Here is a 488,106-nt window from a genome sequence, read left to right on the forward strand (position 1 = left end):
GGGGGTCCTGGTCCTTTGTCTAGCGAACGTTAACTGGCTAGACCAGGTAGCTGCTTTGCAGATATCTACTAGAGAGGCCCCACGTTTTTTCAGCCCATGAGGCTGCCACCCACCGGTTGAGTAGGCCCTCACAGTCCCTGGAATGTCCATATTTTCGGCATCATATGCCTCTTTAATGGTAGTTTGGATCCAACGGGCAATAGAGGCCTTGGAAGATCTTTTCCCCTTGTTCTTCCCCGTGTACTGCAGGAGGATGTTGTCATCCTTTCTCCAAGGTTTAGAGATGTCCAGGTAATGGAGAAGACATCTCCTCACATCCAGAGTATGCCATGCTGACTCCTTACTGTTCTTTGAGTTCTGGCAAAAGGAAGGTAACACAATTTCTTGATTACGATGAAAACTGGAAGACACCTTGGGTTTGAAGGTCTTATCTAGAGTTAGAATTACTCTGTCTTCCAGAATTCTAAGATAGGGCTCTCTGAGGGAGAGTGCCTGAATCTCCCCTAGCCGTCTAGCTGAGGTTATGGCTATAAGGAAGGTCAGTTTAAGGGTTAGGTCCCCAAGATTAGTACTCTCTAAGGGCTCAAATGGAGGCCCCATCAGATGATTCAACACCAGAGACAGGTCCCAGTTTGGCACGTTTTGTCTCATACAAGGTCTTAGCCTGGAGGTAGCTTTAACGAACCTCTGGATACACTTGTGCTCAGCCAGAGAGGTATCAAAGAAAGCACTATGGGCAGACACCTGGACCTTGAGCGAACTTGTCTTCAGTCCTTTATCCTGCTTGCAGGAAGTCCAGTATCTGCGAGATATTAGGGGACAACTGATTAGGAGGAACCGAGCCACAAAAAAATACGAATTTCATCCATATTCTGGAGTAAATTCTGTGGGTGACCACCTTACGATTGGCTTTCATCGTAGAGATTACCTTGTCTGATAGTCCCTGGGCTATTAGTATCTTCCTTTCAGGATCCATGCAGAGAGCTGGAGGGCCTGCGGATTGGGATGAAGTACTGGACCCTGGAACAGGAGATCAGGACGAGGCGGTAGCAGGAATGGATCTGCCAGTGCCATCTTCTTTAGCCAAGGAAACCAGTTCCTCTTTGGCCACCAAGGAACAACGAGGATAACTGACTGTAGCTCCTTCAGAATCCGAAGCGGGGGTTGAAGACGAGTCTATTATCCTCTGTCGTTTTTGAGGTGGCTCCTGGGGAGTAAAGGCAGCCAAGGATGATTAAACGGATGATCGGACTTCCTCCTGGATAAGACTATGCATCTCATCCATGAATGAGTCCCTCTCCTCACAAAGTAAATTATTCAGGCATTTCTTGCACACAGGCTTCCTATAAGCACTAGGCAGTTTTTCAAAAAACATATTGCATTTTTTGTGAGCCGTTTTCTTTCTCTCTGAGGAGGATTGTTCCTTAGAACGGCCTTTTTCCTTCTCCTTGGGATCCTATCAAGGAGAGGAGAGCCCAATTAAGGAAGTGCTATAAACGGGACATGTGGGTGACCCACCACCCTATCCCTTTAACCCCTACTCACAGGAGGTGGGGATATGAGGTCCAAACCTGAGGCCTCCAAATTGCAGGGTTCCATGTTCCCAGAGGGACTACAGTAACCAGCCATCCTAGAATGTAACAATAACAACTGAAGGCCTGGAGTTCAGTGCTGCAATGGTTAAAAGGACAGGATTTTACCTGGTACGGTTAAGCCAGGAGAGATCCACCAGGGTCTATAATGTAAATGAGGCCAGTGTCAGAATACACAAATTACAGGTGTGTATAGCGACCTGAATAATCACCAGAAAACCTTGATCTCGGAAGCAGGCAGGTTAGGTGTATGCTCCGGTGTGAAGATTAGGCCTCAGATCAACGCGATTACCATGCTAGAGCCATTTAAACTTACCGCCCCGCGATCCTGCTTCCGGCTTGCACAGCTTTGACGGCACATCTGGTTTCGCTTCACTTCATTGGAAGTGGACAACGGGGCCGGACGGAAGTCTGATACGTGCGCACAGGCGCGAAGACCACGCGCTCCGGGTGTCCTAGGCTCCAGGAGCTACGGGCAGAGCCGGAAACAGGCACAGTTCTGGAGGGCAGATCGAGGCCCTGAACTGAGTAGGGCAAGAGACAAGTCCCGCGCCTTGGTGCTCCCCCCTCACTGTCCCAACTAACGGGAAGCGAGGAGAGAATTTTTTCTCTCTACTCCCTGCCCTGTGTAGGGACAGGAAGCCACTGGAGTGTGGATGCGGGGGAGGGGCATTTAACCTCTCTGCTTCCTGTCCCTATAGAGGTCAAGGGTCATCATCCAGTTGGGCCGTCATGGGGGATGCCATAGAAACTAGCAGTATCGGGTACAGTATGTCTCTCCCTTATCTCGTTAAAGCTGAATAATTAGGCATCCGGGGAAATTAGCTGACCGACAAATTTCACCCCAGCTGCCACCCCACATTGTCCAACCTGGAAAGGAAGTGAGAGAGACCGGAATTGAGCCACAATGGAGTCCTAGGCGAGAGAGGGGGAGAGCTGCTCACTCCTACTAGGGTTTGCGTCCAACACCAGCACACCGCAACGGTACGTAGGGGAAGTGGGGTATCAGATGGGGACTTGTATCTGTACAGCAGATTTGTAAGGGCTTCATAGGAACCTGCCAGGGCCCCAGCCAGCGCAGTAGCTGCATTACCCCTGTCTATGTCTATCCACCATTGGACATATACTAGCTGGGAAGCCAGCTAGTAAAAATACAGATCAGGGGCCGCCAGCCTTGGGAGCCTGAAGCAGCTCTAGACTAAAGCGTGGAGCGCCACCCTGCCAGTAGACCTGAGAATGCCGTCTACGTGTTTAAACAAGCTCTTGGGAAGTAATATAGGACAAGGGGAGAGTGGACCAGGCTTTTAAGCGAGACTCAGTTGCAGTTATCAGGGGAGTGATATTTAATTCCGTATATATGCCTGCATCTTGCGCGATTCCTGGACTCCTAAATATTTAAAAGTGGACACCCACCTCAACAGGAAGGAGGAGGGTGTTCCTCTTCCTCCGAGAGGGGAAAAAGGGCCGATTTGTCCCAATTAACTCACTCGGAGACCCGAAAACCCCTCATAACATTCTATCAGGGATAAAATGGTCATAGAGGCATCCTGTATCGGCATCCTGTAGTAAGTATAGCAGCTCCATCCACAAGCGACCTAACAGTAAGTTTTATCTAACCTACCACCTTTTTACATAGGCACTTTCCTCCTCCTCCGGGCCAACTTCCAACTAACCTTGGCCGCGCTATCCTTAACCCCTTCATTCCCAGGGTAGGTCCATACTTCCTCATTACCATAAGACCACATGCCTGTTACAACAAATAGGCTAAACTATCACTTTCTGCTATACCTAGATAACAGTATCATCTTATAAAGTGGATCAAATACCCCCAATATCCACACAGGAAAGCATAGGATCACTCTCGGGTCAGTGCCATTTGCTTATTAAACCCTTCTCCTATCACAATCTTTTCTTATGCTTTTATATTTATATTCATTTGTACGCATGTATCTTTATATGTCTTTTTTTATATGTCTTATACACTTTTGCACTGTCCTTTTACCTTTGACTATACTAACTAACGTCTTAGCATATCCCATAGTGCATGAAAGGATAAAAACTGTTTCCTTTAAAAACTTATTTCTATAGAAATAAGTTTTTAAAGGAAACAGTTTTTATCCTTTCATGCACTATGGGATATGCTAAATATATGTAGACCGTCCCACTATGGATTTGTTGTGTCTCAAAATTTTATAATTATGTATTTTTAACCAGAACCCTGTACATTTGTATGGACCTGAAGAAGGGAGCGTTACACCCCCCCCCGAAACGCGTAGTTTGATTTCGAAATAAAGCATCTTTTTCTGAGAAGCGCGGTTTCACGTCCTGTTTTCTACCTCTATGACCATTGGCTACTATCCCAGCTCAAGCTTTGCCGGGATACTGGACGACGCAGCTTAATCTCAGCACCATCCACCACTTGGAACCCCTGGACATAGAACAGCGTATTATTTCACCCTACTATTGATGCGTTGTGTATTTTTGTATCTACTCTCATGTGATCAGGGATAAAAGGGATACCAGAGAGGGGCCCCCATCCTTTTTCGATAATCGTACCTCTAGTAATGCATTTAATGCCATCATAGTGACGGATCGCCACAGCAAGGAGTTCGATGGTCCAGGTGAACCAAGGATAGTATTACTTTATTGAGCCTTGTTGCCAGAATTTTTGCTAGTATTTTAACCGGTTAAGGACCGGGCCCTTTCCTGTTTTTTCATTTCCATTTTTCACTCCCCACCTTCAAAAATCTATAACTTTTTTATTTTTACACGTAAAGAGCTGTGTGATGGCTTGTTTACTCCGTAACAAATTGCACTTCATAATAGGTGGTATTGAATATTCCATGTCATGTACTGCAAAGCGGGAAAAACAATTCCAAATGCAGTGAAAATGGTGAAAAAAACGCATTGGCGCCATTTTCTTGTGGGCTTTTATATTACGGCTTTCACTGAGCGCCCCAAATGACATGTACTTTATTCTTTGGGTTGGTACGATTACGGGGATACCAAATTTGTATAGGTTTTATAATGTTTCCATACATTTACAAAAATTAAAACCTCCTGTACAATTTTTTTTTTAAATTTTGCCATCTTCTGGCGCTAATAACGTTTTTATACTTTGTTGTACGGAGCTGTGGGTGGTGTCATTTTTGCGACCTTTGATAGTATTTTCAATTATATAATTTTTAAGACTGTACGACCTTTTGATCACTTTTTATAGATTTTTTTTAATATTTTTCAAAATGGCAAAAAAGTGCCATTTTCGACTTTGGGCGCTATTTTCTGTTACGGGGCTAAACGCATTGAAAAACCGTTAAAATATTTTGATAGATCGGGCATTTTTGGACGTGTCAATACCTAATGCGTTTATGATTTTTACTGTTTATTTATATTTATGTCAGTTCTAGGGAAAGGGGGGGTGATTTGAATTTTTAGGTTTTTTTATTATAATTTTTTTTTTAAACTTTTTTTTATTTTTATTATTTTTCAGACTCCCTAGGGTTCTTTAACCCTAGGTTGTCTGATCGATCCTATCATACTGCCATACTACAGTATGGCAGTATATGGGGATTTTCCTCCTCATTCATTACAATGTGCTGAAGGGGTTAAAACGAAATAGCCTCGGGTCTTCGGAAGACCCGATGCTAGCATGAAGATAGATCGCCGTTCCCCTATGACGTCACGGGGAGCAACGATCCTAGGCAAGATGGTGGCGCCCATGCGCTGCCATCTTTTTGAGGCTGTCGGCAGCTTTGCAGGCAGGAATCGCTGTGATAACACCTGCGATCGGTGGTAGAACCGATAGCGGGTGTTACCGGTAAGTCTTTGCTGCAATATGCAGCAAAGATTTAACGGCTATGGAGAGGGTTCAGCCTGTGAGCCCTCTCCATGCAGCGGGACCCGACCGCTGCCGTGAATAAGCGGCACGCAGTCGTGAACCAGTTAACACCTGAATTTAGGAGGGAAATTGGGCGGTATGAGTCGGGAAGCAGAGGGTCTTTACCAGGCTTGGGAAGAACTACAATAAGAGACTCTCCAATGGAATCAGGGAGAGAGAGACACTTTTCCAGGACAGCGGAATACAGGCTAAGGGACCAGGCTCTCACAGGTGTCTTACCAGGGACGAAACAATTGGATGGCCAGTTCCACCTTCTCTGCCGAGATCGGGGCATCAAACTCCGATGACTGCGCCAGTGTGAGCCTCCATAGTGGAAAACTATCTAGGAATCGAGATATCTCAACAGAAGAGGCGGACAGTCTGGAGCTGTAATGAGAAGAGTAGAATTCGTGAAATACCACGTTTCTGTGATCAAGGTTCCATTACCTTCACGGATAGAAGGAACGGAAGCGCAAGGGCGTTCAGCCTGCAAGCAGTTTCCCATTTTTAGCTCCAAATTCGAAGATGGACGCTTCCCTGGTTAGTAAGCGCTCGCTGGTGCGCTCTTTCACTACAGCTAGATTCCTCTGCACCCAAGTACTTTTTCTCCCCAAAGTAGGCTGCTCGAGGTATTCCATTTCTACAGCAACTAGCTCAGCAGACAGCCTTTCCTCTTGCGCATTTAATGACTTTCTATGTCCTGCTACACCCGAAATAAATGCACCCCGCACCGAAGATTTGTACGAGTCCCAGACTAGGAGAGGATGTGTTGATTGTGTGTCCCGGAACTCACTATGCGCTGCCTTAACAGTACTCTGAACACCTGGGGATACAAGCCAGGCTGGGTGTAGACAGATTAGCATAGCAGAGTGATCTGATGCGCTGCGTGTGCAATGAGATACTTGACCAACGTGCGGCAACATATCTGGGAAGGCAAAATCAGTTCTTGTGCACCGAGGAATAAGGAGGAGTATTCTCTCTCCTGAAGATGCTTACTATACCAAGCGTCGGCGAGGTCTAGAGAAAGAAGCCACTCATTCAGACTGACTGAGCCCGTATCTAGGCCGCTTATGAGATCCATGGATGAGTTAGGGACTGCATTGAAATGTCTGATGCAGAGTACCAGACTGGGAGGCATAGCTGCCAGCTTTGTGGATATTAGGTGCAGCCAGGGGCTTCGCTAGGTCAAAAGATCCGGGGCCCGTGCCCCAGATCTTTTGACCTGTGCCCCGAATGTCCGGGGAAATTTCCCTACTCATCGCTATCTACGTCCTCAGGACATAGATAGCGATGAGCACTGTAGTGGTGAAGCCAGCACCGTCCCCCACTACAGGGAGCAGGAGACGCGATCACACAGCGTCTCCTGCTTCAAGCAGCTCACTGCAGCTGCCGAGAGCAGGAGGCGCCTGGTGATGACGTCACCACACCTCAGTGCTGGAGTGAACGGAGAGAAGCCGGGGGAGACACAGTGGTAAGTATCAGTGTTTTTTTAATTCGTTATGCAAGGGGGAGGGGGCACATTGGGGACTTAATGGTGTCTATAGGGAACATTACATTACAGGGGATTTGGGGACAGTAAAGCAACTGTCAAGACATTGCGGATTGGTGCTGTGGAGGACATTACAGCGGGTTTTGGAGATATTACTATGGTCTGTGAAGACTTTGGGGTGGGGGTGGGGGCGGCTGTTAGGGACATTACTGGGGGCTTTGGAGACAATGGGAGGGCTGTGGGTAACATTACAGAGGGCTTTGGGAGCATTATTGGGGGGATGTGAAGACATAGGGGGGTATTGGAGAGATTACTGGGGGCTCTGGGGAGCTTCTTAGTGGGGCTGTGGGGGACATTGCAGGCTTTGGGAGCATTATTGGGGGGGATGTGAAGACATAGGGGGGTATTGGAGAGATTACTGGGGGCTCTGGGGAGCTTCTTAGTGGGGCTGTGGGGGACATTGCAGGGGGCTGATTGGACATTAGGGGGCTGTGTTGAGAACATTACAGAGGACTTTGGGAACTTTACGGGGGGCTGTGAAGACATGGGGGGGTGTTGGAGACATTACTGGGTGCTGTGGGAGACTTCTCAGTTGAGCTGTGGGGAACATTACTAGGGGGCTGTGCAGACATTACTTAGTGTAGGTATTAGGTGAGGGGATTCTTTGTGTGGGCATGATTAGACAGGGAATCATTTAGTTTAGGGTCACATTGAGAGCCAATTAGTGGGGGCCACAGTTATTAATTGTAAATTGCATTCTTACTTGTTAGTTCAAGACTAGAGAACATTATTAGGTGGGTGGCACACTGAGGGGGTGTAATGTAAATTATGGGGCTTATACCGTGGTGGGGCAGTAATTGTCAGCTTCATTGTGTGTAAACCAGAATGTATGTATATATACAGGGTGACGTACAGGATAGGTTCTGTAGGATTGTTCTTAAGTTGAATTTGTATGCAAGTCGGAACTGTACATTTTATAATTGTAACCCCAGACAGAATTTTTTCGGTCTCTGTGACAATTGGATTTTTAAAAATGTTGGGTTGTCATAAGAACCAGGATTAACAATAAAGCTTCATTACAGACACCTGTGAGAACTGTTACAGCTGATCATTGTAGCCCAATGATAAAGTACAGTAAATTACCAACATCCAGGTCTTTTTGTAACTAGGGGTCGTCTAAGTCTGTTGTTCTTAAGTAGGGGACCGCCTGTATGTAGGTTTTATGGCTTTATATCATGTTATATTAGGAAGCACCTCCAGGCACTGGATGTAACAGGTAGGTATTTCTCCTGTGTTTTATGTAGCTGTATGTGTTGTGTACAGGGGTGGGCATTACTGAAAGTTATGTATATGCGTTGGGGCCCGTGCCCCAGATGTTTTACCACCATAGCAACGCCCCTGGGTGCAGAACAGATGGATCAAGGGGGGGGGACAAATGGATGCCATTGTGAAAGTAAAGTCCCACAGGGCATAATGCAGGAACACATACTGGCCGAAATGGTCTGCTACTTGTATAACTTCTATTGGAAGAGCTTTGGATTTGAGTATAGATACTCCCCTGGCATATACAGAATAAGAGGAATGATATCCTCTAGCTACCCATGCCCGCTTCAGAGACAGGATTTTCTGACCCGTCAGCCGAGTTTCTTTGATGCATACAATGTGGGGGGCTTGACGTTTGATAACATCTAAGATCAGGGCCCTCTTGAATTTGGGGTTGAGTCCCCTAACATTCCAACTCATAACTTTGAGAGAAGTCATATTAGCGGAAGGAAAATGGATGTGGGCAAGGAGACGTGAGCAACCAAATATTCATCCTTTCATAACGCAGAAAGCAAAACACAGACAGCAAAAAACATGGTCAAGTAACCAATCCCAAAGAAAAAGGTTTTTGAACCCCCCCGTCTAACACCCTAACAGCAGTAGTGTAGACCTATACCCATTAACAGTCAAATAGTAGAAAAGTGGTCCCCAACTCAAGACAAACCTACAACATGTGTCCTGGGACCCCAACCCTCAATGTGTATATAAAACAGGAAATTGTTAGGCAGCCATATTTAGAGAGCAAAAAGAGGAGAGGGGGGGGGGTGAAGAACAGTTACTGTGTAAACAAAAGAAAAATATAAAAACACCAGGACCAAAAGTTTTATATTAATATTTTTATTAATAAAATTGTGTTCCAGTTTACATAGGCCCAATCCATCTAATCAGGGTGAAAAAGGGGTTAGCTCATTCTAGCAAACACATCTGGTGCCATGGTATTACTATTTTAAAATTGGTTTAACACCAGGTTTTTGGGTGGAAAGACCAGCCAAGCAATTTAAATGCAGAGCAAATAGTAGTGCCAAAGAGACCGATTAGAGCAAAAGAACCAATGGCTCCTCTGGTGCGTTTCTTTGGATCTAAACAGAGAAAAGAAACACACAATACCAGTCAATAAGATTCAAGTACAACAACAAAAAATACTCACTAAAGTGATGCTTACACAATAGTGTAGATTGTCATTTAAAGCAACTTTCTTGTATATTTAGGTGTCCCATCTTGAGAATATGCCATTAATAGCTGTTAATGTGGTACAACAATGTACTAGATGCATTTACACAAATAATGAAGCTTAAAAACAACAATCCTCTTCACCCTGAACACTGTCAAAAGCCATGTCCAGAAATCAAACTAATATGATACTGTGATTTATCAAAACTGCCGCCGACACGCTAGATATACAAGAGGCTCCTGTAGCAGCTTGAATTCTAGTAAAAGGGGAGAAGGACTCATGGCCAGGAATTGCGGCTCAGTTTTGTATGCCAAATGGCTCACAAGTTTAGGGTGGTGACAATGTTTTAGGAGGGCAAAGAAAAAAAAAAATTAATTGAAATTGTGAAGTGTCTGCGTCTTATAGTCTGAAGTTCAAGAGGATCCAGCACTGCCAGACCCTCCTTATCTCCTAGAGAGAAGAGCCTCCACACTGCTCTCTCCCTGGTATCCCCTCAAGGTTATCACCTCCAGGACCTGTTGTGATGTCAGAAGCATGTGACCGATCACATGCTTTCTACATCACTAAAGGCCCTCATCTTGCTGGGAAGGAGCAGAGAACTGGGACAGTAACAAGAATAGGTGGGGGTGCGTTTCTGTGTATAGCAGTGGCGTGTGTGCGTGCGTAGCAGTGGCCGTGAGTGAATAAACTAATGGAGCAGTACTCACCTCCTGTAGAGTATCCAGAAGCATATAGTTCTTTGCCAACTATCCAGGTTACACCAAGCAAACTAGCAGCACGCTACACAAATAGATGAAAAGAGGGAAAAACGTTAGACTATACTATAAAGATTGGAGCAGATTTATCATTAAGCAGAATCTTATTCCAGTTTTTATTACCGTATCTAAGGAGCTCTTTAGAGGTCTTTTAGACAATTATTTTAGTCGCCTAGACTGATAGAAAAGGTACAAGAGAGGTGCAAGTCGAACAAAAATGACCTATGGCACACGCGGACTGAAGTGGATTTGCATCCAAATTTGTGGCTCAGAAAAAACCCACTTCATAAATCTGTCTAGCACATCTGGATTCACATGGTAAATCTGTAGTAAATTGAAGTGAAAAGTGGAATTGAAATTTACATCCTTTGTTAATTTATGGCAGTCACAACATAGGCCATGATATCCCGAAGAGCATAACCATTCCCCAGATAAATTGCTCCAGCTTTTGAAAGACTAAGAAATATACCCGTTCTAATCTGCACAAAGAAAAAAAAAAAAAAAAACACAACAAAACAATACACACTATTGCTAGGGCCAAGTTCACACCAACGTACAGTAATAACAGACACAAATGGAGCCCAGACAACTAGACAGACTATATTAGGGCCCAGTACACTTCTGCAAAGTCGCACCATTTTACTTTGGCGTCACTGGAGAGAAAAGCATACTCTCCTGCATCTTGTGCATTTCCTGCATGATCACATTGTCAACAGTTACTCATATCTTCGGCCTGTCCCTTCTGAACCCAAAAGCACCTTTCAATGCACTGTGGAGATGAATAGCACTGCATCTCTGTGCAGTGGTATCCCATTTACTAGCCAAGTGCATTTGTAGTGCCCATACCGTATATATTCTTGAGTATAAGCGGACCCGAGTAGATGTTGAGGCCCCTAATTTTACCACAAATAACTGTTAAACTTATTGACTCCAATGCATTTTCTGATCAAAAGGCCTTAAAGCTGTAGCATTGAAAACTTCATCTAAATTCACCCCCACCCTAAAAAAAATAAAAAAAAAAGCCACACACAGCTCTATACATTGAAGTATGAAAAAGCAGTCACTATGAAGTGCAATTTGTTACGCAGATTAGATTTTTGAAGGTTGAGAGAAAAAATGGAAACGCAAAAATGAAAAAAGTGCCTTGGCATTAAGGGGTTAAGCGGCTGTTAAGGTTTCCATTATTTTTGTCTACTTTTTTAATGGAATCTAAGAGGTGTGAACAGAGCCTTCTTGCACAAGTAATCAATGGTAGGCTAAAACACATTGGTTTTACGGTCTGTACTTTGTGTACACATTAGCAAGTGCTTTTTTTTTTTTTTTTTTTTTTTTTAATTATTTACACGCAGATTACTTAGGCCATGCAATATACACCCCAGTAGATGTGTCTTGTTAGAAATGTGACTGCCATGATCGCAATAGTGTAAAAATATGTATAATGTATATATGATGTGTCTGTTCTTATATTCACTTGTCCTGGTTTTAAATGGTTGAAAAAGTGGCTATGTACACTTCTATACCCCACCCTCCCCCATGTATTCACTTACCGGATGTGTAAGTCCTCCAGCAGCAAGGAAAAACAGAAAAGGAGCATATGATTCTAAACTGCAGAACAAGGTAGACAGAAAATTAAATTTATACATAGTTTCAAGAAACCCAAGAGATTTATTGGTATAGCTTGTTAGAAGCACGGAACTATAGTTATGGTTATGTCGTGTTCTGCAAACAGATGCTTGCTTGTTCAAATACAAATGTGAACCAATTCTAAATAATTACACTGTATAAGCAGAGGATATCAACACAATTATGGAGTAAAAGAGTTTTTCAAAAACATTTTTGTGCGAAAAAAAAAAAAAAAGTGTATACACATCAAAAAGTCATGCTTTCTGAAATTGTATCAATGAAAAGAGCAACTGATCTCACAAAAATAAAAATGTAAACCTTATACCCCCAATAAGATGGTGATGCATAAATAAACTAGACTTTCCCAACAGTTTTATTCTGCAAAATACAGTACCGGTGGTTCCCATCAGGGCATTTACATTTATCTTAATTCATTTGCCATATGTAAACATTTCTTCAATTGGATGTTATTAAAAAAAAAAAAAAAAAAAAAAAAAAGAAGATGTTCCTGTGTGAAGATAATTTCATACATTTAGTCATTGTCCTTAGAAACGAAATGGCGATCATTACCACAGGACGGCTGCGGCACCTGCAGTAACTCCCGGACATTTCATATACAAACACCCTTTGTGTCTTTGTGCAATCCCTCCAGCAGAGGTGGCCGTATCTGAGGACACAGTCTCGTTCTAAGGGACCATACGACTACATTTAAGAGAAATATCTTCACAGAGGTAAATTTTTTTTAACAACATCTAATTGAAGAAATGTTTATATATGGAAGATTAATGAAACTGAATGTAAATGCCCTGACGAGAATAACCCTTTACATACAGACAACCCCTAGATGTTGGCAATTTACTGTACGTTAGCCTTGGCTGCATTAAAGAGAGTGGGACATATCAGTCAAAATATTTGACACAGTCTTTAAGCACTTTAGCAACAGATGCTCCAAAAGGGGTGTTCACTCATTAAGGGACTGAAGAGAAGGGTGTGGTCCAAACTGCAACATAAAAATGTGACAAAATGGTCCGACTTCTGGGACAAAGTAGAATGTACAAAAAGTGACTAATAAGTCTTAAAATATGACAGACTCTTGAAACCACAATTCTAGAATTTACAAAGGATATGTAAATAGGATATGGTGTAAGCACATGTGCCCTCTCCTTGTGCTATTCAGCATCGCTGCCCGAATGTATGGTACCTCCTTTCATCTGTGTTGGATAGCACTGAAGAAATTCCTCATCACTGTAGACCAGAATGAATTTTGTGCCTTCCCCCCCCCAGTCAATTATGGCAATCAAATACATGCAATGCAAATGAGTGCATACTTAAGGAACATAGCAGTTATTACTTACGTGTTTTGATGAGCCCGCTGAATGCAGTTGAAGATTTTGCCGGTTTCTGGATCATCACTGTAAAGGTTGGGATACTAAAGACAACAAGTGTAATATTTATAACATGAACAACATTTAAGAACTAGAACTAAACTTTAAAACTTAGGTACTGTAGTTGGCCAAGCAGATATATATTCTTCTGATTTGTTTAATGATAATTCCTTTATTTATATAGCACACACACAGATTACGCAGTGCTGCACAGGGCTTGCCAAATCGGCCCCTGTCCCCAAGGGGTTCACAATCTAATCAACCTACCAGTATGTTTTAGAGCAGGGGTAGGGGACCTATGGCTGGGGAGCCATATGTGGCTCTTTTGATGGTAGCATGTCTCTCAGACAAGTCATTGATTAATAGCGATGGGCAGTGTGTACATCTAAGACACACAGCGATGATGACTGAATGCAGGCAGGGATGTTACCACTTCCTGCGTACTTTGTGTGACCAAGGTGCTATCGCCGCACCATTGCTTAGTTGACAGCTCCTGTGTCAGAGAAGAGCATGGGAGTTCTGAGAAACCGCTAAATAGAGAGCAGATAGGTAGTCACAGCACATGACCCCCCCCCCAGTGGATAGGAGAGTTTCCTCCCCCCCCCTCTGACTACCTATCTACTGGGGGGGGGGGCATGTGCTTTGGCTAGCTGTCTATTTGGGTGCATGTGCTTTGGCTACCTATCTCCTGGGGGCATGTTCTGTGGCTACCTATTTACTGGGGGGCATGTCCTAGGGCCACCTATCTACTGGGGGGGGGGGTGTGCTGTGGCTACATATTTACTGGGACTACCTATCTACTAAAGGGGAATTGCTGTGACTACCGATCTACTGGGGGGGGGGGGGGCATGTGCCGTGGCTACTTATCTAGTGGAAGGCATGTGCATATTGTATGGCTCTCACACAATTACATTTTAAAATATGTGGTGTTCATGGCTCTGATGCAAGGATTCTGATGCAAGTTCCAACCAAATCTACGCCAGCACAATCTCTTAGTAGTTCCAGCCTGTCGTGAGCCAGTGTGGGTACATAATGCACCAGTCTTAATACATCCCCACCATTGAGGTTGTGTTACCCGGTCTTCAGTCCAGGAAAAATGGACTGTTAGAGGTTGTTTGCATGAGCCCATAGGCCATTTACTGCCTAGGAATATTGGTCATATTATGTCGGTTTAGGTCAACTTACTAGAATGTCATCAGGAGATACTGCTTGTGGGTACATTACTATGGATTCAGCCCAGATCCACCCTCCATCTCACAAAAACTTTTACATATGGCTTTGGACTCATTTTAATACACAACATGACCAACCATAAAGAACATTCCATAATGGGAAGGTTGATCCTACCTCCACATTATATTTCTTACGGGCCTTTGAGACATTTATTGCAAGATGAGTCACCATTACAAAACTAGCCGCGCCAGTTAGAAGCACATAGCCATGTTCTTTGGAAAGGACAACCATTTCGAATCTAAAAAAAAAGTGAACATATGTTGATAATATTTCCAGGTATTTCAACAGACATTTGTAGGAAAGACTCAGTTTGACTTTCTGTAGTATATTAATTGCAAAAAAGGCATCATTCCTTAAAGGAAATCTAGAGTACCCAATGGTGGAGGCTAACAACTCACCTCCCCATTGCCAGTAACCTTCATTTTGTATCTTTTAGAAGTGCCGGATTTTGGAGAAATTAAGCTTCTTAGACTATGCAAATAAGCCAGAGGAACTCTACAGAGCGCCTCTTGGCTTCGCTGATAATTTATGCATACCCCTCCGCTGATTTGGCACACCTTACATTGTGTTGAGAACCGGTAACGTCACCGGTGCATGGTCTTAGCATTGCCTCCCCACATTCTGCCATGATCGCACACAGTGACGTCGCCAGTTCTCTTAACACAGTGTAGGCATGCCAAATAGGTAGAGGGGCATGCATAAATTACTTACTGGTGGAGCCTAGAGGTGCTCAGCTCTAGCTTTATTACTATGGGGACAGAACAGCGGGGCGTAAGCATCCATCATCGGATAGATGTCCTTCAAGCTCTTTTTTTCCCCCCTTTTACACCAAAGGTATTTAACATTACAGCCAATAAAAAAAAAAAAAAAATCAAATGTCTTATAACACAGTACTTCTACACTTTTCTCACCATGCTATGTGAACTGCACAGAAGCAGACCTAGTCCATATTTACAAGGTCAACTCCAGGATTCAGTTTTGTTATAACTGAAATTGAAAGTGCAACATTAATAACAACCAATGATATCAACAGACTTCGGCTACATTCACATCACCATTGGGTGACGTATAAACGGCCACTGTATATACGTCCCCCATAGGCCAGCAATGGCCGCACAGAGCAGTCCATTGCCAGGGAAAAGATAGGACATGTCCTTGTATAGTTAAAGAGGACCTGTCACCTATAAAAACTACACTAAAGTAAGCAGCTCCTAGTGCTACAAAGGTGTGGATGATAATGCTGGAGAACATATTGAGAGCTGCTCCTCCGCTGTTCTCACTCCACTCCTGGTTTTCGACATTAAAAACTGCACCTGAAAAGCTGAACGTGTGACCGCACCCTTAAGGTGCGGTCATACAGTGCTTGCTTGGTAGTTATTAAACTATGCATTTTTGCAGGTTTATCATGCTTTTGGTTTCAATCAATTGTTCAACTGTGGAAGTGTAAGCAGCTGTGAAAACGTTTAGCTGCTTACACTTGATATCAACCTTAAGAAAAACAGATTCAAACCAGCCAAACGCAAGTGTTTTCAGCACGTTTAAAAACAAACCAATGCTAAGGGCTGCTTTGTTAAATCTTGACCTTTTACTCTTTTGTTTAATAAATTGGATAATATATGCGTTCATCTTAAGACAACCCCTTTAAAAGTCCAAACCCTTATAAGCAGGGGCATAACTTGAGGGGGTGCAGAGGTTGGGGTCGCACCAGGGCCCTTATGGTGTCGCTTTCACATATGAGAAGACTATTGCTATAAACCATACATTATAGTTGGGGGCCTGGCACAGACTTTGCACTGGGGCCCATCAGCTTCTAGTTACAGCACTACTTATAAGTTGTAATAGACTGCTGCAATCAGTACAGATGAAACTTATAAGCACAAGCCATCACTACAGAGCTAGATTTTCCCTGAAGGACAATAGGATCCAGCGCCCACACATTACATGCACGGTGCCACAGTTACTATAATGCCAGATTGGTCTCATGCTGGGCACCAACCTGCAACTTGTGACTCAACGGCAGTGAGCCCCATAGCGCCGACCTTCCAGCCATTGCCTGCACGAGCAGAGCGGCAGCCGTCCTCCCTGTGCCCACACCTGCAGATATGACTTTCGGGACAACGTCAAGGTTACCGCGAGCAGGAAGCACAAGTGAAAAGCCGGGGCACGGCTGCCTGTCAGCGTGCACAGGGCTTCGCTTACATAAAGCCGCGCACCAAGGTACCATTCACATACCTCTCACTTCACCCTGCGGCTTCCGCACCCTGACCACCAGGCACCCCGCAAAACCTATGGCGTCAGTGACGGCAGAAGGAGGAGCTATATAGTTGGGCGGTGATTAATCCCGCCCGTCCGGCTTTATGTGCCGGGTTCTCAGTGCTGGTTATGGGAGGGTTTTGTGCTTACGTTTGCTTCGGTGCGGGAAACCATTAGACGGGTTGAGGAAAGACTATACTTTATGGAGTTGTCTGGGTTTTTTTTTTTTTTTTTTAAATATGCACTGCCTTTATTACTCCGACATACCTCCCAATCGGACTAGAAAAAGAGGGGAAAAGCCCCTCCTTTTCCCCCAAACCACGCCGATTGTCATTCTCATACTCAAGTATAAGCCGAGGCCCCTAATTATAATGCAAAAAACTGGGAAATGCATGGGTCACAGCCCCCCAGTATATAGCCTGCCAGCCCCCGGAGTATATAGCTAGCCTGTCCCTGTAGTATATAGCCAGCCCATTGTATTATATAGCCAGCTAGCCCCCTGTAGTATATACCCTGCCCTTGTAGTATATAGCCAGCCTCCTCTAGTATATAGCCTGTAGGAAAAAAAAAAGTTTATTCACCTTCCAACGCCCCCCTCCCTTCCCAAGCAGGTCCTCTTCTATCCATCGCAGCTCCGTCATCGGGTTCTTGTCGTAATGTCATCCGCACACTGACATCATAGTGTGTGCATACATTAGAACGTCAACATGCGGCTGACGTCACGATGCCTGCAACAGACTTTGGGGACACGCAGCCGATGCCAGAGCCGCGAGGGATAGAAGAGGACCTGCCGGGGGTGACGGAAGGTTAGTACACATTTTGTTTTTTTCATGACTCGAGTACAAGCCGAGTTAGGGTTTTTCAGCACATTTTTTGTAGTGCAGGGGGCTGGCTGCCTATAGACTACTGGGAGGCGGCTAGCTATATACTAAAGGGGGCTGAAAGGCTGTGACCAATGCATTTTCCACCCTCTCGAGGCAATAGGTTTTCCCAGTTTTTGGTGGTAAAATGTTTTACTACATTATCAAAAATTAAACAAGTGTTTACACAAAAGAAAGATACATTTTCACCATCTTCTGATGCTAATAACTTTTTCATACTTTAGTGTACAAAGCTGTGTGAGGTGCCATTTTTTTGCAAAATGAGCTGACGTTTTCATTACTACCATTTTGAGGACTGTGCGACCTTTTGATCACTTTTTATTACATTTTAATGTAATGTAAATTGGAATAAAAGTAGCATTTCGGGCATTTGGGTGCTATTTTTCATTATGTGGTTCACCGCCGGCAATAACCGTTTTGTATTTTGATAGATAGGGCATTTTGAGATGCAGCGATACCTAACGTGATTTTTACTGTTTATTACGTTCTACTATCAGTTCTATAGAAAGGGGATGATTTGTACTTATTTTTTAAATTTATTATTTTTTTACTATTTTTTTTAGACCCTCTAGGGTACATTAACTTTAGATTGTCTGATCGTTCCTATCATATACTGAAATTCTACTGTATTGCAGTATAGGCAGTCCCCGGGTTAAGTACAAGATAGGGTCCTAGGGTTTGTACTTAAGTTGATTTTGTATGTAAGTCGGAACTGTATATTTTATAATTGGAGCTCCAGACAAAATTTTATTTTTGTCCTAGTGACAATTGTATTTTCAAAATTTTTAGCTGTAATGAGAACAAGGATTATCAATAAAACTTCATTCGAGACATCTTACAACTGATCATTGCAGCCTGGGCCAAAAGGAAATCATCCATAGAGCTTCACCAGAGGTCACAGTGGGCAGGAAGGTCCGTCTGTAACTAGGGGTAGTCTTTAAGTCGGGTGTCCTTAAGTAGGGGACCGCCTGTTTATGGCATTTTTACACAGTACATTGTAACGAATATGCAGAAACCAGACAGCCTTGGGTCTGTTATGGCATCCGATCAGCGCCCTCCCAATGACATCGGCAGGTTAATAGCGGTAAAGCGATAATATGCAGCAAACCCCACCACTGTATGAAGAGGCCTTTTATCTGGGGTTAAAAGTGGAAAACAGCCTTTTTTGTAATTTTTTTGTATATATTTTTTACATTTTCAAATTAACTCTTAATGAACAATTCTCTATTTTGTTTTGGTCATTTTGATTTATAATATGTATAGTCTGGGGCAAACAGTGCGTCTATGGAGATGTTTATTGTAGTGTAGCAGGGGATTTTTTATAGTAGGAAATGTGAATGTATATTTCTGAATATTTATTAATATTTTTTTTGTTTGTTTTTAATGTATATGCCCCCCATGAGGTCAAATTTGTTTTTAAATTTTTACATATTTTTTTTCTTTTACAAGTTTTCCCCTGTAACTGGAGCATCTATAAAAGTCCCAGTTACAGGGGAGAACAAACCCCTGTGATGGCTGATCAGACCCAACAGCTCTTATTAACTTCTTTAGAGACGGCAGTCATGTGACCGCTAAGTCTATAGAGCTGGCTCCTTGCTGCATTGCGCTACTTCAGAGCAATGCTGTGAGGAGTGGAGAAGCAGTAATAAACCACATCTCCCTTCTCCCTAGGGTCTCTCTAGGGTCACCCAGAGACTCGGTCCTGCTCCCGCGACTAGCGCGGGAGCAGGCGTTGCTGCAGACTGCAGACCTTTAGACATCAGCGGGCGAGCAGAGAAGAGTTAATGCTCCCTTGCTGTGGCCAACTCCCCTACGGACCCATATAATACCTCTTTAATTGTATCCTACCTTAACTTTTGTTCCCCCACTTTTATTTATCTCCCCAAACTCCCATAATGCCTGAGCTTTCTGTTCTCCTGACGCCCTCCCCTCTCCCCCTCATATTGTGACCCCCGTCCTCCATCTGTTCTCTATCCCCATCAAATAGTGGTCTCCTGTCCTCTATTCCCCTAATAGTGTGGACACTGCCTTCCATTCCACTCATATTGTGGCCTCTCTCCTCCATTTCCTTCATATTGTTACCTCCTGTCCTCCACCCCCTCATATTGTGGACATTATCCTCCATCTCTTTCATATTGTGGCCTATATTCTCCATCCCCTTCACATTGTGACCTACTGTCCTCCATCTCTGTCATATTGAGGATGCTGTCCTCCATACTACTCAAATTGTGGACCCTGCCCTCCACCCCCTTATATTGGTGCCTCCTTTCCTCCATCACCCTTATATTGTGGTCTCCTGTCCTCTATACTACCCATACTGTGGTCTCCTGTCCTCCATCCACCTCATATTATGGCCCCCTGCCTTCTATCATATTGTGGCCCCCTGTACTCCCTTCATATTGCGGCCCCCTGTCACCCTCTCATATTGTGACCTCTCCCCTCATATTGTGGCCCCCACTCTCCCCTGTTTCTGGGTATTTAAAAAGAAAACAAAAAACTTGATAGTATAATATAGTATAATTCCCCCACGGTCAGACTTGGGTACCTAGGAGCCCACCAGTGAAATAGATTTTTGGTCCTGCCTACGGCTACATAGAAATATTACCTATGTCATGAGAATCCAGAATCAGGGAATTTCTAGGCAGTGCTGAAATAAGAAATACAATACAGACGGTCCCTTACTTAAGAACACCCGTCTTACAGACGACCCCTAGATACAAACGGACATCTGGATGTTGGTAATCTACTCTACTTTAGCCCTAGGCTACAATGATCAGCTTTAAAATTTATCAAAGGTGTCTGCAATTTAAAATACAATTGTCACAAAAAAATGTTTGGGTGGGGTTACAATTATAAAATATACAGTTCTGACCTACATAAAAATTAAACTTAAGAAAAAACCTACAGAACCTATCCTGTACGTAACCCGGGGACTGCCTGTAATCACCTTTTCCTTCCCTTTACGCTAGTGCATGGCTATTGGCTTTTGTACAGGAGTCATGGTATCTCAGGGCATAAATGTTAGGGATGGTATCAGAATTATCCCTGGTTTCCCGGGCTTTCTATGAATATAAGAATACATAAACTGAGAGTTGTCTCACAATAGAAGGTTAATCTGTAAATACCAAGAATAAGAAAAGACAAGAGTTAGGGGCGCGCAATGTGTAGATTATCCCAGGGTGATTAATTTATGCAGCTGTTGTGCAAGTTGTCACTCACCTTCTTGGGTTGTGCAGATGGTGGTAATTGGAACTGTCCGCTGCCGCAGGGAGAACACTGACAAAGCAAAGTAACAGATAATCACTCTAATATGGGCGTCTATTGGATTCTCCCGTTAATCCACATAGGCTCCAGCATGTTTAATTCCAACAATGGTTTATTTAAACATTTTTTATATTTATTTATAATTATAACACGTGCAAAATGTTTAAAAATACAAGAAGTTAGTAAAACGGATTCTTCATCAGTTGCATTACAATACTTCCGTTGCGGACTGTATTTAAAGAGTACATATTCCGGTAGAGGATTACAGAAATACAAATGGATTCCCAAAAAAAAAATAAAAAAATCGATGTATAAAATTATTTCAAAATTTTATAGAATAGTATAAAATTGGATACATTAAAGGTTATAACAATACATAACTAAAACAATCGGGGATATTTATCAGGACCTCTGCACACCGCCAGTGGCGCAGAGGCCCTGAAATAATCGCAAATGCTAGCTTATTGCTAGCTTTTGCGATTATTTTTCACAATCCGCCACCTTCACGCCAGTGGGGCTTGAAGGGGGGGCGCGGCCGGACTGGAGTGGGCCGGCGTGGGGCGTTACTGTCCCCGCGCCTGCGCAGTCGCCGGCAACTTTTCATACGTGAAAAGTCGCCGGTTGCGTTTTTTTCTACGCTGCGCAACTGGCAGCCCTATACATCAAGAGGCAGAAGCCTCTTCATGTATCGGGCTGCGAATTTGCTGCGGCGGGGCTATCATACGCTGGCGCACGACCGCCAGCGTATGATAAATATCCCCCAATGACTTTATATATAATTAATCATTTATCAAGATGAACTTATTTACTATCCACTAAAATGATCGGTATCTAATCTAAAAACTACCAAAATGGCGTCTGTAGAACTACAACTACGGAAGCCTATATGGACCATAATAGTGTGAAGTGAAGCTGGTTCGTTAATCATCTGGCTTGTTTTCTGACATGTGCGTGTTGATCGTAAGTATGTTGAACGAGGTATATTGATATGATTTTTGTAATTACGATCTGGGCACAGCAGAATGTATCGCTGACTGGCCCAATTATCCATTCTCCAAAGAACATATTACACACCTAAAAAAATTTAAAAATTTTCTGGAGAAACTGTTTGTTGTAAAAGATGCGGTAGGGAGAAAGCTGATGATGTGCATATTCTCTGGTTTTGTCCATTTAATGAAAGTTATTGGAAAGAAGTTATCAGGATTATTAAAGGTGTTGTGATATACAAATACCTTTGAACTTTAACCCCTTAAGGACGCAGGGTTTTTTCGCTCATTTCTCGCTCTCCACCTTCAAAAATCCATAACTTTTTCATTATTATGTGTACAGAGCTGTGTGATGACTTATTTTGTGCGTAACAAATTTTACTTTCCCGTAATGTTATGTATTTTAACATGCCGTGTACTGCAAAGCTGAAATAAAAATCCAAATATGGAAAAATTGAAAAAAAAAACGCATGTGCGTTCTTGTGGGCTCAGTTTTTGATTGTGCGCTCCAAATAACACCTCTACTTTATAGGTTTATATAGGTTTTATTGTGTTTTAATACAGTTTCAAAAATAAAACGAATGCGTACAAAAAAGAAAAAAAATTTTTGCCATCTGACACTAATAACTTTTTCATACTTTGGTGCACGGAGCTGTGTAAGGTGTCATTTTTTGTGAAATGAGCCGACGTTTTCATTGCTACCATTTTGAGGTCTGTGCGACATTTTGATTATTTTTTATTCCATTTTTTATGTGATGTAAAAAGGTGTAAAAGTCGCATTACGTACATTTGGGCGCCATTTCCCGTCTCGGAGGTCACCGCCGACCGTAACCGTTTTTATATTTTGATAGATCGGGCATTTTGGGACATGACGATACCTAATGTGTCTGTGATTTTTACTGTTTATTACGTTTTACTATCAGTTCTATAGAAAGGGGATGATTTGTACTTATTTTTTAAATTTATTATTTTTTTACTGTTTTTTAGACCCTCTAGGGTACATTAACTTTAGATTGTCTGATCGTTCCTATCATATACTGAAATTCTACTGTATTGCAGTATATGGCATTTTTGCAGCTCATTCATTACAATGAGCCACTGCCTCATTGTAACGAATCTGCAGAAGCCAGGTAGCCGATTCGAATCATGACGAATCACGTTAAAAACAGGTATTTCCTGGCTGCAGGGAGCCTGTAGGGTGTTGTAGAACGTTGTGCCATGCTTAAATATGCATAAGGAGCGTGGTTTGGTCTTCAAACAATGCTGTGTTTTAGTATGACACACACATGACAGCCACCACTCTTAGAATTGCTTGACTGTTCAATTCCATGAGCACTTGACCAAATAAGTGAAGTGGGAATGCAGCGTGACAAGGTAAGAGTCTGTGCCAGCTTGAAAGGACTGAGCTGAGGGCCAAGATCCCACTATAACTTAAACTCTTTTTATACTATCATAAGATGATTCCATAGATTACAACAGAACCTGTTCTGTTAAAGGCGGTGTGGGGAATTGCTCTGGTAGATGCTTTGTAGCAGTGCAGGAAGAAGAGACAGACGCAGGCCAGCAGAATATCAGGAGGCATTCAGTTACCTTTGCTGTGTAAACACGGTCCAGCCTTCAGCTCTCCAGGTAGTGCCTCACCTACTGCTTCTGGCCTGCAGACTAAATCAGGCTCTAACGAGGCCCGGGAACCACACCTGTGGGTTATACAAAAGCCAAAGACCGAAGCCCGGGTGGAGTAGGAGTCCCACTACTAGCCTACCCCTACTCCATAATAAGCAGGCCCAGTACGGACATTACCAATGTGTCCATGTTAGCTAGGCCAACATGGACCAAACAGACTTTCTGCTTATTATATGTCTGCATTAACCCTTGGGTTACTGCAGACAAATACAGGGCTTTTACCACCTGCATTTTATCTGCCTGTAAGACAGATAGTGGTTTTCCCACACAACACCTCTTACTTTCTCACAGCGGATACATGTAGAAGCACCCCAAAAGAGTGCAGAGGGTGATGGCAGTAATCTTGCAATGACATCACTGATCCTTTTGCCCTTCATTTCATCCATCAGTGTCCGCTCTCAAACGGTCAATAATCCATCATCAGTATTGCTAAAGCCAAAAACAAAAAGGAGTGGATCCAAAACAGAGATGACCAGCAAATGGGATATTTGCATGTCATCTGTGTTCTGTATCCACTCCTGCTTTTGGCTATCAATCCTGAGGCTTTTCATTCCTTCTGACACATGAAATAAAGGGGAAAACCAAACATAGTGGCAATAACATAGAGCGATGGAGGGTGAAAGAAGCATTTTGGAAATCACAGGGTGTTCCAGGGAGACAGCGGTCAGTTGGCAGCAGCATCAGTAGGCCGCAGAGTGGCACAATGACAAATTATGGAGGTGGCGGAAACATAGTAGGCCACAATGACAGAGCGTGGAGGTGGTGGCAGCAGCAGCAGGGGGCTACAGAGTGGCACAATGACAGTGTGGAGGTGGCAGCAACCTGGTAGGCTACAGAGTGGCACAATGACAGTATGGAGGAGGCGGCAACATGGTAGGCTACAGAGTGGCACAATGACAGAGCGTGGAGCAGGGGCCCACAGAGCCCACAGCAGGGGAAGCCACAATATTGCACAATAACGAAGTTTGAAATGAATTTGAAGTTGAAATTTTTCATTTAAATTTTAATTTGAAGATTAGAGACGCCACATGCACCATACATTATAGTTTTCCTGAAAATATCATGTCTTTGCCAAAAAAGAACTGCAAAGGTGGCACCAGCAGCAGCATGAGGTCAGAGAGTGGCATGATTACAAATTCTGGAGCTGGCAACAACAGGGGAGGCCACATCGTGGCACAATGACAAAGTTTGAAATGAATTTGAAGTTGAAATTTTCCATTTAAATTTAACATTTGTTGTAAAATTTTAAATTAAGATTTTTTGTTTTCTATCTGTCTGTCACCTGAGAATTATAAATGATGTTATACATAGCCATTATGACAAGATCTCTTTTCGGTTTGTTCTCTATTACGCCTGTAAGGTAGTGATAATGTCATGGAAGGATCATTCTTATTAATAGTTCTATCCCCCATTATCGTTCATTATATATCAATAGGAAGTGTCCCCAGAAGCTTGACCTCATCTGGTTGAGGTGCTGTGTGATTCCTCACACTGCTGGTGTGACTGCCTTAAAACCTGCTGATCTTCCTCTGTTTGTGAGGGGGTGGGGGAAGGGGTGAGAGTGTTTCTCTTGTGTGTATATCGGTCTGTATGGTTGCTTGTTGTTGTCTGACTATTGTATTATTGTTGAATATGCTCCCAGTTCTGTGACCAATACTGCTGATGTGGGTTTACTTTGCTGTTTGATGCTATGCTTCCATGCATTCCACTGCTATCCGACTGTCACAATGGGGGTCATTTACTAAGGGCCCGATTCGCGTTTTCCGACGTGTTACCCGAATATTTCCGATTTGCGGCGTTTTTCAAGAATTGCCCCGGGATTTTGGCACACGCGATCGGATTATGGCGCATCGGCGCCGGCATGCACGCGACGGAAATCGGGGGGCGTGGCCGAACAAAAACCCGACAGATTCGGAAAAAAACGCCGCATTTAAAAAAAAAATTTGTTGAGAAAATTGCACTTACCTTCACTCAAATCTCCCCAATGACATGGGAAATACATTCCTATCCAAAATGGTGGTGTCCACACACCGCCCTTACCTTTGCCAAATGTCAGGTAAATGGTGAAAGAAAATACACTATCAGAATCAAGCATGTTAAGCCAGGGAACTTTCTCCTAGATCCAGACACCGCGAATGTGGTAAACATCTTATATTTGTTATCCATGGCCTCCTATCTAAAATCAACTTTTAAAATTAAGCTAATGTGCCTGAAGGGCTGTTACATGTCTTACCCAATGCCCTGCTCTCTCCTTCTCTCTGCCTGTGTAATCTACTAGCAGCAGGAAGTGCAGGGGGTGGAGAGACCTGATCACTGTAACAGCCTGTGAAGCAACAGCACTGAGGTGCCCAGGAAACACCTACCAGAGACCCTCAGGCTCATTAGAATAATTGTAAAAGTTTATTTTAGAAGAAAGGAGGCCACGGATAACAAGTATAGAAAGATAACCATAGTCATGTTGCCTGAATCTATGAGTAAGTGTCTCTGATTTATCATGTTTGATTTTGGTGGTAGATGTTCTTTAACAAATGTGTCAAGTTAAATATGCATCACAAACCTTGCTAGCTAATTATTCTTTATTTATAAATATGGATGCATGTTTTATACTTTTATCTGTTATTTTGACATTGTTAGTTTCAGGATAACAGGAGAATGACCACTCCCACCAATTGATGTCCTCCCTTTCTATATTAACTTTTATTCTTTATCAAGTAAAAATATCCAACAATAAATATAAAGTGCATTACCGACTAACCAGTCACCAGAACCGGATAGATAGAAACCACAAATCACTTTGAATCAATAAATGATTTTCACTAGTTCAGGTATATCCCTGAAAAACCATTAGTTACAAAGTTTGGCACTCACAAACTCCAATATTCAAAAATTCATGACTCCAATATCAAATTCATCAATAGGGAACAGCAAGAGAATAGATAGATTGGATCTCACCAGTCTTCTGCGTGATGGTTCTTGATCCACGGGGAGACAATTATTCCCTATAATCAGCTTATTACCTGGTGTCCCAGTTGCTCCTGTCCTGACAAGGACAGTCCCAAAGCTGTCCCTAGCAGCAGCTGTTAATCCCTAATTGCTAAATGTCAAAGACTCCCTACGTGTTTCATGTACCATAAGATGCAATCATCAGGGGAATTACATAACTCATTGATCCCTATCTGCTACTGTAGCTATTGCTGCTACACTTAGCTAGACGGGGATCAGAGAGGGAATATATGGCTCGTGTATATTCCCTCTCTGATAGTGACTGGTTAGGCGGTAATGCACTTTATATTTATTGTTGAAAATTTTTACTTGATAAAGAATAAAAGTTAATTTTTAATGTATACATCCTGCTAACAAACTATTTATATGAATTGTGGATGCATCGATGGTTTGGTGATTGCATTTGACTGGAAAACCCCCAGTGCAGATCTCACCAGTTTTTTCCTCCCATTCTAAAACTACAGTCATGGCCAAAAGTTTTGAGAATGACAGAAATATTATATTTTCACATGATCTGTTGCCCTCTGGTTTTTATGTGTGTTAGTCAGATGTTTTTATCACAGACAGAAATACAAATGCAATCATATTACGAGTAACAAAATATTTTATTGACAGTTAGAATGAGTTAATGCAGCAAGTCAATATTTGCAGTGTTGACCCTTCTTCTTCAGGACCTCTGCAATTCTCCCTGGCATGCTTTCAATCAACTTCTGGACCAAATCCTGACTGATAGCAGTCCATTCTTGCACAATCAACGCTTGCATTTTGTCACAATTTGTTGGTTTTGGTTTGTCCATCCGTCTCTTGATGATTGACCACAAGTTTTCAATGGGATTAAGATCTGGGGAGTTTCCAGGCCACGGACCCAAAATCTCTATGTTTTGTTCCCTGAGCCATTTACTTATCACTAGAGATGAGCGAGCACTAAAATGCTCGGGTGCTCATTATTCAAGACGAACTTTTCCCGATGCTCGAGTGCTCGTCTCGAATAACGAACCCCATTGAAGTAATTGGGAGACTCGAGCATTTTTCAAGGGGACCAAGGGTCTGCACAGGGAAGCTTGGCCAAACACCTTGAAACCTCAGAAAATGATGGAAACACCACGGAAATGGACAGGAAACAGCAGGGGCAGCATGCATGGATGCCTCTGAGGCTGCTTAATCGCATCTAAAACATCAAATAATTGACCCTGACACTATAGAAGACGGCATGCAGAGGCAGGCTAGAGAGTGGCATGGCGACATACCCTAAATGGAATCATGCTTCAAACCAATGGGTGGCAGAGAGGAACCAAAGGCGGTGAGCAAGAAGCGCTGAAATGATTTCCTATGTGAACAAAAGGTTGACGGTATATTTAGTCGATAACACAGCATGGTGGCGACATAGTGACCATAACGTATCTGGTGAAACACCCGAAAAATGAGCCTGACACAACTCGTTTGATAAGGGGACGACATGTGGAGGAAGCCATGGAGACGACTACCATGATTAAGAGTGACAGTATGGGGCATCCATATTGCACTGCTATGATTGAAACTTCAGGTCTCCAGCATGGCGGCAACAGATGCAACGAGTTCCATTATGTATCTGGTGAAACACCTGAAAATTCTGCCTGACACAGCTCGTTTGATAAGGGGATGATGTGCTGTATTTCCTCTCGTGCTCCAGCGTCTGGGATATAGACAGTTGAAAGTTGTGCATGGAGACATTGGTGGACGCTGTGGAAGATCGTGGAGGCGAAATGGACAGGAAACAGCAGGGGCAGTATGCATGGATGCCTCTGAGGCTGCCTAATATTGGGATGGAGCTGGCGGTCCGCTGCCAGGCGAGCTTCCGCCTGTCCAAGCCCCTGTCTCTCGGCTCCTCCCCACCCAAAATGGGCCTGGGGGCCAGAAGCGTTTCCTTTGAAAAAAGTATCATTTTCAAAGCAGGCAGGGGCAACAAACAGCACTTCTAAGAACCTTTTGGATAAGATCAAGTGTAGTACTGTTCTTATAAGTAATTGGCTTGGTTATGGTGGGTGAGGAGAATGAATGCGCAAGAATCGCTGAAATAATATCGGTAAATGATAAAAGTTCGCCAGTATATTTTGTGGATAACACAGCAGGGTGGCGACAAAGTTAACAAGTTTGATGTGGAAGCCATGAAAACAAGCCAAAATTCTGCCTGACACAGCTCGTTTGCTAAGGGGACGATGTATGGAGGCAGCTATATGGACGACTTTGGGAGGCAGCAATGGAGATGATGTGTGGAGGTAGCAAAGGAGACAACGTGTGGAGGCAGCTATAAAGACGATGTGTGGAGGCTGCTATGGAGACAATTAAATTTGGATAGTGCCTGTATGTGGCAGTCCAAAAAAGTTTTCAAACCAGAGGAGCAGGTAGGTGGTCCTCCAGAAAAATTAAATAGATTGAGTGCCTATATGTGGCAGTCCAAAAAAGTTTTCAAACCAGAGGACCGGGTGGGTGGCCCTCCAGAAAAATTAAATACATAGAGTACCTGTATCTGGCACTCCCAAAAATTGTTTAAAACAGAGGACCAGGTAGGTGGCCCTCCAGAAAAATTAAATACATAGAGTACTATACCTAGAGCCAGTTGGCCCTGGCAAAAAATAGCCAGTTTCCTCTGCTTTAGTGTACAAAGAGGAGGAGAAGGAGGAAAATGAGGAGGAGGAGTGCATACATTATTCAGGTTGAGCTTCTTTCACCTGGTGGAGAATGGAAATCCTGAGAAATCCAGGCTTTATTCATCTTGATAAGTGTCAGCCTGTCAGCGCTGTCAGTTGACAGGCGTGTACGCTTATCGGTGATGATGCCACCAGCTTCACTGAAAACCCGCTCAGACAACACGCTAGCGGCAGGGCAGGCAAGAACCTCCAAGGCGTACAGCGCCCGTTCATGCCACATGTCCAGCTTTGAAACCCAGTAGTTGTAGGGAGCTGTGTGATCATTTAGGACGATGGTATGGTCAGCTACGTACTCCCTCACCATCTTTCTGTAAAGATCAGCCCTACTCTGCCGAGACTGGGGACAGGTGACAGTGTCTTGCTGGGGTGACATAAAACCGGCAAAGGCCTTGTAAAGCGTACCCCTGCCAGTGTTGGACAAGCTGCCTGCTCGCCTACTCTCCCTCGCAACTTGTCCCGCAGAAGTACGTTCTCGGCCGCTAGAGCTGTCAGAAGGGAAATACTGTTTCAGCTTGTGCACCAGGGCCTGCTGGTATTCATGCATTCTCACACTCCTTTCCTCTCCAGGGATGAGAGTGGAAAGATTTTGCTTGTGCCGTGGGTCCAGGAGAGTGAATACCCAACTCGCAAGAATTCACTCCCCTCACTGGCCTGACTGTCCATTTTCTCCTCCTCCAACTCCTCTTCTTCTGCCCATACACGCTGAACAGTGAAGGACTGAGCAATGCTCCCCTCTTCTGTCTCGCCAACATTCATAGTATCATAGTATCATAGTATATAAGGCTGGAAGGAGACGCAAGTCCATCAAGTCCAACCTTTAAGAATTAAATAAATGTTTTATCTCCATAATCCGTGATATTTTTTCTCTCCAGAAAGGCATCCAGGCCTCTCTTGAACATGTACATAGAGTCCGCCATAACAACCTCCTGTGGCAGAGAGTTCCACAGTCTCACTGCTCTTACAGTAAAGAACCTTTGTCTATGTTGATGGTAAAATCGCCTCTCCTCTAAGCGTAGAGGATGCCCCCTTGTCCTGGTCACAGGCCGAGGTATAAAAAGATCTTTGGAGAGATCCTTGTACTGTCCGTTCAGGTATTTGTACATTGTAATGAGGTCTCCCCTCAGTCGTCTTTTTTCTCAACTGAATAATCCCAAATTTTTTAATCTGTCAGTGTATTCTAGTTCCCCCATTCCCCTAATAATCCTGGTTGCTCTCCTCTGCACCCGTTCCAGCTCTACTATATCCTTTTTATACACTGGTGCCCAAAACTGTACACAATATTCCATGTGTGGTCTGACCAGGGATTTGTATAAGGGCAAAACTATGTCTTTATCATGAGAATCTATTCCTCTCTTGATACATCCCATTATTGTATTTGCTTTAGCAGCAGCCGCCTGGCTCTGGTCACTAAAATTAAGTTTACCATCCACCAATTCCCCCAAGTCCTTTTCAGCTTCAGTTTTACTAAGTAATTGACCGTTTAGAAAATAATTATACTTTTTGTTTCCATGGCCCAAGTGCATAACTTTACATTTATCTACATTAAACCTCATCAACCATTTCTCTGCCCATCCCTCAAGCTTCCACAAATCCCTCTGTAATGCTAAACTATCGACCTCAGTATTTATTACTTTACACAGCTTAGTATCATCTGCAAATATTGAAACTTGACTGCGTAAACCCACTACAAGGTCATTAATAAAAATATTAAAAAGAAGTGGCCCCAATACTGACCCCTGTGGCACTCCACTGGTAACATCAACCCAATCTGAGAATGTGCCATTAATGACCACCCTCTGTTTTCTATCACTAAGCCAATTACTTACCCAAATACACAGATTTTCTCCTATTCCCAGCAGTCTCATTTTATATACCAACCTTTTATGTGGCACGGTGTCAAATGCCTTTGAAAAGTCCAGATATACAACATCCACAGTGTCCCCCAGATCCAGTCTTGAACTTACCTCCTCGTAGAAACCAATCAGATTAGTCTGACAGGACCGATCTCTCATAAACCCATGCTAACGCTGGGTTATAAGGTTGTGCACAGTGAGATACTCCAGGATAGCATCTCTAATAAACCCCTCAAATATTTTCCCCACCACAGCAGTTAGACTCACGGGTCTGTAGTTTCCAGGATCGCTATTTGATCCTTTTTTGTATATTGGTACCACATTTGCTATGCGCCAGTCCTGTGGAACATAACCAGTCCTCAGTGAATCTTCAAATATTAAAAATAACGGTTTGTCTATCACCGTACATAATTCATGCAGAACCCGGGGGTGTATGCCATCTGGCCCAGGTGATTTATCTATCTTAGTGGTTGCGAGGCGGCGCCGTACCTCTTCCTGGGTTAAACTGTTGACATTATAAAAAGAATTAACATTATTCCTCATTGTGTCTTCCACCAGGGGATTTTCCTGGGTAAAGACAGTTGAGAAGGCGACATTCAGTAGATTGGCCCTTTCCTCATCTCCTTCCACCATGACCCCCATGTTATTTCTAAGGGGACCCACACTCTCTGTTTTTAGTTTCTTATCATTTATATACTTGAAAAATAATTTGGGATTATTTTTGCTCTCCCTGGCAATATTTCTCTCAGTCTCTATTTTTGCGGCCTTTATCTGCTTTTTACAGGATTTATTTTTCTCTCCATAATCCTGTAATGCCTCATCGCTACCTTCACGTTTTAGCACCTTAAACGCTTTATCTTTCTCGCTTATTGCTTTCCTTACAAGACTAGTTAGCCACATAGGCTTTTTCTTGTTCCTTTTATGCTTTTTCCCATAAGGTATGTGTTTCTCACAGGACTTTTTCAGAATATATAAGCAAAAGTCCCATTTTTGGGGTGTACTTTTGTCTTTGAGGACATTATCCCAGTCTATGCCTTTAAGGTCTTCCCTTAGTTGCTGAAAATTTGCCCTCCTGAAGTTTAGAGTGTTGGTTGCCCCTTCACTAACGCTCTTAGTAAAGCATAATACAAAATCAATAATATTATGATCACTATTCCCCAGGTTCCCCCCAACGTGTAGTTTTGATACCCTATCACAGTGGTGGCGAACCTATGGCACGGGTGCCAGAGGTGGCACTCAGAGCCATTTCTGTGGGCACTCGGGCCATCACCCCAGGACAGAATATGGATCAAATCCACCAAATCTTGCAGTCCCAGGCAACTTAAGAAATGCTGCTCTCAGTGCTATTTTACAGCGACACTAGATTGGCTGTGGGAAAACTGAGAACTGTTGAAAGAACTGCAATGTCTTTGGAGGTCATCCTGCTCGACCAATTATTCTTCCTCTACAGAGAGGAAAGGCCAATACAAATGAAAGATGTGGAAGAACAGGTAGCAATAAGTTACTACTTAAAATTCCATGTTGGCACTTCACGGTAAATACGTGGATTTTGGCTGTAGTTTGGGCACTCGGTCTCGAAAAGGTTCGCCATCACTGCCCTATCAGGTCTGTTGGTAAGGATAAGGTCCAGCAGTGCCCCCCCTCTTGTTGGCTCCTGGACTAGTTGCGACAGGTAATTGTCTTTTGTTGTTGACAAGAACCTGCTGCCTTTGAAGGACCTGCAGGTATCTGCCCCCCAGTCAATATCTGGGTAATTGAAGTCCCCCATGATAAGTACTTCACCATGCTTTGAAGCCGCATCCATTTCACTTATCAGCATTTCCTCTGCTGCCTCCATTATATTTGGAGCCTTATAACAAACCCCTAGTAATATTTTATTATTCTTTTTCCCTCCCCTTATCTCCACCCATAGGGACTCCACATTTGCATTTGTGTTACTGATGTCATCTCGCAGGACGGGCTTGAGGCGAAAATTCACATATAAACAAACCCCTCCCCCTTTTTTATTTATACGATCCTTTCTAAAAAGACTATAACCATCTATAGCAACAGCCCAGTCATAGCTACTGTCCAGCCATGTCTCGCTGATACCCACTATATCATATTTCCGCTCCAACATCAAGAGTTCCAGTTCCTCCATTTTGTTTGTGAGGCTTCTGGCATTTGTGTACATACACTTTATATGGTTTTCCCTGTCCGTATTCCTTTTGTCCTTATTCCCCAATCTCATTCCAACCCCCCTTCCTCCCCCATGGACTATGACTCTTCCCAGCTCTCTATGTACACTGTCTATTTGCCCTGCACAAGTGTAGTTGCCCTCCCCCCAGGTCTCTAGTTTAAACACTCCTCCAACCTTCTAGCCATTTTTTCCCCTAAAACAGCGGCCCCCTCCCCATTGAGGTGCAGCCCATCCCTACTGTAGAGCCTGTAGCCGACAGAAAAGTCAGTCCAGTTCTCCATGAACCCAAAACCCTCCTCCAAAACCCTCCTTCCTACACCAACTTTTGAGCCACTTATGTACCTCCTTGATCTCGCGCTGCCTTTCTGGTGTGGCACGTGGTACAGGCAGTATTTCGGAGAAAATTACCTGAGCTTATGGCCTAAATCTCTGAAATCATTTTTAAGGACCTTCCACCTACCTGTTACTTTGTCATTAGTGCCAATGTGGACCATGACCGCTGGTTCCTCACCAGCCCCTCCCAGTAATCCGTCAACCTGATCCGCAACATGCCGAACCCGAGCACCCGGCAAACAACACACTGTTCGGTATGCACGGTCTTTGTGACAGATTGCCCTGTGTGTTCCCCTAATAATCGAATCTCCCACTACCAGCACCTGTCTGACCTTGCCTGTGCTCCCATTACCCTTCTTACCAGAGCAGACATTCCCCTGGTTGCTAGCGACCACGTCTTTCTGCAGCATTGCTACCCCAGAGCTGATATCCCCCTCATCCGCCAGCCTGGCAAACTTATTGGGGTGCACCAGATCAGGACTAGACTCCCTACAACTCTTCCCTCTACCCCGCCTTCTACATGTTACCCAACTAGCTGCCCCCTCACTCTGCACCTCCATACTTCCCTCCCCACACCCATCTTCCCCAGAGAGTTTGTGCTCCAGGAGCAGCAAACTTCGTTCCATATTATCAATTGCCCGCAGCCTTGAAACTTGCTCATTTAGATCCAGAATCTGGGCTTCCAGATAAGCAATTTTCACACACCCCACACAGCAGTATTCCCCCTCAAACGGCTGTTCAAGGAAAGCATACATGGCACAGGATGTACACCGTGTAGCAATGCCACTTATGGAGTCCATTATTCTAATGGGAATTACAATAGAAATATGCACAGAAAGAAGAATCTACAGTCAGAGTAACACAAAACACAGCAGTTACCTGCTAAAGCCCCTCAAACTTAAGTCCCTTAAATGTAAGTCACACTTAAGACACTGCACACACTTCAGATCAATGCACACTCGCCACCAAGCTCCCACACTCGCTTTTCTGATGCTTCTTTTAAAGGTTATCTGCCACAAAAATCTACAGAGCTCACTGCAACAAGATCTGGCTCTCCTCTTCTTCCTCATCATCCTCCTCCACCTCCTCCGATATGCGCTGAGAAACAGACCTGAGGGTGCTTTGGCTATCAACAAGGGAATCTTCTTCCCCCGTCTCTTGTGACGAGCGCAAAGCTTCTGACTTCATGCTGACCAGAGCGTTTTTCAACAGGCCAAGCAGCGGGATGGTGAGGCTGATGATGGCGGCATCACCACTGACCATCTGTGTTGACTCCTCAAAGTTACTCAGCACCTGAAAGATATCAGACATCCACGTCCTCATTGTAGACTTGAGGAAGCTGACTGACCTGACTACCAGTACTGGTGGAAGTTTACATCTGGCAGTCTACAATCGCTCTGCGCTGCTGGTAAACTCTGGAAAACATGGTTAATGTTGAATTCCACCTCAGGCATAGTAGGCCTGAGAGACCTGGACCAAAGTAGGCCCCGCAATCCTCGGCGTCGGCAGTATATGAGCAGCCCCAGGGTCAGACTCGGTCCCAGCCTCCACCAAGTTAACCCAATGTGCCGTCAGCGATATATAGTGGCCCTGCCCAGCAGCACTCGTCCACGTGTCCGTGGTCAGGTGGACCTTGTCAGAAACAGCGTTGGTCAGGGCACGGATGATGTTGTCTGACACGTGCTGGTGCAGGGCTGGGACGGCACATCCGGAAAAGTAGTGGCGGCTGGGGACCAAATACCGAGGGGCGGCCGCCGCCATGAGGTTGGAAAAGGTCTCGGTCTCTACCAGCCTATAGGGCAGCATCTCCAGGCTAAGTAGTTTGGAGATGTGGACGTTGAGGGCTTGGGCGTGTGGGTTGCACTGTACTTCGTAAAAATAAAACAGTCTGACCGGAGCTCCTTGTGTGTCCTTATATATATATCCTTTATATATATCCTTTGATAAATCGATGATTTCACTCCTTTCCCAACTATGTTCCAAATTCTTCAGTACACTTCCACACAAACGGTATTTGGATGGGACGGAAGAAGCCGTGGTAGCGAAACCCTGGGTCGGGCGAACTAGCGAGTCTGGCGTCCACATGGTGGATTTTATATGCGCATGTTTTTATTCTATTTTGTGAGTATGTTTTAATAAAATAAACTCCATATATTTGAACATACTACCCTATCTGCTGCTTAATCTCTCCTATAGTAGCTGTACACTATTTGGCTACAGGATGCAAGAAAACGCAGCTTAAAACTGTCTGAATAGCGATCTATTCCCATCCAAATACCGTTTGTGTGGAAGTGTACTGAAGAATTTGGAACATAGTTGGGAAAGGAGTGAAATCATCGATTTATCAAAGGATATATAAAAGGACACACAAGGAGCTCCGGTCAGACTGTTTTATTTTTACTAATTGCTAGATGTGGGATCCATCTGTGACTGTTTGGCAGCTCCTATAGGGGATAGTGTGCATCACAAAAACACTTTTTCTTTTGCACTGTACTTCCTCTTGCGCTCCAGCGTCTGGGGTATGGAGAGCTGAACGCTGCGCATGGAGACATTGGTGGATGCTGTGGAGGATCGTAGAGGCGAAGGTGTGGTTTTCGCACGGGAGGTGTTTGGGCCGGGGTCCTGGAGAGGGGGCTGACTAGCAGAGGCAGCAAGTGACACAGGGGAAGGAGCAGTGATGTGCCCGGCCGGAGGTGAACGGCCTTGGTTCCATTGAGTGGGGTGTTTAGCATTCATATGCCTGTGCATACTGGTGGTGGTTAAGCTGGTAGTGGTGGAACCTCTGCTGATCCTGGTGTGGCACAGGTTGCACACCACAGTCCGTCGGTCATCTGGTGTTTCTTTAAAGAACCTCCAGACTTCCGAAAATCTAGCCCTCACCACGGGAGCTTCACTACGTGAAACATTTGGCGCTGATGCACCAGCTCTGGCCCTGCCTCTCTGTCTGGCCCCACCACTGCCTCTTCCAACCTGTTCTGCTATAGGACTCGCCTCCGTCTCAGAAGCACTGTGTTCACCCAGCTTGGGTCTGTCACCTCATCGTCCTCCGATCCCTCAGTCTGCTCCCCCCTCGGACTTCCTGCCCTGACAACAACTTCACCACTGTCTGACAACCGTGTCTCCTCATCGTCCGACACCTCTTTACACATTTCTTCCAGTACGTCAACAATGTCATCATCACCCACAGACTGCGACCGGTGGAAAACCTGGGCATCGGAAAAGAGCTCAGCAGCAATCGGACAAGTGGTTGGTGACTCTGGGAAGGGTCCAGAAAACAGTTCCTCAGAGTATGCCGGTTCAAATACCAAATTTTCCTGGGAGGGGGCAGACTGGGGGGAAGGAGGCTGAGGTGGAGGAGCTGGAGGAGTGCTGATTTCGGTGACATGGGTGGACTGCGTGGAAGACTGACTGGTGGACAAATGGCTAGAAGCATTGTCCGCAATCCACAACATCACCTGTTCGCACTGTTCTGGCCTCAACAGTGCTCTACCACGAGTCCCAGTAACTTGAGACATGATGAACCTAGGGAGTGTAGCTCTGCGGCGTCCCATTGCTCCCTCATCAGCAGGTGGTGTCTCACCCCGCCCAGGACCACGGCCTCTGACCCCTGCAGTAGTTGGACGCCCTCGTCCTCTACCCCTAGCCCTCGGGTTCAACAGTTTCAAAATTAAAGTGTAAACTGTAAATTTTCTTTGTGTTCTTTTGGTGTTTTTTTTGTGTTTTTGTTTTTTTAACAAAACGATGCTATCCTATTGTTATGGCTAGTTTCTAGCCTACACTGACAGCACACAACTGGATTTTGTGCTGTGCCTGATGACTTTGAGTTATAAAAAAAAAATAAAAGTAAAAATGAAAAAGCAGACTGTGCCTAATTCAATCAAACCCCTAATATATTGTCCCACTTAGGTGTTTGAGATGGATATGTTTGTAACTAAGAGCTAAATATAACGTTCGCAAGTCTCCCTGCAAATTCGTCACAACATGGTACTAGCTGCATTACCAGTGCCAGCAAGGCCAGCCACAAGCAAAAAAAAAAAAATAAATATAACGCTATTCTAGCCCTTACAAGGGCTGTTGGGTTCTTGTATGCCTACTTTCTAACCTACACTGACAGCACACAACTGGATTTTAAGTCACTTTAAGTTTTGAAAAAAAATAAAAAATCGTCAGACTGTGCCTAATTCAATCAAACCCCTAATAAATTGTCCCACTTAGGTGTATGAGTTGGATTCTTGTATGGCTAGTTTCTAACCTACACTGACAGCACACAACTGGATTTTGTGCTTTGCCTGTGATGACTTTTAGTTTTGAAAAAAAAATTAAAGTAAAAAAAAAAAAAATCGTCAGACTGTGCCTAATTCAATCAAACCCCTAATAAATTGTCCCACTTAGGTGTTTGAGATGGATATGTGTGTCACTAACAGTTCACAAGTCTCCCTGCAAATTCGTTACAATATGGTACTAGCTGCACTACTAGTGCCAGCAAGGCCAGCCACAAGCAAAGAAAAAAAAAATATATATATATATATAACGCTATTGTAGCCCTTAGAAGGCCTGTTGGATTCTTGTATGGCTAGTTTCTAACCTACACTGACAGCACACAACTGGATTTTGTGCTTTGCCTGTGATGACTTTTAGTTCTGAAAAAAAAATTAAAGTAAAAAAAAGATCTGCAGACTGTGCCTAATTCAATGAAACCCCTAATAAATTGTCCCACTTAGTGACACACATATCCATCTCAAACACCTAATTCAATCAAACCCCTAATAAATTGTCCCACTATATTATATTTAGCTCTTAGTGACACACATATCCATCTCAAACACCTTAGTGGGACAATTTATTAGGGGTTTGATTGAATTAGGTGTTTGAGATGGATATGTGTGTCACTAAGAGCTAAATATAACGTTCACAAGTCTCCCTGCAAATTCGTCACAATATGGTACTAGCTGCACTACTAGTGCCAGCAAGCCCAGCCATAAGCAAACAAAAAAAAAATATATATAACGCTATTCTAGCCCTAACAAGGGCTGTTGGGTTCTTGTAGACTCACTCCTGCCTAACAGTAAGCTAATATAACAGCCTAACGCTATCCCTGCAGCAGCAGCAGCTCTCTCCCTAACGGCATCCAGACAGAGAATGATGCGAGCAGCGCGGGCAGGGGCTAGTCTATTCCAGGGTCACCTGATCAGGCCAGCCAACCACTGCTATCGATGTGTAAGGGTACCACGTCATGCTGGGTGGAGTGCAGAGTCTCCTGGCTTGTGAGTGGCTCTGTTTCTGGCCGCCAAAAATCAAAACGGCGGGAGATGCCATTTTCTCGAGCTGGCGAAGTATTCGTCCGAGCAACGAGCAGTTACGAGTACGTTAATGCTCGAATGAGCATCAAGCTCGGACGAGTGTGTTCGCTCATCTCTATTTATCACCTTTGCTTTATGGCAAAGTGCTCCATCATGCTGAAAAAGGCATTGTTGATCACCAAACTTCTCTTGGACAGTTGGGAGAAGTTGCTCTTGGAGGACATTCTGGTCCCATTCTTTATTCATGGATGTGTTTTTAGGCAAGACAGTGAGAGAGCCGATTCCCTTGGCTGAGAAGCAACCCCACGCATGAATGGTTGCATGATGCTTTACAGTTGGCATGAGACAAGACTGGTGGTATCGCTCACCTTGTCTTCTCCAGATGTTCCAAACAATTGGAAAGGGGATTCATCAGAGAAAATGACTTTACCCCAGTTCTCAGCAGTCCACTCCCTGTACCTTTTGCAGAATATCAGTCTGTCTCTGTTGTTTTTTCTGGAGAGAAGTGGCTTCTTTGCTGCCCTCCTTGACACCAGGCCTTGCTCCAAGAGTCTCCACCTCACAGTGCAAGCAGATGCACTCACACCTGCCTGCTGCCATTCCTGAGCAAGCTCTGCACTGCTAGTAGCCTGATCCCAAAGCCGAAACACTTTTAAGAGACGTCCTGGCGCTTGCTGGTCCTTCTTGGGTGCCCTGTAGCCTTTTTGGCAACAATGGAACCTCTCTCCTTAAATTCCTTGATGATGCGATAGAATGTTGACTGAGGTGCAATCTTTCTAGCTGCGATACTCTTCCCTGTTAGGCCAGTTTTGTGCAGTGCAATGATGACTGGACATGTTTCTTTAGAGATAATCATGGTTAACAAAAGAGAAACAATGATGCCAAGCACCAGCCTCCTTTTAAAGTGTCCAGTGTTGTGATTCTTACTTAATCATGACAGATTGATGTCCAGCCCTGTCCTCATCAACCCCTATACCTGTGTTAATGGAACAATCTCTGAAACAATGTTAGCTGCTCCTTTTAAGGCAGGCCTGCAATGAAGTTGAAATGTGTTTTGGGGGAAAAAGTTCATTTTCTAGGCAAATATTGACTTTTCAATTAATTGCTGTTAAGCTGATCCAGCTGTTAAGCTGTTAACCTGATGCAGTAGACTTTGTAAAAATGAATATTTGTTTCATTCTCAAAACTTTTGGCCATGATCTTAGATCATAGTTCACATCTAGTTTGGTTCTTGGTGCTGTATTTCTGTACGAAGCTTGTGCAACATCCCCCACCGGGGCCTAGCCTTTTCTAGTGGGCCTGGAGCTGGGTCGGACCAGGGTACCTAGGGCCCATCAGTGAAATTGATTTTCGGGGCCCACCTACTGGTAAATGGAAATATTCTAGAATCAGGGAATTTCTAGACGCTGGCAGTGAAGCAATGAAATAAAAGATAAGCATATGCCTTTCTCCTACCCCCTCTGCAAGTGCACACCTTTTAGTTTGTTAAATGTCATTTAATGTCAGATCATTAATTTTAAGGATGGTATAAGAATTACCCCTGGATTTCTGCTGGTGGTTGGGCTGTGCTTAGGGATGCAAGTGTTAGTAATCCACACCAAACTACCAATAAGAAAATGATGAAAACCTTTATAAGAACTGATGACAATAACCCCACACCCCATAGACAAGTAACACTTGGCTCACTGACCCTATTGATATGACATTATTATAAGCTGAAAGCTGTCTCACACTAGGAGGTTACTCAGGAATTCAATACTGATCGGACACAGGTGGAAAGTAGGATCTAGTACCTCACAGGTGACATGTCTCCTCCTTCAAATCCAGAATCATTGTAAAATCTGGCTGCAGAATTTCCAGGCAGATGTCTTCAGCTCCCTGCAACACATCCCCAACACTGTCTCCCTAAAAATAATACAGTTACATAACAGAAAAATAATAGTTAATTACAGTAATTGTTACCTGGATAACAGAAATGTCTCCTATTGTACATAGCAAAATTGGTTACACGATACCCTCCCCCTATCACCCACGATACCCCTTAACAAAACCACTCAAAAATTAAATTGTGACCCCTAAATACATTACTGTACTACAGTCCCTTAATAATTAATTCAATACCCCTAAAAAATGTGGTGCCCCATAACTACATAATATATGGGGCCCCCTTCAATTGTTTTATATATGGCCCCCTTTAATAAATTATTGTACCTATTTAATGCCCCTTCTCATTCTTTTTTATACAAAATGTACGTGTAGAGTCATTTTATTCCTGTGTTCTAATTTTTAGTATATGTATAATCCCCTTCAAATTATAAACCTGCATATAACACTCCTATTTATTAAAATAACAAAAAAAGTCCAAAAGATGGTGTGAATACCATCTGAAGAGAACGTCGGCACTACCAGACTCACATGGGAAGTTCACAGACAGCCTTGTAATATCGTGGCGTTCAGGTCGGGTGCACTCTTAATGCACGGGTGGTGCTCAACCAAAGAAGAAGTATTCATATAAGTCAAGAGAGACGAAGAAAAGGCGGCACTCACCCAAATAAGAGAATCTTCTTTTTATTCAAAATGATGCATGGGGCAGGGAGGTGCTACATGCTGTAAATCCGGCAACGGGCCGTTTCGGGCACTCTTGCGCTTCGTCTGGCCGTACGGGAGACGTGGGCGGATGTGGCGTATATACACCCCCCGCTGACGTTGTGAGGGAATAGAATCCATTTTCTATTGTGTTCACATACCACGTGTTTTACTATACTCAAGTATCCCACCATCCCCCCCGCGTACACAGATCATCTTTCAGTTACATCCTGGAAAGGCTATTGGAATGTGGGTATGGTCAGTAGGTTCCTTTGTCTCAAGAACCTATAAAAACTGTCTGCAACCTAAATAAATTGGAATTCTCTCAAACATGTGAAGGTCTGAGTGATTCACCGAGCAGCTCGTACTATACATTAATTGGAAACACATCACATTAAGAGATATGGGGATATTTCCCTAACAAAACATGGCGCTCGAACAGCGACATGGGTTTGCATGACGCCTATCGGACAACTTAGGGATAATCCTTTCAGGACAGACAGACCATGCAGCTGCACAAAAAGGTAAGAAGCTTTTTCTTACAATTTGCTCTGTCTCTCCTCGTTTGGGTCGTTCCACGTCCGGTGAGTTGCATGCCTATATTGCCCAGTCCAAAGAATCTTGTTAGTTTATTTGAAAACTCCATGTGATGTGTGGTAGTGTATATGGGTATTGTGTGAGTTGAACATGTGTGTTTGATAGCGCTATTGTGATACTGTACTGTACTGGTTTTAAGAAAGATTATATCCTGGAATAGCCCCTACCTAAGGAGTCACCTAGAAGAGCAGTTGGTGGATCGTAATTCCCTTGAGACAACGGAGACTGAGTTTGGACAGTCAGACTTTATAAATTTATTTTGTGTGGTAGGATCCAAAGCTGCTTCAAGGAAGGGGACTGCAGTCATTTCTTGATGGGCAAACGGTTTAGGAAAAAAAAATATTAAATTAAGTAAAAGTGGTTAAAACTGCCCTAAGGAAGAGTGACTGCGAGTGTGTGCTGGCACTAGAGATATATAGAAAATTATGGGAAAAATTTGCTAGGTAGGTGAGAGGCAATTCAGAGGGAAACCAGTAGTACAGATCTTGAAAGAGAGAGGGAAAAGAGGCTGTAAAGGATGTCAGAGAATGTTGGAAAAGGACAAGTATATCATTGGTAAATGGAAAGGTTCTTAAAAGAACAAAGGCTGGTTGCATAATAATGATACGATGGAAATTGCAAGTGGATAGAAGAAAGTTACAGAGGAAGTGACCAGAGGAGGTTATAAAGAAACAGCCATAGGAAATTTTGTGTTGTATGAGTGTTATGACGATGACGGACAAAAACGTTGGACAGACAAAAGACAAAGACAACATTCAGGAAAGGTTCTGCCTCCACCCTAAAATGGTGGATGAATTGATGTATGGAAACAAAGAAACAGACTGGCGGGAGACATGTGCATGCAATGTGGGACCTAGACCCAACCCCCACACTGGAATATATCCGGTCAAGACTATGTTTCTCCTGTAGGGGGCATCTCACTTTGATACCAGACCAGTGATATGGAGAATAAATCATTGCCTAAAGATCTTTGGATTTGCACCCACAGTTCGCTCAGCTGTATTTAGCTATATTTGGCTATTGCTGTAACTATAGAGGACAACTAAGATATAGTACCCAGGGAATAAATGTGGGAGCCTGTGCCTGCTTATCTAAGAGTTACGTCTCAGAACTTCAAAGTCCAAAAACCCGGGTAGTAACATATTTGTTACGGATTTTGGTCTTCTGTGTGGAGAGCTCATGGACGGTTGTGCAGTCCCAATTGGGTTCCCTGAGCTGACCCTTGCCAGATACTGTAGATGTTCTATGAGTTTATTACTTTATACAGTCCTGCAGATAATGGCAAATATATAAATATGTGTTTTGTCTATATGATGTGTAGTGCTAATGGTATTTCATCAGAGTTACCAGATGTGAGGAAAGCACAGCACACAATTGTGGAAATTGTTCATTGCAGGCTTGGACCTGAGACACCTTGTGATTTATGTTTAATAAAATCAGAAATGTAGTGTAAAACTTTATAATACACCTAAAGTTTGAAGGGTGTGGTCAAAAGTTTTTGCAATTTGTGTAGGATGATACAGTGAACTTAGATGTTACAATGGTGTGTTAGATTCTTTCTTTGTTATCCTGGTATGCTGGGACACGTAGTACTACAGACACCACAGGGAGAAGGAGGGGGCTGCCTCCCCCCTTGTCTCAGTGAACACAGGAGAGGGGGGGGGGACAAGTGTTGGAATGTTAAGAGAAGAAAGGAACAATGAGAATGTGTGTTCATTACTGAGGACTGATAACCCTCATGGCCCTAAGCAGATTTTGGGTTTGATTCGGTGCAACCTCTGTAATTTTAATGTTTTAACCAGGAGTACAACCTCCCTATGATCCCACACTATTAGTCCTATTCAGCAGCTATGACTGAGATTATTATTAGGAGCTTTTTAGGCAGAAGTTATAACACTCCTAGAAGCCTCCTACGTCATTGACTCTAGTGATGCTTCTGCCCAGTATGTGCCCCCAGGATGACTGTATAGTTTTAAAATAATACAGCATTGATACATCGGCATTGGTCTGAAAACTGTGTTTTTTTCTGGAGTATATTGTTCACTTTCTATTGTTCTCATTTAAGTTTAAGCCAAGCACCTCAGAGGACAGGAAACAGACCGGAAGCTCTGCTGATCGTGTGTAACATGACAACCTGGACCCTTCTTGGTTTTGTATCCTACTGCTGCCTACGTATAAAAAGCTTCTGTAGTAGTTTTGGACTATCCTGTTACTATTTCACCTCTTCATGACTAGAAACCTTGGTTACAATGTGCCCTCTTTATGATGTATTACATTGAATCCAGCTCCACTACTTTTGCTAGATTCAAAGGGGGGAGACATGAGGTAGACGGGTTGTATTTAAAATTTTCTATTAACTTAATGATTAATGAACCAGTTACCTTTTAATATGTCAAAACTGAATATATCATTCATCTGCATTTTAAGTTTTTTGTAGATGGCTTTAGAAACCAGGAATGAGGTTAATTCTACATCAGATGTGCAGTGGTCACACAACATGAGGTAACAAAAGCAGAACCACTCCTAACCTACCTGTCTGAACAGGAGGCGGAGGTGAGGGCACTGATGGAGGGGTGTAAAGTGGCAGAGGGTAAGAATGTGAGTCTTTTGGGATTCCTTATGATTTCTAACCTCATATAGTACGTTTATCAACAACTATGAGACTTTGAAATAGCTGATAGAGGCCTTGGTGTTACAATAAAGGTCCATACTAGAAGGTAAACCTATAAAGTTCTAACACATGAAGTGACCATACTGGTTACTAGAAAGCTTAGGGGAAAGGAGCCTAGATCAGTACAGTCCATGACCCTCGCTGGCCCAGTAGGTTTATCTATACTCCTGTCTATATAGAAACCGGCTTCACAGGTGAGGAAGCAAGACTGGAGTAAAACTGGGACCCAATGGATGGAGGGTGGACTATGACAAAAAGGTGACAAGCAATGTCTGCCAAGGGCCCTTTACCTTATGATGGTTCACTGCACCCACAGGGTGAAACACCAGTCTAAGACTCTATATGCTCCGTGGTGGATAAGTATTGAGTATCACTTAGATTCCCTTTTGCTACTGTCCATTTACACAAGTATGCATATATTTATATGCTTAGTACAATGTAGGGAGAGTAGTGAAAACCCTCATATATACACTCCGAAGCCGCTTTACCCCTTCCAGAGGTTGCAGATTGGCTAAGTACAGCTACCAAAGGTAAATAGCTATGAACATGTGCTTGTGTGTGTGGACCTCTTTTCTGGGTAATCTGAACCCTATCCTGTAACTAAAGCAATTGTAAAGACTACATCCAGGGATCGAGGAATATGTTAGTCCACTTATTCTAGAGACTATAACGAGGAATAAAGTAAAAATCTCTGTTGGGGTAGTAATATAGTTGACGAGAGCTCTAGGGAATAAAAAGGCTTTTCACCTACTGAGGTTGTTTTTAGAATTGCCCCATGGATGAACATATACTTCCCTAAGGTTGTCCAGAGGTGTCATAGAGAATTGGTGGGATGTCCAAAACCTGCAGATACATTTTTTCTTAGGTGCATAACCAAGTATCTGTTTCAGTTCCAGAACCTAAAGTAGCTAAAGCAGAGGACCTGCACCCAGGTGATGAGATGGTCCTGGTGTGACACCTGAGAGTCTTTTGAAGAGTCATCCCAAGTACCTACAACGAGACTGCGACAGCTGAAGAAGGGCGCAGGACCCAGAGACTACAGAACATGAAGCTGTGTATCTTGATGCTTCTATGGACATTGCTACTCTTACCACTTGCAGCATCACTAAGAAAGATTGTGATCATAACATAATGTCTTTCATGGGCTATGCAAAAGAAAGCTGTGACAGTGTGTGCGCTGTACTATGTCTAGTAGTACTCAGGGGTTGGTAGGGTGACATGTATAAGGATATACACCAATAGGATGTAGAGATTCTGCCCTTCACAATGGATTTACATGAATTGTGTTGTGATGTTATGTTCAGGATGCTCAGGAGGGAAGCAGGTGAAGAGGTCAGATAAGTCCTGGATGTGTGATTAGCACATGTCAATGTACCACCTGAGCAGTACCTGAAATTATTCACAAAAGGGAGGAATTGTGAGGGTATAGAATCCATTTTCTATTGTGTTCACATACCACGTGTTTTACTATACTCAAGTATCCCACCATCCCCCCACGTACACAGATCATCTTTCAGTTACATCCTGGAAAGGCTATTGGAATGTGGGTATGGTCAGTAGGTTCCTTTGTCTCAAGAACCTATAAAAACTGTCTGCAACCTAAGTAAATTGGAATTCTCTCAAACATGTGAAGGTCTGAGTGATTCACCGAGCAGCTCGTACTATACATTAATTGGAAACACATCACATCGAGAGATATGGGGATATTTCCCTAACAACGTCACCCGTCATGGAGTGTCATGTGATAAGGGAAAACAAGGGAGTGTGTGTGTTCGTAGTGGGCGTCACGTGATCCGGTCATGTGACCGCAGTCGGATGCGCAGTTGTTCCGGACCCACGTGATCGCCGCAACTACGAAGGTAGAATAACAAATACATTATGACATTACATCACATTGCAAAAACATATTAAAATCATTCTACATGAACGATGTGATACTAAAAAAATTGATGAGTGCTACTATTGCATACTGTTATCAACTCAACCATGAATCAGAAAAATACTGCCATATCGTTCTTATCATTAAGGCCAATTGGGCCTTCTGCTTCTGTCTTTAGAATCCATCTCGCCTCACATCTCAACAGTTCTCTATGTCTGTCTCCCCCATTAGTATTAGTCAAAACCCGTTCGATGACTGCAAAAGAAAGCACATCCGGATTACCTTCATGCGCTGTTCTTATATGTTGTATGAGTCTTGAGGAGCCTTTCCCTGTATGTATAGAACGATGGCGTTCCCTAAATCTAATATAGAGGGATCAAATAGTTTTTCCTATATAGAAACGTTTTCAGGGACAGAAGATAACATAAACTACATAGTCCGTTTTACAACTGATAAATTGTTTCACTGACATTGTGGTGCCCCCAATCTGGAGGGTATTAGTCATAAGGTGGAATTTACAAAAGTTGCAATTATGACATTGAAAATTGCCTTTCGGGGTTTCTCTGTCTAACCATGTAGTCGTGTTTTCTCCAAATCTACTTTTAACCAACAAATTCTTCATAGTTGGATTTTGTCTAAAGGTTACTATAGGTGCATTCCTAGTTACCTTTTCTAAGTCTGGATCTCTCTCTAAAATACTCCAATTTTTCTGTATTACTTTTTTGATGTTTTCCTCATTTGGTCCAAAATCAAAAGTGAATGTGAATCTGTCTTTTTTCATCTCTCCCTTCGTTTTTCGTTCCCCATACAGCAGTTGCCTCCTGTCTAATTGCAGAGCTTTCTCATATGCTGACCCAATAATTTCGTCAGGATACCCTCTAACTCTGAGTCTATCCCTCAATTCAAGTGCTTGTCTCTGAAAGGAGTCATCAGTGTCGTTAATGCGTCTCAATCGGACAAATTGTCCGTATGGTACGGCTTTCTTGACGTGATCTGGATGTGCGCTATCAAAATGCAACAGGGCGTTTGTGGCTGTGGGTTTTCGGTAGCCGCTAACCTGGATATGATCCAAAGAAATGTCCACCTGGATGTCCAAAAATTCAAGGTGTCTATTGCCGAAATTGCTCGTGAATCTCATGTTCATCTTGTTACCCTCATTTAGAAATTTCACAAAGTCATGGAAATCAGACTCAGATCCGGACCAGGCCATGAACACATCGTCGATGTACCTTAAATATGTATGTATATACTTTATATATGGGTTGGTGGTGTTGAGAATAAATCTGCTTTCAAAAACCACCAAAAATATATTTGCAAAGGTACATGCGACCGGTGTGCCCATGGCCGTGCCCGTAATCTGGTTAAATCATTGATTATTGAATAAAAATGAATTATGGGTCAAGATGAACATGAGAACTTCATGAACAAACCCGATAAAGGCCCCGCTTTTGCCTACTTTTTGTAGAACCAGACATATGGCTTCAACTCCCTCCTGATGTGGAATACGCGTGTAAAGACTCTCGACGTCAATAGATGTAAGTTTGAGGTCTTCCCGCCAGGGGATATTCTCTACAGCCCGCAAAAAACAGTCTGTATCCTTCAGATATGAAGGTATGTGTGTAAGGATGGGTCTTAATAGCCAATCTAAATATTGTGAAAGAGACTCGGTCACCGAGCCGATCCCGGCCACTATGGGGCGGCCCGGGGGTCGGCTCGGTGACTTGTGGATCTTGGGGAGAAAATACCATGAGGGTTTTTTTGGAAATTTTGGAAGGAGTTTTTCAGCTGTCTTGGCTGATAATATTTTGTTTTCTACCACCCTTCTCAAGATGGTATGTAATTGTGAGATATATTTTGTTGTAGGATCTCCTTTCAAACGTATATATGTCGTGGTGTCGTTCAATTGTCTCTCAGCCTCTGTTATATAATAATCTCTCTGCATGATCACAATATTACCCCCCTTGTCGGACGGCTTAATTACTATCGATTTCTCCTTTTTGAGTTTTTGTAAGGCTTTCCATTTTTCACTCGTTAAATTAGGATTCCGATTAGGGTAAATCAGAGCCTTAACTTCTCTACAAACTTGTTCATAAAATATATTGATAGATGAGCCGGCCGGCAAGGGGGGACAAAGCGTGGATCGATGAGTTGCAAGTTCTCAGTACTACAGCATTGGAACAGAAAATCTCACAACTAGCCAAAAAAGAGGTACGCCTGTTCTGGACCATTAAATCATTAAAAACATACAGCGAACATGATCGGGCCCCCAGAGGTCTACGCCCGTATTAAGAAGCATCCCAATACCAAGAGGAACCAACTTTTATTGCAAAATGGAATGCCATTCAACTAACCTGCTCACTGGAACTAATGAGATTAGTTTTAAGTAAAAATGAGGAAGAATACGAACATGTCACGTTAGAGTTATGCAGAGCCAAGACAGAGCTGAGAACCCGCCTAACCGATAAACAAAATGAGATGTTTCATAAAAAGTTAGAAAAAAGATTAATCCCCTTACAAGCAGAAATTAAGGAGAAGAAACGTGACACGTTTATGCGAGATAAAAGCGACTTTGAGTCTGGCTGTGTGTTTACCTGGTGATCTAGGAAACCATTAAAACGTAATAAATTTAATAAACGCCGAACAACAGATTTTTTGGACAACAGAGTCTGACTCCAGCAGCTCTGAAGACCGAGGCTCTGCAATAGCTGCCAATAGAGAAGAACCTATTTCCACAGTAACAAATGTCCCTTTATGGGGAACGAATCAAGACGTAGAGTCCGAAGGGGAAGGTGCCGGAAAAGGAAGAGGAAAATGGAGATTGAGCCAGAAAAGAAAGAAAGTTTCCTGGCGATAAACTCAGCGATTCCCTCTCCGCAAGAACCATCAGGATCCAACGTAATCAACTTGTCTCCAGTAACTCTGGACAATGCATGTTTGTCGGCCTTATCAAAAGGCCTTAATTTCAGTTTCCCTAGAGACTTTGATTTTGTGCAGTTCCAAATTGATTTGTATAAATCCATCAGAAATATAGCACTAAGAAAATTGTTTGACAATACTACTGCCTCTAGGGATAATCAAAATGTAAAAAGGTTAGAAGGTGAAACACCATGCATAGGCCCACTGGGTTTTCAAATTGACACCCCTCCTGAGATGATTGACCTTACTTGTTTAGACGTATTAGAACAATTACTGAGGGAGAATGATGGCGTTGAACTAGATGCATCAGCCTCCAAAGACATAATCACGACTGATTTCAGAGGTGGAAATCGATCCACGTTTTGTCCCCCCTTGCCGGCCGGCTCATCTATCGATATATTTTATGAACAAGTTTGTAGAGAAGTTAAGGCTCTGATTTACCCTAATCGGAATCCTAATTTAACCAGTGAAGAATGGAAAGCCTTACAAAAACTCAAAAAGGAGAAATCAATAGTAATTAAGCCGGCCGACAAGGGGGGTAATATTGTGATCATGCAGAGAGATTATTATATAACAGAGGCTGAGAGACAATTGAACGACACCACGACATATATACGTTTGAAAGGAGATCCTACAACAAAATATATTTCACAATTACATACCATCTTGAGAAGGGCGGTAGAAAACAAAATATTATCAGCCAAGACAGCTGAAAAACTCCTTCCAAAATTTCCAAAAAAACCCTCATGGTATTTTCTCCCCAAGATCCACAAGTCACCGAGCCGACCCCCGGGCCGCCCCATAGTGGCCGGGATCGGCTCGGTGACCGAGTCTCTTTCACAATATTTAGATTGGCTATTAAGACCCATCCTTACACACATACCTTCATATCTTAAGGATACAGACTGTTTTTTGCGGGCTGTAGAGAATATCCCCTGGCGGGAAGACCTCAAACTTACATCTATTGACGTCGAGAGTCTTTACACGCGTATTCCACATCAGGAGGGAGTTGAAGCCATATGTCTGGTTCTACAAAAAGTAGGTAAAAGCGGGGCCTTTATCGGGTTTGTTCATGAAGTTCTCATGTTCATCTTGACCCATAATTCATTTTTATTCAATAATCAATGATTTAACCAGATTAAGGGCACGGCCATGGGCACACCGGTCGCATGTACCTTTGCAAATATATTTTTGGTGGTTTTTGAAAGCAGATTAATTCTCAACACCACCAACCCATATATAAAGTATATACATACATATATAAGGTACATCGACGATGTGTTCATGGCCTGGTCCGGATCCGAGTCTGATTTCCATGACTTTGTGAAATTTCTAAATGAGGGTAACAAGATGAACATGAGATTCACGAGCAATTTCGGCACCTTAGACACCTTGAATTTTTGGACATCCAGGTGGACATTTCTTTGGATCATATCCAGGTTAGCGGATACCGAAAACCCACAGCCACAAACGCCCTGTTGCATTTTGATAGCGCACATCCAGATCACGTCAAGAAAGCCATACCATACGGACAATTTTTTTAGAGGGTGATACCGCGCTCCATATATATGGGGCTGTATCTCGGGTGGTGGTAGGGATACAGAGGGTGTGACTGTTGGTGTATGTAGAAAAGATATGTAACAGAACGGGGTGTAATGGAAAAGCTGCTGCGTCCTCTGGTTGTCAGGTGATAGAACCTGATGTACATAGGAGAGTTATTGGATTTTAAAACCAGTACATTGGTCGCGCTGCTCGTCGTGTAGCACTTTAGTGTGGATCTTAGTGGTGCAGATAAATAGCAATTGATCTACAAACAGATGTAAATTTTCAATGAACAACATTTAATACATCATAGATTTTGAGTACAAAGTAACAATAAAAGGCATAAATGGTAAAAATGGTAAAAATGGACAACGCGTTTCGGGGCGGGATTGGCCCCTTCTTCAGGTCCCGATAATTCTGTAACATGTAAAGATGATGAATCATAACTAGAGTCGTTACTGTAATGATGATATTAATACATGTGACTATGTAGGAGTATTGGTAATAAATACTAAAACAAAAGATAAAGTCTAAATCACATCAGTAATAAGTATAGACCAGTAACAGATAGGTGTAGTTAAAACAAAGGAATAAAGAAATAAAGAGATTCATAATTCATACATAGACACTCAAGATTAATCAATCAATACAATTAATACAAGGAGCTTATACCAATTGGTATAAAAGTTTTGAGGAAGAAGTTTTAAAAAATTTTTAAAAATATGTAGACATAGTATAAAATATATATATATACACCAATAAAGTGTATATATAAATAAAGTGTATATATAAATAGAACTGACCTCTCTGTACTCTGAGATTGGGTTGATTGCTGGTAGGGGAAGAGAGGAAGGGTGACATATGTTAAGGGGACGTTATGGAAACAATTAGTGAGGTGAGTAAATTATTATGTTAAATGACTAACCTCTTGTGCTGGAGGGTAGAAAGGAATACTGAGCGTGGGGTGACCAATGTTAAAAGGTACCTGTAAAGCTGAAGGTAATGGATAAATATGCTTAGTGGATAGTATGGAAGAGAGCATAGCGTTGGTAGAGAGCGTGGAGAGCGACTTACTCGGTATCCTGTCTGTCCCGGCTGGCAGCAGCTGAGAGAATGATCGCAGCCGGTGGCGGGCGGAGGTATATATAGTGGTGGGGGAAAGGCGCGCATGCGCATTTCGTGAGAGTCCTCACAGCGGTCTGCGCATGCGTGGATTGCGGAGATTGTTGCTGCTGGGTCAAGATGATGGGAGACTAGGAAGATGTATTGGAGTGTTGGTAATTAAGTCGGCAGGTGGGGAGAGAGAAAAAGGGGAAGGAGAAGGAATGGATTAAATGTAAGTCTTACTAGAACATGTTAAAAATAGTGGGACTATGTAGATAAAGGTAAACTTGGATAGGGAGATGGTGATGTAGAATGGTACTGATATCATTAATAGCGTATGTGTTGGGCACTGGGGAAGGTGGACTTATGGGAATATGTTTATAAGAGTCTAAATAAATATATACACAGGTGGATGGGTGTATAGTGAATAATTTTTGTAATTTATTATATCTTTTCTATTGATTCATTTAGGTCAAATGGGCTCATAGTGTTCAATTTAAATATCCAAAAGTTTTCCCTTTTGATCAGCCTCTCAGATCTATTAGGATGATTTTTCAGAATCTGTTCTATTATGCTGACTCTGGCTAGGGAGAGATCCTTATTATGATGGAACTTAAAGTGCCTGGAAACGCTATGTAGTAAATAGCCTGCTTTAGTCTTGCTGCGGTGTGCATTGATTCTCTCCCTGAAGGGTTGAGTTGTACGACCGACATATTGGAGAGAGCAGGGGCATACTAGTAGGTAAATGACATGGTCTGAGGAACAATTGACAAAGGACTGTATCGGAAAAGTCTCAGAATACGGACAATTTGTCTGATTGAGACGCATTAATGACACTGATGACTCCTTTCAGAGACAAGCACTTGAATTGAGGGATAGACTCAGAGTTAGAGGGTATCCTGACGAAATTATTGGGTCAGCATATGAGAAAGCTCTGCAATTAGATAGGAGGCAACTGCTGTATGGGGAACGAAAAACGAAGGGAGAGATGAAAAAAGACAGATTCACATTCACTTTTGATTTTGGACCAAATGAGGAAAACATCAAAAAAGTAATACGGAAAAATTGGAATATTTTAAAGAGAGAGATCCAGACTTAGAAAAGGTAACTAGGAATGCACCTATAGTAACCTTTAGACGAAATCCAACTATGAAGAATTTGTAGGTTAAAAGTAGAATTGGAGAAAACACGACTACATGGCAGAGAAACCCCGAAAGGCAATTTTCAATGTCATAATTGCAACTTTTGTAAATTCCACCTTATGACTAATACCCTCCAGATTGGGGGTACCACAATGTCAGTGAAACAATTTATCAGTTGTAAAACGGACTATGTAGTTTATGTTATCTTCTGTCCCTGAAAACGTTTCTATATAGGAAAAACTATTTGATCCCTCTATATTAGATTTAGGGAACACCATCGTTCTATAAATACAGGGAAAGGCTCCTCAAGACTCATACAACATATAAGAACAGCGTATGCAGATAATCCGGATGTGCTTTCTTTTGCAGGCATCGAACGGGTTTTGACTAATACTAATGGGGGAGACAGACATAGAGAACTGTTGAGATGTGAGGCGAGATGGATTCTAAAGACAGAAGCAGAAGGCCCAATTGGCCTTAATGATAAGAACAATATGGCAGTATTTTTATGATTCATGGTTGAGTTGATAACAATATGCAATAGTAGCACTCATCAATTTTTTTAGTATCACATCGTTCATGTGGAGTGATTTTAATATGTTTTTGCAATTTAATATGTATTTGTTATTCTACCCGACTGCGGTCACATGACCGGATCACGTGATGCCCACTACGAACACACACACCCCCTTGTTTTCCCTTATCACATGACACTCCATGACGGGTGACGTCAGCGGGGGGTGTATATATACGCCCACATCCGCCCACGTCTCCCGTACGGCCAGACGAAGCGCAAGAGTGCGTGAAACGGCCCGTTGCCGGATTTACAGCACCTCCCTGCCCCATGCATCCTTTTGAATAAAAAGAATATTCTCTTATTTGAGTGCCGCGTTTTCTTCGTCTCTCTTGACTTATACTCCTATTTATTAATTTACACATAGTTTCCTCACATTTTTTGATTCTATCATATAAAGCCCCCCAAATTGTCAGCAAAGACTACCCCAGTAACCTGGAGCATGTAATCAGCTTTCTTTATACAGGCAGTCCCTGGGTTACATACCAGATAGGTTCTGTAGGTTTGTTCTTAAGTTGAATTTGTATGTAAGTCGGAACTGTATATTTTATCATTGTAGCCCTCAGCCAGAACTTTTTTGGTCTCTGTGACAATTGGATTTTAAAAATGTTGGGTTGTCATAAGAATCAATATTAACACTAAATCTTCATTACAGACATCTGTGATAACTGTTATAGCTGTTTATTGTAGCCTAGGACTAAAGGACAATAAATTCCCAATATCCAGAGGTCCGTTTGTAACTAGGGGTTGTATGTAAGTCGAGTGTTCTTAAGTAGGGGACTGCCTGTAACCATTTGCCGAGTGTTGTTCCAACGTGGAAACATTTACTTTTAATCCTCTATTGTCATTGACGTCTCTACCTTCAAACTGCCCTGCATTTTTGTAATGATTAATTCTGTCCGGATATCCTGATGTTTCAGGCATGTGATGTGTGCTGAGTTCCATTGTGTGTCATACATTCTGATTGCAGAGTGTGCACCGTCCATGTGCAGGAATCCAGTGTACACAACCCATGCGCAACACATCAGACAAACTAGGCAGTTTGAAAGTAGAAAAGTCAATTACAATGGATGGTGGTGCTGACCCTGACTTTGATGTTCAGCTCCCACCTTCTTGTGCTCTTTAACACACAGAGTAAAAGTTAGTTTTTTGCAACTGAACTTGGATATGAGGAAAGAGGATAACGTGATGCACAAGTCACTGGTTTACTGGGCATATCCCTGTTGACTGGTTCCCTTTAAATTGATTTATTTCTGTATACTGCCCCCCAAACATTTTATATACTGGGGCACCTTTACTAAGAACAGAGCAGTGTGTACTATGTGCAGTTTGCAGAGAGCACTAGATTCAGGATTTCTGGCACCCATTCTGCATGAATCTGCACCTTTAACATGGGGCGTGCAACATACTTGTCAGACTCTGCATGATAAATGTGGCGCGCTGTCCAACTGTGCACCGGAAACGCCACTCTATGTCCAGAAATTTGTGTCACGTGCAACCATGATACAAATCAGTTGCATGGCACACATATATGGCGCAGGCACTTCTTATATACCTGTGCAAGCAGTTTGCACATAAAAGAATGTGCAAAGTAAGACAGAAAACTGGCACAAGGTCCTTACTAAATGTGGCTCACTATGTTATCCCTTTGCATTTTCCAAACTAGGCCCCCTTGTGAAATATACACACTGAGCCACCCCATGCATTACACACAACGAGAGTGACCCCCTTCATGAAATAAATAGAACATGCCCTCTCAATTGGAATGCATCCCTCATTAAACACAATAGGCCCCCCATACATTTTACACCTTCTGTGGCTTGAAATTTCTTTTTACTGTACTCACCTAAATTTCTATTTGTTCTCCTGCATCCTCTTCTTGCTGCTGCAGTTGGGCCTAAAATGGATGTTGTTATGAGAGTGGTCCGCAGGAATAATGCAGCAGCCTGATAGTAGATTGCACAGGGGTTTTATACTCCCTCGGGTCAGGTGGTAGCACCTCTCCAATCACACTCCTGCTAACAATACAGCCAAATAATTGGATAATTACTTATACCAACTTAACTGTTGCCTTTCCAGGCAGAATCTACAGCTGCAATTACACAATATTCTCCTAGCATTATCTTCTGGGTGAAGATAATGGAACCTGACATGGAGAGGGCACTATTCGCAACTACCACCTTGCCCATACATTGGCAGGGGTGTTGCACTTGGTTCTAGGTGCTTTATTTCAGTATGGAGCTTGGTTCGAGGTGCTGTATTTATGTACGGAGCTTGGATCTTGGGCTGTATTTTTGTAGGGAGCTTGTTTCTGGGGCTGTATCTTTGTACAGAACTACTGCTATCTACTGGATATACTGCTGTATTTTTGAATGGAACCTCGTTTTAGTGCTATATTTCTGTATTGCCATTGGTTGTGGTTCTGTATAGAAATACAGAACTAGGTTCTGTATAGAAATACAGAACAGGGGCGTGGCTTGACTATGGTGCCACGAGGAAGCTCTTTGTTTGAGCTCCAAACTGATACGACCTTACCTCTGGCTCCCTGCTTGTTCCCTCTGTGCCTCCATGCCAACCAGAAAGGGTAGCCAGTCCCAGTAACTCCTCCTGTTCTCTGATCCTGGCTTCCACCTGCTCTGCAGGTATTGGGAGACTCCCCCCTCCACTGGGCTGACAATGGCAGCTTCAGAAAACATGGCACTACAGCGCCCTGCCAAGCGGCAGCAGCAGAAGGTAGCCTGCCTCTCCTCCTCGAGTGTGCTGCAGGCTGACTCTGGCTCTCTGAACTCAGCTCCGGCGCATGGACGATGCACAGAGCTTCCCCGTTCCTTTCTCCACAGGTGACATTGAATACCTCTGGCTCCAGCAGCACCCCTGGAGGGCTAAAGCATGCAGATGAGTGCCTGCCACATGAGAGTACCCCTGATGGCGTCACAACTACCAGTGGCCAGAGCCATGCTGCCCTATCTAGCAGCTCCCCCTACTTCTCAAGTGCCTCCCCACATACTGGGCAAACAATCCTTTCTGATGACTTGCATTTCTTAAAGGGTCTCATCCAGGCCCTTTCTACTAAAGGGGACTCTGTAGTAGCCCATTTGGAGCATTCACATCAAGAGGCCCTTAAAGCATTGAGGCAGGAAGTGGATGTTATCACTAAGTGCTCCGTGTCCACTGAACACACTCTCAACTCACTCAATGATCTGAGTACCCAGCTAACACAATACCGTGATGAACCCAAGTCCTTGCTCTTGGAAAAAGCTGAAAACACACTGTAGAAATGCAGGGGCCTCGCAATAGCCCTGTGGGCTCAGAGATCAGTAACCTATGTCCTCTCAATAATGACCCCTTCCTGAAATTAAATCACCTGAGGATACCACTGTACTCAGTGGACGGCTCTAATTCAGCCCAGGATTATATTTCAAGCTCAGGGCTTCCTTCTCTACCGGAAAATACCTTGTTTCCCTGAAATCCCCATTAACAGCTGAAGACCTAACTGTGAATAAAAACTCCTCGAATGGGAAAGCTCCCAGACCTGATGGGTTTTCCCTAATTTACTACAAATGTCTAAAAGCAGACCTGTCCTCCTACATGCTGACTGCCTTAAACTCACTAAGCTCTGGCTCTCCTCTTCCTGCGGACACTCTTTGAGCCAACATCACAGTGTTGCCAAAACCCATGATTCTTCTCTCTACCCGTCTCATGCCTTTAGTTATTATAATCATCCATCCAACCAAGTGGATTTTATCTATGGCCGCATGGCCAGAGACAACACTATAAGGGCCATCAACCTAATTCACTATACTTGTGTAAATTCCAAAGCTTTAGCATTGTTTTTCACAGATGTTGAAAAGGCATTTGACAGGGTTAACAGGATCATTTAACTGAAACACTGCACGATATAGGCCTGAAGTGCAATATGATGCAGTGGATGCTGTCCGTTTACTACCATGGTACGAGTCAATGGAATCCTCTCTAATGACTTCCTGGCCCGTAACAGCACATGTCAGGGTTGTCCCCTATCACCCCTTATTTTTGTCTACCCTCAAGCAACTCCTATGCCTCATCAGACCGGACCACAATATTTCTGATTTATTTGCGATTTCTAACTTCTCTAAATCTCTAAAACTTTAGCAGTAACATTGTCTCCAGCCGAGAAGGATTGTTTAGCCAGCTCCTTCTCTTTCCTGTGGTCCTCTGAAGCCCTTTCATACCTGGTCACAAACATTTCTACTGATCCTAAAGACTATACTGGCTGAATTTTCCACCTCTCCTCAAGGCAATTAAAACGGACTGTGACTCCTGTGGTAAAGGTGCTTTCACATGACTAGGTCATTGCACAATCTTCAAAATAATTGTCCTTCCACATATACTTTTCAGGCACTACGCATTTCTCTCCCATCAACTTTTTTCCATGTCATACTAGAAGTAAAACACTCGTTCATTTGATAGGTAAACCAGCAAGATTGAAAAAGAAGGTTATATATAGACCCAAAGACAGAGGTAGCCTTGCCCTTCCTGATATCAGATCTTTTTATAAATCAGATCGTCATGTGAGGGTGGTAGAATAGTAAACCCTGGGTGCCCCTCAAACAGCACTTCTCTCACATGCCTCTGCCCCCTTGGCTAAACAAATCCCTTTTGCTAAGACTGTAATCATCTGACCATGTGACCCACCCTGAAGGTCTGTCACTGGGACACTGTGAAAGGTCCTCTCCTTTCCTCTTATTAAGCCATGTCTCTTATCCTGGGATATCCTCACCTTTTGCCCTGCTCACAAGAGCTTACAGTCTATGAGGATGAAGGAATTGACACAAGAGGTAAAAGAGATTGTATAATGGTCCATCCATTCTTTATAAGGGAACAATATAAAATAGTTTAATAAATAATTTAATAAATAAAAATTCTGCTGCTTGAAACAGCCATCAGCTGCCATCTTATTTACAAGGTCCAAGGTGAAAGTGACTGCAGAGAAGCTTGGAAATTGGTATATATTTGGTCTTTGCCTGATAACAGACAGGAGAAAGACATAGGATGGATTAGTAAAGAGAGAGGTAACATTTCATGTAGTTAGCGAGGGTTTGCCTAAAGAGATGGGTTTTAAGAGCATGTTTGAAACTTTGGTGGGTGGGTATTAGTCTGAGAGTCCAGGGAAGGGCATTCCAGAGAATTGGTGCAACTCGGGAGAAGTCCTGGAGACGTGCATGGGAGGTTCAAATTAAAGTAGCGATTAATCTAATATCAATGGCAAATTGAAGAGCATGGGTTGGACAATAGACTGAGATAAGAGAAGACAGATAGGGAGATGCAGCATTATTCAGAGTTTTGTGGTTGAGGGTTATTATTTAAATTCAATACGGAAGGAGACAGGCAGCCAGTGCAGTGATAGGCACAAACTGGATTAGATTGTAGAGGAGAGAGTTTAGTGAATGGAAGACCAATTAATAGGAAGTTACAGTAGTCTAGTTAAGAGTGAATCAGTTCAACCATAAGCATTTTAGAGGTTTCAGTTGTCAGAAATTATCAGATTCTGGAGATGTTCCTGAGATGCATGCGGCAATAGCGAGCAAAAGAGGGAATATATGGTGAAAAGGAGAGGACAGAGTCCAGCAAAACCCCAAGTCAGTGGGCCTGCTGCCTCGGTGCTATAGTGATCCCACAGATCGTGTTGGATACATTATGGTTGGGTTGGTTAGTAGATGGTGAAAAGACAAGAAGTTCAGTCTTAGAAAGATTAAATTTCAAGAAGAGAGAGTACATGATGTTTAAGACAGCTGGGAGACATTCATTAGTGTTCTGGATTAAGGCAGGGGTGATGTTACATGAAGAAGTATATAGCTGGGTATCATCAGCATAGAAATGATATTGGAAACCAAATCTGCTGATGGTCTGAGGACCTAGGACTGAGCCCTGAGGAACCCCGACAGGATAGGAAGAAAACCAAGAGAATGCATTGTCCTTTAGGCCAATGGAGGGAAGCATCCTGAGGAGAAGCTGGTGGTCCACAGTTTCGAACGCTGTCGAACGCTGGGAGTGTTGTGCCTGTTTAGAATGGTTTCTTGCAGGTTTCTTAGGTACTTTCCCTTTAAGACTAGGTACATTTCCTTTAAGACTCAGAATTAGGTGTACACTTAAGTCTGTCTGCAAGTCTATTTGCATGCTTGAGAAAGGGTGAGGACCACTGAAGTTTTTTCCATGTGGCTAGGTCTCTGCTAAATATTTGGAGTGGATTGCTGTACAGTCTAATGGACTTTTGAAGGACTACTAATATTAATATAATATATTTAATAATAACATTTAATAAATACCTAAATAACTAATTGTTATTCTCTGGCTTAAATAGATCATAGGTATAAAATCTGTTTTATGGATTCTGTGGATTTGCTGTTGTGTGTGGAAACAGGACAGAGGTCACACTAAATTGCTTTTAGAAGAAGACCTGAAAGTCAGCTGAGGATCTGCTGTAGAAAAAAGAGGTCAAAGTTTGAGTAATGGCAATGTAAAGCAGACAATAAAAAATATGTGTACAAAGGCAGGCATTATTACTGCATATATTAACTTTACTATCTAGCTAGTTAACTAGGTTTCTACATAAGTAGCATTCCTTAGCATGGATTTAATTACACGCTGCAACTTGATATCTAGCATAAAAAGCTAGGTGAAAATTATGTGAATAATCATTAAAATGGTTGACGGATGTAATTTGTCCCAGAGACATTGTCCCACTTTTACATCTCCCCTCAGCTCCTTACAGGTTGTGTTACGTTAGCAAACCTATGTTCTCTGTTATTCTCCAATAGTTTTCATTCTCTCTTCCCTCTCTCACAGCAATGTTTCCTACACTGAATAATGTAAGGGACGCGAAGGGAAAACCTAATCTAAGGTTAACAAGCTAAGTCAAACCAACAGGGTATGCCAGAGACAAAATCATAGTCAAGTGAATAGTTAGAGTACAGAATCAGGGAGCAAAGGATGGGCAGTAAATGTAGCTATAGCTCAGGCAACAGATGCAGGCAAGGACAGCTTCTTATCTTTGAGAGCTTTGGGCCAGAGTTTTGGGGCAACCTGCGGTAAGGCAGATTGCATCAGTATTTATGTATCTGGGCCATTGTGTAGTAACTTTCATGTTAGTGTCTGAAGAGATCTACAACCACAGCTGGGAATTAAATTGTAGATAGTGTAGAAGTGTTGTGAATGTCACTAGAAAATGTGCTGGAGAGTGACTCTATACAGCCAGCTTCAAGGAAAAGCCAATAAAAGGAACATCATAACCACTCTCCAGGTATCCAGACAGTGTCATACCAAAACATAAAAGGCCTCTCCACCACTATTAGGCAAAAGACAATAGGGCAGATTTACTTACCCGGTCCATTCGCGTTCCAGCGGCGCTTTCTCTGCGGTGGATTCGGGTCTTCTCGCGATTCACTACGGCAGTTCACAATTCGTTGCTGGGTGCAGGTAAGTGCGTATCCAGCGACACTTTTTTTTTTAAATGCGGCGGTTTTTCCGAATCCGTCGGATTTTCGTTCGGCCCCCTGATTTCCGTTGCGTGCATGCCGTCGCCGATCACGTGGGCCAAAAACCCGGGGCAATTCAGGGAAAATCGGTGCAAAATGGAAAAATTCGGGTAACCCACCGTAAAAACGTGATTCGGGCCCTTAGTAAATGCCCCCAATGTATCCGAGTTTTCCATGGGGAACTACCACCACCATCATCTCTCAGGAGTGATAACCCCCTCATCATTGTAACCAACCACCTTGATTTACCTAATTTGGGTTTTAAGGAAGATTCAAGCCATTGGCCTTGTATTCTGTTTTTGCTACTACCATAATCCTCTCCTCTTTTATTCACCCCACAGTATGGACAATGAGGAGAAAGATCACTGGTATCAGAGCTAAAGAAAACTTTGGCAAATTCATAAATAAATGCAGGTAAATCCATGTTCTTAGCTATGGCACCAAGTTGACAGACAGCAACACATTGCTTAAGGCAGTCCTGATATCATTTGTCCATTTCCTCTGGGGTTCAGTCCATCATCGGATTTTGCTGCTCCAACCAAGGTTTCTCTAAACAGTACATGCAGTAAAGAAAAGGAGAATAGGTATAGCTCACCACAGATTATTCTCAAACCACCATGCTCTGGAGTCCGGACTGTGAACTGCTTACAAATACAATTTCTAGAAAAGTTTTCAGGCACTGGTTGGTAAAATATCAATAATAAATCTTTATTTCTTCTTCCATAAATCCATAAAATAATTGCCATCACCATACTGGGCACAATGTAGCATCAGTCAGTGGGGCTTATTTTAAATGCACACTTTTGTCAGACTGTGCACTGTTTTGGGGGCTAAAACAGCTTGCACAGGAATTTTATACAGTAAGTGTCTGTGCTGGGATTGTTAAATACAAAAAAGGTCCGCAAGGACCTCACTAAGACCCATTAGTCTGAAACATAACTTTTATTGGAGATAACTAATAAAAATACTAGTGTATTAGTGCAATATGTACAACACTTGAAAGGTGAACTACAACTAACGTTAAAAATCTACGGAGCTGTGGTGTGGATCTATTTAATATATCCTGTCACCTGTTGAGGACCACTGCAGATCACCTTCATAAGCCACCAGCAGGGGTCACTAAGGTAAGCAACAATCTAGCACTCAATCGAGGATGCACAACAATGTAGCCAAGTGTGTTTATAAATAAACTACACTTGCTTGTAGAGGTTAGGTAGCGAACGACCTGCCTCTACAGTGGTGCCTAGCTATAATATGTAAGCCAGAAGCCCCGAGGAGTGCATGTACTCGGAATGTAGTGTGCGGTTGGTCTAATACCGCACTATTTGTTTCCGAATGGTGGGACCGGCGGTATGTGTCCCTAGTCAAAACTCGTGCTGACTCTTAGTATAATATGAAACTAGGGTCCTAATCCATTAGTATTAGCAAAAGTGACAGGTTATGCCACATCACAGACTCCGCTAAATAAAAGAAACAATTATAGGGGCTATAATTGTTTATTTTAATATATCCTCAGAGCTACGGCCGCGCACCCGTATGCCGCATGCGCAGAACGCCGGGTACTCAGACGAGGGCGCGCAGCTACGAGGAGCTGCCCGCCGAAGATTACATGGTAGGCGGAGGAACAAGGCTACTGGGGCGTGGAGTAGCCGCGACTAGTAGCCTCATGTCCGGCTACTCCACACCCCAGTAGCCGCTTAACAAAATTTGCATATACAAGCAATAAAGTTTACTAAAGCATAGCCGGGACGTGAGGATTAGCCCAAAAAAGGGCTATCCTCACGTCCCATTCATCCACCTACCACCCGATCTACCTTTATAGGTAGAATCGTGGTGGTAGGTGCCCTTTAAAAGGATGTTTCTACTTTTATTCACAGCTATAACTTTGACCTTGTGACCAGTATGGTGATGGCAACTATTTTATGGATTTATGGATGAAGAAATACAGATATACCATTGATTTTTTTTTCCAACCAGTGCCTGAAAACATTTCTTGAAATTGTAAGGTTTCTCTAAAATGACCTCAGATGGAATCATAATGAAGAAGAAACAGTTGTCTCGATACTGATTCCACCCAAAGAGCAAGAGTAAAAGTAGAGTCACAGACAGACCCAATAACTAGAGGTGTTTTGTTGATTTTCTGTAACTCAAGGTGGCTAGGCAAGAACGCCAGAGGCATTATCAATCAGTAACTTGTAGAAATATGTCAGCTGATGGTGAAGTGTATGGAGAAGGCTCATGGACCAGGCCTTCTCCAAACATGGCAGGTGTCATCAGCATTATGAAGCTGTAACAGGTGACTTCTCTATTGATACTTGTTTAAGTGAAATGTGGGCAACCATCATAATTAGGGTAATGGGTGGATTACAATTTAAAGGGGTTCATTAATCTCATTTCTGTTTGTTTTGGCTGGTTTTTGCCTGTCGTCTTTGTTACAAATGTCTCAAAAATGGCACAGAAATGTCTTAAGTCACTTCTTTCCATTTTCTAAGTTTTTTCATAAGTATGGTTTTGTCTGGAGTTTTTTGCGGCATAAAAACGTCGCAAATTTTAGACAATTTGAAATGATAAATGTCATTTGCGACATTTAGGACATCTAGAATAGAAGTTAAATGTGTCTTACTGATGAAAAACAAACGTCTGGTGGACATTTCAAAATGTCCTCAAAAAAGCCCAAAAATTGCAATGCACCAAAAAATGTCTAGAAAAAGATATAGACAATACAGGAAGATAAATGACCCCCAAAGAGAGGTTTGTTTGGTTTGGAAAAAAGACATTTGCAGGGCAATGTACAAATACTTGAGTGGGTAGTACAAAATTTTTTCTAATAATGTTTATGCACATAGTCCTGTGGCCAAGACAAGTGGGTATCTAGCCGTAACGGAAAACAGCCTACCATATTTGGAGTCAGAAGGCATTGTACCCTCAGCAACAATTGTCAGCAACCTTATAAGGTTTTTACCTTCCTCTGGATAACCTTATCCACTTTGATACTGTATTTATATGATAACTAGAGATGAGCGAGCACTAAAATGCTCGGGTGCTCGTTATTCGAGACGAACTTTTCCCGATGCTCGAGTGCTCGTCTCGAATAACGAGCCCCATTGAAGTCAATCGGAGACTCGAGCATTTTTCAAGGGGACCAAGGCTCTGCACAGGGAAGCTTGGCCAAACACCTCAGAAACCTCAGAAAAGGATGGAAACACCACAGAAATGGACAGGAAACAGCAGGGGAAGCATGCATGGATGCCTCTGAGGCTGCTTAATCGTACCATTATGCCAAAATTATGGGCAACAGCATGGCCATGACAGAGTGACCGAATGAGGCTAGATAGCATCTAAAACATGCAATAATTGACCCTGACACTATAGGGGACGGCATGCAGAGGCAGCGGCAGCAGCGGCAGGCTAGAGAGAGTCATAGCGACAGCGACATACCCTAAATGGACTCAGGCTTCAAACCAATGGGTGGCAGAGAGGAACCAAAGGAGGTGAGCAAGAAGCGCTGAAATGATTTCCTATGTGAACAAAAGGTTGACGGTATATTTAGTCGATAACACAGCATGGTGGCGACATATTGACCAAGTTCCATAACGTATCTGGTGAAACACCCGAAAAATGAACCTGACACAGCTCGTTTGATAAGGGGACGACATGTGGAGGCAGCCATGGAGACGACTTCCATGATTAAGAGCGACAGTATGGGGCATCCATATTGCGCTGCTATGATTGCAACTTCAGGTCTCCAGCATGGCGGCGACAGATGGGCCGAGTTCCACTATATATCTGGTGAAACACCTGAAAATTCTGCCTGACACAGCTCGTTTGATAAGGGGACGATGTATGGAGGCAGTGAAGTAGTAGTAGATTAAAGGTGCTGCAGTTAAAACTATGTTAGTTGGATCTTGAGATGGAGCTGGCGCTCCACTGCCAGGCGAGCTTTCGCCTATCCAAGCCCCTGTCTCTCGGCTACTCCCCAAACAGCACTTCTAAGAACCTTTTGTATAAGATCAAGTGTAGTAGTGTTCTTATAAGTTTGGGTTATGGCAGGTGAGGGGAATGTAAACAGATGCGCAAGAAGCGCTGAAATAATATCGGTAAATGATAAAAGTTTGCCAGTATATTTTGTGGATAACACAGCAGGGTGGCGACAAAGTTAACAAGTTTGATGTGGAAGCCATGAAAACAACCCAAAATTCTTCCTGACACAGCTCGTTTGCTAAGGGGACGATGTATGGAGGCAGCTGTATGGACGACTTTTGGAGGCAGCTATGGCGATGACGTGTGGAGGTAGCAATGGAGACAACGTGTGGAGGCAGCTAAAAAGACGACGTGTGGAGGCTGCTATGGAGACAATTTAATTTGGATAGTGCCTGTATGTGGCAGTCCAAAAAAGTTTTCAAACCAGAGGAGCAGGTAGGTGGTCCTCCAGAAAAATTAAATAGATTGAGTGCCTGTATGTGGCACTCCCAAAAATTGTTTAAAACAGAGGACCGGGTAGGTGGCCCTCCAGAAAAATTAAATGAGGTTGAGCTTCTTTCACCTGGTGGAGAATGGAAATCCTGAGAATCTTATACGGAGAACATGGCACACACCAATTCTGAATTTTTCAAATGATTTTTATTTCAGTGATTCTATCACATAGCAAAGCCTTCACCATAGTAAAAAGAATTTTTTAAAGAGTAATTTTTCACAGATCTTTAAATATTTAGTACGACGTTTCGGTCATCACGACCTTTGTCAAGTAGGATCTGACCTAGGGTGGAAAAACATGCAGTAAATACAAGGCTAGAGTATGCTATATAGGGGGGGAGGGGAGAGGGTATAGTGCAAATATATACATATATACAAGACGTCCTTTGTAAGAGACATATAAACATCTTGGTACGTAGGTATTGAGATACATATCAATGGTAACATTGGCAAGACACAAAAACTGAAATGGTGAGAGAGAGAAGTATAGGGTAGCGTTTGTGGAGAGGAATCTAGGTATGCAAGAGCGATATATAGTGGGGTCGATGGGGCAGCGAATCAAGGAGAGAAAGGGCTGAAATACTTACATGAGAAGTCTGTAATAGGGGGTAGTAGTGAGGCCGCCAGTGTGTGTGGCCACGAGGGGTTTAAATAGCATGTGCGCGTCACCGGAAGTGCACTGCGCATGACCGGAAGTGACGTCCGGGACACTGCAGTGCAAAACCGGAAGTGACGTCCGGGTTGCTATAGCAACGGAACGCTGTGTGGGGACAGGAGCGCCGGCACATCGCACACCCTGCAGAAATGTAGGGTGTGATGTGTCGCATCTGGCGGACTTGGGGGGCATATATTGGAAAGGAGGAGTATGTATTGGAAAAGAGGGGAAGAGCTGTAGGGGAACAAAAGATTGAGTACAGAGTAGGTTGTATGAGTAAAGTTTGTTGTATGGATAGTAATAGAGTATCAGCCTAAGATTAGGTCTAATGATTGGGTGTACTATGTGTGGTAATTACCATCCTGGGAGAGACAGAGAAGAGCGATGCAGATTCTATGCTGTTATTTTTTCTGTAAGAGAAGGGAAATAACATAAGTTAAAATAAATCACATCAATGTAGCATAGAAACATATACATATGAAAATACATAAGACATTAGGAAAAGGTTCGGTCATAAGCCCTATTCAGGCCCAATGGTTCGATTGTCTGCAAGGTGTGGATCCAGTAGGATTCACGATTACGCAAGAACGCTATCCTGTTGCCCCCTCTGCGGGGGGTTTCCACCTGTTCAATTATTTGGAAGCGTAATTGAGAGGGGTGGTGGTGGCACTTGACAAAATGCGCTGGAACTGGTAATAGACCGAAACGTCGTACTAAATATTTAAAGATCTGTGAAAAATTACTCTTTAAAAAATTCTTTTTACTATGGTGAAGGCTTTGCTATGTGATAGAATCACTGAAATAAAAATCATTTGAAAAATTCAGAATTGGTGTGTGCCATGTTCTCCGTATAAGATTGAACGTGGATTGAGAATCCTACATTGAGCACCACCCCCCTCAAGTGTTCGGTCACTATTGTTCTACGTCTCAACACTCTCACCTAGGACCAGCACCTAATACGTCCAGATGTCGACTAATACCTTCTCATACAATGAAGAAGAAGCAAACGAGATCATTGAAAAGGTAACACTGACAAGTCAATTCCTACAAACCCCGACCTCAGAAATACGAGCAAGGGACTTTGAAAGGGAATACAGAAAGTTCACAGCTTATAAACTCCATTGTGCAACCTTGACCGAATATTATAAGGTGGAAAGAATCCCCAGAGGGCTCCGCTGCAACTTGTTTCCCACTCTCTTTAAAGACGATACGGAATTTTGCAAAAAATTCGAAAGCATTCTCAACAAATGCTCATTTGACCTGATCCTCCTAACCGTAGAGACCCTTCAAGCAAAGATTACAGAGACCTCCAATCTTCTCAAGTCTATCGAACAACAACTAAGCTCCTCCCTACCTCCAGACGATTGGACAAAACTCAAAGATAAAGTGGATCAAACCATTTCAGAATTCAGAGTTGAAACAGAGAATAAGAAGAGGACCAAATTTCTACGAGACACTGAGGATTACCAACAAAAAAGAGTCTACAAGTGGCAGGATTCAAACTTTCAAGGCTACCGACAAAGACGACGCTCTCAACGCCGATCTTCATCATCAAGTGGCGATAGATCCAACGACTCACGCCAACGCCGTTTTTTAGGCCACGGTCGCCCCACTCCCTCCTACCAACAGCAGGATCCACAAACACAAGACACACACGACCAACGAGACGAGGGCGCAAGAAGAAAACAACCTCCTCCACCCAAAGCTCAGACCCGATCCCAGGTGAGTGTGACCAGGTGGTCAACATCTCTTCCCAAACACTAACCCCTATAGAAATGGCCGTATTGAGCAAAGGTTTAAGTTTCTGTCCCACAACCCCACTTAACACCTTCAACTTAGAAGACGATTTACACCGCTTTTATAGGTCTCTACGTCTCAGAACCCACTTTGCAGAATCCCCATACACCACCACAGACTCGGATAACACCTCCAACATCACTATTAACAAACTAGGGTTACGTAACAAGAGTAAATACAATCCACCCACCCACCATCACCCAGTCGAGACTTACATCTCACTAGTTGAGAGCGACGTCCAGAAGCTCAAAGACAACATAAAGAAAAATAAATACAAATACCATTCCAATCTCAGCCCCCTAGAGAAACAGGCCCTTAAGAATCTACAAGACTCTAAAAACCTGGTCATAAAACCAGCAGATAAGGGGGGTGCCATCGTAGTGATGGACAAAACTGACTACATACAGGAGATTCACTCCCAATTAGGAAATCCCACTACGTACCAAGAACTTCAGAAAGATCCCACACCACAAATCACTCGATCGATCCACAACATCATCACCAAATATCTGACCCTAGGCACCATCGATTCCAAAACCGCACAATTCCTAGTCAACCACCATCCCATAACACCAGTCTTCTATACCCTTCCCAAAATCCATAAAAGACTAGATAAACCTCCGGGCAGACCCATCGTGGCCTCCACTGACTCATTACTAGCACCCCTATCGATTTACCTCGAAAAAATTCTCACCCCTCTGGTCAAACAAACCCCATCCTTCCTACTGGACACCACACAATTCTTGGACTCTATAAAAGCCCTTTCTCCCCTTCCACAACCCTCGATCCTAGTGACTTGGGATGTATGCAGCCTGTACACGTCTATCACCCACGAAAAAGGCATTGATGCGGTTAGCAGACTCCTAGATCAAGACCAGATAGGCGAACACGAAAGAGAATTTATCCTGGAACTCCTACATACCATTCTTTACAACAATTTCTTTCTCTTCGGAGATAAATTCTACCTCCAAACTCAGGGAACTGCTATGGGGTCCAATGTAGCCCCTCCATACGCCAACACATACATGGCCTTCTTCGAAAAGGACCATGTATACAACAACGAGATGTTTCAGCAATCCTCCTTATATTGGCGAAGATATATAGATGATGTGTTCTGCGTATGGAGGGGCTCATTGGACTCCTTACTCACTTTCCACAACTACCTCAATTCTGTCACACCCGAATTGCAGTTCACACTGCATCATGATACCCACCAGATGAACTTTCTAGACACACTTGTGATACAGGATCCCCTAGGAAACATCTCTATAGATCTTTATGTCAAACCGACCGACAGAAACACACTCTTACATTTCCATAGCTCACATCCACCACAGACCAAGAAATCACTTCCAATATCCCAATTCAATCGAGTGAACAGAATAGTCAGTGACCCATTAAAGAAAAAGGAAAGAATGACAGAAATGGCAGCTAAATTTCAGAGGAGAGGTTACCCCACAAACATTCTAACGGAAACAGAGAGGAGACTCACCACACAAACCAACAATAAACCCAAAGAGAAACCCCAAAGAGTAGCATTCATTCACCAATACCATCCCACTTCCCCACTTCTGACTAGAACTATTAAAAAACACTGGCCACTACTCAAACAAGCCTACCCCGACATCCAGGAATTCCAATCTCCCCCCCTCATGTGCTATAAACGCACAAAGAACTTGAGGGATAGGCTAGTACGGGCTGACATAGGAAGCTTTCAAAAAACTAAGCAAATGTTTCTATCTACCCCTAAAAAAGGCACATTCCCCTGCCTTAATTGTAGTCAATGTTCTTCCATCATTCGTGGGGAATCCTTCTGCCATCCCAGGACTGGACAACGGTACCCTATACAAGGATACTTCACCTGCAATTCACGTTTCGTGGTCTACCTTCTCAAATGTCCATGTGGGCTCCTATACGTGGGAGAAACTGTAAATCCCATAAAGGACAGGATTAGTAAGCACAAATCAACGATAAGGACAAATCAAACTTTATTACCAGTTCCAGCGCATTTTGTCAAGTGCCACCACCACCCCTCTCAATTACGCTTCCAAATAATTGAACAGGTGGAAACCCCCCTAAGAGGGGGCAACAGGATAGCGTTCTTGCGTAATCGTGAATCCTACTGGATCCACACCTTGCAGACAATCGAACCATTGGGCCTGAATAGGGCTTATGACCGTACCTTTTCCTAATGTCTTATGTATTTTCATATGTATATGTTTCTATGCTACATTGATGTGATTTACTTTAACTTATGTTATTTCCCTTCTCTTACAGAAAAAATAACAGCATAGAATCTGCATCGCTCTTCTCTGTCTCTCCCAGGATGGTAATTACCGCACATAGTACACCCAATCATTAGACCTAATCTTAGGCTGATACTCTATTACTATCCATACAACAAACTTTACTCATACAACCTACTCTGTACTCAATCTTTTGTTCCCCTACAGCTCTTCCCCTCTTTTCCAATACATACTCCTCCTTTCCAATATATGCCCCCCAAGTCCGCCAGATGCGACACATCACACCCTACATTTCTGCAGGGTGTGCGATGTGCCGGCGCTCCTGTCCCCACACAGCGTTCCGTTGCTATAGCAACCCGGACGTCACTTCCGGTTTTGCACTGCAGTGTCCCGGACGTCACTTCCGGTCATGCGCAGTGCACTTCCGGTGACGCGCACATGCTATTTAAACCCCTCGTGGCCACACACACTGGCGGCCTCACTACTACCCCCTATTACAGACTTCTCATGTAAGTATTTCAGCCCTTTCTCTCCTTGATTCGCTGCCCCATCGACCCCACTATATATCGCTCTTGCATACCTAGATTCCTCTCCACAAACGCTACCCTATACTTCTCTCTCTCACCATTTCAGTTTTTGTGTCTTGCCAATGTTACCATTGATATGTATCTCAATACCTACGTACCAAGATGTTTATATGTCTCTTACAAAGGACGTCTTGTATATATGTATATATTTGCACTATACCCTCTCCCCTCCCCCCCTATATAGCATACTCTAGCCTTGTATTTACTGCATGTTTTTCCACCCTAGGTCAGATCCTACTTGACAAAGGTCGTGATGACCGAAACGTCGTACTAAATATTTAAAGATCTGTGAAAAATTACTCTTTAAAAAATTCTTTTTACTATGGTGAAGGCTTTGCTATGTGATAGAATCACTGAAATAAAAATCATTTGAAAAATTCAGAATTGGTGTGTGCCATGTTCTCCGTATAAGATTGAACGTGGATTGAGAATCCTACATTGAGCACCACCCCCCTGAAGTGTGCGGTCACTATTGTTCTACGTGGAAATCCTGAGAAATCCAGGTTTTATTCATCTTGATAAGTGTCAGCCTGTCAGCGCTGTCAGTCGACAGGCATGTACGCTTATCGGTGATGATGCCACCAGCTGCACTGAATACCCGCTCAGACAACATGCTAGCGGCAGGGCAGGCAAGAACCTCCAAGGCGTACAGCGCCAGTTCATGCCACATGTCCAGCTTTGAAACCCAGTAGTTGTAGGGAGCTGTGTGATCATTTAGGACGATGGTATGGTCAGCTACGTACTCCCTCACCATCTTTCTGTAAAGATCAGCCCTACTCTGCCGAGACTGGGGACAGGTGACGGTGTCTTGCTGGGGTGACATAAAACTGGCAAAGGCCTTGTAAAGCGTACCCCTGCCAGTGTTGGACAAGCTGCCTGCTCGCCTACTCTCCCTCGCTACTTGTCCCGCAGAAGTACGCCCTCTGCCGCTAGCGCTGTCAGAAGGGAAATACTGTTTCAGCTTGTGCACCAGGGCCTGCTGGTATTCATGCATTCTCACACTCCTTTCCTCTCCAGGGATGAGAGTGGAAAGATTTTGCTTGTACAGTGGGTCCAGGAGAGTGAATACCCAGTAATCAGTGCTGGAATAAATTCTTTGAACGCGAGGGTCACGGGATAGGCAGCCTAGCATGAAATCTGCCATATGCGCCAGAGTACCAATGCGCAAGGATTCACTCCCCTCACTGGCCTGACTCTCCATTTCCTCCTCCTCCAACTCCTCTTCTTCTGCCCATACACGCTGAACAGTGAAGGACTGAACAATGCTCCCCGCTTCTGTCTCGCCAACATTCTCCTCCTCTTCCTCCTCATCCTCCTCCAATATGCGCTGAGAAACAGACCTGAGGGTGCTTTGGCTATCAACAAGGGAATCTTCTTCCCCCATCTCTTGTGACAAGCGCAAAGCTTCCGACTTCATGCTGACCAGAGAGTTTTTCAACAGGCAAAGCAGCGGGATGTTGAGGCTGATGATGGCGGCATCGCCACTGACCATCTGTGTTGACTCCTCAAAGTTACTCAGCACCTGACAGATATCAGACATCCACGTCCACTCCTCATTGTAGACTTGAGGAAGCTGACTGACCTGACTACAAGTTCTGGTGGAAGTTGACATCTGGCAGTCTACAATCGCTCTGCGCTGCTGGTAAACTCTGGATAACATGGTTAATGTTGAATTCCACCTCGTGGGCACGTCGCACAACAGTCGGTGAGCGGGCAGTTGGAGGCGGCGCTGCGCTGCCCTGAGAGTGGCAGCATCTGTGCTGGACTTCCTGAAATGCGCACAGATGCGGCGCACCTCGTGAGCAAATCAGACAGATTGGGGTATGTCTTGAGGAACCGCTGAACTATGAGATTTAACACATGGGCCAGGCATGGCACATGTGTCAGTCTGCCGAGTTGCAGAGCCGCCACCAGGTTACGGCCGTTGTCACACACAACTATGCCTGGCTTCAGGTTCAGCGGTGCCAGCCACAGATCAGTCTGCGCCGTGATGCCCTGTAATAGCTCTTGGGCGGTGTGCCTTTTATCGCCTAGGCTCAGCAGTTTGAGCACCGCCTGCTGTCGCTTAGCGATGGCACTGCTGCTGTGCCTAGAGCTACCGACTGATGGCGCGGATGGTAATTCGGAGGAGGAGGTGGAGGAAGGGTGGGAGGAGGAGGAGGCATAGTAGGCCTGAGAGACCTGGACCGAGGTAGGCCCCACAATCCTCGGTGTCGTCAGTATATGACCAGCCCAAGGGTCAGACTCGGTCCCAGCCTAGATCAAGTTAACCCAATGTGCCGTCAGCGATATATAGTGGCCCTGCCCGGCGGCACTCGTCCACGTGTCCGTGGTCAGGTGGACCTTGTCAGAAACGGCGTTGCTCAGGGCACAGATGATGTTGTCTGACACGTGCTTGTGCAGGGCTGGGACGGCACATCGGGAAAAGCAGTGGCAGCTGGGGACCGAATACCGAGGGGCGGCCGCCGCCATGAGGTTTCGAAAGGCCTCGGTCTCTACCAGCCTATAGGGCAGCATCTCCAGGCTAAGCAGTTTGGAGATGTGGACCTTTAGGCTTGGGTGTGTGGGTGGGTTGCACTATACTTCCCTTTGCGCTCCAGCGTCTGGGGTATGGAGAGCTGAACGCTGGTGGATGCTGTGGAGGATCGTGGAGGCGAAGATGGGGTTTTCGCACGGGAGGTGTTTGCGCCGGGGTCCTGGGCAGGGGGCTGACTAGCAGATGACACAGGGGAAGGAGCAGTGGTGTGCCCGGCCGGAGGTGAACGGGCTTGGTGCCATTGAGTGGGGTGTTTAGCATTCATATCCCTGCGCATACTGGTGGTAGTTAAGCTAGTAGTAGTGGAACCCCTGCTGATCCTGGTTTGGCACAGGTTGCACACCACAGTCCGTCGGTCATCTTTAAAGAACCTCCAGACTTCCAAAAATCTAGCACTCGCCACGGGAGCTTGACTACGTGAAACATTTGGCGCTGATGCACCAGCTCTGGCCCTGCCTCTCCGTCTGGCCCCACCACTGCCTCTTCCAACCTGTTGTGGTATAGGACTCGCCTCCGTCTCAGAAGCACTGTGTTCACCCGGCCTCTCAACCCAGCTTGGGTCTGTCACCTCATCATCCTCCGATCCCTCAGTCTGCTCCCCCCTCGGACTTCCTGCCCTGACAATAACTTCACCACGGTCTGACAACCGTGTCTCCTCATAGTCTGACACCTCTTTACACACTTCTTCCACTACGTCAATAATGTCATCATCACCCACAGACTGCGACCGGTGGAAAACCTGGGCATCGGAAAATAGCTCAGCAGCAACCTGACAAGTGGTTTGTGACTCTGGGAAGGGTCCAGAAAACAGTTCCTCAGAGTATGCCGGTTCAAATGCCAAATTTTCCTGGGAGAGAGCAGACTGGGGGGAAGGAGGCTGAGGTGGAGGAGTGCTGATTTCGGTGGCATGGGTGGACTGCGTGGAAGACTGACTGGTGGACAAATGGCTAGAAGCATTGTCCGCAATCCACGACATCACCTCTTCGCACTGTTCTGGCCTAAACAGTACTCTACCACGAGTCCCAGTAACTTGAGACATGATGAACCTAGGGAGTGTAGCTCTGCGGCGTTCCCCTGCTCTCTCATCAGCAGGTGGTGTTTCACCCGCCCGTTTTTTTTTGCGTTTTTTTTGCGTTTTCGGCGCATTTTTCACGCGCGAGTCAATGGGAGAATCGAGCATTTTTCAAAGGGACCATGGATTGGGATTAAAATGGGTTATTTAATTAAAAAATAATGTCTTCTGATAAGTTGCAAACATCTGCGATCTATTCTTCACTGTTCCGCGCGTATATTATCTCCCGACAAGTTAGCAGATTTGAAGAACAGTGAAGAATAGAATAAAACCAGTGAACACAGTGAAAACAGTGACCACAGGATCATTTAAGATAAAAACACAGTGCAGAACACAGTGCAGAATAGATTACAGATGTTCGGCACATCTGCTTACTTGTCGGGAGATACGCGCGGAACGGCGCGAACAAAATAGCATGTGAAGAACAATATATATGTGTGAAGAACACATTGCAGATGTATTTAAACATCTGCAATTTGTTCTTCACACACATATATATTGTGCCGAACATATGTGCCGAACATCTGTAATCTATTCTGCACTGTGTTCTGCACTGTGTTTTTATCTTAAATGATCCTGTGGTCACTGTTTTCACTGTGTTCACTGGTTTTATTCTATTCTTCACTGTTCTTCATTGTGTTTTTTTAATTAAATGATCGTTCGCGAGCAGGGGAAATAATGTTATTCTGGTCACCTAGCAACCCTTACGTACAAAACGCATTGCACTCGCATTGCACTTGCAATGATTGCGAGTGCAATGCGTTCTTGATGCATCTCCATAGACTTGAATGGGGCGTGAAAATTGCGCGTGACTCGCAAAAATAGAGCGTGCTGCGATTTTGACGCGCGTGCAAACGAACGCAAGCACGCGCGTTGAAAACCACGCAAATGGAGAAAGACCCATTGAATACAATGGGACAGAGTGCAATGCGAGTTCTGAGCGTCAAATGCACGCGCAGAACTCGCGCGTGAAAAACGCCAGTGGAGAAGGGGCCTAACGCTATTTTAGCCCTAAGAAGGGCTGCTGGGTTCTTGTAGAATCACTCCTGCCTAACACTATTCTAATAGAACACCCTAACGCTTTCCCTGACCAGCAGCAGCTCTCTCCCTAACGGCATCCAGACAGAGAATGATCCGAGCAGCGCGGGCAGGGGCTAGTCTATTCCAGGGTCACCTGATCAGGCCAGCCAACCACTGCTATCGACGTGTAAGGGTACCACGTCATGCTGGGTGGAGTGCAGAGTCTCCTGGCTTGTGATTGGCTCTGTTTCTAGCCGCCAAAAATCACAACGGCTGGAGATGCCATTCTCTCGAGCTGGTGAAATACTCGTCCGAGCAACGAGCAGTTTCGAGTACGCTAATGCTCGAACGAGCATCAAGCTCGGACGAGTGTGTTCGCTCATCTCTATTGATAACCAATTCACCTATAGTCCTATAGATAATTTAGGACTAGAGATGAGCGAGCACTAAAATGCTCGGGTACTCGTTATTCGAGACGAACTTTTCCTGATGCTCGAGTGCTCGTCTCGAATAACGAGCCCCATTGAAGTCGATGGGAGACTCGAGCATTTTTCAAGGGGACCAAGGCTCTGCACAGGGAAGCTTGGCCAAACACCTGGGAACCTCAGAAAAGGATGGAAACACCACGGAAATGGACAGGAAACAGCAGGGGCAGCATGCATGGATGCCTCTGAGGCTGCTTAAATGCACCATTATGCCAAAATTATGGGCAACAGCATGGCCATGACAGAGTGACAGAATGAAGCTAGATAGCATCTAAAACATCCAATAATTGACCCTGACACTATAGGGGACGGCATGCAGAGGCAGCGGCAGCAGCGGCAGGCTAGAGAGTGGCATGGCGACATACCCTAAATGGACTCAGGCTTCAAACCAATGGGTGGCAGAGAGGAACCAAAGGAGGTGAGCAAGAAGCGCTGAAATAATATTGGTAAATGATAAAAGTTTGCCAGTATATTTTGTGGATTACACAGCAGGGTGGCGACAAAGTTAACAAGTTTGATGTGGAAGCCATGAAAACAACCCAAAATTCTGCCTGACACAGCTCGTTTGATAAGGGGACCATGTATGGGGGCAGTGAACTAGTAGTAGATTAAAGGTGCTGCAGTTAAAACTATGTTAGTTGGATCTTGGCATGGAGCTGGCGCTCCGCTGCCAGGCGAGCTTTCGCCAATCCAAGCCCCTGTCTCTAGGCTACTCCCCAAACAGCACTTCTAAGAACCTTTTGTATAAGATCAAGTGTAGTAGCGTTCTTATAAGTTTAGGATATGGCGGGTGAGGGGAATGCAAACAGATGCGCAAGAAGCGCTGAAATAATATCCGTAAATGGTAAAAGTTTGCCAGTATATTTTGTGGATAACACAGCAGGGTGGCGACAAAGTTAACAACTTTGATGTGGAATCCATGAAAACAACCCAAATTTCTGCCTGACACACCTCGTTTGATAAGGGGACGATGTATGGAGGCAGCTATATGGACGACTTTTGGAGGTAGCAATGGAGACAACGTGTGGAGGCTGCTATGGAGACAATTTAATTTGGATAGTGCCTGTATGTGGCAGTCCAAAAAAGTTTTCAAACCAGAGGAGCAGGTAGGTGGCCCTCCAGAAAAATGGAATAGATTGAGTGCCTGTATGTGGCAGTCCAAAAAAGTTTTCAAACCAGAGGAGCAGGTAGGTGGCCCTCCAGAAAAATGAAATAGATTGAGTGCCTGTATGTGGCAGTCCAAAAAAGTTTTCAAACCAGAGGAGCAGGTAGGTGGCCCTCCAGAAAAATTGAATAGATTGAGTGCCTGTATGTGGCAGTCCAAAAAAGTTTTCAAACCAGAGGAGCAGGTAGGTGGCCCTCCAGAAAAATTGAATAGATTGAGTGCCTGTATGTGGCACTCCCAAAAATTGTTTAAAACAGAGAACCGGGTAGGTGGCCCTCCAGAAAAATTAAATGCATAAAGTACTATAGCTAGAGCCAGTGGGCCCTGTCAAAAAGTAGCCAGTTTCCTCTGCTTTAGTGTACAAAGAGGAGGAGAAGGAGGAAAATGAGGAGGAGGAGGAGTGCATAAATTATTCAGGTTGAGCTTCCTTCACCTGGTGGAGAGTGGAAATTATGAGAAATCCAGGCTTTATTCATCTTAATAAGCGTCAGCCTGTCAGCGCTGTCAGTCGACAGGCGTGTACGCTTATCGGTGATGATGCCACCAGCTGCACTGAAAACCGGACAACACGCTAGCGGCAAGGCAGGCAAGAACCTCCAAGGCGTACAGCGCCAGTTCGTGCCACATGTCCAGCTTTGAAACCCAGTAGTTGTAGGGAGCTGTGTGATCATTTAGGACAATGGTATGGTCAGCTACGTACTCCCTCACCATCTTTCTGTAAAGATCAGCCCTACTCTGCCGAGACTGGGGACAGGTGACAGTGTCTTGCTGGGGTGACATAAAGCTGGCAAAAGCCTTGTACAGCGTACCCTTGCCAGTGCTGGACAAGCTTCCTGCTCGCCTGCTCTCCCTCGCTACTTGTCCCGCAGAACTACGCACTCTGCCGCTAGCGCTGTCAGAAGGGAAATACTGTTTCAGCTTGTGCACCAGGGCCTGCTGGTATTCATGCATTCTCACACTCCTTTCCTCTCCAGGGATGAGAGTGGAAAGATTTTGCTTGTACCGTGGGTCCAGGAGAGTGAATACCCAGTAATCGGTGCTGGAATAAATTCTTTGAACGCGAGGGTCACGGGATAGGCAGCCTAGCATGAAATCTGCCATATGCGCCAGAGTACCAACGCGTAAGAATTCACTCCCCTCATTGGCCTCACTGTCCATTTCCTCCTCCTCCAACTCCTCCAACTCCTCTTCTTCTGCCCATACACGCTGAACAGTGAAGGACTGAACAATGGTCCCCTCTTGTGTCTCGCCAACATTCTCCTCCTCTTCCTCCTCATCCTTCTCCACCTCCTCCGATATGCGCTGAGAAACAGACCTAAGGGTGCTTTGGCTATCAACAAGGGAATCTTCTTCCCCCGTCTCTTGTGACGAGCGCAAAGCTTCCGACTTCATGCTGATCAGAGAGTTTTTCAACAGGCCAAGCAGCGGGATGGTGAGGCTGATGATGGCGGCATCGCCACTGACCATCTGTGTTGACTCCTCAAAGTTACTCAGCACCTGACAGATATCAGACATCCACGTCCACTCCTCATTGTAGACTTGAGGAAGCTGACTGACCTGACTACCAGTTCTGGTGGAAGTTGACATCTGGCAGTCTACAATCGCTCTGCGCTGCTGGTAAACTCTGGATAACATGGTTAATGTTGAATTCCACCTCGTGGGCACGTCGCACAACAGTCGGTGAGCGGGCAGTTGGAGGCGGCGCTGCGCTGCCCTGAGAGTGGCAGCATCTGTGCTGGACTTCCTGAAATGCGCACAGATGCGGCGCACCTTCTTGAGCAAATCAGACAGATTGGGATATGTCTTGAGGAAACGCTGAACTATCAGATTTAACACATGGGCCAGGCATGGCACATGTGTCTGTCTGCCGAGTTGCAGAGCCGCCACCAGGTTACGGCCGTTGTCACACACAACCATGCCTGGCTTCAGGTTCAGCGGTGCCAGCCACAGATCAGTCTGCGCCGTGATGCCCTGTAATAGTTCTTGGGCGGTGTGCCTTTTATCGCCTAGGCTCAGCAGTTTGAGCACCGCCTGCTGTCGCTTAGCGACGGCACTGCTGCTGTGCCTAGAGGTAGCGACTGATGGCGCCATGCCCACGGATGGCAGTTCGGAGGAGGGGGTGGAGGGGGGGTGGGAGGAGGAGGAGGCATAGTAGGCCTGAAAGACCTGGACCGAGGTAGGCCCCGCAATCCTCGGCGTCGGCAGTATATGACCAGCCGCAGGGTCAGACTCGGTCCCAGCCTCCACCAAGTTAACCCAATGTGCCGTCAGCGATATATAGTGGCCCTGCCCGGCAGCACTCGTCCACGTGTCCGTGGTCAGGTGGACCTTGTCAGAAACGGCGTTGGTCAGGGCACGGGTGATGTTGTCTGACACGTGCTGGTGCAGGGCTGGGACAGCACATCGGGAAAAGTAGTGGCGGCTGGGGACCGAATACCGAGGGGCGGCCGCCGCCATGAGGTTGCGAAAGGCCTCGGTCTCTACTAGCCTATAGGGCAGCATCTCCAGGCTAAGCAATCTGGAGATGTGGACATTAAGGGCTTGGGCGTGCGGGTGGGTTGCACTATATTTCCCTTTCCGCTCCAGCGTCTGGGGTATGGAGAGCTGAACGCTGGTGGATGCTGTGGAGGATCGTGGAGGCGACGATGGGGTTTTTGTGCCAGGGTCCTGGGCAGGGGGCTGACTATCAGCTGACACAGGGGAAGGAGCAGTGGTGTGCACGGCCGGAGGTGAACGGGCTTGGTGCCACTGAGTGGGGTGTTTAGCATTCATATGCCTGCGCATACTGGTGGTAGTTAAGCTAGTAGTGGTGGAACCCCTGCTGTTCCTGGTTTGGCAAAGGTTGCACACCACAGTCCGTCGGTCATCCGGTGTTTCCTTAAAGAACCTCAAGACTTCTGAAAATCTAGCCCTCGCCGCGGGAGCCCTCGCCACGGGAGCTTCACTACGTGACACATTTGGCGCTGATGCACCTGCTCTGGCCCTGCCTGTTCCAACCTGTTCTGGTCGAGGACTCTCCTCCGTCTCAGAAGCACTGTGTTCACCTGGCCTCTCAACCCAGCTCGGGTCTGTCACCTCATCATCCTCCGATCCCTCAGTCTGCTCTTCCCTCGGACTTCCTGCCCTAACAACAACTTCACCACTGTCTGACAACCGTGTCTCCTCATCGTCGGACACCTCTTTACACACTTCTTCCACTATGTCAAGAAGGTCATCATCACCCACAGACTGCGACTGGTGGAAAACCTGGGCATCGGAAAATTGCTCAGCAGCAACCGGACAAGTGGTTTGTGACTGTGGGAAGGGTCCAGAAAACAGTTCCTCAGAGTATGCCGGTTCAAATGCCAAATTTTCCTGGGAGGGGGCAGACTGGGGGGGAGGAGGCTGAGGTGCAGGAGCTGGAGGAGTGCCGATTTCGGTGACATGGGTGGACTGCGTGGAAGACTGACTGGTGGACAAATTGCTCGAAGCATTGTCGGCAATCCACGACATCACCTGTTCGCACTGTTCTGGCCTCAACAGTGCTCTACCACGAGTCCCAGTAACTTCAGACATGAACCTAGGGAGTGTAGCTCTGCGGCGTTCCCCTGCTCCCTCATCAGCAGGTGGTGTCTCACCCCGCCCAGGACCACAGCCTCTGACCCCTGCAGTAGTTGGACGCCCACAACCCCGCCCTCGTCCTCTACCCCTAGCCCTCGGCTTAAACATTTTGAAAATGAAAGTTATAACTTTAATTTTTTTTTTACTTTTTTTGTGTTTTTTTGTGGTTTTTTTTTGTGTTTTTTAGTTTTTAAAACCAAACGATGCTATCCTATTGCTATGGCTATTTTCTAGCCAAGTATGAAAGCACACTGCTATGCCAGATGAGATGACGCTGAGTTATGAAAAAATAAACGTAAAATAAAAAGGAAATGGCAGACTGTGCCTAATTGAAATCCAACCCCTAATAAATTTTCCCACTTCGGTCTTTGCGATGGATATGTGCGTCACTAAGCGCTAAACACAACGGTCGCAAGTCTCACTACAAATTCCTCACAATTTGGTAGTAGATGCACTGCAGCAAGGACAGCCACCAGCAGATCAACCAGAAATAAAATATATATAACGCTATTGTAGGCGTAAGTAAGCCGTTTGGATTCTCCTTTGGCTATTTTCTAGCCAAGTATGAAAGCACACTGCTATGCCAGATGAGATGACGCTGAGTTATGAAAAAATAAACGTAAAATAAAAAGGAAATGGCAGACTGTGCCTAATTGAAATCCACCCCCTAATAAATTTTCCCACTTCGGTCTTTGCGATGGATATGTGCGTCACTAAGCGCTAAACACAACGGTCGCAAGTCTCACTACAAATTCCTCACAATTTGGTAGTAGATGCACTGCAGCAAGGACAGCCACCAGCAGATCAACCAGAAATAAAATATATATAACGCTATTGTAGGCGTAAGTAAGCCGTTTGGATTCTCCTATGGCTATTTTCTAGCCAAGTATGAAAGCACACTGCTATGCCAGATGAGATGACGCTGAATTATGAAAAAATAAACGTAAAATAAAAAGTAAATGGCAGACTGTGCTTAATTGAAATCAAACCCCTAATAAATTTTCCCACTTTGGTGTTTGAGGTGGATATGTGTGTCACTAAGAGCTAAACACAACGGTAGCAAGTCCCCCTGCAAATTCCTCACAATATGGTACTAGCGGCAACTAAAAAAAAAAAAAAAGTATAACGTTATTCTAGCCCTAAGAAGGGCTGTTGGGTTCTTGTAGAATGACTCCTGCCTAACACTATTCTAATTGAACAGCCTAACGCTTTCCCTGACCAGCAGCAGCTCTCTCCCTAGCGGCATCCAGACACAGAATGATCCGAGCAGCGCAGGCAGGGGCTAGTCTATTCCAGGGTCACCTGATCTGGCCAGCCAACCACTGCTATCGACGTGTAAGGGTACCACGTCATGCTGGGTGGAGTGCAGAGTCTCCTGGCTTGTGATTGGCTCTGTTTCTGGCCGCCAAAAAGCAAAACGTCGGGAGCTGCCATTTTCTCGAGCGGGCGAAGTATTCGTCCGAGCAACGAGCAGTTTCGAGTACGCTAATGCTCGAACGAGCATCAAGCTCGGACGAGTATGTTCGCTCATCTCTATTTAGGACCTATAAATGAATTTAAATGGCCCCTGTCCAAGCTGTGAATGGGTGAAAACCAGGGTCAGGCAGTTGATTGTCTAGCGTGCCTCATGTCTCGACTGATTTCAGTACTTGTACATTGTTTTTACATATTTTGTGAGTATATGGAATAAAAGATGAAATCATTTTAATACCTATGGTGTCATCTACAGGGTGGGCCATTTATATGCATACACCTAAATAAAATGGGAATGGTTGACGATATCAAATTCCTGTTTGTGGCACATTAGTATGTGGGAGGGGGAAACTTTTCAGAATGGGTGTTAACTATGGTGGCCATTTTTGGATCCAACTTTTTTTTTTCCAATGGGAAGAGGGTCCTGTAACATATTTAAATGATTAAGAATTTCACAAGAAAAACAAAGGTGTGCTTGGTTTTAATGTAACTTTATTCTTTCATGATTTATTTACAAGTTTATGACCATCAAATGTGTTCAAAGTGCTGTCTATTGTGTTGGATTGTCAATGCAACCCTCTTCTCCCACTCGTGACACACTGATAGCAGCACTTCCAAAGAAATACTAGCACAAGCTTCCGGTATCCATTGTTTCAGATGCTGCACATCTTGCATTTTCACAGCATAGACAATTGCCTTCAGATGACCCAAAGGTCAAAGCATTCCTACATGAACAGTTCCCTGGAAAGTGGATTGGTTATCGAGGGCCAGTTAAATGGCCACCATGGTCTCCCGATCAGACCACCCTGTATATCCAATTCTGTTGGAGAATGTAAAATTGCTAGGCAAACCTCTTATTGACATTAATTGGTGAATGTTTGGTCAGTTTTGAATACCGCTTAATTTATGCAGGACAAAAGTCTCATTAGACCAATAGTTGTGGTCCCAAAGATGGTATAGTAAAAACCAAAGATAGAAATAACCTTTTCTGATAGTTTGTCCTTGAGCAAGCATGGTACACAATGATAAAGAGGATTGCTTGGCTGTGGAACCGCAGCTAGAGTCAATTTTTTTTTTGCTTCCTTTAGTTTTTGTATCAGTCTATATGTTATTAATGTTAATGAGGGGAATCAATTTTAGTTTATAAATCCACATATTATCAATGTAAATGCATTTGAGGTTATAGGACATAGTTGTTGACTTATAGTTTTCAAACTTCTGCTCTCCTGTCAGGATAAAGAGGAATGGTAACATGTATATGGCGCATAACAGGTTGGTGATGTTGCAGCAAGAAATGGTCTCTGGCAACCAGGGGACCGACCGTCTGCTCCAGAAAAAAAGGGAAATGGGAGCACAGGAATGTTCAGAGAGATGCTGGTAAAGGGTAATGGGTCATTATAAAGCGAATAGACAGGGAAATATGTCACAAAGTCTGCGCATATTGAACAGTGGTTTTATTTGGTAGGTTGTGGATTGGGTTGACTGATTACTGAGAAGGGCTGGTGAGAATCCAGTGGTCATGGTCCACATGACAAAGTAAAAGGTAAGAGGTAAGAGTGTCATTAACTATCTGGGAAGTTAAGCCAAAAAGTATTTCCTGAGACGTGTTGGCAACTACTGTTACAGAGGTTCCCCTACACATTCAGACAGAAGATCATGCCAGTCCCATTTGCTATTGTGCCATAACTGTTGGTTATGGAGTTATGATTCATCGCAGCCCAAGTCCAGATACATTTTTGGAGTCGGGATAGCCAGGTTATTGCATACCCCTCACTCTCACTAGGCTCTTCCATTCTTGGACACAGAGATATAAATATCTCTGAACGGAAGCATAGTAAATAGGTCATGTCTGGTATCAATGTGATCCAGGGATTCTTCTGGATCCAATGAAACCTGACCATTGACTTCCCATTGAGAAGCTACAACTCCTCCAAGGTTCTGGAGATAATACCAGGTAGGAGGGTTTTCCTCCTATGGGTATGAAGGGGTGTGTCTACACCTAATATAATCAGGGAACCTTTTGTGTTCATTGTGTCTCCCTGGGGGAACTTTAACATCACCAAATGCAGGAAGGATCTTAATGTGTGGACTATCAATCCCGATTAGGCCCAATCTAACAGAATTGCTGATACTTGTAGTCCTACCCTTGTATTTTGTACTGTATACTATTTTTCTAGCGTGCCCTTAAGGCAAATATCAAATTTAATATTGATCCATGAATCCCCAAGGGCGAGTTAAATGCATGCTACCAAGTTGGCTCCTCACCAGATATAATCCCATAATGGACTAGGCTTACATCAAATAAGAGCTGGTGGTGGCATACTGCATAAATAAAAAAGGGGGAGGGGTTTCATTATATTTGAAATCTTGCCCCAAGCCCATCCTGTGAGAGGACAACAGTGATGAAAATGTAGAGTTCCTATGGTTCGAAGATAAGTGGAGTAAAAAAAGAATAATAAAATAATACTGGGGGTTTGTTATCAGGCTCCAAGCATAATGGAGGTTGCAGAGGAGCTGGTAAGAAGAGATGAGCAGATTTGATGTTTAATTTTGGGTTTGGCTACCTGACTGGGACACAGTGCCATATTGGTGCAGCCAATCCAGTCCATTGAATTTTCCTTCTCAGCAGTGGTCCACTGGCCCGGGACAAAATTCCTAATGCCCCCCCCCCCCCCAATTATACCTAAAAAAAACCTCAAAACCCTTTCTGCTAACCGACATAAATACTAAAGTTAAAAAAAAATGAAAAAAAATGAAAAAAAATTACAATAATAAAAAAAATATCTGCTTCTATCTAGTATTTATTTTTTTTTAACACTGAATATTTAAAAAAAAAAAGAAGTTTCAATATTCTAAAACAAAATTTCCCATTAAAGGGATATTCTGTCTGGCCCCTTGTTATCATATGCACCTGTAATTGAAAAGATGGCAATAACAGTATATTAACTTTTAGTCTACTGCACAGTTAGATAGAATGTTTAGATGTAAAGTGTCCATTACTTAACAAAGTTGTCTTTTTAATTAGCAGCAGTCTTTCATCTTAACCATAACGAAAACCGAATCCAACTGAATCTTCAAATAAATTGTTGGCACTGGTCAAGTCCAACAAACATCATGTTTCAATGAACGAAAGGAACGGAAATTTAAACAACAAGGGGTCATCACATCAAACGGAACATCTTGCTCTCACTGTGGAAAGGGTGCATTTAGAGAGGGTACTCTGTATTTTGCATTTTGAAAGACTGCCTTCTTTTTGAGATAAAACTGTGTTATACAGGCAATTTTTTACATTTCAAAATTATAATAGGATGTCATACTATCAACTACCGTAATTATTTTGAAATCATGCTATAGTATATAAAGCAAACACGTTTTAACAAAGAGAAGGCAGTCAAGACTTGTGGAACTGGATTAGTTGGTTAGTAAAACAAATGCCCAATGAACTTTACACTTACGCAAAATACATAGCGGAAGTTGGCTTTAGTATCAGCAAATTTGTCAACAATAGCAGGAATGTTCAGTTTTCTGGCTCTGTCATTTTCAATACTCAGAAGCGCGAGGTCTGAAAGCCTTTGTTGAGACATGCTGTTTCTCAAATAATTTTTAATAAGAGACAATTTAGGAAAGGATCGTTGTGCTGAAGCCACTGTAACTGGTAGTGTGAGGAAAGGTTGTAAGGCAGTATACACATCCGGAAGTGAAGATGACAAAGCAGCATTCTCTACAATAAGTAGGTGAGCCAAATCTTTTATTGTGGGGACTTGGAGATCTCATTTTTAAGTGTGCTACAAAAACTAATAAGCTGCCAGATCGCTGGATATATCATCCTGATAGTGTAGCTGAAATTGCACAGCAGCCGGTAATAGGTCATCATCTGATTCAGTCGTTAGCACATGTGGCTGAATAATTTTAAATCTTTGAACAATGTTCATGTTACTAAATCTTCTTGATAGCTGTGATGTGATGTAAATAGAAGCATTAAATATTGCAGTTCTGAATCTCTGCTCTGGATCCTGCAATCTCTCATCCAAGCACAGCTCGTCACTGCAACACAAACTCAAAGGATTCAATTTTTTTTCCTAAGGGCCCTAGCATCTTCCTTCTCTTTACACTTTGTGGAAGTTAAAATTACCTTTGAGAGTGCCTTAAGCACATCAAAAAACTGAATCGTAGTGCAATTAATGAATCATGACGAGATGTACAAGGTTTTTAAGGAGGTTGTCCGAGAGTTCTGAAAAAAAACTAAAGGTGGCCGGAGGGGGCTGCTTAAAAAAATAAAGATCTACTTACCTTCTGGCGCCCTGAGGTGTCCCGCGCTGCTGTCGCTCCGGTCCCGGCGCCATGTAAACAAACACGGCCGGCAGCTGAGTCCAACACCGCTGGACACCGGAGGGGGCCGGAAGGTAAGTAGCTCTTTATTTTTTTAAGCAGCCCCCTCCTGGCCACCTTTAGTTTTTTTTTCAGAACTCGGACAACCCCTTTATGGTCACAGAGGATTCAGATGTAAATGACTGCAAAAAAACCCCCAAACATATAAACTTTGTATCACATCAAAACATCAGGAAACTTCAGGTATGTGGCCCACAGCATCCTGTGAACATACAAGGCATTTTTTTCTTTTTTTTGAATGCGAGTTTGAACCCCTGTATATATTTTGCTCATTGTAGCAGCACCATCATATCCTTGTCCCCGACATTTTGACAGCTGCAGACCCCTACTCTTCACACAATTTATAATGGCTCGTTCGAGTCCTGCAGCACTAGGATCTTCAACTGAAAAGACTTCTTATATGTTTATTGCAGTGTGCCTCTGGCTTGCATCAGTCTCAGTTAAAATGCCATCTTCAACTTGTTTTGCAAGGATATCTATAATTTCATTTTGTATTTTAGGGCTCAGATGGATCTGTATTTTGGTTGAAAGCCTTTGCCACTTTTGGATGCCCTTAACCCATGCTGGTTCAAAACCCAACTTTTAGCAATCTCCAAATAATCAGCAAAGCTCACAATAAGCTGCATTTAATTTTGGGGAATAGCACAGCCACATGATTGGAATTTTATGCCCTGTTTTTGTAGTCCGTTCATAGTATTTCTTCGAAAAACACCTATGATCTTCATCATCCCTAGGAAATGGCCCTTTAGGTCTGCAGCAAGAATACATTTTTTTACATTGGGGTCTGTGATTGTAATGGGTAAATGTCCCCTATCGGTAACATACCGTTCTCCCATTTCAGAATGCTCTATGCAACCAGTGGCAGAGTCTGTACTTTCTAAAGTTTCATGCTCACACTTGTATTTGGTAGCACTTCTTTAACCGGTTAAGGACCGGGCCCTTTCCTGTTTTTTCATGTCCATTTTTCACTCCCCACCTTCAAAAATCTATAACTTTTTTATTTTTACACGTAAAGAGCTGTGTGATGGCTTGTTTTCTGCATAACAAATTGCACTTCATAGTGATGGTATTAAATATTCCATGCCATGTACTCGGAAGCGGGAAAAAAATTCCAAATGCAGTGAAAGTGGTGAAAAAACCCATTTGCACCATTTTCTTGTGGGCTTGGATATTACGTCTTTCACTGAGCGCCCCAAATGACATGTCTACCTTCTGTACAAAAATAATTTTTTTGATTTTGCCAAATTCTGGCGCTAATAACTTTTTTATACTTTGGTGTACAGAGCTGTGGGTGGTGTAATTTTTTTGCGAAATTTGATAATATTTTCAATTATATCATTTTTAGGACTGTACGACCTTTTGATCACTTTTTATAGATTTTTTTATATTTTTCAAAATGACAAAAAAGTGCCATTTTTGACTTTGGGCGCTATTTTCTGTTACGGGGTTAAACGCATTGAAAAACCGTTATCATATTTTGATAGATCGGGCATTTTCGAACGCGTTGATACCTAATGTGTTTAGGATTTTTACTGTTTATTTATATTTAATGTCAGTTCTAGGGAAAGGGGGGTGATTTGAAATTTTAGGGTTTTTTTATTATACTTTTTTTTTAAACTTTTTTTATTTTTATTTTTATTATTTTTCAGACTCCCTAGGGTACTTTAACACTAGGTTGTCTGATCGATCCTATCATATACTGCCATACTACAGTATGGCAGTATATGGGGATTTTCCTCCTCATTCATTACAATGTGCTATCAGCACATTGTAATGAAGGGGTGAAAACAAAATAGCCTCGGGTCTTCGGAAGACCGAGGCTACTATGGAGATGGATCGCCGCCCCCCGATGACGTCACGTAAGATGGCGGCGCCCATGCGGCGCTATCTTTTTGAGGCTACCGGCAGCTTTGCCGGCAGCCATCGCTGTGAAAACACCCGCGATCAGTGCTAGCACCGATCGCGGGTGTTACCGGTAAGCCTTTGCTGCAGGGTGGTCACGAACCGGTTAAAGCTAGGAATTAATGTAGCTGTTTCACTTTGGGTAATATCTGTCCCTAGCAATGATTGAGAACTCTCAGTAGCAGAAGAGGTAAGTCTCTCACTTGTCTCCTCACATTGATCAGATAGTGTGGCAGATTTACTTACCCGGTCCATTCGCGATCCAGCGGCGCGTTCTCTACAGTGGATTCGGGTCCGGGATTCATTAAGCCAGTTCCTCCGACGTCCACCAGGTGCGCTGCGCTGAAGAGCATGGATATGCACTCAAGTTCACCGGCCTATTCCGAGTGAAAGTAGGTGCAAGCTCCGCGACCCTTTTTTTTTTTTTTTATTTTAATTGCGGCGGTTTTTCCGAATCCGTCGGGTTTTTGTTTGGCCACGGCCCCCGATTTCCGTTGCGTGCATGCCAGCGCCGATGCGCCACAATCCAATCGCGTGCGCCAAAATCCCGGGGAACTCGGCGCAAATCGGAAATATTCGGGTTAACACGTCGGGAAAACGCGAATCGGGCCCTTAGTAAATGACCCCCATTGCCTCTGCAGTTGCAGAAGTAGCCGCACCAGCAACCTGTGAAAAGTAGCTGCTTATTTTTGGGAGTTTCTGAATTTTCTGCTCATCTTCCACTCATGTGTTGGTAAGATGACATTATTGTGGATAAAATAAGAAGCTGTTGCACAAATGTAAATAATCAGCAAATATATAAAAAATAAACCTATGTAGTCAAAGCTCTAAAAAAAATACAGTGGAATATCAAATACATTGATAGTCTATACCAGAACTTTCTAAACTGTGTCAGGCTCAACTGTATTACATAGGCCAGACAGCTAAACAAATTAAATAAAGAACAGCAAACCTAGTCCCTTTTCAATGGTGACTCAAGTGTATGTAAGCAATGGTACCATTGTGTAGTAAAAAATGCAGTGTGTAGATTGAAGTCATAAACATACATAAACCGCTATGATAAGATACACAACTCTGCAGAGTATCAGACATGATAGACCTAAAGGGATCCGCATTTCATTGGCCATTGGTGGCCAAGTTCTCGTCACTGTTATTAACAAAAATACAGCATTTCACACATATACGTCCAACCTGTCTCTATCAGTCCTGGTGTACGCAATTTCAGTTGCCCCTAGGCACGACCCTGTAACTTCTGACTCGGGGAAGCCATATTGGATTTTTGTGTGACCCCATGCTGCTGAGTTTCTCTGCTCCCTGTACTCTGGCCCCGCACCCTGCAGTCCAGGACGGAGTGCACTCACTGATGCAAGGCACTGACTTCCTGCCGGCAGCAGCGTACGGAGGACTATAAGCTGCAGTACAGACAGATATGTTCTTTATCTGGGGAGGCAAAGCAGGAAGGCACAGCAGATCTATGTGTTGTGGAATAGCAGAGATGTAGGAGAGCTGACAGTGTCATTGTGTGCAATTGGCATCTCATGGATCTCATCATCTCTGATCTGTCTCGTCTCATTCTATGTGTCAGATATTAGTACAATTTTCAGAAGATAAATTGTCACGGGTGGTCCCGCGACCCATATCGCAGGTTGTGGGTTCCCCCTTGCCCCCACAGGCACAGCGCCAGTGCCACATACCTGTCCGCGCTCTTGTGTTCCGGCCTCGCTCCGTGCGTCACGTCCCCATGTCCATTGATTGGCACTGGCCATTTCCCATAAGGCTATTTAAACCTGCCTCTCTCATCACGCCCTGCCGGATCTTTGTGCCTCACAGCCTGAGAGAAAGCTCTATTGAGAGTTTCCTGTGTTCCTGTGATTCCTGCTTTCTTTGTGACTCAAAAAAATAAAACAACAAAATATTAAAACTACAGCTACATGAGAAGTACAGGCAGTCCCAGAGTTATATACAGGATAGGTTCTGTAGGTTTGTACTCATGTTGAATTTGTAAGTTAGTCAGTTAGACAGGAATATTTTGTCAGAAACACCAAACAATTTTTTTCCTTATTTGTAAGTTGGGTGTTCTTAAGTAAGGAACTGCCTATAAACGACAGACAACTATAAACGACTATAACAACTCCCAGACAGGACAGTATATATAAACATAAAATAACACTCATGATATTATTCCCCTTTTAATGCAGTGCTAGGGACAGCAGACACACCCTGTTGTGGGTGAAAACAAACGCCACTTCAGTTAGTTTACTCAATGCAGGAATTTACTACTGCTAATATATAAAAAGAAGGATTCTAAGGGTACCACTACGACCCACCATATTCTACGATAATACCGAATACTGTAAACAATTCGAATCCATCAAATGTGCATTTGATCTTATGACACCAACTCTAAACTCAATAAAGAAATAGAAGAACTTAAACTACAAGCAACAACAATTGAACAACAATTATCAGATACACTTGCAGCAGAAGAATTCACGCAACAGAAAGAACAACTCTCAAAACATCTCAGTGACCATCGTAAATTTGTCAAGACCAAATAGCAATGGGACAGGCACTACCAATGTCAATACATGAAGTATGGTCCACGTATCCCAAGTATGAACAATATCGTCAAAACAAGAGGAAAAAGAGAGGATACGTATAGTGGACTGGAATAAATTCACAAATTTTATTAATACATATACATATATAAATCACAACAAGACCACAAATACAAATAAAAACACTAAAACCTGCACCGGTAAAGGTGCACTGAACCTCCCAGGACCAATGTGTCCTGGGCTCCCTGACCCAACTGGCCAATAAGCATTCAATGTAAGGTGGTGGTTGCTAGATAAGACTAGGCAACTAATAGGCTGTAAACAAACATATAGGGTATAAAGTGAAAGGTGCAGCAAAATCGTAAATTTGTCGAGGCAACCAAAAGACAAAAGTTTCTCAGGGATACAGAAGATTACAGACAGAAACGAGTCTACAAATGGCACGACAACTACTCCTCCAGACAAGGATCTCACTACAACAGATCATCATCCAGAGAGTCCTCGTTCTCAGACTCAGGACCAGAGAATTCTACATACCAAAGCCAACAACATTTTTTAGAACAACGGTCGCGACCAAGAGGAAGAAAACGAGGCGGGTTGGCAGGCGAGACATCCAGAGAAGGTCCCACGATGACAACGCGCTCCCAGGTGGACCAGACCTAACCCCCCAATCCCTCACCATCAATATATCCAACCATTCATTGAACCCTGCACAGGTAGAACTACTACAGAAAGGCTTATCTTTTTGCCCTACATATCAATTTGATACATTTTAGTTGGATATGGACCTTCAGAGGTTTTTCCGTACCATCAGGCTCAAAGGTTATTTCCAGGAGTCTCAAACCCCATCAGAACCATTAGTGGGCAATACTAACCAAGTGATAGATATCAAAGAACTTGGTCTAAAGAACAAAAGTACTTTTATGCCACCTAAGTCCATCCCCGCCATCTCCGCCATGCGGAGACCTATATCCGCATGGTCACCAAAGACATTGATCAGTTTTGTCATGACCTTAACCAAGGTTGGTACAAAACTCAAAGTAACATGTCTGGGACTGACAGACAGGCCCTCCGTGCACTACTCCAAAACAAGGAGATTATTATCAAGCCCACCGACAAAGGCGGAGCCTTGGTAATAATGGACAAACATGATTACGTGGAAGAATGCTTACGCCAACTGAATGGTGACCCCCCCGCCCCCCCAATTAGGTCCCAGATTCAAAACAAATTACACATTTACTTAGAAAAAGGCATCATCTCCACATCGACCTCCCAGTTCTTGACTAATCCTCATCCTGTCATACCAGTATTTTAAAGTTTACCTAAGATACATAAACATCTCAATAAACCACCCGGTAGACCCATTGTAGCTTCCACCAATTTCATCTTGTCTCCATTATCAATATTTCTGGAAAAAATTTTCACACCCTTTGTCCGCATGGGACGTGACCAGTCTCTATACATCTATCCAACACACAAAGGGAATTCAGGCAGTGAGAGAAATTCTGACAGAACATTCAGTTGAACCTTCCAAAATTGACTTCTACATCGACTTACTTACCTTGGTTCTGGAGCTAAATTACATCATGTTCCAGGACCAATTTTTTCTTCAACACCAAGGGACGGCCATGGGCTCGAATGTAGCGCCCCCATATGCCTAAGAAAGGTACGTTTCCATGCCTGTCGTGTTCACAGTGTACCAATGTACTCAAAGGTAATATATTCTAACCACCCTCACACTGGACAATCATACCCTATAAGGGGATACTTTACCTGTGACACGAATTTCGTGGTATACCTTATTAAATGTCCATGTGGCCTTATCTATGTGGGGGAGACAACCCAGAGGGTCGGTGACCATATAGGTCAACACAAATCTACCAACAGGACTAATAACTTATTACTACCAGTCCCCGCTCATTTCCACGGCACAACGTGGCACAGCTACGTTTTCAGGTTCTGGAACATGTACCAAGGCCAAGGAGAGGAGGAAATCGAACTCATCTGTTAAAAAAATGTGAATCCTACTGGATTCACACCTTACAGACTCTGGAACCAAGAGGGATGAACCGCGATTATGAAATCTCAAGCTTTATTTGACTGTGCAAGTGTAATTTTTGTTGTATTATTCTAACATATACCTTATTTTCTCTCCCTAGAGACCATAGAAATATCCCATCCATCCGGTGGTAAGATCACCCACACATTACCCATCAACTCCCCCCCCCCCTCCATTTCCCCCTACCTCTTCGTCCTAACCCATACTCTTCCCTTAATCCCACGTACATTCTCTATCCACCTCCTCTCCCACTTAGGGCCACTCCATTGGTCCACTCATCCTACAAATGAGCGTTTGCTCTATCAGCCAGCGATACACAACACCAGTATACATTACAAGCCAGCGCTAGCACGACTAGCCAGCGCTATCTCCATCCACAGCATACACTCATACTCACCTAGATTCCAACCTGATGTTCCGGTCCCACTTCCCTGCCTGTCAGACGCTCGCTGGTCCGCATGGCAACACATCCTCGCGATCTTTCGTCTACACTCGCACATGCGTATATTACCTCTCCTCCGGACAGCAGCGATACACTTCGGCACCGGACCGCCTATAGGCTATAAATCATGCCATATATAAACCAGAGTTCTAGGCACTCTGATCACTGTTGATAGGTAACTTTACTATGGTTTATCTTTACCTGTATACCAATGTTCTATTTTGGTCACTAGCTTGTTTCACCCACATGTTTATATGTAATTTTCATTATGTCTTGTAGTGTTTGACAAAGGCCCGAGGCGAGCCGAAACGTCACAGCCTGATCACTGTAAATAAATAAATATCACTTTTCTGGCATTATACCCAAGGAGTGCTTGGATTCATTTAGACTTGACATATTTGGGGTGGGTACCCTAATCCGTATAAGCACCCACAGTCGATGTGCGACCGCACAAATTAGAAGAATATAAAAAAAGGATTTACTAAGTACTTAAGATTATGACATACAGATGTATCATTACGGTCACTTAATAAATCCACTCACCTACAGTTGATGAATTGATAGTTATTCTTCTTTCCAGTCAGACCTCCCAGACAAATTCAATCTTCTCTCTGTTAAGTGTGCAAAATAGACATAATTACTTTGACATCATCATACTTTAAACATCATCCACCTTTTATAAGCCTACATAAACTCCCAATCCTTCCTACAAAAATGTAGGTCACCTGTGCCTCATTTATTTAGTACCCTTCATAAAGTTTGAGAACACTCAGCCCTTTTGTGACTTTCTTATGACAAAAAAGTGTCATAAATAAACATGCAAGCTCCAAAGAAGTTCTTTTGAAAAGAAAAACTGGAGCAGTGATATATCTGTGCCACTGGGTTTGCTGTATGATGCAGCAAACACCCATTGAAAACGCCAGAGATTAGTGCTCGTGTTATAATTACCTCAGTTACTGTATTATTCCCCCTTGACATTAATTCCCCCATGCCATCCTGCTATATCATGCCCCTTTTTATACTTAAATGAGTATTCCGACGAAGACAAGTTTCTTATATGTACTCATGATAGCAAAATAACACTCTCTAATTCACTTTTATTAACAAACTGCAGCATTTCAAAGATATAAGTCCAACCTGTCTCTATCAGTCCTGGTATACACAATTTCAGTTGCCCCTAGATACAATCTTGTAACATCTGACTGGCTGAGAAGGGTCAAGTGGCCGCCATCTTGGATTGGTATTTGCAGCGTGCAAATTAGATTTCAGTCTCTCTCTCCTGTGTGTCTGTAGTCCCACCCCCTGCACGGAGCTCAGAGACACTCACTGATCCCATCCTGCCAGGAGATCATGAGCAGGGAGAGAGGCTGCAAACTTCAAGCTAAAAGGAGATAAGTGATCCGGGGGAAGTGGGAGGCAGGCACATATCTGTGAGATGTAGCAGGGCTCACAGTGTAACATTGTAAAAGTCTGTCAGACTCTGTGTAATAGAATACATCTTTGAACTGTCTCATCTCTCTTTCTATGTGTCAGTGTGTTAGTACAATGTCAGAAGCCAGATGAAAGTGTATATACACCAGTACCCTGATAATGTAACCACAGTAAAGTGTCTCTTTAGAGAGGCCCCACCAACACCCTGGAATCTTACAATGAGTAGCCTAAAGAGAGATAGGAGCTAAAACAGCAATAACACTAGTAAAATTGTAAAGAGGTTAAAATGATCTTAATTGGGTTAACATCACTAGGGGATTGTGATGTGAGACTTTTCTTTCTTGGGAAAACCCCTTTAATCTTCCCTCCTGCTGCTCATATCATTCCCCCATATGCCCCATGCCCTCTTGGTGACATCCATGCCCCTTTTATATTTAATCTGCCCTTCCCAGTATGCCCCATGCCATCCTGGTGCCATACCATGCCCCTTTTATATTTAATCTGCTTTCCCCCAGGTCCTCCTGGTGCCATACCATGCCCCTTTTATATTTAATCTGCCCTCCCCCATATTCCCTATGCCATCCTGCTGCCATACCATGCCCCTTTTATATTTAATCTGCCCTCCCCCATATGCCCCATGCCATCCTGCTAGTAGGGCAACAGGAGGGCATGGGGCATATGGGGGAATGATTTGAGCTGCAGCAGTGCAGATTAAATATTAAAAGGGCCATGATGCTGTATTTCTGCATAATTTCCCATATTTAACTAGCTGGCTGCCAACCCCTTTTATGTTTTACCAGCCGGCAGCCGGCCTGTGTCTCTACCATCCATGAGGGGAAGTGGTGGACTGCATTAAAAATTAAAAAAAATAAAACTCACCCCAGACTCCGCATTCCTCCTGGCTTCTTCGCTCTTCTGTGCATGGAGTAATGCGCCCAGCACTGGCAGCGTAACTACGTCATTATGCTACCAGCATTGGGACGCTTACCGTCCTGTGCGCTTCTTCAAGCATCAGTGTGACAGAGCAGGAAGTGTCAGCGCGCGTCACTTCCTGCTCTGTAATGGAACTAAGTAGTATCAGAGCTGCGCTCCGATACAGAACGCAGCGGGCGGCAGGCGGCACAAGCCAACCCCGATCGGTGCGGCACTGCTTCTCAGCTGTCTTTACCAAGATAAATCCCATGGTGGACAACATGATGGGGAATGAAGTTAATTCTCTTTTGAATGTCAGCAGTTTAACCTAGGAAGAAACCTCAAAACCACTTAAATCACCAGGTCCAGATGGCATACACCCCCGGGCAGAGGGGCTGGGGGTGTGGTGGCTTTAGGGCCTATGGACTTTTAGGGGGCCCAATAAGAGGCTTCCAGCTCTGTCTGCCACAGCTCAGTGCTATTACTCCTATTCTGTATATATGGGCACAACTCAGTGCTACTAAAGAAAAATCCAAGTTGATGGATATAAATTGAAGATTTTTCTTTCATATCTGTCATCTTGGACAGCTCTGTCACATGAAAGTTTTGGTTTTCACCAAATATATCTTGTTGTAAACTTAAAGGGGTTTCTTAAGACATGTTTATTATATGTACTCAGGATAACAAATTAAAACAAACATTCTCTAATTCACTGTTAATAACAAAAATACAGCATTTCACAGATATAAGTAGAGCCTGTCTCTATCAGTCCTGGTGTACACAATTTCAGTTGCCCTTAGACACAACCCTGTAACTTATGACTTAGGGTCGGGTGGCCACCATTTTGGATTTCTGTGTGACGCCGTGCTGCTGAGATTTCTGTCTGTCTCTGCTCTGAGCCTGTAGCCCCGCCCCCTGCATGGAGCTCAGAGACACTGACATCCTGCCAGGAGATCGTGAGCAGAGAGATGCTGTAAACTACAAACTACAAGCAGATAAGTCACAGATGTAGCAGGCTGACAATGTAAAGTCTGCCTGTCATGCCTCTGTAATAGCATCTCATGCATCTCTCATCTGTCTCATCTCTTTTTTCTATGTGTCAGTGTGTTAGTACAATGTCAGAAGCCAGATGAAAGTCTATATACACCTGTACCATATCTGTACCTTATAATCTAACCACATTGTCGCCCCACAGAACTAGATGGATCATAATGAAGCATATTTACTAAGGATCCGCAGAACGCATTTCTGTGGGAATGTTCATGTTTTCCGGGATGTCCGTCTCTGGGACAGGGATTTAGAAGGGGATTGTGTAGCACGCGATCGGATTTTGGAGTAGCGGCGCTGGCTTTAATGGCTTTTAAAATGGGGGGGGGCGGGGGTCAGACGATCCGACTGATTCGGACTGAGCGCAGGATTTAATATTGTAATTGTGTCGCAACCAATACACCGGGAAGAAGATGGTGAACTCCGGCGGACCTGAGCGGGGAAGCGACGGATGCAGGATATTGGATGCGCATCGGCTGGGTAAGTAAATGTACCCCAATGTGTCTACTTAGAGAGTTCCCACCCACAACCTGGTATTTTGCCCTGACCATCCTAGTGAGTAAAAATTTTAAAGTAAGGGGTTAAAATGATCTTTATTGTGTAAAGATCACTAGGGGATTGAGATCTGAGATTTTTCTTTTGTGGGAAAAGTCCTCTAAATTTGAGATACTACCATCCACAGGTCCTTATGGGCTGGTGGTTTAGCATTCCAAATCGTTGTATATGATTACTGTTCATGACCGCATAAAAACAAAAAGTCAGTACTCAATTTGGTCCAGGGCTCTTGATGCTGCCAGTGAAGTACACTCTGGCTTCATTGAACAAGCGATATACGTACGCAGCATGCACCATGAAGCCAGAGTAGAATCATAGATTCTCATGATAAGCACATAGTTTTGCCCTGGCATCCTCTATTCTTTACTGTCAAAAGACGGTGAAATGAAGACCTTTTTTTTAGTGCAATATTTAACAATGTATTAAAACCCAATAAAACCTGTATAACTTTGGTATCCCCATGATGGTAGCATTTGGAGCACATAATGAAACTCGTAAAAGCACAACTCAGTAGAAAATGGCATTAATGTGTTTTTTCACCAATTTCACTGCATTTAAATTTTTCCCACTTCCCAGTACACGGCATAGATAAGTAATACTGTCACCAATTTGTTACACAGTAATCAAGTCCTGACACAGCTCTGTACACAGGAAAATAAAACAGTTATAGACTTTTGAAGGTGGGGAGTAAAAATGGTAATGGAAAAACAAAAATGGGTCAAGTCATTAAGGGGTTAATTCTTATCAGTTGAGCTTCACGGGCTGCATCTTTTTCCAACCTTATATACTATGATACTATAAATGTACTTGTTACCCAAGTGTGCTGAATGTTTTAATCTTGGCATACTGGAAGGGTGTGGTGAAGCAAAACTACAGCATATCATCAAAACATTGAGTCATGAAATGGTAACACCCTGCTTACCATCATATTGAAGTTTATAATTGCCAAGTTATTCTTCACACTGAAGATGCAAATATACCAGTTTGTTTATAAAGCTAATAAATACATTGATCTTATGGTTAATGTGTTAATGGTTAAAGTGTTTAAGCATTTATATTCAATACGGTTTATTTAGTTGAAAAGTGTCAGCATACATTTCAAGATAAAACTTTGTAAAACATTTTTGGTAGAAATGACAGTATGCATCATAACAGCAATGGGACACGCAGGTCCCAATAATGACAAATGTGGATCGGGAGCCTCCGCACACCGCAAACAGACTGCAGCGGGGTGGTAACACACCGAACCTACACAGATAAAACTGACTCTAGAAACCGGTTATAACAAGTGATGAATAAGAGTAAGAGTGCAACTATAGAGTCAGGTATAATACATAATAATATGTTAATAACACTCAATGAAGGACCAGCTACACAGTCCATATAAAACAGATATTAAAGGAAAGGGAACTAAGGGCAAAGGGAGAGGGATTTAAGTGGGTGGGTGGGGGGAGTAAGGGGAAGAAACAAGGGGGACCAAAAGGGGGGTCAAGAATAGGGAAGACAACATGATGGAATAGGGACACAATACAACTGTCACTCGCCGACGGCTCAGGCGAATAATGCTATATACTCTGGTGTGCCTTTAAACAGGAACCACGGTTGCCAGACTCTAGTGAATTTCTCCATGGTTTGATTTACCTCCGCCGAAAGCTCCTCCATGCGACAAATATTAGAGAACTCGTGAATCCACTCGAGGAAGGGAGGGGGGGGGGAGGATCTCCAGTGACGGGGGATAACCGTTCGAGCAGCTGTGAGGAAAAACCTCAATAGGCCCTTCTTCTGTGACCCTACTGTACCCGGGAGAATGGATAGAAGGCCAATCTGAGCTCGGGCCTCTACTGAGCAGCCCGTGACCTGTTTGTAGGTAGCAAACACTCTGTCCCAGAAAGGTTTGAGAGCGGCACAATCCCACCAAACATGCAACATTGTTCCTCTGGAGTTATGACACCGCCAACATCTGTCAGACACTGTAGGGTAAAATTCTTGTAGGACTGTTGGGACCCGATACCATCTTGCCAAAATTTTGTAATTTTTCTCCTGTGCAGAGCATGCAGAAGATAATTTGTGGGTAAAGATGTATATTTTCTCTTTTTCCCGTGGCCCAAACTCGACACCCAGCTCCTGCTCCCATCTTTCCATAAATGCCGGGTCTCCCGGGTGTAACGGGAGATAGACGCCATATCAAAAACGATTCTCTACCTAGACCTGTGGGGAAACATCGGGTTCTTAAACAACGGAGTTAGGGGCCCTAAAGGGCGGGATAGAAGACCCCGGCGGAGTAACCTTCTCCACAACACTAGTGCAGCCCGAGCGTAAGGTGTGTAGCCCACTAATGATTGTGCCATGTCCCCCTGAATCCAAGGCACAGTTTTCAGAGGTATGGGTGTGATATTCTGTTCCAAGAGTACCCATTGTTTAGAGGTAGAGTTATACGTCCAGTCCACAAAGCGCATTACTACAGTCGCCCAGTGATACACCTGTAGGTCGGGTAATCCTGCCCCCCCGGAGGACTTGGGTCGGGTTAAGATTTTCCATCCCACCCTAGGTCTTGCGGAACCCCACACAAAACGTAACATCGCTGATCTGAGTTTTTTAAAAAAGGGGGGAGGGGGGAGGAGGGGTATTCCCTGAAAAAGATATAAAAATCACGGCAATACGTCCATCTTAAGGACGTTAATGCATCCAAACCAGGAGAGCCTTTTTTTATCATATATGGAGAGGTCTACCAACGTGCGTTCAAGCAATGGGGTATAGTTGAGTGAATACAGTAAGCTCAGATCAGCCGGGATGCGTAGGCCCAGGTATTTAATGGAGTCTGTACGCCACTGAAATGGGAAGTGTGCCATAGTGTGTAAAACCTCTGTCTGAGGTAGGGAAATGTTCAGAGCTTCGGATTTTGTATAATTAATCTTAAAATTACTAATGACACTATACCGCTCAAACTCCTGGAGTAAGGATGGTAGTGTGATCTGAGGCTGAGAAACATACACCAAAAGGTCGTCAGCATACAATGCTATTTTACAATGTACGTCTCCTACTCTCACCCCATGTATATTCGGGTTTTTTCTTATCGCCACAGCCAGGTGTTCCATAACGATGGCGTACAGCAGGGGAGACAGCGGGCAACCCTGCTGCGTCCCATTATGGATATGTAGGGGGGAGGACAGGGCACCATTTATCCTGACCTGCGCCGAAGGTTTCGAATATAGAGCCGCAATCTTATTTACGAACCCCTCACCCATTCCCAGTTGCTTAAGGGCGGCCCGCATGAACCCCCAATGCACCCTATCGAACGCCTTTTCGGCGTCGATAGATAGTAGTGAGAATGGCGTTTTGGAGGCTTTAGCATGGGAAATCAAATGCACTGTTTTATTAAGGTTGTCCCGAGCCTCACGACCGGGAACAAATCCTACCTGGTCACCATGTATCACAGAGGGAAGGAGCGGGCCCAATCTGTTCGCTAAGATCTTCGAGTATAATTTTATGTCTACATTAATTAGCGATATTGGCCTGTAACTTCCCGGCGTCGTAGGATCCTTACCAGGCTTCGGTATGACACTAATTGTGGCCGCTAAGGATTGGGGGGCAAAAGGGACGTCATCGTTGACGGCGTTAAATACTTTTGTGAGAAAGGGAGTCAGTATTTCCCGTGCAAATTTGTAAAAAGCGGGTGTGAACCCATCAGGACCAGGGCTCTTTCCTACTGGGGTCTCTTTAATGGCATGATGTATCTCGCTTTCACTTAAAGGTTGTTCAAGAGATTCAATTGTGTCTCCTGAGAGTGTCGGCAGTGGGGTGCTGCTAATATAAGCATTTATTCTCTCTTTTTGCTGGTGTTCATCCATGTCTGCAAATTGAGTGCGGATGTTATACAAGTCAGCGTAGTATGAACGGAATACATCTAAGATCTCAAGAGGGTTATGGGTCAGGCTCCCCCCCCGTGTTTGAATTTTGGGGATAAAAGTCGCCATACTACGCGGGTGCAGAATTCGAGCCAGGTAGCGGCCGCATTTATCAGCATGGTCATAAAGGTATCTAGAAAACTGTGCCCTGTGCTGTAGGTGTGTCTGGTCAAGTAAGGACCTTAAGCTCTCACGCTTCTCTGTGAGTGTGGCTAGCACTTCGTGATCTAACGTGTCCTTATGTCGCAGTTCCAATTCACTAATGGCATGCAGTAGTACAGTGATTTTAGCCGCCTTCTCCCTTTTCAGCCTGACGCCGTGCCGAATAAAAACTCCTCTGAACTCTCCCTTGAGGGTCTCCCATAGGAGGGGGAGGGTGGTGGTGTCAGCAGAGTGCTCTTTCAAAAAGCGCTCTGCAGAGATCTGCAACTCTGCCGCACATAAGGGATCTTTTAGGAGATTGTCATTAAGCCTCCAAGCCCATTGCCTGTGTAAAGAGTCTGGGGGTGAGAGCGTTATAAAAACCGGGGCATGGTCCGAGAGGACCATATTCCCAATCGTGGCGGTGGGGTGCCATCCCAATAGTTTGTGGCTCACCCAGAAGGCATCTATTCTGCTATAAGTTTGGTGGGCAGGCGAGAAATAGGAGTAATCCCTTCCCGACGGATGGAGAACCCGCCAGATGTCCGCTAAACGCAGGGCATGTAAGTCCCGATGCAGGAGACGCATTAGGCGTGCGGAAGTACCCGAGGTGCTGTCATTCTGAGGATTCATTGTAAAATTGAGATCACCCCCTATGATGAGCATGCCCTCCGCAAACTCCGTCAGAGCTCTCAGAATAGTTCGGCAAGCAGGAACCGGGCGTGAGTTGGGCAGGTACCAGTTAGCAATTGTGTATACAGTGGTATTAATTCTCAATTTAAGGAACAAATATCTCCCCAGGGGATCCAATTTAGTTTCTAGGACAGAGTGTTGCAGTGATCTGTGAATTCCTATGGAAACCCCCTTTGAGCGAGATTCGGGATTAGTGCTGTGGAACCATGTGGCATAGTGGCGGTCCCGTATGAGTGGCACGTGTCCTGTTTTAAAGTGTGTTTCCTGTAGGAGGAGGATTTGCACTTTCTGTTTATGCATCCCATAAGTAATCTGGGATCTTTTTTGCGGAATGTTAAAGCCCCTTACATTAAAGGATCCTAGCTTAAGGGTTGCCATGATACCAGAAGACAGGGTATCCTGAGACAATGGACAGAAACACAGGGGAAATCACAAGGGGAAAGTTAGGCAAGGGATAACTACACAAGGAAAGGGTAGGTGTTAGTGCACTTAAAATAATATAGTAAACAAATCTGAGCCACCGCTCAGAACAGTGGGGTATGTACTTTTAAAGCTGCAAACAGACCAGCTGAGCGCAGCACCCCTGAGGAACGTAGAATTTCCAGGGAAGGTGCCCCCGGGTCGATCTAACCCAGACACACATAGATCTTTAACCTGAAATAAACCTGTTCTAAACCCGAAATCCTATTAATATGGAGAACAATCAAGATATACAATATAACATTGAACTAACTCACAATGTCCAATTCCAGAGGATGACATCTAGTCGACCTGTTTGTAGGGTTAGGAGATGCAGGCCAACGCTCATCCCGGATGCTGCAGATCTGGAGCAATCTGACCCTGGCGTTGATCTGGATCTGCTCGTTGTGGGCGCTCTAGTGCTGCCTGTTCCGGGTGATGATGGTCGAAAGAGCGTCTCCGTTGTCTACGGCGGGGATGCCTTTGGGGTCTCGGAGGTGGTCTTCCAGCAGCTTCCGCCAGGAAAGAAGGCCATTCCGGTAAGGTGACCAGGGGGAGGCCAAGCGATTCCATAAATGCAGGTAGATCATCAGGGTGTCGCAGAATGTGCAACCGGCCATTGTGGCGCACTTGAAGTTTAAATGGGAACCCCCATGAGTACTGGAGGTCTTTTCGCTTGAGAGCTTCTAATAGAGGACGCAATGCTTTGCGTTTCAGCAGGGTCAGTCTGGAAAGATCTGGAAGGAGCTGTACTTGGTAGCCCTTGAATCTGACGTCTCCTATGTTCCTGGCGCTATTCATGATTTCCTCCTTGACCTGGAACCGGTGTACTCTACATATTATGTCCCGTGATCTACTCGGGTCTGGAGGTTTGGGACCCAAGGATCGATGAGCACGGTCCAGTTCCAGAGGGGTATCAGCAGGGACATCCCGTATCATGTTAAAGAGCTCTTGAAGTGTCGAGTGTATGGCAGGAGTTTCTACAGATTCAGGGACACCCCGAACTCTAATGTTGTTCCTCCTACCCCTATTTTCTAAATCATCCAGATGGTCAGATAGGGCTCGTAGCTGAGAGGACTGCGAAGCCAGCTGTGAGGAGTGAGCGGCCAACTGTTCATGAACAGAACGTTGAGAGGTCTCCACTGTGGACACCCTTCCTTCCACTTGATGTACTTCGTCTCTGAGAGCAGACATTTCAGACCGGTAAGATTGTTCCAATCTGGAGATATAGGACTCCATGTCGTCCCTGGTAGGGATGGTGCGTATATGTGCGCGCAATGCTCTTAGGTCAGATAACACTTCGCCATCTAGAGAAGTTTTAGCATAATACATGTGCGCTGATAATGTCTGTTGCGGTATATCCTCACCGAATTCAACCTGACGTTCCAGGATGGGAGTGGGGTGCATCCCCTGTGATGAGGGGCCAGGGCGGCCTAACTGTTGGTGCCCGAGGGCAAGCTGCTGCGTTGTCCACGCAGGTGCATGCGGGTTCAGCCCCTGGGGTGTTGTAAGCCATTGTGCTTGCGAAAGCTCCTCCACAGGGGGTGTTGCAGAACCCAGAGAGGACCCCCAATGTGGTGATGCTGCCAGTGACCTACTGGGTGAGTCCTGGAGTGCTGTTGCCCCTAAGGGGTCTGGGCCTACCATGCCCCATGCTGGCGGTGTGTGGGAGGCAGATGTGGACGGTGGTGATTGCTGCTGTGGGCTATCACCCAGCCCTTCCCGCTGTGTGGGTATGCCTCTGGCCTTACCTTCACTCCGGGCCGCCATCTTAGCCCCCGGAGCATCTGACAGCCGCTCAGGAGCTTGTACCGCGGCAGCGCCTCTGGTATTCCGGCTACACTGGGGATCGTCAGCCTCCATCGCCGCCATCATGGTCCCCGGAGTTCCTGTCGTGTGCATTCGCGCCTTCATCGGGGACTTTGGCGCGCCATTGCCGCACTGCTGTGGATCCCTGCTTCCATCGGGCCTTTCCGCCGCCATTTTGGGTCCCTGGGATAAAGCCGGTGTCATCGGCTGCGGTCCCCGCTCCGCATTCGGGGAGTCCAATATCGCTCCCCCGGTAGGAGCAGCAGAGGGAGCGGGAGACAAGTTCGGCGCAGAGGACCCCGGTGGAGGCTCCAGGTCTATGAGGTCTGCCATGACAGGTGCGTTCGCTCCGGTCTTCCCCGCTGCCCGGCCGGTCATGTAGGAGGCGATGTGCTTCGTCGAGGAGCGGGTGTGAGATGCGGCAGCGGCCCCTGCTCCTCTCCTCTTCTTTGCACCCATGCAGGTGAGGATCTCGGGTTGTTTTGGCTGTTTTCTGGGCTAGTTACCCGGGTCCAGCACGGGAGCTCACAAGGAAAGCAGCCTCACGCTTCCATGGCCAAACCACGCCCCCCGTGGTTAAGCAATTATGTAAAATAAAGCGGCACAGTGAATTTATGAGTAGCACTTCTGCCTTGCAGCGCTGGGGTCCTGGGTCAAATCCCACCCAGGTCAACATCTGCAAAGAGTTTGTATGTTCTCTCTGTGTTTGCGTGGGTTTCCTCCGGGTACTCCGGTTTCCTCCCACACTCCAAAATATACTGTTAGGTAGATTAGATTGTGAGCCCCATGGGGACAGGGACCAATTTGACATGCTTTGTGCAGAGCTGCGGAATCTGTGTGCGCTATATAAAGAATTACCGTATATGCCGGCGTATAAGACGACCCCCAACTTCTGCCCTAAAAATATAGAATTTGGTATATACTCACTGTATAAGACTACCCCTCTCCCAAATGAAAAAAAGTCTGCTTAAAACTTTGCAAAACAAACAAGAGAGCAAGTGCCTGGTGATCATAACTGTAAGCTGCGATATTAATGAAGATCCGACATGCTTCTCTAAGTGCCGCCTGTGACCCCCAGCTCTGTGACGCCGACCGCTGTGACAGGGCGGCTGCATTAGCATACAGCGCGCCGCCCCGTCAGCGCGTACTAAGCCTCTTCTAATGACTGTGAGAGGTGGACTGCCGCGCATGCGCGGCGGTCCCAGGAAGCGGCTCTCTGTGCGCTGACGGGGAAGAAAAACACCTCACACAGTGCGGCCCCCGTATATCCGGCGTATAAGACGACCCCCCACTGTAGCCATTATTTTAAGGGGTTAAAAAGTAGTCTTATACGCCAGTATATACAGTATTATTATTATTAAAACAGAACTAATAATTCCTGTCCTGACCTGACAATCCCACTGTTATGGGAGTCACAAAAATATATACCGTATATACTTGAGTATAAGCCGAGTTTTGTAGCACAACTTTTGTGCTAAAAATTCAACACTCGGCTTATACTCTGGTATACAAAAATAAACTTACTACTCACCATTGAGCCGGCATGAAGACAGAAGAGGCGCAGCCACGGAGCTGCCGCGGACCTGCAGCATGATGATGAAGAGGAGCTGTCTGGGCCGTCGGAATGGTGAGTAGTAAGTTTATTAATTTTTTTACCGGCAACAGGGGGCTGGCAGGCTATATACTGAAGGGGAGACTGGCAGGCTATATACTGAAGGGGAGACTGGCAGGCTATATACTGAAGGGGAGACTGGCAGGCTATATACTGAAGGGGAGACTGGCAGGCTATATACTGAAGGGGAGACTGGCAGGCTATATACTGAAGGGGAGACTGGCAGGCTATAAACTAAAGGGGAGACTGGCAGGCTATAAACTAAAGGGGAGACTGGCAGGCTATAAACTAAAGGGGACTGGCAGGCTATAAACTAAAGGGGACTGGCAGGCTATAAACTGAAGGGGACTGGCAGGCTATAAACTGAAGGGGACTGGCAGGCTATAAACTGAAGGGGACTGGCAGGCTATATACTGAAGGGGACTGGCAGGCTATATACTGAAGGGGACTGGCAGCTATATACTGGGAGGCTGTGACCAATGCATTTCCCACCCTCAGCTTATACTGAAGTCAATAGGTTTTTCCAGTTTTTGGTGGTAAAACTAGGTACCTCGGCTTAAACTCGGGTCAGCTTATACTCAAGTATATACGGTATATTAGGGGAATTTTTATGGCCACAGGGGCTAGACAGCAGAAAAATAAAGACAAAAAGAGATATGCTGATGTTTAAGCATAAAGATACAGTCTAAAGTCTCAAAACTAGCTGCAACACAGGAAGAGCTGGTCAAACTGAGAAGAAATCTGAGAGACTACCTGGATGACAGAGCAGCTAAACGCTTCCTCTACCTAAAACAAATGACTTACGCACATGGCAACAAACGGGGCAGCTTTAAGTCCTCACTCATTAAGAAACACAAAGAGAAAGAGTACGTAGCAACAGTTAAAAGAGACAGAGGCACTCTATACACATACACCTGGGACTGCAGAAGCTTTTCACTCCTTTTTTTGGAAGCTCTGTGCAGCGCTGCATAATCTGTGTGCGCTATATATATAAATAACGGAACTTACAAAGTGAATCAGAGGTCAGAACTACTTCAGTAGAAGCGTCGGAGGAGTTTCTGAATAGACTGCACTGCATAACACAGCAAGAAGCACACTCATTAATGGCTCCTGTTATCACAAATGAACTCAATAGTGCTAAGCTTCTCGCCCAGCAAAAGCCCAGGCCCTGATGGCTTTCCCCAACAGTACTATAAAAATACATGGACATCTTACTCCCCCACCTGAGGGTGATGCCACATGTGGCATTTTTAGACCGTTTGTAAGCATGAGTTTTCAGTCCGATAAAAAACGCATTCGTTTTAAAAAGTCAACTTTAGCAAATCAAACTGTTAAATATCACAGTACCATGGGAACAATTATCCCAGACCACATCAAAAATAGCCTTTTAAAGTACAATCTAGAGCCGTGAAATGCCTGGTGGTTCAGATCCAGGGACTCACGACAGACCATTACAAACTAAACTACTCCCCTCTTTTTGGTGAAATTGAGAAGCTACTCAAGACTTACGATCTCCCACTAACTTCATGCATGGGACGGAATAATCTATTAAAAACCTACATACTGCCAAAAGTACTATATGTCATGCAAATGACAATACTATAGCTTTACCAGCTATCTTCTTTATCAAATTGAAATCCATTTTTTTTTAAATTCCTGTGGAAGCAAAAAAAGGACCAAGATTAGCCCACTCTTTGTTAACTAAGACAGCAACAGATGGAGGCATGGGGCTGCAGATATTTTCGACATATATTTTGCACATATGGAAAGAAAAAGCGGTTGTGTATATAGACAAAAAATCTTTATTGACAAAAAACGGGCACAGATTAAAAGCACTTAAAGGGAACCTGTCACCAGAAGACCCATTTTAGCGCTCCCCCAGTCCCCACAGAGCATAGTACATACACTGCCAAAGTGTTTTTGTATTAAAAATTGTTTTTTGACAAAAAACGGGCACAGATTAAAAGCTCTTAAAGGGAACCTGTCACCAGAAGACCCATTTTAGCGCTCCCCCAGAGCATAGTACATACACTGCCAAAGTGTTTTTGTATTAAAAATTGGTTTTTCAGAAAAAAAGCTATGTTATATTGTACCTTTCATTAGCATCTGCTGTGTGACTAGGCAGTTGCCAATTGGGAGGGGCTGGAAAGGAGCAGTCCCCCCCCACCTTTGGGATTCAGCTTCTCCATGTGACCTTTTCAAATATATGAAAACACCCATCACTGGACTTAGCGACGCCCCCTACTCCTCTACAGCTAATCCCGAGTGTGGGGAGTTATTCATATATTTGAAAAGGTCACATGTTTCCCAAGGGTGGGGGGAACTGCTCCTTTCCAGACCCTCCTATTGGGCAACTGCCTAGTCACACAGCAGATGCTAATGAAAGGTACAATATAACATATCTTTTTTTCTGTAAAACCAATTTTTAATACAAAAACACTTTGGCAGTGTATGACCTATGCTCTGTGGGGACTGGGGGAGCGCTAAAATTGCCTCTCCTGGTGACAGGTTCCCTTTAAAAAACCCAAACCGGGTATACAATCAGAGGATTTTCCACTAATTCGGTGTCTACTTAGTTTCAGATACTCTGACACCTTGGTTCTGGGAGGAGTCCTCGGTTTAATGTTTGGGGATGGATACCTTTGGGCCTCAGGACCTTGGTCCCTTGAGATTTCACCACAACCTGTATCCAGCTTCTGGACGTTGGCTTCCCTGCCATTCGGGAACAATCAACATCTGTGTGCCACCTTTCTCCCCTTATTTTGTCTTATTTTATTTTGCATTTCTACCTAGTTATTATCCCATATCTGCAATCGGCTCGTACTCTTGATCCTGAGTTCTCTCAATGTATATATGTTCTTTGATCTAGGATTATTACACCTTATCATATTCCCATTATGTTTTATCTGTACTTATTATTGGTCGAATTCCCCCCGCTGCTCTGATGTGACACAGTCATGCGCGCCTTCTCTACAGCCTTGTACTATTTTCCCATATAGCTCTTGACATTTCTCTTTGATGATGGATCCTGTAACACTCGACACTTTTATATGCGCCGTTACATGTGTTTCGTCATTCTCACCGTTTTTTATTATCATATATGACACTTTATATGCACCGTCATATTTGAATCGTCATTTTCATTGACATTCCCTATATGTTCATCCTTTTCAGAGCACTTGTCACTTTAGACTCCTTAGAGGCGCCGCTTTATGCGCCGTTATTTGTGCTGCGTGTTTCGTGTCTTTCACTGAGCACTGGACACTTTATTTGCATTATATGTTAATTGTACCATGTTTTTATTCAATATTTATTTTTTATTTTATTATTATTTTTTTCATTATATTTTTTTCTTTGCACTATGGGTGTATATATTTTTTTTACATCCAGTTCTCAATGCTTGGTGTGTCCGTCCCGCATTGAGACTTACTGCACTAAAGTCTAAACAGTGATTGGAACCGGGGTTCAGTATGATTGTCCAGCGAATGATGGCGCAAAGAGGAAAAGAAAGGAAAGGCAGTCCAATATTCCTTGCTAGTAAAGAAAAATCCGTAGGTTTTTCCTCTGCCTCTACATCATTTGGACATATAACTATCTAGGTAAATGTCAAGGTATAGCCAGTGAAAACAGTACCTTTGGTAAGGTGGGAATGAGGTTAATAAAAGCCCTCACGTTCTCAAGCAGATCCTTCCTTGTGATGCGGTTGTTAGTCCGCTCGCGGGACGCAGCGAGCAGCTGTGTTGGTCTCTTTTCCTTCCGGCTCAGAAACCGAGCGACCGCTCTTTTTCGTTCCACCTCGATCCAGAAACGTGTATATAGAACAAAATACAAAGCAATAGTGTAGCACAGCTTTGATTGAAGACAGTAATCTTTAATTTTTATACTCACAATGATAGGAATTAAAAAGGCCTTAAGTAAAAAATCTTTAAATAAAAGAATTCTCATGCACATTCGGCGGTAGTTGCCCGACTCGAGTTTCGCCAATTGCGGCTTCTTCCAGGGATAGCCGCCGTGCATGCATAATGGATTTTTATAGCTTAATGTGCAACATGCTCATTTGTAAAAAGGAAACAGCTGTGTGTCCACAAACGATGTCCAACTGGATACAAAGTAACCCATTAAAGTGTCAGTGCAGAGTGCAATGGCTTATAAAATAAACAATTACAAAATTACAATTATAAAATTACAAAAGTACAAAATTACAAGGAACATCAAGATTAATAAATAGTGAACAATAGGCATATGACATTCTTTGCTCAATATACCTTAAGCCAGTGATTTTCAACCTTTTTTGAGCCGCGGCACACTTTTTATACTTAGAAAATCCTGGGGCACACCACCAACCAAAATAGCACAAAATGACACTAAAACAGTCATAAAAGGCCTCCCTTTACTAATAAAAAGCCCCTAGCTGCCTCCCTTTACTAATAAAAAGCCCCTGGCGGCCTCCCTTTACTAATAAAAAGCCCCTGGCGGCCTCCCTTTACTAATAAAAAGCCCCTGGCGGCCTCCCTTTACTAATAAAAAGCCCCTGGCTGCCTCCCTTTACTAATAAAAAGCCCCTAGCTGCCTCCCTTTACTAATAAAAAGCCCCTAGCTGCCTCCCTTTACTAATAAAAAGCCCCTAGCTGCCTCCCTTTACTAATAAAAAGCCCCTGGCGGCCTCCCTTTACTAATAAAAAGCCCCTGGCGGCCTCCCTTTACTAATAAAAAGCCCCTGGCGGCCTCCCTTTACTAATAAAAAGCCCCTGGCTGCCTCCCTTTACTAATAAAAAGCCCCTAGCTGCCTCCCTTTACTAATAAAAAGCCCCTAGCTGCCTCCCTTTACTAATAAAAAGCCCCTAGCTGCCTCCCTTTACTAATAAAAAGCCCCTGGCGGCCTCCCTTTACTAATAAAAAAGCGCCTGGCGGCCTCCCTTTACTAGTAAAAAGCCCCTGGCTGCCTCCCTTTACTAATAAAAAGCCCCTAGCTGCCTCCCTTTACTAATAAAAAGCCCCTAGCTGCCTCCCTTTACTAATAAAAAGCCCCTAGATGCCTCCCTTTACTAATAAAAAGGCCCTAGCTGCCTCCCTTTACTAATAAAAAGCCCCTAGATGCCTCCCTTTACTAATAAAAAGCCCCTAGCGGCCTCCCTTTACTAATAAAAAGGCCCTAGCTGCCTCCCTTTACTAATAAAAAGCCCGTAGCTGCCTCCCTTTACTAATAAAAAGGCCCTAGCTGCCTCCCTTTACTAATAAAAAGGCCCTAGCTGCCTCCCTTTACTAATAAAAAGGCCCTAGATGCCTCCCTTTACTAATAAAAAGCCCCTGGCGGCCTCCCTTTACTAATAAAAAGCCCCTAGCGGCCTCCCTTTACTAATAAAAAGCCCCTAGCTGCCTCCCTTTACTAATAAAAAGCCCCTAGCGGCCTCTCTTTACTAATAAAAAGGCCCTAGCTGCCTCCCTTTACTAATAAAAAGCCCATAGCTGCCTCCCTTTACTAATAAAAAGCCCCTAGCTGCCTCCCTTTACTAATAAAAAGCCCCTAGAGGCCTCTCTTTACTAATAAAAAGCCCCTAGAGGCCTCCCTTTACTAATAAAAAGGCCCTAGCGGCCTCCCTTTACAAATTAAGAGCCCGTAGCGGCCTCCCTTTACAAATTAAGAGCCCGTAGCGGCCTCTCTTTACTAGTTAAAAGGCCCTAGAGCCCCACCCCTTTACTAATTAAAAGGCCCTAGAGCCCCCCCTTTACTAATTAAAAGGCCCTAGAGGCCCCCCTTTACTAATTAAAAGGCCCTAGAGCCCCCCTTTACTAATTAAAAGGCCCTAGAGGCCCCCCTTTACTAATTAAAAGGCCCTAGAGGCCCCCCTTAACAAATAAAAAGCCCCAGCCTCCCTTTACTAATAAAAAAAAAGACCCTAGCTGCCTTCCCTATACAAATAATAACCCTATATACTTACCCTTGATGTCTTCTTCCGCGTACCTTCACTCCTAATGGCGATCCGCTCACCTTCTGTAGCTCCTGCACCGCGCGCCTCTGGTCACGTGACTTACGCGACCTGACGTCAGGTCGCGTCAGTCACGTGACATGGGCCGCACGGTACAGGAGCTACAGAAGACGGGCGGATCGCCGACGCGGGACTTGGAGGTAAGTATGGGGTAGAAACACGGGGGCGCGGCGGCAGCTCGACACCGGGGCAGCCTAGTTCGGGCAACTTTCCCCCGCGGCACACAGGTTGAAAATCACTGCCTTAAGCAGTAGGAGTTTTATACGACTTATGTGTGAATAGAGTCAAAGAGAAAGTTAGAGAGAACATTTAATTTCGAACTCGGCATTTAAGCCGTAGGGGAGTAGTGTTTTTAACTGAAAAATCCAAAATGATTCTCGTTGATTAATCTTTTTCTCTGTGTCTTCACCTCTCCAATGGGGGGATATGTGTTCTATGGCTAAGAAGGAAATACCTTTAGGATTTTTGTCATGATACTTCAAAAAGTGTGCAGATAGAGAATGGTCAGTTTTACCTTTTTTAATATTTCTAAGGTGCTCCCCTATTCGTGTTTTTAGTTTTCTTACCGTTCTTCCGATATATTTTAAACCGCACGGACAAATAATCATGTAAATGACTCTAGTTGAGTCACAAGTAGTGAATTGTTTTATATCAAATACTTTTCAGTTATCAGAAGATGAAAAGTTATGTGTGCCCCCCGTGTCTATTTTACCTATACTTTTACATGCTTTGCATCTTGAACAGTTATAGAAACCTGTATGCGATTTCTCTAGTAAACGTGAATTTATATTGAGACTACTGTGAACAATGTGATCTCGTAAATTTTGTGATCTACGGTGAATGACTCTTGGTTCATCTAACGTGTCCTATAATCGGATCGTGCTGTAGAATATACCAGTGTTTTTTGATGATACTTCTTATCTTGTGTGAATCCCGTGTATGATTGGTGATGAAGGGAATGGTCTTATCTGATGTCTTCTCTTTTGCTTTACTATAGCTGTTATTCTTTTCCACTTTTGGTAAGGTATCTTCCAATTCTATTTCTTTAAGTACTTTATCTATATCCTCACTACTGTAGTTACGTTCCAAAAATCTATCTCTCAAGAGAGTAGCTTGAGCCTTATAATCTTTTTCTTTAGTGCAGTTCCTTTTAATTCTTTTGAACTGCCCTTTGGGAATGTTTTTTAACCAAGGGGTAAAATGACAACTGTTAAAATCTATGTAGCTATTGCAATCTGTCTCTTTGAAGTGGGTTTTTGTATATATTTTCTATATATTCTAGATCTAAAAAGCAAATATTAGTCAGACTAAAACTATGGGTGAAAGAAAGATTAAAATCATTCGTATTAATGTACAATATAAATTCTTCTAGCGATGCTTGTGTGCCTTGCCATAAAATAACGATATCATCTATATACCTTTTGTACAGTTTAAGGGATTTCTCATAAGGGTTATTATTAAAAATGAATCTGTCCTCCCAGGTGGCCATATATAAGTTAGCATAGCAGGGGGCAAATTTAGCCCCCATTGCCGTTCCTGATGTCTGGAGGAAAAACTTTTCATCAAACCAAAAATAATTTTTGTATAATCCAAATTTCATGAGGTCCATCACAAAGCATTTTTGCTCTTCTGGAACTTTAATGTCTTTGTTCAGAAATTCAGCCGTTGCAGCTATTCCCTGCTGATGTGGTATAGACGTGTAAAGTGAGGAAACGTCACAGGTACATAAAATCGTGTCCTCATCGACTATGATTAGAGATGAGCGAACATACTCGTCCGAGCTTGATGCTCGATCGAGCATTAGTGTACTCGTAACTGCTCGTTGCTCGGACGAGTATTTCGCCCGCTCGAGAAAATGGCAGCTCCCGCCGTTTTGCTTTTTGGCGGCCAGAAACAGAGCCAATCACAAGCCAGGAGACTCTGCACTCCACCCAGCATGACGTGGTACCCTTACACGTAGATAGCAGTGGTTGGCTTGCCAGATCAGGTGACCCTGGGATAGACTAGCCGCTGCCCGCGCTGCTCGGATCATTCTCTGTCTGGATGCCGCTAGGGAGAGAGCTGCTGCTGGTCAGGGAAAGCGTTAGGCTGTTCTATTAGCTTACTGTTAGGCAGGAGTGATTCTCCAACAAGAACCCAACAGCCCTTCTTAGGGCTACAATAACGTTATACATTTTTTTTTTTTTTATTTGCAGCTAGTACCATATTGTGAGGAATTAGCAGGGGGACTTGCTACCGTTGTGTTTAGCTCTTAGTGACACACATATCCACCTCAAACACCAAAGTGGGAAAATTTATTAGGGGTTTGATTTCAATTAGGCACAGTCTGCCAGTTTCTTTTTATTTTAGGTTTATTTTTTTAATAACTCAGTGTCATCTCATCTTGCATAGTAGTGTGCTTTAATACTTGGCTAGAAAATAGCCATAGGAGAATCCAAACGTCTTACTTACGCCTACAGTAGCGTTATATATATTTGATTTCTGGTTGATCTGCTGGTGGCTGTAGTTGCTGCAGTGCATCTACTAGCAAATTATGAGCAATTTGTAGTGAAACTTGCGACCACTGTGTTTTGCGCTTAGTGACGCACATATCCATCGCAAAGACCGAAGTGGGAAAATTTATTAGGGCCCGGGGTTGTATTTCAATTAGGCACAGTCTGCCATTTCCTTTTTTATTTTACCTTTATTTTTTTCATTACTCAGCGTCATCTCATCTGGCATAGTAGTGTGCTTTAATACTTGGCTAGAAAATAGCCATAGGAGAATCCAAACGTCTTACTTACGCCTACAGTAGCGTTATATATATTTGATTTCTGGTTGATCTGCTGGTGGCTGTAGTTGCTGCAGTGCATCTACTAGCAAATTGTGAGCAATTTGTAGTGAGACTTGCGACCACTGTGTTTTGCGCTTAGTGACGCACATATCCATCGCAAAGACCGAAGTGGGAAAATTTATTAGGGCCCGGGGTTGTATTTCAATTAGGCACAGTCTGCCATTTCCTTTTTTATTTTACCTTTATTTTTTTCATTACTCAGCGTCATCTCATCTGGCATAGTAGTGTGCTTTAATACTTGGCTAGAAAATAGCCATAGGAGAATCCAAACGTCTTACTTACGCCTACAGTAGCGTTATATATATTTGATTTCTGGTTGATCTGCTGGTGGCTGTAGTTGCTGCAGTGCATCTACTAGCAAATTGTGAGCAATTTGTAGTGAGACTTGCGACCACTGTGTTTTGCGCTTAGTGACGCACATATCCATCGCAAAGACCGAAGTGGGAAAATTTATTAGGGCCCGGGGTTGTATTTCAATTAGGCACAGTCTGCCATTTCCTTTTTTATTTTACCTTTATTTTTTTCATTACTCAGCGTCATCTCATCTGGCATAGTAGTGTGCTTTAATACTTGGCTAGAAAATAGCCATAGGAGAATCCAAACGTCTTACTTACGCCTACAGTAGCGTTATATATATTTGATTTCTGGTTGATCTGCTGGTGGCTGTAGTTGCTGCAGTGCATCTACTAGCAAATTGTGAGCAATTTGTAGTGAGACTTGCGACCACTGTGTTTTGCGCTTAGTGACGCACATATCCATCGCAAAGACCGAAGTGGGAAAATTTATTAGGGCCCGGGGTTGTATTTCAATTAGGCACAGTCTGCCATTTCCTTTTTTATTTTACCTTTATTTTTTTCATTACTCAGCGTCATCTCATCTGGCATAGTAGTGTGCTTTAATACTTGGCTAGAAAATAGCCATAGGAGAATCCAAACGTCTTACTTACGCCTACAGTAGCGTTATATATATTTGATTTCTGGTTGATCTGCTGGTGGCTGTAGTTGCTGCAGTGCATCTACTAGCAAATTGTGAGCAATTTGTAGTGAGACTTGCGACCACTGTGTTTTGCGCTTAGTGACGCACATATCCATCGCAAAGACCGAAGTGGGAAAATTTATTAGGGCCCGGGGTTGTATTTCAATTAGGCACAGTCTGCCATTTCCTTTTTTATTTTACCTTTATTTTTTTCATTACTCAGCGTCATCTCATCTGGCATAGCAGTGTGCTTTCATACTTGGCTAGAAAATAGCCATAGCAATAGGATAGCATCGTTTGGTTTTAAAAACTAAAAAACACAAAAAAACAAAAAAAAACAAAAAAAAGTTTAAAAAAAAAAAAAAGTTATAACTCTCATTTTCAAAATGTTTAACCCGAGGGCTAGGGGTAGAGGACGAGGGCGGGGACGTGGGCGTCCAACTACTGCAGGGGTCAGAGGCCGTGGTCCTGGGCGGGGTGAGACACCACCTGCTTATGAGGGAGCAGGGGAACGCCGCAGAGCTACACTCCCTAGGTTCATGTCTGAAGTTACTGGGACTCGTGGTAGAGCACTGTTGAGGCCAGAACAGTGCGAACAGGTGATGTCGTGGATTGCCGACAATGCTTCGAGCAATTTGTCCACCAGTCAGTCTTCCACGCAGTCCACCCATGTCACCGAAATCGGCACTCCTCCAGCTCCTGCACCTCAGCCTCCTCCCCCCCAGTCTGCTCCCTCCCAGCAAAATTTGCCATTTGAACCGGCATACTCTGAGGAACTGTTTTCTGGACCCTTCCCACAGTCACAAACCACTTGTCCGGTTGCTGATGAGCAATTTTCCGATGCCCAGGTTTTCCACCAGTCGCAGTCTGTGGGTGATGATGACCTTGTTGACGTACTGGAAGAAGTGTGTAAAGAGGTGTCCGACGATGAGGAGACACGGTTGTCAGACAGTGGGGAAGTTGTTGTCAGGGCAGGAAGTCCGAGGGGGGAGCAGACTGAGGGATCGGAGGATGATGAGGTGACAGACCCAAGCTGGGTTGAGAGGCCGGGTGAACACAGTGCTTCTGAGACGGAGGAGAGTCCTCGACCAGAACAGGTTGGAAGAGGCAGTGGTGGGGCCAGACGGAGAGGCAGGGCCAGAGCTGGTGCATCAGCGCCAAATGTGTCAACTAGTGAAGCTCCCGTGGCGAGGGCTCCTGCGGCGAGGGCTAGATTTTCAGAAGTCTGGAGGTTCTTTAAGGAAACACCGGATGACCGACGGACTGTGGTGTGCCACATTTGCCAAACCAGGATCAGCAGGGGTTCCACCACTAATAGCTTAACTACCACCAGTATGCGCAGGCATATGAATGCTAAACACCCCACTCAGTGGCAACAAGCGCGTTCACCTCCGGCCGTGCACACCACTGCTCCTTCCCCTGTGTCAGCTGATAGTCAGCCCCCTGCCCAGGACCCTGCCACAAAAACCCCATCGTCGCCTCCACGATCCTCCACAGCATCCACCAGCGTTCAGCTCTCCATACCCCAGACGCTGGAGCGGAAACGCAAATATAGTGCAACCCACCCGCACGCCCAAGCCCTTAATGTGCACATCTCCAGATTGCTAAGCCTGGAGATGCTGCCCTATAGGCTAGTAGAGACCGAGGCCTTTCGCAGCCTCATGGCGGCGGCCGCCCCTCGGTATTCGGTCCCCAGCCGCCACTACTTTTCCCGATGTGCCGTCCCAGCCCTGCACCAGCACGTGTCAGACAACATCATCCGTGCACTGACCAACGCCGTTTCTGACAAGGTCCACCTGACCACGGACACGTGGACGAGTGCTGCCGGGCAGGGCCACTATATATCGCTGACGGCACATTGGGTTAACTTGGTGGAGGCTGGGACCGAGTCTGACCCTGCGGCTGGTCATATACTGCCGACGCCGAGGATTGCGGGGCCTACCTCGGTCCAGGTGTTTGAGGCCTACTATGCCTCCTCCTCCTCCCACCCCTCCTCCACCTCCTCCTCCGAACGACCATCCGTGGGCATGGCGCCATCAGTCGGTAGCTCTAGGCACAGCAGCAGTGCCGTCGCTAAGCGACAGCAGGCGGTGCTCAAACTGCTGAGCCTAGGCGATAAAAGGCACACCGCCCAAGAACTATTACAGGGCATCACGGCGCAGACTGATCTGTGGCTGGCACCGCTGAACCTGAAGCCAGGCATGGTTGTGTGTGACAACGGCCGTAACCTGGTGGCGGCTCTGCAACTCGGCAGACTGACACATGTGCCATGCCTGGCCCATGTGTTAAATCTGATAGTTCAGCGTTTCCTCAAGACATACCCCAATCTGTCTGATTTGCTCACGAAGGTGCGCCGCATCTGTGCGCATTTCAGGAAGTCCAGCACAGATGCTGCCACTCTCAGGGCAGCGCAGCGCCGCCTCCAACTGCCCGCTCACCGACTGTTGTGCGACGTGCCCACGAGGTGGAATTCAACACTGACCATGTTATCCAGAGTTTACCAGCAGCGCCGAGCGATTGTAGACTGCCAGATGTCAACTTCCACCAGAACTGGTAGTCATGTCAGTCAGCTTCCTCAAGTCTACAATGAGGAGTGGACGTGGATGTCTGATATCTGTCAGGTGCTGAGTAACTTTGAGGAGTCAACACAGATGGTCAGTGGCGATGCCGCAATCATCAGCCTCACCATCCCGCTGCTTGGCCTGTTGAAAAACTCTCTGGTCAGCATGAAGTCGGAAGCTTTGCGCTCCTCACAAGAGACGGGGGAAGAAGATTCCCTTGTTGATAGCCAAAGCACCCTTAGGTCTGTTTCTCAGCGCATATCGGAGGAGGTGGAGAAGGATGAGGAGGAAGAGGAGGAGAATGTTGGCGAGACACAAGAGGGGACCATTGTTGAGTCCTTCACTGTTGAGCGTGTATGGGCAGAAGAAGAGGAATTGGAGGAGTTGGAGGAGGAGGAAATGGACAGTCAGGCCAGTGAAGGGAGCGAATTCTTAGGCGTTGGTACTCTGGCGCATATGGCAGATTTCATGCTAGGCTGCCTATCCCGTGACCCTCGCGTTCAAAGAATTTATTCCAGCACCGATTACTGGGTGTTCACTCTCCTGGACCCACGGTACAAGCAAAATCTTTCCACTCTCATCCCTGGAGAGGAAAGGAGTGTGAGAATGCATGAATACCAGCAGGCCCTGGTGCACAAGCTGAAACACTATTTCCCTTCTGACAGCGCTAGCGGCAGAGTGCGTAGTTCTGCGGGACAAGTAGCGAGGGAGAGTAGGCGAGCAGGCAGCTTGTCCAGCACTGGCAAGGGTACGCTTTACAAGGCTTTTGCCAGCTTTATGTAACCCCAGCAAGACACTATCACCTGTCCCCAGTCTCGGCAGAGTAGGGCTGATCTTTACAGAAAGATGGTGAGGGAGTACGTAGCTGACCATACCATCGTCCTAAATGATCACACAGCTCCCTACAACTACTGGGTTTCAAAGCTGGACATGTGGCACGAACTGGCGCTGTACGCCTTGGAGGTTCTTGCCTGCCCTGCCGCTAGCGTCTTGTCCGAGCGGGTTTTCAGTGCAGCTGGTGGCATCATCACCGATAAGCGTACACGCCTGTCGACTGACAGCGCTGACAGGCTGACGCTTATCAAGATGAATAACGCATGGATTTCTCCTAATTTCCAATCTCCAGCAGGAGAAGGAAGCTCAACCTGAATAATTTATCCACTCCTCCTCCTCATTTTCCTCCTTCTCCTGCTCTTTGTACAGTAAAGCAGAGAAAAACTGGCTATTTTTTGACAGGGCCCACTGGCTCTAGCTATAGTACTTTATGCATTTAATTTTTCTGGAGGGCCACCGACCCGGTCCTCTGTTTTAAACAATTTTTGGGAGTGCCACATACAGGCACTCAATCTATTCAATTTTTCTGGAGCTCCACCTACCTGCTCCTCTGGTTTGAAAAATTTTTTGGACTGCCACATACAGGCACTCAATCTATTCCATTTTTCTGGAGGGCCACCTACCTGCTCCTCTGGTTTGAAAACTTTTTTGGACTGCCACATACAGGCACTCAATCTATTCAATTTTTCTGGAGGGCCACCTACCTGCTCCTCTGGTTTAAAAACTTTTTTGGACTGCCACATACAGGCACTCAATCTATTCCATTTTTCTGGAGGGCCACCTACCTGCTCCTCTGGTTTAAAAACTTTTTTGGACTGCCACATTCAGGCACTATCCAAATTGAATTGTCTCCATAGCAGCCTCCACACGTTGTCTCCATTGCTACCTCCAAAAGTCGTCCATATAGCTGCCTCCATACATCGTCCCTTTATCAAACGAGGTTTGTCAGGCCGAAATTTGGGTTGTTTTCATGGATTCCACATCAAAGTTGTTAACTTTGTCGCCACCCTGCTGTGTTATCCACAAAATACACTGGCAAACTTTTACCATTTACGGATATTTCAGCGCTTCTTGCGCATCTGTTTACATTCCCCTCACCCGCCATATCCCAAACTTATAAGAACGCTACTACACTTAACTTGGTGCAGGCTGGGACCGAGTCTGACCCTGGGGCTGGTCATATACTGTCGACGCAGAGGATTGCGGGGCCTACCTCGGTCCAGGTCTCAAAGGCCTACTATACCTCCAAATCCTCCCACCCCTCCTCCACCGAATTACCATCCGTGGGCATGGCGCCATCAGTCGGTAGCTCTAGGCACAGCAGCAGTGCCGTCGCTAAGCGACAGCAGGCGGTGCTCAAACTGCTGAGCCTAGGTGATAAAAGGCACACCGCCCAAGAGCTATTGCAGGGCATTCCACATCAAACTTGTTAACTTTGTCGCCACCCTGCTGTGTAAGCCACAAAATATACTGTTAAACTTTTTTCATTTACGGATATTATTTCAGCGCTTCTTGCGCAGATGTTTACATTCCCCTCACCCGCCATATCCTAAACTTATAAGAACGCTACTACACTTGATCTTATACAAAAGGTTCTTAGAAGTGCTGTTTGGGGAGTAGCCTAGAGACAGGGGCTTGGATTGGCGAAAGCTCGCCTGGCAGCGGAGCGCCAGCTCCATGCCAAGAAACAACTAACATAGTTTTAACTGCAGCACCTTTAGTCTACTACTAGTTCACTGCCTCCATACATGGTCCCCTTATCAAACGAGCTGTGTCAGGCAGAATTTTGGATTGTTTTCATGGCTTCCATGTTAACTTTGTCGCCACCCTGCTGTGTAATCCACAAAATATACTGGCAAACTTTTATCATGTACCGATATTATTTGAGCGCTTCTTGCTCACCTCCTTTGGTTCCTCTCTGCTACCCATTGGTTTGAAGCCTGAGTCCATTTAGGGTATGTCGCCATGCCACTCTCTAGCCTTCCGCTGCTGCCGCTGCCTCTGCATGCCATCCCCTATAGTGTCAGGGTCAATTATTGGATGTTTTAGATGCTATCTAGCTTCTTTCTGTCACTCTGTCATGGCCATGCCGTTGCCCATAATTTTGGCATAATGGTGCATTTAAGCAGCCTCAGAGGCATCCATGCATGCTGCCCCTGCTGTTTCCTGTCCATTTCCGTGGTGTTTCCATCCTTTTCTGAGGTTCCCAGGTGTTTGGCCAAGCTTCCCTGTGCAGAGCCTTGGTCCCCTTGAAAAATGCTCGAGTCTCCCATTGACTTCAATGGGGCTCATTACTCGAAACGAGCACTCGAGCATTGGGAAAAGTTCGTCTCGAATAACGAGTACCCGAGCATTTTAGTGCTCGCTCATCTCTAACTATGATGTCATTAATTATTTTTAGGAGAGTCCCTGAATCCTTCAGATATGCCGCAGTGTTGAATACATATGGTTGGAGAAATTTGTCAATATATTCTGATGCTCGGCTTGATATAGAATCAATGCCGGCTACTATGGGCCGTCCCGGTGGGGTCTTCTGGTTTTTATGTAATTTGGGTAAAAAGTAAATGGTAGGGATTTTAGGGAATTTGGGATTTAAGAAATTATATTCTTTATCGTCTATAATTCCATCTTTTTTTGCTTTTTCTAAAATGGCCATTAGTTCTTTTTTGTAAGTCTCTGTAGGGTTATTCTTTAATTTATAGTATGTGGTTGTGTCAGATAAAATTTTTTGCATTTCGTCCATATAGTATTCCATATCCATGATTACTACCCCCCCCCCCTTTGTCAGCTGGTTTTATTACTATTGTTTGGTCCTTCTGAAGGTCCTTTAAGGCCTTCCGTTCCTCATTTGTTAAATTGGGATGAGAGTTCTTATATAGCGGGATCTCTTCTAACTCCTCTGTAACGATTCGTTTAAATGTGTTGATACAGTCGTTATTTGAAAGGTTTGGGATAAATGTAGATTTTTCTTTCAAACCGCTGTGTATATACTTTGTCGTTTTTGTTACAGTCTGATAGGGGTGCATAAGAAAATATTTTTTAAGGTTGATAGACCTTATAAATTTCTGGATATCAATGTATACATCAAATTTATTCATTTTTTTGTCAGGAATATATTTCAAACTTTTTGAAAGGAGACTAATGTGTGCAGTGGACAAGACTTTCTTACTAAGATTGAATATCCCCTTTTCCTTGGGATCTATTTGTCTTTTGGTCTCTTTGGGGCCATAACGTTCACTTCCATTTTTCTTACCTCCTCTTCTAATTTTTCTAATTTTCTTTTTATTGGTGTAGACTTGTTCTCCTGTCTGGACTCCTGTATTTTCACTATTTGACCATTTCCTCTCTGTTGGTGGGGAAAATTTTTTGGTTCATTAGGGGGATTGTGATGCGTGGGGGCTGGTTCCCTATCCTGTTGTAGTGGGGCATATCTATTGGTAGTTGTAATTGGATTGTAACTATAATTATCCTCATGGTATCGTGTGTCATATCTCCTACTGTATAGGGTATTATGCTGTGATTGGTGTTTGTATCCCTCATCATGCCTATAGCCATTTTTCTTTTGTGGATAGTACCGATTATCATATCGGGACATCTGATAATTATGGTTATATCTATTTAATGGTTCCTTTTCCTGGTACTTATTTCTATGGTCGAAACTTCTATATTGATGTCTATGATCATTCCCTTCAAACCTCCTGTGATACATATTCCCATTTGTTCCATGTTGATTTCTCCCTCTGTTATCTTCTTTTCTATGTCCCTGAGTGTTGGTGATATCTTGTGTGGGTGCTATAATAGGGTCCTGCTGCTTTATTAGCTTTTTTTGCCATTTATAAATTGTGTTGTTCTCATAATCCTTTTTAACTTTGAGGTATTTTTGCTGTTTTTTGAAATGGACCTCACTTTCTACTTTTTTTTACAATTTTTTGGCATTGGTTGGACAATTCCACGTAATCATCTAAATTCTTACATGGTTCCAGTCTTAGGCGGAGCTCTTCTATGGAATCATTTAATAGTCTTAGTTTTTTCTTACGAATATCAATTATGAATTCCATTAATTTAAAAGAGCACTGACTAAGTAAATTCTCCCACAACTTCTGATCTTGTGGATTGTTATCTCCATTAAAGGGGAGGTGCAACCTGAGGCCCTCAGGGATCATTTTTTCTGCTATATATTTCTCTAGGGATGCAACGTCCCACATGAGTGTGATTTCCTTCATTAATAATAATTGTAGATGTTTAAAAATTGTTTCTAAATCATCTGTTTGTTGTGTTGCCATAGGGTCATCCAATTTATCCATTTCTTTGATCATTTCTTTTTTTGTATGATCCCTAAATGCGAAAATATCCATTTGATCTCAAATACTTAGTTCACAGAAGGCAGACAGAAAATTTTTCCAAAACAATAAATGAACCAAAATTCCAAAAAACGGACCACCGTAATAGTAATAAAGTCTAAACAGTGATTGGAACTGGGGTTCAGTATGATTGTCCAGCGAATGATGGCGCAAAGAGGAAAAGAAAGGAAAGGCAGTCCAATATTCCTTGCTAGTAAAGAAAAATCCGTAGGTTTTTCCTCTGCCTCTACATCATTTGGACATATAACTATCTAGGTAAATGTCAAGGTATAGCCAGTGAAAACAGTACCTTTGGTAAGGTGGGAATGAGGTTAATAAAAGCCCTCACGTTCTCAAGCAGTGAGGTCCATTTCAAAAAACAGCAAAAATACCTCAAAGTTAAAAAGGATTATGAGAACAACACAATTTATAAATGGCAAAAAAGCTAATAAAGCAGCAGGACCCTATTATAGCACCCACACAAGATATCACCAACACTCAGGAACATAGAAAAGAAGATAACAGAGGGAGAAATCAACATGGAACAAATGGGAATATGTATCACAGGAGGTTTGAAGGGAATGATCATAGACATCAATATAGAAGTTTCGACCATAGAAATAAGTACCAGGAAAAGGAACCATTAAATAGATATAACCATAATTATCAGATGTCCCGATATGATTATCGGTACTATCCACAAAAGAAAAATGGCTATAGGCATGATGAGGGATACAAACACCAATCACAGCATAATACCCTATACAGTAGGAGATATGACACACGATACCATGAGGATAATTATAGTTACAATCCAATTACAACTACCAATAGATATGCCCCACTACAACAGGATAGGGAGCCAGCCCCCACACATCACAATCCCCCTAATGAACCAAAAAATTTTCCCCACCAACAGAGAGGAAATGGTCAAATAGTGAAAATACAGGAGTCCAGACAGGAGAACAAGTCTACACCAATAAAAAGAAAATTAGAAAAATTAGAAGAGGAGGTAAGAAAAATGGAAGTGAACGTTATGGCCCCAAAGAGACCAAAAGACAAATAGATCCCAAGGAAAAGGGGATATTCAATCTTAGTAAGAAAGTCTTGTCCACTGCACACATTAGTCTCCTTTCAAAAAGTTTGAAATATATTCCTGACAAAAAAATGAATAAATTTGATGTATACATTGATATCCAGAAATTTATAAGGTCTATCAACCTTAAAAAATATTTTCTTATGCACCCCTATCAGACTGTAACAAAAACGACAAAGTATATACACAGCGGTTTGAAAGAAAAATCTACATTTATCCCAAACCTTTCAAATAACGACTGTATCAACACATTTAAACGAATCGTTACAGAGGAGTTAGAAGAGATCCCGCTATATAAGAACTCTCATCCCAATTTAACAAATGAGGAACGGAAGGCCTTAAAGGACCTTCAGAAGGACCAAACAATAGTAATAAAACCAGCTGACAAAGGGGGGGGGGGTAGTAATCATGGATATGGAATACTATATGGACGAAATGCAAAAAATTTTATCTGACACAACCACATACTATAAATTAAAGAATAACCCTACAGAGACTTACAAAAAAGAACTAATGGCCATTTTAGAAAAAGCAAAAAAAGATGGAATTATAGACGATAAAGAATATAATTTCTTAAATCCCAAATTCCCTAAAATCCCTACCATTTACATTTTACCCAAATTACATAAAAACCAGAAGACCCCACCGGGACGGCCCATAGTAGCCGGCATTGATTCTATATCAAGCCGAGCATCAGAATATATTGACAAATTTCTCCAACCATATGTATGCAACACTGCGGCATATCTGAAGGATTCAGGGACTCTCCTAAAAATAATTAATGACATCATAGTCGATGAGGACACGATTTTATGTACCTGTGACGTTTCCTCACTTTACATGTCTATACCACATCAGCAGGGAATAGCTGCAACGGCTGAATTTCTGAACAAAGACCCTAAAGTTCCAGAAGAGCAAAAATGCTTTGTGATGGACCTCATGAAATTTGGATTATACAAAAATTATTTTCGGTTTGATGAAAAGTTTTTCCTCCAGACATCAGGAACGGCAATGGGGGCTAAATTTGCCCCCTGCTATGCTAACTTATATATGGCCACCTGGGAGGACAGATTCATTTTTAATATTTTAATTCATTTTAATGAGAAATCCCTTAAACTGTACAAAAGGTATATAGATGATATCGTTATTTTATGGCAAGGCACACAAGCATCGCTAGAAGAATTTATATTGTACATTAATACGAATGATTTTAATCTTTCTTTCACCCATAGTTTTAGTCTGACTAATATTTGCTTTTTAGATCTAGAATATATAGAAAATATATACAAAAACCCACTTCAAAGAGACAGATTGCAATAGCTACATAGATTTTAACAGTTGTCATTTTACCCCTTGGTTAAAAAACATTCCCAAAGGGCAGTTCAAAAGAATTAAAAGGAACTGCACTAAAGAAAAAGATTATAAGGCTCAAGCTACTCTCTTGAGAGATAGATTTTTGGAACGTAACTACAGTAGTGAGGATATAGATAAAGTACTTAAAGAAATAGAATTGGAAGATACCTTACCAAAAGTGGAAAAGAATAACAGCTATAGTAAAGCAAAAGAGAAGACATCAGATAAGACCATTCCCTTCATCACCAATCATACACGGGATTCACACAAGATAAGAAGTATCATCAAAAAACACTGGTATATTCTACAGCACGATCCGATTATAGGACACATGTTAGATGAACCAAGAGTCATTCACCGTAGATCACAAAATTTACGAGATCACATTGTTCACAGTAGTCTCAATATAAATTCACGTTTACTAGAGAAATCGCATACAGGTTTCTATAACTGTTCAAGATGCAAAGCATGTAAAAGTATAGGTAAAATAGACACGGGGGGCACACATAACTTTTCATCTTCTGATAACCGAAAAGTATTTGATATAAAACAATTCACTACTTGTGACTCAACTAGAGTCATTTACATGATTATTTGTCCGTGCGGTTTAAAATATATCGGAAGAACGGTAAGAAAACTAAAAACACGAATAGGGGAGCACCTTAGAAATATTAAAAAAGGTAAAACTGACCATTCTCTATCTGCACACTTTTTGAAGTATCATGACAAAAATCCTAAAGGTATTTCCTTCTTAGCCATAGAACACATATCCCCCCATTGGAGAGGTGAAGACACAGAGAAAAAGATTAATCAACGAGAATCATTTTGGATTTTTCAGTTAAAAACACTACTCCCCTACGGCTTAAATGCCGAGTTCGAAATTAAATGTTCTCTCTAACTTTCTCTTTGACTCTATTCACACACAAGTCGTATAAAACTCCTACTGCTTAAGGTATATTGAGCAAAGAATGTCATATGCCTATTGTTCACTATTTATTAATCTTGATGTTCCTTGTAATTTTGTACTTTTGTAATTTTATAATTGTAATTTTGTAATTGTTTATTTTATAAGCCATTGCACTCTGCACTGACACTTTAATGGGTTACTTTGTATCCAGTTGGACATCGTTTGTGGACACACAGCTGTTTCCTTTTTACAAATGAGCATGTTGCACATTGAGCTATAAAAATCCATTATGCATGCACGGCGGCTAGCCCTGGAAGAAGCCGCAATTGGCGAAACTCGAGTCGGGCAACTACCGCCGAATGTGCATGAGAATTCTTTTATTTAAAGATTTTTTACTTAAGGCCTTTTTAATTCCTATCATTGTGAGTATAAAAATTAAAGATTACTGTCTTCAATCAAAGCTGTGCTACACTATTGCTTTGTATTTTGTTCTATATACACGTTTCTGGATAGAGGTGGAACGAAAAAGAGCGGTCACTCGGTTTCTGAGCCGGAAGGAAAAGAGACCAACACAGCTGCTCGCTGCGTCCCGCGAGCGGACTAACAACCGCATCACAAGGAAGGATCTGCTTGAGAACGTGAGGGCTTTTATTAACCTCATTCCCACCTTACCAAAGGTACTGTTTTCACTGGCTATACCTTGACATTTACCTAGATAGTTATATGTCCAAATGATGTAGAGGCAGAGGAAAAACCTACAGACTTACTGCACTGTCTATTACTCATGCGTTCATATGATTACCTTGTAACAATAATATAATGGCTTGCTTTACTGAGCTGCATGTAACATGTTTGCACCATCATCACTGTATATTGGGATCCCATTCATATACTTCTCTTACCTCTCCGGCTGGTCCTCGGGTGGTGGAGGTGTGTCTTGCTTGGAACGGAAGCTCCTCCTGCCCCCTGGACCGCAAGCATCTTGTTCTGTTGCGGTTGGTACCGGAAGTGACGCACTGGCTTGACGGCGCGCATTTGGTTTGACTGTGTCACATCAGAGCGGCCATAGGGTATTTAAGGGCACATTGTGCAATACATTGGCATCCCCTGATGAAGCCCGCGAGACGGACGATACGCATGGGGCCACCTACTCTCCCCTGGTCCACTATTACGGTAATGTAACTCGTTCTACTGAATTCGTATTTAGCAGGGCGTTGGGCGGCAGTACCATCCATTTGCTCTTTACCCACCATATTGGTTTATGTTTATTGGCATATATACTCGAGTATAAGCCGAGTTTTTCAGCACAAAAAATGTGCTGAAAAACACTAACTCGGCTTATACTCGAGTCTTCCATGCGATCCCTCTGGCTGCGGCACCAGGTCAGTGCAATGTCAGATTCACTGACTTCAGCCGCCGCCGCGATCGACTGTGATGTCAGCGCTGAGGCTGACATCAGAGCTGTGCGCCGCACGGACCTGGTGCCGCAGCCAGAGGGATCGCATAGAAGACTCGCGCGGCCGCCGGAAAGGTGAGTTTAGATTTTTAATTTTTTTAAATTAACTGTTCAGCTCCATAACGGGCCGGGGATCCGGCTCTTTAAGAGGGCACAGGGGCTGGTGGCTAAATACTTGGGGGCAGGGGCTGACAGGCTACATATTGGGGGCAGGGGCTGACAGGCTACATATTGGGGGCAGGGGCTGACAGGCTACATATTGGGGGCAGGGGCTGACAGGCTACATATTGGGGGCAGGGGCTGACAGGCTACATATTGGGGGCAGGGGCTGACAGGCTACATATTGGGGGCAGGGGCTGACAGGCTATGTACTACTGGGGGCTGGCTGGCAGCTATATACTACAGGGGGCTGCTGGCTATATACTACTGGGGGCTTGGTGGCTATATACTGGGGGGGGGCTGTGACCAATGCATTTCCCACCCTCGGCTTATACTCGAGTCAATAGGTTTTCCCAGTATTTTGTGGTAAAATTAGGGGCCTCGGCTTATACTCGGGTCGGCTTATACTCGAGTATATACAGTACTTATTGTTTATGTGTTTGCCTGCCCAACCTGATACATTGCCATCACTTTTAATCAATACAATGTTAGGACTTGGGGAGATCCTCTGATTGTATTCCCGGTTTGGATTTTTTAAGTGCTTTTAATCTGTGCCCGTTTTTTGTCAATAAAGATTTTTTGTCTATATACACATCTGCTTTTTCTTTCCATATGTTGTAGACTTTATTAGATGTGTTGACTATATTTAGTGTGAACACTTCTTACCCCACCTTTTGTTTGCACATATAAACTTTACATCACTGCATAGACAACATTTCCAGTATATTCACTCAGCCTGGCTGAAACTCAGAGCCCCAAGAACACCCACTGATTTAGAAAAAGAACTTGGGCCAACAAGTGAGAGTTCACGGAGAGTGTCCACCATATGCAAAACCTTTATATCCTCCAATCAGGGAGAGACCCCACGTTTTTCTTACCAAAAGAGAACAGGAGTTAAACATATCTCTGTCTGAAGCTGAAAAGAAAAGCATTCTACAGACGTCACATGGGTTCTCTACATGCATCCGAGTACAGGAAAACCACTACAAGCTCCTCACAAGGTGGTACAGAACGCCAGAATTAAAACACTCACATGGGCTCATTGACTTTGACCTGTGCTGGCGATGCCAAACACAAGTAGGTACACATTCACACATTTGGTGGTCATACCCAAATCTAGCCACATATTGGAAGCCAGTGGAGACTACCATTGGGGCTGTAACTGCTAAACCAATACAATTGTCGGCAGATATGGTAATACTTGCAAGTCTCTAGCAAGACAAACCTGACTGGCTGCTGCTAAGTCATTAATTCCACAATTATAGAGATCCCAAGATATCCCCACACACGCTACATGGATCACGAAAGTGAATGAAATCTGCAGTTTGGAGGAACTGCTGAGTAAGATTCGTAGGAAACACTCTTCCTTTTTAAGACTATGTGTCACAGGTGACCCCACGATCCATGTCTCGGATCGCGGGTGCACCCATGCGCTGCCTGACACCAGTCCAGAGTTGTGGTGCTGGTGCCCCCGCGATCCATGTTGCAGATCGCGGGTGCACCCGTGTCTGCTGATGTCCCTCTCCCCCCAGGTCAGTACTTACCTGTCTCGACTCCTAATGGCTCCATCGCGGTCCCATCCATGCCGCAGGTCTGTTACCTGTCTAGGCCACACGCGCCTACTCTCTTAGAATTTAAAGGGCCAGCGTCCTCCCTATTGGTGCTGGCATTCCTGGCTCTGCTATATAGCCTGGCGACTCCCAACAACCCCTGCCGGATCTTCAGGTCATTCTACTGAAGAGAAAGCCTCCCTGAGCGTTTCCAGACGCCTCCATGATTTCTGAGCGTTTCCAGATGCTCCTGTGGTTCTGTGTTCCTGTGGTGTTCCCGTGTTACAATCCTGTGGCGGTCCTGTAATCCTGTGGCCGTCCGGTATCCTAGTTGTCATCCGAGGTCCTGCCTGCCCTGTGGCGCTAAATTGGCTGCCACCGCAGGCCTAGTCGCACCCGTGGAGAGACTCTGGCGAAGACCAGGAGTCCACTTAGACTCCGCTCCCGGGTTGCAAATTATTCCCAAAGACTGTGACAGTAAGATCTGGCCATGGACTCTACCAAGGTCTTGTATCCTACAAAAGCCATCCACAGTCCCAAACATCCGTACCTGCTACTGGGTGACCTCCCTAGCACTATCGCCCAGCAGTCCCGAGAGATTGCTGCCCAAAAGGAACAAACCCGCCGCTCTTCGGATGATTGCCTCCCAGCAGCAGGCTCCCGTGACTCCTCCCGCTTCAGTAACCCCACTATGTTTTCCGGCAGTAGAGACTGGACCCGAAAATGTTTTGCCGGACAAATTTGATGGCGACCCCAAATTGTGCAGGAAATTCATTTCCCAGTGCTCGCAGCACCTTCAAATGTTTTCCTCCCAGTACCCCACTGAACGCTCTAAGGTGGCGTTCATCTACTGTTTGCTCTCTGGAGAGTCCCTTGCCTGGGCTACCCCTCTATGGGAAAGTGGTGACCCGGACATGGTTTCCCATACCAAGTTCCTGGCAAAAATCTGGTCCAGGTTTGAACCACCTCAAGTTTGGCTACCTCGCCTGACCTGCTTGGTCCCGGTGTCCCCAGTGTCTTTGCAGCTTCCCAGAGCTGCTCCAGCAGCGCCTCAGCCTCCACAGCTTCCCAGAGCTGCCCCAGCGACTCCGCAGCTTCCCAGAGCTGCTCCAGTGACTCCGCAGCTTCCCAGAGCTGCTCCAGTGACTCCGCAGCTTCCCAGAGCTGCTCCAGTGACTCCGCAGCTTCCCAGAGCTGCTCCAGTGACTCCGCAGCTTCCCAGAGCTGCTCCAGTGACTCCGCAGCTTCCCAGAGCTGCTCCAGTGACTCCGCAGCTTCCCAGAGCTGCTCCAGTGACTCCGCAGCTTCCCAGAGCTGCTCCAGTGACTCCACAGCTTCCCAGAGCTGCTCCAGTGACTCCACAGCTTCCCAGAGCTGCTCCAGTGACTCCACAGCTTCCCAGAGCTGCTCCAGTGACTCCACAGCTTCCCAGAGCTGCTCCAGTGACTCCACAGCTTCCCAGAGCTGCTCCAGTGACTCCACAGCTTCCCAGAGCTGCTCCAGTGACTCCACAGCTTCCCAGAGCTGCTCCAGTGACTCCACAGCTTCCCAGAGCTGCTCCAGTGACTCCGCAGCTTCCCAGAGCTGCTCCCGTGGCGCCCCAGCCTCCGCAGCTTCCCAGAGCTGCTCCCGTGGCGCCCCAGCCTCCCAGAGCTGCTCCCGTGGCGCCCCAGCCTCCGCAGCTTACCAGAGCTGCTCCCGTGGCGCCCCAGCCTCCGCAGCTTACCAGAGCTGATCCTGTGGCGCCCCAGCCTCCGCAGCTTACCAGAGCTGCTCCCGTGGCGCCCCAGCCTCCGCAGCTTACCAGAGCTGCTCCCGTGACGCCCCAGCATCCGCAGCTTGCCAGTGCTGCTCCCATGATGCCCCAGCCTCCGCAAATTACCAGTGCTTCTCCCGTGGCACCACAGCTTGCCCGTGGTGTTCCCGTGTTCCTTTGGTCTTCCCGTGTTCCAATCTCGTGGCGGTCCTGTAATCCTGTGGCCAGGGCCGGTTCTTTGTCGGGCCAACAAAGTGGGGCCCTGGGCAAAACTAAAAGTGGGGCCCCAAAATAAAACTATTTTATGACCAGTCACAGTCAGTAAGAGGCTCCCTTTAGTATGGTAAAACAATCTGTAATATGGGAGAATTTATCATCTAGGACAGTGATGGTGAACCTTTTAGAGACCGAGTGCCCAAACTACAACAAAGACCCGCTTATTTATCGCAGAGTGCAAACACAGAAATTTAATTCGTGATTTATACTCCTTTCTCTGTCACAGTTTTCATTGATACCAGCACTCTGAGGACACCAATAAAGCAGAAAATAGTCCCAGGTAGCGCTGTCACTTTAAAATAGCTCTGTGCACAGCAAGTCCTGGGCTGTGTGGGACTGCAGGAAGATGCCTGTAGTCATCTCTGGTGATGGCCTGAGTGCCCGCAGAAAGGGCTCTGAGTGCCACCTCTGGCACCAGTGCCATAGGTTAGCCATCACTGATCTAGGAGATAGATGAAAGGGAGATCAATGGACAGAACAGTGGCTCAGTGGTTAGCACTACAGCCTTGCAGCCCTCCCACACTCCAAACCATACTCGTAGTTTGAATACATTGTGTGCCCCATTGGGGAAAGGGACTGATGTGACAAGCTCTGTGCAACGCTGTATGTGCACTAAATAAATAAAGAATTATTAATTATAATAGAAGATAAATATGAAAGATTTTGCAGCAAACGGCAATAAAATGCAAAACCATACTTTCCTAAAACAGCAAGATGTGAGGTTATCATACAGACCCCACATGTGCATTCACCAAAATATCCAGCAAAGGGAACGTTATATCCACAGGGGACACCAAATAATTTTTGTTGCTCTGAGCTTCACACAGATCTATCATTGTATGCTTCACAATAAATAACTATATATACATAAACCAATTAACGACGCAATAACAGAACCCTCTGTGATTCTTAAGAATTTCAGTAAGAACATAACATAAGTGTAAATAGTGGAGGATGGTGTGAAATAAAAACTTGATTCCAGAACATGTATGCGTTTTTGGTATTACATAGAACTTTATGGACACGTTCTGGGTTGCAGTGTTGATATGTAGCGACATTAGGCGAAGGTTCATCGTATTAGTCAATTTCCACAAAAAAAAAATTACCACGAAATAAAAGGTAATAAGAGAGAAAGTGTGTTCTTAGACAGTTCTGCATAGGGGAGGGTTAAAAACATGAATATTAGTTGATATGATTCCTTATCAGAATGTAGTAACATATAAAGTGAATATTTCCATTATCTGTGAGGTGCAGCAGCTCCTGTGTGCAGCAAATTCTCCCTGCAGCCTGATGGCTAAGAATCTGGAGGGGGCTATACTTCAGAGGGCTGTATCTCTGGCTCTGTGACACAGAATCTCACTTCTTTTTTCCTATTAAAGAGGAGAGTCTTTTATATGAATCTAAATGAATGTTTCTAAGTGTCTGGAAAAAAGAGATAGTGGGGCAGATTTATCAAGCTGTCTGAAAGTCAGAATATTTCTAGTTGCCCATGGCAACCAATCACAGCTCAGCTTTCATTTTACCAGTGCTCATGAATATTTTAAAGGGGAGCTGTAATTGGTTGTCATGGGCAACTAGAAATATTCTGACTTTCAGACAGCTTGATAAATCTGCCCCATTAACTGTTACAATGCTGTCGGGAGAGATTTTTATATATAAAAATCGCACCTGATATTCTCACTTTAAACCTGAATATCTCTAGATCCATGGCACCTAGAAACACAAATCTAGATTCATTTGAAAGAAGAGATTCTCCTCTTTTAGTTGGCCTCTGCCTACCCATAGCACCGGCCCTGCCTGTGGCGGTCCTGTATCCTAGTGGTTATCCGAGGACTTGCCTTCCTGCGGTCCTCCCTGCCCTGTGTCCCTACCTTGGCTCCCACCGCGGGCCTAGTCGTACCCGTGGAGCGACCTGGTGGCTCCCCGTCCCAGCAAGACCATCCCGCTTTGCGGCGGGCTCTACCGAAGACCAGGAGTCCACTTAGACTCTGCTTCCGGGTTGCGGCTGCCATCGTTATCTCCTGCGGTGGTCCAGGGAATCCATTGACTTTAGTCCCAAGGGACTATTCCCATTGACTGTGACACTATGGACTCCATGGCTACATCATAAGACCAGATTGGAAGGCTCTGTCACAGAATAGACACATACCTTGCAAGAAACACATATCCCCCCTCTCTTTTCTTTATCACAGGGTAGGTACCCAACCTCCTAAACCAAGCTCAACTCCCTAAGACAGCCTTAACGGATTGCCTGCATCCAATTTACAAGCTTGCTTGGAGTCTTTTTTGTTTGTAATATATATTAGCATATGTGTTATAATGATTTGACAATGTTATTATAACCTGAGTCAATCAGCTTACCTGTAGCGGATGGCAGAGCCGCATGTGGGCATGTCCACCCCACGTGAAGGCACCATACAAAATTTTTTTTTCCCCAGTGACAATTGGAGTTTCAAAATTTTGTGCTGTAATGGGAACAAGGATTATTAATAAAGCTTCAATACAGAGACCTTACAGATGATCATTGCAGTCTGGGACTATAGTAAAGCCTCCAGAGAGCTGCACCAGAGGACACAGTGGGCAGAGGGGTCCGTCTTTAACTAGGGGTCGTCCGTAAGTCAAGTGTCCTTAAGTAGGGTACCGCCTGTATTTGTATGTTTAAATTATGTAAAAATACATTGAAAACTCATTGGGGCAGATTTACTTACCCGGTCCTGTCGCGATCCAGCGGCGCGTTCTCCGTCGAGGATTCGGGTTTTCCGGCGATCCACTAAGGTAGTGTGCCCGATGTCCACCAGGTGTCACTACTGCTCTGAAGTCCGCCGGAGTTCACCTTCCTATCGTGGGTGGAGGTAAGTGCGTGTCAAGCGGCACTTTTTTTTTTTTTTTTTTTAAATACCGTGGTTTTTCTGAATCCGTCGGGTTTTCCAACGGCCATGCCCCCCGATTTCCATTGCATGCATGTTGGCGCCGATGCGCCACAATCCGATCACGTGCGCCAAAAACCCGGGGCATGGTGTATATATAGAATATTAAAAGACCAAAAAGGGATGCATTCTATCGTAATGCATACTGCTGTAAAATATATTTGGGGTCATTTACTAAGGGGCCGAATCGCAATTTTTCGTCAGGTTACCTGAATATTACTGATTTGCACCGTCTTTCCATGAATTGCCCCGGGTGGCGCACGCCATCTGATTGTGGCTCATTGGCATCGGCATGCATGCGACGGGGCGTGGCATGCATACAACATGGGCGTGGCCGTCGGAGAACCCAACAGATTCGGAAAAACGCAGAATTTTTTTAAAAAAGGTGTCGCTTGACACGCGCTTACCTGCACCCAGGATAGGATGGTGAACTGCGGCAAACTCCGGCGGACTTCAGCGCAGCAGCGACACCTGGTGGACATCGGGCACACTACCTTAGTGAATCCTGGCTGGATCGCGACTGGACCGCGTAAGTAAATGTGCCCCATTGTGTTACAGTAGGGTAATCATAGTGGGCTGCAACGCATAAAGCTGGAAACAGCATACATGTGTCGCATCGCCCACCAGACTACTATCCCAATTTTTGACATATCATTAAAGTGAAAAGTACTAAGTGAGGGAAGAGAGTGAAGGTGAGGAAAAAGTGGGGTGAGGGGAGTGAAGTGAGGGAAGTGCAGAAAGGCTCAAATGTATTGGTGCCAGAATACACATCCTAACATATATATGAGCCAGGGGACCAAATTCTTATCAACATTTGACATTAGAGATATGGGGCCCTTTCTCTCTTGAGGCATCTCTATATCCATGCCTTCGGAGCGCCATTTCCAATATCATATGACTATTAGTAATCAATTTATATATATATTATGATGCCTTAAATTGGTTATGAATGTCCTGAACTCTATCTTTGTCCCCAAAGCAGGTAAATAGTTTAAGAGCCAACTGAAGCAAATAATGTAGGTCATAGCATGCTGGGGTAACGTATCAAGAGAGTACCGTATGTCAGTATTTTATTAAACTCCAAGGCATATCGATCCTTATTTGAATGACATAAACATACTCATGATTGTACTTCTGGTAGTCATATCTTTGGCTCCCTACGGTCAGTCATTAATGCGTCTTGCTCCTGACTTCAAGGATTACAGATTTGAGGGTGGAGGATAAGTAGTTGGTTATTATTACTGGAATACTCTCTTATGGCTATCAACGAAAAACGCAAGTTAAAATCAATTAAACACCATACAGTACATATTAAAAAATTATAAACAATGTAAATTAAAAGCCCAACTGTTTGGGTAGGATCAGAGGAAGGGAGCAAAACTTAGAAACTCGTTGAGTCCATGAGGGTTAAGTGTGCCTAGGATCCAGATCCAGATATACATTGGTCTGACCTCCAGGGAACTGAAGGTAAGAATCAGGGAGCATGTAAGAGATGAAACATGACTTCCGTACAGATGGACATTTTAAGGAAGCCCACAACTGTGATTCGAGTCTATTGAGAGTGTGTGGCATTGACCATTTCAAGAACAACATCACAGGTGGTCCTATCTCTCAGAGACTGGCATAATGTGAATCTAAATGGATCTGGACCCTAGGCCCACTTACCCCAGCATGCCATGACCTACATTATTTGCTTCAGTTGGCTCTTGAACTTTTTACCTGCTTTGGGGACAAATATAGAATTTGGGACATTCATAACCAATTTAAGGAGTCATAATATATATTGATTACTAATTGTCATCTGACATTGGAAATGGTGCTCTGAAGGCATGGATATAGAGATGCCTCAAGAGACAAGGGGCCCGACATCTTTAATGTCAAATGTTGATGTGAATTTGGTCCCCAAGCTCATATATATGTTAGGAAGTGTGTTCTGGCACCAACACATTTGAGCACTTCTGCACTTCCCTCAATTCACTCCACTTTTTCCTCACCTTCACTCTCTTCCCTCACTTAGTACTTTTCACTTTAATGATATGTCAAAAATTGGGATAGTAGTCTGGTGGGCGATGCCACACATCTATGCTGTTTCCAGCTTTATGCATTGCAGCCCACTATGATTGCCCTACTGTAACACTATATTTTACAGCAGGATACATTACGATAGAATGCATCCCTTTTTGGTCTTTTAATTTTCTATATATACACCACTACATTGGTTCAATAATCATGGACGCTATTTTAGTCACTACTTATTACACAATGGGGCTCAATTGTGCCAAAAGAACCGTGAGTCTTTACATTTATAGAGGAGATTATGCTCCTCTGTGCCCAATACCACATGTCCTACATCATAACAATATACAATATTGACTGTGGCTGGCAGAAGTGAGTTGTATAAACTTTAAGGCGTACAAACAAATGCTTGCTGCATAGACAAAGGTCACTTTATAACAAAGTCAACCAAAGTTATTCCTTTGCCTCAAAGATATTTTCAACAATTCACCACAAGTGAAGGACATTCATATATCGCTCTCCTATATTCCACACTTTTTATAAAAATACAGAAATAAAGTATTTTTACATTTTTTTCCTGAAAAGGTCGGCACTAGCGCCCTACAATGCCACCTTTCATTATAGCCCAGCCTGTGATCCTATTTACACTGTTCAGGTACATTCATGGATTTATATTGAGACTGTCACGGTTACACCCGCAATCCTCGGTACGGATCGCGGGTGCACCCTTGCCTGCTGCCGCGGTCCCCACTCCCTGAGGTCCATACTCGCCTCACCTGGCTCCGGACTCCACGATGATCCCGTCCGGGTCCCACGGCGGCTTCCTCCGAGGCCGCGCTCCTGCTTCCTGCTGAGGCCGCGCACTCCCGATGCTAGGGCGTGTGCCTGGCTCTTCAGGAATTTAAAGGGCCAGCATCCTCCTTATTGGTGCTGGCATCAAGGCTCTGCCATAAAGCCTGGCGATTCCCAGCATTCCCAGCCGGATCTTCATGTCCTGTTACTGAAGAGAAAGCCCTCTATGTTCCTGAGCGTTTTCAGACGCCTCCGTGTACTCTGTGATTCCCGTGTTCCTGTGGCGGTCTTGTTATCCTGTGGCGGTCCTGGTATCCTGTGGCGGTCCGGTACTCTAGTAGCCATCCGAGGTCCTGCCAGACATCTGAGGTCCCCGTGTCCCTACCTTGGCTGCCGCAGCGGGCCTAGTTGCACCCGTGGAGCGACCTGGTGACTCCCCGCCACAGCAAGATCATCCCACTTTGCGGCGGGCTCTGGCGAAGACCAGGAGTTCACTTAGACTCCGCTCCCGGGTTGCGGCTAAGGTTGTTATCCCTTGTGGTGGTCCAGGGAGTCCACTGACTATTCCCCTGAGATTGTGACAGTAAGATCCGGCCATGGACTCCGCCAAGGTCTGTACCAGCTTCTAGGTGACCTTCCCAGCACTATTGCCCAGCAGTCCCAAGAGATTGCTGCGCAAAAAGAACTCTTGGACAAACTCTCTGCCACCCTGCGGATTATTGCCTCCCAGCAGTAGGCTCCTGCGACTCCTGTTGTTTCTGTCCCCCAGCCAAGTTTTTCGGCAGGAAACTCTGGATCAGATTTTTTGATGCCAAACAAATTTGAAGGCAACCCTATATTGTCCAATGCTCGCTGTACATCAAACTGACATGCTCCCAGTCCACCCCCGAACGCACTAAGTTGGCATGTGTTTTCTCTTTGCTCACTGGAGAGGCACTGGACTGGGCTACTCCTCTATGTGATAGTGGTGACCCTGACATGGTTACCCATACCAAGTTCCTGAGAAAAATCCCGTCCAGGTTTGAACCACCTCAAGTTCGGCTACTTCGCCCCTCCTGCCTGGTCCCAGTGTCCCCAGTGACTGCGCAGCTTCCCAGAGCTGCTCCCAGGACTCCGCAGCTTCCCAGAGCTGCTCCAGCGGCGCCCAAGCCTCCGCAGCTTCCCAGAGCTGCTCCAGCAGCGCCCAAGCCTCCGCAGCTTCCCAGAGCTGCTCCAGCGGCGCCCAAGCCTCCGCAGCTTCCCAGTCCAGTCCAGGTTTGAACCACCTCAAGTTTGGCTACATCGCCCCTCCAGCCTGGTCCCAGTGTCCCCAGTGACTCCGCAGCTTCCCAGAGCGGCACCCAAGCCTCCGCAGCTTCCCAGAGCTGCTCCAGCGGCGCCCAAGCCTCCGCAGCTTCCCAGAGCTGCTCCAGTGGCACCCAAGCCTCCGCAGCATCCCAGAGCTGCTCCGACCTCCCCTGAGGACGCTCCAGAGCCTACACCAGCCTCCCCTGAGGCCGCTCCAGAGCTTACACCGGCCTCCCCTGAGGCCGCTCTGTTGTGCCTAGAGCCGACCCAACCTGCGGCTTCCCAAGTCTTCCCGGTGCCTGCTCTCCTCCTAAGGTGTCTAATCACTAAGAAGAATTGGAGGAGGCGAAGAAAGAAGAACAGCGGGCTGAAGAAGAAGAGAAGAGGTGCCCTAAGGGGGGCCACGCCGGTTTCCTCTGAGGCTGCGCTCCTGCCGACGCCGCACGCTCCTGGCTCTTCAGGAATTTAAAGGGCCAGCGTCCTCCTTATTGGTGCTGTGGCGCTGTTATCCTGTGGCAGTCCTGGTATCCTGTGGTGGTCCTGGTATCCAGTAGCCATCCGAGATCCTGCCTGCCATCCAAGGTCCTGCCTGCCATCCGAGGTCCCTATGGCCCTACCTTGGCTGCTGCGGGCCTAGTTGCACCCGTGGAGCGACCTGGTGACTCCCCGCCACAGCAAGACCATCCCGCTTTGCGGCGGGCTCTGGCGAAGACCAGGAGTTCACTTAGACTCCGCTCCCGGGTTAAGGTTGTTATCCCCTGCGGTGGTCCAGGGAGTCCACTGACTATTCCCCTGAGATTCTGACAGTGACGTCTGTTACCTATCAAATATAGCTTATGTCAGAATCTATAGCCACAAAACTAAATTTAATTATTTTTAAAACAATAAATATCTGTTCCAGATTTGCATCACGTGTCTGGTGTAGTGCTAGTTAGTGCTTGGTATTAATTTTATGTTTGTATATTTGTTTGGTGCAGGTTGGACCCCTGCACATTACCGATAGCACCTCCACTAATACACCATTTGTATACACTGTACTTTTTATATATTTTTGTTAAGTGTATATTGGGAGGTAGGATAGTGCTGAGTACTGATCATTCCAACCACATGCTGCAATACTACATAGTATCCTGCCCCCCACACATTAGGAAAAAAACTTGAGGTAAAGAGGCCAACCCCTTTAACTTCACAACAAGATACATTCTTTACACTTTAATCTTACAGTACTGTCCATGATGACGTATAAGAAAGGAAACTCTTCAATTTGTATCCATCAACCTGGCTTTATCATTACTAGTAGTAGTAATAGTAGTGATCTGTGCTCATATATACAGGATAGGAGTAGCAGTAATCTTTTGTGCCCATATATATGAGTAGTAATACTGTGATGTATCCATATGTACAGGGTAGGAATAGTAGTGCAGTAGTGTGCACAGGAAAAAGACACAAGTCCATCAAGTATTTTTTCTAAATTGAATAATCCTAAATTTATTTGCATTCACACTGTCATTGTATCCTAGTCCCCACCTGATAATATTGGTTGTTCTACTCCGCACTCGTCCCAGTTCTACCATCTCCTTTTTATATACTGGTGCCCAAAACTGTACGCAATATTCCATGTGTGGTCTGACCAGTGATAGCTAGCTTTGTACCCCAATCTTCCTGGCAGTACCTCCTGAGGTACTGCACAACCCGCAAACTGTCTTGATCAGATTTCCCAGCAGTCTCAGGATGACAGGACGGTGTTCCAGACAGTTGTATCCCCAACTTTTTAAAGAACTCACTCCAGAAACTCACAGATTCAAATGGATCCCCCTGATCAAAAATAACAGACTCAGGTACCCCATGCAGTTAAAGAACATTGTCAATGAACAGATTGGCAAATTACTTGGCGTGATGACACATTTTAGATACATGGTCAATAACCACTCAAATTACTGTCATGCCCTGAGAAGGAGGCAAATTTTTGACAAAATTCATAGAAACATGTGTCCATGGTTTAGACTGAACAGATCGATGAGCAGGGGATTCCACTGGGCATTCTCTGGAAACCCTGGCCATAGTAAAATTATTACATGCTGCAACATATTCCTCAACATAATGTGACCATTCAGGCCACCAATAAGATTCAGAAACCATATTTCTAGTAGCAGTGACTCCAGAATGTTCAGCAAATGCAGTACCATGACATTCCTCCATAACCTTGACCCGGTGTTGGGCAGGTACAAATAGCTTATCCGCAGGGGTGTTATCAGGAGCCAGATGTTGATTATCACAGATGACAGTAAATAAATCTGGCTCACTAGCAGACGCGTCAACCTTAAGAGGCAAAACAGACACAGGTTCAGGGTTTTGTATACCACATAACTCAAGGTTAATGGTTAATAGTGCTCAGACCCAGAGTCAACAATGGCCTTGTCAGACATTGGCGACTTCATCTGAAGTTTCTGAAATACCTGGGCACCTAAGTGACCTCCTCGATTATCATTTAGATGCTGATGCTTCTTCACTGGAGGTCTTACAGGACAGGACTCGATGAAATGACCAGAGTTCCCACAGTAGAAGCACAAGACACTCCTCTTACGTAGATCTCTGCATTGCTGAGGTGACAGAACTCCCACTTCAATCTGAGTGGGCTTTTCCACTTTTATTTGCATGGGTTCTACAGTATTTTCTAGGGACTCTTTAGATAGAGCAGGTAAGACAGTGGAAGAAGGTAGAGAAGAAGGATCAGAAAAAACAGACTCACGTTCATGCTTACGCTCTCTATGACGTCTGTCTGCTCTGACCGCTAGTGTCATGGCCTGTTCTAAGGTCTTCAGCTCTGGATGTCCCACTAACAGATTTTTAATAGCATCAGACAGGCCCAATCTAAACTGGTATCTTAAGGCTCTATCATTCCATCCGCTTGGAACAGACCACCTCCTGAACTCAGAGCAATAATCCTCCGCAGCATGTTTACCCTGACGTAAGGCAGTCAACTGAGCCTCAGCAAAACTGGTTTTATCTGGCTCCTCATATAAAGACCCCAAGGCTGAAAAGAAAAGGTCTACTGAGGACACCTCTGGAGCATCAGGGCTAAAGAAAATGCCCATTCCTGAGGGCTACCACACAGAAGTGACATGATGATGCCTACCCTCTGGGCATCATTACCAGAAGACTGGGGCCTAAGGTAGAAATACAGCTTGCAACTCTCCCTGAGTGAAATCAAAATCTTCTGTCTCCAGCTAAGAGATCAGGAAACTTAACCTTAGGCTCATACACAGACTGACCTGAAATCAAAGGGAGGTGCTGTTCCTGCTGCTGCACACATTCAGACAGATTCTGAACCATGTGAGCCAGACTTTGTACCTGACTAACAACAGCTTCCATGGCCTCCATAGTGTTAATAGGGATGGTTATTATGTCAGTACCTGTCCAGCAACCACAACCATGCTTGGCGCTAGCTGTCAGACTAGGCAGGTGGTGGCGAACTCACCCTGCGATGTCCCTGCGGGCTAAGGCCGGCGCCACACGTGGCGCTTTTGTCTGCGCTTGCAAACGCAGACAAAGTCGCGCCCACCGGGGCGGGCCTCGGCCCGATCGCATCGGCGTTTCTATGGAAACGACTGCGATCGGGAACGAGACGCCGGTGTTTCGCGTTAAATTAACACGAAACACCGGCGGCTGGTTCCCAATCGCAGGCGTTTCCATAGAAATGCCGATGCGATCGGGCCGAGGCCCGCCCCGGTGGGCGCGACTTTGTCTGCGTTTGCAAGCGCAGACAAAAGCGCCCTGTGTGGCGCCGGCCTAAGGCCCTGCCTAAAGCAGATAAACTGCCCTGGAAAGGGCAAACCCACTATCAGGAACCTAACTGACGGTCCCTGAGTGACCCTAGAAAGTGACAGGAAAACCTACTTCGTCTGGCAGCTACTGGATGGTGGAGCGGACAGGTAACTGGAATACAGGAATAGACCAGTTTTCACACTGGTAACAGAAACAGACACAAGACAGACAGGAAAGTGTGGTCACACTAGGAGGTAAACGATACTGAGAGGCAAACAACAGATACAGACAGACAAGTGGAGTCAAACAAACCGGGTCAAAACCAAGATGGTGGCAAAGGTACAGATTCGTATAGCAAATAGAATGGTCAGTAGGCAAAGCTGAAGTCAATACACAGAATAGCAAGAATCGTAATGGCAAGAGCACTAGATAGACTGCAATAACCAGCACCAGATGAAGGGGCTGAGCAGAATATAAGGCAGTAATGGACACTACCTCCAGCACTGACTGGCTCAGCCGTGCATCACTCAAACCGCAGCTGCAGGCAAAACGATTACAGAGACACATCCAGCTTTCCCAGGATCAGAAATGGAGCTGTCAATCACAGGCAGCATTGGGTGTGGTTTTCCAGCAAGAAGCCTGAAACCTGATCCCATCAGTACAATTTGTGAGTTCTGACACTTGCTTATTTAGATCCAGAATCTGGGCTTCCAGATGAGCATTTTTCACACATCCCACACAGCAGTATTCCCCCTCAAATGGCTGTTTAAGGAAAGCATACATGGCACAGGATGGACACTGTGTAACATTGCCACTTATGAAGTCCACTGTACTAATGGGGAATACAAGAGAAAATATGCAAGAAAAGAATTGACAGAAAACATGTTCAACAAACAAAAACAACAGTTACCTGCTACAGTCCTTCAAGCTAAAGTCCCTTACTCCTAAGTCCCATTTTGGACAGTGGACACAATTAGGAACAATATACACTCACTTGCAGAATCGCTTTACTGTTTGCTATAGGTTAGATGCCAAAATAAGCCGCAGCGTTCACTGCAACAAGTACTGACTGCAAAAACGGAGTAGGAATAGTAGTCCTACGTGGTGACCATACATCCAGGATGGAAGTAGTAGTACTGTGCTGTGTTCATATATCCAGGACAGGAGTGATAGCGCTATGCAGTTTAGGAGTAGTAGATCTGCACCTTCACAAAAAATACACACACTTCTTATTTTATCCCCTTTCCCTTCTAGACAGTATTAACCTCCATATAGTAAAAGGGATCAGAGCAGTCAAAGGAATGTCCCACAATGTAGCTAGATGTTACAGGGATTCCCTCGCCCTTCCCCAGAGTATCAAAAAGTCCCAGAGATGCCCCACAGAGTACCCAATAGTCACAGAGATACCCCCCAGAGTAGCCAATAGTTACAAAGATGCCCCCCCAGAGTAGTCAGCAGTCACAGACATGCCCCCCAGAGTAACCAGAATTGACAGAGATGGCCCCCAGAATAGCGAGTAGTCACAAAGTTGCCCCGCAGAGTAGCCAGTAGTCTCAGAGATGCCTCCCAGAGTAGCCAGTAGTCAGGGGCATAACTGAGGGAGAGGCTGGGCCCCATAGCAGATTTCTGCATGGGGCCCCCCTTCCCCCCCAAAAAAATATATACATATGTAGGCTGCATTCACATAAACGTGTGCCCGTCCGGCTATAGCCTGGCAGGCACACGTCTGGCGTGCTGGAGAGGAGGAGAAGTGATTGCGTCTCACCCCTCCCCTCTCAATAGAGAATAGAGCAGCATGGCCATTCTTATGGACAAAGATAGAGCACGCTCTAACTCTTTTGCGGCCACGGCTCGAAACAGTGAGTACTTGTTGTGCTCACCGTACCAAGCCCAGGTGCAATAGCACTTCCATGAGCAAATTTGCGGCCAGATATACGTCCCCCCATACGTTCTTGTGAATGTACCCAGACATGTTTCTACAATTTATACACTGATATATACACACCTTTATATACTTATATACACACACATAAAGTTCTACACTCGTATACTCGCACCCATATACATATACGTATATATTTATACACACAGATTTATGAAGTCATGTACATTTATACACTAATACAATGAGTATATACAAATTCATAAAGTATATACACATCACATATACTGAATACACATTGGGGCAGATTTATCAAGCTGTCTGAAAGTCAGAATATTTCTAGTTGGCCATGGCAACCAATCACAGCTCAGCTTTCATTTTACCAGTGCTCATGAATATTTTAAAGGGAAGCTGTGATGGGCAACTAGAAATATTCTGACTTGTGTGTGAGCTGTGGTTGTGATGGGCAACTAGAAATATTCTGACTTTCAGACAGCTTGATAAATCTGCCCCATTATAAACAATATATACACAGTATACACTGACCATATATACACACATGCTGCATATACATACAGAATATACACAGATGCTGCATATACCTACAGAATATACACACATACAGCAAATACACACACATTAAGTGTATATACAGCATGTACACACACATACGGGAAATACACACACATTCAGAATATAGAGCATATACATACATACCATATACACAACATTAATATATATGTACATACACTCACCGGACACTTTATTAGGTACACCTGTCCAACTGCTCATTAACACTTAATTTCTAATCAGCCAATCACATGGTGGCAACTCAGTGCATTTAGGCCTGTAGACATGGTCAAGACAATCTCCTGCAGTTCAAACCGAGCATCAGTTTGGGGAAGAAAGGTGATTTGAGTGCCTTTGAACGTGGCATGGTTATTGGTGCCAGAAGGGCTGGTCTGAGTATTTCAGAAACTGCTGATCTACTGGGATTTTCACGCACAACCATCTGTAGGGTTTACAGAGAATGGTCCGAAAAAAAAAAAAAAACATCCAGTGAACGGCAGTTCTGTGGGCAGAAATGCCTTGTTGATGCCAGAGGTCAGAGGAGAATGGGCAGACTGGTTCTCGATTTCTGCTGCGTCATTCGGATGGTAGGGTCAGAATTTGGCGTCAACAACATGAAAGCATGGATCCATCCTGCCTTGTATCAACGGTTGGTGGTGTCATGGTGTGGGGAATATTTTCTTGGCACTCTTTGGGCCCCTTGGTACCAATTGAGCATCGTTGCAACGCCACAGCCTACCTGAGTATTGTTCTGACCATATCCATCCCTTTATGACCACAATGTACCCAACATTGCTGGCTACTTTCAGCAGGATAATGCGCCATGTCATAAAGCTGGAATCATCTCAGACTGGTTTCTTGAACATGACAATGAGTTCACTGTACTCAAATGGCCTCCACAGTCACCAGATCTCAATCCAATAGAGCATCTTTGGGATGTGGTGGAACGGGAGATTCGCATCATGGATGCCATCATGTCAATATGGACCAAAATCTCTGAGGAATGCTTCCAGCAACTTGTTGAATCTATGCCACGAAGAATTGAGGCAGTTCTGAAGGCAAAAGGGGGTCCAACCCGTTACTAGCATGGTGTACCTAATAAAATGGCCGGTGAGTGTGTGTATATATATATATTTTTTTTTTTTTTTTTTTTTAAGGGACCACATTTTCACCAGGGACTACATTTTCACTAAAGACAGTTTGTAAGTGCCCATGACACTTGCAGTGCAAAAATGCCTTCCTGAGGAAGTCGCATTTTGCGACGGAATGCGTGGGGTATTCCTGCACATTTGTAACCTTATTTTGCCTCGCTAACAACCAGGGAAATACAAAAACTGAACAACCATGTGATATTCCTTGAGGTTGTGCCGTTATTTCCATTGGTGTCATATACCTTTTACCACTTGGATAGGATTAGTACCTTTTAAAGCACCTCTTTGGATATTTGTTTAGATTAATGGGGCATTTGGCAATAAATTTTGCACTTTTTTCTGTTGATGCAATGTGATGTATCGACTTATCAGGGTTTGAGACAGTGGTCTTGGTAACATGTACTTGTGTACTTTTTACATGTGGGGAGCCTTCACCTCATATCCTGCCTCACCTCCACCTGTATGTCAGCCTTGTAGGAGCACTTCTTGCACCTTTACCTCCACGACTCCAGTGAGATTTTGCAGTAACTTTTACTCCTTTCGGTATATGGCCCTATACTAGCACTGCATCACTTTCTTCTTTATATATCCTATTTTGAAGCACTTGCACTTTGTTGTAGTTGGTCATTGAATAGGAGACAGTACCCTGCATTTGGGAATTGATAAAAATTTAGCATTTTTTTGGTTTATGATCCTGCAAGCTGTGCATAGGTTCATGCTATATGTATATGTATTTAACTATAGACCTTTTTGTATGACATACGGAGGGTGGTTTTCAGACACTACATAGTGTCGGGAGAGAGGTGTGATGCGGGTGACCTCCACCTGGGTCTCCGCTCATGTATTTTCTTGTACATTAGTCTTTTAGATGTATTTAGATGTGTGTGGGGTTTGTTTTGTTTGTCCTGGAATTTTAATAAAGTTATTTGTATATATATCTTGATTGACATTACTCTCGGTTTATTGTGCATTGCTTTAGCTCTGTGTGTAAATTAATTTTCTTGCACAAGGCTGGTTATAATTAATTTGGGCTGTGCCAACCAATCTCTTTTTTGGTATTGAGCTGCAATACCAGTAAAAATCAAGGTGAAATATGGTGCTGTTTTTATAAGAAGGAAACCATATTTCTCAACTACCAGGCACCATATATAAATACAGGGTTGTTTATATTCATAAACAAGAACTTGTCCAATATTTACTGTATAGGTTAATATTTCAGATTCCTAAGGGTAATATGAAATATGGTGCTGTTTTTGTAAGAAGGAAGCCATGTTTCTCAACTACCAGGCACCCTATTTAAATACAGGGTTGTTTATATTCATAAACAAGAGCTTGTCCAATATTTACTGTATAGGTTAATATTTCAGATTACTAAGGGTATAAGTAGTTGAACAGAGAGATGGAAGCCTACTGTAAATAAAGCTTTAACATAAATGTGTCAGTGGTGCTGTATTAACTTTTATGCTACTGTAAAAGGAAATCTACCATGAAAACTCATAGACTGTAAGCTCATGTTTCATCCTCTGATCATCATAGACTGTAAGCTCTTGTGTTATCCCCTCATCCTCATAGACTGTAAGCTGTTTTGTCACCCCCTTCATCCACATAAGCTCTTCATCCACATCCACGTAAGCTCTTGTGCCCCCCCCCCTCATCCTCATAGACTGTATGCTCTTGTGTCACCCCTTCAACCTCATAGACTGTAAGCTCTTGTAAACAGGGCCCTCAGTCCTATATGACTGTTTGTAATGTAGTATTTGTATTTGTCGTTTAGGATTTGTAAAAGCTATGAGATTTAATGGCACTATATAAATAAATATTATAAAATCCATCATGATATTCCAGGAATGTTACTCATAGTCAGCACCTGTCCAGCAAACGTGCAACCACAACCAGGCTTGGCGCTAGCTGCCAGACTTGGTAAGTGGTGGCAAACGTCCCTGCGGGCTAAGGCCCTGCCTAAAGCAGACAAACCGTCCTGATAAGGGCAAACCCACTATCAGGAACCTAACTGACGGTCCAGGAGCGACCCTACAACATGACAGGGGAAACCTACTTCGTCTGGGAGCTGCTGGATGGTGGAGCGGACAGGTAACGGAAATACAGGTATAGACCAGTGTTCACACTAGTGCAAAGAATACAAACACAGGACTGAGACAGGGACAAAACAACAGATATAGACAGGTCTTCAGGAAGATAATCACAGGTCAGATCCAGATCAAGCGGGTATATACAGATCAGGTACAGATACCGGCAGACAAACGGAAACAGGTAAAACTGAACTAGAAACACAGGGAAGACAAGGCTCAAAATAACCAGCAAGGTAAGATGGGAATGGGCAGGAATATAAGGCCAATTATGGACACGCCTCCCGCAGCACACTGGGGGAACTGTTCATCAGGCTAGTAACCCTTGCTGGGCAGGACAGAAATGCAAGGAGCAGGATGTGGCTCAGTTACTCCAAACACAAGAATTAAGCCACAGTTCACACAAATAAACGCCATGTATTCCGCCAACTGCGGATAGAACGACGTTCAGGCACGGACGTTACAGCCGTACTGACAGTCTGCCAAGAGTTCTGGGGACAACAGACTAATCTAGACAACATAATTTTTGCCAGAATCTTTCTGTCAACATTCAAAAGGGTGATTGGCCTCCAGTTCTTATCCCCTTAGCGCTCTGCGCTGTAGCTGTACAGCTACGGCGCAGAGACGATCCCGGTTGACATCCCCGGCTAACACCCGCGGTCGGAGTGAGCTCTGATCGCAGGCGTTTAACCCGTTAAATGCCGCGGTCAACGCGACCGCAGCATTTAACATGCCTTCCGGGGGTCTTTACCCCACGATCGCCCCCCCCCCGCGCCGTTTTCGGGGAAGCTGATCGCTGCTATGGCACCTCTGGGGTCCGATCGGGACCCCAGAGAAGCCTGAAGGCAGCGCCTTTAAGATGGCGTCTGTGACTGGCACTGCTAATACCCTGCAATACATCAGTATTGCAGAGTATTATCATGAACAAGCAATCAAATGATTGCTTATTCATATCCCATGGTGGATGAAGTAAAAAATGTAAAAAAAATGTTTTTCAATAAAAAATAACTTTATAAATCACTAAAAATGCCCATAAGCCCCAAAACATATAAAGAGACATATAACGCTCAAAAAAGTCTAAATCATAACACAAACCCCACATATATAGTATCACCGCATCCGTAACAATCCATAGAATAAAACTAAATAACTATTGAAGCCATATGATGAACGCCGTAAAAAAAAAAAACGTTAAAAACCTGCCCAAAATTATGATTTTTACCTATTATATCCCACTAAAAATGCAATAAAAAGTGATCAACAAAACATATGTACTCCAGAATGATACTATTGCAAAAAACAACATGTCCCGTAAAAAACAAGCCATCAACCAGCTCTGTAGCCAAAAACGTAACAATGTTATGCCACTTGGAAGACGGCGATGCAAAAATGATAAGATTTTTCCCCACATTAGGGTTTTATTTGGCAAATTTAGTAAAACATAAGAAAAAATATTCATGTCTGGTATCCCCGTAATCGTATCGACCCATAGAATAAAGATAACAGGATTATTAGGATATACGGTGAACACGAAAAAAAAAAAAGGAAAAAATCCAGTACAGAATTGATGCTTTTCTACTCATGAGCTCAAAAAAAGTTCCTAAATTTTCAACAATAGGTGATACCAACCCCAAAATGGTAACACTGGAAAAAGCATCTCATCGCGCAAAAAAAATGCCGTCACATGACCCAAATAACAGAAAAGCGAAAATTTTATAGCCTTCAAAATCTCGGCAGCTGCAGGGTGCTCCTTCCCTTCTGCGCCCCCATAACACAAGTAATGTCCACATGTGGGGGGTTGCTGCACTCAGGAGAAATTGTAGAACAAATTTTATGGTGGGTTTTCTCTTTTTATCTTTTGGAAATGTGTAAATTTTAGGGCTTAATGACAAAATTTGACCATTCTAAATTTCACCGCCATTTTGATTCAATTACTATGAAGATCTGAAGGGGTTAACAATCTTTGTAAATGCTGTTTCTGATAGTTTGTGGGGTGCAGATTTGAAAATGGGTTGGTTATATAGGGGGTTTTTGATATGTAAAATTTAATTTCAAACAGTATTTATCCCCAAAATAGTCAATTCTGAAAATACGGAAAATCGCTAATCAATTTGTAGGCCGCTTGACATCAAAATAAATTATCCAAACATTTCAAAAATTATGAAAATGTAAAGTAGACAAATGGGAAATGTTATTCGGCAAGTTATTTAGGTGGTAAATCGATCTGCCTGAAAATGCGGTGATTTTGAATTTCGAAATTAGCTAATTTTTCTAAAAATTCATAATTTTTTTCCTTTTTTTGTAAATAAACGCAAAACTTATCAGCCAAAATTTACCACTAAAATGAAGTACAACATGTGGGGAAAAAACAATCTCAGAATCGCTTTGATAAGTAAAAGTGTTCAAAAGTTATAACCATATAAAGAGAAGCAGGTCAGAATCCAAAAAATGGGACTGAGCCTTAAGCTGTAAAATGGCTGCGTCCTTAAGGGGTTAATGTCACTAGGCTCCTTACCTTTGGACAGCAGAATTATGAGATGAGACCCTCATGGATGGAGGTGTCAAGTGATTTTTTTAGGCAATTTCTATACACTTCCACAAGGATTGGAGCCAACAGGACTCTGAACTTCTCCATCTGGACCTGTTGACTTCTTGAGATTTAACCTATCAATGGCCTCTTTTATCTCCTCTACCGTTATTTCTGCTGCTAAAGAAGAAAAGTCCAATTCTCTAGTATTAGGGCCTGGAGTTGCCTCCAAGAATTGGGTCCCTTTTTCCTTATCCAAAGCCTTCTTCGGAAACAAGTCAGTATAGTAAGATCTCACCACTCCCAGGATATCCTCCCGAGATTCTTGTAAAACACCTTGGATTGCAGTGAGACATGCAATCAATTTCTTCTCTACATGTTCCCAGCAATTCTCAAATGGATCAGGAGCCCCCAGGGTTCCATAATCACGTTCATCTACCAGTGAGTTGTACCTACTGTACTGATGCTGTCTTATCTCAGATTTCAGCCGGTCAATCCTTTGTTGGTCATCCCCACCCGCCGAATACAGTGACTCCAATTTTTTACACAGTCTCAGATACTGGCTATACTTACTTCTCCCAGTCTCTGCAAGAGGGGCCGGATCTCCGCCTTGACGTCCTCCCTCCAGTCGGCCAGGTTATCATAAAAATTCACTCTGTCATGTTGATTCTGGTAGAAAGAGTGAATATATTCCTGGACAGAATTATCAGTCTTAGACTTAGACCTTAGACTAGAAATCAGTCTCCATAGCCCTCTACCAGCCTCAGGGTACTTTAGTATCGTTAGTATCGTTAAACTTTAGAGCAGAAGAGGCTTCGGGGCTGCGTGTGCACGATTGTGCGCACACCTACATAGGAAATAGCGGAAATGTTGCGCGCGCACGGTTGCGCGCAGCGCCGAAGCCCCTTCTGCTCTAAAGTTTAAAAAGTGTTAAAACCGCGATACTGCGGTTTATAACACTAACGAAAGTAAGTACCGGCACCAGCTCACCCTGAGCTGGTGCTCGGTACTTACAGCTTACCCCTACCATTCTAAATGGTAGGTTTCCTTTAACATTCATGCCAGCTTCATGACCTCCTACCTCTGACCTGGAGGCCACAAGCAGATAAGAGCCAGGGCTCATGTGTCTCGCCTCATAGGTTTTTAATGTTTTTATTGCCATCCTGTTGTAAATAAGATGTCCCTGTTTTTATCAATCTGTTGTTTTAGAGGGTTTTTTTTTAATATCCTTTGATGATCACTGTTTAGTATGTATAAAATGCTGTGAATTTTCTGTTTCATGCATAACATCATGTCTGACGAAGAGAACTAGTATTCTCGAAAGCTCACCATCAAATATACTCAGTTAGCCTCAAAAAGGTATCGCCTGATTTCTTCACTCTTCTTCTGCTCTCCACGGCTAACACGGTACAAATCTACGCTACTAGCAACTTGGAAGATACCACAATGTACCGCACAAGAATGGAACTGAAAACCCGGCTCAAAAAGTTTGCACAGCTAAACAGCGACATATTTTTCCTAACAAAATGCAAAAAGGAAGGACTCATCCCAAAAGGCTTCACATTATGCAACCCAACCCGGAATACTTACAACAGTCGATTTGCAAAATGACTGTGCATACGGACATCTGAAAAACTGCGCAACAACATGATTAAGATTCTCTATAACAACAAGAGGAAAATACAGGAGGAAATACATGCCCTAAAGACACTCCTGGAACATGATACAGAGGAGATGAAGGACAAACTCCAATTATATTACCATAAACTTCAGGATATGATGATCAACAACAAAAAGAAAAAGCTCCAGAGACTGAGACAAAAAGTCTCCATCACCACAGGCACAAGTGCTCAGCCAGTTCACCAGAGCTGTGTTGTGAACCTTTCCTCCTATGAGCCTGACAAACATGAGATGTCAGTTCTCTCCAAATGTCTGTCATTCTGCCCTGCAAGATCTGTGGACAAAATTAAACTCTGCAATGACATGGAGGAATTCTTCAGAAAAATAAGACTCAGAGAATATTTCCATGACAGAGACTCTCCTCACAGCACAGATTTGGAGACAGGACAGTTCAACAGCAACCCAACAAAAAGATCTACCTGGACCCCCAAATCTGGAACCAACTCAACACTGGATACATACATTGACCACTTCAGAAAAAAAGTGAAAACTGAAATCCTGGGGAAAAGAAAGAAACAAGTAAATAACCTAACCATCCATTATAGTAAACTTGAAAGTGATCCAACAGAGGCCTACAAGAAGCAACTTATTGATATGACCAAGAGGTTTTCAACTGAGATGCAACACAAGGTCCACCTTCTCATCCCAGAGGACCCCAGGCCAGGCTGTTTCTATATGCTCCCCAAGATACACAAAGATGGCAATCCAGGAAGGCCTATTATTTCTGGCATTGGCACCTTGACGGAAAGTATCTCAGGTTGGGTGGAAAATCTCCTTAAACCCCTGGTCAGAAATACTCCTAGCTACATCCGGGACACTACTGACCTTTTAAATAAACTCAAGACTGTAGGCCCACTTCCTGATGGTACAATTCTGGCCACCATGGATGTGGAATCACTATACACTAACATCCCCCATGAAGATGGAATAGCAGTATGCCGGGCACACATGGAGAAACACAACTTACCAACAGAACTGGTCTCAGATCTCATACAATTTGTGCTCAGCCACAACTATTTTTCATTTGGAGAGGATCTGTACCTACAGTGTATGGGAACATCGATGGGTTCAAGGTGTGCACCACAGTATGCCAATCTTTTTATGGCTGAACTGGAAGGTGCTTACTTATCCACATGCACCACAAAACCCATGATCTATCTCCGTTATATTGATGATATTCTGATCATCTGGACTGCAGATGAGGAGGCCCTAATTCAATTCCATGAGGGCTACAACAACTTTCACCCAACCATTAATCTGAAACTAAGCTATTCAGACAAGGAGATATACTTTCTGGATACCACCATACAGATTAAAGACAGCCACTTAACCACAACAATATTCCATAAACCTACAGACAGAACGGCCTACCTGAGAAATAACAGCTTCCACCCCAAACATACCAGACAATCTATCATATATAGCCAGGCCATACGCTACAATCATATATGTTCAGACAAGAAAGATCTGGAAAAACACCTCCTGGAGCTCCGGTCTGAATTTCTCCAGTTGGGCTACAGACCAAAAGTGACTGATAACCAAATAGGTAAAGCAGCAGCCATCAACAGAGATGATTTACTCAAATATAAGGAGACCCAAAAGAAGGCCAGAGTGCCCCTAGTAGTTACTTACAGCCCACAACTGGAGATCCTACATCACATTGCCAAGGAACTCCAACCGATTCTATATGAAGACACAAGATTAAAAGAAATATTCCAGTCCCTCCTCTCCTGTCCTTCCGGCAACCACCAAACCTGAAACAACTGGTTGTCCGGAGTGCCCTGAGACCCCCATCAGAAAATGGTACCTCACCCTGCCTGCAAAGCAGGTGTAAAACATGCCTGCACATTTGCACGGGTGACCAGGTACCTGTACCTCAATCACAGCAGGTACATCAGATCAAGGGAACCTTTTCCTGCAGGTCCTCTAATGTGGTCTACCTTATCATGTGTCAGCAGTGTCCAACCACAGGCCTTTATGTTGGAGAAACAGGTCAGAGACTCCATCAACGTATGAACTCGCACAGAGCTGATATTAAAAATGAAAGGAAAGATCTGCCAGTGGCTGCACATTTCTCCAGAGAGGACCACACTATGGAAGATTTGCAGATTACTGTTTTAATGGGACATTTTAAGACACAGAGGTAAAGGAAAGAATGGGAGTATAAATTAATGAGGAGATTCAACACCTTACAGAGTGGTCTTAACATTCATGCCAGCTTCATGACCTCCTACCTCTGACCTGGAGGCCACAAGCAGATAAGAGCCAGGGCTCATGTGTCTCGCCTCATAGGTTTTTAATGTTTTTATTGCCATCCTGTTGTAAATAAGATGTCCCTTTTTTATCAATCTGTTGTTTTAGAGGTTTTTTTTAATATCCTTTGATGATCACTGTTTAGTGTGTATAAAATGCTGTGAATTTTCTGTTTCATGCATAACATCATGTCTGACGAAGAGAACTAGTATTCTCGAAAGCTCACCATCAAATACACTCAGTTAGCCTCAAAGAGATATCGCCTGATTTCTTCACTCTTCTTTAGTTTGTATGTGCAGTCAATTTGTTTTTGCATATAGTTTGTGTTTCTTTAGCGTCTCCAGTCTCCTCACAAGTGTTGGAATCTGAGCGGCCAGCTGGAGCTCTGTTGATTACTCTGGGGGCTGCAGTTTGCTGCTGGGGACTTTCTCAGGGTTGCTTGCGGTACTCCATCCTCCAGGCGCACTGCCACCGCTTTTCCCTTGCACTGGACTCTGTGTTTTTGGCACAGAGTACTGTGATCCCTGGAATTTTGTGGTCATTGCTGCTGCACTGGCCTCACAATCTCCTAATGGGCGACTGGATCCCGGAAGTCTTACAGATACACTGGTAGCACCTTTTGGTCTTCCCTCTTGGCTGCCTCACGTCTCATTCACAGCCTGCATGCCCCCAGACCTTGTGCGCTCAGAAGGCAACACCACAGGTAACATGCATGTTCTCCTCTCCAGGGATGTCCTCCTCTATCTGCCCGGGGTGGAGGTGTATTGTCCACCTGAGGCCTTGGATGGAGGCTGCTGCTCACTCTGCATGTATCTTTATTTTGATCTTTCCAACATTGTATCTTTACACACAGACACAGATTACTTCAACAGACACTTACTTTTAGCTGTTTCTTGTTCCACATCAAATTTTACCAGGTTTTTTTGACTGCACACATTTGCAGAATATTTGGGATTAAAATCCCTTGCTGAATTTGTCTAGGTATTAGTTACCAGATAAGGCCTTAAAGCCTGGGACTTGCCTGGGGAATCTCCCCGCACTTGGCTGGCTCCAGACAAAGTCTCACAAGCACCACTTGCACACCTCCTCATAGCTTGGAGGCAGTATTATAGTAGTTGTATTCTTGTACATAGGGGACATTAATATAGTAAATATAGTCTTGTTCATAGGGGGCAGTATTATAGTAAAAAAACTTCAAGAATTTGTCCAGCGCAATCCAATGATCACTCGGGATTGGAGATAAAATACTTTCTTCTTTATTAAATCACAAGTTCTCCCAAAAAACAGCAACTATCCACATTCAGTTAGCAGCACAAGTCTGGTGTACGCGTTTTGACGTGATGCGTCTTAATCATAACCTGTTGGTCTGGTGAGTCTCCTCAACATTTAAAAAAAATTGACCACCCTATGTCATGAAAGTGGGCGGGTTCGTTTCTAACCCACGTGATCAAAGTCACATGAGGACTGTTTTGGACAATATTAAGAGTTCCGCTCCACATTCTCTGATAAAGGGAGAGAAAAAGTAAGTAAACATAGTTATACATATACATATAGGAACATAATATGTATACATATGCTTAAGTGATGTTTCCTAGTGCAATGGAAAGTGATATCAATAAGCAAGAGAAAAGAGCAACACAAAATCATATAACATAGCTGATATCCACCGTATTGTACTAGCTTCAAAAAATTATGTATACTGTATAATTGTTTTGAAGCAAGACAAAGGATATATATCGATCACTACACCCCATGCACATAGAAATATCCGATCGAGTAACTGGATCACTCACCAACAGATAATCCTTCTGTTTGCTCGTTAGGATTGCGAGAGAGGAGATATAAAAATCAGGACATAACTAGAGCCGAGAAAAGAATAAATAAAAATCAAGCAGTCCATTTCTTAATGTGGGTACAAGCAAGGTACCGGGCGCAAATAGACAACAAATTGTCTTTTCAACCACATACAAATTGTAGGGATCATTAAAAAATATATCCCCATATTGTTGCAAGATTCCATACTTATCCCAATAATTGCACCAGGTGTTAAATATGCCAAACGTGCCCCCACAATTGGTTCTTTAACCACTTATTTTTCACTCCCACCTACAAAAATCTATATCTTTTTTATTTTTCCATGTAAAGAGCCGTGCATTGGCTTATTTTCTGCATAACAAATTGCACTTCTTAGTGATGGTATTTAATGTTCTATGCCGTATACTGGGAAGTGGGAAAATAAATTCTTAATGCAGTGAAAATGATGAAAAAACACATTTGCGCCATTTCTTGTGGGGTGGGTTTTACGTCTTTCACTGTGTGCCCCAAATGACATGTCTACTTCATTCACTGGGTTAGTACGATCACCGGGATACCAAATTTGTACAGGTTTTATAATGTTTTCATACATTTAAAAAAATTAAAACCTCCTGTACAAAAAAAAAATCTTCATTTTGCCATCTTCTAGTGCGAATAACTTTTGCATACTTTGGTGTACAGAGTTGTGGTTAGGGTAATTTTTTGCGACTTTTGATGACGTTTTTAATGCTTCCATGTTTAAGACTGTACGACCTTTTGATAATTTTTTATATTTTTCAAAATGGCAAAAAAGTGCGCACTACAGTGGCAAACATTGCGCACTATTTTCCGTTACGGGGTTAAACCCTGTAAAAACCGTAATCATATTTTAATAGATCGGGCATTTTTGGACACAGCGATTATCACTGTTTATTTATATATATATGACTTCTAGGGAAAGGGGGGTGCTTTGAATTTTTAGGTTTTTTTAATAGATCACTAAGGGTACTTTAATCCTAGGTTGTCTGATTCATCCTACCGTACACTGTCATACTACAGGATTGTGCACACCATTTATTACAATGTGCAAATCGCACATTGTAATAGATAGCCTAAAACATGATAGCCTCAGATCATTGTGTGACCCGAGGCTGTCATGATAACGGATCACCGCTCCCCGATGAAGTCAAAGGGAGTGACGATCAGAGCCAAGATGGCGGCACCCACACGCAGCCGGCAGCTTTGCGACAGATATCAAAGGGTTAACACCCGCGATTGGTGCTAGCACCGATTGCGGGTGTTAGAGAGGGGTGTTTATTTCATTGTGAAGCAAACACCCAATGAGTATGAAGAGGGCTCAGCCTTTGAGGCCTCTTCATACTCCCCCCTACGCAACAAGACGTACAGGTAGATCTTTTTGCGCTATGGGGTTATTAATATCTCTCAGTTTGTTAGTAGTGCCGCTACACACAGTCAGAATACCACTTGGATGGCACACAATGGTTTCTACAAGTGTTGCCAACGCTATTTTAAGGTTTGTAATTATGCCAAGGTAGGGAATGATTTTTGTTCATTGGCCCCACAAAAAAACTTTTGCAATCAAGTCATATATCAATTGCAATACCAAAAATGCAATATATATAATTTTGTGCCAAATGTGTAGTAAACAATATGTAAGGCATACGGCACGTCCCTTAAAAGTGAGGATAAGAAGACATTTGTCTGATATTACAAACAACTCAGTAAATATTTCGGCTACATCTCGCCACTTCAGAGATGTACATTAAAAGAACTGTACATATTTTGCGTGGAGGGTCATAGAAAAGGTGTTTGGACCCGTGAGAGGGGGCGATATGAAAAGAAAATTGTTTAACAGGGAACATTTAGGATTTTTACTTTGGGGAGTAGAGCTCCGCAAGGTCTTAATAAACGTCTAGATTTGATACTCACCTACTAAAGAATTCCCCGTTTGAATATTTTTGGTACGGATTAAAAGACACCATAGGTATATGTGACATAGAGGGGCACATTTACTTACCCGGTCCTATCACGATCCCCGAGGTGCGTTGTCCGACGAGGATGAAGTCCGGCGCGATTCACTAAGATCGTGCGCCCGATATCATGCATGTGTGGCTTCCCCACTGAGGTCCGCCGGAGTTTACCTTCTTCCCGGTGTATGTGAGTGCATGTCTTGCGACACAATTTGAATTTTAAGTCCAGCACTTAGTCCGAATCAGTCGGGTTGTCCGACTGGCACCAATTTGTGTTGCATGAAAGTCGGCGTGATTGCGACAAAATCTGATTGCGCGCACTAAATACCCCTGTTAAATGTGGCGCAAATTGGAAGTAGTCGGGAAACCTGGCGGAAATGCGGTGTGCGGACCCTTAGTAAATGGGCCCCATACTCTTTGATTTCTACCAATAGTTTTTGATGGAATAGTACCACTAGGACAGTGGTGGCGAACCTATGGCACGGGTGCCAGAGGTGGCACTCAAAGCCATCTCTATGGGCACCCGAGTCATCTCTATGGGCACCCGAGCCATCTCTATGGGCAGTGTTTGTCAGACAGGACTTAAGTCCTCTTGCAGCCCAGGACCCTAGAAGAAAGCTACAATGATAATCCAAACGTCTTCTCCTTCTTTCTACTGTATTGGTGTCCTCAGATGCCTATACAATTCAAACCTGCGAAAGAGCAGGGAGTAATAAGTTCCTGCTTAAATTGTCGCATTGGCAGTTTGTGAAAAATACGTGGTTTTGGTTGTAGTTTGTTGGAAGGAGAAAGCCACAGCACCGAGGAGTAAAGTATGAAGGGGTCTTTATTGGTACATCATCCGGGCATAAAAACGCAACGTTTCGATTCAAATGCAAATCTTTTTCAAGCATTCCATGCAGCACCGAGGAGTAAAGTATGAAGGGGTCTTTATTTTCATTCCATGCTTGAAAAAGATTTGCATTTGAATCGAAACGTTGCGTTTTTATGCCCGGATGACGTACCAATAAAGACCCCTTCATACTTTACTCCTCGGTGCTGTGGCTTTCTCCTTCCAATATGCTACAATTGAAGTTTTGAACGCCTGAACTTCTGGCTGCAAGGACCAACTCCCAAGAGGGATTATTGTGGATTGCTGTCCTTTTTCTCTATTTTTTGGTTGTAGTTTGGGCATTCGGTGCCTAAAAGGTTTGCCATCACTGACCTAGGATGAGACATGTTATTTACAATTTTAATATTTTTTTGTTGTTGGCGTGCTCTGTTCTGTTCCACATATCTTAAGGTGGATAATATTTATCTATTAAAACACAACATTTCGTGGTATGTGCGGAGCAGAATACGCCACTTTACTATTATAACAATGAAACTTTGCAATATCGTCGTGGTGTTACCCATGCAACCTAAGGACATGGGGTGTAGTGATCGATATATCCTTTGTCTTGTTTAAAATCAATTATACAATATACCTAATATTTTGAAGCTACTACGATACGGTGGATATGAGTTATATTATATGATTTTGTGTTGCACTTTTCTCTTGCTTGTTGATATCGCTTTCCCTTGCACTAGGAAACGTCTTTTAAGGTTTTGTACATATATTATGTTCCTGTATGTACAACTAAGTCTTACTTACTTTTTTTCTCCCTTCGTCAGAGAATGTGGAGCAGAACTCTTAATATTGTCTAAAACAGTCCTCATGTGACTTTGATCACGTGGGTTAGAAAAATCCTGCCCACGTTGGGTGGTATATTTTCTTAAACCGACAGGTCATGATTAAGACTAGAGATGAGCGAGCACTAAAATGCTCGGGTACTCGTTATTCGAGACGAACTTTTCCCGATGCTCGAGTGCTCGTCTCGAATAACGAGCCCCATTGAAGTCAATGGGAGACTCGAGCATTTTTCAAGGGGACCAAGGCTCTGCACAGGGAAGCTTGGCCAAACACCTGGGAACCTCAGAAAAGGATGGAAACACCACGGAAATGGACAGGAAACAGCAGGGGCAGCATGCATGGATGCCTCTGAGGCTGCTTAAATGCACCATTATGCCAAAATTATGGGCAACAGCATGGCCATGACAGAGTGACAGAATGAAGCAAGATAGCATCTAAAACATCCAATAATTGACCCTGACACTATAGGGGACGGCATGCAGAGGCAGCGACAGCAGCGGCAGGCTAGAGAGTGGCATGGCGACATACCCTAAATGGACTTCAAACCAATGGGTGGCAGAGAGGAACCAAAGGAGGTGAGCAAGAAGCGCTCAAATAATATCGGTACATGATAAAAGTGTGCCAGTATATTTTGTGGATTACACAGCAGGGTGGCAACAAAGTTAACATGGAAGCCATGAAAACAACCCAAAATTTTGCCTGACACAGCTCGTTTGATAAGGGGACCATGTATGGAGGCAGTGAACTAGTAGTAGATTAAAGGTGCTGCAGTTAAAACTATGTTAGTTGGATCTTGGCATGGAGCTGGCGCTCCGCTGCCAGGCGAGCTTTCGCCAATCCAAGCCCCTGTCTCTAGGCTACTCCCCAAACAGCACTTCTAAGAACCTTTTGTATAAGATCAAGTGTAGTAGCGTTCTTATAAGTTTAGGATATGGCGGGTGAGGGGAATGTAAACAGATGCGCAAGAAGCGCAGAAATAATATTGGTAAATGATAAAAGTTTGCCAGTATATTTTGTGGATTACACAGCAGGGTGGCGACAAAGTTAACAAGTTTGTTGTGGAAGCCATGAAAACAACCCAAAATTCTGCCTGACACAGCTCGTTTGATAAGGGGACCATGTATGCCTACAGTTCATGCCAGTCGCTGCACTGGCTGCCAGTCTCCTTTCGAATACAGTTTAAAATAATAACCCTCATCCTGCACCCCCCTACCTCTCCTCTCATATCTCAGTCTATCGCCCAACCCGTGCTCTTAGATCCGCCAGTGATCTTAGATCAACCTCTACCCTAGTGCGGACCTCCCACTCGCGTCTCCAAGACTTCTCTAGAGCTGCACCAATTCTATGGAATGCTCTGCCCCGGACTATCAGACTAATACCTAACCTCCAAAGTTTCAAACGTGCTCTTAAAACCCATTTCTTTAGGCAAGCCTATAACACTCATTAACTGCATGAAGTTTTAACTCTTCTACTAACCCGTCCTGTGTCGTCCTCCCATCTGTTATCCAGCAACCAACAGGCACCAGACTTCTCTGCAGTCCCATTAACCCTGGACCTGGTGACGGCTGAGTGGTTCAAGCGACAGCAATTCCATTTATTATATTTTGTTCTATTCCCTAAGAAAAATGGCTTGACCATTAAATATTCTTTTACCTCGTGTTACCCCATCATCTTCATAAACTGTAAGCTCTGGCGAGCAGGGACCTCACTCCTGTTGTTCCATACAAATGTTGTGCTCTGTTACATTACATTTGTATTTGTTTCCTATGATTTGTAAAGCGCTACGGAATATGATGGCGCTATATAAATAAAGATTATTATTATTATTATTATGGAGGCAGTGAACTAGTAGTAGATAAAAGGTGCTGCAGTTAAAACTATGTTAGTTGGATCTTGGGATGGAGCTGGCGCTCCGCTTCCAGGCGAGCTTTCGCCAATCCAAGCCCCTGTCTCTAGGCTACTCCCCAAACAGCACTTCTAAGAAACTTTTGTATAAGATCAAGTGTAGTAGCGTTCTTATAAGTTTGGGATATGGCGGGTGAGGGGAATGTAAACAGATGCGCAAGAAGCGCATGATGCGCATGGAGCTGGCGCTCCGCTGCCAGGCGAGCTTTCGCCAATCCAAGCCCCTGTCTCTAGGCTACTCCCCAAACAGCACTTCTAAGAACCTTTTGTATAAGATCAAGTGTAGTAGCGTTCTTATAAGTTTAGGATATGGCGGGTGAGGGGAATGTAAACAGATGCGCAAGAAGCGCTGAAGTAATATTGGTAAATGATAAAAGTTTGCCAGTATATTTTGTGGATAACACAGCAGGGTGGCGACAAAGTTAACAACTTTGATGTGGAATCCATGAAAACAACCCAAATTTCTGCCTGACACACCTCGTTTGATAAGGCAGCTATATGGACGACTTTTGGAGATAGCAATGGAGACAACGTGTGGAGGCTGCTATGGAGACAATTTAATTTGGATAGTGCCTGTATGTGGCAGTCCAAAAAAGTTTTCAAACCAGAGGAGCAGGTAGGTGGCCCTCCAGAAAAATGAAATAGATTGAGTGCCTGTATGTGGCAGTCCAAAAAAGTTTTCAAACCAGAGGAGCAGGTAGGTGGCCCTCCAGAAAAATGAAATAGATTGAGTGCCTGTATGTGGCAGTCCAAAAAATTGTTTAAAACAGAGGACTGGGTAGGTGGCCCTCCAAAAAAATTAAATGCATAAAGTACTATAGCTAGAGCCAGTGGGCCCTGTCAAAAAATAGCCAGTTTCCTCTGCTTTAGTGTACAAAGAGGAGGAGAAGGAGGAAAATGAGGAGGAGGAGGAGTGGATAAATTATTCAGGTTGAGCTTCCTTCACCTGGTGGAGATTGGAAATTATGAGAAATCCAGGCTTTATTCATCTTAATAAGGGTCAGCCTGTCAGCGCTGTCAGTCGACAGGCGTGTACGCTTATCGGTGATGATGCCACCAGCTGCACTGAAAACCCGCTCGGACAAGACGCTAGCAGCAGGGCAGGCAAGAACCTCCAAGGCGTACAGCGCCAGTTCGTGCCACATGTCCAGCTTTGAAACCCAGTAGTTGTAGGGAGCTGTGTGATCATTTAGGACGATGGTATGGTCAGCTACGTACTCCCTCACCATCTTTCTGTAAAGATCAGCCCTACTCTGCTGAGACTGGGGATAGGTGACAGTGTCTTGCTGGGGTGACATAAAGCTGGCAAAAGCCTTGTAAAGCGTACCCTTGCCAGTGCTGGACAAGCTGCCTGCTCGCCTACTCTCCCTCGCCACTTGTCCCGCAGAACTACGCACTCTGCCGCTGTCAGAAGGGAAATAGTGTTTCAGCTTGTGCACCAGGGCCTGCTGGTATTCATGCATTCTCACACTCCTTTCCTCTCCAGGGATGAGAGTGGAAAGATTTTGCTTGTACCGTGGGTCCAGGAGAGTGAATACCCAGTAATCGGTGCTGGAATAAATTCTTTGAACGCGAGAGTCACGGGATAGGCAGCCTAGCATGAAATCTGCCATATGCACCAGAGTACCAACGCGTAAGAATTCACTCCCCTCACTGGCCTGACTGTCCATTTCCTCCTCCTCCAACTCCTCCAACTCCTCTTCTTCTGCCCATACACGCTGAACAGTGAAGGACTCAACAATGGTCCCCTCTTGTGTCTCGCCAACATTCTCCTCCTCTTCCTCCTCATCCTCCTCCGATATGCGCTGAGAAACAGACCTAAGGGTGCTTTGGCTATCAACAAGGGAATGTTCTTCCCCCGTCTCTTGTGACGAGCGCAAAGCTTCCGACTTCATGCTGATCAGAGAGTTTTTCAACAGGCCAAGCAGCGGGATGGTGAGGCTGATGATGGCGGCATCGCCACTGACCATCTGTGTTGACTCCTCGAAGTTACTCAGCACCTGACAGATATCAGACATCCACGTCCACTCCTCATTGTAGACTTGAGGAAGCTGACTGACCTGACTACCAGTTCTGGTGGAAGTTGACATCTGGCAGTCTACAATCGCTCTGCGCTGCTGGTAAACTCTGGATAACATGGTTAATGTTGAATTCCACCTCGTGGGCACGTCGCACAACAGTCGGTGAGCGGGCAGTTGGAGGCGGCGCTACGCTGCCCTGAGAGTGGCAGCATCTGTGCTGGACTTCCTGAAATGCGCACAGATGCGGCGCACCTTCGTGAGCAAATCAGACAGATTGGGGTATGTCTTGAGGAAACGCTGAACTATCAGATTTAACACATGGGCCAGGCATGGCACATGTGTCAGTCTGCCGAGTTGCAGAGCCGCCACCAGGTTACGGCCGTTGTCACACACAACCATGCATGGCTTCAGGTTCAGGGGTGCCAGCCACAGATCAGTCTGCGCCGTGATGCCCTGTAATAGTTCTTGGGCGGTGTGCCTTTTATCGCCTAGGCTCAGCAGTTTGAGCACCGCCTGCTGTCGCTTAGCTTAGCTAGAGCTAGCGACTGATGGCGGCATGCCCACGGATGGTAGTTCGGAGGAGGAGGTGGAGGAGGGGTGGGAGGAGGAGGAGGCATAGTAGGCCTGAAAGACCTGGACCGAGGTAGGCCCCGCAATCCTCGGCGTCGGCAGTATATGACCAGCCGCAGGGTCAGACTCGGTCCCAGCCTCCACCAAGTTAACCCAATGTGCCGTCAGCGATATATAGTGGCCCTGCCCGGCAGCACTCGTCCACGTGTCCGTGGTCAGGTGGACCTTGTCAGAAACGGCGTTGGTCAGGGCACGGATGATGTTGTCTGACACGTGCTGGTGCAGGGCTGGGACGGCACATCGGGAAAAGTAGTGGCGGCTGGGGACCGAATACCGAGGGGCGGCCGCCGCCATGAGGTTGCGAAAGGCCTCGGTCTCTACTAGCCTATAGGGCAGCATCTCCAGGCTAAGCAATCTGGAGATGTGGACATTAAGGGCTTGGGCGTGCGGGTGGGTTGCACTATATTTCCGTTTCCGCTCCAGTCTGCTCCCCCCTCGGACTTCCTGCCCTGACAACAACTTCACCACTGTCTGACAACCGTGTCTCCTCATCGTCGGACACCTCTTTACACACTTCTTCCACTACGTCAAGAAGGTCATTATCACCCACAGACTGCGACTGGTGGAAAATCTGGGCATCGGAAAATTGCTCAGCAGCAACCGGACAAGTGGTTTGTGACTGTGGGAAGGGTCCAGAAAACAGTTCCTCAGAGTATGCCAGTTCAAATGCCAAATTTTCCTGGGAGGGGGCAGACTGGGGGGGAGGAGGCTGAGGTGCAGGAGCTGGAGGAGTGCCGATTTCGGTGACATGGGTGGACTGCGTGGAAGACTGACTGGTGGACAAATTGCTCGAAGCATTGTCGGCAATCCACGACATCACCTGTTCGCACTGTTCTGGCCTCAACAGTGCTCTACCACGAGTCCCAGTAACTTCAGACATGAACCTAGGGAGTGTAGCTCTGCGGCGTTCCCCTGCTCCCTCATCAGCAGGTGGTGTCTCACCCCGCCCAGGACCACGGCCTCTGACCCCTGCAGTAGTTGGACGCCCACGTCCCCGCCCTCGTCCTCTACCCCTAGCCCTCGGGTTAAACATTTTGAAAATGAAAGTTATAACTTTAATTTTTTTTTAACTTTTTTTTGTGTTTTTTTTTTTTTTTTTGCGTTTTTTAGTTTTTAAAACCAAACGATGCTATCCTATTGCTATGGCTATTTTCTAGCCAAGTATGAAAGCACACTGCTATGCCAGGTGAGATGACGCTGAGTTATGAAAAAATAAACGTAAAATAAAAAGTAAATGGCAGACTGTGCCTAATTGAAATCCAACCCCTAATAAATTTTCCCACTTCGGTCTTTGCGATGGATATGTGCGTCACTAAGTGCTAAACACAGCGGTCGCAAGTCTCACTCCAAATTCCTCACAATTGGCTAGTAGATGCACTGCAGCAAGGACAGCCACCAGCAAATCAACCAGAAATAAAATATATATAACGCTATTGTAGGCGTAAGTAAGCCGTTTGGATTCTCCTTTGGCTATTTTCTAGCCAAGTATGAAAGCACACTGATGAGATGACGCTGAGTTATGAAAAAATAAACGTAAAATAAAAATGAACTGCCAGACTGTGCCTAATTGAAATCCAACCCCTAATAAATTTTCCCACTTCGGTCTTTGCGATGGATATGTGCGTCACTAAGCGCTAAACACAGCGGTCGCAAGTCTCACTACAAATTCCTCACAATTGGCTAGTAGATGCACTGCAGCAAGGACAGCCACCAGCAGATCAACCAGAAATAAAATATATATAACGCTATTGTAGGCGTAAGTAAGCCGTTTGGATTCTCCTTTGGCTATTTTCTAGCCAAGTATGAAAGCACACTGATGAGATGACGCTGAGTTATGAAAAAATAAACGTAAAATAAAAAGAAACTGCCAGACTGTGCCTAATTGAAATCCAACCCCTAATAAATTTTCCCACTTCGGTCTTCGCGATGGATATGTGCGTCGCTAAGCGCTAAACACAGCGGTCGCAAGTCTCACTACAAATTCCTCACAATTGGCTAGTAGATGCACTGCAGCAAGGACAGCCACCAGCAGATCAACCAGAAATAAAATATATATAACGCTATTGTAGGCGTAAGTAAGCCGTTTGGATTCTCCTTTGTCTATTTTCTAGCCAAGTATGAAAGCACACTGATGAGATGATGCTGAGTTATGAAAAAATAAACGTAAAATAAAAAGAAACTGCCAGACTGTGCCTAATTGAAATCCAACCCCTAATAAATTTTCCCACTTCGGTCTTTGCGATGGATATGTGCGTCACTAAGCGCTAAACACAGCGGTCACAAGTCTCACTACAAATTCCTCACAATTGGCTAGTAGATGCACTGCAGCAAGGACAGCCACCAGCAGATCAACCAGAAATAAAATATATATAATGCTATTGTAGGCGTAAGTAAGCCGTTTGGATTCTCCTTTGGCTATTTTCTAGCCAAGTATGAAAGCACACTGATGAGATGACGCTGAGTTATGAAAAAATAAACGTAAAATAAAAAGAAACTGCCAGACTGTGCCTAATTGAAATCCAACCCCTAATAAATTTTCCCACTTCGGTCTTTGCGATGGATATGTGCGTCACTAAGCGCTAAACACAGCGGTCGCAAGTCTCACTCCAAATTCCTCACAATTGGCAAGTAGATGCACTGCAGCAAGGACAGCCACCAGCAGATCAACCAGAAATAAAATATATATAACGCTATTGTAGGCGTAAGTAAGCCGTTTGGATTCTCCTTTGGCTATTTTCTAGCCAAGTATGAAAGCACACTGCTATGTCAGATGAGATGACGCTGAGTTATGAAAAAATAAACGTAAAATAAAAAGTAAATGGCAGACTGTGCCTAATTGAAATCAAACCCATAATAAATTTTCCCACTTTGGTGTTTGAGGTGGATATGTGTGTCACTAAGAGCTAAACACAACGGTAGCAAGTCTCCCTGCAAATTACTCACAATATGGTACTAGCTGCACTACTAGTGCCAGCAAGCCCAGCCACAAGCAAACAAAAAAAAAAAAAACTTTTTCACATTTGATAATGTTAATCTGCAGCGTGTTGGTTGCCCTTTGGGGGCGTGTTTTTCTCCCTCACTCGCCAATTTGTATATGGCACTATGGGAGGAATTTTTTTTATTTAATGCATTGAACCCTTTTGCCCTGTACACAATTTATGGTATGGTAGATACATCGACGACAGTCTCCTGGTGTGGTCTGGACACGGGGAGACAGTCGTTGATTTTATCTCCTACATAAATCATAATGATTAAATAGATTTAAAAGAAAACGGGTTGAGCCTTAACGTGCAATTTGGCTGCTGCGTAAGGGGTTAAAGACCTCTTGTCTAAACTTTGTTTAAATTTTTTTTTGCATTATTTCTCTGTTCATTGTGTATAAAATCAGTATATCTTCAGATAGCCTGTTATACCATGCCTGATGAAGGGACCGTAGCTGTCCCGAAAGCTTGCTTGTAACATCTTATATTTCAGTTTCAGCCATTAAAAGGTATCATGATAAAGGTTACTTTATTTGACCTATCAAAAGCAAGGAATTTCTTCAACTGGCAAACACGGTACAAAACTTTTTTTCTTGTGACAGATTATATATGCTAACAGCTGTCACAATCTAGATAGTCAGTGACCCACATTTACTGCTGCTTTGCACGTTTGCACTCCGTTTTCTGGCTGACTTTGCACGTTCTTTTCAGTGCAAATTGCTTGCACGTGTGTATAAAAAGTGTCTGCACGCGGCCAGTTTGTGGCGAGACTGCACTATTCTTCATGCAATTTAAATTTTTGCACTGGAATGGGCGTTCCGTGTCATACCGTGCACCCCATTTAACATGCAAAGTCTGACCGAAGTGTTTTGCAACTCCCATGTTAAAGGTGCACCAAATAAAAGTGCACTCTGTCGGGGCAGTGCAAAGGGCGCCAGATTCATGCAGAACAGGTTCCACAAATCATGAATCTGGTGCTCTTTGCACACTACACAGGCAAACTGCACATAGTGCCAAAGTGGGATGTAGTACCTCACAGGTTGAATGTTTTCTCCTTTGGATTAAGTACTATTTGAGTACTATTTGATGGTGAGCTTTCGAGAATACTAGTTCTCTACGTCAGACATGTTGTTATGCATGAAACAGAAAATTCACAGCACCAGAAAAACCTGGTAAGGGTTTAAAGCGTGTTTTACCAGTATTTTACCCCCTTAACGACCTGGTCCTTTTTAGTTTTTTCACTTCCATTTTTCACTCCCCACCTTAAAAAATCAATAACTTTTTTATTTTTCCACATAAAGAGCTTATTTTTCGCGTAACATTTTTTGTGACTTTTGATGGCGTTTTCATTGCTATAAATTTTAGGATCGTGCAATCTTTTGATCACTTTTTATTGATTTTTTAAATATTTTTCAAATTGGCAAAAAAGTGCCATTTTTGACTTGGGGCGCTATTTTCCGCTACGGGGTAAAAAGCAGTGAAAAACCGTTATTATATTTTGATAGATTGGACATTTTCAGACGCGGCGATACCTAATGTGTTTATGATTTTTACTGTTTATTAATATTTATATCAGTTCTTGGGAAAGGGGGGGTGATTTGAATTTTTAGGTTTTTTATTATAACTTTTTTTTAACTTTTTTTGATTTTTACTTTTACTATTTTTCAGACTCCCTAGGGTACTCTAACCCTAGGTTGTCTGATCGATCCTATCATATACTGCCATACTGTAATATGGCAGTAAATGGGGATTTTCCTCCTCATTTATACAATGCGCTGATAGTATTGTGTAATGAAAGAGTTAAAATGAAGCAGCCTCGGGTCTTCGGAAGACCCGAGGCTATCATAGTGATGGATCGTGGCTCCCCGATGACGTCACGGGGAGCGACGATCTGCGACAAGATGCGCCGCCATATTTTTGAAACAGCTATGAAGCCATTGCCGGCCGCGATCGTTGGGAAAACACCCGCGATCGGTGTTAGCCCGCGAGGCCTCTCCATGCACCGGGATCCGGTTTGGAGAGAGAAGGGGTTAACCATATAGTATAAATAAAAAGCATTCCTGTTTAATCACTTCTTAGGTTTCATGGCACCCAATAAGATACGATCATCATCCTCACAATGCAAATAAACACACTGGGGCTTATTTACTAAGGGTCCGCTGATTGCATTTCCGTCGGACTGTTCATGTTTTTCGGGATTGTGTCGCACACGATTGGATTTCCTGCAACAGAAAGCTGGGGGTGGGCCATCAGACGATCTGACTGATTTGGACTGAGTGCAGGATTTAAGATTAAAATTGTGTCCTAACCAATGCACTTACATACACCGGGAATAAGATGGTGAACTCCGGCGCACCTGAGCGGGGAAGCGACACATGCAGGATATTGGGCGCATGATCTTAGTGAATCGTGGAACACTGCATTGTCGCCGGACAATGCACTTTCGGGAACTCCGAGGGACCTGGTAAGTAAGAATTACATTGTGACCCCCAAATATATTTTACTATGCTATAGCCCCTTAAAGGACACCTGTCATGAGGTCTGTGTCACTAGTCCTGTCACCTCTACCTGTTGGAGCAGCTCACAAGGATCCCATCCCAGCCTTTATCTAGTTATTTCATACATTAATCATTATAAAATCATCTATTCTTTATTATGTAAATGAGGCTGGTCACATGGTCAGAGGCAGTGATGTCACCCCTGTTACCCCTCCCCTCTCCTCCCCCTGCTCATGTCTGTGTGTAATGTATAGTAAAGTATTGCTGGTATCTGTGCTGCATCTGCTGACATGCTGCATCCTCCTAATACACAGAGACACAGACATCAGCTACACATGAATCTGACATGTTCTGCTGTAATATGGCTGCCTGGAGCTGTTGTATCTCTCCTATACACACACATGCACACACAGGCTGCAGGGGGCGTGGCCCCCAGCACCAGGAAGCACATCATTATACAGCCTCACATCATTATACAGGCTGTCAGTCATGCACTGGGGGTGTGGCTGTGCCTCCCACTCATGAATAGAGTGGACAGCTTGAATATGCTAATGCTTCATTGGACATTTCACAGGTCATTTGCATACAGCTTTAGGACCTCATTGCTTAGGTTTACAGACATGTAGAGGGACAATGAAGGGATAGAGGCAATGCTCTCTAATGGCAGTTTATGAAAATATATTTAGTTTAGCGGGGTTATTTTGCATGACGGGTTCTCTTTAATAAATAATACTGTATCCCTAATAAATGAAATTATATGGGGGTGTCGATGTGGAACACATGAATGGAACGCACGCTGGGTGCGACACAATGCGCATGCGCCGGAAAAGACTGGCTTGTGTAACGGATGTCATGGTAACCAGATACCAACGTGTGCGCCGCAATGCGCGTGCGCCAAAAAAGTCAGACGTCACGGCAGCTCAAAGACATTGTCTGCTATGCAGAACATAATACACAGGGTTGTAGTGGGAGGAGATCCAATGGGTGGTATACACCCTGATGAATGTTGTAGGCATTTTTGACACACGCGCATTGCGGCGCACACGTTGGTATCTGGCTACCATGACGTACGTTACACAAGCCGGTCTTTTCCGGTGCATGCGCATTGTGTCGCACCCAGCGTGCGTTCCATTCATGCGTTCCACAGCGACATTAATGTTTTACACACGCTGTATTAGTTTTTGTGACGATCCAGGAAGAAACAGGGAACTTATTCCCTCCGGCACCAGCACCACAGCACTTTATGGATAAAAGGTTAGCTGCTAAGTAGCACTTTGGCACATTATTTTAACTTAACATGTACATCAGTACATAACTCAATATGTTCACATTGACACACTGTTGGTTTCTATGTATTTTTATGCATTTTGTATATATTTCAACACTAATATGTAAATATGGTAGGCGGATCATTGTTAGTCTCATGACCTTGTATGTTTGTGTAAATTTCCGCTGATTGCACTTTGTAAATGGCTTGAAAAAGGCTCTTGAGCTGAAACGTCGCTATTGTTATATGTGATGGAATAAAAGGACTACATTTATTTTTTACCACAAACGGAGTGCTGCACGTTTTCTTCAAACTTCTCTCTCTCTCTATATATATATATTCCTCTCAAAATGATGACGTGCGTATATAATACCCCTTAAATATTTAATTTATAAAATGTGATATTATTTGATTCAATTATTGCATAGTCCTCGAATAACCGCAAATTATTAAAGGTATTTTATTAGCTTGGATTACTCTAGTAAACCAGCACCAGTACCTTTTGCAGAATGTTATCCGCTTTCTTAATATCTACTTGCTTTTGTGCTGTTCAGCACAGAAAAAAATTACTTTTAATCCATGTGGTAAGGAACATGATAAAGTCCGGAGGTGGGAGCTGAACGCCAAAGTCAAACTAAGCTTCATGTGTTGTGTATGTCAAATGCCATTGAGTGTACCTCACATAAACCAGAATCTAGCATACACAACACATGCACAACATTTCAGAGAAGCCGTCAGTTTCAAAGTAGAGGTGTCAACCACAATGGAGGGGATGTGCTAACCTTCACTTTAGCATTCAGATCTCTAGCTTGATCACACTCCTTAACACATGGACATGTTGGAACTATGCAGTGTCGGACTGGGGTGTAGAGGGTCCACCAGAGAAACCAAGTCTATGGGCCCACCTTCTATTTCAACAATCTTGGTTTATTTTTTTCCCCTGACGGCGCGTTCACACGTTCCGCTAGTGTTGCGTTATTAGTGCACAGGGGGCGGGGCTCGGACAATCGCATATTCGGTTAGCGGGAACCGCATGCGATTGATAACTCGATCGCATGCATTTCTCTGGAAACGCATATCCGATCGCCCCCGAACCCCGCCCCTCTCTTCACTAGCGTTGCGTTATGAACACGCCCTCAGGCTCCGATCACACGTTGCTTTTAAACTATGTTTTAGGGTGCGTCCACACGTTCAGTTTTTAAAGCCAAAAGCAGTTGTGGAGCATAACAGGCGAGACAAATAATTTAAAGCTGCTGCTCCTCCTACTTTTACTTTATTCCTGGTATAGGCATCAAAAACTGCATCTGAAAAACGTGGTCACTCCCTTAACCCCTTAAGGACGCAGCCTGTTTGCAGGTTAAGGCTTGCAACTTTTTTTTTGAAATTTGACCTGCGTCTCTTTATATGGTTATAACTTTTGAACACTGTTACTTATCAAAGCGATTCTGATATTGTTTTTTCCCCACATGTTGTACTTCATTTTAGTGGTAAATTTTGGCTGATACGTTTTGCGTTTATTTACAAAAAAAAGAAAAAAATGATGAATTTTTAGAAAAATTTGCCATTTTCGAAATTCAAAACCACCGTGTTTTCAGGCAGATAGATTTAACACCTAAATAACTTGCAGAATAACATTTCCCATTTGTCTACTTTACATTTTCATAATTTTTGAAATGTTTGGATAATTTATTTTGACGTCACGCGGCCTACAAATCGAATAGCGATTTTCCGTATTTTCGGAATTGACTATTTTGGGGATAAATACTGTTTGAAATCAAATTTTACATATTTAGCAACAAAACCGCCTATATAACCAACCCATTTTCAAATCTGCACCCCTCAAACTATCAGAAACAGCATTTACAAAGATTGTTAACCCCTTGAGATCTTCATAGTAATTGAATCAAAATGGCGGTGAAATTTAGAATGGTCAAATTTTGTCGGTTATACGTTCATCTAGCCCTAAAATTTACACATTTCCAAAAGATAAAAAGAGAAAACTCACCATAAAATTTGTTCTACAATTTCTCCTGAGTGCAGCGACCCCCCACATGTGGACATTACTTGTGTTATGGGGGCACAGCAAGGCGGAGAAGGGAAGGAGCACCCTGCAGCTGCCAGGATTTTAGTTTTCTGGTTGCCCCCTTTTGAAGGCTATAACATTTTCGCTTTTCCGTTATTTGGGCCATGTGACAGCATTTTTTTTGCGGGACGAGATGCTTTTTCCAGTGTTACCATTTTGGGGTTGGTATCACCTATTGTTGAAAATTTTGGAACTTTTTTTTTAGGTCATGAGTAGAAAAGCATCAATTCTGTACTGGATTTTTTACTTTTTTTTTTTTTGTGTTCACCGTATAGCCTAATAATCCTGTTATCTTTATTCTATGGGTCGATACGATTACGGGGATACCAGACATGAATATTTTTTCTTATGTTTTACTAAATTTGCCAAATAAAACCCTAATGTGGGGAAAAATCTATCATTTTTGCATCGCCGGCTTCCAAGTGGCATAACATTGTTACGTTTTTGGCTACAGAGCTGGTTGATGGCTTGTTTTTTGCGGGACATGTTGTTCATTGCAACAATATCATTCTGGAGTACATATGTTTTGTTGATCACTTTTTATTGCATTTTTAGTGGGATATAATAGGTAAAAATCATAATTTTTGGCGGGTTTTTAACGTTTTTTTTTTACGGCGTTCATCATATGGGTTCAATAGTTATTTAGTTTTATTCTACGGATTCTTACGGACGCGGTGATACTATATATGTGGGGTTTGTGTTATGATTTAGACTTTTTTGAGTGTTATATGTCTCTTTATATGTTTTGGGGCTTATGGGCATTTTTAGTGATTTCTAAAGTAATTTTTTATTGAAAAACATTTTTTTTTACATTTTTTTACATGATCCACCATGGGATATGAACAAGCAATCATCTGATTGCTTGTTCTTGATAATACTCTGCAATACTAATGTATTGCAGGGTATTATCAGTGCCAGCCTATGCAGATGCATAGGCTGACACTTTGCCTTTAAGATGACGTCACAGACGCCATCTTAAAGGTAAACCCTCCAGGCTTCTCTGGGGTCCCGATCGGACCCCAGAGGTGCCAAAACAGCAATCGCCCCCCCCGAAAACGGTGCGGGGGGCCGATTGTGATGTAAAGACCCCCAGAAGGCATGTTAAATGCCGCGGTCGCGTTGACCGCGGCATTTAACGGGTTAAACACCCGCGATCGGAGCCCACTCCGACCGCGGGTGTTAGCCGGGGATGTCAACGGTAGATTACCGTTGAAATCCCGCGGCTAACGATGCCGGTTCGGCTGCTATACAGCGCTGAACCGGCATCGTCTCTGCGCAGTAGCTGTACTGCGCTGAGCGCTATTCGCGGGACTCAGCGCAGTACAGCTACGGCGCAGAGCGCTAAGGGGTTAATATGCAATACAACAGCTGAGAAGAGGTGATTTGCCTATTTACATTGCTATTAACATGTGTGTTCACAAAACACAATTTTAATGCAATGTTGACACATGCATTAACATAGTGTTAATGTTTCACTTTCATGATTACATGTTAACACATGTGTTAACACCACATTCAATTGTGTTTTTGAAATGCATTACAACAGCTGACGATAGGTCATTTAACATTTAACATTTGCGTTTACAAAATGCAGCGTAAACGCGATGTTAACCCAATGTGTTAACTCATACTGCATTTAGTAAACATAAATGTTAATAGTAATGTAATTAGGCATATCACCTCTCCTCAGCTGCTGTATTGCAGAAAAACGCTTTGAGGGTGCTGTCACACATTGCATTTTGGTTGCGTTTTCACACGCATTACAACAACTGAGGAGTGGTGAGTTGCCCAATTACATTACTGTTAACTTTTTTGTTTACAAATAGCAACATAAACAAGCTGTTAACACTTATGTTACACGTGGTAACAAAACACATATTTTAACACATTGCTAGTATATGCGTTAACATCATGTTTATATTGCCTTTTGTAAACATAAATATTAACAGTAATGTAATTGGGCAAATCACCTCTCCTTAGCTCTTCATTCACACATGGCGTTTTGGATGGGTCAAAAAGCATGTGTCAAACCACATACGTCTTTAAGGGCACGTTCACACGTTCCGCTATCATCGCGTTCATAACGCGACGCTGGCGCACAGTGGGCGGGGCTCGGGCCGATTGCATATGCGTTTCCCAGGAAACGCATGCAATTAATAACCCGATCGCATGCGATCACCCCAAGCTCTGCCCCCTGTGCACTAGCGTTGCGTTAGCGGAACGTGTGAACGCGCCCTAAATGTTATAATGCATTTGGCTACACTGGAAGCGTCTTTTTCATTGTTGGAAGTGTAAGAAGATTAAAAAACGGATTAAAACAAGCTAAATGCATGTTAAACATGCAATCACGCATGCATTTTCAATGTGTTTAAAAACCCACCAAGAACCTCAGAATGTGACCGCAGCCTCATACGTAAGCATTACATTTATATACAACCTTCATTAGCATTTACACTTTCTACACAAATACACATATAAATTGCACTTTTATTCACACTAAATACCACCTGTACATGAACATTGCACATACACACTCATTCTACATGCATACACGTTAGATACAGTATATACAGTACATTCATACTCAAAAGAGTCAATACTTACCTTTCTTACACAATGGATCTTGTAGTTTTGCCTTCACTGTTGGACAGTAGTCACAAGTGTACAGCAGGGGTTAAAACATAGAAGTGGGCAGCTGAGATGGATCACAGGACTGAGCAGGTGGAAGGGAAATATAAGGAATAATTCAGAAAAGCTGAGGTTACAGGTTAGGAGTAAGAGTACAGTAGAGAGGAGGAACCAGCCTGCAGGACACTGCCATAATCTCCCTGTCTTCTGGCTCCGTTCCACTTCCTGTGTAACTCTTTTAGACTCCCCCTCCTGCAAACAGCAGCAGCTCTGCTGAAGCTCCGAGCTGGTGGGCGGGGCTTACTCCTCTGTGTCCTCTCCTGCCTGTAAGTTCAGATAGCAGGGCCCACCAGAGGTTTTTCCGGTGCTCCGCTGGGCCTGTCGGACACTGGAACCAGTGGCGTAACTACAGCCGTAGCAGCCATAGCGGTTGCTATGGGGCCCGTGAGGTTAAGGGGCCCGGGGACGCACGGCCGCTTGTGCCTAACCCGCCTACTCCCTCCCAAAGAGCCTCCCATACGCCGGCCGACAAAGGGGACCCACCACCCACACCATGACTGACCACATTGCCTGCCCCCACCGCGCTTAACTGGCCCCTGGCTCAGCAAACTTTCCAACCGCCTGACTAACCAACCCAGCCACCCACCTACCCAACCACCTACCCACCCACCCAACTTACCGTCCCGCCCGTCCAACCCACCCACCCATCCGACCGACCCATATGCTTATGTATGTGTGTGTGCATATATATATATATATATATATATGCTTATGTGTGTGTGTGTGTGTGTATATATATATATATATTTATGTGTGTGTGTGTGTGTATATATATATATATATGCTTATGTGTGTGTGTGTATATATATATATATGCTTATGTGTGTGTGTGTATATATATATATATATATAATGCTGTATGTGTGTTTTTGTATATGCGTATGTGAATGCATATGGTACTGAATGTATGTGAATGTATGCGTGTGCTGTATGTGTGTGTACATGCTATACGTGTGTGTATGCTATATATACTTAATGTATGTGTGTAAATGCTGTATGTACTATATGTAAACGAAGTATGTATGTATATGGTGAGTTTATACTGTATGTATAAATATACATACTATATGTATATAATGTGTATTTACTATACAGTAAGTGTGCAAATTTGATGTGTATATACTGTATGTGTGTATATACTGTATGAATTTGTATATATGGGTATAAATGTATATATGAGTACATAAATGTATGCATATGAGTGTATACATGTATGTATGTGGATGCGAGTATAGGAAAGTGAATGTATGAGTGTAGAACTTTATAGGTGTGTATATGTCTGTATAAATTTGCATATATCTTTTAAAGGGGAAGGGGGGGCCCATGCAGAAATCTGCTATGGGGCCCAGCCACTCCTAGTTACGCCACTGACTGGAACTATGGAATAAGAAGTAGACATAAGGAGAGTGGATTATATGTTGCACAAAGTAGTGCTGGTTTACTGAGTAACCCTAGATGACAGGTTCCTTGTTATATTAAGTTATAGTGCCCCCCTACATGTTAGGTACACCACCTTACTTATGTGCAATATAATATGCCTCCCATTACATTCAACATAGTGCCCCCCCCCCATTGATTTTAAGTAGTATGTCTGCAACCCTCTTACAATTTATACTGTATACTGTGCCCCCTCCTTCCTTATAATGTAAATTCAGTGCCACCTCCCTTAGAGATGTATATACTATGCCCCTCCATCATTTCATTTTGTATACTCTGCTCCATCCTTTATAAATGAAATAAAACTTTATTGTTCCCTGAACTGTGGCTGTAAAAAAATAATAAAGGTACTTACCTCAGATGGAGTTACTACTTCTTCATCTTCTGGCTGCTGCAGTGAGAATGACTGAAAAGGAATAAAATTGTATTCATCACGTGGCTACGCATGAAATATTGGAGAAGAAAGCGGATGCCCATGAATAAATAAATGTAACAATTTTTATTTTACATAGATACACAAAGAAAGAATATAAAAGCAATTAAAAAGCACTTAAGGTGCTGTACAAAGTACCCTTGTCCCCAGCGCACAGTAGTCTATAATATAAGAGAGAGGAAGGGAAATGAGGGAGGAAGAGAGACGAAAGGTAAAAGATCACCGAGGAGAGAGAGAATAACAGGTACCAGGGGCAGCTGATGAGTAAGGACAACATCGGGTGTTAAAAACAGTCCATATGGGGAATCAATAAATCATTAATGAAGAGGGGCAGAACGTGGTACAACAAAGTCAATGTCCCAGCCAGGAAATGGTAGGTATTTGAGCGATATAAAGGCGCTGGATACTTTAGCCAAAGGTAAACGGCTTTTATTTTATGATAAAATTACATAAATAAATGAATAATAAAAGAATTAGAACAACGCGTTTCGCGCCCGATCCGAGCGCTTCATCTGGTTCATGTCATAGTGAAAAACACCTCAATATTTAAAGGTAAATTTGGGTCACAAGGGGCATGACTGTTTCCGGTCAGCTGGTTTTTTTGACAGGTAAATAGAACAACATGAAATGCATTAGAAATTAAAAACAATGTTAATATATACAGAGAAGTCATATTTATAGATATAAATTTAAAAATAAAGATATACGACAATTAATATTCTTAACTTGAATGAAAGGATGAATGTTGGTGAACAGTTCGGCGCTCCAGATCGATATGTTGAGGAAGATGGCTGAAAGTGCTTGGAAACTACTGTTACGGGAGCTGTAAGGGGTCAGAATAGAACTACTACTACGGAAGCCGGCTCGGGTCAAAAAGGGTACGGATTTTCTGTTGATGTTTAGCTGTCTGGAAGTGTCTGGGCAGAACTGATGTTGCGGATGTTGGAAACTGACATCCCACGATTCAATCTGACGTAGAGGTGGGAAAAAAAGGGGTAAGATTAAAGTAGAGAAGTGGAGCTCTGTTTAGAGGATGGTTTCATTTGCTTCATTTAGCCCTAATGGGGATAATGTATTGAGCTTAAAAATCCAATAGACTTCGCGTCTACAGAGTGTTTGGAAGCGGTTTGCTGTGGTTTCGGGTATATAATCTATTGGCATGATGGAAATTGGAAATGTTGATTTTGGATGTTTTATAGCACAATGTTTGGATAGACCATGGAGTAAAAATTTTTTCTTTATATTTTCCCGATGTTTATTTAAACGGTTACGTAGTGGTTGGACAGTTCTGCCAACGTATTGCAGGTGACAGATGTTGCATTCTATAAGATATATCACATATTTAGTTTGACAGGACATATTGTAATTGATGGTATATGTTTCATTTGTATTATTTGACTTGAAATGGGAGCCTATGTTTATTGACTTGCAGCAGAGGCATCTTTTTCCGCTGCATTTTTTAATGCATCCCTTTTCGTTGTTGATTTTTGTTGTTTTGTGTTGTCTTATAATACTGGGTGCTAGGATGTTTTTGATGCTAGCTGATTTTCTGTTGGTGATTTTTGGCTGTTTTGGTAGGTAGTTTCCTAGATAGATGTCTTTTGTTAAAATGTACCAGTGTTTTTTTAAAACGTTTCTGATTTCTTTATGTTTTGTGTTATATCGGGTGATGAAATTAGTTTCATAAGATATCAGTTTGTTTTCTATTGGTGTGTTCTTTTTTGTGATACAATCCATCTGTTGTAAAGGTCTTGTTTTGTGATAGGCGCGTTTTAGTAGATGTTTCGGGTATCCTTTTTCACTAAAGCGATCTCTTAGTTTTTTTGCTTGTTGATCAAAAGAATCAGTGGTGGTACAGTTTTTTCTAATTCTTTTGTATTGTGAAAACGGAATGTTATTAATCCATTTTTTATAGTGAGAACTTGAGTATTCCAGATAATTATTGGAATCGACTGTTTTGAAGTGGGTTTTGGTTTTAAAAGCGTTCTGTTCATGGTAAATGGTGAGGTCGAGGAAGACAATTTCAGTGGTGTTTTTTTCTACAGTAAATGAGATTCCCCAATCGTTTTCATTGAGGTAATTGTGGAATTTTAAAATTTCATCTTCCGATCCTGTCCATATAAGGAACAGGTCGTCGATGTAACGTCTATATAGTGTAATATTTTGAAAAAAAGGGTTTTTAGGGTTCTGTATGAAAATTTCTTCAAACACTCCCATGAAAAGGTTTGCAAAAGAGGGAGCTACACGGGTCCCCATGGCTGTTCCGAGTTGTTGATGGTATAAATCAGTGTTATAGGTAAAGTAATTGTTTTCCAGTACTATCTTAAGGCATTCGAGGATGAAATGCCTTTTTTCAAAGTGGTGATTGACACATTCAATGCCTTTTTTATGGTCTATATTTGAGTATAATGAGTTGACGTCCAAAGTTACAAACCACGTATCTTCTTTTCGCTCGTGTTCATACAGTTCTTTAATTAGTTGATCAGAATCTTTTAAGTAACTTGGAAGGTTTATGACCAGATTTTGTAGAATAAGGTCCAGGTAGTGTGAGATATTACTTGTTATGGAACCGATCCCAGAGATGATGGGTCTTCCAGGTGGGTTGTTTAGATCTTTATGTTTAGGCTTAATGTCCCAGCCAGGTATCCAGTGTCCACACCACTCGCATGAATCTTGGGGTGGAAGGAAGGACCATCATATCCAGATATATCGAAGAAGAAGTAGTGTGTCGATGAAAATCATAGTCATAGTGGTAGTGAATCTAAAGAAAACAGGAGGGCAGAAAAATATTATTAATAATGATGCAAATTTAACATATAAAATTAATAACGTGTACGGGGAGTGCCAAAGAGCAACGTACAAGGTCACTGGGTTGTGATAAAACGTAAAGTGGGCTAAGAGTCAGTACGGCGGGGTACGCCTCCCTGCGTGTGGACCCTAGGGTTTCACAACGTGTGGACTTGTCTATCTGTCAACTGCATGTAAGAGGTCCAGAATGGAAAAATAAAATAAAATAAGTAGGGGACCAAATAGTGATACAATGAGTGAAGTGGAAAACAAAGGCATAGTGAGTATAGAAGTGACCAATTTAGTCCTTATAAAAACCTGTGTAAAGTAAATCTTCATTGAGGCCCGATGGGGAAAGTGCATCAAGGTGATAGATCCATCTGGATTCAGCTTTAAGGAGTTCCTTCGTGTAGTTTCCTCCCCTGGGGTTCCAGCGGATTTTCTACAAGCCGCATACCAGTAGGCTGTGATTCGAGCCGTGATGTGCCTGCAAAAAATGGGTGGCTACAGTGGACAGCGTCTTGCCCTTAGACAGATCATTCGGCGCCGTTGTAATGGACGAGAGGTGCTGTTGTATGCGTCTTCTTAGTTCCTGCCCCGTCTGTCCCACATATATCATTGGACACGAGCATTGTAAAACATATACCACGTTTTTAGTCTTGCAATTAACATAGTCACGTAGCCTAAATGTGGAATGGTTCTTTGGATGGAGAAAAGTGTCCTTGGAGACCACCATGCGCGGACAGATAGAACAATCCCCGCAGGGGAAGGAGCCTCTTAATTGTAGGCCCGTGCCAATGGGTGTTGTGGGTCTCTGAAAATGGCTGGACGTGATTGCATCCTTTAGATTTTGTGCTCTTCTAGAGATTAATTTTGGTTTCTTAGGGATATGTATATGGCAGTGATGGCAAACCTTTTGGAGACAGAGTGCCCATCCTACAACCAAAATCTACTTTTATGTTGCAAAGTGCCAACATGACAATTTAAGTAGTAACCTATTGATCCCTGCTGTATCGCAAGTTTCAATCGTATTGGCGTCCTGAGGACACCAATACAATAGAAAGAAGATGGAGAAATTTGGAATATAGCTTCCTTCCAGGGTCCCCTGAAGAGGAAGAATCAGGGGCCCCAGAGTAGGAGCTCCAACCATAATCCATCTCTGTCTACACCTTATTGCTTCTCGTGTAGTCCTGGCAGCCAAGGAGGTGTCGCTTAAAAATAGCACTGAGCATAGCATGTCCATGGCTGTCTTTGACCGCAGGAGGAAGCTTTGAGTCAGATCTTTCAAATTCTTTGCTGGGGTGAAGGTCTGGGTGCCCACAGAAAGGGCTCTGAGTGCCACCTCTGGCACCCGTGCCATAGGTTCGCCACCACTGGTATATGGAGTCTACTGTTACTAAGAAGGATGCCCCAGTTGGCCAGACGAGATACTGATTCTAAACCATGCCTTGTTACCACTTATAATAACCAGTGGAGGGATATTTACCAAATCCTGCAGAACAACTGGGGCATCCTTCTTAGTGACAGTAGACTCCATATACATATCCCTAAGAAACTGAAATTAATCTCTAGAAGAGCACAAAATCTAAAGGATGCACTCACGTCCAGCCATTTTCAGAGACCCACAACACCCATTGGCACGGGCCTACGATTAAGAGGCTCCTTCCCCTGCGGGGATTGTTCTATCTGTCCCCGCATGGTGGTCTCCATTTTTTCTTACGTTTTACTAAATTTGCCAAATAAAACCCTAATGTGGGAAAAATCTATCATTTTTGCATTGTCGTCTTCCAAGTGGCATCACATTTTTACTTTTTTGGCTTCGAAGCTGGTTGATGGCTTGTTTTTTTGCGGGAGATGGTGTACTTTGCAACAGTATCATTCTGGCGTATATATGGTTTTTGAACAATTTTATTGCATTTTTTGTGGGATTCAATAGGTAAAAATCATAATTTTTGGTGGGTTTTTAACAGTTTTTTTTTTAACGGCGTTCATCGTGCGGGTTCAATAATTATTTCGTTTTATTCTACGGGTTATTACGGATGCGGTGATACTATATATGTGGGGTTTGTGTTATGATTTTAGCCTTTTTTTAGCGTTATATGTCTCTTTTTATGTTATGAAGCTTACGGGCATTTTTAGTGATTTATTATTATTTTTTTTTTACTTTTTCACTATTTCCACCATGGTACATGAACCAGCAATCATCTGATTGCTTGTTCATGATAATACCCTATAATACTGATGTATTGCAGGGTATTAGCAGTGTCAGCCTATGCACATGCATAGGCTGACACTGTGCCTGAAAGATGATGTCATCTTTCAGGCACTGCCTTCAGGCATCTCTGGGTTCCCGATCCGACCCCAGAGTTGTCATAGCAATGATTAGCGCCCCCCTGAAAACAGTTCGTGGGGGCCAATTGTGGGGGAAAGACCCCCCAGAGGCATGTTAGATACTGCGGTCGCGCTGACTGCGGCATTTAACAAGTTAATCACCCAGGATTAGAGACCACTCTGATCGTGGGTGTTGCACTGGGGTGTCGGCTATTAGTTATAGCCGGCACCCCGTGTTTTCCGATGCAGGTTCGCCTCAGATCTTGAGATGAATCGACATCGATTCAATGTCCGATATATCAGATGCTGAGCGCTAAGTCACCGTGCTCAGCGTCCAATATATCGGACGCTGAGCGTTAACAGGTTAAAGGGGTTTGCCCATGAAAGAAAGATCTCAATTTGAATCCCCTAGTGATGTTTACACAATAAAGATGATTTTAACCCCCATACTTTAGCAATAGTTTTATTGCTATTTTAGCTCCTAAAACACACTCACTGAGATGGTCATTGTAAAATTCTGGAGTGTGACCTGGGACTCGCTAAGCAGGCACTTTATGGTTCCTCTGTGCTATGAGATACTGTGTGCTGACAATGTGCTTAGATTATCAGGGTACCGGGTTTATCTAGACTTTTATTTAGCTTCCGAACATTCTACTATTCTAAATATTATAATCTGTCCTCCTGCTCTATTCCTTTATGGTATGGTATGGTTACCATCAAACCTTGCACCGCAATATACTTCCAGCTACCCCATTCTCTTCCTTTATACTATCCTACTCATATGAAAAGTGTAAAAAAGAGGAGAAGCAGGAGCACACTTCAACACTTGATGCCATGACAGAGGTCCATTCTATACTAGCTGAATGAATGAGATCCTGAAAAATTTCCCATATAATTGTGCAACATCCCCCACCGGACCTAGCCTTTTCTTGGGGCCTGGAGGCAGCCGGGGACCAGAATACCGGAGTGGCTGGCTATTGCGGCATAGGGCATGCTGATGTCATGGTGCTTGGTATGGGGACTGGAGAGCTGTCCTACAACCTGGCAGTTCTCCAGCAGGTGGTGTGTGCAAGAAAAATAGAGTAGAAGTACTTGTTTCTCCCTGGGGCAATCCTTGAGTGTCTGTAACATAATGGATGGGGAAGCCTGTGGTGGTAGACAGCTACATCCAGGGAACTTTGTGCAAATCAAGTCACGGTTTTTTATTGAACAACAGGCAAAGGGCCAAAACGATTAGACAGGAGATGCGGATTCTGGTACTGGAGTGGTTGTGGAAAGGGGTCCGCAGGACAAGGCACCAGTCTGATAGTATATGCAGGTTGGGAGACTTTAGATGGAGCTGTGTGCGAACTGTGGAAGCTGCAGCTCTGGATTAGCGTCTGCTGACTGCAGTCCTAGACTGTCCCAATTCTTAAAAATTGTCCAAAAAACTTACATACAAGCCATGTAAGCATCCTGTGACCAGGAATGTAATTTTTAGCTGGTGACAGGTTTCAATACCCTATGCTAAAAAAAAGTTAGCATTCTGATTAATTTATAAAACTCAGGAGAGGGGGGGGGGTGGAGTGGGCTGCAGCTGCCCATGCGCCAGTGTCTCAGTCTCCTCATGCAATTTTCATCTCCATCACCCCATCCCCCACCCTGTCTGCTCAATGTATATGACAAGAAGTGGGGAGGGGAGAGGAAGCTGGATGAGTGTGGAGGAGAGGTGATTGGGACATTGGCACACGGAGTGCTGCAGCTGTCCCCCCACAGGGACTAAACACACATAATGTGAAATAAAGTTTTATAAAGTACTAAAATTATTCTCAAAGGCATAGCACACATCCTTGGTGACAGATTTGCTTTAAAATGCAAGCCCTACAATCAAATGGTACTGTTTCTACATTCTCTGTGGTATTAACCACTGTTTCACTCCTGCTGTGAATTCTAGTCATTGCAATTATGTTGTGAATGCATTGATACAGATTATTTGTGTGTTAAATTATAAAATCATAACCAATAAGTATTTTATCTACGGTAATTATATAACATGTAATTTTTAAAGAGTATATTTGATTATAACGACCATAATCATACCAACATCCATGAATTCAGTAATAGAAATATATGCTGTTATTATTAGACAACTTTATTATTCTAGATTTTTTACAGAATGCATAACAGTTTAAATTTTTATTTATTGCCAAAATTATAATTTTTGTTATATTTGCTCATACTAGAGCTACAGAGTTTTTACAGATTAAATCTAATTTACATAAAGCGTCGTTAAATTTGTTCAGCAAACTCGGAAGACTTGTGTTATAGACATTAAAGCTTTTCCTGGATGAAGTCAGAATACCAGAGTGCAGCAGCTTTGAGGTACATTCACACAGCAGAATTTAAGTTGATTTTCTGCAGAAAAATCTGCATCAAACTAGGCATGAAGATCCCCAATCTAACCTCCTGACACAGATTTTAAACTGACATTCCCTATATTGGAGAGGGATTCTACGATTCATTTTCCTGGCTAAAAAAATTGACAAGATGTCTTAAAGAAGCCCCTGGCCCCTGCTAGTATTTACTGCATATGGTAAATGGAAGAGGGATTTGGTGTCTTAATGTGCTGAGGGGGCAAACATATTGTGGGGCATTTATCAATATCTTTTTGGTTTGCATCTTTTTCTAATCCCACTCTCAGTCCGAATGAGTCAGAAAGTCCGATAGCACGCCCCCCGATTTGTGTCACATTGAAGCCAGCATAGTTGTGGCACAAAAGGATCGTATGAACCTCAATCCCACCGCAGACACTTCTTAAGTAACTGTGCAAGCCGTGTAAGCACCGAAAAAGGTGAACAGTCCGTCGAAACTGCAGCGCCCGACCATTAGTAAATGAGCCCCATTGTCCCTGATTTGGTTAAATGGCTTTTAAAGCTGAGCATCAAGGATCCATTTCATATCCAATGTAAAAGCATTTATTGAGGTGGGAAAAAAAACATCAAGTGGTACTGTTTTAGCCTAATTTCAGAAAAAACTTGGAATACAAGCATTTTCATTTAATAAATGGAAACGACAAAAATTAAAGCCTTACACACATTCGGGTTTGGTTTACAGTTTGTGAAGTATATTCGGCTATTGTATTCGGACCCAAAGGCCAAAATAAGAATGGGTCAAGATTTGACGGAAGAGTTCAACATCTTAAGAGGGACGAGACAGGGATGCCCAGTCTCTCCGATGTTATTCGTTCTATTCTTGGAACCACCAGCAATAAAGTGCAGGAATGACACAGGCATCCGAGGGTGCAGTTGTAACGGGTCAGAGGACAAAATGTTATTGTATGCAGATGACATACTGTTTACAGTAGAACAAACAGAATAATCTATGCCGATTATTATGGACACTATAGCAGAATTCGGTAAATTCTCTGGGCTAGAAGTTAATTGGAATAAATCCTGCCTGCTTCCGGTAGAGGAATTTTCTATTAAAAATAGGGGGAACTTGACAGTTTTGTCTAAAGGAGATACTATAGAATACCTAGGTAGTAAAGTTTCTGCTAATCCGAAGGAATACATTGGAAATAATTTAATACCACTAATACAAAAGATTTGGAAAAAAATACACATATGGGTTAAACTGCCCCTATCACAGTCAGATAGATTAGCATTGGTTAAAATGATCTTGCTACCCCAGTTGCTACATGTGATCACAGTTACACCCATATGGATTAGCGGTAAACTTTTTAAAATTATTGAGAGACTTTTGAATGAGTTAATTTGGGGAAAGAAGAGGGTTAGAATTAAATTGGAACATCTTTATAAACCCAAAGGAAAGGGAGGCTGGGCATTGCCAAATTTCTTTCTTTACTTTGTGGCTTCTATACTCCAATATATGTTAGGGGGGAAAGATGATAGAACAATCAAAGCTATTGCACAAAGGGTAAACATGGAGTTTAATAACGGGTTTGCTTTTTTGGAATCAGGGGTTTTGAAATTCACGGAGTTAGCACGAATACCAATTTGTAGGTGTTTTAGTAAAGTATGGGATTGGGTTAGGAAGCAATATGAGTTGAACTGTAGTATAACACAGTCCCCATTATGGAATAATTATTACCTAAAAGAGATGCAGCAATTTAAAGGTTGGAGATTTTGGGAAAGTTGGGGTATTGAGCAAATCGCACAAGTTTTTGTTGATGGAAGATTAATGTCATTTAATACGATTAAAGATTTATATAAGAGGAGAAATATTATTTTCAATATATTCAATTATATCACAGAGTTAAAACTGTAAGTAGAAGACATTACTTAAAAGTAGATAGGAGTCACTTGGTGGAATTTCTTGGGAAAATCAAAGGGGGGGGGGGAACAGTATATAATGGGCAAGCATATATCAGAATGCTGGAAATGTGGCAATGTCGGAAGCCGTCAAATTAATGCAGCTCAAAATTGTATACAGGTTATATTACACCCCCCAAAACATCAATAGTAGAGATGAGCGAGTATACATATACGTGTGCACAGCTGCAAAGTGAAGAATAGAATTAAAACATTAAAAACAGTGAATACAGGACCATTTAAGTGCAGAACACATTGAAAGAACACTATTCTTCACATTCCAGATGTTCGTGCACATCTCCTATATAATCAATATGATATTGATCAATTCATCAGTAGAAAGCAGAAAAATGTATAACAAAGTCAACTGGAAGGAATAAGAATGTATATGAGTGTTGTAGATTTATGATAATATATATTACATTGGAATTTAGAATTATGTATGGCATGTTTTTTTAGGTGAAGCTTAAAATATTCCATTATACATTTTTACTTCTGCTTGTACTTCTTGATGTCTCTGTTGAAGTTTGTACTTTTAAAAATGAAAATCTAATAAATAAAGCTTTAAAAAAACAAAAAAAAAAGCCTTACACACATTGCAGTAATTTCATTTGCTTTTTGCATCACTAGACAAAACCAGCAGTGGCTGGTCACTCAGAGCAGCTATAAAAAAAAACTTTAGCATTTTAGAAGCAATATTTTGCGTATCATGTCTTATGAAGTACCTTCTTACTGCTTTCAATTGCAACCTGTGACAGCCTATGCATGTTTTCAGCTTAAATGGACATATAATTTGGATTCTATTTTAAGTGCATGGCCTAGCAGAAACCAAGCCCATGTTCTATTCTTCCTCCACTCCCTTGGAACTGAGCATAAGAGGGAACATGGGCTGTCACCTCTTTTGAGTAATTTGGAAAATACTTGTTTGAGAACAAATAATTAAACTTGAAACAAAGATATAAAACTACCTAAATGGAGGAAATGAAAAAGACACAAAAGCACACAATTCAATTGTAATGCAAAGGAATAACATACTGGTGAAAAAAAACAAATATGGTAGATAAAACCTTCATTTTCCCTATAGTCCGAAATGAACTCCTTGGAGATCTTTAATTGAAGAGCTTCTATGCATATTTACATAGATGCTGGCTTAGGCTTGCCATTATTGTGCCTACTAATCTAGCCTTTCTACAGAATCTACGTTGGAGGCTCACAATGAAGCTTCCAACTCAAATGTAAACCAAGCCTTCAATGGGAACTTTGTTACAATAGTTGTTGCATGAAGATTTTTAAATACATTTCCATCAATGATATGATATGTATTGTGTTTAAGAGAATGGATTTAGTTTACAGTGAAAAGTGACTCATTTGATATTTCTTTTCTTGAATTCAATATCTCACTAGAACTCCTAGAAGGCCAAAGGTGGTGGTTGCATTTACATAGAGCCTTATTTTTAGGCCTCTTCCTCCTTTTTTTTAGGTTTCGCAGGTGGAGGAGGTTCATCATCATCTTCATCTTCATCATCCTCGCTGGAGCCACACAATCGGTCATAGATTACGACACAGACACCAGTTAGCCATGCTACTACTGTACCAGATCCAAAGATGACAAATCCCACCAGCATTAGGAAGAGATAGTCTCTCTCATATAGATTGGTGAAACACATTAGATTGATATGTTTTTCTGTCTCTTTTAGCGGTTCCCCATGAATTTGAAGAGGGGTTGTGCAAGTCATGTTTTCTTCATCTGCAAAATAAAAAAAAGCAGAAATTACATTGTAATGAAGTAGTCATTTTAATTCTGAAGTGCTGAAAGTATTGAATAATTAATAATGGAGCAAACAAATGGAGTAACAATAAATAACAGGAATTTGTACTAAAGCAAACATAGAAAACTACTGTGAGGGAATAATTGTAAGGAAAATCATAGTTCAAGTACTCTGTCTCACTTAAAGGGCATCTGCCACCAGGATGAAGGACTGTATGCAAATGAGTCTAAGGGGCTGCAAGCTCCATAGGCATTAATGGAGCCTAGAGCCCCACAGGCTCATTTGCATATAGTCAGTCTTTCATCTTGGTGGCAGATGTCCTTTAAATCTTAAGTCAATTAGACACTGATGGAACAAGTCACAGACAACTGATGAGCACCTGGTTGGAGCCAAGATGAGCAGCGCTGGTGGAGAGTTAAAGGGCATCTTCCACCAGGATCAAGGATTGTAAACCAAGCACTCTGACATACTGGTGTGTGCACTCTCTGGCAGGATTCATTCTTCTGCATAATTTTCAAAAGTCTTTTTTTGTAAAAACCAGGGATAAGAAACTAAAAGAAGAGCTCATCCTGCCAACAATATTTACAATTTTTGATTCTGTTGGTAGATGTCCTTTAAGATACTGTCAAGTCCACTCTAAAGCAAACTTAAAACTTAAACTTTATGTGCCATATCTATCTATCTAGGACCAATGCTACTGTAAATCCCTGGCACTATATGCTATTCTGTGTTGAGTATTGTATACCATATTTTACAGGGCAGGGAGAAGGTATTTTGGTACCCTAGGCAGAAAAACAAAAATTAGCACCGCTCCCCTCCCCCATTAAAAATCATAAGTATAAAATCTCAGGTGTCAATATGTATGGGATCATCTTCAATAAGGCCTACCAGCAGTAAATGTGGTGCAAAGAGAAAAAATTGTCCCTCCAGTGAAAACACTACCCATATAAATGTATATCTGAAATGCAAAACAAGGAAGCAGCATGCTTGAAAATAGCTGCATTGAGACAGCTGAAACGTTGCATCTGCCCACTGGTGAAATAAAAACACAGTTTTTTTCACAGAGTGCTGCTTCCTTGTTTTGGATTTTTTGCTGTTTATGGGATCTTGAGCCGGACCCCTTGAAGCCTGCACCCACCACGAATTTCAATTTGTCTTTCATTATACTGCTGCTCTGCCTATCTTCTTTGATTGTATACCTGAAATTTATATACCGCAAATATAAATATATACCTGCAATGTATGTAGCAAACACATAAATATATTCAATCAATGAATATACCATAAACAATGAATATGCCGCACATAGAAATATTTACTAGCAATGAATTAACACACACATAAACATATCTGGCACATATAAAAAATATACCAAAAGTGAATATACTGTATGCATAAATATATTTTAGGAGTAAATAAGCACACATAATTATACAGCAGCATTAACGCCTTAAAGTACCACATGTACTAATTCAGCCGATCACTGGAGTTGAACCGGCATTGAGAAACATGGGATGTCCGCTGCAGGGCCGTTTCTAGCATATTTACTGCCTGAGGCGAATATAAAAATACTGCCCCCCCCCCGCTCCCTGTTAAGTAAATGCTGAAAACGTTACTAACAATTAATATCCCCACAGGCAGCTCCCTGACACTGTGTGACTAACTACAGGTTCTAGGAGTCATTAGTGGCATCTAGTACCTTTTAGATGACAATCTCTTCCATCAGGAGGACTTTATTCCGCAGTCTCCAATCCATGAAGTATCAAAGGTGAATTCACGGCCAGATAGCTTCAGCTCCGTGCAGCATCTCCACCCGGGGTCCCTAAAAATACCACAGTCACTTACGGTATAAAGTCTCCTGGATAACAACACTGTGCTCCTAAATAATATATACCCCTCACAACACAACTGACCACACACTCCACACATATAAAACATCCCTTCATTATATATATTTCTACTGGAATTATAGCATGCACAGCACCAATCAATATACAACACCCCTAATTTATTAATACAGACCCCTAACATTTTGTTTAAATGATATAAAGTAATCTATGGTATCCTATAACTAATATATCCCACCCTGTTATTATGTTACATGATTTTACATACAGTGCTACCCTGACCAATGTGAATATATAGCACCCCCTAATATACAGCCCCCCAGCTTAGTAATATACTGTATCCCATATACAGCCCCCCAGATTAGATATATACTGTATCCCATATACAGCCCCTCCCAGCTTAGTAATATACTGTATCCCATATACAGACCCCCCAGTTTAGTAATATAATGTACCCCATATACAGCCCCCCAGCTTAGTAATATACGTATCCCATATACAGCCCCCACAGCTTAGTAATATACTGTACCCCATATACAGCCCCCAGCCTAGTAATATACTGTACCCCATATACAGCCCCCCCAGCTTAGTAATATACTGTTTCCCATATACAGCCTCCAGCTTAGTAATATACTCTATCCCATATACAGCCCCCCAGCTTAGTAATATACTGTACCCCATATACAGCCCCCCAGCCTAGTAATATACTGTACCCCATATACAGCCCTCCAGCTTAGTAATATACTGTTTCCCATATACAGCCTCCAGCTTAGTAATATACTCTATCCCATATACAGCCCCCCAGCTTAGTAATATACTGTACCCCATATACAGCCCCCCAGCCTAGTAATATACTGCACCCCATATACAGCCCTCCAGCTTAGTAATATACTGTTTCCCATATACAGCCTCCAGCCTAGTAATATACTGTATCCCATATACAGCCCCCAGCTTAGTAATATACTGTTTCCCATATACAGCCTCCAGCTTAGTAATATACTGTATCTCATATAAAACAATTATGGCCCCATGTAATATATACACCCCCCACAGCATAAAACAAGTATGGCCACATATAATACATACACCCCCCTCCCCCACAGTATAAAACAATTATGGCCACATATAATATATACACCCCCCACACACACACACACAGTATAAAAAAGTATGGCCCCATATAATATATACACCCCCCCCTCCCACAGTATAGAACAATTATGGCCCCATATAATATATCCCCCCCCCCAACAGTATAAAACAAGTATGGCCCCATATAAAATATACAGTACTTCCCCACTCTCCCTTATTAGCCAAATTAATGAAAGTGCATTAAAAATAATAAAAATCATACTCACCTGCAGGCAGCTGCTCCCTCGGCGCGTGGGTCCCATCTTCACAGCCGCGGCTCCGCTGAGTGACACAGGCGGCGTGACGTCATGACACCTGTGTCATTGATTAGAATGGAGCGACGCAGCAGCCGGAAAGGCGCTGTGTCGCTCCGCATATAAATCGTGCCTGTGTCTTAAAGAGACAGGCGTGATTTATTTAGCTGGTGGGCAATTCGGCCTTTAACGGGCGCCCGAAACGCCCACTTCAGAGTGGCGAATTTCACCGCCCTTTACAGGGATGCGCATTCTGGCGCCTGAGGAGAGATTTTCATCTCGCCTCATGGCAGTTGCGGCCCTGGTCCGGTGTAGCAGTGTTTTCAGGGGCGGCAACTCCATGGTCTGATCTAAGTCCCCAGGGCTGTCCATAGTAGATGCCTGTAAGATCCTGTCACACACAGATTCTTACAAGCACTGTGTTGGCCTATGCCAGTGATGGGCAACCTTTTGAGCTTGGTGTGTCAAAATTCGCCAAAAAACTGAGCATAACTCGGGTGGTGTGTCACCTTGACAAAAAAAACATATTTTTGTGATATTTATAGTTTAAATAACAAATATGTATACTATTTAACTTCTAGGGTACTTTAACCGTGGATTGTCTGATTGATCCTACCATGTACTGCCATACAATCAGACAGGTGTGAAATTGCTTAGTAACCTGCAAACTTTCAGTCATGAAAGTTCACAGGTTATAGCGAGGGCGCAGGCGCCGCTGTCCGCATTTCCTTCATGCCCTCTTGAGAAGGTGTGCGGAGCAAAATAATCGTAATGTCTGGCGATTTGCAAGGCGTTGCGATTATTTCAGGGCTTGTACGTCACAAAACTGACACACAAGCCCTGATGACTGTCCTCTATCATACAGTGCACTGACCTTACTCACTGTATGATGGGAGTGGTTGTCCTCCCTCATCCCTGCTCTGGAGCTGGTCAGTGTAGAGGTGGCAGCTGCTGGGACATCACACAAGGCAGCAGCAATGTGGCCTCTGACTGTGTTGCCATCCTACCCCCACCACAACTATCAGGAACTGCAGAGGAGCCTCCTGGGTGTATGGCCGGGTCACCTCTCCTGCTGTGCCCTGTGCTGATACCTGTGCTGACTGGAGACACTAGGCACAGCTCACACATGGGGAGTGGCCAGCCCGGGGAAGGAGGAGGAGGGGGGAGTGCTGGAAGCTCAGTGCAATCTCTCAGCCTCCCGGCTACTGCACCTGAACATGTAGGATGAAACTTAACTCTCAGGCAGCCGCGTGTCAGTGAAAATGGCTACGTGTGTCATAGGTTAGCCATCACTGGCCTATGCGATTGCATAGGCTGACAGTTCTAATGCCATGCAATGCATCAGTAATACAGGGTATTATAATGAACAAACAAACAGATGATTGCTAGTTCATATACCATAATGAGACAATGAAAAAAGGCAAAAAAATATTTCCTAAATAAGGAACAAAATATTTTTTCTATAAAAATGCCAAGTATCCCACATATATGGAATCACTACATCCGTAATGACCTGTACAATAAAACAAAATCATTGTTGAACCCACACAATGAATGGAATTCTATTTTTTTTACATTACTGGGGGTATTATTGTGGTGCATGCAGACATCACTGTGACTACTGGCTGCTAGGTGCATTATTGTGGCTACTGGGGGCATCACTGTGAATTCTGGCTACTGGAGGTAACACTGACTGCTGAATACTGGGGACATCCCTGTAACTACTGGCTACTAGTCGCATTATTGTGGCTACTGTAGACCAGGGTAAGACAGCTACCACTTGGATTCCGTGGGAAACTTTCCAGGGCTCCTACAGATTTCAGGAACTGTTCTCCCTCTAAACACATGTGTGCTTCCTAAGCCCCCCTTTTTGAGTTTCCTCTTTCTTCAATTTCACCCTGAATGTGTGGTTCTCTCTGCAGTCTCACTATTATGATATTTGTGCTGGACTCCCAATCAACTCTCTTTCAGGTTGTCCTGTACACCTAATTGCGGATCTGAGCAAATGTTATATGATTAGATTACCTAAATGATCTGGAGAGATTTGTTTTGATTCTATCACTATGTATGTTTGTCATGCTATTCTGTCTCTAATGAAGTTCTTGATTAAACCTAAAATAGTGTATTGGCACCTTCTACTTATAAATGAAGACCCTAGAGTTGAAAGATCTTTACACAAGGATAAAGGGTAGTTTCAAGGAGAGGAGGTACACTGGGTAATGTTGTCAACATCATTGTTTATCAATGTTTTTCATGAAAATTGCCAAAACTCACATTTTGAGGGACAACTCAGCTTTCATGTGACTTTGAAAGTCCTAAATAATAGTAAAACCCCATAAATTACCCCACTATAAAAAGTTCACCCCTCAACGTATGTAAAACAACTTCTATTGTGTCTATTAACCCTTTAAGTGTTTCACAAGGGTTAAAACAATATGGACCTGCGATTTAGAAACGTTTGAATTTTTTTGGAAAATACATTAATTGAGGCCAAAACTGACAGTTTCATAATAAATTAAATGATGAAACGCTCTGCAACGTTTGATGCCCAATGTCTCCCGAGTGTATTGATACCCCATATTTAGTGGTAAACTGCTGTAAGGGCGCACAGCCGAGCGTAGGATCAAAGCAGCGCTATTCACAGCAGATTTGTATTGTCACATCGTACAAGCTATAAATTAAAATTTTTTTGGTAATGCGAACATACTGTATGAGGGCTTCTTATGTATGGGATGAGATACAATGTATAGATAATTCATTTTGGGGGGTCTTAAGCTTATTCATGAGATTTTATTAACTATTTCAAGTGGGACACAAACAAAATCATCAATTTTTATTTTGGATTTTTAGCACTTTTTTCCCCCTGCTCAACGTAACGTAAAAATAATCTTTCACTACGATTACGGTGATTTATAGAAGAGGAAACTCCAGCATTCCAAACAGGTAATTAATTAAAAGTCCATTTTTTATTTCAGAAGATTAAAAAAATTCACAGCATAAGTTAAAAAAACTGACGCGTTTTGGACGCTAACCGTCCTTAGTCGTAGCATAAAACATAATGACCAGTGAAGCAAATATATAGGAGGAGAGCAAGTTAACACCAGCACATAACTCCACCTTACTTCCAATTGACAATGTGACAAATGGTAACAGGGAAAAGGGAGACAACATTACCTATATGAATATGTGTCGTTAGATGAAAGAACGAAAGTGTATCAATATAAGTACAACAGGTAACTTTTGTAGTTCAGCCCTGGTGGCGACCGTGTTTGTAATGCCAAAATCCAAAAGGCCTCCCGGGATAAGAGTGTCTTGAAACTTCTACGGGGGCGTGGCACCCTTTCTATGGGGACGATGTGTAGACTCGTCAGGTCTCCTGCGTGTGATGATCTAAAGTGTTTGGACAAACCTGAAATGTTTTTATTTATGGTTAAATCCTGTATTACAAGTGAGTCATTGCAGTGTTTCATAGTTTCATAGTTTATACGGTTGAAAAAAGACACTTGTCCATCAAGCTCAACCAAAGAAGGGAAGGGATTGGAAATGAGTGTTCATAAATCCTTCTTTTTAATTTGCGTGTAGTGCACCTGACATATTGCAGCTCACATGTACTGCAGGTGGCCACATAAATTACATGGTCACTCTCGCAGTTCAAGTGGGTGCTGATGTTATATTTTTTGGAAGTGACGACAGATGTAAAATAAGAAGTTTTGTCTAAATATCGGCAAGAGCTACATCTGGAAAAATCACATTTAGTGCTGCCTTTATGTTTTAGCCAATTATTAGTAGCAGAACTAGAAACAAATAAATTTGGAGATAGTATCTTGGCTAAAGAAGGAGCATTTTTGGAGACGAATCTCACTCCACTTTTCCATATTTCTGCTGAAATGTCATCTTGGAATAAAATCGGGTGGTGACGTCGGACAATGTGAACTATGTCGTATCTGTTGTTATAAGTGGTGCTAAATGTAAGTTTAGGGACACTTATCTTTTGTTTTTTCTTTTGGTTATATAGAAAATTGCTTCTTGGTTCATTTTAATTTGTGAAGAGTGTTGTTTATGTTTCTCCCGGTGTAACCTTGTTTATGGAGTCTTTTGCAGATGTTATTGGATGAAACATTGAAAAGTTCCTCCGAGGAACATATGCGTTTTGCCCTTATTAGTTCACCTTTAGGTAAATTTCTTGTGACATGTGGTGGATGATTACTGGTGGCAAAAAGAAGTGTATTGCCTGATGTGGGCTTGCGAAAAAGATCGGTTTGTACTTGTCCTGTGGATGTTAAAGAGATGTCTAGAAATGGTATGGTGCATTTGGCTGTGGTGTATGTAAAGCTTAGATTATAAATATTGTTATTCAAATAATTTACAAAGTTCACAACATCACTAGAAGGGCCTGTCCAAATCAGCAGGTAGTCATCGATATAACGACCTAGCCAACCGATACATGTGCGGTACATATTGTTATTATTATAAACCATATTTTCTTCAAACCATGACATGTATAGGTTGGCCAGGGTGGGAGAAAATTTAGACCACATGGGGCATCCCTGTTTCTGAAAGAAAAATTTGCAATCAAACATGAAAAAATTAATGGTTAAGAGAAAAAACAAAACATCCAGTATGTAATTAATTGTGGTTTCTGTAAAGGAACTGTGCTTCCATAAGTGGAAACTGATTGACTCGATCGCTAAATGGTGAGGGATGGAAGTATATAGTCCTACTATATATATAAGGTTGTTTTCTGTCCAAGTTACATGTTCCATGGCTTGGAGAACTGAAGTATGGTCTTTAATATACCCCGGAGTGCGCTTAACAAAGGAAATGCGTTTCCTTCAGTTCTACGGAAATAGACACATCGGACGGCAATACTGACATGTCTGACAATGAGACCATTTCCAGTCATACTTCCTCCTCTTCCAATAAAACTTTTTTAGATCAAGACACACAACCAACTATGAAAACAAGACAGAAATCGAACAGAACAAACGAAAAAGGAAACAGAGGGGGTAGGAAACATCGCACAGGACAAAAAAACTAAGACAAAACGCAAGTAGCAACATCATTGGATGAAGAATATAACATTATCAATCAATCTGCATGTATCTTGAATAAACAGCAAATCTGTGTCCTATCCAAGGGATTAAACTTTATACCAAGATATTATATGATGTTATCAAGGATGTCAACAAGTTCATAAGGTCCCTAACACTTAAAAGACATTTTTTCTCCTCTGCATCTATAGACAATTATGTTAACCGCACAGATGATTTGTTAAACAAACGCGGTGAAACTTCTTTCCCCGTCAACAATAGCCGTCTAGGTAATGTCTTTCTATTGGATTTAGTGGATTTACAAGATGCTCATAATGCCAGTACCACATATGTAACGGACCTGTCTGAATATGTGGTTAAAAACAATACGTCTTTTTACCCCATAAACTCAAGAGTGATGAAATTACATATACCTCTGTACCTACAGATCCAACTGCAAGTGTAAAAGGGAAACTGAACAAGATTATACAGGAAGGCATATCCCTAGGTATTTGAGCATTTTAGTGCTCGCTCATCTCTAGTTGCTACCTTAGTGGTATACAGCCTGTAAACAATGGGGTCAATCATTGATATTTATAGAGATGCATCATCACACATATATAATATATATTTAATAGAGAGGGGGACAGTATATATATATAGATTAGAGGGATCTGTAAATATGTAAAATCATTTGAGATACTGTACATATGCATATAGGGACTGGGAATTGGTCCTGGTGCTGTGTTTCTTGTACAAAACTCGGTTCTAATACTGTATTTATGTATTGAACTTTATTCTGGTGTAAATCGCTTTAATAATAATTCATGACAGGCACAATATTATAATTTGAAAAAAACTGTGTATTTTAATAAAAGGGGTAGACACTGTATATGTTACAATTCATTTTGGGAGGGGGCAATGTCTAAGGTTAGTTAGTGCTGCATACACTATGATTGTATGAGCATGGGAGAGTCTACAAATATGTATATTTGAAGGGAAGCGCCATTCAAAAGTCTGCTATGACCAAGTCTCTCCTACAGAGGTCAGCTCAGATGCCATTGACAAGAGAAGAGACTGCCTGAGCCCCAAATTTGGGCAGGAATAGGTCCTGCCCTGAGTTTTTCGTCTCTGATATTCAGATCATACCCAGGGCTGAGAAAATCACAGCTGTTTATGTGGACCTATAAAACAACATGAAAATGTATGCTATCCTCTAAAAGAAAGGCTAGCACACAAAAATATGTGTGCAAGAGGCCTTAATCTGACTAATTCTAATGCCATCAATTATCTATAGGAAGCCCCTTGAGTTACTCAAAATAACAGGGCACTATTCAAAAATGGATGTAAGAAACAATCCCAATAGTCTGTCAATGGTAGTGTAAGACTGGGTTCACGGCACCCGCAAGTTGTTTCTCATTGTTATGTCCTATGATATTAGTTGCTAACTTTGCTTTTTTCAGATTTTACTGAATCCTAAAATTACTTTCTATTGATGCATTTCTATAATAGAACAGAACAACAGGTACTGGTGGTGGGGATGTGAACCCAGCCTCACCAATAGTTTAGTCATGTATCAGCTTCTGCACCCACATACTTTTTTTGTTCTTGTTGGGAAGCACACTCACGTCAATAGTGCAGTCCTGAATTTTCTTCCTTTCAGAATGCCCCAATATATAGCAACGTTTTTTACTCTTCCCAATATCAGATATTTATGTTTGCTTTCAACATGTGAGGAATTTTAAGGCAATACGTTTTGTGGTAAATTTTAACTATGTAAATGGATAAGTGTTAATAAATTAAGGGCACGAGTGCCTATTATCAGTAATCTAATATATAAAGCTGAGTGCATATTTGTGTGTGTATGTATGTCCCCTAAAGGAATCTGTACTGTCGTGTTTACAGTCACCAAATTTTGCACAGCCGCTCTCTGTGACTTAGGGAACGTCATAGAGTAAGTTTTGAGCTGAAATTTTCAGCCCACGCCTTCCAAAGTCCCATTATTACCCACCATATACAGGAGCCATTGTCTGCTGCTGCTGTGGCAGTTGGTAGCTGAGCTGTGATTTGTTGCTGTTCTGCCACAGGCCATTACTATGAGCTCTGAGCTTTGACAGGTTACTATAGGGACTGCAGGGTCTATGGGCACAGCTTAGCTGTGAGGTAAGATGTGAAGTAATATGTGAGGTAATATGATAACCACCATGTATAGGAGCCATCGTCTGCTGTGGCAGTAAGCAACCAATTACAGCTCAGCTTCTATTCTGCCACAGGTCATTGATATGTTAACATATGTTAGCAACATATGTTAACATATGTTAGCAACATATGTTAACATATGTTAGCAAGTGATATTAACACATATGTTAAAGGCGGGGGCGTGGCTTAAGCATGGTGGAGTGAGGACGCTCATTGTTAGAGCTCCGCACTATCACATGAAGCGACACCTCTCCATGACAGCCGGCATGCCCAATAGGAGGGGAAGGAGCGCGGGATGTTCCGTGACCGGAACGAACATTGCGGCGGCCACGGGAGAGAGCCTGGACCCCTTCAGGCACCAACTGCGGGAGACATCAACTGAAGCCAATATGGTGCCCGCACCTGTTGGCAGACATCTCTCCGGCGGGAGTAGCAGGGACCAGCGCGGCAGCACTACTGCCAGCCTGCGAAGCGATCCACAGGCACAGCAGGTATCAGACCCGGATCTCTGCAAGCCCCAGCTGGCCTAGCCCTAATGAAAGCCCCAGGAGCCAACCTTCATCCCCCAACCCTGCCACTGATATCTATGGGGGCACAATTTCTCAGAGAGCTAATCCAAGCCCTCCCCACACGACAGGACCTGGATTCTGTGTTACAGATGGTAGAGGCATCTCACCAGCAGGCACTGGAGGGATTCAGAGAAAATTTGGAGACACTTACTACTAGAACTGTGAACACTGAAAACGTGACTGTCTCTTTAAATGAAAGGGTCTTTGTGTTGGAACGTGAGATTACCAACTCTAGACAACACCTGCAACATTTGCAGGATGACCAGGAAAACAGAGGCAGACGAAATAATGTTCGCATTAAAGGTCTATCTGAAAATCTTCCTAATGACAATCTGTCAGACACCGAGCCCAAGTCCATACTAATTGAGATGTCATGCGCCCTGGAAACAATATTCAGGGTGCGGTCACACGTTGCAGTTGAAACTGCATCGCAATCAGCTTTGTGGGGGTTTTAGCTGCAGTTTTGTCAATTGAACAGGTGAAAGACATTTGTGGAGCAGGTTTCACCTTCAAAATCAAATTCACTCGTTCACTTCATGTCTTTCACCTGTTCAATTGACAAAACTGCACCTAAAACCCCCACAAAGCTGATTGCGATGCAGTTTCCACTGCAACGTGTGACCGCGCCCTCATTGTCGGCAGACCAGGAAATCAAAAACTTTTTGCTTATGTTAAAGGGCTGTTCCAGAGAGGAGATTTGCAGCAGCACCAGGCCTATATCTATAGTCCTGTTAAGGTTCCATCCTTTCTCTCTCCACTTACTTGATCCTCTAATTTCTAGTTACTTTCACTGAAATGTTTGGATAACTACTTATAATGTGTTACATTGTTACTTAGAACTTAACCTATACAGATATTGGGCGGTGATACTTCAGCCTATGAGGCAGTTGCTGAGTACCTGGAGGTTGGTCATCGCTGGAGGGGGCCATGGTAGTTGGAATGTTTTGCAGGATAGACTGACTTGATGCCTATATTTAACGGTTAACCATATCATCTTGTATTGATCCACGATGGGCGTATGCTGATCACTTTGATCATTGTAATTTATAATATACTGTTTAATTGTAGGCATCAACTCATCTTTTCTTTCAATAGAAACGTTTAAGGTTCTGAACCTCCCACTCTGATCTATTGGTGTAGCTTGCATAGGCAACTTCACCTTTGACATGAGGGGGAAGAGGATGCTAGACTGTTTATTATAACTATAATTAATGCCTGTTGGTCAGTATGCTCTGTGCATACTTTTCTACGTTCCCCACACACACCACTTATTGGTGTTCCCTGGTATATTTACCTGGGATTTAGGGGTATTCCCCTTCTCTACATTTTTTTTTCTTTTTTCTTATTTCCCAGTTATTACTCTCACACTCCTTTTCTTCCTCTTTGTCGCCTCCTTCTAACTTTCCCCCTGGTCTCAAACCCACTACATACTCTCCTTACTTCCCCTTAACCCCTAAGTTCCCATCCACCCTCACCCTTTCCCGCTAGTGAACATGTCTCGTCCAGGCAGAGTTTTAGACACCTTTAACGTAGGCTCTCTTAACGTGAAAGGCCTACATAGCCCTGAAAAGCGTTCTATCCTTCTTAAACTACTCAAGCGTAAGCAAATTCAAGTTGCATTTGTGCAAGAAACGCATCTTGCCACAATGAGACCATTTAATCTTAAGAATAGGTGGTTCCCATACTCCTACCACAGTCATACTGACGATCCTAGGTCTAGGGGCACTTCTATACTAATAGCAAACACAATCCCATGGACCTTTGTGGATTCTCGCAGCGAGAGGGCCGTATGATCATGGTAAAGGGTGAGATAGCCAGCAGTCTTTATACCTTTCTTCATTATATCTTCCAAATACAGGACAGGCCTGGGCTTTGAGTAACTTCTTAGATAGATGAATTTGCCGAAGGCATAGTGGTGGTCGATGGAGACTTTAATGTAGCACTGGATCCAGTGATGGACACATCTACAGGAGAGTCAACACTTACGCAAGCAAGCTTACGTAGAATAAGAAGTCTATTGCATGAACACCAACTGGTCGATACCTGGAGGTTAATTCATCCTTCAGATAAAGACTACACATTCTACTCGGCCACCCATGACAATTATTTCAGGATAGACTTCTTATTCTTACATCATAGAGATCTAGGACTGCTCCATAGAGCAACTATAGACAACATCACCTTTTCAGACCATGCCTTAATCTCAATGACCATATCGCTACCAAACCCATCAGCAATCCAGTGGCAGTGGAAGCTTAACGCTTCTCTCCTGGAAGACCCCTTAGTGTTGGAAGACATCAAACAGTCGATCGCAACCCACTTTGAGAGGACTGTAGCAGAGAACATTGACCCTTGCATATCTTGGGAGGGGCACAAATTTAATGTCAGAAGCATCCTCATATCGCATGGCAGTAAAAAGGAGAGAGCTCAAGCTGTCTCCAACCTTTTAGATCGGATCAAAACATTAGAGCTCTCACACAAGAGAACACCTACCTCTGACGCTAGAACTTCCCTAATCTCAGCCAGAGAAGTCTTGCGTACTCTACTGATTGACAAGGCCAAAAGGTACTTTAGCAAAGTGCAAGAGACACTTTTACGAGTATAGTAATAAATGCAGTAGAACTTTAGCTAGAGCACTGCAAGATCAGAGAGCACACACATATATCCCTAAAATCACATCTCCGCAAGGGGACACTTTGCATCTCAATCAAGATATAGCGGCTGCTTTTAGAGACTACTATCAGACTCTTTATAACCTGGAACGACCGACTTCCCCCCCATACTAGGACAGAACGTAGACGCGAGATCCAAGACTATATAGCTGATTCGGGACTACCCACACTGACAGATGAGGAAGCAGAAGCGTTAGAATCCCCTATAACGAGTTTAGAATTTAAAGCTGCATTACAAGCGACACAAAAAGGCAAAGCCCCGGGACCGGACGGCTTTTCTCTGCCCTATTATAAAACATTTGCAAATTTGCTCGAACCTCCTTGGACGAGGGCCTATAATGCCGTGACTGCTGGCTCGCCTCTCCTGCAGGAGGCACTACAAGCCACCATCACAGTTTTAGCTAAACCGGGGAAAGACGCGACTCAGTGCACTTGCTACAGACCAATTTCATTATTGAACCAGGATCTCAAGCTCTTCTTAAAGGTCTTGGCGATGAGATTGGCTCCCTTGCTGAAAGGGTACATTCACCCGGTCCAGGCAGGGTTTATACTAAGGAGGCCAGAGACAATACCACTAAGGCGATTAACTTGATTCACAAAGCGCGAATGGAAAAATTGCCTCTCTACAGATGCTGAGAAGGAATTCGACAGAGTCAGCTGGCCTTCATGTCTGAAACGCTTAGACATTTTGGATTGCGTAACCGCATGTTGTCATGGGTGCCATCTCTGTACTCCTCCCCCTCGGCCTCGGTTCGGGTGAATGGCTTATTGTCAGAAAGTTTCAACATTCGGAACAGGGCTGTCCTTTGTCTCCGTTACTTTTCGTACTTTCCCTGGAACCCTTTCTCCGCAGAGTCTGAGCCAATCAAGATATCTCTGGAATTCCAACTCAAGGCTCCTCCCATAAAATAGGGGCATGTGCAGATGATCTACTCTTCTTTGTAGGCAACCCACAGATCTCAGTACCCAATTTCATGCAGGAATTACGTCTCTTCTCATCACTATCCAATTTCCTGGTTAACTGGTCTATGTCGGAAGCGTTAAACATATCTTTACCTGAACCTCTTAAAGAGATGCTCCAAACATCTTTTTGATTCAAATGGGCGGCAGTTAGTATCAAATACCTTGGAATACACCTCCTGGCGGACTTATCTAAATAATATGCATTGAATTTCCCGTCGGTTCTTCAAAACATTCAGACAGACTGTACTAAATGGTCCAAAGGACTCTTCTCGTGGTTTGGGAAATTCGCCATTTTTAAAATGAACATCCTACCCCGCTTACTATACCTATTCCAAGCAATACCCACTCACATACCTGCAGCCTTTTTCCGCTCATTAAATGCACTACAACATAGCTTTGTATGGGCAGGGAAACCGGCTAGTATTAGTCGAAACACCCTGTTCAGGCCTAAAAGATTGGGAGGGATAGGTCTTCCCGATATCAAGACTAACTATAACGCAAAACACATGGCCAGAGTTCGGGACTGGTGTTGCAACCAGAAGGAGAAACCATGGGTCCACCTCGAGAAATCCTTTACGCAAATACCATTGCAGATCCTGCCTTGGTTGGAACCTTCCAAAATGGCACCCTTAAAGAAACACCCTACGGTAGGCCCCACCTTGACTACATGCCAATCCCAACTTGTTTGAAACAGACTCAGTGGAGGGGAGCAGGTTAGTTTAGGGGGCGGAGCATTTCATCAAAGACTCAAATTGGATGACGGGTCAGGAGCTGTCAGGGATGACAGACCCCTGTCCTCTTGGGGTGTGGAGGGTCGGTCAGCTTTACTTGGCCTCATTGTCCCATTGTCAGCAATTCAATAAAGAGAAAACCACTTTCGAATGCTTATGCGGTAACACAAATGGCTTGCAACATACCTTATCCCTAACATACTCATGTTTATTGTCAATCCCAAATGATCCGGGCCCCATTTACCTCTACCAATGGGAAGAGGACCTAAACATATCTTTGACCCCTGAACAAAAAGAGAATTTTCGAACTTTGCCACAGTGCGACAATCAGTTTGCGCTATCAGAAAGCAAGCTACAAATTGCTAGCAAGAGGGTACAGGCTCCCAACCAGATTTCATGCCATTTTCCCGCAAGTCTCAGACATGTGCTGAAGATGCGGAGAGGCGCAGGGATCCTTTTTACACATCTTCTGGTCCTGCAATGTACTCACGTCATTTTGGCAAGAGCTGGGGAGAGTTATTTCCACATTGTGTGGAGACTCATTTAATCTGGAACCTTCCCTGCTCCTCTTCCATCATTGCGACATGTCCACGCGAGGCTATAAGAGATCTCTGGTGCGTTTCCTTGTTATCAATGCGAGATCCTGCATCCCTCTGCTGTGGAAACAAACTGCCCCGCCGACAATGGCAATGTGCGTCACAAAGGTCAATGACCTGATGCACATGGAGGATCTTACCTCCTCTGTTCATGGAACCCATGAAAAATTCTACAAAACGTGGCGACCCTGGATTCAGTTTAAACAGTCTCCTGAATACAGAAGGCTGCTATAAAACTTTGAGCACAACAATATCTCTCTGTACGAGACCCACGATCAGGATCCCCCTCCTATGTTATCCCACCCCACCTTTCCTTCTTACTTCTCTTTCTCTTCTCTAACAATATTTTCTACACTCTTTCAAACCTAGAGTTCTTTTTTGTTTTGTTTTGGGTTCAGCACGAGTGCCATGGTACTCTATTGAGGTCTATAGACCGGCTGAACGAGTTTTGGTACATATTTAAAACAGACAGACAAGTGAGTCATGCGGGAACGTAGACTTTATTTTTCTTCCATTTAGATTACATGGACATAAAGGACAATGGTTTTTGACAATACTTTATTAGGTTGTAATATTCAAAGAACTTGCCCTTCATTGTATTTAAAGTCACGAAAGATGTTTCGTAATTACTTGCTTTCCTGTACCTTGACCTACTGTTTATCAGTAATAAACAAAATTATATAAAAAAAAAAACACATATGTTACCAATGTTGACAGCAGTGTTATTAGGCAATCCTCCTCTTTTCAACTGTTGTGATGCATTGTTTGCTGTGGCAATAAGCAACCAATCACAGCTCTTCTGCTATTTTCCCACAGGTCATTAGTTTAAGCTCTGAGCTTTGATTTGTTACTACAGCCAATCAGTATAATAAAGCTTATGTGTGAGGTACAGTGAGGGAGTGACAGAGAGACAGGCAGGGAGAGTGAGAGAATGACAAAGAGACAGCCAGTGAGTGTGATCAACAGAGAGACAGCCATTGAGTGTGAGTGAGCGACAGAGAGACAGCCAATGAGTATGAGTGAGAGACAGATGAGGAGAATGAGTGACAGAGACAGACAGGGATAGTTAGTGAGTGACAGAGAGACAGACGGGGAGAGTGAGTGACAAAGAAACAGCCAGTGAGTGTGAGTGAGAGACAGACGGGGAGAGTAACAGACACAGAAAGAGACCGGGAGAGTGCGTGAGTCATGGAGAGACAGCCAGTCAGTGTGAGATAGACGGGGAGAGTGAATGACAGAGAGACAGATGGGGTGAGTGAAGGACAGAGAGACAGGCAGGAGAGTGAATGACTGAGTGAGAGTGAGTGAGTTAGAGACAGGCAGGAAGCATGAGTGAGTGACAGCTAGACAGCCAGTGAGTGCAAGTGAGAGACAGACAGGGAGAGTCACTAGGAGACAGGGAGAGATAGATAAATAGATATATATAATTTTTTTGTTAACCAATTTCTTATAGCTAAGTGTAGTTATTTACTATCCTGGGCAACGCCGGGATCTACAGCTAGTCAATAAAAAAAGTACTAAAATTGTTTTCTTTTGGTTCCTCATTAGAGATGAGCGAACATACTCGTCCGAGCTTGATGCTCGTTCGAGCATTAGGGTACTCGAAACTGCTCGTTGTTCGGGCGAATACTTTGCCCGCTCGAGAAAATGGCATCTCCCGCCGTTGTGATTTTTGGCGGCCAGAAACAGAGCCAATCACAAGCCAGGAGACTCTGCACTCCACCCAGCATGACGTGGTACCCTTACACGTCGATAGCAGTGGTTGGCTGGCCTGATCAGGTGACCCTGGAATAGACTAGCCCCTTCCCGCGCTGCTCGGATCATTCTCTGTCTGGATGCCGCTAGGGAGAGAGCTGCTGCTGGTCAGGGAAAGCGTTAGGGTGTTCTATTAGAATAGTGTTAGGCAGGAGTGATTCTACAAGAACCCAACAGCCCTTCTTAGGCCTACAATAACGTTTTATTTTACTTTTTTTTGGTTTGCCTGTGGCTGGGCTTGCTGCCATTAGTAGTGCAGCTAGTACCATATTGTGAGTAATTTGCAGGGAGACTTGCTACCGTTGTGTTTAGCTCTTAGTGACACACATATCCACCTTAAACACCGAAGTGGGACAATTTATTAGGGGTTTGATTTGAATTAGGCACAGTCTGCTGATTTATTTTTTTTTACGTTTATGTTTTTTTATAACTCAAAGTAATCTGGCAATGCAGTGTGCTTTCAGTGTAGGCTAGAAAATAGCCATAGGAGAACCCCAACGGCTTACTTAGGCCTACAATAGCATTATATTTTACTTTTTTTGGTTTGCTTGTGGCTGGGCTTGCTGGCATTAGTAGTGCAGCTATTACCATATTGTGAGGAATTTGCTGGGAGACTTGCGACCGTTGTGTTTAGCTCTTAGTGACACACATATCCACCTTAAACACCGAAGTGGGAAATTTATTAGGGGTTTCATTTGAATTAGGCACAGTCTTTTGATTTATTTTTTTTTACGTTTATTTCTTTTTATAACTCAAAGTCATCAGGCACAGCACAAAATCCAGTTGCGTGCTGTCAGTGTAGGTTAGAAACTAGCCATAGCAATAGGATAGCATCGTTTTGTTTAATAAAATAAAAATAAACACAAAAAAAAAAAATTTAAAGTTTACACTTTAATTTGGAAAATGTTTAACCTGAGGGCTAGGGGTAGAGGACGAGGGCGTGGGCGTCCAACTACTGCAGGGGTCAGAGGCCGTGGTCCTGGGCGGGGTGAGACACCAACTGCTGATGAGGGAGCAGGGGAACGCCGCAGAGCTACACTCCCTAGGTTCATCATGTCTCAAGTTACTGGGACTCGTGGTAGAGCACTGTTGAGGCCAGAACAGTGCGAAGAGGTGATGTCGTGGATTGCGGACAATGCTTCTAGCCATTTGTCCACCAGTCAGTCTTCCACGCAGTCCACCCATGTCACCGAAATCAGCACTCCTCCAGCTCCTCCACCTCAGCCTCCTTCTCCCCAGTCTGCCCCCTCCCAGCAAAATGTGGCATTTGAACCGGCATACTCTGAGGAACTGTTTTCTGGACCCTTCCCACAGTCACAAACCACTTGTCCGGTTGCTGCTGAGCTATTTTCCGATGCCCAGGTTTTCCACCGGTCGCAGTCTGTGGGTGATGATGACATTATTGACGTAGTGGAAGAAGTGTGTAAAGAGGTGTCGGACGATGAGGAGACACGGTTGTCAGACAGTGGTGAAGTTGTTGTCAGGGCAGGAAGTCCGAGGGGGGAGCAGACTGAGGGATCGGAGGATGATGAGGTAACAGACCCAAGCTGGGTTGATAGGCCGGGTGAACACAGTGCTTCTGAGACGGGGGCGAGTCCTATAGCAGAACAGGTTGGAAGAGGCAGTGGTGGGGCCAGACGGAGTAGCAGGGCCAGAGCTGGTGCATCAGCGCCAAATGTTTCCCGTAGTCAAGCTCCCGTGGCGAGGGCTAGATTTTCAGAAGTCTGGAGGTTCTTTAAAGAAACAACGGATGACCGACGGACTGTGGTGTGCAACCTGTGCCAAACCAGAATCAGCAGGGGTTCCACCACTACTAGCTTAACTACCACTAGTATGCGCAGGCATATGAATGCTAAACACCCCACTCAATGGCACCAAGCCCGTTCACCTCCGGCCGGGCACACCACTGCTCCTTCCCCTGTGTCATCTGCTAATCAGCCCCCTGCCCAGGACCCCGGCCCAAACACCTCCCGGGCGAAAACCCCATCTTCGCCTCCACGATCCTCCACAGCATCCACCAGCGTTCAGCTCTCCATACCCCAGACGTTGGAGCGCAAAAGGAAGTATAGTGCGACCCACACACATGCCCAAGCCCTCAACGTCCACATCTCCAAACTGCTTAGCCTGGAGATGCTGCCCTATAGGCTGTTAGAGAGCCCGAGGCCTTTCGAAACCTCATGGCGGCGGCCGACCCTCGGTATTCGGTCCCCAGCCGCCACTGCTTTTCCTGATGTGCTGTCCCAGCCCTGCACAAGCACGTGTCAGAGAACATCATCCGTGCCCTGACCAACACCGTTTCTGACAAGGTCCACCTGACCACGGACACGTGGACGAGTGCTGCCGGGCAGGGCCACTATATATCGCTGACGGCACATTGGGTTAACTTGGTGGAGGCTGGGACCGAGTCTGACCCTGGGGCTGGTCATATACTGCTGACGCCGAGGATTGCGGGGCCTACCTCGGTCCAGGTCTCAAAGGCCTACTATGCCTCCTCCTCCTCCCACCCCTCCTCCACCTCCTCCTCTGAATTACCATCCGTGGGCATGGCGCCATCAGTCGCTAGCTCTAGGCACAGCAGCAGTGCCAACGCTAAGCGACAGCAGGTGGTGCTCAAACTGCTGAGCCTAGGCGATAAAAGGCACACCGCCCAAGAGCTATTACAGGGCATCACGGTGCAGACTGATCTGTGGCTGGCACCGCTGAACCTGAAGCCAGGCATGGTTGTGTGTGACAATGGCCGTAACCTGGTGGCGGCTCTGCAACTCGGCAGACTGACACATGTGCCATGCCTGGCCCATGTGTTAAATCTCGTAGTTCAGCGTTTCCTCAAGACATACCCCAATCTGTCTGATTTGCTCACGAAGGTGCGCCGCATCTGTGCGCATTTCAGGAAGTCCAGCACAGATGCTGCCACTCTCAGGGCAGCGCAGCGCCGCCTCCAACTGCCCGCTCATCGACTGTTGTGCGACGTGCCCACGAGGTGGAATTCAACATTAACCATGTTATCCAGAGTTTACCTGCAGCGCAGAGCGATTGTAGACTGCCAGATGTCAACTTCCACCAGAACTGGTAGCCAGGTCAGTCAGCTGTCTCAAGTCTACAATGAGGAGTGGACATGGATATCTGATATCTGTCAGGTGCTGAGTAACTTTGAGGAGTCAACACAGATGGTCAGTGGCGATGCCGCCATCATCAGCCTCACCATCCCGCTGCTTGGCTTGTTAAAAAACTCTCTGGTCAGCATGAAGTCGGAAGCTTTGCGCTCGTCACAAGAGACGGGGGAAGAAGATTCCCTTGTTGATAGCCAAAGCACACCCTTCGGTCTGTTTCTCAGCGCATATCGGAGGAGGTGGAGGAGGATGATGAGGAAGAGGAGGAGAATGTTGGCGAGACAGAAGAGGGGACCATTGTTCAGTCCTTTACTGTTCAGCGTGTATGGGCAGAAGAAGAGGAATTGAAGGAGTTGGAGGAGGAGGAAATGGAGAGTCAGGCCAGTGAGGGGAGTGAATTCTTGCGCGTTGGGACTCTGGCGCATATGGCAGATTTCATGCTAGGCTGCCTATCCCGTGACCCTCGCGTTCAAAGAATTTATTCCAGCACCGATTACTGGGTATTCACTCTCCTGGACCCACGGTACAAGCAAAATCTTTCCACTCTCATCCCTGGAGAGGAAAGGAGTGTGAGAATGCATGAATACCAGCAGGCCCTGGTGCACAAGCTGAAACAGTATTTCCCCTTCTGACAGCGCTAGTGGCAGAGGGCGTACTTCTGCCGGACAAGTAGCGAGGGAGAGTAGGCGAGCACTGGCAGGGGTACACTTTACAAGGCCTTTGCCAGTTTTATGTCACCCCAGCAAGACACTGTCACCTGTCCCCAGTCTTGGCAGAGTAGGGCTGATCTTTACAGAAAGATGGTGAGGGAGTACGTAGCTGACCATACCATCGTCCTAAATGATCACACAGCTCTCTACAACTACTGGGTTTCAAAGCTGGACATGTGGCACGAACTGGCGCTGTACGCCTTGGAGGTTCTTGCCTGCCCTGCCGCTAGCGTGTTGTCCGAGCGGGTTTTCAGTGCAGCTGGTGGCATCATTACCGATAAGCGTACATGCCTGTCGACTGACAGCGCTGACAGGCTGGCGCTTATCAAGATGAATAAAGCCTGGTTTTCTCCGGATTTTCATTCTCCACCAGGTGAAAGAAGCTCAACCTGAATAATGTATGCACTCCTTCTCCTCATTGTCCTCCTTCTCCCCCTCTTTGTACACTAAAGCAGAGGAAACTGGCTATTTTTTGCCAGGGCCAACTGGCTCTAGCTATAGTACTCTATGTATTTAATTTTCTGGTGGACCACCTACCTGCTCCTCTGGTTTGAAAACTTTTTTGGACTGCCACATACAGGCACTCAATTTATTTAATTTTTCTGGAGGACCACCTACCTGCTCCTCTGGTTTGAAAACTTTTGTGGACTGACACATACAGGCACTATCCAAATTAAATTGTCTCCATAGCAGCCTCCACACATCGTCTTTTTAGCTGCCTCCACACGTTGTCTCCATTGCTACCTCCACACGTCATCGCCATAGCTGCCTCCAAAAGTCGTCCATACAGCTGCCTCCATAAGTCTCCTTATCAAACGAACTGTGTCAGGCAGAATTTTGGGTTGTTTTCATGGCTTCCACATCAAACTTGTTAACTTTGTCGCCACCCTGCTGTGTAATCCACAAAATATACTGGCAAACTTTTATCATTTACTGATATTATTTCAGCGCTTCTTGCGCATCTGTTTACATTCCCCTCACCCGCCATATCCCAAACTTATAAGAACGCTACTACACTTGATCTTTTACAAAAGGTTCTTAGAAGTGCTATTTGGGGAGTAGCCGAGAGACAGGGGTTTGGATAGGCAAAAGCTCGCCTGGCAGCGGATCCCAAGATCCAACTAACATAGTTTTAACTGCAGCACCTTTAATCTACTACTATTTCACTGCCTCCATACATGGTCCCCTTATCAAACGAGCTGTGTCAGGCAGAATTTTCAGGTGTTTCACCAGATACATAGTGGAACTCGGCCCATCTGTCGCCGCCATGCTGGAGACCTGAAGTTGCAATCATAGCAGCGCAATATGGATGCCCCATACTGTCGCTCTTAATCATGGAACCATTTCCGAAAAAACAATTAAAAATAGAACCACTATGCTATTCCATTATTCAAACGACCCCGCCTGCTTTGAAAATTATAATTTTTTCAAAGTAAACGCTTCTGGCCCCCAGGCCCATTTTGGGTGGGGAGGAGCCGAGAGACAGGGGCTTGGACAGGCGAAAGCTCGCCTGGCAGTGGACCGCCAGCTCCATCCCAAGATTAGGCAGCCTCAGAGGCATCCATGCATGCTGCAACTGCTGTTTCCTGTCCATTTTGCCTCCACGATCATCCACACCGTCCACCAATGTCTCCATGCGCAACTTTCAACTCTCTATACCCCAGACGCTGGAGCATGAGAGGATATGCAGCACATCATCCCCTTATCAAACGAGCTGTGTCAGGCAGAATTTTCAGGTGTTTCACCAGATACATAGTGGAACTCGGCCCATCTGTCGCCGCCATGCTGGAGACCTGAAGTTGCAATCATAGCAGCGCAATATGAATGCCCCATACTGTCGCTCTTAATCATGGAAGTCGTCTCCATGGCTGCCTCCACATGTCGTCCCCTTATCAAAAGAGCTGTGTCAGGCTCATTTTTTGGGTGTTTCACCAAATACGTTATGGAACTTGGTCACTATGTTGCCACCATGCTGTGTTATCGACTAAATATACCGTCAACCTTTTGTTCACATAGGAAATCATTTCAGCGCTTCTTGCTCACCTCCTTTGGTGAAGCAGGAGTCCATTTAGGGTATGTCGCCATGACACTCTCTAGCCTGCCACTGCTGCCGCTGCCTCTGCATGCCGTCCCCTATAGTGTCAGGGTCAATTATTGGATGTTTTAGATGCTATCTAGCCTCATTCGGTCACTCTGTCATGGCCATGCTGTTGCCCATAATTTTGGCATAATGGTACAATTAAGCAGCCTCAGAGGCATCCATGCATGCTGCCCATGCTGTTTCCTGTCCATTTCCGTGGTGTTTCCATCCTTTTCTGAGGTTCCCAGGTGTTTGGCCAAGCTTCCCTGTGCAGAGCCTTGGTCCCCTTGAAAAATGCTCGAGTCTCCCATTGACTTCAATGGGGCTCGTTATTCGAGATGAGCACTCGAGCATCGGGAAAAGTTCGTCTCGAATAACGAGTACCCGAGCATTTTAGTGCTCGCTCATCTCTATTCCTCATAGATCGCCATTCCAATTTAGAAACTGTAAGAAAAATGTTATCTTTCATAGAAAATAGGAGAAGTATTTATTATGCACACTTTCACATGGCAGTGTTTTAGTCAGTATTTTTAGTAATTAATAACAAACCAAAACCAGAAAGACTTTAACACAGAAGTAATACACTGCTGAGTTAAATGACCTAAAATGACCTAAACCAGCTTTGCAATGTTCCTTTTAACTTCAAAACGGACAGTCCTTATCATACATTAATGTATGAATAGCTAGATCAAATGTGTAGGTGCCACAAAGCCTTATGCTTTAACACCACATGATCTGGTTGCATACTTTTCCTGTGTAGTCATGTAATCTAATCCATTTTGAGAGCTCTGTTTACAGTATCTTAAGTATCAGTATATGTAAAAAGGTTTCTCAATTTTAAGTATATAATGAATATAAAAAGAATATAAGCACTTGGGATTCTGTATTCCATAACCAAAAATACAGTCAGTTAAAGAGATAAGGTAAGATTCAGTATGCCTTCTCCACCAGTTCTGTGGTGGAGAACGCATATAAATATTCCCATCACATAGAATTCCTTCAACATAAAAGAAGTGGATAGGTTTTATACCTAACCTGAGAGGGTGTCTCGTTTAATGGAGTAAAAGTTGGTGATAGTGTCCCTTTAAAGAAGGCAACTTCCTATAGATCAATGGCAACTTTCAATTAGCCTTGTAAAATGACTTTGGATAATAGAAAAATCCAGTAAATCTCTATCCCTAGACATAGTGATGATGAGAGCCAGGCTACTGGACTGGAAGTGTAGTATACAGGAGAGTATGTGGTTTTTAGAATATTTTTCTATTCCCTGCCATTGCCAAAATGCAATAAAATGTTTCAAAGTGTCCTATGTACCCCAAAGAACTACAAATAAATGGTAGCTGGCAATGAAGTGAGAGGAATCAATTCAGCTGGCCCACCCACCCCCATATTGGAGTGTGGATGAGAAGAGAACAGCAAAAAAGAAGTCACTATAGGCCCTAGAGGAGGAGAAGGAGGGAAGAAAAGGACACCAATACCAGAAGTAGGAGAGCTGGTGAAACGGACTGGTGAAGTGAAAAGAAACTAAACAGAAGTCAGAGGGTGTGAGCAGAAGTCAGGAAATGTAAGCAGGGTTTGAGTGATGTGAGCAGGGGTCACAATATGTGGAAGACACTGAGCAGATAGAGCGGAAAAGAAGAAACCTATGAGTTGGCAATTAACATGAATTATATCACAAATTCATGGTTGCCGTTGTTTAATGGGTGGGTTTCTTTTCCAAGGACCCATTAAATGTTGAGGGTCACCTGAGTGATAGTGACCACAACATTTTGAAGTATCCTTTACTAAGATAGGACTGAAATGGAATAAACTTGTAAAATATTCTCAAAAAAGCACCCAAAATAAATGGGACATTAACAAAAATATTCTAAAAAGGTCCTGTGAAAAATGCCTACCATGAGTGAAGTATAATAGAAACAAAAAGAAATGGGGGTTATTTATTATACACCAGTGCTTGTACGCCAGCATATGATAATGTTGCAGCCCTTTCTCTGCAGCCCGATACATTAAGAGGTTCTGGCCGGCTGCGCTGTGTAGAAATATTCTGCGGCATAAGAACTTTCGCTATTGGTAGTTTGCACTTTGCGTGCACCACACCGCCTGCCTCTCCTCTCCTCCCCCACCCCAACCCCTTCATACCTCTTTACTACCCCTTAGCGGGGAGCAGGCAGAAAGGGAGAAATAATCACTAGCATTTGCGATTATTTTCAGTTCTTCTACGCCAGTTTTCTGATAAATAACCCCAAATGTGTATATCAAGGTGTAAGGTGAGCAATAAAAAAAGAAAGATAAGGTCTTTAAGCTGCTAAAGCACAAAGTCTGTAAAAAAAATATAGACTGAAAAAAATTTCCTAGGAAAATAAAAATATTCCAAAGAAATGCAAATAAATAAATGGCAAGAAACTAAAAACGGAGAGTGTGGTCCCTGTAAGGAATAACCTCGGTGTTGTGGTGGAGGGAGATGAGGAAAGAGAATCTATTGAATGCTACCTTTTCAACTGTCTTTACCCATGTCACCCATACTGATGACATGATTAGAAAATATGTAGATATTCTATTATAAGTGGACGGTTTAACCCAGAAATGAGAGCAAATAGAAAATGCGGTGCCCATATTGAAAAAAGAGTTTACATTTTTGAGGGGTTTGTTAGAGAAGCTATCCTGGAATATCTCAATGTACGCAATCTTATAACCCAGTATCAGCATGGGTTTCTGAGGGATCGATCCTGTTACACTAACTGATCAGCTCCTAAGAGGAGGTAACTTCTAGACTGGATTGGTATATTGTTACATATAAAAGGTTGGTACATAAAATGAGACTAGAGAAAAATCTGTGTATTTGGGACAGCAACTGGCTTCATGGGGCCCTTCTTTTGAATTTTCTTATTCATTACCTCGAATAGGGTTCCTACAGTCGCGTTTCTATATCAGATGATACTAAGCCCGTTAAAAGTACAGAGGCAGATTAAATATTAAAGAGGGATTTACGACAGTTAGAAGATTGGGCAGAGAAATGGCTAATTAAGTTTAATGCAGCAGAAAAGGGTATTGGAGGATAGTAAATAATTTCATTTTAGTCACCAGAGCCAGGCAGATGCTAAAAAGGCAATTAAAATTATGGGATGTATTATGGGACAAAAGGAATAGACTCTTGTGGATCTGTGTCTTTTTCCAACCTTATCTACTTTGATACTATGATTAAACTGTGTCAACTAGTAATCAGAGTCTATAAAGCTACACTAGACTGACTGGTGGCAATGAATACACTAGCCCGAGAACTGACTGCTGACATTGATTAAACTAGACTGAGGATAGACTAATGGACTGGTGTCAAAGATTATAACAGATTGAGGACTGAATGGTGGATAGTTATAATACTACGTTGAGGACTGTAATTCCTGTGTTACACCACATTGAATGCATCAGACAACACAAGAAAAAAAAATCACATTATAGATGGCATTTACTTGATTTTTTGCCCTGGGCCTCCACCAACCTTAATCCCATCTTGGTATCAAGTAATATTTTTATTCCTTATCCACAGGATAAAAAAAAAGTAGTCAGAGGGGGTCCGACTGTTTGGATCCACTAATTCACACAAACGTGCTCATGGACTGTATGATGGACACATTTCTCACAACGAACACTCCTGGGGTGATGGGAATCCAAGCAGCATAGTTATCCCCTAGGACAGTGATGGCGAACCTTTTAGAGACAGAGTGCCCAAACTACAACCAAAACCCACTTATTTACCGGAAAGTGCCAACATTACAATTTTAAGAAGAAACTTATTGCTCCATGCTCTGTCACAGCTTTCAATCATATCGGCCCCTTGAGGCCACCAATACAGTTGAAAGAAGGAGGGCAAATTCAGAATGTCATTGTAGCTTCTCTCTAGGGTCTCTCTGTACAGGAAGAATGGTGGGTCCAACAGGATGACCTGCATAGATAATGTCCACACCTTCTCACTTTTTCTGCAGTTGAAAATGAAGTGTCGCTTTAAAAAACGCTGAAAGCAGCATCTCTTATGGTACCTTGGACTGCAGGAAGATTTGGTGGATTTGGTCCTGTTTGGTGAACTCTGTCTTGGGGTGATTGTCTGAGTGCCCACAGATAGGGCTCTGAGTGCCACCCCTGGCACCCGTGCCATAGGTTCGCCACCACTGCCCTAGGACCTAGTGGGACATACTCAAAATATAGTATAGTAATGCAGTGGTAATGCTGTAACTACTTGTAGTGGGGCTCCATAGTGGTAGGGCAACAAATTCTTTTAGACCACTTAAATGGTAAAATAAATGGGATGCTTATCAACATTCTACCTAAATCACTCTAAATTGTATGCTACATATTCAAAGTACAGTTTATGTTTAATATGCAGATTTTTTTTCATTTCATACAAGGCCTGTATATTTATTTGTTAGGAAGTATAATAAAATTCACTTAAAATACAGGCGGTCCCCTACTTTAGAACACCTGACTTACATACAACCCCTAGTTACAAACGGACCTCTGGATGTTGATAATTTACTGTATAAACAGCTATAACAGTTATCACTGGTGTCTGTAATGAAGCTTTATTGTTAATCCTGGTTCTAATGACAATCCAACATTTTTAAAATCCAATTGTCACAGAGACCAAAAAAAATATGGCTGGGGGCTACAATGATAAAGTATACAGTTCCGACTTACATACAAATTCAACTCAAGAATAAACCTACAAGACCTATCTTGTATGTAACCCGGGGACTGCATGTATATGGTTCTTTATTGTACTGCAGTGTATGAAAATGTTTCTCTTCTAGCACATCAGTTGGCCTAGTTTTGTGTCCTCTGACTCCTCAAAGGAACTTTCCATAAAGTCTTCCCAGGAGGGAATGCTGTATTGGGTCATCTCTCCAGGAGAAGACATTCTCATAGGACCAGGAAATCAGTGTAATAAAATGGAGTTTGAGAAGCCCTCCTGCCTATCCATCTATCCCTGGAAGAAGCTGTGTAGGCGAAACCCAGGGTCAGGTGGACCTGTGTGACTGGCGTCCTGTTTTTATTTTTACAAATATTTTGTATATTTTTAAATAAAATTTGAAACTATAAAAAATATACTACACTTTCCATACGCGTATTTCTTCTTGTGGAATTGTCTTAAAGAGAGATGGCAATGAAGGAGGATTAGGAAACGTGATGGAGTTGGTCTGAATGGTGACCTATTATTGTCAGAAATCTGTGGAGACGTGCAATACTCATTGAAAAGGATCAATGCGTCAAGCAATATACTGTGTTGGATTCATAAAAAATTTATAAAGGATTGTCACAGCTCCAGTCAGAGCAATTTCTCTCTTTCTTTTATTCTACTTAGGGACTGTAAGGGAAACAATGTTTTCCTCGATTGCAATCCGCTGTTTGGTAGATCTGTCAAAATGCCAATCTGTTGTCAGAGAACAGCTGCAATATGGTACAACTGTGGTTCAGGGAAGTGGGTGACCTAAAATACTTGTATAAAACACACAAAAAAAGTAAAAATAAAAAAATAAACAAACACAATTGTAAACATGTTAGATATTGATACTCAAAAAGGTCATTTATTCCCCAAAATGGAAGCAAAAAAACCCATCAGGTTGTCCCTAAAAAAAAAAAAAAAAAAAATCTTACACCAAAGATTTATTTTTTTATAAACTAATTAGAACATAATAAAAGCTATAGAAATTTGGTATCTCTGTGATGGTACCATATAAAGAGGTCTCATTTGCAGAAAACAATGAAAGTTGTAAATACTAAGCCCTAAGGGAAAAAGTAAAATTGATATATTATATAGAGTCACTAGTGACTCATTTTAAGAAAATTTTCGAAAGCAACCGTTTAAGGGCAATAACTTTTTTTTTTGCATGTTACCTTAAAAATGTTTGTGGTGTTTTTTTCAGGACACAGAGCTAGTTAAAAGTAATAAACGTTTAAGCATTTTTATTTGGGGTTAAAAGTGGGGAAAAAAAAGTTTTTTTGCAATTTTTAATACTTTTTTGTGTCATTTTCAAATGAACATTTTCAAAATGAACATTATTAATGATTTCCCAATTTTATTTTGGACGTTTTGATATATAATATGTATAGTCTCGGGCAAATGGGGCGACTATGGCGATGCTTTTTGTAGTGTAGCTTATATGGGGAAATGTCAATGTATTTTTATGAATATTTATGAATATTTTTTGTGTGTGTTTTTTTTTTTTTTTTTTACTTTATATGTCCCCCAGGAGGTCATAAAAGACCCCTGGGGGTCATTTTTCTTTTTTTTTTTAAATTTCCTTTATTTTTTTCTTTTACAACTTTTCCCCTGTAAATGAGACATCATTTACAGGGGAAATGACCACCTGTGACTGGTGGTGCTGATCAGAGCTGTAATGGGACTAATTGGACCCAGCAGCTCTGTTTAACCCCTTCAGACCCAGCAGTCAAGTGACCGCGAAGTCTATAGAGCTGGCTCTCTCCTCCGTGCATCGCCCTCATTTAGAGCAATGCTGTGAGGAGCGAAGAACGGAACCGCATTTCTGTCTCCCTAGAGTCTCTGGTGTCTGTGACATCCATAGACCTGGTCCTGCTCCCGCAAGAGCGGGCGGTCCCAGGAGAGTTAAAGTTGATTATTATGGAATATATCCAAGGAAATCTCAGAAAATTTGAATAATTAACCCAAAACACCTTCAAAGGCTTCCTAAGTGATTTCAAATTTAGTAGGCTCCACAAGGAGGGTAAGCTATAAATCAGTGATGGCGAACCTTTTGGAGATAAGGTGCCCAAAGTACAACCAAAAGCCACTTATATTTTGCAAAGTGCCAGCATGACAATTTTAGCTGTATCACAGGTTTCAATCAGATTGGTGTCCTGAGTTCACCAATACAATAGAAAGATGGAGAACTTGGATTCAGGGTCCCCTGAAGAGGAACAATCAGGGTTCCCAGAGCAGGCGCTCCAACAATAATGTCTGTCCACCCTTTCTTGTTCCTCCTGTAGCCCTGGCAGCCTAGGATGTTGCTTTAAAATGGCGCTGAGCATAGCACATCCTGGGCTGTATTGGACCGCAGGAGGAAGCCATGAGTCCTGTCTAGCAAACTCTATGTTGGGGTTGAGGCTTGGGTGCCCACAGAAAGGGCTCCGAGTGTCATCTCTGGCACCTGTGCCATAGGTTAGCCACCACTGCCATACATGGTCATTGCTAAAGAAGTTGGCTGTTAACAGAGCCCAGGATCAAAGCATATTAATACAAAGTTGAATAAAAGCACAGGAAAAAAAAGGCCATTCAAAAATTTTGTGGAGATTCACAAGGAGTGAAGCACTGCTGGAGTCAGTGCTTCAGGAACCACCAGACGTATCCAGGACATTTTATACATTTGGTTTTATATACCGTAATATTTAAATTTTCTGAGATAATGGCCCACATTTATTATGCAGTCTGCACCAGAATTCTGGCGTAAACTGCACATAGATACGTGTGCAAACTGGTTACACAAGTATTTATGAACCGTTTCTGTCAGTATTGTGTCATGACTGCACTATGTACACCGCAAAACAAAACAAAATTGTTTTGCATAGGCCACCACATTTATGTTGAAAGTCAGACATAAATCTGTTGCATGCTCCTTAACCCCTTAAGGACCAGGCCCTTTGCGTTTTTATTTTTCACTCCCCACCTTCAAAAATCTATAACTTTTTTATTTTTCCATGTACAGAGCTGTGTGATGGCTTATTTTCTGTGTAACAAATTGCACTTCGTAGTGATGGTATTAAATATTCCATGCCGTGCACTGGGAAGCGGGAAAAAAATTCTAAATGCAGTGAAAATGATGAAAAAACACATTTGCGCCATTTCTTGTGGGCTTGGTTTTTACAGCTTTCACTGTGCACCCCAAATGACATGTTTATTTCATTCATTGGGTCAATACGATCACGGGGATACCAAATTTGTATAGGTTTTATAATGTTTTCATACATTTACAAAAATTAAAACCTCCTGTACAGAAAAAAAATTCTTCATTTTGCCGTGTTCTTGGGCTAATAACTTTTTCATACTTTGGTGTATGGAGCTGTGGGTGGTGTCATTTTTTGCGACTTCTGATGACGTTTTCAATGCTTCTATTTTTAGGACTGTTCGACATTTTGATCACTTTTTATAGAATTTTTTCTATTTTTCAAAATGGCAAAAAAATGCCATTTGCGACTTCGGGCGCTATTTTCCGCTACGGGGTTTAACACAGTGAAGAACGGTTATTATATTTTGATAGATCGGGCATTTTCGGACACGGCGATACCTATTGTGTTTATGATTTTTACTGTTTATTTATATTTATATCAGTTCTAGGGAAAGGGGGGTGATTTGAATTTTTATGTTTTTTTAATATAATTTTTTTTTTTTTACTGTTTTTTATTTATTTTTTTTACTATTTTACAGACTCCCTAGGGTACTTTAACCCTAGGTTGTCTGATTGATCCTACCATATACTGCCATACTACAGTATGGCAGTATATGGGGATTTTGCATACTATCTATTATAATGTGCAGATCGCACATTATAATAGATAGCCTCGATCATGACAGCCTGGGATCTTTGTGTGATCCCAGGCTGTCATGGCAACGGATCGCCGCTCCCCGGTGACGTCACGGGGAGTGACGATCGGAGCCAAGATGGCGGCGCCCACGCGCCGCCGGCTCTTTAATGCCGCCGGCAGCTTTGCCGGCGGCAATCAAAGGGTTAACACCCGCGATCGGTGCAAGCACCGATCGCGGGTGTTAGCGACGGGCGTTTGCTTCATTATGAAGCAAATGCCCGGTGAGTATGAAGAGGGCTCAGCCTGTGAGCCCTCTTCATACTCCCCCATGCGCAGTAAGACGTAAGGGTACGTCTTATTGCGCTATGGGGTTAAATTGAGTGCACCAGAAAAAAACTGGTGCACTCAGGCTAAGTTGTTTGGGCGCCTGCAGGGCGCGCCAGATTAATGAAGATTCACGTGCAGTTTGCCTCACTATTGGTCAATTTGGCCCCAACAATTTGTGCTTTTCTTGGCAGTAAGCCATAACCATCAACATTTACATAAATAAGCACTTAAACAAGTTCACTCTGGCAGCAAACACTGCGTTTTGAACCCTTTTTTGGGCTGTTTTGGGACCGTTTTTAAGCAGGACATAAAAAAACGCATGTTTTACTTAAGGATGCAGGGTTTTTTAGTTTCATTTCTCGCTCTCCATCTTCAAAAATCCATAACTTTTTCATTTTACCGTGTACAGAGCTGTGTGAGGGATTATTTTTTGCGTAACAAATTTTACTTTTCCAAGATGTTATTTATTATTCCATGCCATGTACTGGGAAGCAGGAAAAAAATTCCAAATGTGGTAAAATTGGAAAAACGCATGTGCGTCACGTTCTCTGGGCTCAGTTTTTACAACTTTCACTCTGCGCTCCAAATAACACCTCTACTTTATTCTTTGGTTCGGTATGATCACGGTGATACCAGATACCAGGTTTTATTGCGTTTTAATACATTTTCAAAAATGAAAACAAATGTGTATGAAAAAGAAAAAAAATTGCCATCTTCTGGTGCTAATAACTTTTTCATACTTCAGTGTACAGAGCTTTGTGACGTGTCATTTTTTGCCAAATGAGCCGACATTTACATTGCTTCCATTTTGAGGTCTGTGCGACATTTTGATCACTTATTAAATTTTTTATGTGAAGTAAAATGGTGTTAAAGTCGAGTTTTGGACATTTGGGCGCTATTTTCTGTTATGAAGGTCACCGCCGTTTTTATATTTTGATAGAACGCCATTTTGGGACTTGGCAATACCTAATGTGTTTGTGGTTTTTCAGTTTATTTAGTTTTATATCAGTTTTAAGGAAAGGGGGTGATTTGAATTTTTTATATTTTATTAATGTTTCACATTTTTTAAACTTAAAAAAAAAAAGTATTCACTATTTCTTAGACCCTCTAGGATACTTTAACCCTAGATGGTCTGATCGTTCCTACCATATACTGAAATACTACTGTATTGCAGTATAGGGCGTTTTGCATAGGATTCATTACAATGAGCCACTGGCTCATTCTAACGAATCTTCAAAAACCATTCAGCCTCGGGTCTGACTGAAAATTTTTTTTTTACTTTTTGCTTTTATATGACACCTGCAAGGATGTTTCTATGATAAAAGGTATGATCAAATTTACATAGTTCTTAAAATGTTGCACATCCAGATACCTATATTAAAATCTGAGTAAACAGATACCACTATAAAGAAATGATCATTTGCATAAAAGCTTCACCATAAAATTCAGATGTTACCCATTTGTAGACTGTAAACAACCCCCACTTACAGAGTCGCCTCTATAAAGAAATTACATGGAGTTGTCATGGAATAACCTGGTGATTTTAAAGCTGTTCTTTCTTACAGTCATAGCCTGTATTCTATTATTGTACTAAATTATTGTGTGAAAATACAAGTAAGAGGCAGGGTACAGTACTAAATAAGGTAACACAAAGCATACAAGCGTCACATGACATTATATTGACCCACAAAACTTTCCACACATCCATTTGTCTTGAAAGATTCTGACAGGAGCTAGAATAACTTCTACATAAGTGTTAAGTTGCATCAAATAATATTTAAATATTGATGGCCTTTAGTTTGGTAATATTTAACCTGTATCTGCAGTATGACGAACGCTTGTAGTTGCTATCTGTTACATCAGCATACTACTCTGAGAAAGGCAAAAAGAATTATAACTTTATCAGCTTACCCCATCATCCTGGCAACCATCTCTTCCCAGAACAATATTAAGGGATACAAAAGGCAGGGAACTGCATACATTTAGGAGACGGTTATCCTATATCAGTGTCACCAGTAGCTTGATCAGCTGACTTGATCTCATCATGTAACCCTTTCCTTACCACCATTCACACAACAGTGCCTCAATTGTATCTGTATATAACAATTATTTTTATTACCACTAGAAACCTTCTTAATTGTTTAAATAGAAAAAAAACATTAAGTAGTTATACACATTTATTAATAATCATAACCATAAGCAAATTTTCTGTGGTCAGTGGTCAGGCACTGGTAACCTCTAAAGTAACCTCTAACACACTGGGAGCCCTGTAATGATATAATAATCCTGACGTTTTTTCAGGGCCACTATCCATGGACCTTTCATCAGAGGATACAGTAAAAAATTCTGGGCTTGGTGGCTGCACAGCAAAGGACAGTGGTCCAGACTTCATACACAGTGATGTAGACTGAAGGTTAAGGCACCCCTCGGTATCTGTGGTGATTTATAAATTCGTAGCACACTCTGGGGTCATTTACTAAGGGCCGGATTCATGTTTTCCCGACGTGTTACCCGAATATTTCCGATTTGTGACGATTTTCCCTGTATTGCCCCGGGATTTTGGCGCCCGCGATCGGATTTTGGCGCATCGGCGCCGGAATGCATGCGACGTAAATCGGGGGCGTGGCCGAACAAAAACACGACAGATTCGGAAAAACCGCCGCATTTTTAAAAATAATGTGCCACGAAAATTGCACTTACCTTCACCAGGTATAGGTCGGTGAATTTCAGGGCATTCCAGCGGGCCTCGGCGGACTGCAGCGCAGCAGCGACATCTGGTGGACGGCGGAGGAACTGCCTTAGTGAATCCCGGCCGGACCCCAATCCACCGCAGAGAACGTGCCGCTAGATTGCGAATGGTCCGGGTAAGTAAATCTGCCCCTGTGTGTCTAGAAGGGGAATTCTTGTAAGGGCAGTGTTCTATTATTTTGGGCTTGAGGGAGAGCTTAGACATAGGAACTGATAGGGACAGCGCTGACATCTTTTTCCTGATCAGGTGGATTCCTGATGTTCCTGGCTAAACCCCCACCCTTTGATTGCTTATGAACTCTTGATCCTTGAAGAAGTTTAACGTGTCTCCTGGTATGTTGATTTTTATTTTAAAGTGGTGGCATATTGAGGGTGGGGGTGACATATTTTTGTCCCTTATGTTTTCAGATTTATATACTAATAGTTAAGATTTATTGCAGTTTTTTCACCTCTTTCAGTTTTATGCTATTGGTAGGTTTTAGTGTCATTACCAGTCGACTATCGGTTTTTTGACAGGGAATAGGCAAAAAGTGGCCAAATTTCCACTTTTAATTTTTCACTATTTAAAGAAAATCTACCACCAGGATAAGGGATTAGAAATCATGCACACTGACATATTGGTGGGTTGCCCCGTTTGGCATGATCTGCTCTCCTTTTAGCTTCTTATGCCCTGGTTTTTACAAAAAGAGATTTTTGAAATTTTGCAAATAAGCCTCAGGGGCTTAAGGCTTCATAGGTGTTAATGGAACCTGGACCCCCTCAGGCTCATTTACATAATTGTTAAACTTTTTTTGTATAAACAAGGGCATAGAAAGCTAAATGGAGACCAGATCCTCCCAGAGGGGCACACACCACACACCAGGGGGCACACACCTTTAATATTCCTTGCAAGGTACTGGGAATGTGGAAAAAAGCAAGTGTGCTGAAATTGAAAAAATTGGCACCATATTTTTTGAGGGCTAAGTTTTTACAAGTTTAAAGGAAATCTACCACCAGGATCAAGGATTGTAAACCAAGCACACTTACTAATTGGTATGTGCACCCCCTGGCAGGATTGTCTTCTTTGAGCTTCTTATGCCATTTTTAGTACAAAAAAAGGATTTAAAAATTATGCAAGAGAGTCTGAGGGGCTCCAGACTCAAGATCTGTTAATGGAGCCTGGAGCCCATCAAACTCATTTGCATATTTTGTTGTAAAAACAATGGCATAAAAAGCAAAATGAAGAGCAGGTCCTGAAAGAGGGGGAACACATCAGCATGTAGGTGTGGAAGGTTTACATATTCTTTAATGGTTCAGTCCAAATAACTCATCTGCTTTGGTTATCATTTGGTTCAGTGTAGTCAAGAAGATATAGGTTTTAGTATGTTTTAATACATTTTAAAATTAAATCACTTTATTGCTGTATGATAAGCTAACAATTGCATTAAATGGTAAGACCTTTTTATAGCCCTACTATTTAAATGTTTAAGATTGGCAAAATGGTGAAAAGTGGTGATTTGGAAATGTAATGTAAATTTTTCTTGTTATGTCACATAGAATAATCTAATTTATATGTAGGTAGATTTGGTGTTCTAGGGAAATGAGGAAAGTTAAAATTTTAGGGTTTTTAAAATGTTTTTGTTTTTTTCATTAATACCTGTGATCCCTGTCTGCACTGATGTGCAGGGTTAATACTGAATGGCGTTGCACTTTAATAGAACCATTAACCCTTTCACGACCCGTGATGTAATGGCACGTCACGGGTTGGCCGGGGGTCCATGGAGAGGGCTCACGGGCTAAGCCCTCTCCATAGCCAGTAAGTCTTTGCTGCATATTGCAGCAAAGACACTATGGCTGCTGTGGGGGACCCCTGACTATTGGTTGCTGTAGGAGCATGTACTTGCCATGACAGGTCATGTAACAATATTTTCAGCTTTGTGATTGCCCTCAAATGGCTTATTGTAATGGAAATGCTGTATAAATGCAACTACTAAACAGCTTGAGTAGATCCATATACACAGTAATAATAAAAATACGTTTGGCCCTATTAAGACAACCACAAGGTTGATGGTGCCCCCACGGAAAATTAGTTTCACACCACTGGTCTTGCCTTACTTTTCATTTCTTATTTGATAGCACAGTTTGCAAATGAATAAGTGCCACATCTCTTGCTCAACTTATGTCTTATGTCTCCTTTTCCTCCAAAACTACTATTTTACTATGTTGTAAAAGTGTCTGAAATATGTGGGCTAAGACATTTTATACAGTTTCATAATTCAGTAGTAACATTATTTAGCATATTTGTGACTCACAAAGACAATTGACTTTTTAACAAGCATTTCCATTTTGGAGTTCTTTCAAACAAATAATGTATTGGAAGAGTTGAATGAGGTTGTACTGCACAGAATATTATGAATTTTACAAAAAATTATAAATATGGCGTAGTTTAAAGCGTAATTGTAAAGCTATAGCGATTTTACCAAATTATTATACATGATTCCCCCTTTGAAAACAAACAGAATGAAGCATACTTTTTGCTGCTCGACATTTTCTGTTCTGAAAGTGTTTGACAAAAATCTTTCTCACCAGAGGTGAAGTGGGCGGAGACTAATGTCTATCAGTCTATGCCGTCAGGCTGAGGCTTGTTAGCTTGCCCACAGACACCATGATGCCTTGTGTTCTCCCTCAAAGTAATTTAACATTAAATCCAATTTACACAAGTAAATCCACTGAACATTGCACAGTGCACATATAGGATGCGTATGGTGACCAGTAGAGAAGGGCGGATTTGTTAAAATTCGGTTCGTCATGCTCCTCCGAATTTTTCGAAAAAATGCAATTCGACCCGAATCGAATCATGACGGATCACGTTAAAAAACAGGTATTTCCTGGCTGCAGAGAGCCTGTAGGGTGTTGTAGAACATTGTGCCATGCACAACATGGTGAAGTTGGCCTCTGTAAGTGCACATGGAAGTGAAGAGTGAAGTGATTCTAAGAGCGGCGGCTGTTATGTGCGTGTAATACTAAAACATCGCATTGTTTGAAGACCAAACCACGCTCCCCATGCATATTTATACATGGGGAGCGTGGTTTGGTTTTCAAACAATGCAGTGTTTCAGTATGACACGCACATGACAGCTGCCACTCTTAGAATCACTTCACTTTCATGTGCACTTACAGAGGCCAACTTCACCAAATAAGCAAAGTGGGAACGCAGCCTGACAAGGTAGCGTCTGTGCCAGCTCGAAAGGACCGAGCTGAGATCCCACTATAACATTAAAGAGTGCACTCTTTTTACACTGACATCAGATGATTCCATAGATTATGACAGAACCTGTTTTGTTAAACGCGGATACCTGTAGAAACCCCCCTAAAGAGTGGAGAGGGTGTCAGCAGTAATTTTGCATTGACATCACTGATTGGATTCAAGACGCCACATCCATAATACATTACAGTTTTCCTGAAAATATCAGACCTTTAAATAAAAAAAGAACTGCAAAGGTGGCACCAACAGCAGCAGCAGCTTGAGGTCAGAGGTGTGGAGGCGGCAGCAACATGGTAGGCCACAGAGTGGCACAATGATTTAGTTTGAGGGTGGCATCAGCAGCAGCAACAGGAGGCCACAAAGTGGCACAATGATAAGAATGTGGAGGTGGCGGAAGCAGCAGGAGCCCACAGGTGGCAGCAACATGGAAAGCCACAGAATGGCACAATGATATAGTGTGAAGGTGGTATCAGTATAAGCAGGAGCCCGCAGGGTGGCACAATGATATAGTGTTTAGGTGGCATCAGCAGCAGCAGGAGCCCACAAAACCCACAGCAGAGGAGGCCACATTGTGGCACAATGATGAAGTTTGAATTGAATTTGAATTCAAAATATTCAATGTAAATTTTAATTTGTAGATTTGAGACGGCACATCCATAATACATTACAGATTTCCTGAAAATATCAGGTCTTTGGCAAAAAAGAACTGCAAAGGTGGCACCAGCAGCATGAGGTCAGAGGTGTGGATGGTGGGGGCAAGATGGTAGGCCACAGAGTGGCACAATGATATAGTGTGGAGGTGGCATCAGTAGCAGCAGCAGGAGCCCGCTAAGTGGCACAATAATATAGTGTAAAGATAGCATCATCAGCAGCAGGAGCCCGCAGGGTGGCACAATTATATAGTGTGAAGTTGGCATCAATTGCAGTAGGAGCCCGCAGGGTGGCACAATTATATAGTGGGAAGGTGGCATCAGCAGCACTATATCATTATATAGTGTGGAGGTGGCGTCAGTAGCAGCAGGAGCCTGCAGGGTGGCACAATGATATAGTGTGGAGGTGGCGTCATCAGCAGCAGGATCCCATAGAGTGGCACAAAGATATAGTGTGGAGGGGGCATCAGCAGCAGCAGGAGCCCGCAGGGTGGCATCAGCAGCAGCTTACTGGGTGGCACAATGATTTAGTGTGGAGGTGGCTGACAATTCCAGTCTCTGGTAAAGATGGTAGGAGGCAGATGGAGAAACTGGCAGCAGATGTGTGGCATCAGGCGGGTGGAAGCATCAGAATAGTGGCTGAGGCAGGTAGTTAGAACCCAGACTCATTTCTCAACGTTTGGAGGAGGCGTCATGGCTGATCTAATTTGATGCATTAGGCATTGGTAAATTGAAATCCTGGCTGATCCAAGCCTGATTGATCTTGACAAAGGGCAGTCTCTCCACATTACGAGTGGGCAAGCTGCACTGAACACCCGCTCTGATGCCACACTACTGGCCGGGCAGGACAGCTTCTCTACTGCAAACTCCGCAAATTGCGGCCACGCATCAAGTTTGGCTGCCCAGTAGTCCATGGGATTCTCTACCTGAGGTGGTAAAGTGCTGCCCAAGTAGGCCACCACCTGCTGGTGCAGGGTTTGCTCTATGTCCTACTGCTGCTGCTGGTGGCGGCTACCCTCCTCAATAGGCGGGTGAAGGAAATTGCTCATTAAGTAATCCGGACTTAAGCTGCTGCTGATGGAACTGCTACTGCTCCTACCTCCCCAGCTCCCCACAGCAGCTGTGGCAGTAGTATGTGAGCAATGACTGCCAGGAATCCCCCGGTCAGACCTGACAGAGGATGGACAATGGCACACATAGGCAGCGGCCAACTATGTGCTCAGTATGCCAGTTGTTCCTCCCTCTCAGCAGCAGGAAAAAAGTCGCCCATTTTTGACCGGTAGCGAGGGTCCAAGAGGGTGGAGAGCCAAAAGTCATCTCTATGGCAGATGTTGACTATTCGGCTGTCACTAGTTAGGCAAAGCAGCATGCTGCGGGTCATCTGCGCAAGTGACTGAGGGACTCCCGGCCTCCATCTCCACTGTATACTGCCACAGTGCTTCTGGGTCATCTACCTCCTCCGGATGCTCCTGCTCCTCCTCTCCTGTCACCTGAGTAGAAAAACCACAAATTGCACCAGACTCTGCTTGTGCTCCAATGTCCTCTTCCTCCAGTTCAGCCCCCAACGGACTCATGTGGCCATGAGATGTAGTCTCCACTTCTCCAGTGCCCTGACCAGACAGATTTTGCAGCATGAGTTCCAGGACATGAAGCAGTGGAATGACGTTGGGGACTATGTTGGGGACTATGTTGGGGTAGGCTGTTCTGACGCTGCAACTCGAGGAGGTTGTGCTTTGCTTTGTAAGAATGGCTGAAGTGCGTGCACAGTGTCTTGGCCATTTTTAGAATGTCTTGCAGATGGGTGGAAAGCTTCAGGAACTTGTTGACAACCAGATTGAACACGTGCGCCATGCAGGGTGCATGGACCATCCCTCCTCGGTGCAGCGCGGACACCATGTTCCTCCCATTGTCTGTCACCATGGTTCCAATTTTTAGTTGTTGCAGAGAAAGCCACACATTGATTTCTTGTTGCATGCCGTGGAGCAGTTCCTCCCCTGACTTTGATCGCCCAGGCAAACCAGGTGTAGAACTGCGTGACACCACTGTGGCCTGCACATGTGGTATGATGGAGCAGAACTTGTGGAGGCTGAGGTGGTGGTGGAGAAGGAGGAGGCAGACACTGGCGAAGGAGCAGCAGTTTGACAACGTGGAGGAGAAAGCGCTGCCTCTTGTGGAAGTTGTAGGTGTGGCTGGGCGGGAAGCACATTTGCCCAGTGGGCTGTAAAGGACATGTACTGGCCCTGACCATAATTACAGCTCCACACGTCCGCGCTGCCGTGAACCCTGGAAGAAACTGTTAAGCTCAAGGACTGGCCCACCTTCTGTTGTACATATTGGTACAGCCTTTTTGTAAAAATTGCGGCTTGGAACTCTCCACCTTGGTTCTGCACAAGCCATTAGTTCTCTGAAGGGTGCAGGGTCCACGACTTGAAAAGGGAGAGACTGCAGTACCAACATCTTCGACAAGAGCACAGTCAGCTTCTGCACCTTAGGATGGCATAGAGTTGTCTCTTTGTAATCGACTTGCTCAACGACTGCTGGCACCATGCGTAGCGAGGAGCAGGAGCATCTGGACCGGGAGATGTCGAAGACAAACAGCTCCCTTCAGCAGAGATGCTGGAGCCTTGACTTGCTGAAACTACTAGGTGCTGCTGTTGTTGCTGCGCCTGCAGAATGGACCACATCTGACACCCGTTTCTCCCAGGCCATGATGGTGACGCTGCATGTGTTGGCGCAGGTCCGTGGTGCCAACGTTAGCTCCCTGGCTGCGCTTCACTTTCTGCCCACAGGTACAACATATACCCACGCTCGGCTCCTCCTAATTTTACCGCCAACACTCTGCACTGAGTGACTACTACCACCGCTGCCACTGCTTACTTGGACCTGCGAATTAGGATCTGTACCCTGTGGACATTTGGCTCCCGTCCTCACACTGCTGCCACTCTGCTGACTCACGGCCACAGCAGCGACTTGCTGCCTGCTCCGCTGCCTGACGCGCAAGCTGACACTCTCTTTGTCAATTTGCATTTCCCGGTCACTGCTATTCTCCTCACCGGTGTCATTATGCACAGCCTGCCTACTGCAGGAAGCAGCGGAAGTCTGCCCCACCTCTTCACTGCAAAGCAGCTGCTGACTGTCCTCAAACACTGCGTCCTCGCTGAATAGTGGTGCTGAGCCAGACCACCTAGCAGCTCTCTGGCTGCAGGAAAGGAACAGGACGGAGGCTGGTTGAGGACAGGTGAGGGCCGCTGACCTACTCCTGGGCCATACCAATTGTTGTATCTGAGGGTTGGCTGGGGTTGTCAGATGTTATATTTGAGGAATTGGATGACCTAGTCAACCATTCAACAACCTTTGGGTTGTTGATCGACACACTGCCGCTAGATGACAAAGGCAGTTCTGGCCTCACAGAGTCACCCCTGCTGCGATGTCCCCTTTCTAGCTCCCGGTGCCTAGCTCCTACACTTATACCATACAGGTAATTATGGTTTGATCTACTATACAGCTGCATGGAAGAATGCAAATGGTAATCCAGCAGCCAGGCAGGTATGAAGACAAAACTGTGAATAAAAAAGTTGAAGTTTATTTCATCCTTTAAAAATATTAAAACGGTACCATGGTGAAAAAAACTGACGCGTTTCGAACTAAATATAGTTCTTAATCATAGTCTGACCTTCACCGTGTGAGTCTGGGCTTTATGTGAATACAAGCGGAAGTGGGCGGCAGGAGAGTCCCTAATTACATCACAGATGAGAAATCAAACACAGAAAATTCATTATATAAATCAAAACAGAAAAAGTTAGAAAATAACACACTTAATATATATACATTAGGTCGTATCTTGAATTCAGGCCATGAGGGGCTCTGGTATTCATTGTCATGATCCAGAATGCCTCTCTGTTGCGGAGGGCTTTGACCCAGTCCCCGCCTCTTTTGGGACGTGTGACTTGTTCAATAGGTGTGACTGTAAGTTGCGAAGTTTCTCCCTCATGTGAGTCCCTACAATGTTTAGACACAGAAGATATGTTGCAGGTGTATGTGTGTGTACAGGAGGATTGTGTGCGGGCTCCAGATAAATGTTCTGCAATTCTTTGTTTCAAAGTGCGCTTAGTGCTTCCTATATATTGGACAGAACATGTAGTGCAGGTTACATAAGTAGTGTTGCAGTTTATAAATGAGTCTATTTTATAGTGTTTATTATTGTATATAGAAAAGGCAACTTTTGTCTTCACTATGTATTTACATAAACCGCAACAAGATTGGGTGCACTTGTAGCTACATGCACTCTTTAACCAAGATTGATCATTGTGGATAGATACGTATAAATTTGGGGATAACATATCCCCCAAAGTAGCAGAGTTTCTCGCCGAGAAACGACATCCCGATGCAAGGATCTTGTGTAGAGTAGGATCCTGATACAATATTGGTATATGTTTTTTAATTATCTGGGTAACCTGGTTGTATTGACATGTGTACTCTGTAGAAAAAGTGATAGAATTATTGTTTTTTTTGGTCTTGGTGTGTGGCTGTCGATCCGGATATAACATTTGTGTCCTAGATTTATCTTCTAGACTCTCTCTGGTACGTGTAACATGTGTTTTGTCATAGCCTCTTTCATGCAAACGCTTGGTGATTTCAGTTGCAGTTTGTACATAATGTTCCTCTTGTGTGCATATACGTTTAGCCCTAATGAATTCTCCCTTGGGCAGATTTTTAATTACATGGGGCGGATGACAACTGCTGGCGTGCAAGAGGGTATTGCCTGCAGAGGGTTTACGATATAAGTCACATATGACTTTGTGGTTAGATGGATTTCCTGTTAAACGTAAGTCCAGAAAAGAAATAGAAGTGGGGGAAGAAGAATATGTGAATTGAATATTGTAGTTATTGCTGTTGAGATAAGTAATAAAAGTTTTGATTTGTTCTTCAGCCCCCGTCCAAACCATAAGACAATCATCTATGAAACGACCATAGTGTTTGATGTTACTGAGAAATGGATTGTCTAAAGTAAAAATTAATTCCTCCTCAAACCAAGCCATAAATAAATTGGCTAGTGAAGGTGAGAATCTGGATCCCATTGGGCAACCTTGTTTCTGTAAAAAAAAATCATTATCAAAGGAAAAATAATTGTTGGTTAGTAAGAATAGCAAAACATCGAGAATAAAACATATACATGTATCTGTAAAAGAACTATATTTCTGAAGATGGTACTGTATAGCTTGGATGGCTAGATGATGAGGGATGCAGGTGTATAAAGAAACAACATCACACGTAACCCAAAAAAAATTTGATTTCCATTCAAAAGAATCCATAGTTTTCAAAACCTCAAAAGAATCCTTAATAAAAGCTGGAGTTCTGGTAGTAAAAGGTTGTAGGATGGTATCAAGCCAAGTGGATTCAAGGAGAGACCCAGTGCCAGAAATAATAGGACGCATAGGTGGCGGAAAAATGTCCTTATGGTATTTAGGTAAGGCATAAAATATGGCAATATGGGATATTTTGGAACGAACATATCCTTAACTTTGTTGTTGAAAATACCTAAGGTTATGCCCTCTTGTAGTAAGGCAGAAAGTTTATCTGCAATAGAGGGTGTAGGGTCCGTTTTGAGAGGTAAGTATACTGTATTATCTCTCAACATTTTCCTGCATTCCTGTGCATATAAATCCTTGTCAAGAATAATAATGGAGCCACCTTTATCTGCCTGCCTTATTGTAATATATGGATTATCCTGTAGATCCTTTATGGCTTTGGCTTCTGAGAAGGTGATGTTCTTTTTGGAGATGGAGTTGGTGTCTTTATATAATTCAGACAGATCTTTTTCCACTAACATCTGCATGACCTACACCACACTTGTGGACTTGATATATATTTATTTGACTACATTTTTTCCTTTTGCTGCTGTCATGGTCTTATGAGATGATAGCTATTATTTATTACCGAGTAGGCACGGGGTCTATTGGTTTCAGCACTGTTAGTGCTTTTTAAATTTTTTTTAAATGTATGTTCTTTGATACCTAATCATAATAAAAATCTTTCATGATATATTATGGGCATCCCTACTTCTTTTGTATAGTTTGAATACTTTAATTGGATGCCGACCGGCTACTATTATATTTTTTAGATCCGACTTTCGATATTCAATGTCCCCTTACTGTGCTGTCACCTCTGCCTGCTCCACTAGCCACCTTTCTGTCTGACATAGTGGTTTATAAACTACGTGGATTTGACACGCAAATCTGGCTGTAAACTATAGCCCCAAAAAGGTATGGCAATTTGCGTTATACAGATACCCCACAATTGACACCCAGTGAGAGGTCCACAAATCACTACTCTAGATGCATGAATGTGAAACAGATTTCTTCCTATTCGTTTTTGTTACTAAATAAGGGTATTTGGGGTATATGGATCCCCCTTAAAGAACATCCAGGGATTGCAGCAAGAATCGCTACTGCACAGTACAGTAGCAGCAGCTAGACCTACAGACAGCACATCCAGTGTAAAATGCCGGGATTGCAGATGGCCGACAGTTTTATAGGGCTGTGAGCCTGTGTGACATCACATAAGCCTGCCGGTCGCTGATTGGCTTACAGCTCTGCAGATGTCATCGGGGGTGTTCCTTTCTCCCAGAGTTCTCTGCCCCATGTAACACGTTGTGCTCGCGCCCATTTAGCTGAAAAAAGAGGGGAAAAAAACGTTGTTCCCGCGAATCAGCGTAAACTTCGGCTTCGTGACGAGACAATTTTATTGTGAGATTCGTATCCATTTCCACTTCCTTAGAATCATTTCGCCCATCTCTAGTGACCACACTGGCAGCTTCCATCACATGGAGGAGCACGAAACATGTAATAAGTGGTAGACTGTGGCGTACCGACCGCGGTCGCAGCGGTCGCCATTGAGACCGGGCCCATCGGACGGGGGGGCCCGGGCGACCGTCTCAATGGCGACCGCGGTCGGTACGCCAATGGCAGTCGGGCAGGGGCCTCCATCCGGACAGGAAGCTCCTGCCCGTCACTGAATAGTGCTCCATGTGGTCAGAAGTGGCCGCTCGAGCACTATAACTGGAGCGATGTGGCCGGAAGACAACCCCGGCGCACATCGCTCCACGAACTAGGATGCGCGGCCGCGTGATGACGTCATCACGCGGCCGCGCACCCCTTCCTGTCTGGCCTCGGATGGAAGAAAGAAGACGCGGGACCCACTGCCGGAGGTGAGTACAGGGTTTTTTTAAATCTGAGGTAAAAGGGGCTTATTGTAGAAAATCATTTATTTGATGTGCTAATTCATTGTGGGGGGCAGAATATTTAATAATTCATTGTGGGGGGCAGAATATTTAATAATTCATTGTGGGGGGGGCAGAATATTTAATAATTCAGTGTGGGGGGGGCAGAATATTTAATAATTCATTGTTGGGGGGCAGAATATGTAATAATTCATTGTGGGGGGGGGCAGAATATGTAATAATTAGAGATGAGCGGGCACTAAAATGCTCGGGTACTCGTTATTCGAGACGAACTTTTCCCGATGCTCGAGTGCTCGTCTCGAATAACGAGCCCCATTGAAGTCAATGGGAGACTCGAGCATTTTTCAAGGGGACCAAGGCTCTGCACAGGGAAGCTTGGCCAAACACCTGGGAACCTCAGAAAAGGATGGAAACACCACGGAAATGGACAGGAAACAGCAGGGGCAGCATGCATGGATGCCTCTGAGGCTGCTTAATCGCACCATTATGCCAAAATTATGGGCAACAGCATGGCCATGACAGAGTGACAGAATGAAGCTAGATAGCATCTAAAACATCCAATAATTGACCCTGACACTATAGGGGACTTCATGCAGAGGCAGCGGCAGCAGCGGCAGGCTAGAGAGTGGCATGGCGACATACCCTAAATGGACTCAGGCTTCAAACCAATGGGTGGCAGAGAGGAACCAAAGGAGGTGAGCAAGAAGCGCTCAAATAATATCGGTACATGATAAAAGTTTGCCAGTATATTTTGTGGATTACACAGCAGGGTGGCGACAAAGTTAAAATGGAAGCCATGAAAACAACCCAAAATTCTGCCTGACACAGCTCGTTTGATAAGGGGACCATGTATGGAGGCAGTGAACTAGTAGTAGATTAAAGGTGCTGCAGTTAAAACTATGTTAGTTGGATCTTGGCATGGAGCTGGCGCTCCGCTGCCAGGCGAGCTTTCGCCAATCCAAGCCCCTGTCTCTAGGCTACTCCCCAAACAGCACTTCTAAGAACCTTTTGTATAAGATCAAGTGTAATAGCAATCTTATAAGTTTAGGATATGGCGGGTGAGGGGAATGGAAACAGATGCGCAAGAAGCGCTGAAATAATATTGGTAAGTGATAAAAGTTTGCCAGTATATTTTGTGGATTACACAGCAGGGTGGCGACAAAGTTAACAAGTTTGTTGTGGAAGCCATGAAAACAACCCAAAATTCTGCCTGACACAGCTCGTTTGATAAGGGGACCATGTATGCCTACAGTTCATGCCAGTCGCTGCTCTGGCTCCCAGTCTCCTTTCGAATACAGTTTAAAATAATAACCCTCATCCATAAAGCTCTGTATAATGCTGCACCCCCCTACCTCTCCTCTCTTATCTCAGTCTATCGCCCAACCCGTGCTCTTAGATCCGCCAGTGATCTTAGATCAACCTCTACCCTAGTGCAGACCTCCCACTCGCGTCTCCAAGACTTCTCTAGAGCTGCACCAATTCTATGGAATGCTCTGCCCCGGACTATCAGACTAATACCTAACCTCCAAAGTTTCAAACGTGCTCTTAAAACCCATTTCTTTAGGCAAGCCTATAACACTCATTAACTGCATGAAGTTTTAACTCTTCTACTAACCCGTCCTGTGTCGTCCTCCCATCTGTTATCCAGCAACCAACAGGCACCAGACTTCTATGCAGTCCCATTCACCCTGGACCTCGTGACGGCTGAGTGGTTCAAGCGTCAGCAATTCCATTTATTATATTTTGTTCTATTCCCTAAGAAGAATGGCTTGACCATTAAAAATTCTTTTACCTCGTGTTACCCCATCATCTTCATAAACCGTAAGCTCTGGCGAGCAGGGACCTCACTCCTGTTGTTCCATACAAATGTTGTGCTCTGTTACATTACATTTGTATTTGTTTCCTATGATTTGTAAAGCGCTACGGAATATGATGGCGCTATATAAATAAAGATTATTATTATTATGGAGGCAGTGAACTAGTAGTAGATTAAAGGTGCTGCACTTAAAACTATGTTAGTTGGATCTTGAGATGGAGCTGGCGTTCCGCTGCCATGCGAGCTTTCGCCAATCCAAGCCCCTGTCTCTAGGCTACTCCCCAAACAGCACTTCTAAGAACCTTTTGTATAAGATCAAGTGTAGTAGCGTTCTTATAAGTTTGGGATATGGCGAGAGAGGGGAAAGTAAACAGATGCGCAAGAAGCGCTGAAATAATATTGGTAAATGATAAAAGTTTGCCAGTATATTTTGTGGATAACACAGCTGGGTGGCGACAAAGTTAACAACTTTGATGTGGAATCCATGAAAACAACCCAAATTTCTGCCTGACACACCTCGTTTGATAAAGGGACGATGTATGGAGGCAGCTATATGGACGACTTTTGGAGGTAGCAATGGAGACAACGTGTGGAGGCTGCTATGGAGACAATTTAATTTGGATAGTGCCTGTATGTGGCAGTCCAAAAAAGTTTTCAAACCAGAGGAGCAGGTAGGTGGCCCTCCAGAAAAATGGAATAGATTGAGTGCCTGTATGTGGCAGTCCAAAAAAGTTTTCAAACCAGAGGAGCAGGTAGGTGGCCCTCCAGAAAAATGGAATAGATTGAGTGCCTGTATGTGGCAGTCCAAAAAAGTTTTCAAACAAGAGGAGCAGGTAGGTGGCCCTCCAGAAAAATTGAATAGATTGAGTGCCTGTATGTGGCACTCCCAAAAATTGTTTAAAACAGAGGACCGGGTCGGTGGCCCTCCAGAAAAATTAAATGCATAAAGTACTATAGCTAGAGCCAGTGGGCCCTGTCAAAAAATAGCCAGTTTCCTCTGCTTTACTGTACAAAGAGAAGGAGAAGGAGGAAAATGAGGAGGAGGAGGAGTGGATAAATTATTCAGGTTGAGCTTCCTTCACCTGGTGGAGATTGGAAATTATGAGAAATCCAGGCTTTATTCATCTTGATAAGCGTCAGCCTGTCAGCACTGTCAGTCGACAGGCGTGTACGCTTATCGGTGATGATGCCACCAGCTGCACTGAAAACCCGCTCGGACAAGACGCTAGCGGCAGGGCAGGCAAGAACCTCCAAGGCGTACAGCGCCAGTTCGTGCCACATGTCCAGCTTTGAAACCCAGTAGTTGTAGGGAGCTGTGTGATCATTTAGGACGATGGTATGGTCAGCTACGTACTCCCTCACCATCTTTCTGTAAAGATCAGCCCTACTCTGCCGAGACTGGGGACAGGTGACAGTGTCTTGCTGGGGTGACATAAAGCTGGCAAAAGCCTTGTAAAGCGTACCCTTGCCAGTGCTGGACAAGCTGCCTGCTCGCCTACTCTCCCTCGCTACTTGTCCCGCAGAACTACGCACTCTGCCGCTAGCGCTGTCAGAAGGGAAATACTGTTTCAGCTTGTGCACCAGGGCCTGCTGGTATTCATGCATTCTCACACTCCTTTCCTCTCCAGGGATGAGAGTGGAAAAATTTTGCTTGTACCGTGGGTCCAGGAGAGTGAACACCCAGTAATCGGTGCTGGAATAAATTCTTTGAACGCGAGGGTCACGGGATAGGCAGCCTAGCATGAAATCTGCCATATGCGCCAGAGTACCAACGCGTAAGAATTCACTCCCCTCACTGGCCTGACTGTCCATTTCCTCCAACTCCTCTTCTTCTGCCCATACACGCTGAACAGTGAAGGACTCAACAATGGTCCCCTCTTGTGTCTCGCCAACATTCTCCTCCTCTTCCTCCTCATCCTCCTCCACCTCCACCTCCTCCGATATGCGCTGAGAAACAGACCTAAGGGTGCTTTGGCTATCAACAAGGGAATCTTCTTCCCCCGTCTCTTGTGACGAGCGCAAAGCTTCCGACTTCATGCTGATCAGAGAGTTTTTCAACAGGCCAAGCAGCGGGATGGTGAGGCTGATGATGGCGGCATCGCCACTGACCATCTGTGTTGACTCCTCAAAGTTACTCAGCACCTGACAGATATCAGACATCCACGTCCACTCCTCATTGTAGACTTGAGGAAGCTGACTGACCTGACTACCAGTTCTGGTGGAAGTTGACATCTGGCAGTCTACAATCGCTCGGCGCTGCTGGTAAACTCTGGATAACATGGTCAGTGTTGAATTCCACCTCGTGGGCACGTCGCACAACAGTCGGTGAGCGGGCAGTTGGAGGCGGCGCTGCGCTGCCCTGAGAGTGGCAGCATCTGTGCTGGACTTCCTGAAATGCGCACAGATGCGGCGCACCTTCGTGAGCAAATCAGACAGATTGGGGTATGTCTTGAGGAAACGCTGAACTATCAGATTTAACACATGGGCCAGGCATGGCACATGTGTCAGTCTGCCGAGTTGCAGAGCCGCCACCAGGTTACGGCCGTTGTCACACACAACCATGCCTGGCTTCAGGTTCAGCGGTGCCAGCCACAGATCAGTCTGCGCCGTGATGCCCTGTAATAGTTCTTGGGCGGTGTGCCTTTTATCGCCTAGGCTCAGCAGTTTGAGCACCGCCTGCTGTCGCTTAGCGACGGCACTGCTGCTGTGCCTAGAGCTAGCGACTGATGGCGGCATGCCCACGGATGGTAGTTCGGAGGAGGAGGTGGAGGAGGGGTGGGAGGAGGAGGAGGCATAGTAGGCCTGAAAGACCTGGACCGAGGTAGGCCCCGCAATCCTCGGCGTCGGCAGTATATGACCAGCCGCAGGGTCAGACTCGGTCCCAGCCTCCACCAAGTTAACCCAATGTGCCGTCAGCGATATATAGTGGCCCTGCCCGGCAGCACTCGTCCACGTGTCCGTGGTCAGGTGGACCTTGTCAGAAACGGCGTTGGTCAGGGCACGGATGATGTTGTCTGACACGTGCTGGTGCAGGGCTGGGACGGCACATCGGGAAAAGTAGTGGCGGCTGGGGACCGAATACCGAGGGGCGGCCGCCGCCATGAGGTTGCGAAAGGCCTCGGTCTCTACTAGCCTATAGGGCAGCATCTCCAGGCTAGCAATCTGGAGATGTGGACATTAAGGGCTTGGGCGTGCGGGTGGGTTGCACTATATTTGCGTTTCCGCTCCAGCGTCTGGGGTATGGAGAGCTGAACGCTGGTGGATGCTGTGGAGGATCGTGGAGGCGACGATGGGGTTTTTGTGGCAGGGTCCTGGGCAGGGGGCTGACTATCAGCTGACACAGGGGAAGGAGCAGTGGTGTGCACGGCCGGAGGTGAACGGGCTTGTTGCCACTGAGTGGGGTGTTTAGCATTCATATGCCTGCGCATACTGGTGGTAGTTAAGCTATTAGTGGTGGAACCCCTGCTGATCCTGGTTTGGCAAATGTTGCACACCACAGTCCGTCGGTCATCCGGTGTTTCCTTAAAGAACCTCCAGACTTCTGAAAATCTAGCCCTCGCCGCAGGAGCCCTCGCCACGGGAGCTTCACTAGTTGACACATTTGGCGCTGATGCACCAGGTCTGGCCCTGCCTCTCCGTCTGGCCCCACCACTGCCTCTTCCAACCTGTTCTGGTCGAGGACTCTCCTCCGTCTCAGAAGCATTGTGTTCACCCGGCCTATCAACCCAGCTTGGGTCTGTCACCTCATCATCCTCCGATCCCTCAGTCTGCTCCCCCCTCGGACTTCCTGCCCTGACAACAACTTCCCCACTGTCTGACAACCGTGTCTCCTCATCGTCGGACACCTCTTTACACACTTCTTCCACTACGTCAAGAAGGTCATCATCACCCACAGACTGCGACTGGTGGAAAACCTGGGCATCGGAAAATTGCTCAGCAGCAACCGGACAAGTGGTTTGTGACTGTGGGAAGGGTCCAGAAAACAGTTCCTCAGAGTATGCCAGTTCAAATGCCAAATTTTCCTGGGAGGGGGCAGACTGGGGGGGGAGGAGGCTGAGGTGCAGGAGCTGGAGGAGTGCCGATTTCGGTGACATGGGTGGACTGCGTGGAAGACTGACTGGTGGACAAATTGCTCGAAGCATTGTCGGCAATCCACGACATCACCTGTTCGCACTGTTCTGGCCTCAACAGTGCTCTACCACGAGTCCCAGTAACTTCAGACATGAACCTAGGGAGTGTAGCTCTGCGGCGTTCCCCTGCTCCCTCATCAGCAGGTGGTGTCTCACCCCGCCCAGGACCACGGCCTCTGACCCCTGCAGTAGTTGGACGCCCACGTCCCCGCCCTCGTCCTCTACCCCTAGCCCTCGGGTTAAACATTTTGAAAATGAGAGTTATAACTTTAATTTTTTTTTAACTTTTTTTTGTGTTTTTTGTTTTTTTTTGTGTTTTTTAGTTTTTAAAACCAAACGATGCTATCCTATTGCTATGGCTATTTTCTAGCCAAGTATGAAAGCACACGTAAAATAAAAAAGGAAATGGCAGACTGTGCCTAATTGAAATCCAACCCCTAATAAATTTTCCCACTTCGGTCTTTGCGATGGATATGTGCGTCACTAAGCGCAAAACACAGCGGTCGCAAGTCTCACTACAAATTGCTCACAATTTGCTAGTAGATGCACTGCAGCAAGTACAGCCACCAGCAGATCAACCAAAAGTCAAATATATATAACGCTACTGTAGGTGTAAGTAAGCCGTTTGGATTCTCCTATGGCTATTTTCTAGCCAAGTATGAAAGCACACTGCTATGCCAGATGAGATGACGCTGAATTATTAAAAAAATAAACGTAAAATAAAAAAGGAAATGGCAGACTGTGCCTAATTGAAATCCAACCCCTAATAAATTTTCCCACTTTGGTCTTTGCGATGGATATGTGCGTCACTAAGCGCAAAACACAGCGGTCGCAACTCTCACTACAAATTCCTCACAATTTGCTAGTAGATGCACTGCAGCAAGGACAGCCACCAGCAGATCAACCAGAAATCAAATATATATAACGCTACTGTAGGCGTAAGTAAGCCGTTTGGATTCTCCTATGGCTATTTTCTAGCCAAGTATGAAAGCACACTGATGAGATGATGCTGAGTTATGAAAAAATAAACGTAAAATAAAAAGTAAATGGCAGACTGTGCCTAATTGAAATCAAATCCCTAATAAATTTTCCCACTTTGGTGTTTGAGGTGGATATGTGTGTCACTAAGAGCTAAACACAACGGTAGCAAGTCCCCCTGCAAATTCCTCACAATATGGTACTAGCTGCACTACTAGTGCCAGCAAGCCCAGCCACAAGCAAACAAAAAAAAAAAAGTATAACGTTATTGTAGCCCTAAGAAGGGCTGTTGGGTTCTTGTTGAATCACTCCTGCCTAACACTATTCTAATAGAACACCCTAACGCTTTCCCTGACCAGCAGCAGCTCTCTCCCTAGCGGCATCCAGACACAGAATGATCCGAGCAGCGCGGGCAGCGGCTAGTCTATCCCAGGGTCACCTGATCTGGCCAGCCAACCACTGCTATCGACGTGTAAGGGTACCACGTCATGCTGGGTGGAGTGCAGAGTCTCCTGGCTTGTGATTGGCTCTGTTTCTGGCCGCCAAAAAGCAAAACGGCGGGAGCTGCCATTTTCTCGAGCGGGCGAAGTATTCGTCCGAGCAACGAGCAGTTTCGAGTACGCTAATGCTCGAACGAGCATCAAGCTCGGACGAGTATGTTCGCTCATCTCTAGTAATAATTCATTGTGGGGGGCAGAATATGTAATAATTCATTGTGGGGGCAGAATATTTAATAATTCATTGTGGGGGGGCAGAACATTTAATAATTCATTGTGAGGGGCAGAATATTTAATAATTCATTGTTGGGGGGCAGAATATTTAATAATTCATTGTGAGGGGGGGCAGAACATTTAATAATTCATTGTGAGGGGCAGAACATTTAATAATTCATTGTGAGGGGGGGCAGAATATGTAATAATTCATTGTGGGGGGCAGAATATGTAAAAATTCATTGTGGGGGGCAGAATATGTAAAAATTCATTGTGGGGGGCAGAATATGTAATAATTCATTGTGGGGGGCAGAATATGTAATAATTCATTGTGGGGGGGGGGTAGAATATGTAATAATTCATTGTGGGAGGGGGCAGAATATTTAATAATTCATTGTGAGGGGACAGAATATGTAATAATTAATTGTGGGGGGCAGAATATGTAATAATCACTGAAATGTCGGTTAGCAGAAAGGGTTTTGAGGGGGGTTTTTTTAGGTATAATTGGGGGGGCCCCATTAGGAATTTTGTCCTGGGGCCCAGTGGACTCTAGTTACGCCACTGGTGGTAGAAATATTAAGTACATGAAGTCTATAGCCTGTGCTGTGTGAGCACTAAGGGTTAATAGCTTATCTGCACAGAGCTAATACTGCTGAGGACATGGTGGGGAAGATAGCAGCATAAGGAGAGGAGAGAGACAGACAAAGTTCTGTAGAATCACAGACTGGGATGGAGGGACTGATAGGGAACATGGGAGATCCTGTACCTCACTATTCCATGTAGGATACATCTGTATATAGGTAACAAAGATAACAGGCAAAGTTGTTTTACATCCCAAGAGCTATTGATTTGTGGAAAAAACCTTTACAGTGGCTCTTTAACCCCTTGCCAATGCAGCCCTTATTTCAGGTCCCCTAGGGCAGGGATTGTGAACCTTTTAAAGGATGAGTGTCCAGGATAAAGCCCAAAAAAACACACTTACTTATTGCAAAGTTCTGACAATGCAGTTTAATCAGTAACCATTTGTCTTGAGAACACCAATACCGTTGAAAGAAGGAGGTTAAATTTGGAATATCATGGTAGCTTTCTTCCAGGGTCCCCTTAAACAGAAGATTTGCAGAGGTGTTGCTTTAAAATAGGTCTGAGCGCAGCACATCCTGAGTTACCAAGGACTGTAGGAGGATGCCTTGAGTCACTTAACCAGTCTCAATTAACAGTGTCCAACAATACAGACCATAGACAATTCTTAAAGCAAATGTTTCATTTTACTTCGATATTTGTGAATATACAGTATTCATAAGTATACAACAATCTTCTTATCATAGTTTCATGTATAAACGGTACAGCTTCCGAAACATTGTTTTCATAGTGAGTGCTACTATAAAAGATGCATATTACTCGCACATTCAGTGTAGTGCATGATGATGCAGTGTATTTTTAGACCTCGGGCAGAGACTCACACTCCTCAGACTGCTAAACGAAACGGTGTAAGCAACATGACGTGACGTTTCGGGGGGACACGCCCCCTTCCTCGGACATCCTGAAATGTCACATCATGCTTAACCGTTTCGTTTAGCAGTATGAGGAGTGCAAGTCTCTACCCGAGGTTTAAAAATACTGTGAGGATTTACGCTGCATCATTGTGGACTACCCTGAATGTGCGAGCAATACCGATGTATCTATTATAGTAGCACTCACCATGAAAACAATGTTTGGCAAGCTGCACCATATACACGAAACTATGATAAAAAGATTGTTGTATACTTATGAAAACTGTATATTCACAAATATTGAAGTAAAATGAAACATTTGCTTTAAGAATTTGCTTTTTATGGTCTATATTGTTGGACACTGTTTATTGATGCGTTTTTGTGAGGAAGTGGAGAACCTCTAGTCCTAGACCAATTTCTACTTAATACCTCTACTTACCTTTATCTATTTTTTGTACTGGACTGCATTCACTCAAACTGTCTAGCAAACGCTGCCTGGGTCCCACAGAGATGGCTCTGAGCACCACCTCTGGAACCTGAGCCTTAGGCCCCTTCCACACTAGCGTTGCATTTCACGTCAGGGTGCAATGCGTGAAAAACTGACGTTTTTGGCTGCGTTTTTGTTCCATTTTTCCTTGGAGTCATTAGCGTTTTTGCGTTTTTCACGCACGTGTTGTTCGAGTTTTTTTGCGTTTTCGGTGCGTTTTTCATGCACGTTTTTTAAGTCAATGGGAGACTCGAGCATTTTTCAAAGGGACCATGGTTCGGGAATAAAATGTTTTATTTAATTGAAAAAGAATGTCTTCTGATAAGTTAGCAGATATATGCAAACATCTGCAATCTATTCTTCACTGTTCCGCGCGCACATTATCTCCCGACAAGTTAGCAGATGTAAAGAACAGTGAAGAATAGAATAAAAACAGTGAACACAGTGAACACAGGATCATTTAAGTGAAAAACACAGTGAAGAATAGATTGCAGATGTTCGGCACATCTGCTTACTTGTCGGGAGATACGCGCGGAACGGTGCGAACAAAATAGTATGTGAAGAACAATATATATGTGTGAAGAAGACATTGCAGATGTATGGAAACGTGCGTGAAACGCAAAAGTAGAGCATGCTGCGATTTTGACGCGCGTTAAAACAAACGCAAGCACACGTTTGAAAAACAACGCAAATGAGGAAAGGCCCATTGGAAACAATGGGACAGAGTGCAATGCAAGTTCTGCGCGTCAAAAGCACGCGCAGAACTCGCGCGTGAAAAAAGCTAGTGTGGAAGGGGCCTTAGAATTGCCACTACTGCCCTATGGTGTTTGAATTGTAGGAGGTCTGATTGCTCACACAATATACTGTAATTTAACTTTATTGCCATTTTATCGCCAATATACTGCATCTGAATCAAACTATGCCTCTGGCAGGGTCTAGTCCCGATTTTTGAATGAGAGCCAGAGGAGCCTCAGAGACCAATGGATTGCTACCCACCAGCTTAGTTCGCACCACTTAAACAGTTAAAGGGGTTGGCCACTTTTCAATAAATCTCTTCCATTAGACAGGTCTCTGCATGTATATGTACCTGTGTCTTTGCCTCCTGTGAGAGCTTCAGCCTTTCCGTGTCCTCCCCATGCTGCACTTTGCATCTCTATACAACTTCTTGTTTCTCACTCCTTCAGTCCGTCTTAATGGCAGCCTCCAGTGTGTTTTTTTTTTCTCTCAGTCCATCTCACTGACTTACACAGGGAGAGTGGGGGAGGGTGCAGTTGGATGAGTCATAATCTGCTGCAGGTCCGTCCTATTTAGCAGTGTTCACACATGTAAACAAAGATCCTACAGTGTGCACAGAGAGTCTGCACACAGCACTATAGGCCGAAACCCTTTTTTCGTTTTTGTCATCTTCTGGTGCGAATTGCAACTTTTGATGACATTTTCAATACTACCATCTTTAGCAGTGTACAGCCTTTTGATCACTTTTTAAAGAATTTTTTAATATTTTTTTTTAAAATGGCAAAAAAGTGGTTAGATGTTGGGAATAACCATCATTATAGTTTGATAGATCGTACATTTTCGGATGCGGCGATACATAACATGTTTATGATATTTAGTGTTTATTTATATCTATCTCAGTACTAGGAAAAGGATGGATGAATTGAATTTTAGGTTTTTTTAATATAATTTTTTCTTTTAACTTATTTTATTTTGACTATTTTTCAAACCTCCCCCCTAAGGGTACTTTAACCTTACCATATGGTAGTATGTGGGGATTTTCCTCATCATTCATTACAATGTGCAAATCGCACACTCCCATGTGCCGCCAGGATTTAAATACCTCCATCAGCTTTGCAATGTGCAACAAATGCCCACGTTGTATGGAGATGGCTCAACCTGTGATTCCTCTTTATACACTCGCAGTCGGCATGTGACATAATAGCATGCCACTTGTCACTAAGGAGTTAAGGCAGTAAAGGCATATGGCCAACCCCTTTAAGACCCGCTGCTGTTAGATGTTATTAGCAAGTTAGGCTTATCCAAGTATATCAATTGGTTTTAAGACCAACCTTGCCACACATACCATCATATCTAAAAGGCACAAACAATTTTAAAGAGTAATTAATTAAATGGAGTGGCAAGAGAGATACAAACTAGCCACAATAAACGTGGAAAGTCTCTACCCGAGAATTCCCCAATAGAAGAGCTACAAACAATTCTAAGTAAAGCAAGGAAAGTTGGTAATCTCACTACATTTATCTGAGAAACCATGTAGTTCGTACTGTCAAATAACATGTTCAGGAGGGGGCGTGTCCGGAATCTGATGAGAGCAGTCATGTGAGGGACCCGCTCCGCTCTAGCCAAGCTACATTAGCAAGGAAAAAGCAGAACGGACCAGCAAATCCAGCCACCTACCTCTACCCTGGACCCGGCGGATTTCCCGAGCCTGGGACCGGCCGCACTTAAGGTCCACACTGTGCAGCGTCTTCCCACAGCCTGTCTGCAGACGAAGCCGGCCATGCTCTATTCAGCAGCAGCAGGGGAGAGATAGCAGCCATATCTGGAGGAGGAACAGATACAGACGCCAGATGGGGTAAGCATGGCCCACTGCTCAGGGCATTCTGTGCAAGCTGGCTCCGGAACCTTTCCAACAGTCCTCCAGCCCCCCTCTCTGCCTCAGGGAACAGGATGCATCTGCGCTGGCCCTGCAATATACAGATGTGGGCCCAGGTAGTGAACCTTCATTGCCCCCATCCTCAGTATCACCATTAGGAGGGATGGATGCACCCATGTTGGCGCCTATCACAGAGGCCTTCAATCAACACTTAAACTTAGGCCCCAGTACAGCCACCCTACCAAGCAACCCACCAGAATATGCGTACAGCTCAGATCTTTATCCTCCACAGAGAAACTAGACAAAAGCTCAGATATCACCGCATGATCACTTGTCACCCATTCTGATTTGGACTCATATCCAGCAATTGCCCACAAAGCAAGTCTTCAAGATGCTGATATTGGAGGTTAAAGAGGCTTGTAGGACAGAAATAGCCTTGGTACAGCAAGTCTTACACCAGGTGGCACAACGAGTGGACCAACTGGAGGATGACCACAGTGCAGCTAGATCGGTGGTTGAAACATTGCCAAGGTGCATACACAATCCAGCATCATTAGAGAGCTGCAGCGGCATATCGAAGATCTGGACAGCAGGGGACGGAGGCACAATATCAGGGTGTGGGGTATACCGGAGCAACCAGACCAGGAGGATGTCCACTGATACCTCCAAGGACTCTTTCAGCACATCCTGGAGAGACCTCCAGAAACTCCAGTTTGGCTGGGTAGAGCACATAGGGCATTACAACCAAAACCCATTACTGGAGACCCGAGGGATGTTATTTGCTATGTCACAGACTTTGCTTTCAAAGAAGATATAATGGCTAAGGTGAGATCCACCTCCAAAAACACCACCATTTACCTGGGCTACAAAATCCAGCTTTATCAGGACTTGTCCTGCATAACTTTACAGCAACAACATGCTTTCAGACCCCTGCTGGCTCAATATCAAAGCCTTGGCTGAGCTCTTGGTGGTCTTCTTGTACTTTCCTGCTTGATTTGGAGAAGTTCATGTTGTCACAGTTGGGGGGAAGTTACAGCAAGAAATGTATGCTACGACTCTCGTGTTTACCATACTGATTTTTATATGTAATGTTGTTTTGGTTGAATGTACTGTGTCCTCTTTCCTTCCTCCTTCTCCCCACCTATGAGCCTTTTAAAAGATCCCCAAGACAGATTACAGTGCTGAAGGGACAGAGACATTTATGGGAGGGAAGTGGCTGGACGATCTCGTGGCGGGGTTTCCTCATCACATAACCTATATATCTGACTGTAACCAAACCCTCACTATAGATCAAGGTTAAAATATTATCATTAAATGTGAAGGGCCTAAACACTGATATCAAAAGTCGATAAACGTTGGTGTCCAGTAAAATATATGGCTAATGGCACAACTAAATGAGCATGACTGTAACCAAACCCTCACTATAGATCAAGGTTAAAATATTATCATTAAATGTGAAGGGCCTAAACACTGATATCAAAAGTCGATAAACGTTGGTGTCCAGTAAAATATATGGCTAATGCCACAACTAAATGAGCATGGGTTGCCATACTTGTATCAAGGTCACGTCCATTACAAATTGCGCATACTGAATGTGACCCAGAGGGTCGTCAGGGGCAGTATTTCAGGAACTCCGGTAGTATTATGTTCTATATATGCTCCCAACATAGGGCAACTCTGTTTTATACGTCAAGTCCTAGAGAAATTGAACACAAAGCGATGAGAAATGCTTCTAAATGGGGGGAACACCATACTCTCAGAGAGACAGGACCGTATTTCCCTGTCCTCAACCCTGACTACGTGTAAGGTGACCCAGAATTATCTGCAAACATTCACTGTATGATTTGTGGAGAGTGGATAATCCTATGGCCAGATAATTCACTTTTTTTTTCTTCCCCACATTCCACTCATACCAGGATAGATTATTGCCACTCCATTGGGTGTTTTGGACTGCTGCTCAGACAAGAACGCACCAGTTAGAGTTGCATAACATTAAAATGTATGTGCCAAGGCCCTGCGAGGCCAGTATACAATGAATGTTACTTGGATGTCACTGTGTTATTTGTTAAACTGAAAAAAAACTTGTAGTTTGGAAAAAAAAAGACATAACATGCTCAAGTTTAGGGATAATTGGTATAATCAACTTCATGGAACAGCAATAGGTACACCTGCAGCATGTACAAATGCGTACATATTTCTGGCTTATTATGAAGACAAATACATCTACACATCTGATAATACCTTTTTGAAATATATTAAAGCCTACCACTGTTACATGGATGATTTCTTCATAATATGGTCAGGGTCACAGGAAGAATTTAGCGACTTTATCTTTATCTTGATACAAATATAATGAATAATGTTCTTTACATTTAAAATAGACGAAAAAAAAGATGGAATATCTACACTTTTCTTTTTTTTCTTACATTTCTCAAGCTACCATCCTGAATACATAAAAGGTTTGGCACCTTATGGCCAATATACACACTTAAGGTGCATAAATAACGACCATATGTATCCAGAACAAGCAGAAGAACTTACAGAACGATTGCCTAAGAGAGGTTATCCCCTTGCATTACTTAATAAAGCGAAAGCAAAGGTGCTAGAAAAATCTTCTTACCAATTGCTAGATCAATCCAACAAAAGGAATAGGGAGAGATCCATTTTTTCATTTGAATATAATGCAATGGCCCCCATTATCAAAAAGGCCACATACAGAAATTTGTACATCACTCACGTTTGAAAATGATAGCAGAGAATGGATCCATAGTGACTTTTAGAAGGAGTAAAACAAAAACAGACCACATAATTTGCAGCAGATTGAGAAAAGATATAATTGGTTACAAAATTGTATTCCCAAAGTTAACTTTAAATGCGGAAGCTCGATCATTGTCCATTTATGTATAGACAATTTATAAAATACAAATCTTGCTGCGTTGTGTCTATATCATCCTGTTTCCTTGTGGCCACTTTTATATTGGTAAAATGATTATTCGCTTTCACAATATATACAAAAATTTCATAAGAAATGGTAGTGGTGCATCTTGTTTAATAGAACCCGTACATGCAGCTCACAAAGGGGATCCACACGTACTTACATTTACAGGTCTGGAGAAAATCCCTGTTCCAGTTAACGGGGGATAGGCATAAAAAACGTTTGAGAAGAGAAGCCTTGCGTCTTCCACCACCACTTCCAATTCTCGATGCCGGCGTTGACTGCACCCAATGCGAAAGCGCAGCTTCCTGCAGGTGGTTGCACAATGCGCAGTGACCTTCCTGTACATGCGCACCACCTAATAATGATTCTTAACATACTGTGGTGCGACTACCTCTCGCTGGTGAGGCACCACAACGTGCACTATGCGACTGACTATAGGAAGCTGCACTTGCGCATTGTGATTATCTTCAGCAATGACTTTGGTTGTATACATTTACTCATAGCATTTAGGTGTTTGTTACTTTGGTAAAGTGGGAGATTTCCTTTAAAATCGCAATGCAAATGCATTGTGTTACTTACAGACTGAAGCAGGCGAGTTATGGACAGATTTGTTGGCATAAGCACTGTGCGTGACTAGGGCAGCATAAACACTAAATACAGCCCTGCCTACAGGACCAGGAGTGATCAGCAGTATGTGAATGATCACATGCTTCCTGCATCACTGCAAGGTCCCGTGACCCTTTCATTGCTGTCAATTATAAGTAACGATGGAGCCAGGGGATGGAGCCAGAGCCAAAGTTGCAACTGGGATTGGGTATGAAGAAGGGGTTTGGATGTATGTAGTAATGCCGACTATGTTCATGTGAATGTGTGTAGCATAGCTGGTTGTGTTCATGTGAATGTGAGTAGAAGAGCCGAGAGTGCCTTGGTTGTGTGTGACCAACAGGGGATTTTAAATTGGTGTCAATATATTTTTTCTCGTTTTGGATGACTAAATATGGGGTGCATCTTGAGTCACAAAAATACAGTATTTCTTTTTTAAATTATCCCTATCAATGTTTAACTTGGAGAATTTAATCACAAGGCAAAAGCTATAAAATATGGCAAATATTGGACTCACAAAGAGTCATCTTACAACACTCATTAAAGGAAAACCTTCTTTAGGGGAACCATGGCTGAAGGTTTTCTAAAGTAATCTGGTCTCATAGTGGACTCATACTGATTAACTTTTAGCTAACGTGTTGTACACCTGGAACACTGGTAAACGCCATCAAATTCTGCAGGGCTTTACAAATCTCCCTTTAGCAGAGCTATACATACACAAATGCCAATAAACATGAATAATTTAAAGAGGAGTTGGTCAAAATACCTCTTAAATTATGAAAAACTAATATTGGAGGAAATTAATACACAATGATATGTGTTTGTACAGCTTAATTATGGTGAAGACCAGCATTCTGTGAAATTTGTTAGGAAAATAGTTATTATTGATAACTTTTTTATTGATTAGATTGCTCCTTTGAGGGAATGAATATTGTAATTATTTGTACAGTCCAGACATGATGGATCACGTTTAGTGGTCTGAAAACTTTAGGTGGAAACCAGTTAATTCATTCACCAAAACAAACTATAGGGGTGAAAAGTTTATATTGTTCATGATACAGTGAGATACGATCAACACAAGATGTTATTTCTAGGCTAAGTGCTCTCATGCATGTTACCAAGTAAGCCTGTGAGATAGCTGCTATAACAGTGACCCAGTCACTGGATATACTGTAAGTGTTACAGATGAACCTATTACCCCTGTCACTAAGTGCTAGCATTCAATGTGTACCTAATTCCAAAGCCAGCAGATGCAATTACACACGACTATGAAAGATGAACTGCATCTCAAGAGAAGCCCTTTTACATTGCCTCTAATAACATGGCTATACCCACATCATAAGTAACAAATTACACTGAAGTAAATATGAAAAGAAGTAAAATAAATATAAATTGTAATTTGTGCTCAAAGTTGTTAATTCCGTAATTAGCAATTACATTTTAAACTAATGAATTATTTCCACTTCCAAAATACCCTATTATTAGGGAGTCAATTTCCCCAAGGCAGTAATATCTAAATAAAAGAAGCTATATCTATCTTTAGAACATTGATTTGCTGAATCAATGAAGGCAGTTTCTGCACATTCTTATTCAGGTCTTCTAGAGAGGGGTCATTTTAACCCCTTAACGACTTGGCCTTTTTTAGTTTTTTCACTTCCATTTTTCACTCACCAACTTCAAAAATCTATAACTTTTTTTATTTTTCCACATAAAGAGCTGTGTTATGGCTTATTTTCTGCGTAACAAATTGCACTTCATAGTGACGGTATTTAATATTCCATGGCGTGTACTGGGAAGCGGGAAAAAAATTCCAAATGCAGTGAAAATGGTGAAAAACCACATTTGTGATGTTTTCTTGTGGGCTTGGATTTTACAGCTTTCACTCTGCGCCCCAAATGACATGTCTACTTTATTCTTTTGGTCAGTGCGATCACGTGGATACCAAATTTGTATAGGTTTTATAATGTTTTCATACATTAAAAAATTAAAACCTCCTGTACAAAATATATATTTTTTTTATTTTGCCATCTTCTGGGGCCAATAACTTTTTCATACTTTGGTGTACGGAGCTGTGGATAGTGTCATTTTTTGCAAATTTTGATGGCGTTTTCATTACTATAATTTTTGGGACTGTGCGACCTTTTGATCACTTTTTATTCATTTTTTTTATATTTTTCAAAATGGCAAAAAAATGCCATTTTCGACTTTGGACGCTATTTTCCATTACGGGGTTAAACGTAGTGAAAAAATTGTATTATATTCTGATAGATCAGGCATTTTCGGACGCGGCGATACCTAATGTGTTTATGATTTTTACTGTTTATTTATTTTTATATCAGTTTTAGGGAAAGGGGGGTGATTTGAATTTTTAGGTTTTTTTATTATAATTTTTTTTTTAAACTTTTTTTTATTTTTACTTTTACTATTTTTCAGACTCCCTAGGGTACTCTAACCCTAGGTAGTCTGATCGATCCTATCATATACTGCCATACTACAGTATGGCAGTATATGTGGATTTTACTCCCCATGCATTACAATGTGCAATTAGCACATTGTAATGCATGGGTTAAAAAGAAGTAGCCTCGGGTATTCGGAACACCCGAGGCCACCATGGCGACGGATCGCCGCTCCCCGTGACGTCATCGGGGAGCGGCGATCCACGACAAGATGGCGGCGCCCATGCGGCGCCATCTCTTTGAAGCCGCCGGCAATGCCGATCGCGGGTGTTACCGGTAAGCCTTTGCTGCAATATGCAGCAAAGACTTACCGGCTATGGAGAGGGCTCGGCCCACGAGCCCTCTCCATGCACTAGTACGGCGCGCGTCGGGAAGGGGTTAATTTGTAGAATTACTGTTTTCAGATGATATGTGCATAGCCAAATAGGCAGAAATAACTTAGGCTGTTAGGAAAGGAGGCCGTGTAACATCATTAATGAGCTGGTTAAATTGCTAGTGGGCTGTGGTGAATGATGACTGGCTTGGCTTTTAAGTGACTACTCAATTTCTTGGAATATTAAGTCTCCTTAATTTCTAACTGACCATAACGGATGAAACAAAATTTACATCGATGTCAAAGGGATTATTAACTGATACAGGGGTTTGAAGAGTAGTGTGAACTTAGCTTTACATGTACAAATATGTCACAGATGCACCCGCGATCCTTGTCTCAGATCGAGGGCACACCCGTGTCCCTCTGTGTGCCGCGGTCCCCGCTGCCGCTGTCCCGCTCCCCGGCTTGAACTTACCTCTTCACGCTCCTGGCTGTACTCCTGCTAGGCTGTGCGCTCCCGCTCCTAGGGCAAGCATGCGCCATCTCTCCACCTTATAATCTGAGACCTCCCTTCACTCCCCGCTGGATCTTCAGCATGATTTCCTGCTAAGTGAAAGCCTCCAGCGTTCCCTGTGTTTCCATGTACCTCTGTGTTCCTGCGTTACCAGAGTTCCTCCGTGTTGCTACCATTCCTGTGTCCTGCTGTGCCTTCCAGAGTTCCTGTCCTACTGTGCCTTCCAAGGTTCCTGACCAGCAGAATCTTCAGTCCGTGCCTGCGTTACCAGTGTTCCTCTGTGTGCCAGCGTTACCAGTATTCCTCTGTGTTTCCTCTGTTATCTCAGGTCTGGACAGTTTCCTGCTTTTCCTCCTGTACTACCTTGGCTGCAGCAAGACCATCCCACTTTGCGGCGGGCTCTGGCGAAGACCAGGAGCCACTTAGACTCCGGTCCCGGGTTGCGACTAGCTCCATCACCTCCCGGCGGTGGTCCAGAGGGTCCAAACTCTTCCCAAAGAGACTCTCAGACAGTACATCCCCTCTGAACTGTGACAAAATATATGTGCAGTGAGTACAAAGATCTAGCACACAATTTATTGTATTCGAGGACCGCAAACTGACCGGACTCAACACGTATCACCACTTCACAGTGACTGCCTCAGGGGTAAGTGATTGTAAGGCAGGATGTGCCAGCTATAACTACCTCCTATAATTAGCTAACTTACCCTCCAGCCATACAATGGCTTCTATACAGTGCAACATCCCTCCCTTGTTCCTGATTGACAGGTCTCACTACTCGGACATGCTGCTGTGTGGAACTAGTACTTAGGGACCGTCTGCCAATATTTAACTACAGACGTATACATCTCTATTTACTTAGGGGTAAAAAAAATATGAAATGTTTTATTCAATGCCTTGCTGGAGAGAGAGTTCTGTTATATCATTATGCATGTGAATAGCTAAAACTTGTTCAAAAAAGAAGATTCAATCATATCAATTTCCATATTTTTATTAATTCTGAAAATTAAAAAATGGCAAACAGTAAAAAAACAGTGTCGGGATAAATTTGCAATTGATATTATCTGGTGGGTACAACATCTCATAGGATTTATTGCCCACATATTAACACATGATTATACATGAAAGTACAATGTAAAAGTCTATAGTAGGGCAAAAAGATATCTATACATGAGTGCACCAAAAATACCATACCAACTAATGGACAACATACCGACAGCCTCCAGGGGCTTATATCAATTGATAATATCAATTGTAAATTTATCCTGACACACCTTTTAACACTGTTTTTTTACTGTTTGCCATTTTTCTACTTTCAGAATTAATAAAGATATGGAATTTGATGTATATATCATATGAATTGTCATCTAAGGTTCTATACCCAGTAACATTAACATCTATCTCATGTATGTATCTGATCATACGAAATTACAGAATGCCTCCATTGATTTCTACTCCTCCCCATGCCTCCATTGACGCATGCTGTATTTTAATGTGATCAGAAACATACATGTAGATGTTAAAGGAAGTCTACCACTATAATACACTAAAACTAAGCTAAACATACTCACCCTTTTCATCTTGATAAAAAAATGGTGCAAACTTCCAGAGCAGTCTTCTCCTGCAGTTTGTTCAAAGGTGTGATAGTGACATCTTTGTGGACCAGTAGAAATGTACTCATTGAAACACTAATAATAATGTTTCAAAAATGGAATGTTTTACTGTTCTGGTACTTGGACCTGAAATCTAGCCAAGCATATTCTGCCCTCCAAAAGCCCAATGGGGTTTTTTTTCTCTACAGCCCCCCCCCCCCATGTGAATACAGGTGGACCCCTACTTAAGGACACCAAACTTACAGAAGACCTCTATTTAAATATGGACTCCGTCTCTGAATGCTTTACTATAGTCCCAGACTGCAATGATCAGCTGTAAAGTGTCCATAATGAAGCTTTATTGATAATCCTTGATCCCATTACAGCAAAAAATTTGAAACTCGAACTACAATATACAACTATAAAATATACAGTTTCGACTTGCATACACTTAGGAACAAACCTATGGAACCTATCTTGTACATAACCTGTATTACAGCAGTTTCCATCCACATGTGGGTCATTCCCATATTTAGTAGAAACTGTATAAAAAATATGAATTTTTTCCATTTACAGAATATTGAATTAAAAATTTTTTGGCCAAAGCATCTTTTGCTAAAAGGTAATTTTCCATTTTCAATGGACCATGTTAACAAATTATATCACACATTTGAGGGGTTCGAGAGCTGTTTTTACCCTATCAGATTCTTCAAGGTTTATAGTTTTCAAAATTGGCTAATTTGTTTGTTCTGCTACTTCAGATGCCCTGCAAAGATGTCATGGCACCTATTGCTTTTTTTTGTATAATAGTGTTTTTATTAAAAAAAATTTAACATTACAACATGAAATGTCAGACGGTATTTAGCAAAATGTTTACCTATACAATACCAGGAACATATGAGACTTTCTGAAATAATAGCAAGGGCACACAACAACATCAGTGCAGGGCTAGCGGAAAACGTTGTTAGTCATCCGGGCAGGGACAGGTGATTGCGCACTCCTTTGTGGTCTTGTAACATCGATTATTTTTGCCACTTAAAAGATATGTACTAAAGCACTTTATTACTTGAGATTTCTTTGCTTCCCATGTTGCCTATATAAGTGTTTGTTACTATTTATCAAAAGAAATAATAACATCTACTATTTGCAGTATGGTACACTGGTTGTGATAATACTATGTGATTTACTAGTATGAGACCTTTGGTGATATCGATATATTGTTAAAGAGGTATTACTGACATGATATGAGGCATTAGATTCTGTGACTGTAATTCCCTTTTTCTGCTAGCACTGCCCTGATGTTGTTGTGTGTCCCTCCAGTACAGTGTATTTGTTCACACAATTTTCTGTCTTGTATTTTTTAACATAATACAATTTTTATGCTTTTTGATGACAATAACTGTGGTTGAGGTCTGGCTGTTTTCTGTGTAGGATGTATATTCAAGTGCCAGTTTAGATTAAAGTGATACATTGGAGGAATACCATATGCAATGGCGATAATTGTATGTAGACAGTTAATATTTGTCCATGTTGAGGTTGTTCAAATTGTTTTGACAATTCAAACATTATAAAGATGAGGCAGATGTCCCATAAGGGTGATGTAAGAATAAGTAACAGTGGTTTAAATAGGCTCTCCCTGTAGGAAGGAATTATAGACCTTTTGTCATCTGCAGCAATAACACTGAGGAGATAAGTACAAGCGGTCCCCTACTTAAGAACACCCGACTTACAGACGGGACCTATGGATGATGGTAATTTAAGAAATTTTAGGGCTAAATGAACGTATTCATAGTATAATAGTGTATACGGCTGGAAAAAGACAGGTCCAACCTTTAAGAATTAAATAAATGATTTTTCCTCATAACCTGTGATATTTTTTCTCTCCAGAAAGTCATCCAGGCTTCTCTTGAACATGTGCATAGAGTCCGCTATAACAACCTCCTGCGGCAGAGAGTTCCATAGTCTAACAGCTCTTACAGTAATGAATCCCTGCCTATGGCGATGGTAGAACCGACTCTGCTCACAGGCCTAGGTATTAAAAGATCTATGGAGAGATCCTTGTTCTGTCCGTTCGGGTATTTGTACATTGTAATGAGGTCTCCCCTCAGTTGTGTTTTCCTAAACTGAATAGCCCCAAGTTTAGTAATCTCTTATTGCATTCTTGTCCACCCATTCCCCTAATAATCTTGGGTGCTCTCCTCTGCACCCGTTCCAGTTCTACTATGTCCTTTTTATTCACTGGAGCCCAAAACTGTACCAATATTCCATGTGTGGTCTGACCACGGATTTGTATATGGGCAAAACTATGTCTTTATCATGAGAATCTATTCCTCTCTTGATACATCCCATAAATTTATTTGCTTTAGCAGAAGCTGCCTGGCTCTGGTCAATAAAATTAAGTTTAACCGCTTCCTGACGCGCGCCGTACTAGAACGGCGCGTGCCTGGTCCCGATGCATTGAGAGGGCTCGCGGGCCGAGGCTTACCGGTAACACCCGCAATCGGTGCTAGCTTTGCCAGCGGCTTCAAGAAGATCTTGCCATGGATCATCGCTCCCCGATGACGTCACGGGGTGCGGCGATCCGTTGCCATGACAGTTTCGGATCTCATGAAGGCCCGAAGCTGTCTCGTTTTAACCCATTCATTACAATGTGCTAATTGCATATTGTAATGAAAGAGGAGGAAAATCCCCACATACTGCCATACTGTAGTATGGCAGTATATGATAGGATGGATCAGACAACCTAGGGATAAAGTACCCTAGGGAGTCTGAAAAATAGTAAAAGTAAAAATAAAAAAAAATTATAATAAAAAATCCTAAAAATTTTCATACCAAAGTATGAAAAAGTTATTGGCCCCAGAAGATGACAAAATCCCCCCAAAAAAATTTGTACAGGAGGTTTTAATTTTTGTAAATGTATTATAAAACCTATGTATTATAAAACCTATGTATTATATGTATTATATTATAAAATGTATTATAAAAATGTATTATAAAACCTATACAAATTTGTTATCCCCATAATAGTAACGACCTAGAGAATTTAGTAAACATGTAGACATTTGCGGCGCGCAGTGAAATCTGTAAAATCCAAGCCCACAAGAAAACGTCCCAAATGTGTATTTTCACTGCATTTGGAATTTTTTTCCTGCTTCCCAGTACACGGCAGGGAATATTCAATGCCGTTACTATGAGGTGCAATTTGTTACGCAGAAAATAAGCCGTTACACAGCTCTTTATGTGGAAAAATAAAAACAATATAGATTTTTGAAGGTGGTGAGTGAAAAATGGAAGTGAAAAAACTAAAAAAGGCCAAGTCGTTAAGGGTTAATGACAAAATTAAAAAATAGAGCCTCCGCAGGTTGGACCTTCACCTGATGACAGTCCGCAGTCAAAGGACCTCTGCTAACAGCAACTGAGTACACATACATAGAGTGTAATAATAAGGAATGCAAGAGTTTAAAAACTTTTTTCCCCAAGAATCTGTATTTGTCATGTGTTTTTATGCACATAATACAATTGTTTGCATGTCAATATCATTTTGTATATTTAACTGGATAAAAATAGTTTGCCACTGATTTTCAGCATATTTATAGGGACCTTTCGGTACTTAAATTCTTGCATTGTAACTTCAAGCAGATATTGTAGTATATTGAACATTCTCTTTGGGAATGCTGCCCTCTACTAGGCACTTTACAGGAATAGCACAATGAGTACTCAAATCCAGGAAAGTGTTACCTATCAAACTTTTAGCCCTAAATAATTAAAGGGACATTTTTCCCACCCCACATAACAACCAGTACCCGCACTTACGGTATGAAGTATCCTTTCTAGAGTTTCATCACATATATGAAATCTCACCCATTTACCTATAACAAAATCACCTCTAGTGCATTGTGTAAATGAGTTGAGAAGAGCTGAAAATAAGTCAAGTTGAAAGGCTGCAGGGGTAGTGTAACTTCAGATGGACATATCTTGGGCACTAAAGTAGCTTTGATGCTTTTGGTATCATATTAAAAGATAAGAATCTCAACTTTAAATCACATCAGGCTTGTTGTTCTGTGATCTATAGAACTGAAAATACAGGGAGTTAAAGAGAACCCGTCAGGCAAAATAACCCCCCTAAACTAAATATATTTTCATAAACTGCCATTAGAAAGCATTGCCTCTATCCCTTCATTGTCCCTCTACATGCCTGTACACCTAAGTAATGAGGTCCTAAAGCTGTATGCAAATGACCTGTGAAATGTCTAATGAGTCATTAGCATATTCAAGTTGTCCAGCTTAATCATGAGTGGGAGGCACAGCCACACCCCCAGTGCTTGACTGACAGCCTGTATAATGATGTGAGGCTGTATAATGATGTGCTTCCTGGTGCTGGCGCCTCCTGCAGCCTGTGTGTGTGTATAGGAGAGATACAACAGCTCCAGGCAGCCATGTTATAGCAGAACATGTCAGGTACTTGTGTAGCTGATGTCTGTGTATTAGGAGGATGCAGCATGTCAGCAGATACAGCAAACACTAGCAATGCTTTACTATACATTAAACACAGACATGAACAGGGAGAGGGGAGAGGGGAGAGGGAACAGGTCACTGCCTCTGACCATGTGACCAGCCTCATTTACGTAATAAAGAAAAGATGATTTTACAATGATTAATGTATGAAATTACTAGATAAAGGCTGGGATGGGATCCATGTGAGCTCCTCCTTTAAAGAGGACCTGTCACCTGTAAAAATGGCACTAAGAGCACCTAACTGAAGAGGCTAACTTACTTTAGTAAGCAGCTACTAGTGTTGTTTATACAGGTGACAGGTGATGCGATCTCAAAGAAGACATTGTTACCTTTGTTATGATGCCAAAATTATGGTTTTAAGTAATATAGAAGCTAGGAAAGGGCCATTTGAATTGACACTTCTTCTCCAGTCTCTGAAAGTGATTCTTCACAGGCCAAAAGAGACTCTTCTCTCTCCATTTGCTTAAGACTGTGGAGGTGATTTTTTTTTATGTAAACGGGGAGGATTTAAAATAGAAGAGGGAAATCTAGATAGCATATTTTATATCCTACCAGAGGTTGCTGTTAGTTTAGTGATGTAATAGCGGGTGACAGGTTCCCTGACAGGTTCCCTTTATGGTGGCACTGAAAACTCCTACTTATATAGTAAAAGGTCCTAAAATAAAAGCCAAATCAGTTTATAATTATAGCATAGAAAAAAAAAGAAATTAAACTGTTCATAAGTAGTCATAAGTAGTTGACTGGTTGGAGTCAGACTGATGGTTTCCCATTTGATCAGCCGGCTGCAGCATATGTGTAGAATTGAAACAGTGTTGGACATTTTCTAATAAAGTTGAAGAGTTTTTAATGCTTGCACTTTAGTGCTGTTTTCATTCTACATTTCTCAGATATTTAAAGAGCACCTGTACCCAGATAAGTGACCCATAAATGCCACACTGCTGTCTTTTCATTGTCCAAAGCATGGTAATCTATCCATAACCTAGTTTTTGTGTTTCAGAACTTTTACAACGTTGATACAATGGAAATTGCAATTTACAGGGGCATTAACCCCTTAGTGGTCCGCGCTGTACGGCGCTGTCTCTTGCGATTAGTACTAGTACAATTCCGCCAGTACCTGCCCAATAAGAGGACAGGCGTGAAGATGTATAAGCTGTGCGAAAGTACATCAGGGTATACCTACAAGTTCAGGGTATATGAAAGGAAGGACTCCACTGCCCAAGAACGCCCCCCCTTCCTGGGTGTTACAGGGAAGATAGTGTGGGATTTGGTGCACCCACTGCTGGTTCAGGGCTACCACCTCAATCTGGACAATTTCTACAACAGCACTACCCTGTTCAAGTGCCTCGCTTCCAGAAATACTGCGGCATGCGGCACTGTACGCAGAAATCAGAGAGGTCTCCTTAAGTCGCTGCTTGTGCGAAAACTTGAAGGGCACGATTGCAGGGCACTATGCAGCGACTCTGTATTGTGTGTTAAGTACAAGGTCAAGAGAGGTCCTTGTATTAACCACAATACATGGGCACAACCACCCCTGACCCAGTACGAGGTACGAGTACAGAAACCCCCAAGCTGGACTGTATTTTAGATTATAACAAGTACATGGGAGGGGTGAACTTGTCGGACCAGGTGCTTCAGCCATATAACGCCATGCAGAAGTCGAGGGTGTGGTTCGAGAAGCTGGTCGTGCACATCATGCAGATAGCATTGTATAATGCTTATGTGTTACATCGATATGCCGGGCACAGGGGAACTTTCCTGGAATTTCAAGAGGTGGTTATAAAGTACTTTCTTTTTGGACACCAGGAAGGGGGGAGTGCCAGCACTTCTGGAAGCGAAGTCACATAGCGTATTGTACAGCACTTTCCAGGAGAGGTTCCCCAAACTGCCAAGAAGGGAAGGACGCAGAAGAGGTGCAGGATGTGCTCCAAAAAAGGCATACCCCTAGATTAATACATGGAGGGGTGTAGTTTACAAAATAGGGTCAGTTCTTAGGGGTTTCGACTACAAATGCTTCATGATGCCAAAAAGAAATAAAAGTACAATGCGTGTGATCCAAATGCAAGTTATTCCCTTTTGAGCCCTGCCATGTCTCCACCCTGCAGGGGTATTGCCCTAAATGGGGAAACCCGCAGAATGATTTTTGATGTGTTTTTCCCCAGTGACATAAGTTGGGCAAAATGCTTTTGTCACTACAATGACAGATTTGATAAATTGCAATGCAAATTTTTACTCTGCACGACTCACTTGTATTACATTTGAGGCAGCATTTTAGGGGCCCTTTCCAAAATGGGTTCACTACTTGGGACTTTCTATTGTACTGGTACCTCAGGGATACCCCCCACACCAATCTAGTGAAAACAGCTCCTAAACCTAAACTTTGCTCTTTTCCTCCTGAGCCCTCCTGTGTCTCCATCCTGCAGATTTTTGCCGCCTATGGGGTATTGTCCTAACTGGGGTGACCCAGAGAAGTTGCTACTAAAACTTGAAACCTTCTCAAATCCTTAAAAAAGAAATGAAAATGTAAATGAAATTATGGAAATAAAAAGAAGACCAATGGCAAAAGGTTTGTAAAAAAAAAAAAAAATTGTGGTTTGCCTTTTTGTCCAAAAAGTAGAACATTTGAAACTTTGAAATAGGTCATTTTTTTCACATTTTTCTTAAATTATTTAATTTTTGCCCCCCAAAAAAGAAACTGATCACTGAAATGACACTAACATCATAAACTACAATGTCTCATGAGAAAACAGTATCAACATCACAGGAATTTCTTAAAGCGTTGAAAAGTTATTACCACAGGAAGAAAATCTAAAAAAGGACTGAGCCTTAAATGTACAAAACAGGGGGTAAAGGAAATGTACCATTTGTTTTTATGCATTGTAAAACAAACATACCTTGAGAATGCTGTAGCTATACTGATGCAGAAACATATCTTGTGTAATCCCTGAACTGAGTGGTTTTGCTAAAAAAACAATTATTACATTCAGAAACTTGGGAAAGCTGGGTACATAAACACATAACTTCCACATACACAGGAGTTGCCTGAACTGTCCAGACTGGACTAAATCAACCTGATACACAGCAGCTGGGGGGTGGTGCAGCGATCAATTACTTCTGCCTGTGAGGGACAACACATTGATGATGTATTCGTGGCTTATGCTGGGCAGGACAAGGCTGGAGCAGCGCATAATTAGGATGAGGAGATCACTCTGGCAGCCACACGAACCTCAGCAACAGAGCCTCATTAACATAAATGCATAGTAGGTTTTTTAAGTTCAGAGATTAAACAAGATATGTAGAAAGATAAGAAATGGAATGGCACTCACCGCGTTGTCTCCTTCTAATGCAAATTTATTTGTGCATACTTACAAAAAGACAAGAAGTGTCGTTACAAGTCGAGAGGAGGGGAGGACGCAGGGACTTTTCACGCACTCGGCGCTTCATCTGGCTGGTCTGCTCACACACATGTAAAACAAAGCGGGCATTTAAAGCTGTTAACCACGCCCCCTAAAACAGGAAGTGGATTCTATTGGTTATTCCACGAGTTAGACAACTCCCAGTAAATATAGGAATCAGTGCCTTATGATTTGTTCATTAGATATGTCCCACAAGTCTAATGCACTTACCGGTGGCTAGGATGCGCTGTGGTCCGCTCTCATCCAACTAACATCAATACGGACGGGGCGTGCTGCGCACAGTCGCCCCGCATCTGGCGCCGGCACGGCTGCGCAGCAGCCGCGTCGTCATCGTCACGGGTCAGCTGTCACATGACACGCCCCCCCAGAGACGTCAGCCGGAGAGGCAGGGCCCAGCAGCAGGCAGCGCCGGAATAGGCGCACGACTAAAGGGGTAGGAAGTGTTGCTGTGGTTACAACAACAGTGGAATAAAAGCCATAAGAGACATCCTTACCCAAGCTGACAAGAATGAGGGCTATATGGATTTCATATGTAACGCATTACACTTTGTGTTGACACACAACGCATTTCAACACAACAATACATGGTATGGCCAGAAAGAGGGGACAGCGATGGGGACTCCGGTCTCCTGCACATACAATAACCTCTTTTTGGCCATATTTGAAGATAAATATGTTTTCTCTGAGACTAACCCCTTTTTGAGATATATACAGACATACAAACGCTATGTGGACGATGTCTTTATGGTATGGAGAGGAACAGAGCAGCAGTTTAAAGACATGGTCCAACATCTTAACACGCACAATGCCATGAACATGTTGTTTACATACAATATAGGAGGTACCCGCCTGGAGTTTCTAGATGTCTTAGTGGTAGAAAAGAATCGAAACCTTGAGACAGAAGTGTTCAGAAAAAGTACAGCCAAGAACGCTCTGCTACATTTTCAGAGCTATCATCCTAGATATGTTAAGAGAGCTGTCCCGTACGGCCAGTTTGTATGAGTGTCCCGCATCAAAAGTACAGAGGAGGGTTTTCTGACACAGTCCCAAGAGCTGAAAACCAGGCTCCTAGCAAGGGACTACCCAGAGATAATCATAGAAGAAGCTTTTGAGAGAGCTAAAAAGAATAGGGAAATAATACGAAGTGGCAACAGAGCCCGTAAGAAACAAAGAGGCAAAATAGATAATGAAAGATTTGTTTTTTCCTTTAATTTTATACCCCAGGCCGAACTGGTTAAATCAGTTATCAGGTCTAACTGGCACATAATAGAAGCAGATAGAGAACTTACTGAAGTAGCAGCTGGGGGCCCCCTAATAACATTCCGAAAGGGGAGAACTATTAAGTCGGAATTAGTCAGGAGTGCATTTAATCCCACCACTGATAACTGGCTAGAGACAAGCAGCCCGAAAGGCAACTACCCTTGCGGCAGTTGTAGTTATTGCACACAGTTCATAAAGACTAAAGAGATAAACTGTGGAGGCCAGAAGGTGAAATTAAAATATCTTATAACATGTAAGACTGATTATGTGGTTTATGTGATCTTCTGTGACTGTGGTAAATTTTACGTAGGGAAAACCATTAGAAGTCTAAACAGACTGTTCTATGGACACATCAGGTCCTTGAGGACAGGTTTGGGAGTACCCAGACTAATCGAACATATAAAAATACACCACAACTCTCATCCTAAGACCCTACGATTCACAGGTCTAGAACGAGTACCTGTTTTGAGAGGAGGTGGCGACAGACAGCGCCTCCTATTACAAAAAGAGGGTAAATGGATTCTGCGCACAGGAGCCTTAGGCCCTCTGGGACTCAATGACAAACTAGACATGAGTGTATTTATTTAATATGGTCCAGAATATGTGGTTACATGTCCACCAAAGGTAACAAAATATACTTACCAATAATCCCGATCCCCAACTAAAAAGAAACTAAGTGAAGAAATATCACCAATTGTAATAATATATATCTAACTAATTCCACTGCGTATTTGTATACACAGCTATTTTTGCCCCAACTCGATATATAATCCTAAGGTTCTGGGGCAAAAACTAGCACCTGTTCCCATGTCCATCTAGACATGAGGTACTGATGTTAAACAGTTTTTAAATATAGGACGTTTTTGTCCCGCCACCCACTCAACCCCTTTCCCTATATGTTTCTTGAGCGCATGTCGCTCCATACTCCCATTGTTTACTAGTGCTGTCAGATTGTTTAGCTGTAACCATAGCAACACTTCCTACCCCTTTAGTCGTGCGCCTATTCCGGCGCTGCCTGCTGCTGGGCCCCGCCTCTCCGGCTGACGTCTCTGGGGGGGCGTGTCATGTGACAGCTGACCCGTGACGATGACGACGCGCAGCCGTGCCGGCGCCAGATGCGGGGCGACTGTGCGCAACACGCCCCGTCCGTATTGATGTTAGTTGAATGAGAGCGGACCACAGCGCATCCTAGCCACCGGTAAGTGCATTAGACTTGTGGGGCATATCTAATGAACAAATCCTAAGGCACTGATTCCTATATTTACTGGGAGTTGTCTAACTCGTGGAATAACCAATAGAATCCACTTCCTGTTTTAGGGGGCGTGGTTAACAGGTTTAAATGCCCGCTTTGTTTTACATGTGTGTGAGCAGAGAAGCCAGATGAAGCGCCGAGTGCGCGAAACAACTGTCCTATTTGTCATGTTTTGAGTCCCTGCGTCCTCCCCTCGACTTGTAACGACACTTCTTGTCTTTTTGTGAGTATGCACAAATAAATTTGCATTGGAAGGAGACAACGCGGTGAGTGCCATTCCATTTCTTATCTTTCTACATTTTGATGCCCTCACGCTAGGAATTTAGAGCACCACAGCGCTCCTATCAACATTCCGTATTCCATGACCCACGTGTCTTATACTGGGATCCTCTGACAGAGACCATATTGAAATATATAGACCAGCACTTTAGCAAATCTGACGTACATCCAGTAGTGCCACCCAGGCTTCACGTTCTACATGTACAAGTATATTAAACAAGATATGTTTTACTCGCTGACATCCTACTATGTGCACATCATAGTGCCTGCAACGGACAGCACAGGGACACAAAGCCGATGCCGGAGCTGTGTTGTATGGAAGAGGACCTGCCGGGGCATTGGTAGGCGAGTACACTGTTTTTTTTCTCTAAAGCCATTATATTGGGGGCAGGGGCTGCAGGCTATATATACGGGGGGCAGGGGCTGGCAGGCTATATACTACAGGGAACTGGCAGGCTATATACTTCAGGGGCCTGGCAGGCTATATACTACAGGTGCCGGCAGGCTATACACTACAGGGTGCCGGAAGCCTATGTACTCCAGGGGGCTGGCAGGCTATATACTCCAGGGGTCCAGGGTTTTTTTCCCTAAAGCCATTATATTGGGGGCAGGGGCTGCAGGCTATATATATGGGGGGCAGGGGCTGGCAGGCTATATACTACAGGGAGCTGGCAGGCTATATACTTCAGGGGCCTGGCAGGCTATATACTACAGGTGCCGGCAGGCTATACACTACAGGGTGCCGGAAGCCTATGTACTCCAGGGGGCAGCCAGGCTATACACTACGGGGGCAGCCAGGCTATACACTACAGGGGCTCGCTGGCTATATATTACTGGGGGCTGGCAGGCTATGTACTACAGGGGCAGGCAGGCTATATACTACAGGGGCTGTGAGGCTATATACTACAGGGAGCTGGCAGGCTATATACTTCAGGGGCCTGGCAGGCTATATACTACAGGTGCCGGCAGGCTATACACTACAGAGTGCCGGAAGCCTATGTACTCCAGGGGGTAGCCAGGCTATACACTACAGGGGCTCGCTGGCTATATATTACTGGGGGCTGGCAGGCTATGTACTACAGGGGCAGGCAGGCTATATACTACAGGGGCTGTGAGGCTATATACTACAGGGGCTGTGAGGCTATATACTACAGGGGCTGTGAGGCTATATACTACAGGGGGCTTGCTGGCTATATACTGGGGAGGCTGTGACCAATGCATTTCCCACACTCGGCTTATCTTCGAGTTAATAGGTTTTTCCAGTTTTTTGTGTTAAAATTATGGGTCTCAGCTTTCACTTATGTTAGCTTATACTCAAATATATATGGTACTTAAATAACACATCCTTATATAAATTATGTTGTACTAATTTATATTACCCACTAAACTCGCTCTGCAATATAGTAGTCAATGCTCAGAGCCATCATAGTTGCACCATAGTGCTGCAATTGAGCTTGCACTAGAGTTCTGACGGCACCATTGCTCACATATGCCTTAAGTTATTCCCCCATTACTTAAGAAAATGTCTGCATGATCAAGTCCTCTCCTAAAGAAAACATAGTTACATAGTACAGTTGAAAAAAAAGACATATGTCTATCAAGTTTAATGAAGGAAGGAAAGGGAAGGGATTGAACGAGGAAGGGGTGTAAAGGAATATAATTCTATATTATAACGTAACTGTCAATTTTCATGTAAAATAGCATCTAGACACTTTTTGAAGCTCTCTGCTGTCCCTACTCTAACCTTAGTTTCTCCAGATGATTGACTTAACCCCTTAATGACATTTTGCACCTTCCTGACACTACCCATTTTTTCAAATCTGACTTGTGTCACTATAAGTGATTGCAACTTTGGAATGCTTTAACAGGTCAAGGTGATATTGAGAATTAGAGATGGGCAAATTCGGTTTGACCCGATTCGGCAAATTTTTCGAAAAAATTTGATTCGACCCGAATCAAATCATGCCGAATCATGTTAAAAAAAAGTATTTCCTGGAGAGCCTGTAGGGTGTTGTAGAACGTTGTGCCATGTTTAAATATGCAGCGGGAGCATGGTTTGGTCTTCAAACAATGCTGTGTTTTAGTATGACATGCACATGACAGCGGCCGATCTTAGAATCGCTTCACTCTTCAATTCCATGGGACTTGCAGGGGAAGTTGGAACGCAGCCTGACAAGGTAACGTCTGTGCCAGCTCGAAAGGACGGAGCTGGGGGCCAAGATCCCACTATAACATCAAAGAGTGCACCCGTTTTACACAGTCCTCAGATGATTCCATAGATTACAACAGAACCTGTTCTGTTAAATGAGGATACATGTAGAAACTCCCCAAAAGAGTGCAGAGGGTGTCGGCAGTAATTTTGCATTTACATCACTGATCATATTGCCCTTTATTTCATCCATCAGTGTCTGCTTTCAATTGGTCAATAATCCATCATCAGTACTGCTAAAGCCAAAAACAAACAGGAGTGGATCCAAAACAGAGATGACCAGTAAATGGGATATTTGCATGTCCTCTGTGTTCTGTATCCACTCCTGCTTTTGGTTATCAATCCTGAGGCTTTTCATTCCTTCTGACATGAAGGTGGAAACGAAAGATAGTGGCAACATCATAGAGTGATTAAGGGTGAAAGCAACATTATGGAAATCAGAAGGTGTTCCAGGGAGACAGCGGTCAGATGGCAGAAGTATGAGTAGGCCGCAGAGTTGCTCAATGACAAATTATAAGGGTGGTGGAAACATGGTAGGCCACAAAGTGGCACAATCACAGAGCATGGAGGTGGTGGCGGCAGCAGCAGCAGGAGGCCACAGAGTGGCACAATGACACTGTGGAGGTGGCGCCAACATGGTAGGCCACAGAGTGGCACAAAACAGTGCATGGAGGTGGCGGCGGCAGTAGCAGCAGAGCAGCAGAAGCCTACAGGTGGCAGCAACATGGTGGCAGCAACATGGAAAGCCACAGAGTGGAACAATGATAGAGTGTGGAGGTGGCGGCAGCAGAAGCAAGAGCCCACAGAGCCCACAGCAGGGGAGGTCACATTGTTGCACAATGACGAAGTTTGAAATTTTCCATTTAAATTAGAATTTGAAGATTAGAGACGCTACATGCATCATCAATTACAGTTTTTCTGAAAATATCATGTCTTTGCCAAAAAAGAACTGCATAGGTGGCACCAGCAGCAGCAGCATGAGGTCAGAGGTGTGGAGGTGGCGGCAACATGGTAGGCAACAGAGTGGCACAATGATAGAGTGTGGTGGTGGCGGCAGCAGCAGGAGCCCACAGGAGGCAGCAACATGGAAAGCCACAGAGTGGCACAATGATAGAAAGTGGAGGTTGCAGCAGCAGCAGGAGCCCACAGGTGGCAGCAACATGGTGGCAGCAACATGGAAAGACACAGAGTGGCACAATGATAGAGTGTGGTGGTGTGTGACAATTCCAGTCCCTGGTAAAGACGGTAGGAGGCAGATGGAGCAACTTGCAGCAGAAGTGTGGCATCAGGCGGGTGGCAGCATCAGAATAGTGGTTGAGGCAGGTAGTAATTATCCAGACTCATTTCTCAATATTTGGGGGAGGTGTCATGGCTGATATAATCTGATGAATAAGGCATTGGTGTGTTGCAATCCTGGCCGATCCACGCCTAATTCATCTTGACAAAGGTCAGTCTCTCCACATTACGTGTGGACAAGCGGGTTCAGCCTTGGGGTAACGGTGGAACCTGACGCAGGATAGCTTCTCTACTGCTGGGGTGGTAAAGTGCTGTCCAAGAAGGCCACTACCTGCTAATGCAGGGTCTGCTCAATGTCCTGCTGGTTGCGGCTACCCTCCTCACTAGGTGGGTGAAGGAAGCTGCTCATTAAATACTCCAGAGTTAAGCTGCTGATGGAGCTGCTACTGCTCCTGCACCCCATCTCCCCACAGCAGCCGTGGCAGTTTGTGAGCGATGACTGCCAGGAATCCCTAAGACCTGACAGAGCACGGACAATGGCGCACATTGTCAGCGACCAACTGTCTTTTCAGTATTTCTCTATAGTACGCCAGTTGTTCATCCCTCTCGGCAGCTGGAAATAAGTCACCCATTTTTGACTGGTAGCGAGGGTCCAAGAGAGGGGAGAGCCAAAACTCATCCCTTTGCCAGATGTTGACAATTCGGCTGTCACTAGTTAGGCAAAGCACCATGCTGCGGGCCATCTGTGCAAGTGACACTGAGGGACTCCCGGCCTCCATCTCCACTGTATACTGCCACAGTGCTTCTGGGTCATCTCCCTCATCTTCTACCTCCTCCAGATGCTCCTGCTCCTCCTCTCTTGTCACCTAAGTGGAAAAACCACTGATTTCACCAGACTCTGCTTGTGCTCCAATGTCATCCAGTTCATCCCCCACCGGAATCATGTGGCCATGAGATGTAGTCTCCACTTCTCCAGTGCCATGACCAGACAGATTTTGCAGCATGAGTTCCAGGACATGAAGCAGTGGAATGACGTTATTCATCCCGCAGTCCTGGCGTCTGACAAATAACGTGGCCTCTTCAAAGGGCCTGAGCAAACGGCAGATGAGCTGCCAGTGGCTGACATCAAAGTTACACTGGGGAGTACTCCATTCCACTCGATTCATCAAAAAAATCATTAATTGCTTTTCTCTGTTCATATAGGCGGTCTAACATATGGAGGCTGGAATTCCAACAGGTGGAAACAAGGCATATCAGACTATGTTGGGGTGGGCCGTTCTGATGCTGGAACTCGAGGAGGCTTTGTAAGAATGGCTAAAGTTTCTTGGCCATTTTAGAATGTCTTGCAGATGGGTGGAAGACTTGAGGAATCTGTTGACAACCAGATTGAACATATGCGCCATGCAGGGCGCATGGGCCATCCCTCCTCGGTGCAGCTCGGACACCATGTTCCTCCCATTTTCTGTCACTATGGTTTCGATCTTCAGTTATCGCGGAGAAAGCCACACATTGATTTCTTCTTGCATGACGCGGAGCAGGTCCTTCCCTGTGTGACTTTGTTCGCCCAGGCAAACTAGGTGTAGAACTGCATGACAACACTGTGCCCTGCACATGTGTTATGAAGGAGCCGGACTTAGACTTGTGGAGGTGGAGAAGGAGGAGGAAGACATTGGCGCTGGAGCAGCAGTTTGTTCAAGTTGTTGGTGTGGCTGGGCGGAAAGCACATTCACCCTGTGGGCTGTAAAGGATATGTACTGCCCCTGACCGTAATTACAGCTCCACACATCTGCGCTGCTGTGCACCTTAGAAGAAGCCAATTAGCTCAAGGACTGGTCCACCTTCTGGTCTACATATTTTTAAAGGGCTGGCACTGCCTTTTTGAAAAAAAAAATTGCAGCTTAGAACACTCCACCTAGGTTCGACACATGCCATTAGTTCTCTGAAGGGTTCAGAGTCCACGAAAGGCAGGGACTGCAGTACCAACAACTTGGATAAAAGCATGGTGAGCTTCTGCACCTAAGGAAGGCTGGTCCATACAGTTGTCTCTTTGTAATTGCCTCTTTCAACGACTGCTGGCGCCATGCGTAGCAAGGAGCAGGAACATCTGGACTGGGAGATAATGTCAAAGACAAACAGCTCCCTTCGGCAGAGGTACTGGAGCCTTGACTGGCTGAAATGGAATATGTGCCACTAGGTGCTGCTGTAGCTGCGGCGGCAGGATGACCTCCACATCTGTTCCACGTTTCTCCTAGGCCATTGGATGGTGACGCTGCATGTGTTGACGCAGGGCCGTGGTGCCAACGTTAGCTCCCTGGCCACGCTTCACTTTCGGCCCGCAGATTCTACATATACACACACTCGGATCCTCTGGTATCAACACTCTGCACTGAGTGACTAAAGTCGCTGCCTCGCTGAGCCCCTGTACCACTGCTTACTTGGACCACCAAAGGAGGGTTTGTACCCCGCAACCATTTGGCTCCCGTCCTCACACTGCTGCCACCCTGCTAACTCACTGTAGTGACTAGCTGCCCACTTCTCCTGACGACGATGATGATGAATCCCTGACTTCACCCAGCTCCCAAATGTGATCGGCTACATCATTATCGATTTGTGTTTCCTTGTCACTGCTATCCTCCTCAACGGTCTTCGTATGCACATAACTTCCCGTGCTACTCTCCACATCTCTATTTTCCCGCCTACTGCATAAAGCAGCGGATGTCTGCTCCACCTCTTCACTGCCAAGCAGCTGCTGACTGTCCTCAAATAATTAATCCTCGCTATATAGTGGCGCTGAGCCCAGACCACCTAATAGATCTCTGCCTGAGGGAAAGGAACAGGACATCTGACAAACCCACGTACTCTTGGCTGGGGTTGTCAGATGTCATCTGGGAGGAAGTGGAAGACTTAGTCAACCAATCTACAACCTTCGTGTTGTTTATCAACACACTGCCGCTAGATGAAAACGGCAATTCACAAACCCACCTCTGTCGCGCCCTCCCCTTACTGTGCTGTGCCCTGTGCCTGCTCCACCTGCCACCTCTCTGTCTGACATATTGGTTAATCATCTATATTGATTTGTTTACTTCAGAAACAAAAAGGAACTGCTATTTGGGGTATACAAATTGCCTAAAATGTACACCCTAGGTTTGGAGCAGAAATCACTACAGAAAGTATGTGTATTTTACACGGATTTCTTCCTATTCACTTCAGAAGCAAAGCAGAATGTTATTTGTAGTATACAGAAGCACAAGAACTGACACCCTGGTATTAAAGCAGAAATCACTACAGAAAGTTTGTGGATTTTACACAGATTTTTCCTCCTCACTTCAGAAACAAAACAAAAAAACCCCCAGCTATTTGGGGTATACAGACCCCCCAAAAAGGACCCCTCGGGATTGAAGCAGAAATCACTACAGAAAGTATGTGGATTTTACACTGATTTCTTTCTCTTCACTTCAGAAACAAAAAAAACAGCTATTTGGGGTATACAGATCTTCCAAAATGGACACCCTTGGAGCAAAAATTACTACAGCACAGTACAGCAGAAGCAGCTGGACGCTACAGGCAGTGAAGTGCCAAGATTTGAAAATGGCTTCCTCTTTTTACAGTGTGTGTGACATTACATAAGCATTGTCACTTTTTTAACCCCTTAATGACTATGCCCTTATAGATTTTTAAGGTGGGGAGTAAAAAAAATGGATAACTTTTAACCATATAAAAGAGCTGTTTGTGGGCTTCTTTTCAGCTAATAAATTGCGCTTTGTAGTGATGGTATTTAATATTACATGCCGTGTACTGGAAAGTGGGAAAAAATTCCAAATGCAGTGAAATTGGAAAATAAAATTAATTTACAGCAATCTAATAACTTTTTTATACTTTAGTGTATGGAGCAGGGTAATTTTTTGCAGGATTAGCTGAGATTTTCTTTGTAACCATTTTGGAGGACTGTACAACCTTTTGATTACTTTCTATAAAAAATTTTTATATGTTGCAAAATGGCGAAAAAGTTACATTTTGGACATTTAGGTGCTATTTTCCGTTACAGTGTTCGACACTGGGAATGACTGCTATTATATTTTTATAGAGTGGACATTTTGGGATTCGGGGATACCTTACATGTTCACGATTTTTACTGTTTGTTTATTTTTATATAACTTCCTGGAATAAGGCAGCACGGTGGCTTAGTGGTTAGCACTACAGTCTTGCAGCACTGGGGTCCTGGGTTCAAGTCCCATCCAGGTCAACACAGAGACCTGCTCTAGCCTTATACACACTACCCAAAGCATTTCTGAATATGATCATTTATCATCAGGAGGACACATGATTTATAGACAGTTGGGCTATTTCAATAGCATATATTATATTGCTTCATTTTGTATTAGCACACTAGCCTCCCGCATTGATGAAAGCGGTGAACCCGTGGTGTGGTGAACGCTGATTATATAAAGCCTAAGCCACCTCCTCTATAGCGGGTGTAAAGGATAATTACCAATCCGCCCTTATAGATCGTTAATTATGCCCCAGGTAAGAACACTTAAAATACCATTTATTATTCTTTCCTTAAAACACTTGGAAATAGGGGTATATATTGTTTTATCACAATCCCCCCTCACACTTCTCTTTATTCAATAGTGTTGAGTTCTGAAAAGATATTTTCTGGGGGAACTCCTCGATTTCTACATGTGGGGCCTTTTTCCCAAACAAGGTGCATATACCATATAAAATTGTATGTGCAGAGTATGCTGGGGCGGTACTCGCATTTGCTCTGCACCCTTTAGACGTACATTACACCACTATTCTGGGGCGCCATCCATTCAATAACTCCATATATTCAACATATTACACCACACTGCACATTGGGTGTAGATATTAATGCTTGGTCATACACCCGTCTATCCACTAGGTCCCTGCTTTACATGGTCTACACTGCCTAACATCAAGAATGCGTAATCAGAGGCTAAACAGGGATAGATATTGCAGATGCACCAAACTTGAGTAACATTTCTAAGGTGCATCTGCCGGTGTTATCTGGGACTATTGAGGCGTACCTGCCCTTCGAGGACACTCCCTACTGCGCCCTCGATCCAATCATCAAACTGCTGAGAGTGAAGAACTATACTACGCAGCTCCCTCCCAAAATACACTGCCATTGAAGGAACAAAATTGCGCATGCGCGGGTTTATAAACCCATGCCATGTCTCAAACAGTGAAGCGGAACACTTCATCCACTTAGTGATGTACCAGGGAGTTGATCTCTGTCCCAAGGAGGAAACGCCTATCCTGTGATAGGGATAGAGAGTGAGGTAAGGACCCCACATCCAACAGTCCGGTAGATGTGAACGGGAATCAAGAAATCCACCCCCTTGTCCGTCCAATGTGGAAACAAGACCAGCCATATATCCCTTGGGGGGCACATTAGGTGGGGCACTATAAGAAGGAAGCTACAGAAAGGGGGCATTTCAAGTGGGAGCTAAAGCAAAGAGGAGCATTGGAAGGGGATGCATCATAAGTGGCTGTCCACAATATGGGTCATCACAGTGTGGGGTGGACATAGGAAGGAGGCATTCTATATTATAGGAGCCACAGAAAGGAGGAATTATAGGTTACAGGGTCAATCACGGGTGACATTATGCATATAGCTGATCAATGTTAATTATCCAACAAATCTCTTTGTACATCTTATTCTCTATGCAGTGGGGCCTATTTACACATTTTTAGTCAGGAATAACCTAACTTATTAAAATATTTTCCTTACTGTGTTACCGAGCACTGTATAATGTCCACTTCCTCTGGCCGATTGGGATTGCATAATACCCCTTTTCTGTGGCCCCCACACTGCTTTTATTTGGCCCCAAAAGATGACATTACTTTTATATGATATTAAACAATTGCATAGAATTACATATATATCAATAATCTAGTGTAGGGAACATAATAAATGGAATAGACAAAAATAATGGTTCACAGCTCAGATTTCTTTTCACAACCTCCTGTCACAAAATAGCAAAACTCCCAGTTGCTGATTTCGGAGCCAGCATTACTATCTATTACAGGATGCCATTTTCTTTCAGTCAGTGCCGTCACACACAAGCTTTTGGGAGTTAAGCAGTTTCCATAGTAACACTACATTTGTATTCACATTATGACACAGAATTGGTTGTTATTGTATCCTTAAAATGCACTACACAACAACTAAGAAATGTGAATATACATTAAGTATATAATATATGATGTGAATGTCAAATGGGTCATTGAAAATAACACTTTATGCAATCACATAGTCACATCCGCTCAAAGCGTTTGGAAGGCAACATGAAAAGCAAAGGTTTGCCAAATAAATTCACTGCTTAATGTTGGCAGCCTTATACACGTATTCCCAATACAGACTGCACAAAAAATATCAAGAGTATAGTCAAGGAATTCCTCTGATTTATAATGCCCTTAATACATCATTAAACTAAAGACTGTGGATGGAGCTTGGCCAGTTGGTTGATGTTAACAGGAAAAAAAAAAGAAAAATTAAATTTACTTTGGTCTGTCATAGTAATAAAAATTTAAAAAAAAACATGAGCAGATCAGCACATCTTCTGTGTTCTCTACTTTTCTGATGCGTGGAAGAACATAAAGATAGAGGTGGGTATTTATCAAATGGTGGTCCATTGTGTGCCAGTGCTTTATGATAACTCACGCTTCCCTTGGCATAAAATTGTGCAAAAAACTGCGACCCCTCCTTTCCCATGAGGCGTTGAGGTGGCGTAAGGCTGGAAATAGAATATTTACAATTCGGTTGTTTCATATCATATTTTGTGTAACAGTACAAGCCTGGAGCAGACATTGAACACCGTCAGTCCACACACAGAAACACTTTACCCAGACCACCAGCCTCTTAACTATTAAACTTTTTAGCACCTTAGATTTCTACATTAACATCTTCACTACTTTAAACCTCCAAGGATGTCAGCATTAATTTTGCCCTATGCCGACAACGTTGTTAACATTTTCCCCTTTACTATCCCAGTTCACCACCCATTTACTACTTTACTATCCAAGCTCATCAGAGAATTCACAGTTGGCATGGCTGCCGAAGAACTGAGTATATGGTAAAGTTAGAGGTTTAGGGAGTTAATGAAGTGCACTGTAGATAAATGTAAGGTTATACACTTGGACTGAGGAAGAGTAATGTACAATATGTACTGAATGGTAAAAAACTGGTTAAAACTGTACCAGAAAACCACTTGGGGATATGCCCCATGATAAAGAGATAATTGTGCCCATATACAAATCACTAGTCTTACCAGGAGAAAATTACCATGGTAATTAAAAATATGTGTTTACATACATAGAGCTTTCTAATAATCTTTACATCCTTTTCATTTAGAGGAAAGACAGATTTACCAACGTCATAGACAGCGATTCTTTACTGTAAGAGCAGTAAAAATAAGGAACTCACTGCCATTGATATTGTAGATGTGTAGAATTGTAGTTTGGACATGATGGACCTGGATCACGATACTTTACTACTATGATACTTCCTCTTAGCTCTGATTACATAAGGTACATTTGGGCCCCTTCCACAAGAATATACACGCGCCCGGGCATATAAGCGCTTGCAGGGGAGAGAAGGGGTAGGTGCTCCTCACCCCTCCCCTCTCCATTGACGTGTGGTGAGACAGCGTGTGCTCACCAGACCGTGACCAGGTGCCATAGTTAAATGAAACAATTATTTAAAATGTATAAGCCAGTTATGCTTGCAATACATTCCAGTGGCAATATTGTATGAATACTATATGGTGTTAGTATGCAGGTACTTTACGGTGGCGTTTGGATGAATATATAGATACAGGCTTGAACTGATGAACAGGTGAATACACTGGTGAGCTCCTGTCTTAAGTCAAAGCATGAGCAGGCCTACTGATAAATGACATGTATTTTAGGCTCTCAGAATTTAGAGAGCATATGTTCAAAACAAGAGCCAGTCAGCAGGTTATTGACAGGGTCCAAGGACAATAACAGGTTAGGAAGAAAACTATTTCTGATTTTTAAGAATCTGTGAATGGGTGATAATTGCAATTGTGGGTACCAATAATGGATTTACAGGTGGGCCCTAGGCATCTTAATCGGACACTGTAAAGAGCCATAGATATGTGTGTGTATATATATTTATTATCTACAATGTGTAAAATTACAATAAAAAACTATAAAGTTCTTGATTGATCTACTTAAGGCACAAAGCTGCAGACTATGAATTCATCTGTTTGAAGGGACCATGCAGACTTTGAATGCCTACAATACCATACCTATCTTTAAAAACGCTTGGTATCAAGGAAAGGTCACGTAATTAGCAACCAACTACAATGGCATTTGTTAATTACATAAGGACAACATATAGAGCCTGGAAGATAACAGTATGCCTCACCATGAAACTCAATGATTACATAGTGACTCAAGGACACAGATACAGATTTATTAGAAGGACATCCTCCTCGTATATTACGGAACTTATTGGGGTAGTAAAGTCACTCGGACATCAACAGTGTCCATTTTATCACAAACACGGTGCTTTATTATGCTGAACTGGGAACAGAAGCCATGTTTATAAAAAATACTGAACAACCTTTTAAAAAGGTTTAAAAAATATCTATTAATTTTAGGGGAAACCTTATCAAACAAATTTTGTAATTTCATTATTCTTATGGTAATTATTTATTTTACAGACAGGATAAGTTCTAGCTTTGATTCTGAATTTGATGCTCCTTGACTCATTTTATACAGAGGCGTAACTTAAAAACTCTGGATCTTAATACCCTTAAAATCCACAGTATGTATCATGTATAGTACTGTTCTACTTACATGTGGAAAGGATGCCATAACAGGCCCCTAAACTTGTGGACCATAAGGCATCTGCACCTTTGTACCTCCTTACGTAACACTCCTTATAAAATAGTATATGTTTGGAAATTCGTTATATTGAAATTCTATAAAGTAAAAAAAGTTCAAAGCCAGTTTTGCCCATTTTGGGGTTCTAGGACTGAGACAAGCAGAAGAGCAGGGTGGTGTGTTGACCCTCAACCCAGCAAGCTGATGAATCAAATGGCTCCAGTGTGATTAAGGTAATAACTTTATAGTAAGAAATTGTGGAATCACTTGGAAATGTATTTTTTCCCACTTTTGGGGCTTAATAAAACATAGGAAAACGGACTTACCAAGGCTTTAGTGTAATAACAATAATACATCACATTCAGGTTCAACAATTTCTTGCTCAGTAGAGAAGTTGCACTTTAAAGTTACCTTTCCATATTTGCATGCATATTGTTTTAAAGTAAGAAAAAGCATGCAAAAAATGATATGGTGTATTCCTAAAATATATAACTATGCAGAAGCATAATACAGAAATAGTACAGAAATAGTAACAGTTGTTTGGCACAGTTGGCATTTTACATTACCCGGGCTCACCTGTGAAGTAAATATCACTCTCTGTGACCCACTTAAGGAAGTCTTTCATAGGACAATAGCAGTCCCAGGGGTTGGAGCTGAGGCCTAGTGTACGTAGGCTAGGTAGTTCACTAACTGTAGTGACATCTAAGTAAGTTAGTGCTGTTCGACTTAGATCCAGTTGTCGGAGGCCCGTGTTGTTGGCAAAGGCATCCTTTTCAATCTCCTCCAAGTTGGGGTTGTCTGAAAGCTTTAAGACAACCAGACTTGTCAAAAGATAAAAAGTACCTGTTGTAATCTTCGAAATGTTGTTGTGACTGAGATCTAGATAAACCAATGGCACGGCAATGAAGGTGGCTTCCAAAGAGTCTCCTAAAATATTGTGGCTGCAATCCAGGTACACCAAGTCAATCAGAAGGTTAAGATCCATTGATGGAAGGTAGGTCAGGTTGTTATGAGTAAGGATGAGCTGCCTGGTATCCATTGGTATACCAGTAGGAAATTCTTCTAGTTGTCTATCAGTGCAGTTGACTAAAAGATGTTCACAATTGCATTCCTTTGGACAGCATTGGCAACATTCTAATAAAGCAACCATGGTAATAAAAAAAAGAAACCTCTGACCAGCCCACTGTAATGTCTGAGTGTGAATTCTTTTTTCATCCATGCAAATCATGTGTCCAGCGGATATCTTCCGGCCAGATAAATAGGGGAACAGAATGAAAACTATATGAACAAGGGCCAACCCTGTTAGCAGAGTCCCCTATCACAGAAGTTGATAGTAAAGCTGCAGTCATGTCAAGCAGCATGCACGCCTCCCTTACCATATGTATTGATGTCTATTGTAACTATTCTTTGGTCTCTTATTCAGAGTGTCACGTTGCTCTCATTCTTGAGGTTTCATTGACAGCCTATTTTCACTGTCTAGCTGTGAAAGTGCTGCTGCTACCACAAAGCCTCTTTGAACTTGAAAGTGAAGCGGACGGTTAAATAGCTGGCTCGGACACAGAAGAGGACACATCTCCCACTGTCTCAGTGGTTGCCAGTCGACACCTTTGTGACGTCAGCGGCTGTTCCAAGGCAGCTCTGCTTCTGCTCAAGTAGAACAGTTCAGCCAGTGCAGATTTCTGGAATTCATGTATCGACAAGACAGTGTGCTCACTTACCATTCAAGATCCAAGAAATTACATTGATGCTATTGAAAATCATTATAGTAAAGATGTAGCTGGTTAATAGAGAGCACTGTAATCTCATATGTGAGTACTGTTGTTTTGCATACAGTTTCTTATTTGGAATTCATAGTGTTTTAGTATTTTTGCAATCAGCCATATTTGGATAATCTATGTTATAGATTTATCATTAGCTATAATGTATATAAATCTCATGCAATGGTTAAATAATAGAAATAACAGTAATGTAAAATTTTTTGAAAACATTTTAACTTTGACAGCGAATTGCTTCTACAGTTTAAAGTTTTACTCTGTGTCAGTAACAACTTTTATTATCACTGAATACATTAAGTACAGATATTTCTTGAAAATCTATTATGAACTATTTAATTTTGCATGGTTTTAATCAAACTAACCTTTTATAGGTATTAAACACTTTTACATTGCTACTCTTGTGTGGACTCTAGATTCTTTTTGTAATACAATTCCTCCAGACTTTGAGGAAAGAAGCAGTAAAGCAACACTATAAAAACAAAATGACACTAGAAATTAGACAGACAATGTCACTGACAAACTAACATTGAGTGCTCTTGAAGGTTACAGAGTCAATTGCTATGTCCAAACTTACAGGCTGAGTGTAATATAGCGCATAGGGAGTCCTGAGCTAAAATAGAACAGTAAACCTATTCCTTTCATCACAGTAACATGCATCTAGCATTTCAGCCTTTGATACTTAACCCTTTGTTTCACCCAGTATGCTTTTTTTCTATGAGTGAACTGTATGTGTCTCAGTAAGCTTCAAGTTTCTATTTAATGAATATTCCAAATGTCAAGTATAGGTGAAAAGTTTACAACCTTCCAAATACCTATAATTTCCTCATATTTTCAGAAATAACCTAATAAAGATCCTGCTGTTCTCATAAATGAAAAGTGTTCCATCTGATTCTTATATTTTTCTACATACAATAGCAACTGCAACAACTATATTCACACGAACGTATGGGGGGAGGTATATACGTCCCATATACATCGCAATAGCCTCACAGCGCCGTACGGTTCAGAACGCGTGCAGCATATCGTTCCGTAGCCCGTTGAAAGATAGGCTATGTCCTATCATTCGATGGAATATGGCTCTATGTTAAGCTATGGAGAGGGGCATACTACGGGCATACTACCCGTCATACTACGGTACGGTGGGAAACGGAAGTGTAAGTATAGCCTAACAGTGTCTTGGTAAAGTGCGGTTGTGATATTTAACTAGGTCAGTTATACAACCAGCTGACCTATAATGCCACTATATTCTTATAACAAAAAGGAAACCGCAAAATGTAAATAGTGGTGCAAACTTCCTTAGTGCAGTTTTCACCAGATAATTCAATATTGGCACACGCTCTTAGTAAATCTGGCCTGATTTCAGAATGTGCAAGCAGTTGTACTTTTTTTGGTGCACTTTGCTTCATGTTGCAGAACTAGGTCATTTTTGACCATTGTGTTAATTTTATTATTGCATGCTGAGGGATATCACCATCTTAATTTTTAGTTGTTTTATTTATAGGGTTTTTTTTTTTAGTCAAGTGAAGTTCAATTTCTGTAACATTTTATCTTTATTTAATGCATATAATGTATTTTAGTAGTTTTACTCCTTTTTCACTATGAACTCTTTTAAGAAAGTATGATTTCTTAAGGCTAGAACTAAAAAGCATTCCAGGCAAATAAAAGCTACTAGCCCACATACAATATTGGCATCCACCTAAAATGCAGTGGGGTAGGTAGTAACCTCCTACTCTTGCAAATGAATTTTTGTGTTTATTTATGTATTCAGTCAGATCTGTGTGGAAAAGCAGATACGCATCAGATATCTACATATCTGATGCATAAGTGCATCAGTTATTTTGCCTAGAATTGCTTTGAAATAACTGGTAGCATTTTATAGCATAGAAAATGGCATGCTAATTTTTTGCTTTGTACAGAGGGTTTCGCTTCTCAACAGAAGTGAAATCCTATCCACAGAAGACTATACCTGGGGTTAAAGTGATCTTGGCTAGATGATACATTGGGTATGTATCACAGGTGCTCCTGCTACCCACGTCTCGGGTCGCGGACTCACATGTGATCCTCGGTGTGCCCCAGCACCCCTCCACTCTGTCCTACCTCTCCCCGTTCCTGATTACCACCCGGCGCCCGTGACCGTGTTTGCCTTTCCTAGGGCAAATGTGCACCAGCTTCAGAAGATGTAAAGGGCCAGCACACCGCCAATTGGTGCTGGCCTTTTTCAGGAAATGGATAAAAGCCGGCGTCTCCCAGCATTCCCTGCCGGATCTTCATGCCAAATGCCGTCAAGAAAGCTTTGTCCTGTGCCTAGTGCTTGTGATTGGATTCCCCGTTGTGACCCCGGACCTGTTCCCGTTTAAGCTCCTCCAGTACCTGCCCTGACCTTCTGGACTTTCTATTCTGCCTCCGACTCCGTTACTGCCTGTCTTGACCTCTGCCTGCCCCCGACCACGATCCTGCCTACCGACTCTGTACCTTGCCTTGGCTGCCACCACGGACAAAGTCACACCTTCAGCAAGCCACCACCATGCAGCAAGTCCAACCTGCTTTATGGCGGGCTGTGATGAAAACCGGGTGCCACTTAGATTCCAGTCCCGGGTGTCGCCTTGTGTCATCGTCCGCAGTGGCCCTGGGGGTCCACTACCCCTGAAGCTTGACAGTAGGGTATGCCATCCAATCCATGGAGTCACAGACATTTGCGTGGATGATGTTGATTCTCTGTCGCCATGATATCTGCATCGGTTGCCCACATTCCATCACAAGACATTCTGAAGATTCAGCACACTTGAAGAAGTGATTAGTGACAGCAATTGTATATTTGATGTTTTATCTCTGCCAAAATGGCTACCAGAAATTGAGTTTGTCATGACAGGTCTTCAGGTTACATGGCAGCTGACTTAGTGAGAAACTACTTTTCCCCATTGTAAAGAAACCCTCCATTTGCTCGATATGGCTTAGCGGTTTGTATTAATTGAACATTTGCATTTATCTGGAGATAGAAAGTAGATCCACTGGGGAAAGGGCTGCCATTATGGGGGGAATGGTGGACTCCAGTCAGCAGCTCTGCTAAGAGAGGGGCCAGGTCTCAGGGTCAAGTCCGCCCTCCTGCTGAACAAAGGCAGATTCAGGTGCTGGGAGAGGGAAAAGAACTGTGATCCATCAGCTTTGCACTACAAGTGGAGGGGGAGAAAGCTGCTGATCAACCAGGGAGAGGCCTTGTGCTGCCTCTGTTTCTATGCTATGTTATCTTATCTAAATGTACAGTGTTGGCTACAATGGAACTAGAAGAAATACAATACATTACAATTCAGTCTACAGATTACAAATCAGTCTATGATACAAGAGAGCATGACAATTAGGGATGTTAGAGATGCCCTAAATAAGTAAAAAAGTAATATTGTTTCTGCACATTGACATATATTCAGGGCCACCATTAATTGTCTGAATGGATCAATGGGCCCCTGTATTTTCACAATGGATGAGGAGCCCAAGTGCTGGAGTAAGAGCACTCTCAGCCCCCTCAGCAGATTAATGTTCTGTCCAAAGCTCTCTGTCACTTCTGAGCAGAGGAAAGAACTTCCTCTACTCTGATCGAGTCCACCAGTCCCACACTATATAGCTTCCTCCACTCGCTCTGCTAGCTCCCCTTATATCTACATGACTTGTAGTAAAGGGAGAAGGGAGAGCAAGGTTGGCAGAGACAGCGGATCAGGAAATGCCTGGAGTATCTGGCCGATCCTGCATGTGCTGCCTCTACCCTCTAGCTTCCCTTTATGTTGGTTGTAATGGATATGCTCCACTTTTATCCCTAAATGGGAGATGTGATGTCTCCTACGGTCTGGCTCACTTTGTCCAGCTTATAGGGTGTGTATATATAATTGGAGTCTGTGTGTGTTGTGTTTGTATATACGAATAATAAATGAATATATATATATATATATACATATACATATATATACATATACATATATATACATATACACCGGCCACTTTATTAGGTACACCTGTCCAACTGCACGTTAACACTTAATTTCTAATCAGCCAATCACATGGCGGCAACTCAGTGCATTTAGGCATGTAGACATGGTCAAGACAATCTCCTGCAGTTCAAACCGAGCATCAGTATGGGGAAGAAAGGTGATTTGAGTGCCTTTGAACGTGGCATGGTTGTTGGTGCCAGAAGGGCTGGTCTGAGTATTTCAGAAACTGCTGATCTACTGGGATTTTCACACACAACCATCTCTATGGTTTACAGCGAATGGTCCAAAAAAGAAAAAACATCCAGTGAGCGGCAGTTCTGTGGGCAGAAATGCCTTGTTGATGCCAGAGGTCAGAGGAGAATGGGCAGACTGGTTTGAGCTGATAGAAAGGCAACAGTGACTCAAATCGCCACCCGTTACAACCAAGGTAGGCAGGAGAGCATCTCTGAACGCACAGTACGTCGAACTTTGAGGCAGATTGGCTACAGCAGCAGAAGACCACACCGGGTGCCACTCCTTTCAGCTAAGAACAGGAAACTGAGGCTACAATTTGCACAAGCTCATCGAAATTGGACAGTAGAAGATTGGAAAAACGTTGCCTGGTGTGATGAGTCTCGATTTCTGCTGCGACATTCGGATGGTAGGGTCAGAATTTGGCGTCAACAACATGAAAGCATGGATCCATCTTGCCTTGTGTTCAGGCTGGTGGTGGTGGTGTCATGGTGTGGGGAATATTTTCTTGGCACTCTTTGGGCCCCTTGGTAGCAATTGAGCATCGTTGCAACGCCACAGCCAACCTGAGTATTGTTGCTGACCATGTCCATCCCTTTATGACCACAATGTACCCAACATCTGATGGCTACTTTCAGCAGGATAATGCGCCATGTCATAAAGCTGGAATCATCTCAGACTGGTTTCTTGAACATGACAATGAGTTCACTGTACTCAAATGGCCTCCACAGTCACCAGATCTCAATCCAATAGAGCATCTTTGGGATGTGGTGGAACGGGAGATTCGCATCATGGATGTGCAGCCGACAAATCTGCGGCAACTGTGTGATGCCATCATGTCAATATGGACCAAAATCTCTGAGGAATGCTTCCAGCACCTTGTTAAATCTATGCCACGAAGAATTGAGGCAGTTCTGAAGGCAAAAGGGGGTCCAACCCGTTACTAGCATGGTGACCTAATAAAGTGGCCGGTGAGTGTATATAGAGCCTATGTGGGATAAATATATATATATATATGTATATATATATGGGGGAGATTTATCACAGCTTCTACAACAGTTTTGTGGCATGCATGCAGTGAAAAAAAATCACAAATTCTTGCAATTAAGGTACACGTAGAGGGGCACGGTGGTTGGCTGAGTAGGCGGGCATGGGGCATTTCCACCAAATGCCTGCATAATTATGAAAACTGCAAACATTTGTTATTACACAAAACTATATATTGGATATATTGAGATCCATATCCATTACAACCAACATAAAGGGAAGCTAAAAGGGTAGGGCACCACATGCAGGATCGGCCAGACACTCCAGGCATTTCCTGATCCGCTGTCTCTGGCTCTCAATACGAGAGTATGAGGGGAGATTTATCATGTGCTGGCACTCCTGCGCTAAGTGAGAGTGGTAAGTGTAGTAGATCTGACATGCACTCACTGCACCCAGGTCTACTCTTTTTCCAGCTTTATTAGAAAAAGTTAAAAATGTTAGCATAAGGTCAAGAAACTGACGCGTTTCGGACGTTGACCGTCCTTAGTCGTAGCATAAAACATAATGACCAGTGCAAAAAATATATATAGAGAGAAAGTCAGCACCTTCACATAGCTCCACCCTAGGTGGAGAGGTGGAGACTGGTTCAAGAAACTTTTATCTCGGGAGGCTTTTTGGATTCTAGCATTACAGACACGGTCGCCATTAGGGCTAAATTACAAAAGTGATTTGCTTTACCTGTATTGATGCATTCCTCTTTTCCCATTTTTTCTTTAAGCTATGCTGTTTACCTTTTTTCCTGACACCACCTGTCACATTGTTAATCGGAAGTGGGGTGGAGCTATGTGAAGGTGCTGACTTCCTCTCTCTCTATATATTGTTTACACTGGTCATTATGTTTTATGGTACGACTAAGGACGGTCAACGTCCGAAACGCGTCAGTTTCTTGACCTTATGCTATAACATTTTTAGCTTTTTCTAATAAAACTGGACTTTTAATTCACCTACCATCTGTGATGCTGGAATCATTTAAGTCTTTTGTAGTAGGCATGTAGTAGGCAATGTCAGGCTGCAACTAGCACCTGTGGACTTTTGTCTGGGTCCCTTGACTCAGCATCCCTTTCCCTTAGACATAAACTTTAACTATACACTCTGATCCCTGGGTTGAATCTTTATACATTTTTTTCACTTATTAGTTGATGTGACCATATTGAAAAGAGTCTGAAATGAGTTTAATAATAAAAATATGGATAAACCATGCATCTTACCTCTAGACTTAGGTTTTACTTTACATTGTGAGGATACCTAGGGGCACATTTACTTGGCAACTGCACTTAGAGTGCTATTTCCGTGTATAATGCTGGGTGCGGCGATTAACTAAGAATGTGTGCCAAAAATAATGAATCTGTCGCTTTCCTCCAACAGAGTTCACCATCTTTTTTGTGGTGCACATTTAACCCCTTAAGGACGCAGGATTTTTCGGCTCATTTCTCGCTCTCCAACTTAAAAAATCCATAACTTTTTCATTTTTACGTGTACAGACCTGTGTGAGGGCTTATTTTGTGCATAACAAATTTTACTTTCCCGTGATGTTATTTATTTTAAAATGCCGTGTACTGCGAAGCTGAAAAAAAATTCCAAATGTGGAAAAATTTAAAAAAAAACGCACGTGCATCACGTTCTTGTGGGCTCAGTTTTTACGACTTTCACTCTTCGCTCCAAATAAGATGCCTACTTTATTCTTTGGTTCGGTGCGATCGCGGTGATACCAAATTTATATAGGTTTTATTGTGTTTTAATACATTTTCAAAAATTAAACGAATGTGTACAAAAAAGAAAAAAAATTTTTGCCATCTTCTGACGCTAATAACTTTTTCATACTTTGGCGCACGGAGATGTGTGAGGGGTCATTTTTTGCGAAATGAGGTGACATTTTCATTGCTACCATTTTGAGGTCTGTGCGACATTTTGATAATTTTTTATTTCATTTTTTATGTTATGTAAAAAGGTGTAAAAGTCGCATTTCAGACATTTGGGCGCCATTTCCCGCCTCGGAGGTCACCGCCGCCCGTAACCGTTTTTATATTTTGATAGATCGTGCATTTTGGGACTCGGCAATACCTAATATGTTTGTGATTTTTACTGTTTATTATGTTTTATATCCGTTTTAGGGAAAGGGGGGTGATTTGAACTTTTAATATTTTATTAATTTTTTTTCTTTTTTAAACTTTTTTTCTTTTTTTTTTCACTATTTTTTAGACCATCTAGGGTACATTAACCCTATATGGTCAGCTCGCTCCTACCATATACTGCAATACTACAGTATTGCAATATATGGCATTTTTGCAGGTGATACATTACAATGAGCCACTGGCTCATTGTAACGAACCTGCATAAGCCATGTAGCCTCGTGTCAAAAGAAGACCCGAGGCTACCATGGTAACCGATCGCCGGCCCCCGATGACGTTCGGGGGCGCGGTGATCGGAAAAAAGATGGCGGCGCCCGCGCGCCGTCGTCCTTTGAACGCCGGCGGCGGCGTTGAGAGGGTTAATAGCCGGTTATTAGCGGTGGGGGTTTTGTGCAAAATGCAAAAACCCCCACCTTTGTATGAAGAGGACTCAGCCCGTGAGCCCTCTTCATACATCCCTTATACCTCTGCGCCGTAGAGCTACGGCGCAGAGCGTTAAGGGGTTAACATAGGGTGTGCAACACAAGTTAAACACTGTACAGCGCAATCAGACCAACCGCTGGCACGCACCTTAACTTAATAGCGGCACATACACTTCTTAAATACTTGTGCAAGCCTTTTTAGCCTAGAAGAAAGTGTGCAGTCTGACAAAAGCGTGGCTCAAAGCCCTTAGTAAATGTGCCCCATAGTGAGAGTTTAAACTGCAAGACAAAGTCCCATTAAAACTTGGCCTAATTATGTATTTTACCTCTAGATATATGTCTCGATTTATACCATTTGCTGTTTGTTCTATAATTTACTTAAACCTCATCAAATATGACAAACCAACATTATCTATGTTTTTACAAATGTGATATGCAGTCCAAATAGAACATAACTATGATGCCTTATAATTACTAGACACAAGTGTAAAAATATATTAAATTTTTTGAGATTTTAATATATACTACCCCTGTTTCCCCTAAAATAAGACCTCTCCCGAAAATAAGACCTAGTACAATTTTGTTCAGGCTTAGAAATATAAGGCCTCCCCTGAAAATAAGACCTAGCGGCAGTCATTGCAGCACTTCCCCCCACGCCATACATTAATATAAGTAGATATTTTAGATGCTGCAGAAGGTTGTGACATGGGGAAGAATTCATGGAATTACATCATTGACTGTTGTGCTGTAAATGTGATCCCAGCAGTGACCAGGATAAGAAGGGTCATTTATGGAAAGTGCTATTACTAAACATGAGAGACTGGGGCCAATGATTCTAATAGAAATGTAGTCACAAGAAATACAGCATGAAATTCAGAGTCATAAGGATGTATGAGAAGTTGATTTTTTTGTTCAACGATAAATGTAAATTCTTGTTCATGGAAAAATAAGACATCCCCTTAAAATAAGACCCAGCGCCTCTTTAGGAGCAAAAATTAATATAAGACACTGTCTTATTTTCTGGGAAACAGGGTAGTGCTAAAGTACCATCATTAACATCACTGTTTATGCAAAACAGACATACTGTATATACTCGAGTATAACCCGAGTAACCCAAAAAATGTGCTGAAAAACCTCACCCCGGCTTATACTCAAGTCAAGAAAAAAATTACAGGGATCATGATGTCAGGTCTTGCCGGGGGAGGGGTGGTCGGAAGGTGAGTACACTGATGTTTTTTTTCCTACAGGAATTATATTGGGGGCAGGGGCTGAAGGCTATATATGGGGGGGGGGTCTGCTGGCTATATACTACAGGCTATGTCCTGGGGGAGCTGGCAGGCTTGGTACTACAGGGGGCTGGCAGACTATATACTACAGGGGGCTGGCAGGCTATATACTATAGGGGGCTGGCAGGCAATATACTACAGGGGGCTTGCAGGCTATAAACTACAGGGGGCTGGCAGGCTATAAACTACAGGGGGCTGGCAAGCTATAAACTACAGGGGGCTGGCAGGCTATAAATTACAGGGGGCTAGCAGGCAATAAACTACAGGGGGCTGGCAGGCTATATACTACAGGGGCTGGCAGGCTATATACTACACGGGCTACCAGGCTATACACTACTGGGGGCTGACAGGCTGTATACTACTGGGGACTGGCAGGCTATATACCAATGGGGGCTAACTGTCTATATACTGGGAGGCTGTGACCAGCGCATTTCCCACCATCAACTTATATTCTAGTCAATAGAATTTTCCAGTTTTTTGTGTTAAAATTAGGGGTCTCGGCTTATACAAGGGTCGGCTTATACTCGAGTATAAACGGAATTCTATTTTATTTACGTACAGATGGCAATAATAATGCAGAAAAATCCATGCCACCTTTTATTACATGCACAATCCAGTTCAGGATTTTAAATATTCACATACACTGGAAACACAAACAGTAGCTACTGAGGAACAGGTTTTCAACTTTGAAAACTCTGTAGCTAAAATCATACAGTATGAACTATGCACATTATCAAATACCATTAAATGGGTATTCCCACGAAGACAAAATTCTTAAATATACTCAGGATAACAAAATCACACATTAGCAGAACTGAGAAAGTCATTGCGGCTTATTTACTAAGGGTTGCGAATCACATTTTCGTCAGATTTTCCAATGTTTACGGGATTTGGGCCGCTGTGACAGGTATTTAACTGGGGATTGTATCGCACGCGATCGGATTGTGGCGCAGCTGCGCTGGCTTTCATGCGACAGAAATTAGGGGGCGTGCCATCAGACAATTAGACTGATTCAGACTGAGCGCGGGATTCAACTTTCAAACTTACATACACCAGGAAGAAGATGGTGAACTGGGGTGGACCTGAGTGGGGAAGCGACACATGCAGGATATTGGGTGCAAAATGTTAGTGAATCGCGGCTAAGTGCATTCCGGTTGGACAATGCACTTTCGGGGATCGCGTCAGGACAGGTAAGTTAATGTGGGCCATTGTGTTTTATTTCCATTTTATGGATCTCACTGGAGCACATTTACTAAGGGTACGTGGACCACATTTCCGTCGGGTTTCCCGACTATTTCTGATTTGCGCTGCATTTAACGGGGGTTTTTGGCGCACACGATCGGATTTTGGCGCAATTGCATTGACTTTCATGCAACACAAATCGAGGTCGTTGGACAACCCGACTGACTCGGACTAAGCGCAGGATTTAAAATTCAAATTGTGTCGCAAGATCAGCTCTCACATACACCGGGAAGAAGAAGGTGAACTCCGGCAGACCTCAGCGGGGAAGCGACACATTCAGGATATCAGGCGCAGGATATTGGTGAATCGCGCCAGACTTTATCCTCATTGGGCAGTCCGGATCGGGGATCGCGAGAGGACCAGGTAAGTAAATTTTCCCCAGTATCTCTCATCTCTGATCTGTCTCATCTCTTTTTCTATGCATCAAATACTATCTAAATGTTCAGAAGCTAAATACAAGTGTAGATACACTCTGTATCCTGATGTGAGAGAACAGAATCCATTTTGTTATGTGTTCTCCATCCATATTGGGGCACATTTACTAAGGGTAATAAAAGTAGAACCACTCCTAATCTACCTGTCTGTACAGGAGGCAGAGGTGAAGGCACTGATGGAGATGTGTAAAGTGGCAGAGGGTAAGAAATGTGACTCTTTTGGGATTCCTTATGATTCCTGACCTGATATAGTCCTTAGTGTTACAATAAAGTTCCATACTAGAAGGTAAAACCTTTAATGCTATAAATACATGAAGTGACCATACTGGTTACCAGAAAGCCTCGGGGAAAGGAGCCTGTATCAGTACAGTCCATGACCCTCGCTGTCCTAGTAGGTTTATCTATATTCCTGTCTTTATAGAAACAGACTTCACAGGTGAGGAAGCAAGATTGGAGTAAAACTGGGACCCCATGGATAGAGGATGGACTATGGCAAAAAGGTGACAAGCAATGTCTGCCAAGGGCCTTTTTCCCTATGATGGTTCAATGCAACCACAAGGTGAAGCACCAGTCTAAGACTCTATATGCTCCGTGGTTAATAAGTATTGAGTATCACTTAGATTTACTTTTGCTACTGTCCATTTACACAAATATGTTTATATGTGCTAAGCACAATGTAGGGAGAGTAGTGAAAACCCTCATATATACACTCCGAAGCCGCTTTTGCCCTTCCAGAGGTTGCAGGTTGGCTATGTACAGCTACCAAAGGTAAGTAGCCATGAACATGTGCGTGTGTGCATGTGTTTATGTGTGCGTGTGCGGACCTCTTTTCAGGGTAATTTGAATCCTATCCTGCAACCAAAGCAACTATAAAGGCTACAGCCAGGGATCGATGAATATGTGCGTCCACTTATTCTAGAGACTATAACGATAACTAAATCTCTATTGGGCATGCAAAGAAATGTGGGTCCTACACAGCTATGTATCAACAGTGGGTATATGGACACTAGCCAAACATATTAATTCACAAGAAAAAGATGTGCCATAACAACCCAAAAATAATCAAAAATACTTTATTCATACAAAACAACAAAGACCAGACATGAAATATAAAAACATTTACAAAGTGTAGCAAGCTACACTAGAAACTCGATGTGGTGAATAGGGTAAGTTCACCAACATCTATCCCTGATTGCACCAATCTTGGGGATGTCTGCACACCAGTAAACACAGCATATAAGACAAAGATAAAGTGTCCCTAATCTGCACAGTTCAATACAAAAAGAGAATAAATGATATGGTACTTGAATCAATGCAGTAAGTGCAGATCAGTCCAATATATACTTAACACAGCCAAGACATGGTAACCCCAATATCCATCCTGTATAAGGAACCTAAAGCTGGCATGACCGTGGAAAAGGGAGCAAGGCACCCAGGCAACGTGCGTGTCCACCCCACGCGTTCCGTCACTCACGGTGACTTCATCAGGGGAAGTAAGGACTGGGAGTTTCAGTGGCGTTTTTATGTGCATATGTTGGGGGCATACCGCACCCACCCACGGCACCCATCTCACCTGTGCAGCTGAGAGCGGCGTTCGATCAATTTCTGGTTGTATGCCTCTGGTTGGGCTCGTTTAGAGGACTTACTGCGCAATATTATTGGTTAAGATTACTCTGAGTGCCGGCGATGCAGTTGTAACAGTGTGTCAATTCTCACTCTGCACAATTTGAAAGTTAATGTGCACCTGAAATCCTTCATGTAAATATATAAAAACAAACCAGTAGGAAAATAGTGACATGAATTATAGAGATTATTATAAAGTGCTACATGGAGACTAGTCATTTCTTTGTGAAAGAAAGCGTGCATCAGAAGCGAAGGCAGATGCATAATTACATTCCTCAGTGCAAGATAATAAAAAAAGTAAATAAAAAATGAAAAACAATAACAAAAATAATTAGTGGTGTGAAAAACAAGAAATAAATATTTGATAAATATTTCAGAAAGATATGTATATATTTAAGTCATAGTATTGCTATAGATATAATAGGATTCTATGCAACAAACGGCGACCAATATGACATTATACATCAAGATAACCACCAGGTCGACAATATACCTGGGTATGGGCTACTCCCAGCAAAAGTATACTGGTGGGTGCCCAGAAACACAGAGTAGAAGGCTTTTAAAAAATAGATTGTAGTGAAAGTGTGCACCAAAATAAGAAGGTATACTTCAAATATGGTTATCCCTTAGTTGTGTGACAAATGGAATCAGAACCAATGGCGAGATCTGTATGGTATTTTACACAAACATTGGAATATCCTGTTGGCAGAGCCAAAATTAAAACACTTGGTCACCAACAAACCAAACTTAATAGCAAGGAGGGCACATAATTTGAAGGACAAACTCACACATAGTCACTGCAAACAACCCACTCGACTGGCACTGAAAAGAGACTAAGGGGGTCTTTTCCATGTGGTGAATGTTCCGTTTGTTCCCTCATGCAGGTCTCAATGGACCATTTGACCCTCCCTGGTTTTGAGACAATCCCACTACACCACTATGCCAACTGCAGATCAAAGAATGTGATATACACATTCAGTGTCGGACTGGCCCACCAGAGGACCAGAGAATCCTCTGGTTGGCCCCCCATACCTCCACTACGGCAGGGGCCTCCATCCCCATCTGGGGGCCCTGCCAGCAAGGCTGCACTGGCCCACAGTGGACCCCTGATATCTCCCCTCATTTTGGGATGGAGGCCCCTGCCGGAGAGTGATAGCTCTGGTACTCGATGCGGCCGTACCCGGCCACTCGAGTACCATCTTTGATGTATTAAGCGGCCGTTGCTGTGAATGTGCGACGCGGCCGTTGCTGTGAATGTGCGATGCGGGCATTGCTGTGAATGTGCGACGCGGCCGTTTTTTGTGTCGGCCCGCGTCGCACTGTGACCCCTGATGCGCGGCAGTGTGATGATGCAGTCACGCTGCCGCGCGCCTTGTTCTTCAGAGTTCCTCCGTCACCGGCCGATGCGGAGGATGCGAGAGCGCTGCAACAGGTAAGTGAATTTTATTATTTTTCCTCTTCTAGACTTAATATATCATAGGGGGTCACAGTGGTAAGGGAAAACTTATAATAAGGGACTCCAAGGGGCCACTAGAAGACTATATACAGGGGTAACTAGGGAAAATATACAGTATAGAAAGGGGGCACAATATGTAATAAGGGGGGGGGCAGGATAGGAGTAGCAGTACTATGCTGTGTCCATATATATACAGGATAGGAGTAGTTGTACTGTGCTGTGTCCATATATACAGGATAGGAGTAGAAGTACTGTGCTGTGCCCATATATACAGGGATGGAGTAGTATTACTGTGCTGTGCCCATATATACAGGATAGGAGTAGTAGTACTGTGCTGTGCCCATATATACAGGATAGGAGTAGAAGTACTGTGCTGTGCCCATATATAAAGGATAGGAGTAGAAGTACTGTGCTGTGCCCATATATAAAGGATAGGATTAGTAGTACTGTGCTGTGCCCATATATACAGGAGAGGAGTAGAAGTACTGTGCTGTGCCCATATATAAAGGATAGGAGTAGTAGTACTGTGCTGTGCCCATATATACAGGATAGGAGTAGTAGTACTGTGCTGTTCCCATATATACAGGATAGGAGTAGAAGTACTGTGCTGTGCCCATATATAAAGGATAGGAGTAGAAGTACTGTGCTGTGCCCATATATAAAGGATAGGAGTAGTAGTACTGTGCTGTGCCCATATATACAGGATAGGAGTAGAAGTACTGTGCTGTGCCCATATATACAGGGATGGAGTAGTAGTACTGTGCTGTGCCCATATATACAGGATAGGAGTAGTAGTACTGTGCTGTGCCCATATATACAGGATAGGAGTAGTAGTACTGTGCTGTGCTCATATATACAGGATAGGAGCAGTAATACTGTGATGTGCCCATATATACAGGATAGGAGCAGTAATACTGTGATGTGCCCATATATACAGGATAGGAGTAGTTGTACTGTGCTGTGTCCATATATACAGGATATGAGTATTTATTAGGACTAGAGATGAGCACTAAAATGCTTGGGTACTCGTTATTCGAGACGAACTTTTCCCGATGCTCGAGTGCTCGTCTCGAATAACGAGCCCCATTGAAGTCAATGGGAGACTCGAGCATTTTTCAAGGGGACCAAGGCTCTGCACAGGGAAGCTTGGCCAAACACCTGGGAACCTCAGAAAAGGATGGAAACACCACGGAAATGGACAGGAAACAGCAGGGGCAGCATGCATGGATGCCTCTGAGGCTGCTTAATCGCACCATTATGCAAAAATTATGGGCAACAGCATGACCATGACAGAGTGACCGAATGAGGCTAGATAGCATCTAAAACATGCAATAATTGACCCTGACACTATAGGGAACGGCATGCAGAGGCAGCAGTGGCAGGCTAGAGAGTCTCATGGCGACATACCCTAAATGGACTCAGGTTTCACCAAAGGAGGTGAAATGATTTCCTATGTGAACAAAAGGTTGACGGTATATTTAGTCGATAACACAGCATGGTGGCGACATAGTGACCAAGTTCCATAACGTATCTGGTGAAACACCCGAAAAATGAGCCTGACACAGCTCTTTTGATAAGGGGACGACATGTGGAGGCAGCCATGGAGACGACTTCCATGATTAAGAGCAACAGTATGGGGCATTCATATTGCGCTGCTACGATTTCAACTTCAGGTCTCCAGCATGGTGGCGACAGATGGGCCGAGTTCCACTATGTATCTGGTGAAACACCTGAAAATTCTGCCTGACACAGCTTGTTTGATAAGGGGATGATGTGCTGCATATCCTCTCGTGCTCCAGCGTCTGGGGTATAGAGAGTTGAAATGAGACATTGGTCGACGCTGTGGAGGATCGTGGAGGCAAAATGGACAGGAAACAGCAGGGGCAGCATGCATGGATGCCTCTGAGGCTGCCTAATTTTGGGATGGAGCTGATGGTCTGCTGCCAGGCGAACTTTCACCTGTCCAGGCCCCTGTCTCTCGGCTCCTCCCCACCCAAAATGGGCCTGGGTGCCAGAAGCGTTTACTTTGAAAAAATTATAATTTTCAAAGCAGGCCGGGTCGTTTGAATATTTCACCTAGGAATAATGGAATAGCATAGTGGTTCTATTTTTAATTGTTTTTACGGAAATGGTTCCATGATTAAGAGCGACAGTATGGGGCATCCATATTGCGTTGCTATGATTGCAACTTCAGGTCTCCAGCATGGCGGCGACAGATGGGCCGAGTTCCACTATGTATCTGGTGAAACACCTGAAAATTCTGCCTGACACAGCTCGTTTGATAAGGGTACGATGTATGGAGGCAGTGAACTAGTAGTAGATTAAAGGTGCTGCAGTTAAAACTATGTTAGTTGGATCTTGAGATGGAGCTGGCGCTCCGCTGCCAGGCGAGCTTTCGCCAATCCAAGCCCCTGTCTCTAGGCTACTCCCCAAACAGCACTTCTAAGAACCTTTTGTATAAGATCAAGTGTAGTAGCGTTCTTATAAGTTTAGGATATGGCGGGTGAGGGGAATGTAAACAGATGCGCAAGAAGCGCTGAAATAATATCGGTAAATGATAAAAGTTTGTCGCCACCCTGCTGTGTAATCCACAAAATATACTGGCAAACTTTTATCATTTACCGATATTATTTCAGCGCTTCTTGCGCATCTGTTTACATTCCCCTCACCCGCCATATCCTAAACTTATAAGAACGCTACTACACTTGATCTTATACAAAAGGTTCTTAGAAGTGCTGTTTGGGGAGTAGCCTAGAGACAGGGGCTTGGATTGGCGAAAGCTCGCCTGGCAGCGGAGCGCCAGCTCCATCTCAAGATCCAACTAACATAGTTTTAACTGCAGTACCTTTAATCTACTACTAGTTCACTGCCTCCTTACATGGTCCCCTTATCAAACGAGCTGTGTCAGGCAGAATTTTGGGTTGTTTTCATGGATTCCACATCAAACTTGTTAACTTTGTCGCCACCCTGCTGTGTAATCCACAAAATATACTGGCAAAGTTAACAATTTTGATGTGGAATCCATGAAAACAACCCAAAATTCTGCCTGACACAGCTCGTTTGATAAGGGGACCATGTATGGAGGCAGTGAACTAGTAGTAGATTAAAGGTACTGCAGTTAAAACTATGTTAGTTGGATCTTGAGATGGAGCTGGCGCTCCGCTGCCAGGCGAGCTTTCGCCAATCCAAGCCCCTGTCTCTAGGCTACTCCCCAAACAGCACTTCTAAGAACCTTTTGTATAAGATCAAGTGTAGTAGCGTTCTTATAAGTTTGGGATATGGAGGGTGAGGGGCATGTAAACAGATGCGCAAGAAGCGCTGAAATAATATCAGTAACAGATAAAAGTTTGCCAGTATATTTTGTGGATTACACAGCAGGGTGGCGACAAAGTTAACAAGTTTGATGTGGAATCCATGAAAACAACCCAAAATTCTGCCTGACACAGTTCGTTTGATAAGGAGGCCATGTATGCAGACAGCTATATGGACGACTTTTGGAGGCAGCTATGGCGATGACGTGTGGAAGTAGCAATGGAGACAACGTGTGGAGCCAGCTAAAAAGACGACATGTGGAGGCTGCTGTGGAGACAATTTAATTTGGATAGTGCCTGTATGTGGCAGTCCAAAAAAGTTTTCATACCAGAGGAGCAGGTAGGTGGTCCTCCAGAAAAATTAAATACATAGAGTACTATAGCTAGAGCCAGTTGGCCCTGGCAAAAAATAGCCAGTTTCCTATGCTTTAGTGTACAAAGAGGAGGAGAAGGAGAACAATGAGGAGAAGGAGTGCATACATTATTCAGGTTGAGCTTCTTTCACCTGGTGGAGAATGAAAATCCGGAGAAATCCAGGCTTTATTCATCTTGATAAGCGTCAGCCTGTCAGCGATGTCAGTTGACAGGCGTGTACGCTTATCGGTGATGATGCCACCAGCTGCACTGAAAACCCGCTCGGACAACACGCTAGCGGCAGGGCAGGCAAGAACCTCCAAGGCGTACAGCGCCAGTTCGTGCCACATGTCCAGCTTTGAAACCCAGTAGTTGTAGGGAGCTGTGTGATCATTTAGGACGATGGTATGGTCAGCTACGTACTCCCTCACCATCTTTCTGTAAAGATCAGCCCTACTCTTTCGAGACTGGGGACAGGTGACAGTGTCTTGCTGGGGTGACATAAAACTGGCAAAGGCCTTGTAAAGCGTACCCCTGCCAGTGCTGGAAAAGCTGCCTGCTCGCCTACTCTCCCTTGCTACTTGTCCCGCAGAAGTACGCCCTCTGCCGCTAGCGCTGTCAGAAGGGAAATACTGTTTCAGCTTGTGCACCAGGGCCTGCTGGTATTCATGCATTCTCACACTCCTTTCCTCTCCAGGGATGAGAGTGGAAAGATTTTGCTTGTACCGTGGGTCCAGGAGAGTGAATTCCCAGTAATCGGTGCTGGAATAAATTCTTTGAACGCGAGGGTCACGGGATAGGCAGCCTAGCATGAAATCTGCCATATGCGCCAGAGTCCCAACGCGCAAGAATTCACTCCCCTCACTGGCCCGACTGCCCATTTCCTCCTCCAACTCCTCTTCTTCTGCCCATACACGCTGAACAGTGAAGGACTGAACAATGGTCCCCTCTTCTGTCTCGCCAACATTCTCCTCCTCTTCCTCCTCATCCTCCTCCGATATGCGCTGAGAAACAGACCTAAGGGTGCTTTGGCTATCAACAAGGGAATCTTCTTCCCCCGTCTCTTGCGACGAGCGCAAAGCTTCCGACTTCATGCTGACCAGAGAGTTTTTCAACAGGCCAAGCAGCGGGATGGTGAGGCTGATGATGGCGGCATCGCCACTGACCATCTGTGTTGACTCCTCAAAGTTACTCTGCACCTGACAGATATCAGACATCCACGTCCACTCCTCATTGTAGACTTAAGGAAGCTGACTGACCTGACTACCAGTTCTGGTGGAAGTTGACATCTGGCAGTCTACAATCGCTCTGCGCTGCTGGTAAACTCTGGATAACGTGGTTAACGTTGAATTCCACCTCGTGGGCATGTCGCACAACAGTCGGTGAGCGGGCAGATGGAGGCGGCGCTGCGCTGCCCTGAGAGTGGCAGCATCTGTGCTGGACTTCCTGAAATGCGCACAGATGCAGTGCACCTTCGTGAGCAAATCAGACAGATTGGGGTATGTCTTGAGGAAACGCTGAACTATGAGATTTAACACATGGGCCAGGCATGGCACGTGTCAGTCTGCCGAGTTGCAGAGCCGCCACCAGGTTACGGCCGTTGTCACACACAACCATGCCTGGCTTCAGGTTCAGCGGTGCCAGCCACAGATCAATCTGCGCCGTGATGCCCTGTAATAGCTCTTGGGCGGTGTGCCTTTTATCGCCTAGGCTCAGCAGTTTGATCACCGCCTGCTGTCGCTTAGCGACGGCACTGCTGCTGTGCCTAGAGCTACCGACTGATGGCGCCATGCCCACGGATGGTAATTCGGAGGAGGAGGTGGAGGCATAGTAGGCCTTTGAGACCTGGACCGAGGTAGGCCGCGCAATCCTCGGCGTCGGCAGTATATGAGCAGCCCCAGGGTAAGACTCTGTCCCAGCCTCCACCAAGTTAACCCAATGTGCTGTCAGCGATATATAGTGGCCCTGCCCGGCAGCACTCGTCCACGTGTCCGTGGTCAGGTGGACCTTGTCAGAAACGGCGTTGGTCAGGGCATGGATGATGTTGTCTGACACGTGCTTGTGCAGGGCTGGGACGGCACAGCGGGAAAAGTAGTGGCGGCTGGGGACTGAATACCGAGGGGCGGCCGCCGCCATGAGGTTTCGAAAGGCCTCGGTCTCTACCAGCCTATAGGGCAGCATCTCCAGGCTAAGCAACTTGGAGATGTGGACGTTGAGGGCTTGGGCGTGTGGGTGGGTTGCGCTATACTTCATTTTGCGCTCCAGCGTCTGGGGTATGGAGAGATTATAAAATACAATGCATTAGGACCAATGGGTTTGAATGATAGGAATGATCTGAGCATCTTCCTATAAATTATGTACCTCACTAGTACCATACATACCCATAATGTATCTTTGATGTATTACATCTCTCATATATTCCTGGCTGTGCTCTGTATTTATTGGGCCATTTCCTCCTGTCTTATACTGTGTACCATGCCTTGCTCTCCTCCATCCTACCTCCTCTCCTTATTCATACTCCTCTTCATCTCTTTATGAGTGGATAGCCAATTTTAGTTTACATCTCTGAGCATCTGTTTGGATTAATGTTGTACAACTTAAGTCGCTGCTTGTGCGGCGCTGTTTTTAACTATGTATCATGTTTTGCTATTTTGTATTTTCACGCATTTGTATTGTACCTGTATCTGCACACATGATACTGTGCACTTCCCTGTGTGTGTCTCGTTGCCAGGACTACGCGTGCTCGGGGCGGGTATATTACCTGAGTCCCGAGATCTCGCGATGTCCGAGGCTTGAGAAAGCGCTTCCTAGCGCGAAACGACCCGTCGCCTGCCGTGGCGTGCATCACCCCTGCCCTGATTTCTTCCTGAAATAAAGTTTCCTTTGCTTGAGATCGGTGAGTGCCACTCTTTCTTACCTCCTGTGGATATTGATACTGTGTCTTCTGTGAAGCTTGGATTTGCACCCCGCAGCAGGATTCTCCTTGCCGGTCCCGACGTGTGGCTGTGTCTGACGGACATGGACTGTGATCCCATAACTGTGTCTTAGGTGGTGCCAGTCCTCTTTTCTTCTCTATTGATTACCTTGTCAGAAACGGCGTTGGTCAGGGCACGGATGATGTTGTCTGACACGTGCTTGTGCAGGGCTGGGACGGCACATCGGGAAAAGTAGTGGCGGCTGGGGACCGAATACCGAGGGGCGGCCGCCGCCATGAGGTTTCGAAAGGCCTCGGTCTCTACCAGCCTATAGGGCAGCATCTCCAGGCTAAGCAACTTGGAGATGTGGACGTTGAGGGCTTGGGCGTGTGGGTGGGTTGCGCTATACTTCCTTTTGCGCTCCAGCGTCTGGGGTATGGAGAGCTGAACGCTGGTGGATGCTGTGGAGGATCGTGGAGGCGAAGATGGGGTTTTCGCACGGGAGGTGTTTGGGCCGTGGTCCTGGGAAGGGGGCTGACTAGCAGATGACACAGGGGAAGGAGCAGTGGTGTGCCCGGCCGAAGGTGAACGGGCTTGGTGCCATTGAGTGGGGTGTTTAGCATTCATATGCCTGCGCATACTGGTGGTAGTTAAGCTAGTAGTGGTGGAACCCCTGCTGATCCTGGATTGGCAAAGTTTGCACACCACAGTCCGTCGGTCATCCGGTGTTTCTTTAAAGAACCTCCAGACTTCTGAAAATCTAGCCCTCGCCACGGGAGCTTGACTACGGGCAACATTTGGCGCTGATGCACCAGCTCTGGTCCTGCCTCTCCGTCTGGCCCCACCACTGCCTCTTCCAACCTGTTCTGCTATAAGACTCGCCTCCGTCTAAGAAGCACTGTGTTCACCCGGCCTATCAACCTAGCTGGAGTCTGTCACCTCATCATCCTCCGATCCCTCAGTCTGCTCCCCCCTCAGACTTCCTGCCCTGACAACAACTTCAACACTGTCTGACAACCGTGTCTCCTCATCGTCCGACACCTCTTTACACACTTCTTCCACTACATCAATAATGTCATCATCACCCACAGACTGCGACCGGTGGAAAACCTGGGCATCGGAAAATTGCTCAGCAGCAACCGGACAAGTGGTTTGTGACTATGGGAAGGGTCCAGAAAACAGTTCCTCAGAGTATGCCGGTTCAAATGCCAAATTTTGCTGGGAGGGGGCAGACTGGGGGAAAGGAGGCTGAGATGGAGGAGTGCTGATTTTGGTGACATGGGTGGACTGCGTGGAAGACTGACTGGTGGACAAATGGCTAGAAGCATTGTCCGCAATCCACGGCATCACCTCTTTGCACTGTTCTGGCCTCAACAGTGCTCTACCACAAGTCCCAGTAACTTGCGACATGATGAACCTAGGGAGTGTAGCTCTGCGGCGTTCCCCTGCTCCCTCATCAACAGGTGGTGTCTCAACCCGTCCAGGACCACGGCCTCTGACCCCTGCAGTAGTTGGACGCCCATGTCCACGCCCTCGTCCTCTACCCCTAGCCCTCGGGTTAAACATTTTCAAAATTATAGTGTAAACTTCAAATTTTTTTTTTTTTGCGTTTTTTGTGTTTTTTTTTTAAACAAAACGATGCTATCCTATTGCTATGGCTAGTTTCTAACCTACACTGACAGCACACAACTGGATTTTGTGCTGTGCCAGATGACTTTGAGTTATAAGATAAATAAACATAAAAAATAAATAAATCAGCAGACTGTGCCTAATTCAAATCAAACCCCTAATAAATTGTCCCACTTCGGTGTTTGAGGTGGATATGTGTGTCACTAAGAGCTAAACACAATTGTCGCAAGTCCCCCTGCAAATTCCTCACAATATGGTACTAGCTGCACTACTAATGCCAGCAAGCCCAGCCACAAACAAACCAAAAAAAAAAAAAGGAAAATATAACGCTATTGTAGGCCTAAATAAGCCGTTGGGGTTCTCCTATGGCTATTTTCTAGCCCACACTCAAAGCACACTGCTTTGGCAGATTACTGCGAGTTCTAAAAAGAAAAACGTAAAAAAAAAAAAAAAATCAGCAGACTCTGCCTAATTCAAATCAAACCCCTAATAAATTGTCCCACTTCGGTGTTTGAGGTGGATATGTGTGTCACTAAGAGCTAAACACAAGTCTCCCTGCAAATTACTCACAATATGGTACTAGCTGCACTACTAATAGCAGCAAGCCCAGCCACAAGCAAACCAAAAAAAAAGGAAAACAAAACGTTATTGTAGCCCTAAGAATGACTGTTGTGTTCTTGTAGAATCACTCCTGCCTAACACTATTCTAATAGAACACCCTAACGCTTTCCCTGACCAGCAGCGGCTCTCTCCCTAGCGGCATCCAGACAGAGAATGACGGGAGCAGCGCGGGCAGGGGCTAGTCTATTCCAGGGTCACCTGATCTGGCCAGCCAACCACTGCTATCGACGTGTAAGGGTACCACGTCATGCTGGGTGAAGTGCAGAGTCTCCTGGCTTGTGATTGGCTCTGTTTCTGGCCGCCAAAAAGCAAAACGGCGGGAGATGCCATTTTCTCGAGCTGGCCGAGTGTGTTCGCTCATCTCTAATTAGGACTTTTATTTAAAATATTTGATAAGAGGAGCACTAAACAGAAGAAGAATAACTATGGAGAGCATTATTTAAAACATACTAAGCAGGAGCACCTTAAGACTGTATAGAAGAAATGATTAATTGGAAATGATATATTATGTAATTAAAGGGAATTATGTCCAATTTAATTTATTAGGTGTATCATATTATTTACTCAGGGGTGTGTATTGTAATATACTGAGGAGCGCATTGTAATATTTGATTTATGGAGAGGGGGCAGTATGTTTTTTGTTATGGGGGTATATTTGATATTTTTGGGGAGCACAGTGGGGTCAGTTGTGTTCTGAGTCGTAAATATTATTTAGGAGCACAGAGTAGGACATTGTTGACATTATGCTGTAGTGACGGTGATACTTTTAGTTCCACAGTGTGGAGATGTGCCACACACAGATGAAGGTATCTGGTGGAAAATTCTCTATTGTTAAGAAAAAAAAAGGGAGAAGTCGTCCTGCAGTTCAGTACCCAAAGGAGAAGAATCCCACTTCTGAGTCTGGTAAGTGTAATTGTTAACTATCTAGACTATTTCTATAATGTCAGTACCTAGTTTGTTATTCTTATTGGTAAGGTAGTGCTAAGCACGATGCAGCCGCTGTGAACTCCTGGAATATTTCTAGGCAGCGGTATGGTGGGCCCCCAGAATCAATTCCTCTGGTGGGCCCCAGGCACCCCAGTCCGACCCTGTATGCATTGATTTGTCCCTGCGAGAAAACGACTCAAGAACTAAGGAACTAAGGAAAAGGATACAGCAGCATCTATCTACTATAATCAATGCGGAATCCAGTTACTCTCAGGGGAAAACATTATCTACGGTGGCCATGCATATTCGACTTTTTCATGCAGGTAGGACTTGTGGCCTTAGGGTAATCGCTTTGGACGCAGGGAGGCCAGATGGATCTACAAAATTGGCAGCCTGGCACCTAAAGGCATTAACGAGGACCTTCTATTTACAGGCTTTTATAAGCAGAAATAAGGACCACAACATACTGGTTGATTTGTCATTAAGAGCCTGGTAAATAGGTTGCTGATTATGCATGTCTGGCCTCTATGATGTATTCTACTTATCTTTTACTCACCGTCTCTAAAAAATTGTTTTTCTTGATCTTTCCCCTTCTTCTTCCTTCTTTTGGTGTGTGTACACTTTAATTAGTTGTTTAATCACATATTGGCACACTTTGGGATTACTTTATCCACTTTTAGTCAGGTATTTAGATATACCCTTATATACACTTAGTGTTCTTTTTCTTATTCAGGTATCTAATTACTATTATTTATTCTTTTCAATTTGGGCACTTTCTTTTTCCCTACTTAGAGCCTCTATCACTTTCTAATTTTTATTTTTTCCCTATCAGGTAACATTCTATGTCCCTTTAGGTAATTTTCTCTCCTTATCAAAAGCAAGATGTAAGAATTACTGGCGGTGAATAAGGTACCCACTCCTGTTTCCTCGAAATTCCAGGATCCAAGTGTACCTACTACTTGACGCTCCCACAGCTTCACTTCCTCCCCTCAGGAATCTTTACCTCAAGTTTCAGATAATCTTCTGACATCGTGACCAACCAGAGTGATCTATTGTTATCCATTTTTTGATAATATATATTCAGCACTTGTATTGTTATTACTCAATCTTTGACCTGACTAATTTTTGAAACTATGGACACAAGATTATATCGATTAGTCGACAAAATAGAAATTTGGGCAATATTGTTACAAAATCCTCTTCCCCAAAAAAACTCCCATTTTACACTATTACATTAGTGTCTGTATATTATTCTGTGTATATTTTTGGTGACATTTTTATTTAATATGTCTGTCCAACATGAATATTTACAATTTTAGTCTATGACTTATGGTCTTTTCAATTAATGTATTGAAACAATGCAGCATTATCCGAAAAAGAATTGAAACACATCAAAGTAGATTGATCCAGGTCAGGTCTTTGTAACTTAACCCAATCCGAAAAATCCAAACCGGATAATTCTTGAGCCCGGAAGGGGTATTTAAGGAAGTGTTCTAACATGGAGGTTTTAAATATAGAGCTACTGAGGAAGAAGCATCACGCTTCGAAACGCGTCTAGCTACTGATTTTATGACTCATTTGCAATAACAATATCACCTATAAAAGAAAAGAAAAGACACTCACTTGAGAAAGTTTACAAACTAAAGTGCACCACTTGGAGCCTCAACTTGAAAGACTACATCCATTGACGAGCACGACCGCACCCAGTGAGTAGCACGGCACCATCTGTGACACAGTACAGTCACACTATTTGCGACACAGTTCAGTCGCTCGATCTGGATTAGGAGGAGGAGGATCCATTCAGTCTAGCGGATGCGTGTGGACTAACATCCCGCAACGCCTTGAGATCACGCTTTCAAACGGCGTCCACAGACTCCATTACATGTGGAAGGCCGCTAACCACAATATATGTGGATATCTGGATTGTTTTTTTTTCTCCACCCCGGCACATCGAGAGCAGCAACATAATTTTAAGGACAATCAGAACCATTGTTGCCAACCAACCGTGAGTGTCTATACCTCTATTTTAAATCTCGTAAAAAGGCGAAAATATATATGAGTCTTTACAGGTGTAGGGCCCTGCATCCTGTTTAAATAGCAAAACCTCCTGGATATCAATTTACTATACAAAGCTGAATTTCGCTTTTTGATTTTGGACTTTTACTTTTTACTTTTTATTTTTTATTTTTATTTTTTAGGACTCACAACTTTGGACATTCATTATTGATTATTGTTTTTTGTCTTTTACTTTTTGGACATTTTAATATTTCTTCATATATGCAAGTTCAATTGATTTTTGTGTAACGTTGTTTTATCTGATATCCACAGTAAACATATAAGTTTACAGTAAACACAAAAGTTTACAGTAGACACAAAAGTTTACAGTAAACAAATAAGTTTACAGTGGGCACATAAGTTTGCAGTAAACACATAAGTTTACAGTAGACACATAGGTTTACGGTGGACACACAAGTTTACAGCGAACATATAAGTTTACAGTAAAACACATAAGTTTACAGTGGACACAAAAGTTTACAGCTCACAGTGAACACACCAGTCCACAGTAAACACATAAGTTTACAGTAAACACATAAGTGTATACACACTTCAAATTTGTCAGAGCTATCGAGTAATAATTAAATTCCAGTACATGTAGTAATTCAACCATCTGTTATTATATCAAGACCATTGTGAATGTTTTTATCCATACTTTTTATCTATACTTTGAATGTGGTATTAAATATTGAAATATTGTGATTCACTTCCGAGACCGTTTTTGAGCGTGCCCACATACACAAAAAATCTTTGACCTGACTAATTTTTCTTTACCTTTGGCATTTGTGCATTTGTGTGGGGGCACCCGCAAGCGCTCTCTCACATACCAAAGATCTATTTTTGCAGCACCTTCTGACTCTACCACAGTCAAAGTGTGCCTCATGTTCATGGTTGTGACCACCTTGGTCTACCATGCGTGCGTTATAGTTTTTTGAATTCATTTTGAGAGACGCTTTTATTTATTTGCATAGGGTTTACTTACCTGTTATTTATTGAATATCTTTTTATATAATCAATTATTCTTTATTAATCCTTGTATGCAACTGCGTTCCCTTAAGAATTTACGCTCATGTGACACGCCGGTCACATTTTTCTACTATTTGTCACGCTACTATTCTGATTCCATTTGTCACACAACTAAGGGATAACCATATTTGAAGTATACCTTCTTATTTTGGTGCACACTTTCACTACAATCTATTTTTTATAAGCCTTCTACTCTGTGTTTGTGGGCACCCAACAGTATACTTTTGCTGGGAGTAGCCCATACCCAGGTATATTGTTGACCTGGTGGTTATCTTGATGTATAATGTCATATTGGTCGCCGTTTGTTGCATAGATTCCTATTATATCTATAGCAATACTATGACATATTAAATATATACATATCTTTCTGAAATATTTATCAAATATTTCTTGTTTTTCACACCACTAATTATTTTTGTGCGATCTGCCGTCGCTTCTGATGCACGCTTTCTTTCACAAAGAGACAAGTAGTCTCCATGTAGCACTTTATAATAATTTCTATAATTCATGTCACTATTTTCCTACTGGTTTGTTTTTATATATTTACATGAAGGATTTCAGGTGCACATTAACTTTCAAATTGTGCAGAGTGAGAATTGACACACTGTTACAACTGCATCGCCGGCACTCAGAGTAATCTTAACTAGAGATGAGCGAACATGCTCGTTCGAGCATTAGCGTACTCGAAACTGCTCGTTGCTCGGACGAATACTTCGCCCGCTCGAGAAAATGGCATCTCCCGCCGTTTCGCTTTTTGGCGGCTAGAAACAGAGCCAATCACAAGCCAGGAGACTCTGCACTCCACCCAGCATGACGTGGTACCCTTACACGTCGATAGCAGTGGTTGGCTGGCCAGATCAGGTGACCCTGGAATAGACTAGCCCCTGCCTGCGCTGCTCGGATCATTCTGTGTCTGGATGCCGCTAGGGAGAGAGCTGCTGCTGGTCAGGGAAAGCGTTAGGCTGCTCTATTAGAATAGTGTTAGGCAGGAGTGATTCTACAAGAACCCAACAGCCCTTCTTAGGGCTACAATAAAGTTATACATTTTTTTTTTTTTTATTTGCAGCTAGTACCATATTGTGAGGAATTTGCAGGGGGACTTGCTACCGTTGTGTTTAGCTCTTAGTGACACACATATCCACCTCAAACACCAAAGTGGGACAATTTATTAGGGGTTTGATATCAATTAGGCACAGTCTGCCAGTTTCTTTTTATTTTACGTTTATTTTTTCATAACTCAGCGTCATCTCATCTGGCATAGCAGTGTGCTTTCATACTTGGCTAGAAAATAGCCATAGGAGAATCCAAACGGCTTACTTAGGCCTACAATAGCGTTATATATTTTATTTCTGGTTGATCTGCTGGTGGCTGGCCTTGCTGTAGTGCATCTACTACCATATTGTGAGGAATTTGCAGTGAGACTTGCGACCGTTGTGTTTAGCGCTTAGTGACGCACATATCCATCGCAAAGACCGAAGTGGGACAATTTATTAGGGGTTGGATTTCAATTAGGCACAGTCTGCCAGTTTCTTTTTATTTTACGTTTATTTTTTCATAACTCAGCATCATCTCATCTGGCATAGCAGTGTGCTTTCATACTTGTCTAGAAAATAGCTATAGGAGAATCCAAACGGCTTACTTAGGCCTACAATAGCGTCATATATTTTATTTCTGGTTGATCTGCTGGTGGCTGGCCTTGCTGTAGTGCATCTACTACCATATTGTGAGGAATTTGCAGTGAGACTTGCGACCGTTGTGTTTAGCGCTTAGTGACGCACATATCCATCGCAAAGACCGAAGTGGGACAATTTATTAGGGGTTGGATTGCAATTAGGCACAGTCTGCCAGTTTCTTTTTATTTTACGTTTATTTTTTCATAACTCAGCGTCATCTCATCTGGCATAGCAGTGTGCTTTCATACTTGGCTAGAAAATAGCCATAGCAATAGGATAGCATCGTTTGGTTTTAAAAACTAAAAAACACAAAAAAAAAGTAAAAAAAAATTAAAGTTATAACTTTCATTTTCAAAATGTTTAACCCGAGGGCTAGGGGTAGAGGACGAGGGCGGGGACGTGGGCGTCCAACTACTGCAGGGGTCAGAGGCCGTGGTCCTGGGCGGGGTGAGACACCACCTGCTGATGAGGGAGCAGGGGAAGGCCGCAGAGCTACACTCCCTAGGTTCATGTCTGAAGTTACTGGGACTCGTGGTAGAGCACTGTTGAGGCCAGAACAGTGCGAACAGGTGATGTCGTGGATTGCTGACAATGCTTCGAGCAATTTGTCCACCAGTCAGTCTTCCACGCAGTCCACCCATGTCACCGAAATCGGCACTCCTCCAGCTCCTGCACCTCAGCCTCCTCCCCCCCAGTCTGCCCCCTCCCAGGAAAATTTGGCATTTGAACCGGCATACTCTGAGGAACTGTTTTCTGGACCCTTCCCACAGTCACAAACCACTTGTCCGGTTGCTGCTGAGCAATTTTCCGATGCCCAGGTTTTCCACCAGTCGCAGTCTGTGGGTGATGATGACCTTCTTGACGTAGTGAAAGAAGTGTGTAAAGAGGTGTCCGATGATGAGGAGACACGGTTGTCAGACAGTGGTGAAGTTGTTGTCAGGGCAGGAAGTCCGAGGGGGGAGCAGACTGAGGGAACGGAGGATGATGAGGTGACAGACCCAAGCTGGGTTGAGAGGCCGGGTGAACACAGTGCTTCTGAGACGGAGGAGAGTCCTCGACCAGAACAGGTTGGAAGAGGCAGTGGTGGGGCCAGACGGAGAGGCAGGGCCAGAGCTGGTGCATCAGAGCCAAATGTGTCAACTAGTGAAGCTCCCGTGGCGAGGGCTCCTGCGGCGAGGGCTAGATTTTCAGAAGTCTGGAGGTTCTTTAAGGAAACACCGGATGACCGACGGACTGTGGTGTGCAACCTTTGCCAAACCAGGATCAGCAGGGGTTCCACCACTACTAGCTTAACTACCACCAGTATGCGCAGGCATATGAATGCTAAACACCCCACTCAGTGGCACCAAGCCCGTTCACCTCCGGCCGTGCACACCACTGCTCCTTCCCCTGTGTCAGCTGATAGTCAGCCCCCTGCCCAGGACCCTGGCACAAAAACCCCATCGTCGCCTCCACAGCATCCACCAGCGTTCAGCTCTCCATACCCCAGACGCTGGAGCGGAAAAGGAAATATAGTGCAACCCACCCGCACGCCCAAGCCCTTAATGTCCACATCTCCAGATTGCTTAGCCTGGAGATGCTGCCCTATAGGCTAGTAGAGACCGAGGCCTTTCGCAACCTCATGGCGGCGGCCGCCCCTCGGTATTCGGTCCCCAGCCGCCACTACTTTTCCCGATGTGCCGTCCCAGCCCTGCACCAGCACGTGTCAGACAACATCATCCGTGCCCTGACCAACGCCGTTTCTGACAAGGTCCACCTGACCACGGACACGTGGATGAGTGCTGCCGGGCAGGGCCACTATATATCGCTGACGGCACATTGGGTTAACTTGGTGGAGGCTGGGACCGAGTCTGACCCTGCGGCTGGTCATATACTGCCGACGCCGAGGATTGCGGGGCCTACCTCGGTCCAGGTCTTTCAGGCCTACTATGCCTCCTGCTCCTCCCACCCCTCCTCCACCTCCTCCTCCGAACTACCATCCGTGGGCATGGCGCCATCAGTCGCTAGCTCTAGGCACAGCAGCAGTGCCGTCGCTAAGCGACAGCAGGCGGTGCTGAAACTGCTGAGCCTAGGCGATAAAAGGCACACCGCCCAAGAGCTATTACAGGGCATCACGGCGCAGACTGATCTGTGGCTGGCACCGCTGAACCTGAAGCCAGGCATGGTTGTGTGTGACAACGGCCGTAACCTGGTGGCGGCTCTACAACTCGGCAGACTGACACATGTGCCATGCCTGGCCCATGTGTTAAATCTGATAGTTCAGCGTTTCCTCAAGGCATACCCCAATCTGTCGGATTTGCTCACGAAGGTGCGCCGCATCTGTGCGCATTTCAGGAAGTCCAGCACAGATGCTGCCACTCTCAGGGCAGCGCAGCGCCGCCTCCAACTGCCCGCTCACCGACTGTTGTGCGACGTGCCCACGAGGTGGAATTCAACATTAACCATGTTATCCAGAGTTTACCAGCAGCGCAGAGCGATTGTAGACTGCCAGATGTCAACTTCCACCAGAACTGGTAGTCAGGTCAGTCAGCTTCCTCAAGTCTACAATGAGGAGTGGACGTGGATGTCTGATATCTGTCAGGTGCTGAGTAACTTCGAGGAGTCAACACAGATGGTCAGTGGCGATGCCGCCATCATCAGCCTCACCATCCCGCTGCTTGGCCTGTTGAAAAACTCTCTGGTCAGCATGAAGTCAGAAGCTTTGCGCTCGTCACAAGAGACGGGGGAAGAAGATTCCCTTGTTGATAGCCAAAGCACCCTCAGGTCTGTTTCTCAGCGCATATCGGAGGAGGTTGAGGAGGATGAGGAGGAAGAGGAGGAGAATGTTGGCGAGACACAAGAGGGGACCATTGTTGAGTCCTTCACTGTTCAGCGTGTATGGGCAGAAGAAGAGGAGTTGGAGGAGTTGGAGGAGGAGGAAATGGGCAGTCGGGCCAGTGAGGGGAGTGAATTCTTGCGCGTTGGGACTCTGGCGCATATGGCAGATTTCATGCTAGGCTGCCTATCCCATGACCCTCGCGTTCAAAGAATTTATTCCAGCACCGATTACTGGGTATTCACTCTCCTGGACCCACGGTACAAGCAAAATATTTCCACTCTCATCCCTGGAGAGGAAAGGAGTGTGAGAATGCATGAATACCAGCAGGCCTTGGTGTACAAGCTGAAACAGTATTTCCCTTCTGACAGGGCTAGCGGCAGAGTGCGTAGTTCTGCGGGACAAGTAGCAAGGGAGAGTAGGCGAGCTGGCAGCTTGTCCAGCACTGGCAAGGGTACGCTTTACAAGGCTTTTGCCAGCTTTATGTCACCCCAGCAAGACACTGTCACCTGTCCCCAGTCTCGGCAGAGTAGGGCTGATCTTTACAGAAAGATGGTGAGGGAGTACGTAGCTGACCATACCATCGTCCTAAATGATCACACAGCTCCCTACAACTACTGGGTTTCAAAGCTGGACATGTGGCACGAACTGGCGCTGTACGCCTTGGAGGTTCTTGCCTGCCCTGCCGCTAGCGTGTTGTCCGAGTGGGTTTTCAGTGCAGCTGGTGGCATCATCACCGATAAGCGTACACGCCTGTCGACTGACAGCGCTGACAGGCTGACGCTTATTAAGATGAATAAAGCCTGGATTTCTCATAATTTCCAATCTCCACCAGGTGAAGGAAGCTCAACCTGAATAATTTATGCACTCCTCCTCCTCATTTTCCTCCTTCTCCTCCTCTTTGTACACTAAAGCAGAGGAAACTGGCTATTTTTTGACAGGGCCCACTGGCTCTAGCTATAGTACTTTATGCATTTAATTTTTCTGGAGGGCCGCCTACCTGCTCCTCTGTTTTAAACAATTTATGGGACTGCCACATACAGGCACTCAATCTATTCAATTTTCTGGAGGGCCACCTACCTGCTCCTCTGGTTTGAAAACTTTTTTGGACTGCCACATACAGGCACTCAATCTATTTCATTTTTCTGGAGGGCCACCTAACTGCTCCTCTGGTTTGAAAACTTTTTTGGACTGCCACATACAGGCACTATCCAAATTAAATTGTCTCCATAGCAGCCTCCACACGTTGTCTCCATTGCTACCTCCAAAAGTCGTCCATATAGCTGCCTCCATACATCGTCCCCTTATCAAACGAGGTGTGTCAGGCAGAAAAAAGGAATTAGTCCTTACCGGTAATTCAATTTCCATAAGTCCACCATGACGGCCCCACTGGAGGTTGCTTCCCCTTCCTCTGTAGGGACAGGAAATTGAGAGCATTAAATAGCCCCTCCCTCAACCTCCCACCAGTGTTTATCAAATAACTACACCAGTATAGGTTGCAACATAATTTTATTTAGTATGTTAAATTTCACATACATAGGCAAAGATCCAAAAAGGAAAATACTTTTATATATACATGGGAGGGAAATATCAGGGCCGTCATGGTGGACTTATGGAAATTGAATTACCGGTAAGGACTAATTCCTTTTTTCCATTTCGTCACCATGACGGCCCCACTGGAGACATACCAAATTTATGCCCAGTTTAGGGAGCGAGTACAGCCTGAAGCACTTTTCGGCCAAATGCCAGATCTTTGGCAGCTAAGACATTTAGCCTATAGTGCTTTGCAAATGTGACATTTGTACTCCACGTAGCGGCTTTGCAGATTTCTTCAATGGATGCACCTCCTCTCTCAGCCCAAGATGTAGACATGGCCCTAGTGGAATGGGCTTTGACGGAGAGAGGTAGTGGAACACCTTTGATTTTATAACATTCTTTGATGGTATCTGTAATCCAGCGTCCAATAGTGGCTTTTGAAGCTTTCTTGCCTTTATTTCTTCCTGCAAATTGAACAAATAAATTTAAATCTTTTCTCCAAGGATTGGATGCTTCGAGATATTTAAGAACAGTACGTCTTACATCCAGTAGATGCCATTTCTCTTCCACAGGATTTTTTGGATGATGGCAAAACGTAGGTAAGATTATTTCCTGGTTCCTATGGAAATTTGAGACAATTTTTGGTAAAAAATTTCTGTCAAGTCTGAGCGTGATCCTATCTTCTGACACAGATAAATAGGGTTCACAAATGGACAAGGCCTGTAACTCGCCCAGTCTTCTAGCAGATGTAATGGCGATTAAAAAGGCAGTTTTTTGTGTCAAAAAACGCATATGACTAGGGTCGATCGGCTCGAAGGGCCCCATAGTTAAAGCATCTAGAACTAGAGATAGATCCCACTGAGGGGATGAATCTTTAACAGTAGGACGTAAGCGTGAGCAGGCTTGAAAGAACCTCTTTACCCACCTGTGTTCTGTCAGCGCTGTATCGAAGTAGGCGCTCAAGGCTGAGACCTGGACTCTCAGGGTGCTAGGTCGTAGTCCCTTCTCGAACCCCTCCTGCAGAAAATCAAGAATCTGACAGATATTTGGGGAACCCTGGTTAGGCATATCTTTTGACCAGTAACAAAACTTTTTCCATATTTTTAAGTATATGGCATGGGTTACAGGTTTTCTACTATTCTTTAAGGTTTTTATTACCTTATATGATAAACCTTTTGATCTTAAGAAGGTGCTTTCAGGATCCAGGCTGCTAGGTTTAGGAACCCTGGGTTCTGATGAAGGACTGGTCCCTGATGTAGAAGGTCCGGCCTCCTGGGTAGGATAAACGGAGGATCCATCGCCAACTTTTGTAGACTTGGGAACCAATTTTTCTTTGGCCAAAAGGGTGCTACTAAGATGAGCTTGGTTGGATTGACTAGTAGCTTTTGCAACACCTTGCTTATTAATGGAATCGGAGGGAAAGCATACACTAGGTCCTGGTTCCAGGTCTGTAAAAAAGCGTCTAGTCCCCAGGGGACTTCTTTTGGGTTCAAGGAGAAGAACTTTTTCACTTTGGAATTCTTCCTGGAGGCAAACAAGTCGATGTCCGGCAGTCCCCATCTTAGAACAATCTCTTGGAAGACTTCCTCGTTCAAGCTCCATTCGTGGGGAAGGATTTGGGACCGGCTGAGGTAATCTGCTACTACATTTTCTGAGCCCCTCAGATGGATGGCCGAGATCGACTGGATATTTTCTTCTGCCCAGGAAAATATTTGTGATATTTTCAGTAGCCTTTTTGATCTGGAACCTCCTTGTCTTCATAGATAGTCAACCGTGGTAGTGTTGTCCGACATAATTTTCACATGATGACCCTTCAGCTCGCTGGTACAGGATTTTAGCGTGTTCAGGACCACTTTTAGCTCTCTCTCGTTCGAAGAGGTCTGTGCTGTTTCCTGGGTCCAGCAACCCTGGATATATTTGCCCAGAAGGAGAGCCCCCCATCCGGAGCTGCTGGCGTCTGTTTGGATCTGGGTCAATGGTCATTGGACCCAATTTACGCCTTTCCGTAGATTCCCGGGATTCTTCCACCATCTTAGTGATTCCTTCACTTTTGAGGGGATTATCAATGGTAAATGAAGATGATGATGATTTTTGTCCCATTTCGTAAGAATCCATGACTGTAGTGTTCTTGAGTGATTTTGGCACCAGGCCACACTCTGGATGCATGATGTCATGGTCCCCAGAAGACTCATAGCTGTCCTTACTGAGACAGACTTCCTCTTCTCGAACTTCTTGATTTTCCCAAGAAGATTTTTCCTCTTTTCCTGTGGAAGAAACGAGGTCTGGGTTAGAGAATTTAAAGACACTCCTAAAAAGTCTGATTTGTCTAAATTTATGATCCATCCCAGAGATTGTAAAACTTCTATTGTTGTATCCTTTTGGCTTTCTTAATGACTTACTGAATCTCCTATTATTAGGAAGTCGTCTAAGTATGGAATCACGCTGATTTCTTCCGTTCGGAGATATTTTACTGCTTCTGCCATGACCTTGGTAAAAACCCGGGGGGCTGAGGAGAGACCAAAGGGTAATGCAGTAAATTGAAAATGAAATTCTTCCCCAGAGGGAGATAATACGGCAAATCTTAAGTATTTTTGTGATTTCGTATGGATAGGTACGTGATAATAGGCATCCTTGAGATCCAAGGTACATAAACAAGCTTTGTAAGGTATCAAAGGCGTAGTGGATTTGATTGATTCCATTTTGAATTTGACATAGGTTACCCATTTGTTCAAATATTTCAAGTTTGTAATTAATCTGAAAGTCCCATTTGGTTTTTTTATCAAAAACAAAGGTGAGTAATGACCCGTATCTCTTTCTTCTGGATGGACTGGGCAGATGACATTCAATTTTAGCAGGTCGGAAACTTCCTTCCAAAGGTGACATGTTAGTCTGTTCGATGGTTGCCTGGATAGGATAAACCGGTGAGGAGGAGGTGACACAAAATCTATATAATAGCCATCTTCTATTATAGAGAGTACCCACCTGTTGGATGTTATATTTTTCCAATGGGGGAGAAAATCTTTCAATCTTCCCCCCACTCTGGCGTCATTGTTTCTTCTCTTGTTTACTTGAGGCGCCAAAAAGAAAGGATTTGTTCTTTCCTCCTTTGGCTGTATTCCAGTACCCCTGTTTCCAGGTCTGCTTGCTCCTGAATCTTGGCTGTTCTTTAGTGGGGCGAAAGCTCCGAAAAAATTGCTTCTTGGGTTGTTGTTTGGCCTCTGGAAACCCCTTCTTTTTATCCGCTGCTTTAGCTAGGATTTCATCCAATTCTGGTCCAAATAAAAAATCACCCGAAAAAGGCAGGCTACACAGTTTTGCTTTTGAGCGCACGTCTCCAGACCATTGCCTTAACCAAAGATAATGCAGCTTCTCTTGCTGAAAACCGGATGGTTTCTGCTGAGGCATCTGCCAGAAAAGCTGCTGCTGATCTTAATAACGGAATGGAGTCAAGCATTTCTTCTCTGGACGTGCCTTCTCTAAGATGATCCTCCAACTGTCCTAGCCAAAAAAACAGAGTACGTGATACAGAGGTAGTGGTAATATTTGTTTTTAGGATTGCCATGGAAGCTTCCCAAGCTTTTTTGAGCAAACAATCTGATTTACGGTCCATGGCATCTTTTAGTTGGGTGGAATCTTCAAAGGGTAGATCGGTTTTTTTAACTACTTTAGCTATAGGGATGTCGACTTTAGGAACACTATCCCAGACTTTTGTTTCTTCTGGATCAAATAACTTACGGTTTTTAAATTCCTTAGGCATTGTTATACGCTTCTCTGGTTCTTTCCATTCATCCTGGATAAGATCCTTCAAGTTTTCAATAATGGGAAAGACTCTAGCCTTCTTTCTTCTTAATCCACCAAATAATTCATCTACTACCGACCTTTCTTCTATGGTGTCTTCAATATTTAAGGTATCCCTTAATGCTTTTATTAGCCCATCCAAATCCTCATTAGGAAATAAATATTTGGGGTCATTTGGTATTGATTGATGCGTCACCATATCCTGTTCCTCTATGTCTAGCTCATAAGAACAAGAGGGCTGTTCATCATCTGAATCCAAACATACAGGGTTCTGCCTGACTTTTTTATGTGGTGGGCTCTTTGATGCCCTAATTTCTTCACGCATAACAACACGCAATTCGTCCAAAAATGATGACTTTTTCTCTTTTAACACTTTATCCAAACAATCTTTGCATAAACTTTTCTTATAATTAATATCCAATTTTGTATTACAAATGTGGCAACGTTTGGATGGTGCCTTCTTAGGTTTTTCTTTATCACACATTTTGGTTTTTTCTTTTTCTTTTACAGGGATATCCTTCTCCTGTTGTTTTTAGAAAAAGAAAAAGGAGTATTGCTTATTAGAAGCCGACTCCCCACAGCATATAGTGCCAAAACCTATTGGCGTTCAGCTAATGTCCTACTTACAGAGCCCAGGGTTAAGGAACCGAATTCAGCCTCATCCATGCTGGATATTCGCTGCTCCACATAGACCTCAGCAGACCTGCAGACTTGGTGGAAGCTTCTCCTTGCTTACCTTCCGGCGTCTGACGTCATCTTTAATGGCCTGTCTCCTAGGCCGAGACGCTGAGGTCTCTGACGTCACTTCCGGTTCGCGCTCCGTAACCCGGAAGTGACCATGCGCCAGAACATGCGCTTATGTGCCGGCAGCCGCGGACCCCCGAGAGGGCCGTAAAAAGCTGCCGGTACTGCCCGATGTCTCCTGCACGCCGCAGGAGATCCAATTTTGGCAATCTGGGACCTGGAGACCCCAAGTAGGACTCACGAGGAGGCCGGACGAGGGAAGCCCCGGGGAAACAAGCACCCACGAGAGGTACGAGGTTCTACCCCCCCCCCCCCCCCCCCGAGAGGAGAGAGAGGTTTACTCTCAACCTTTCCCTGTAGGGACAGGAAAAACACTGGTGGGAGGTTGAGGGAGGGGCTATTTAATGCTCTCAATTTCCTGTCCCTACAGAGGAAGGGGAAGCAACCTCCAGTGGGGCCGTCATGGTGACGAAATGGAAATTTGGGTTGTTTTCATGGATTCCACATCAAAGTTGTTAACTTTGTCGCCACCCTGCTGTGTTATCCACAAAATATACTGGCAAACTTTTATGATTAACCGATATTATTTCAGCGCTTCTTGCGCATCTGTTGATTACACTGCTGTGTAATCCACAAAATATACTGCCAAACTTTTACCATTTACGGATATTATTTCAGCGCTTCTTGCGCATCTGTTTACATTCCCCTCACCCGCCATATCCCAAACTTATAAGAACGCTACTACACTTAACTTGGTGGAGGCTGGGACCGAGTCTGACCCTGGGGCTGGTCATATACTGCCGACGCCGAGGATTGCGGGGCCTACCTCGGTCCAGGTCTCAAAGGCCTACTATACCTCTTCCTCCTCCCACCCCTCCTCCACCTCCTCCTCCTCCGAATTACCATCTGTGGGCATGGCGCCATCAGTCGGTAGCTCTAGGCACAGCAGCAGTGCCGTCGCTAAGCAACAGCAGGCGGTGCTCAAACTGCTGAGCCTAGGCGATAAAAGGCACACCGCCCAAGAGCTATTACAGGGCATTCCACATCAAACTTGTTAACTTTGTCGCCACCCTGCTGTGTAATCCACAAAATATACTGCCAAACTTTTACCATTTACCGATATTATTTCAGCGCTTCTTGCGCATCTGTTTACATTCCCCTCACCCGCCATATCCCAAACTTATAAGAACGCTACTACACTTGATCTTATACAAAAGGTTCTTAGAAGTGCTGTTTGGGGAGTAGCCTAGAGACAGGGGCTTGGATTGGTGAAAGCTCGCCTGGCAGCGGAGCGCCAGCTCCATCCCAAGATCCAACTAACATAGTTTTAACTGCAGCACCTTTAATCTACTACTAGTTCACTGCCTCCATACATGGTCCCCTTATCAAACGAGCTGTGTCAGGCAGAATTTTCAGGTGTTTCACCACATACATAGTGGAACTCGGCGCGTCTGTCGCCGCCATGCTGGAGACCTGCAGTTGCAATCATAGAAGCGCAATATGGATGCCCCATACTGTCGCTCTTAATCATGGAAGTCCTCTCCATGGCTGCCTCCAAATGTCGTCCCCTTATCAAACGAGCTGTGTCAGGCTCATTTTTCGGGTGTTTCACCACATACGTTATGGAACTTGGTCACTATGTCGCCACCATGCTGTGTTATCGACTAAATATACCATCAACCTTTTTTTCACAGAGGAAATAATTTCAGCGCTTCTTGCTCACCTCCTTTGGTTCCTCTCTGCCACCCATTGGTTTGAAGCCTGAGTCCATTTAGGGTATGTCGCCATGACACTCTCTAGCCTGCTGCTGCTGCCTCTGCATGCCGTCCCCTATAGTGTCAGGGTCAATTATTGGATGTTTTAGATGCTATCTAGCTTCATTCTGTCACTCTGTCATGGCCATGCTGTTGCCCATAATTTTGGCATAATGGTGCGTTTAAGCAGCCTCAGAGGCATCCATGCATGCTGCCCCTGCTGTTTCCTGTCCATTTCCGTGGTGTTTCCATCCTTTTCTGAGGTTTCCAGTTGTTTGGCCAAGCTTCCCTGTGCAGAGCCTTGGTCCCCTTGAAAAATGCTCGAGTCTCCCATTGACTTCAATGGGGCTCGTTATTCGAGACGAGCACTCGAGCATCGGGAAAAGTTCGTCTTGAATAACGAGTACCCGAGCATTTTAGTGCTCGCTCATCTCTAATCTTAACCAATAATATTGCGCTACGAGCGCATGCGCTTTGATACTTACCCTTTCGGCTGATGAATCTTGACGCATGCGCAGTACACAGTAAGTCCTCTGAACGCGCCCAACCAGAGGCATACAACCAGAAGTTGATCGAATGCCGCTCTCAGCTGCACAGGTGAGATTGGTGCCGCGGGTGGGTGCATTACGTCCCCAACATATGCACATAAAAACGCCACTGAAACTCCCAGTCCTTACTTCCCCTGATGAAGTCACCGTGAGTGACGGAACGCGTGGGGTGGACACGCACGTTGCCTGGGTGCCTTGCTCCCTTTTTCACGGTCATGCCAGCTTTAGGTTCCCTATACAGGATGGATAATGGGGTTACCATGTCTTGGCTGTGTTAAGTATATATTGGACTGATCTGCACTTACTGCATTGATTCAAGTACCATATCATTTATTCTCTTTTTGTATTGAACTGTGCAGATTAGGGACACTTTATCTTTGTCTTATATGCTGTGTTTACTGGTGTGCAGACATTCCCAAGATTGGTGCAATCAGGGATAGATGTTAGTGAACTTACCCTATTCACCACATCGAGTTTCTAGTGTAGAGTTTCTTTTTAAATGTTTTTATATTTCATGTCTGGTCTTTGCTGTTTTGTATGAATAAAGTATTTTTGATAATTTTTTTTGGGTTGTTATGGCACATTTTTTTCTTGTGAATTAATAAATCTCTATTTGGAAAAAATAGTTGTAAAATAGTTGATGAGAGCTCTAGGGATTAAATAGGTTTTTCACCTACTAAGGTTGTTTTTAGAATTGCCCCATGGATGAACATATACTTCCCTAAGGTTTTTCAGAGGTGTCAGAGAATTGGTGGGATGTCCAAAACCTGCAGAAACATTTTTTTCATTAGGTACAGGTATCTGTTTTAGTACCAGAACCTGATAAAGTAGAGCACATGACCTACAACCGTGTGATCTGAAGGTCCTGAATTGACACATCCACGTATAAAAACTACAAAGAGACTGCGACAGTTGTAGAAGAAGAGCGCAGGAGCCAGAGACTGCTGAACATGGACCTGTGTTTCTCGATGCTGCTATGGACATTGTTAAATCTTACCACTTGCAGCATATTGGGGAAAGATTGAGATAATAATGGGGGTCATTTACTAAGGGTCCGATTCGCTCATTTTCGGCGGGTTTCCCGTATTTTTTGATTTGCGTCATTTTTTCCTGAATTGCCCTGGGATTTTGGCGCACGCAATCGGATTGTGGCACATCGGCGCCGGTTTTCACGCGACGAAAATCAGGGGGGGGCGTGGTCGGCGGAAAACCCAACAGACTCGGCAAAACCACAGAATTAAAAAAAAAAAAAAAAGGATCACTTGACACGCGCTTACCTGCACCCAGGATAGGATCGTGAACTCCTGCGAACTCCAGCGGACTTCAGCGCAGCAGAGACACGTGGTGGACATCGGGCGCACTACCTTAGTGAAAAGCCGGAAGACCTGAATCCTCGACAGAGAACGCGTCGCTGGATCGCGACAGGACCAGGTAAGTAAATGTGCCCCAATGTCTTTTATGGGCTATGCAAAAGAAAGCTGTGACAGTGTGTGTGCTGTATACTATTTCTAATAGTACTCAGCGGGTTGGTAGTGTTAAGGGATATAGACCAATAGAATGTAGAGACTATGCCCTTTACAGTGGGTTTACATGGGTTGTGTTGTGATGTGATTAGAGATGAGCGAGCACTAAAATGCTCGGTTGCACGTTATTCAAGACAAACTTTTCCCGATGCTCGAGTGCTCATCTTGAATAACGAGCCCCATTGAAGTCAATGGGAGACTCAAGCATTTTTCAAGGGGACCAAGGGTCTGCACAGGGAAGCTTGGCCAAACCCCTGGAAAACTCAGAAAATGATGGAAACACCACAGAAATGGACAAGAAACAGCAGGGGCAGATTGCATGAATGCCTCTGAGGCTGCTTAATCGCACCATTATGCCAAAATTATGGGCAACAGCATGGCAATGACAGAGTGACCGAATGAGGCTAGATAGCATCTAAAACATCCAATAATTGACCCTGACACTATAGAAGACGGCATGCAGAGGCAGGCTAGAGAGTGGCATGGCGACATACCCCAAATGGACTCAGGCTTCAAACCAATTTAAAAAATTCCTTTTGGCGAGGATAACTTGTAGCACTGTATGTATTTTGCCTGGTTAAGGCGGCAGAGAGGAACCAAAGGAGGTGAGCAAGAAGCGCTGAAATTATTTCCTATGTGAACAAAAGGTTGACGGTATATTTAGTCGATAACACAGCATGGTGGCGACATAGTGACCAAGTTCCATAACGGATCTGGGGAAACACCCGAAAATTGAGCCTGACACAGCTCGTTTGATAAGGGGACGACATGTGGAGGCAGCCATGGAGACGACTTCCATGATTAAGAGTGACAGTATGGGGCATCCATATTGCGCTGCTATGATTGAAACTTCAGGTCTCCAGCATGGCGGCGACAGATGCGGCGAGTTCCATTATGTATCTGGTGAAACACCTGAAAATTCTGCCTGACACAGCTCGTTTGATAAGGGGATGATGTGCTGTATTTCCTCTCGTGCTCCAGCGTCTGGGGTATAGACAGTTGAAAGTTGCGCATGGAGACATTGGTGGACGCTGTGGAGGATCGTGGAGGCGAAATGGACAGGAAACAGCAGGGGCAGCATGCATGGATGCCTCTGAGGCTGCCTAATCTTGGGATGGAGCTGGCGGTCTGCTGCCAGGCGAGCTTTCGCCTGTTCAAGCCCCTGTCTCTCGGCTCCTTCCCACCCAAAATGGGCCCGGGGACCAGAAGCGTTTACTTTGAAAAAATTATCATTTTCAAAGCAGGCGGGGGCTACAAACAGCACTTCTAAGAACCTTTTGTATAAGATCAAGAGTAGTACTGTTCTTATAAGTAATTGGCTTGGTTATGGCGGGTGAGGGGAATGTAAACAGATGCGCAAGTATCGCTGAAATAATATCGGTAAATGATAAAAGTTTGCCAGTATATTTTGTGAATAACACAGCAGGGTGGCGACAAAGTTAACAAGTTTGATGTGGAAGCCATGAAAACAACCCAAAATTCTTCCTGACACCACTTGTTTGCTAAGGGGGACGATGTATGGAGGCAGCTAAATGGACGAATTTTGGAGGCAGCTATGGAGAAGATGTGTGGAGGTAGCAATGGAGACAACATTTGGAGGCAGCTATAAAGACTACGTGTGGAGGCTGCTATGGAGACAATTAAATTTGGATAGTGCCTGTATGTGGCAGTCCAAAAAAGTTTTCAAACCAGAGGACCGGGTAGGTGGCCCTCCAGAAAAATTAAAAACATAAAGTACTATAGCTAGAGCCAGTTGGCCCTGGCAAAAAATAGCCAGTTTCCTCTGCTTTAGTGTACAAAGAGGAGGAGAATGAGGAAAATGAGGAGGAGGAGTGCATTCATTATTCAGGTTGAGCTTCTTTCACCTGGTGGAGAATCGAAATCCTGAGAAATCCAGGCTTTATTCATCTTGATAAGCGTCAGCGCTGTCAGTCAACAGGCGTGTACGCTACTCGGTCATGATGCCACCAGCTGCACTGAAAACCCGCTCAGACAACACGCTAGCGGCAGGGCAGGCAATAACCTCCAAGGCGTACAGCGCCAGTTCGTGCCACATGTCCAGATTTGAAACCCAGTAGTTGTAGGGAGCTGTGTGATCATTTAGGATAATGGTATGGTCAGCTACGTACTCCCTCACCATCTTTCTGTAAAGATCAGCCCTACTCTGCTGAGACTGGGGACAGGTGACAGTGTCTTGCTGGGGTGACATAAAACTGGCAAAGGCCTTGTAAAGCGTACCCCTGCCAGTGCTGGACCAGCTGTCTGCTCACCTACTCTCCCTCGCTACTTGTCCCGCAGAAGTACGCCCTCTGCCGCTAGCGGTGTCAGAAGGGAAATACTGTTTCAGCTTGTGCACCAGGACCTGCTGGTATTCATGCATTCTCACACTCCTTTCCTCTCCAGGGATGAGAGTGTAAAGATTTTGCTTGTATTGTGGGTCCAGGAGAGTGAATATCCAGTAATCGGTGCTGGAATAAATTCTTTGAACGTGAGGGTCACGGGTTGGCAGCCTAGCATGAAATCTGCCATATGCGCCAGAGTCCCAACGCACAAGAAATCAGTCCCCTCACTGGCCTGACTGTCCATTTCCTCCTCCTCCAACTCCTCTTCTTCAGCTCATACACGCTGAACAGTGAAGGACTGAGCAATGCTCCCCTCTTCTGTCTCGCCAACATTCTCCTCCTCTTCCTCTGAGCAAATCAGACAGATTGGTGTATGTCTTGAGGAACTATGAGATTTAACACATGGGCCAGGCATGGCACATTTGTCAGTCTGCCGAGTTGCAGAGCCGCCACCAGGTTACGGCCGTTGTCACACACAACCATGCCTGGCTTCAGGTTCAGCGGTGCAAGCCACAGATAAGTCTGTGCCGTGATGCCCTGTAATAGCTCTCGGGCGGTGTGCCCTTTATCGCCTAGGCTTAGCAGTTTGAGCACCGCCTGCTGTCGCTTAGCGACGGCACTGCTGCCGTGCCTAGAGCTACTGACTGATGGCGCCATGCCCCTGGATGGTAATTCGGAGGAGGAGGTAGAGGAGGGGTGAGAGGAGGAGGAGGCATAGTAGGCCTGAGAGATCTGGACCGAGGTTGGTCCCCGCAATCCTTGGCGTCAGCAGAATATGACCAGCCCCAGGGTCAGACTCGGTCCCAGAATCCACCAAGATAACCTAATGTGCCGTCAGCGATGTATAGTGGCCCTACCCGGCAGCACGCGTCCACGTCCATGTTGTCTGACACGTGCTGGTGCAGGGCTGGGGACCGAATACTGAGGGGCGGCCGCCGCCATGAGGTTGCGAAAGGCCTCGGTCTCTACCAGCCTATAGGGCAGCATCTCCAGGCTGAGTAATTTGGAGATGTGAACGTTGAGGGCTTGGGCGTGTGGGTGGTTTGCACTGTATTTCCTCTTGCGCTCCAGCGTCTGGGGTATAGACAGCTGAACGCTGTGCATGGAGACATTGGTGGATGCTGTGGAGGATCGTGGAGGCGAAGGTGTGGTTTTCGCACGGGAGGTGTTTGGGCCGGGGTCCTGGGCAGGGGGCTGACTAGCAGAGGCAGCAGTTGACACAGTGAAAGGAGCAGTGGTGTGCCCGGCCGGAGGTGAACGGGCTTTGTGCCATTGAGTGGGGTGTTTAGCATTCATATGCCTGCGCATACTGGTGGTGGTTAAGCTGGTAGTAGTGGAACCCCTGCTGATCCTGGTGTGGCACAGGTTGCACACCACAGTCCGTCGGTCATCCGGTGTTTCTTTGAAGAACCTCCAGACTTCTGAAAATCTAGCCCTCGCCACGAAAGCTTCACTACGTGAAACATTTGGCGCTGATGCACCAGCTCTGGCCCTGCCTCTCCGTCTGGCCCCACCACTGCCTCTTCCAACCTGTTCTCATCGAGGACTCGCCTCCGTCTCAGAAGCACTGTGTTTACCCGGCCTATGAACCCAGCTTGGGTCTGTCACCTTATCATCCTCCGATCCCTCAGTCTGCTCCCACCTCGGACTTCCTGCCCTGACAACAACTTCACCACTGTCTGACAACCGTGTCTCCTCATCGTCCGACACCTCTTTACACACTTCTTCCACTACGTCAACAATGTCATCATCACCCACAGACTGCGACCGGTGGAAAACCTGGGCATCGGAAAATTGCTCAGCAGCAACCGGACAAGTGGTTTGTGACTCTGGTAAGGGTCCAGAAAACAGTTCCTCAGAGTATGCCGGTTCAAATGCCAAATTTTCCTGGGAGGGGACAGACTGGGGAAGAAGGCTGAGGTGGACGATCTGGAGGAGTGCTGATTTCGGAAGACTGACTGGTGGACAAATGGCTAGAAGCATTGTCCGCAATCCATGACATCACATGTTCGCACTGTTCTGGCCTCAACAGTGCTCTACCACGAGTCCCAGTAACTTGAGACATGAACCTAGGGAGTGTAGCTCTGCGGCGTTCCCCTGCTCTCTCATCAGCAGGTGGTGTCTCACCCCGCCCAGGACCACGGCCTCTGACCCCTGCAGTAGTTGAACGCCCACGCCCTCATCCACTACCCCTAGCCCTAGGGTTCAACATTTTCACAATTAAAGTGTAAACTGTAAAGTTTTATTGTGTTTTTTTTTTTTTTTAACAAAACTATCACACAGCAACCACAGAAGATGATGATGATTGTTATGGCTAGTTTCTAACCTACACTGACAGCACACAACAGGATTTTGCGCTGTGTCTGTGATGACTTTCAGTTTTGAAGAGAAAAAAAAAAAAATGAAAAAAAAAAAAAAAAAATTCAATCAAACCCCTAATAAATTGTCCCACTTAGGTGTTTCAGATGGATATGTGTGTCAATAAGAGCTAAATAGAATGTTTGCAAGTCTCCCTGCAAATTCATCACAATATGGTACTTGCTGCACTACTAGTGCCAGCAAGTCCAGCCACAAGCAAAGAAAAAAAAATATTCTAGCCCTAACAAGGGCTGTTGGGTTCTTGTAGACTCACTCCTGCCTAACAGTAAGCTAATATAACACCCTAACGTTATCCCTGCAGCAGCAGCAGCTCTCTCCCTAACGGCATCCCGACAGAGAATGATGCGAGCAGCACGGGCAGAGGCTAGTCTATTCTGGGATCACCTGATCAGGCCAGCCAACCACTGCTATCGACGTGTAAGTGTACCACGTGATGCTGGGTGGAGTGCAGAGTCTCCTGGCTTGTGATTGGCTCTGTTTCTGGCCGCCAAAAATCTAAACGGCGGGAGATGCCAATATGCCAATATTCGTCCAAGCAATGAGCAGTTTCGAGTACGCTAATGCTCGAACGAGCATCAAGCTCAGACGAGTATGTTCGCTCATCTCTAGTTGTGATGTAATGTTCAGGATGCTTAGGAGGGATTCAGGTGAAGTGGTTACATAATGTCAATGTACCACCTGAGCAGTACCTGAAATTACTCACAAAAGAGGGAATTGTGAGAGAATAAAATCCATTTTGTTATGTGTTCTCCATCCATATTGCCTTTATATTTTCTATATTGTCAGCAAGCTACATCTGTGCATAGAACAATCCCCCGCGCACACAGATGTCTCAGAAATCACAGTATAAGTACACATCCTGTCCAAGGGAAAGGAATGTGATGCGTGCCCAGTAAAGTTTCTTTGTTCCCAAAAACCTATAAGGACTCTCTGCTATCTAAATTAAGTTGGAATAGTCTTACCAGCACATGTGTGTGTGACTGATACTCTGAGCAGCTCGTACTATACAACAATTTGGACCCACAGATAGATTACCAGTGTTAGAGAAATATCTCTAAGCACATTGTATCCCCGTGATCATACCACCCCAAAGAATAAAGAAGACATTTCATTTGGGGCGTACAATGAAAGCTGTATAATCCAAGCCCACAAGAAAATGGCATAAATTAATTAATCACCAATTTAACTGCATTTGGAATTTTTTTCCCGCTTCCCAGTACATGGCATGGAGTCTTAAGCATTGTTTAACCCCTTTGTGCCAAGGCCCTTTTTTGTTTTTGCGTTTTCATTTTTCATTCTCCACCCTCAAAAATCTATAACTTTTTTATTTTTACACATAAAGAGCTCTGTGATGGCTTTATTTCTGCGTAATAAATTACACTTAATAGTGATGGTATTGAATATTCCATTCCATGTATTGGGAAGCCAGATAAAAAAATTCCAAATGCAGTGAAAATGGCAAAAAACCGCATTTGTGTTTTCAACGGTCATCATCAAGATGGCGCCACCATTTTTTTTTAGCCACCAGCAGCTTCTCTGGCGGTGATGGATGGGTTCACACCGGCTAGCACTGATCACGTGTGTTAACGGTAAGTCTTTGCTGCATATTGCAGCCCGTGAGCCCTCACTATATACCCACACCCGACGTGTGATGTACTATTATGTCACATGTCGGAAAGTGGTTAATAGATATGCACATCTAATATATAAAGCTGAGTATTTTTTTTGTATTTAATTCGCACAGCCGCGCTCTGTGACTCAGGGAACGTCATAGACTAGGTTTTTCCGCCGGGTTTCCTGCATTTTTCCGATTTGCGCTGAATTCCCCCGGGATTTTGGCACACGCGATCGGATTGTGGTGCATCGGCGCCGGCTTTCACGCGACAGAAATCGGGGGGCAGATTCGGAAAAAACGTGGAAATAAAAAAAAAAAATTGTCGCAATAATATCACTCACATACACCGGAACGAAGCAGGTGAACTCCAGCTGACTTCAGCACAGCAGCGACACCTAGTGGACATCGGGTGCACGACCTTAGAGAATTTTATTTTTTAATGCATATAATATTTTTGGTTTCATTATGATATATGTTTACCTGTGTCATTTAGAGTTTACTAGATAATGAAAACTGTATAAAAAATGTATAGTATAAATACTATATACTATACTATATACAGTATATTATAATACATAAATTCTTATGTACATTTTGCTATAATAAACTTGATATTTGTTTTATAAATTGTGGATCTGTTGTAGACCTATTGTAGAAGTGCCAACTCACTTGACTCTTTTCTAAAAATCCTTTAAAATTCTTTGTGCTGCAATGGTTGCACCTAAATATAAAAACAGAACAAAGTGTGTGCTATCAGTAACATTTTTAGAATTTAATTTCTAGAATTAGAAATAGTCATTGCGATAATGAATTCTGCTGCAGTTTAAGACTACGAGGCTCCATTTTAGACTTTCTTCTATCTGGTCTAAGTTGTGCACCATAATGTGGTAAACCGGCCAGTATTTTTTTAGTGCATAAACTATTTTCTGTATAGCGGCACACCTTTTCTGGAGGCCACACTCCTTTCCCAAAGGTCACACCCTCTATGTAAGACAAGTCAGAATAGTGGAAAAAAGTGGTCTAAAAGCTATGAATGTGTCAGAAGGTATTTTACGGTGCCCATTACGCCAGAAGTCTTGCCAAAGTGGCTTCATAAATTGGCCCACATATGTTTTGTAAATTACTCAGAGGTTTTTTTTAGAGAACATCAGTGATCAAATAGCATCATAAAAACCAAGGAACACACTAGACAGCACATGGATAAAGTTGAGGCAAAGTCTATTGCATACCATTATATAGTTTCAAACATATCTTAATGGAAAGAGTGTGGCTAACCTGTCAAACGTGCCCATTCACCTTGAAGAGAAACTGTCAGGGGATTTGGAACATTAAACCAACTACACATCATTGTGGACCTGTGGTTTAGTGTTCCAAATCTCCCTGTTACAGCTCTCTATGTGTCCGCTATTAAAAAAGAAAACAGACTAATTTTTGGTGCTCCTCATGCCTGTGCAGTGATTCAATGCATCTGTAGGTACAGTGCAGTGACTCAATGCCTCTGTAGCACACCCTAGCTTCATTGCGCATGCACCGTAACTGAGGAACATGTGCAATATATATATTTATTATAGCAGAGTGACCTGAAACATACTGCTATAGCAAAGCTACATTGGAATGGCTTCAAACTAAATCAAAGCAAATTCAGACCTAGTCCAGACAACATTGAGAATCTGTGGCGTGACTTAAAAATTGGTGTTCACAAAATTCTCTAAAAAATGACCGACTTGCAAAGGAGAATAGCTTATAAATGTGCAAATTCTGGTACCCCAACAGACTTGTAGCTTTCATTTTAGCTTAAGGTGCTCCTACAAAGTATTGACTGAAAACACAGGCTTACCACATTTTTCAGGTTTTTAATTTGCAAAGATTACTATTATTAATTGTTAATAATTATCAGTAATGTTAGTAAAGGCATGTATCATTTTCTTTCCACGTTGCAAATATTTCACACTTTGTCCTGCTCTTTCACATAAAAAATTTAATAAAATACTTATTATAATTCTTGTCATATCCCCCTGTGAAGAGTGTATAATTAGCCGTGTCCTATTGTAAGGCACTATCCGCTTTTAAAACAATAAAACTTTTGTTGAAACTAAATACATTTAAAGTTAGTGGCTCTAACGTTAAAAATAAGGAGAAGTGTTGGCGGGGGGGAGGCGTGGCCTGCAGCTCATGGAGTAGGTTGTGTGTTACCTCGCTTTGTGCTACCAGGCTAAACAGATTTTCACTCTAAAGCTACTTGAAGAGTTGCTGTGGTGAATGAAGGGATAGGGAAGGCAAAAAAGAAGTTTTTCCCCCTCTACCCGTTCACAAGATGGCGGCAACACCATGAAGGAAGTGGTTGCGAAAAAACAAATGCAGGCTGTGTCTCAGACTCCATCGTCACGATTCTTGTCAGGTTCACAGTCCGTTGCAGGTACCCTTGGCATGTACCAATCATTGTCACCCTCAACAAACTAGTGACGGGCAGCCTCATCACTTAATCCCCTTACCACCATAAGGGCCCAATCACAGTTTGCAGCCCATAACTCATTGCTTGTGCAGGCAGGTATATCAGGAGGCACTAATACAGCCAAGACCAGTATCTGAGAAGTTGCTAAAGTCACTACTGGGAGACCACCACTCCTCTATTCAGAATGAGATTCAACTGGATTTTCACAATTTTAGACCTGAGTGCACTGCCTTAGGAGAAAGGACTGCACATATTGTATCAAAAATGGAGGAGTATACGATGGCACATAATGAACTTGTAGATGTGAGTAACAATCTAGAGGAAGAGGTTAAAGAATTGCATCTTAAGCTGGCAGACGTAGAAGATCATTCCAGGAGGAACAAGGTGAAATTCAGGGGGATCCCCGAGTCAGTGATGTTTGTGATTAATACTCTCCGTACTCAACCTGGGTACTGTACCATACTAGATACCTTTGTGTTAAGTGTTGTGATCATTTCCCCTCACTACATCCCTATACAGGGTGTATGCTAAAAATGTGACATACGTTTTATGTCTGGTTATTATGTTTATGCTATGTAATTTTATATTTGTTGTCAGGTCAGCATGGATTGAGATATCTATTAATTTAGTGGTAGATGATATAAGTGATGCTTCACTTTAGTCCAGCTTTAACCACTGCATTAATCTCGTCATACATTAAGGTGCTACACGTTATGTTCATTAATGCTACGAGGCTAAAAAGCCCTTTCAAATGGTCTAATTCATGGAAAGAAGCACAGACAGCTATAGCTGATGTACTATACATTCAAGAAAAATATTTGTAGAGAGCATTTGTAGATTTGTAACTGTCCAGAAGACACTTTGTTTGCACCATAAGTAGTATCATCTTGTGTTCCACTTCTATATTCAGAAATAGACCGTAGGGGTCGGTTTGTGGTACTTGAGTGCTCTATAAATAACATTGTATATACAGTAGTATCTATCTATGCTCCGAATCATAGACAATTGTGTTTTTTTTAGAAAAATATTTTTGCTGGCAAAAAAACATTAACAGTGTTATGTTATGATAGCAGGTGATCCTAATGTGACCATGTGGCCTAATATTGATTCCACTGGAGATGCAAAAGTAGAGGACGCCTCTCCTTTATATACCCTATAGAATAAAGAATCCTATCTGGATGCGTGGAGGCTACATCATCCTACAGAAAGAGACTATTCTTTTTTCTCCAATCCACATGGAATCTATACGAGGATCGATATGTTCTAGACCAATCCTTAGTGGAATGATAGAATTAAGGATAAAAAGATGGATGTCAGCAGCTGGTCAGTTCACACTCCCATTCATTTACAGATAAATTAACAATACAACAAGTCACATTCATCTAAGCATTCAAAGAACTATCATTTATACTCAAACTACAAGTGCTTTGTGAATTATTTTCAAGAAATAGTGTTAATGAAACATCCCCCATTACTGTTTGGTGTACACCTAAAGCATTTATGCAAGGCCACTTCACAAGCATAGCAATATCAGATTCTATGTCTAGGAAATAAACACGATTCCACATTCTCGCATTATTAACCTACTTGAATGCACTCAATGGGGCTTATTTATCAGGGCCTCTGCTCCCAATCCGCCTCCTTCACGCCAATGGAGCATGAAGGGCCGTGAAGGGAGAGTGGGCCAGTGCATGGCATTACTGTCCCAACGCCTGCGCACATGGCGCAGCTGGTAACTTTTTTAACATGTGAAATTTCACCAGCTGCGTTTATTTCTACGCCAGGCAGGGTCTGGATGCATAAAGAGGCCTCAGACTCTTGATGTATCGAGCTGTGCAAGAGCAGTGGCAGGGCTATCATATGCCGGCGCATGAGCCAGACTTTCTCACATAGAGCGAACATGATAAGTAACTTAGAAAATCAGTTACAATGGTTAGATCTTTATAGATATGAGCAGGCTTTACGTAGGCTCAAAGCTAAATATTATGCAACGGGGGACAAAGTAGGGAAAGTCCTTGTAGCACTAATGAAAAAGAAGATCGCTCAAAGTAAGATTCCATATCTTCTTAAAGTTGATAAAGAGAAAATATTTGATCCCCAAGGTATTGCAGATGAAATAGCAAAGCAATAGCAAATATTCTTTTAGACCAGTTTGGTAAAGTATCATAATTAGAGATGAGCGAACATACTCGTCCGAGCTTGATGCTCGATCGAGCATTAGCGTACTCGTAACTGCTCGTTGCTCGGACGAGTATTTCGCCCGCTCGAGAAAATGGCAGCTCCCGCCGTTTTGCTTTTTGGCGGCCAGAAACAGAGCCAATCACAAGCCAGGAGACTCTGCACTCCACCCAGCATGACGTGGTACCCTTACACGTAGATAGCAGTGGTTGGCTGGCCAGATCAGGTGACCCTGGGATAGACTAGCCGCTGCCCGCGCTGCTCGGATCATTCTCTGTCTGGATGCCGCTAGGGAGAGAGCTGCTGCTGGTCAGGGAAAGCGTTAGGGTGTTCTATTAGCTTACTGTTAGGCAGGAGTGATTCTAAAAGAACTCAACAGCCCTTCTTAGGGCTACAATAACGTTATAATTTTTTTTTTTTTTTATTTGCAGCTAGTACCATATTGTGAGGAATTTGCAGGGGGACTTGCTACCGTTGTGTTTAGCTCTTAGTGACACACATATCCACCTCAAACACCAAAGTGGGAAAATTTATTAGGGGTTTGAGTAGAATTAGGCACAGTCTGCCAGTTTCTTTTTATTTTACGTTTATTGTTTTAATAACTCAGTGTCATCTCATCTTGCATAGTAGTGTGCTGTAATACTTGGCTAGAAAATAGCCATAGGAGAATACAAACGGCTTAATTACGCATACAGTAGCGTTATATATATATTTGATTTCTGGTTGATCTGCTGGTGGCTGTAGTTGTTGCAGTGCATCTACTAGTAAATTGTGAGCAATTTGGAGTCAGACTTGCGACCACTGTGTTTTAGTGACGCACATATCCATCGCAAAGACCGAAGTGGGAAAATTTATTAGGGCCCGGGGTTGTATTTCAATTAGGCACAGTCTGCCATTTCCTTTTTTATTTTACGTTTATTTTTTTCATAACTCAGCGTCATCTCATCTGGCATAGTAGTGTGCTGTAATACTTGGCTAGAAAATAGCCATAGGAGAATACAAACGGCTTAATTACGCCTACAGTAGCGTTATATATATTTGATTTCTGGTTGATCTGCTGGTGGCTGTAGTTGTTGCAGTGCATCTACTAGTAAATTGTGAGCAATTTGGAGTCAGACTTGCGACCACTGTGTTTTAGTGACGCACATATCCATCGCAAAGACCGAAGTGGGAAAATTTATTAGGCCCCGGGGTTGTATTTCAATTAGGCACAGTCTGCCATTTCCTTTTTTATTTTACGTTTATTTTTTTCATAACTCAGCGTCATCTCATCTGGCATAGTAGTGTGCTGTAATACTTGGCTAGAAAATAGCCATAGGAGAATACAAACGGCTTAATTACGCCTACAGTAGCGTTATATATATTTGATTTCTGGTTGATCTGCTGGTGGCTGTAGTTGTTGCAGTGCATCTACTAGCAAATTGTGAGCAATTTGGAGTCAGACTTGCGACCACTGTGTTTTGCGCTTAGGGACGCACATATCCATTGCAAAGACCGAAGTGGGAAAATTTATTAGGGCCCGGGGTTGTATTTCAATTAGGCACAGTCTGCCATTTCCTTTTTTATTTTACGTTTATTTTTTTCATAACTCAGCGTCATCTCATCTGGCATAGCAGTATGCTTTCATACTTGGCTATAAAATAGCCATAGCAATAGGATAGCATCGTTTGGTTTTAAAAACTAAAAAACACAAAAAAAAAACAAAACAAAAAAAAGTTAAAAAAAATTCAAGTTATAACTCATTTTCAAAATGTTTAACCCGAGGGCTAGGGGTGGAGGACGAGGGCGGGGACGTGGGCGTCCAACTACTGCAGGGGTCAGAGGCCGTGGTCCTGGGCGGGGTGAGACACCACCTGCTTATGAGGGAGCAGGGGAACGCCGCAGAGCTACACTCCCTAGGTTCATGTCTGAAGTTACTGGGACTCGTGGTAGAGCACTGTTGAGGCCAGAACAGTGCGAACAGGTGATGTCGTGGATTGCCGACAATGCTTCGAGCAATTTGTCCACCAGTCAGTCTTCCACGCAGTCCACCCATGTCACCGAAATCGGCACTCCTCCAGCTCCTGCACCTCAGCCTCCTCCCCCCCAGTCTGCCCCCTCCCAGCAAAATTTGCCATTTGAACCGGCATACTCTGAGGAACTGTTTTCTGGACCCTTCCCACAGTCACAAACCACTTGTCCGGTTGCTGATGAGCAATTTTCCGATGCCCAGGTTTTCCACCAGTCGCAGTCTGTGGGTGATGATGACCTTGTTGACGTACTGGAAGAAGTGTGTAAAGAGGTGTCCGACGATGAGGAGACACGGTTGTCAGACAGTGGGGAAGTTGTTGTCAGGGCAGGAAGTCCGAGGGGGGAGCAGACTGAGGGATCGGAGGATGATGAGGTGACAGACCCAAGCTGGGTTGAGAGGCCGGGTGAACACAGTGCTTCTGAGACGGAGGAGAGTCCTCGACCAGAACAGGTTGGAAGAGGCAGTGGTGGGGCCAGACGGAGAGGCAGGGCCAGAGCTGGTGCATCAGCGCCAAATGTGTCAACTAGTGAAGCTCCCGTGGCGAGGGCTCCTGCGGCGAGGGCTAGATTTTCAGAAGTCTGGAGGTTCTTTAAGGAAACACCGGATGACCGACGGACTGTGGTGTGCCACATTTGCCAAACCAGGATCAGCAGGGGTTCCACCACTACTAGCTTAACTACCACCAGTATGCGCAGGCATATGAATGCTAAACACCCCACTCAGTGGCAACAAGCGCGTTCACCTCCGGCCGTGCACACCACTGCTCCTTCCCCTGTGTCAGCTGATAGTCAGCCCCCTGCCCAGGACCCTGCCACAAAAACCCCATCGTCGCCTCCACGATCCTCCACAGCATCCACCAGCGTTCAGCTCTCCATACCCCAGACGCTGGAGCGGAAACGCAAATATAGTGCAACCCACCCGCACGCCCAAGCCCTTAATGTGCACATCTCCAGATTGCTAAGCCTGGAGATGCTGCCCTATAGGCTAGTAGAGACCGAGGCCTTTCGCTGCCTCATGGCGGCGGCCGCCCCTCGGTATTCGGTCCCCAGCCGCCACTACTTTTCCCGATGTGCCGTCCCAGCCCTGCACCAGCACGTGTCAGACAACATAATCCGTGCCCTGACCAACGCCGTTTCTGACAAGGTCCACCTGACCACGGACACGTGGACGAGTGCTGCCGGGCAGGGCCACTATATATCTCTGACGGCACATTGGGTTAACTTGGTGGAGGCTGGGACCGAGTGTGACCCTGCGGCTGGTCATATACTGCCGACGCCGAGGATTGCGGGGCCTACCTCGGTCCAGGTGTTTGAGGCCTACTATGCCTCCTCCTCCTCCCACCCCTCCTCCACCTCCTCCTCCGAACGACCATCCGTGGGCATGGCGCCATCAGTCGGTAGCTCTAGGCACAGCAGCAGTGCCGTCGCTAAGCGACAGCAGGCGGTGCTCAAACTGCTGAGCCTAGGCGATAAAAGGCACACCGCCCAAGAACTATTACAGGGCATCACGGCGCAGACTGATCTGTGGCTGGCACCGCTGAACCTGAAGCCAGGCATGGTTGTGTGTGACAACAGCCGTAACCTGGTGGCGGCTCTGCAACTCGGCAGACTGACACATGTGCCATGCCTGGCCCATGTGTTAAATCTGATAGTTCAGCGTTTCCTCAAGACATACCCCAATCTGTCTGATTTGCTCACGAAGTTGCGCCGCATCTGTGCGCATTTCAGGAAGTCCAGCACAGATTCTGCCACTCTCAGGGCAGCGCAGCGCCGCCTCCAACTGCCCGCTCACCGACTGTTGTGCGACGTGCCCACGAGGTTGAATTCAACACTGACCATGTTATCCAGAGTTTACCAGCAGCGCAGAGCGATTGTAGACTGCCAGATGTCAACTTCCACCAGAACTGGTAGTCAGGTGGAAGAGACGGGGGAAGAAGATTCCCTTGTTGATAGCCAAAGCACCCTTAGGTCTGTTTCTCAGCGCATATCGGAGGAGGTGGAGGTGGAGGAGGAGGAGGAGGAAGAGGAGGAGAATGTTGGCGAGACACAAGAGGGGACCATTGTTGAGTCCTTCACTGTTGAGCGTGTATGGGCAGAAGAAGAGGAATCGGAGGAGTTGGAGGAGGAGGAAATGGACAGTCAGGCCAGTGAGGGGAGCGAATTCTTACGCGTTGGTACTCTGGCGCATATGGCAGATTTCATGCTAGGCTGCCTATCCTGTGACCCTCGCGTTCAAAGAATTTATTCCAGCACCACTGGGTGTTCACTCTCCTGGACCCACGGTACAAGCAAAATCTTTCCACTCTCATCCCTGGAGAGGAAAGGAGTGTGAGAATGCATGAATACCAGCAGGCCCTGGTGCACAAGCTGAAACAGTATTTCCCTTCTGACAGCGCTAGCGGCAGAGTGCGTAGTTCTGCGGGACAAGTAGCGAGGGAGAGTAGGCGAGCAGGCAGCTTGTCCAGCACTGGCAAGGGTACGCTTTACAAGGCTTTTGCCAGCTTTATGTCACCCCAGCAAGACACTGTCACCTGTCCCCAGTCTCGGCAGAGTAGGGCTGATCTTTACAGAAAGATGGTGAGGGAGTACGTAGCTGACCATACCATCGTCCTAAATGATCACACAGCTCCCTACAACTACTGGGTTTCAAAGCTGGACATGTGGCACGAACTGGCGCTGTACGCCTTGGAGGTTCTTGCCTGCCCTGCCGCTAGCGTCTTGTCCGAGCGGGTTTTCAGTGCAGCTGGTGGCATCATCACCGATAAGCGTACACGCCTGTCGACTGACAGCGCTGACAGGCTGACGCTTATCAAGATGAATAAAGCATGGATTTCTCCTAATTTCCAATCTCCAGCAGGTGAAGGAAGCTCAACCTGAATAATTTATCCACTCCTCCTCCTCATTTTCCTCCTTCTCCTGCTCTTTGTACAGTAAAGCAGAGGAAACTGGCTATTTTTTGACAGGGCCCACTGGCTCTACCTATAGTACTTTATGCATTTAATTTTTCTGGAGGGCCACCGACCCGGTCCTCTGTTTTAAACAATTTTTGGGAGTGCCACATACAGGCACTCAATCTATTCAATTTTCTGGAGGGCCACCTACCTGCTCCTCTGGTTTGAAAACTTTTTTGGACTGCCACATACAGGCACTCAATCTATTTCATTTTTCTGGAGGGCCACCTACCTGCTCCTCTGGTTTAAAAACTTTTTTGGACTGCCACATACAGGCACTCAATCTATTCCATTTTTCTGGAGGGCCACCTACCTGCTCCTCTGGTTTAAAAACTTTTTTGGACTGCCACATACAGGCACTCAATCTATTCCATTTTTCTGGAGGGCCACCTACCTGCTCCTCTGGTTTAAAAACTTTTTTGGACTGCCACATACAGGCACTCAATCTATTCCATTTTTCTGGAGGGCCACCTACCTGCTCCTCTGGTTTAAAAACTTTTTTGGACTGCCACATACAGGCACTCAATCTATTCCATTTTTCTGGAGGGCCACCTACCTGCTCCTCTGGTTTGAAAAAATTTTTGGACTGCCACATACAGGCACTATCCAAATTGAATTGTCTCCATAGCAGCCTCCACACGTTGTCTCCATTGCTACCTCCAAAAGTCGTCCATATAGCTGCCTCCATACATCGTCCCTTTATCAAACGAGGTTTGTCAGGCCGAAATTTGGGTTGTTTTCATGGATTCCACATCAAAGTTGTTAACTTTGTCGCCACCCTGCTGTGTTATCCACAAAATACACTGGCAAACTTTTACCATTTACGGATATTATTTCAGCGCTTCTTGCGCATCTGTTTACATTCCCCTCACCCGCCATATCCCAAACTTATAAGAACGCTACTACACTTGATCTTATACAAAAGGTTCTTAGAAGTGCTGTTTGGGGAGTAGCCTAGAGACAGGGGCTTGGATTGGCGAAAGCTCGCCTGGCAGCGGAGCGCCAGCTCCATGCCAAGAACCAACTAACATAGTTTTAACTGCAGCACCTTTAATCTACTACTAGTTCACTGCCTCCATACATGCCCGCCTTATCAAATGTGCTGTGTCAGGCAGAATTTTGGGTTGTTTTCATGGCTTCCACAACAAACTTGTTAACTTTGTCGCCACCCTGCTGTGTAATCCACAAAATATACTGGCAAACTTTTACCATTTACGGATATTATTTCAGCGCTTCTTGCGCATCTGTTTACATTCCCCTCACCCGCCATATCCTAAACTTATAAGAACGCTACTACACTTGATCTTATACAAAAGGTTCTTAGAAGTGCTGTTTGGGGAGTAGCCTAGAGACAGGGGCTTGGATTGGCGAAAGCTCGCATGGCAGCGGAGCGCCAGCTCCATGCCAAGAAACAACTAACATAGTTTTAACTGCAGCACCTTTAATCTACTACTAGTTCACTGCCTCCATACATGGTCCCCTTATCAAACGAGCTGTGTCAGGCAGAATTTTGGATTGTTTTCATGGCTTCCATGTTAACTTTGTCGCCACCCTGCTGTGTAATCCACAAAATATACTGGCAAACTTTTATCATGTACCGATATTATTTGAGCGCTTCTTGCTCACCTCCTTTGGTTCCTCTCTGCTACCCATTGGTTTGAAGCCTGAGTCCATTTAGGGTATGTCGCCATGCCACTCTCTAGCCTTCCGCTGCTGCCGCTGCCTCTGCATGCCGTCCCCTATAGTGTCAGGGTCAATTATTGGATGTTTTAGATGCTATCTAGCTTCATTCTGTCACTCTGTCATGGCCATGCTGTTGCCCATAATTTTGGCATAATGGTGCATTTAAGCAGCCTCAGAGGCATCCATGCATGCTGCCCCTGCTGTTTCCTGTCCATTTCCGTGGTGTTTCCATCCTTTTCTGAGGTTCCCAGGTGTTTGGCCAAGCTTCCCTGTGCAGAGCCTTGGTCCCCTTGAAAAATGCTCGAGTCTCCCATTGACTTCAATGGGGCTCGTTACTCGAAACGAGCACTCGAGCATCGGGAAAAGTTCGTCTCGAATAACGAGTACCCGAGCATTTTAGTGCTCGCTCATCTCTAATCATAATACAAACTGAATGCTAGTAAATAATATATTTATTATAATAATTCCTTTATTTATATAACACACACAAATTATGCAGCGCTTACAGAGCTTACCAAATCTGTCCCTGTCCCCAATGGGGCTCACAATCTAATCAACCTACCAGTATATTTTGGAGTGTGGGAGGAAACCGGAGGACCCGGTGGAAACTCACACAAACACAGAGACAACATACAAACTCTTTGAAGATGTTGACCCTGGGACTTGAACCCAGGTCCCCAGCACTGCAAGGCTGTAATGCTAACCACTAAACCACCAAGCTGCCCCACAAAAAACATTTGTGAGAGGTTTGATATCTCTGCAAAGGAATTTTATAAATACCTATGCATTAGGCACTTCCTGATTACGGTACCAGAAGAATGCCGGAGTCTGAAATCAGCATTTGAACTTTGGTTCTTTAACTGGCTCCAGCTAATGAAAGGAATATCTCTGGCATATAAAGCTATAGAAGAGATGGAAAATTAACTTAACTTAAAATTAAATTAACGTACTCTATTTCTAGATGTGCCTTAAATTTTGAAACAAGGCTGAAAATTCTGTATCGTTGGTACTATACTCCAAACTGTTTATTTTTTAGCTACCCAAACACCTTCTCTAAATGCTGAAGATGTTAGCAATGTGTCCTGGGCATGTCCTTCGCTAACAGGATTTTGGCAATAAATAGAATGTTTGCTTCAGAAGCTCTTGCAAGTATCTGTTACATTATCCCCTGGATTAGCATTGTTAGGTGTAGGGATTCTGGACCTCCCACTCGAGGATAGGACTATAGAGTTCCATGTCACCACTACAGCACTTAACCTAATTGCTAAGCAGTTGAGATCTAGTAAAATTCCCGCCTTCGCTGAGATAACGAACAGAATTAATGTTAACTGCTTGAAGGAAAAATCTGATGCCTTTGATGGGGGAGCACACAATAAGATTAATGAAAAAAAAAAAAAAAAATCGGAGATATAGAAATATATATTAATAATTTATATATCATCCATTTAGAAAAATCTGTTTATTGTAAGAGAAAAGCTAATACGTCCCCCATGCGGCAGTGTGAATGAGGCCTAAGTTTGAAAGAATATGGCTGTACACAGTAGGACTTCCATTAGTCCATGTTAACCCCTAGGCGCACCAGGACGTTATAGTACGTCCTCGGGGCTAGATGCTTAGCGCACGGGGACGTTCTATAACGTCCTGCTTCTGGCACCGGCTCACGAACGGAGCCGGTACCAGAAGCAGCGGCTGTCAGCTGTCTAGTACAGCTGACAGCCTGCGCTAACACCCGCGATCGGAGCCGGCTCCGATCGCGGGTGTTAACCCCTTACACGCCGCGGTCAAACATGACCGCGGCGTGTAAGGGTGTTTGCGATGTGGATCGGATCCCCCGTGCCGCTTACCGGGGGATCCGATCCACTTCTGGGCAGCTCCGAGGACTGGCATGTGCCCCGGAGCTGCCCGGTCTCCATGGCAGCCAGACCCCTTCCGGGTCTGGCTGTAAACTGTCTGAGCATGCGCAAGCTTGCTCAGACAGTTTACACTGCTCTACAATAAAATAGTATTGTAGAGCAGTGTATTGAACTTAAACCAGTGATCAGAGCATCACTGGTTTAAGTTCAAGTATGTATAAGTGAAAATATGCAAAAACACTTAACACTACACATTATAATAAATAAAAAATAAATACATAAAAATATAAGCCCCTAAAATGTCACTTTCCCATAAAAACACTTAATAAAGTATAAAAACCACAAAAACACAAAAAACCCCGCATATTTGGTATTGCCGCGTCCGTAACAATCTGTATAATAAAACAGAATCGTTACTGGACCCGCACGGTACACGCCGTAGAAAAAAAACCGCAAAAACGTTCCGAAAAAAGATAATTTTTAATTATACCCTATCAAAAAATGCTCTAAAAAGTAATTTAAAAAATGTTATGCACTCCAAAATAAGCCCACTAAAAAGAACAACTCTTCTCGCAAAAAATAAGCCCCTAACCAGATTTGTCAGCCGAAAAATAAAAAAGTTATGCATATGAAAAGATGGTGATGCTAAAATGAACAAGATTTTCTCCAAATTGGTTTTTATTCAGTACAATTGAATAAAATACACAAAACCCCCACATATTTGGTATCCCTGCGTCCGTAACAATCTGCATAATAAAAAAGAATCGTTATTAGATCCGCAAAGTGAACCCCGTAAAAAACAAAACAAAAAAAAGCTCCAGAAAAAAGATCATTTTCAATTAATACCCTATAAAAATGCTCTAAAAAGGGATTTAAAAAAATGTTATGCACTCTAAAATAAGACCACTAAAAAGAACAATCCTTCTCGCAAAAAATAAGCCCTTAAACAGATTTGTGAGGCAAAAAATAAAAAAGTTATGCATATGAAAGACGGTGATGCTAAAATTAACAACATTTTTGCCAAATTACTTTTTATGCAGTAGAAATGGGAAAAAAATAAAAAATCTATATAAATGAGGTCTTTTTGTAATCGTGGCGACCCATAGAATAAAAATAATATACTATTTTTATGGTATGGTAAACGGGCAAAAAAAAAACCCATAAAAATCTTCCTGAAAAGTGATGATTTTCATTTCCTCCACCAACAAAGAGTTAATAAAATCTCACCAATTAGCCTATAGATTCCCCCAAATTACGTACCAGAAAAGTGCATCTCATGTGGCAAAAGAAATAAGCCCCTATAGGTCCACATTAAAAAAAAAGAAAAAAATTATAGCCTGTACAATGTGACATAGAAAATCTGCTCTGGATGGCGCCTCCTTCCCTTCTATGCCCGGCCGTGCGCCCATACAGCAGGTTACCACCACATATAGAGTATCGGTGTACTCGGGAGGAATTGGGTATCAAACTTTGTGGAGCCTTTTTTCATTTAATCCATTGTAAATGTTTAATTTTCCACCCAAAATGGGTGTATTTGTGAAAAAATATTACAATTTGCAGACTGCACCTCCATTTTGTTTTAACCCCTATAAAACACGTAAAGCGTTAACAAACTTCTTAAAAGTGGTTTTTCATACGTTGAGGTGTGTAGTTTCCACAATGGGGTAATTTACGAGTCTCGCTATTATTTAGGCCTCTCAGTGTCAATTAGAAGTAGAGCAGGTCCATCTAAATGCGGGTTTTGGTGATTTTACAAAAAATGTGAAAAATGATACCTAAATTCTGAGCCTCATAACATTCTAGTAAAATATGTGGAATCTTAAAAAACCATGCCAACATAAAGCAGACATTTGAGAAATGTAAGTTATGAATTTATTTGGGAGCTATGACTATCTGCATCAAAAGTAGAGAATTTAGAACGTTGAAAATAAAGAATTTTTCCAAATTTTTTCCAAATTTTGTTTTTTTTCATAACTAAACACAAAAGATATCATCCAAATTTTTAAACTAATTTGAAGTACAATGTGTCACGAGAAAACAATCTAAAAATCCCCTGGATATCTCATAGCGTTCCAAAGCTATAACCACTTATAGTGACACAGGTCAGATTTGAAGAATGGGGCCGCGTCCTTAAGGCCAAAATAGGCTGTGTCCCCTAGGGGTTAATCATAATTCCTTATCGTTGTCTTTGGAAGCTGTTTGTTGCTAATGTTCTAATACCGAATGTGTATTGTCAAATGGACTATTTGTATTATTTGCTGTACATTGCTGCAATTTCAGTAATTTTGGGTGGTGGATTGTTTGTTTAAGCGAGGTTGGAGGTGGGAAACAAGTATTGTCTGTACCTGTAATAAGAAAGAAAAAAAAAAATTCAATAAAAAAAAATTTGATCAAAAAAAAAAAAGGAGGAGGAGAACTGGATAAGATCTATGTATTATCAGTCATTGTAGGGCTGTTTGGTAGCTGACCAATGGTAAGAAAAATATTTGTCTCTAGGGGCCTACGGGGTCTTTAACCCCTTAATGACTGCCCTATCGGCTTTTTACGGCGGTCATTAAGGGTACTTCTTCTGACGCGTGCGCCTTTCGGCGGCGGCGCGTCAGAAGAAGATTTCGGGACACCGGGTCTTGCTGTGCCGGTGTTGGGCTGTGATCTTACAGCCCAGACCCGGCACTAACACCCGGGATCGGAAAAACTCTGATCCCGGGTGTTTAACCCCTTACACGCCGCGGTCAAGCATGACCGCGGCGTGTAAGCGTGTCCCACGAGGAAAAACATTCCCCAAATCAACAGGATATGTTAAAGCGTTCCAAAGTTATAACCAATTATCGTGAGACATGTCAGATTTGAAAAATCGAGTCTGGTCATTGAGCTGAAAACTAGTGTCGGTGATAAGGGATTAATTACAGAATCACAAGGAGATTTAAAGTGTCACTAAATCAAGGAAATTGTTTTTAGTGTGCTGCATCTGACTACAGGATGTGTAGAGGTTTACCTATCCTGCTGTTATATTTGTTTTATCTGTTATTGTTGGATAAAAATGCAAGTATGTTCCATTGCATACTAATTATCCAAAGATTATTTATTAAAATGTTCTCACAAACACAAAGTAAAAATGTACACATCAAATGAGGACACCTGGTTATGCCCCGGAATAAGCTCTTTGGAGGCGAAATCCAGGGTAGGGCACACGATACTGGCATCCTCATTTGGATTTGATATGCACATTTTTACTGTGTGTTTGTGAGTACATTTTAATAAATAATCTTTAGATGATTAGAACATATTACGCTATGTTTATGCAAATTCCCTCTATCTAGAAATCTAGTGTTAACACTGGAGGAAGTTGGAGGAAGAATAGTAGCGGCGTTCTGTGTCTAAATGGTGACTTATTCTTGAGAAAGATCTTTGGAGTGTGGAAAACCTCGAACAAATTTGGACTATTATTTGAAGGAAATACAGATAATACTGATAAGAAGAAAATTACAAACTGAATTTGGAGCTTCGGTCAGATAAACTTTTTATATATACATTTGTTGGACATATATGGGTTGGTCCATGACTGTAGATAGTTTTGAGAGGTGGAAGAGTGCAATACAAAACATAAAATAATTTTAGTTTATTCCAATGCAAATGTATGTTACTTTATTTGTTTTCATGAAAATAATATCCAAAATTGTAAATTGGAGCTAAGATACAATGTACTATGATTGCTGTACCTTGTAAACGATTGTCTCCAATAAAAAGAAAAAAAAAAAGAAAAAGTTTAACCCAACCCTATGTATATATTATTAATTTAGAGGATAAAATATATATAGTTATTCAGAGGGTACTATAAAATAATTTATTCAATCGTAATAGAATAAATATCATATAATGTTGAGGGATGACAGTATATTATTTGATATATGTGAGGGCACAGGGGTGGCAGTTGTGATGTGAGGAGTATATTCAATATATTCAACTGGCAAAGTTTGGTCAATTATGTTTTGAGAATTATATATTATTTAGGAGCACTTTAGGGTACTCAATTATTTAAGGGATACTATACAGTAAGTATTTGTGGTATTCTCATGGGTGCAGTAGGAAAGGTCACCAGGGCAACAGTTTTTGCAGTGATAAGACACATCAGGTGAAGTTGTCATTAAGCCCTGCACCTGGTGGAAAAGAATTGATAACCATGATGAGTCCACCAGGATGAAGACTAAGACATACAAAACTATATTTTCCATTTGCAGTATATTCATTGAAGGTACATATTTATATGTTCTTTGTAGTGACTGCAGTGACAGCAGATACATATGTATTCACACATATTTGTGTGCATTATACTCATTGTAGGTACATATTTATGTGTGGTATGTTTACTTTTTCTGTGTATTTTTTCTTTACATAGACTTAATTGTGAATGATTCCATAGCAGTGGGCTGCATGAATTTCCTTCTTATGATTTTCATTTGTGGGGGTGCACCATTACATTTTTCACCTCAGACAGAAAAATGACTATAACCATTCAGGTTTAAACTTTTTTGAGGTAAAAAAAAAATCAACCTTTTAATCTCAAACAGTCTAATCCTGCAGTAAGTGCATGTCTAATGTCAAACAGTCTCATACTGCTGTCAATGCATGTCTAATCTCAAACCGTCTCATACTGCAGCTACTAAATTTCTATATTCAAGCAATGTAATAGTGCATTTCCATTTCTAATGTCAAACCGTCTAATACCACAGTCCAGTGGCATTGCTAGAGTGGTAAAAGATCCGGGGCACTGGACCATATGCATATGTAGCAAATTTTCAGAAATGCCCACTACTGTATACAACCTATACACAACACATAGACCTAAAGAAAACACAGGAGAAATCCCTATGCATCTTCTCCATTAAGCCCTGGATCACCATTTCTCCTCTTCATCCATGTGTCCTACCTGTGAAGTTCACCACACAGACATGTTATATTCTTTATTGTCCCCATTATCTTAGTCCCCTAATAATGTTATCCTGCTACTACCCAAAACACTCACCCTCATTTACTGTAAGGCCCCTTTCACACACATGCATGCTACACCCAAGCCAATACCCGCTGGACTAGAGAGGTGGTGACTTCTTCTCACCCCTCTCTATTCCATAAAAGGCCCTGCAGCTGGGCCATTATTACGGAAAAAAACTTCCACACTTTATAATGAAGCTGACAATTATTGCCCCTCACCATGGTATAAGCCCCCATAATTTACATGAAATCCCCTCATTGTGCCACCCACCTAATAATGTTCCCTAAATCTTCACAGCCCCCAATAATGTCCCCAAAGCCCCCTGTTATGTCATACAGAGGCCCCAATAATGTCCAACACAGCCCCTTGTAACGTTCCCCATAGCCACTAGTAATGCCAAGTCCCCTCAACGTGTGGCCCCTTCCCCTGCATAATTAAAAAAAAAAAATACTCATACTCATACGGTCGCTCCTTCGGCTTCTCCCTGTTCTCTGCAGGATTCAGGTGCGGTAACTAGAGATGAGCGAGCACTAAAATGCTCGGGTACTCGTTATTCGAGACAAACTTTTCCCGATGCTCGAGTGCTCGTCTCGAATAACGAGCCCCATTGAAGTCAATGGGAGACTCGAGCATTTTTCAAGGGGACCAAGGGTCTGCACAGGGAAGCTTGGCCAAACACCTGGAAACCTCATAAAATGATGGAAACACCACGGAAATGGACAGGAAACAGCAGGGGCAGCATGCATGGATGCCTCTGAGGCTGCTTACATCCAATAATTGACCCCGACACTATAGGGGACGGCAAGCAGAGGCAGTGGCAGCAGTGGCAGGCTAGAGAGTGTCATGGCGACATACCCTAAATGGATTCAGGTTTCATCAAAGGAGGTGAGCAAGAAGCGCTAAAATGATTTCCTATGTGAACAAAAGGTTGACGGTATATTTAGTCGATAACACAGCATGGTGGAGACATAGTGACCAAGTTCCATAACGTATCTGGTGAAACACCCGAAAAATTAGCCTGATACAGCTCATTTGATAAAAGGACGACATGTAGAGACAGCCATGGAGACGACTTCCATGATTAAGAGCGACAGTATGGGGCATTCATATTGCGCTGCTATGATTGCAACTTCAGGTATCCAGCATGGCGGCGACAGATGCGCCGAGTTCCACTATGTATCTGGTGAAACACCTGAAAATTCTGCCTGACACAGCTCGTTTGATAAGGGGATGATGTGCTGCATATCCTCTCGTTCTCCAGCGTCTGGGGTATAGAGAGTTGAAAGTTGCGCATGGAGACATTGGTGGACGCTGTGGAGGATCGTGGAGGCGAAATGGACAGGAAACAGCAGGGGCAGCATGCATGGATGCCTCTGCGGCTGCCTAATCTTGGGATGGAGCTGGCGGTCCGCTGCCAGGCGAGCTTTCGCCTGTCCAAGTCCCTGTCTCTCGGCTCCTCCCCACCCAAAATGGGCCTGGGGGCCAGAAGCGTTTACTTTGAAAAAATTATAATTTTCAAAGCAGGCCGGGGTCGTTTGAATATTTCACCTAGGAATAATGGAATAGCATAGTGGTTCTATTTTTAATTGTTTTTTCGGAAATGGTTCCATGATTAAGAGCGACAGTATGGGGCATCCATATTGCGCTGCTATGATTGCAACTTCAGGTCTCCAGCATGGCGGTGACAGATGGGCCGAGTTCCACTATGTATCTGGTGAAACACGTGAAAATTCTGCCTGACACAGCTCGTTTGAGAAGGGGATGATGTGCTGCATATCCTCTTGTGCTCCAGCGTCTGGGGTATAGACAGTCGAAAGTTGCTCATGTAGGTGGTCCTCCAGAAAAGTTAAATAAATTGAGTGCCTGTATGTGGCAGTCCAAAAAATTGTTTTAAGCAGAGGACCGGGTAGGTGGCCCTCCAGAAAAATTAAATACATAGCTTACTATAAATAGAGCCAGTTGGCCCTGGCAAAAAATAGCCAGTTTCCTCAGCTTTAGTGTACAAAGAGGAGGAGAAGAAGGACATACACTATTCAGGTTGAGCTTCTTTCACCTGGTGGAGAATGAAAATCCGGAGAAATCAAAGCTTTATTCATCTTGATAAGCGTCAGCCTGTCAGCGCTGTCAGTCGACAGGCGTGTACGCTTATCTGTGATGATACCACCAGCTGCACTGAAAACCCGCTCGGACAACATGCTAGCGGCAGGGCAGGTAAGAACCTCCAAGGCGTACAGCGCCAGTTTGTGCCACATGTCCAGCTTTGAAACCCAGTAGTAGTAGGGAGCTGTGTGATCATTTAGGACGATGGTATGGTCATCTACGTACTCCCTCACCATCTTTCTGTAAAGATCAGCCCTACTCTGCCGAGACTGGGGACAGGTGACAGTGTCTTGCTGGGGTGACATAAAACTGGCAAAGGCCTTGTAAAGCGTACCCCTGCCAGTGTTGGACAAGCTGCCTGCTCGCCTACTCTCCCTCGCTACTTGTCCCGCAGAAGTACGCCCTCTGCTGCTAGCGCTGTCAGAAGGGAAATACTGTTTCAGCTTGTGCACCAGGGCCTGCTGGTATTCATGCATTCTCACACTCCTTTCCTGCCGAGTTGCAGAGCTGCCACCAGGTTACGGCCGTTGTCACACACAACCATGCCTGGCTTCAGGTTCAGCGGTGCCAGCCACAGATCAGTCTGCGCCGTGATGCCCTGTAATAGCTCTTGGGCGGTGTGCCTTTTATCGCCTAGGCTCAGCAGTTTGAGCACCGCCTGCTGTCGCTTAGCGATGGCACTGCTGCTGTGCCTAGAGCTTCCGACTGATGGCGCCATGCCCACGGACGGTAATTCGGAGGAGGAGGTGGAGGAAAGGTGGGAGGAGGAGGAGGCATAGTAGGCCTTTGAGACCTGGACCGAGGTAGGCCCCGCAATCCTCGACGTCGGCAGTATATGACCAGCCCCAGGGTCAGACTCGGTCCCAGCCTCCACCAAGTTAACCCAATGTGCCGTCAGCGATATATAGTGGCCCTTCCCGGCAGCACTCGTCCACGTGTCCGTGGTCAGGTGGACCTTGTCAGAAACGGCGTTGGTCAGGGAACGGATGGTGTTCTCTGACACGTGCTTGTGCAGGGCTGGGACGGCACATTGGGAAAAGTAGTGGCGGCTGGGGACCGAATACCGAGGGGCGGCCGCCGCCATGAGGTTTCGAAAGGCCTCGGTCTCTACCAGCCTATAGGGCAGCATCTCCAGGCTAAGCAGTTTGGAGATGTGGACGTTGAGGGCTTGGGCGTGTGGGTGGGTTGCACTATACTTCCTTTTTCCTCCGATCCCTCAGTCTGCTCCCCCTCGGACTTCCTGCCCTGACAACAACTTCACCACTGTCTGACAACCGTGTCTCCTCATCGTCCGAAACCTCTTTACACACTTCTTCCACTACGTTAATAATGTCATCATCACCCACAGACTGTGACCGGTGGAAATCCTGGGCATCGGAAAATAGCTCAGCAGCAACCGGACAAGTGGTTTGTGACTGTGGGAAGGGTCCAGAAAACAGTTCCTCAGAGTATGCCTGTTCAAATGCCAAATTTTGCTGGGAGGGGGCTGACTGGGGGGAAGGAGGCTGAGGTGGAGGAGCTGGAGGAGTGCCGACTTCGGTGACATGGGTGGACTGCGTGGAAGACTGACTGGTGGACAAATGGCTAGAAGCATTGTCCACAATCCACGACATAACCTCTTCGCACTGTTCTGGCCTCAACAGTGCTCTACCACGAGTCCCAGTAAGTTGAGACATGAAGCTAGGGAGTGTAGGTCTGCGGAGTTTCCCTGCTTTCTTATCAGCAGGTAGTGTCTCACCCCGCCCAGGACAACAGCATCTGAGCCCTGCAGTAATTGGATGCTCACGCCCTCGTCCTCTACCCTTAGCCTTCGGGTTCAACATTTTCCAAATAAAAGTCTATTTTATAGATAAAAAGAGAAATATAAACTGTAAATTTTTTTGTTAATTTTTTTTTTATGTTTGATTTTCTTCTGCACGTTTTGTTCTTCTATAAATCCCAACAAAAAAAAAACAGACAGCAACCTCAGAAGATGATTGCTATGGCTAGATTCTAACCAAAACTGAAAGCACACAAAAGGATTTTGTGCTGTGACTTTCACTTTTGAAAAAAAAAAAATAAAAAAAAAAATAAAATAAAATAAAAAAAATCGGCAGACTGTGCCTAATTCAATCAAACCCCCAATAAATTTTCCCACTTAGCGGTTTGAAATGGATATGTATGTCACCAAGAGCCAAAAATAACGTCCACAAGTCTCACTGCAAATTTGTCACAATATGGTAGTAGCTGCACTACTAGTGCCAGCAAGCCCAGCCATGAGCAAATAAAAAATAACGCTATTGTAGCGCTAACAAGGGCTGTTGGGTTCTTGTAGAATCACTCCTGCCTAACACTAATCTAATAGAACACCCTAACACTATCCCTTACCAGCAGCAGCTCTATCCCTAACGGAGAGAATGATCCAAGCACCGCGGGCAGTGGCTAGCATATTCCAGGGTCACCTGATCAGGCAAGCCAACCACTGCTATCGACATGTAAGTGTACCACGTGATGCTGGGTGTACTGCAGAGTCTCCTGGCTTGCGATTGGCTCTGTTTCTGGCCGCCAAAAATCAGAACACCGGGAGATGCCATTTTCTCGAGCTGGCAAATTATTCGTCCGAGCAACAAGCAGTTGCGAGTACACTAATGCTTGAACGAGCATCAAGTTCGGACGAGTATGCTCGCTCATCTGTAATCTAGACCCTTCTTGAAGCTCTCATCTGTCCCTGCTGTGACAAGCGCCTGAGGCAGGCTATTCCACAGATTGACAGTTCTCATAGTAAAAAAGCCCTGTCGCCTCTGGTGATTAAACCTTGGTTTCTCCAAACGGAGACAGTGCCCCCTCGTCTTTTGATTTGATTTAATCTGAAACAACTTACCATCATATTTTTTGAATGGACCATTCATATAATTATATAAATTAATCATGTCCTCTCGTAGTCGTCTCTTTTCCAGAGTAAATAAATCTAGTTGTTTTAATCTTTCCTCATAACTAAGACCCTCCACACCCCTTTATCATTATTGTGGCTCTACGTTGAACCCTCTCCAGCTCCAGGGCATCCTTTTTATGGGCCGGTGCCCAGAACTGAACAGCATATTCCAGGTGAGGCCGAACCAATGCCTTGTACAGTGGTAATATTACATCCCTATCACGAGAGTCCATACCACTTTTGATACATGACAAGATCCTACTGGCTTTAGAGGCAGCAGATTGACAATGCATGTTGTTATTCAATTTATGATCTACTAGTACCCCCAGGTGCTTCTCAACAAGGGACTCTCCCAGATTTACTCCCCCAAGGACATATTTTGCCTGTGGATTATTATCCCCCAGATGCATAACCTTACGTTTATCCACATTGAACCTCATTTGCCAAGTGGATGACCAAACATTCAGTTTGTCCAATAGCAAAAACAGTGCTATTAATTCCTACCTCTATATCATTAATAAATATATTAATTAGTAGTGGGCCAAGCACAGTACCCTGGGATAAACCACTCATAACTGGTGAACATTCCGAGTAGAAATCATTGACCACAACTATCTAGATACAATCCTTCAGCCAGTTCTCAATCCAATTGTAAATGCCTTTGCAAAGTCCAAGAACACAATATCCACAGCTGCTCCTCCATCCAGGCATTTGCTCAACTCTTCATAGAAGCAGATCAGGTTAGTTTGACAACTTCTATTCTTGGTAAACCCATGCTGGCTGTCACTTATATGTCACATACTCCAGTATATGGTCTTTTACTAACGCTTCCAATAATTTCACCACAACGGAAGTAAAGCTTACAGGCCTGTAACTGCCTGGCGAAGTTCTAGAACCCTTTTTATATATTGGCACATTTGCCTTGCGCCAGTCACTTGGCACTGTACCAGACATTACGGAATCCCTGAAGATTTTAGACAGTGTTATAGAAATAACAGAACTGAGTTCTTTAAGAACTTTGGGGTGTAACCCATCTGGTTCAGGAGCCTTGTACACTGATTGTATGGAGCTTAGATTGGCTGAATGTAGACATGATCCAGTCTAGTATATTAAAGGATGCATGACTCGTACTGGTCCAACCCACGTCAGAAGTTCTTTCTTCTATCGTATAAACGGACTTAAAAACCCTATTAAGTATCTATGCCTTCTCTTCAGGGCCGGCGCTATGGGTAGGCAAAGGTGGCAATTGCCCAGGGCCCGCTGAATGGGGAGAAGCTCTTCTTTCAAATGAATCTTGAATTGTGTTTCTAGGTGCCATGGATCCAGAGATATTCAGGTTTAAAGGGAGAATATGAGGTGTGATTTTTATATATAAAAATCACTCCCGACGGAAGTTTAACAGTTAATATCTCCGTTTTACTAACACTTAGAAACACAAATAAAAGAGGAGACTCTCTTCTTTCATAGGAAACAAGAAGTGAGGTTCTATGTATCACAGAGCCAGAGATACAGCCCCTTGAATTGTACCCCCCCCATCCAGATTCTTAGCCTTCAGGCTACAGGGAGAATTTGCTGCACTACAGGATCTGCTGCACCTCACAGATAATGGAAATATTCACTTTATATGTTACTACATTTTGAGAAGGGATAATATCAACTAATATTTATGTTTTTAACCGTTCTCTTTGCAAAACTATCTAAGAACACACTTTCTCTCTTATTGCCTTTTATTTTGTGATAGTGAATTTTACCAATAAAAAAAACTGATACGATGAACATTCGATCCTCTTCACATAATGGGGGTCATTTACTAAGGGCCCGATTCGTGGTTTCCCGACGTGTTTACCAAATATTTCCGATTTGCGGCGATTTCCCCTGAATTGCGCCGGGATTTTGGCGCACGCGATTGGATTGTGGCGCATCGGCGCTGGCGTGCACGCGATGGAAATTGCGGGCGTGGCCGAACGAAAACCCGCTGTATTCCAAAAAACTGCCGCATTTAAAACAAAAAAAGTGTCGCAGAGCTTGCACTTACCTTCATTAGGAATAGGCCTGTGAACTTGAGTGCGTTCCGTGCTCTTCTGCGCAGCAGCGCCACCTGGTGGACGTCGGAGGAACTGCCTTAATGTATCCCGGCCGGACCCGAATCCACCGCAGAGAACGTGCCGTTGGATCGCGAATGGACCAGGTAAGTAAATCTGCCCCAATGTGACTACATATTAACACCGCGACCCGGAACATGTCCATGAAGTTATATGCAATACCAAAAACACCCACATGTTCCCACCATGCTCCATTATTTGTACTATACGTATGTTATGACGTTCTCACTCAAATTCTTATGAACCACGAAGGGTTCTGTTATTGCGCGGCTAGTACAATGGCGCACATCTAGTGACTTTTATTATCTCATTAGCTTGGTTTATGGATATATAGTTATTTATTTGGGTGGCCATTGTGTAAGGGAGCAACAATGATAGATCTGTGTGATGCTCAGTGCAATTTTCTGCAGTTTCCTTTGCTGCATATTTTGGTGAATATATTGGTGTGGGGTATGTCTGATCTCCTCACATCTTACGGTTTTAGGAAAGTATATTTTCTTTATATAATTATCTGGATTTGTACATATTTTAGAGGAAATTTTGAATGTTAATTGCCAAATGCATCGCCTGGTTGTCTGATTTCAAAATTACATAGGTTTTATAGCGCCTTTACTTTTTATTCTGTTTTATTGCTATATTTTGCAGGTTGTGACGGTCTTAAAATTTCTAGTTGAAAAGCAGATATCTAGTTATTACAGTTTTAGTGGTATTATGTGGATTTATTTATGTGAACATATCAATAGGGCACATTTGTGAACTCTACACATGTCCATTTAATATTTTCTGTTTGGAACAAATTTTTTGCCATCAAAGTCAAATTTTAAGTATTTTTTATAAAATGTTTCAGTTTGAATCAAAATTGCATGAAGGCGCCCATGTCTATAAACTCTTTGATGCAATTTTAAAAACGGGGCAAGTGTCTTCTTTCAGAAAATATCGGTCCCTGTCCCCAATGGGCCTCACAGTCTAATCCACCTACCAGTGTGGGAGGAAACCGGAGGAACCGGAGGAAACCCACGCAGACACAGAGATAACATACAAACTCTTTGCGGATGTTGACCACCGCTGCAAGGCTGTAGTACTAACCACTGAGCCACCGTACTGCCCATCAATCTCCTATAAAATTATCCAAAATTACAGTTTATTTTACTATATTAAAGGGAGCCACTTGCTGACTGTGACTGGTCATAAAATAGTTTTATTTTGGGGCCCCACTTTTAGTTTTGCCCAGGGCCCCACTTTGTCTAGAACCGGCCCTGTTTCTCTTGGCCTCCAGTCACCAATGCCCCATTTTCAGAATAAAGGGGTCCAACCTGTTCTGACCCATTTTTTTTTTTGCATTGATATACTTAGCCACCTGTCTTTCATTTTGTATTTTGGCTGATTTGATTTCCTTTTTACAGTTTTTTGTAAGTTTTTTGTAAGTATTGAAAGCCTCTGGGGACCCGTCAGATTTATAATTTTTGAATGAACTCTTTTTCTCATTAATTGACCTTTTAACTGTAGCTGTAAGCCACGCGGGGTGTAATCTAGCCCGTCTATACTTGTTACCTATTGGAATAAATTTAGAAGTATAATGACCCAGGATGAATTTCTCCCATTTAGCATTAGTATCATTATTTGACAGTATTTGGTCCCAGTCTATATCCTGTAGAGCCCTGAATTTCTGGAAATTAGCCCTCTTAAAATTCAAAGTTTGAGTTTCCCATCCGTTTCTGCTTTTTACAGTTTTGACCTAGCAACACCCCACCACTACATATTTATATTCAGATGGCATAATAGGCCAGTCACTGCATTTCTTATTGCAAATCGTCTAATACCATAGTCGCTGCATTTCTATATTCACACGGTGTAATAGCCGAGTTGCTGCATATCTCTTATCACGTCTTCTAGCAGTGAGAATAGCTGCATCTCATACCCATAGCGCCTTATTAACTGACATTAACTGTGTGTGTAAATGAAAAACAAATAAAAGTTATGTATATATTTATTTTTTGTCCTGTTGTTATTTAAAGCACTTTCTCTAGCCTATTTTTGACAGGGTAATTGCCCTGTTATTAACCCCATTTTGCAGCCCTCTAAAAACTACTGCCAAATTTTACAGCCCTTCTCGGGTGCTTAAGTTTGGGTCCCCAAGTTTTGGATTCAGTTTAGGTATCAAACTGAACTTTTACTTGAAGTTTGGCAGAACTCACCAAACATTAATGGATCCGCTCCTCACTTGGCAGGACCAATCCTAAGAAAGTGTAAATAAACATGAAGGGTGTAAAAGGAATCCTCTGGCCACACCTTCTCGCTCCTCCTGTAGTCCTGGCAGCGAAGGATGTTGCTTTCAAACAGTTCTTAGCATTGCATGTCCTGGGCTGTCTTGGACCGCAGGAGGAAGCCTTGAGTCTTGTGCTGGGGTGAAGGCCTGGGTGCTCACTAAAAGGGCTTTGAGTGCCACCTCTGGCACCCATACCATAGGTTCGCCACCACTGCCATATGATGTGCCATTTCGATCCACCTGTCTAAAATGCCCCATTTTTTTTTTTTTTTTTACAGCTGCCCCCATTTCTGTAGCCCCTTGCTGATAGTCCTCCTTTTCAGTAGCCCTTTTTTCTGTTATCTGTTATAAGAAGGGGGCTACAGAAAAGAGGAAATTATAATACCTCTTTTTAATAGCATCCCACACACTCCTATGATGTTGTCATGTCAACCAAATATATTCTTGCGTATAAGCTGAACTAAATATAAGCTGAGCATCTAATTTTACCACACAAAAAAAATGGAAAACATATTGACTTGAAATCTATCTGTTAGTCTTTAATAAAATGCTCAGTGAAGTGTCCATAAGCAGCCTCCCTTCATTATTAAAATATACAGCAGCAGCCACCCCCCATTAATGAAATATCAACAGCAGAGACCTCCCCCATTAATGAAATGTCCACAACAGAGCCTCCCATGCACATCACAGTGCTCTCTCTGACAGGAAGCCACAAAGAGAAGAAGCCAGAGCCACGGGGAGCTCCGGAGGTAAATACCAAGCTTTTTTAAAAATGTAAGCTCTCTGGCCGCATCCCAGGACTGGGTATTCCACGGCCTAGTTTTGTACTGCGGATCAGTGGTTGGGGACTGCCGACCAACAGCATTTCTCTGAGACCCCTTCTACACTTGCTTTTTTCACGCGCACAAGTTGCATTGCACTTTGACCCATTGTAATCGATGGGCTTTTTCAGACTTGAATTTTTTTTCACATACACACATTTTTTTTAACGCGCATTTAAATCTCAGCATGCAGCACTTTTGCAAGTCACGCGCGTGAAAAACGCACCATACAAGTCTATGGAGATGTATCAAAAACGTATTGCACTCTGAGACACATGCAAGTCCAATGCAAGTGCAATGCGTTTTTCACACATCAATTGCCATAGAAAAGATAGACCTCAGTCTTGAGTCTTTCATGCGCGTTATCTGGACATGAAAAACACATTGAAAATGCATTGAAAATGTGCATGAAAAACTAAGACTGAACAAACTCCGACTGCAAACTGATTGCACTCTGATGCAAAATATCAGTTTTTCACTGACCAAACCCTGATCACACTTTGATCAGACTCTGACGTGATCTGCAATGCAAGGGGCCTGAAGCATCACTCTAAGGTTAATTAATTTAAAGGGGTTGTCTACTATGCACTCTACTATAGTCAGGATGTAACAATGTTAGTAGATCCATCTTATCCCCCTGTGTAAAACATCTTCTTCTATGTAATCTCTCTCTTCTGAGTCTCTGTGAACCCTGTGTGATCTTTCTCCTCAGTAAAGTGATGAAAGCAGCAGGTGCTGGGGAGGGGTTGAAAGAGGAGAGAAGTGAGATCAAACAGTGTGAAGAGAGGGTGATGAAAGAGACCAGGAGCAAATGTTTTAGCACATGAATGAAGAGAGGTATGCAAAGGAAAGAACTTGCTGGAGATGTACACTAGGAGTTACAGTGTGTATGAGAGGCATGGGAAGCATGGTGCAGAGGGAAGGGCAAGAGTTACAGCAATCCAGTCTGTGTACATTGCCTGGGGAGGGGTGACTGGAACAACGTTAGCTGGATGGTAATCGTTCAGGAAAGGTGTCCACACTTCATAAGTATTGGTTTATATGTTGCTTTTTTGATGACGCATTTCGGAGACTGTCTCCTTCAGATCTACAGTTATATACATACATATAAACATGTATGATTCGTATAGATTAAAAGAATGGAAAATTTATCCATACAATTATATGTATATTAGTCTATAACAAATATATAAGTAAAACCATGTATAATTCATACAAACTAAAAGGATATATTTTTTTAACCCTTTGGGATAAATTTTCTATAGGATGCAAGTAGCACATTGAACTTTGGAACAATTTTTTTTCCTATTAAAGTAAAGTTCAAGAGTGAAGGGAGTTGTCATACTTATGTTCTTTCAAGTATATTTTTAAACAATAAAAGGCAGTAAACAGAGAAATAAAATATATGCTTATATGGTAAAGTGAATTGCAAGTTAGATAATATATAGGATAATTATATATACACACAAACAAACAAACACATATAGGGGGTCATTTACTAAGGGCCCGACTCGCGGTTTCCCCGACGTGTTACCCGAATATTTCCGATTTGCGCCAATTTCCCCTGAATTGCCCCGGGATTTTGGCGCACGGGATCAGATTGTGGTGCATCGGCGCTGGCATGCAAGCGACGGAAATCGGGGGCGTGGCGGAAGGAAAACCCGTCGGATTCGGAAAAACCGCCGCATTTAAAAAAAGAAAAGTGACGGGAAGCTTGCACTTAAGTTCACTAGGAATAGGCCAGTGAACTTGAGTGCGTTCCGATGCCCTTCAGTGCAGCAGCACCACCTGGTGGACGTCGGAGGAACTGCCTTAATGAATCCCGGCCGGACCCGAATCCACCGCAGAGAAAGCGCCGCTGGATCGCGAATGGACCAGGGAAGTAAATCTGCCCCATAATCTATATAATAGATATGTAAAAGAGAGTACTGTTTTGCTCATTGCCGACATGTCAACTTTTCTACACAGGTATGTAAACAATGAAGCGTTAGAGTTGCCAGAACTAGTAGGGGCAAACAATATTAAGAACATATGGGACAGGTTGTATGTGAGTATCAAGACAGTTTGGAGACCATTTTTTTAATCAGATAACCCGTCGACAGATTTTATCCCAGTAAACCACCAGCCCCCTCAGGTAGGGAATGAAATGTCCTTTCTAGAATTTTCTCTTTTATGTGAAATCTTTGCTTTAAAAAAAAAAAAATCTCTGCCAAAGTCAGGGTTAATGGACTTCACAATAATAGAACCTAAACACAGATGATTACGCAATAAGCTCTTCTTGGATGGTGTTGCTGCAGTTTCTCTTGCTCCCACTCTGATCATGGGAGCAGTAACACTTCTGCCTTCTCTCTTTAGTAGCGCTAAATCAGCAGCAGCAAATTCAGGAGCCGGGGTGAGTAGCGAAAATCCACGAGGAGACATCCCGTTCTGGAAGGCGCTGTCACACACAGAGAATAGACCGGGATGGTATACCCATAAAAGCAATTTTAATAAAAAGTAAAGGGTAAAACACTAACCGTTTCGGCTCCGGGCTGGAGCCCTTGTCAGGTGGAAAATTACATACCATATCTGCTTTTCTTAATGACACTGTGTTCACCAAAGAATGGGAACATTTTTTATCTAACTGTTCAAAAACACTTAACACTAGAGTAATAAATAAAAGAACTACACTTACCGATAACCTCTCATCACAAATAGTAAAATTAGGAGAAGAACTGGAACTTTATACAGATCTCCCAGAATATCATACTAATACCAATTTACAAAAAAAAGACTAGAAAAATTAGAACAAGAACTTATAAAGAAAAAAGCTGAAAAATGTATCAATCTGCCACATTCACAAAAAAAGAATGATAATAAAAATAGAAATAACCCAAATAATGATATCACTGGACAAAAAACAAAAAGAAAAGACCATTGATGGAGACCAAATAAAAATACTCAATACCCACCTGCCAATAAAAATACAGGTAGGACTTATTTCAATTCTAATAAGAGACCACAAAATAGCACGCAACCACCAGAACAACGCCAACCAATCAACACTAGGAACAATACTCAACTACCATTACAGTTCGCAAAAACACTGAATAGGGAGGAAACTAACAGAACTGTCTTTACTACCAAAGGTTCCACCGAACCCAGCCCCATCAATATAGATTTCAACACCTCTATACTTACCATACACAATACTAGCGCCGTTGACACCAAATTTGTTGCATTTCCATCTCTCAATCAAGAAGAGATTGTCGAAATAAATCTAGAATCTCTACCTTCCCCACTTTTCAGTTCATTTGACTCCAATGATTCTTTTTTGGATCTGGGTCCTACCAGATCCACCACCCCCTCGAGCCAGCTAATAGATCCAAGCAGTCCCATCTCACTCAGTCTGCCATCCAGAAATCCCCATGCATCACAAATACCCACCATGCAGACCAATCTCACCAAGTTCTTCATACCCCTTGTGAGAAAGTAAGAGGTATTGTGTGGGAAAACCACTATCTGTCCTACAGGCAGATGAAATGCATGTGTTAAAAGCCCTGGGTTTGTCTGCAGTAACCCAAGGGTTAATGCAGACATGATAAGCAGGAATAGTCTGTTTTGTCTGTGTTGGCCTAGATAACACAGACACATTTGTAATGTCCGTACTGGGCCTGCTTATTATGGAGTAGGGGTAGGCTGGTAGTGGGACTCCTACTCCAACCGGGCTTCGGTCCTGGGTTTGTGAATTGCCCACAGGTGCGGGTCACAGGCCTCGTTAGGGCCTGATTTAGTCTGCAGGCCAGAAGCAGTAGGAGAGGCCCTACCTGGAGAGCTGAAAGCGAGATTGCATTCTCACAGCAAAGGTAACTGAGGGTCTCCTGTCTTGCTGCTGGCCAAGAGCGGGTGCCAGGCAGCCTGGTACCCGGATAGCTAGGGTCCTCCAAATGTATTAGACAGCGCCTAGCCGGGCAGGAATTACTTTTGTAATGTTTTTGCATGTGCCTAAGCCAAGGCTGAAGTTGTGTTCTGTTTTGCAAGTGTGAATAAACACTTAAATTGGACTTTAAACCTGCGTGTGTCACTGCTTCCTGCACTGCTACCAGTCAACTACCAGAGCAATTCCCCACACATGGTGGAGGATGCGGGCATAGTGCAGTGAAGTATACACTAGTGCATGTCCTGGACAGCACTGAAGCTGCAAGCCACAGCCATGGAGGAGTTAATCAAGCAGCTTGTCCAGTCCAACGTGCAACAGCAAGAGACAAACAGATTGCTGCTCCAGCAGGTAACAGCCCTGACTGCTGCTCAGCAAAGGACTGTCCCAGCAATGACGGTGAAGGACGCCAGGAAAGAGGTCCGCAAAGCTATGACCAAGATGACCGCCGAGGATGATGTGGAGGCCTATCTGACAGGCTTTGAGAGGGTGGCCACCCGAGAGAGGTTGCCACAGCAGCACTGGGCAGAGGTGTTGGCCCCCTTCCTCGTTGCTGATCCCCAGCAGGCATACTACGACCTGAGCGAGGAGTATGCCCGGGACTACTCCACGGTAAAGGCAGAGACTAGGAGTGGATCAGCATCTACGCGCTCAAAGAGTGAATAGCTGGAGATACCAGGAGGCGCTACCACCCAGGGGGCAGATGCACCAACTTGTTCACTTGGTCCGCAAGTGGCTTCAGCCGGAGACTTCAACCCAAGCCCAGATGGTCGAGAAGGTTGTTTTGGACCGTTTCCTGAGGGCCTTGCCGGGTGGGATCCAACAATGGGTGGGACACGGGGACCTGTCTGATGCCGATGCGCTGGTGGGGTTGGTGCAGAGGTTTTGTGCCACTCAGGCCCTAACAAAGAAGGCCCCTTATACCAAGACAGGCCTTAAGGCACGGAAGGTCTTGTCACCCACAAATTCCCGGGGCAGGACAAAGCCCAATGTCCGGGAAGTACCCCAGGGGAGGAGGAGGGGGGAGGCTCCCATCTGTTGGACCTGCCATGAGCCAGGTCATATTGCAGCCCATTGCCCCAATTCCTCAGAGCCCATGGACTGCAGTTCCGCCAGAAGGGTTTCTCTCTATGCTGCCCCTGTCTACACAGCTACTAGCCCCCACTCTGCTGATGAGCGCCACCTGTGCCGGGTGACTGTGGCAGGGCATCCAGCGTTGGCCCTGCTGGACTCAGGCAGTCGGGTGACCTTGATTAATGGGTCCCTCACAGACCCCAAGGCAGTCACAGGGCGCACAATTGGAGTCCTGTGCATCCACGGGGACGTAAAGGATTACCCCACCACAGTTATTAACTTCCAGACCTCTTGTGGAGAGACGCTACATGAGGCAGCAGTTGTCATGAACTTGCCCCATGATCTCATTTTGGGACGGGACTTCCCCATGTTCTGGACTCTATGGCGGGGAAACCAAGAGTTGGGGGGTTGTTCTCCTGTGCTGTCTGGTCAGATCTCTGAACCCGAGCCTGATGACCCAGATTCTGGAGTTCCTGCCGTAGGGGTGACCGCCACAGAAGATGGAAGTGTAATGTTTCCCCTAGATGTTATGGCAGGCGAAACTGAGGAGGTAGTGACAGGACCGCAGTTGTCGGATTTGGAGGTATCCCGTGACAACTTTGGTACTGCACAACTCCAGGACCCCACTCTGGTCCGCGCCAGAGAAAATGTGGTAGAGATTAATGGTGTACCTCAGCACCCAGGTGCGGATAAGTTGTTCCCTCGAGTGGTGGTAAATCAGGAGTTATTATACTGCATTGATAAGGACCACGGTGAAACCCGGGAGCAGTTAATGGTACCTCAGCCATATCGTCAGATGGTGTTAGACCTTGCACATAAGCATGTGATGGGAGGGCACCTAGGTACCACAAAAACTCTGGAACGCATCTTGCAGCGTTTTTATTGGCCCGGAGTGTATGATAGGGTAAAAAGGTATTGTGAAACTTGCCCTGATTGTCAATTGCATGCTCCCATGGTACACTTTCGAAGTCCGTTGGTACCTCTGCCCATTATTGAGGTACCCTTTGAAAGGGTCGCCATGGATTTGGTCGGTCCTTTGGTTAAATCTGCTCGGGGGCATCAGCATATCCTGGTAGTCATGGACTATGCTACCCGATATCCTGAGGCCATCCCACTACGGCACACCTCGGCGAAACTAATTGCTAAAGAGTTGTTTGCCATGTTCTGCCGGGTGGGACTTCCCAAGGAGATCCTCACAGATCAGGGGACTCCTTTTATGTCAAAAGTCACCAAGGAGCTATGTCGGCTCTTTAATATTAAACAGTTACGCACCTCTGTGTACCATCCTCAGACGGATGGATTGGTAGAACGGTTTAACAAAACTTTAAAGAGTATGTTAAAAAAGGTGGTAAACAAGGATGGGAAGGACTGGGATGTACTGTTGCCATATTTAATGTTCGCCATCCGAGAGGTCCCACAAGCCTCTACTGGGTTCTCGCCGTTTGAGTTAGTGTATGGCAGACATCCCAGGGGTCTCCTGGACATAGCCAAAGAGACATGGGAACAAGAGCCCACCCCCCACAAAAGTGTAATAGACCATATCTCAGATATGCAGGACAGAGTGGCGGCCGTCATGCCCATTGTCAGGATACATCAGCCCGGACGGAGAAAACCCGAGCAGACTTATCATGTAAATCTGTTAAAGGCCTGGAAAGACAGAGAGAGTCTACATACAGAGATGGTTCTGGCTAGTCCACCTCCTGCGATACCCTCACAGGCTGCAGGTAAGCCTGTGCCGGAGGCAGAAGTGCGAATAGCCGATACCCTTACCAAAGAGCAACAGCGAGAGGCTAGAGAGTTTGTAGCAAGAAATACAGATGTGTTCTCAGAGTTGCCAGGCTACACATCTGTAATTAAACATGATATTGTCACTGAGCTAGGGGTAAAGGTAAGATTAAGGCCGTACCAAGTCCCTGAAGCTCGTAGACAAGCCATATCAGAAGAAGTTCAGAAGATGCTGAAGCTAGGGGTTATTGAGGAGTCCAAAAGTGAGTGGGCCAGTCCAATTGTTCTAATTCCCAAACCGGATGGGACGTTGCGATTTTGCAACGATTTTAGAAAATTGAATGAGGTGTCTAAGTTTGATGCCTATCCCATGCCCCAGGTGGACGAGCTTATTGAGAGACTAGGGGGTGCTCGGTACTTCACCACCCTGGATCTAACTAAAGGATATTGGCAGGTACCCCTGACAGATAGGGCTAAGGAAAAGACAGCCTTTGTTACCCCTGAGGGCCTTTTTCACTATGTTGTGTTACCGTTTGGGCTTCATGGGGCCCCCGCTACCTTTCAACGGTTAATGGACATAGTGTTAAAGCCACATAGGAGATATGCCTCCGCCTATCTAGATGACATTATCATCTACAGCCAAGACTGGGAGAGTCACTTGGCCAAGGTACAGGCTGTAGTAAACTCTCTAAGGGCAGCGGGTCTGACCGCAAACCCCAAGAAGTGTGCGCTAGGAATGGAGGAAACACACTATTTGGGGTATGTGATCGGTCGAGGTATAATTAAACCTCAGGTCAACAAGATTGACGCTATACAGGGTTGGCCTCAACCAGTGAGCACGAAACAAGTCAGGGCGTTCCTGGGCATTGTCGGGTACTACAGACGGTTTATACCAAACTTTGCCACCGTGTCCGCTCCCCTGACAGACCTGCTGAAGGGTAAAAGGCCGGTCATGGTGCGGTGGAATAAACAAGCAGAAGGTGCTTTTCAGGCCTTGAAGTCTGCGTTGTGTGGATTCCCCGTCCTCATTATGCCAAACTTCAAGAGGGAGTTTATTGTACAGACGGATGCGTCAGATGTAGGGCTGGGAGCTGTCCTGTCTCAGGAGGTGAATGGAGAAGAACATCGAATTACCTACCTGAGCAGGAAGCTCACGCCAGCAGAGAAAAATTACAGTATCGTAGAGAAGGAATGTCTGGCGATAAAGTGGGCATTAGAGTCCCTACGGTACTACTTGCTGGGACGACCGTTCCGTCTCATAACTGACCACTCTCCTCTCACGTGGATGAGTAGAACTAAGGAGAAGAATGCCAGGGTCACTAGGTGGTTCTTGTCCCTCCAAAATTTCAGCTTTACGGTGGAGCACAGAGCCGGGAAACTACAGGGCAATGCGGATGCCTTGTCCCGAACGCATTGCTTAATGTCAGGAGTTCGCCCCGGTGGGTCTGAACTGAGGGGGAGGGTATGTGAGAAAGTAAGAGGTATTGTGTGGGAAAACAGCTATCTGTCCTACAGGCAGATGAAATGCATGTGTTAAAAGCATTGGGTTTGTCTGCAGTAACCCAAGGGTTAATGCAGACATGATAAGCAGGAATAGTCTGTTTTGTCTGTGTTGGCCTAGCTAACACAGACACATTTGTAATGTCCGTACTGGGCCTGCTTATTATGGAGTAGGGGTAGGCTGGTAGTGGGACTCCTACTCCACCCGGGCTTCGGTCCTGGGTTTGTGAATTGCCCACAGGTGCGGGTCACAGGCCTCGTTAGGGCCTGATTTAGTCTGCAGGCCAGAAGCAGTAGGAGAGGCCCTACCTGGAGAGCTGAAAGCGAGATTGCATTCTCACAACAAAGGTAACTGAGGGTCTCCTGTCTTGCTGCTGACCAAGAGCGGGTGCCAGGCAGCCTGGTACCCGGATAGCTAGGGTCCTCCAAATGTATTAGACAGTGCCTAGCCGGGCAGGAAATACTTTTGTAATGTTTTTGCATGTGCCTAAGCCAAGGCTGAAGTTGTGTTCTGTTTTGCAAGTGTGAATAAACACTTAAATTGGACTTTAAACCTGCGTGTGTCACTGCTTCCTGCACTGCTACCATTCAACTACCAGAGCAATTCCCCACACCCTGTACACTCCCCAACAGTCAAAAAAATGCAAAAAAAGAAAAATATAGAGGCCGTAGAGGAGGACAAAACAAAAGAAAGAACCAAAAAGAGCAAAAACAAAGTAAAACCGCCCTCAAAAGGCAATCAGGACACTAAGAACAAAACCTCCACTATAAAAATATTCAATTTATCAAAAAAAGAGCTATCAAAAAATGAAATCACATTACTGTCTAAGGGTCTTAACTTCTGCCCGGGAAAAACTACAGATGATTTTGAACTATTCCTAGACCTAAATAATTTTGTACGGAACCTATCAAGAGAACTATTTTTTTCCATTAAAGATTACAATACTATAAATACTACCACTGCATCAGATTCTTTTCTACACCAACCAGTGAAGAAGAAATCTACATTTAACCCGGTCCAATATTGGGGCCATCACGTGGAAACGTTCTATTTCTTAGTTGCAGAGCAATTCAGGCATATAAAAACCCAACAAGCCCTTTAGAAATTACAAGAGGATACTGATATTACTATCTGAGCAGCGGACAAAGGGGGGGGGGGGATTGTCATTCAGGATACCACGAAATACATTGAAGAAGCAGAAAATATTCTCACTGATGAAAAATACTACACAGTGTATTACGTAAAGATCCTACTACTATATGGAAAAATGAATATAATAGTATGATTAATGAAGCATATGGGCAAAATGTCTTAAATAAAATCGGAAAAAAACTTTTTATTAATGGATCAGCCTAATCTAGCGCTTTTCTACCACTTGCCGAAAGTATATCTTAAAGCAAGGTGGGTAAAATCTAACTTTTATTCAAATTACTCTAAAAATTTTTTTTATAACTAAACCACGTTAAATACCAGAAAAATATATTTCGCTAACATCAAATTGGCAACCACGCATAAAGTCACAGTCAATGTTACGTGATTGCTCAAAAATAGTAAATGTCAAATTATTTTCAGCTGCACATCCGGTACTCACTATGCCGGGCTGCATGCTGAATGGAGCCACTGCTCTGGTTTTAAAGCATTAGCTATACGTCCTATTTTTCTTTTTTCAGTAGAGGATTAGTCCAACTTGATTTTTTTGTCCCCTGATGAATCTGCATCATCGCAGAGGAAACGCGTTGGGATTGAAATATTTTCACTGTTTGGAGACCTTCTAGTGAGGGCAAGATATCCAGTAGGGACAGCTGTGGACCGTCCTTGTGAGGACGGGAGTCTGGGCACTTGAAGGACATTAGAGAGCTAAGTGATATACAGGGTTTCTGCATGAAGGGAATGACCTAATGACCTGAGATCTGCAGGATTGGTAAGATTACCCTATGCTTTTTCTAATCTTCTCCATATGGAGTGGCGGACGGTAAGAATATGCCATGTGTTTTTTTGAATATGTGTACCCACATCAATACTGTACCCATATTGTGCCCACATTAGGGTTGTTTATAATGTGCTGGGATTGACAACCATTTGCTGTATCTGATAAACTATCTGTATATATCTAGCTCTCCCCGCACATATGCCTGGTTACCCCATGATGTCTAGATAAGTCTCCATTTGACATAAGATAGCTATTTTGGACTATACAACATTTTGCTGTCCTCCTGATCGGTATAATTTGACATTTACTATTTACATACTTTATGCGTGGTTGCCAATTTGATGTTAGCGAAATATATTTTTCTGGTATTTAACGTGGTTTATTTATAAAAATTTTTTTAGAGTAATTTGAATAAAAGTTAGATTTTACCCACCTTGCTTTAAGATATAATCTCCTTTTGGTGGCAGGTAAAGCCGACTGCCCTGACCAACCTATACGGTGATTGTGGCACCTGGTTTATTCTGCATACACTTGCCGAAAGTGCATAAAAATTAAAAAAAAACAACCTGGGTTGTCCGATTATATCAGGAATAGGCTGCCCCACAAGCCAATTGTCACATTATATTGATCTGTTCCTGCAACCCCTCATGAAAAAATTACCCGCCTACCTAAGAGACTCAGGTCACCTCATAAAAGGACCTGGAAAAAATTAGTTGGGAAATGGATTACACATTTGTCTCTATAGACGTTACATCTTTATACTCTAATATATCACACACCTTGGGGATTAGAGCCGCTGAATACAATCTAAATCAAGAATCAGAAATACAACCCGAACAAATAAAATTCATACTAAAGGGATTAGAGTTCATACTAACCCACAATTATTTCTCCTTCCAAGACAAAATATACCATCAGACGTTGGAACGGCCATGGGGACTCGAGTGGCTCTAAGTTACGGCAGTCTTTTCATGGACCACTTCGAGTCCTCTATGGTGTACGAGTCGCACTTCTGGAAGACTAATATAGTGTACTACTGTCGATATATCGATGACATTACTAAAAACCATTTTAAAAAAGTCGACAGCAATGGGTATCTAGACTATAGAAGTGCACACTATGGCAAATGGCTAAAGAACGTATCGTTCAGCTCATTTGCAAGAATCCGTAAAAACTATTCCCTGAAAGAAGATTACCGTACGCAAGCAAAAGTTATTTCAAAAAAATTCATTGAAAAAAACTTTCCAAAAGCACTGATACAGACGGCATACGAGCAGACGGCATACGAGCAGAACAAAGAAAAAAAGAAACCAATCTCTCATAAAAACTGAAGACGGGAACAAATTCACATACAATTTTACCACCACTTTCGACAAAAGACATAATGCTATAAAAAAAAAATCCTTCAAGAAAACTGGCATATCCTATTTCAAGATCCAATTTTTAAGAAAGAACTTTCCCTACAACCTAGGATCACATATAGGAGATCTAGATCCATTAAAAATATAATAGCACCGAGTAAATTAAAGAATAGATCAAAGGACACAAACCAGTCCCATCCTAAAAAAAACATTAGGCTCCTTTAAATGTAACAAGACAAAATGCCTCTGCTGCAATATAATGGAAAACGACAAAAAAAACCTTTAAATCCTCCAGTACTGGAGAAACATTACCCTGCAAGCATCATATCACCTGCGATTCATCATATGTGGTGTACCTAATAAAAAGGTATGTAATTTTCCACCTGACGAAGGATCCAGCCCAGAGCCGTAATGCGCAGTGTTTTACTCTTTATTTTTTATTAAAATTGCTTTTATCGATATTCCATACCGGTCTATTATCTGAGTGTGACAGCGCCTTCCAGAACGGGACGTCTCCTCGTGGATCTTCGCTACACAGCCAAGTCCGCCAACACTGGTTTGCCCGGACCTGAGTCCCGTCGGCAGCAGTCCCTCAATCTATTTTATGACACGCTCCATTTTTCACTAAACCAGGTGAGAGATATTCCACTTTCCATTTCCCTTATCAAACGAAATACAATTGAATCCTCTGCGCTTTTTGTCTCCCCCTCCCATTGGCCACGTTGATGCATACCTGTGGATCCTCACATTAACTCATTCAACACCAGCCCTCCGTTTGTTAGGAGTCGGGGTGAGTCTTAATTCAGTCTACTGTAATCTGATTTTATATAGTGGAATTGGATGTACAATAGTGATTGTAAGGATTGAATATTTTTTTATGCACTTGTGCCAATTATCGGTGTCGTAACCTAAAGCTCTCGGGTCCCAGTGCGAAATGAGTGCCAGGCCCCCCAATTATGATGTATTGTTTATACTACTAATCTTCTCATATAGGAAAGGCACATCATATGGGCCTGGTTGCAACTGCATTCCCCCCAAGTTATAGCCCTGCTAATTATATATATCTTTGGATGTGTAATATTGTCTATAAAGACTTTTTTTTTTTACTTGTATTTCTACTAAAATTGTGTATCTTGGGAAAAATAAGAAAAAATTATTTCCCAATTAAAAAAAAAAAAAAATCTCTTGTGTAACTATGAAAAACATCACCATAGTCACCTTGTTTGCCCGAGACTATGCATATTATATATCAAAATGACCATCCCAACATAGGGCATTCATTTATAATGTTCACTTTAAGGTTTTTGAAAAACCGCTAACATTTTTAAGGTACCACAAAAAAAAGAGTTATGGCCCTTAACAGGAAGGTCATCAGGAAGGACCAAATCCAATGTGGATTTAAAAAAGTTTTTGTTTTGCATCTGAATAATTTTAATGATTTTTAATAGTTCTTTTAATGTGTGATGTGTGGTAAGTCTCAGGGGGAGTTCACGCAACTCAAGTCATCTTCTTCTCAATGCCTACTCATCAAGCCCTGCGCCAGCACCCGGCTAACCCAGGCAAGTGCTGGGGTACTGTAGGGGTCAATTCGGGCCCCCAGATCAATTGTACCAGTGTCGGTGCCCCTGCATCTCCCCGGGTCAGCAGCACATCTGCCCCGCTGCCCCTGGAGATTCCTTCCCTCTCTCATCACGATCTGTGTCGTTATCATGTAAAAATTACCTTCCTGAGAACAGGTTCCCTTCAAGCGGCTATGTACGAAAATTCGCTATAAATGCTTCGGTCATTAAAGTATTTTCAGACCTTATCTTTAAAGAGGACCTGTCACCCAGAAATTCGGTACTAGGAGCTGCTTACTTTAGTAACAACACTGCGGAGTACATAGTATGTGTATTAGGTACACTGCATCTAGTTCCTGCCTAGATTCTCACACTTGCAAACATTGGGCCAAATTTATTAACCCCTTAGCGCTCAGTGGTGGATATATCCGCCATGGAGCTGATGCCGGCTCGGCTCTGGATCTGAGCCGAACCGGCAACGGGAAACACGGGGTGCCGGCACCCCAGTGTAACACCCGCGGTCGGAGTGGGCTCCGATTGCGGGCGTGTAACCCGTTAAATAACGCAGTCAGCGCGACCGCGCCATCTAACATGTCTCTGGGGGGTCTTTCCCCCACGACCGGCCCCCCCAAACCGTTTTGGGGTGCCCCGATCGCTGCTATGGAAGTGCTGGGGTCCGATCTGGTCCCCAGAACTGCCTGCAGGAATTACCAGTAAGATGGCGTCTGTGACTTCATCTTACTGGCCAGCCTATGCAAGTACATGAGTATTGCAGGCTATTATCATGAACAAGCAATCAGATGATGTCCCATGGTGGAACAAGTGAAAGAGTAAAAAAAAAAAAAGTGTTAGTCAATAAAAAAATTAAGTAATAAATCAATAAAAATGCCCATAACCCCCATAACATATAAAGAGACATATCACCCAAAAAAAGTCTAAATCATAACAAAAACCCCACATATATAGTATCACCCTGTCTGTAACAACCCGTAGAATGAAAGTAAATCATTATTGAACCCGTACGATGAATGGCATTTAAAAAAAAAAAAAAAACTGTTGAAAACCCACCAAAATTATCATTTCCACCACGTCCCCCATGACGGCCACCTGGAGGATGCCCTTTGACCTCTGTGGGAACAGGAAGGATGGAGAGAAGATCTCTCCTTGCATCATCCAGGTGTAAGGGGGGACGTGAACACCTACCGTCGCGCGGTCCTCGACCAAGCCACGCAGGTCGGGTCCGCGGGTGGCTTCGGCCCTCCCTGGTCATCCCCGTCCGGCCTGATGAAACACCGCTCGTCCCGCTGGCGGCGGCGCCTAAGGGAGAGCGGTGGCGCTCCGTGCGCTTTAAATACAAAATCCCGGTGTGTCGCGCGGAGGCAGATGACGACTTCCGGCGCGACCGGAAGTGACGCTCCGATGCCTGGTCCGGAGCACGAACGCCGGCTGCAGCCTTCAACAGGGGGATGGGCTCCCCTAGAAGGTATTTAAGTCAGGTTTTGAGGGTAAGCGTTGATCTGAGGTCTAAGATCAAGTTTGGTTCTGGACTCTCGTGCAGCCGTGTGTTTTGCTCCCTGCCGTCACAGCCATGTCTGAAGAGGCAGATGCAGGCTCTCTCCACCCGCTGTTACTTGTAAGTGCGCTGGAGGTGTCCTCCACATGTTACATGTGTGTATATTATGTTTTACGGTCTCCTGCAACAAATTCTCCTCCTTTCCCTTCCAGGACGAATCTGGTGGAAGGGGGAAAGGCAAGGAGGAGAAGCAGGAGAAAGGGGGCAAAGTGGCGAAATCTAAATCTAAATCATCTGATGTTCAGAGCAGAAGATGTAATATGTGCTTCAGCAAGTTACCCGATACGCATAAAAAACCGATATGTAAATCTTGCATTGCTAAATTATTGAGGGACGAAAAAACCTCCTTTATGGATGAGATTAAGGAGTTTATCGAAGAAAAATTTGTATCCCTCACCTCAACCTCTCAGATTCCTCAGGGCCCCTCCCCTAAGAGAGCTCGTATGGATCCAGATTTAGCCACTCCGGTATCGGATTCAGATGTTTCCGAATCTCCGTCATGTTCTTATGGAGATTCAGAAGTAACACATTTTGACTTACAAGAATCTGAAGCCAGGTATCTGTTTCCTATTGAAGAAATGGAAAGATTACTCAAAGCAGTAAGGGATACTCTAAATATTGAAGATATAATCCCTCCTAGATCGGTTGAAGAGGATCTCTTCGGAGGATTGAGGACCAAAAAGCGAAGGGTCTTTCCTGTTAATAATACCCTGAAAGATCTAATCACGGCAGAATGGCAAGAACCTGAAAAGAAAATAGCAGTTTCCAAAAATGTTAAGAAACGACTTCTGTTCGAACCCGAAGATCTGGGACGCATGTCCTAAGGTGGACGTACAAGTGTCCAAGGTATCCAAGAAAATGGATTTACCTTTTGAAGATGCGGGGCAACTACGGGACCCTATGGACCGTAAAACCGAGGCACTACTCAGGAAAGCATGGGATACATCTATGCTAAATCTGAAGACTAACCTGACGGCCACCTCGGTAGCCAGAACACTACTCTTCTGGCTGAAAGAGCTAGAAAACCATGTTAAAGACCATACTCCTAGAGAAGTTATCTTAGAGAATATTCCTCTCCTCAAGTTAGCAACAGCCTTCCTAGCTGATGCCTCTGCGGAGTCCATCCGATTTTCAGCTAAAGAAGGGGCTCTATCCAACGCATCGAGGAGAGTGCTTTGGCTGAAGCAATGGGGAGGGGACTTACGCTCCAAAACAAAATTGTGTGGAATCCCCTTTTCAGGCGAGTTCGTCTTCGGCCCGGACCTCGATGCCATTCTCGAGAAAGCTGCCGACAAGAAGATGGGGTTTCCGGAAAATCGTCCCGACACCAAAAAGAAATTTTTTCGTGGCCCCAAGGACCAGAGGGAGAACTACAGAGGGAAGGGCAAACAAGGCCGTTGGAGCTACCCCAAGGGAGGCAGAGGTCGTGGCTTCTTCTTCTCCTCAAATAGTGACCCATCAAAAAGTAAGAAGCAGTGACGCCAAGGTTGGGGGAAGACTCATGTTTTATACTTCCCAATGGGAGAAGATAACATCAAATCTCTGGGCAAGAGATATTGTAAAAAATGGTTACAGAATAGAATTCTCCTGTCTTCCCCCACAAAGATACTTCCGCCCATCCTCATCATCTCCTTCTATACAGGTCACCATCTGGCAGGAGGTCCAGAACCTGCTACAACTGGGGGCCATCCTGAGAGTTCCGCCCAATCAGGAGGAACAAGGTTTCTACTCTCCTCTGTTCACAGTGAAAAAGCCCAACGGATTGAATCGTCTTATAATAAACTTGAGAGGACTAAATCGCTTCATAATATACAGACGCTTCAAGATGGAGTCGGTAAGATCTGCTATACCCCTCATCCACCAAAACTCCTTTATGTGCACCATAGACTTAAAGGACGCCTATTATCACGTTCCCATCCACCCTTCCTCTCAGAAATATTTAAGATTTTCTGTTCTTTCTCCGGAAGGGGTAACTCACCACTTTCAGTTTTGCGCACTACCCTTCGGAATATCTTCCGCTCCCAGGGTATTTTCCAAACTGATGATAGAGGTGGTGGCTTTCTTAAGAAATCAGGATGTGTCTGTCGTTCCCTATCTAGACGACTTCCTGATTATAGCCAGTACCAGCTTAGACCTAATCAGGTTTCGGGACTTTACGATTTCTACACTCACAAGTCTGGGGTGGATCGTCAACTTTCAGAAGTCAAGTCTTTCTCCCCTTACCCAGATAAAATTTTTGGGGGTAATCTTAGACTCATGTCGCCAAATCTCTTCTCTTCCGCAGGACAAGGAGGACAACATCAGACACCTCGTATTATCATTCAGGAAAAAACCATACGTCTCAATCCGAACGGCGATGAAGCTTTTGGGACAGATGACAGCCAGTATCCCAGCAGTTTCTTGGTGCCAAAACCATTCCAGATCCCTCCAAAGCTGGATCCTCTCATCTTGGGACAAATCACCAAGAGGGTTAGAGAAAAGGGTCCAGATCCCGCTGAGCGTCAGACGAGATCTTCTGTGGTGGCTGGATACAAGGAACTTAGGAAGGGGCGTCCCATGGATCCAACAGCCCTTGATTACCATTCAAACAGATGCAAGCAAGTCAGGTTGCTTTTCAAGATCAACTGGTACAGGGTCAATGGACTCAAGAAATCAGTGCCAAATCCTCCAACTTCAGAGAATTGTGTGCAGTCTGGGAAACTCTGAGATCCAACAGGTCTCACCTAAAGAGTTCTCACCTCCTGATATTATCCGACAACACCACCACTGTATCATATCTGAGGAGACAGGGGGGAACCAGGTCTCCGGAGTTACTGGCACTATCACAGAAAATCTTCAAATGGGCAGAGAACAATTGCCAATCTCTCTCCGCAACCCATCTTCGTGGAAGAGAGAACCTAACAGCCGACTTCTTGAGCAGGAAAACACTATTACCAAACGAATGGTGTCTAAAGCAGGAGATTTACGACCATCTGATCACCTTATGGGGGCAACCTCTCATAGACCTGTTTGCTTCAAGAGAGAATACAAAGTGCAACCTTTTCTATTCTCTAGACACAAGGGAACCATTCTCGACTCTGGACGCATTCAGCCATACTTGGGACCAGCCACTAGCATATGCCTTTCCCCCAATTCCCCTGATTTCAAGAGTACTACGCAAGGTTTACCTGGACAAGGCCAGGGTAATACTAATCTGCCCGAACTGGAAGAAGAAGAGTTGGTACCCTCTTCTGAGATCCATGGCTCTTCAGGAACCCATCCTACTTCCTCCAGAGAACGATCTCCTATTTCAAGGCCCAGTTCTTCATCCAAGACCGAGTTACTTCGACCTATCAGCATGGATCCTGAAAGGGAACTCCTGCTAAGAAAGGGTCTTTCATCAAGGGTGGTGAACACTCTACAGGCAAGTAGAAAACCAGTGACATTTGCCATATGTCATAAAATATGGAAAAAATTTGTATCTTTTTGTGGGGACAAACCTCCATCACAAGATAACCCTAATATCTTTCAGGTGTTGGAGTTCCTGCAGGCTGGATTAGAAAGGGGTCTATCCACAAGCACTTTAAAAGTGCAGGTGTCTGCCCTTGGTGCCTTTCATGACTGCTGCCTAATGGACAATAGGTGGGTAAAAAGGTTTATAACCGCCTCTTCTAGGATCCGTCCTCAGGTCCTTACTAAAATCCCTACCTGGGACCTTACGTTGGTTCTCAATACCTTATCCAAAGGTCCATTCGAACCAATAGAAAACATTGATATCAGAAACCTGACTTTAAAAACAGTTTTTCTGGTAGCTATAACCTCAGCCCAAAGACTAGGAGAACTACAAGCCATTTCTATTCAAGAGCCTTACTTAAAGATTCTAGATGACAGAATTATAATAACTCTTGACTCTGCTTTTCTTCCAAAGGTGGTCTCGAATTTCCACAGAAACCAGGAAATTATCCTACCATCCTTTTGCAGCAATCCGACATCCTCCAGGGAGGCGGAATGGCATACTCTTGATGTAAGGCGCATGGTATTAAAGTATCTTCAATCCACTGAGGAATGGCGAGTAGATAATAACCTCTTCTTTCAATTCCAGGGACCCAACAAGGGAAAAAAGGCATCTAAGGTCACAATCGCTAGATGGCTCAAGATGGCAATCTCAAAGTGCTATAACCTACAGAACAAGCCGGTTCCATTGAACATAAAGGCCCACTCTACAAGGGCCATGTCTACTTCGTGGGCAGAAAGAAGGGGAGCTACACTAGACCAAATCTGCAGGGCTGCGACTTGGGCTTCCCAAAATACATTCATTAAACATTACAGATTGGACATTCCTAAAAATAAAGATTTGGCCTTCGGAAGGAAGGTGCTTCAATCAGTCATCCCACCCTAGCTTATCATCTCATTTGATAAGTCTCCAGGTGGCCGTCATGGGCCACTAGTCCACCATGACGGCCTATTTATTCCCTCCCTAATATTAATTGTTTTTTGTTGTATTCAGGTGTGTGACTTAACATACTAATAAATACAGTTGCATCCATTCCAGGTGTGGTTATTTGGTAGACACTGGTGGGAGGATGCTGGGAGGGGACTTTTAACCTCTCTCCTTCCTGTTCCCACAGAGGTCAAAGGGCATCCTCCAGGTGGCCGTCATGGTGGACTAGTGGAAACTGATTTACCGGTAGGTTTCTAAATCTTAATTTTTACCTATTCAATCCTACAAAAAAAAGCGATAAAAAGAAAACATATGTACTCCAGAATGATACTAGTGCAAAGTACAACATGTCCCGCAAAACACAAGCCATCAACCAGAACCAACCAAAAAAGTAAAAATGTTATGCCACTTGGAAGATGGCAATGCAAAAATGATAGATTTTTCCCCACATTTTGACAAATTTAGTAAAATGTAAGAAAATATATTCAAGTCTAGGAATCCCCGTAATAGTATTGACCCATAGAATAAAGTTAACATGATTGTTAGGCTAAACGGTGAACACGGAAAAAAAAAAAAAAGTCAAAAATCCAGTACAGAATTGATGCTTTTCTAATCCTGCCCTCAAAAACGAGTTCCTAAATTTTCAATAATAGGTGAAACCAACCCCAAAATGGCAACACTGGAAAAATCATCTCATCCCGCAAAAAAAAAAAAAAAAAATGCCATCACATGGCCCCAGTAACGCAAAAGTGAAAAATTTTATAACCTGCAAAAGGGGCCAATGAGGAAACTAAAATCCTGGCAGCTGCCGGAAGGCGCTCCTTCCCTTCTGCGCCTCGCTGTGCACCCATAAAACAAGTAACAGCCACATGTGGGGGGTCTCTTTACTTGGGAGAAATTGCAGAACAATTTGTAAAATATGTAAATTTTAGGGCTAAATGATAGTATAACCGGCACAATTTGAACATTTTGATTCAATTAGTATGAAGATCTCAAGGGGTTAACAATCTTCGTAAAAGCAATGGGTTGATTATATAGGGGGTTTTGATGCTAAATATGTAAAATTTCATTCAAAACAGTATTTATCCGTAAATTCTGAAAATATGGAGGAAAAAAAAAAAAAAAAAAAACCCTATTCGATTTGTAACCGCGCAACATCAAAATATATTTTCCAGACATTTAAAAAATTATGAAATGTAAAGTAGACATATGGGAAATGTTATTCAGCAACTTATTTTGGTGGTAAATCTATCTACCTGAAAATGTAATGATTTTGAATTTCAAAAAAGTGAAATTTTTCAAAAAATTCTACATTTTTTTTTTTTGGAAAATTAACGCAAAACTTATCAGCCAACATTTACCACTAAAATGAAGTACAACATGTGGGTGGGGGGGGACAATCTCAGAATAGCTTTGATAAGTAACAATGTTCAAAAGTTATAACCATATAAAGCGACGCAAGTCAGAATCCAAAAAATGGGGCCGAGCCTTAAAGGGGTATTCTCGTCTGGGCACTCACATTCAGTTTCATTAATCTGCCATATATAAACATTTCTTCAATTGGATGTTATTAAAAAAAAAAAAAAAATGTTCCTGTGTGAAGATAATTTCTCATAAATGTTGCCATCTTGTCCCTTAGAAACAAGATTGCTTCGTCGGATGCAGCCACCTCTGCTGGAGTGAGTGCACAAAGAAACAAAAGGTTTTGTATACAAAATGTCCGGGAGTTACTACATGTCGCACAGCTGTCCTGTGGTGATGATTTCTGAATCCTGGTGGTCCGGCAGGACTCTATAGCGCAAGTCTAGCCACCGCTGCCAGAGTGTGACGTGGTCGTATCCGAGGAAGCTATCTGCTTTCTATGGGACAACATGACTACATTTATGAGAAATTATCTTCACACAGGAACATTTTGTTATTGACATCCAATTGAAGAAATGTTTACATAAGGCAAATGAATTTAATTAAATGTAAATGCCCAGATGGGAATACCCCTTTAAGCTGTAAAATGGCTGCATCCTTAAGGGGTTAAACAGTTTGCACCAGTTTTTGGTTTGAATTTGCACTAAAAAGAATGTGCAAACAGTTTGCACATGTATTAATAAAGTATCTGCAACCGTTTTGTGTGGCTGTACTGCATCAAACGAGACAGAAAAGATTTGCACCTAAAGGGGCGTGTTAGTGCTTAGTCTGAGTTTGCACCATCACAATTCTGCAGCATGAACAAAGTGCTCCAAAAAATGGTGCACACTTCCAGAGCAGGTGCTGAGGAATCTAGCGCACTCTGCACACTCAACAGGCAAAGTGCACATCCTCCCCCAGTAATACACAGCCCCCTAGTATACACAGCCTCCCCACAGTATAAGTAGTATATACAACTGACACCCATAAAAATAATAAACCTTGTACTTCTCTACAGCCCCAGTGCTTCTCACAGTTCCTCTTTTGCTTACACAGCCCGCCGCCCTTGATTACATCATCATGCACGCCGGCCTGTGTACTGCAGAGCGGGGGTGTTAGGATTGGGTAACACAGAAGACAGGGGATAGTGTGCCCTGAGCTTGCCCCAACCTCTGTCCCATTCTATAGCCCCCCCACGCTAAACCGTGGGGCGACTACTTGAAGACTCGAAATACACTGGTCATTGTTGTGATCTCTAGTTTTTTTTACATTTCAGACACAGAGCAAGTCAAACCTAATGCAGAGAGCGAATGAAGAAAGGGATTTCAAACACTAGCATAGGTGACTAGTGAGGCTGCAATTTATGCAGCCAGTACCCCACCTGAGTGAAGTTGGCCCCCCCACCTTGTTCAAATCAAACAAAATTGGTGTCAAACGTTTGTGCTACATTTGTGCAGCAAAAATTTTCATTTGTGCCGCTATCATTTTTAAGATTTTACTGAAAGTTTCCAGAGGTCATCAGAGGTCAACCAGCCCCACCCCACATTGCCCAAACCAAACAAAGCTGGTGCCAAATCAATTCTGCTATATTTGTGCCAGTTTGTGCTGCTCAAATTTTTGTTTGTGCTGCTTTTGTTTTGAATATATGAACAAAAAATTGAAAAGGTCAAAAGTTCAAGCAGCCCCCCACATTAACCGAATCGAACTGGTGTCAATTGTTAGTGCTACATTTGTGCAGCAAACATTTTCATTTGTGCCGCTATCATTTTTAATATATTCATACTTTTTTCCAGAGGTCATCAGAGTCATCATTTCTTCCAAAGTACAATGTGTTTGCTAGCTCCCCCTGGTGATCAAACCAGGGAAGTGTCACTAGGTTTGTTTTTACAAGTTCAACCTAAACACCTCTAACCTATGTAAACACCTGAACATACCTTAAAAATGATAGCGGCACAAATGCCGTAGCACAAACGTTTGACACCAGTTTTGTTTGATTCGGTTAATGTGGGGGGCTAGTTGAACTTTTGACCTTAAATTTTTTGTTGATTTATTCAGAACCAAAGCAGCACAAACAAAAATTTCTGCTGCACAAACCAGCACAAACGTAGCACAAACATTTGACACCAATTTGGTTTGATTTGAACAAGGTGGGAGGGCCAACTTCACTCAGGTCAGAACCCCACCCACAACTTCTGGGAATTAACCCCTCATGGTGCAGAACCACCAAGCACAACCGCAGGCACCATGCAGAGGTACTAAAAGTCCCAGCAGTTCAGAAGACAACTCCTAGCGACTTAGCAGCCGCTGGCCGGGCCACACGCCAGAGACCGCTGGTAGCGGACATGGGGTGAAGTTTGCGCGGATAAGTGCCGGAGGTCGGAGACCGCTGCTAGCACCACCAGAAGAACCAGAAGTCCCAGCATTCTCCCCAGCGAACCTGACAGTAACCCACCCCCCTGACGGGGGGCCTTCGGGCCCCTAGATCGTAAAGATGGCTTCTGACGATAGGCCTGATGAAATAACCTGAGTAACCGCGGAGCATGAACATCTCTAGCCGGAACCCAAGGCCTATCCTCAGGACCAAAGCCTTTCCAATGGACCAGGTACTGCAGGGAGTTACCTACCCATCTGGAATTCACAACTTTTTCCATCTCAAACTCCAGATTCCCCTCCACGATAGATGGAGAAGGAGGTTTAGGAAGAGGCAAAACAGGCTCAACATAGCGCTTCAGAAGACTCTTATGGAAGGTGTTATGAACCCGCCACCCTGCTGGAAGAGTAATCTTGAAGGACACCGGGTTAACAATTTGAGTAACAACAAAAGGACCTTCAAAACTGGGCGCAAACTTCAAAGAGGGGACCTTCAATTTAAGGTTTTTTGTGGATAACCACACTTTATCCCCCACGACAAAGCATCGGAGTTAGTACGCCTTCTTTGAATCTGTTGGACCATAGAATTTTGTGCCCTCTGAATACTCTGCTGAACTTGTGACCAGAACGTGTGCAATTTGGATGTAATAGCTTTCGCCAAAGGAATATTATAGACAGGCACAGATGAAAAGGAGAAACGAGGATGAAAACCATAGTTGCAGAAAAACGGTGAAACCTGAGTGGAAGAATTACAGTGGTTATTAATAGCAAATTCTGCCAACGGAAGGAATTCACCCACTGGTCTCAGGGTGAAACGCCAACGAGAACGACAAAATCACTTCCAGTCTAGAACAAAATGCTCGCCAAAACTTGGAAACCTATCTGACACAATATCACCTGGTATACCATGGAGGCGTACAATATTCTGTATAAACAATTTATCCAACTCCTCAGCTGAAGGCAACTTTTTTGATGTAACAAAGTCTCCCATCTTAGAGAAACTGTCCACTACCACCCAAATCACTGTATACCCTTGAGATGCTGGCAGATCAGTGACAAAAACCATAGACACTTTAGACCATGGCCCGGTTGGAACTGGAAATGGAAGAAGAGGGCCCTCAGGATGTCTCCTGGGAGTCTTTCCTCCCGCACAGACCTGGCAGGCTTGGACAAATGCGTGCACTTCATTAGTCATGTGAGGCCACCAGTAACTTCTCTTTAAGAGATCCAAGGTACTCCGCATTCCCGGATGACCTGCCAATGCCGAGCAATGCGTTTCCTCCAACACTCTCAAACGACAAGAAAGAGGAACAAATAATTTGCCTTCCAGCAGGTCTTTAGGTGCAGAACTTTGGCCTGCTAAAATTTGAGGGGAGAGGTGGGAGGAGACAGCTGCCAGCACAACATCTGGAGGACTCTGACCTTCCGCCACTACTGTACATAATGAAACTCTCGTCATGTGATCCTTACAGTGAGGGCCCCAATGAATCCAGAGTTTCCCAATTAATTACCTGATTACGGATCCGGAGCCAGGGTAAACCAAGAACGACATTTACAGACAAATTTTCCATAACTAGGAAAGAACACCATTCTTCATGCATATCTCCTACCATAAGCTTTATCTGCGAGGTTTGGAATTTAATCAACCCTGTCTGTAGAGGGGTCAAATCCGCACCCGAAATCTGGACAGGAGTGGACAATGGAATCAATGACATAGATAACTGAGAGACAAAATTATAATCAATGAAATTATCTGCAGCACCTGAATCCAAGAAGGCGCGACCAGTACAGGAAACAGATTGAAACTTAACCGTACAAGGTAAATACATTCTAGACACAACTGGGAGTACCTGAGCTCCTAAGCAGTCCCCGATTACTGCTTAGGAGCGGATGTTTTTCCTGCTGCTGCCTCTTGGAATAGGTGTGTATCTGATGATCAGGACTTCCGCAGTAGAAACAAAGATGGCGTCTTATTTGATGTTGCTTCCGCTGTGCAGGAGAAATGCTATCCAGCTCCATGGATTCCAATTCTTGACAGCCTGGAGACAGACTGGCCACTGGCTGACAGTCAGAGGACACCCGATGTGATCGCCTGGATCTTAGGCGACGATCAACTCGGACAACCAGAGTCATAGCTTCATCTAATGTCTGAGGCTTGGCATAAGCCAAGACTAAGTCCTGTACTTGGTCGGATCCCCGCGCAAAAGAGAAATGACCATGCCCACCCTTTGTGTCTCTGTGCCCGATGAGTGAGGGCGTAAAGAAAAATAAAGTTTACATCCTCCAACCTGCATTTGAAGATGGGCAGACATGCTTAGTTAAGGTCTGGACCTGAGCGACCACAGCTGACAAAGGCTCCATGGGAGGAGTGAATGTAGCATGTTGTATACAGGATGCAGACCTATGTGTGGTCAGTGTTTCTGTTAAAATTGGGATAGTGACAGGGGATAGTGTGCCCTGAGCTTGCCCCAACCTCTGTCCCTTCCTATAGCCCCCCCACGCTAAACCGTGGGGCGACTACTTGAAGACTCGAAATACACTGGATAAGTGTGGGAAGGGAAAACACGAACAGACTGACAAACATAATACAAAAAAGAGTGGTTAACTACCCGGAGTCACAATGAGAGGGTATGTCAAGAGCAAAATCAGTTAGCAAAGAGTCAATGTCAAAAACTAGCCGAGATCACAACAATTCAGACACAGAGCAAGTCAAACCTAATGCAGAGAGCGAGTGAAGAAAGGGATTTCAAACACTAGCACAGGTGACTAGTGAGGCTGCAATTTATGCAGCCAGAACCCCACCTCCTGAACCTGATAGGAGCTGTACAACTTCTGGGAATTAACCCCTCATGATGCAGAATAACCAAGCACAATCGCAGGCATCATGCAGAGGTACCACAAGTCCCAGCAGTTCAGAACACAACTCCTAGACAGCGCAAGGTCTTAGCAGCCGCTGGTCGGGGCACACGCCAGAGACCGCTGGTAGCGGATGAGAGGTGGAGTTTGCGCGGATACGCGCCAAAGGTTAGAGAACGCTGCCAGCACCACCAGAAAAACCAGAAGTCCCAGCATTCTCCCCAGTGAACCTGACAGGTGCACACAGGCGCACTGTGCTGCACTGCTCTGCCTATCAATTACGTTGGCCCCTTAAAGGCACCAATGTTAATAATTTGTCAGGTAGTACGGACTTGCCAGCATTTGGAAATGCCCCTAAGAGGGTCCGCAATCTGCCGCCTGAGGAAGGAACTTCATCCCGTCTTATGGCAGTTCTGGCCTTGCGCAGACCTCAAATATAACCCTAAGTGTAAGATAATTCATACATTGCATTCAATTGCTTACATTTGTATGAAACAGACTACAAAGTGCTACAGTACAGATCATGACTTAGGAACAGTGAAACTGATGCTGTGGTGCTTAAACCCCTTTTACCCCTTCCACCCTTCCAAAAACGACACAAGACTCACAAAATAGGTGAAAGAAAAAAGGCCACAGCGGCCAACTTTATTTACATTACGGAAATAAAAAATGGAGGGGGTCCTCGAAGGCGCTTTCCCTGAACATTATTCCCCAGGTCTCCACTTGCCCACGGTCGTTGATCACCAAACCTGCGGGCACGCCCTGTTGGAGACCTAAAACCCATCCTGGGGTCCTTGCTTGCAGGAATTTATCCAACCAGCTGGTTGCTTATCCCAGCTTAACTGCAGACTTATAATCCCAATTCCTAGTTCGCTACTCTAAACGACTTGCCTTCGAGAGCCCCCTTCTACACTGCCGCTGCGACAAATAAATATAATACAGCAAACAACACTTAACCCTAATCCGCCTCCATTACTTATGACAAATTCACACTCAATGTGAGTGTGAATTTGTCATAAGTAATGGAGGCAGATTAGGGTTAAGTGTTGTTTGCTGTATTATATTTATTTGTAGCTTACACACCGCCGCCACTTACACATCGCCACTCCTCCAAACCCCTAGGGCTCTATCAATTCCCTCCTGCACATCAAGAAGCCACAAATCTAAACCCACATCAGTTAAGTGAACCCCGTCCCCCTAAGATACATGTTACCCCCATCCTCCAGCTCACTGTGATGCACCACAATACCCCCGTTCCATGCTACAAATTTTCCCACTCTCTTGTTCACCTTAACCCGCGCTTTATTTACACTCTTGACCGAACGTGCTTGTTGCCAATTGGAGCGCGGAACGACGTCGGACCATACAATCAAGATGCCTGGGAACGAAATTCCACAGGCGTAAGAGGTCTAGCTTGATGTCCCGCATAAGGGCCCACGATGACCTGATCCCCATGTCATTCCCCCCCGCATGACTAACTAGGATATTAGGTGGCCTGTCAAGCCCGAACAGAAAATGTATCTCCGGTAACAAAACGGGACCACAACAATCCCCTATTCCCTATCCAACAAACCTGCACCTCAGACGCTGCAGAGCCAAGCTACCTTCCTGCCGGCCGTACGTCTGTTCATAAGGCTCCCCAATGCACGAAGGAATGACCAACAATCCACAGCAAACACGGATCTGAACCTGAAAATACAACAATCAAAACATAAAAAACTAGTTCAAGAATACCCACTTCAACCTACCAGGTGTGGGCGGATATAAAGGCGGAACCTTTCCGACTCCCACCTTCCCAAACACTTAATCAGCTCCTCATTCAAACCCCACCTAGAAGCCTCCGTGGCTGCCCCTATCCGAAAAGAATGGGAACTGTAGGCCCTCGCTCCTGACCCAACATGCCCAATGCCTTACGAAAAGACATATCCGCATGCACAAAGGCCCCGACACCTCCGGTCTACACCTCAAAAATTTTAGCACATTCTCAACCAGACAAAGCGCCGAGCCCACCAAGGGAGTCAGCCGAACAGCTGCACCCTTCCCTGCCTGATCAGTTTTGGATCTTGGCAAAAAACATGTAAGCACTCCGCACTCCACATGGACATTACCCACCAACAGTTCGCCCACCATTCTATGACTTGGTGCAACTAGCTCAGAAATGCGAACTTCAAAGTCTGCCCAACACAGCTCCCTTAAATACCCACCAATTCTCCCAACAGAGCAAACGTAACCGGCTTCCTGGCGTCCCTAGCCACTCTCACTCTTTGTATAATCCTCAAACCCTTTAAACAAACCAAAATGCTACAGCCGACATCCGTTTCGCTACTGCTGAAGCCGATTAAATTAATCTCCAATCCAAAAAAGCAAAGTTGACTCCCACTCGCACCTACCCAGTGCCGGGCCCAATGAACTTACAAAACCTTCCCACTCTCTCCAGATTCCGTTGTATGCAGCCCACGTCGTATCACTCACCGAACACCTTACCAAGTCCAAGTCCACAATCAAACCAGATTCTACAAGTGCCCTGGACAGGCATGACCTCGCTCCTCAGCCTCGGTGCTAATTCTCGAAATCACTCCCACTGAAAACGAGACAAAGCGTCGGCCACATTATTATTCACACCTGGCACATGCACCGCGACAAAATGAGCATTTAGCTCCAAACCCCTCAACAGCTTCACCACAGGTGGCGAATTTGCAGTTGTCTGTTGATGGCCTAAACAACCCCTAAATTGTCACAGTGAGACCTCACTTTCTTGTCCCTCAATCTCTCTCCCCACACTTTAGTTGGAACCAATAATCGGGAACAGTTCAAGCAATGCTAAATTAGACACAAATCCTCTCTCTTTCCATGAGTCCGGCCAGCCCTCAGCACACCATTGTCCCTGAAAGTAAATGCCAAACCCGCAACTCCCCGCTGCATCTGTGTACAATTCTAACTCACAGTTGGACACCGGCCTATACTGGAACACTGATCTCCCATTATACTTACCCAGGAACTCATCCCACACCCTCAAATCTGCTCGCAAATCAGCCGACAAAGTCACAAAATGGTCAGGGTGACGCACACCCTCCGTAGCCATGGACAACCTTCTACAGAAAACCCGCCCCATGGGCATAACCCTGCATGCAAAATTCAAGCGACCTATCAACGATTGTAAATCCCGCAGCCTGATTTTGCGAGAGCGACACCCATCGCAGACCACCAACTTCTCATCCGGCAATCTAGATTCCATTCTAACCGAATCTATGACAATACCTAAAAACTTGCATCCATGTAAAAAAAAAAAAGAGCCGGACAACGTTCAGGCTCCTTCTCCCCAATAACCAAAGCTAGAATGGCAAAGGCCTGGAACCAATTAAAAAACGTACGAGGTATCAAACGATACCTCCGCCGTTCTTCCTCTTCCTTTTTGCTCTTGTCAGGCCTACCCCTTTCCAGATGAAATTTCTCCAAGGGCAAAAAGGAAAATATCTCTATATATTCTCCCCGCCAAATTTTTTCCCAGACCTCTAACTTCAAGTGAGATCTTAAGGGGCCAGCATAGCAGACATACACCTCGCACCGTGCCTTATCAGCCATACTGACATCGTCCACTATGGAGCTAGGTAGAGATGGGCGAATTTGTTAAAATTAGTTTCGAACCGATTCGCAGAATTTTTTGAAAAAATTTGATTCGACCCGAATCGAATCAAAATGAATCACGTTAAAACAGGCATTTCCTGGCTGCAGAGAACCTGTAGGGTGTTGTAGAACGTTGTGCCATGCTTAAATATGCATAGGGAGCGTTGTTTGGTCTTAAAACAATGCTGTGTTTTAGTATGACACGCACATGACAGCCGCGGCTCTTAGAATCGCTTCACTCTTCACTTCCATGTGCACTTACATAGGCCAACTTCCCCAAACAAGCGAAGTGGGAACGCAGCCTGATAAGGTAACATCTGTGCCAACTCGAAAGGACTGAGCTGAGGGCCAAGATCCCACTATAACATCAAAGAGTGTGAAAGTGGCATCAGAAGCAGCAAGAGCGGCAGAGTGGCACAATGATATAGTGTGTTGGTGGCATTAAAAGCAGCAGGAGCCCGCAGAGTGGCACAATGATATAGTGTGAAGGTGGCATCAGTAGCAGCAGGAGCCCGCAGAGTGGCACAATGATATAGTGTGAAGGTGGCATCAGAAGCAGCAGGAGCCCGCAGAGTGGCACAATGATATAGTGTGAAGGTGGCATCAGTAGCAGCAGGAGCCCGCAGAGTGGCACAATGATACAGTGTGAAGGTGGCTGTGGGGATTTGGCCCAGTAGAGACCGTGGTAGCGGGGTGCTGTGATGCAGTTCAAGACAGTGACACCAAAGTACAGTCCAAAACAGGTCTCGCCTGCGTTTATTGTAGCAGCAAAATAAAACAGCCTTTACATTCAGGCATTAAATAAACAAAAAATCCTACCCGTCAGGGTGCTAACTATACAGGTGTTCACTAACTCACCCCTATACAAAATCACTTGGCTGCTCCAGGCACAGAGGTCAGGGCTGTGTGCTCTCCAGCCTCCTTCCAGAGAGAGACAACACTTCCAGCTCTGCTGAGCGGTTTAAAAAAAAGACTGATTGGGCTGCTCCCATCACCTGTGTCCAAGGTGCTGGACACCCAACCTCAGCACTAAGGCCTTGCATAATAGCAAACCCTAGGGGAAACATACCGCCCGCCCACCCCTTCAGTGTCTCACATACCCTCCCCTTTTGGATAAGAGAAACAACATGTGCGAAGTAGCGAATCAATAGAAATAAACTTTATTGAAATTTGGACATGAGACAAACATAAACAGGACAAAAATGTCATAAAATCATTTAAAAAGGAATGCACCCCAGTGCACCCAAATGTACAAAATCTTCCGGAGCCCGACACCTGATAATGTCGGGTTTAACCAGACCTGGGCCACACAAGAAAACCAGCTCACTATGGGATCATGAATATATGCATTGAGCCTGTGGGAGAGATGAACGGAATGACTGTCAGGCAGTCCAGCCCGAGGATGTGTCGAGATGTGAGCACGAAAGTGCAGATGGATCCTCTGCGCTGGAGTGACTGAGAGAGGATGGAAAACCCACTAGACACCCATCTAGCCTGTGATATTTACCAAGTGTGTGAGGAGGAGATGTGGACCCAGGACAAGTCGCCCCACGCGTTCCGCCGCGTATCGCGGCTTCCTCAGTGGTGCCCTGCTAACGAAGTACCCGGGTTTTTATACCTGTGCCCGATGCTGTTTGATGAGTGGCCGGTGTGTGTCGGGATCGCGTCAGAGGGGCGTAACCGGAAGTGGGGAGGAGCCCCGCGCGGCCCGGCGCCGCTTCCACTATCGCGGCTCGCCGACCGCGCACGCGCACCCCCTGTCTCCAGGCAACGCCGAGGACGCGAAATGGGGAAAAGATGTAAGTATGAACATGTTGATGAGCGAGAAATGCATAGCTGGCAATTCAGTGAATATTATGCATGGGCTAAGATACAATAAAAACGCTGTCATGTACATCCAGAGCATTAATGCAATATTAGTAATATATTCTCTTAAAGACTTTGTAGCCAATGTGGCTCCCCCTCTGTTTGACCCTGTGGGGGCGAACACTTTTGGCCATCAGACAGTGGGTACGAGACAGGGCATCGGCATTCCCATGCAGCTTTCCTGCTCGATGTTCTACCGTGAATTTGAAATTCCCATTTTATCGCCAAGCACTCCCTCTCAACTATACTATAGTTCTTCTCAGGAGGTGTGAGCTTGCGGCTCAGGAATGTCACAGGATGTTCTTCACCCTCCACTTCTTGGGACAGGACAGCCCCTAAGCCCACGTCAGAAGCGTCAGTCTGCACAATAAAGGTCTTGGTGAAGTTAGGGGTGATCAGTACCGGTCCCTCGCACAAAACCGTCTTAAGTCGCTGAAACGCCCCCTCAGCCTCTTCACTCCACTTTACCATCACCGCCCTGCTACCCTTGGTCAGGTCAGTCAGGGGTGCCGCTATGGTAGCAAAATCGGGGATAAATCGGCGATAATAGCCCACTATGCCTAGAAAAGCCCTCACTTGCTTCTTGCTCATAGGTCGTGGCCACTGCTGGATCGCCTCCACTTTATTTACTTGGGGTTTGATGACACCTCGCCCAATACGGTACCCCAGGTAACGGGCCTCTTCCAGACCCAGTGCACATTTTTGGGGGTTCGCTGTCAACCCTGCTGCCCTCAGGGAGTCTACCACTGCTTGCACCTTGGCCAGGTGACTCTCCCAATCGGTACTATAAACTATGATGTCATCCAGGTAGGCCGAGGCATATCTCCGGTGAGGTTTTAGGACGAGATCCATTAACCTCTGGAATGTGGCGGGAGCCCCATGTAGCCCAAAGGGGAGTACCATGTACTGAAAAAGCCCATCAGGAGTAACAAAAGCGGTCTTCTCTTTGGCCCTGTCAGTAAGGGGTACCTGCCAATACCCTTTCGTCAGGTCAAGGGTGGAGAAGAATCTAGCCTGTCCAAGTCGTTCTATCAACTCGTCAACCCTGGGCATGGGATAAGAATCAAATTTGGACACCTCGTTCAACTTCCTAAAGTCATTGCAGAACCGTAGGGAACCATCAGGTTTGGGAATCAACACAATAGGACTCGACCAGTCACTTTTAGACTCCTTGATAACCCCCAGGTCTAACATCTGCCTGACTTCTTCGGATATGGCAAGCCGGCGCGCTTCAGGGACCCGGTAGGGTTTTTGGTGTACCCGGATGTGGGGTTCGGTTATGATATCATGCTTGATGACTGAAGTACGTCCCGGTAACTTAGAGAACACATCCACATTTCGGAGCACAAACTCCTTTGCTTCCTGAATCTGGGCCCTGGAGAGGGACCCCGAGATCCGTACTTCAGGCACCTTGGCATCGGGTACACCTACCTCCGGTGTCCCCTTCTTGGGGACAGACGCTTTTTCTACTCCCACGGCCATCAGGGACTCTCTTTCCCTCCATGGCTTTAGGAGGTTCACGTGGTATATCTGTTCGGGTTTCCTCCTCCCCGGCTGAGATACCTTGTAGGTAACCTCCCCTACTTTCTCCATGACCTCATATGGTCCTTGCCATTTTGCCAAGAACTTGCTCTCAACGGTGGGCACCAGAACTAGCACTCTGTCTCCTGGGTTAAAGGTCCTGAGTCTGGCTGACCTATTGTAGACCCTAGACTGGGCCTCTTGTGCCCTTGTCATGTGCTCCTTTACAAGGGGCATTACCGCCGCTATGCGGTCCTGCATAAGGGAGACGTGTTCTATCACACTACGGTGGGGGGTCCTCTCCTGTTCCCAGGTCTCCTTGGCTATATCCAAAAGCCCACGTGGGGAACGGCCATATAACAGCTCAAAGGGTGAGAAACCCGTGGAGGACTGGGGAACTTCACGTATGGCAAACATCAAATAGGGCAACAAACAATCCCAGTCCTTCCCATCCTTGCTGACCACCCTCTTTAGCATCCCCTTCAAGGTCTTGTTAAACCTCTCGACTAGGCCATCTGTCTGAGGATGATACACAGAGGTGCGGAGCTGTTTAACCTGCAGTAACTTACACATCTCCTTCATTACCCTAGACATGAATGGGGTACCCTGGTCAGTCAAGATTTCCTTGGGGAGGCCTGTGCGTGAGAATACCTGGAACAGCTCCCTAGCAATATTTTTGGAGGAGGTGTTCCTTAATGGAATCGCCTCGGGATACCGCGTAGCGTAGTCCAGGATAACCAGGATGTATTGGTGCCCCCTTGAGGATTTGACTATGGGGCCAACCAGATCCATTGCAATCCGTTCAAATGGCACCTCTATGATTGGTAGCGGGACCAAAGGACTCCTGAAGTGGGACACCGGGGCAGTAAGTTGACACTCAGGGCAGGAGCTACAATACCGGTTTACCTCCTCCCACACCCCGGGCCAGAAAAATCTCTGCAGGATCCTCTCCCGGGTCTTCTCAGCACCTAAGTGCCCTCCCAGCACATGTTTGTGTGCCAACTCTAGCACCAGCCTACGGTGAGATTGGGGTACTACAAGTTGTTCAACCTCCTCACCCCGTATCTGGTCGACCCTGTACAACAGCTCCCCAACAATCACCATTCGGGGGTATATTTTGTCAGCCCCTGGTATTTGGAGTACCCCATTTATCACCTTAACATTCTCCCGTGCTTTAAACAAGGTAGGGTCCTGTAGCTGTGCAGCCCCAAAATTTTCACGGGAAATCTCAAAGTCCGGCATGTCAGCCACCTCCTCGTGGCCCTCGACCTCACCAGCTAGGACCTCTAGGGGAGAGAATTCATCACATGGGGTCACCCCTACTGCTGGTGTGGGTACATCGGCCTCAAAGGGTTCAGGGGCCAAGGCCGGACATACCTGACGTCCATTATCTGTAACAGCACCTGAGGTGGGTCTTCGTCTCCAGAGGTCCCAAAACACCGGTAAGTCTCTGCCGATAATAGCCTCATGAAACAGGGTCCCCACCACCCCCACTTCATGGGTAATAGTACCACAAGGTGTATGTAGGTTGATGACAGCAGTGGGATATTCGCGAATGTCCCCATGTATACACAACACTCCCACTTTACGCCCACTGTACAGTCCAGGATCAACCAAAGTTCCCCGCACCAGGGTAACCAGACTCCCTGAGTCTAGCAAGGCTTCCACCGTGTGACCACCGATTGTGACCATACACACTTGGGGTTCTGCATCCGTGACTGACTCGGCAGCCAGAACCGGCCGGGCAAACAGTGACATTCGCCGGGTCTGGTTGCAGTCCATTGGCTCCACTGACAGGGGACAGTTGGCAGCAATATGGCCCATTTCATGGCATCGCCAGCACTGGATACGGCTATGACCTCTGTCACGAGCCTCACTGGGTTTCTGTGTATCCAAGCCCCCCAGTGTACCCCCTCCCAACCTGACCTGTTTCCCTTTTTCTGCAGTAGCAGTCTTACCAGATGGTTTAATGGCCTTGTCACTGGCACTGCTTCGTGTGGGAGGGATAAGTAGAAGATCCTCCGTAGCCCGATACCTCTCTACTAGGGACACGAGTTCCTCAGCATTTGTGGGACCGGCCTGTCCAACCCACCGCTGGAGCCGAGAGGGCAGAGAACGGGTGAACTTGTCAAGAACCACTCTCTCGACCATCTGTGCTGGGGTGCAGTCCTCGGGTTGTAGCCACTTCCGGACAAGATGGATCAGGTCATGCATTTGGGAGCGCGGGGGTAGTTTTTCAGAGTATGCCCACTGGTGGACCCGGCTGGAACGAACTTGAACGGTGACCCCAAGACGAGCCAGAATCTCCGCCTTTAGCTGGGGGTACTCACGGGCCTCCGTTTCACTCAGGTCGTAGTAGGCCTTCTGCGATTCGCCTGTCAGGAACGGCGCCAGGACATCTGCCCACTGCTCAGCTGGTAACTCCTCTCGCTCAGCTACTCGCTCGAACACAGTGAGATAAGCCTCCACGTCGTCGGTCGCCGTCATCTTTTGTAAAGCCTTCTGCACTGCAGCCCGTGCGGAATGCTGGACAACCGGGTACCCTTGCAAACCAGTATGGGACCCCTCAGTAGTCGTCGCTTGCGGTGCTGCCATAACGCCAGAAAACTTTTCCATCATCAGCTGGAACATGGCTCGGGACTCTTCCTGCTGTTGCTGGAGCATGGCTTGCTGCTGTCGGGACCTCTCCTCCTGCTGCTGGAGCATGGCTTGCTGCTGGCGGGACCTCTCCTCCTGCTGCTGGAGCATGGCTTGCTGCTGGCGGGACCTCTCCTCCTGCTGCTGGAGCATGGCTTGCTGCAGCTGTCGATTAACCTGGGACTCTTCCTGCTGCTGGCGGGACCTCTCCTCCTGCTGCTTTCACCCAGGCCATGCAATGTTGCAGGATGTAGCGAGCCTTTCAGGTGTGTGTCTTTTGAACTGCCCGCAATCCGAAGCACCATATGTGGGGATTTGGCCCAGTAGAGACCGTGGTAGCGGGGTGCTGTGATGCAGTTCAAGACAGTGACACCAAAGTACAGTCCAAAACAGGTCTCGCCTGCGTTTATTGTAGCAGCAAAATAAAACAGCCTTTACATTCAGGCATTAAATAAACAAAAATCCTACCCGTCAGGGTGCTAACTATACAGGTGTTCACTAACTCACCCCTATACAAAATCACTTGGCTGCTCCAGGCACAGAGGTCAGGGCTGTGTGCTCTCCAGCCTCCTTCCAGAGAGAGACAACACTTCCAGCTCTGCTGAGCGGTTTAAAAAAAAGACTGATTGGGCTGCTCCCATCACCTGTGTCCAAGGTGCTGGACACCCAACCTCAGCACTAAGGCCTTGCATAATAGCAAACCCTAGGGGAAACATACCGCCCATCCACAGTTAACCCCTTCAGTGTCTCACAGTGGCATTAGAAGCAGCAGGAACCTGCAGAGTGGCACAATGATATAGTGTGAAGGTGGCATCAGAAGCAGCAGGAGCTCGCAGAGTGGCACAATGATATACACTCACCGGCCACTTTATTAGGTACACCATGCTAGTAACGGGTTGGACCCCCTTTTGCCTTCAAAACTGCCTCAATTCTTTGTGGCATAGATTTAACAAGGTGCTGGAAGCATTCCTCAGAGATTTTGGTCCATATTGACATGATGGCGTCACACAGTTGCCGCAGATTTGTCGGCTGCACATCCATGATGCGAATCTCCCGTTCCACCACATCCCAAAGATGCTCTATTGGATTGAGATCTGGTGACTGTGGAGGCCATTTGAGTACAGTGAACTCATTGTCATGTTCAAGAAACCAGTCTGAAATGATTCCAGCTTTATGACATGGCGCATTATCCTGCTGAAAGTAGCCATCAGATGTTGGGTACATTGTGGTTATAAAGGGATGGACATACTCAGGTAGGCTGTGGCGTTGCAACGATGCTCAATTGGTACCGAGCGGCCCAAAGAGTGCCAAGAAAATATTCCCCACACCATGACACCACCACCACCAGCCTGAACCGTTGATACAAGGCAGGATGGATCCATGCTTTCATGTTGTTGACGCCGAAATCGAGACTCATCAGACCAGGCAATGTTTTTTCAATCTTCTACTGTCCAATTTCGATGAGCTTGTGCAAATTGTAGCCTCAGTTTCCTGTTCTTAGCTGAAAGGAGTGGCACCCGGTGTGGTCTTCTGCTGCTGTAGCCCATCTGCCTCAAAGTTCGACGTACTGTGCATTCAGAGATGCTCTGCCTACCTTGGTTGTAATGGGTGGCGATTTGAGTCACTGTTGCCTTTCTATCAGCTCGAACCAGTCTGCCCATTCTCCTCTGGCATCAACAAGGCATTTCCGCCCACAGAACTGCCGCTCACTGGATGTTTTTTTTTTTCGGACCATTCTCTGTAAACCCTAGAGATGGTTGTGTGAGAAAATCCCAGTAGATCAGCAGTTTCTGAAATACTCAGACCAGCCCTTCTGGCACCAACAACCATGCCACGTTCAAAGGCACTCAAATCACCTTTTTTCCCCATACTGATGCTCGGTTTGAACTGCAGGAGATTGTCTTGACCATGTCTACATGCACTGAGTTGCTGCCATGTGATTGGCTGATTAGAAATTAAGTGTTAACTAGCAGTTGGACAGGTGTACCTAATAAAGTGGCCGGTGAGTGTAGTGCATTGGTGGCATCAGTAGCAGCAGCAGGAACCCGTAGAGTGGCACAGTGATATAGTGTGAAGGTGGCATCAGTTGCAGCAGGAGCCCGCAGAGTGGCACAATGATATAGTGTGAAGTTGGCATCAGAAGCAGCAAGAGCGGCTGAGTGGAAGCAGTAGCAGGAGCCCGCAGAGTGGCACAATGATATAGTGTGAAGGTGGCATCAGAAGCAGCAAGAGTGGCAGAGTGGCACAATGATATAGTGTGAAGGTGGCAGCAGCAGGAGCCCGCAGAGTGGTACAATGATGTGAAGGTGGCATCAGTAGCAGCAGCAGCAGATGCCCACAAAGTGGCACAATGATAAAGTGTGAAGGTGGCATCAGAAGCAGCAGCAAGAGCCCGCAGAGTGGCACAATAATATAGTGTGAAGGTGGCATCAGAAGCAGCAGCCTGCAGAGTGGCACAATGATGTGAAGGTGGCATCAGTAGCAGCAGCAGCAGGGGGAGCCTGCAGAGTGGCACAATGATATGGTGTGAAGGTGGCATCAGAAGCAGGAGCCCGCAGAGTGGCACAATGATATAGTGTAAAGGTGGCATCAGTAGCAGCAGGAGCCCACAGAGTGGCACAATGATATAGTGTGAAGGTGGCATCAGTAGCAGCAGGAGCCCGCAGAGTGGCACAATGATATAGTGTGAAGGTGGCATCAGAAGCAGCAGGAGCCCGCAGAGTGGCACAATGATATAGTGTGAAAGTAGCAGCAGCAGGAGCCCGCAGAGTGACACAATGATATAGTGTGTTGGTGGCATCAGTAGCAGCAGCAGCAGGAGGAGTCCACAGAGTGGCACAATGATATAGTGTGTTGGTGGCATCAGAAGCAGCAGGAGCCCGCAGAGTGGCACAATGATATAGTGTGAAGGTGGTATCAGAAGCAGCAGCCCGCAGAGTGGCACAATGATATAGTGTGAAGGCCGCATCAGAAGCAGCAGCAACCCGCAGAGTGGCACAATGATGTGAAGGCGGCATCAGTAGCAGCAGTAGCAGGGGGAACCCGCAGAGTGGCACAATGATATAGTGTGAAGGTGGCATCAGAAGCAGCAGCCCGCAGAGTGGCACAATGATATAGTGTGAAGGTGGCATCAGAAGCAGCAGGAGCCTGCATAGTGGCACCATGATATAGTGTGGAGGTGGCAGACAATTCCAGTCCCTGGTAAAGATGGTAGGAGGCAGATGGTGTGGCATCAGGCGGGTGGCAGCATCAGAGGAGGAGGCGTCAAGGCCGATCTAATCTGATGCATTAGGCATTGGTGAGTTGAAATCCTGGCCGATCCAAGCCTGATTCATCTTGACAAAGGTCAGTCTCTCCACATTAGGGGTGGACAAGCGGGTTCTCCTGGGGTAACAATGGCCCCCGCCGCACTGAACACCCGCTCTGATGCCACACTACTGGCCGGGCAGGACAGCTTCTCTACTGCAAACTCCGCAATTTGCGGCCACGCATCAAGTTTGGCTGCCCAGTAATCCATGGGATCCTCTACCTCAGGTGGTAAAGTGCTGTCCAAGTAGGCCACCACCTGCTGGTGCAGGGTCTGCTTCATGTCCTGGTGCTGCTTCCGGTGGCGGCTACCCTCCTCACTAGGCAGGTGAAGGAAATTGCTCATTAAGGAATCCAGACTTAAGCGACTGTTGATGGAACTGCTACTGCTCCTACCCCTCCAGTTACCCACAGCAGCCGTGGTAGTAGTATGTGAGAAATGACTGCCAAGAATCCCCCGGTCAGACAGAGGATGGAAAATGGCGCACATAGGCAGCGGCCAACTGTGTGCTCAGTATTTCTCTATAGTATGCCAGTTTTTCCTTCCTCTCAGCAGCAGGAAAAAAGTCACCCATTTTGGACCAGTAGCGAGGGTCCAAGAGGGTGGAGAGCCAAAAGTCATCCCTATGCCGTATGTTGACTATTCGGCTGTCACTAGACTCTGAGGGACTCCTGGTCTCCATATCCACAGTATACTGCAATGGTGCTTCTGGGTCATCTGCCTCATCTTCTACCTCCTCTTGATGCTCCTGCCCCTCCTCTCCTGGCACCTGAGTAGAAAAAACACAAATTGCACCAGACTCTGCTTGTGCTCCAATGTCCTCATCCTCCAGTTCAGCCCCCAGCGGACTCATGTGGCCATGAGATGTAGTCTCCACTTCTCCAGTGCCCTGACCAGACAGATTTTGCAGCATGAGTTCCGGGACATGAAGCAGTGGAATGACGTTATTCATCCCGCAGTCCTGGCGACTGACAAATAACATGGCCTCTTCAAAAGGCCTGAGCAAATGGCAGGTGTCACGCATGAGCTGCTGACATCAAAGTTACACAGGGGAGTACTAAGGTCCGCTTGCATCATCAAAAAATCATTAATGGCTTTTCTCTGTTCATACAGGTGGTCTAACATATGGAGGCTGGAATTCCAACGGGTGGAAACATCGCATATCAGACTATGTTGGGGTAGGCCGTTCTGGCGCTGCAACTTGAGGAGGGTGTGCTTGGCTTTGTAAGAATGGCTGAAGTGCATGCACAGTGTCCTGGTCATTTTTAGAATGTCTTGCAGATGGGTTTAAGACTTCAGGAACTTGTTGACTACTAGATTGAACACGTGCGCCTTGCAGGGCGCATGGACCATCCCTCCTCGGTGCAGCGCAGACACCATGTTCCTCCCATTGTCTGTCACCATGGTTCCGATTTTTAGTTGTCGCGGAGAAAGAAACACATTGAATTCTTCTTGCATGATGCGGAGCAGTTCCTCCCATGTGTGACTTTGTTCGCCCAGTTAAACCAGGTGTAGAACTGCGTGACACCGCTGTGCCCTGCACATGTGGTATGCTGGAGCAGCACTTGTGGAGGCTGGGCTGGTGGTAGAGAAGGAGGAGGCGGACACTGGCGCAGGAGCAGCAGTTTGACAATGTGGAGGAGAAAGCGCCATCTCTCTTGTTGAAGTTGTTGGAGTGGCTGGGCGGGAATCACATTCACCCAGTGGGCCGTAAAGGACATATTCTGGCCCTGACCATAATTACAGCTCCACACGTTCGTGCTGCCGTGCACCTTGGAAGAAACTGATAAGTTCAAGGACTGGCCCACCTTCTGTGGTACATATTGGTGAAGGGCTGGCACAGCCTTTTATGGAAAGTCCACGACTTGGAAAGGGAGAGACTGCAGTACCAACAACTTCGACAAGAGCACGGTTAGCTTCTGCACCTTAGGATGGCTGGACGCATAGAGTTGTCTTTTTGTAATCGCCTCGCTCAACGACTGCTGGCGCCATGCTTAGCGAGGAGCAGGAGCATCTGGACTGGGAGATGATGTCAAAGACAAACAGCTCCCTTCGGTAGAGGTGCTGGAGCCTTGACTTGCTGAAACGGCATGTGTGCCACTAGGTGCTGCTGCTGTTGCTGCGCCTGCAGGATGGACCGCATCTGACACCAGTTTCTCCCAGGCCATTGGATGGTGACGCTGCATGTGTTGGCGCAGGGCCATGGTGCCAAGGTTATCTCCCTGGCCACGCTTCACTTTCTGCCCGCAAATACAACATAAACCCACGCTCGGCTCCTCTGGCGTCTTTACAAAAAACTTCCACACCGCTGAGGTGGTTATTTTACCACCAACACTCTGCACTGAGCCCCTGTGCCACTGCTTATTTGGGCCTGCAAATTGGGATTTGTACCCCGCGGACATTTGGCTTCTGTCCTCGCACTGCTGACACGCTCTTCGCCCGACAATGATGAATCCCCTGCTACACCCGGCTCCCAAGTGCGATCGGCTACATCATCGTCAATTTACGTTTCCCGGTCACTGCTACTCTCCTCCCCGATGTAAGTATGCACAGCCTGCCTACTGCAGGAAGCCACGGAAGTCTGCCCCACCTCTTCACTGCAAAGCAGCTGCTGACTGTCCTCAAACACTTCGTCCTTGCTAAATAGTGGCGCGGAGCCCAGACCACCTACTAGCTCTCTGGCTGCGGGAAAGGAACAGGACAGAGCCTGGTTGAGGACAGGTGAGGACCGCTGACCTGCTCCTGGGCCATGCCAACTAATTGTTGTATCAGAGGAACCTACAGACTCTTGGCTGGGGTTGTCAGATGTCATATTTGAGGAATTGGATGACCTAGTCAACCATTCAACAACCTTTGGGTTGTTGTGACACACTGCCACTAGATGACAACGGCAGTTCTGGCTCACAGAGTCACCCCTGCTGCGACATCCCCTTACTGTGCTGCCACCTCTGCCTGCTCCACCTGCCACCTTTCTGTTTGACATAGTGGTTTATAAACTACATGTATTTGACACGTAAATCTGGCTGTAAACTAGAGCCCCCAAAAGGTATTGCAATGTGCGTTATACAGATAACATATAACCCACAACTGACAGCTCACTACTGCAGATGCATGAATGTCAAACAGATTTCTTCCTATTCGATTTTGTCAATAAATAGAACTGCTATTTGGGGTATACAGATCCCACTTAGAGAACAGTGAGGGATTGCAGCGAGAATCGCACAGCACAATAGCAGCAGCTGGACGCTACAACATGAAGTGTGAAGTGGCTGGATTTTATAGGGCTGTGTGACATCACATAAGCCTGCCGGTCGCTGATTGGCTTACAGGTCTGCAGATGTCATCGGGGGTGTTCCTTTCTCCTTCCCAGAGTTCTCTGCCCCATGTAACATGTTGTTCTTGCGCCCATTTAGCAGTAACATGAGGGGAAAAAAACAACTTCGTTCCCGTGAATCAGCATAAACTTCGGCTTCGTGGTGAATCGAATTTTTCCTGAAATTCTAACCGAAGTTAGAATCGATTCACCCATCTCTAGCACTAGGAGAGACCACCACCGATGTGGGACCCTCCTGACTCTCCCTTCCTGCTACTGTAGTTATCGCCCCTAACTCCCTCCCCACAGGGACACCCGGATCCCTCCACACCGCTACAGGGGAACCTGACAGGGTGTCCTGACCCGAACCCAATACCTCTTGTACGCTAATCAATAACCGCTGTAAGCTATCCCTAGAAAAATTCCCACCCCCCACTACCCCGCTTGTTACCCCACACCTGACCGCGCTGCAGCGGGCGTAGCATGCAGGACCAATCCTCTCTGTGGAACCGCAGATGCTGCAGAGCTCCCAACCCCGGAGCTCGTTCCAGGAACCGTTCCCTGCCGCCCGCGAGCAGACCACCGCCGAGTGCGGCCGCCGCTCCGTGCTCTCCTCCTCTTCAGCCTCCTGTTGCCATTTCCGTTCAGGAGGCGGGGACCGCCCCTTGCCTCCGTCAGCAGACCGGAAGATGTCATTTCAGTCCTCACAAGGGGAGGGGCTACGCCCCCTTCTCCCGGCCTCCAAAACCTCCCCCTCAGGCTGCCACTCACAAGATGGCAGACGAGCCGCAACTTCCGGCTGAACTCTGTCGCAGCCCGCGTCTCCTAGCGCACCATCCCCGGAGCGACGAGGAACCTGCACAGCGTTGGCTGCTGGCATCTTGGAGGGCTGCCTCCCGGACCCACTTGCTCGCGGCGATATTGCTGGGCTCACCTCTCCCGTGGAGCGCCGGGTTCTGCCACTGGTCGGAACCTCAGCAGGCTGGAGGGCCGTTCCCGATGCCTCACGCCGACGATTGCGGAGGGCCGGGGTCCGTACCGCCGTCCCGCTCTATGGTCCGGGTCCTGCCCGCGGATTTGGATTCCTCGCCGACTGGCTCTCTGCCCAGGCAGGGCGTTTCTGAGAGGAAGCCGGAGGGTCCCTGCTGGATGTCACCTCCGGGCTCAGTCGTGTCGGAGGGCGATCACGATTACTCCTCCGAGGTATAGAGGTCACCTCAGCTGGAGACGAGGGGTACCCTGACGGTATGTCCAGCTGCTGCACCAGCCAGGCAGTGCCCCTTAGAGCCACCACCTGCATCACCTTCTGCATAAGGCCTGGATCCATGCTAACAGGACTCTAGAGTGGAAAAGAAAAACTTTCTCGTCCTCGCTCTCCAGCAAATTGTGAGTTTTTTACTTTGGTTATTAATCTTAACCCCTTATCACCGACACTAGTTTTCAGCTCAATGACCAGACTCGATTTTTTTAATCTGACATGTCTCATGATAATTGGTTATAACTTCGGAACGTTTTAACATATCCGGGTGATTTTGAGACTGTTTTCTCGTGACACATTGTACTTCATGTTAGTTATAAAATTTAAGTGATGAGTTTTGCATTTCATTCTGAAAAAAAAAAAAGGGAAAATTTGGCAAAAGTTTGTAAAAAATTTTTATTTTCCAAGTTTGAAATGTTCTGCTTTCCAGACAGGAAGTAAAACTACCCAAAAAGCTTGATAATTAACATTTATGGAATGCATAAAATATCAATTTTATGCATCCTCTCATTTTTCTAGTTTGTTATGAGGCGCAGAACTTTAGGTGCGATTTTTCTCATTTTCATGAAAATTGCCAAAACTCAAATTTTGAGGGACAACTCAGCTTTTAAGTGACTTTGAAAGGCCTAAATAATAGTAAAACCCCATAAATTACCCCACTATAGAAACTTCACCCCTCAAAGTATGTAAAACAACTTCTATTAAGTCTATTAACCCTTCAAAGTGTTTCACATGGGTTAAAACAATATGGACCTGCGATTTAGAAACTATGGAATTTTTTTGGAAAAATAAATTTATTTATTTATTCATAAATTAAATGATGAAACGCACTGCAATGTTTGATGCCCAATTCCTACCGAATGTACTGATACCCCATATGTGGTGGTAAACAGCTGTATGGGCGCACGGCCGACTGTAGAATGAATGGAGGCGCCATTCACAGCAGATTTGTATTGTCACATTGTACAGCCTATACATTTTTATTTTTTTTGGTAATGCAAACATATGAGGGCTTATTTTTTACGGGATGAGATACAATGTATAGATAATTCATTTTGGGAGTCTAAAGCTTATTCATGAGATTTTATTAACTATTTAAAGGGGGACACAAACAAAATCATTAATTTTTATTTTGGATTTTTTAGCATTCCCCCCCCCCCCCCCCGTTCACCGTAACATAAAAATAATATTTTATCTTTATTCTCTGGTTCACTACAATTGCGGTGATACTCATTTATATACTTTTTCTTATCTTTGCTCAATTTTCCTGAGCAAAACCAATATTGGTGAACTTTCTGTTGTCAGATCTGGTTGAGGGCTTATTTTTTGCAAAAAGAGTTGTTCTTTTCAGTTGTATAGTATTAGGGAACGTAACTTTTTTTGATCACTTTTTAGAACATTTTTTGTGATGGTGTTCACGTGTTCACTGAGCGGGTTCAATATTGATTTAGATTTATTGATACGGACGCGGTGATACCAAATATGGATGTGTTTTTGTGTTTTATATACTTTATTTGCATTTCATGTGTAACTGGGGAGATTATGAGATTTTTATTGTATTTATTTATTTAATTATATTATAAAATTACTCCATCTTTTTTTTTTACACTTGTATTGCAGTGTATAGTGTAAGGCCCCTTCCAAACTTGCATTGCAGATCACATCAGAGTTTGATCAGGTTGTGATTTGGTCAGTGAAAAACGCATCAGAGTGCAATCATTTTTCAGTCAGAGTTTGTTCAGTGCAATGCGTTTTTCAGGGCTGATCTCTATCTTTTCTATGGCAATTGATGCGTGAAAAAACGCATTGCACTTGCAAGTGTGCAATGAGTTTTTGATGCATCTCCACAGACTTGTATGGTGCGTTTTTCACGCGCGTGACTTGCAAAAGTAGAGCATGTCGAGATTTAAACGCGTGTTAAAAAAAAAAAAAACACGCGCGTGTGTGCATGAAAAAAGTCTGAAAAGACCCATTGGTTACAATGGGTCAGAGTGCAATGCAAGTTCTGCGCATCAAAAGCACGCACAGAAAACGCACATGAAAAACGCAAGTGTGAAAGGGGCCTAAGTAACTGAGCATGCTCAGATACTTACAGCCGGGTCCTGCCAGGAAGGCAGAACCCGGCGGGGACAGAAGCCGGAAGCCTCGGGTCGTCGGCAGGAGGGATCAGATCCCCCGGTAAGCACACCGGGGGGGTCCGATCCACGGGGGACACACTTGCACGCGGCGGTCATGCTTGACCGTGGCATGTAAGGGGTTAAACACCTGGGATCTGAGTTTTTCCGATCCCGGGTGTTAGTGCCGAGTGTGGGCTGCAAGATCACAGCCCAACACCGGCACTTGCAGGACCCGGTGTCCTAAAATCTTCATCTGACACGCCGCCGTAGAAAGGCGTCACGTCAGAAGAAGTACCCTTAATGACCCCCATAAAAAAAGCCGATACGGCGCTCATTAAGGGGTTAAACCCCATGTCCCACCTCTTTGCACGTACTCACCTGTTCTAACATAAACAAACCCCCTCCCATCTAAACTCTGTGTGACCTACACTACAATACCGCTAGTTCACTACCCTTGTCATGTGCTGATTCTGGTATACTACGTTCCTCTTCATCGCATACTATATGACATACAGAAGCTTATTTTTCTTTCTAACGAATGAGCACTTTCTAGGTACAGATATTTGCACACACATACAGTGCAGAACGTAGCACAAAAATTTAAATTAGTAACTAGATCTATACTTTATTACATAGGTTTAATATACACATTACTGGTATCACAAACTGTTATGTGCATTGAACCAAGTTATTTCTCCCATAGAGTACCGACATAGTTTCAATATTAATAATATGCATGAGCTCTGTACGACAGGCCAGAGCTAAATTTCAAGAATACATTATCTAATCAGAAATTAACATTAACCCCTTACCGACATTTGACGTAATATTACTGCATCGCGGTAGGTGTGTTCCCGCAATTTGCAGTAATATTACGTCAAGCTTCTGCCGCCGGAGCCGGCGCCAGAAGCTGCGGGTGTCGGCTATATATTATAGCTGACACCCTCCTCTAACACCTTCGATCAGCGATTTCTCCAATCGCTGGTGTTAACCCCTAACACACCACGGTCGCGCTGACCGCGGCGTGTTAGGGGCATTTAACGTGAATCGGTCCCCCCCCCCCCCCCGGTAAGCGCCACAGGGCGCAGCCAGTGTCCTGGGGCTGCGCGATCTTCTTCCGGGAGCCGGAAGAAGATCCTGCCTGCATGCATGCGCATGTATTACACTGTGTAAGGTGTAAGAAGAGCTTGAACAAGGGATCAGTGGATCGCTTGTTCAAGCCAACCTGTTAAACTAAATTAAAAACTTTAAATAAAAGCACATTTTAATAAAAAGAATTAAATAAAGTTAAAGTCCCCTAAAAATTTACATTCCCTATACACATGTAATAAAGTAAAAAAAACCCACACATTTTTGGTATTCCTGCATCCGTAACAATCCGTACAATAACTCAGAAACAGTATTGGACCCACTCGGTTAATGCCGTGAAAACAAAAAAAACTCACCAAAAATGTACATTTTTTCATGGCTGGACGTGTTTAGCAGAGCTCCTCAGTGACCCACAGAATTTGCCGGATAAATCCTGAGACTTACAGGCAAAAAAGACCAAACCGGGACCCAACCTGATTCCCCCACGCTAGGAAGCTCCGGGAGCAGTGTTAAACCGGCAGAGGAAGACATCGGCTAACATGCCAGGACCGACAGCAGCGCAGACACAGCCAGCAATCTGCCAAAGATCCCGCCAGAGACGACCCCGCTCCCAATACCGGGATTCCACGTACCTGAGGGCATGGGCATATAGTCCTCGGCGGCAGCTCCGGAAGGAAGAGGTGAGAGACGGAGCGGGTCCAACTGCCGCCTCGGAGCGGAAAGCAGAGAACCCAAGCAACAACAGCCGCGGGAAGTCTGGGGCACCCGCTAAGAAAGGCAGCAGCACAAGACGGTCTAGGAGGAGAAACAGGGAGCCACAAGAGCAGACCGGGGTGTCGGGGAGATCGTTAGCAGGACAGACAGAGGCAACCCCGCTCATAGTACTCCTGCCCAGACGACACAGCAGAGTGGCGGGAAAATAATCACCACGCCAGCGCCATTTTGGATAGCGGCAGCGGCAAGGGCAGCGGCAAGAGAAGACAGGCCCCTGCACCTTCCTCTGGAGCTGCATCACAGAACTATTAAGACACTGAAGTACTACCAAACTAAGTTATTATAGCACAATCATTTAAAATTTGAGACAAAAGCCTAGTAATTGAAGGCATCTGCTAAGAACACCAACTAAAAGCAGGAGTACAGATCACTGAATTGACACTGCAATTCTGCCATCCTAACTTACTGCAAATATTCCCCACCAACATGATCCCTCCTAAAGCTAGCGCAATAGATAAGCTCAGAGAATTTGCTCGCGGAGATGCTAATGACTGTTCCCGCACACCGCAACTGCAGCGTACAGTACATACTAGAGCTAAGCCGAATGCAGCGACACCTGCTATACAGGCTGAAGCGGAAGATGAATCAGAAGAGCTTATATTAAAACAGGTCACTCTGTATTGGCAGCAATAGACCCTTGTAAAAGCTCCCTAACAGGCAAGCTTGATTAGGTGAGGGTGGATGTCAGCCTGCTTTGCCAGGACCTACAAAATCTAAGAGAGAGAGTACAAGCCACAGAGGAAAGAATATCACAATTAGAAGACCGTAATGCTAATGTTCCAAGAGCTCTCTCAGGACTTAAATATAACTCAGATTCCTTAAAGCAAAAAGCAGATGATTTGGAAAATCGGCTCCGAAGAAATAATATTAGAATTATAGGCATGCCAGAAAGAGCTGAGGGTCGAGCACCTGAAGAATTCATAGAAAAATGGATACAAGAACTGTTCCCCACAGCGAAATTCTCAGTGGCTTTTGCGGTGGAAAGAGCACACAGATTCCCTGCCAGGGCTCCACCGCCCGGAACAGCCCCAAGACCACTACTAGCAAGACTACGGAATTGCAAAGATCGAGATATGATACTTCAACAAGCCCGCAAGCATCCGGACATACGCATGGACAATGCAAAAATTTCAATCTTACCAGACTTCTCCCTGGATCTTCAAAAGAGAAGAGCAACATTTACGGATGTCAAACGCCGGCTTAGAGACAAGAACGTTTGCGAGTAGTAGACGGAGGCAAAGTCATATTTTTTACTTCACCAGCAGAGGCCAACGAGTGGCTGGAATTACGCAGAAATGCATCCCCAAGACATCGGTGAAGACTGCAACTGAGATAATTCTACGTAAGCGACAAGAAGAAACATGTGAGATTGGGGACTGGTTATGCACAAAGCATTATTTTTTTTTACTACCTGGGGATGGTAGATTAATATAAGGTGTTATATATGTTAAGTTAGCATGATTGACAAGACATGAAAAGGTCCAGTTAAGCTTAAAATAGTTAAAGAAGCCTATGAGACAACTATTTGAGAATGTGGGTCACTGGGAACAATAGAAATACTCAATGCCTACAATCCATCTGATATGGCATGAGTATCCCAGATTACTAGCCGGTTTTAGCAAGACTGCATACCCGCAACGAAGACCACGTTTAGGTCAGACGAGTGGAATGGTGAGTCCGCTACATGTTAAAAATGTGTTTAAAACCAGGTTTGATAATGTGTTAAAAGTTTATCGAGCATACCAAGGTCAGGTTTGGTTATGGATAAAAGGGAAGATAGAGTCACATATCTACCCTAACACTAGAGTGTCAACAAATAAGCCTCAGGACCAAATGTACAACTTAGATTTAAGACATGTCTGAAATACGTATACTTTCATGGAATGTGAGAGGACTAGGTACCCCGAGGAAACGAATAATGGTATTCTCCCAGATCACTAGGCAGAACCCCCATATTATATGCCTCCAGGAGACCCACCTACTTCCAACCAAAACACACACATTACATAAGCCCTGGGTACAATGGGGAATACATTCTTGCTACAACTCAGCCTCTAGGGGTGTCTCCCTTCTGGTACATAGAACTCTGAAATGGGAAGAAAAGGCCGGATTGATAGATACAGATGGTAAATACGCATTTGTACATGCACACATAGATGGAGTAGCGTACAACATCATGGGAATATACAACCCTCCGCCGGCCTCACTAGCAGTAGTACGGCAAGCTGCAATATTCGCATTAACGTACCCTCACGCCCTGAATTTGTGCATGGGCGACTTTAATTCTCTGTTACAACCAACATTGGATAAATTCCAGAGTCAGTTGGCCCCACTCCTAGATCCTAGACCTACTCCCCTCGCTACCTTGGTAGCGGAACTGGGCTGGGCTGATTTCTGGAGGCATCGAAACCCACAGACACGGCTATACTCCTGTTACAGTGCAACTCATACGTCATTATCCCGTATTGACTACATAATAGGCTCTACTTCGGTGATTCCACACATACAGGACATTAAATATCTTCCTAGAGGAGTGTCAGATCACTCTCCTATGACATGCACACTGGGCACATGGGCAACTTCTGTAATGTATAGACAGGCAATACACCCCTTTTGGTTAGGATTGATTGGGGACCAGGATAGGGTGCCAGAACAACTAGACACGTTTCTTCAGGCCCACCATTTAGAGCAGGACAAAAGGCTGCAATGGGATGCCATGAAAGGGTACCTGCGCACATGCATACAATCAGCTGTCTCGCATATCCAAAAAGAATCAAGACGCAAGGAGTCTGAGTAGGCGGACTTATGACATAATTTAGAGCAACAATACATATCAGATCCAACTGAGTCCAACAGGACGGCCTGGTTACAGACCGGTTGGCTTTATGTACACACACTCAAAGAAAAAGCGGACAGTAAAATGTTCTTCTATAGACAAACCGCATTTGAATTAGGTAACCAATCGGCGAAATTACTCGCACATATCGTAGACAACACACACACACACACACACTCACTCTATCTCCTCCAATTTTACGCATACGCGCATCAAATGGTGAGATATTGCAAACCCACTCAGACATATTAGATAGGTTTACAGAATTTTACAGCGACCTATACAGATCATCCTTAGAGAAGTCAGATAGAGACATAGAACAATACTTAGATAGGATAAGACGACCAGTCTTAACAGCGGAACAAGCTAGCCTTCTGGAACAACCATTATCCATGGAGGAGGTAGAAGAGGCAGTTGAACAATAATAAATCACCTGGCACTGACGGGCTCCCCAAAGAAATATATAATAAATACAGAGACAAACTTCTCCCGTGCTTACTAGAGATGTATGAGGCCACATTCACGGAAGGAGCACTTCCTAGTTCATTAACTGAAGCTACTATTATTGTGATCTTAAAGCCCGGAAAGGATCCGATGGAATGTGGGTCTTATAGGCTCATAGCATTATTAAATATCGACTACAAGGTCCTCACCAGAACATTAGTATCCCGGCTTAACAATATCATCAACACTAATACACCCGGACCAATGCGGGTTCATGCCAGGGAAATCCACATCAGACAATATAAGACAGGTACAAGTGATTGCTCAAATTGGACAGATGAGGGGGGGGAAGATTGGGCATTGGCCTCCTTAGACACTGCCAAGGCATTCGACTCGGTTGAATGGCCCTTCTTGAATCGTTGCCTACGGAGGTTGGGGTTCGGTCCTAACTTTTGCAAATGGATTAGTATATTATACTCCACACCTAATAGCAGACTACTAATTAATGGAGAACTGTCCCCTTCCTTTACACTACACCGGGGCACGCGGCAGGGATGCCCGCTCTCCCCATTACTATTTGCCATAACTATTGAAGCACTAGCGGCCCAGCTCAGACAGGATCCCATATATCAAGGTATAAGCCTAGGTCAACGGGAAGATAGGGTAGGGTTGTACGCAGATGATATGATTTTGTTCCTGTCCAGTGCCACCATATCACTGCCACATGCCATTTCAATTATTAATGAATTTGGGATGTATTAAGGGCTGCAAGTGAACTGGGCAAAATCAACATTTATGCCTCTAGGCCCACGTCCATGGGAGGGCCCAGCAATAGTGGAGGGGTTGGCGGTGGTCTCAGAATTAAAATATCTGGGGGTCATGATAACTAAACTACACCAGGATGCACGCAAGCACATAACTGGCCCACTCCTCACCTATGTGAAAGAGAAATATAGATCATGGAAAACACTTCCTCTTTCGGTTGCAGGAAGAATAAACTTGGTTAAACTCATAATTCTTCCGAAATGTCTTTACATCCTGCAACATTCAGCAGTACCTCTACCCAAAAAATTCTTTAAGGAACTACACTCCCTAACGGGTGTATTCATATGGGCCACTTCCAGAGCTAAACTTAGCCTCAACACCTTACAACGTCCAAAAGAAGAGGCGGGAATGGCACTCCCTGATTTCTATAATTACTACTTAGCAGGACAACTTAGGTACCTACATTGCTGGACAGGCGAACAAACCCTACCCAACTCAGAACATCATCTACAGCATTATTTGGGTCTCAACACTTTATGGCCGGTCCTAGAACCGCCTCAGGAGGCAGGCCCAACCTTGTTACCACTACATAATCTAGCTAGACAGGTCTGGAAAGCGGCTAAACATATGGCAAACTTCACAGGCATTATAGCTGAAACCCCACTGTGGTACAACCCCACTCTTCGACACATACACGCCCTGGAAGGGCAAGCCCTATGGAAGCAAAAGGGTATTAACACAATAGGAGATATCTATAAAGGAAATGTCCTCTGCTCATTCCAAGAATTGCAAAACAAATATGATTTGGATAGGTCCTTTTTTTTTTTACAGGTACCTACAGCTCAGACACGTGCTGGAGGTGCAGTTCCCAGACTCTCCTCTCACCATATCGTCTTACCCGATAATTGGCATATACAGAACACAGGGTCCTAGAGGGTTAGTCTCAATACTCTACTCTCATCTAATACAGAAAAAGATCATACAACATCCACTGCCTACAATAGACAAATGGAAAACACTCATTCCCTCACTGGACGAGGAATCCATTTCAGATATCCTGTCCTCGCACCTAAAAGTCTCTCCCTCAGTAAATAACAAATTCATTCAATTGTACTTCATTCACCAAGCATACCTAACCCCAGTACGGCTACGGCACATGGGTAGGGTGACAACGACAGCATGCCCTAGATGCGGAGAGTTAGGAGTGGATTTTTGGCATATGAGCTGGAGCTGCGCACCAATCCAACTGCTGCACTCACCCGAGGCATGCTTACTGGGCCTAATTCAGGAAGCAGATTGGACACATTACCAAATTATTTTTTTAACAGAAACATTGTTTTTGGCCCAAAAATGCATTGCGTTGCGGTGGTACTCACCTAACACTCCTACACTTAGCATGTGGAAGCTTCAGGTAAATCAAATTCTGCCATACGAGAAGATTATCTATAAGCACAGGCAAAAGCCTGGCAAATTCGACCAAATATGGGGGGACTGGTGCGACTCTCCTCCCAGACTTAGGATACCCATGAGAGACTTATAATCCGACTGAGAGTTTGAGTACAATATAAGCACAGCAGTGGAGATACTCTTTTAAAAAGATGTTTTAGTGTGTATTATATATGACTTCAGATGGGAACTTTACCACCTTCTTGAGACCAAGGAAGACCGAATACCTACAAATAGTAACAATTGAAGGTATAAATAAGCTTCACTCCAGCAGGACATGATAGAGAGGAGACACAGTGACACTAACCTTTGGTTTCATTTTCGAATTTCTCTATTGTATTATATTCAAAGACCCAGTTAGATGGTATTAACTCATTATTTTATTATAGTTTATGCTCTTGCATACAAAGCAGATAAATTGATGGAGAATGTAACACAATTTTGCTGTTAAACTGTACAATGCAAAATGTCAATGTAATGTTTTCTACTATTCTGTTTCTGCAATAAAACAGTTAAAAAAAAAATAAACCCTAAACTAGCTCCATCAATGAAAAAATATTGAAGTTACATCTCCGAAAAGATGTTCATGCAAAAACAAATGAGATTTCCTCTATATTAGTTTTTTTCCAGTAAAATTGTAAAAATAAATGAAAAGCTATATAAATGAGGTATCATCATAATGATCCGTAGAATAAAGATAATATAGTATTTTTAGTGTACGGTGTTCGACCCCCCAAAAAATACTAAAAGAAATGAAACCAAAATTGACAATTTTCATTTCACCCATACATTCAAGAGTTAATAAAATCTCATCGATAAGCTAATGACCCATGTAGGGGTTCAGCTCAAATGTGGTGGTTGGCAATGACAAAGCTCTCATGGACAGCAGGATTCAAGTTGAAACTGTGCATTTATTCCAGAAAAACACCAGTATCAAACAAAACATCAAACAAAATCCTTGCCTGTCCGGCTCTAACTATACACTTGGCAGCCCTCACTAGCCACTGGAGGGCTTCTCCCTGCCAGCATAGAAACATACGTTCAGTAACCCCGTGTCACTCACGTGTGGCTCTCACACAGTCAAGCTTCTGTGTCTCCAGGTAGAGAGCGACTTATGACTGTTCCACACCCTTCTTTAAGGGATTGCACACCTGGTGCATTGTTAGACCCTTTGCAATGTGGAAGCTTTGGTCTGGAGCAGTGATCACAATTCTGTCTCCACTCCAGCAGCATATAGCTTCCAGATGGGTTATGCACACTACAACCTGTAGGGGTGCAAAAATAAAGTGCACTTTAGGATAAGTGCTGGGCTATGTGCATTGTAGGGGAGACAAACCGCCCACAGTCCTCGCTGAGGCATCGGGGTTGGTGTCAGACTAAATGACATAAGTGAGGACCATACAGTTAGTAGGTAATGCCCTTAAACTAACTGTTTTCTTACAAAAGGTGCAGCGTCATGTCCTGTAATACATTCCTTACACCGAGGCCTGAAATTTGTCCGAAGACACGCCACCTAGGTGGCATAATCATAACATATGTTGGCTTATTTACTCAGGGTCTGTGGACCGCACTATTGTCAGATATTCTGACGATTTCCGTCTTGCTGCGCATTTAGCAGGGGTTTTTGGCGCACATGATCGGATTTTGGCACATCGGAGCCAGCTTTCATGCAACACAAATTGGAAGGGGGGGAGCACACGATCCAAATGATTCGGACTAAGCGCGGGATTTAACATTTAAATTGTTTCACAAGCCCTGCACTTACATACACCGGAAAGAAGATGGTGAACTCCGGCGGACCTGAGCTGGGGAAGCGACACATGCAGGAAATCGGGCACATGATCTCAGTGACCTACATAATGGCAGGTATCCAGCAGGTGGTGTGTGCAAGAAATATGGAGTAAGAGGCTGATTTGATGGTTTCTCCTTGGGGCAACCTCTGAAGTGTCTGTAGGACACTGTAAATCCCTGGGTGATGGATGAAAAATTCCATGGTGGTAAGCAGTGTCAGGATTCGGGATGCGTGGATCCACTGGACCATTTCGGGAGGTGGTACTAGCCGACACCTGGGACTGGAGTCTAAGTGGCACCTGGTCTTCACCAGAGCCCACCGCAAAACAGGATGGACTTGCTGCGGCAGGGTACCACCAGATCCTTCCACAGGTGCGACTAGAGACGGGAACTCAGGAGCAGGAACACACAGGAGACACAGGAACAAGGTAGACACAAGAATTTTGCTGGGGAGCTTTTTCTTAGGCTGTAAGGCACGAAGATCTGGAAGGGCAGGAAGGGAGGTGCCCGATTATAAGCTGAGGTGATCAGCCAGCGCAGCAATAAGTGGTGCATTGAACCTTTAAATTTAGGGGACAGGGACACGTGTGCGCGGCAGTTGGATGGGAAGCCTGCACCGGGACGGGTAAGTCCGATGCTGCAGATGGAGCAGGTGCGCCCACGATCCGATGGGAACAGGAACACAGGACACGGGAACAGGAACACACGGAAGCAGGAATGCAGGATACATGGGAACACACAGGATGTGCAGGAATGCAGGAGACAAAGGGAAGCAGGAATATCGCTGGGGAGCTTTTGTTTAGGCTGTGAGGCACAGGTATTCGGCAGGGGACATAGGAAGGGGCTGGAACTTATAATGGCAAGCAGCTGGCCCGCGCCAATTAGCGGTGCGCTGGCCCTTTAAACTTTACAGAGCCGGCGCGTGCGCCCGAGGGCGCTGGAGCATGGGCATCGCGGGGATCACCATTGGAGCCGGGACAGGTGAGGGAGAGTCCGGGGCACACGGAGGTATACAGGTGCGCCTGTGACCAGTTAGGTCGCAGGGGCACCTGTGACAAGCTGCATGTATCCAAGAATCAGACATTGTGCAAATCAACTTACAGTTCTTTATTGAACAGCAGGTAACAGTGCCGCCTTAGACTTTCTGTTACCTGCATACAGGCTCGGACTGGCCTGCCGGGATACCGGTCAAAACCCCTGTGGGCCCTTATCATAAGTCACCATCTCTTATCTGTGTCTGTGCAGGCACATTCAGCTGAGGCTGGAGGAGGGGGGTTGCAGGGAGGGGCTATGACGTCCTGCAGGAGGGAGAGACAGGTTCTCTGCTCTTCCTACAGCAGCGCTGGGGCAGTAAGACATTTCCTCCTCCCTGCACTGAGCACCTCAGCCCCTGCGTCACTGCAGGAGAACATGGCCCCTGATTCCTTGCTGCTGCCTCACTGGAGGAGCAGACAGTGAGCCGTCACTAATTACAGACCAGAGGACGTGGGCCCCCTAGTAGTCACAGTGGGCCCCCTTCCTCCTGGTCATGCTGGAGTGTCCTCCCCCTGGCACAGCACAGGCTGCCCTCATGTGCAGGAGCTCAGGATGGATGAGGAGCTGCTGATGGCTTCCAGCACAAGAAAAAGGTACAAAATAAAAGTGCATCACATTTACACACACACAGTGCACCTCATTACATCCCTGCAATGTGTACATACATATAGAATAACAAGAACTCAACTCAAGAACTACAACTCCCAGCAGTTGAATGAGATGATGAAAGTTGTAGTACTTTGATTGACTGTATTAAGTATTGCTGTAGAATAAGGAATGATGTCACACGTAATGCGCTGACTCTGTTTAGAATTGGAATCAAAGCGCACGGGGGCAGGATGGGCTTCTATGCAGACGCATGTGATGGATAACCTGCACTCGGTGTCTTGTATTGTTCAAATGCCAGGGCTAGAGGAAGCGTTACGGGTGACCGCAGCCTCAGTATAACCCCCTACCCCCACCCGTCATGGTGTCCAAATTGCAGATTCATCACCTTTTCAATGCACAAACATTTGAATAAAAATGTGATGAAAAAACTTCTTCACTTCACTAACGGAAATCACTAAAAACGCCAGCTTCGTACATCAAAGTTTCAAAAAGTAAGAGGTGTGTGAAAGATGTAAAACCGAGCCTGTAATAAAAAATAATGCAACTTTTTTTGTCATTTATACCACATTTGCAATTTTTCTCCAGCATCCTAGTGCACTGCACAGAATATTAACCCTTAAAGGGTTAAAGGCCAGACCATTTTTATCTTTGATTTTCCATTTTTACCTCCCCGTCTTTATAAATCCATAACTGTGTTATTTCCATGTACAGAGCTGCATGAGGCTTGTTTTCTGCATAACAAATTGTACTTCCTAGTGATGGTATTTAATATTCTATACCGTGTACTGGAAAGCGGGAAAAAAATCCCACTGATGTAAAATTGCCAAAAAAACGTACTTCTGCCATTTTCTTGTGGGCTACGTATGTATGGCTTTCACTGTGCACCCCAAATCATACCTCCCCTTAATTCCTTGGGTAAGTGTGATCACGAGGACACCAAATTCATAAAGCTTTTTATTCAGTTTTTATATAAAAAAATGAAAATCTTTGGTACAAAAAAAAAATGTCTTAAAGGGGTTTTCCCACGAAGACAAGTTAGGCACTATCCACAGGCAGATAACAAGCGTCAGGCCCCATTCACACGTTGCAGTTCTTGATCTGTTTTAATTAAAAATGCAACTGGGAGGGGCTCATTCCAGAACAAAAGTGTTTCAGTAGAAACTCATAGGTGTTCTGACAAAGCCTCCCTTTTGCAGTTTCCAACGCAGTTAAAACTCATCAAAAAACAAAAAGTGTGCATGGGGCCTGAGGCCGCAGTCACACGTACTGCTAGGCGTCCGTTCATAACGTGACACTAGCGCACAGGGGGAGTTCCTAGGCCCAAACGCACATGCTTTTCCAGGGAAACGCATGAGATTGATAAACGCATGTGCGTTCGGGCCGAGGACCGCCCCCTGTGCGCTAGCGTCGCGTTATGAACGGACGCCTAGAGGCTTGTTTTCTGTAGGATTGTTGTACACGTCCTTATTCACTTCTATGGGCTCCTGCACATGGCTGTGAATTTCACAGCCCTGTTTATGATCCGACTGCCTGAGCTGCAATAGACAGAGCAGGTCCTAACCATGTTTGCGGTTCAGGCTATTATTATGTACTTACATCTCGATGACAAGCAACCCTCAAACAACGTTCCATGGGACCATTGTTTGCATACCAAGAACTGCGCAAGTGTAGTGTGCAGGAAGCCTGGGGCTGCGTTCACACATTACGTTTTTTTGTTGAAGAAACTTAAAGTTTGTCTGCTGAATGGCAAAAAGACCTGCATTCAAATGGAAGAGGAACAGATCGTCTTTCCAAAGCGTTGAATATGCAACAAAAAATGCAATGTGTGAACATGGCCACAGGCTGCATTCACACCTTGCATTTGCAGCACGTTCAGAAATGCAATGAAAATATACATGGGGGTGGCTTGCATGTATCCATGAAGCAGCTGGTGGGCCCTTGGCACCCCAGTCCGACCCTGCCTGCATATATTGTAAGGGGTTCACTAAAATGGTAGCCTTTAGAGAAACGCCAGGCAGCAGTCTTTCAGGTGAACAAAACAGGAGTCTTTATTTTAGACATAAAAATAACAGGCAAAAGGACTTGCTCCAGCCAGCAAAACAAAATGCATTAGTCCATATGATAAATCTCAGTCCATGTCATCAAGCACAGTTCACATTCACAGGCACAGTACCGTACTTCACCCTCCTGGGTTAGGAGCACCTTTTCAGTCCTCAGACAGCAAGGCTCAGCTCTGGCTCTGCTATTCCCTGTGTTCCACTCAGCTACACACAGGTAGGGAACCACCCCCCCTTCTCCTGACACAGGTGGCTCTACATAGGGCTGCAAGCTCTGGCCTGGAACGTGGGAGCAGCCATCCCACCCAGCACTGTGACTGCTCCAGAAAAAATCTGTTCCGGATCAGCTGCATAGCCGCTATGCCAAAATAACAAAAGTGTGTCAGTGGCCGAACGCCGCTGACACCAGCAATACTGGTTTTTACTTCACCTAGGCCAGGCACCACGGTGACACGTATCTACCATCCACCACAACACCTTGTGCCTTTCTACAATATATATATATACACATATATACACACACACACACAAGTACATTGAATCTCTCCTGATCTATACACATATAGTTAAAATACCTACACACAAAATAATACATATTGCACACATATGAATATGCAGTGATATAGTACATTTGATCTTCCTTTGTTTATCCACAATTGCCTGTGCTAGGCTTCAGAAGAAATCTCCAGCAAGAGGGTTGAGTACTCTGACGCAACCCCTATTCTGCTCATTCCGACTGTAAACATTTTTCACAACAGCGAGGCGAGAGCTCGAAGAGGACCAAATCCATTGCTTGACAGGATGGAGGCAGCACAGGGAGAGGGGCCATAGGTGCAATAGAGGCTGGCGCCACCAATATGACCAATCTTTCCTGAGAGCCTGTAGGGTGTTGTAGAATGTTGTGCCATGCTCAAATATGCATAGGGAGCATGGTTTGGACTTCAAATAATGCTGTATTTTAGTATGACACGCACATGACAGCCGCCACTCTTAGAATCACTTCACCCTTCAATTCCATGGGCACTTACAGGGACCAACTTGGGCGCGTTCACACGTTCCGCTATCGTTGCGTTCATAACGCGACGCTAGCGCACAGTGGGCGGGGCTCGGGACGATCGCATATGCGTTTCCCGGGAAACGCATGCGATTAATAACCCGATCGCATGCGTTTCTCTGAAAACGAATATGCGATCGCCCCAAACTCCGCCCCCTGTGCGCTAGCGTCGCGTTATGAACGCGCCGCTAGCGGAACGTGTGAACGCGCCCTCACAAGGTAATGTCTGTGCCAGCTCAAAAGGACTGAGCTGAGATCCCACTATAAAATCAAAGAGTTCACTCTTTTTACACTGACATCAGATGATTCCGTAGATTACGACAGAACCTGTTTTGTTAAACGTGGATACATGTATAAACCCCCAAAATAGTGGAGAGGGTGTCGGCAGTAATTTTGCACTGACGTCACTGATCATTTTGCCCTTCTTTTCATCTGTCAGTGTCCGCTTTCAATTGGTCAATAATCCATCAGTATTGCTTAAGGCAAAAACAGGAGTTTATCCAAAACAGAGAAGACCAGTAAATGGGATATTTGCATGTGCTCTGTGTTCTGTATCCACTCCTGCTATCCTGAAGCTTTTCTTACCTTCTGACAGATGAAATTAAGGGGAAAACCAAACATAGTGGCAACATCATAGAGTGGTGGAGGATGAAAATAGCATTATGGAAATCACAGGGTGTTCAAGGTAGACAGCGGTCAGTTGGCAGCAGCATAAGTAGCCCGCAGAGTGGCACAATGACAAATTATGGAGGTGGCAGCAACATCGTAGGCCACAGAGTGGCAGAATGACAGAGTGTGGAGGTGGCAGCAGCAGCATGAGGTCAGAGAGTGGCACAATGACAAATTCTGGTAGTGGCAACAACATGTTAGGCCACAGTGTGGCACAATGACAGAGTGTGGAGGTGCCGGCAGCAGCAGGAGGTCAGAAAGTGGCACAATGACAGAGTGTGGAGGTGGGTGACAATTCCAGTCCCTGGTAAAGTTGGTGGGAGGCAGATGGAGTAACTCGCAGCAAATGTGTGGCATCAGGCGGGTGGAAGCATCAGAATACTGGCAGGTAGTTAGGATCCATACTCATTTCTCTATGTTTTGGGAAGGCGTCATGGCTGATCTAATCCGATGCATAAGGCATTGGTGTTTTGAAATCCTGGCCGATCCATGCCTTATTCATCTTGATAAAGGTCAGTCTCTCCACATTACAGGTGCATATAAAACAAAACAACAGACAAAAGGACGGCGCCTCAGGTGATACCTTCACAGTAGATATGGAGTGAGGAAAAAAGGGAGAGGGGGGTCCACAGCGAGGCTGCTCACCTTTTTGCCACTTGGGTATAGGCGAAATATCCCGCACAGGGGATCCAGCTGTACACTACAGGTTCCTGGTGTTCACGTTTCAACATCTTGGCTCTAATTGTACTAGGGTCGCTTCCTCTGGTATTAGGGCCGGACCCCCCAAAAATACCACGGCGGTCCGGTGGAATGAACATCTATATAACCAGAATGGGTGGCGCTGACTGTAAGTACTATCTTTTACTGGAGTGTCTACATCAATGATGCATCAATTGACTCTTCTCCAAAGAAATAATAAAATTGCTGTCACAGTCTATGGAGATTAGTCCCTTAAGACTAAGTAAGTGGACTCCCTGGACCACCACGGGAGATGACAAACTTAGCTGCACCCAGGAACAGAGTTTAAGTGAACTCCTGGTCTTCGCCAGAGCCCACCGCAAAGCGGGATGGTCTTGCTGCGGCGGGGAGTCACCAAGTTGCTCCGCGGGTGCGACTAGGCCCACGGCGGCAGCCAAGGTAGGGACACGGGGACCACGGATGGCAGGACCTCGGCAAAGCAGGCAGGACCACGTGAAGGCAGGCAGGACCACCAGAGGACACCAGGACCGCCAGAGGACACCAGGAAACAAGGGAACACCACGAAACACGGAAACTCAGAGGCGTCTGGAAACGCTCAGGAAGGCTTTCTCCTCAGAAGAATGAGCTGAAGATCCGTCAGGGGATGCTGGGAGTCACCAGACTATATGCCAGAGCCAATAAGGAGGACGCTGGCCCTTTAAGTCTGGGAGAAGTCCGCGCACGCCCCCCTAGTGGCAGGAGCGCACGACTGCAGGGAAGAAGCATGCGGCCTACACGCTGGGAGCCAGAGTGCAGGCCGGAGCCAGGAGAGGTAAATTCTCCTTGGGATAACAATGGCCCGTGCCGCACTGAACACCCGCTCTGATGCCACACTACTGGCCGGGCAGGACAGCTTCAATACTGCAAAACTCCACCAGCTGGAAAAAAGCACCCATTTTAGACCAGTAGCGAGGGTCCAAGAGGGTGGAGAGCCAAAAGTCATCCCTATGCCAGATGTTGACTATTCGGCTGTCACTAGTTAGTCAAAGCAGCATGCTGCGGGCCATCTGCGTAAGTGACTCTAAGGGACTCCCAGCCTCTATCTCCACTGTATACTGCCACAGTTCTTCTAGGTCATCTGCCTCATCTTCTACCTCCTCCGGATGCTCCTGCTCCACTAATTACACCAGACTCTGCTTGTGCTCCAACTTCCTCCTATGGACTCATGTGGCCATGAGAAGTAGTCGCCATTTCTCCAGTCCCCTGACCAGACAGATTTTGAAGCATCTGTTCCAGGACATGAAGCAGTGGAATGACGTTATTCATCCCGCAGTCCTGGTGACTGACAAATAACGTGGCCTCTTCAAAGGGCCTGAGCAAACCGCAGGTGTCACGCATGAGCTGCCAGGGGCTGACATCAAAGTTACACATGGGAGTACTCCTGTCCGGTTGCATCATCATAAAATCATTAATGGCTTTTCTATGTTCATACAGGCGGTCTAACATATGGAGGCTGGAATTCCAAAAGGTGGAAACATGGCATATCAGCCTATGTTGGGGGAGGCCGTTCTCAATGACAGATTATGGAGGTGGAGGACAATTCCAGTCCCTGGTAAAGATGGTGGGAGGCAGATGAAGCAACTCACAGCAGATGTGTGGCACCAGGCGGGTGGCAGCATCAGAATAGTGGCTGAGGCAGGTAGTTAGAATCCAGACTCATTTCCCTATGTTTGGAGGGGGTGTCATGGCTGATCTAATGTGATGCAAAAGGCATTATTGTTGAAATCCTGGCCGATCCAAACCTGATTCATCTTGACAAAGGTCAGTCTCTCCACATTACGGGTGAAGTGGGTTCACCCACAGCACTGAACAGCCGCTTTGATGCCACACTGCTGGCCAAGTAGGACAGCTTCTCTACTGCAAATTCCGCAAATTGCGTCCACGCATCAAGTTTGGCTACCCAGTATTCCAGGGGATCCTCTACCTGAGGTGGTAAAGTGCTGTCCAAGTAGGCCACCACCTGCTGGTGCAGGGTCTGCTCCATGTCCTTCCTCACTCTCCTTACCCATTTTTGATGGTAGCGAGGGTCCAAGAGGGTGGAGAGCCAAAACTCATCCCTATGCCGGATGTTGACTATTCGCCTGGCACTAGTTAGGCAAAGCAGCATGCCCAGTGGGCCGTAAAGGACATGTACTGGCCTCAACTGGCTCTCAACTTTAGCAACAAAAAAGTATGGGAATTTGTGTTATACAGATAACACACAATGGACACTCTGTAATTGGAGCGATAATCACTATATAAACTATGTGGATTTGACACTTATTTCTTGCTCTCAACTTTAGCATCAAAAAACTAATGTAATTTGTGTTATACAGATGCCCCAAAATGCACACCCAGCAGAAATCAATACAGTAGCTGTGTGGATATGACACAGATTTTTTCCTAGTCACTTTAGTAACAAAAAACAACTGCTATTTTGGGGTATACAGATCCCCTAAACGCACACCCAGGGATTGGAGCAGAAATCACTACAGAACAGTACAGTAAAAGCAGCTAAACGGTATAGACAGCACATGCAGTGTGAAATGCCGAGATTGCAAATGGCTGGTTTTTATATCATTGAGGGAGTTCCTCGATCAGGAAGGACATTACGACATGTATTCTCATCATGCTTTTGGCTGGCGGTAGAAAAGCACATCTCTTGAGTGATACAGAAACCTTTTTTTTCCCAAAGATCAACATTGGTGTTCCTCTGGCTGCTGGATAAATCCTGCCATCTCATGAAGTACAACCAAAGTAACCATCCAATCTAAATGACTTTAAAAAGATCCCACAGGCCTCTCCATTGGGTCTTGAGAGTAGATAATGGGGCACATTTACTAAGAACAGTACAAACTGTAGTGTTGTGCAAGTTTAGTGTGCAGAGGATGCCAGATTCATGAATTGTGGCACACGTACTTCATGAATCTGGTGCTCTCTGCATTCCTCTGACAGAGCACCAACTTTTTTGGGTGCACCTTTAACGTGGCACGTGCAACTCACTTCAAAATTTGCATGTTAAATATTATCACAGTCCAACTGTGCAGCGGACAATTCAGTGACAAAATTTGTGTCGTGTGAAGAGTAGTGGAGCCGCGATACAAAAGGGTTGCATGCGACACATATGTGGTGCTGACAGTTCTTAAAAGCATGTGCAAGCAGTTTGCACATATAAGAATATGCAAAGTCAGACAGAAAACTGGCACACGGTCTATAGTAATTGTGCCCCAATATATGTAGATAAGACAGCTGGGAGAATAGGTTACACCATAAATACAAAAAATTATGGGATACCTGGCTTCAGTCTCGAGCCTCACTAAAAACGTAACCACTTAGTAGGAGTTGTTTCCACCCTTCACGTCCCTCCCCCTACAGTCTCGTTAAGCCTTTTTTTTTTTTTTTTTTACAAATAAACATTATTACACAGAGCACACACACTATAGTTGTTTTTATGTGCTTGCATGTCTTTGTTTATCTGTGCCATCACATCCCCACCTCCAACTAGTCCAGGTGGAGAAATGCCAGGTGTTGTAATGTTTTATGATGCCTACTGTTGTGCCCACTGGAACCAACAATTCTCCTGCTACCTTACTAACTCCCCCCATCCATTCCTTCTCTTAGACTATACCTCCCTCTCCAACCCCACTTCCCTATCATCACCTCCCTTCCCTCCTCTTACTCTCTCCCCAAAGGTACATGTATGCTAAAACATTCTGTACATCTGCTTACTTTGTTTGTATCTTGCAAAATGTCTTTCCATTTATACTCATACCACCTACATATCTCTGTTACCTTGTTTTTATATTAAAATAAAAAGCTATACAAATATTTATAAAAAGAATTTGCATACTTTTTACATGTACATATTAAAATTGTATGAAACTAGCTTTTAGCTGGCACATGTGCATGTGTTGATGAGTAAATACTGTTCTGTCACCATTTTGCTTCAGCAATCTATAGTAACACAACGCTGGTATAATACATTTAGCTTACAAACCTTAACATGCAACAGGCTGATTATACACAGTAATATTATAGGGGCGTAAAATGAGAAGACGGTGACAAAGGGAGCCTAAAATGTGTGAGTGACAGAGAACAATTAGTCTTAATGCAATTTAATCATTGTTTAGCTGGTTACCCTGGAAATAGTCACCATTCCACAACAGAGCTGCCTAGACATGTCCAGCAGAAACCACGACACTCATGTTTAAAGTTAGTTTTCCTTTGCAATACTTCATCTGCTGAGCAATAACTCTACAGGTTTACTTTGTCCGCAAGTGATACAAGGCTAAAGATTGTGCTATGTCTAAACTCCACATTGTATTTGATGCAAGTGCTGTTTACATTGTTTTGTAATATCCATTGTCAATTAGATTTTATTCATTCCATTATACACTTGGTTGAACTTATGTTTCTATGCATGTTTATTTTATTATTTAATTATCAACAATAACCCATAATTACAGCCTGTAATATGTGTATATGAAATTTAAAACATTACCTCACTGTGGTGTCTGCTATTGGTTTCTCAATAATTTCTAGGAGGATTAGATAAGGAAAATGTTTTTTTTTTTCATTCTCAAATTCTAATGACACCGTACATGAAAGGTTAGCAAAATAATTTAGCCAATAAATTTAGCCTATAAATCCTGCTCATCTTAATATTTATTTCATTCGTACAATTTTTAATAATCAAATACAATAGCCAACGGTAAATAATAGCAATTATTTTCAAGCCTTAATTCATGTGTAGAACATCCAAATTTTAGCTGCAGTGCATCAGATAAATTAGTATATAATAATAATCATCATCATAATCAACTGTCAAGCAACAAATATGCAAATATTCTTGTTGAAATTACAGCAACCAAACATCATTTAGCAAACTTAGAGTCAATGTTACATAATTATTCTCAAATAACAGAAAGAGTAATGGTAACAATACAACTTTTAATTGAGATAAATATAAACATTTACCAAGTCCTCCTCAATAAGGGGAAATGAATAATCATGAGTTATAAAGCACTAGAATCTACCAGGAACTGCCTAAAGCTAATGTGCAAGCTATAGCTAATGCACCTTTGTGTAGAGTCCCTGCTCACTCTACAAACAATCATGGTCCACCCCATGCCACTCCAAGCCTGCTTGGCATGGAAGTGTCATAGAGGGGTAAAGTCACAATTCCTGGCTGTACACCTATACAACCCATGATAAATCCTCCCCACCCCCGCATGTATTTTAATTGCTGGACATATTGGAAATTCAGGTCAGGCTAATGTCGCCTATTCCAAATAACTAACCCTGATTAGTAAAGGAAATAAAGAAAGGAATGCACAATAACTTAAAATGGGTTTAATCAGACTTTACCAAAGACTTATGACATCGCAATCAGATGGCAATAGAAATAAAGCATACATCTTACATGACTCAGTGTCCAAGTTTTAAAAAGAGTTAGTACTAGTACCATTGGTACTATTTATTTTTGTTTCAATGTTTCATTATATTATTTAGACATGACATGAATCAGCAAGGAGTGTATACGGATAATGAATATAGTTGATATTTAGAGAAAATAAGGACAAGGGAAACAACATAAATATTAAAAACAGACAGAAAACAGTGAACCATGTCACAGAACCATGCCTCATCCTAAACTCCTAAACCTGGCCCACCCACCTCTCTCCTGGCCCGCACACCCGCCATCTCCCTGACCCGGGCTCAGTACGGTGAGCACAACGAGTACTCACCGTTTCGAGCCGTGGCCGCAAAAGTGATAGAGCGTGCTCTATCTTTGGCCGTTGTAATGACCATGTGGATATATTCTCTATGGAGGGGTGGTCCGCAATGACCTCTCCTCCTTTCCAGCACGCCAGACATCTTCCTGCCAGGCTATAGACGTGTATGTGAATACAGCCTTAATATGTATATATATTTTTTTGGGAGGAACGGGGGCCCCATGCACAAGTCTCCTATGGGGCCCAGCCTCCCTAGTTACGTCCCTGGATATGCTGTTTGCAATCCAGCTGGGGTGTTATACCAATGTAAAAGGACATTTAGAGATTTTTCTGGGTGTGCACTACATTACATTATTTTATGGTTAATAATATCGCTCTTTAACAATTGTTATGATGTTTTTGGCCTTTTAGGTCCCATTCCCAAATGATGATAGCATCAGACTTACCGTATATACTCGAGTATAAGCCAACCCGAGTATAAGCCGAGACCCCTAATTTTACCCCCCAAAACTGGGAAAACCTATTGACTCGAATATAAGCCGAGGGTGTAGTATACAGCTAGCCAGTCCCCATGTAGTATACAGCCAGCCCCCATGTTGTATACAGCCAGCCCCCATGAGCTATACAGCCAGCCCCCATGAAGTATACAGCCATCCCCCATGAGGTATACAGCCAGCCCCATTAAAGTATACAGCCTGCCCCCATAAAGTATAGAGCCTGCCCGCTGCCAAGCCTTTAAGAAAAAAACAAAAAACGTAATACTCACCCTCCGGTGTCCGGATCGTTGGCGCGGGTCCCGATCTTCAGCGCGAGGTTCCCGATCCTCGGCGCGGTACCAGCCGGCGGCTCCTCTTCTCTCTTCTTTCTTCTGTAGCTGGCAGATCGCGTCCATGCGATCTGCCGGCAGGCGCTCACTATGATGCCGTGGTGTCGCGGCTGATGACGTCATCAGCCACAACACCTCTGCATCTTATTGTGCGCCCGCCGGCAGATCGCATGGACGCGATCTGCCGGCTACAGAAGAAAGAACAGGAGCCACCGCCGCCTGGTACCACGCCAAGGGAGCTTCGCACTGAAGATCGGGACCCGCGCTGAAGATCGAGACACCGGAGGGTGAGTATTAAGGTTTTTATTTTTTACTTGACTCGTGTATAAGCCAAGGTGAGGTTTTTCAGCACATTTTTTGTGCTGAAAAACTCGGCTTACACACAAGTATACACAGTATTAAAGATAAGTTAAATAAAACCAGTAATATGTTCATACAAGTATATAGGTGTCGAGGGAGTTCCCGCGACCTATATTGCAGGTTGCGGGCTCACCCATGCCCCTCGCTGCCCACATGCACAGCGCCAGTGCAACTCACCGGTCCCCACTCCTCATTCCCGTCCTCGCACTGGGCGCGTGCGTCCCGTGTCCTAGGGTGTGCGTGCCTGCTTCAGGAAATTTAAAGGGCCAGCACACCATTAATTGGCGCTGGAAAATAACAATATCGCCTTCTTACCCTCGTGGTTGATCCGCAATCCTACCGGTTCACAGAAATTTTCAGCGTGCAAGCCTGCCACGCACTAGCAAGACAACCATCTGAGAGAAAATCCAGCACAGTTACGGGGGATGCGTTTAAAAATCCAGCTCCTTTATTCCAACATTGTTAAAATTGCAGGGCAACATGTACATCAGCAGACGGACAACATAGCACAGACCTACGCATTTCGTCTAATCGACTTAGTCATGGTCCCGTCTGACAAACACAAATCCAATCTATTTAAGCAGTGTTAATGCACACTTGTGAACTTGGGTAGGAGTCACGTGATACAAGGGAGTGGGAGAGAGAAAAATAACCTGTTTCACCCATTTCTAAACACATGTTCAGACTCTGTAACTTATCTACCCATTCACAGTATGGCATGATTAGAAATATATTATAAAACATACATTTAAAATATACATTTAGCAAAATATGTATACATATCATGGCCAAAATCATGATACTGCTGAACCTTGGCTATGGCTGTCTATGCCTGACAAGTATGATGGAGATCCCAAGTTGTGCAGGGGCTTTATAACCCAGTGCTCCTTGCACTTAGAACTCATGCCTTCTCAATTTGTCTAGGAGCAATTCAAGGTGGCATTCATCGTCAGTCTCCTCTGTGAGAAAGCCCTGGCCTGGGCTACCCCTCTTTGGGACAGAGGGGACCTGGTCACGGCTACTCATGGCATTTCTGGCGTAGTTCCGGTCCATGTTTGAAGAACCTGCACGGGCCTCCTCGGCTGAGACTGCTTTGTTGAACCTGCGCCAAGGGAACTCGTCTGTGGGAGAGTATGCAGTTCAGTTCCACACTCTGGCCTCTGAACTTGCCTGGAACGATGCAGTCCTAATCTCCACCTTTAAAAAAGGACTCTCTGTTCCGGTCAAAGACGCTCTGGCGGCTTGTGATCTGCCGTCAACTCTGAGTGGTCTCATCACACTGGCCACTCGGATTGACGCAAGATTTAAAAGGGGTTATCCAGGTTTTAAAAATGACTCAGGACCGGGTTGGGGCGGGCTAGTTAAACATAATAAACCTGTACTTACCTCCTCTGTTTGTTTACAGGGGCACAGAAGCCGCGCACAGGGAGCTACCGGTCCATGATGTGGCCGGCTCCTCCCATTCGTTCCCATCTCTCAGCGTTGTAAGCGCTGGGAGATGGTGTCGGATGGGAGCTTCCGGCCGGCCTCTGGACTCTGGTTCCGCAGGGAATTTTGTGGATGCAGCTCTGGTCTCCCGGCATCACATCCCCGTGGTACTCCTCGAGAAGCCTTTGGTCATCTCCTCTGTCAGTGGCCAAATCCTCTCTGACCTGGTCCAGTTCTGCACCAAGCCTCTGTCCTTGTAGATTAGTGTGCTGCACAAGGAGAGACTGTCTTTTTATGTCCTCCCATAGTCCGTGTCCTCAATCCTGTTGGACCTTCCGTGGCTGCAGCTCCATGCACCAGTACTCAACTGGACGATGACAGGAATTCGTCGATGGGGTCCAGAGTGCCAGTCCCGCTGTATGGTGGTGCCCATCTTGGTCTCCTCCTTGTCTCCCAAGCCTACCAACGTGTTACCGGGATTTCACAGATGTATTCTCCAAGAAACAGGCAGAGACTTTGTCACCTCACCATCCCTACGACTGCCCTATTGATTTGTTTTCAGGTACCTATACTCCCCGAGGTCGGGTGTACCCACTCTCCGTTCCAGAGACCACAGCCATGTTGGAGTATATCAAGGAGAACCTGCAAAGAGGTTTCATACGGAAATTCTCCTCTCCTACGGGTGCAGGATTCTTCTTTGTTACCAAGAAGGACGGCTCCTTGCGTCCTTGCATTGACTATCGTGGACTTAACAGGGTCACAGTTAAGAACCGCTATTCTCTGCCGTTGAACACGGATCTCTTCAAAACACCTGTGCAGATCCAGGATTTTCTCCAAGCTAGACCCTGTGCCTGAACCTGACCAAGCTGCTAAGGTAACTAGACCTCGGCTGCCATCGTGGGCTAGTTGCACCTGTGGAACAACCTGGTGGTACCCTGCTGCAGCAAGACCATCCAGTTTTGCAGCGGGCTTTGATGAAGACCAGGTGCCACTTAAACTCCGGTCCCAGGTGTCGGCTAGTACCACCTCCCGCGGTGGTCCAGAGGATCCACGCATCCCAAATCCTGACAATAGGCTTTAGGCCCTTCCTATTATTAGCTATAAGTGTACATAGTTTATCATATGATCTGCTGAGGGAGGAGAGGCTAGAAAATTAACATTAAAAGAGGTTAAAAAAATTGTTTCACCCTAAGATACTTAAATATGTCCCCATGTAGTAAGTCAAATGTAGATCAAAGGAGCATTCAAAGATGTTCTGGTAATAGGATTTCCTTATCCTTCCAAAAGTGTAATGACATTTCTTGCAGGGAATTTGCAATAGTTTCAATTTGTAAATGTTCAAATTTAAGTGTCAAAATGGAGAGGAAACTACTATGTATATCCACCCATCAATGCAACACTGCTTTCGTCAGATGGGAAAAATTGATAGGGAGTTCCAAACCCCAACAGGTTTTGCAAGAGATATAACCAATGAATGGTCTGGTCTACTGACTTCCAGCTTGTTACTACTGTGTATTTATCTTGTAGTAGAAGATCCTAATGAAGGATTCTAGAATCAACATAGCAAATGGAATTTAAATTTCATTGTCTGTAAAAAACAATATGATGTTGTCCACATAGAGAGAAAGTTTGTGGGTACAACTACCTATGCACACTACTTGTATTGAAGGATTATCTTTGATGGACTTGGCCAGGGGCACAGGGGATAGGTTAAATACTAATGGGGAAGCAGCACATCTGCCTAGTTCCATTGGTAATCTGAAAGGTATCATAGTATCATAGCCCATAAGGTCGGTAAAAGACGCAAGTCCATCAAGTTCAACCTTTAAGAATGAAATAAATTTTTTTCCCCATAACCCGTGATATTTTTTTTCTCCAGAAAGTCATCCAGGCCCTTCTTGAACATGTACATAGAATCAGCCATAACAACCTCCTGCGGGAGAGAGTTCCACAGTCTCACTGATCTTACAGTAAAGAACCTATGTCTATGTTGATGGTAGAATCGCCTCTTCTCTAAGGGTAGAGAATGCCCCCTTGTCCTGGTCACAGGCCTAGGTATAAAAAGATCCTTGTACTGCCCGTTCAGGTATTTGTACATTGTAATGAGGTCTCCCCTCAGTCGTCTTTTTCCTAAACTGAATAATACCAAATCTGTCATTGTATTCTAGTCCCCCCATTCCCCTGATAATCTTGGTTGCTCAACTCTGCAACTGTTCCATTTCTACTACGTCTTTTTTAAACACTGGTGCCCAAAACTGTACACAATATTCCATGTCTGGTCTGACCACTATGCCTTTATCATGAGAATCTATTCCTCTCTTGATGCAACTTTTTGTTTCCATGGCCCAAGTGCATAACTTTACATTTATCTACATTAAACCTCATCAACCATTTCTCTGCCCACTCCTCAAGCTTCCACAAATCCCTCTGTAATGCTAAAGTATCGACCTCAGTATTTATTACTTTACACAGCTTAGTATTATCTGCAAATATTGAAAATTGACTGTGTAAACCCACTACAAGGTCATTAATAAAAATATTAAAAAGAAGTGGCCCCAATACTGACCCCTGTGGCACTCCACTAGTAACGTCAACCCAATCTGAGAATGTGCCATTAATGACCACCCCAGCAGACTCATTTTATATACCGACCTTTTATGTGGCACGGTGTCAATGCCTTTGAAAAGTCCAGATATACAACATCCACAGCGTCCCCCAGATCCAGTCTTGAACTAACCTCCTCGTAGAATCAGATTAGTCTGACAGGACCGATCTCTCATAAACCCATGCTGACGCTGGGTTATAAGATTGTGCACAGTGAGATACTCCAGGATAGCGTGCATACACTATAGTATATAATACATACAGTGTGCCACCATGCAAAATATACTATATGGTGGCTCGCTGTATGTATTATATACTATATGGCAGCACGCTGTATGTATTTAATTAAATACAGCGTGCCACCATGTAATATGAAATACAGCATGCCGCCATGTAATATGAAATACAGCATGCTGCCATATACCATATAATACATACAGTGTGAAGCCATATATATACACACACACACAGTATACACACACTCATACAACATGTACACATATTTACAGCATATATACACATATTCACCACACACATACAGTATACACACACTTATATACAGTATATACACACTCACTGTACAGTATATACATGTATACAGAGATGCATATAAATATACATGTGTGTATATATATATATATATATATATATATATATATATATATATATATATATATATATACACACACACACACACACACATGTATATTTATATGCATCTTAAGATATGATAGGTACATACTTACCATGACCGGTGAGGCGGGTGCGGATGGGTGAGATGGGTGGGAGGCGGGCGGCCCGCGGATGGGAGAGGCAGGCTGCGGACAGGAGAGGAAGACGGGCTGCGGACATATGAGCGACCAGGAGAGGCGGGCCATAGATTGAAGACGTTGGCCGCGGACGGGAGAGAGACAGGCCGAGCTGCGAATGGGGGAGGTTGGCAGCCGGGAGAGGCGGGCCGGGCGCAGACAGGAGAGAGGTGGGCCGGGCAGCTGGGAGAGGTGGGCCCCGGAGGCGGGTCGGGAGGCGGCCGCAAACAGAAGGGCAGAAGGGGTTGTCCCAGGTGGCTGTGGAGTAAGCCATCTTGGCGGTCACAGTAGTGAGTGACCGATGAGTGAACTGCCTGATGCCGCCCCCACGATCAACAGGAGGCGCTGCTGCCTGAGGCAAGTTTCTCAACTCGCCTCATGGTAGGTGCGTCCTTGCATTCTGTTTATGATTTATTAGGGCAATTTCTGAAGCACAGGAAGGCAGGAGGTCACCACTGGGCTGGAACCCTGGACGGCACTGCAGGAGCACAGTCGTATGGGAACGGACCACAGGATACAGAGCACCGGACATGGACCACAGGATATGGACCGCAGGATATGGACCACAGGACACGGACCACAGGATAAGGACCACCGGACACGGACCACAGGATAAGGACCACCGGACACGGACCACAGGATAAGGACCACCGGACACGGACCACAGGCTATGGTCCATCGGACATGGACCACCGGACACGGACCACAGGCTTTGGACCACAGGACACAGACCACAGGTTATGGACCACAGGATACGGACCACCAGACACGGACCACAGGATACGGACCACCAGACACAGACCACAGGATACAGACCACAGGATACAGACCACAGGATACAGACCACAGGATACGGACCACAGGATATGGACCACAGGACACAGACCACAGGTTACGGACCACAGGACACAGACCACAGGTTACGGACCACTGGACACGGACCACAGGACATGGACCATAGGATACCGATCATCGGACACGGACCACAGGCTATGGACCAGCGGACCTGGACCACAGGATATGGACCACAAGATGTGGACCACAGGACATACCATAATTCCCACTAAACTCTTTTGAAGAAGCATGCCAGTCTAATAGAGTAACATATAAAATGCTAAAAACTAATGTCCTTACAAAAATGAATTGTCTCTAAAATAATTGAATCTGAAATTTACTAAAGAATTTGGAAAATCACTGTTGGAATTGTAAGCCTCCTAATGTCCTAATAAAATCGCCTCATGGTAGCTGCGCCCTTGCATTCTGGTAGTGATTTATTAGGGCAATTTCTGAAGCACAGGAAGGCAGGAGGTCACCACTGGGCTGGAACCCTGGACGGCACTGCAGGAGCACAGTCGTATGGGAACGGACCACAGGATACAGAGCACCGGACATGGACTACAGGATATGGACCACAAGACACTAACCGTCCAATCAGCATAACATTTAGAAGTCACAAAGTTGCTAATTTTTCTAATTTTTTTAACAAATTCCCAGTTTTTCTTATAATTATGTGCAAAAAAATTTCAAACCAAAATATAGTATTAATGTAAAGTACAAAATGTGATTAAAAAGCATTTGAAAAATAAACTTGGTAAGTTAAAGCGTTCTAAAGTTATAACTGCATATTGTGATGCATGACAGATTGGAAAAATCTAAAGGAAAAAAGGAGCTGGGTCCTTAAGGAGTTATAGCTTGTTGAGTTTCTTTAGGGGATCTGCCATTGGATATTGCCAGGAGGCAATGAGGAAATTGATTTCTGCATTTCCTGGACGGTGAGAGGGGAGTAAATAGTTTCTAATTGTGTGGGAAATAGTGAGAAAAAGTTTGATTGATCTGAAAAATACTTGTATTTCCTCAGGTTAGGGCTGGAAGTCGAATGGTCCTCTTTATGTACCACCATCTACCACCAGGATCAACAATTTTAAATCAAGCATATTGACATACCGGTGTGTGCCGGATTGGCTATTCTTTTAATTTCTTATTCACAGTTTTTTACAAAAAAGATTTTACAATGATGCAACTGAGCATAAGGGGTTCCGGGCTCCATAGGTTTTAATATATTTTTTATCTATTATCTCTCATATTTGTTATCTATTGCTTCCTTCCTTCTAAAAGGATCAACACTTAAAATTATGCTAATGAGGCCAAAGGGCTCTAGAGGGCATAACCAGAATCCATTTAGTTAAAAAAAATGTCTCTGCAATGTCTCTGGACAGGGATTTATCTATGTGTTTAGCCTTTTGGCACCTATGAGCTCTGTCAATTTCAAGCTCCTGAGGGAAGCAATGCTCATAAGATCTTGTGGACATCTGGCTAACTCAGATCGTGGCACATTTCTGCTGTAGCTTCACAGGCTGTTACTCTGTATCCCTCTTGCTCCCTCAGCACTTCAGGGGCCATTTCTGCCTTTGGTGATATAATCTCAGGCAGCAGAGGAAGTTTCAGCGAAGGGGGAAATGCACCCTGCACACTGTAACACTGTGAATCTCCAGCAGCTCATTGCAATAAACAGTGTAAGTACTGTAAATGCTGCAAAAAAAAAAGGAGCAACCAACTTTTGATATATGTTACAGTACTTAAAAGGAGAATTATTCTCACCATTAATTCGGTTTCCATTAGTCCACCATGACGGCCCCAACTGGAGGATGACCCTTGACCTCTGTAGGGACAGGAAGCAGAGAGGTTAAATACCCCACCCCGGCATCCGTACTCCAGTGGCTACCAAATAACTACACCGGCCTTGGATGCAACCCATTTATTTTATGTTATTATTGCACATAGAACAACAGGTAACTTAAATTTTTGAAAATTCAGGGTGGGAATATATATGGGCCATCATGGTGGACTAATGGAAACCGAATTAATGGTGAGAATAATTCTCCTTTTCCATAGCGTCCCCCATGACGGCCCCAACTGGAGATGTACCAGATAAGTAATTTTTTAGGGGGGGACAACAGCTTGTAAGACCTTCTTTCTGCAGTTCTGGTCTCTAGCACTCTGAATATCTAGCCTATAATGTTTGGCAAAGGTTAGATGAGTTGCCCAGGTAGCTGCTTTACATATGTCCTCTAGTGAGGCCCCCCGTTTCTCAGCCCAAGAGGCTGCCACTCCTCTGGTTGAATGGGCTCTAATTGTCCCTGGAATGTCCAAGTTATTGGCATTGTAAGCTTCCTTGATGACAGTCCGGATCCATCTAGCAATGGATGCTTTTGAAGCTTTTTTGCCTTTGTTTCTTCCTTTGAACTGTAGTAAAATGTTGTCATGTTTTCTCCAGGACTTGGTAACCTCAAGATAATGCAGGAGACATCTTCTGACATCCAATGTATGCCATTCCCATTCTTCAGCATGTTTTGGGTTCTGACAAAAGGAAGGTAGAATAATCTCTTGATTACGGTGAAAAGATGAGGCTACCTTGGGTGTGAAGGTTTTATCTAACATTAGTACGACCTTGTCCTCATACATTTTGAGATAGGGCTCTTTAATCGACAAGGTTTGAATTTCTCCCAAACGCTTAGCGGTTGTTATAGCTATAAGGAAGGTGAGCTTTAACGTCAGTTCTCTAAGATTAACCGTTTCTAGGGGTTCGAATGGTATTTTCGTGAGGTAATCTAGTACTAATGAGAGATCCCAATTGGGGATATTCTGTTTTATATGTGGTCTTAGTCTACTGGTAGCTTTGACAAACCTTTGGATCCACCTGTTTTCTGCTAGTAGGGCATCGAAGAATGCGCTGAGGGCGGAAATCTGGACCTTTAAAGAGCTTGTTTTAAGGCCCTTGTCAAATCCCGCTTGCAGGAAGTCTAGCACCTGTGAAATATTTGGGGATAGTTGGTTAGGAGGAGTCCTGTCACAAAAGGATACGAATCTTCCCCATATCCTGGAGTAGATTTTGTGAGTAAGCGGCTTGCGGCTTGCCTTGAGCGTGGAAATTACCTTATTTGATAACCCCTTGGATATCAACAACATCCTTTCAGGATCCATGCCGAGAGCTGGAGAGCCTGTGGGTCTGGATGGTATACTGGACCCTGGAACAGAAGGTCGTTTAGAGGTTCCAGCCTGATAGGTTCTTCCAACGCCATCTTCCCTAACCACGGAAACCAGTTCCTTTTGGGCCACCAGGGAACAATGAGAATAACTCTGGCTTGATCCACTCTGATTTTCTGAACCACTCTTGATATAAGAGGTATGGGGGGAAATGCGTACATCAGAGGCCCGTTCCAGGACTGACTGAAGGCGTCCCTTTGACCACATGGAGTCTTTGGTTCCAGAGAGAAGAAATGAGGAACCTTCGCATTTTTGCTGGAGGCAAAGAGATCTATTGCTGGTTGACCCCATCTTTGTGTGAGACGTGCAAAGATGTTCTCGTTCAAACACCACTCGTTTTGGTCTATGACTTGACGACTGAGATAGTCCGCTATCAAGTTCTCTTCCCCCTTTAGATGGGTGGTTGAGAGAGAGCAGATGTTGGTTTCTGCCCATGCAAAGATCTTCTCTGAGAGACTGAGGAGATCGGGGTTCCTGGTGCCCCCCTGATGTTGAAGGTAAGCCACAGTCGTGGTGTTGTCTGAGTATATCCATATGTGTTTCCCCTTCAAACTTAGAGTGCTGGCTCTCAAAGTCTCTAGGACGGCTCTCAATTCTCTGTAATTTGATGAGCGGGATCTGATCGATTGTGGCCATAGGCCCTGAGTGGGACGACCTGCCACGTCTGCTCCCCAGCCTGACTGACTTGCATCTGTCCGGATATTTATTACTGGCCAGGGATGCCATGATACTCCTTTTGTTACGTTTGAAGTGTTTTTCCACCAATCCAAGGATCGCTTGACCACTTCTGATATCCGTATTTTTTGATTCAGGTGCTGAGGATTTCTGTCCCAAGAAGCCAATATCCAGCTCTGAAGGGATCTTGTGTGGCTCTGGCTCCACTGTACACACTGAATGGCTGACGTCATAATTCCTAGGATCCTCATGGCTTCCCGTACTGTGCATTGATCTTTCCCCTGAAATATTGTAGTCTGTTGTATCAGCTTCATTATCTTTTCTGGTGGTAAGAAGGACATTTGCTGAACTGAGTCCAATAATGTTCCTAAAAAGACTACTTTTGTGTTTGGGGTTAGATTGAATTTCTCCAAATTTATCATCCAGCCTAACTGTTGCAGGATTAATATTGTGGCATTTCGGTGATGTATTAGTTCTTGTTTTGAACTGGCCACCACTAACAAATCGTCCAAGTAGGGTATGACTAATATCCCTTTTTTTCTCAGGAATGCTACCACTTCGATCATAATTTTTGTGAATGTCCTTGGGGCCGAAGAAATCCCAAAGGGCAGCGCCTTGTACTGATAATGTACTTCTTCTCCCCTGGGTGATCGTACTGCGAATCTGAGAAATTTTTGTGAGTTCGAATGGATTGGCACGTGGTAATATGCGTCTCTCAGATCTATGGTACACATAAAGGCTCCCCGTTGGATCAGGACGGCTGCTGAGCTTACTGTTTCCATCTTGAACCTCCGGTAACGTATGTGTCTGTTCAGGTTCTTCAGGTTGCAAATCATCCTGAATGTGCCGTTTGGTTTTTTTTATCAGGAAGAGGGGAGAGTAGTACCCTTCTGTTAGATTTTCCTGAGTCACAGGGATGATGACGTCCAGCTGTACCAGCTTTTGTATTTCTGACCAGAGCAAGACTGAGAGATTTTCTGAGGGTTGTTCTGTCAGGACAAATTTTTTTTGGGGAAGAGAGGTTAGTTCTATATGGTAACCTTCTTGAAGAATACTTAGTATCCAGGGATTTGATGTTATCTGATCCCATTGCGAATGGAATCTCAATAATCTTCCCCCCACTCTGGCGTCATTGTTTCCTGTACGCTGGAGCGGAGTTACTGGCACTAAGTAGGAAGCCCCTTCCTCTTCCTCCTTTAGGGTAACTCCACTTACCCTGTTTACCTTTTCCTCTGTAAGCCTGTTTTCTATCTTTGGAGTCCCGAAAGGGCTGCTTCCTTGGATTAGTTCTTGATTCAGGAAAGCCTTTCTTCCTATCCGCTGCTTTTTCCAGAAGCGTGTCTAGTTCGGCACCAAATAGATATTCCCCTTCAAATGGAATACCGCAAAGTTTTGACTTTGACCTAAAATCTCCGGTCCATTGGCGAAGCCAGAGTGATCTCCTGACGGAATTAGATAGTGCTCCTTCTTTGGCGCTTATTCTTACTCCTTCTGCAGAAGCGTCTGCGATGAAGGCTGTAGCTGCTCTTAATGTGGGGAAGGTACTTAATAGCATCTCTCTAGGGGTGCCATCTCTAATATGACTCTCCAACTCGGTCACCCAGTGAAAGAGTGTGCGTGCCATGGATGTTGTGGCAATATTAGATTTTAAATTTAACATAGCACACTCCCATGTCTTCTTCAGAAGACTGTCTGCCTTCCGATCCAAAGGATCTTTAAGCTGGATCGCGTCTTCAAATGGTAGGTCCGTTTTTTTGGTCATTTTTGTGACCTGGATATCTACTTTAGGTGTAGAATTCCAAACTTTGGTTTCAGCTTCATCAAAGGAAAGACGGTTTTTAAACTCCTTAGATATGGAAATCCTGTTTCCAGGCTCCCTCCATTCTTCCAGTATCAATTCTTTGAGAGTGTTGTTAATTGGAAACACACGTCTCTTTTTTACCTTAAGAAGACCAAATAGCTCATCCTGGATAGTCTTGGTCTCCTCCACTTCTTCTATTTTGAGTGTATCTCTCATAGCTCTCAAAAGTGGCTCTAGATCTTCAGTTGCTAGCAGATATCTGGATTCCATTTTACTAGCTGAATTGGAGGGCCCAGGATCCATATCAACAGATTCTTTGGTTCCTTCAGAATCCGATGCTGAATCCGACATGGATTCTATAATCCTTTGCCTTTTTTGTGGAGGTTCTTGAGTTATAAATGCCGCCATGGATGTTGTAACTGATGTTCTAACTTCGTCTCTGATAAAGTTACACATCTCATCCACGAATGAGACTCTCTCTTCTCTGAGCAAATTATCCACACAAGTTTTGCAGACTGGTTTTTTGTAGTCTGTGGGGAGCTTTTCTGAGCACATACTGCACTTTTTTGAAGTAGCCTTCTTAGTGCCCGACTCCTTAGCTCTCCCTTTATCCTTCTCCTTTTCCCTGGGATCCTACCAAGGAGAAGGAGGAGTAATTAGTCCTTAACCGGACACCTATGTGATAATATGGGGATATGTGGGTGACCCACCACCCTATCCCTAAATAACCCTACTTACAGGGTTCAAGGATATGAGGTCCATGTTTGAAGCCTCCACGCCATGCGCCTCCATATTCCCAATGGTGGAATCACTAATATCAGCAAGCCTAAACATTTTATAAAAATTACATGATAGCTTCTGATAGATTAAACAGCGATGTATAAGTGAAAGGGTACCTTAAGAAGCTTGAACAAAGGATATACCACACCAGTTCCTAAGAAAAAACATACATTGCGATATAGACCTATATCATATATGGCATAATTGAGGCAAAATTCAGCATATAACCGACCTTGATGGCTGGGGAAATGCTTAGAATGGCGTCTGATCTTGAAAGTACCTGAGTCAGGACTGACATGCGATCATTAGACCTCAGATCAACGTGCATATCCCGATTTTTGAATCTTACCGCTCCACGCTCCTGTTTACGGGGTCGCGCCATCATGACGTCACATCCGGTTTCGTCATTTCCGGTGGACGTCATCACCAGAGTCGGACGGAGCCGGCACACGTGACCTTCGTGACGGACGTGCTCCGGGTGTCCTTAGCTTCACGGAGCTGCGGGCAGAGCCGGAGAGATGTAGTCTCTTCTTGCGGCAGAGGAAAGGACCGAGGTCCGATCGAGGCTGAGACTACCTGGGGTAAGGGGAAAATCCCCGCGCCTATCATGATCCCCCCTCACCGTCCCAACTACTGGGGATGAGGAGAGACTTCTCTCTACTCCCTGCCCTGTGTAGGGACAGGAAGCCACTGGAGTACGGATGCCGGGGTGGGGTATTTAACCTCTCTGCTTCCTGTCCCTACAGAGGTCAAGGGTCATCCTCCAGTTGGGGCCGTCATGGGAGACGCTATGGAAATTGTATGTTACATATATCTTTAAAGCATTGTGTAAATCTTTATCTTTTTATCATTGTTTCCCAGGATACACTACCTGGTTAGGCTGGGTTTACATCATGTTTTTTGCCATAGGTGGTAAGGACACATCCAAAGGATTCCAATGTTTCCTTACAACGTATTGCACAGATGTGGCCCCCCCTCTCCCCTGAATGCATGTATATAACCAAGACACAAAGTAAGTTAGTACCTTGTGTGTGGGCCTAATGGGGATGGATAGTCCACACTTTAACCCCTTCCCGACGCGCGCCGTACTAGCGGGCCGAGCCCTCTCCATAGCCGGTAAGTCTTTGCTGCATATTGCAGCAAAGGCTTACCGGAAATACCCGCGATCGGAGCTAGCACCGATCGCGGGTGCTTTCACCGCGATCGCCGCCGGCAATGCTGCCGGAGGCTTCAAAAAGATGGCGCAGATCTTCGCTCCCCGATGACGTCACGGGGAGCGGTGATCCGTAGCCATGACAGCATCGGGTCTCACGAAGGCCCGAAGCTGTCTCGTTTTAACCCATTCATTACAATGTGCTATCAGGGTAAGGCTATGAGGAGTAAAATCCCCATATACTGCCATATTGCAGTATGGCAGTATATGGTAGGATCGATCAGACAACCTAGGGTTAAAGTACCCTAGGGAGTCTGAAAAATAGTTAAAGCAAAAGTAAAAAAAAGTTAAAAAAAAAAATTATATTAAAAAAACCTAAAAATTCAAATCACCCCCCTTTCCCTAGAACTGATATTAATATTAATAAACAGTAAAAATCATAAACACATCAGGTATTGACGTGTCCGAAAATGTCCGATCTATCAAAATATAATAACGTTTTTTCACTGCGTTTAACCCCGTAACGGAAAATAGCGTCCAAAGTTAAAAATGACATTTTTTTGCCATTTTGGAAAATATAAAAAAATTAATAAAAAGTGATCAAAAGGTAGCACAGTCCTAACAATGATAGCAATGAAAACGCCATCAAAAGTCGCAAAAAATGACACCACCCACAGCTCCGTACACCAAAGTATGAAAAAGTTATTAGCGCCAGAAGATGGCAAAATCAAAAAAAAAATTTTTGTACAGGAGGTTTTAATTTTTTTAAATGTTTGAAAACATTATAAAACCTGTACAAATGTGGTATCCCTCCGATCGTAGCAACCCAAAGAATAAAGTAGACCTGTCATTTGGGGCACACAGTGAAAGCTGTAAAATCCAAGCCCACAAGAAAACGTCGTGGTTTTTCACCATTTTCACTGCATTTGGAATTTTTTTCCCGCTTCCCAGTACGCGCCATGGAATATTAAATACCGTCACTGCGAAGTGCAATTTGTTACGCAGAAAATAAGCCATCACAGAGCTCTTTATGTGGAAAAATAAAAAAGTTATAGATTTTTGAAGGTGGGGAGTGAAAAATGGAAGTGAAAAAACTAAAAAAGGCCAAGTCGTTAAGGGGTTAAGATTTCCCCCAGGTGCAAGACAAAACCATCAGGGGTGTTCTGATTGTATTAGGTGCAGACATACCCCTGCACACCCCCAGGAGGGCTCATAGGACCCTCCTACCTGGTATTAAGTCCAGAACCTTGGAGAAGTCACAGCTTCTCAAGGGGAAGTCATAGGATCAAGGTTCTGGTATCATTGGATCTAGGTGAATCCCTGGATCTCATTGATAGCATGGTGACTTAGTGGTTAGTATTACAGCCTTGCAGTGCTGAAGACCTGGGTTCAAGTCCCCAACATCTTGAAAAAGTTTGTATGTTCTCTCCGTGTTTACGCGAGTTTTCCTCCAGGTCCTCGGGTTTCCTCCCACACTCCAAAAGGAAGTGTAACAATTAGATTGGGAACCTCTTAGGGACAGGGACCGATTTGGCAAACTGGCGCTGTGTAATCTGTGTGCACTATATAAATAAAGGAATTATTATTATACCAAACCTGACCCATTTGCTATGGTCCCATCCAGAGATATTTATATGACTGAGATGGATCTTAACTCCATAACTAGAGATGAGCGAGCACTAAAATGCTCGGGTACTCGTTATTCGAGACGAACTTTTCCCGATGCTCGAGTGCTCGTCTCGAATAACGAGCCCCATTGAAGTCAATGGGAGACTCGAGCATTTTTCAAGGGGACCAAGGATCTGCACAGGGAAGCTTGGCCAAGCACCTGGGAACCTCAGAAAAGGATGGAAACACCACGGAAATGGACAGGAAACAGCAGGGGCAGCATGCATGGATGCCTCTGAGGCTGCTTAATCTCACCATTATGCCAAAACTATGGGCAACAGCATGGCAATGACAGAGTGACCGAATGAGGCTAGATAGCATCTAAAACATCCAATAATTGACCCTGACACTATAGGGGACTATCCAGAGGCAGCGGCAGCAGCGGCAGGCTAGAGAGTGTCTTGGCAACATACCCCAAATGGACTCAGGCTTAAAACCAATGGGTGGCAGAGAGGAACCAAAGGAGGTGAGCAAGAAGTAATCAAATAATATCGGTAAATGATAAAAGTTTGCCGGTATATTTTGTGGATTACACAGCAGGGTGGCGACAAAGTTAACAAGTTTGATGAGGAAGCCATGAAAACAACCCAAAATTCTGCCTGACACAGCTCGTTTGATAAGGGGACCATGTATGGAGGCAGTGAACTAGTAGTAGATTAAAGGTGCTGCAGTTAAAACTATGTTAGTTGGATCTTGGGATGGAGCTGGCGCTCCGCTGCCAGGCGAGCTTTCGCCAATCCAAGCCCCTGTCTCTAGGCTACTCCCCAAACAGCACTTCTAAGAACCTTTTGTATAAGATCAAGTGTAGTAGCGTTCTTATAAGTTTGGGTTCTGGCGGGTGAGGGGAATGTAAACAGATGCGCAAGAAGCGCTGAAATAATATTGGTAAATGATAAAAGTTTGCCAGTATATTTTGTGGATTACACAGCAGGGTGGCGACAAAGTTAACATGGAAGCCATGAAAACAATCCAAAATTCTGCCTGACACAGCTCGTTTGATAAGGGGACCATGTATGGAGGCAGCTATATGGACTACTTTTGGAGGCAGCTATGGTGATGACGTGTGGAGGTAGCAATGGAGACAACGTGGGAAGGCAGCTAAAAAGACGACGTGTGGAGGCTGCTATGGAGACAATTTAATTTGGATAGTGCCTGTATGTGGCAGTCCAAAAAAGTTTCAAACCAGAGGAGCAGGTAGCTGGTCCTCCAGAAAAATTACATAGATTGAGTGCCTGTATGTGGCAGTCCAAAAAAGTTTTCAAACCAGAGGAGCAGGTAGCTGGTCCTCCAAAAAGATTAAATAAATTGAGTGCCTGTATGTGGCAGTCCAAAAAAGTTTTCAAACCAGAGGAGCAGGTAGCTGGTCCTCCAGAAAAATTACATAGATTGAGTGCCTGTATGTGGCAGTCCAAAAAAGTTTTCAAAGCAGAGCAGCAGGTAGCTGGTCCTCCAAAAAGATTAAATAAATTGAGTGCCTGTATGTGGCAGTCCAAAAAAGTTTTCAAACCAGAGGAGCAGGTAGCTGGTCCTCCAGAAAAATTACATAGATTGAGTGCCTGTATGTGGCACTCCCAAAAATTGTTTAAAACAGAGGACAGGGTAGTTGGCCCTCCAGAAAAATTAAATACATAGAGTACTATAGCCAGAGCAAGTTGGCCCTGGCAAAAAAATAGCCAGTTTCCTCTGCTTTAGTGTACAAAGAGGAGGAGAAGGAGGACAATGAGGAGGAGGAGTGCATACATTATTCAGGTTCAGCTTCTTTCACCTGGTGGAGAATGGAAATGCGGAGAAATCCAGGCTTTATTCATCTTGATAAGCGTCAGCCTGTCAGCGCTGTCAGTCGACAGGCATGTACGCTTATTGGTGATGATGCCACCAGCTGCACTGAAAACCCGCTCGGACAACACGCTAGCGTCAGGGCAGGCAAGAACCTCCAAGGCGTACAGCGGCAGTTCGTGCCACATGTCCAGCTTTGAAACCCCGTAGTTGTAGGGAGCTGTGTGATCATTTAGGACGATGGTATGGTCAGCTACGTACTCCCTCACCATCTTTCTGTAAAGATCAGCCCTACTCTGCTGAGACTGGGGACAGGTGACAGTGTCTTGCTGGGGTGACATAAAACTGGCAAAGGCCTTGTAAAGCGTACCCCTGCCAGTGCTGGACAAGCTGCCTGGTCGCCTACTCTCCCTCGCTACTTGTCCCGCAGAAGTACGCCCTCTGCCGCTAGCGCTGTCAGAAGGGAAATACTGTTTCAGCTTGTGCACCAGGGCCTGCTGGTATTCATGCATTCTCACACTCCTTTCCTCTCCAGGGATGAGAGTGGAAAGATTTTGCTTGTACCGTGGGTCCAGGAGAGTGAATACCCAGTAATCGGTGCTGGAATAAATTCTTTGAACGCGAGGGTCACGGGATAGGCAGCTTAGCATGAAATCTGCCATATGCGCCAGAGTCCCAACGCGCAAGAATTCACTCCCCTCACTGGCCTGACTGTCCATTTCCTCCTCCTCCAACTCCTCTTCTTCTGCCCATACACACTGAACAGTGAAGGACTGAACAATGGTCCCCTCTTCTGTCTCGCCAACATTCTGCTCCTCATCCTCCTCCACCTCCACCTTGTCCGATATGCGCTGAGAAACAGACCTAAGGGTGCTTTGGCTATCAACAAGGGAATCTTCTTCCCCCGTCTCTTGTGACGAGCGCAAAGCTTCCGACTTCATGCTGACCAGAGAGTTTTTCAACAGGCCAAGCAGCGGGATGGTGAGGCTGATGATGGCGGCATCGCCACTGACCATCTGTGTTGACTCCTCAAAGTTACTCAGCACCTGACAGATATCAGACATCCACGTCCACTCCTCATTGTAGACTTGAGGAAGCTGACTGACCTGACTACCAGTTCTGGTGGAAGTTGACATCTGGCAGTCTACAATCGCTCGGCGCTGCTGGTAAACTCTGGATAACATGGTTAGTGTTGAAATCCACCTCGTGGGCACGTCGCACAACAGTCGGTGAGCGGGCAGTTGGAGGCGGCGCTGCGCTGCCCAGAGAGTGGCAGCATCTGTGGACTTCCTGAAATGCGCACAGATGCGGCGCACCTTCGTGAGCAAATCAGACAGATTGGGGTATGTCTTGAGGAAACGCTGAACTATGAGATTTAACACATGGGCCAGGCATGGCACATGTGTCAGTCTGCCGAGTTGCAGAGCTGCCACCAGGTTACGGCCGTTGTAACACACAACCATGCCTGGCTTCAGGTTCAGCGAAACCAGCCACAGATCAGTCTGCGCCGTGATGCCCTGTAATAACTCTTGGGCGGTGTGCCTTTTATCGCCTAGGCTCAGCAGTTTGAGCACCGCCTGCTGTCGCTTAGCGATGGCACTGCTGCTGTGCCTAGAGCTACCGACTGATGGCGCCATGCCCACGGATGGTAATTCGGAGGAGGAGGTGGAGGAGGGGTGGGAGGAGGAGGAGGCATAGTAGGCCTTTGAGACCTGGACCGAGGTAGGCCCCGCAATCCTCAGCGTCGGCAGTATATAAGCAGCCCCAGGGTCAGACTCGGTCCCAGCCTCCACCAAGTTAACCCAATGTGCCGTCAGCGATATATAGTGGCCCTGCCCGGCAGCACTCGTCCACGTGTCCGTGGTCAGGTGGACCTTGTCAGAAACGGCGTTGGTCAGGGCACGGAGGATGTTCTCTGACACGTGCTTGTGCAGGGCTGGGACGGCACATCGGGAAAATTAGTGGCGGCTGGGGACCGAATACCGAGGGGCGGCCGCCGCCATGAGGTTTCGAAAGGTCTCGGTCTCTACCAGCCTATAGGGCAGCATCTCCAGGCTAAGCAACTTGGAGATGTGGACGTTGAGGGCTTGGGCATGCGGGTGGGTTGCGCTATATCTCCTTTTGCGTGCCAGCGTCTGGGGTATGGAGAGCTGAACTCTGGTGGATGCTGTGGAGGATCGTGGAGGCGAAGATGGGGTTTTCGCACGGGAGGTGTTTGGGCCGGGGTCCTGGGCAGGAGGCTGACTAGCAGATGACACAGGGGAAGGAGCAGTGGTGTGCCCGGCCGGAGGTGAACGGGCTTGGTGCCATTGAGTGGGGTGTTTAGCATTCAGATGCCTGCGCATACTGGTGGTAGTTAAGCTAGTAGTGGTGGAACCCCTGCTGATCCTGGTTTGGCAAAGGTTGCACACCACAGTCCGTCGGTCATCCGGTGTTTCTTTAAAGAACCTCCAGACTTCTGAAAATCTAGCCCTCGCCACGGGAGCTTGACTACGGGCAACATTTGGCGCTGATGCACCAGCTCTGGCCCTGCCTCTCCCTCTGGCCCCACCACTGCCTCTTCCAACCTGTTCTGCTATAGGACTCGCCTCCGTCTCAGAAGCACTGTGTTCACCCGGCCTATCAACCCAGCTTGGGTCTGTCACCTCATCATCCTCCGATCCCTCAGTCTGCTCCCCCCTCGGACTTCCTGCCCTGACAACAACTTCACCACTGTCTGACAACCGTGTCTCCTCATCGTCCGACACCTCTTTACACACTTCTTCCACTACGTGAATAATGTCATCATCACCCACAGACTGCGACTGGTGGAAAACCTGGGCATCGGAAAATAGCTCAGCAGCAGCAGGATAAGTGGTTTGTGACTGTGGGAAGGGTCCAGAAAACAGTTCCTCAGAGTATGCCGGTTCAGACTGGGGGAAGGAGGCTGAGGTGGAGGAGCTGGAGGAGTGCCGATTTCGGTGACATGGGTGGACTGCGTGGAAGACTGACTGGTGGACAAATGGCTAGAAGCATTGTCCGCAATCCACGACATCACCTCTTCGCACTGTTCTGGCCTCAATAGTGCTCTACTACGAGTCCCAGTAACTTGAGACATGATGAACCTAGGGAGTGTACCTCTGCGGCGTTCCCCTGCTCCCCCATCAGCAGGTGGTGTCTCACCCCGCCCAGGACCACCGCCTCTGACCCCTGCAGTAGTTGGACGCCCACGTCCACGCCCTCGTCCTCTACCCCTAGCCCTCGGGTTAAACATTTTCCAAATTAAAGTGTAAACTTGAAAAAAAAAAAAAATTTGTGTTTATTTTTTTTTAAGTTTTTTATTTTTTTTAACAAAACGATGCTATCCTATGGCTATGGCTAGTTTCTAACCTACACTGACAGCACACAACTGGATTTTGTGCTTTGCAAGATGAGTTTGAGCTATAAAATGAAATAAAGGTAAAAAAAAAAAAAAAATCAGCAGACTCTGCCTAATTCTACTCAAACCCCTAATAAATTGTCCCACTTTGGTGTTTGAGGTGGATATGCGTGTCACTAAGAGCTAAACACAACGGTCGCAGGTCTCCCAGCAAATTCCTCACAGTATGGTACTAGCTGCACTACTAGTGCCAGCAAGCCCAGCCACAAGCAAACAAAAAAAAGGAAAATATAACGCTATTGTAGGCCTAAGTAAGCCGTTGGGGTTCTCCTATGGCTATTTTGTAGCCTACAATGAGAGCACACTGCTTTGCAAGATGAGTTTGAGCTATAAAATGAAATAAAGGTAAAAAAAAAAAAAAATCAGCAGACTCTGCCTAATTCTACTCAAACCCCTAATAAATTGTCCCACTTCGGTGTTTGAGGTGGATATGCGTGTCACTAAGAGCTAAACACAACGGTCGCAGGTCTCCCAGCAAATTCCTCACAGTATGGTACTAGCTGCACTACTAGTGCCAGCAAGCCCAGCCACAAGCAAACAAAAAAAAGGAAAATATAACGCTATTGTAGGCCTAAGTAAGCCGTTGGGGTTCTCCTATGGCTATTTTGTAGCCTACAATGAGAGCACACTGCTTTGCAAGATGAGTTTGAGCTATAAAATGAAATACAGCTAAAAAAAAAAAAAATCAGCAGACTGCCTAATTCTACTCAAACCCCTAATAAATTGTCCCACTTCGGTGTTTGAGGTGGATATGTGTGTCACTAAGAGCTAAACACAACGGTAGCAAGTCCCCCTGCAAATTCCTCACAATATGGTACTAGCTGCACTACTAGTGCCAGCAAGCCCAGCCACAAGCAAAAAAAAAAAAAAAAGTATAACGTTATTGTAGCCCTAAGAAGGGCTGTTGGGTTCTTGTAGAATCACTCCTGCCTAACACTATTCTAATAGAACACCCTAACGCTTTCCCTGACCAGCAGCAGCTGTCTCCCTAGCGGCATCCAGACACAGAATGATCCGAGCAGCGCAGGCAGGGGCTAGTCTATTCCAGGGTCACCTGATCTGGCCAGCCAACCACTGCTATCGACGTGTAAGGGTACCACGTCATGCTGGGTGGAGTGCAGAGTCTCTTGGCTTGTGATTGGCTCTGTTTCTGGCCGCCAAAAAGCAAAACGGCGGGAGATGCCATTTTCTCGAGCGGGCAAAGTATTCGTCCGAGCAACGAGCAGTTTCGAGTACGCTAATGCATCAAGCATCAAGCTCGGACGAGTATGTTCGCTCATCTCTATCCATAACCAATTTATTGTTCTGTGTTTTATGACTCATTGGGGGTCATTTACTAAGGGCCTGAACGCGTTTTCACATCGCGTTACCCGAATTTTACCATTTTGCGCCGATTTTCCCTGAATTGCCCCAGGATTTTGCCGCACACGATCGGATTTTGGCGCATCGGCACCGGCATGCACGCAACAGAAATCGGGGGCATGGCCGTTGGAAAACCCGTCGGATTCGGAGAAACCGCCGTATTTTTTCAAAAAATGTGTTGCTTGACACGCGCTTACCTGCACCCGGCCTGGCTTGGTGAACTTCAGTGCACTCCGACGGAATTCATTGCAGCAGCGACAGCTGGATCGCGTAAGGACTAGGTAAGTAAATCTGCCCCATTGTGTCAGGTTCGCAGAGGAGAATGCTGGGACTTCTTGTTCTTCTGGTGGTGCTAGCAGCGTTCTCCGACCTCCAGCGGCTTAGCGCCCCGAACAGCGGCTGCTAAGACCTATAGAAAGGTTGGGGTAAGCTCAGGGCTCACTATCCCCTGTCTTCTGTGTTACCCAACCCTAACACATTGGGGCACATTTACTTACCCGGTCCAGTCGCGATCCAGCCGCGGGTTCCCCGACTCTGATCCGGGTCCGGCTGGGATTCACTAAGGTAGTGCGCCTGATGTCCACCAGCTTTCGCTGCTGCGCTGAAGTCCGCTGGAGTTCACGGAAGTTCACTATCCTATAATGAAGGTAAGGTAAGGTAAGTGCGTGTCAAACGACACTTTTTTTTTTTTTTTTTAAATACGACGTTTTTTCCTAATCCGTCTGGTTTTCCGATGGCCGCGCCCCCCATTTACGTTGCATGCATGCCGGCGCCGATGCGCCACAATCCAATCGCGTGCGCCAAAAACAAGGGGCAATTCAGGGGAAAACGGCGCAAATCAGTAATATTCAGGGAACCCAATGGAAAAACGCGTTTTGGGCCCTTAGTAAATGACCCCCATTGTCTCTTGTTTGAAAATGGAAGGAAGCCTTTAGGAGTTGCTGTGGCTGCAAAAGATGTTAGTTAATAGCTACCCCCTACAGAGCCAGAGTTCCTCTGCAGCCTTTGTTGTGTTAGAAAGCACTCTAGCAAGCTCAGGGGCGGACTCGGAATTTAAAGTGGCCCTGGAAAAAACTGTTAAAGTGGCCCCATTCTGTGGGCGGGGTCAAAACAAGTAGGCATGGCCATGTGATGTGGGTGGAGTTACAATCTGTTTATAGATGGTCTAATTAAACATGTACAGCACAGAGAAAGAAATTCATACTACCTTCCTTATACAGGAATAAAGCTTCTTTTTTTAAGAGAACACAACTTAATACTACACTACCTTTTCCGATAAACAACTACTTTCCGATGTAACTACTATAATACTGCCCCCTATGTACAAGAATATAACTACTATAATACTGCCCCCCTATGTACAAGAATATCACCACTATAATACTGCCCTCTATGTACAGGAATATAACTACAACAACACTGCCCCCTATGTACAAGAATATAACTACTATAATACTGCCCCCTATGTACAAGAATATAACTACTATAATACTGCCCCCCTATGTACAAGAATATCACCACTATAATACTGCCCCCTATGTACCAGAATATAACTACTATAATACTGCCCCCTATGTACAAGAATATAACTACTATAATACTGCCCCCTATGTACAAGAATATAACTACTATAATACTGCCCCTATGTACAACAATATAACTACTATAATACTGCCCTCTATGTACAAGAATATAACTACTATAATACTGCCCCCTATTTACAAGAATTTAATTACTATAATACTGCCCCCTATGTACAAGAATATAACTACTATAATACTGCCCCCTATGTACAAGAATATAACTACTATAATACTACATATATACACAGAAGCGAACATGAAAAAAATCAGTATTTATCATATACAGCTACAGAAAACACATGAGATCCTCACCTATTGCATCCAGTGACATCAGGTGACGTATCCTCATCTTATCCATTAGTTCCACCATCACCTTGTCTCTTCCTCCAGGTACACAGCTTTCCTGCAGAGGTTACCACACAGACGTCTTATGTTCTGCACTTTCCAATTGTCCCTTCTTCTGCTACCACCAATACTGTGCCCCAAATACTGTAATAGAGCCCCCTGAAATATTAGTACCACACAAATAGTGCCCCATAATGTAACACCCCTACCCCAGACATAGAATTAATGGTCCCAGCCTACCCCAGACATAGAATTTATGCCCCCAACCTACCCCAGACATAGAAATTATACCCTTTGCCCGCCCCAGACGTATAATTAATGCCCCCCTGCCCGCCCACACATATAATTAATGCCCCCCCCGCTCCAGACATGTAATTAATGCCCCCTGCCAGCCCCAGATATAGAATAATCCCCCCACCCCTACCCCAGACGTATAATTAATGCCCCCTGCCAGCCCCAGATATAGAATAATCCCCCCACCCCTACCCCAGACGTATAATTAATGCCCCCTGCCAGCCTTAGATATAGAATAATGCCCCCCACCATATAATTAATGCCCCCCTGCCAGCCCCAGATATACAATAATGCCCCCTGGCCGCCTCAGACATATAATTAATGCCCCCTGCCAGCCCCAGATATACATTAATGCCCCCGCCAGCCCTAGATATAGAATAATGCCCCCCTGCCATATAATTAATTCCCCCTGCCAGTCCCAGATATAGAATAATGCCCCCCTGCCATATAATGAATGCCCCCCCCCTGATATACAACAATGCCCACCATTCTATAATTTAAAAAAAAAACATAATACTCACCTCTTTGGAGCAGGTTTCTTCCCGTCTTCCCTCGGTCTTCGGCGGCTTGGTGCAGAGGCGCGGGATAGTGACGTCACTGCTCCACGCCTCTTACACCAAGCCGCGGAGCTACATGGAGGCCAGCGACAGCTGGTAAGTGTCAGCCTCCTCCACACTACACAGGTCGCGCAATGACGTCGATTGCGCGACCTATGTAGCTGAATGTATACACAGACGCAGAAGCAGCGGTGCTACGATCGTACGATGCAGGTACTATAAATTAAATCAAAAGTTGTAGGGAGTGTGGACCGGCCCCGGAGCAGCTCCGGACCGGCCCCAGACCGGCCCACCGGGAAAATTCCCGGTGGGTACAATGGCCAGTCCGCCCCTGTGGCCAGTCCGCCCCTGTTCCCACGTAGCATATACATTCCCACGTAGCATACACACCAGCCATACATTCCCACGTAGCATACACACCAGCCATACATTCCCACGTAGCATTCCCACGTAGCATATACACCAGCCATACATTCCCACGTAGCATACACACCAGCCATACATTCCCACGTAGCATACACACCAGCCATACATTCCCACGTAGCATACACACCAGCCATACATTCCCACGTAGCATACACACCAGCCATACATTCCCACGTAGCATACACACCAGCCATACATTCCCACGTAGCATACACACCAGCCATACATTCCCACGTAGCATACACACCAGCCATACATTCCCACGTAGCATACACACCAGCCATACATTCCCACGTAGCATACACACCAGCCACACGGTCCCACGTAGCATACACACCAGCCACACGGTCCCACGTAGCATACACACCAGCCACACGGTCCCACGTAGCATACACACCAGCCATACATTCCCACGTAGCATGCACACCAGCCATACATTCCCACGTAGCATACACACCAGCCATACATTCCCACGTAGCATACACACCAGCCATACATTCCCACGTAGCATACACACCAGCCACACGGTGCCACGTAGCATACACACCAGCCATACATTCCCATGTATACAGCCACTTACCCTTCTCATTGCCATCTTCATCCTGCATCCTTCTCCTTCTTGCAAACCAGGGAAAGAGGGGGGGGGGCGATCGTGGGGGAGGGGGGGCGGTGGGCTGTGTGGTCTCTGTGAGCTGACTGCTCACAGCAGTGCTCAGGTCTCCAAATCTAGCAGGGAGAGATGCCGGCCCGCGCAGGGGACGTCATGAGCCGGGTCACGTGATGACACTGGCAATAGACAGCAGAAGCACAGCAGGGGGAAGTCCCTGCAGCGCTGCGCCCGGCCTCCCATTCCTGTGGTCCTCAGCGCGGTGTCCGTCCATCCTTACCAAGGTGAGTTAATGTTTTTGTTTTTTTTCCTCCGGCCCCACAGATGTCAGACCGGCCCCAAACGAGTCGGCCCCTGAGCAAGCTCCATTAGGCTAATTGGGATGACGCTGGAGGGAAGTGGGGGGTTTGAGTAGCAGAAGGCCCCCCTCCCCCTGGCCATATTTCTCACGACCCCATTCAGAAGTCTGATAAAGGTCCCTGTCTCTCATAGTTATGCCCCTGATTAAACTCTATACTGGTGCTTTATTCATGCAAGTTTTGTTCTGGTGAAGTTTATATATAAATTGTTATAATAATTCAAAATAGGCACAATATTATAATTTGAAAGACACTGCACATTTTATTTGAAGGGGGACACTATGTATGTAAGAATTAATTTGTAGGGAACAATGTCTAAGGTATCTAAGTGGGATAGTGCAGCATACACTATCTGTAATCTATGCATGCAGGCTCGGACTGGCCTGCCGGATACCAGTCAAAACCCCCGTGGGCCCTTATCATAAGTCACCATCTCTTATCTGTGTCTGTGCAGTATGTTGAGAAAATTGTTGACTTACCGTGTTAGCCAGGAAAAATCAAAAATCTGATGTAAATACTTTTGTGTAAAAACTACAAAAGTGCTTAAGGAATGATACCTTTATTGGCTAACCAGAAAAATTATATTTGGTACAAGCTTTCAGGGCACACAGGCCCCTTCTTCAGGCATGGATACAAATGAAGCACTGAGAGAAAAACACAATATTTGAGGGATGTTACAACAAGATAATTAGTACATATGGTGAGACTCAATTAAGATAAGCTGGGGCAATAAAACTAGAGGTTATGTTACACAGAGAAGGGTGATGGGCAGGGGGTGGGGGGTGTTAAGGAGGTCGCACTGGTTTCGGTCGCCATCTTGACTACTGTCCGCCATCTTAGATACAGCGGCCACCTTGGGGCGGGGGGGGGTAGGCTTCCCTCTAAGAAGCTATAGAGTTAAATGTTTTAATTCAGCTATTTTTCTCATTTAAACTGTTGTTTGCCTTTTCACAATATCCTTGGCATTTCTTACTGTCCTCAGGCCTCTGTATTCTTGTTATTTATTTTGGTTATGAAGAAGCTTCTAGGAGCCATTGTGTAGATAAGCATGGCTGTAAACAAGGCCTAGTCATTTTTCCCAGAATGTGCTGCTACAAAAACATAATGGCCAATAGAATCTAAGTGCCTTATCTCCATTTATACAACACCCCAAATGCTGATCTCTATGTGTTAAAATATAGCTGTATCTGTTTGAAATAAACAGTTAGATTTGAGTGCATCGGAAGACCGACTGTGTCTTGCATTTACTCTGTCAGCTCGCTGCCGGCAGCTATCTCATCCTCCCTCAAAGGGTTAATTAGGACTCACCTTACAAAAGTCAAGAGGGCTGTTGGGGCCCTGCATAAAAATCCCTAACAGTATTTGGCGTCCTTTTCTGGGTGGGCTTAGGAGTAAGCAACAACAACACCGAGACAGCCTCCGTGAAGAGTCCCCGCCGGCTTGGTGAACAGAACTGACCAGAGCGCTCTCAGGGTAAGCTGTTTTTTTGTCTACCTTGATATGTCACTTCTGTGTCACTGGTTGGACGGACCGGGTAAGACTGTCTCTGTGTTATGTATTTGCCACTGTTGTTCACTGTAACCTAAGCTCAGAGTTTTTGGCAAAGAACCACTTTGTAAGGTGATGGACAGAGACTGGACAGAGACTGGACAGTGACGGATGGTCAGACAGTCTGTGATGTTAGCTGAAACTGTGGGACGGGAGGGAGTAGCCCTTAGAGGTCCGCACTGCTAAAGTAGGAGATACTTTGTTGTGATTGTCAGATTATCATAGTGTCTATAGTACTGTTTGACTAGTGTCAATAGGGTTGCCCATAGAGGTAGAGAGCTCAATTTGTGCACGTGCAGCGGAGACCCGCTCTGATCAAGTGTGCGTTTAGCTTCATTTTGGAGTCTGAACGACTTTGTGGATGACTGTAAGAACTAGTAGTGACTTGGTAAAGAGTCAGTAAGAGAGTTGACTTGGTAAAGAGTCAAGGAGAGAGTAGTTCAGTAAAGAGAGTTGACTTGGTTAAGAGGAGAGACTAAGGGAGACTTGGTAAAGAGTCCTCTGTGGAAGTCAGGTATCTAGTTTCTTTGGGGTCGGTCACACAAGGTGTCGGATTCGTTGTATCTGTGGGGGACAGGTTTGGCAGTGTTGCAGTTGTAGACATTTGTGATGGGAAGTAAGCAAAGTAAAGTAAGCCAAGGGTGCGGACCTAGAAAAGCTATTCAGATTGTGTCTCACATGAAGGGGTAAGATGCACAGAGACAGAAGGTTGTTGAGTTAAGTAGGACTGATGGAAAAGTGCAAGTTGACATGATCGGACATAAGGGCTGGTAGTTTTGTGTTGAAATGAAAAGTAATATTGAAGGTTTGAAGGTTTTGGGATGTGTTAGAGGATTTGTTTGGAAACAGACACTTATAGCCTCTGACTTTGACGGACGGACTAGGACAGAGGGACAGGAATCCTTCAGAGTGCCCATTGAAGAAAGAGACGGGCGATAAGGGACATTTCAAAGTTTTTGATGTGGAAAGAATTTGAGAAAAAGAGATTTAATTATATTTTCCTTGGAGTGAAAAATGGCCCCTGTAATCCAGACTCCACCCCTGTATCTGGTGGTTAGAGAAGATGACACGCCCTACCATTCTTCAGTGGCGGCCATGTTGTGGGGCATTGTAGGATAACAGCTGACCATGCTTGGGGCGTCTGCTAGGGGTCTTGGAGTGAGGGATGGAGGTTGTTTGAGTATTATTCAAATTTATTGATCCTGACAATTAGAGAAAAATTACTATGAAAAAGTGTTACAATGTGTCTGGTACCCGCTTTCTGGCATTTAAGGGGTTAACAAATGGGTGGGGGCTGTTGGAGCTGCGTTTTGTTTTGTGAAGAACTGACATGTGCTGTGTCTGTCTTATCTACGAGAGAGACTATAGTGACATTGATGTTCACGGAAAACTGAATTTCTCCATATTGAGTTGCTTGGAATCTGTGTTCTGTTATCTCGTGGTTTACAGGCTAGTGAGAACATTTACATTTGGGAGGGGTAGATCCCTGCATTTAGACTTCTCCCTGACAATCTAAAAAAGACTTGAAGGAATTGATTTGGTTGTGGAACAGGGATACAGTGTGATGTCCTCCTGTGTACCCCATGAACAGACTAAGCAAGAACGAGCCCCCCAACTGTATTACAGAGCCTATGACTGACTTTTGTTCCTTTTTGATTAAAAACCAACACAAGTGTACCTGGATTTTATTGAGACGTTGGAGTCTGGCCAGAACTTTATAGGTAGCACAGAACACTGGGCTGGAGATGTGGTGGAGGGACTCTGACACATTGACGTACAGAGGGAATAGAGGATGTTTCACAGACCACGCCAAAGTGAGATTGACAACATCTCCGGAAGTCTCAACCGGCCAACCCAAGTGGGCGTTGTGGGGAGAAGACATTACTGTAGTGAGTGGCGGAGACGGCCCCGACAGGGCAGGACAAGGGGTGGTGGTAATGGACAAGGGATGTCAGCGAGAAAAGTCCCCCTTCTGAACGGCCCCCCCAAACAGAGTTAGTGCCTTTCATTGTAAAACTGATGTGTGACTCTCCTCTGCTAGTCCAATGATGATTTTAGCCCATTCCCGGTCAAGGAAAAGACCCAGGAAGAAAAGCTGGATACCTGTAGGATGGTCTATGACCTCCAAGCTGCCAATGAGTGGTCCCTAGCCCAAACTGGCAGCAGTCCCTGAGAGTGACATATTATTCACTGTTATTGATTTGGAAAATGTTTTCCTCTCTGTGCCCCTACATGAAGATTGACAGTACCTATTTGCCTGTACCAGTTCAGTATTCCAGTACACCTGGTGCAGAGTCCCACAAGGGGAGTAAAACTCACCCAGCCAATACCCCACGGCCCTACAGGGAGTAGACTGGCAGACTAGCCCCTTACTGGATGTTCTCCTTTTCAGTATGCGGATGACCTACTGTTTTTGTTTGCCAGGATGCATTTATTGACCTTATGTGTTTTCTGTTCCAGAAGGGTTGCAAAGTTTCCAGAGATAAGCTCCGGTACTGCCAGGAGAAGGTGGTCTTCCTAGGCCACTGCTTCTCAGCCACAGGCAGATACCTGACAGAGGAAAGAAAGCTGGCAGTCCAGAATGTGCCCCTGTCCTGAGGCCCTAAGCCTCTTCACATGTTTCTAGGACTGGCCAGCTCCTGCAGGCCTGGGATAAGGTCTGCTGCCTCCAGCCTGATGCTGCCCCTTTCTGACTCAATTGCCTCTTCCCCATTTGCCCTTAGTCAGGAGGAAATAGATGCATTCCATAGCTGGCAAATCCTGTCTGTACCGGCCCTAGGCACATGCCACTGAACCAGACCTTTTATTTTATTTTGCACGGAGTATCTAGGAGACAGGTGTCTTAGCCCAGGAACGTAGTTACCTCCCCAGTGACCTACTCTTAGGCCCGGTTAGACTCAGTCGTGTGGGGAGCCCCTCATGTGTTAGTAGCTGCAGCCAGCAATCTGCTCAGCAAGGCCAGTGAGCTGATCCTAGACCCTAGATCACTCAGTTACAGTGCAAACCCCACATACCTTGCACAATGTCCTCACCCAAGTACAGCCCAAGCATCTGAGCAAAGGCCAGACAGCTCAGACTCCAGTGTGCCCTCCTGATGCCCCAGGATACACTGATAAGTTGCACAGCTCTGAATCCTTCATTCTATCGCCAGTCTTCCAGGATTCAGAGAGGGGGGGAGAGAAGGGTAATTAACCCAGATGTTGTGTTTTTTCTCATAGATGGCTCCAGGTCTGCAGGAGAAGACAGACGGTTCTACACTGGATATACAGTGGTCAGTTGCGCACATGAGGTAGTACAAGCAGAACCACTCCCTCCACACAGGTCAGCGCAGGAGGTGAAGTGACGGCAATCAGGGAAGCGCTACAGCTGGTGGAAGGTAAAAGGGCAAACATCTATACTCAAGGTATAGGTCTGGGGTCTAAACACGACTATGAACCCATATGGAAGGCTAGAGATTTCCTCACCTCTGCACGGACCCCCTTTAAGCATGGCACGCTGGTTAAAGAGCTCATGGATGCTCTCTTATTTCCACAATAGGTGGGGATAATAAAAGGAAAAGCACACACAATTTGGCAACTCCACAAGCCAAGGGCAAGTATGTGGCTGACGGGATGGCGAAGGCAGCTGCACAGATGGAGCCCAGAGACTGTCCTGAAGTCTCAGCGCTGAGTTCTGAGCTAAAAGTTTGATCCACAGGTGTTCCAGTCCCTGGTGGCCCGAGTGTCATCAGAAGTGAAGGATGAGTGGAGGAAAGCTGGAGCCCAGATGCCGATGGGACCTGGATGCTGGGAGAGAGGGTGTGCCTGCCCAGAGCCCTGCACCCGACAGTAAGTCAAGTAGCCCACGGACACACACACATATCCAAAATGGCCATGCTAGTGCACATAAACCGCAAGTGGTTTGCCCCGGGCATTACTACCCCTGTCACTAGACTAGTGAAAGCCTTTATAGTCTGTGCCCGCCACAACCCGGGCAAGGTGGAAAAGACCCCACAGAAGGTGACACCCAAGCTGCTGTATCCCTTCCAGAGACTGCAGATGGATTTTATCCAGTTACCAAACAGTGGTACGTAGGAGTACGTGCCTGTGTGCATTGATCTCTTTCCAGGGTGGCCAGAAGCTTCTCCCATGACCAAGGCTACTGCCAGAGCCGCAGCCAAGAAGTTGGTGAGTGAGATTTTTTTCTGCAGGTTTGGACTTCCAGAGACCAAAGAGTCCGGTCGCAGAACCCACTTCACTGGACAGGTAAAGACTGAAACCTTGTCCCTCCTGGGTGTAGAACAGGCCCTGCACACCCCTTGCCCTTCCCAAGTTAGTGGTGGTATTGAAAAACTAAACAGCACTCTTAAGTTAGAGATCCGGGAGGCCATGGAAGAAACAGGGGAACCATGGCGCGAGTGCTTTCCTGCTGCTCACCATTCAGTTAGGACCACCCCCAACAGAAAGATGGGATTGTCCCCCTTAGAAGTACTTTTTGGCTGTGCACCCAGACAAGGCCCCTACTTCCCACAGACCCTAGAGATGATGGCAGGAAACCAGGGAACATGCCACACAGTTGAGCCAGGCCTTGAAAAAAGTCGGCAAAAGTGTTTCTGATTCCTTTTTCAGATGCAGACAGAGACCTCAGGACGCATAACCTGAATCCTGGAGACGACGGGTGGTAAAGAGACACCCCAAAGAGAGAGTCTGGAGCCTCGCTACGACGGTCCTTTCCAAGTCCTGCTGACCAGTGCCACGTCTGAAGCTAGAGGGAAGTCAGCACGCTTCCACGCTTTCTATTGCAAACTTACTTCTTGCTAGCTGGTCTCTTCTGACTGACTGTCTGCTCAGGGACACCCCAACCATGACTATCACTGTAACTATAGGACCGACCAGGGTAGGAGACTTTACCTACGGTTGGTGCAACAAGACAATGACCTTCTTTAACATTGACAGCACAGGTAACCCTGTATTAGCAGTGTCTGATGTGTACTGGATTTGTGGGGATAGGAGAGTCAGGTCAGTTCTAGAGGCTGGGAAGGTGAGTGTGCTGTGATAAAATTTGCACATTCCTTCCTCGTGATCCCCAGGGATAAGGTTGATCAGACACAAAGAAAAGGTAGAGAATCCCAAAGGATTCTGGAGGTCTGAGAGAGAAGCACCTAGATGACAACGTTTATATAGATACAGTGGGAGCACCAAGGGGGGGTCCCAGATGAGTACAAGGCCCACAATCAGATATGGGCAGGTCTACAGTCCATTATTCCCCAGAGAGCTATGAGCAAAGATGTTGGTTGGGTAACTGTTTTTTTATTGTAATCAACAGAGATTTGTGAATTATATCGGAGATGCTTCCCAGAACCGCATGGCTTTGGACATGACCCTTGCTGAGAAGGGAGGAGTCTGTAAGATGTGGGAGTGGCTTGTCGCATATACATCCCAGATGACATCGCCCCCTATGGATCCATTACCCATGCTCGTGAAAAGATTGAAGGACTGTCCAGGGAACTCAAGAGAAACTCTGGGGTGGACACTTTGTCCTTCATTTTGTGGTTGGGGGATTGGAAGGGTTTCCTTTAAGTGGGGGTGATATTGGGGATTGTGATTTTGCTCTTGTCACTTATGGCATGCTGTGTGGTCCCCCTCATCAAGTCCACCATGTCTCAGATGGCCGTCCAAGCGGTAAGAACCAGGACAGGAGAAGTGCCCGGAGCGGAGGATGATGCTGCCTGTTTACAAACCTATGGACTATGGGAACTCAGTGATGTGATTTCAGTGTGCGGGCCTGTAACCCCTGAGTGACCAGCCTCCAGGGGATCTGGTGAAGAGTTAACAAGTCCAGCAGGTAAGGGCTTAGCCTACCTGTGGGTACCTGGAGCTTGAGGAGGTCGCTCAGGATGGAGTTACAGGCCAGCAAAGCTCAAAGGGGGGAATAGTTAAGGAGGTCGCACTGGTTTCGGTCACCATCTTGACTACTGTCCGCCATCTTAGATACAGCGGCCACCTTGGGGGGGGTATGCTTCCCTCTAAGAAGCTATAGAGTTAAATGTTTTAATTCAGCTATTTTTCTCATTTAAACTGTTGTTTGCCTTTTCACAATATCCTTGGCATTTCTTACTGTCCTTCAGGCCTCTGTATTCTTGTTATTTATTTTGGTTATGAAGAAGCTTCTAGGAGCCATTGTGTAGATAAGCATGACTGTAAACAAGGCTTAGTCATTTTTCCCAGAATGTGCTGGTACAAAAACATAATGGCCAATAGAATCTAAGTGCCTTATCTCCATTCATACAACACCCCAAATGCTGATCTCTATGTGTTAAAATATAGCTGTATCTGTTTGAAATAAACAGTTTGATTTGAGTGCATCGGAAGACCGACTGTGTCTTGCATTTACTCTGTCAGCTCGCTGCCGGCAGCTATCTCTTCCTCCCTCAAAGGGTTAATTAGGACTCACCTTACAAAAGTCAAGAGGGCTGTTGTGGCCCTGCATAAAAATCCCTAACAGGGGCTAGTATGGCAGGGGTCTGGAGTTAGTCTCTTGTGGGGATTGAAGCGAGTCCATGTAATGAGCCATAAACCCAGGTGCAATATTGAGGCCTTGTGTCAGTGACTGGAAGGTCATCATCAGTTTGAACTCCCAGGTTTTCCTTTCTCTGTTGTCCTTAAAGTCACCTTTCAGTATTAGGACCTTTAAATCCTTCTCGCTGTGGCCTGGTCCAGAAAAGTGTTTTCCCACAGGTGTGTCCATCCCCTCACTTATGGTGTGTCTGTGAGAATTCATCCTTCCCTGAAGTTTTTGTTGGGTCTCCCCAATGTATATATTATTTGTGTGACACCTTATGCACGGTATCATGTACACAACATTGGAGGATCTACAGGAGAATGTGCCTGGGATTTTATACTCCTGTTGTGTGTTGGGGATGTGGACTGTGCTTGATGATAGAACATGGGCACACGTCTTGCATCTTTTGTTATGGCAGGGAAAAGTGCCCGTCTGTGTTGGTGCTGAGAGGGCACTTCTTACCAGGAGATTCCTTATGTTTGGTGGCTGTTTGTAAGCAAGGAGGGGGAGGTCCGTGAATATGTCCTTTAGCCTGTTGTCCTTATGAAGAATGGCTTGGAGATCTTCTGCAATTTTCTTTAAAATCTTCATTTGTGGGTTGTACATGACCACCAGGGGCACTCTGCACTTGTCCTCTTTCTGTTGGTATTCCAGCAGGCTGCTCCTTGGAATCCTTCTAGCTCTGTGGATCTTTCTATCTATAACTAGGGGGTGATACCCCTGTTTTAAGAATGTTCTTCTTAGTGATAGAAGGTGTCGTTCTCTATCCTCACTCTCTGAGCAGATCCGGATATATCTCAGAGCTTGGCTGTAGACAATAGATTTCTTGATATGTTTTGGATGAAAACTGTTCCACTTTAGGTACGCTGGACGACCTGTAGGTTTTTGATAAATTGTAGTTTGTATGCTGTTGTCCTTAATGTATATGGTTGTATCCAGGATATGTACCTTAGATTTGGAGTAGTCCAGGGAGAGTTTTATGGTAGGATGAAATTTGTTATAACTTTTGTGGAAAGACAACAGTTCATCCTCAGATCCTGAACAGATAATAAGCAGGTCATCAATATAGCGGAAGTATGCTAGAGGTTGAGTGGCACAGGTTGTAAGAAACTCCTCCTCTAGTTTTGCCATGAACAGGTTGGCATACTGTGGTGACATTCTGCTCCCCATGGCACTTCCCATACACTGCAAGTAAATGTCCTCACCAAAGGAGAAATAATTGTGATGCAGTACAAACCTGATGAGCTGTAGGACAGGTTCTGTGGCCATATTGTTCTTCTGCAGAAAGTATTTACAAGCAGCTATACCATCTTCATGTGGGATTTTGGAATACAGGGATGCAACATCCATAGTTGCCAATATTGTGCCATCTGGTAGTGGCAAGTATATTGAGTTGGATTTTTGATCATCAAGCCTTTGGGGATAAGATTCTCCTTTTTGCATCTGGATAGACAACTTTCTGATGAAAGATACTACACACCATTGAGGGAAGATCCCACTGTACAATATACAAGAGAACTTACTAAGATCATTAACGGCTTTGACCCAATATCTGACTCTCTACTGGATTTAATACCAAACACTCCCAGAATAGGTACATTCTACATGCTCCCAAAAATACATAAAGATGGAAATCCAGGGAGACCAATCATTTCTGGTGTTGGAACCCTAACTGAAGGTATCTCTGGCTGGGTGGAGAACATTTTAAAACCTTTAGTGAAGGAGACGCCTAGCTATGTCCAAGACACCACCGACATCCTCCGTAAACTTTCCAATCTGGGTCCACTACCAGATGGCACAATATTGGCAACTATGGATGTTGCATCCCTGTATTCCAACATCCCACATGAAGATGGTATAGCTGCTTGTAAATACTTTCTGCAGAAGAACAACATGGCCACAGAACCTGTCCTACAGCTCATCAGGTTTGTACTGCATCACAATTATTTCTCCTTTGGTGAGGACATTTGCTTGCAGTGTATGGGAAGTGCCATGGGGAGCAGAATGTCACCACAGTATGCCAACCTGTTCATGGCAAAACTAGAGGAGGAGTTTCTTACAACCTGCGCCACTCAACCTCTAGCATACTTCCGCTATATTGATGACCTGCTTATTATCTGGTCAGGATCTGAGGATGAACTGTTGTCTTTCCACAAAAGTTATAACATCCCTCAAATATTGTGTTTTTCTCTCAGTGCTTCATTTGTATCCATGCCTGAAGAAGGGGACTGTGTGCCCTGAAAGCTTGCACCGTCTTTAAATATCCATAACGGTGTTATTTCCATGTACAGAGCTGTATGAGGCTTGTTTTCTGCATAACAAATTGTACTTCCTAGTGATGGTATTTAATATTCTATACCGTGTACTGGAAAGCGGGAAAAAAATCCCACTGATGTAAAATTGCCAAAAAAACGTACTTCTGCCATTTTCTTGTGGGCTACGTATGTACGGCTTTCACTGTGCACCCCAAATCATACCTCCCCTTAATTCCTTGGGTAAGTGTGATCACGAGGACTCCAAATTCATAAAGCTTTTTATTCAGTTTTTATATAAAAAAATGAAAATCTTTGGTACAAAAAAAAAAAAAAAAAGTCTTAAAGGGGTTTTCCCACGAAGACAAGTTAGGCACTATCCACAGGCAGATAACAAGCGTCAGGCCCCATTCACACGTTGCAGATCTTGATCTGTTTTAATTAAAAATGCAACTGGGAGGGGCTCATTCCAGAACAAAAGTGTTTCAGTAGAAACTCATATGTGTTCTGACAAAGCCTCCCTTTTGCAGTTTCCAACGCAGTTAAAACTCATCAAAAAACAAAAAGTGTGCATGGGGCCTGAGGTACGTGTGACCGCGGCCTGAGGCTTGTTTTCTGTAGGATTGATGTACAAGTCCTTATTCACTTCTATGGGCTCCTGCACATGGCTGTGAATTTCACAGCCCTGTTTATGATCCGACTGCCTGAGCTGCAATAGACAGAGCAGGTCCTAACCATGTTTGCGGTTCAGGCTATTATTATGTACTTACATCCCGATGACAAGAAACCCTCAAACAACGTTCCATGGGACCATTGCATACCAAGAACTGCGCAAGTGTAGTGTGCAAGAAGCCTGGGGCTGCGTTCACACATTACGTTTTTTTGGTTGCAGAAACTTAAAGTTTGTCTGCTGAATGGCAAAAAGACCTGCATTCAAATGGAAGAGGAACAGATCGTCTTTCCAAAGCGTTGAATATGCAACAAAAAATGCAATGTGTGAACATGTCCACAGGCTGCATTCACACCTTGCATTTGCAGCACGTTCAGTAACGCAATGAAAATATACATGGGGGTGGCTTGCATGTATCCATGAAGCAGCTGGTGGGCCCCCAGAATTAATTTCACTGGTGGGCCCTTGGCACCCCAGTCCGACTCTGCATGCATGTCTCTAATATTTTTAATGTGTGGGGGGCTGTTTATGCAAAACATTGGGGCACATTTTATAAATTTTAATAATCTCTCGGGTTGGAAATGTGAGCATTTTTTTCTTTCTTTCTGGTGCTTATAACTACAGCTGGATTTTGGATGGTTGGGGATGTAGGGTGGTTAATGAAGATATTTGTATTGCTTATATTGTGTGTGTTGGGGATCTTACTTTAAATATCTTAAAGTAACTTTTTAATTTTGCCCACTTTCCTATATACCCATCCCAATATACTATTTACACCTGTGCAAGCAGGCTGAAATTTTCCCTTTAAGTTCCCTGAATTTATACGCCCCATGCTGCCAATACTTCTCTATCAAAGCTTTTCCAGTCTTGCATATGCATGTAGAGTAGAAGGTGGTCCATTCATTGAACCCATCAGTAACTAGAATAGTTCATTCCAGCCCCAATTTGTAAAGCTGTGATTATGTTCAAGGACATCCTTTACCACCCACTGGTTAAATGTGGTTAGGGGACCGGCACATCAGCAACCTGGACAAGTACATAATTGCAATGCTGCCTCCACATTTTTGTGCTGAGGTTTTGGCATTAATGTCCTCCTCTGCTTCCAAATCCTCCACCTTCCCTGTAAGCACTACTATGATTGGTCCTGTGGAACCAATGAGCAGCAGATCAGTGACATGCTATTCTTCATCTGGCTAGTCTTGGCAAAATCAGTCACACGGGAAAGAATCTGCTCTGTGTGCTACAAAGAGAAATCTAAACCTTCTCCTACTTCAAGGCTAGTTGACATCCACAGGGCAAAGAGAGCTGACCCATGCCCCCTGCATGGTGCCCGTGATTACTGTTTGTAACATGGTTTCTAAAGTCCTCCACCCAAATGCAGGACATCTTGAAAATGTCTAGGCATTTTGGCTCTGGTAGGTGTTTCAAGAGCACCACAGGGATGTCTTTTCACTCAGTGTTACACTGTGTCGGACTGGAGTACCTTGGGCCCACCAGAGAAATTATTTTTTGGGGCCCACCTTTCATATAAATAGAATACTACACAATCTGAGACACGTTGGGGCAGATTTATCAGAAGCATTCAACATTAGACAGTGTAGACGGAGATGGACAGTTTTATACTGCACCAGGTATCATCCAGTCTCACAACGCACAAATCTGAATGATAAATATGTTGTAGTATAAGTCCTTTTAGTAAATTTTTCACCTTCATTTAGTTGGTTTAGATTACATCAAAAAATACATCTGATTATGGGTCACTTTTGAAACTGGTACTGAATGGAGAACCATGCTGTGTACTGCACCTGTAGCTCCATGTTATGCACTTGGGCCATGGAAACAAAAAGTATAATTATGTTCTAAACGGTCAATTACTTAGTAAAACTGAAGCTGAAAAGGACTTGGGCGTATTGGTGGATGGTAAACTTAATTTTAGTGACCAGAGCCAGGCGGCTGCTGCTAAAGCAAATAAAATAATGGGATGTATCAAGAGAGGAATAGATTCTCATGATAAAGACATAGTTTTGCCCTTATACAAATCCCTGGTCAGACCACACATGGAATATTGTGTACAGTTTTGGGCACCAGTGTATAAAAAGGATATAATAGAGCTGGAACGGGTGCAGAGGAGAGCAACCAGGATTATTAGGGGAATGGGGGGATTAGAATACACTGACAGATTACAAAATTTGGGATTATTCAGTTTAGAAAAAAGACGACTGAGGGGAGACCTCATTACAATGTACAAATACCTGAACGGACAGTACAAGGATCTCTCCAAAGATCTTTTTATACCTAGGCCTGTGACCAGGACAAGGGGGCATCCTCTACGCCTAGAGGAGAGGCGATTTTACCATCACCATAGACAAAGGTTCTTTACTGTAAGAGCAGTGAGACTATGGAACTCTCTGCCGCAGGAGGTTGTTATGGCCGACTCTATGTACATGTTCAAGAGAGGCCTGGATGACTTTCTGGAGAGAAAAAATATCATGGGTTATGGGGATAAAACATTTATTTAATTCTTGAAGGTTGGACTTGATGGACTTGCGTCTCCTTCCAGCCTTATATACTATGATACTATGATACTATGAATGACAGTAGTCATTGTAGTAATAGTGAGCATACAGTAGCCATAACATTAATGGTGGCCTCACTGTAGCCAACATAGTAACTGAGTCCCCAAAATAACCATTATAGAAATAAGGTACCCAACAGTAGCCAATTAAATAACAGTGCCTCTAATGTAGCCACTATAGTAACAGTTTTCCCACAGATGTTAAAACTTTATCAGTGCCCCCCAAGTAGCCAAGATAGCCACAGGATCCCCTTAGTAACAAATATGGTCACAGAGCCCCCCACAGGAGCCATTATTGTCACAGGGCCCGCTTCCCAGACTGCAGTAATTCTAGTCACTGCTCCAGAACAGCTTCCATCCGGTCCCTCCCTCCCCCACAGCATCCATTCCAGGACCCCTTTCCCATCGCAGCATCCATTCCAGAGCCCTCCTCCACCCATAGCATCCAATTGAGAGCCCCTTTTCCCCCACAGCATCTATTACAGGGCCCCCTCCCATCACAGCACCCATTACAGGGCACCCTCCCCTCACAGTATCTATTCCAGAGCCCCCCTCCACCCATAGCATCCATTCAAGGGCACCCCTCCCACACAGCATTCATTACAGAGTCCCCTCAGTATCTATTCCAGAGCCCCCCTCCACCCATAGCATCCATTTGAGGGCACCCCTGCCCCCCAGCATCCATTACAGGGCACCCCTCCCCCACAGCATTTATTACAGGGCACCCCTCCCCCACAGCAGCCATTACAGGGCACACCTCCCCCCACCTCATCCATTAGAGGGCCCCTTACCCTCACAGCATCCATTACAGGGCCCATCTCCCCTCACAGTATCTATTCCAGAGCCCCCTCCACCCATAGCATCCATTCAAGCCCCTCCCTCCACCCATAGCATCCACTACAGGGCCCCCTACCCCCACAGCATCCATTCTAGTGCCCCTCTCCCCCCACAGAATCCATTACAGGTCCCCCTTCCCCCACAGCATCCATTCTAGGTCCCCCCCCCTCACCTCACAGAATCCATTACAGGGCCCCACCCCTTCCCCCACTACCACAGCATCCATTACAGGGCCACCTCCCCTTCCTCCACCTCCCACAGCATCCATTGTAGAGCCCTCCCTTGGCCATCCATTGTATGGCTACCCTCCCCCCACAGTAGCCATTCCAGGGCCCCCTCACCCCACAGTAGCCATTCCAGGGCCCCCTCACCCCACAGTAGCCATTCCAGGTCCCCCTTCCCCACACAGAATCCATTACAGGGCCCCCTTCCCCACACAGAATCCATTACAGGAGCTGAATGCGGCGGCCCAGCCGGAACTCATGACGGCTCCCGATACACCACAGGCTCCGTTGCCACCCCTGCCCGGTGTGGCGGCGCTTTCTGCTGACTTGCAACGGGCAGACTTGTTGGCTGCCACCCCAGTTCCTGTGTAGGAATCTGACTCTGCTATAGCTTTTTCCCATTGTTGTAGCGATCGAGATTTGGGGACCGGAGATGGCGAATCGGAGTATATGCTTTTGGACTGATAATTCTTCCATGGTTTGTTGTATTAACAAGTTGTCTTCTTCTTCCCTCCTTTGCCATCTGGTGTTACGTTGCTTGCAATCAGGGCCGCATGAGGCGGGATGAAAATTTCACCTCAGGCGGCAGATGCGGAGCCCTGTGACAGGCGGCAAAACAGCTGTGGATGATTTGGGCACTCGCCCGAATCACCCACTAGCACTACGGACCTGCCGCTGCCACGATTCATATTCTCACTGTAGCGCTGCTCTATGGGTCTGGAGGACGCAGGCAGTGTGACATCATCAAACGGCGCCTGCTTCCTCCATAGAGCAGTACTGCCCGGCAGGAAGAGGGAGGGGCAGACTGGCCAGATGTTCTCTTTGTTGGGTGAAGGGTGGGATGGGATGGCTGTGTGGAGGTTTCTCTGACCGGTGGAGCAGCAGTCAGCTGGAGTGTGATCACTTTGCTGCTGCTCCACCACAGCCTCGGACAGCCATTAATGATCCTCCGGTGAGTTGAGCTCTGCTCCTGCTGCAGAAGCTCAGATAAGCAAGCTCCGCCCACCAGCTCAGAGCTTCTGAAGATCAGCAGCATTTTGCTGTGGTAAACTACAGGTATGTATATGCTGTATGTATGCTGTTGCTTTCTGTGTGTATATGCCGTGTGTATGCTGTTGCCTGCTGTATGTGATGCTGTGTTTGATGCTGCATGTATATGCTGTATGTGATGCTGTGTGTATGCTGCATGTTTATGCTGTGTATAAAACTGAGTGAATGCTGCTGCCTACTGTGGTTGATGCTGTGTATATGTAATGATGCTGTGTATGCTGCTCCCCGCTGTATATGATGATGTGTATGCTGCTGCCTGCTGTGTGTGATGCTGTGTGTATACTGCTGCCTGCTGTGTATATGCTGCATATATATTCAATGTGTGTGTATGCTGTGTATGTATGATGCCGCTCTGCCGATGCTAGTTGCTTGTCTTCTAGAGCTACAGGCTCCCCTCCCCCTCCTGCTCTCCTAGGGTTGCTGTGTTGTCGGCAGTGAAAAGAGGAGATGAGAGAGAAGCAGAGATGGCGCAGGAAGAATAACATGGCTCTCCTGACCCCTTCTTCACACTCCAGGTGCTCAGCTCTGAGGTTTTCCCACAAACTGCACTCCAAGGGCTTTCCTTTAGCTTTCTCACCTCACACCTCCCTTAGCTGCTATTTTCCCTTCTCCTCCTGCTTATTTATTTTGGTCCGCATTTGACCCCCGCAGTTACTGTTTTGCCCCCTCCATCTACCACCCGCTGATGTACCAGCAAGATCCTCTGAAGAAGAATGGTAAGTCATGATTAATTCTAGGAGTAGTGGTGTATTTCATATATGTGGCTGATGTATGTATAGATTATTAATGTGGAATGTTAATGTAGTAAGTGGTATGTATATGTACAGTATGTATGTATATGTAGTAAGATATATATATATATATATATATATATATATGTACAGATAGAATGTGTTGTGTATTTATGTGCTTTTAGTGTTAATACTATTTAATTTATGGGGGACAATTATCACTGCTTCTCTGCCAGTTTCTGGGGTAGAAGTAATGAAATAATCACCAGGTTCTGGTTACCGATCACATGAGTTTCCATAAAAAACGTATACATGATCTGGTTAAGACCCGCCCCTGTACACTACCGCTGCGTTTGTAAACACAGCGCTGAGTTGCGTTTGCAAATTCAGTGGGCTGAAGGAGATCATGGCTAGGATTTTTTTTTTGTGGGGGGGGGGCAGCATTTCAGTTTTCGCCTCAGGCAGCAAAAAAGCAGCTAGAATCGGCCCTGCTTGCAATACAATATTGTTTTCAGGTCCCGCCATGTCCCGGGCGTTTTGAATTCTGACGCTGACTCTTTATCTCGGTTTCATTGGCAGGAATTCCAGTCCCTTCTGCCTTCGTCCCTGCCGGAGGGGCAGGACTGTCCATCTCTGCTGTGGGACTTGATCCAGGTTTGATGTCTTAGGTGAGAGCGTCATTGGCCTCAACGATGTGGCAGCAATATGGTAAGGCTTGGGTGACCTGGATAGCTATTGCGGGGGTGAGACCGGTGTCCACTAGTGAGTCGGATCGTCTTGACGTGACGTGCAGATATTTGTCCATCCTGTGGGACAATCGGGTTTCTGGAACGGTGGCGCCGAGGCGTCTTGCTGGCATCTCTTTCCATTTCCAGTTGTTGGAATCCTTTACTTTGCTCTGCTCACTAGTCCAGGCACGTGCGGTGGTATGCTCATCTGAGCATTAGTCGTTACTTTTTTCCTTTTTCGGGGCCTTCCGCATTGGGGAGCTGGTGCCCCCTTCCTCTCATGCCCTGGTGGCCTGTTGAGGAGGGATGTGGTACTGGGCCCTGATGTGGTCAGCATAAGAGTGCGAAAATCTAAGAGGGATGTATATGGGAGGGGCTCTTAGGTTCATCTGCAGGCAGTATCTGGCCCCGCTTGCCCTTTTGCGCTTGCGTTACGTTTTTTGGCGCTCCCCTTAGTAGCCAAGCGTTTGTTAGTGCATGAGGATTGTTCCTTTCTCGTTTTCAATTTTCCTCTGAGTTTAGAAAATGCCTTGAGGTTTCGGATGTGGCCCCTTCGGAGTACGGTACACATTCATTTCATATTGGCGCACCTACGGAAGCAGCTAGGGCGGGTCTTCCTGATTCGGAAGTGATGCGCATAGGGCGGGGCGCTCCTCTTGTTTTTCTAGGGACATCCGGCCTGACCTGTTACAGTGATCTTGTATTAATGTTTTTTCTTTTTTTAGGTTCTGCTCAGCAGCAACGCCCGGTGCCGTCCATTTGGTTGTTGGGGCACTCTTACATTTTCTGGGCTGCACAAAGAGCGGAGATACGGCCTGGCGGAAGAAATCTTGGTTTCTGAGGGGTTAACCTGCATTGGAGAGGAATCCGGGGCTTGAGGTGGTCTCAAGTCCTTCCGGAAGTGGTTAACATCAGTGTTTCTGCAGCTGGTCCAGTTATACTAGTGATACACGCTGGGGGGACAATTTATGTCTTACTAGAGTGGCAGAATTGCTCACACTAATGCGATCGGATATTGAGAGGCTTACCTCCTACTTCCTGGAAGTTCCAAGGGTGGTATGGCAGGGAGCCAGGAACTCAGGGGAAGTAGATTGCGCTAGGTGAATAGTTAATGCTCATATGGCTAGATTCGTGAGATCCCGTTTTTGCATAGTGGTTCGCCATAGGCAGCTGGAGGAGGATAATGCGAACTTGATGTGGGAGGATGGAGTGCACTTGAACGATATTGGCCTTGACATTTTCTTGTTGGGCCTACAGGACGGCATAGAGCAGGCTTTGTTCCTGTTGGGTGGCAGTCGGAGTGCAGTATAGGAGTATACTGCCTTCCTTGTGGCGGAAAAAGGAGACAAGTGTGTTACCAGGTGGACGACTTGCTAGTTATTAAGTGTTATGGGGTTTACTACCAATAGTCTGGCGTGCACACCCAACTGAATAAGAAGGGTGCACACAGACTGTTGGGGTCCATAGTTTTTCTTATGGATAAAAGGGGTTAACATGCACTTTAGGAAGTGGTGGAGTTGTTCTGTTTCCCAAGATGCAGAGTTTTCTCCTCCCCTCCCCTTAGTCACTTGTATAAAAGGGGGAAGTGGTCTAGGGTCCGGCCTCTTTGAACTTCACCTCAAGCTTCACCTCCCCTTTTTGAGTGTTTATATTCCAATTGTATTGTTTTTGTTGCACACCACCACCAGGAGCGGTATGCCCAGCCGAACTCTCCGCTATAACTTAAATATATATGTATAACAAATCCAACATAACTTATGTTGGATTTGTTATACATATATATTTACGTTATAGCGGAGAGTTCGGCTGGGCATACCGCTCCTGGTGGTGGTGTGCAAATAATAACCGTTTGTGCCTTATAAACCTGATGGCTTAAGTTGCCAAGCTGTTTTGCCACAAGGATGTGTCATTATAATACACTGTGACCGTTTTACACCCAACAACAAGCCTCCGTTATTTAAGGGTTGGTGGTGTTTGGTTAGTATGGTTGTAAAAAGTGCAAACCATAGTTATTAAGTGTTATGGGGTTTACCAGCACACACTGGGAAGCACACTCATGCCGGCGCCGAGCACACACTGACCGGCGCTGAGCACAGTGATGCCACACAGTGGCGCGCACAACCGCATTGGCAGTACATTGTGACCTGGTGCTGGCAGAAACAGCATCCGCCAGTGCTTGATCACAGGCACGTGTACATGTCGGGACTCGGGGCCCACTGGAGGTTTCTCCGGTACTCCAGTGGGCCAGTCTGGCACTGGTGTTACAATAAGCAGAACATATCCACACCCTCCCACCACTCTCACCCCTCTCCCTCTACACTGCCTGTGTACTCTAGCAGCAGCAGGAAGTGCAGCAGAGGGGAGACCTGCTAAGCTCTTTGTAACAACCAGTGAAAAGACAGCACTGAAAGCCTCTGAAAGACCCATCACAGCCCCTAAGCCTCATTAGCATAATATTAAAAGTTAAAGAACCTATATAACTTTAAAACTTATAAGTCACTGAGTATTGTGATTTCTGTGGTTTCCTCTGCATTGGGTTGGAACAAGCATTTCTTCCCTCTTCTTTTCCTCTGGGTAAATTGTTTTTGCAAAATTCTACTTTAAAGCAGTTATCATAGAGACTATTGTGGTTTGGTTTAGAGGTGAAAAAATATTGTGGCTAGAGTTGGAATGAGGACTCCTTGATACGTTGCTGGTGGAGAACATGATCCGTTTTACCAATACCTGTGTAGATCGAGGAACCCTGGCTAACCTTTGCATCAAGTGATGTATCAAGTGGAGAAGGTATAATACTGTAACACTCAGCAAGGATATATCAGGTATATAGAGATATGCTAGCCATTAAAGCTTTAGTCAAGCTTCCATTTATGAATAAATAGGAAAAAGACATGCATAAGGAATTTTAAAATAAGCGAGTGGCCTGGAAATCAATAACTACATACTCTATGGGGCTTATTTGCTAAGGCTGCACTTTTGTTGGATTTTGTGACATTTTGGGTTTTGCATGGCTGCTGCAGGTATTAAAACAGGGGATTCTACTTTTTTTCCTTACTTCTTTATATAGTCCTCCAGATTACGCGGCACTGCACAAAGCATGCCAAAATTGGATTGTGTTGCACATGATCGGATTTTGGCAGAGATGTGCTGCCTTCCATGTGTCACAAGATCAAGCACTTACATGCACCAGGAAGGTGGTGAACCCCATCGGAACTGAATGGGGACGCGACACATGCAGGGACAGGGAACTCCTCTGAACTGGTAAGTAATATGCCCCTATGTGTATTAATCACATTGAGTTGGCTAGGGAGATACAACTACATTGGCATTACAGTCCTGAAATAATTAGGTAGTTCAATAAAGGGAAGAGCAATAATTTGTGTTGGAAAGGCTATGAACATTGGTGCCCTCAGATACAATTTTGGAGTGATACTTTGCAGGTTGTCTCACAAATCTGTAGGAAAACCATAACCCCAGCTGAAGAATTGATGCTTCTTAACTAGAGATGAGCGAGCACTAAAATGCTCGGGTGCTCGTTATTCGAGACAAACTTTTCCAGATGCTCGAGTGCTCGTCTCGAATAACGAGCCCCATTGAAGTCAATGGGAGACCCGAGCATTTTTCAAAGGGACCATGGTTCGGGAATAAAATGTGTTATTTAATTGAAAAAGAATGTCTTCTGATAAGTTAGCAGATGTATGCAAACATCTGCAATCTATTCTTCACTGTTCCGTGCGTATATTATCTCCCGACAAGTTAACAGATGTGAAGAACAGTGAAGAATAGAATAAAAACAGTGAACACAGGATGATTTAAGTGAAAAATGCAGTGAAAAACACAGTGAAGAATAGATTACAAATGTTCTGCACATCTTCTTACTTGTCGGGGTGATACGCTGTCCCGGGATCCGCTCCTCTTCTTCCACTGAAGTCTCCCCGTGCTGCCCGATGTCTGTGTCCCCCGTGCTGCCCGATGTCTGTGTCCCCCGTGCTGCCCGATGTCTGTGTCCCCCGTGCTGCCCGATGTCTGTGTCCCCCGTGCTGCCCGATGTCTGTGTCCCCCGTGCTGCCCGATGTCTGTGTCCCCCGTGCTGCCCGATGTCTGTCTCCCTGCTGCCGTTCCGCGCGCATATCTTCCGACAAGTAAGCAGATGTGCCGAACATCTGTAATCTATTCTTCACTGTGTTCTTCACTGTCTTTTTCACTTAAATGATCCTGTGTTCACTGTTTTTATTCTATTCTTCATTGTTCTTCACTGTGTTTTTTTAATTAAATGCTCGATCTCGAGCAGGGGAAATACTCGTCCGAGCAACGAGCCGTTTCGAGTACCTTAATACTCGAACGAGCATCAAGCTCGGACGAGTATACTCGCTCATCTCTATTCTTAACCCCTTATCACCAACGTTTATTTTGAGCTTAATGACCAGACCCGATTTTTAGAATCTTACATGTTATACGATAATTGGTTATAACATATCCAGGTATATGGCCCCCAGTATATACCCAGTGGCCCCCGTATAAAGCCAGTATATAGCCAGTCCCTGACCCCTAGTATATAGCCAGCAGCCCCCTAGTATATAACCAGTGCCTGCCCCTTTTGTGTATAGTCGGCAGCACCCTATGCACTGCCTTTTAAAAAAAAAAAAAAATTAAAAAAACTCTTTACTCACCTTTCCAATGCAGGTCCTCTTCTGTCTCCTGAAGCTTCGGCTCTGGGTCCCTGCACGCCACTGTCGCATATCATAGTGTGTACGCGATGGCATGTCGGTAAGCGGCTGACGTCATGGTGTGTGCGACGCAGAAGGGACCACAAGACAGAGCCAGAGCTTCAGAAGACAGAAGAGGACATGTGGCAGGCGTCGGAAAAATTAGTACCGAGTTGGTTTTTTTCATAGACCCAAGGATAAGCTGAGTAAGGGTTTTTCAGCACATTTTTTTGTACTCAAGTATTGTCAGCACCTGTCCAGCAAAATGTGCAACCACAACCAGGCTTGGCACTAGCTGTTAGACTAGGTAAGTGGCGAACTCACCCTGCGACGTCCCTGCTGGCTAAGGCCCTGCCTAAAAGAGATAAACCTCTCTGATAAGGGCAAACCCACTATCAGGAACCTAACTGACAGTCCCTGAGCGACCCTACAAGATGACAGGGAAAACTTACTTCGTCTAGCTGCTGCTAGATGGTGGAGCAGACAGGTAGCCTGAATACAGGAATAGACCAGTGTTTACACTGGTGCACAAAATACTAACACAGGTCTGTTAGAGATTTTTTTTTATCTAGGGCTTAAACCGCCCTTAATTCAGTTGTAAAGGTGACTTTCAAATTAACCCTTTTCTTGGCTGCCTGGTACCAGGAGGAGAGCGCAAAAACCAAGACACATCAGTCTCTTAGTGTATGTAAAAATCTTCTCCAGTTTATTAGTCTTAGCTGCATATATCACAGACAGAAAATCATCAGAGAGGCGTGAATAATATACTGCAATGCTATTGGCCATAATGAAGTTACCAGGGCATTTTCTGAAGAGGTCAATAGGCCTTGTTCGCAGACATGTTTATATTATCCCAGCTACAAATTTACTGGAAATGACTCCAGAAGCTTTCTGCTAATCCAAACATGATAAGAAGAAGGACAATGATCTATAACAAGTGTCAGGGAGAAACTTTTAGAAGCAGGCTACACAAAAATGGCTGAATCATGACATTAGCTGGACAGTGGTCAGCATGACCCCCAGCTAATACTTAAAATGGCCCCCGTGGAGGAATATATCACTAACAGGTCAAAGACAGGTGACACAGGGAGATACCACACTGAGGACAAACAACAGATATACAGATCTTCAGGGGGGATATAAAAAAAGGTCACGTGATGATCAAGCAGGTTATATACAGGGCAGGTACAGGTACTGGACACGCGTCCAGCAGCACACTGGGGAAACTGTCCATTAGGGTAATAACCCTTGCTGGGCAGGGCTGACATGCAAGGAGCGGGGTGTGGCTCAGTTAATCCAAACACAAAACTAAGCCACAGTTCACACACAAACGCCATCTATTCTGCCAAGTGCTGATAGAGCAACGTTTAGGCACGGATGTTACAAGAATATACGGTATTTTGTGTAGCCATATTGGCTATAACTAAGAAATGGAAATGCATAGAACCTCCTTCTCTTGATATGGCTATTCACAAGGAAAACAGTATTCTCCCCCCCCCCCCAAAATACTTTTTTATTAAAATTCTTCATTCCAATACAAACATAATATCATGAATACAGAGTATGTTACAATAAACATGCATACATTCTTCATAGCTTCACAGAAATGTCTACTAATTGTTTACACGGATAGCTGACCTGAATAATATTACAGCTATATGCATGGGATCAGCACATCATAGGAACATACATCAGACATTTATAGAGTGAGTAGGGTAAGTGGTACAAAAAACAAAAATGTATGTGGAGTTTCTCCACCTTGTGGGGAGAAGTTTAGGTGACAGGTTAATCGTTAAATATTTGGGGGAGTGACCATGTTGCCACCCTGTCGGTTAGGAAGAGGTCAATCTTCGAAAGGTTTTGTGCTGGTTGGAAAAGTATACTCTTGAGGAAGCATTACAGCACCAAAAACAATCAAACAGAACCCTATAAGTTACATTTTCCGGCGTCCCTAGAAGTCAGATGACTACTTCCGGCCGCGACCGGAAGTTGTGACGAATAGGCCGTAATGCATTCCTGGGAACGGAGACACCGGCGTGAGGCCTCTACAAGTGGGATGGGCTCCCTGATAAGGTATTTAAAGCAGGTAGCTTGAGTGGGCTAGTCACGTTGATCTAAGGTCTAAGATCTGTGTGATACGCTGTGTGTTTTTCCCGTGCTGTGCTTCTCCGGTTCTGTTATGGCTGACGAAGCAGACCCGACATTCCTGCATCCTCCGGTTTCCATAAGTAGGGTCATTTGTGCAGGAATGGGCTCTTTTCCATTAGTGAAGGTTTCGGGTCACTTATTATCCTCCACTTGCCTTTTAGGGAAATGACCAGGGATCTAGGGGTAAAGGCAAGGAGGATAAAGGGGAATAAGATGAGAAAGTCTGAAAAACACAAAAAAAGTAGAGTCAAAAAATGCAACATGTGCTTTCACTCTATGTCGGATTCCTATAAAAAACCGATTTGTAAGTCATGCATTAACAATCTCATGAGGGAAGAGAAAACATCTTTCCTGGATGAATTAAAAGGTTTCATCGAGGAGAAAGTGATATCCTCTGTGGCTGCAGCCACGTCCAGGGCTCCACCAAGTAAAAAACCCAGAATAGAGCCAGATTCTTCTTTATCCGAGGAAGGAAACGATTCCGAAACTCCTTCATACTTGATTGTAGAAGGGGATGATACAATGGATTCTCAGAAAATAGTGGATACGCAACATCTGTTCCAGGTAGAAGAGCTTGATAATCTCCTGAAAGCTATAAGACAAACTCTGGAGATAGGGGGAAGGATCTCTTCAAAATCCAAGGAAGAGGAACTATTTGGTGGTTTGAAGGCAAAGAGTCAGAGGGTCTTTCCTCTGAATGACACGTTAAAAAGAGCTGGTTTTGGAAGAATGGCAAGAACCAGAGAAAATAATTATTGTTTCCAAAAATTTCAGGAAAAGGCTTATGTTTGAACCTGAGGAGTCTAAGATATGGGACACTTGCACGAAAATGGATGTGCAAGTCACAAAAATTGTGAAGAAAACTGACCTCCCCTTTGAGGACGCAGCACAACTAAAGGACCTGATGGACAGAAAATCGGATTCCCTCCTAAAGAAGGCTTAGGAAACACCTATGCTTAATTTAAAATCAAACTTAGCAGCCACGTCGGTTGAATGAACTAGAGTCCCACATCAAGGAAGGGACCCCAAGATCAGCGATTTTGGAGAACTTTCAGCTACTGAAGTCAGCAACAGCCTTCCTCGCAGACTGAGGGAGGGAATTTTGTTTTCAGCCAAGGAGGGAGCACTAACTAACTCTACAAGGAAAGCACTGTGGCTGAAACAGTGGAACGGGGACATCCGTTCGAAAGCTAGGTTATGCAGCCTGCCTTTCTCATGGGAGTTAGTTTTTGGTCCAGAACTGGACATGATACTGGAGAGAGCATTGGACAAAAAGAAGGGCTTCCCTGAAAGTTCTACACCCAAGAAGCTGCCCTTTCGTGACTTCAAAAATCAGAAAGACCAGTACAAAGATAAAGGGAAAAGAGGACGCTGGAGCTACCCGAAAGGAAGTAAGGGAAGAGGCTTTCTCTTCTCCACCCCAACAGGCACAAATAGAAGTAAAAAACAATGATGCCATGGTAGGGGGAAGATTGCTAACGTTCAGGGAAAAATGGACAGAGATCACTTCAAATCCCTGATCAGGATTTTACTCTGCCATTCGGTTTCTTCACCAAAAAGAGAGAACAAACCAACTGATCATCAAGCTGAGAAGTCTCAACAAGTTCATCATCTACCGAAAATTCAGGATGGAATCGGTAAGATCAGCCTTACACATTCACAAAAAAGCATTAATGTGTACCATAGACTTAAAGGATGCGTACTATCACATCCCTATACAATCTTTCTCAGAGATTCCTAAAAGGTTCTCTGTTCTGTCTCCAGGGGGGCTGACACTACACTTCCAATTTCGTGCACTTCCCTTTGGAATATCCTCAGCCCCAAGAACCTTCACGAAGGTGATGGCAGTGGTGGTGGCTTTCCTCAGGCTACGGGATGTACTGATAGTCCCATACCTGGACGATTTACTGGTCATTGGCCAAGAAAGAGAAACTTTACTCTTATCAAGAGACCTCCCTATAGAAACCCTAGAGAAATTGGGATGGATAGTAAACTACCAAAAATCAGAGCTCCTACCAGCTACAGTGAGAAAATTTCTGGGTGTAAATTTAAATTCAAAATTATCAGATGTCATTCCTTCCGCAGGAAAAAGGAAGTCACATCAAGGATCAAGTAAAGAGATTCAGGAAAAGATCAACAATTTCAATCAATCAGAGAAGCCATGAAGATCTTGGGATCTCTAACAGCCTGCATTTCCTCGGTGGCCTGGTGTCAGGCCCACACCAGAACTCTCTAGAGATGAATCTTAAAATCCTGGAACAGGGAACAAAAGGATCTGGACAGGAAAAACAGTAGTTACTTACCGGTAATGATGTTTCCTCGTACCACGACGGCACCAACCAGAGAGAGGGATCCACCCCCCGGGGAGAGGAAACCTGAGCATAAAAAACACGCCCCATCTATCCTACCTCAGTGGGTTACAGAGACTTGGAAGAACCTTATTATTAGTATATCAGAAAAAACATTTTCCATGTAAGCATAATTTTGACAAAATTATTTTATTACCTTTTTTATTTATTTTTGAATGTATTTATTTTTTTTTTATTTTTTATTTATTTTTTGACACCCATGAAATACTACCAATAAAAAGGTAGGAAAAGATCAGCAGGGTGGGAATATACCAGGTGCCGTCGTGGTACGAGGAAACATCATTACCGGTAACTACTGTTTTCCCCAGCACCACGACGGCACCAACCAGAGAGATTTTCAGAGAAATATTTAGGGAGGGAAAAATCATAAAAAACACGCCCCCCTTCCTAACTAATACAAAGTCAAATGTGTCCAGTGGCCCTACAACCACAATGTATATGAACAAACCTTTTATATCCTATTGTATGCAGATGAACAAGGTTGGAGAGAGCAGTTTGAATTAAGTTAGGAAATTGCACACCAAAGTTACCAAACTGCAAAATGCCATATATGAGTAGCTTTCAAACTTAACCTGCCTTAACTTGCCTTAAGTTTGCAGGCATAGAAGCACCCGATAATGAGCGTTTTTCTAACTCTTGTAATTTTGAGCTAGGTGATCCATGTTGATGGAAACTCACTTTCTGTGTCCAAGCAATGCTTTATGAAAGCGGCATGTGGTTCAGACCCAAGATAACTGAAGAGCAACCATGTGCTCTGTGAAGTGTCTCAGTCCTGAACTTCTCTCCATACCTGGAGGGGAGGCTAACCTGCAAGTCGTTAGATAACTAACTGAACTACCTGAAACTCTTATACAAGCGCAGAATTCCCTTTAGCTGCACTTAGCTGTAGTAAACGCTCATAGGCTATAATTCAGAGCATGTTTGCAAACAGTTTATGTAGCATCTCTTTTGTCTCCTGATCTGCTCAGTCCAACATACACCACAATCTGACCATCAACGAATTCTGTGAAGGACGCCATAATGAACAGAAACCATGAGTTTCCTTGAGGCACCTCCACACTAAGCTCTTCTCCACACTGGGAGAAGAGGTTAACCTGCAAGCCATTAGCCAATTAACTGAAGCTGGCTGCAAGGGTAATTTAATCCAAGCTGTGACCCGAGCTACTGACCAGGATTTTAGACCTGACAAGAGCAAGTATGTTCAGCTTAGAATGGCTGGTAGTTTTACAATGTATCCATGGGTTAACCAGAATCCATATTAACCATTTCATATCATGAGTGTAATGATATGGGTCTGTGGGGAGACGGTGACCTCTTTGTCAGGTTCCGTGAGCCCCTCATAAGAGGTAATCCAACAGACACAACCCATTCCACTGGAGGTGTGTACTGTACAGGACGCCCGAAGTCCCATCCTGTTAGCGCCATTCACCACATGAGGTGTGTCTGGAGAGGAGGAATCACACTATGCAACTGTGAATCCTCCTTCTGGAGAGGCCGGATACCGGACACGTCTCCCTGCATACCTGCTCCCACTCTGGGGTCAGTACCGTGCAGCAGAAAACCAGAAAAGGCACACTCTAGTCCCCATTATACATCATGCCGTTTCTGGGGCTGGGACACACATAATGGCAACTATCATTGCTGACACTTTGCCTAGACCCGCAGCACCTCGCCTGTGCTGCTTTGGATCGCTCCAGATCTGGATAATCTCCAGCTCACTGGCCGGGTTCAAAACCTAGTACCTGCCGTCTGACAGGCACCAGATAGTAATCCTCTTCACACTCAGGTTCCCGCCAGGGACAGGAAACCACTGAGGTAGGATAGGAGGGGCGTGTTTTTTATGCTCAGGTTTCCTGTCCCCGGGGGTGGATCCCTCTCTCTGGTTGGTGCCGTCGTTGTGCTGGGGAAATACCGATTCCTCCTGCTGTCAAGAAATACCTGTTGTGGTGGTTGAAGGAAGAGAATCTGAGGAGAGGAATCTTTTGGACAAACGGTCCTCACATTTCCATCAAAACAGATGCGAGTCAGACAGGTTGGGGAGCGGTTATGCCTTACCATTTCTCACAGGTTGTCTAGACCGAAGAAATCGCAAGGAGGTCCTCAAACTATCGGGAGCTAAGAGCAGTTTGGGAAACTCTCAGCACAAACACCCCTCTCCTAGCTCACCACCACCTCCTCATCCTATCGGACAATACGACAACAGTCTCTTACATAAAAAGACAAGGGGGTACCAGATCTCCACTTCTGAGTGCCTTAGCTCAACAAATATTTTCGTGGGCAGAAGACCACGCACTGTCAATATCAGCAACACATTTGAAAGGTACAGAGAATTTAAAAGCAGATTTCCTCAGCAGGAAGAAAATTCTCCAGAACGAGTGGAGTTTAAAGGAAGAGGTCTTCCAAAAGCTAACATCCATCTGGGGTTGTCCTCAAGTGGACCTATTCGCAACAAAGGAGAATACCAAGTGCCATCATTACTTTTCTCTAGAAAAAGGAGAGAGCAAAGAACAGCTGGATGCGTTCTCTCACTCCTGGGACATTCTACTAGCTTACACCTTCCCCCCTATTCCCCAGATCGCCAGAGTCCTGAAAAAGATATGTCAGGAAAACTCCAGGACAATTTATCGAAGAAAAGCTGGTATCCTCTCCTGAGAAGAATGTTACCGCAGGATCCAGTCATTCTCCCACTGTCAAGGGACTTTCTGTATCAGGGTCCAATCCACCATCCGAATCCAGGAAGGTTACATCTTTCAGCCTGAATCCTGAATCCAGCTACCTGAGATCCCAAGGACTTTCCTCCAAGGTTATAAAAACTTTGAAGGCAAGTAGGAAGTCTGTCACATTTGCAAATTACCATAAAATATGAAAACATTTTCCTTCTTCTGTAAAGACACTCCACCTTGCCAGTCTAACCCAAATGTTTTGCAGGTACTCGAGTTTCTTCAGAAGGGTCTGGAGTTGGGACTGTCTACTAGTACCTTGAAGGTCCAGGTGTCAGTGCTTAGTGCCTTTTTTGACCATCCTCTCATCGAACACAGGTGGGTCACAAGATTTATTAAAGAATCTTCTAGACAGACCCCAGACTATTAAGAAAACATCTACATGGGATCCAACGTTAGTTCTGAACACATTAGTAAACGAACCATTTGAACCTATTGATTCTTCTGGTATAAGAAACTTAAGATTTAAGACGGTATTCCTGATAGCTATCACCACCGCCAGATGACTAGGTGAACTACAGGCCATTTCAATTAGGGAACCTTACATGAAAATACTAGAGGATAGAATTGTACTCACGCTGGATCCAACTTTTGTCCCCAAGATGGTTTCTGACTTCCACAGGAATCAGGAGATCATCCTGCCCTCCTTCTGTGAGAACCCTTCTTCTGCGAGAGAACAGGAATGGAATGCTCTGGATGTAAGACGTTCCGTTATAAAATATTTACAGGCCACTGAATCCTGGCGTATTGATACTAATCTTTTCATTCAATTCCAGGGGAAAAACAAGGGGAGGAAGGCGTATAAGGTAACCATTGCAAGATGGCTGAAGCTGGAGGATCTCTTTATGCTACAACATACAGAAAATACCAATTCCTCCAGGAATAAGAGCACACCCGACGAGAGCCATGTCTACATCCTGGGGGTGAATTAGATTACTCATCGTTAATTCTATTTCCGTTAGTCCACCATGAGGGCCTAGATATTCCCACCCCTTTTTGAAAATCTTCGTTTTTTGTTCTTTGTCTTGCAGATAAAACTGTATGCGACTTAAACATACTAATAAATCTGGTTGTATCTTCCTCAACATGGTCATTTTGTAATCACTGGCGGGAGGATGCAGTGAGGCAACCTTTAACCTCTCTTCTTCCTGTCCCTGCAGAGGTCAAGGGGCATCCTCCAGGTGGGCCATCATGGTGGACTAACGGAAGTAGAATTAACGGTGAGTAATCTAATTCATAATTTCATTGCCTCCAATTGCTCCTCTAAGCTATAATGGCCGTCTAGAAGCTCATTATGAGAGTCTGTCAGTTGCGACATCTTATTTTCAACATGGTCGACTTGACCTCCCAAGTCGTCTATAGAGACGTGCATGGCTGACGTTAGTTGCAAATTAAAAAGTTCTTTTTACCAGGAGCCTTTGAGCGCCAGTATCATGCTTTTAATGAAAGACTGATGGCAGTTGGTCAGATGAAGGCAAGTCCTCTACAAGGTACTCCTCACCCCCATTGGGATCATATGCTAGTTGCAGCATTCCTTCAGCTTAGTATGACACTTGAGGAGGGAAAGTGTGTGGAAAAGTCTCTTGGAAGAGTCTGTGGACCCTCTGGACCACCGGGGGAGATGATGGAGCTAGCCGCAACCCAGGACTGGAGTCTATGTGGACACCTGATCTTCACCAGAGCCCGCCGCAAAGCGGGATGGTCTTGCTGCAGCCTGCAGGATGATCTTGCTGCAGCCTGCAGGATGATCTTGCTGCAGCTGCAGTCCCACCAGGTCGTTCCACGGGTTCGACTAGGACAGCAGTGGCAGCCAAGGTAGTACGGCAGGAAATGCAGGAAACAGTCCAAACCAGGAAACAAGGAGGAATACTGGTAACGCTGGCACAAAGAGCAACACTGGTGATGCTGGTACAGACTGTAGATTCCGCTGGACAGGAACCCTGGAACAGCAGTTAACAGGAATGGTAGCAACACAGAGGATCTCCGGAAATGCAGGAATGCAGAGGTACACTGGAAACACAGAACTCAGGAGGGCTTTCACTTAGCAGGAATGATGCTGAATATCTGACAGGGAGTGAAGGGAGGAGCCGGATTATAATGGCGAGCCAGATTAGCACGGGTGTGCCCGGGATCCACGACAAGGATCGCAGGTGCATCTGTGACACTTAGCCAGATGGTCTCTGTTGCTGCTAATAAGGGCTCTGCCCTGGAGTACACGGAGCTCTGGCTCTTACAGGCGCCATCTTGACTTTACTCCCGTCTCTCCCTCCCAAATGTGGAAGGGATCCAGAAGCTAGTTGTGGGGGGAAGTCTCAGGACTCATGTTTGTGCTCGAGCCTGCCACTGCTCCTTCATTCATACAGGCTGGGGATGCCGAGGATGAGCTGTTGGAGTGTGGCGAGTCTGTGTGTGGAGACCACGAACCGCCATCTTGTGATTTTCCTGGGCCATGCGGTCGGGAGGAAAAGAAGTCCACTTTTTGCAGGTGATCATGTTGGGGAAGATTTCAGGGCGATTCCAGTGTGGAATGGAGCTCTGATTGTCGCTGGGAGAGAGTCGCTAGCAGGTCTAGAGACGGAGCTCACTCACACATGTCCGTCTTGGAGCTCAGTCAACCCACGCCCTAAACGGTAAACAGTTTTTTTCCCCTAAATGAATATTGGGTAGCTTTGGAAAAACACAGGATGTTTGCAGATCCGATAAAGGACTTGGGTTAAGGACACAAGCCTCTTTTAAGTAATAGTCTTAAGGTAGAAAGTTGGTACAAGACTTTATTATCGGAGTAATGTATATGATGTGCTACCTTTATCACTAATTTTTTTTAAATTCTCTAATTTTTACTACTACATTTCTCTTTTTACATTTATCTTTTCGTCTGTATTATTTTTTCAAGTTATTTCTATGTTCCATATATTTTAGCAAGATATTAGGAAAAATACATGATTTACATAAATGCTTGAATGCTGCACTGTGGGCAACCAATGGTCTCTTATGAGACTTAACAGGTCTAAAAGTATATAATTATCTGGGTAGTAACATCATCTTGAATGCCACAATGTGATTTTGCCAAGATAGTTCTACTTTCTTAAAAGTTGCACTTTCATTAGATATTGATGTGAGTAGAGGTAGAAAGTTATGGGAGTATAAACTATGAGGGGAAGGGGTAAGTGTGACCCCCTATGTGCATGTAAGTGCATTGTCTTGCAACACAATTTGAAAGTTAAATCCTGTGCTCAGTCCGAATCGGTCAGATCATCCAACGGCACGCCCCCCCCCCCCAAACTGTCGCATGACAGCCAGCGAAGCTGCGCCAAAATCCGATCGCGTACAACAATGCAAGTGCAAACCCCTGTTGAATATCTGTCAAAGCCACGCAAATCCCGAAAATGGTGCAAAGTCCAACGAAAGTGTGATCCGCGACCCTCAGTGTGCTTGAGAGTGCCAAATATAGAAGGCTCCAACAGGAAACTGATGTCATGAGTGCTCCTGAGTTCCCGTGTCCTGCATTCCTGTGTGCCTGTGTTCCCGTTCCCATTTGTCTGGACCTCCCGTTGCTGACCCCGGATTGGACTTGACGTTGCATTTCTGCCGCCTGGACCTAACCACGAGGCTGTCTCCTAGTACCTCGACTTTGGCTGCCACCGCGGGCTAGTCGCACCTGTGGAACGACCTGGTGGTACCCTGGCGCAGCAAGTCCAACCTGCTTTGTGGTGGGCTCTGGTGAAGACCAGGTGCCACTTAGACTCCGCTCTCAGGTGTCAGCTAGTACCACCTCCCAGGGTGGTCCAGTGCATTCAGATCCCGAATCCTGGCAACTGATTTATCTCATGCATCCAAATGGCACAATTCCACATCCTAATGATGCACATAGAAAAATACTTAGCCAAAGGAATGGAATTTCACTTGTTAATATTAGGTAATATTTGTAAATTATGCATGCCCTGTTAAATATCCCTTCTGTACTCACTCATGCTTTACCCTCTCTTTCATTAATTTACTGGATAACTAAAGGTATCCTTTCAATTGCATATGTAAATGAAAATAGGAAGTTATCACTTCCTATGAATTATTAATTGAAGCTCCTTCCAGTCTTTACATTTTATTTAGAACCTTGACAGAGATAAGTTGTCTGTAATCCAGCTTGATCCAAGCTAATGGGCGCTATTTAACATTATAGGTTTCACTGCCCAGAATGACCATTTTTATATTATGCTAGACTTTTGGGACACGAGGATAGCTAACATGTTTATAATTTTATTTAACTTTATGGTTCCGTTCTAGTCAAAAGGAATGATTTGAACTTCTAGGATTTGAATTTGTAAAAAATTTTATTGACCTTTTTTTTCACTATTTTAGACCCCAAGAGTACTTTTGAATCTTGGTGGCCTAACCACTTCTAATGCATACTACAATACTGCAGTATATGATCATTATACTAGTGATCTGTAAACCGGAGCCAAACACATACAGATCAGACTGGATGACAGGCCATAGAGTCCAGCATAGACCGATGACCTCACAGGAAAGACAGTAGAATCCAATATTTAAATGCCTCTGCCAGCTTTGCTCTGAGGTATATAAATCCCATGCTCCCCCTCATGATGCTTTGATCGCTTGGTCAAGCCGTCATTCATATAACACACTGAGCATGGTGCACATGTTACAGTGTATTACAGCCCTGCTAGAAGGCAGGACCTGGCTCCCGGAAGATGATCGTGCAGCCCCGGGGCACTGGCAGACCCCGGGGCTGCGATAAGAGCAGCGAACCCCCCATTAAGCGCCACAGGGGGGGCGATGCACTTGAGATGCCCCTTACACGCAGGTGTCAAGCATGACCACAGCGTGTAAGGGGTTAACACATGCGATCCAATAATCTACAGCTAACGCACCACCCGCCATGCAGTACTATTCAGTCAAATGTCGGGAAGGGGTTAAGAGGATAATGTTAGAGCTCTCTCAAGAGTGGGGATTCCCTGTGATGTAATCCATGGTTCCTATATACCCTCAAACAGTGCATAGATGTCCATTGGAATACATGTTGGCAAGGCAGGCGTGAGGTCTCTGTCAGCAAGACCTTCTGGCTTCCTTTTGGGGGAAATTCCAGATTCTGAATAAAGGGTAATATTAAGGAGTGGTTGGATTGGAGTATGCGTTTAAATCTGAGGGAGTGCCGGATTCTTATAGAGAGAAATGAGAAGGTTGATAGGGTCTGTAAGGAGGGGGTAGGGGTCCTGTTATCCAGATCAGACTTGGTAAGGACATGGGATGAAGTCATTGAGATTCTAAGAAGATCCATCTTGGAATCATTTTTAAGAGTAGCGATAGTAGAAAATTGGACTACTTGCTCTCCTTTGTAATAGTGGGCAAAATTAGACAGCTATAATCCCCCCAAGTCATTTATGTTTAAACATAGAGGAAAGTGCTATACATGGGTGCTTATTAGATTTGGGATAAGAATGGATAAGTTTGAATGTCTTTCCTGTGGTGGAGATGGGTAGTTATCTAAATAGGTATAGAAACCTTGGCAAAGTGACCATTTTTATTGTGTGAATACATCCCAGCCAGGAAAGGGAGGGTTTATACCAGTTGTTTAAGTCTGTTTGAAATTGCTGTAGTAGGGGGTGTAATTCCAGTGAAATAGTGTAGAGTTGTTGGATTTTAAAGCCAAAAGGAATCTACCAGTGCTTTCTGTGTTCTAGATGGGATGTGTAAGCAGAGAGCTGCTGATTTATCCATATTTACTCTAAGTCCAGATACAGCATTAAAGCTGTTAAGGAATTTCATTAAGTTTGGAAGGGACATGTAGGGGTCAGTAATGGATAGCAGCAGGTAATCGTTGAAGAGGCTTACTTTGTAAGTGTTGTCTGTTGTTGTAAAGCGCTGGATGTTTGGGTTAGCCCGAATTGCTGCCGCCGACACTACAATCAGGAATATTTCAAAGGCCAGTAATTTGGAAAAGAGGACCTGAGCTCATGCATGTGTGCATGTGGTGGGCCAAACTTTCCCTTTCTCTCCATGATTTGGGAGTGGAGAAAGGAGATGAAAGGATGGTGTGGTACATAGTGGCAGAGGTAGCGTCGCATCCTACCTTAGCAAAAATACAGATGGCCTTGTGACTAGGGAGGCGGTAGAGCAGGCTGAGCCAGCTGAAGCACCAGGGGGAGCCTTAGATGTTTGCAGGTGTTTTTTGTGTCTCAGCTAACTGCAGCTCATGTTTATCCTGCAGGTGTCTGGTCATACATGAGGTTCTCAGATTGCAAGCTATTCTTTGACAGGAGCAATTTTGCAATTGAGGCATGATGAATGATTTTTCTGGAGCTGAATGCTATACAGAGACAGGACAATCAAGATCTTTGCTGGATACTCTTGCCAATAATCTACCTGATGTATTACACTGTGTTACGTAACGCATGCTCAGTGTGTTACAACCGGGTCCTACCAGAAGGCAGGACCCTGCTCCCCGAAGAAGCCGCACAATGGGAAGCAGGATTATCAATAAACCCTCATTACAGACATCTTACAGCTGACCATTTCAGCCTGGAAGTAAAGTATCCAGAGAGCTTCACCAGAGGTCACAGTGGGCAGAGAGGTCTATCTGTAACTAGGGGCCATCTGGAAGTTGGGTGTCCTTAAGTAGGGTTCAGTCTGTATTTCATAAATAAGTACCTTCTGTATTACCTGTGTCAAATCCACCAGCTCAGATTGTAGTCCATAGTGACATAGAATTTGAAGTTGAAAAAATTCTGAATTCCCATCTGTTCCAGAACTCCATCTAGATTACTTACTGTTCATTGTAGGACCGTTCTTCTCTGTATGTTTGTACTGTTTTTGCCTCCGTATTTTTACTTTGGCGCAGGAAGGGAAGATCAACAAGTTGTGACTGCTGGGCATCTTCAGCATTCGGGTTCATTGTTAGATGTACATGGAAAGGATAGACACGAAGGCCCCATCTACACTTGCTTTTTTCACGCGCGTGTTCTGCGTGTGCTTTGGACACGCAGAACTTGCATTGCACTCTGACCCATTGTAATCAATGGGCTTTTTCAGACTTGAAATAACAAAGCTAAAGCAGTGCACAACAAACGGCCAATCAAATGTAAATCTGAACAATCTTTATTGAAAAATAAGAAGATAAACATTACAAACTCCATATACATCTAAAAACATCTAAAACACAAAATGTACAAACAAAACAGGCCGGGGACCCATGTGAGGGTGACCCGTATACCTCCTCTCTCCAACACTGAATAGTGTCAAGCAGCCAACCTCCAGATATAGTGAGAGTATGAAATTGGGTGTGTATAAAGTATCCAGGCATGGACTCAAGCAGCAACCAAATAATTATGCGTGCAAAGTAATAACTCCTCAACAATAAGCAAAAAATACAAAGTGCAAGTGCTTCAATAAAGTGCTATATTGATACAGGATGAGCTATCCCACAAAGTGTGTCGGTACTGCAAGCTGTTCCTGAGTCATGTCAGTGAGAATAGGAAAAATAGCTACTGCATGGCTGGTCAGCAGGAGGTGGTAAGGCTGGCGACGAGGTAAATTTCCCCACGCATTTCGTCGTCACCCGGACGACTTCCTCAGGGGTCAGTTGTCAAATGCCCTGTTAACTCACCTTTTATATGTCCCACCGTTTGTGTGCACGCGGCGTTCACAGGCAGAGACGCTCAGTCGGCGTCTCGGTATGGCAACCGGAAGTGCCCGATCGTTCCAGTGCGCGTGCGCGCCACAATGTGTCGCTGCGCAAGCGTACTCTGGCCAAGGTTTTGTTGAGAGAGGGGGTAACCAGGCAACCAACATTGTAGAGCGCATCATTGAGAAGGTACAACGAATTATAGAGTTAAATAACCAATTATCCAAACCGGCCTTCAGGGACGATTTACAAAGATTCATAGAAGTATAGAAAATTTTTTTGCAAAAAGTTTTACAAAAGTGCGGCGAGTTTTCCAAGGTGCCGCGAATTATAGAACATATAACTAAACACCAACTATCAAAACCGGTTTTAAGAATCGCACAGTAAGTTTAAAAAATGCAGCGAATTTACAAAGATAAATCTAACCCAGGCCCCAGTATTCACATGATCATGTCGCGCCTACCCGTGCATGAAGGCACGGAAAAAATTGAAAATTAGGGCGATGGGTCCTATAGTATCTAATAAACGTATGTCAGTAGTTGGC

The 488,106-nt window shown here is 44.4% G+C and overlaps 2 protein-coding genes and 3 long non-coding RNA genes across 7 annotated transcripts; 1 reads left to right on the plus strand and 4 right to left on the minus strand.

The window, feature by feature from the left end:
* Positions 1-9,102: 9,102 nt before the first annotated feature.
* On the minus strand, positions 9,103-16,841 carry MGST3 (microsomal glutathione S-transferase 3). 2 transcript variants are annotated; one of them, XM_072127152.1, is made up of 6 exons: positions 16,681-16,841; positions 14,563-14,686; positions 13,186-13,259; positions 11,755-11,812; positions 10,160-10,232; positions 9,103-9,360 (listed from the first exon to the last, which is right to left on the minus strand). In XM_072127152.1, exons 2-6 carry the CDS (start codon positions 14,677-14,679, stop codon positions 9,239-9,241), a joined length of 444 nt encoding a protein of 147 aa, XP_071983253.1. In that variant the 5' UTR covers positions 14,680-14,686; positions 16,681-16,841; the 3' UTR covers positions 9,103-9,238. The 2 variants fall into 2 exon arrangements, with proteins under 2 accessions (XP_071983253.1, XP_071983254.1); XM_072127153.1 differs by lacking the exon at positions 16,681-16,841 and adding an exon at positions 16,445-16,590.
* Positions 16,842-20,412: 3,571 nt separating this feature from the next.
* LOC140104017 (uncharacterized) lies at positions 20,413-177,131 on the minus strand. Its single transcript, XR_011850226.1, has 5 exons — positions 176,885-177,131; positions 94,398-94,465; positions 40,664-40,775; positions 20,802-20,858; positions 20,413-20,697 (listed from the first exon to the last, which is right to left on the minus strand). It is a non-coding gene; the product is annotated as an uncharacterized lncRNA (long non-coding RNA).
* LOC140105183 (uncharacterized) lies at positions 51,316-52,056 on the minus strand. The gene is made up of 3 exons (XR_011850511.1): positions 51,987-52,056; positions 51,865-51,893; positions 51,316-51,478 (listed from the first exon to the last, which is right to left on the minus strand). It is a non-coding gene; the product is annotated as an uncharacterized lncRNA (long non-coding RNA).
* On the plus strand, positions 86,007-481,145 carry LOC140104018 (uncharacterized). 2 transcript variants are annotated; one of them, XR_011850228.1, is made up of 3 exons: positions 86,007-86,238; positions 480,700-480,846; positions 481,084-481,145. It is a non-coding gene; the product is annotated as an uncharacterized lncRNA (long non-coding RNA). The 2 variants fall into 2 exon arrangements; XR_011850227.1 differs by lacking the exons at positions 480,700-480,846; positions 481,084-481,145 and adding an exon at positions 189,747-190,048.
* On the minus strand, positions 186,146-281,814 carry LRRC52 (leucine rich repeat containing 52). The gene is made up of 2 exons (XM_072127346.1): positions 280,676-281,814; positions 186,146-190,013 (listed from the first exon to the last, which is right to left on the minus strand). The coding sequence occupies exons 1-2, from the start codon at positions 281,325-281,327 to the stop codon at positions 189,721-189,723; spliced, it is 945 nt and encodes a 314-aa protein (XP_071983447.1). The 5' UTR covers positions 281,328-281,814; the 3' UTR covers positions 186,146-189,720.
* Positions 481,146-488,106: the final 6,961 nt, after the last annotated feature.

The sequence above is a fragment of the Engystomops pustulosus genome, chromosome 10, assembly GCF_040894005.1.
Source record: "Engystomops pustulosus chromosome 10, aEngPut4.maternal, whole genome shotgun sequence".
In the NCBI taxonomy this organism is placed as follows: Eukaryota; Metazoa; Chordata; class Amphibia; order Anura; family Leptodactylidae; genus Engystomops; species Engystomops pustulosus.

Bases quoted from the DNA above. Each gene is read 5' to 3' on its own strand.
- MGST3 (XM_072127152.1), bottom strand. From the start codon at position 14,679: ATGGTTGTCCTTTCCAAAGAACATGGCTATGTGCTTCTAACTGGCGCG. The intron at 13,260-14,562 runs GTAGGATCAACC...TGTTGTCTTTAG, and splicing joins GTAAGAAATATAATGTGGAG to TATCCCAACCTTTACAGTGA. The intron at 11,813-13,185 runs GTAAGTAATAAC...CTTGTTCTGCAG, and splicing joins CAGCGGGCTCATCAAAACAC to TTTAGAATCATATGCTCCTT.
- LRRC52 (XM_072127346.1), bottom strand. From the start codon at position 281,327: ATGATTTGCATGGATGAAAAAAGAATTCACACTCAGACATTACAGTGG. The intron at 190,014-280,675 runs GTGAGCCCGGGT...TTTATTTTGCAG, and splicing joins GAGTGATATTTACTTCACAG to ATGAAGAAAACATGACTTGC.